Raw genomic sequence first — 511,046 nt, forward strand, 5'->3', positions numbered from 1 at the left:
TCAATGCAAAGGCCAAGATGGTGTAAGTACCCAAGAAACCGCAGGAGGTGAGTGATGGGGGCCGTGGTGGGAGATGAGACTGAGGCGGGCAGGGTAAGACCAGGGAGAGCCTTGTGGACTCTGGTAATGGGTTTCACGGTCATTCTAAGAGTGAAGCAAAGCTGTTGGAAGGTTTTGATCAGAGCAGCGATGTGGTGTTTAAACTTTCCAAACGAGCAGTCTTGCTCCTGTATGGAGAACACATCGCGGGAACCCCAGTTAGGAGGCTGATGCAGTAGTCTAAGCAGGAGGAGGCTGGTGACCTGGACTGGGTATGGGACTCGTGGAGATAGTGAGGACTGACTAGATTCAGGAAATATTCTGAAGGGAGAGCCACTTCTGTTGTTATTTATATGCGCATGCATAAAAAGGTGCGTAAAAGGATGGGCAACAAAATGTTACTGATGGTTAATGTGCAAGGAGATTTGAGGCGGTTTCTAACTTTTTACCTTATACATTTATGTATTGCTTAAAATTTTCTGATGAGCCTGTGTCATCTATACAAATGAAAAAAATTAATACAGCCAAATTCATTGTGCATAACAAAAAAAAGCCAAGAAAAAGAAATATTTTTGAGATACCAAGAATGCCTTCAAGGTTGTCCCTGGATCCTTTGTCCTATTCTCTTCGTGTGTCGATCTTTTCTTCAGCTGTCAGAAGGCTCAGAGGTAAATTGGCAGCTCCCCTTTAGTAATCGTGTAGTGGTCCTGCAGCCTGTACGTCTGTGTTTTGATTTTTCTGCTGAATCGTGTCTAAGAGAGTGTTGCAGGCCGGGTACTCTGCGGAGGCAGACTCTGAAGAGGAGATCTGTGTGCAGGAAACATATTGGGGTGTACTCGTGGTAGTAAGACCTGTGAGGGAGGGAAAGGAGCAGGACCGGGCAGATCTGGAAGGTGAACCGCCATGCAGTCACCACAGGTCTCCGCCGATCCTTGGAGAGCTCTGAATCTTGAACGGCCCTTCAGAGTTATCTTGAATTGGGGCAAGAGGCTGGGCCTTTATACTTCCCCATTGACTGGTCATTGGATGGGTGGTATAACCTTGGTGAGGCATGACACTCTCCTCAGCTGGGGAAATGAGTGTTTCTATCCTGAATGTGTGGGGTCTGGGCAGCACACCACAGCATTTACTATGGGGAGGAACATATCTCCTGGTAAAGCTCTTACACCCCAGACTCAGACTCTCTGAGTTTGAATTCTGGCTCAACCACCTATTGGCTGGATAACTTTCTGGCTAGTTCCACAATTTCCTCAACTATAAAATAGATAATGATATTATCTACCTCAAAAGTTTTTTGAAAGGATTCATCAACTAATCCATGTAAAGTGTTTAGATCAGTAGCAGGCACACAGAAAGCACTCAATAAATGTTAGTTATTAACATTATGCTAGTTGCTATATTTTCTGGTCCAAACTTTAAACTCATTATTTTTATGCTTTTATTATATATAATGTTGTCAGTTTCTTCAAAACCTCTGAGCACTGAGGGGGTTGATTCCAGGTCCTGGATCCAATCTGCAGTGAAAACGACATGAGGATCAGCCCACATCATCAACAGTCATAACCCTGCTATCTCCTTTGAGGCCCATCAGGTGGGGGGCTAAAGGTGATTACTACCTGTCTCATACTGGGCTGTGCTGGGACCTGGAGCGGTGCAGAGTCTGAAGGTGGAGCAGAAACAAGACAGGCTGACAGGTACTGTCTGACAAGTGATATTAAGATACTTACAAATCTTGCCTCTAAAATATGGCATCTGAGTGAGGCCAAGGATATTATATTATCTATCATAAGGAGATTTTTCATTTTCCATGTAGAACCTTGCCAGGCGGTTAAATGACAGAAAACACGGTGACAGCTTGCTGTGTTCCTGACCCCATTATGCAGCCAGTGTATGAAATATGTCTCCTTTGAAAATAAAGTTATTCATCAAGTTGTCTCTCACTAGCATGGTGTAATTATCTTCCCAAAGTTATGAATGAAATGACAGGTTCCCAACAAAAAGAGCATGATGTAAAGATGGGTGTCAGCAGTGCCAGTTTTCTCCCTAAGGAAATGTTGGGCCTACCTCTCCCTGGGCTGCTTTTGCCACTGAACCCCTATGTCTCAAACTGGCCGACTTCATGATGCACATGAGAGAGGGAGGTGTCTGTGCTCATCCTCTCCTCTCACTCCCTGTCACAGAGGAACTGTCCCTACTCTTGTCCAGAGCGAATCCTCTTCATCGGGTTCTTTTCTTTCCACATCTGTCTTTAATTCCCTTCATCTCTGTAGCACTCTTGCTCCATCAAGGATTATCCCATCATCAGGCAGATAAAATGGTCTGCAAAGTGCCTGACACGTGAGAATTCCACTCATGTTGGCTACTATCGCTATTATTATTACCACCAAAAAGATGCCAGTAAGCTGTTTTCACGTGTGAGTTAGCCCTTATCTTCCACTTACAACAGTGTGATCACTGATTAAGTGCTATATATGTGTTTGCTATCATTATCCTTTATCCTCCTCCTCCTCCTCTTCCTCCTTCTTTTTCTTCTTATCACCAGTATTACTATCCACCTGGGTAAAATTTCTACCAAGGATTGCTTAAGGTGACTGCTAGAGTGAAATATGTCCAACGAGCCAGTTAGGTCTAATTGTGAGGAATTAAAAAACATCCACAAAATCATTCCGCAGGGCATTAGGAGCGCTGATGATAGACAGTTGTTAAGACGGCACAGCTTCAGGGCTTTATTTCTCGCCAGTGATTTAACCGCTCTTGTCCTCTCTGGTAGCGAGTGTGGGAGGGGTCATGAGGTGGTGAGGAGAGCACACGTGTGAGTAGTTAACCAGCCTAATGTAACAACAGCAAAAACATCATGTCATCGTATCTTCGACCACTTCCCACTGTCTTCTCACCTTCATTGTAAGACACGCTCTTGTGGCCCCTATTACCCCAAATTCAGCCGCTAACCCAAATCGCCTTCAACCTGCCATCCTGTGGTCCCCTGCAGCATGAGTAAATTTCTGGAAAGGAGAATCCATATTCATCGTTTCTCTCCCTTTTCAATCTCCTGGCTCCTGGCCCCAGTATTCCAATCCAACTGCCCTCCCCAAGGTCACGATGGCCCCTACTTTAGGAGCTCTTAGGACTCTTCTCCACTCCTCTGACTTTTCCTTCTGTTTCCTTTGTTGTTCCCTTCCTTTTCTATTCAAACTTCAAATTTCAAAGTTCTGGCCCCAGTAGGGTTGCCAGATTTAGCAAATAAATAAATATTTTATCTGGCAACCCTACCCAGCTCTCTTCTTATCCACTTACATTCTCCCGGGAAATCTTATCCACGGCTTCACTCTTCCCTCTGTAGACATGTCTTAAAATCCATATCTCCAACTCTGTCTCCTGAGACTCAGCTGAGAAGTTCAGTCGCCTCCTGGATGTCCCCAAAGCACCTCAAACTAGATATGCTCTCCGCCTCCCCAGCACCTGCTGCTCCTCCGTGTTCCCGTCTCGGCACACAATTGCCTTTAAAGGAAGGAGTGCAGAGCCCCTCTCTCGTCTTTCCACACTCTTCCTTGCTTTTCCCAGAGAGGAGAAACTGATATGAATGGGCAGATTTTCAAAAATCTAATCAGGAGCCATTTATCTGGGTGACATCAGTATGCTTTAGAACAGGGGCTGGCAAACTTTCTGTAAAGGGCCAGCTTGTAACTATTTTAGGCTTTGTGGGCTGTACCTTCTCTGTCAAAACTAAAAGCAGTCGTTGACAATAGGTAAATGAATGGTCATGGCTGTGTTCCAATAAAATTTTATGTATGGACACTGAAATTCAAACTTTAGATAATTTTCACTTGTCATAAAATATCATTCTTCTTTTAATTTTTTTCTAACCATAAAGATGTAAAAATCGTTCTTAGTTTCTGGGTCATATGAGAACAAGCGGTGGGCCTATTCATCCCATGCTCCATAGTTTGCTAACCTGTACTGTAAAAGGTCACTATTTTGGAGGGACTTTCTCTGTTGTTTTTCTTTCTCTGTGTAGCAAGAGTAGTTTGCTGACCCAGGGCTTTCTCCAACTAAGCAGATCTGACCATCTGTATCTTGTCTGTCTCTTCCTTCTACAGGTCTGAAATGCTAAGGGCCAGCAGTCAGCCTGGCTCTCTTGTACTCTCTGTCTCTTTTTGGCTTCTTCCATCCATGTGAGCACCATGGCAAGAGTTGAAACTTGAGCTTGGGGTTTGAGGGAGACGGAAGCAGCAAATTGGGGGAAAATTCTTTACCTGCTTAAGCTTATTCTTTTATTTGCTCTGTGTGTGTGTGCATGTGTGTGTGTTCTCTCTTGGTTACTTCATGGTGAGTGTCTATGGTTTGGGAAGGGATTGTGGTAGACCCTGGATTTCTGGCTAAATACTCAATAATAGCACCTCAAATCCCAGCACTATTTCTAATATCGCCATCCTTCTAGTGCCCAAGCTAGAAAACGCAAATCATCTTTGACTATTTCCTGATCTGTTACCTCCATACCCAGCCAGTTTCTATAGGCACTATTGCTATTTTGCGTCTTAATGTCCCCTCCTACCGTCCACTCTTGATGTTTTCATAATATACGTTCAAATGGGGATGAAATAATTTTTGAAATTGCAATGGGAGTATGGGCAAATTTCATGGTGATTATATGATACCAGAATTAACCAGAGATTTAAATTTGCATACAGCAATGGTATATAAAAGATAATTATGGAGGAAAACAAGATGGCGGCTATGAGCAGACGCATAATGGTGGCCATGAGCTTCAGAAGGAGAGGATGGCACCATGAAGTAACAGAGATACTTTATTGTTTGGAATTCTGCACATTCTAGGAATATATTAGAGACTGTCAAAGAATTAATGATACAAACACCCGCCAGGAACAAGTGGCAACTCTGTAGAGAGCAATGGAGAGGCTCCCGGGATCTGAAAAGAGCTTTTCTCCTCCCTATTCTTTTCTCAGACTTTGTATTTATGAATATACTCACCCCACTGCACCCCAATTAGAGCAGACTTGTTAGCCTTGATTAGAAGATTTAATATCCATGATATGTTTTCTATGTTAATTAACTTCCTCTCTATGACCTTGTATTTAAAGTACTCACAAAGAACAGGGAAGACACAACTCTATTTCATATGACAAATATTCCCAGATCTGTTGGGAACAGAAGTACCACTCCAGACAAATTTCCCTTGAGGGGGTGGCCTTGAAAACTTGTGCAAGCAAGTGCTCACTCTGTCATCCTCGTCTCCTGTCTGGCTGTCCTTGTCTTCAGTCTCTTCCCATCCCCTAATCCATCCTCAGCAGAGTCATCTTTTTAAAGGACACATTTGAGCAAGCCAGTCTCCTCCTCAGAAACTCTCAGTGGTGGGTTTCCACTGCTGCCTACAAACAAAGTCAAACTCCTGAACAAGGTGTTTAGGTCTCTTCCCTTGAGCTAGCTTCCACGTGCTCCCCAGCCCCATCTCTGACTACGCCCTCTCTGGCCTCCCTGAAGGTTCAGGCACCTCTGGGGTTCAGGCACTGAACCTCCGTGGTGCAGACTGTTCAAATGACTTCTCCACAGCAAATAAAGCACATACTCTTGTATCTGTGCTATTACACAGCTCCCTTTATTTGAAATGTTCTTGTCCCTAGCTTCTGCGTGTTAAAATCCCACTCAGCCTTCAAGGTCAAATCCTGTCATCTCTGTGAAAATTTCCCAGACCCTCTCAGTCAGTCCCCCACAGCACATTGGCACTGAGTTTGTTAAACACTAGTGCATTCTGACCTCTGTTATGTTAGTCTGATCACACATTTGTTCATTTCATAAATAATTACAAATGACCTTCTGTGTGTCAGGCACTGCATCAGGCATAGGAGATAAAACAGGGAGCAAGACTGACATCCAGACACTCTTCCTGACCATGTGGGGTGACAAGGACCTCTGCTCTAAACCCCTAACAGCAGACATTTTGGGGTGAACCGAGACGTGCCTGGGCAGCATGAGTTAGGGAAGAACAATGGTCAGTCTACTCTCTTGCCTTGGTTTTACTGAGTAGGGTGTGTAACTTGAGGGGAAATGCAACTGCTTGGGACAATAGAGGGAATTTTCAGTGCCTTGACAAAAAGAGAACAGAAGAAAGAGACCCTCAGGAAGTAGTTCTTTCTCTAAAGGGAAGAGGCTCTACAGGAAAAATTAAAATGTCCAAGAGAAAGTTGGCTTAAAGGCTGCTCTACCGCGTGGAAATTAGATCATCCATGGGAAGTATTCAGCGCCATGCCTACAACGTACTAAGAACCAAGAAAATCTAGTTGTTGTTATTGTTATTTTGTCCCTTCCTCTGAATCTCCATGAAATCTTCATTAACATCAACATTACTTGTCAATCCTTGAGAGCTGGAGTCTTAGGGCGAAGGGAAGATATTAGGAGGATGGGGAAAACTACTAAGTCTGGCCTCATAGTGGGCTTGGGGGGGAACCAAACACTGCCCGAAGAGAACCAGTCACACTGAAGTATATACCGTTTATTGGGTGCTAACCTGGTGCTAGGAACTGGGCTAAGAGCTTGATGTACCCTATTTTATTTAATCCTCAAAACGCCCTATGATGTAGGTGCTATTATCATCCCCCATTCTATAGATGAGGAAACTGAGGCACCAAGAACACAAATTATTTGCTCAAAGTTACACAGTTAATAAGTGGGTGGAGCTGGTATTCAAATCCCAAATCTCCAAAGCTCCCCGACTTGACCACTTTGCCCTGAGGTCCCTCCACCAGCCCTGAGCTCCCCGAGGGCAGGAAAAGACAGTGTTGAAGGAGGCGTGGCCCAGAACATCATCCTCATTATGTAAACAAGAGAAATGAGACGCTGGACAGTTAAGTGACATAATCTGTACGTTTTACGAATCAGGACTACAGATCCGGCTTCTGACTCCCACTCAAGTGCTCTTTCCGTGATTGGAGGTTGACTTTTATTTGAGAACAATTCCCACATGAAGCATGTGTGCTGTTCCCGCTCCTGGGCCGATAGGATCACCAAGCCCCAGCTGGGATTAGAGTCTTCTTCGATTTATGGCTTATTCTTTTCTGGTCTGGGTTATTCAAAGGTCAGTTGGACTAATGGATGAGGGCTGCTTTGCAGCCTATGTTCAATTTAAAATGCATGATGCCTGTCAGACTTATTACTTTTAAAAGGGAGCTCTCATCGGAACGGGGGTGCTATTTCAGAGATGATTCTGTGATTGGCTTTAGAGAGTCGATCAGATATGATTCAAAAAGATAGTGCTGAAATTCATGACATGTGGAAAAAAAAAGGGACCTAACTTCTCAAATGAACTCCTGATAAGAACAAAGAGATTCGCTGAAATATTTCACCAAAGTCTTTTGAGGCCATTAAGAAAGTGCCCAGCCAGGACTGAAAAGTGCATTAATGGTTATTTCTTTAGGGCAATTGAATTATTGCATCTATCTCCACCTAACTTGATTCACATTGAAGCAGTTTATTTTTAAAATTAGATACAAGTGTTCTGGTTTAAAAGGTGGCTGGCTAGTAACCCTTGACACAACCTCTTCCACCCTCCCAATAAAAGTCTGTGAAGACAGAGAAAATGTCAAAAATGCATTTAAAAAACTTCAGACTAGGACTGATGAGCTGCTGCTGGAATCTGTGATTAATTAACACTAACTTCAATGCCAATGGAATTGGCCAGAGAGTGCAGACTCCGTCCTACCCTCGCTCTGGTATTAGAAACAGAGTCAGTCTGCTAGATTGAAAGCAATGATACTAGCAACAGTAGTTAACATTGTTAAAAGATAAATTGAGGTATATTAAAATTTTTTTAAAGTTTCTTTGAGCAAAACTCAGTTGGAATGGGGAAGTGCCAAACTAGAAGCAGAATGACCCACTGACAGGAGCTAGGGGCAAGTTTTTTATAGAGAAGATGCAGAAGCAAAACAAGACCATCGTTTGATTGGCTATGGCTTCTGCAGCTTCACTATTTAGGAAAGGCTTGTTGGCTGTTTGTGATTGGTTGTTCTTCTTACCCTTGAAGACTTTACAGGATTGATTCTGGCTGAGGTTTCGGTTTTCTTACACAGGCTACCAAGGTGTTAGAGCCACCTCAGTCTGAGGGCCTCCTTGTTACATCACTTCAACAACACATGTTCAGTGCTGACCATATGTGAGGCACTGGTTCTGCATGAAATCAAATCATTTAACCTCCTCAACAGCTCTAAGAAGTAGGAACTATTATTTTTCCCATTTTACAAATGAGGAAACTGAGGTGCAGAGAGGCTAAGTATCTTGTTCAAGATCAGAAAGCTAGTAAGTAATAGAGCCAAGATTAAAATCCATGCACTTTATCTAGTTCCTCTTTCATTGTGTGCCCAGTTCAGAAATACAAGGTCTTCCTAACAGAAATCCAGGCAGCCATAACTCTACAATGTCCAGTGATAACAAAGTGCATTGTCATGAAATGTAAGTGCCAAAGGGCAAAGCAGCAAACCAGATAAAGAAAAAAATGATTACAAACATAAGAAGAAACTAATAGTTGTACAATTATTTGGGTGACTTATGCAGACAAGTTAGGGCAAAACTTAAATAATATTAAACAAAATTTTTACCTTTTATTAAAATGTTTGAAAAATATTTACAAAAACAGATCTTACACTAAACCACAAAGAAAAGTTGGACAAATCTCAAAAAGTAGAGAGTATAATGACTACGTTCTCTGTCTAAAATGCAGTACATCTGGAAATCAAGAAAAAAGTTTAAGGATAAGGCCCTCAACCTCATGGAAGTCAAAACACTCTCCTAAAAAGCTATCATTGAGAGAGGAAGTCAACGGTGCAATGGAGATAATTTAGAGAATTGCAGCGAGAAAACAGTACATCAAAATTCACAAGATGTCAAAGCTATCCTCACTGGCAAATTCATAGCATAAAGTGATCTCATTATCTAACAACAAAATATAATAAACTTCCTTCTTTGACTCAATAAAATAAAAAAATAAACAAGATAAATAAAAAAGAGGCAGAAACAAACACCATGAAATTGATATATGTGGTGGAGACTGTAGGATGATTTTCTTAATGTTTCCAAACCCAACCTCATTATCCCTTTTCTTCCACAGAAGCTGGAAAGTGAAATGATTAACTTCCCAGAACCCCTTGTAGTAAGAAGCAGCCACGTGAAATAAATCTTATCACTGAGATATCAATGGAGGATGATCGAGGGGGCTTGACACATGACTGTATATAAAATATATATTTATTATAAACATATAAATCATATGGTAAATAGATACATTATATAATTAAATAATTATGTTAATGACATGCTAATTATAATAATAAATTATACAGTCATGGGTTGCTTAACGACAGGGATGTTTTGAGAAATGCGTCATTAGGTGATTTTGTCATTGTGCAAACATCGTAGAGTGTACTTACACAAACCTAGATGATAAAGCCTGCTGCACATCTAGGCTATATGGTACTACCTTATGAGCCCAATGTCATATATGCAGTCCATCACTGATTGAAACCTTGTTATGCAGCGTATGACTGTATAATTATATATTTCAGATACTTACATGGTAATTATATACAATATGTCGATGAAAATAATCCATAACCAATCTATAAATGAAAATTTGGGTGAGTTTATTCTGAGCTTAAATCTTAGGATTATAACCCGCGAGAGTCTTTCCACAAAGCAACAGAGCACTCCAAAGAAGTGGGGGTACACAGGGCAGTTATATACCCTCAAAGAGGGTGTTTCACATATGATTGAAATGTCCCTCCCACAATAGTCACAAGATTGCCCTGTCGGCACAGCACTTGATGGACACAGCAGGTAGTGGGGCTGCTATCTTGGTGGGCGTAGCAGGAGGCAAGTCTATTGTCTCAAGCTGGGCGGTTACAGGTGAGCGCAGCAATCAGTTTCTAGCCTAAGGAAAGATACTTAATCCTTAAGGAGACACCAATGTTGGGAGGGGGAGGGAAGTTGCACCTTTATCTCAAGGGCCTTTGTTCTTGCCATAGGGAATCTCTAAAGCAGATATACAATGCATGTTCACCGGCCTCAGTCAGGCCCTTTTGGAAAGACAAGCTCAGGCCGAATTAGGTTTACACCAAATGGCTTCCTCATATATTCCAATATATCCTATTACTTGCCATTTTTATCTATCAAATATATAAGTAATTGTGTAAATATGTACCTATGAAATTCCCATACTATATAATTGTGCACCCTCCCCCCAAAATATATTGTATTAAAATTCCAAAAGTAGAATTATGTGCAAATAGGTTTAGCTAAAGATCATTTAATGAAGAGATTATTTATAGAGGTGTGGGCAACGGTTTAGGAAATTCATGGATATTGAGGTATTCAAAACTAGCACCAATGGGAAGCCATTACCATCCTAGGCCTGAAAGAGATAAAGGGAGTGTGGTAGTTTTAAAGATTTTTTGCTACTTCTCTCTTGAGGAAGTAGAGCTTAATTCTCCTCCACTTGAGTGTGGGCTGGACTTAGCAACTCCCTTCTAACAAACAGAATACGGAGGAAATGATGATGTGTGACTTCTGAGACTAACAGGCATGTGGCTTCTTCCTTATTTTCTCTCTCGGCTGGCTTGTTCTGGAGGAAGCCAGCTGACCTTTCATAGGAAACTCAACCGATCCTTTGAAGAGGCCCACAAGTTAAGGACATGAGGCCTCCTGCCAACAACCAGATGCTAGAGCTTGGATGGGATCCTCCAGTCCCAGTCAAGCCTTAGGATGACTGCAGCCCAGCAGCATCTTAACTGCAACCCCATGAGAGACCCTGAGCCCAAGCCACCCAGCTAGGCCACTCCTAGATTCCTCAGAAACTGTGTGAGATAGTAAGTGTTTGTTGTTATATTTGGGGGTAATTTGTCATACTGCAATAGATAACTAACCAGATGGAGAAAATAATATCCCTAGACATGGTGAAAATTTGCGTTGTGGAGATCTGGCTTCTGGAAGAACAGTAGACATAGAGGCTGTGGCCCTTGTCAGAACCACTGGGCCCGGCTGGGAGGACGAGGAAGAAGATAGCCTTTGCTCTCTCTCCTCCTGCCCTTCAACCTTCTGCCAGTGCATACACTGACCAGGCCCAGCAGAAGCCATAGGGCAAGTCAGCCCCAGTCTGTAAAGATTAGCCCCAGGGCACAGAACAGGTCAAAGGACAAGTTTTACGGAGCCAACAAAGAATAATCAGAACATATTTAGACCAATCTCAATTATGAATAGTGTTTCGATCAGGATTTGGTTGGAAAAGGAGAACCACTAGGAGATATATGACGTAAAGGACGTATTACACAGATTGGACCTTATGTAACTGTGGGAGCTAGTTAAACAATTTCTCTATGGCTGTTGCTTCTGTACCTGGGGCCTCAGACTGAAGTCAGCAAAGCAGGCAATGAGGAAAGAGGGACATGAAGTGGGGACAGCAAGAACTGGAGCCCGCAGACAGACTGAAACCTACATTGGTCTCCTACTGTCCCCAAGTCTCCAGTTTTGATGATGGGAGAATCTGCAGGAGAAATTGGTACCCTTCTCTGGGGCTGAAATGTATCCAGCTCAGGAGTCAGTGAAGCTGAAGGTGTTGACTCACCAGGAACTGGAGTTGCTGTGGGTCTGGCTGCTGTCCCACCTCGGCTGCTGTCAGACGAGCCAGCAGAGCAGCGACAACACTTTGAGTGGCGTGGCGTCAATGTCTCGTGCCCTGCAGTGGCCGGTGAGTGCAATGAGAATATGGCTCCTGCTTCATTTCCGCCTTCCCAATCTCACGCAATGGTCCTTGGGGCCCAGCTAACCCAGAACTATGCAGGGCAGGGAATTCTGGAAACAGTCCCAGCTAAACTGAGTTGATACAATACAAATCCACCACAGGGCTGCAAAAGGACAAAATATACTAAGAGCAAAATGAAGTATGTATTAAGAGGATTATCTACCACAACCAAATCAGGTTTACTCCAGGGAAGCAAGGATAGTTTCGCATTAGAAACATCTATTAATGTAATGACATCAGCTCAACAATCTCAGTAAGAAAAACCAGATGATAATCTCAACAGAGGACAAAAAGATGTTCAGATAAAATTCAATATTCACGCCTGATTAAAATAAAAAACTCCTCCTAGAAATCTAGAAGTAGGAAGATACCCCCTTTAACACACAACGTTGCTTGTTGACATCCTGTATCATCCTTAATGTTGAAACACCAGAAACATTCCCGTTAAAGCCAGGAAGAGGCAGAGGTGCTGGATGTCTGTATTACTATGTAGCACTGTTCCGGAAATTCTATCTGATGCAATAAGACATCAGGCAGAAATAAAAGGTAAAATTATTGGAAAGGAAGACCAAAATTACTGTTATTTGCAGACAATATGATTATATATCTTTAAAAAACTGCAAAGAATCAGCTGAAAGCTCTTAACATGAATTCATAATAAGTAAATTGGTGGCATAAAAGAAAAATGTACAAAATCCAGTAGCTTTCCTCTTGCTAGCAATGCCACTCAGAAAACATGATGGGGAACAGAATTCAATCACAAGGCAAACCGGGAAACATTAAATACCCCACAGCGTTGGCATTTTTGAAGAATACAGATCATTTATTTTATTGAATGTCTCTTCATTTGGGTTTGGCTGCTGTTTCCCCATGATTAGACTCAGGTTATGCATTTTTGGCTGGAATATCTCAGAAGTAATGTTGTAGCCTTCTGTGTGCATCCTATTATGAGGAATATGACATCAACTCATCCCATTATCGATGACACTAACGTGGATCCCTGTTAACGTGGTATCTACAAGATTTCTCTTCTGCAAAGTAATTATTTTTCCCTTTGTAGTTATTAGGCACCTTTTAGGAATTTCTTTAGAGACCCTGTAAATATCCTGTTTCTCATCAAACTTTTACTCATTGTCAAATATTGTTTTTGGCAGTGCTGGCAAGGATGGGCGAGATGTCCGTTCACACACAGCCCTAGTCCGAGTATAAATAGGTCACAGTCTCTGAAGGGCAACTGAGCAACCCTTCTGAGGAACGTTAAAAATTGACATAGTCTTTGATCTAATAATCCAAATTCTAGGAATCTGTTCTAGGAAGGGTAAAAATCAGAAGTGTGGCCAGAGAGGTACTGTTTTCATTTCATAAATTTTCATAACAGTGAAAATTTGGTGACAAAGTAAAAGTCCAACAATAGATGGGTGGATAAATAAATTATGATAGTGCTGTATGAAGAAATAATAGTATTCTTAAATACTAACAGAAAGAATAGTCACCAAATAAATTTACTTGAAGATATGTATTTTAAACTGCATATATAGTATGTACTTATAGGATATTAGTATTTTAGAGAATTTTAGAGAAAAACACACTAAAATTTTAATAGTATTTCTTTCCAGGGGTAGTTTTGCAGATAATTTTTGTTGTTTCTTTCATTAATTAATTAAATTAATTTATTTCTTTAGTGAGGAAGATTGGCCCTGAGCTAACATCTGTTGCCATTCTGACTCTATTTTTCTTTTCTCCCCAAAGCCCCAGTACATAGCTGTATATCTTAGTTGCAGGTCATTCTAGTTCCTCTACGCGGGATGCTGCCTCAGCATGGCTAGGTGAGTGGTGTGTAGGTCTGCACCCAGGATCTGAACTGGTGAACCCTGGGCCGCTGAAGTGGAGTGCACAAACTTAGCCATTCAGCCATGGGGCCGGCCCTCTACTGTTTCTTTTATATTTTGTTGTATTTTCCCGGTGTTCTACAATAATATACTTACACATTTTTTTATAATTGAAAAAATGTTAGTAAAAACCACCATGTAAAAATTAATTTTCCTGCAAATTTTCCTTGTATAAATTTGTGATCGATGTGTTACCTCCTCTGAAGTCAGCAACAGAGAGTTGATGGAACAGCTGGCAAAACAGGTGAAATCACTCTCTGTGTTTGGTCGTCGTTAAAGTATGACATGTAATATTGTACGATCACATACATTTAGTCAGACCACTTTATTTATTAACATCACAGATTTCAATCAGCAATGTATTCAATAGTTAGGCAATATTTTATAGTTTACAATGCGCTTTCATATACATTATCTCATTTATTAAATGCTGACCTGTTTTAGGTCATTTCAATCTGATCATGGAGAACAATCTTAAAAATTTCATTGAAAACTGAAGTCGCTTAGCTTCTTTAGGCCTCTCTTTCCTTATTACAAGCATATCGTGGTAGAAAGGGTCTAGATCTGAGACTCCAAACACCGGGTTTGAGTCATCTTTCTGCTCCTGACCAGCAGTGTGACCCTCGTCCATTCATTTCATCTTTCTCTGCTCCTTTTTCCTGGTCTTCAGAGCAAGGATTCCTGAGGTTTCGTTCTACCATGTCAGATTCTTATATGCCGTGGGAGTTCCTTCCCTGCCCAATATGCTCGGTTCCTGTGGGTTGCTGCAGTTGTCAGCAAACATCAGTGTCCTTGCAGGATGTCTGCAAGCATCACCCCACGAATGTACCTTAGCAAGTTCACATCAGAAGAGAACTGTGTTTTATTTTGCCCTGACAATCGTAAGCACTGGGCAAAACTGTGTTTTCATTTCATTTCTTCAGAAACTTTGGAGTCTCCCTAGCATGGCCCGGGTCTTTGGTGTCAACTCCCTTCCCACTCTAATCCCCTTGAGAGACTGTTGGCCACACTGCAGCAAAAGCAACTTTATAGATAAATGCACAGCTATTAGGCATTATACAAGAGGGCAAGCCACAGGACCCAAGGTCCATAAACAATGCCTCAAATAAACACTTCCCAGTGAGTTGGGAGAAATATGCAGGAAGGGGAGTCATGCCCCCAATTCTGCTCAAGGAGACCATGCCTTGAGCAACTATTTACAAGAATGTGCTTTTTGATTGACCCTCACACTAAACTGCTCCTCCCCGTAAGAGCAATAGCACTTTTAATAAGATGAGCTCCTTATAAAACAGTTTGATTAATCCCTGAGTTGCTTCATCTGAGGTCTGCTTTGGATAAGGCTTGCTACCTTGCCAAGTTTTTAAGGAGTTGAGAAGAGAATAATATTTATTGAGGGCCAACCACAGTATGGTTAAAGCCGATTATATCAATCAACCCACAGCGATCTTGTGAGCCATCTTATCTTCTTTTCACCAAATGAGAAAAATGTCTGAAAGAGATTAAACGGGCTACCCTAGGTCACACAACTAGACAGATCTGTCTGACGGCATCTATGATCTTTCTATTGTGCTGTGGCTCTCCAGATCTGGGGAATACTGGGTAAGTTTCAGTCCACCTTCATTCTATTGCTATAAGGTCATTTATTCATTCAACAGACATTTAGCAAATGTCTCCTATGTGTCAATGTCTTAGTCCATTCTGGATGCTATAACAAAATACTGTTTCTCACAGTTCTAGAGGCTAGAAGTCTGAGAGCAGGGTGCCAGCACAATCAGGTTCTGGTGAGAGCCCTCTTCCGGGTTGCAGACTACCAACGTCTCCTTGTGTCTTCATATAGCAGAGAAGAGAGCAGAGGAAGCAAGCTCTCTTTTGACTCTTACAAGGGCACTGATCTCATTCATGAGTGCTCCACGCTTATGACTGTGTCTAATCCTAATTACCTCCCAAAGGCCCACCATCTAATAATATTATGGGGTAGGGTTTCCACATATGAATTTGGGGGGGGACACAAAAATATAGTCCATAACAGTCAGGAACTGTACTAGGCTCTGAGAAGTCATCTGTGAAGCAAAAAAAAGTTACTCCATCTGTTGGAGGTTAGCTTCCAGTCGGGGAGACAGATAATACACAAAATAAATATGCAAACAACTAGTATGTGCATGGATTTAGGAGAATGGGGGTATAAGTTGACAGAGGAAATCAGTTTTGGACTTGGGTAATTTTGAGATGTCTGTTAAATGTCCAAATGAGGGACGAAGTGGAGGACAGATGGAAATATGGGTCTGGAGTTCACAGGAAAGGTGAGTGAAAACACTTCACTGTAAGAAGGAGTCAGAGGAGAAACCATAGGGTTTTCTCTATTTGCAGTTTAATAGCCCCCAGTCTTGACCCTGTGGCAAAGGCCGAGTGAGTGCAAAGACCTGGAGGTAAGAGAAACAATGTGTCTTTGAGGAACTAAGAGATGCTCAGTAAGGCTGGAGTGTGGCATGTGAGGGGGAAATGGAAAGAGACTGGAGAATCAACCAGGGAAAGGACCGAGAGGATCAGAAGGAGCTTGGACTTTGCTTGGAGGGGAATGGGGGGGCCATGAGAGGGTTTAAAGGAGAGAAGGTGTGTGCTTTAAGAGAGACAGAACTCTGGCTGCAGTGAAGCCTGAATTGAAGGGCAGCACTGGAGGTGCGAGGCCCACTCAGTCTGCTGCAGGAGCCCAGGTGAGAGAGACTGGCGGCCTTAACCAACGCAGTGCTGAAGGATGAAGAAAAGTGAGTGGGGTCCAGTAAGGTTTGGAAATAGAATCAACAGGACTTGGTGATTGGTTGGAAATGAAGGGTGGGCATGGGTGAAAAGGGAGTTCAGGATTTCTGGCTTGGACACCTGGATGGATGGCAGGGCCACTTACCAAGATGGAGATTCAGGAAGAACCCAATTTTGAAAGGCCAAAGGTGAGTTTCATTTTGTATATATTATGTTCAAGGGGGCTGTGGAAAATTCAGGTAAACGGTTGAGTGCGTGGAGCTGAAACTCGAGGGCAAAATCTGAAGTGCACTGGGGTATGCACACTCTCTCCGAAGTGGATGGGGGTCACCCAAGACTGGTGTAGAGCATGCACAGTGAAGAAGACAGAGCTCCAAGGAACGCTGCATTATCCCCAGGCACTATCTCACTGATCCTTTTAACAACTCTGTGAGTTGAGTTTTATCTTTTCTATTTTCTTCAGAGTCAATTGAGTAGACAACCAGAGGCATTTCCTAGCTCCCAGCCTTGGGAGCCCCCACCCCCCCAACTTGTGTAATATCTTGGACAGTGTGTCAAATCTGCTGACATGTGGGTCACACATTTATTACACGAGGTGCACTTGGTGCGTGGAAGCCTGTGGAGAAAGTTTGAGTACTGTCATGAGCCTGTTTTTAATGCTAGAATTATGTAATATCTCTTATCCAGGTTAAAATGAGAAACTCCCCCATTTTTGTAATTTTTGACGTAAGGATATTTGGGCTGACACTGCACTTTAGACCGAGAGCCAGGAAAGTTATCAGCATGGTGGAAGTCAAGCTGTAGAACCCCAGAGATCAGACACGACATAAAAATGGTCTTTTGATCCATTAAGGTGAAGAAAATAATTAAATTTCTGCATGTTCCTTCCAGTAAAATAATTATTCAGGAGAAAAAGTGGTCAGACAAAGAATCATTCCACAAGGAGAAATATCATAAAATGCAAAGTATTTTCTTATTACTTTTTTACTACCTTTTTCGTAGGCGTTCACGGGAGGAAAAGGAAAAAATTTCTACAGAGGCTTAAGAGAACCTTTCCATGAGGGCTGATCCCAAATACCTAAGACAGAATAGAGGCTTTTGAAAGGAACTTTTAAAAATAACGGGTAAGTGTTTTTTACTCTTGAAAAATTGTTATACTGTGTGATTTTAAAACATTTTAAATCCCTCAATAGAAATCCACAGAAATGCAATAATTCTATTGTAGGATACGCTGAAAATAATATTTAACCCAGTGACTGCGCATCAAAGTGAGAAGATTATATGCTAGAATGGCACATGGCGTGCATTCCACGGTCCGCATAGCTGATTGCCATGCAGTGCCTTGGGAGCAAGCTCCATGCTTTCAATGCCATTGTGTAAGTATTCCTGTTCAGCTTAGCCATGAGATATGGCTCCTACATTTATATAAAGGAGCAAAGAAAGTCATGTTCCAAGTTTGTTTCCACAGCAACAATATTCCATATTTTCTTCTTCTGTGTCTAAACATGAATAAGCTTCTACTAGAGAGGGTGGAATAAAATCCTTGCAAACACCAATTAAGACCGACTGTGAGTGTGAAAGCTCCAGTGATCATATTCATTCAACAAGCATTGATTACAAGTCTATACCCCAGGCTAGGAAGCATGTTAGTCCCTGAAGATGCAGAGATGAAGACCTAAGGCCTGCCCTCTAGATTGTCATATACTGGTGAGAGAGACAGCCAGGCAAAAGGATGACTTTAATGCACATATAATATTGTCTGAGCTAAATAGAGGTACGTTCGGAGTATAGGAGGAAGCAACTAACTGCTTGAAGAATTCATGGATATTTGACCTAGATCTTGAATAACTGATGATCTTTTGCAGAGAGAGAGAGAGAGAGAGAGGGAGAGAGGGAGAGGGGTGGTGGTTGGGGGGTTGGGGGGACAATTAAGGCAAAGAGAACTGTATGTTCAAAAACATACAGATACCAATAGAGGCATGAGAGCAATGTCCTTGAGGAAAGCACATTGGGATGGTTGGGAGACATGCAGGTGGAGAGAGTTGGGGGCATAATATGGGGCTAGAACTTCAGGCTGGGGCTCTTGTGAAGGACCATGTGTGCCTAACTAAAGTGTCAGGATTTGATCTTGTAGATGATGAGGATCCATCAAATCTACTCAAGCAGAGGCGTGATCAGATCTATGCTGCTGGAATATTCACAGGAGCTGCAGAGGAAACGACGGGAATAAACGGAAGAGTTGGGGGTAATGGAGGTAGACAGACCCAGCTAGGATCTCACCGTTTATCTGAAGATTTGAGAACTTACTAAGATGTAAAAGCATATGTATAAGCTCTGGCTCCTAATAGATGACTCAGCAGAAGTTTGTTGAATTCCTTTCACCTTCTCTCCCTTCTCCTTCCAATTGTGTTTAACCTCAGAGTGGCAGCTGAGTGGGAGCGAATCCTTTGCTGGAATTTTGCGGATGAGGAATTTAGGCATGAAAAGAAAAACAGCTAGCCCAAGTTCCAGCCACTAGTAAGTGGCAGGGATGGAATTTGAACCCAGACATTCGGACTCCAGAGGTTGGGTGTGTGATCAGCACACTAAGCCCCCTCTCACTGCCTGGGAGCTTTGTTGTAAGGATTAAATGAGAGGACGTGTGTCTCTTGCTGAGATGATAACGTAGTTAACCCTTTGATGATGCCTTACTCCTCTCCCAATATCTGTCCTCCTGGTCTGTGGCCTTAACCTGGTCACTTCCCATTTTTCAGAGTCTCACCTTGGCCCTTGCAGCTCTGTATTTATCCTCATCCCAAGGCTACAACTCTTTCCTACAGTCTTCAGATTTTCTAATCCCAGGCCCCACACATACACTCCAGTGCCTTCTCACAAAATACGCCTCCCGTGGCCTTTGTGAAATAATGGAACCTCTTCATACCTGGTGCTTTTGCTTCATTAAGTACCAAAAGTGGGATGCCGAGGAGCTCCTTTTGACCAGAGATCTTGTGTGTTACAGAGACATTGATCAATGTTGCTGAGATGCTGCTCTACCTAAAATATTTGCACCCAAAGTTCTGAGCTGCTTGACCCAGGAGAGTCCAGTCCATTGGCTGGCCAGAGAACAATTCAATTTTCTTTCTCTCTCTCACTTCAACTTAAACTCAGAGACTCAGGGACTGAGATGCTGGAACTTGGAAATCAGGTGGAGGAGGAGCCTGGGCTCTGCTCATGGACCCATGAGAGCTGGACCAGAGAGGGAAGAGCTGAGGGACTGTGCAGCCCTTAACCTTGAGTCCTGACTTTCATTTACATGGGCCCTTTGGCTATACTTTCTGCCCTTGGGGTCTATGAGATATGCCCTGTCTGCTTCCATAAGCTCTCCTTTGGGGTTTGTGTCATTTTCAAAATGGATTTCTGTTTCTTAAAATCAAATATTCCCCGAGTCTGCTCTAGAACCATGGATGGTGCTCTCATGTATGAGTTTTATGTGCTCTCAATAAACCCCATCAGAGCCGGATTTTTAAAAAGTGTCAGGGGAAGTGATCAAACCCCTGCTGAGATGGCACTGAAAGTAGATTTCTTTGCTCATAGCTTATAATGATGTAAAACAGGCTGTTTCCGCTGCCTCCTATTTTTTTTAACCTTCCAGATAGTTCATGCCACAGGTCTCTACAAAGCATTTCTCTACTTCTAACTGGCTTAAAATATTTGGTCAGCCATGGTCTAACCAGGTTGCTAAGTATGAGAACTAGTTGTAACAGCTAATTTTATAAGCCCTAAGAATAATGGTGCTGGAGAATATTCATGCAGAGTATGGGCTACCAATCAATTTTAGGATTCAGGTACCGCATCTGTTTGTAATTGCGCTAAGTCTGCGTGTGCACACACACACGCATGCACAGCCGGATTCCACAACACAAAAGACAGCACTTGACTTTTGAAAATACGTCTTTTTTGATTTTGACAGTGAGCTATGCCAGGTGGTCAATTTGAATGACCATTAATCAGAGTAATGGTGTGTCAAAGGAGGCAGGAATCATTAGGAAGGTATTGTCTCTGGAGGGTTTTGCAATTTTCCAAAATTATTTTTATCTAAAGAGACTTATGAGGCTCCACAGTGACATATGTGTCCTATTTACTCCATCAGAACCAGAGTGGCCTAGCACAGATGCACCAATGAGAGAAGTGCTAGATCAGGCTGGAGACGGCTGCCTTCTGAGGGGTCAGGGCAGACTGCAACAAGGGGTCAGCACAAGGACATCATCTTATCCAAAGGATGCATGTGTGAGGTAGGGGTACCCCAGGGGAGCGAAGGTCCTGCCTATTGCCAGGTCTCTGGAGACTGGCATCACCAGGGGGTGATGGGCAGGCTAGCCACGTGCTGCAAAGGCACAGTGACTGGCGGTGGGATGGGTCTGCGTCCTCAAAAAGGGGAGGCTTTCTGTCACAGAAAAATACTCAATTTTAAAGGGACATAGTTTAGCTAGTCACCCTTGGATATCTGAACATTGAGATTAAACTGTAAAACTGTCATAAAAGGAAGCATGAAGATTAATAGATAAAATTCTTTAGCACTTTAATTTTGTAGAATTCAAAATATAAGAAAATGAATTTCCTGGCCTCTTGCCAAAGCAGATATAAATAAGTAGCGATCGAGACTCTAATTTCCTGAGGATCTTAATAAAGAGAAATATTTATGGTTTAAAATTACCTCTGAAATTATGCTGCAAAGAATAGTTAGTTTATGACTTCAGAGAACAAAAAGAAACTTGCAAATACTTGATGTTGGCAGATCAATTAAGTGGTAATACATGCTACATTATAATTTTAATCACCATGAAATTAAAATATGATAATGAGTGTTAACATGACTTTATCCTTTCAAACTATGATTTAATTTATGGAACTTTTCTTGACTACTTCCTTATTTCCTTGGTTATTTTTTCTTATTCAGTGTGCTACTTTAGATTACGCACTTTCCAATGCATATTATTCAAGACAGCCACCAATTAATGAGTTCTTCCCTTATCAATTAAGGATCTTGTAGGCTATTCTTGCTCATTTTAATCTAGTTCTTTCTGCATCCCTACATAAAATTCATGGAGAATGAAAATAACCCTTCTTCTTTTAAAGGTCTTTTTGTTTTTCAAGGTGTTTAGTTTTTCCAGGGATACACAGATAACCCAAACGTGAGATTGCGCTCTTCAAAGGCAGCCTTCCTCTAACATATTTGGGGAAAGGGGAGGAGTTTGTTTTAGGCATCCATGTAGCAGCTATATGGACCTGGCGCGCTTCTCCTCTCCCATCTCTGTTGGTGTTCCGGGTCCTTTCCATGCTATGAAACCTCCATCCCACACTGGCCTCCGCGGATGGATGGTGTTGCAAGGACCGCTTTTCCCTTTACTGCTCAAACCTCTAATTCCCAACACCTCACTTTCAAAGCTTCAAGCTGGGACGTCCAAAAGTTGTCTCAATAAAGGAGAGGGAAATGTTTAATAGTACACCAAAAGTGACTCAGGCTGTCTATGGGAAATGAACAACAAAAAAGGATAAACTCTTCACAGAAGATCCCACTATGTCTCTCCAAGGCATCAGTTTACTCCTTGCATCTTGATGTTAGCCCTCCTCTCTGCCCCTCCAGATTACCCCTCTTCTTCTTCTGTCCCCTGCATGTAAAACTGCACCCCTCCTCCACAGTGAGGGAAAGCTCACTCCCTACCCATAGCTGTTGGTCTAACCCTAGAAGCCATTTATTCCACCCAATCAGGCAATTCCAGGGTCTCCATAACCCCATTTCCCAAACGCAGATTTTTTTTTTAGAATCTGCTTTATTCAGCCAAAAACATCATGAAGGGGGCAGGGTGGGTTAAGAGTGGGGTGCTGAAGCAAGACAGTCTTGGGTAGGTTTCTGCACTGAAACCAACATAATTTCCTGTCCCAGCAGTAAACGATGCTGCGACCAGGCACACTTTCCTATGCCTGATAAACAATACCGAGAGTAAGCAAACACAACTGAGTTGCTTGCTCCAGGAAACACCAACTCCTGCAAGGGAGGCTGTGAGCCAACTAAACAGTTAAATTATCAAAACTAAGAGCATGCTCATCAAAACTCACTTCAAAACCCTAACCTCACTGCACTCACCAATCTAAAGCTATTCTGCCAGAAACTCTACCTAAGTCAATTCTAATGACTTCCTTGCCTTGCAAGATTTGTCCCTGTCCAGGTCCTTGTTATGTGCTTCAGCGACTCCGTGTCAGCTAGAGGATAAAGTGAAAACTTTTGTAAGGTAATCCTGGTTTATCTGTCCAGCCTCATCTCCATCACTCCAACATTGAACTTTATTCCAGAACCCTGACGAATTTGTAACCACCCTCAACACACACGTGCATACCAAGATGTTTCACGTCTCTGTGCCTTCATTCATTTCTCTCATTTTGCATACCCTCCTCCTCTCTCCCTTGTTGCCTTGCGTAAGTTCTCCTCAACTTTCACTAGTCTGAGGCCTCTCTTCAGGAAGCCTTCGCTGAGCCTCAGGCAACATTAGGTGGCCACCCTTTCTCTTTTCTCAGAGCCCCTGTGGTCTTACACATTGCATTGGGCTGGTCCTGGCCTCTCAGCAGAGCTCCACGAGAACAGAAACTGTCATATGAGACCTGAAGATCTCCATACCCAGGAGTTCCAGATACACGGGAATGCTCAGTTGGTGTGTGGTGAACTGAACTGGACTGGATTTCGCCATCGTGGTACTGGTGAATATTTTTCTCAGTTTACTGTTTGTCTTTCATTTAGGTTGTGTGAGTTTTTGACATATAGTAGTTTTTATTTTTTATAGAGTCAGATTGATCTTTCTGTGATTTCTTTTATTGATTTTGGGCTTAAAAAGTGACGGACTGGTTTTTAAGAGCCTCTCCATGACTTGGCTGAGAAATTCTGCAACCTCATCCTGCTGTCTGAGATCAAGAAAGCAGCATAAGGCCCAGAAACAAGGAAGACATCTCACCCATCGATTAGAAATTCATGGCTCTCTTCCTTTCCTTCTCAGTGAGAGGTGGTATATGGGCCAAAGGCACAAGTTATATTTTGCATTTTAGCTCTTGTAATTTTCATCAATATGTGAAGACAGCTATCCTCAAGCTAAACAATTCCATTTGGTTTTAGGCCCCAGAAGACAATCTATACCTGAATGCTTTCAGGTAAAAGGAAAACAACATTTGCTGTTTTACTCTTTTCTTACTTTATTTTCTAAATAAGCATAACACACCACAGCAATTTACTCAGCAGGCTTCACTCACCTGGCTCTCTGCTTCACTCTTAGTTTTTCTCCATCTGAAATGTCTGCCCATCCTCCAAGGGCCAGCTCAAATGTTATAGCCTTGATCGGCTCCTCTCTGATGAGCTCCTTCTTCTAAACCCCTCTTTCCCCATTTTGTAGGTACATGCTTGTGTAGAACACACTAAAATGTAAGTAACACAAGGGCACGACAGATGTCTCATTCACTCGTTTATTCATTTGCTGTTCAGACATTAACGAAGCATAGCAGGTGGCCTGCTCAGCACAGGAGAAACAGTAGTGAACCAGATAGGGGCCAGTTCTGCCCTCGTGGAACTTCCTTTCCAGCAGGGAAGACAGCCACCTAACAACTAGTTGCGCATTTGATTACACGCTTGGAAAGTGGCACAAGGGAAGAATGTAGGAGGCTAAGTGAATGTGTGACAGAGGAGTGAGTTAAGGGGAGGTCAAGGGATCACTCGTCTGGGAAGCGATGTTTTAAGTTGGTATCTGAAGGTTGAGTAGGTGTTAGTTAGGTAACATGGAGGAGGAGAGCAGGGCATGCCAGGCAAAGGGGTAGCATATGCAAAGTCCCTGAGGCATATCACCATGTGGCTGCCTGTGGACACCACCTTGCTTATAGAGAGTACCCAACACACGTGATAAATAAAAAATAGTAATATTTTTAAAAATATTAAATAAACAAAGTGATATTATTGGTGTAATGATATTTCTTTCCAAGGTTCTAATATGTTCAACTCTCCAAAGTAGAAGCATCAAGAGCAAAATTAAGAGCTGTCACTTTACTGGTGAGGCAGAATACGATAGTGATTAAGAACATGACTCTGGAGTCAGACAGGGCTTAGATCTCATCTCTATCGTTTATACCAGGCATGTCACCCTGGGCAAACTACTTAACTGCTCTGTGCCTTACTTTCTTCGTCTGCTAAATAGAATAATAATAAAACAATGATAATAAATAGTACCCATCCCATAGAGCACCATAGGCATTAAATGAGATAACACATGTGAGGAGCTGAGAACACTCAGTAATAAGTCAGTACTCATCATTTAGTGAAACCAAGACATCATCTGTAAATCTTCTCAATGTCACTACCTAAATTAATATTTATTTGTGTTTGAATTAACAGTACTAACAGTGACCAGGAAAAGGGAAAGTACAATTTTTCTTTTTTGCCTTTTGCCTAAGGAATTTCCCTTGTGAGCACGTCTATATATAGCGTCATCAGTGGAAAGTAGAGCAAAGAACAAGATTTCCAAGTGATAACATTATATTTCAGTCTCAGTCATAATTACATGCCTTCATACCTACTCTCATGAATTCTAAGCATCATTTCTCCTCTGTTTTCACTTTTAAATACCTGTAGCTTTTGGAATCCTTTTGGCAATCTTCTACAACTTTTCAAACTGGGGCAGCTTGCTTAGAATCCTGACTTCTTTCCATCAACCATTTGCTTGTTTTGCAAAATGTCATTAAAACAAAAGATGCCGTGAGTATACCCCAACATCAAGATTTTACGTCTCTGAGACAAGATCGTGAGAAGGGAATTGACTTGAAAATGATTAATAGACTTGATATTTAGACTTTCCAGCCTTGGTTTCCAGCTTTTCACCTTGCATTTAATTTTGAGAAAGACCAGGCTGTAGCTGCAGCTTCATCTTACAGCTCGCGTCTCTGCGTTGGACTGACCAGTCCACCAGACTTTCATCACGCCCAATAGACCTAGAGAGGAGGCACAATTAAAAAGAAGCATTTGAGGAGCAGCTGAACTGGAGTAGAAGAAGGATTGTTAATTAATTTTTCCCCATCTCACCTCGAACAATGACAGGCAGTTGGCTTTCTATCCCCACCCCAGTCAGCCTTGGTGAGGATGCAGGTGGCCAAGGCTGCACGAATCGGCGTATGAGCAGAACAGGAAATCTAGTAAGCTGGCCAGACTTAATGCTGCTGAGCTTCTGATTTGGAGACATCACTATATTGACTTTTTTCTTTTTTTTGAGGAAGATTAGCCCTAAGCTAACTACTGCCAATCCTCCTCTTTTTGCTGAGGAAGGCTGGCCCTGAGCTAACATCCGTGCCCATCTTCCTCTACTTTATACTTGGGATGCCTACCACAGCATGGCTTGCCAAGCGGTGCTGTGTTCGCACCCGGGATCCGAACTGGCGAACTCTGGGCCGCAGAGAAGCGGAACGTGCCAACCTAACCGCTGCACCGGGCCGGCCCCTTTGACTTTTTTTTAAATAGTTTTATTGATTGAGGTACAATTCATATACCATACAATTCACTCCTTTAAAGTGTACAATTCAATGGTTTTTAATATATTCACAGAGTTGTGCAACCTTGTCATGATCAACTTTAAAACATTTGTATTACCCCAAAAGAAACCCTATAACCTTTGGTTATCACCCGCCCCTGCCCCCCCTCCCCCCCCCCCGACTACTCTCATCCTCCTAGCCGTAGGTAATGATTAATCTACTTTCTATCTCTATAGATTTGTCTATTCTAGACATTTCATATTAAAAGAATTTTATAATATGTGGTCTTCTATGACTGGTTCTTTCATTTAGCATAATGTTCTCAAGGTTCATCCAGGTTGTAGCATCTATCAGTGACGCAGAGCAATGGGCTTGCTCTGCTTGCTGTGATCTGAGCCAATTAATCACAATGAGTTAGAGATCAAGAAAGGAAGTTTAATTAGATTAGCCGGCTAATCGGAAGATGGGTGACTAACAACTCAAAAACCCATCTTCAAGGATTATAGAATCTTGAGGTAGTTACATAGGGAAAATCGGCAGTAAGGAGGGGGTTTCCTTCAGGCATGACAGACTCCAGGGTCTTTTATTGTTCCATTCTTCTGTCAGCTGTGATGGATACTTTGTAGGTGTGTTTCCCACCTGTGGTCAGCCTGTTCCTGGAGAGAAACTCAGAACAAAGTTTTAATTTATCAAGCTATTGGGGAGTACATATGTAAGTGGGAGACCATAAATTAAGAGAGCATGTGAATTTTTTAGAGTACATGCAGAGCAGCGAGTTGTCACACAGCGGAGGAGCTGGGGCCATTTAGCAAAACAAGATGGCTTCACTTTTGCTCACTTCCATCAATATTTCATTCCTTTTTATGCCTAAATAATATTCCATTGTTATAGATATAACACATTTTGTTTATCCATTCATCTGTTGGTAGACAGTTGGGTTGTTCCCACCTTCTGGCTAATGTGAATAATGCTGCTATCAACGATCATGTACAAGTGTTTGTAGCGGCATATGTTTTCATTTCTCTTGGGTACCTACCTAGGAGTTGAATTACTGGGTCAAATTTTCTTGGTGTTTTAACTCAAATACAAACACCAAATTAAACTAAATGACAGCATTTTGTAAATAATGAAGCACTTATAAAAAATAAGGCTTAGTGATAACTGTCTTCTAGAATATTCAATCTCCTAATTTATTCCGGAAATGTTGAATCAGTTTCTGTTATGTACTTTGCTCTGTGCTATGTACTGGGGATAAAGATTCAAATAGGACTAAAGTGAGGCCCCTAACTCAGAGGGACTTAGTGTTTATAAAAATAACTAACATGTATTGGATCCTTACTCTATGTCACGCATGATACTAAATGTTTTCTGTATGTTAAATTCTTGACTACTACTGCCACCCTATGAGGTCAGTACTATTATTATCCTCATTTTATAGAGAAATTGAGTAACCTGCCCAAGGTCATGCAGCTGGTAAGTGGCCGAGGTGGGTGGTCTTTGTCACTTGATCACTCTCCCAGACTGCTTCTCTAGCAAGAGTATCGTGCAAGAGTTGAGGGTGTCACCTAAAGTTAGACATCCGAGGATGAATGCTGCCTCCCCCACTCACCATGTGATCTTGGGCAGAAAAATCACACTTTCCAAACCTCAAATGCCTAATCTGTAAAGAGGGGCTGATCCAAGTGTTCACAGAGTGGCTATAGGCATTAAATGAAATAAACATATATCAAGTACTTGACCTGCAGTAGTAACCAACAAATATTAGCTGTTATTATTATCTCTAATAGACTCTATATACAAAATTACAAGGGCGTATGATATATAAGGGCTGCCAAATGTTGCAATCTGTCTCTGCTGGAAAGGAAAAACGTCAGGTTCAGCTGCAGAGAAGCTAAGCCTGTAGGCCTCCTTTTACCCAAATTCTATCCATTGATATGGAAGTCTTAAAAGCTGGCTTCTATTTATCTCTTCTCATTCCGTCTTCAGCACTGCTGGGGAGCTTAATGCAGGGTGGTGATTTGTATTCCATAAGTGTCTCCTGTCTCATCAAGGAAGGGGCCCATCCAGGCTTGGTTTTGGGTGGGTTTGGAACCTGACACCCAGGAGATGGGGGTAGCAGCAAAGGAATCAACCCAAGCATCCATAGGGGTCAGACAGGCAAGATCCATTCCTCTGCAGGCTCCTGCAACGAGGGGAAAAGGCAATATGGTTATGCAAGAGAAGATCTCATGGAGATGTGTGATGCATTTAAACATGAATGTATTCTGTTCTCAGTAACTTGGAGAAGTTGCTGTTGCATTGGGGTCAGCCTGACATGGGACTAGTGAGGCTCAGGGTGCGGTGTGACTTGTCACACTAAGTACACTTGTCTCCCATGGCAACGGGTTACTGGGCAGCAGGAGACAGCAGGGCTGGGAAAGCATTCAGGGGAAGGGTCAACAGGGAGCCCTTCTTTGCATATTTATCTGGCCCCGGATTTGGCTGATGGTTTCAGAATGTGTTCAGTGGTCATCAGCATTCCCTGCTGTTCTTGGGGATGAGGTTGTTCCGGAGGGAGGAAGAATCAAGATTGGCTTCCTGGTACTTGTTACAGGAAAGTCAGACACCCAGGGAACCCAACCATGGAGAAGGCAAAGTCCAAATGAGTTTATGAATACGCACATTTAAATACACTTTGACTCTGCTGGGGCTCCCTCATACTCACATAGTCAGTGCGTAATAAATATTTATTCCCTGTCTCTCTACAATCCCTAAACAGCTTCTCTTAGAGATCTGTGTGTATTGTAGGGGAGGAAGACATTTCCTCTTCCCAAATGGGGGTTCGTCTGGCTGGAGAACGAATTAAATTCACATGAGACAGAATAGCAAGAGAAAATTAAACAAAGCTTTATGAGGAACCATGGCCCGGGGCCTTTCTTCCCGAAGGAAGAAAGGGAACCGAAGAAGTGGGGTGCACATAGTGGTTATATACCCCCAAACGGGGTGTTTCACATGTGATTGAAATGTCCCTCCCTCAATAGTCACAAGATTGCCCTGTCGGCACAGTGCTTGATGGACACAGCAGGTAGTGGTCGGCTATCTCGGTGGTCGTAGCAGGAGGCTAGTCAATTGTCTGGAGCTGGGCGGTCACAGGTGAGCGCAGCAATCAGTTCCTAGCCTAAGGAAAGATGCTTAATCCTTAAGAAATGCCAGCGTTGGGAGGGGGAGGGAAGTCAGTTACAGGAGGTTACCAGACTAGCACAATAAAATGCAGATTTTAAGTCCTTGCCTTTGGTATTGATTGAGAGTTTTTAGAGAGAAGGTCATCTCCTTTCTTCTTCCTGGTACAGCGAGGGAGGCAACCCCTACAGATAGAGATTTACCCTACAAATGCAAAGGTGTCCCAACAAAGGGTAAGTTCCATTCCTCAGAGCCTCCTTCCCTGTCCCAGTTTATCAAAAGCAATCAGCCTCAAATAATCCTGATGCCAAAGAGACATATCTTGGGGTGGCCAATTCCAGGTCCCCACAGTATCATAACTACTTGCTCACATCTATCTCTGCCCACCAGCTTGTGGATTCGAGGGGGAGGGTGGACTGTGTATTATTCTCTTCATACTCCCAAGGACCAGCACAGTATCTGGACCATGGTATGTGCTGAAGAAATGCGACTGGATAGAATGTTATGGGTGTATAGCCTTTTGGCTGGAATTCTGTTATTTAATTATCATATCAAACCTGTGCTGGTTTTATTATTCCTGTTTTAACAGATGAAGAAACTTAGGTTCAGAAAGGTTAAGCAATCTGACCAAGGTCATGTGTTCGTGGAGGTGGAATTAGATTTCAAGCTGAACATCTGATGGGTGATTAAGACTCACATAAAAATCAATCAGCCTATTACCACATTAAGACTCTAACTAGAATGATTGAAAGAAAATGCCTGAAGCTTCCAGGAAGTGCAATATCATCAAAGAGCTTACATTAATTGCCTTCTGGTCCATGGCACCAAGCTAAGAGCTGTAATAGGTAATACACACAGATGGCATGTTTCTCCAGAGGATTTTTAAAAATAAAAAACTATACGTAAAATATAATTATGTATAAAAGGAAGATTAGCACCACCATGAACTTGAATGAACCTAAATATGGTCCAGACAGATGAGAGCTCCCCAAGAACAGGGAAGGGGTCATCCCAGTGCCCTGCACAGGCCAGACACAAAGCTGGTACTCAAGAAGAGCTGCTGAGATGGATTCCATTTTAAGGTATAAAGGCTATATAACCATCGAGTCTGAAATATAAAATGTCAATCAATAGGATTGGCATTGAAATGAAGGCATCCTTCCTAGCTGGCTTCCCCACTCCTGCATCAGGACTCCTCTGCAGGACTTGTAGGGTGTTCACGTCACTGGGCTTGAGATGAAAGCCATGAAAAGTCATCTTAACTGGCAAGTCCTCAGGATGAGCATTGCAGCTCTGGCCACAGGCACAAGATGGGGGTGTCCGTGGACAATAGGGGTGAAAGAGTAGTTTATCACAGCATTATCACTATCTCTTCCCCTCTACCGGAAGTGGGCTGAGAGCACAGAGAAAGCACCAGACAAGTGAGCAGGAGATAGGGATGGAGGCAGATGCTGTCAACAGAGCTTGGGCAACACCTCACAATCCAAGGAGCAGCAATGGGAGATTGATGCTGAGCCCCAGAACATGGGGCTGCATCTGGGCCAAGCGCTGCTGCAGGTGGGAGTGGCTGTGGGTACAAGGCGGGAGCAAGCGTGCTGGAGCGGAGTGTGGGACCAGGGCTGTGCAGAGGAGCACTGGTACAGAGGAGGCGAGGTGGGCTAGGAAGGGCATGCACGTTCAACAAGGTGTACTGTACTTGGGGTGGGCACTGTGGTGGGGGCAGGGTGCTAGGGAATATGGGAGAGTTGTACAGGAACAGACACAGAGTAAGCTCCAGGATTTCACAGTCCAGTGAGGAAGACAGACAGACAGAGCCGAAAGTGATTCTGTGTGACAAGTGGGAGAAATAAACATGGACTAAAACATTACAATAATTTTTAAAAGGGCAGATGAAGATTACTGAAAGTTAGTTTGTGCCAATAGTCAGAGAGTTTGGGGTTCAAATTCTAACCCTGTCACTTACAAGAATGTACCTGGCATGAGTTATGTAGTCTTCTTTAATCTTCAGTTGCCTCATCTGTAAAATGGGTATAACGCCTCCTTAATGAGGTTTTGTAAGGATTCCAGTGAGGTGTAGGTAAAGCGTTAGCACGTGGTCCAGCATAGTAACCCTCACTGAGTATCAGCTGCTTTACAGCTTCTGCCACTCCAGCTCCTACTTGCCAGGTACAGCTGAGAGCTTTGGTCCATGCTATTTAATTTTTATATACATTCTGCTAGCCAGTTATTTTTATCCTGACTTAATAAGTGAAAAAAGTGAACGCTAACTATTTGAATAACATAGGGAGTACACAGCGGATCTAGGATACATCTCCAGGCACGTCCAGCTTCAGACCCTCCACTATTTGTTATCCTGTGCTTTATTCTTATAAATATATGGTAGGTACCTATGGTAGCTGCCTAGGTTAGCACTTGGATAATAATAGCAATTATTTATTTAATAAATTGTATAAATAATGTAATTATTATATTTGTAGCAATTATTATATATTTATAGTTATTATTGTAGTAAGTGTTAGGCACTAAAGTAAGTCCTTTTCATACACGACCTTATTTAATCTTTATAATAATCCTATGAATCAGGAACTATTGTTATCTTCATTTTGCAGATGAAGATAAGTGACAAGCCCAAGATTACAGATCTATCGAGTGGTGGAGTTGCGATTTGAATGGAGAAGGGTGGGAGGGAGGAGGTGGGAGTGGGGGGAGCTGGACTCCAGATTCTGTGTATTTTGTACTACAACTTGCTTAACTTTAGTGGAGGAGTTTTTCTATCACTTTCTCTAATTTTTCCCTTTTTTCTCTTCCTCATCCTTCTTTTTCCCCTTTCTTCTCATTGGTGTCTCAAGGGCACTTCTCCTCCATTTTCATAATCAGGTTATAGTCACCCAAAAGGGAGCACAAATCTGGAAAAACAGCATTTAGCCTCACTAATAAGCAGAGAAATGCAAATTAAAATGAAAATGGCATTAACTTAGGCAAAACTTTTTAAAAGAGGAAACCCAAGTCCACAGGGAAGCAGATTCCATTTCCCGTGCTAATGTAAGTTGGCACAGCCCTTTTGGCAGGAGTTTGCAGTGGGTAGAAAGAGCCACCAAAGGACAATTCCATTTAACAGTCATTTACTCATTTAACACACAGCGATAGAGTGGCTTGGGAATTTATCATAACGCCATGATGGAAATTACTTTCTTCTCACGGGAATTCCACTTAAGAAGGGTTGCATGTTACTATTTACTCTTCCCCCAACCTTCTCTCGGTTTGCTATGTCTCCCCTGGGGCTAGCTGGGAGAGGCGAGCTCTGCTTCAGAGTCGCATTCGTTACCTCAGCCCCCAGGATACCGTGTCTACAGTGGGGACCCAGGTGGAGCCAGTGGCTCCTTCGTCCACAAAGGGTGCCGCTTAAGTGAAAGGTGGTCACTTCCTGATGTGGGCAGCCAGCCTAAGGCAACGCCAGCTTCTTTATTATTATTATTTTTTGAATTGAGCTATAATTTTTAAAAATTATTATTTTTTCAACTTTATTGAGATTTAATTGACATATCACATTGTGTAAGTTTAAGATATATGGCACGTTGATTTGATACATTTACATATTGCAAAATGATTACCACTGCTTTCTTATTCACACACCTCCTAGCTCTCAGGGGTTGAACAGTATGACTTCGTCACAATGATTCACATTCCCTCCTCGCCTCTTGCTGACCTGCTGCCCATCACTCCTGCCTCAGGAATATTGGTTTCTCCTTAACATCCTACGCCGTTCGGAGTGTTGATTCTGGAGGCAGGGGCCACAGCACTCTGCCAACCATTTAGTTCCATAGACTCTTTCTTCATCACTCCAGCCCAGATCCACCCCTTCCCAATAGCCTGGAGGCCTGGGCAAATGAATCTGTGGTCATGACCTTTCCCTGTAACCTCCCTGGATCTGGTCACCTCCACTCTTGATGCCCTCCGGGTCTTGGGCAGCACATTTTAAAATCGGAGTACCGTTAGCTCTGACGGGGGCGGGGCAGGGGTCAGGGAGCCAGGCGCTAGGCATTCTCCCGCGCCCTCCATTGCCTGCTATTGATTTCTCCTGCCTTCGCCCTTCCGCTGCCCCATAAAGAAGCCGAAGTAGTAAAGCTGTCAGGACATTTTCTAAAAGAAAGATGTGCTGAATGGAAATGCTGTAGTGCCTCTTAAACAAAGAGGGACAGGGTGGCTTTGTGGGAGCCTGCGGCCTTGCTGGGGGCTGTGAGTGGAGGATGGGTTAGGAGAGAGATCCGCACTGTCAAGGATGTGGCTGCTGATGTTCCTAGAGATGAGGGGGCACCATGGGCTAATTCTCGACCCCGGTAAGAAGCACAACTCACACTGGAGCTGCTGCGCCCCTTCGGTTTCCCACAGTGAGGCTGAACGCTTAAACGTCAGCGAGTCCCACAGATCGATGGAACTCAAAGTCTCTGTCCCTCCTTGGATTTCATCCCTGGTCCAGGAAAGAGAGAAGGCTGGGAGACCTGGAGGTATTTTTCACCTACAGAATCTGTGCATCATGAGAAACACCACTGTCCACCTGCATCGGTTGCAGGATGCTGCAAAGATGCTTTGTTTACTAAGACAGTCTCAGATCAAGATCCATCTCTGCCACTTACTGGCTCTATGGTCTCAGGCAAGGTACATAAGCATTCTGAGCCTCAGCTCTTCGTGCTTCAAAATGGGATTGCTAATACGTCCTTGCAGGACTCTTGTAAATATTTTAGAAGTTGAATTCCATAAAAGAATCTAATGTCTTGCACATATGTGTTCAATAAATGCTTCCTTTGCCTCTTCTTTAATCCCCATTGCCTGGAGCCCTTAACTCAATCTCTGCTTGGCCTTTTATGTTTTAACAGGGGCTTATGAATCTGTTTTAGGGCTTGCTGTGTTCCTGTTTTAACAAAGCCCCTCTAGTGGCTAAAAAAGCTTTCTTGTACCAGAGTATAAGGCAGAATCCACAGTGATTAAAGCAGGAGACTGACAGCCATTAGTAACAATGAGCTCAGACAAGTGGCGTCATATAGTTGCCCATCTTCACAACAGCATGGTGTTTATAAAAGTGCGCACCATACTGCCCGGTCTAGAGTAAGCATACAATAAATGTGTGGCAGGAGCATCCTGGGATAGCCCTCAAAATTCTGACTCCCTGGGATGAATGTCCTGTATAACTCCCTCCCCCAGAGTGTGGGTGGTGCTTGCGAATGTGATGGCTTTTATGCTAGTAAGTTAAATGGCAAAGGTAAAGGGATTTTTCAGATTTAATTAAAGTCCCAAATTAGTTGATTCTGAGTTCATCATAAGAGACATTATCCTGAATGGGTCTGTCGCAACTAAATAAAGCATTCTTCTGCTGGCTTTGAAGAAGTAGGCACCACGAGTTCTAGGAAATGAATTCTACCAACAACCACAGGAACTTGTACAAGAACCCTGAGTCTCAGATAAAACCAAAGCCCTGGCTGACACCTTGATTGCAGCCTTGTGAGACCCTGAGCAGAGGACCCGGCTAAGCTGTGCCCAGACTCCTCACTCATGGAAAGTGAGAGAGAAGCAACATTTTAAGCAGTAGCATTTGTGGTAATTTGTTAGGCAGCAATAGAAAACTAATATAAAGTTGTAGACATTTGAAAACATTGCCACTAATTTGAAATAATAGGACAGAATCATTCCAGATGGGATTGTCACCAAAGCACAGGAGAAGAGCCAAGTAGACCAAGATACCAGTTCTTCTGGAAAATGACTAACTGCTACCAAGCAGAATAAAACTCTATTCCCCCAATTCCAATACCTTTTTATGAATACATGCCCACCTGCAACTCAGCAAAGTATATTCTAGGAGCGAGTACTTCAAGGATCCCTGCTCCTTGGAGATGGAGAAGCACAGGCTTGATTCTGGATCCTTGTGATTGGTGTCCACCTAAATAAGGAGGTAAACTGAGGCAGGCTCAAGTTACCAGAAATTGAGTTTATTCAAGAATAGCAGAGTAATTGCAATTTGGGAAATGCGTGCTGTAGCTAGCTGCAGTGAGTCTGTTGAAGGTTGGGGGTGGGCTGTATTTATGGGCAAGGAGTGCAAAGAGGGAGAAGCCCAGCCAGAGTCTGAGCAATAAGTTCATTGACGTGAGGATGGGGAGAGATGCTTGGTGGATGTTCATTAGTCAGGAGATACTTCTTGGTCTTTTGTAAATCAGGCTTTTAATGGAAATCAATCAGTCAATCAGTCTCTCAGCTCTTAAGTTCTGTTCTTCTGAGAGTGCATGCGTGAGATTCTCCATTTCATATTCTCTGGTTCCATTTTAGATTAAAATCCTTTCACATTGGAGCCAGCCCTGATGGCCTAGTGGTTAAAGTTTGGGGCTCACTGCTTCAACTGCCCGGGTTCGCTTCCCGGTCTTGGAACTACGCCACCCATCTGTCAGCGGCCATGCTGTGGCAGCAGCTCACATAGAAGAACGACAGTGACTTACAACTAGGATATACAACCACGCACTGGGGCTTTGGGGAGGAAGAAAAAAAGAGGAAGATCGGCAACAGATGTTAGCTCAGGGCGAATCTTTCCCTGCCAGAAAAAAGAAAAAAAACGTTTCATGTTGGAAATAGGAAGCAAATGTCCTGAGATAATATTTTGAAATATGAACACATGCCCTCCTTCCATTCCAGAGAATGGACTTTCCCCTGCTCAAACTAAATCTTTCTGCGTTCCTTGTCTCAGGGGTAGAATGAACACCAGAAACGGAGAAAACAGAAGCTTTTCTGCCCTTGGTTTTCAGAAAGCCAGTCCTCAGGGGCAACAGGGAGAGCTCTGGGCTTGAAGAGTAGATTGGGAGACAACCAGATGAGTAAGATCCAGACTATGCTTACCTCCGACTAGAGAGAGTCCTGGGGTAGGGGAAGTGGGAGCCAGAAGGGAAGGGATAAATGCGTGGACACTGTGGATCTCTGAAAAAGGGGCTTGCTTGTTCTTCAATCAAGCTGAGCTCAGGGCAGGCCACATGCTCCAGAAAAGTTGGAGTGATGAAAGACCCTTGTCTTGTTTCCTATGAGGAGCCCAGTAGGCAGCAGACCTCAAAAAAGAAATAACTGTGTAGTGTAAGGAGAGGGCCTTCAATAGCCCCACAGAGATTCCCACAGCCCAGTGGGCACAACAGTAGTAGGATAATTGAGTGCACTACTGAGGGACAGAAAGGACCTGAGAGGTGGCCAGACCTCAAGGGGACTGCATCACCACTTGATGGAAGAGTCAGAACATTCCACAAATGCCGTCATGGATAGATGACGACTGAGAGCAGATAATGCTTCTCTGGTCCCGGAACTCGGATGGAACTTCTAGGAACTTCAAGGAAGTGGGGGAGGGGAGGCAATTAAAAATTAAATTCTACTATCCATCAAGAAGGGATGAGGGGAGGTACTTTTAATAAAAATTATACTGAATTTGGCCCAACTGAGTTTTGTAACTGAGATTTGTATCTGTTGAACAACTGGTCTACTTCTGGGAGACCCAGTGAAAAGCAAATGATAGGTTTCCAGGAGGAAGGGGGCTGGCAGACCATGATTGGAATGGCCCCACTTATTCCAACTCCTTTTATACCCTCTTCCAGTGTTTACTCTGATGGAACGTGAGCAAACACGAGACAAGCTGAGGCTGGATCCTGCACATTGGTGCTTGCCGTCTTTCTTGCTTCTGAAACCCCTCTCCCAAGTCAAGAGCCCAGGCTAGCCTTCTGGAGACACGTGGCCCAGCCAACAGCCAACACTAACATGTGAGTGAAGCCATTTCAGACCACCCAGTCACAGAATGTTGCCACCAGGTGACTTTAGCTGCACAAGCCATCGTTACTGATTCGCTGACATGTAGAATCATGAGTAATGAAAATGGTTGTTGTTGCAGACTGCCATATTATGTGGGGTTTGTTATACAGCAAAAGATCACTGTTGGGGAGGAAGGCATATTCCTCCATCCTCTGGGTTCTTCTGGCAGGCCTAAGAATTAATTGACATGAGACAGAACCACAGGAGAAGATCAAACAAATTTAATAACATGTACACATGAGAGAAACCCAGGAAAACTGAGTAACTCACCAAAATGGCTGAAGCCATCGCCTTAAATACCATCTTCAGCTAAAGACAGGGGAGGATGCTGGGGGTAGTGATTTGGGACTTTAAAGGGGAGGAAGGTAATTCACATGGAGATCGAAAAGCAGATGTTTGGTAAACAAATGTTTGCCACGCCTTGCAGAGACAATGGGAGATGGTGAGGACTTTGATCAAATGGGCCTTGCTAGGTTCCTCCCTGTCTACCACACCTAGTTTATTTTATATTGTAGGTATCTATGGTGATAGCTCCCTCCTGGAACAGACCTTCTATCTTAAATTCTTTTAGGCAGTTATGGGGAAGTTCAAGGTTTCTTCCTGAATCTTTTGTTCTTAAAAATAATCAAGCAAAGAGATGCGTTTTGGGGTGGCAGATTCTGATCCCCACGTCACCAGCATAGGTGTACACAGGGAAAATATCTCATGGAGACGTGTGAGACTGAGCTCCAGGCAGGAGAGCTCAATACCAATGAACCAATCTAACAGCATATTTTGAACACGTAACTTTTATTTCATTTGATTTCCCACACTGACCCTGCGAAGTAAGATTTATCATAGGTGAGATAACTCAGGTCAAAAGAGTGTGTTAAAACTCCTATTTTTTTTACTGAGTCCAATTTGGCTTTAATAATGTGCCTGAACTCTCATAGCTAAGTGTAGCTCTTACCGTGAGGCTGGAACCAAACACCTCGATGGGACCCAGCATGCATAGTGGTTAAGTCTCCTTTCCTTTCTTGTTCTTTTTAGGACCCAGTCCCAAACCTGCAGCCTACCTACCGCAGGCCTCTTCTTCTCCCAAAACAAACAGAGGAGTTAGAGGAAAGGAAGAGGGAGGGGGACTGCCTTTGTAACACCCGTGGGTGAGAGTTGCATATCACCATGGAGCTCAGTGGTCTCAGACGAGACAAAGGCATTCAGTTGCCTCTATTTGGACAGCTGAGACTGGCTCCCCTCTCCCCAGCATGCATGTCAGGAGACCCGGGCTGAATCCTAATTCCAGGCAGTGGGAGGGAGCTTCTCAGAGAAGATTTTCAACAGCAAATAGGTGACCAGTCTCCACTGACCCCGTACCGTCTTCCAGGAACACTGCAGAAAATTTTTGGCTCATTTTCTATCACTCCAGATTTTTTCTTCCCATCAGACTCAGAAAGCAGAGTGATAGAAAAGCTGAGCATGTGCTGTGGAGGAGGGGAAGGAAAAGTCTCTAAAAAAATCATTTAATTCACAGAGTTTTAGCTTGGGAGATTCTCCTGGGCCTTGTAATCATGAAAAAGGAAGATCTCTGTCAAGGATCCCTTTCTCCAGAGCAGGTCTGACCCAGTCTGTGTGCCCTCGGAAGATGCTGTAGCATCCAAGACTCTGAGTCAGTACGTGGCATCCTCTCTACCTGTGCTCCTTCTAGACATGCTGCATCTCCTGCCCCATCCTAAACTCAGAGAAGAGGTTTCACGTGCAGAATGTGATGGAGAATCCTGGCCCTCTGACTCACAGGGGGTCACCTTGGACCTGAGCTTCTTTATCTATAAAACACAGATCTAATGCATGCCTTGCTGCAGCTGTGAGGATGACATGGAGTGACAAGTGTAAGTGCTTGGCGTGGCTTCTGCACCTCTTAGCTGCTCCTGGCACTGGCACTCACAGTAGGTGATCAGCGAGCCTCAGTTCTTCCTAATCTTTCCATACGTATATTTACTGGAGTGGTGAATGGCCAGCAGGTTATAATTTTAATTTTGTCCAAAAAGGCAGGAACTCTTTATTTTGCTTATAGAAGGCAGGAACTTTGTGTTCTGTATTTCTTTTTTCTTTTCTTCTTCTTCTTTTTTTTTTAAAGGCAGGAGGGTTTTTTGGTTTTGGTTTTGGTTTTTTTTAAGATTGGCCCTGAGCTAACATCTGTTGCCAATCTTCCCTTTTATTTCCCCCTTCTTCTCCCCAAAGCCCCGCAGTACATAGTTGTATATTCTAGTTGCAGGTCCTTCTGGTCACACTATGTGGCACACCACCTCAGCATGTCTTCATGAGCAGTGCCATGTTTGTGCCCTGGATCAGAATCGGCAAAGCCCTGGGCCACTGAAGTGGAGTGTGTGAACTTAACCACTTGGTCACGGACGGGGCCAACCTCTGTTCAGCATTTATAAAAGAAAATCTCTTCAAAGACTTCTTGGGGCTTCTGCTAAATTGGAAAATCCAACTAATCCCTTTGGAGTGGACTCAGTTGATTCCCTACCCATAGCATCTCTTTCTCCCCTACAACCTACCTCCTTTGTATTTCCTCCTGCCTTATATAACCTTGATTCTGTACAGATATTTGTGGTTCCCCTGGCCATGTGCTTCAAGGAAAGTAGCCCCTGCCCCAGATCCAGGGGGAGATTCTGATTCATCTACGCCAGGGTTTCTCAACCTCAGTGCTATTGATATTTTGAGTGAGATACTTCTTTTTTGTGGTAGAGGCTGTCCTATGCATTGTAGGATGGTTTTGCAGCATCCCTACCTACCTACTAGATGCCATTAGCACCCCTCTGTCTCCAATCACAACAATCAAATATGTGTCAAGACAGTGCCAATGTCCCCTGGTGGCCGAGGGGAAGAAGCACTAGTCCGAGCTAATCATAGTGGTCCCATTACCCCTGCCAGTGACTAATGTGGGCAGTGGTATGTGATGCATTGCTGGCCAATAGAACTGAAAGGAAGTTAACTGAAGCTTCTGAAAAAAGATTTCCTCACTCTTAAAAAGAGACTCAAGGAGTAGGTAGCTCCCTTTCCTTCTGTTGGACATTTTTGGGTCTGGTTCTAATGACCAGAACTGTAGCAGCCCTCTTGCAATCATGGAAAACTAGCCTGAAGACAATGTCAACTCACCAAGAGATAGACTGGGCCTGAATTCTTAATGATGTCAGTGAGCCACTGAATTAACCAAGCCTGGAGCTCACTTACTGCTATGAGAGATCATTCATTTGTTCATTCAACACATTATTTACTGGATGTCTACTATGCACACGCCACTGTACTAGACACTGGGGCCAGATTGGTGAGCAAGATGGACAGATTTCCTGCACTTATGACACTTGCACTCTACTGAACTTAGTGCTTAAACCACTGAGAAGATTTTCTATTACTTGTTGCCAAAGGCAACCAAACTACTGCACACCTACCAAATGCGGCTGCTGTCAGCATCACTTGGACCTTTGTTGACACCTAGGAGAGTTTTTTTGTTTCTTCCCTCTGACTCCTATCTCATTCTCCACACAGACCATTCCAAACCATCTACACTTTCCTCAAACCTCTGACCACCAAGGCCCTCTTCCAACTTGGCCCGTACTAACTTCCTATAGTTCTCCATAACACCTTGTGCATACCAGTTTCATTGCTTTGTCTACTGATTTCTTGTAGGGGCTCTGAATGCAGCCTCTAGGCTGGACCTAGCTAAGGAGTCAAAGTGCTGAACGATGCAGAGAAGCCACGAGGGAGACCACATCTGGTCCCCACAGCACAGACTGAGGTCCTGACAGCTTTCCGTTTTCCCTTTCCGGTTCCCGTAAGTTCTTGCTATAGCTTTATAGAAAGGAACCATTTTCTTGAACCAGCCCTAAGGATATCTCTGTTTCAGGGATCAGCAAACTATGACCTGCGAGTCAAATCCAACCTTCTGCCTCAGAAGCTAAGAATAGTTTTTGTAATTTAAGTGGTTGAAAAAAATCAAAAGAGGAAGAATATTTCATGAACCAGAAAAATTATATGAAATTAAAACTTCAACGTCCATCAATAAAGTTTCATTGGAACACAGCCACCCTCATTTGCTTCTGTATTGTTTACGGCTGCTTTCACGCTACACTGCAGATTTGAGTAGCTGCTACAGAGACCATATGACTCGTAGAGCCTAAAATATTTATTATCTGAAAAAGTTTACCAGTCCTTGCTTGATTTCACAAAACTAAAAAAGCTCTGCTTAATACAAGTACTTTCTAAAATTAGAAATTATGAGGATCTTTAAAATAGAGAATGCCTAGGGGGCTGGCCCGATGGTGTAGTGGTTAAGATTGCGTGCTCTGCTTTGGCGGCCTGGGGTTCACAGGTTTGGATCCCCAGCATGGATCTACACATTGCTTGTCAAGCCATGCTGTGGCAGCATCCCACATACAAAATAGAGGAAGACTGGCATAGATGTTAGCTCAGTGACAATCTTCCTCACGCACACACACAAAATTAGAGAATGCCTAATAGACGATTTAGTGCCTCTCTGATTGGGTTTGGTGGAATCATCCTCTGCTCCCAGAAAGCTAGTTAGAAGGCAAACACAGAGAAGGAACTTGGGTTTAGCCTGGCAGAAAGATGGCTGGCCCAAGAAATAATAAATTCAGGCACTTCCTTCTTTTGTCAACTGTTTTCCAAGATGTTCTGCTAAGGCTCCCCAGTGTTTTTGAAAAGCGAATGTCGCTACACAAATAGAGTCAAGAAGAGCAGTCGGCCCACACTGTACATGTGGCAGAAACAAAACACCAAGCCATGCCTGCACTCGGAGTGACTAAGCATTCCCTGTGGTGTTTCCGTGGTTGATTGAATTCATTAGCTTGTTCATATCTTAGATACATTCATTCAATCTGCAAACATATATTGGAATTGTATAAGGAAAGTTGGAGACTAAACAGCAGAGATGTGCGAGAAATGTCAAGATCAACAACACAGACTTTTTTCTTCTGTCTGAAAGGATAATAAATGCAGAGCCTGGTGTTTGTGGCTTTAGCGGGTGCTGTAAATGTAGTGAATGACAGAGGGAAAACAGCGTGGCTCCTCTCCTTGGCTTCCATCTTTGTCAATGAGAACTCTCACTGGACTGGAGAGGGTGGAACCTGTATTGGGATGAGAGACCTGAAGTCCAAGAAAAATATTGGAAAACTGAGCTGCTCCAAACAAGGATTAGTCTCCTGGACTAAACAAATTACCTGCCTGGGCATGAAGATGAGTTGCCAACAAGATCACTGGCATGTAGACAATGGAACTGTGGTGAATTCAGTGGTACTGGAAATCAGAAAACAGCCAAATAGCATCTTGATTCTATATCACAAAACTCAAAGATGGAGCCTTCAAACTACAGAGCAGTGGTATTGAGCCTGGTCAGAATTCTAGGACAGATATATCACTTAGGAATCATATTTCTGTTTGTAATCGAAACCCCAAAAGAGTAGCTTAATCACTTTAGAGACTTATTTTTCTCATTGGATGAGCAGTCCTAAGGCAAGCATTGGTTTAGCTGCTCAAAGATGTCAGGACTGAGTTCTCTGAGATTCTCTTGGCCTCTCCCTCATCATCACCTCACGGTCCCAAGATGGCTTCTCCATCACCAGCGTAAGCATCTGTGTCCAGGCAGGAAGAAGGGAAGCACAAGAGAAAGTTGAGTCTTCCCCTCCCCCCTTAAGGAGCTCCCTCTACCCCCACCCCGGGAAGCTCTACCCAGCAACTTTCACCTGTATCTCATTGGTCAGAATGTGTCAGATGGTCCACTAGTGTGTGAAATATTAGGGTTTTTTAGCTGGACATATTGCTCCGCTCCCCCAACAAGATCAGGGATTTGTTAGTGAAGAAGGAGAAAATGGGTACTGGTGACACAACTAGCAGTCTCTCCAACAACAGATTTTCCAAGAAATAGACTATAAGCATGTTGAAAAAGAAAACAAAGAGTTGATCACTGGGAATTGCCACGAGTTTACAAAGAAGCTACCAAGCAGATTAGCCTACTTGTATTTAATGAAAATGTTGCTAGGCTGATAGAAAGAAGAAATATGGGAGGTGTAGCAAATGTGTTTGTCAGCAGCAAGACATTTAACAAAGCCACTTGTAATGTCTTTATAGATAAGACGGAGAAATATGGATGATGTGACAGTAGAGTAAGGTAGATTTATAACTGGTTAAAAGACTCAAAAGACTGCTGATGAATAGTTAATGTCAGCTTGATAAGCAAAAGCTATTAGAACTACATTGTGTTATTTTCATTAATATCAGACTTATGAACAATAACAATATTTATAACTGACAGGAGATTCAGTCCTTGTTCCGGTCATGCTCCACATCAATTTCTGGGATGAGGATCTAGACCTTAAAGACTTGAAGATGACGTAAATCTGGATGACAGATTAAGAATCCAAAATCACCTAGGTGGACAGGAATGGTGAACTAAATAATATGAGCTATCATTTATTCAACAACTACTACATGCCAGATAGTAGGCTAAATGCTTTCCACACATAATCTCTTGTCCTCTGAATAGTCTGCAATGTAGGTCTTCTTATCATCCTCATTGTACAGATGAAAAAACCAAGACTCCAAGAGGTTGAATCACTTGCCCGATATCACATAGCTGGAAGTGAAAGTACTAGATTCCTACCCCAGTCTATCCACCTATTCGATTTCCCCTATGACATTCTGCTTTTCTATGCTAGTAAATGTAAGCAAGTCCTGTATTTTAGGACCAAGCAGAAGATGGGGAAGAAATAGGTAGGGGGAGGCAGCAAGTAAGGAAAGGATTTGGAGATTTGAGTTGGCTGAAAAATCAATAAGGATGTCTTCAACTTACTTTTAAATGCATCAAATAAGAAGGACTAGTGGAATTACAGAGTGATAGACAGATGGATTTGTGATAAAGCAAGTGTAGTGAAATGTTCATTGTGGAACCTAGGTAGTGGATATATGGGGGTTAATTGTAAAATTCTTTCAACTTCTCTGTATGTTTGAAAATATTCATAATAAAACGAGGGAAAAAGTCAATGTAAATTGACAGCATGACATGGCCAAATGTTTAGCTCAGCATGTATAGCCTCTTTCTTCTGGGGTAACACAGCCATAAGTTAAATTCTGTCTTCAGTCTGGGTGCCAGCCTTTTCCAGGGTTGGTGACAAGCTGCAATATGCCCTTGGAAGACAATGCAGGAGAATGAGGGATCCAGAAACCATGCCTAACCCAGAAATGGGAAGAAAATAGTGCAACATGGTAATTCTCAGCAAATAGTTAAAGAGCTATGTATTAGTTTTCTACTGCTATGCAACAAATTATACCCTAAACTTAGCAGCTTAAAACAACAATATTTGTTATATGATTGTTATATAATATTTGTTATATGATTCTGTAGGTCAGATATTCAGAAGAAGCTTATCTGAGTGGTTCTAACTTGAGGTCTCTCATGAGGTTGCAGGGAGACTGTCCACAGGGGCTGCACTCATCCAATGGTTTGACTGGGGCTGGAGGATCCACTTCCAAGATGGCTCACTCACAGGGCAGGAGATTTCAGTTCCTGTTACAGACATCTCTCCATAGGGCTGCGTGAGTGTCCTCGTGACAAGGCAGCTAACATCCCCCAGACGAGCTATCTAAGAGAGCAAGGAAGAAGCCACAGTGCCTTTCATGACCTCATCTCTGAAGCCACACACCATAACTTCTGTATTATTTTGGTCTTTAGAAGTGAGTCACTGAGTCCATGCTCAAGGGGAGGGGAATTAAGCTCTACCTGTTGAAGGGAGGCGTCTCAAAGAATTTGTGGACATATTTAAAAATCACCACAGTTTGCTTCTTGGAAGAGAGTTAGGCTTGTTCTATAGGGATCCTAGGGAAATAGTTTTTATTTCAATGGAAAGACAATTTTCCTAGTGATTAAAGCCCTCTAAAAGAACTAGAAGGAGTTGGTGAGTTTCCCTCCACTTGACAGATCCAAAAAGAATCTGAACAGATAGCTGAATATGTGCTATTCATTCTTTTATTCAACAAATATCTGTAGAGCATTTACTGCACGTCATCCACTGTGCAAGGACCTGGAGATGTAACAGCAAGCAAGACAGATGTGGCACCTGCACTCATGGAGTTCACACTGTCCTAAGAGTGAACAAGCAAATCAAATAATTACAGGTTGTGTTGAGTGTTACATAGACTATAAATAAATAGGTTATTGTAGGAGCAACTAAGGGCTAGGGAGCTACTCTGGTCTTATAGAGAGAGTTCATAAAAGAGATAAAGGTTTGAACCAGGTAATCCTCTAGATTCCTTCCAGTATAATGATAGTCACTCATTCATTCCTTCATTCATTCCTTCATCCACGCAGCAGACACTTACTGAGTGTCTACTGTGTGTCAGGCACTGTGCAGGGCACTAGGGGTACAAAATAAACAGTTTCACCTTTTAAGGACATGGGGTCTTGTGAGAGACAACAAGGTGTTCACAAAGATGATCATCCCATGTGACAGGTACTACAGCATGATGCACAAGGAGCCTGAGGCACACACCAGTGACAACCCTGCCCGGGCATCATTGAAGGCTTCTCGGAGGTGCCATTTGAGCTGTGTTTTCAAGGATAAGGAAGGGGACTGACAACCAGCAGAAGAATCTTTCCAAAAGGTCAGCATCAGAAACGCCAGGATTTGTTAAGGAGAACGAAGGAACAGAGACGAAAGTGAAATGTGAGTTTAATGAGTTAGCGAAGCTGGTGAAGGGATGCACTGTGAATCCTGGCTCCTGCACCACTGCGTTAAAACGCACTGGGCCAAGAACTGACTCATTTCACATTCAAAACTTCTCCAGAGAAACTCCAGTACCCAATATTCATCACAACTCTGCTCCTGTCACAACAGCTTCCCTGTAATTCCCTGCCACAAACCTTCCGCTCCACATCCTCACTACTGCACCCCTGTTCCATGCTCCTATAGTCAGTGCGACTCAGGATGCCTCCCCACTTCGTCTCTCCAAATCCTCCTCGTCCGTCAGGTCCTACTGCTTCTTTGAAATTTTTGGACCACTCCAGCCTGCAGGGTTTCTCCCTTTGGGGACTCCGCGAGGAACACAGAGACCATTTGTCTCGGTCCTTAAGTGGCACTGAAATGTCTCTTGCAGATCTTCATGGGCTCTCAAACAGATTTTACATTGGGCAACCAAGGAAATCTTTAACCTCTCTTTGCCTCAGTTTACTCATCTGCAAAATGGGAGTAGGAAAATTACCTGGTTCTCGTGAGAATTAGATGAGTCCATATATGTGAAGCATTTAGACCACGACTGCCTGGCTCCAAGGAGGTGTGTTATGACTATGAGCTGTGATTGTTACAAGCCCTTTGCAGACAGGAGGCATGCCGTCCTGCCTCGCAGAGACACAATAAAGTGCTCAGTATCGTCAATGTCACCGCTCTCTGATGAATGAATAAAATGTGTTTTGTTCTTCCTATTAATGCTCAGACCAACAGATTTGGTTCCGATTTTTCAAGAGAAACGAGTTTGGGGCTGAATTATGTTCTGAGGACTTTTTTTTTTCAGGTCCTAGCTCTTAGAGTTGTGTATTTGCAGTAACAGTTGGATGCAGCTTATTTAAAGCCACAATCCAATCCGTAAACCTGACACTTCAGCAATTATGTTCTCCAGGTGGGAAGAGGTGCAAAACTTGGGCCACAGTTAATTGGAAGGCAAAGAAGGCACTTCTTTATTTGCAGCACAGGGACACTTCATTATGCTAATAGGAGGAGGGGAGCATCTTTTCCTCTGCCCTTTCTTTCTCTGCTACTCCTGTGTATTCCTTTGTGAACTAAATACCCTTTCTGGCCATTTCTGTTTTCTTCCCTCATCTCCTGTTCTCTTTACTGTCTCCTTCCCTCCCTCTGTCTCTTCCTCTTGTCGTCAGGCTGAGAGGATGTGGGTCCATTTTCTCCACTGTTTTCCTCTCTCAGTGCCTCCCTTCAGTTCTGGTCTTATGTGTGAGAAGAGGAGCTGTCGGCCAACAAGCCCTGGAAACTCCCCAAGACCACAGCTACCTGCTGGGTTACAGAGTCTAGCACCCCACCTCCTCAGCTCACCCTAGGACACCACTGTGAACAATCGCATATGTCACCTAGTGAGCCAGGTAGGGAACACAGATTATTCTTTTTTCCATTAGCATGCCAGAAAGGATGTATTTATCAAATTGGTCTTTTGGTTTGGAAATCAGAGCACACAGCTGAGAGGAAGCAACAGAGGACAGCCAAGCTCTGAGAGCGTCTCAAAGCGGGTGTTGGGGCACAATACCTTACCGACTCCCAGATTTCTGTTCCCCGCTCCCAACTAGCATCTGAGCTGGAGATGTATTGCCTTTGGCAGTCACTATCAAAGACAGATCTTTGAAAGACCCCTTAAATGGGACAGATCCACAATTGAATGTATATCATCTCACATCATCCCCCTATTTCCACACATCCTGCGGCTTCTCTTCTTGAATTCATTATCTCAGGTAACTATCCCACCACTGACACCCCCTTGGGCCCTTGGCTCATGTGAGAACTTCAGAGCCATCCCTGACTCCTTACTCCCCTCCTACAGACACTTACTGTGTCCTCTTCACCCCCTCCTAAATGACCTTCCATGTCATCCCTTCCTCTCTAGCATTAGCGCATGACCCTCCTCTGGACTGCTCTTAAAGCCTCTTAGCATATGTCCCCACCCCAGACTCTCATTGACGACCCATCTTCAAACAGTGCCACTGAAAAGGTCATTCTATCACCCCAAGGACACATCCTGCCTTTTCACACCTCTCTGCCGTTTACCACCTGTTCCCTCTGCCTAGAATACCTGTTCCCTGTCCAACAGGCAAGTTCACATCTGTCTTGCAAGAAGGTGTCAAGTACCTTTTCAAATGTGACCTTTTCCTGGGCCCACCCCCCAATCAGAATTAATTATTCCCTTCTTTGTGTTCTCATTAACAGTTAGTATATATGATTCTTCGTGTTGCAAATACCTGCAGTATCTGTCCCCGTGGCTTCTTGAAGGCAGGGATTATGTCGTGTGTTTGTACACACTCCTCCTAGGTAATCAATAAATGTTTGTTGAATGAAAGGCTTAAATTTCACTGAATATCTACTTCATGTAGACACATTATTCTAAACACAATGGTAAACTCAAAGAGCAAACAGTCTCCCTAAAATAGGCCCAAGGAGGTGACCTTGTGAATGCTATGAGTTCTACTTAATATTGCTGCATATTCTGTTCCCTGTCACCAGGTGGCAGTAGTGTGCCATGGTCATGTGGTCCAAGCTATGAAGTTCCAGAACTTCAAAATGATGACTCTGCTCGGTCTGGGTTGCTAGATTAACAGCAATAGAAAACCACGAGGGGAATGTGGGCTGTGTCTGGGTTCCGTGCATGGCTGTACTTGCAAGGGCTTGCTCTTGGGAGCTACCCACAGCTGCACCTCGCATGCTGTTTTGCATCCAGACATTACGTTCTCTCTAATCCATAAACCCAAAGCAGGAAGACTGAGAGGTCTCCAGGCTGGGACCAGGTCCACACTTTAGAAGACATCCTGCTATGCAATTCCCTTTAACTTCTTCCAGTGGAGAGCTTCCATTCGGCCGTGCAGTGACAGGGCCCTTACTGATGGCTTTCGTCTGTTTTAACTCAGACAATGACTATGGCAATTAAGAGATCTTAGGTGACCTCTGTTGGAGCAGTTTCAATAAAGAGAAAGAAGCTGATCCCAAACTGCACTGCATGGAAAAATGAATGGAAACTGAAGGAGCAGAAGTAGCAAGGAGGACAGCTGGAGGGGGAGAGAAGATGGGCAAAAGGTCCCGTGTCATGCCTAGTGCCACCTCACCCCCTCCTCCTGCTCCCCTCCCAGGAAGGAGGAGTCTTACCCATGTCTGCAGGCTGAGGACGTGGACAGGAAGGGACACTGAAATACAAGAGGCAGAGAGGATCCCAGCCAGAAGGTAGGAGGGATGAGAACAAGAACATGAGCAGGGGATTAGCCTTGGAAGAATTAAGAGTTAAAACCTGTCTTCCTTTGAGGCAAGAAGTAAACTTGGGTTTTGCCAGTTTGGTTTGATGATGGAGGAGACAGAGTTCTGAGGAAGCTCATGCCTGTGTTCTCTTTTGGGGGGCGTGAAATAAGAAACCAGGTCACTCTCAAAAAGTGAGAATAACAAGAGTAATACATCACGCACGAAAGATGGTTAGGTAGGAGAAAGAGATAAGGTGCTCTGAAGAATGGGAAAGGAAGCTGATTAGGAACAACTTTAAGACTGATGGTTAAGAACAGAATTCATGAGCTTGGAGTAAGGCAGTGTTTTATGCAGCAGAACTGAGAAGCCTGGGATAGTTCCATTGTTCTGCTTAGTTTATCTGGGGGGTGGGGGTGGGGGGGTTAGTCAGAGAAGAGAGAGAGAAATAAAAGAAGTGACCTAATGAAGAGTGTTGGTGAAGATGTGGTTAAAATGGTTAAGCATGGTGTCCAGAGTGGGTGGGGAAGGAACTGACAAGAAGATGGGCTGGGAAGAGGGGTCAAAGCAAGGGGGTAAGGAAACTGGAAAGCTGAAAGTGGAATGAGAGAGGGCTGTCGGGGGGTCAAGATTTCCAAAGATGGGCATGTTTCTGAGGGGGAGGGCTGCTGATATGGAGGGAGTCACGCTCATTGGAGCAGAGAAGGTTAGAAGGATGGCTGAAATCAGTTCAGACTTTCTAGTCTCCCAGGACTATAACATGAGTTAGAATGGGCAGGAAGCCAGTGAGCCAGTTGCAGAGTCCTCTGTGGCTGCAGGGGAGTGACCTGGTGGCTATAAATGATGGAGGTAGGATGAAGCGGTGTAAATTGGATGCTGTGAGCTTTAAAGGAAGAGGCTTTTTTGAAGGCTATTCTAGAATGCTGATCTGGAAGTGGCAGCGAGAAAATTCTCCAGAGAGTAGAGGGAAGGGCAGAACTGAATGAAGACCAAAGGACTGGAGAGATCAGGTGAACAGTGGCGCTCATACCTTGGGTAGAGTTGTGAGATGGACCCAATCAGCTTCAGAATTCCAAAGGCAGTGTAATTATATATGATTCGGACAGTGCCTAGAACATAGCAGGTGCTGGATAAATATCTCTTCAATTAATTAATGTCTTTTTCTTCTAGAACTTTAAAAAATTTTACCCTTTGCATTTATCTTCCATAAATTAGTCTCAAAACCTGCTGGCTCACCACTAGGCAGCTTCCTGGCTTTTCCTCATGACAGATTACAAATAGATTGTTTAATACCGTTCGCCTTCCTTCGTTGTCTATCTACTTTCTTTTTCTAGAAACCCCTTCCTAGAAAGTTTCTGAGTATAACTCTATGAGTTAGAGAATGAAGATATAACATTATTGGATTCTTATTATAAATTAATAAAATAAGAATAACAATACTTTCTTTTGGTGAGTCACTTTGAAGTTTGCAAATTATTATCTCAGTTACCCATTTGTTTCTCAAAACCCCAGGAGATAGACAGGATAGGTATTACTATTCCCAATTTTGTACATAAACAGTTTCGACAGCTCCTGTAACTTCCCAAGACCGCTTAGCTTCTCACAACCAAAACGTGGGAAAGCCAGACTGGAACCCTTACGCCTCACGTCTGAATTATAAACTCTGGGACAACAGTTCCCTAAACTTTAGTTTGAATTTGTTCAAAGTGCAGATTCAATACGTCTGGGATGGGGTTTCAGAATCTGCAATTGAGGCAAACATCTGATACTTGAGTTTCAATGACCATACTCAGAAAAATACTAATCTAGAAACTTTTTCCCTTCTCTCTTAAAGGAAAAAAAAAAAAAAAAAAAGAAGAGGCTGATCTCACCTCTTACCAATCAAAGGAATTTCTTTCTTGGAGAAGTGGAGCCCCCAGCTCTTCTCTTCTGTGACCTACCCACACACACTGATAAAGCTAATTATCTGCCCTGGCTAAATGACTTTCTCTAGCAACACCCTAGCAACTAACATCAGCTCTGCCTCAGGCTACAAAACTGGAAAGAGATTTCTCGAAGTCCAGTGTATTCTACAACAGAACGAATCATCTGAACAGGAAATTAAACAGAAAATCAACTGGATTCACTGCTAGGAGATGAGACAGACACATGAGACAGTTGATGACAATCCACCAGAACACAACAGTCACAATAAGAAACTTTCTCCTCAGAAGCTCTACTGAAGTCTAGTGGAGAGACCGTGGGACCTCGTTCCACGGAGGACAGGAGAATTTAAATGGGCAGGAGGAAAGAGGGCATTCTAGGCGATGCGAGAGCTATAAGCAAAGGTGCCGAGCCAAGTCTGAAAGTGAGGGACGCAGGCACCAGCTGGGCAGCACTGGGAGCTCAGTCTGGGCTCTACAACCAGATCTTGGAGGGCCTTGAAGATTCCTTGAAGAACTTGGGCTGAGTCAGAGGGCCTTGGGAGGCTGTTAAAGACTTTTTATTGGTAGAACAAATATTTATGGAGCCAGGCACTACAATGTGCATGGAGGATACAGTAGTGAGCCCCAGACACAGCTCCCGCCCTGTGGAGCTGAGGACCTGGTAGTGGAGATGGACGCCAAACAAATACGAAATGTAAAAGTCAAACTTAAAAGTGAAGAGGTAATCACAAATTTTGAGAATATTAAGAGAACAGATATCAGGTTCCAGGAGAGCATATAAAGCGGGGCAGGATCTATTCTAGGAAATCAGGAGGGACTTCTCGGAGGAAGCAGTTTTACACCAACATCTGAAGGATGCGTAGGAGTTGGCTGGAGAGGGTGGTGAGTGAGAGAGATCAAAAGCACTGGATTTGAGGCAGAGAGAACAGCACAGGCAAAAGTTCACAGAACTGAACAGTGGCGGTGGCTGGAGCCCATGACAGAAGGAGTGCACGGCCTGAGAGGAAGATCAAGCGGGGCCTTGGAGCTGCGTTAAAGATTCTGTCTTTGTTCTGAGAGCCCTGAAAAGCCACTGAAAAAGGATTTTAACCTCCGGATTGACATTCAAACCCGCGTTTTAAAAATGATCATTTGGGCTTCAGTGCAGAAGACAGATTGGGGGGGAGCAAGAGTGGATGGCGGCAGTCCAGTTAGGAGGCTGAGGGATGATAACTCAGACTGGTGCGGTGGCAGAGGAGGCAGAGAGAAGTGGACAGATTCAAGAGGTACTTGGAAGGTGAAACTAATGACTCGGTGATGGATTGGATGTGTGCAGAGAGAGCAGAGGTCTGATATGCCGGCAGAGCTGAGTTAGGGAAATGGAGCTCGGGTTGTGGGACTGCAGCTTGATGGGCTGCGTAGACCTGGTGTCGTAGCCCAGATGGTGGGGACACTGCTGTGTAGTGGGAAGAACCCCATCTTGGTGTTGGTAAGGCCTGTTTTGAATCCTGGTTCTTTTTCCCTTACTAACTGTGACACCCAGACAGGTAATTTTATAGGTTCCTAATCTGGAAAATAGGAGAAGAGAGAGGAAATGGGCCTCCTATCTGACATGGTTTTCCTGTCAATGTTCCATAAAAAATTAACTATTCCACCCCTGCCTGCTCCATGCCCTCCCACCTCCACGTTAGATTTGAATACCATAGTCTCCCTTTATCCTTAGTTTCGCTTTCCTTGGTTTCACTCACTCACAGCCAACCGCAGTCCAAAAATATTAAATGGAAAATTCCAGAAATAAACAATTCATAAGTTTTAAATTGCCGCTGTTCTGAGTCGTGATGAAATTGCGCCCTCCTGCTCCCTCCCGCCTGGATGTGAATCATCCCTTTGTCCAGCGTATCCACGCTGTGTGTGCACCAGCCCTGAGTCACTTACTAGCCATCCCAGTTACCACGTCAACTGTCGTGGTGTCGCAGTGCTTGTGTTCAAGTAACCCTTATTTTACTTAATAATGGCCCCAAAGTGCAAAAGTAGTGATGTTGGCAATTAGCATATGCCAAAGAGAAGCTGTAAAGTTCTTCCTTTAAGTGAAAAGGTGAAAGTTCTCAACTTAATAAGGAAAGAAAAAGTATCGTATGCTGAGGTTGCTAAGATGTATGGTAACTTTTGTTATAGCATATTGTTATAATTGTTCTATTTTATTATTAATTATTATTGTTAATCTCTTGCCGTGCCTAATTTATAAATTAAACTTTATCATAGGTATGTATGTATGTGTAGGAAAACCATGGTATATAGATAGGGTTTTTTACCATCTGTGCTTTCACGCATCCACTGGGGGTCTGGAAACACATTCCCTGTGGGCAAAGGGGGGACTACTATATGTCGATTTAGATGAAAAGACATTCAAAAGCACATATTTAGGCTGTTAGATATACAATAAGTTCTGTGAAGACAGGACCCACATTTTATGCATCTCTGCAGTTTCCTATCCTCTGAGACAAAATCGGGTACATTACCATGAACCACTTATTTTAGTTTGTAGTATATATCACAATTATAATTTGAAAAGATTTGTGTAACTATGCATTTAATATTTGCCTTTCCCATAAGATTGTAAGATCCACAAAGGCCAAGTAATATGTCTGTCTTGTGTTCCAGAGCTGAGCACATGGAGAGCCTTCAACATCAATGAATAAATGAATGAATGAATGAATGAATGAACTCATTTTTGTTTTCTCTGGCACTCACTGCTCAGCATGGTCTTGGCCCCAAATCTACACTCAAGGAAAGCTTGCTGGATGGCTGGGACTGTGCACCATGGAGTCCAGCATGAGCTCTCAGCCAGCGCAGTGACGCTGGAGATAATTCACTCAGGACACAGCCGTGAATCTGAGTGTCACTTCCGTGAAGCAGGGCTGGTCAGCTGGATCAGGCGCTGCTGAGGGTCAAGGAGGGTCACAGCTGAGAAAAGAGCATAACTGGCTTCAGCAAGGGGTCACTCTTGGTTGACCTCTGAGGAAAGGTGCCCAGTTAATAGTGGCAGTGGAAGTCCCAGCACAAAGACTGAGGAGTAAGTAGGCAGGTGAAGAGGAATGGAGACCTCCAATGCAGATGGCTCCTCCGGGCTGCGAGTGATGTCAAAGAGAAAAACCTGACCTGGAAAGCAAAGGGGATTGCTTTTTAAATGTAGGCTCTCGAGGTGTTTTAATGGCCCGGGAAAGGAGGAGGGGCGGCAACCAAAGCTTCTGAGAGCACCTTAGGAGAGATGCTGTGCACACTGAGGGGAGGCAGGGGCCGTGAGGCGTCCCCAAGCTGGGCTAGGTCTTCGCTACTGTGGTAGCCAGGGCCAGCTCAGACCCAGCCATTGAGGGTTCGGGAGGGTGGGTGGGGGGCAACACTAAAGACCGGACCAAATGTTTTATACGGGTCATTTCCTTTAACTCTAGCACCCCCTAGAGGAAGGATGCATCAGCCCGCAGGCACACACACACACCCCTACAGAGCATGAAACTGAAACTTGGAGAGGTTAACTAACTTGCCCAAGTCTCCCGGTGGGTGAGTAGCAAGACTAAGATTTGATTCAGGTCAGTCCCCAGGGAAACGCTGGGCAGAATCCCGTCCCCGGCCTTCTCTTGTCTGGCCTTGGGCTCTGCCCAGTGAGCCCTCAGGCTCAGCTCCTCAGCAAACATCTGTCACTGAGGACTGAGAACCTGGAACAAAATCTAAGTCAAGAAAACACAGGCTTTTCTTTGAACCTTCTCAACTCCTTTCCAGAGCTATATGAGGACTCTCGTGGACCTCAGACACTTTTCTCTTTGTGGGCTCCCTCCTACATAAAACAGTAGTAAACATTATATTTCATGACCGTGTAGGTACAAATACATTAATATTATATAGTAGAATATTTTATTGGACCTAAATCTTTTTTCCTTCTGATTTTAAAGAAAACATTTTCAGGAATCTCTCAAAGTGTTACAGGTCGAAGGCACTGACCCTGCTGGGCCCAATGGATGAGTCATTCTGTTCGTTTCTCATCCTCCTGTCTGACCTGTTCCAGCGCGACTATGGGAAGAGCAACAGAGTCAGACGGTCATGTCATCCGACCTGCCTCAACTGTTCGGCTCCAGGCCTCAGTTTGCTCATCTGTAGAATGAGCGAAAGTAATGCCATGTTCATCGTGTGCACTCAGAGTGAAGGACAGCGGATATAGCATATAGCTAGGCACACAGTAGGTGTGCAAAAGTTCTCAGTCTTTCCCTCCTTCTGGCACTCTCCTCCACAGTGGCCAATGTGTAGCTCTGGATTGGGGCAGCAGCCTCCTTGGTGGCAGGACACAGCCCGCAGTTTCCCTGTACCCTATGATTTCCTCGCCAGACCCTGGGAATCCAGCGTCGCAAAATAAACACGGCCGCGCCGCTAATCGCCAGCTCGGAAACAAAACAGCGCTGCGCTCGGGGATCTGGGCAAAATCAGCCCTCCCTCCTCCTCCTCCTCCTTCGCCGCCGCCCTCCCTTCCTCGCGCTGCTCGGCTCGCTCAGCTCAGCTCAGCGCAGCGCAGCTCGGCGTCCGCCAAGCCGAGGCGGGCACGCTCTCCAGTTGTCAGCGCCGGCTCCGAGCTCCCGCTCCCCGCCCGGGCTCCGCCAGGTCTCGCTTCCGCGGGGACCCCTTCGGGCAGGAGTCGCGTGGCGAGGGCCGGCGGCAGCGGCACAAAGTTGGGGGCCCGCGAGGATGAGGCTGTCCCCGGCGCCCCCGAGGCTGAGCCGGAGTCCAGCGCTGCTGGCCCTCGCGCTGCCCCTGGCCGCGGCGCTGGCCTTCTCCGACGAGACCCTGGACAAAGTCCCCAAGTCGGAGGGCTACTGCAGCCGCATCCTGCGCGCCCAGGGCACGCGGCGTGAGGGCTACACGGAGTTCAGCCTTCGCGTGGAGGGCGACCCCGACTTCTACAAGCCGGGAACCAGCTACCGCGGTAAGTGGCCCGGCTTGGCGTTGGGGGCGCGAGACGCGGCCCCCGGAGGGCGCCGACTGCGCGGTGCCGGAGGAGGGCGCGCGGTTCCCGGGCGCACGGTGCCGGCGCAGCCGGGGAAGGGCCCTTCTGTCCTGGCTGCCCTCACCTCTTTTAGCAGCGAGCTCTGCGCGGTTCGCAAGCTAGTCCGGGGCCGTCGCGGGGGCTGCAGCCAGGCGAGGCAGCCCCCATCTCTTGTGCGCCGTTCCCTGGCGTGGGTTGTGGCGGAGCGACGCGTCACACCGGCCTGCCTGGAAGGCAATCTGGTTTCTCCCTGGCCAGCTCCAGGGGAGCAGAGGAGACCCACCTTTCCCCAGATCCGTCTCTGGAGTAGAGGGGACCCTGGCTTCTCCCAGTCCGGTCCCAGGCAAGGTGATGACTCCTGCTTTCCTCGCTCCCATTTCTGAAGGAGGGGATACCAGCCTCGCGAAGACCGGTCCCCGGCGGGACGGTCACTCTAGCTTCCCCGGATAGATCCCGTCAGGAGAAGGGACTTCGGCTTCTCCCTTAACTGGTCCTGGGGTGCGGAGGAGGGCAGGAAGAGCCTCAAGCTTTTTCGGAAGGGTCCCTGGAAAGAACTCAAATTATTCTCTGATGGTCCCGGGCGAGGAAGAAGACCCAGGATTTCTAGAACAGGCTCCCAGTGGAAAGGGCCTCTGGAGAGCTTTGGGTAGGATCACAGAGGGAAAGGGAACCTGATGAAGATGGAAAGGGAATCCCAAATTCCCGAGGCCTGCTCCCTGGAGGCCGGGGGACCTTGGATCCGCTACCCCGAGGCTCCTCGCCAGAGGGATGTCGCGCCTACGCTGTTCAGCTGAGAGCGGGCTTTCGGGAGCGCAGGAAGGGGAATTCCAAGCAGGTGAGCGCCTCCTGGGCAGGACAGGCAGCTCGAGCGGCACAGACCTGAAGACCCTTGGCTCCATCTCTCCGGCCACCCCTCTCTCCTCAATCCAGTCATCTCCCCGTCTTTCCCCAGCGCAGCAGCTGCCGTCCTCCAGTTGGGAGCCAGGACATCGGGCAGGGAAGGAAGCCTGCCTGGCCTCACCTGGGGGGTGACAGGGTGCGTGTCCCCTCAGCCCCGCCCCTTCATAAGTCAGCTCCGGTGCCAAGCAGGGAAGAGCGTGTCTTTGGGGTAGCTAGTGGGGCAAATGGGCTCACAGCCGCCGCCCTTCCTCCCTGTGTTCTCGGCTCCTAGAGCTTCGCGGGAGGAAGCGGTGGGAGCAACACTGGAGAAAGTTTAGGGCAGCGTCAGCGGGCGCCCAGGCCACGCAGGCGACGAGAATCAGGGACCGCCCTTCTCAGAACGCTTCTCCCGTTTTCCCGGGTTCGTGTCCCGGAGTTTCCGCATCTAGAGCTACCCAGAGCGGGCTTCCGCGCGCCCTCGGCACGTGGACGCGCTCAGCGCTTGGCAAGGAGCCCCTCCGACCTGGGCGCGCGGGTCGGCGGGATCCTCGGTGCTCCACCGACAAGGACGTTGGGCGGAGAACACCGACCCAAGCCCGGGAGGGGGCGGCGGGGCGGCCGGGCTGCAGGAGCGAGCTGAACCTACATGCGGCCGCAGCCTCCTGGCCGAGCTGGGAAGCTGCCAATGCTCTCGGTGGACCCTAGGCAAGCAGGCGTAACCCCATTGGCCTCTGTAGTCTCCCCCAAATGGAGGACCTGGGTTCCCTGGGGAAACTGCCCCAGTTCCACGTGGCAGGGAAAGAAGTGGCTCTGAGTCAGACGGACTGGGATTTAGTCGCTGTGTGACTTTGTGCAAGCCCTTTAAGTTCTCTGAACCTGTTTCCCAGCTGTGAAAATAGCTCTTTATCCAACCTCTTTGGGTAGTTGTAGGGAGTAAGTGAGTTTACAAAGATGAGTGTGCCTGAGCTTCCTAATACCTGATGGTTTGAGTTGGATATGAGGCCCTTATTGGTTTATTAATAGAGGGATGTGCCTGGTCAGATGTTTTGTTTTTGATGTGTTTGTGTGTGTGTGTGTGTGTGTAAAAAGTGGGTTTTCTCAGCACTCCTCCAGTCCAGTCTACCAGTGAATGGTGATTATCTGGATCCTCATGAATTAATTGAATGAATGGATGATTGATTTCTCCATATTAGGAGCTTTGCCTAAGACTGTACCTAATTAAGTCCAGGAGGATTTTTTGGTGGGGGGTGGTTTAGGCTAGTCTGGGGCCAGGCCAAGTGTCCTGACGGCCTCTCTTCCCCCAAATCCTCACAGTTTGGCTGAGCGCTGGCAGCGGGTGGCCCTAGCACCAGGAGAGAGATGCATCTGGTATTCACTCGGACAGAGAGGTTCCAGGACTAAACGCTAGCCCTTTGGACTGTGACATCCGGACTCAGGCTTTCAGTGGGCAATCATCTTTTCTCCTTTCTGGTGGCAAAGAGATCTTGAAAGGAAGATCTTGCAGAAGCCACACTGGGGCCTTCTAAGTCAATACTCTGCAATTAGCAAACCTGATTCCGCCACTCAGAGTCGGGGAGAAAAAGGCACTGGCCTAGTTTGTGACATTTTCTGTTGGCTTATACTGTCTTAGAATAATGATGTTAAAAGTAAATCTAACGCATTCTGCTCCGGGTATTGACTTAGGGCTGTGGAAGTTTACATCCCTTTGGTGTTCTATTTGCTTTTTTATTTTTTCTGGAATTAGGGCCCCTCACAATCCTTGGAATCAGTGGCTTGTTTTCCTGCCTCAAATCTTTATCCCCGGTATTCCATTTCATCCCCAAATGGTTTCTGCTCTCTGTGCCCCTCATCCCAATAATATATCCTGTACGTATTCTAGACTGGAATAAAATGGTCACTATTAAAAAATATTGAAACATGGGGTTTCTTCTCAACAGCCAGCATCCAAGTTAGATTAGTCGGCCCTTTCCGAGTTGTTAGTACTATATTGACTTCCGTCCCTCTCTCACCACTTCTTTCTACTCTCCCTCCCTCCTCCCCCCACCATTCCCCTCCCTCTGTAATAATTGTGCTTTAGAAAGCTTTGAAAGGCCTGCTCGGTTTCTGACCATGGCATCCTTTGAAAAGGAGATTACAGTGATTAAAAATAACAAGTTGAGGATCCTCAAGGGGCTTCCCTTATAGGAGGACAATTTGCAGGACCAGCGTTCCCAGATCACAATTTCAAGCCAAATAAAAGAAAAGCAGCTGAAATGTTCAAGAATTGATTGAAAATAAAAGAGGCTCTTTTGTCTGACCAAAGGTCTGTTTATTAGGAAAATAATGCCAGACCCTGGCTAATGAGAGTGGCTTTTCCTAGACGCTCTTTAAACGGAAATTTCAAGGAACTTGATGGGAAAAGAATGTCCAGTCGAGATTTCAAAAGCTTGTCCAACTTCAAGTATAATTGGGGGATTTATTTTAAACTGGGGGGTTTGGAGACCTCCAAAGCTGCTGTGCCTTCTCTTTCTTTGTCCCACTCTGAGGCACACACTGCCATAGGAGTGTGTGTCCCACCTCAGCCTGGTAGAAAGAGCCCCGGCTTTGATGTTGGCTGGGACCACTCAGACACATATTCACTCCATGATCTCAGGCAGGCCACGTCACGTCTCTGAGCCACAATTTCTTCAACTGTAAAATGAGAGTACTCTCCAACATCCCCACCCCATCTCCCAAACTCCCACCCCCCCAGGAAGTTGCTGTGAGAATTAGAAATAATCCATCACAAAAGAAACTGTCACACAGTAGGTGCTAAAAAAATATGCTATGAGATGATTATTTTGGAAATAGAACAACACTTGGCAGCAAGCACTGAATGAGAGATTGTGTCAAGTTCTTCCTATTCACCTCACTTATTATTCCTTACAGTACTTTGAGCTGTTTTATTATTAATACTTTACAGATGAGAAGACTAAGTCTCAGAGAGTTTAGAAGCTCGCCCGTGGTCACACAGCTAAGCATCAGTGGAGGCAGGATACAAACTCAGGGATGTCTGCCTCCTCCATCTGTGCTCTTACCCAGTTTTCTATAGGGACTCAGTGAAAAGATTTGGGAGTAGAATGAATTCACTCAGCTACCCTCAGCCTTCTGGATGGTGAGCCTTCATTGAAGGCAAACAACAACAAATCAAGATAACTGACATATCTTGGGACCCAAAGTATAAAGTGATGGATCCTTATTTACATTTTCTTTTTTTCCTTTTAGACTTCAGTATTGCGTTTCCCTATTAACCAGAGGACTGACTTAGAAACATGAAGAACCTTGTCAATCTTTAGCCCATTCCTTTTGTTTGTGGGGGAAATCGAAACAAATTGGATAGGAAAAAAGAAACTAATTTGACTATTGCTTTATTTTTACATGCAGATGTTATAGGACCATTGAAAAGTGCATATGTAGAATCTCAGAAATTTAAGCCGAATGGGGTCTTTCGAATAAACTATTTCTTATCTAATGGGTTCTTTTTAAATTAAGTATTTCTGATGATATTGTAATTACTTGTAAGATACCCCTCCCATCTCTCTTCTTTTCTTACACCATTCCCCTCTTTAAAAAAATTTATAATTTTTTATAAAAATAACATTATATTAGTTTCATCTGTATAACATAATGATTTGATATTTGTATACAATGCAAAATGATCACCACAATAAGTCTGGTTACCTTCTGTCAACATACATAGTTACAAAATTTTTTTTCTCATGATGAGAACTTCTAGGATCTGCTCTCTTATAACTTTCAAATATGCAATATGGTATTGTTAACTATAGTCACTGTGCTGTATGTTTCTTCCCCATGACTTATTTATTTTATACTGGAACTTTGTACCTTTTCACCCCCTTCACTCGTTTTGCCTGCTCCCCAATCTGTCCCTCTGGCAACCACCAATCTGTTCTCTGTGTCTCTGAACCTGGGTTTGGTGATGTTTTGTTTTATTCTGTTTGTTTTGTTTTTTAGATAAGTGAGATCATATGGTATTTGTCTTTCTCTGTCTGACTTATTTCATTTAGCATAATGCCCTCAAGGGTCCATCCATGTTGCAAATGGCAAAATTCCACATTTTTTATGGCTGAATAATATTCTATTGTATAGATATACCACATTTTCTTTATTCATTCATCCATCGATGGACACTTAGGTTGTTTACATGTGTTGGCTATTTTAAATGAGGCTGCATTGAACATGGGAGTGCAGGTATCTTTTTGAATTAGTGTTTTCATTTTCCATTTCCCTCTTTTTATTATGTAAATTTATTTTTTTAACCTTTATCCCTTTTAATAAGTATTTAGCTCAAATTGGTAATAGAAATTAAAAGATACGTATCTAAATGCTTCATGGTTGTGGAGATTGTTTATTGCTTTGAATTTCATGAGATGCAAAAAAATGAAAACCTACAAAAAGTGAGAGCATATCAAATTGGAATTTTTCCAGGTTTGAAGCTTGAGTCCTTCTCCATACATGGTTAAGTTGTTTCACTACAACTGACCGACTCAACGGGAACAACAGGTTGTGATTACTAACATGTTCCCAAACATAGGCTGATTGGTCAAGAGCTTTTTACTATCATCCTCTCCATTTTCTTGTTACATATAATGTGAGATGCAGGTCAATACCAAATCCTGTGGGGGAAAAAAACTCTTACCACATTGTGTTAGTCAGGATACAGGCTAAGCTCATGCTACAAAATAAAGTGTTTTAGACAAGAGATAAATGGGAAGTCCAAGGTGATGGGCAGCTTTGCTCCACAAGGTCAACCAGGAACCCAGGCTCCTTCTGTCTTGTTGCTCAGCCATCTTCTAGTACTCGGCTGTCCAATAGATATTCACAAGTCATAGTACCTGAAATGTGGCTAGTCCAAATTGAGATGTACTATAAGTGTAAAATGCACACTCATTATTGAATAATTAGTATGAAAAAGAATAAACTCACTAATAATTTTTTATATTACTTGTTGAAATGATAATTGTATATATTAAGTTAAATAAAATATATTGTTAAAATTACTTTTACTTGTTTTACATTTACTACTATTGGATACCTATTAACAAAATAAAATTAATTTCACCTGGCTTGAGCTTGTTTCTATTGGATAGCACCGTTCTACGGTGTTGTTCTCATCAGCACGTTTATAGTTCATTACCAACACATCTGAGTTGCACTCAGCATGCAGTGGGGGAGGAAGTAGAAGGCAAGCAATTTTCTTTTAGTGATGTGACCGAGAAATTGCACCCAGCACTTCCAAACACACTGCACTGGTAAGAATTGAGTCATGTGGCCACATGTAGCTGGAAAGGAGCCTGGGAAATATAGCATTTAGTGGGCAGCCACATGCCCAGTTAACTAGGGGAGGGATTTATTTTTTCAAAAGGATGAAGGTGAAAATGGATTTAGGGGGCATTTAGCTGTCTCTGCCACATGTTTTAATGCATAGTCATGTAAAAACACAGTATTTCATGTTCTCTTACTCAGTGACAGGTCATCTAGATGGGTCTTCTCAACAGCGTGTCGAGAAGTTGATATATCTGCTAAATGAATCAGCAGAGGAGAAGTGTAGTGTGTGTGTGTGTTGATAGGTTTCACACTGAGGAGATAAAAAGGGCCAATATGTCAGAGTGACCAGTTCTCTGTCAGCCTCTACCTCAGTAAAGGTGGAACCTACAGGGAAAGAAAGCAATGGAGGAAGAAGTGGATAAAGCAAGAAAATGAGAGAGAGGAATAAGGAGGAGAAGAAGAAAAAAGAAATTTAAAGAAAAGATGAAAAACACTGGGGTATACATTCGGAATGAAAATGAGAGAAGTCATTTGAGTACAGTGGAGTCCCATCTTACTTGAGGGTTAGGCTCAAGAGGCACCAGGGAAAGCAAAAATCACATCAGTCAAAATTATTCCTCAAAAGTCCTTTGGGGCTGGCCCTAGGGCAGAGTGGTTAAATTCGCGCACTCTGCTTCCGCGGCCCAGGGTTTTGCCAGTTCGGATCTTGGGCGTGGACACGGTACTGCTCATCAGGCCATGCTGAGGCTACCTCTCATGTAGCACAACCAGAAGGACCTACAGCTAGAATATACAACTATGTACTGGGGGGCTTTGGGGAGAAGGAGAAGAAGGAAAAAACAAAAGAAGATTGGCAAAAGATGCCAGCTCAGGTGCCAATCTTTAAAAAATAAAGTCCTTTGAAATTGTACGTAAAATATAACACAGATACTAGATTCAGCCTCGCCTTATTTATGTACCCCTCCAGAGAGTTTTGTTAGTGGGGAATAGAAACAAACTGACATTTCTCAATAAGTCCAGCACTTCTCGTTTTCCCCCCAGGACTGGGAGAGACTGATGTTTCCTCAGCTGAGTACCAGATAAGGCAATTGGCTTGCTTGTCCTTAAGCACTGACATGACAAGGGTGGTTATTCACTATAAGATGGAGCGGGGCAACTGAGGGTCTCATCTCACGCATGCTCTAGCACACGCATGCCTTGAATGGAGTGGCAGGTGGCCCCTATCTAAAGTATTATTTCCTCCCTCTGGTTGTTCTCCGACAGTGTGCATTTGTGTTTGATGATATTGTAGGCACGTCTGCTGGAGCACAGACGGCATCAGGGAGCTCACGATGTCACAGAAAGCTTTCAGTGTGGCTGGCCAGCTCTTGCTGATATTAAATTTCCCATTTTTACAGGGTGTCTTGTCTGGGCTGGAGTTGAGGCTGAGATAGGAAGGGTAAGGAGGGAGGGAACATCACCAGAAGTCCTTTGTGAGCTCTACAGAGACGAGGCTTCTAACTTTCACAGAAGATTCAAAACTACCATGAAAACTTCAGGGAAATGTAAATGGGGCCTCACATCTACTGATTGCTAAGGCCCAGGAGACTCATGGGAGATAACTTGAATCCTATCTACAGTTGTCATTCAGATATTTGCAAATATGTCTCACAGATTGGGTGAGAGAGGGGAAGGGCAGGGAAGCACAAACCACTGGGTGTGGGACATGGCAGTGTGGGAAGGTGGGCAGACTCAGGGCAGGCCATGAAAAGTAAACAGTGCTTCAGGAAGCTCTTCTGATGCTCCTCCTCTCCCCTCTCCTCCTTTTCTCCTTCTCCTCCTCCTCTTCCTTCTTCTGCATCTTCTTCTCCTCCTTTTCTTTCTCCTCCTTCTCCTCACAGCAGCAACACTGCCCTCTGAGTTTTCCAAACACACTACACTCATTCTCGCCCCAGGGCCTTTGTATATGCTCTTCTCCATGCCTGGAATGCTCATCCTTTTGTATGGGATCTTTGTATGGCTCACTCGTTGTCTTTTAAGTTTCAGCTCAGATGTCATCTCTTTAAAGAGGCTCCTCTGACCACCAGTTTATGTTTCCTGTTACTTTTGCTGGTTTTTTTCATAGCCCTTAACCACTCTCTGAAATGACCTTGTTTATCATCTGCCTCCTTCAACCAGAATATAAGCTTTATGAGGGCAAGGATTGTATCTTTCTTATTTGCCTTTTTATTTCCGGCACCAAGAACAGAGGGGGCCCTCATCCATATTCCCAGGCACTAAACGTAACAGGCACTAAATCATTATTTGTTGAAAGAGTTAATGTATCGCTTAAACCCCAAGAAGGCTGGTGTGAGATGTCCCTCCAAGACAGCTAGATGGAGGGAAGGGAAAGCGATTCTCTCTCAGCCAGAGACAGGTGAGACCAAGGGATGGGGACAGATAGCAAGGAGCTCCAGGTGATGGCAGCTGAGAGGATACCCAGTGCCCTGAGGGCATTGGCTGGAGGTTGAGGGCAGGCACATGGCCTGGGTCCAGGGTGAAGACTGTTGGGGGAGAAGAGGTCAGCAGTGGTGAACATGGTGGGAAGTTGGATCATCGATGGCTCAGAGGTGAAGAGGAGAACGACAGCAAGCACAGAACAAAGGGAAGAGGCTGCCAGCTTCAGACTCTGACTCTGATTATACAGAGAACAGGGCAGAGGGCATTGTTGGCCCATCGAACCCAGACCGGTTATTAAAGTGACTTTTCCTGCAATCAGCACTTTGTGGGTTCATTTGTGTGGTTTCCAAGCCTAGCCATGCATCAGAATCCCTTGGAAAGTTTTAAAAAAACAGCTTCACTGCCTGCCCCCCAACCCCCAACAAAGGGCTGGATTCCAGGAATCTATGTTCTTTCTTTTTTTTCCTTTTAAAGCAAGATAGTGAGACACAAAGGGAAGGTGGCCAAAAGGTGGTCACCTTCCTTTGAGTGTACTTCCCCACCACCACCTCTCCCAGCCCTGCCCCAGCCTCCCACGTCCCACAGGCTTTAGCCCCGGTCACATCACTGCTTTATCCTGGTACAGTGGGACATCAGTAAAGTGGCCAGTGGAAAATCCTCAAAGCTGAGTGATGGCAGCATTCCCCTGCCTTGGCAGTGGAATGGTAGGGAGAGAAGAATCTAGGCTTCCTTTAAGTGACAACACTCACAGACTGGCGAAGCCCGAGCTAAGGCTGACCTAGTTGTCCTTTGCTGCCAACGTCTGCCTGTCATGTAACTTCCACTCATTGGTCCAGGTTCTGCCCTTTGGAGTCAAGCAAAATAAGGTCTCCCCTTGACCATATGTCAGCCCTTGAGGTGTTTGTGGAGAAACAGCAAGGATGACTTCTCTTCTGACTAAAATGCCCCGTTTCTTCAGCCTTTCTTTATAGGATGCTGCTTCTTGTTCCCTTTGTGCTCCAGATGTGCTCTGATCCGGGCAGAACATGGCGGAGTGATTATCTCCCTGGTCCTGGACACTGTGTTTGTGTTAAGCTTGCCAGGTCTTATGCTTGCTGTTTTGGCAGCTGTGTTGTGCTCTGGGATCATGCTGAGCTTGTAGCCAGCCAAAATTCCTGTGATTTGCTGGGAAGGCCTGCTGCCCTCCTCACCCTATACTGGTGTAACTGGTCCTGGAACAGAAGATTTGACATGATTTCCACATTAGAGTTAGTGCAGCATGTTTGGGTCCATCCCTGTAGCTGTCAACCATTCATGAATCTGGGTTCTGTCATTGAGTGACTTATCCGCATAATCTAATTTGAGATTATCCACAATTTTGATAAGCAAGCCTTAGAAGTCTTTATCAAAGAAGTTGACAAGAATGTGGAATAAGTCAGGGCTCAGAACAGAGCCCTTTGACATTCCTTGAGTCTTTCCCTAAAGCTGACACTTAGTTAAATAGTTTTGAAGTCAACTAAATTGCTTTCATCTCAGTGATGTTGAAATACCAGCTGCCACCCCCCTGGTCAGTCACTTCAGTTAAGTCATGAATACTGTTTCCTTAGCCTGCTAATGAATTGTATAATCTAGGCAAATTTATTTTCTTTCTTTGCTTTAAAATTAGTCAGAACTCTTTCCACTGCAAGTAACAGGAACAGAGTCAAACTAAGAAGCAAAAATGAGAACTATTAAGTCCCATATTTGGAAAGTTCAGAGGTGGGTCTGGCTTCACATGCAAATGGATCTAGGGACTCAAATGGGACCTCTCTCTCCCCTTCCCTCTCTCCTTTCCACTCCTTGCTTACACCTTCTCTGTCTCGCTCCTTCCATCTTTTTTCTCTTGGCTGTGTTTCTGTGTGTGGTCCTCATTTTTCTTACTACAGATAAACTTTCTCCAAATGACAGGGAAGATAGCTGCCAACAACCTTCAATGGAAAAAATGTTCAATTAGTTCTGTAACTAAAAGAAAAGCCTTTTTCCTTTAACTCCAAACTGGAAAATCCCAGGGAAGGATTCTGATTGGTCCAGCTTGGGTCACATACCCAGAGAAATGGGGTATGATCTAGAGATAGACTGGATCTGGGTCACAGTCACTTTTGTGACATCATATTTCAAGAGAGAGAGGGGTACTGTTATTGCCAGCCCCAAAGACCACACTGTCAGAGTAGGGGAAGAAGTGGGGGTCTTAGACAACATGTATCCCTTAGAGCTTCCTGCCCTCATCCAAATTTCCTGCTATGTTCTCTTGGCTGACAAATCTCCACTTCCCCAAGAGCATCCTTCCCATCCATTCCTCTTTCTCTCCACATGCTGATCGGCTCAGGGCCCCTTCATCTGGCTCCCAGCTGTCCCATGATGAAATAGCACATGGTGGAAAGAATGAACATCTATTGAGCAGTTGCAACAGGTCATATATGTTACTCCTTTAATATTTATGACAAATCCATGAGATGATAATGATCCCTATTTTATAGAGGACACTGATTTATTTTTTGATATATTTTCAGCAAACGTTTATATATACTTACCATTACAAATATTAACACATTAGCTGTTACAATAACATGCCATTTTACAGGAGATTAGACACTGAGGCAATGAGATGCTGAGTGACTTGTCCAAGATTACACACAGCAAACAGAGGGGAATTTGAACCCAAGTCTGTTAGCTACATCTTTATAGAAAAACAGTTTTCAATTTTAAATATGCATAATATTTACTGTGGAATGGGAGATGTTTCATCTCTGCCTGGGGATGCTGGGAGCCTTGGCTGGAGAAGATCATTTTGGGGGAAAGTATCCAATCCCCCCATACACAGTTGCTCACCTTTAGACTTCTAGCCCTGCCTTCCTAGCTGTCAGCCCATTACCAGCATCTTCTGCCTGATCCTGGCTGGGTGGGCTGAATTGTTGTGCCAGTTTCTAAGCGAAATATGTGAGTTGCAGCTCCCCAGAGCTCTGGAAGTTGTGCAGAGTGGGGAGGGGACCACCGTGGCTTATGTAACACTCCAGCGGTCCTTGTACCCCATGTTACAAGTTAACGCAGAAGCTGAAGTTCCCTGTAGTTGATATGTGGAGCAAGATGACTGGGGCATCTCAGTAACACATAGCACGTGGATGGCGGGGGCTGGTCATGCAATGGAGCTGGGATCTGGTTCAGGACCTTCTCAGTGAGGTTGGGGCTGGGGATTCTGAAACCCAGAGGCAGAGTTGGGAGGGTGATGGAACTGGATAAGATCCCAGTGAGGGCAGTATGCGTAGCAGATGAATTGAGTAACAGTTCATCAGAGTTTATTAAATGGTTGACACACCAACATTTGAAGGACCCAGAAAGCTATTTGAGAATTAGGTAGGATGGGAGTTTTCATATGACAAGTGTACCCAAGGATGGGGAGAACTCACCCTTCAGTGGAAATTTAAGGCCAGTCTCCAGTGTGAAACATCAGTCCTCATACAAACAAGGCAGGCCAGAGAGGCTCTTGCCACCTGGCTGGATTTTAGGGAAGCACGATTATCCAATAGTCACACAACTTCCAGCCTGATCTTCCTAAAACACAAATCTGAATGTGACATTCCCCAACCCAAACCCTTCAGGGCCTGCTCATCACCCCCAGGGTGGTATCCACACTTCTTAGCAAGACCTTGAAGGCTTTTCCCTCTACCCACGATGCTGTTATTTCTCTTGACCTCTGGACAAACTCCTATTCCTCATTCAACATGCAGCTCCAATGCCACCTCCTCCCTGAAGCCTCCTCTAACTCCCCCAGTCCCAGTAGACTCAGATGTTCCCTCTTCTGGGATCCCAGAGTGGTTTGTTCATGCCTCCATAATACCCATCATATGTCATAAAAAAATATCTACTGATATGTCTTTTTCTTAAAGTTATTAGACACGTAGAGGGCAGAGACCATGCTTTTTCTCTGTCTCCAGGGGTGTAGCACTGGGCTAGCACAGACAAGTGCTCAGTAAACGAAAGGATGAGGCAGATTGACATATTATACATGGAAGCCCATGGGAACTCTGGCAGAGGGACCAGAGCAGGAGTGAGCAAACTATGCATTGAAGACAAATGAACTCTTTTCTTTTAAAAAAAATTTATAGAGATGTAATTGACATATAACATTATATTAGTTTCGGATGTGAAATGATCACCACAGTAAATCTAGTTAACATCCATCACCAGACATAGCTACAATTTTTTTTCTTGTGATGAGAACTTTTAAGACTTACTGTCTTAGTAACTTTCAAATATGCAGTACAGTATTACTAACTATAGCCACCATGGTGTACACTACATTCCTAGGACTTACTTATTTTATAGCTGGAGGTTTGTACGTTTTGACCCCGCTCTCCCTCACCCCCTGCCTCTGGCAACCACCAGTCTGTTCTCTATATCCACGAGCTCTGTTTTTTTTGTTTTTTGCTTTTGTTTTTTGATTGTTTTTTAGATTCCACATATAAGTGAGATCATATGATATTTGTCTTTCTCTGTCTGACTTATTTCACTTAACAAAATCCCCTCAAGGGTCCTTCCATGTTGGAGCAAATGACAAGATTTCCTTCTTCTTATGGCTGAATAATATTCCATTGTATATATATGCCACATTTTCTTTATCCATTCATCCGTCAATGGACACTTAAATTGTTTCCATACCTTGGCTACTGTAAATAATGCTGCAATGAACATGGGCACGCAGGTATCTTTTCGAGTTAGTGTTTTCATTTTCTTCAGATAAATACCCAGAAGTGGAATTGCTGGATCATATGGCAGTTCTATTTTTAATTATTTGAGGAAGCTCCATACTGTTTTACATAGCGGTTGCACCAACTTAGAACCCTTTTTCATTCATTTATTCAACAAGTATTTCTTGAGCTTTTACTATGTGTTAAGAGGTATGCTAGACGCTAAAGACACAGTGTAGTCCAAGGCAGACTTGGTCTCTGCTCTCATGGAGCTTACAGGTTATTAGGGGAGACTGACATTTAACAAACAATCCACAAATATTTAATTAAAATTGAGTGAGAGGCATTCAAGAAAAGGAGAGGGATATTGACAGGATATATTTTATGGGGGTGGGAGGGGCTGAGAGGTCCTCACGGGGCACTTTATGTTGAGTGTGATGAGCTGCAAGGAGACCCGTTCATTATAAGGACCTACCCAGATCTCCTTATAACCTGGCCCCGTGAGGATCGTCCCCGAAGAGAGTCATCTCCATTGCAGTCTTCTTAGTGGTCCTTCATTGGCACCTATTAGAGTTTTTCTTTGGAAGTTCAATCATTGTTCCTGAGGACTAGCTCTCTGAAACTCACTGTTGGTTAACTGGCTTGCTGAGCATCATGGTCTTCATCATCATAATCATTTTCGTTAACATCTTCATCGTCCCCAGCTTCGCCATCTCCATCAGCACCACCACCACCACTGCCACCATCATCAGGCTTTACAATTATTGAATCTTTTATATGTGCCAAGCACTGTGATAAATGTTTATTTAATCCTCCACATTCCTAAGAGAAACTCAATATCATTAACCTCTTTTTAAAAATGAGGAAAGAGGGAGATTAAGTAACTTGCCAGAGGTCACATAATTAATAAGTGGCAGCTTTGGGATTCTAATCTGAAATCTTTGCTCTTAACCAGTTCCCTGAAGGTCCTCACAGGATGGCTCCGAATGAACTTTAAAAAAAATCCTTCATAAGCAATTTTCTTGAATTTCTTGGGTCTCGTAATGGCCTCTCTTGGGAGACACTTGGGAGGAGTCATTAGAGAGAAGATTCTATTATTTCTTGCCAAGCAGTCATCTTCAGTCATTACTGGGACTCAGAACACACTGCACATTTGCTCCTTTCAGGACAGTCATATAATAGGGTTCTCTGGAGGGACAGGGTCTCCTCTCTTCCCTCAAATTATACTGTATAAGACCACCATTACCAGTGCTAATTATGGATTGAAACCCCACACTGAGTTCAGCTCCAATGCCCCCATCCTGTGTGTTATATTCAATAAGGTGGAGTAGAATCTCAATTTTCTAGAACCTACAGGAATGCAGCATTCTGGCAAGTTCAGTGTATGATCAACCTTTTAAGTGCACTGCACAGATGTTCAAAAAGATGAATATTTATCAAATCATGCAGCTTAGTGAATTATCACATGTTGAATACACCCATGCGACTGGCATCCAGATCAAGAAATAGGACATGACTGGTGCTCCAGAAGCATCCCTTGTGCCCCCTCCAAATCAGCGCTCCAAATCAGGAGCAATACACATGTGTATTCTTTTGTGTCTGTATTCTTTCAGTCAAGATCATGTTTGTGAGATTTATCCATGTTGTTGTATGTAACAGTAACTTGTTCATTTTCATTACTATAAGGCACTCAATTATCTGAATATGCCACAATTTATATATCCATTCTATCACTGATGGATGCTGGAGCGTTTCCAGTTGGATGCTCTAACAAGTACCGTTACCACGAACATTCTGATAGATGTCACGTGTGCACATGTGTATGCATTTCTCTTGATCTAGGGGTTACATTGCTGAGTCACAGGGTATGTACATGTTCTGCTTCAGTAAATGCTGCTCAAGAGTTTTCCAGTGAAAATCACTCATTTTCAGTGTATCAACAGTGTGTGAGAGTTCCAGTTAACAACATTTGATATTGTTAATCTTTTTCAATTTAGCCAATCTGCTGGAAATGCAGTAGTATTTTATTGTGGATTTAATTTTATTTCCCTGTTGACTAGTGAGGTTGAGTGTCTTTTCCTATACTTATTGGCCCATTTGGACACCTTCTTTTATGAAGTATCAGTTCATGTGTTTTGCCTATTTTTTTCTGTTGGGTTGTTTATCTTTTTCGTATTGATTTGAAAGAGTTCTTTATATATTTTTGGATAAAAGTCAGTTGCTGGTTGTATGGATTGCAAATATCGTCTTCCACGCTGTGGCTTACGTTTTTTAATGGTGTCTTTTGATGAGCAGAATTTTGATATCACTCTTGATATCACTGCCTTTATGTATCTTCTCCTTTATTGTCACTGTTTTTTAACGTTCTGTTTAAACATTGTTTCCTACTCCAAGGTCAGTCACGTTTTATCCAGTGCTACCTTCTACAAACTTTATTGTCTTACTTTACACATTTAGCTCTACAATCTATGTGAGATTTATTTTGTGTATGAGGTCAGGTAAAGGCCAGGATTCACCGTTCTCTATATGGTTATCCAGTTGCGCTAGCACCATTTATTGAAAATGTCATCTTTTCCCCACTGCTCCTTTATCATAAATCAAGTTTCCATATATTTGTTGAACTTTTTCTGGACGCCAAACTGTTCAGTTGGCCTACTTTTCTTTCCTTGCTGTAGTACACTGGCTTAATTTCCATAGCTGCATAAGTCTTGATATCTGATAGCGTAAGCCCTCCAACTTTGCACTTCTTTCTCAAGATTGCCTTGGATATTCTTGACCCTTTGCATTTTCATATAAATTTTAGAATCAGCTTGTCAGTATCACAAAAAACGTGCTGGGATTTTAATCTAGAGTGTACTAAATCTATAAATCAATTTGAGAAGAATTGGCGTCTTGATAGTACGAAGTCTACCAGCCCATGAACACGATTCAGTAAATTTAATTGCACGTCAGCTCCGTGCTAATCACTGTGCTGACCTCAGATGTGGTTCTTGCCTTTGAAGGACTTACAAGTAGGTAAACAAAGACTTAACCACAAAGTATAATGTAATGTGATCATCTCATCGCTGCTAATAATAAGAGCTAATATTCATTAAGTGTCTATTATATGGCAAGCGTGATTTTAAGGACTTTACATGCCTTATTTCATTTACGCTTCACACTGATACTTTGAGGTAAATACTGTTATTATATCCATTGTACAGGTATTTTAAATTTTAATTTATGAAAACTTTTTAAAATTATAGGTTAATTTCTTGGACTCAACAATGTCCAAAAAAAAAAAAGCCCCCAGATCTTGATGGGGAAGTCAGAGGAAACACCACATAAAAGGTGAAAATTTAACTGATTTCTGAAGAAGTTTGCCAGGAATGGAGGAGTTGGAACATTCCAGGCATATGAGTAGTATGTGGGAAAAAAATGCTGTAGGGTGAGATGATTTGGCTTTTCAAGAAACTGCCAGTGAGTGAGTCCCAAGACGGAAATGCAGTGCTGTGGGAGTGGGAGTGTGGTTGGTGAGCTGGAGAGGCAGAGTCTGCAGGCCTCTCAGTGTGTGGGGTCTGAGCTTTATCCTGAAGGCAGTAACTGTGTGGTAGGGGTTATCTTAGGCTGGGTTCCCCAGAAGCAGACTTCATTCGTTTCCTAGGGCTGCCACATATATGATCACAAACCAGTGCGTTAAACCAACAGAAGTGTATTCTCTCACAGTTCTGGAAGCTAAAAGTCTGAAATCAAGGTGTCAGCAGAGTTGGTTCCTTGTGGAGGCTCTGAGGGAGAGCTCCTTCCATGCCTCTCCTAGTCTCTGGTAACGATCCTTGCCATTCCTTGGCTTGTGGATGCTTCCCCCCAATATCTGCCTCTGTCGGCACCTGGCATTCTTCCTGATGTGTCTCCATGTCTCTTCTTTTAAGGACACCAGTCATATTGGATTTAAGGCCCACCCTAATCCAGTATGATCTCATCTTAACTAATTATATCTGCAAAGACCCTATTTCCAAATAAAGTCACGTTCCTAGGCACTGGGAGTTAGGACTTCAACATATAATTTTGAAGAACACAATTTAACCCATAACACCAACCCTCAGGTGAGAATTGGGTGCAAGTGATTTATGAAGGACGTGCTCCTGGGGAAGCCAGTAGGGAGTGGGGAAGCAGGACAGGGAGGAGAAGCCCACCAGGCTGTGCAGGTCTCTCAGCGAGTTTCAGTCTGATCCTGCAGGGCCATTGTGAAGTGCCAGGTACCCCTCAGAGTTGTCCTCATCTGATGCAAGGGAACTGGGGCTTTCATATGAGCAAAGCAGGCTCCAGGACCTGAGGACAATCCTCAAAAAAGAGCCACAGGTGCTGGCCACTGGAAGCAAGGCATGTCAGCACCAGGGTCACGTTAAAATGGCAAAAACGAATTTGAGGCCATCTGGGCAGAGTACCTTTACTGTCACCTTCTTTGTCCTCTGCTCCCCTCCTCCAGAATTGTGTATAATGGCCTTAAAGGCCACCCCAGCTCACCCTAGACTGCTTTGAGGCTGGCTGGCTGTCCCTCAGAGATTGCAGCTCTTTCTCTGACATCATAACCATCATTTTCTGCTTGCCACTGCTGAGCACCCCACATTTCTTACTGTTCTTACTTTATCGTGCTTTTTTCTCATCCTTTCTTGTCCACTTTCTATCTTTATAGACACAAGTAGCCAAACAGAATGCTCCTGTATTTTTATGGGATGAACTAACCAATCAGAGCATGAGATTTGCAATCTTTGTGTCTCAAAGATCTTCTCTGAGATGTCATTGTGTCAGTGTCTCATGGACCACTGCTATGTTATCCAAGATGGTGGTTTTAGTTTTTGGAGCTTTGAGGTGCCTCATTTTCAGGACTGGAACTAAAAGTCCCTCCCCAGTAGGGAGTTGCTTATCAGAATCACATAAATATTATATGTTAAATGAATTGATTTTTAAATTTTTAAAACTTAGTAAGCACTTGTGGAGTACCCACACTATGACGAATGTACTCAGTGTGTGCAACCATGGGTGAAGTGTTAAACTGAGGAGTGGTCTGGCCCTACGTCTGCCTCTGGGTGGTCTTACTGCCTTGGGTGTGTCTGTTAACCTCTCTGCGTCTCTGTTTCCTATCTGTGAAATTGGAAGACTGGAGTGGAGGATTCTTGGGATAGCTTGAGGCTCTAATAGTCTATAATTCTACGTTTGACGACCAGAATCTTAGCACTTTAATGCAGGCAGTAAAGCAATTTAAACCTCAATTTACATCAATTTCAAGAAACTTGAATTGAGTGTCTATTAGATGCTAGGCTCTGTGCAAGGTGCAGGGGAACAAAGAGAATTCAAACCCAGCCCCTCTCCAGCATTAACTCACAGTCCAGTGGAAAAGGCAGGTAAAAAGAGAATCGCAATCCAATGCAGAAATTGCAGTAAACGATTTCCATCTCAGAAGACTGCGGATACCAAGGAAAGAGTGACCATCATTGCTAAGTACACCCTTGAGCCAGATTTCAGTGAAAGCATAGCTCTCTGAGTAGACGTGAGAAGGAATAGTATAACATAGATTCCTAACTCCAGCTGCTATAAAAACAATCCCCCACAAAAGAAGTTTATTTCCAGTTCATGCAAAGTACAGTATGGATGTTTCTGGTCAGTGAGAGATTCTCTGTGTGGTTATTCAGAAATCTAGGCTCCTTCCATCTTATGGTTCTACTGTGTTTCTCCTGGGACGCCACAGTCCTCTGCTGGATCTCCTGCACTCAGCAGGCGGAGGTGAGAGAGGGAGAGTAGAGCATGATGTGGAAAATTTGTATGGGCCAGGCTGGAAGTGGCATGCATCATGTCTGTCCCGGCTTTCCACTGGCAGAACAGAGGCGTAAGCAGACCTTATTGCAAGAGAGGCTGGGAATGTGGCCTAGCTGAGTGTCCACAAGAAGGAGGAAATGTATTTTGGAAAACACACAGCAGTCTCTGCACAAAGGGCATCCTACAGGAGTTTGTGCTGTGAGCAGCTAGATTTCTCCTGGGTCAATCTAGCGGAAGTGTAACATTAGAGAACTGTCAAGACTGGAGTTGCTGACCAGGGACTATCTCCAATTGCGGTCACTGGGAGACAGCTAACCACAGCCTTGGTTGCTTCAAGAATTCCCAAGTGAGATTGCAGTTCAGGCCTTTAGCAGGTTTTGAAATACAAGAGGAGCTGGGTGGAGAGGGTGAAAGCTCCCTACTCAAGGCATGAGCCTTTTCCAATGTCTGCTGCCCCTGCAACCCGCAGGCCTGGGATGCTGGTGGAGAACTCATGTCCATCCATTTGACAAATGGAAGACAGCTGATTCTTGTGCTTATAATCTGCTTTCTTCTCTCTCCACAGTGACACTTTCAGCTGCTCCACCCTCCTACTTCAGGGGATTCACATTAATTGCCCTCAAAGAGAACAGAGAGGGTGATAAGGAAGAAGACCATGCTGGGACCTTCCAGGTAAGGCCCCTCTGGGCTTTCTCAGCGGCCCTCCATGCCCTGGCAGGTAGAAGCCAAGTGAAAGGTGGACGGACTGACGAGCTGAGTGAAGGGAAAGGTGCAAGTGTCTGCAGGGGTTTCTTGTGCAGTTCCTTTGACGTTGGCCAGGTGGGCCGGGTCCACATGAAAGACCCATCACGGAGCAGGCAGCAAACGCCTCCAGTCTGTGTTGTGGCCTTTGGGGTCGGCCACCAGGCAGGGCTCTTCTGTGGCTCACAGTGCCTTCGGGCTGCAGAGAGTGCTGCACGGTGAGCCCTTGGAACCCTGGCGAGGCCCGCTGTTTTTGCTGTGCAGCCGTTTCATGATTGACTAGCGGTTCTCAAGTATAAACGGAACAAGAGCTGAGGATGGCCAGACTGGAGGGAGTTCAAAGCACAGGAGAACTATTAAGGGAATGAAGAGATGGATTTATGAGGGAAGATTAAAAGAATTAGATATGCTTTGCTTGGCTGAACGAACAGGGCCGGGTTTAAGAGGTGGTAATGGTCTTTGAATGTCAGTCCTCGCAGAGCAACCTCCTCCGGGGGAGCCTTCTTTTGACTTTGTACCAAAGGGCACAGCAAGACGAAAGTGGGTCAGGGGAAGAAAGGGAATCTCAAAGGCGAGGGCCCTGACAGTGAGCCATATTCCACCGTGGAATATTCTTCCGAGGGAAGTGGTGGGAAACTCATCCCCTTTCAGAGGTTTAGAAAGAGGCTGGCAAGTTGTCAGAACATGTCCCAGAAGGACTGGGGCAATCCTAGGAGGAGGCCTGGCCAAATTTGCTGTAACCGTTTCTCATCTCAAATTCCCATTGTTCTGGAATCCATTTTTATCTGGCACTTGCAAACTCAGAAGAAAAAAAGAAACCCAAGAAGAATACTTACACCCGTAGCTGGCTGCTGGGGACTCTGGTACCATTTGTGGGTTCCATTGAGGACCCTGCCCAAAATATCTTCCCCACCCAAAGGCATCTTTTAATCCCTTGTGGCCAGGTTGTAATTTTGAATCCTGTGATTAAAAACATTATTAATTGTTTTTAACATAAACAACAGTCCATTGTTTAGGATTCTGCGCTTCTGGCTTAGTGGGACTGTTAATTCCACGTTCATTGTAATGTCCTTCTATGCACCTAGATGGCAGGACCTTTCTTGGCTCATATCTGAAGGAATTAACCAATAATAATACTAACAATGACCAAGATTTATTGGGTACTTACCATATGCCAGCCACTAGGTTAAGTGCCTTACCTTATCTTGGTTTATCTAATCTTAATTTAGTTTACCTTGTCTTAGTTTAATTCTCAAAACAACCAAGTAGATAGGAATTATGATCCCTATTTTATAGATCAGGAAATTCAAACTAGACAGATTAAGTCACTTGCCTAAACGCGGAGAGTAAATAGTAAGGCCAGGCTCCTCTATCAGGCGTCTGATTCCAGAGACTAAACCGCTTCCCTGTAGTACTCAAGAAGCTCCTGGCACAGGTGTGTTTGGACAGTGCATCACTAGGGTTGTCAGAGGAAGGGAAGATTCAGGCACGCATTCAGCCCACAAAGCATTAAAATATATTCCCCTTGTCCTTGTTGTGCTGACTTACCTGGAGGTGTGGATGACTTAGATTCTGGGCAGCTGAGACATCTGGGTAGCTGAGTGTCAGGATGGGGGTGAGATGGAGAGAATGTGGTCTTAATTTTCACACAGACAAAGTTTATCTACTTTAAAATGATGCTTCAAGGTATATACCCAAAAGAATTGAAAGCAGGGACTTGAAGTTATTTGTACTCCCACGTTCGGAGCAGCATTATCCACAATAGCCGAAAGGCGGAAACAACCCAAACGTCCATTGATGGATGAAAGGAAAAACAAAATGTGGTATCTATATGAAGTGGAAAATTGATCAGCCTTAAAGAGGAAGGAAATTCTGATCCATGCTATAACACGGTTGAACCTTGAAGACGTTATGCTGAGTGAAATAAGGCAGTCACAAAAGGACAAATAGTGTTTGATTCCACTTATAGGAAGCATCTAGAGTAGTCAAATGCATAGAAACGGAAAGTAGAGGATGGTTGTCAGGGGATGCGGGGGAAGGGGACAAAGGGAATGATTGATGAGCAGGTGTGGAGTTTCGGTTTGGGAGGATAAAAAAGTTCTGGAGATGGATGGTGTGACGGTTGCACAACAGTATGAACATACTTAATGCCATTGAACTGTACACTTAAGAACGGTTAAAATGGTAAATTTTATGCTGTGCATATTCTACCACAGTTAAAAAAAAATGATGCCTGAGTTAAACCTAATGGGGGCATGATGTAGAGTTAGGCCTGATGGGTATATGGCTTATTTCCTAAATGCTGTTCTGTTTTTTTTTTTTTAAGATTTTATTTTTTCCTTTTTCTCCCTAAAGCCCCCCGGTACATAGTTGTGTATTCTTCGTTGTGGGTTCTTCTAGTTGTGGCATGTGGGACGCTGCCTCAGCGTGGTCTGATGAGCAGTGCCATGTCTGCGCCCAGGATTCGAACCAACGAAACACTGGGCCGCCTGCAGCGGAGCGCGCGAACTTAACCACTCGGCCACGGGGCCAGCCCCAATGCTGTTCTGTTTTAATTCAATAAATTGATCGTCCTCTTCAACTCACTGTTGTTCTGCTCAGCTAAATCTTGGTCTCTGCCACCAACTGGTGAATACAAAGCCCTGCTCACAGTGGGCAGTGAGTAAACGTTTGTTGAATGAATAAATGAACAAATGATTCTTTCTGCTAGCATCCATAACTCAGTCCTATTTGGAATTGTTTCAGAATTCCTATCTCTTTATGCATCCTCCCTTCTTCCTTGTCTTAGAGCTTCTCACATCCTTTCTTCTTTCCTCTCAGTGGTTCTCAGAGTGTGGTCTCTGGACCAGCAGCGTCAGCGCCATCTGGGAACTAGTTAGAAACACAAAGTCTCATGCCCCACGCAGACCTACTGAATCAGAAGCTCTGAGGGTGGGGCCCCCAGAACCAGTGTTTTAACAAGCCCTCAGGGTCGATCTAATGCACACTCAAATTTGACAACCAGTGTTCAAATGAGACATGGACCCAGCCCGCTCAACCTGAACTCCTCCATCATCACATCAACATATCCGTCTGCTCCTATCCTCTCATTGCTTCCACCAGCCATGGAGGGATCAAAGAGAGAAACAAATACGGAAAATGCCTAACATACACTAATAACGTTTGTGTGCCAGATCCTGTTCTAAGTGGTTTACATCGATTAACTGATTTGATCCTCAGAGCAACACTATGAAATGAGCATTGTTGTCCTGTTTTTCACGGATGAGGGAAGTGTGGCACAGAGCAACTAAGTAACCTTCTCAAGACCCCTCAGCTGTAAGTGGTAAAGCTGGGATTCAAACCCAGGCAGTCTGGCTCCAGGTGCCTGCTCCCAACCACGGTGTAAACCCCCTCTTAGTTTGTGTGCGTGTTAAGTGAAAACATGAGGGCCTACTATGACTTTTTATGGTAGTAGCCTCTGTGCCAATGGCTTTATATGCGTCATCTTACTTGGTTCTCACAGCAACCCTGTGAGGTCAGGATTGTTATCCCCATTTTCCAGATGATGAAACTGAGTCTCCAAGGGGTTAAGCAAATTGACCAAAGTAATTCAGTGTCTACAGGTGAAGGCAGAGGCAATCCTGTGCCAGTGATTTTCTCACACTTCATCTGCCACCCCTGCCCAGCCCTTGGGCATTAGATGCACACTCCACTTGGGTTCCCATCACCTCAGAGGTTGGAGGGGGAAGGGCCAGAGCTCGGGCCTCCGTTTTACCTCTCCTGCTTGAGTCACTGTGGTCTCTGTGTTTGCCCCCTGCTACTCTAGCATGAAAGTCTTTTCTGTCTGTACCAAAGCTGCCATCTTTGGAGTTATCCGTTTATTCATCAGCACTTATGGAGGGTCTCCTACGTGCCAGGCACTGAGGTAGCACTGGGGCTGCGATGGTGAGAAAAATACCCAGTCCTGCCCTCCTAGAGTTTACAGTGTCCTCCTTGTAACTGTACCTGAAATGACCTCTGCTGCCAACAGGCGTGGCAGGAAGTCAGCAAGTCCTCATTGGAACCTGAGTGGAGGATCAGAAACTACAAATGCCACGGTAATTTGAAAAATACATACGTGGTGATTAACAAATATTTGGATGTACTTCTTTGTTAACACTCTCCCTCCAAATATGACAGACCTTTGAGGACTTAGCAACAACAAAAAAATTCTAATACTCTAAGTCTGGTTAAAGATTACATTCTTAGCTCTAAAAGTAACTCTGAAAGGGGGTGATTTTGCCTCTAAAGAAGGGAGCCCTCACTGGGAGGGCATAGTCTTGCCACGTTCAAACACAATGAAAGCAAACTGCAATGCCCCTTCATACCCAGCGGGGAGGGGACGGGGCTGCTTGGGACAGGGAGAGGAAGGGTTACAGCTCTCACCACGTGGGCAGAGGGCCCGGGAAGGGGGCGGGGCTGCCTGCTCTGCTTCCAACGGCGGGCCAGCGTGGCAGCGCTGGCACAGACCACGGTGTCTGCCTCTGGCTGCCAGAAGGAAGAGACATGGAAACCTCTCTTTGATGGGCTAGCTGAGTGTACTCATGGTTAATTGAAAGTGACAAGGAATGCAGGGGCTGGACTGCCTGTGCAAAAGCTACCCACCAATCCTCTCAAATTGTATTCCTAAAAGCGAATTCCTCCCTGGAATGCTCACGGGCCAGCCAACTGCCCGGCTCTTTCTCCCACCTCCTCCAGGTCTCTGCTCAGATGTGCCTTTCCCAGGGAGGCCGCCCCCTCACCCTGTTTGAAACCTCATCCTCCTTCGCTCCTGGAGCTAGCCTCCCTACCCTCTTCTCCACTTAAGTTTTTCCATTGCTTTTATCGCCACCTGACATGCTGTCTGCTTCACTTGCTGACTTGAGTGCTATCTGCGCCTTCCGCTAAGTTATGAGCTCCACGAGGCAGGGATGTTTATCTGTCTTGTACCCTCAGCACCTCAAACTGCACCCTGCACAGAATAGCCACTCAAGTACTTATCAACACTATGCTAAGCTGCTAATTTATAACACCATTGCTTTATTTTATTTTTAATTTAAGGCCTATAGGTGTTGGCTAATTTAGGTAATAGTCTGCCAATCAAAGAAAGAAAGCCTCATTATAAAGGCATGTGCCTGAGAAGAGCCTTTATCAGTACTATACAAAAAAGGATCTTTTAATAACTAATTATCCCATATTCTTAATCACCTGTTTCTAAACTATTTTCATGATCTCTTCATTAACAATAAATATTTATTAGCAGTTAATGGGTTCTGAGCCACGTGAGAAGCTAAGAGGTTTTGACACACTTTTCTAGAAATAAAATGCTATTACAAGCCTCTTATTTGGAATTTTCTTAGTTTCTAGGAAAACTTTCCCTTGTTATATTCACCTAAGCTTAATCATGTTTCTATAATACTTTAGGAGTTTTCAATCTGCCATTCACTATTATAAATAATGGAGTAAAAACAGTTTCTTGCATAAAACTTTTTTCCCTATTTGGTATTATTTTGCTAGAGTAGTTTCCCAGAAGGGTAATTACATGTTCGTTCTTACGTTTTTGATGTGTGGTGTAAAGGTGGTCCCCACACCTCCTCCCAAAAAAATTCCACTCAGCACTCCTTTAACAACCTGGATACGGTTGTTCCATCATGGTAGCCACACCCACTGATGTGAAGGGAAAGATATATGCCCATATCAGGACTGGGCATCACAGGATGTGGGCAGGTCAAATTGATAGACCAAATCTAGCAAGATGAATGCTAATGGAGGAACACAGAAAGTCACCTACCTGGATCCAAGTAACCAGTTGCACATGTCCAAGAAGAGAGATTTGGATTTATGGCAGCATGTTAAGCAAACACACACAAAAAATACCCTAGGAGTTTTAGTTGCCTATAAGTAAGTTCAGAATGAGTCATCCATGAGATAGGATCACAACAAACGAATGAGGTCTTAGGATGCATCATAAAAGCATGAACACAGGAGGTAGATTTTCTCATGGGGTTCTTAATCCACCCTGAGAGAGCCCGCAATATACTCTTTCGGTCTCTATAGAGTACGCCTTTCTAGGGAACGAATATTACAGCATAAAAATACAGAGTTTTATTTCATCATTCATTTGTTTATTCAGATATTTCCATAGCATTCATAGCTCTCTGTACTTTTCCTTCAGAGTGGTTATTACACCTTAGAATTATGTATTTTTTGTAGGATTATTCTTTTAATATTGCTCTGCCCCACCAAATTATAGGGCAAAACCATATCTGTTTTGCTCACTACTGTATTTCTAATGACTAGCACTATGCTTGGCACATGGTGGACATTCAATAAATATTAGCTGAAATGAATTAATGAAAGCACTAATTACCAGCTATGGGAAGGGCAACATACTAGGCTCTGAGCATTTTGAGATGAATAATTAAGGCCTGGTCCCTGGTATTAGGAGGTCAAGATCTACGGGAGAACTTCCCAACCCTGGTATGCTATGTACACTGGTAGATCACAAATGGGTTATAGGAGAACCTAGATAAACATTTCCTTAGTTATTGGGGTGGTCTCATCTGTTTACTCTGGGGAAATGCTATCATTTCCTGTGTGTGACCTAGAATAAAGAGACTTGTATAGAAAGAACTGTGTTGCAGCATGCTAAGTGCTATGATTGCTGCATGTGTGCAAATAAGAAAACAATCATTTGCAGGAAGTGAGGAGTGAGTGCTGATTTGGGAAGAGAGAAAGGATATTTATACAGATGGTAACTGTGAGTTGTCTCTTTGGGTGGTTGAAGTTTGCAGGTGGACAAGGGGTGAAGATGAAGGGTTTGTGTGAAGACCACTCTACTCTTTCCTCAGACCTCTATTTTAAAACTTTCTCTATTTTAATTTATCACTAAATCTTTTTTAACAAGTGCATACAACCCAGTGAGACCTCAGTAAAAGTTTTCTTAAATGAATGAACAAATGAATGAATGAATGAACCAGGAGATGAATGACGTGCCATGCTGCCCCCTTCCCTTCAGGAACTCAGTTGGTATAAAATGCCCCTGGGGAGCTGCGATCCTAAAAGAACCATCAAAAGAATACATTTTTTTTTTTTTTAAGTACGGTTCTTTTTTTTTGGCTTGGAAATATTTGCCCTGAACTAACATCTGTTGCCAATCTTCTTTTCTTTTTTCTTTTTTTTCCCTCCTCAAAGCCCCAGTACATAGTTGCATATTCTAATCGTAAGTCCTTCTAGTTCTTCTATGTGAGTCAGCACCACAGCATGGCTACTGACACAAGAGTGCTGTGGTTCCACACTCCAGAAGCGAGCCCAGGCCACTGAAGAGGAGCGTGCTGAACTTTAACCACTAGGCCATCAAGGCTGACTCAAAAGAACACACTTTAAAAGCAATGTCAATACCTCTTGTTCAACACTTAGTTTTCTTTTTTTTTTTTAATTGCCACATAAAATCATTTGTAAGAAGAGCAAGAAGCAGTGGGCCATGTGAGTACCTGGGGTGGACGGGTCCTCAGGCTTCTACAACCCTGGTTTCCGGTGCCTGCTACCAGGAAGGACAAAAAATAGTTTCCTTCCAGGCAGGCAATGCCTGAGTCTGGGACCCAGACTCATGGAGACTTGAGTACCACTCTTCTCAACAGAGCACGCTCTTGTTTTGTGTTGGAAAACACAGAAAAAGATAGATACAAAGAAGGATAAAGAAGAAATGCAAATACATCATCTTATAACCTAAAGATAATCACTATTAACATTTGGGTGCATTTCCTTCCAGATTTTAAGAATAAACGCATATACATATATATACACATGCACATATATGCATATATGTAATTTTCAATAAAATATTGGAACCGTACTATAGAAGGATCTTATATCCTGTTTTATTTTTCATGAACATTCTATTATATATTTCAATGCAATTAAATATTATTCCACAACATGAATTTTAATAGCTTTATAATATTCCACCATACTGTTGAATTATAACTTATGCAACCATTCCTCTATTGCTGGGCAAGATAAGTGGTTCCAGTTTTCCTTTTTCTTTTTTTCTGTTTACTCATAAAAAAACACTGCAGTGCACTCCTTAACGCATAAATCCTTGTCAGCATTCATGAGTATTTCCTTATTACTAATTTCAAGAATTAAATTACAGGGTCAGACTAAAGTCTCTCTCTGCACACATACACGTATATGTACATATTGGCTCCTTTATTTCTACAGGTGGAAATTACATTTGGAATTTGACAGTGTCAGTGATGGGCACGTAGGTTATTATGACAGTGGAAAGCATCCCTATTTTTAGGTTGATCTTCCCACTCAAAAAGGAGTATGTATCTCATTCTTCTTCCAATTCCAGCTTGGCTTTTCCATTTGGAGTATGCAGCGGGTGTGTGGAAAGAACGTGAGTTTTGGAGTCAGCTGACCTGGGCGCATATTCTGCCTCTACCAGCTGGGTGAAGAACTTGCTTAATTTCTCTGAACCTTAGTTCCTTCGTCTATAAAATAAGGATGACAAACATTGTTTTGAGTATCAAATGAGATAATTTATGTAAAATGCCCAAGACAGTGCCCGAACATGATGAACCCGCAATCAATGTCTCTTCTGTCTGAGCCAGCAGCCAGGTGCCCTTTCCACCTCTCTGTGTCCAATGAATCACAAACGCCATCCCTCTGTAGTTGTGACCAGACATCTTGTCTTAGGTATAACTGACCAGCTGTGTATCTGACTCTACCAGGTGAGGGGAGAGACCAGCTTCTCTAATTCTTTCTATTTTTACTGTAATGTGATCGGGAAGCCTACAAAGTAACATGGAAAATTTCAGTGCTGCTGGATCCATGATACCCAATAAATAAAAACAGAACTCTGTTCAATGTGGGAGCTGGGTGTGTGGCTGGGCTCAATTACTGGCTTTGTGACCTACTCCCACATAGCAGCTTCACCAAAAATGGGGTTCAAATTATACCCTGACAAAGGCTTCACACCCAGGGGATGAGCAGACACAGGAAACCACCACTGTTGCCTCCAGGTACTAACTAGCTTAGGTGCGTCACTTACTTCCATTCTCTCCCCCTCGGCTGTAAGCTCCACGAGAACAGAGACTGTCTGATTCTTGCACAACGGCACACCAAGTGCTGGTGCAGTGCCTGCCACAAAATAGGTGCTTAGTAAATATTTCTCACATAAATAAACACATTTATTAATCTCCTGTCAGTTTCAGACCCCTCCCATGAGATAGGCACTGTTATCATCCCATCTTACAGGCCAGATAAAACTGAGTGAATTAGAAATGTGACAAAGGGCACAGAGCCAGTAAATGGCAGTGAGTAAGGATTAAAACATCTGAGGTCTGTACCATTTTCTCTATTCAGCATCTCTTTTAGCTCCAGGGGAAGATGTGTGGGAGAGACAGACAGAAATCAACTACCTGGTCCCTTGAAATCCTTTCTGGGTCATTCCAGGGATCACACCAGGTTTATCTTCCTATAGATACATCATCCTCCAGGTCTCAAGCCTTCACATGCCTTCACATTTGTGTTTCCTGATACCTGTCTTACTTTCATCCCATTTAGCATCTGTGCCTTCTTATCCATCTCTGACCTCTCAAACACTTGGCACATCCCTTTATTCTAGTTCTTCACATGCTGTGTGGCCCTGATGTGTTAAATTCCTATTCCCCTACAAGATTCTGCAAAGAGGCAGAAATCTGGGCTGCAGCCATCTCTGTATTCCCACGGTCTCACCAAGGCTTGGCACACTGGCCAGTTGATAAATGTTTTCCAAATTGATGGATGACTGCTGCTGGAATTCCTGGGCCTACCCACTTGTTTGCTGGCATTAGTTGGTCTCATGCTTTCTTACATGGGAACTAGCATTGTTTCCACATCTGTTTTTCTAAAGGTCTGGAAATAATTTTCAAATACATTAAAGAATTGTTTAGCACACAATATATAACTTTTACTGCCCCAAAAAACTTTTATCACATATGTATTAAGTAGCTTAAAAATACCAATAAGCCACTGTGGGCCTTGTAATCCTCCCATCCTTAAAATGAGAATGCTGAGCCTCCATTCTAACCACTTTATGGGCTAGATCTTAATTCTGGTTTTACAAATACTTAAGTCATCTGGTTGCTTTTAAAAATAGAGTTCAATCCAAAGAGTGAATGGATCATCGTGTACTTAAACAGTAGCCTATTGTAGGGTATTTAGGTAGATTTTTAAAAATATTATAAATAATTTTATAAAGAAATCCTTTTTCATTTATTTATATATTCATTCAACAAATATTTATTAAGCCTACTATATACAAGGCATATTCTAGGTTGTGAGGATACAGCTGTGATGAAACAGACAAAAATCTCTGCCCTTATGAACATTGTGTTTCTATATTTTAGATAATTTCCATGGGATAGTTCCAAGTTTCTGTATCAAACAGTTTTTTGGCTTTTGATGTCTATTATTATGTCATTTTCTATCATACCTGATCAAGTAGGAAACTGACTCAGAGCTTAGTTTTAGAGCAAATGTGTAACCCAAGTTACCTTGTCTTGGTTTCTCCTCTTGCACACAGAACTGTCCCTCCAGTTGACCCCCCGCTGACACCTGATGTCTCATAGTTGTTTGTTTTGGACAGGCCAGGGTGTTGGCTGGAAGGAGTTCCCATCCGTCTACCATGTGGTTACTAAACCACAATTTGCAAATCCCATTCTTATGCAATTACCTTCTCGGAATAAAGTTCAAAACTTAGATTTTCGCCTTGATAAATTTATTATTCAACATGACCCATCTCTCCAGCATTTCAAGATTCTTCTAGATTTGGCATCTTTTATCCAACATAGTCCATCGCAGTCCTCACAGCTTTATGTTGTCTTCAGATTGAATGAGCCTGCATCCTCAGCTAAGCCATTGATCCATGCTGCAAGGACTTTATATTTCCTCTTCCCGCTAGCTAGGATGCTCCTCCCCCAGATATCCATAAGACTCTCTCTCTCACTTTTCAGGTTTCTGTTCAAACGTCATTTTGGTCAAAGAGCACGTTTCTGACCATGTTTTATGAAACAATACCCCTATCACTCTTAATCCCATTTACCCCACTTTAGTTCTCTCCATTTAACTTATCACCGCTTGACATGGTATATGCTTGCTGGCTTATTACCTATTTCCCCTCGCTGCTATGTCAGCTCCATGAGAGTAGGGACATTGCTCTGTTCAGTGCTGTGTCTGTTCAGCGCTGTCACAGTGCCTGGCACATAGTAGGCATTTAATAAATAGCTGTCAGTTTCTTAGTTGTGCTTTTTAAATTTTGGCCTAAAACAAGTTGTTCTTTTTGACAATGAAATGACACTGATTCTATGGTAAAGACAAAAATTCTGCCCCCACTCCCCAGCCCCTTTCCTTCCCAAAGTCAGCTGACATCCAGGGCTTCTTCGTATGTACCCACATGAGGACACACGCACACATCTCCTGGCCTCTTTCCAAAGAAGCCTGTACTTGTGCAGCTGCCTTCCTGGATCCTAGTACCATCAAGCACCACATAATAACATTTCAGTCAATGACAGACCGCATATATGACAGTAGTCCCATAAGATTAGTATCATATAGCCTAGGTGTGTAGTAGGCTATACCATCTTTTGGTACACTCTTTGGTTTGTGTAAGTATACTCTATGGTGTATGCACAATGACAAAATCACTTGCATATCCCCATTGTTAAGCAATTGCCTGAATCCCAATTTAATTTCATTATTTTAGTGGCAACATAGCCACTCTATCCCTCACTGGCTGCATAAGTTTGGGCCATTTAATTTACCCTTTCTGAGTTTGTTTCCTTGCTTGTCAATTTGGAATAATACTAATTCAAAGAGTTGTAAAGATTAGATAGGATTGCCAGTTTCCGCTACAACATGTAAAGAGCTCAGAAGTCACCACTCCTGTCCTCACAAGAAATAAGCCAAAAAATTGAAAATCAACAACTCTGATTAGATCCATCAGCAAATTGAGGTCACAAGGCAAACTGTCCCTCCTCTCCCCCAAACTGGAGGGAGGAGGAATACTGAGAATCACAGCTCATCAGGAGCAGAGGCTGCTGGAGACAGTAACTGACAGGAGCACTTCAGCAGTAATTGACGAATAGCTGGAGGCTGTGTGTGGGCCAGCTTGAGAGTTAAACTCCTAGGTGCCCAGTGTGAGGAGATTCCCACACTTCTGTGAATTTTACTTCCAGGAACCTCAGCAGGTTCTCACAGTGAAGATCAGAGGAAAACCCTTCCTGCTTCAAGCAGAGGGAGGGGAACAAATAACCATTTTGAAATATATCCAGAGCATTCTCCATAAGGAAGATCTGCCCTCAAAGGAAACTGCTTTCCCAGAGCCTTATCTGACCTGGGGGAAGGGCAATTAGCCAACTCTAGCCTCCTCTAGCCTTCCTGTCTCACATAAGGGGAGTATAGAAAGAGCTAAAAGAAACTCTTCTGAAGGTCACAGCCTGGAGACTCTGACCTTATAAAAAAACTGAGATTTAATCCTAAGATTATAGAGTCTATCCCCTTCCCAATACCTTAGTACCACATCAGCAGAACTCCAGGATAATCACAGTGACAGCAGAGAGAGCTTCCAGGCACAAACTCTATTTAAGAAGGAGATTCTAGAGAAAACCAAAGATAATAGAGGAGACAAAAATAAGGACACTGGAGGTAATTGAAGCCTCTGACACCTGAGGCTACAGCAAACATTAAACCCAGCCTAACTCCTAGCCAGATAAACATAAAACCTCATGCTAAAGGCCTTTTTACCTCAGTTCCTATTATTCTATAGATCATGTCTGGGTTTCAACAAAAAATTACAAGTCAGGCCAAAAGGCAAGAAAAAACACAGTCTGAAGAGACAAAGCAGGCATCAGAACTAGACTCAGATAAGGCAGAGATTTTGGAATTATCAGACTGGGAATTTAAAATAATTATGATTAATATGCTAAGGATTCCAATGAAAAAGTGGACAGCATGCCAGAACAGATAGTAATGTAAGCAAAGAATTTGAAATTCTAAGGAAGTATCTAAAGGAAATTTCAGAAATCAAAGACATTTATGTAACAGATATGAAGAATACCTTTGATAGATTCACCAGCAGATTGAACATGACCAAGGAAAGAAGCACTGAGCTTGAAGATATATCAGTAGAGACTTTCCAAACCAAAATGTAAAGAGTAAAAAGAATAAGAATGAGAAGAAAAGCAGAACAGAATACCCAAGAACTTTTGGACAACTACAAAAGTGTAGCATATGTATAATGGGAATACCAGACAAAGAAAATGAGAAAGGAGTAAAAGAAATATTTGAAGATTAGAGATTAGATGAAATAATACATAAAAAAGACACCAAAGTAGCTTACTTATACTATGTGATCAATAAATGATAACTGCTATAACTACCACTATCATCATCATCATCATCATCATCGTCATCATCATTAATTGATAGATCAAAGTAGCAGAGAAGGGAAGAAGAGTTTGGATTAAAGGCAACCTTTTAGAAAGGACTTAGTCTTCCTCAGAAACTGGAGGGAAACTTCTTTATTTGAGACGAGGGAAAGGCAAGGAAAACTAGTGAAAATACACAATTATTCGTTGAAAAGCAAGAAAAGAGTGTGGGAGAGTTCACATAGAATTCTCTCCATATAATTCTGACTTTAATAATAATATCTTCTCACAGGATTATTGAAAAGATTAAATAGTGGTAACAGTAGTTTTCTAATTGTAGTGAACATCAAGATCTCCTGGGTTCTCGTTTATAATGTGCCTCTCTGGGACCTAACCCAGGGAATTTGATTCTATGCATCTAAGAAAGTGAATAGTTGGGGCAGAGGACCCTGCATTTTTAATAAGCACCCTAGGTAAATCTGATATAGGTGCTCCACAGAGCACTCTTTAATAAATATGCAAGCACATTGATTACAGCCTGGCCTGAAACATGCTCAACAAATGTTTTTCAAGTAGATAGGGGCAAGCCATCTGCAGAGGGGCAAGGACAGGGCTGAGGACTAAGGAGAGGGAAGAGGCTGGGAACAAGAGCAGAAGGAATGTGGTGGGAGTCCGTGAGAGGTGGACAGAAGGATTGCCTAGCAATAGAGAGACTCTAGGATTCCTAGGGGGAATCTTCAGACTAGATTTGTAAACTTTCTCCATCAACCCTCAAGAGCTTGGTTGCTGGAGCTAAGTGAACAGGCGGTATGGTTTTCCCAGGGCTGGCAAGTGCAGGATGCAGTGGAAGATGGGAAGTCACAAGCATCTGGCCAAGGGGAAAGGGAACCAGGGCACCATTGAGAAGGCTGGTCAGGAGTCCAGGCTGGGAGGAGGCAGTACCTCCAGTATCTCCTATCATAAAACAATCCCAAAAGTCCTAGGATCCCACATCTCCTCCACCCACTACCTCATTTCTCTGCCCCACTTCAGAGCCAAGCATCCCAAGAGAGTTATGTCTACATGTTTTTCCCACATCTTCACTATCCATTCACTTCTCAACCCCGACCAGCCTAGATTTAGCCCTATTACACCACCAAAATGACGCTTGTCAGTTTCTTCAGTGGTCTCCATGGTGTCAGTAGACACTTCTCCATCAATTCCTTACCCATCTCTCAGCATCACAGAGAGGGCTAATCGCTCGTTACCTAAGACACTCTTCTCTCATGTCTTCCCGATTTTATTTATTTTTCTTTCTGGCTATGGCTGTGCCTTTATTCGCTTCTCCCCTCTACCTGAGTTCTAAATCTTGGTTTCTCATACTTGGCACTATTGACATTTGGAGCCAAATAATTCTTTGTTGTGGGCAGCTGTCCTGTGCATTGAAGGATGGTTGGCAGTGTCCCTGGCCTCCACCCACTAGTGGTCAGTATCACCTCCTCCCCCCACCAGTTGTGACAACAAAAAATGTTTCCAGACATTGTCAAATGTCTCCTGGGGGACAAAATTACCCTCAATGAGACTCACTGCTCTAAATGTTGCGCTCCTCCAAACTCAGTCCTGTGACCCTTTCTGTCCTTTCTCTACACTCTGTTAGTCCATTCCTATGGGGTAAGTCCCATCTATGTGATAATGACGTCCATTCATGCTTTTCTTAAACATTCGTTGCCCACTTCTGTGTTCTAGACCTTAGACTGAGATAGAGGATAAATTAAGACTGTGGTTTGTCAAATTAATTGGTGTGGATTTCAATCCCTGTTCTTCTCTTGCTAACTGTGTGACTTCAGCCGTCCCAGCTTCCATTTCTTACCATGAAAAATAGAAATAATAAAGAGGTCCAACCTGTAAAGACAAGCATTAGAGTCCCTGACACATAGTAAGTGCTTAAGCATTAGTTACCATGACTTTCATAATTCTTATCACAGCACCTTAAGGGTATGCATGGTGGGCTTCTAAAGCACAAAGGAGGCATTGTTAGCCCTGTTGGGTCATGTAATAGAGTGTTGAGGGTTCAGCTCTAGGGCCTGAGAGAGCCGGGTTCAAATCCTGAGTCCACAATTCTGCTCTGTGGCCTCTCTAAGCGTGTTTCTTCTTCCTTGTAAAATGGGAATAGTAATAGTGCCTACTTCATTGGGTGACTCAAATGAGATAATTCTAGGAAAAGGGTTTAACATTGTGTCCAACACATTGATAATTAATAAACATTAGTAATTATTATTAGGGGGGCATGAGGGAGGATCATCTTTAACTGAATCTCAAAACTCAAGGAAAGGGCAGCCTGGGCAGATATTTATTCTTTCACAGTTCTGGAGTCCAGAAGCCCAAAATCAGTTTCTCTGGGCCACAGTCAAGGTGTCAATAGGATCACACTCCCTCCGGGGGCTCCAGGGGAGAGTCCGTTCCTCATCTCTTCCAGTTTCTGGTGGCTGCCAGCAGTCTTGGTCTTGTGGCTGCATCACTCCAGTCTCTCCTCTGTCTTCACGTTGCCTTCTCCTCTGCGTCTCTCACTCAAAACTCCCTCTGCCTCTATCTTTTAATGATACATGTGATTGCATTTAGGGCCACCCAGATAACCCAGGATAAATTCCTTCTTTCAAGAGCCTTAAATTAATCACATCTTTGCCATATAAATTTATATTCACAGGTCCCAGGGATTAGGAAGTGAATATACTTTGGGGTGACATTTTTTTGCCTACCACACAGATCCATTTAAGATCACTGACCTTGGAGGGCCCTCAGCCCACCTGGCAATCTCACTAAATTACCCTGGAAGGCTCTCTTTCCCGCTTCTCTAATCTGATTTCCTCTAATTTCTGACCTTTCTCTACCTTTTTCCACATCACTCTTATCAAAGGACCTTGTCTCTTTCTCTTTAGGAAAAAACAAGGAAATCCCTGGACCAGGACTCCTTAACTTGTTGTCACCAAGTTAATAGACCTACCTGCATCTTTCCTCACCACCCTGCTCTCTCCCTTCTCCTAAGGCCAGATTCTCTACTTAGGCTCTGGTTACCACCCGCTCCTGCCTTCTCAGGAAACTTAAATGGCCAGTAGCCCCTTCTCCCTTTTGTAGAGTCAGACTTTTCCTCTCGATTAGATGCTTCCCATCAGCTCAAGCTTTAGGGCATGAATCTCCCTTCTTAAAAGAGCAACAACAAAAAATTCCCACAACAAACACAAACTCCATCCCCTGACCAACCTATCACTAAGTCCTGTGGATTGTACCTCCTGGGTATCTTTCTAATTCACCAGCTTCTTTCCTTCTGAGCCTACTCTTAGTCCAGTCCATCATCATGCACTCCTAGATGACCACAGTGACCGCCCTGCAGCCTCTTTTGCCACCTCACTGTGGTTCTGCTGAGCACCCTTCAGTGGCCTGTGTGACCACTGGGACAGCTCCATGGGGTCAGGCACTTTGTTTCATTCTCTGCTGTATTCCCTGTGTCCCGACATCTAGAAAAGGGCCTGGAACATAGTAGGCACTCAATAAATGTTTATTTTACTTTATTTTTCAGTTTGACTCTTTTTTTATTGAGGTAACATCGATTTATGACATTATATAAATTTCAGATGTACTTCATTATATTTTGCCATCTGGATAGACTACATCGTGTTCCCCACCAGAAGTCTAGCTGTCATCCATCACCATACAGATGTGCTCCTTTACTGCTTTCACCCTCCCCACCCCCTATCCCCTCTGGTAACCACCAATCTGTTCTCTGTATCTATGTGTGTGTTTGTTTATTTTCCACATATGAGTGAAGTCATATGGTATTTGTCTTTCTCCATCTGATTTATTTCACTTAGCATAACACCCTCAAGCTTCATCCATGTTGTTGCAAATTGCATGATTTCATACTTTTTTAAGGCTGAGTAGTATTCCATGTATATATGTGTGTGTGGATATGTATATATATATATGTGTGTGTGTGTATATATACACATGCGTATATATATATGTATATGTGTGTGTATATATGTGTATCTATAGATAGATAGATATCTACACACACACATATCTTGACATCATTCTTAGCAGTATCTCTTGGAATAAATGGTTATTTCAGAAGGAGACCATTTCCTTAATAGCCTATAAGGCCCAGCAAGGTCTGGCTCCTACTTCTATTTCTTCTCACATCCTCTCACCCTTGCTCCCTGGGCCCTAGACACTCTGGTGCCCTCCCGTCCTGGGGCCTTTGTAAGTAAATGTTTTCTTGTTTGGAACACTCAACCCATCTTTTCCTACCTAATGCCGACTCAGTCTTCAGATCTCAGTGTATATGTTGCAAGTTACTTCCTTGGAAAAGCTTTTGTTAGTACCCTTATATGCCCTTATATCTTCTCATCATACATGTATCTTTCCTTTGTGGAAACTTTCCCAGCTATAATTGTGTTCATATTTGATGACTATCTGATTAATGTCCATCTTTCCCATCAGATGAGGATTGGGGCCATTGTATTCCTAGTGCTTAGCATATTGTCTGACACACATAGATGCTCAGTAAATAAATATTGCAGGAGTTAATGAATGGATAATGGAATAATGTTGGGGCTGAGATCAGATACAGGAAGAGGAGAGCATTTGGTGGAAAAGTCACAGCTCAGTTTTGCACATGTTGGAGAGTCCAGCAGATGATTTGGTCAGAGAGGCTCCCTGTTGGTTGGAAATTTGGATTGGGAGCTCAAGACAGAGCTCAGGCTAGCTATTTAGACTTAGGCAGTTGGTGAAACCAACTGGAAATGACAGGAAAGATTGGAGATACAGGAGGATTAGCATCTGGAGATGAGAGGGGGATGAGATTAAGAGCAGCCTGGGAGCTCATTTTAGAAAGGAAGAGACAGAAATGTGAAAGATGGATGTCACAGAGAGAAATGTGGAGATGGAAGGGAGGAAAGAGCTTGAGGGGGACGTGACACAGAAGGTGAGGACAGGTGAAGGTGAAGGAGGGGCTATGGGGAGACCGGGGCTTGAGGGGAAGGGGGAAAGTTTAGATTTTCTTAGAGGTGGAAAGCTGTTGTCGCCATAGGCCAAGCAGGTAACCTACGTGAACGAAGCGTCTATGTCTGTGACATAATCCTGTCATCCTGGATGCAAACTATTTCTCAACAGACTATCCTGCAGCTGTTCACAGCTGCCCAAACTCACTGAGGCAGGTAAGCCAGGTGTGATGAGCTTTCTTTTCTAGCTGCAATATTAAGCTGGAGTCATATCCTTTGCTATGCTCTTTCCACTAAACCACACCGTCACGCCCTACTCTAGCCTACCTGTCTGAGGCTTGAGGATGTGTTACTGCCATTTTTCAGCATTTCAGTCTCCTGCAGATGAAACTGGCCCCCAGCCAGGGGAAAATAGAATGTCCTTGGTAAATAGCATTATGATAAGATCTTGGCTTTAAGAAATCCTCATGTTGCTTGTAACATACTATTCTTTTTTCTTTAATGAGGAGCCCTTAAGAATCAATTATATTCTCCTACTTAGTGTGGGTGATCAGGACAGACCAGGACCAAAATATTATGCGCAGAATGTGACTCCAGTCTAGGGCAGCTGAATGTGAGGAGCACACGTAGCTGCAGAGCGGGTCTCGGCCCTCTCTGCCCTTCTGTGTGGGTTTGAATCTCGCTCAAGCAGCTCAGAAGAAAGAGCGTTTGACTCTACTGAGGGTATGAGGTGTAAGGCAGCAATATAAAGTGTGAAAAGTGCTTAGCAGAGTGGGGCCAGCAAATAGCAGCTGGATGTATGACAGTGGGATGCTAACTGCCTCAAGTGGCTGAGGGTCTGGTCATGAAGGCCTTAGAGGCCAAGGAGGGAGTTGTCAATGCTTCTCCCCTTCCTTACCAGGCAGGGCTTGCTGCTCAGCCTTCCAGAGCCCAACACTCAGTGCTGCCAGCCACCGCCCCTGGTAACTCGTTGCTGCGAAGCCTTCTCATGCTAGTGGTGATTGTAGCCCAAGAAGACCCAGCCCTCCTGCAGGCACCTTCAGTCCTAAATCCCACCCTGGCATTTTGCCCAGTGCCACACAACCCAGATGGGGAGACTGATGCAGTGCCACAGCCGTGTTTCCTGTGACCCCAAATGAGGGGCAGCTTTTGATACTGGTGAGATATATCTGGGAACCAGATGAACACCTGATCCCTTCTAGAACAACTTAATGGCGCTAAGCATTTTCTCACTTTGGAGATGTGCAGACCACGTTGATCCCATGTGCTGGGGAAAGAGGCTTTCTCCATAAGTACACCATCCACAGACTGCAGCCTTCTAAGTAGGAACCAGGATTAACCAGTTTGTCTGTTGGTCTGGCAAGCCCTCACTCCTCTTTTGAGACTCAGCTCAAGGTCACTTCCTCTGTGAAGCTGCTCCAGTTCCCCCTCCCCCACCCCAGCCCCCACTAGAAGCCACACCCTCCTGAAGCTTCCAGCTCCTTGGTTCCAATGAATTTCCCTTTTATTTGCACCTCTTTGCCTCAGCTTTCTAGACTGCAAGCCCCTTGAGGGCAAAGCATGTTTTAATCTTCTTGGAATCTCCAGGGCCCAGCACAAAAATTAGTTCTTGGTAGTTAATTAGTAAGTGTTTGTTGAATAAAATTGTGGCTACATTTTATGTCCTCTTCCTTACTTATTAAATATTAAATACATCTATTTATGTATTCTGCCTTCCTGGAGAGGTGTTGCTGTCCCTACACGAAATGGTCTCTGATGGCTGATATTTCTTACATCTTCTCCCTGTGGGTCTGTTCCCGACAGCAGCCCCATCTTCCAAATGCAGTTTCACACGTGTACTAAATCAGTTTGCTGCAGCCTGAACCTCGGTTCTTGCTTCTCCTTCAGAACCAGTTGTGGGCTGGGAATACGGATCCAGGCAATCCCAGAAGGCCCATGCTGACAACTCCTGCTAACTCGTAGGCTGATTATGCAGGTTATTCACTACATAAGCCTTTTACTTCTTGTTCCCTGAACCCTCTCTGTGTAGCCTTGTCTGTTTCATCAGTGAGGGCACTGGCGGCTCAGAGACTGGGAAAACCAAGCCTACCCCACTCTATTCCCATTCGGCCAGCTTTTATCCTCGTTTGGGGTTTTGGAATAAAAAAATCTGATCTATTAGTAAAGGAGTGATAATTAGTCATTTTAGAGACACTCTCTGAGTAAGACTGCCAATTAATCCAATTTGGCTGTTCTGTTTTAAAAAAAGAAAAAGGAGGCAGGAATTAAGGGGTTTGGTAACAATTATTCCCCAAATTCTGACTCACTGATGGCTTTTTGGTTACAGATGCCAGAAGTCCCATTCACTGTGTTGCCTGGCTATTGAGTAGGATCTTCCTAGAGTATATGCAGTTTGAATGGGGTTTTGGAAGCTGCTTGAATTTTGTTCAGGACATATTGCTACTATTGAATATACTGCCTCTTGAGCAACCGGTTTACCCAACTGCGGGAAGCTTAGCTCACTTTATTAAATTTTTAACTGCATCTCAGTGTACTTATTCTCAGGAAAGGTAGATTGTAAGAAACAATTCTGAAATACGTGGACATGCAGCAATTTTTTAAATTATTTATGTTACAGATTTAGACTCCATTCAGGTCAAGCACACCCCCTGGAGGATGCGTTAGTGGTTTGCGAGCTTTCCTCCCGTGTACATCACGATACTACTCTTAATAACAGCCAGCATTTATTGAGCGCCCATTGTATGCCAGGCTCTACACTGGGTGCCCTATCTACTTTAACTTTTATCTTTAAAAGACATCTAAGAGAGGTTATTTACTTGCTCAAGTCCACACAGCAATGACTCCCAAACTTGTGGGGTGTTTTTTTCCTTGGGTGCTTTGTGGAAAGGAGAAAGAAAGTTACAGCCTGTTTGCAGTCGCCATGGGTTTAAGAGCAAGAGGAGTATTAAGCATGGAAACCTGAGAAGGCTGGTTCTTTTGAAGCTTTTGACTATAATCAAATTAGACGCTAATGTGCTAATGCCCGGGGAGAAGCCCTGTGCGGGAGACCACTTCCTCCGGCCTCTCTCCCAGCCTGAGCTGCCTCTGGCCTGCCTGAACCCACTAGTGACTTCTGGATCCTGGCTCTTCTTCTCCTTCCAGCTAAGTGGACTAAGTGGGCCCAGCCCAGTGACTTATGTCTGTGCTGTGGCTTCTTAACAGTAAGTGGGATGGCAGCAAGCATAGACTGCCATGGGTGGGAAAAGAAAGAAGGGGCTGCCACAGACCAGGGAGGGCAATGACAGCATTCCACAGGTTCTAAAATGCCCCTTTTTAACATTGCAGTCAGAAATCAGAATGCATTTTACAATTGATAAACGTGAAATGTAGGATTCATTCTCCCCAGATAAGCTGTTGCTGCGTCATCGATGCCTCTTACACTCAATGGCATCTCACGCTGGAGGAACTATGGCGGGTATTCTCTTGTGTGTCAGCTCTGATCAAGTGGTGGAGACCATCTGGAGTTGGGAGGAGAGGGGTCTGATGCTGTGTCCTGTCGCAGTGGGGAAGAATGATAAGCTGCGGCATCAACGTACATCAGAAATGGCATGGAATCCCTAGTGCTATGCATTTGCACCTTCGTGAGATGTCCTTGGGAGCAAATGGAGGAACACCCGCCATGTCTTTAATTGTAAACTGAGGGAGACAGTACACAGGGAACATTTCTCAGGGACCAGGTCAGAGGCCTGCCTCCTTTCACACAGATTTGTGACTTTGGTCTTTTCAAAGAGCTTTTTAGAGTATTATTTTAATTATAAAAAATAGTCTGTGCTTATTGTAAAACAAAGATATGGAAGTATACGAAGTAAAAAATTTCATTGTATGAGTGTTACTATTAATGGCCGTATACATTGTTTTTACCTTTTTTTCTAGTGCAAACCAACATGCGTGTTTATATGTGCATGGGAGTATGCATGCACACATACTCATTTGTATATCTGTAGAGTAAATTTTAGAAGCAGAATTCTGGGTAGACATCATTTTAAATAGGCATAAAATAGTCCACTCAGCCTTTCCCTCTTGAGGTGTAGCTCAAAGATTATTTCCTATTCTTCATTAGTATAAATACTCAAAAAATAATCTTTGACCAAAAAAACTTTTCTTATGTTTAGATTAATTCATTAGAATGGTTTCCCAGATGTGGAATTACGTATTAAGGGATAGGAACATGCTTAAAGTTCTTGATAATTTGTGAATTGATATTCCAAAGACTTGGTTGATTGACACTTGTAACTATGGGTAAATTTAAGCTCAGTAATAAAGCCTTTGTGTTTCCACTGCCAAAGAACAAGAGAATGTTGGAAATATCCCAGTGTGCATCCATGGCGGCTGTTTAGCAACAGGTCTCGCTAGGAGTGGGGCAAGTCGTGCTGTCCATGTGCAGTGCGTCGGGGTTCAGGGTCTCAGGGACACCTCTGGGGAAATATGCAGGCTCTGGGTCACCCTTGGCTTTATTTGTCTTAGCTGAATTGCTCATAGCAGGCTGGGGAAATGTCCCCACTGCCAGGACTCCAGGACGGATCTCTGAAGTGTCAGGCCACTGACTTTCCTTCTCATGGGTCAAGTGCAGATGACCACGGAAGGCTCAGAAGTTGATGACTTACTCGGGGGTCATCCAATCTTGGGACTGATTCTTCTTCTTTCCTTTAGAGGGAGAGGGGGAAGGAAGAGAAGGAAAAGGGCTCAGATAGCAGCTTGAGACACTACTGTCCCTGGGCATCCTACTAACCATACCTCAGGAATTTTCTTTTCTCTGTGGGTATAATAGCAGTGTGCTCTCTTCACAAGAGCGCTTAACGAAGTTCTAAGCACCTTTCACACATTATCTCATTGAATACGGTTCATTTAACTGAACCACCAAGAGTCTAAGTGGTCTTGGAAACTAGTAAGGTGATTCTGTGATGTGCACTTTGCACTTGTACTGACCTGTAAGAGGGATTAACTGGGAAACAAACGTTGGATCTGCCAGACAGAGGCCATTGTGCTACCTAGGGTTCAGCAAGAAGGCAGGAGTATATGCATCCAGGTAGACATCTGTTTCTAAATAACAACCAACTTAAGCATCCATTTATTTGGAAATGGGCCCATGTAACTATAGCATTGGTTATGCTTTCTCTAAATTTGAGTAGCGTCACCCCTCATTTATTGCTAATGGATGCTTTAAAGCAAGTTCTCAGCATAGGGTTTTTTTTTTTCTATTATATTTTTATACTTACATTAAAAAAGAAATATATAGCCAACCTTGTTCAAAAAGAATTTAAGATAGCTCATATCTGGTTTAATCTAAAATTAATGCCTCTAAAATAGAATTTTAAAATGATCATTTTAGTGGTGCTTTGGGGACTTGAATTGAGAAAGTAAGGAAGCTGGGTGTTGACTCACACAATTCCTTTTATCTCTGCAGAAGGAAATGTGCCATTTTTCCATTTCAGCTCAGGCAAGTGCTTCTTGATCACTTAGGAAGTGCCAGGCGTTGCCTTTGGCCAGCAAGACCTATGTGCATTGTGCACCAGCTGACAGCAGATCGGCAGACGTTTGCTTACAGAATAGGCACATGGCATTGCAACTTTGCAAGGCAGGCTCTCGACTCCCCTTGCAGGTGCCCATGGATTGCTGCTACTGAGGGAGACTTGTGTACGATCGGCGCTGGTGTCAGGTTCATTTTCATTGGCAGCGGCCCTGCTGGCACATGCTTCATTTTCCCATGTTCAAATGAGAAATTTAATTTTAGTCTCCAGAAGTATTAATTATTAAGGAAAATATTACAAACCGCTTTTCAAGTTGAGACTGAACAAATGGCCAAGTATAACTGGATTCAGGGCCCTGAAGTAAAGACATTGTTTCTTTAAAACATTTTCATTGAAGTGAAAGTCAATGAGGTCACAAATAAAAACAGTTAAACTCATTTAAAAAAAATTCTCAACCTTTTAGTTAACAGGGAGAGCCAAATAATGAAACAAATGAAACATACTGATTTTAAAAATCAACGCCAATGTAGTTTTAAAAAAAAATTAATATTGTTTCTAGACTAAGCATTACCTGAAGGATTTTTAAATTAGCTTAATTATCGTTATTTTTGTTTAGTAACCTGTGAATAAAGATTTCTTTTTTTGCCTGGCTTAAATACGGACTGACCTTTTTGCAAAATGCATCTTATATTTCTGGTGAACTTAGCAGTGCTTAAATTGTGTTCATATTCATCCTCTCATGTGAGCTCCAGAATAACCCTGGGCTGGAGAAAGAACTGGGTTCTTATCTGGATTTTACAGATGAAGAATCAGAAGTTGAGCGACTTGCCTACTGTCACCAAACCAGAAAGCGGCAGGGCCAGGCATATTTCACGGGGCCATGCTGTCTTCGCAAATATTTACAAAATTAGACAGTCAAATGGAAGACCTTCACCAAAACTCCTCTTGCTACTTAGCATATTGCAAATGCTAATTGTTGGATTAACTGAGACTAAGTACCTTGAAGAATATGTATATTCTGATAATGGATGCCTTACATCAACTAAGTATTTTTAGGCTCCTTGTGTTTTTATACTTGTTACATCTTTGTAATTATTGACCAAACTCATGAATCTTGGACTGTTTGGAATGAGCAGCTCACTTTTATTGAATGCTGTTTGGTGTTATATTTTATTGATTGCTTGCCTGATTATCTTAAACTTTTAGCTTTAAGATGGCTTTGCCAGAGCTCCTCCACAATTATTGGAAACTACTCACTTTTCTGGTGAAATAACCCTGGAGCAAGGTACTGTTTAGAGTAGTTGGGTCTTGTTGCTAATTTGTGGGTAGAAAGAGGTAAAATGATTACAATGTATGGATGTATTCCATCTGTGAATGGCTAGAGGGCCTCGGCTCAAATTTGAACCGCCGTTCAGACCGGCAGCTCTACCTCTCAGCTCTGCACAAAGCCCTTACTAGGTCCCAAATGGGAAAGGAATCTGCTTCGCCAAAGTCATCAAAGCTAAGATATTAGAGCACCCAGGTTATCACTTGGGAATGGAGAGGAGAGGATAGATTCAAACAACATTTGAGAGGTAGAAGTTGGCTGTGGGGGTTTAAAGATGACATGGAAATTTCTAGTTTAATGATGTTAGTAATTGAGATAGAGAGCAAAGGAAGGGCGGGGGCTGGGAAGGGGAGGGACTGAGATCAAGATACCGTGTCCTTCTCCTGAGGAGCTTATAACCTGCTTTGGGAATGCTGTGTTGAGGGGGGGGGGGGGGGGCGGGAGGAAACAGGTGAGTAAACCAATGATTAAATTGCAGTAAGATAAGGGCTTCGATGGACATCTGCAGAGCATGCTGGGAGAACAATTCATAGAGGTGGGGGAATCAGAAGGCCTCTCAGTGAACGTGCCACTTGGGCTAAGTTGTAAAAGAACTAATTAGGGAGAGTGCAGTGCAGGGCATTCAAGGCAGAGGGGACAACAATTTAAAGATCCAAGTAAAAGAATAGCCAGTAGATCAGGCAAGTTCAGTGGGCTGGAGGGTTTTGGGTGGTGAAAGACAAGATGGTAAGAGCAGCTCAATCATGAAGAGCCTGATAACGGCATCCAGCATTTATTAGGCATTTACTGTAACCAGGAATAGGGGAATAGTTCAGAAGATGTTCAGAAGGTAGACTTGTCAGCATGCGGTAACTGATTGGACGTGGGGAAGAAGAGAGAAGCACAAGTCCAAGGAGACTCCTGGGCTCCCACCTTGAACAAAAGGGAGAGCTTGAAGGAGGAGCCCATTTAAGAGGGAGGAAGATGATGAGTTCCATGTTAAATCCAAAGTCCCTTTAGTCATCCAGGTAGCCAAGACGCAGTATGACATTGTATTTGGATGTATGGACCTTGAAACTGTACTGCCCTGGTTTGAATTCTGGCTCGGACACTTAGGAGATTTATGACCTTAGGCAAGTTATTTAATCCCTCTGTGCCTCAGTTTCCTCATTAATGAAATGGGGATAATAATTGCATGGTACCATTTACTTTATAGAGTTGTCGTGATGTTTAAATGAAATATATATATATATATAATTTAGAACAGTTCATAGCAGTACTCAATGAATATGCATTGTTGTTATTATTGTCATTATATATAGTTTTGAGGCTCAGAGAGGGGCTGGGGTTGACACCATTGAGGTAGAGTATTAGGCTAAGCTAACCATTATGTATCTATCTGTTAGGACGTATTTGGCTATAAGAAATAGAAAAGCCATTCAAGGCTTTTCTTGTAGGTTCATTTATTGTTTAGCAAAGAGTTTGGAGATAAGTGGCTTCGGCATTCTTTCAGCAGCTCAGTGATGTCAGGTCTCTGGACAGGTGGCTCTGTGATTCACTTGGCCTTTCTCTCCTGGTCCATAAAATGGTTTCTCTAACTCAAAGCTTCTCACCCTCACCAACAGTGTTCCAAATAGCAGAGAATGAGGCTAGTGGGGAAAAAAATGCTCCCCTTACAGATCTCTATCTTTTTTTATTTTTTAAAGGAAGATTGGCCCTGAGCTCACATCTATTGCCAACCTTCCTCTTTTTTAATTGCTCCCCAAAGCCCCAGTACATAGTTGTATATCCTAGTTGTAGGTCATTCTAGTTCTTCTATGTGGGATGCTGCCACAGCATGGCTTGATGAGTGGTGTGTAGGTCCACGCCCAGGATCTAAACCAGTGAACACTGGGCCGCCAAAGCTAAACACACGAACTTAAACACTTGGCCACAGGGCTGGCCCCTCTATCTTTTTACCATAGAGAAAAATCCCAGAATTCCCCAGGCAGACTTCCCCTTGTGTCTTATTGGCCAGAACTGGGTCACGTGGTCACCTGTCGCTCAAGGAAGAGGGGCAAGATAGCTGTAATTGGCTTAGGCTGTCCATGATTCATCCTTTGGGGCTGGACACTTTAAGACTTGAACAAAATTGGGGTCCTTTTAGCAAAGAAGAAGGAGGGAACGGCTGTCGGGCCTGCAATTAAGAAAGTCTGCCACACTAGGGAGGGAGAGCATTTAGAGCAAGAAGACAAGGGAAGAACCCAGAACTCCATGGATGTGTGGCATTCACATAGGGAAGAGATTTCAAATGCCAAAGAAATAGGAGGAGAGAAGAGCCCTGAGAGAAGCCCAGGAAGAGTTCCAGGAGGGTGTGTCTACAGGGGTTCATGTGGCAGAGCTTTGAGCAGGAAGAGGCTGTAAAGAGCTGTCGGATTTGGCAGTGAGGAAGTGGCCATTGCCAGAGCAGATTCAGTGGCGCCAAGGCGTGAGAAGAGAATGGCAATCTCTATCCTATGCAGTTGGTGGGAGTGCAAATTAATTCAACATTTCTATCCGCTTGGCAATGTGTATCAAAATGTAAAATGTTTGTACCCTTTAACTCTGAAATTCCTCTTCTAGGAATTAATCCAATAGGCAGAATTAGACAAGTGTAGGCTGATGTAGGTATAAGGATATTGATTGCAGCCTTGTTTATACATGATAGAAAAAAAGAGAAGTGTAATTGAGCTCAATGTCCATCATACAGGATTAATTAAAACAAACGATGGTACATCTTGTCAGTGGAATACCAGCCACAGCAGCTGAGAGCTAAAGTTCTAGAATCTGACAGTCAGGGTTGAATTTTGGCTCTGCCATTTACCAGCTGGGTGACCTCAGGTGTCTGGGAACTTTCTGGGACTCAGTTTCCTTAGCTATAAAATGGGTAATATTGCAACACTCATACAGCTATGCTGAGAATTAAGGAAGCTGATGCAAATAAAATACGTAGACTATGTCTGGCACATGTTGTGATGCAGGCATTTAAAAGTGTATGGTAGATCGATATGATGGAAATAGAGAACTATTTATGAGACATTAAGAGAAAAAAAAATGATGTTACCGAATAGCAAGATAATATGATCCAACAGTTAGTGCTTTTTTCTGGGAGGTGGAATCATGGGCACAATTCACTTTGTATTTTATGCATTTCTGTATTTACTACCTTTAAAACAAAGGTATTTAATGTCTGATTCACCTGACCAATGATAAGCTACACAAGAGCAGGTACCGTTTTTGTTTTGTTCATCACTGTATATCATAGTGCAGTCATGCATCGCTTAATGACAGGGATATGTTCTGAGAAATGTGCAAACATCATAGAGTGTACTTGCACAAGGCGACTAATCTTATGGGACCGCCGCATATGCTGTCCATCATTGACCGAAACATCATTATGAGGCACATGGCTGTATCTGGCACATTGCAAGCTGGCAATGAATGTTTGCTGAATGAATGAATGAAAAATAGGAAGCCGTGTTTAGGAGGAAGTTGCATAGACCAAGATTTCAAAGATGTAGCAGTTCCATCTCAACAGGGGCCAGGGTAGACCTCAGGGAAGAGGTGGCAAGTGGAGCAGAGCTCAGGGCTAAGGGCTGTCTATCCGTCATCAGCATGGATGCTGCAGTGTCCCAGGCCGTGGACAGCATGAGAGAAAAAGAAGTAAACAGGCCCAAAACCACAGGGATCCAAACCCTGGCTCACTGTTCAGAACTTCCCAAACAGGCTGAATCTGAGAGCAGTATCATAATATTTTAGAACTACAGGAGATTTCATTACCATTGAGTCACTTTTACATGAGAAAACCAAGCCCCAGAAAGGTTGAGTGAGTTCCGCAAGTTCCCCCAGGACGTGTGTCCCCCAATTCCTGCTTTGTGCTGGCTCCTTCCTCCAGGATCAAACAGTGTGGATATTTCCCATATAAATGAAGATGTTGGAAGAGGATATTCATTGGATCCCTAAGAAACCCATGTCTCTTTAGTGTGATGCATTTCTAAAGTTCACTGATCACCCAAGCCCTTTATTTGCAAAGAACAAAGGGACGAGGAGCGTAATTAACTCACCCACAATCTCCCATTGTCCTTAAGTCTTTTGTGTAAGCATTGATTGTTGTTTCTATTGTTGAAAGCAGGATTGTTCTCTTAAGGAAGCACGCCCAGAAAGAGAGCCGGGCAGGGCGCTCAGCAGGTGACACTGTTGAAGTTTGACCTTAGGGTTCCAAGAATAAAAGAAAAAGACCAAAAAGCCCTAATTGAACAGAGGATCATTTTGAATTGGTTACCAATCTAAACTACAGAATGCTTTGAGAGAAAAAACATTTGGTTATTTTCAGGTACGTTTAGGAATTCAGACATCAGTCAACTGAGCCCTCAAGTACAGGCCCTTAGGGAATCCAATTTAATGAATATTTAAGAACAACTTGTAAGCACAGGTAAGTGGAGCCTCCAAAAAGGCTTGGAAAACAGCCTTTTCTTGCTGTTATATCTTTACCATTACTTACCCATACATTATTTTTACTCTGAGGTTGTTTTTGTTGGGAAGAAAGGACAGGCCTCGTAAAGGAAGATGGTGTGGCAGAGGAGAGAGCCTGAGATGTGGGTTGAATACGTACGGTTGGGTTGAATATTGGTTTGTCCGTTAGGAAAGCTGTGTTTCCCTCAGGAAATTGCTTAACTCCACTGAACCTCAGCCTCCTCCTCTATGACATGGGATCATAATACCTATTTCAGAGGGTTGTTCTGCTAATTCAACAAAATCATCCTTAAAAGGTCTGGCATATAGCTCGGTAAATTCTAGCTTCCCTCCCCCAAAGCTAAACTTCTGTTCCCTGACCATCTGAAAAATCAAGTTACAAGTTACTGAAATCTTTCCATCGGTGAAAAGAAGGCAGTGTATTTGGTTCTTTACCACATCTTGTGTATGCTTTTGACTTTATCCATGGAACGCCTGGAGTTGCTTCATCTACCTTGATTGCAACACACTGTGAAGGCAAAGGTGAGGAGCAAAGCTAAAAGCAGGTTCAGGAGGTTCACCTGGAAAACCAGCGACATGGAAGTCTCAGGCATCCCTAAATTTGTTCCTTGCACTTTCCCATCCTAACTCTTTAAGATCTGTGGCTGGGATCATGTAGGATGGAGACAACCAAAAGGAACTGTCAGAGTCTCTGGAGTGAAGCATGTTTAAGGGACTGGAGCTTGGCGGATGTGACAAAGAGTGGCAGGGAATGATATCCAAGAAGTTGACGGGGGCTAGCAGGCATTAAAAGTTTGGATTTTAAGCAGCCAGCCCTGTGGCATACTGGTTAAGTTCAGAGTGCTCCACTTTGGTGGCCCAGGTTTGCAGGTTCGGATCCCAGACACAGACCTATGCCACTCGTCAGCCATGCTGTGTTGGCAGCCCACATATAAAGTGGAGGAAGATTGGCACAGCTGTTAGCTCAGGGCTAATCTTCCTCAGCACACACACAAAAAAGTTTGGATTTTAAGTGCAATGGAAAGCCACTGGAATTCTTTAAGCAAGGAAGTGACATGATTTGATTTATTATTTTAAACATGCACTCTGGCTTCTGCAGAAGTTTGGATTGTAGGGGTTAAGTATGGAAGCAGAGAGATAAGTTAGAAGGTTGCTGCGGTGCTTGTGGAGTTTGGGATTCTAGGATGCTGGAGAGAAATACTGTGGAGGTAAAACTGACAGGCAGTTGGAGGTGAGGCTTAAATAAGATAACATAATAAAGTTTCAAGGATGTAGTAGACATTTAACAAACACAAGTTCCCTTCTTCCTTTGTGCTACAACTACATCAAGAAAACGATGCTTTTCTCTGGAAGTGGATATAGGGGGATGATGAGTTAATAACCACATTTTCCAAGCTGCGTATTCTCTCTTTGGAATAAGAGCTGACGGCCAGTTCTTGCTGACCACAGCCTGCCTACTGGGAAAACCTGCCAAAGGAGGGAGAAAGTAAAGAGAGGCATGAATGAGGGAAGAGAGATATGAAGACTAGAAGGAGCAATTCAGGGGCCTCCTGACAAATATGAAGGTGTTGCTATGTACAGAAGGCGCCGGCTAATAGCTGGATTTGTATCCTTAGAAGTGACAATATAGATGTGTTAGCGCAATCTGCTGTGATTAGAACTGGAAGGAATCCTCTGGAGGCCAGCTCATCCAACTTCCTCATTTTAGGAAACAGATCCTGAGAGAAGTGACTTGTGCAAAGCCACATGTATAATGGCAGAGGCAGGTTTCATAGCAAGATACAGTGGGAAAGACTGATGTTCAAAGTAAGAGAGACCAGGTGCAGTCATTGATTCAGCAAACATGTGCCGAGCTCCCGTCCTGTCTTCAACCGGACTCTAGGCACTGGGAACAAAGGGTGAGATAAAGCAGACAAGGTCCCTGTTCCTGTGGAGCCTACACTCCAGTCCCTCCTCTTATGGCAACTCTGCCCCCACAGGCCAGCTATTTTGCCTCCATGGATCAGTTTCCTGTTCTCTAAAAAGAGAGCAATAGGGGCCGGCCCGATGGCATAATGGTTAAGGTAACGCACTCTGCTTCAGCGGCCTGGGGTTCGGGTTCCCGGTGTGGACCTACGCACCACTCATCAAGCCATGCTGTGGCAGGCATCCCATATATAAAATAGGAAGATGGGCACAGATATTAGCTCAAGGCCACTCTTCCTCAGCAAAAAGAAGAGGATTGGTGGCAGATGTTAGCTCGGGGCTAATCTTCCTCAAAAAAAATAAAAGAGAGAGAGCAATAACACTTCTTTAATTTTATTCAATTCATTTATTCATTCCACAAAGATTAATTAAATTTGTGTGATGTGCCAGACCCAGTGCTAGGTGCTGGTCACACAAAAGTAAGCAAGGTAGATCCAGCCCCTGCAGTCAGATACGACAGACTAGACTCAAGATGCTCGTCATCCTAAATGTCCATCTAAATCACCCAGGGCCTTTAAAAAAGCTCTGCCACCCCGGCCTCACTCTGAGAGCTTCTGATTCAACTGATCTGCCTGGCATCATTATTTCCACAAAGTTCCCAGGTGGTTCCAAGGCTCACGTTCACGGAAGCGATGGAGCTCTGGAGAGGAGCAGATAAAGGACTAGGTGGGCATAGAGTGCAGCACATCTGGCTCAGGCTCTGGGGTTTTCAGGAAGGCTTCCTGGAGGAAGTGACACGTAAAGTGAGATCATGAGTAGAAACTAGTCTGGCAACAGGAGAGGGAACAGTGTCTGGGAAGACGGAGGGTTGAGGGAGTAACAAATAGACACACTTAACACAGTCCATGGCCAATGATGAGCACTTCCTATGCCTGTTTCTCTCTCTGTGTTCTTCCTGACCCCTCTCGCCTCTCATCAGTGTTCTTTCTCCCACAATACACTGTGTTGACAGGACAACAGCGGATTCCCTGCTTCTAATAATTATCTGGAAGAGCTTCTTCCTGTCATCCATCAGCCGGTGAACCGCTCACATCTCCTGCTCCTCAGCAAGGCGTGGGCCAGGCTCTCAGCTCCCTCCCCACGGAGCCCAGCTCAGTGCCGCCTCCGCATGACTTGATGTTGTCTCCCCCAACCCTCCACCCTTGGGCTCATGGAGACCAAATGCATTCTCCTCAGACATTTGATTTGTTTTGGAGGCTCTTAGTACCCCCAAGGCTGGGAACCACATTGGATGTGTTTGACAAATAGCCACTGAGAATTGCCATAAATCCACTTCTTTAAGAGACATTCTTAGTGTTAAAATACAGTTAGATCAAAGTTTGGCATTTCCCCAGGGAGCAGAGACATTCACAGACATGTACCATATTCAGTAAGATTTAAGTCCATGCGTGATGTCTGCTGTGTGAGGAGAAATCTGACATGCTTTTATAGCCTGGAGAATGAAGACATTCAAGGACCTGTTTAAGCCCCTTCTGAAATAACCCTCAGCAGAACCTTACCTCATTCTCAAGGCGAGGGGTCGGGGAGAGGAGCAGAGTGTTGACCCTGTGCTGATGTCTGCTGACATAAGCAGAGTCCAAGCAAGCATCGTGGGTAAGGAGGAAACTGGGGCTTTGGGGAGAAAAACCAGAAAAATGCCAGAAATGTCACTGTCCTATGCTTGGGAGGGGAAGAGTCAGAGAGTCCCTCTCTTCTATTTATAAACTTCTAAATGCAATGTTTAGAATAAAATGGATGTTAGGATTTTTCCTGCCTATGAGGTGGCCCCATCCTTTCCCTCCTGCCCCCTCCCCACTTTTCCTTGTTTGGGCCACTTTGACATATGGGTGAGACCAGAAACAAAGGTTGTCCGCTCATCCAGGCAGCCATCTGTCCACACTTGCCAGTGAATGGAATTTGCCAAGAACTCCCACTCCAGGGCTCCAGGGAGAGGCAAGCTGATAAGCTTGTGCCTCTGATAAATCCGACAGCCTGGGATGATCTGGCAGGGTGGGGAGGCTGAATCCATGGGAAACTGTGTCCCTGATGGAGACAGGGCTGGATCCCTCTCGCCTGGAGGTGCTGACACTGTAAGAATGGAGGAATGAGGAGGAAGGGATGGGGGTGGAGGACCAACTCAGATGTTTAAAAAGCCAGAGCTGCAAATAAAATCTGGCTAGGATCAGTTTTTTCTGCATCTGACCTTACTAGAATCCTCTTTCCAAAAATCTAAGCCTTCTCTGGGCACACAGGGTCTTGCTGGAGGCTGGTGATGTGGTGGAAAGGCCACTGGTTTGGAGCCAGACTGCCGGGTGTGAGTTCACTATGAGCCTGGCAATTCTGATTAAGTGACGCCATTTCTCAGAGCCTCATTTTCTTCTGTGAGATGGAAAACATAGTCCCGTCTCAGGATTGCTATGGACTTTAACTGAGCCAACATAGTTAATGCTTATAAACCCCAGCCCAGTGACTGGGACACGGAGGGTCCTCAGCCAACAGAGTTTTCGCTCCCAATCTTGTCCTTTGCTAAATGAAATCAAACCATTGAAAGCCCCATTAGTGTACAAGAGACATTCGTTTGTCCATCCCAGAAGGTGTTGGCACAATATAAAAAGGATTCCTGAACAACTTCAGGCAAAGCAGGATAAAGAGACACACATTCTGCTGAGCTGATCATAAATCTGAATGAAATAATTATGTAAAGTATTTGAGAGCAATTCAGTGAGAAGATGCCTCATCTGCCTTGATGGGCTTTTCAATTACTCATTTTTAGTACTGCATTATACCATTCTCTGGCAATAATTATTAAGCATTTCAACTGTATTGCAATATAAAACTTAAAAGGCTGATTTATTTCCTAGGCGTTATACTACCTAGTATAACGTTCCCCGATTATGTGGTTCTATTTGTTTAAACCTATTTATCACAGTGATTTTCTAGCATTGAGTGGAAACTGACACCAGATCCCCAAGTGGAAGATGAGGGGACAGTGATTTGGGGACAATGATTTAGGTCCAATGGTCACAAGCGCCAGCTTTGGGGTCATGAGGGATATGAGCCCAGAGTCCCTACTTCCTAGTCCCAGTTTCTGAGCCTGTAACATGGAGATAATTCCTACTTCACAGGATTATTGGGATGATTATGTGAAATGATGGCTATGAAGTGTTAGCAAGAGCACAGGATGTGGACTCCATAAATATGAGATATCATGGCTATGACTATGCATTCTGGGATGCCCTGCATTTCCCAGTTATTCACACTTGTGCATCAATCACCTACAAGGCTCTGGGCACTAAGGGTGCTGTCAGGGCCCATTCTCTCATTGTCACTTTAAGAACTCAAAGAAACTGTTCCAGACATCTTGCCAGTTCCTGTATATTGCGCATCTTCTGTCATCAGTACAACATAGCCATTTTGCATAAAGACACTGAGGCACAGAGAGGATAGTTACTTTTTTCAAGGTCACTCAGTGACTAAGACAGAAATCGAACCCAGGTCTGCCTGGTTCCAAAGAGCACGCATCATATTCTCTTCACTACCTCCTGCTGCCTCTCAGGATCCCAGGAGGCATGTGTCACTTGGTTTGAAGGAGAAATTCCTTCTCTTCCTGGTTCTTCTCAAGAATATATCATTTCTCTTACTGAGGATTACCTACCCATAGTAAGTGACCAATTTCCCCAAAGTCCATCTCTACCTTTCTTAGCATCCCCCAATCCTCATGTGGAAGATAAGGTGCTTTTTTTATTCTAACCAAGGGCTACAGTGTGGGTAGAGTGATCAGGCAATGACCCCTACACACACACACGTACCCGCACGCACACCCCGGTTCCACTGGAGCCTGTCCACTGTACTCGAGGCTCTCAAGCCAAGCTGGATTTAAATGCAGGCCAGCTGGGCTGGTGCCAGGATACCAGTCTGTAAGAAGCATAAAACGTCGCTGGAAATGTAATGAGATGGAGAAAATGGTCTTTACCAGAATTATTGAACCAAGCATGACATGAGAATGATGATAATAATAAGATTTACTATTATAAATGATACACTGTGATTATAATGTATACAATGATAGCTTTGTGCCAGGAACTTCTCTAACTCCTTTCCATATATTAACTCATTTAAACCCTTCCAGCCCATTTGAGGTCAGTACTCTTATTATCCCCCTATTTTACAGATAAGAATACTCCTTCCAGAAAGGTTAAGGAATTCGCCAGTCACAAGGCAGGTAAATAGGCTGTTGGGCTCTCTCAGGCCCTTCACCATTCCTCTTGGTAGGGGGCGCTGAAGTGACAAGAGATGGTGTAGGCTGCCCTCTAGGCCTCTTAGTTGCTGGATAAGGTGTGCAAGTTCAGGGCGGGGGCTCTGAACTGCTCAGGGCAATAAAGAGGGAGCAGTGCTGAGCCAGCAGCCTTCCCTGCCTCCTCCTCCTACAGAGCACTCAGCCTCTCCTCCAGATGAATGTTGGGCAAATATTTAGAGATTATCATTTTGAAAGGAGGCCAGGTTATTAGCCTGCTCAGGGCGCGCACGTGTCCTGGTCCAGCCCTGCTCCCAATCCTGGCCTGCTGTGTTTGCTCTCAATATGTGAAATAACCCATAGAGCATGGAGGATTAATCTGCTTTTCAGGGAGGAACACAATCCATTAGCTCTTAGGACTTGACCTCCGTGGACTGGAGGCCATATGCCCAGAGCGAGTTGTCAGAGGGGCCGCCTACTGCTCATGTACCTCTGCGCTGCTCCTCCTCCAGGTTCCCACGTGCTTCTCAGGTCTGGGAGGTGGAGGCACAGCCCTGGGGAAGAGGAAATAAAGCAGAAAGGGTAAAAAAGATGACTAAAATGAAAATAAGAATCTATTTTGGCAGAGTTGCTAGCAAAGAAAGGGATGCTAGTAACTTTGGCGAGAGGATATAGGGTTTGGGAGGTGAGGGTCTTTGTAGGGAAAGAGGACAAGATTTAGGCCTAAATCTCTACAGCCTAGAAGAGGGACCAGTGTCAAAAGCTACACCGGATAATCCAGCCAATGCAGACATTCTAATGATGTTTCTGATGTGTTTAGAAAAACCTGGGAAAATGTGGAGGCTCCTAGGACTAACGGAAAAAAACAAGACACGATGTTATACACACAATATGAACACAATTGTCTATAAATTTCCAAGTACAAATACAGAAAAGTCCAGAAGGAAAAGGACAAACCAAAACTATTGAAACAGTGGGGGATTTTTTTCCCTTTACTTTTCTGTCCTTGTAAACTTTTCTATAATGAACTTACTCCTTAGAGCAATAAAGGCAAAACCTTCATTTAATTTCTAAAAATCTGCATTGAAAGCTCTTTCATAAAAGACAAATCAGCTGTTTTTCCTTCCATGACTTTCAGACTGAGGAAATACACATGGGAAACTAGAAAGAGGAGATGTAATGACTGGGATTATTTTCTTTGGATTCTCTCTCAGATATTTACTGAAGTGGTTCAAAATCCCTTCCTGGACAGATCCAGCAATAATAACCTACGTTAATTCCACTCCTGGGAAAAATTAAAGATGTGAAATTTAGCCATAAGAGATGATCATTATAGCCCAAGATTGTAAACAACAAAATGTTCAACGCTCTGAGGCTCATTAAGTAAAATGTGAACTGTTCATACTATGGGCCATTATACAGTCGCAGAAAATTTTATTGAGATATATATTGAGTAGAAAAGAAAGTTGTTCATAATGTGTTGTTGAGTAAAAAGCAGCTTACAAGACAGTAAGTATAGAATAATCCTAAATTTTACAATACATATGCATATATGTGTGTGTAGGTATGTATGATCTGAAAAGAAATATATCAAAAGGTTGATAATAACTATCTTGCGGGTAGTAGAATTATGAGTAATGTTTGCTTTGTAATTTTTGCTTCTCCATGTTTTCTGATTTTCTACAGTGAACAAGTATCTCTTGTGTAGTAACAATACAAAGTGTATTCCTGCTTTTCCTTTTCAGGGTGTCTTCCTCCTATGTTAATACAATCAGCGTAAGGTGTTGGGGGAACGCTTCCCTCTAGCTACAATACACTGAGGACCCATTATGGGTGCTGAATGTTTTGTAAATGTCATCTCATTTTTTCCTTTTGTCAACCAAGCAAGAGGGGTATTATTATCCTCCTTTTTCAGGTGGGAAAAGAGACTCATAGAGGTCAAGTGACTTAGCCAAAGTCATCCAACTGGAAAGTGGCAGAGCCAAGATTTAATGCAAATCTACCTGACTCAAACATTCATGCACTTTCCATTCCACCACACAACATCTCACAAACCTCCAGAGAAGAAACATTTTTGAGATGATGCTGTAGGACATATCTTCCTTCATTCTCCACTCCAGTCCCTAACTGTCAGTGTCCCCTACACTCTCTGATGCAACAATCCATATTTAGATATACCAATGTTCTCTCCTTCAGACTCAATTATCCTCCTACCAAGACCAATAAGGACCTGAGGACAGTCTGCTCAAGCAACCACTGTCCCCAGTTGAGGGTTATCACCTCACTATCCCTGTTAGCCATCCTTGGTCATGGTACCTTTGCATTGACCACTGAGGTCTTGAGTTGATCTCTTACTCTCATCCCCCCAGCAGAAGTCCCTCCTTATCCTAAAGCCTAAGTTTCCAAACCTACCCTCTCTGGCCAACTCTACTCCTATACCATGCTCATGGGACTGGAATCCTGTTGTGGATGCCATTCCAAGTTCCTATTCCAATTCTCTCACTTATCCTTGGTTCTCATGTAGGAACTGGAGCCCTAACCCTGACCGCTAGCCCTGATCTCTATGTCTGGGGCTCTGCTTCCTGAAGACAAATGTCCAAGATGACACCTACTTGGACTTCTAGATAGTATTCTCCTAGATGTCCCATTGCCATGGTCCACCCACTTGTTAGAATGCTTGTGACTTAATCTGGGATCTTGATGCTGCTTAGGTTTATCTCTTGAAGCTTAAGTCTGTTGGACCAAAAAGGGTGAGGTAACATATCAGGAGAGAGAATCCAGATGAGAGTTGAGGACAGGAGCCAAGAGCCAAAACTAGATTTAAGAAAGAAGTATTGTGTATTCAAGTCTGAAAAGAAAGTGAGGCCATAATGCAATGAGGGAAGAGTAAACACCCTAAGGTCATGCTGTAGATTTCAAAATGGGTATGGGGTGATTCAGGGCTAAGATTGTGATCAAAAGTTTTGGAAGCCCTTAAGGTCATGCTGATGAGGTAGCTTAGAAAGTTCCCAGTATTTGAAAAGGTCTATTCATGACCAGACACCCAACCAGATGCCTTAACCATAGCTTGCCAAGCATTCTGGAAATCAAACTTTGTCCACCCATCTAAACCTGGGTCTACCTTACCTGGCTATCTCCTCTGGCTAGATGGGGACCAGTCACAGGTCCCTTAATCTCTCTCTTTTGCAGGGAGTCAAGCAGACTGCCTTACCAGCAAATCTCTTCCAAGTGACTTTAAACTTAAACATAACCTGAGAAAATTTATGCTGACCTATAATTTTAAAAAAGGATATGTTAGCCGTGGAATGTTGTAATGAGGCTCTTAAAAATTTAGAAACCTCTTCATTTAAAATAATATATCATCACTATAGAAACTTTAGAAAATACAAAAAGCACAGAAAGAAAATAAAAATCATGCATAATACTACCATCAGACACAACCACCCATTGTAAAATATTTTAATTTTCAGTCTTAGGTACTCAGAAAAGAAACCACAGATTGAAATAAATGATGAAAGCTTCTTAAGTGATCTTCATTCAGTTGGTGGCTAACATGGTAGTCTATTCTAGACCATGACAAATGTGGACATGTCTGGGAGTTGGGGAAAGGTACAAGAGCAGGTTATGGTAGGCCCAAAGCTTGTCCGAAGGAGCTGATGTTTTCTGAAAAGCAAACAACTCCGGGAGCATTCTCTGAATCAGAGGAAACAACCCCTTCTGTTCAAGGCTTAATTACCATCTGGCAACTGAGGTTGTGGATAAACAACCATATTTACCTGAGGTGGCTTCTATGGCTTGGAAAACATTCTTCTTTGTTTCAGTTCTGGGCCAAGAGTCTTAGTCTTGTCCCCTACTGGGATCTTTGCCAGAGGCAACTGGAAAAGGTACAGGCTTTGGCTTTAGACAATCCTGGGTCAGAATGGGTCACTCTGAGCTTCATTTCCTCATCTGTGAAATTGAAATAACTATTCTCATCAAGGATTCAATGATGTGACAGTTAAGTACCTAGCACATCATAGGTGTTAATTAAATACTCGTTCCCTTTGGTTTTCCCAATGTAATCACCCAGAACCCTCCCAAGGATTATAAAGATTTAGGATTAAAAGTACCCATAAAAGTTCTGTGACCTCCAGTAAAGAGGGTCTTCACTGGAGGCCAAGTGCACAAGTCCAAGAAAATCACATTGTTTGGAAATCCATCCTCACACCAACAAAGTTGCAGAAGGGAGTCTAAATTCCTTTCAGGAAATTATGAAGCAAAAGGACTCTTTACATTTACCAAGTACTTGTGTGTATATTGGAATCAGGTAGTTAGTTGTTGGGGGTTGGTCCAGTGTATATGGTTCCATGGGACTAAGCTTGGCTAGAGAGAAACTTCTTACCTAACATAAGGGGATAACATTATTAGGAGGGACTGTGGAATACAGGAAAAAGTTGAGGCATTAGAGCCAGATGGGGCTGAGATCAAACCCTGGCTCCATCACTGTGGGACTTGGCCAGGTTAATTAACCTATCTGCGTCATGGAAGTTTCCTCAAGGATAGGCTTAATAATGCTTATTTTTCAGTGTTTGAGGGGAATGGAAGCAATATATGTAAAGTCCTTGACCAATAGAAAGTGCTGAAAAATGCTAGCTAGTATTATTATCCAGGCTATTAAGGACCATCTAGAAAAACAAAGTCCAAAGTCAGAAGGAAGTTCAGGGAGTTGTCTAATTAAAGGAGCAAAGGCAGATATTGCAGCCAAGACACAGAGCCAGGAATCTCACAACCAAAGGGAGGAGGAAGGGATAGTTAGTCCTTCAGTGCACACCTCTGTATCAGGCACTGTGCTAAGTGCTGAGGAAACAATGAGAAAAAAACAAGAGACTAGAGTCTGCCCTCATGTTGTTTACAGATTATTAGAGAACTAGACATTAATCAAGGACCCAAAGAAATGCTTGTAAAATTAAAAGAGAGATAAAGTATCTGAAAGGAGAGGGATGGGATTATGAGAACACATAAAGGAGGAAATTGCCATAGTGAGAGAAGACAGGGAAGGCTTCTCAATGAAAAGGATGAGTGAGCTGAGGTGAAGTAAAGAAAGGGAGGGAGAGAGGGAAGAAGGGAGAGTGGGAGGGAGGGAAGGAGAAGGAAGAAAGGGAGGGAAGGAGGAACTAGCAATTGACCAGCCTTTGGCAGGAGAAAATACAAGACCAGTGGACCAAGTATGGAAAGCAAAGAGGGAGATGGCACAATATGAGGGTAGAGAGGTAGAAAAGCAGGAACTCAACTCTGTTAAGGATTTTAGTCTAGATTCTAGAAGCAATAAAAAGCTGTTGAATTGTTGTAAGGTAGGGCATATTACAACTATATTTCTGTTTTGAAAAGATCTCTCTGGCTTGCAGTATAGAGAACAAATTAGGAAGAGAAAGGCAAGAGAGGATGTACAAAGACTAGTTAGGATACTTTTATGTTAGGTCAGATTAAAAATGATGTAGCTTAGTCTAGGGTAGTAGTAGGGGTGGTAGTAGGAATTCAAGAGATATTAGGAAGGTAAAATGAAAAGCATTTGATATGAAGGGTGAGAGAGGGAAGAGCCAAGGATGACATCAAGTGTTTCTGGCTTGCACAATTGGAGGAGGACCAGGTGAGAGGGAAGATAGTTAAGTTAGTTGTTGACAAGGTGGATTTGAAGTGTTTTTGATCCAAGAGGAAATGCAAGTAGAAGATAGAAGCTCAGGGAAGCGGCCAACACTGGAAATATAAACTTGTGAATCATCCACACATAGGTAGTAATTAAAGCCATGAACTGAATGAGATCAACTACAGAAAGAGAATAAAGTCAGAACAGAACAGGGCTTAAGACTGAGCCTTGAGCAATTTCAAATTTAAAGGCCATTAAAGGAGGATGAGTAGCCAAAGAAAGTAGAGAAAGAGCAGACAGGAAAGTCAAGGTGGGGCAAGGGCAGGAGGGAGCTATGGCACAGAAGCCAAGGGAGGAAGGTGCTTCAAGAAGGACTATATATTAGCATCGCAGAAGCCACTGATGGCCTTAGCTAGATTTGTTTTGGTAGTGCGATGTTCCCGAAAACACCTGGGATTGGGTTGAGAATGAGTGGGAAGTGAAAACAGTAAGTATAGCCAATTCCTTCAAGTAACTTGTGATGGAGCGAAGAGCGATAACATCAAAACCAGAGGCGGATGAAGAGTTAACTGAAGGTCTCTTAATTTTTAGGTGGGAGAGACTCAAATGTGCTTAAAAGGCTAATGGGAATGATTCAGTTGGGGTAAAAGTTGAATCTGGAGGAGAGAAAAGTGGTAATTGTTAGAGTCAGGAAGACAGGATGGACCAAAGCAGAGATGAAAGAGAAGTAAGTCTCCTCTGTTATAACAGGAGTGAAGGAGGACAAGGTGGATGCAGATGGGAAAATGAGAGACTTTATATCTGATGACTTCTGTTTTTTCTATAAAGTAAGAGACAAGGTAAAAAAGAAAACAAGAATGGAAGAGGAGAAATAAAGTTTGGAGGTTTGGGGAGATTGGAGAAGATTTGAAATCATCATTGTTGAGAGTGGGAAAGTAACAGTTTACAAGATACGTACAGCAGTGTAGCGGGGCAGACTTGAGGCTAGGAGTCAGTTAACATAGGAGACAATTGGCCTTACCATGGGGCTTTGTCCAGCAGCACTGAGTCACAGAGGTGTGAGAATTTTATCTAGGTTTGGGATTTTATCACATCAGGAAGATAAAATGACAACGGTAAGGGAGTTTTTAGAGAATTTATACCATATATGAAAAGATAAAGATCCACAAATAGATAATACAAAATTGACAAAGAAGAGCAAGAGAGAGGAACTGGCCCTTCCAGATATTAAAATATATTACAATGCCATTGGGGGTGGGGGGGAGGGGATAGATTAGAAAGCCCAGAAGCAACATGAGTGTTTGAGAACCTGGTATATGACTGGTTGAACATATGCCCCATTTGCCTGGGAAAGTCCCACTTTTGCCTGTTGTCCAAGAACAATTGCTAATAACAGCCTTTTTCATCCTTGTTTGGACAATAAATTACATTGTCACTCTATATATGAGAAAGGTGGCATCACAAAAAAGTGAGAGAAAGATGGATTAAGTAGTGTTAAAAGTAGCTTACGGTATGGACTTTCGGTGTCCCATCCCACATATAAGGAGCTTGGAAGTGGCCACTCCATTCTAACAGCAAGTAAAAAGCCAAGCAAACTGAAAACTCAACAGCTCTTCTTAGATCCCTCAGAGAAGTGAGGTCGCAGGGCAAACCACTGACCCCAAAATTGGAGAGACAGACAAGAGGATCTAGAGAATCACAACTTATCAGAGCAGAAAACTCCACATGCCAGAGTAGGAAAACCCAAACTGTAATTGATGGATTTCTGGAGGCTCAGTGTGGACCACTCTGAGAGTAAGAAACTCCAGGGGCACCCAGTAATTGGATTGGGGGCAGGAGGGGCAAAACTTTTGTGAGTTTTACATCCAGGAGCCCTACCAGGTCCTTGCAGTGAATATCTGAGAAAAATCCCCTTGTGCTTCTGGCACGGGGAGGAGAAAAGAAACTATTTTTAAATACACCAGAGCATTCTGTTCTTCATAACCAGGACTGCCCTCAAGAGAAACTATTCTACCAGAGCCTAACTGCTGGGGTTTTATCAGAGCCTAATCCATGTTGGGAAAAGGGTATATCCAACTTGAGGCTCCTCTAGCCTTCCATGTAGGGGAAGGAAAATACATGACTCGAGTCCCCTCCAACCATTTAGTCCTACCTAAAGGGGGAAAGAAACTGAGAAGCACATGTGAAGTTCACAGTCCAGGGGCAAAAGTCACCAAAAGACTGAGACCTAATCATAGGACTACAGAACACTTCCCCTGCCCCACATCTGACCACTACATTGCTAAAGGCCTATTTACCTCAATTCCTTTTACCCAGAACATCATGAAATTGGTGTTGGAATTATCAGACCAGGAATTTAAAACAACAATGATTATTATGCTAAGGACTCTAACAGATAAAGTAAACAGCATGCAAAAACAGATGGGCAATGTAAGCAGAGAAATGGAAATCCTAAGAAAAAACAAAAATAAATGCTAGAGATAAAAAACCTTGTGACAGAAATGAGAATGCCTTTGATGCGCTTATTAATAGGCTGGACATAGCTGAGGAAACTCTGAGCTTGAGGATGTGTCAATAGAAAACTCTAATGCTGAAAAGCAAAGAGAACAAAGACTGAAAAAAACAGAATAGAATATCCAATGACTATGGGACAACTACAAAAGGTGTAACATATACAGAATGGGAATACTAGGAGAAGAAAGAGAGAAAGGAACAGAAGAGATATTTGAAACAATATGACTGAAAATTTTCCCAAATTAATATCAGACACCAAATCACAGATCCAGGAAACTTAGAGAACAAGAAGGATAAATGCCAAAAAACTACACATAAGCGTATCATATAAATGACAGAAAATCCAAGAGAAAGAGAAAATCCTGAAAGAGGCCAGAAGAAAAAAAGCTTACCTATAGAAGAGTAAAGATAAGAATTATATCCAATTTTTCCTCAGAAACCATGAAAACAAGAAGAGAGTAGAGAGAAATATTTAATGTGTTGAGAGAAAAAAACCTGCCAACTTAGAATTCTGTACCCTGAGAAATTCTTCTTCAAAAGTGAAGGAGAAATAAAGACTTTCTCAGACTACCCAAAATTGAGGGAATCTATTGCCGGTAGACTTGTCTTGCAAGAAATGTTTACAAAATTCTTTAGAGAGAAGCAAAATAATATAGGTCAGAAACTTGGATCTTCATCAATAAAGGAAGAGCATCAAAGAAGGAATAATGGAAGATAAAATAAAAAATTTTTATTTTTCTTATTCTTAATTGATCTAACAGATAACAGTTTGTTCAAAATAATAATAGCAACAATGTATTCGATTATATATGTTTATGTCTCTATATATGCTTATGTATGAGTAAAATGAATGACTGCAATGATGCAAGGGACAGGAGGAAGGAATTAGGAATATTTTGCTATTATAAGGTACTTGCACTATCTGTGAAGCAGTATAGTGTTATTTGAAAGTAGACTTGTATTAGTTGTAAACGTATATTGCAAACTCTAGGACAACCACTAAAAAAAGCCCAAAAAAAAGTGTGATTGATATGCTAAGAAAGAAGAGAAAATGGAATCATATAAAATACTCAAAACCAAAAATTCGTAAGTGTGGAAGACAAAAATAGGAACAAAGAACAACGGCAACAAATAGAAAACAATAACAATTATGATAGATATTAGTCCAACTATGTCAATAATCACCTTAAACATCAATGGTCTAAAAGACAGATTGTCAGAGTGAATCAAAAACAAGATGCCTATGTGTTGTCTACAAGAAACCTATTTTGTATATAAAGACACATATAAATTAAAAGCAGAATAGTAAAGATATACAATGCTAACCCTAATCATAAGAAAGCAGGAATAGCTATACTAATTTCAGACAGAGAAGAGCTCAGAGCAAGGAAAGTCATCAGAAATAAAGAGGGGCATTACATGATGATGGAGGAGTCAATACTCCAAGAAGATGTAACAATCCTTAATATGTATGCACCTAACAACAAGTGTCAAAATATGTGAGGTAAAACTGATGGAACTGCAAGGAGAAATAGCTGAATCCACTATCATAGTTGGAGACTTCCACACCCCTCTATCAAAAATGGCAGATAATCAGTAAGGATGTAATTGAACTCAACAGCAGCATCAGTCAACTGGATATAATTGACAGCAATAGGCTACTTCAACCAACAGCAGATTAGACATTCTTCTCAAGCTCACATGGAACATACACCAAGACAGACCACACCCTGGGCCACAAAACACACCTTAACAAATTTAAAAGAATAGAAATCATACAATGGCTGCTCTCAGACCACAATGGAATTAAACTAGAAATCAATAATGAAAGATAGCTGGAAAATACCCAAATACTTGGAGACTAAACATTTTTAATTAACGCATGGGTCAAGCAAGAGATTTCAAAATAAATTTAAAAATATTTGAACTAAATGAAAATGAAACTACAACATCAAAATTTGTGGGATGCAGTGAAAGCAGTGCTTAAGGGAAATGTAGAATATTGAATGTATATGTTAGAAAGGAAGAAAGATCTAAAATCAATAATGTAAGCTTCCATCTTAGGAAACTAGAAAAAGAAAAGCAAATTACATCTGAAGTAAGCAGAAGAAAAGAAATAATAAAAACGAGAGCAGAAATCAATGAAATTGGAACAAGAAATCAATAGAGAAAATGAACAAAACCAAAAGATGGCTCTTTGAAAAGATCAATAAAGTTGATAAGCCCCCAGCCAGGCTTACTAAGAAAAAAAGAGAAGACACAAATTGTTAATGTCAGAAATGAAAGAAGGGACATCACTATAGATCCCATGGACACTAATGGAATAATAAAGGAATATTATGAACAACTCTGTGCCCACAAATTTGATAACCTATATGAAATGGATCAATTCCTTGGAAAACATAATCTGCCAAAACTCATACTAGAAGAAATAGACAATATGAATAGGCTTATATCTATTAAAGAATTGAATCAATGCTTAACAACCTTCCAAAACAGAAAGCACCAAACCTAGATGGGTTCCGTAGTGAATTCTACCAAACATTTAAGGAAGAAATTATACCAGTTCTCTACTTCCTAACTCATTCTGTGAGGCCTGCATCACCCTAAGCCCAACACCGGACATACTGAAAAAAAAGAAAACTGCAGACCCCATCTCTCATGAACATAGAAGCAAAAGTCCTCAAGAAAATATTAGCAAATCAAATCCAACAATGTGTAAAAAGAATACACACCATAGCCAAATGAGATTTATGCCAGGTATGCAAAGCTGGTTCAACATTTGAAAATCGATTAATGTAATCCATCACATCAACAGACTAAAAAGAAAACTCACACAATCATATCAACAGATGCAGAAAAATAATTTGACAAAATCCAACATCCATTCATGATGGAAACTCTCAGCAAACTAGGAATAGAGAGGAATGTCCTCAATTTAATAAAGAGCATCTACAAAAAAACCTACACCTAACATCATACTTACTGGTAAGAAACTTGAAGCTTTGCTGCTAAGATAAAGAACAAGGCAAGGATGTCCCATCTCATCACTGCTTTTCAACATCATACTGGAAATCCTAACCAATGCAATAAGACAAGAAAAGGAAATAAATGGTATACAGATTGGGAAGGAAGAAATAAAACTGTCTTTGTTCACAGATGACATGATTGTCTACATAGGAAAATCTGAAAGAATCAACGAAAAACCTCCTAGAACTAATAAATGATTATAACAAAAGAATAATGGTTGCCAGGAGTTGGAGAGAGGAAAGGATGAATAGGCAGAATACAGAGGATTTTTAAGGCAGTGAAACTATTCAGTACAATACTACAATACTACAATGGAGGATACATGTCATTATACATTTGTCCAAACCCATAGAATATACAACACCTAGAATGAACCCTAATGTAAACTGTGGACTTTGGGTGATAATGATGTGTCAGTGTAGGTTCATCAATTTTAACAAATGTACCACTCTGGTGCCAAATGTTGACAATGGGGAAGGTTGTTCATGTGTGGGACAGGGAGCATATGGGAACTCTCTGTATTTTCTGCTGAATTTTGCTGTGAACCTAAAAGTTCTCTTAAAAACTTGTTTATTATTTTTTTTTTAAAAAGTAGCTCATAGCATGGAGAAAATAGAGTTGGAGCTCTACTTCATCATATTAAACAATAAACTCGAAATGGATTGAAGACCTAAATGTGAAAGGTAAAATTATAAAGGCAATGGGAAAAAATATTGGAGAATAACTTTGGGATCTCAGTTTTTTAGGCAAGACCACAAAAGTGCAAGCCGTAGGAGAGAGACTGATGAATTTGACTGGATGAAAGTTATTTCTGTTAAATGAAGAATTCCAGAGATAAGATGAACCTCTGGGTAACAAAGATATTGTAAATGATGAGGGATTTATATCTAGAAATTCCTGCAAATCAATAATAAAAGGACAAGAAAATCCACTGTCAAAGAGTCTAAGTAGGCACTTCACAGAAGGAGAAACCTGATAAATACATGAAGAGTTGCTCAAATTTGCTAGTATTAAATTAAAACAAGACACTACTTTACATCCATCAGATTGGAAACAATTAGAAAGTCCAGTAATCACAAGTACTGGTAAAGATACGGGGAAATGGGAACATTTGTGCAGAGCTGGTAGAATAAAAATAGGAATGGCCATTCTGCAAAACAATCCGGCAATACCTAGTGAAATTAATATGATTATATCCGCAACCCAACAACCCAGCAATTCCACTACATTGTTTATGTTGCTGAGAAACTCTTCTGTGGGTTCACAACTAGAGCAGCATGAGGATCTCCATTGCAGCAATGTTTGTGGAGGCAAAAAGCTGGAATTCAGCTAAGTGCTCCTCACTGGGAGAATGGATACATAAAATGTGGTCTTTGCGTGCAATGGAACTAGGCAGCGTCAGAAGCAATGAATTGCTTTCACATATATTTCACATAGTAACACTGACATATCTTAAAAGCATAAGGTTAAGTGAAAGAAATATTAAAATACAAAACAATTCTATATAACTTCAAGTGAATTATATATATATATATGTATATGCTCAGAAGGACGTATATTAAATACTTAGGAGCAGGGCTAAATAGAGGAGAGAAATGGGAGAAGGATAAAGAATGTAGAGATAAACAAAACATAATCCTCCTAAAAAGTAGAGGAATTTTTAAATGTAACGTAAATACAATATGGATATCATGAACTCATTAAGTTATGTTTGAAGATTAAATGAGTAATTCAGATAAAGCACATCACCTAGTGTCTAGCAAGTATGAAACACTCAATAAATGTTATCTATTAATGTTATTAACACTACTCGTGACATAGCTGCTACCAATCAATTGGAGTTGGCACTTAAGACCAATTGGATTTAGATAATTTCCCCCAAAAGATCCTTCCAGGTCTAATAGTCTATGATTCTACTAGAGCGACAGGCAAGTACTGGCCGCAGATCCAAAGCAAGCAGGAGAAGTGCTGAAACAGTCCTGGGGAATGGGAGTGGCTGCTGGCTTTTTTCCAGTGTTATAGGAAACCTTGGTGATTGCCCTGGGAGGACACCCATACAATGCACTAACTAAGAAAGTAGAGACCACACAAGTAAACAGTGCTATGAAGCTGAGAGACTTCATGCACTTTGGTATGCTTCCTCCAAAGGGGCGTTTTCTTTTAACATTTGAATTTCAAGTTATAAAATTGTAGCCGACTCACCAAGTTTAGCTACAGAGAGAGTGTTTGCTTTTGATTGTCCCTCCGCCATCCCCCTCCTTCCCTAAAGTGGGACACAGGTTTGTTAGGGAAGTGAGCGAGATCATCACCTAGTGGCCTGTTCCTCAAAGTGCTGACACAAGATCCTGGTCCCAGAGAGCAGAGAACAAATGCCAAATCCTTACCCTTATGTTAATTCAACGAGCATTGACAGGGACTCTATGCCAGGCACTATTCTGCTGTCTGGGGATATAGAGCTGCTAACACAAAGTGACAAGTTTAAAAATAAAATTAAGGAAGTGTCAACTCAGAAACTTGAGACTTCCCAAAGTGACATTGCATCTTAATGTGTTTATTTTCCGTAGATCATAGATGAAGAAGAAACCCAGTTTATGAGTAACTGCCCCGTTGCGGTCACTGAAAGCACGCCCCGGAGGAGGACGCGGATCCAAGTGTTCTGGGTAGCGCCGCCAGCAGGAATGGGCTGTGTGATTCTCAAGTAAGTGAACCTGGAATCCTTGCAACGCTGCGCTCTTTCCCAGTGGTCTATCGAAGACTTCACGGGGCGGTTGCAGAAAGAAAAGTGGCTTTCCTGGGGCATCAGACAAGTTGCATTATCTCTCTGCCCTCATTATCTCGACTCTAAAACAGGACTATGGGCCATCATGGGTGAAGTGCTATGAAAAGAATCATTCACCTGAATCTCTATTTTTACCTAATACAGGGATTCTCCTACCCTCTATCTTCCTAGACATAATGCTATGAGGGCCGATTAAGAAAAATTACAAACCAGGTGGGGATAATCCTTGCCTTCCTCCATCTGGAATTTAACACCTGGTTTCCTTAAATTGTGCTAAGCTGACCTGAGACCCAACTGTAACCTCCATGAGCCTCCCGCTCTGCTTTATGATCTCATCTTCTTCCTTCTCCATCAAAATTGCCTGCTTGTGCCACTTGCTAGCTGGCCTCCTGACCCTCCCTTTGGTGAGTTATAATAGATGATAAGAGGTGTTAACCAGCTGACAGTTTTCCGCTGAAAGGTAGCAGTATCTCAAACCTCTGTCTCTGAAATTGTTTGCCATAGAATGGTGTTCAGGGAGATGTAAACACGTGGGCAGGAAATAAATTTCTACGGTTAAATAAGTTTGGAAAATGCTGTATCCCCTTCTTGCAGATTCACAAGATATCTTAGCATATTGAAGGTTTTGCAAAGTCCTGCTGAAATGAAATCTGTTTCTCTTGGTTTGACCCTGCATTTCCCAAACTTGTTTGACTGCAAAGCTCCTTTTTGTTTTTTTCTTTGAGGAAGATTAACCCTGAGTTAACATCTGCCACTAATCCTCCTCTTTTTGCTGAGGAAGACTGGCCCTGAGCTAACATCCGTACCCATCTTCCTGTACTATATGTGGGACACTTGCCACAGCATGGCTTGACAAGCGGTGCATGGGTTCACACCCGGGATTCAAACTGGCAAACCCCCTGCCACCACAGCAGAACGTGCGGACTTAACCACTGTGCCACCAGGCCAGCCCCTGCAAAGCTCCTTTTTTGCTGAGACATCTATTAACATTCACCAATTTGGGAAACACAGCCATACCCTCTTTTAAATAGATTTAAAGTCTGTATAGAGTGATGCTGGGAATTTTGGGATTTCAGATAGGCAAATAGTCATGAGTGGATGGGCAGGGCTCCAATGCCAGCATCCAAGAAGCCATTTTCCCATGGAGGTAGGGGCTGGGAACTTCCGAACCATCTTCTTCTTTAAATCACCCAAGGCCTTATTTATGTATTTGGTGCATTTGTCTGCATCTCCAGCAGGTAGACATTTCAACAGACTTACAATTGTGGTTGAGTCCAGCTCACCCCTAAGGAGAGGCTGATAGCCCACCCCCAGCTAAGCACTCCAGTTGCCACCGTTTCTGGGCTCAGCTGTGCCTGGCTTTTGGAAAAATGCCCACAGAAATCTCTGGAAGCCTCTTTCCATTGTTCAGACCCAGCCATGTCTTTGCCTGGCCTCCTTTTGCTGCCATCTGTCTGGGCATCATTTATTTCCTTCTTGGTTTAATGCAAGCTGAGCATCCTTTCACAGATTCTTTGAGAAGTTTGGCTCTTGACATTAATGTACAAGGGTGATTAAAAAAACTTTGTTAGCAGTAGAAATTTTTTTAATGAAACCTTGTGTATAAACCCCAATATATAACATGTATCTAGTATTTACTTGAAATGCAGGAGAAGGCCTTGTGGGAATAAACGAGGACCACGGAAATGAGAACAAACAGAGGCTATTTAGAGCTTGCTCTGTAGCAAGGGAGTCAGCTGCCATCACTAGCATTTGGCAGAGACTCAAAGGCAGGCCAAGGAGTGGGGAAGCTTTACAGAGAGGAAAAGGGAAGGCTGCAGGTACGTTCTGCTTGGAGGTTATTGGCATGGGGAAGCTGCAGGGGGGCTCACTGGAAATGGAACATCTTCTGTGATTGTTTTGGAGAGCATATTTGGCTTTCTTTTGTTGGTCCTGAGTTGGCAGTAGGGGAGGCAGTGGGGACAAAAATTAGAGAAGCTGATAGTTATCGACAAGTCCTAAACCTTCCAGGCTGATGGCTGTCGAGGTTGTGGTTTGGCTTCCCAGGCCGGTTGCTGCAGAGGCTGGGGGTCAGAGTTCTATTGTCATTGTCAAATATGGCCTGGCCATTCTCCATCAGTATTTTCAGGCTCTCAGCCTGGAGTCTGGGTTCTCAGCTTGGCTTTTCCAGACTTGCACCCCTCCGCATGGCAGCCCAATCACTCTGCAGAGCCTGGGGCTCCAACGAAGACAGTTGGAAAACATAGACGTATGCGTTGAGTCTTCCTGCTCTAAAAACCCTTCCCTTTCTGACCCAGATCTCTGTTTTTTTTTGATTTATTGTTCTCATAAGCCAGAAGCATTTGATCGTCTTGGCGAAAGCCAGAAAGTCATCTCTTGTTTACCCACTAACAATGATAAACATATGTGTACATATGTTTATCCACTAACAATAAACAAACGTGGCTTGTCCATTCACTCATTCTTTCAACAAATGTAACTGAGCTTCTACTTGTGCAGGCGCTCAGGATCTATGGGCAGCTGAGAGGCGTTCTTGGCCCTGGAGGTTCTCCCAGGCCAAATAGAGGGGAGAAAAAAGGTCAGCCGATACTTTCTGTGTACCAGGAACTCAGCTGCTCGGCTAGCAGGCTTTATCTAATTCAGTCTTCACAACAAACGACCTCCATTTTACAGTGGAGGAGACAGGCCCAGAGAATTAGACACATTTCCTGAAATCACACATTTATTTCACTCTAACGCCCATGTTCTTCCTTTCTTTTATGTATTTTTTTCTGAAGGAATTAAATATAAGCTACAACTATTCATTAAAGAAATAATAGTTTTATGGGTAAGACATAAATACTTTCACATTGTAAAATTTCAAACAAGACAGAAAATAGTGAAATACAGAAAAATACAGAATATAGGAAAAGCGAAAAATCTCTAACATCTCTCCCAATAAATCCCAGAGTCCCCTACCCAAAGGTAGCAATAGTATCAATTTGGTGTCTGTTCTTTAGACTTTCATCCGTGCATTTGTGTGCATATTAAGTCAACATAAAAGAACGTTGTTTCATTTTTGTGGGAATTTAAATTTACACAAATGGTATCATAGTCTACATAGTGTCCTGAACCTGACTAAGTTTTCACTAAATAAAACGTCTTAGATATATTTCCAGGTCAGTGCATGTAGGTTCACCTCTTTTTTAAAACTGTTGCACATAATCTGTAGCGTGACTATGTTAATTATTCCACGGTAGATGGACATTTAGAGAGTTTCCAGTTTTTTACTGTTACACATAATGCTGCGATGAACATCCTTATACTTGTGTCTTTGAGCAAATATGCAAGTCTTTATCCACAGTAGATGCCAAGAAGTGGGATCATAAGGGATGCACATTTATAATTTTAATAGACACTTCCAGATTTTCCTCCAAAAAGCTTGCCAACTTAAACACGCTCCCTGACTGTGAATAAAAGAGCTTATGTCTTTACTTGCTCAACAACTCAATGTTATCAATCTTTAAAATTATGCCAATCTGATAAAAACAGTATCTTACATTAATTTGCATTTTCCTGATTACTAGTAATATTAAGAATCTTTTCATGTATTTATTCTTTTTTGATTTCCTCTTCTGTGAATGCCCCAGTCATATTGTTGTCCATTTTTCTAATAATGTGTCTTTTTAAAATTGATTTTTAAACATTTAAATATGTAATTATACAAAATATATTTATGTACAAAATAGATTTTACATAAATATATGTAAATACATAAAATGTACAATTTTATGTATTTAAAACATATTTATACTTAAAATTTACCTGTAAATAGTCCAGATAATAACAGATTGTTATACATTTCAAATATTTCTCTCCATCTTTTAACTTTGCTTATGGGTGTCTAATCATCCGGAAGTTTGAATTTTTGATTTAATCAATGTATCCATCCTTTCCCTTATGAATTTTGATTTTTTGTGTCTTGTTTAAGAATAATTTTCCTACATCCAAGGTTATAAATATATTCCCATATTTTAAATATTTTTATAGATTTAAAAATAAATTTAGATCTTTAATCTTCCTGGAATTTAATTTGTGAACGATATGGCGTCAGTAAGCCTCAAAAGAAAATAGATGAAGTGCTCAAAATGAGGTGCCAAAGGGCAAGTTAAATCAGGGGTTTATTTGCAACAGTGTGGCCAAAACACTGGGAGGAACCTTCATCACCCAGGCCTGAAGGGGCAAGAGGAGGGAACAGAGAGGATGGAGAAGACCACTGCCTCACAGGAGCTGAGCTCTTCAGTTAAGAGAAGCAACTAGCCTGAGGTGTCCCCACCAGGACCCCACCCTGTCCTTCCCTCTGATCCCTGTCAGTTCTCCCCTTTGGCCTGGCTCCAACTGTGAAGACAACGGAGCCCCTTGATAGAGTCCACACAGATTCTCCTCTGTGGCAAAGACCAGGGTGCAGAAAGACGGAGAAGGTATCTAGAAGAACAAACCAAAGATTTCCAGCACAGATAGAGAATCAAAATCTACCTATTTTTCTCAAAATGGCTAGTTGTCCCACATCCATTTATCACGTAGTTTATTCTTTCCCCAATGGTTTGAAACGCTACTTTATCAGATATAAAATTTTTATACAGGTCCATTCTGTTCTGTTGATCTTTTTATCTATTCCTGCTTGAAACCCACACCATTTTATAGCATAATTTTATTTATGTTTTCATAGCAAGTCATTGCCCATTAATCTTCTGGTTCAAAATGTTCATGGCCATTCAAGCAGATTCATAATTGCAGATGAATTGTAGAATAAGTTTGTTGTGTTCAATAAAAACTTATATTTCCATTTTGAATGGTGTTGCACTGAATTAATAGTTTAATGTGGGAAACATCAGCATCCCTACAGTATGTTTTCCAGGTCAGAAATATGGAATGTCCCCTATTTATTCAGCTCTTTTGTGTCCTTCAGTAAAGTAATGTAATTTTTCTTCATGTAGATTGCACATTCTTATGAGGCTTTTTTCCCCATGTTATTTATAGTTCTGTTGCTTTTGTGAATGGGCTCTTTTTTCCTATTATATTTTATAATCATTGATTGCTTGTGTTTAGGAAACCTATTGTCTCTTGTACATTGAGTTTGAATCTGGACACTGCCGAACTCTCTTGACAGTTGTAATGGCTTCTTCTTTCATTCTTATGGGAAATAATTAATAAGCATAATTTTAAGTCCTTTTTCCTATGTTAGTTTATCTAGCACCTCTAGCGGAATATTAAATAGTGGTATTCTTGCTTATTCCTGATTTTAATGGGAAGACTATTATATTTCACTTTTAAGTATAACATGCAGTACAAGTTTCCAACTGATGCCTTTAATCAAGTTGAGAAAGACCCTTTATCCAACTGAGAAAGCTTCCTTCTTCCTCATGTGGAAGGTGGTGTTTGGAAAACCAACCTCCCATGTGCCCAGAGGGTACCAGCACTGAGAGTCAAGCTATAACCAGCGGTCCTGATTTTCAAGACACTTTCAGTCCAGTTTTGGTGTCAATAAAAATGTGTATGCCAAAGTTAGCAAACCCACAACAGACATGAACTGGGGACAAATTAAACATGGTTAGTCAGAAAGGAGATGGGTGAAGAATGGCGTAGTGCAAGCGCCAGAGCTTCTTGGAGAGGTTGGTTTATGGCTTGAAGGCTGTAGAAGAGTTTGGAGAAATGGACAGAAGGGAAGAGATTATTCTAGGTGAAGGGAGTGGAGTGAGTGGAAACTGAAGTGAGAGCTTGGAGGTGAGAGTAAATGTGGCAGACCCAGGAGACAGTAAACAGACAGACTTGGAGAGATTAGAGCGTCTTGGGGGGGCCAAAATCCATTGCCGAATCGTGGAGGTCCTCCAATGTCAAGATAAAGAGATTGAACTCGATTCAAGAGGAACAAGGGAGCCATTAGTGGTTATTAAACAGTGGACTGACATGCTGGGAGGAAGGTTTGTTAAAAAATTAGTAAGGAGGGGCCAGCCCAGTGGCACAGCAGTTAAGTTCTCATGTTCCACTTCTCGGCGGCACAGGTTCGCCGGTTCGGATCCCGGGTGCGGACATGGCACCGCTTGGCAAAAGCCATGCTGTGGTAGGCGTCCCACATATAAAGTAGAGGAAGATGGGCATGGATGTTAGCTCAGGGCCAGTCTTCCTCAGTGAAAAGAGGAGGATTGGTGGTAGTTAGCTCAGGGCTAATCTTCCTTAAAAATATATATATAATTAGTAAGGACACTTCAGTCTGGCAGCAAAGTTCAGGACAGATGACAGGGGAGATGCCAGCTTTGCTGTAGAGGCCTCACTTTCAAAAACGAGCATTTGTGTTGTGGTGTTTGGGTAATATTCCTGGGAGAAGGCAGCCCAGTAGGATAAGCTGCAAAGCCTCCTAAATGTCTATAGACGACAGCTCTAAAGCCCGCTTGGCTGGTTGTGATCCTTTGCCCAGGAGGGTAGACAAGGGAAGCACATAGCAATTACGACTTTTCTTTTGGCACAAACCTGATGCCATTTCCATTTTCCATTTGGAGGCAAAGATTTGAACATTGCTAAATTACAGGCTTTCCAGGCAGCCCTCCTCATAGCTTTCTCCCTGCAAATGAATGACCCAGCACTTCAGGTTTTCCCGGCATGCTGCAGTGCCGCAAGCATGCTGCAGCCCGTTACAGCAGAGGAGCAACTGATTGAAGAAAAAGCCCCCGTGAATAGAATAGATGTTTACAGACCCCACTAGAAGGAAGTCCTGTCCCCTTAAGTCGGACAAAAATTTTGTCCCCTGATGCCATCCTCTCTTTCCATACATTTATTACCTTTATTACTTACTTTGATGACTAGATTTCTGACACCCATGTCCTTTTGCTGGGAGGATCTGAGATGCGTGTCCTCCTACTCCTGAGGAGATAGTCACGTGGTGAACCGTTTGGGGATTTCAACCTTATGAAACAATGGTTGGTTACAGGCAGTAAAAACAACCAAGAGCCAATCCCTGTTCTACGTGCATTACAAATACTTATTTAATTCTCACAGCAACCTATGAAGTAGATACTAAAGAGGATGCTGAGGCACAGAGAAGTTAGGTAACTTGCCCAAGATCACAGGGTAATTGACAGAGCTGGCATTCAAACAGAAGCATCTGAACTCCAGAGTCTGTGATCTTAATACTGCACTCTCACCATCTCAAATTGGTGCCACTGGGTCAGGTTCAACTCCAACTTCTCCCTCTCCCCCAATCTCATTAGTTGCCAGCCTTGTCTCTTCTGTCTATCACTTGCTTCCCGTTCACCGCCTTAGTCATAGACACTTCTTGCCTCACTATTGCAAGAACATCCTAATTGCTCACCCTCGTTCCTTACCCTCCGCTCCTTCCTCACACTGGGATAAGACTTGCTATCTCCATATACAGCTGAACCCCACACTTACCTACCAAACTTGAACGGGGCCTTCCCTCACCTTCAAGATAAAGTCCCTAATCTAAATCAGATAGTTTAAGCCTCCCAGCATCCTTTACCAGAGTCCCTGACCAGCCTCTACTTCCACTGCATCCCTCCACGAACACTGTTATCCGGCCATTCTTGTCTGCTCACTGTCGTGGTAACATTGAGCACCTCCTGTGTGTGGGCACCAAGGGCGCAGAGGCTGTCTTTGAAGAGGTCACAGTCTAGGGGCACAACACAAACAAAACAAATCAGGTCCACAGCCTGGCATCTGCAATTCTGAAGTCCAAAAAGCTCTAAAATCCAAAAGATTTTCTTAACTGCTTTAGGGCCCAAACCTGCCCTGAACTGACTTGAAGTTAGTTATAGTCTTTTAGTGTAAATATTAATGTGTTTGAAGCTGCCCCAGACCCTGATAGGTGTATTACAAAGTGTACTATAAGATCTGAGATCTTGTTCAGTGTTCCCCATCACCAAAGAACAAAGCATAGCATCCGAGGCCCTTTGTGACTTGTTCAAACCACCTTTACAGCCTCATTTCTAGGTGCTTCTTCTCCCCACATGAGACTGTGAGCTTGATGGAGGAGGGGATCAATTTTACTCCTCTTTGTAGCCCTGATGCAGAGGTTGGCAGGGGCCTGCAGACCAAATCTGGCCCACTAGCTGTTTTTGTAAATAAAGTTTTATTGGAACACAGCCACATTTAGTCATTCATGTGTTACTTAGGGCTGCTTTCATGCTACAGCAACAGAATTGAGAAGTTGCAAGAGAGACAGCATGGCCTACAAAGCCTAAAATATTTCTTCTCTGGCACTTTATAGAAAAAGTGTTTACTGACCCCTGCTCTAATGCCCGCAGTGCTAGGACTCAGTAACTACTGATTCCTGTCCCAGGTACTCCTAAAAGCCCATCTAAGACAGAGGCTTGTATGCAGATAATTTATTTCAGAAGTGATCCAAGGAGCAGGAGGTGGGAGGGGGTATGATTTGGTCAAGTGTTACTAACTTGGCCATCACTGTAGGCAACCAATTCCTGATCCCTCTGGGACATTTTGAAAAGCTTTATGACATGTGTCTCAGAACAGTGGGCCCAGGGATGAAGGGGGAAACCATTATCCATTGTCTTCCATCCTCCATTGACCAAGGTTGGCCACACAAGCGTTAACTCCCCTGCACTTCTGGGTTGCACACACAAGAGTGTTTTCCTGAACACATACTGCAGCATCAGAGAAGCTCTGGGACAGGAAGCAAGAGGTACACCACGCAGACAAGATGTGCATCATCCAGTTACAGTGGGGCAGAGCTGGTCACTGCAACAGTGGCTGGAGTCTGAGTTGGGATGAGAGGATGTAAAGAGGTATATAGAGGTGCCAATGCATCGAGCAGTATGAATAACAGTGTAAGTAGCTTACATTCATTGTCAAGCACTGTGCTAGGTGCATTGCATGCCTTATCTTACTTAACTCTCATGAGAGCCTATAGGGTCTTCTCTATATTGTGCCCATTTTGTTGACGAGAAAACTGAGGTTTAGAGAGTTTATATTCAGGGTCATAAAGAAGTTAAATAATGGAGTTGGGACTTAAACCCACTTCCGCAGGACTCCAAAGCCTTTGTTGTTAACTAAATGCTAAGTTACACTGGCTGAGCTCGACCACCCACACCCCCTGCCTTCTGCCTCAGTTGGTCTGTGAGGTGTGTGAGGGCAGAGCCACTCTTGTAAACCATGGGTGGAGGAGGCCTGTGGGGGGAGATGTTGTTCCCCCAGTGAGGAAACTAATTGTCATTTAGAAAATGGAAAACAAACCCAGGGACCTGGCAAGAGAAAGTCTTGTTTGTGGAAAGAGAGGATGGCTATTAAGGAGGAATTAGCCAGCACTCATAATGCTTTGTAACTTCATAGAGCTCACCAAATCTTTTTATCTTGGAAGGAAATAACATAGAAAACCCACATGAGATGACTCTGTGTGTGATTTAGGAGTTGGCAGGGTGAGGAGAATCTGATGTGGCTGGGGTGAAGCTTACTCCACAGTTTTTCTGGCATTAGGTATTGAGAAGAACCACAGGCTCCTTTGTTGTAAGTCAGGGTGGCCTTCCCGTGAGACCGTCTAGGACCTCAGCAATGCTAACTGGGGAGGAAGCGAGGAGTCAACAGAAAACGGGCAGAGAAGTCCCGAACCAGCTGAAGCAACTGGTTCTTGGGAGAGCAGTTGCAAAGACTGAGGCCATGGCTAAAAGGGCAACACGTGCTTGGTTCTGGAAGACTTAGATACCCTAAGACCTACGATGCAACAGGTGGAACCCAGATGCCAGGGGTTCCCAGGAGGCTGGTGGTGGCACGGTTCCAGGGGAGCAGTCCAATGGCAGCAGAGTTTCATTCAGCAGCTGGAGTCCCAGGTGCACGGTCCAGCCCCCAGTGGAGGAAACTGGCAAGATTTAAACAGGAAGGATGGGCTGCAGAGGCACTTCAGGCACAGCAGTGAACTGAAGCTCAGGTGGAACGCTGAAGCCCTGCTCTATGGACTGTGCTAACATTGCAAGCAGTCGATGGCTGCCTGTAACTTGGTGGGCTTGCACAAATACCCATCACCCTCCCAGCCCCCCCCTGCCCAACTGTGCACCAGGACCAGTTCCAGTCCTCTCCCACTGATGGAGCAGGAGTTGCCAATATATTTCCTGTCCTGGTCATGGTGGGACCAAAGCATGATGCTTTGACCCTATGGACATTTTTTTTCTTGAGATTAAATTCACATAACATAAAATTAACCATTTTAAAGTCATCAATTCAGTAGCATTTAGTACATTTACAATCTTGTGCAACCATGATCTCTATCGAGTTCCAAAACATTGCCATTGCTCCAAGGTAAAACCCTGTACCCATCAAGCAGTTTCTCTCCACTCTCCTCTCCTCACAGCCCCTGGCAACCACCAATATGCACTTGTCTCTATGAATTTACCATTATTCCATATAAATGGAATCATACAATATGTGACCGTTTGCATCTGGCTTTTTCTCTTAGCATAATGTTTTGGAGATTCATCCATGTTGTAGCATGTATTGTTACTTCTTTCCTTTATATATCTGAATAATATTCCATTATCTGTGTATACCACAATTTTCTTATCTCTATGGACGCTTTTGACATGAAATGGTCAAAGGATAAAAATGGAAACATTTGGGCTACAGTGAAAAAAACACCAGATGGTATCACATCTACATATATTTTTTAACTAGGGAATACACACAATAGATGTGTTGCTCCACTCCTGAGCCTCACCCCATCCCTAGGGAGGACAGTGATGACTCTGGGACAAGGATGGAAAAGGACAAAGAAATGGTTCAACACCTACTTTGTTTATTTTTTAGGGTCATGAAGTAAGTGTGAAACAGGTTGGCTTATTTTATCCCATCACCAAAATGGGTTGGTTAGATCTTTTACACCCAGTATATGACCACGGTGTAACAATGTCATATACCTGGGCATTCATTACTGCATCTTGGAAGGAGCTTGGGCTGAAGCCTACTGAAGATGCAGATGATGCTGGAAAGATGAGCAGAGGGTCCTCAGTGCTCTAGAAGGCGTTCCTCCAGAGATGCTCACGGCTCCGTCACCGTTCACTTTCAGTTACTCATCAAAGAATTGTCCCTGAATTACTAGCCTCCCTGCAAGCCTGCTTGCCACAGAGAATACCCAACCTAAAGCCAGGGAAGAAATGAGATCACATAAGAAGAAAGAATGGCCCCTGCTCCTTCCATGATTAATTATTGCAGGCTGATTTTAGCTACATTTTTCCTTGGGTATTTCCCTAGGATTTCACATTTAACAGCCCCTGGAAGCCAGAAAAACAGAAGAGAAAAAGCTCCATTATATCTTAGTTCTATGCTATTCATAAATGAAAATCATTGTTAATTTAGAGTTTGACAGCTGTGGTGCATTTGTAAGTCCAGGGCAGCTGTCACCAGCACTCTGGCTTATTTTTCAAACAGATGTTTAATTCGACTTTAGTGCTATTGCCAATCTTTGAGGAAAAAGAGAGGGGGAGAAGCAGAAACAGAAATAATCATTATATTCATCATTTGGTTTCCTTTCAAAACATAAATCGGCATGATTAACGATGACATCAGGATTGCTCTAATTGCAGTTTTAGTGCAGAACTGCTTAGCTATCATCTCCTACATGATCCAAAGTCCATTTTTTGGGTTTTTTTCTAAAGTCAGAGGCTGTTTTGTGATAATTACACCCAGACTCTGAACCACAGTCCCAGCTACCCAGGAAAGCCTTCCAGAGTGCAGAAAAAATTGGGGAGTGATGAATGATGGGTGACTGGGCCACAACCCCAGATGAAGCCACAGGGCTGAGTCTTGTCTTATGGCTGTGGAATCAGGAAACCAACAAAAGCAAAGAAACAGAGCCCCTGGAATGGGAGCCAGGGACTCCCCCTCGCTCTTACACATCTACCTTGCTTATGTGGCTCAGGCAGCCGGGTTTGTGCTTGCTCACAGTGTGCAAATCCATCTCAGTGTATAAAATGAAACACATCTGTGGCTCCACGTAGAAATCTGATGAGTCAGAATGTACTTGAACAGGCCCCACTGTTCCAGTCCACGTTGGTTGGAGGAACCTTCCTTCACACCAGCTGTGCTGCTAGGTAAACCCACTTCCCTGATCTGATTTCTCTGCCCTCGCTCTTTTGTGTTTGGCTCTCAGTGGTCTCGCTTGGCTTTTACTTTGTACCATCTATCACGTGTCCAGTCAATGACCCTCAGTGCCTCTTTGACAATGCCTCGGTATGGGGACACTATATGCAATAACGTACTTATTGCATGGCTATGTACTTGTTTCTTTGTACATTGAGATGGAAGACTCACCTTGCCTTCTTCCTTAGTCCACAGCTGTGGTATGTGCTGTGCTAAGGATGAATTTACCCCAAGGAAAAATTTGGCAGATGTCCTGGAGCCCAGCTCTTAGGTCACGGTTTGGTAGCGGAATGATCCACGGCCTCATCAACTGGTGCTAGAAATAACAGGATGCTCTAAACAGAACTGAAGATGTGGACTCTGAGGGCCAAGTCTGACTCCTCAGAGGGTGGCCCCCCCATATTTTTAAATGGAAAGTATTATTTGCAAATTATTAACCAGAAACTAATTCTTCCTTAACTACAGAAATACCAGGCTTCTGCCAGGTTGACCAGGTGGAATTTGGGGGAATCTTTAGGGAACTCGTACATGTATCAAATCTCCTGGCTGTTTCTTGCCACCCTGGCCATGTACCTGGGTCCAGACCATGGATCTGTTCCTCCAGCAGCTGCTCCCCCACCTTTGCTCCATGCTTGGAGCCCATCCCTTAATTCTCCCCATCACAGATAAGGTCAGGTGACAAACATTAATAAGATGTTGTTGAAAGCTCGGGGAGTGCCAGAAGGGAATTATAACACAGAGAATCTACATACCTGGCTTACAGGTTTGGGGTTCTCAGGGCCCAGAAGCCCCAGCTCGTCCTTGGGGGTTCCCTGCTCTCTTACTTGGTGGGCATCAGGCTCCCTCGCCTAACCTCATGGCCAGTTTGCTTCCCCCCAAAACAATGCCCCTGAACGAGTCCCGGTTGCCGCAAGTTCTAGACGCAGCTGTCCTCTGGACTACTTTGCTTAGCATTATAGTGGTGAAGGTGGAGTCACAGGTCAGGTGGCCTGAGATTGAATTCTGGCTCCACCCCTTCCCATGACGTGAGGCCTAAACTCCCCATGCCTCGGACGCCTCCCTGTGAAATGAGGATAATAATAGCACCTACCCTGTCGATTGCTGTGAGGGTCAGATGAGTTCATATAGATGCAGCGTTTAGAACAGTATCCAGCATAGAATAAGCTCTGTACATGGCTATATTATTATGATTATTGCTTTACATTCACAATAAAATGAAGATCACATACAGATGTTTCTAAGACAAAAGAAGCCGTTCGTCCCCAGAAGTGAATTCCGGTTTCTGGCACTTAGGATGAAAACTGTACATTTTTAAAGCTGATTTTTTGAGCTTCAGAAACTCTTAAGCTTCAGTCTCATGGGGTCTCCTTTCCTTTTGCTTGCTTGCTCCTTGCCAGTTCCCATAGAGAATATGAAGTGGTGCAAAGAAAAACATAAAACAAAATAGTCGTGTTAAATTTTTAAAAAATCAAGACCAGAGCAAATAAAAATTAAAATATAACATCAAGACAAGAGGATGACCAAGCACAAAGATACACAGGCTCTGAGCTCCCGTGGAGTTGTAAGTGTAACAGATTCCAATTCATTAAATAAAAGGGAACTAGAGGTTATTTGATTTGAATAAATACCTGTGCCAATTAAATGAATGATTCAGAAAGTTTGATAAGGAACAGGATGTTTATATAATCTCAAAGTACCTGCCCTCAAAATACTTAATAACTTACAAAGAGAAACAGCCACTTTAGAGTGGAGAAGTCTGGCAGACACCAGGAACGGAACAAATCTAAATTTAAATCCTGTGCCACCAGATAGGATGCAACGAGAATGCAGTATCGCTTCTGTGATATTCCTACCGAAGACGCATAACCTCAATCTAATCCTAGGGAAACATCAGACAAGCTCAGACATTTTATAGAATTACTGACGTGTAATCTTCAAAAGTTTTGAGGTCATAAAAGTCAAAGCCTAAGGAACTGTTCCAGATCAAAGGAGACTAAAAAGACATAAACTTTATATGCAACACTGTGATTCCAAACGATCTTTTGGCTATAAAGGAACAATTATCAAACCTTGAATAAAGTTTGAGGGTTAGATGTATTAATGTTAATTTCCTAAATCTGATGGTTGTATTGTGGTTTCACAGAATATCCTTATTTGCGGGAAAGACAACAAAGTACTCAAGGTAATCGGATATCATGTCAACCACTTACTCTCAAATGCTTCAGGGAAAAAAGATGTTCTTCGTATTGTTCTTGGAAATTTTCTTTAGGGTTGAAATGATTTCAAATTAAACAGACAGCTCAAAGGCGAGAGAGCTGGAGTGGAAGAGAAAAGAGAGGAGCCGATTTGCATCTTCCCTTCTCTTCTTTCTTCTTTCTCCATTTTCTTCCTGGCTTCTTCCTCCAAGACTGTTGGGCTAAGATGTGCATGAGAAGATGTTGGGTTCAATTGAGAAGACAGACAAGGACTTGCTAGGCCTGAGAGGCTGGGCTGAGTCCATTTGTTTCTTGATTCCTTCACGTGGCACCACTGTTCCATACCAGCCAGCATGCCGGATGCCAAAGATACAGAGCTGAGCAGGGTGCGGCCTCTCCTAGGAACTCGCAGAGTGGTGGGAAAACAGACCGGTCAATGGGCAGCACACATGGTGTGGAAGGGGCCACCCTGGGAAGAGCACAGGGTTGAGGTGGGCAGGCACCAACCTACTGTGGGGTGGTGTGAAAGTTCCGAAGAGCAGAACTTGTGAGCTGACCAAAGGCGGTAGCGGAGGAGGGACAGAGGAAACAGCGTGTAGAGAGTGTCCCTCAACCAGAGAAAGCAAGGAATGTTGGGGACCTGGAGGTGGGTCCTGATGGTGGGGCAGGGAGGAGTGCAATGAGGCTGAGGAGGCACTCAATAAATGTGACCTTTTTTCTTTATTTTCCTTCTTTTCTGTATCCTTTCCTTTGCCGAAACTTCCCTTCTCTGAGAATTCAGCTGGGTGTTGCTCTAGTTTTTTAATGACAGTGATAATAATAGCTAGAATATGTGCCAACAACCTTATAATGAAGATACTATTCTCCCATTTTACAGAGAGGAAACTGAGGCACAACTCACCCGATGTCATAATTAGAGGAGCTGAGATTTGAACCCTAGGCAGTCTAACTCCACAGCCCAAGCTTTTGATGCCACAGTGTATGAGCAGATCTTTAATGAGGCTGAATTCTTGTGAGGATTATTTGTCTTTTATAGCGCGGGCTTGTGGGCCTCGATAGTTCTTTAACTAGAGGTGCGAATGGGGGAGATGCTTGTGAACAGCCGTCTGTCGGTGCATCTTACCCGTGCCCTGCTTTCCCACGCTGCACTGTCAGCGCTGATGTGAGTCCTGCCATGGGACCAGGTAAACCTGGAGCCTGGGCTACACCGGGTGATGCTTGTACCCTGGGTGGCTGCAGAAATTACAGCTCAGGGAGCAGCTCATAGTGGAGGAGGGCAAGGAAGGGTCCAATTAAAGAAGAAAGGCTGAGGATCAGGTCCAAAGAGTCCTCGGTGGGAAGACAGTCCCAAGGGAAGAAATGGGGCACGGAGCTGAGTCAAGATGTGCAATCTAGGATGGAAACTGAATAAGGCAAAGTTGTACAAGGCCCATTGTCTGTGATGCTGTAAGTGGCACATGGCCTCGGTGGGAAGGGACATCAATGTATCTCTCCCCATCCCCCACCCCCACTACCCCACCTGCTACGGGCCAGGCTTGTGCTAGGTGTGAGGGAGAGACGAGAGAGCAGGCTGAGGGACCGGCATGTGAATCTTCATCTGAGACCCTGAAATGCCAAGCTCTCTTTGGAACAGGGCTGCATTTCCATTCTCACTTTCACCCCTGGAACAAAGCCAGGAAGTGACAGAGTTACCGGCTTGGAGGGGGGGGGGGGGGTGGAATGTGGCAGGGGAAAATAGCAAGTTCTCTCCTGCTGCCACTGCCACGGCCATCTCTAAAACAGCTCTTTAGAGAAAAGCCTAATTATTCCATTACTCCTCAACAGACTGGAAAAGTCTCCCTTTCCACACCTCTCTGGCAATTACTACAGATTCTATTGCGTTTTTCAAGATGATTCCTGACTGAAAACGTTGCATTAGACAGTTTGCCCCTTGCAGCTGGGCTCTGGGGTCAGACAGGTCAATGTCGGAGTCCTGGCTCTACCCAACTGAGCCTAGTTTCCTCCCTATAAAATGAGGATAAGGAGCTAAGCATGGGAAATGCCCCTTCACATTTTTTAAAGTAGTGTAGGGTTTGCAAAGCACCTTCCCAAATACTCTTGCAAGGTTGCCATCATAATCTTCTTGGGAAATGAAAGCTCAGAGAGGTAACACCGTTTGAACTGGATCACACAGACCCTGAATGTAAAAGTCAAGATAGAAACCTGGTCTCTGCTTTTAAAATAGAAAGGATTTGCTGTGTTTATGCACATTTTCTTTTATGATGCTCAAAATCACTGTATAAAACTGGGGACACCTACATCTACCTACCTCTCTTTGCCCAGGAGTTTTACCTTGGTGTTTCCTCATTACATGGGAGTTGAGAGAGCCCAGTGGAGAAGCCATGAGTTGGGCATCAGCCTCGTTGGGTTCCTAATCCTGGTTTCCCGCATAAGAGTTATATAAACTTGGGCAAGATACTTGGTCCATCTGTGCCTTGGCTTTTTTCATCTGCAAAGGAGATAATAATAGTACCTACCCCGTAGGAGGGAGAATTAAACAAAATAATCTATGTCAGTGGTTCTCTACCCTGGCTGCACATTAGAATCACCTGAGCAGCTTTTTAAACTCGCCGGTGTTCTGGCCTCAGCTCTGGAAATTCCGATCTCCCTGTTCTGGATGAAATTGGTGTGTCAATACTTCTTAAAAGCTTCCCCAAATGATTCTAATGAGCAGCCAGGGCTGAGAACCCTTGAAGTATGTAACATGCTTGCTACGCAGTGCCTGCGCATAGTCAGCACTCAATAGATGTTAGTTGTTATTGCTGTAAAAGCTGCTGACATAGTCAAGGCATGTGGGCTAACACTGCTGAACTGGTACGAACACTCAGTGGACCCCAGAGGCTCTGCAGTGCTCTGTGGGTAGGTGCAGAGAGGAGCAAGAGAGAGACGCTCCTGCAGAAGGGTTTACTTAACTCTCTAGTTGGATAAAAAAAGGCATAAATACATGAGAAGTTAAATAGCAACGTGAGGTTTAAAGTAGAAGGAAGATAACGTTTTTCAAGCACCTACTTTGCGCTAGGCACTTTCCACATTGGCTTAGCTCATTAATGCTCGCAGGAGTCCCGTAAAGTAGATATTAACCCCAATTTATAGGCAGAAAACTAAGGCTCAGGGCTCTAATTCACCTACCGCACACTGAAGAAGTAGATCCAGGATCAAACCTGATCTGCCTGACGACAAAGGTCTTTCTATTATACCGTGTCTTTGTCATGCTGATTTCATGGTGATTACAAAGAATACTAATGAACCACTTGGGATTAGAAGTTAGAAGGTTTAAACCCCAGACCTCATGGATATATGTATGTATGTATGTCTCTGTCTGTTATATTTTTAATCATTCTATCCATTTATCCTTCCTTCTTCCATCCATCCATCCATCCATCCACCTAATTCTTTTATCCAACATGGCTACAGAATAAGATTTTCAGTTTAATCAAATATTTTGGTTAATAGGCCAAACTTTAGGGTAAATTTTAATTAATTTTTCATTTTCCTACATAAAGCTAAAAAAATTAACATTAAGCTAAACAATATATCACTACCAGTAAGTCACAGAGGAATAGGATAGCTGAGGTTATGCTTTAAAGCATGCTAACGGTATTAGAGTATTTAATGTAGATTAACCACTAGTCCTAAACAGTAATACAAATAGAGGAAAACAAAATTAACATGATTAAATACGTTCAGAGACTCTTTATTCTGTTAATTGCTAAAATTTGGGCAACAGTCAGATTGCAAAGAGACTTGCAGCTGCAGCTCCAAAAGAGCCGGTCGTCCCCTCAGCTGTTGCTAATTAATGCGATTTTCCTAATAACAGTTTTCTGATAGCAGAGAGACAGTAACAAATCAAAACAACTTCATTTTTATGCTGATGAGCCCTAACAACAACAATGAAAATTGCCCAACAGGATCCAAATAGAAATGTTGCTAACTGCAGGCTTACAAGGAGTATCTTTCATGCACAGCTGACCTTCAGTGCGGAAGTTTATTGCACGAATACGTGGGCTATATGGGATCGCACGGCAAGTCACATCCTCGCATCAACCAATCAACCACAGTCACACTGGGTCACAATGGGATTATGCCATAGGCCCCAGAGAGGAGCAGGAAAGTGCTCTGGACAATTGTCCATTGCTCTGGACCTAGGCCTGTGTAAGTGACCCATCTTCTCTTAATTTGTCTGACATTTTTTCCCAAAGACAGAATTCAAGCAGACCAGTTTGCACCATTCAATATGCAGAATCCCTACTGGGCAGAGTTAGCAGGAAAGCGACCCAGAAGTACCCAGCATCCCTCATGTTCAACCCATCTAAAGTTGCCCTTGCCTCTTGTATTGATCTCCAGTCCTCCTTTTTTTTCTTTCTTTTTCTCCTTTCCTTCTTCCCACTCTCCCTTCCTTCCTTCCTTTCTTCACTTTCTTAACTTATCTCTGAAAGTGTTTTCTATGAGAGAGGCTAGAAAACAGGGCAAATCGTGCCCAGATTTCATGGCTTACATGTGGTCTCATGTTGCTCCAGAATTCTGTGGGGTTCAATATGATCATGGCTCACCTCCGATGAGCTCATTAGACATAAGGATGAGCTCAGATGCTACAAGATGGGTGCAGATGTTGAAAAGAAGAAACATGGGAGAAATCTGGAGCAAGTCAAAAATGAAGGCCTGTGGGTGTCTTTTTCTTGGGAGGGCGGGGGGTGGTCAACCCAAGGGATGAGCAAAGTGGAATGCACAGTGCAATCAGCAACTGTCTTTTCCATGAAGAAAGCTCTGTCCTTGGTTTTACTTCCTCCTGGCAGACATACCATCATCCTGCTGATTCCCAACACTGTGAAGGGATTTCCAAATACAACCTGAGTGGTTCCTTTTGAGAACAATGCTTGCCATCAGCCAAACTACCTAGCTTGAACAAACCAAAGCAGAATTAACTGGCCTTTATGCAATGGGAAATGTTTCGTGACTCAGAGCAGTCACCGTTTGCTGTTCCCCCAGCACTCTGGGTGGCACTGCTAATGCAGAGGAGTTCGTGCCTCTTGCCAGATCGTGGGCATATGGTAGACCCACAACACGATGTGTTGAATAGGAAAGAGTTGAGTTACGGGTAAAGTCAGTATATGGAAACATCTCAGATTGACACACCCTCAATGCTTCCTACATGAAAGGCACCGTGCTAAGTGCTGGAAGGGCCGCAAGGGTACAAGGAGCCCCTTCCCTGAAAAAGCGCAGAGTTCAGTCGGAAGTACAAAACGTAAGCAGGCACACAATAAGTTAAATGGTAAAACAAGATATTAAAGTGCAACTAACATCAAGAGTACCCACCCAATGCCCAAATGCCAAATGAACAGTAAAGATGAACGGTGATCTAGAAATCCGGAGACGTCACTTCTGAACTTTCTGGTCAACGGGACTCTGAGGAGGCAGTGATATATGGTGACAGATGAGTGGGGTGTGCTTAGGCAGAAAGGAGGCGGAAGTGCATTGGTGGTTTATCCAGTAACAGAGGCAGAAGCCAGGAGGGGCCCTGTGATACACGTTCTGCACACAGTGAAAAGGCAGGGCTGAGTTCCGGTAGTTGGGAAGAGTCAGGAGGGGTCAGACCTGGAAGGCAGCTTGTCTCCTGGTGTTTAGGATTGTAGACGTTTAGCAAGAGTTTGGACTGTAATCTGTGAGAGAAGAACTTTTGTTTAGAGAGAACCTACTTTGTGCCGGACCCTGTGCTGGGGTGTGGCAGGGCAGGGTAGAGGTAGGAGATGGGATAATTAGGAGTCTGGTGCCGCTGCTGCCTAATAGTCTGTGAAAGGAAGTGGTAATGTGCTAGAGGTGACGATTAATCCCCTGGCAGAGTGTAGGTAGTTTGGACGGGTTGGCAAGGAGAGGAGACCCATTAGGAGGTTACTGCAGTAATTGTACAGGGAATCCTTCGTTTAGTCTTCCATGCATGTCCTTCTTGAGTCTAGAGGAGGGAGCATCTCCCAAGACAGGATCTGCTGCTGTATGAGAAGCTCCCATTTCCACCGAAGAAAGCCCTGGGTAACAGTCAGGGAGGCCCTCTGAGGAACTGAAAGGATGGCAGATGCCATGTGCTTAAGGACCTGAGAGGACCGTGCTGCCAGCCCTGACTTACAGGAACCCACGGAAAGGGGAGATGGCTGCAGCCACGGCAGAGTGGGACCAACTGCAGATAGTAATGACTTGTGTGTGAGCCAGCTGGGAGGGAGCGTGCAATGTAGCGCATTTCCTCTAACTTAGAGGCTGAGGTGATTATGTGATTACACCCACGCCCTGCACTGAGCAGCAAGGACTCTGCAAGGAACACTCGAGAAACCCAGGAGCAATACTTTGCTTCTATTTCTTGTTTTCCAGCTGAGACAGGTTCTATTTTGGATCAGAGCATAGTCAGGAGAGAAAGCAGTTGAAGCCTTGGGTGCTTAGAATAAAAATTTAACCTTCATCTTTAGGAAAAAAAAAAAAGTGTATATCTTAGTTGGAGATTTTATTAAATGGAATGACAGTAATACCATTTCACATATCTACTATCATTCATTTCAGACCTAATAGTGGTGCTTAAGCTTTTCAAGGTCAGGAACCCCTTTGAGAAGCAGATGAAAGCTATGAACTCTTAACCAGAAATATGCACTTGTGCACATCACATGGGATTTCATCATCCTGAAACCTGTCTGCAGACCCCAGATTAAGAACCCCAGGTTCAGTAAGCCTTGGCTGCATCCTCTGCTAGGTTCCAGGCATGTGATGATGAATAAGACACAGTCTGGGGCTCGAGGGGCTCACAGTCTGCTGCGGGTTTATAGATGTGAAGAAGTCGGAGGGGAAAGCAAAGGGCACTGACCAGCTGTTTAACTGCAGGAGACGTTATACAGGAGAATCAGGGTTCAACAACATTGTGGAAACAGTGAGCCTGTCAGTTGTCCCATGACTAGTAACACCCCGGGTGCCAATAAGCATATTACGAAGTGCTGAATAACGTGCTAAGGGTGATTGAAAAAAAGTAATTTTTCAGGAACATCAAAGTCCGTGTTTCTAAGAGAGTTTCTTAGAAGTTCTAAGAGAAAAAGGTTTTTTGGCCTAAAGATGTGTTGTGAGATATTGCCTTCCCCCCAGGCTCAAGGATTAGACATAGATCTCTTTGCAAGGTTAAGGAATGCCGTAGATAGTTTAAGCCAGAAGGAGGAGCCTGTTAAGGGTCAAAAGATGCTGAAAAAAAATATTGATAGTTTGGTGTAAAACAATTACAGGAAACGAGACATGGTCCTGTTCACCACCCAGAATTGCCTACCTGTCAGAGCTCCCACAACTGGGACTACATCCTGCAGCCTATTTATTTTGTCCATGTGAGTTTATTTAAGACTTTTCAACAGATGACAAATTTCCAGCCAGTGATCGAGCAGGGACCCCTAAGGGTTTCCACTGTTTCCTCGGCCTCGGCTTACAGGCATGTGACAGCCTCCTCCAGAGAAAAAAGAATATTTCCCTCGCCTGTGTTTTCCTGTCAAGCTCCCACCTGCCGCCCTCCTCCTTTTGCAGACACGTCTCTCTTCACACTGGAGTGTACTTGCAGGCCTGCTGCTTTCTTCCTAGTCACTGCGAACAGGTGCCTGTCCCCTGCACCCCAAGGAAAGTTCTAGCAATAGCAGCACAACCTCCCACCCAACAAATCCAAGCCCTCTTTTAGGTCTCATCCAGAGTGTCCTTCTCCAAGACTCTTCTGATCAAGTGTCTCTACCCTACTCCCACCTGAGTCCTCCACTGGCTTCCCAGTGCAATCTCTTGACCTGGTATACAGGGTCAGCAGAGCCCACTCCACCCTGCCTTTTGAACTGCCCTCTTCTCTGCTCCTGCAACACTTTGTTCATACCTCTTTCCATTAGTTAGTCATACTTTTGAGAGCAGTATTCATTAAAAAAGTTAACCAATAGGACCAGCCCCAGTGGCCTGGTGGTTAAGTTTGGTGCATTCTGCTTTGGTGGCTTGGGTTTGGATCCCAGGCCTGGACCTACACCACTTGTCTGTTAGTGGCCATGCTGTGGTGGTGGCTCACATAAAAGAAAACAGAGGAAGATTGGCAATAGATGTTAGCTCAGGACAAATCTTCCTCAGCAACAAAATAAAACAAAAGAGAAAACACTTGACCAATGATAGCTTTAACAGATAGAGGTTTATTTTTCTCATATAACAAGAAGGCCCGAGCTAGGTGATTGCTGGTATTGTTTCAGCAGCTAAATGACGTCAGGGCTAGAGCCTCTGATTTTTCTTGGCATTTTCCTCATGATCACAAAATGGCTGCCTTGTTTCACACATTGTGTTTGTAATCAAGGCTGAAAAAAGAGGGACCGGCCAGAGTGGATCATTAATTTCTTTCATCTGGAAAGCAAAACTTTCTCTGAAGGTCTCCCTTCCATCTTACAAACCTCCCTTTATGAGGCTGAATGTGGGTCACATGCCTCCTTCCCCAGCTGCAAGGACGGCTGGGAAAGTGGGAGCAGGACCATCATGATTGGATTACCTGATACCACCCCTCAAAAAATGTGAGCTCTGCAAGCTTGGAAGATGGCAGGAATGGATATTGGATAGACTCTACTACTTGCTATGCAGTATTTTGATTCATCAGATTACATATCTCTCTTTTATCAAGCTGTCAACTGTTTGGTGTCACACACACTGTATCTTATTTATCTTTGTATCTCCAATTCCTAACACCGCTTTGTGGCACCTACTCTGTTAAATAAAAACATGAGTAAATGAATGTCTGTCTGGCTTTAATGCCTCTCACATACAGATTAGTTCTTTTAAAACGTAATCCAATTTTATTTTTTTCTTTTTACATCTCTCTTATGATACGAAAAGCAATTCCTCGTTAATTTTCCATTGAATTTTGGAGGGATAAAATTTAAAGTGCTAGAAAAATAGTAGTGACAAGATGTATGATAAAGATTAGGTCTGTAATCGGACAATAATAAGAGAAAATGGAACCATGATAAACTTGCTATCCCCAGGGTCATTCTAAGAAGAAACAAACTGAGTGCTGAAATTAGTTTTCCTCTAATTTTTGTTAAAATCAGAACCAGGGCTTTGTAGATGATATGAATCAGGAGCATCAGAAATCCAGTGACCATACAAGGTTGGGAATGGATTGTAGTCTTGTTAAGAATCTTACTGACCTCTTAGCCAGATTCCGGTCATAACTTAAGCTGCATGTGTACATGCAGCACCGTGTGGAGGCGATGCCCCTGATTCAGGTCGAGATGTCTGCTCAGAGCAGATGGCTTTGCTTCTGAGGCCCAGGGATGGTGGACGTACCAAGGATCTCTTTTTGGTGTGCAACTCTAGCTGCTGCAAACAACCCATCCCTGCTTACAGACAGCCTCTGGGACTCCAAGTCCAGCTCCGCTGCCGTCTTTCCAAGAAGTTGTCCTGTCAGGCCTCACTCCGACCAATAATTCCCCCGACTCCACCTCCACCTCTGCCTCAACCCAGCCAGAAATGGCCTTCCACCTCTGAGTCACCGTAACACTTGTAGATGATTCTCCAGTTGGGGTTGTAACATGCTCTGTGTTCTGAGAGTCATTTGGGAACGTCTGTCTTTGAGTGTGGCAGCTTATCGTAGGCATAATGTCTTTCAAATGGCATGAACTGGCCCTCATCTAATCCTATCACACCATTTTGTTACCAGACTCACCACCAACCCTGGTGGATTATATCAACATCAACATCTTTGTTTAATATTACTAAGTTTTGCAAAACATGACCATTGGGGGAAACTGGGAAAAAAGTACAATATCTGTTATTTCTTAAAACCGTATGTGAATCTACAATTATCTCAATACAAACTCTAAAAATAAAAAAAATTCTTCCTTGCCCCTTTTGCCTTTTGTTTCTGTCACTGGCGTCTTTGATCCTCCCTGTGGTCATTGGGGTTTGTCTACAGGGCGTCCGTTAACTTACCTCCCTCTGTCTCAGTTTTCTCATTTGTAAAATAGGGATAACAGTAATGCCTATTTCATGGGGTTGTTGGGAGGATTAAATGAGTTACTATTTATGAAGCACTTAGAAGAGTGCTTAATCGTCAAATAAACAAAAAATAAATAAAATATCTTGTACTCAACTTCCTCTTTCTGCCCCAGATCCAGTAAGTTACTAAGTCCTGATCAATTTTCCTACAATGTGTCTCCTAGATTCTGTGTTTCCACTGCCCCTCTCCCAATTCAGACTTTCAGGGCTGCCGTTATTGCTTCTTGGAGATTTGCCAAGGCAAAGTTAGTCGGTCACTGCTCTTCTGACTCCCATGGCTCCTCCATTCTTGCGCTCAACATTGATTTCCTGTTTCCTTTTCTGTCTCTGTCTTTTCCCCACTGGACTAGGAGCTTCTTACTGGAAGGTACCATCCCTTATTCATCCTTGAATTTTCAGCTCCTAATAAAGTGCCTGACAGAAAACAAGTGCTCAGTCAATGTTTTATGAATGAGTGATAATTCAGCAGGAGTAATCTCCTAGCAGCTACTAGAATTGCCTCTTTGCAACAATGGTGGACGACCATGCCAGTCTCTGAATCTGTAGCTTTGTGATCCCAAGCGTGGATTGGGACCTTACTGTTGGGCAGCCATGGAGTTCTCATATGTGTTGTAGATAGAGCCTTGCAGACAAGCCTTCACTTTTCTTCTCTCATGAGCACATTATCATGGGCTGCCAGGATGCCCGGTAACTCCTGGACACAGCTCCATGTCCTGAGATCCACCTAAAGCCATATAAACGATTGGCAAGAGTCTGGTTCATGGAATGCACCCAGCCTCTGTAAATATTTGCTGATTAATGTGAGACCATGGTCAGGTTAGCACTTGGCCTCCTTGTGAAGTGAAATAAGGCGAATAGCCTCAGTTCCTAATGATATTACCATCACTATGACTAATATTTTATTCATGGGTCCTCCCATAGAGTTGTTCTTTCATTGGTAGAAGGAAGATGTTACTGGTCATACACTGGATCACCTCTATGGAAAATATCCCTGAGATCATAGGCAAATTTTGTAAAGTATTCCAAGAAATGTTCCGTAATAGGGATTTTACTGGAATTCGGAAGAAGGTTGGCAGAAAGAGTCTGGAGACCACAAGTCCGAGCTTCATTTTGGCTGTACATTTTCGCCACCTGAAACAGCCTGAGCCAAGTGGCACCCTCACTGCTCCCTCCACAAGCCAAAGAGACAGACCTGATATCAATCATAATAATAGCTCTTGTTTATTACCACTTTGATGTGCCAGGCACTATGTGAGGGCCTGGGGACTTAATGACAGCAGCAATCATGGCCACCACGTCCTGAATATTTACTTTGTGCAACGTGCATGTAGTAAGGGCATGACATGAATTATCTCTACATGGCAGTGAGCCAGCGGCTGAGGATCCCTGTGTATTTTTAAGTCATTTCATGGCCTGGCCTCTTCCAAGTCCTTCAGTTGCTGAGGTCTCCCACTCCCTTTTCCATGAGAGCAGGGATCCCAGGCCTTTCCAGCACTAGACACAAACCCACCACTTAGCAAACTCTAACTTCACTCCCACAGGCAAATTCCTCAAGGAAAAAGAACAGCAAATGAGTAAACCCTTCAGACAGAAAAGGGCCGAGCATCTAGGAGATTCAGATGGCGTTTCTGAAAAGGTTCTGCTGTAAGTCTAAAAGAAAACTTTTGAAATGATTAGTAAGTTATTTGGAACCTCAGTAGTCCAAAGTTTGAGAGCTAACGTCCTGAGAAATTTAATTTAGATTTCCCTAACACGCTCATGATAAGAGAGCATCCAGTATATCAGCCTGTAAACGCTGTGCAACAGCCCTGCCAAACTGCAACACGGAACGGGGGAAATTTGTCATTTTGAAATGTTCAGGGAATTCTTACTAACAGCTTTCTCATCTTGTAAAGCTATTATTTTTCTGAACTATAATATGATTTATAAATCTCAGCTGAGTTTTATGCTTTTGATGGGAACAGACTCAAAGTGAAATGCATTTTCTCAGAATATAAAAATTCTCTCAGGAGTTGACCAAATGAGGAACAAAAAGAAACATCTTTTGCAACCAAGTGCACCAAAGTCTTGGTCTCTGCTGGCATATCTGTAGGGCAGTGTTGGTCTCCTCAGAGTTCTTGGCTCTGCTTGACTCTCTTCGCACTCTGCACGCTTTCCCTGGGTGACATCAGCCACTTCAAAAGCTCCCACTCTTCCTTCTGCCCCAGTGACTCCACATCCATACTCCCCACTCCTCACATCTCTCTTGAGTTACAGGTCCCTTTGTCTAACGACCCACTAGACATACCGCCATCATGTCCTACAGACAGCTCAATCTCATATTCTCTCCTTTTCCCCAAACCATGTTCCTTCTCCTTGAATCCCCATACTGCAGTGACGCTAATGTCTATAGAAAGGAGTAAGATAAAGTTCCTGCTCTCAAGAAGCTTATAATCTAGCCCAGGAGACAGAGAAGTAGATAGGCACTTAAAATACAGGTTAAAAAGTACTGTGGTAGGAGCAGCCGAAGAGGTTGTGGCTCTCACAGGAAGAGCACCCAGTCAAGGAATCAACCTGAAGGAAGTAACATCTGAGTTGGGTAAGAGTTAGCTAACTGAAGTGTGTGTGTATGTGTGTGTGTGTTGAGGAGTCACGAGGAAAGACAGAAGGAGTCCCATGGACAGAGGCCCAGGGGCATGAGACGGTGAAGAAAGATATAGGATACAGCTTGGATAGAGTGCTCAGGAGGATTGGATAGAGATGAGACCAGAGCACCAGGGCTGGATCAGAACTAGCCCGTATTCCACATTTGATCTGCACTGTTTGAAATCCAGAAGGCGTGATCCGGAGCGTGGGCCAAGCATGGGCGTAGAGATGTGTGCTCAGTCTTTTCGTGGAGAGCTTCAGGTGGTCACAGCCCAGGCTCCAGGAGACCCACCAAAGTATCAGTTCTCCACAGTGTTCCCTTGAGATGCTAAAATAGATCCAAGGAAAATTCATTTGAGGTTGCATTGCATAATAATACCTACCTCACGGGACAATTATATTTTTTATAATAATCATCTTTAATCCTTACAACCACTTTGAGTGTAAGACAGATCGTGGACTTTGGAGGTAGAGAGGGCAAACTTCAAACCCTTGGGCATGTTGCTGAACCTCCCTGCCGCTCAGTCATCCTCGGCTGTAAGATAAGGGTGAAAATGGCCACAAACCCTCATCTTAAGCCCTCTAAAAACAAGAGCATTCTGGTAAGTTTGCTAAACTTGACCTAAACTGACATGAAGCTATTTATAGTTTTTATTTATTCTCTTAGTATGAATATTCTTATATTTTGCTGCAGAATATTGATGTTTTTGATTATGGGGATGATAATGGCGTATTACCACCTTAACTTTCTAATATATAAAAAACTCTGAATCCAAAAATACATCTAGCCCAAGGCTTTTGGATGCGGAATTTGAGGTCCTGTGGTGTATGTGAGGCATAAGACATAAAGATAATGTACAGAAAGGGACTTCCCAGCACAGCAACTGGCACACGGTCAGGGCTCAGGAATGACAGTTATGTAAAAGAGGTGTGGGCCACCTTAGACTTTGTACAACAAGGCGTGAAGGAATGGAAACATCTTATATGAAATACATGTTTTCTATCTCTGGTCCCCCAAAATCTTACGATCCGACTTTTGGAAAATTTGGGTGTAATTTAATTTTTCTAAACATGATCATGCTTTCAAATCACAGGCTTTGCTGTTGTTCTCATATTCACAGCAGGAGGAATTTGTTACAGATGCTAGCAAAGAAAGGTTTTTGGAGAGGAATCAGGACAGTCAAGGGCCTGGTAGAGGGGAAGAGGTGTTCAGACGAGGGGCATATGCTTCACAAAGTCTGGAACCCAGTGCGCATGACATGAAATGGTGACAGATGAAGCCAGAGGGTGTTGGGGGGAAACTTTATGAAAAGCTTTGAATACCATGGTAAGTTTGTACGCAAGAGAATTTCATTGAAACAAAATTTTATTTGCATTGGAGCTCTGTAACCACACATCAACCCATTTTTACTCTATGGCCCAAGCACTCTCTTAAAAGAGCAAATCTGATCCTCTCACTCCTCAGGACACACTCTTCAAAGATGTCTCATCCAGCTTGGAGTAAAATGCCATCTCCCTGCTGGCCCTGCCCACCCCCGGCTCCTCTCACACCACCTCCCTGGCTTATCATTCATAGGTTCTCCAACCAGCCATGACCCTCCCTACCTCAAGGAATTTACAAAGGATGCCCTCTCCCTTGCTTCTCCCTCCCACTTGCCTAGTTAGCTCCTACTCTTTCAAATCTAAGCTCAGCTGTCTTTCCCGGGGGGAGCCTTTCCCGGCTTGGTCAGGACCCCCATGTATACTTTCCCACACCATAGGGACTTCTCCATTCAGTACTTAATGGCGGTTGTGTTAAATGGTTGGCTGAGGACTTAGTTGTTTAATGCTTTCTCCCCACTCTTCTGTCGACTTTGAGAATGGGAAGTGGCCCCATCTGTCTTGTTTGTGACAGGGTCCCTGGCCAGGGTCTGGCCACTCAGCAGGCCTCCAACCACTCTGTTGAAAAGACACCAGTAAATACAACAGGAGGACAAATAGGGGAGGAGGCCACTTTGGCTGAAATGGGGACGGAGACTTTGGCTGAAGGAATAATGTGGGGCCTGGGATACTTCCCCCTAGGCCTTCTCCTTGCCCTCCACAGGGGTCCCCGAGACACTTCTTGGCAGGGACACTCTGAAAGCACTGTGGGAGGGGATGGGATGCTCCGACTAACAAAAGGCTCTGTTATTTGGCTTTAGGGTGAGGCTGAGTGTTCTCTGGGCCTGGGGAAACTTTCTGCTTGATGGGCGATGGAATGGATAGATGATCAAAGTAACTTTGTGTAGACAAGAAGCCTATTTCATTCATTTGTTTCAACATCTCATCTCTTTTGGGTGGGGACAGACTGTAAAAGATATCTTAGGCTGGCCTGAATTTTATTCTTTTTGCAAGACTGGGTATAGAGTAGACATTTCTTTGGAAAGTCAACTTGGCCTAGGCCCAGACCATGGAAAACCGCCTCTGTACTCTGCACATCCCTGCACACATGGGCCCGTTACTGGGTCTGAGATCATGTGACACAGGGCAGATCCTGTGACTCTATCACTCATTCAGTATGATCAGCTGTGATGGAGTCAAGGGATCCCTTTATCTGTTAAATAGGGCAAATCAAAGTGAAAATTACCTTTTGACTGAGCGGCATTGCTGAAGAAAATCAATAGAAATGCCCGAGATCCATTGGCACCGTCTCGATGTTAAGTGTTGTAGACTTTCCAATTACTGGAACACTGGGTTTCAGGATTCAGCCTCTGCGGGGCCAGCTGAAAGTACACAGCAGAGTGGGTTACAGGAGAAGCAGCGTGTCTGTGCAATCCTAGATTAAAGAGAAAATATGTGCTGGCCAAACGTAAGTCATTTTTCAACCTCAAAATATTCTTTCCAAATTCTAAGATCCTGTGTTTGACAAGTTTAAGAGGGAGCTATAACAGCTGAAGTTGTCTTTGTTCAAAATGTAGGAGACAGTTTCGTCTAGACTTTCAGGAGAGATATAGAATGACATTTTCAGAACAAATCAAAATATATTTTTAAATTCCTTTTTTCCCCTTCAAGACGAGGGTTTGACATACTTCTCTGATTTGAACATGGTTGATCTATAAATGGCCTCAACAGTTTGATACAAAGCTAGAGTAAAATGAACCATTGAGAAAAGTTATTGAAATTGTTGTTAGCTCACTTTCTCATCTTTATAATAATATCAGCACCACCTCCACCAACACGATAACTGGTACTTATTGAGTGGTTTCTAGGCATGTGCTGAACTCTTGACATACATTTTATTTAGTTCTCAGAGAAATTTCATGAGGTAGGTATTATTATTAACACCAATTTTCCAATGGAGAAACTGAGGCACAGAGAGTTGGGGTGACTCACCCAAAGCCACACAGCCGTAGGTGGACAAGCAAGGATCTGACATCCCTAAATCTGCCCTCCTCACCACGGCACTTGTGTCTTCTTTCCCCACAGGGCCAGCATTGTACAGAAACGCATCATTTATTTTCAAGATGAGGGCTCTCTGACCAAGAAACTTTGTGAACAAGGTAAGAACGTGTGGGTGGGAGAGGGCCAGATAACCGGAAGCTGGCTCATTCAGTCTAAGCATCCAGCCGCAGGAATTGAGGCGATTGGACTCTCTGAGTTCCTCCGCGTTCTGCTTCCCCACGCAGCTCCGATTTTTAATCTGGCTGTGTGCTGTAGATAATTGGATCCGCCTTAAGCTCTAATTACTCAGCTTGATTCCCTGGGTAGGAGATAATGTACCTTAGATTGGTGCCATCATCTTCTTATTTTTGTGAAACAGTGATTATTCTGAAGAGGTTCCTTGGAATAATTCACAGGACTTAATTAAGGAACGCACAATTGTGTACCTTTAAGAAGTCTGTAATGATTCTCTGCAATAATCACCAGCACCTGGGTGATGTGGGGGGATTTTTCTCTAGGGAAGATGGGCAGGAGATGGGGATGCCAAGGGGGCATTGACCTTGTGATTTCATCGCATTCAAGGATCTGGTCCTTGGATTTGCAAGCTCATCCATGCCCTCTCCTTGTTTGAAGGCATTTTTGCAATGGTCATGGAGATTAAGTAGATGGGGAGGTAGGAGCAGAGGCCTGGATTCAGATCCTGCCTCTGCCCTTTCTAGCCACTTGACTTAATGTAAGTAAAATAGTACCACGCCACCTTGCCACATAGGAAATGATACTTATATATCAGTGTTAGTAATTATCTACATCTGAAAGCTTGTTTATTAATCTACCGTGAAAAATTAAGACCTTAAGTGTCTGAATGTGTTTAGAAGTTGTTAGAGAACTAAATAAAAATAGAAAATGTTCTAAAATTATACAACTTAATTATCTCACTTTTATTCATTTTTGCAGAATTTTTATTGGCATTTAGAGCAATTAGCATTTTGAGAAGAAATAGACCTCTCCAATTCTAGCACATCATAGGTACTATGAAAAAGAAAAGTTGGTAACAGTCTTCTGGGAAAATAATAACAATAGCTAATATTTTTTGAGTGCTTGCTACATGCCAGGCACTATTCTAAGTCTTTCACAAGCCTTAATCATGTCATCTGCACAAACCATATATGGTAAAGATTATTATACCATCCTTATTTTATTTTTTTTTAATTTATTTACTTGTTTTTTGATGAAGATTAGCCCTGAGCTAACATCTGCTGCCAATCCTCCTCTCGTTTGCTGAGGGAGATACCCTAACATGCTTCCTCAGGTTAGATTGGCTAACACTGTGCTTATCTTCCTCTATTTTTTTATGTGTGGGATGCCTGCCACAGCATGACTTGATAAGTTGTGTGTAGGTCCGCACCCAAGATCCGAACCCGGTGAACCCTGGGCCCCCGAAGTGGAGGGGGCGAACTTAACCACTATGCCATCAGGCTGGCCCCCTATAGCATCCTCATTTTATAGATGAGAAGCCTGAGGCACAAGACGTTTCAACAGCTCACTCAGGATGATACAGCTAGTGATAGAGAGCAGGGTGTGAACCTAGAAGCCAATGCCCTTACCCTCTGCCTTTCTATCAAAGGGACTACCTCCCAATTCAGCAGCTTGCATGGTTACCTTTGGTAGACAAAGCATAGGTCTCCCTGCAGCTGAGCTAGGGCAGAAACTAGGTCCCACTTGGAGGACTGATTGGAGAGCATGGAAACAGCAAAACAGGAAAGAGTTGGGTGCCCTGCATTTGGGTCATACCTGTCACAGGGGCTAGAGAGCTGGAACCTGTGGGCCAAGGCCCTTGTCAGCTTCCAGGTGGGCATCACGACACATGGGTTTGGGGGCTTTCCTGGCTTTCCTTTCCTGTAGTTAATTGTCCGCAAGTTCACTCAGCCTTTCTCCAACCAGGGAACATCTCAACTGTTGAAGCTCTTGGTTCCTAAAGGACAATCCCATTCCTACCCCGCCTCCAGGAGACGACATTGAGGTCCCGTGGGTTAGAGTTGTGGGTGTTCTGGATCACACATTTAGAGGCCACCTTTTGGTCTACACCCACAGGTGGCCAATCACAGCCACTGTGGTATTGTTTTGTTAGGTTGATTGCCAGAGGACAGCTTATTTCCCAGATTTGAGGGTTCTTAGGAGACGCTTTGCTGTCACCTCCATGTACTGACCAGCAATTGTTAACTAAAGTGCGCTTTCCAAAGCCTTAGTCCTGATGTTGGGGGAAGTCATCTAAAATACGAATACGCTAAAATTCTGCAGATACAACGTCAATAAAATGGCATACAAATCTCTATGGGTTCTCAGTTCTGAAGCAGAGATCCTATCAAATGACTAAGGATGCATATGTATGAAAAAACTACTTCCCAATGGCAGCTTTGTGGATGAAAAAAGGCCCAGCAGGACCATCCTGGGCTGTAGGATCTTAGGTGCAGTTGCAGGTGATCCCCAGAGACAGCAGACTCCTGAGGAAATCCATCACTTAGCAAAGCAGATTACATTAAGAAAGTCTTTAGTTTACAAGCGTAGAGCAAAGGGGTTTTTCTTAAGTGTATATGCTCCTTAATTATCTTAGCTCTTTCATTAGGGTCTTTGCATTCTTTGCTTCCTTGGTGAATCAAATCACATCTATCAAGGAAGAGGAGAAAGAAACTCGTGTCTGTTATTTTTTTCCCAGTTGAAGCTCTTAATCCATAGGGGGAAAAATTAAGAACTGCACAGATAAAAAGCAGTTGGGTGTAGAAATTTGGGGAGAGGGCCGCTCAGGAGATGCTGCACTGCCTGAAGTTACCTGTATTTGCAGTCCTTGCTGTGGATAGAAGCGAGTTAACACTTGTTATCCCTGCCCTTTGGAAACCTGGCTCATTTTCAATAGGCTTTCCCTGGTAGGAACCAGTATGTCTGCTTTTAGTTTCAAACTTAGAAATTTATTTTTTAAAGGGAAGCTTATTTTCCTTTGGAATTCAAAAGGCTTATTCTCAGTGTATTCCTTTGACCTCCTGGATATATCTTTAAGTTTACTACCTGTATCTGAAAGCACTTTTCATAAGGTAAAGCTACCCATTGGCCTTATTTTGGTTCTCTGAGAGATTGTTGCTGCCTCATTTAACAGCGCCTGGTAGTTAGAATTGAGACCCCAGCATGTATCTCTTAGCTCTGAATCGCCTTTTCAAAACTAATTTAGTTTCTTTCACAACATCGCTGGTCATAATGGAAATGTAAAAAGAAAAAATGTTCAGGAGTTACTGATTTAAGCTACCTGTCCTGAAATACATTCAACAGGGCTTGTCCCTTAACTATCAAAGTGGCTCACCCAGGAACAGACCCGGGTTTCGTGCGCATAAGGCAGTGGGGAGCCGGCTCCTAAGCATAGACAATGCTCTGGCCTTTTCCAAGGGTACAAAAAGTAGCCAAACAATTATTTCTATTTTGGGTGGTTTCAGATCTCTTCTCTGGGGCTGTTTAGAAATCCTGGAGCTATGTAGGGAGGTAATTTTTTAAATGCACCATTCTTCACTTGAAAAAGCAAAAAGAGAAACACAAAAAAATTTCTCTCATTGGTGCTTATGCAGATCTGTCCAGCAGAAGGTCTTTCCTGGAGGGTTATAGTGCAGAGATTAAGAGCACGGCCTCTGGGCTCAAAGCTCTTGGTCCACCTGCACCACTCACTAACATTGTGACCTTGGGCTGGTTACCTACTCTGCCTCAGTTTATTGATCCGTAAAATGGGGTTAACCAAAGTACTTACCTCCCAGGATTGCTAGGATTAAATGAGACAATATATGGAAAGGAATCAGCACATACAAGGTCTCTATACAGTGTAGTTATTATTACAATATCCCATACATGTGTCTCCATCCTAGAAGGCAGAATTCACTTCCCTCTACCCATCACTGATTTTGCATGTTCAAACCAAATGAACTCAGCAAATTCCATAAGGAAGGCCTGTAAAATGATCTTCTTTACACTCAAAAAGATTTTTATATTGTCACTGTTCATTATATAATGTTTAAGAATAAATGTCCAACTTGGAAAAAAAAGGAGCATTTATGTTAGTACCTCTAGAGGAACAAAGAAAAAGCAGTTGAAGCAAGTTGCATCTGCAGTTATTGTTTTCATCTTGCAGGAAGCAGAACAGACTAAAAGCAACAATGCACAGTTAGGGACGGGGCTTGACAATCGGAAATACTGAATTTATTCATGTAATTTCTCTTTCCCCACTTATCAGCTATGCACAGCTAAAAATGGGGGTGGAGAGGGAATCTTGTTAAGTTTTTCCTGGCTGCTTCTATGCTCAGAAGTAAACCTGAACTTATGAACATGTTCCCAAACCCCCACCCTTCCCAGCAGTCTCTGAAAGCTTGATAAGATGTGATGTGACTATATATGCATATCTTTTTCTTTTTAAATAATTTTCAGCAGTCCTTTATGTCTCTCTACTTGTTCTCACTGTTCTCCTTCAAAGCTGCTCCTTCTGGTCCTGGCAATTTGGCCCCAGAGAATATTTCTTAGAGAAAACACACACATGCATATGCCTCTTAAAATACGGTGGAGAAATCTTGTTGTGGGTGGGGTGGGGAAACAGATTCAGGCCCAGAAAGGATAACTGAGTGAATTTTATCCCCCGTTTCCCAAGATAGCCCCAGTCCCAGATATTCTGCCTTACTGGTCCTACATATCTCCTCACATTAGTAGAGCAGAAGTTCTGGTTTTTTTATTTGCAAAATACCGTTACCATACTTAGAGGTATATAAAGTTCATTATAGCCCAAGTACTGACCTGGTTCTAGGTGTTATTAATCAATGAAAATGGCACCTCATCTTCTTTTCCCAAGCATTAAGGACAGGACGAGACCATGATGGTGCTGCCTTATCAATGACCCACGTTTGTTTCCTAACTTGGTGACTTTCCTGACTGTTTCAGATTCCACGTTTGATGGGGTGACTGATAAACCAATCTTAGACTGCTGTGCCTGTGGAACAGCCAAGTACAGACTCACATTTTACGGAAACTGGTCTGAGAAGACACACCCAAAGGATTACCCTCGTGAGTAGAGCAGCTGCCGTAAGGGTTGGGGGAAAGCGTATTGCAAAGTTCTTCCTCATCGTGGGATATACTTGCTGAAGTATGAGAGTTCTGCTCGCTCTTAGCAATTGATTCATGAAACTCACATTCCCACAAAGTGAGTTCATTGAAACAGGCAGATATAATAGTGGTATGCTTCCAGCTTCTTTGCATAGCATTGTTCTAGGCATTTTCTTATCTCTGAGTCACAAAAACATTCCTGAGGTTATGCTGCTTATCTTCAAGTCAGACATTTGGTAACTTCAGTCCTCCTGAAATAACTCTATCCATGAATTATACAATAGACCTATTTGTGCTGGAAATATCTGGCAAAGGGAGCTGGTCTTGACTACACAGACCGAGGTCAACAAATATTCAACATCCTCAACCATAGCAGGTGTTAGTAATCTATCAGCATACCCTGTTCCTACTGGTTCCAGATGCCACCTTGGAATCCTTCATGACACCATGCTTCAGATAGTCAGTCCCAATCCAGGAGAGTTGTCAGGAGACCCCAGACTTGCTGCTTGGGAGTAGATCCTTAATCAAGACCCTAGCAACTCCCTTTTATCATATAATTGTCTCAACAAACACCTTGCATGTGCCAGATACTTTGCTAAGCTCAAGAGACATAGTAGTGAACCAAGAAAGACACAGTCCACATTCTCCTGCAACTGAGAGATTAGTGGGGAGACAGACACTAATCAAATAATCACACAGAAAGATGTGAAAATTGTAGCTATGAATAGTGGACTTACCATGTGCCAAGCATTTTTACATATATGTCATTTAATCTTCAAAATGACCTGTTTTTGTGGATGAGCTCATTGGAGATCAAAGAGATGTTGTGATTTGCCCATAGTCAGATATAAGTAGTGAAGCCAAGATTCAAAAAGGGATTTTTCAGGCTCTTTGTCCTGCCTCTCATTTGGATTGTCTTTAAGAACCAGCATATCCCATTCTCTAACTGTGGGTGGCAGGAGATCCGTGTGTGGCACTGAGCATGATTTTCTGTTCATTGTCTGTTTTATTCTTGTTCATTTCACTTTAGAGTTGCCACAGCTGGGAAAGAACAGAGGGACTGGGAGAAAGAGATTAAAAAGAGGGATTTGAGTCAGTCCCAAAGGAAGGGGGAGCAAGGGGTATATGGTTGGGACTTAGAAGACCCAGTCTAGACCAGAACCTCCATGGTCCCCAAACAGCCCACCCAGAGGCGACTCCAACTTTTCTTGGCAGATCAAGAGCCCTATTGTTTAATTTTACCCACATGTAATCAAGGCTTGGGACCGTAGTTCATTCTTCTGACTCTGGGATTCAGCTTGATCTGATTCAGCTGCTGTGGGAGACCTATGTGGACAAACTTGGACTCTGCCTTGGGGGGAGAAACCACTTGGAACGAGTATGATGGAAAAATTTCCTTCAGTGCCTTCCATCCACTAATTCAGAGGAAATAAAATGTTAGGGGCCCGTTACTCATCATTTGTAATCCTAAGGAGCTTCTTGCCCTTTTCTATTCTGACACTGTTATTTCCCAGAATTAAAAAAAAAGGTACAGACCATTGTTTCTGGATCTTTGGGCCAAATCAAGTACAAATCTATACAGAATTTCTGTGGAGTTGTTGGGAGTTTCTTAATAAATATAGCAGACATGAGTTCCAGATCCCCCAGGATTGTCAGATGTCAGAGTGTGTCCTAACTTTTGGTTGCAAAAACTTGGTCACTATCTACAAAAGAGTATCTATCACATCATACTGTAATTATTTCTTCAGGAATCTTTCTTCCCCATCAGACAGAGAAGTCCTTCAGGACAAAAGCCACAACATGCGCATCCTTCATTCTTACTGCCTGGAAGTGCCTGGAAGTGCCCGGTGCCCTCCCAAGTACTGTGTCCTGATCATTGAATGCAGAGTGGCATTCACCATGACCAGGGAGCAGATTTCTAGCCCACATCTAGTCATGATGCCAACACTGAGCAGGGAGTGTAGGCCAGACCTTCCTTGGAGGTAAAGGGGTGTACTTGTATACTTGCGGGGCTGGAGCCAATTGGACGGGCACAAAGAAGGTCTAATCAGGACTTTGAAAATTTGGTGTTCATAAAAGCGAATTCTACCCATCTTAGGTAATAGATAACTTTCCTTTTGCTGCTCCAGGAGTGATTTTGTCTCGATAACCAACCCTTACCATGAAGCCTGATTAAGCCATGATGCTTCCCGACAATAGTGTAAACTGACAAATGCTGAGTCCCTGTCTCATTAATTACTCATCCAAAACACTACTTTTTCTCCAAGGATCTCAGAACAGCGATTCTCAACCTTTTTAATTTCAAGACTCCTTCTACACGCTTAAAAATCATTGAGAACTCCAAAGTAATTTTGTTTATGGGTTGTGTCCCTCAATATGTGCCATATCGAAGACTAAAACAGAAATTTTGAAATATTGCTTATTAATTAATGTCAAAAGTGACATATAATGATTTAGCAATAATAAACTCATTGCATGTTAGGACATTTTATGAAAATAACCATACTGTCCCAAACAAAGAAATTTAGTGAGAAGAGCATGATTGTTTTACAGTTTTGCCAATCTGTGTGGCTTAATAGAACACACCTGGATTCTCATATTTGCCTCTACATTCAACCAATTGTGGTATATATTTTTGGTTGAAGTATATGAAGAAAATTCTGTCTTACACAGACATGTAATCAGAAAACGGAAGAATATTTTAATAACCTTTTCAGATAATTACAAATAATCTTCTTTTATATTACACCAAAGCTCTGTAGAGTTTTGTAAATTTGTAAATGGTAGTTTCTTAAAGCATGATTACAATGTGGTATATGAAACCATCTCAATGAACTTGTACTCTGTTACATTAAAATATATTGTTTTATCTTGCACTTTGAATGGATTGTTTTTACAAATGAATGATTTTGTAACATCATACACTGGTCATTTGGAAAATATTGGTTTACTGAGTTATGCAGATGATCCAAATGTTGAGACGTTTCATGATACAATATCAGAAATCACATTCATTAATATTACTTCCAATCGCATCAGAAAAGTGTTTAAGTATTGGAAAGCTATCATGTTCATAGTAACAGATACAAATTTGCCAAAATTCTGCAATTTGCTTGAAAGGTCAAATTTTATCATTGGCGACAAATACTGTCAGTTGTTTTCCTTGAAGTGACAGGCTCACTTCATTTTTGAGAAAATGTCTGCCAAATTCTCAAGTCTGAATGGCCGTAATTTGTCTGTCATTTGTTCTTTCAAGTAAAAATGATGTTTTATGAAAATAAAAGTGTCTAGTCCAGCTTGCGCCTCAATCAATTGCTTTTATTCAAAACAATCATATTACTTCAGTATCTTACCAGAAGTGCCTCATGCATAGTAAAAAGATGTGCACTCAAAGGTACAGAGATTAATAAATAAAATTAATAATTTTTATTGTTTCATCAAGGACATTCTTAAGTGAAACTGACTCTTTTGGTTGTTGTTTGGTTGTTTACTGTGAGGAATACACTGACTGCTAATACAGTTCAAGACCCCTGCCTCGGTCCACACTGACTGCCAGCAGTTTTACTCACCAGCTTTTGCCCCATCAGTGTTAATGTCAACACATGGCAAAGACAAATTTCGTCTTAGTGTTTATTCTGAGAATAGTTTTTACCTCACAGACCCCCTTGAAAGGGCCTCAGGGTCTCCAGGGGTCTGTAGACCACACTTCAGGAATCTTTGAGATGGATAAGATAGCAACCTGAGTATCTGCCCTCAGTTCTCTTTGGGTCACTTGCTGTTGAGAATTCACCTGGGACTTCTCATGGAGGGTTGGACAGCACCTTCGTGCTTTCAGCCCTCTCTTGCAGTGGGCCACGTCTTCAGGTGGCTCTTCTCAACCATTATACAAAATTGTTTCTTCCACATGCTGTTTCTGGGGTTCCCTCTCTTGAAGAACAGAGCACTCTCTGCATCTGTAACGCTTCTCTCTCTGGGAGGGGTGAGGTGTGATGAGATAAAGAAGGCAGGAGGATGGCCTAAATGACCTCTGGTGTTCCGTCTCTATTGCAATGCCGTAAATCCCTGCTGGCCCTCTGAAAATTGTGAAGTCTTTCTGAAACACTCCCAATCAGGTAGTTTCTAGAAATCCATTTTAAGGCTGGATTATGCAAGTTTTACCTCCTAATTTTATAAGTGAAAAAAACCTGAAGCACAAAGAAGTTAAGGGCTTAGATCACATAGCCAGAGTGTCAGAAACAAAATCAAAGCTCAGATCTGATTCCCTTCTGCCTTCCTCTACGGGCTGCCACGAGGCAGTCTTCTCTCCTCTGCAGTAAAATTAAATACCTTATACACAAAGCATCTTTTAATACCAAATTCTGAACAGCTTTACCCACTGTACAGAAACCAACTCTACAGAGATCTTAACCGAGAAGTCAGAAAGAGAGGGTGTGGATTTGCTGCACCTGAACAGATTTTCGGGACCCTGGAGTACTAGGAGAAGTGTAAGACCCCCCAGTGTCTGTCCTCAGCACCTGGAGTCTGCAGTGACCACCGGCAGTCCAGGAGCTCGTGTTCTTTGCAAGAACTCAGTGACTAGGCAGTGTTCCTTCGTAGGCATGTCCCAGGGGTTGGAGACATGCCCAGTCTTTGCTGGGGGGCTAGGAGTTGCCTAATAGATGCTGAGTCTCTTCCACCCCGTAAAGACTCTGTAATCTTCCTTGACAATGCAAACTGCATAACTGCCACCATTTTTAATAGAGCATCAGTTTTAATATCATTTAACAAACACTTATTGGCGAAAAGAATATTTTTTCCAAGAGCCAATTATCTTTTTCATTGGCCAACACATTGCCTAAAATATAAACATGGCCACTGGGAAAAATATTCTGCAAAGTCAAAGTTAATTTTACAGTGGAATTCAGCCATCTTTTCCATTGGGTCATTTAACTGAAAACAATTATTATTAAACCCAGTCACATGAAAGACCATCACGTTAACACTTGGCCATACTTTCTTTTCCTCATATGGGTGAATACACCCATACACAGAGTTTCTAACATCACATTTGAACATATTATGTCCTACTTTTTACATTTGATTTTGTTTCCATAGTCATAATTTATTATATCAGCTTGTTCTAAGCATATCTAACTGTTCTTTTGTTGAGCATTTGGGTGATGTCAGGTCTTTGGCTAACATAGAAAGCTCTGCAATAAACAAACTTTGTACATGAAGTCTTCTTCCACCCTTCCTCCTTCCTTTGAATTATTTCCTTGAAATAATTTCCCAAAAGTAAGACAGCTGGATCAGAGGATATGGACCTTTTTTGGCTCTTAAGACCTTTTGCGAGATTCTTCCTCAAAGCATTTGTATCAGTTCACCATGTTACAATAATGAATAAATATATCTGTTTCTCCCAGCCTCCTCAGCACTCAATTTAACTTTTTTGTTTGAATTTTGCCAATGAATGGTTATAAACATTAATTTTATTTTAAATTGGCATTGGTTTAATCACTAACACATTTGAATCTTTTTTCATGTTTATTGTCTTTTGCCTTTAAACCCGCTAGAGTGTTGGCAGGAACCAAGTGTGAATTTGCTCATTATCTCCCCAGGACCTAGCTCATTGTCACATTAAAAGCCTCTCAATAAATAATGTTGAATGAATGAATGAGAAGCAGTTACAAAATGAGCAAGGAAGAGAGTAGAGGGAGGTGAGCAATGAAAAGCCACTGAAGAGGTTAGAGCAGGAGAGAGAGAGGACCTTATATGACTGCTGAGTGGAGAGCACATTGGATGGGACTGGTGGTGCCTGGGTAGATGGGTTAGGAGGATGTTGCGGTGGTGGACGTGGTGGTGGAGAATGGAGGAATTTGAAATATCTTTTAGAGGTAAATTGTGTCATGGATTGCTGTGGAGGAGTAAGAGAGAGAGGCATCAAAGCTGACAAGCCACGTTTCTGGCGTGGAAATGGAGGTACTCTTTCATCTTAAAATATTCCTCAATATTATTGTCTTTCTATTTTTATAAATGATTGTGAAATCATTTTATCAAGTTCTCTAAAGGATCCTGTCAGAATTTTAAGTGCGATTGCATTAAATCCTCAAATTACTTTGGGAAGAATTGTGAGCTTTATAATATTTACCATGCTCAGTTTCTTCCCAATTATGAATAGGACCACTTGTGGGTTTTCTTAGCCCAGTGCCTAGGACAGTGATGAGCCACTTGTGGACCATAGGCCTCTCCTCTCGATCTAACTTCAGAAACAAAATTAAATATTCAACAAGTGATAATCGCACTCCCTCCTACCATCACTGGGAAATCCCTCCCCACGCTGAGTAACTGCCTGCCTCCCAGCTGTGCCACCATCAGGCTGAGTCATGAACAGACTATGGCACCAGGAAATAGGATTTTGTACCAGGCACATGTGTCGTGATACACCATTTCAGTGAAGGAAGGGGCTAAAGAGAAAGAATTAACTAGCTTCTTTCCCCTTTTCCTCCTCCCTTCCATCCGCCTCTCTAAATGCCTTATGGCAACAACTCGCTATTTTATGCATTAGGTGTCAAAAAGGAAAGTGAATAATCTAGTCTTCCAGTTAAACATGGCAGGTTGAACACACACATTAATCTCTGATCTGTCCTCAACTCCCATAAAGATAATATTAGATGAATAAAAAAATATATAAGCCCACAAAGACAAGAAAAGAGGAAACAAGTCCATATTAAACAACAGCACCCAAATCTGGGGACATGGTCAACAGATGGACAGGTAATGACTATCTTAGCAGAAGAAGGGAAGCTGAATCCTAAGTACGTGCAGAGAGGGTGGTGCGTAAGAACAAAAGCACTTCATTGTAGGGAACAAGGAAAGGCCTCAGGAACCAAGTGCTCAGCACAATGAATGAAAAAGGCCTTGAACAATAATGGGGTTTGGGACAAACCTAAAGGCATCCAGAAAAACAGGCAACAAATAAAGGATTGAGAACTGAGGGACATCAGACCTCTTTAGAGCAACACAAAAGCTACAAAACAATGGAACAGTGTCAAACTCCAGACCTGTGGTTCTAAATTCTTAGGTGAGACATTTTTTGTTCAGTCCAGTGTCCAGGCGGCGGAGACAGAGAGCATTCTTATTGGATCACTTTTTCATTGAAACTTTGTCCCTCCAAGGGCCCTGCCTTTAAGGGGGATTGTGCTCCAGTCCCCTGGTTTGAGGGGCACGCTAATCTCTTATCCCTGTGTGGCCACTGAAGCCTAAGCCTCAGGGCAGCCGCAGCGTCCATCTGAGCTTGCAGCTCAGGTGCTATCTCCCTCTTTACTTAGACCCCAGAAGATTTCTCTCACTTTTTCTAGCACTTCGAGGTATTTTGACAGGGAGTTTTTGGGGTTTCTATTCTGATCTCCACATTATTTCCTGCTCTTCTCCATCCTGTTCTGGGAGGGTGACCTCTAGGGACCTCATCCCCCGGGCTCCCTCGCCCGCCTGCTTCCAGGTGGATTTGGCTGGTGAGAGGCCAAGGACAGAGGAGAGTGCCGGCAGGGTCTCTATGGCTCCCTCTCTGCTGAGGCTGCAGGTTGGCGGTCCTCTTCCAGAGGCCACAGCTTCTGTCCAGCCACCACCTCTTCCAGGTACAGCCCTCCCTCCTGGTTCCTGAAAATGCTCCCCCTCCTAGGGAGATACTTCAAACTCAGAGCTGGTTGCAGCTCCCCACAAGCTTCCCTTTCCCCTCCTGCTTTCCTTGAACACTGCCATGCCGTTATAAATTGTCCCTTCATCAAACTCTCCTCTCTTATCTGATTCGATTACGCCATCTGTTTCCTGTGGGACCCTGATTGATTTGGCCATATTTTTAGAAAGTGATTCTTAAACTCTGGACGTGTGTTACTTTGACAGCAAGCAAAATTAACAAAGACGATAAAGTCAGTTGTCACTATAGGATTTCACCTACATCCCTGCTACACTGCCACCTTCTTTGACTTACTCAGAATCCCCTCGCTTTCGCCACCACCCTCCCATGCTGCTTCCCTCCCACTGCACTGTTAGGCCCCAGGGACATCCGAATGGGACTCTTTCCTCAGGGTCTGTGAGTAACTCAGATGCCAGTTCAGTTCCCATTCCCAAGGCGTCCATTTCCCTTCTCCCTTAACCACCACTGGGCTCTCGTTCCACCCAAAACACATTCAAAGGAGCAATGTTATAAGTAGACACTTGAATGCTTGCGTGTCAGGTGATTTCTGGAATTTTAGCTAAGAGAACACCCTTTAATAATGGGGAGTGCGTTCACACAGATCGTGTTTCTTGGTATAAACATATATGCAATTTCTGTAAACACTGAGACTTGAACAAATTTTAATTTTCCCTCCGTGATTTCCTTTTCACCATGAAAGCTTTGAAGTTTCTTTCTTGTATACCCTCCATGAAGTTAATTCCTAGGATTATTTTATATTTTTGTTATTATTGTGACTGAGATTTCCAGTTTTCATTATGTTTTCTGCCAGGTTCTATTTAGTCTACATGAATGCTACTGATCTTTTATGCACTTTGATTGCATCTACATGCTTTTATTTCTAAAAGCTTTATCTAAAATTCCTTGAATCGCCTATGTAATCACTCATAATTTGTCTGCAAAAAGCAGCATGTTTTTGTCTTTTTTTCCCGATTACTAGTCTGTGATTTCTATGGTCTCCCTCTTGTTCACTGACAAGAACCTCCAGTGCAATGTCAAGTAACAATGGTAAAAATGAGTAGCTTTGCTCAGCTCCTATTTGTATTTAAAATGCCTTTAATATCTCTTCAGGACACTGTTGACTTTTGGCTTCAAATACGTTAAATATAGATGTCTACTTTTAATTTTTTAGTGGATGTTGGATTTTTCAAATGCCATCTAGCACCTATTGATATGAACATATAATTCTTACGAAAGTCTCTTTTTGTGGAATATAATTAATAGTTTTCAATTTTCTAGACTATTCTTCCTTTTTGTGTGTGTGTGAGGAAGATTCGCCCTGAGTTAACATCCACTGCCAATCCTCCTTTTTTTTTGCTTGAGGAGGAGTAGCCCTGAGCTAACATCTGTGCCAGTCTTCCTCTATTTTGTATGTGGGTCACCTCCACAGTATGGCTGATGAGTGGAGCAGGTCCGTGCCCAGGATCTGAACCCATGAACTCTCAGTTGCTGAAGTGGAGCATGCAGAACTTTAACCACTGAGCTGCAGGGCTGGCCCCTATTCTTCCTTTCTGCAACGGACCCAGCTTGATCATGGGGTGGTTTTTCCCTTTAATGTACATGCATAGTTCTTCTTCTTCCACTATTATATACTATTTGCAAGGCATTATATTAATTGTTTGCATACATTTCCTCAATAATCCTTGCCTTAGCCCTATAGGATGAGTATTACATTCCATATTTACTGAAGATGAAACTGAGTCTCAGGGAAGTTAGCAGTTAGGCCAGTTCATAGACCCAATGTGTGGTGGAGCCAGGCTTTGCATCCAGACCCTCTGACCCTAGAGCCCTTTCTTCTGTGGCTCTCTTTTAAAGAGGGAAGCTACCAGGATTGTCTTTAAATTCTTCACATCTACATGCAAGAATGAAATATGTCTATAGTTTCTGATTTTAAAATCTGCTCTTTATCTGACTTTATCAAGACCATATTAGCTTTGAGGAGTAAATTGATATTACTACCTACCCATCTCCATTGATAATTGATACTTTGAAAGAAAACCACAAACACTGAGTATTTTCCCCAACCTTCATCTCCAAATTCTCTTCCAATTTCTTTATCAATTATTGGTGTATACAAGTTCTTTCTTTTGTATTTATTTCACAATTTTATTTCTTTTCTTAAAAAATCATCCATTTTATTCAGATTTTCATAGTCCATAACAAACAACATAGAGTACAGTAGGATAATTCTCCTTTATTTCTTGACTAAATCTACCTGTGTTGCCTTGATCTGATAAGTTTTGTTAGCCTAGTAAATAATGCTACTGCTATTCCTTTTCTAATTTCCATACATCTGGTTTTATGCATACTATCATCTCCTTTTATTTCTTTAGGATTGCCCTTTTGTTCATTTGATAAATTTTTACATTGCTTATTTAATATGCTGATTTTCCCCTTTTTGCTTTTTTTTTAATTAAATGCACTTACGGCTATAAATTTTCTTTTTGGTAGAGCTCTGAGCCCGTCCTGGAGATTTAATATGTAGTTCTCATTTTCATTGTTTTCTTAATAGAGTACTTTTGTACTTTACCTTCTGGACATACTTGTTAATTAGCAGAGTCTTTTTAAGTGTCCGAGTAGTCAGAGATTTTGGTTTATATTTTTGCGCTTAATTTTGTTTCTTTATTTTGTTTTGGTAAGAGAGTATGTAATAGATAATTTCTGCTTTTTTGTACTTAATAACCTTGTACATATTTATTTTAGGAAGCCTTTTTTCTTACTCCACCTCAGGGGCCGAGGGAAATGTTACGTATTTCATGGCACACGAGATGCAAGGCCCTCTGGCTTTGTTTTTTGTTTCATTCCATTTACCCCATATTTACTGTGATTACTGTCATGTTACAATTTTTTATGCCATCTTATTTTATATTTCCTGATTATATCTTTTTTTAAGCTACTTGTTTCTTTCCATTGCCTAAATTAGGTTTTCTGCTGGCTTAAAAGTTATTGGATTCATTTTTTTGTTCTTATGGTGGTTGCCTTTAAGACACATACTTATGTTTATTTATCTCTATTGATTTTATAAACATTTTAATATTTATGTCTTCCCTTGAACAAAACAAGAACGTTAGCATGCTCTCAGATTCTTTTGGTCTCTACCATCCCTTTACCCAAATACGCACTTCATATTGACTATTTTCTAGAACTTTATTTCAGATTGTTATGGATATTTTTTTCTTTTCTTTAGTCTTTGCTTTTTTACACAACCATAACTTTACCAAAGTTTTGATCACCCATTGATCTTTAGCATTTCTCTTAGTGAGTATTTCCCACAAGAGTGTTTTCATAGTGGGTCTCTATGAGGCAAACCTCTGAAGCACTTATATGCCAGAGGATATTCTCAGTACGCTCTCACATTTAAATGGCATATGGCTGAATATAAGACCCAGGTTTAAAAGCATTTTCTTTTATACAGTAAATGTTGTATTCTTATTTTCAGCTGTTTAGAAATACAATGTCAATCTGATTTTTTGTTTCTGGATGATCTACTCTTTCTCTCTGCTTTTCTATTTCTTTATTGTATCATTGATGCTCTAAATTTTCACTATTAACGTATCAGGTGTGGATTTTTTTCTTTTTGAAAAACAGTTTTCTACTCTAGGAGCTCTGTAAACATGAGGTCTTTTCCCTTCCTTTTATTCTGGGAGATTATTTTTCTTCGAGTAGTTCTCCTTTTTTCTCTCTTTCTGAGCCTCCAGTGACCCAGATCTTGTCACTTCTACCCGTCTTCTTCATGTCCTTTAGGTTTTACTTTATATGTTCTCTCCCTTCATAACTTTCCACTGCCTTTTGGGGGAATTCCTCACTCTTCCTCCCCCATCACTCCTTTCTTCAATGCTAACCCTCCTGCTTTTTATCCCAACTATTGTGCTGCTTATTTTCACCATTGTGTGGGGGTTTTCTGTAATCTTTTATTTTGAAATAATTTCAAATTTATATAAAAGTCGTAAAAATAGTACACAGAATTTGTTATTATCTTTCACCCAGATTTGCAGTTGTTGACATTTTACCACATTTGCTTTATCATTCTCTCTCTCTCACTCTATATAATTTTTTTCTGAACTTTTGAGAATAAGTAACAGACATCGTGCCTGCTCCTTTATACCTAAATGCTCCAGTGTCTATTTCCTAAGAACAGGGATATTCTCTTACAAAATCACAGTACGTTTATCATTAACATTGATAAAATACGATTATCTAATCTACATACCTTGTTCAAATACACTAGTGGTACTCCTAATGTTCTTTATAACAATACTATACATTAGCAATATAATGCAAGTCACAAATATGTGCCACAAACGTAATTTTAAATGTTCTACTAGCTACATTAAAAAAGTAAAAAGAAGCAACTGAAATTAATTTTAATAATATATCTTATTTAAGCCAATATATCCAAAATTGTATCATTCCAACATGTAATTAATATAAAAATTTAATGTTGAGATATTTTGCATCCTTTTTTACATATTAAAACCCAATGTATATTTTACAGTTATGTCACTTCTCAGTTCAGACTAGCCACATTTCATTTACTCGGTTGCCGCATGTGGCAAGAGGCCACCACATTATACAGCGTAGCTCTGTAGCAAAGACAAAAATAAAAATTCTGGCCCAGGATCCAATCCAGGATCACACACTGCATTTACTTGTCATGTCTCTTTAGCCTCCTGTAATCTGGAACAGTTCCTTAGTCTGTCTTGACTCTCATGACAGTGACATTTTTGAAGGGTACCAGGCAGTTATTCGGTAGACTCTCTCAATTTGGGGTTGTCTCATGTTTCCTCAGATTAGATTCAGGTTGTGCATCTTTGGCAGGGGTATCACAGCCATTATAAATATTTGTTTAACACCCAATTTATATTTGGTTCTTTTTCTTTACTTCTTGTTCTTGCTTCGCATTACTACTGTCTCCCTATGTCTTTGAGGATATGTGTTGTGCTTATGTTAAATTTTTGGCCCATCTATTGTAATAAAGCTGCTTTGTGTTCAGTTCGCTCTCTCTTTTACTCTGTTACCCCTTGGTATTTAGTTATTGCGGCAGGTGGTCTTGTGTTTCTCTGGTGATATCACTGTTAGGCCTGGTAGTGTGTGATGGAGAAGGGCCAAATCTTAGGTGGTGTCTCTTCTGATGTGTTGAAGGGAAGAGCAGGGGGTGAGGCCAGGGAAGAGAGCTCCAGGCGTCTCATCACTCTATCAGCTCCCTCATTTCCTTCCATTCTACTGGGTACCTTCTCCAGCCAGGGACTCCTTCCAACACTTTTAGAACAAAGCAGGAGTAGGAAGCAGGATTACTCTAGGTTCTAATCCCCAGCCCTGTGAGTTTGGAGAGGGAAGGAATGCAGAAGGGTATACCCAAGGGTGCCTGGGCTCCCTTCATCTCCTCTTCCTTTGAGAAGGGCTTTTTGCTGCCCTGAGATTTTTCTGGCTGGGGACAGGAGTAGGGCTGGACAGGTGCTGCAGACATCTGGGTTGCAATGACCCTCCCTTGGCAGTATCAGAGAGGGGAAATAGGAGAACTCCAACGGTCCTCCCAAATTCATCCTCCCACCACTAGGTCAGAGGAAAGGGGAGGACTCGTCACTCCTCCTCCACACATCCTCTTACTCCTGGGCCATGTCCCCTTCCACCCCTGGCTGCTTCCACCCCATCCCCACCCTTCAGTGTCTTTGTTAGTTCCATGGATCTGTGCTTCTCTCGGTTTCTGAAGTTTCCCAGAGTTGAATTTAGAGGAGTGATTCGTCATCTCATAAGAACCATCAACAAACTTTCAGAGTTTTTGTTGTTGTTTAATCCATTTAATTCTTGGCAATATCTATCCTTATTGCAATATTATGGAAAATTTAATTATGTTTTTCAGGCTCTCTATTCTGTTATCGTTTTCTTCTTGATTCTTCATATTCTCATAATGGGGTATTAACACCTTGTTCTAAATTTGTGTACTTATAATTTCTTCTAGATTGTGTGTGTGTGTGTGTGTGTGTGTGAGAGGAAGATTGGCCCTGAGCTAACATCTGTTGCCAATCTTACTCTTTTTGCTTGAGGAAGATTGACCCTGAGCTAACATCTGTGCTGATCTTCCTCTATTTTATGTGGATGCTGCCACAGCGTGGCTTGACAAGCAGTGCTAGGTCCACTCCCACAATCTGAGCCTGCAAACCCTGCACCACCAAAGTAGAGTGAGCGAACTTAACCACTGGCCCCCATTTCTCTTTAATTTTTAACAGTGATTGCTCTCTATTTGTTGCTATGTTCTTTGGGTCCTATAGACATACTATCATTATATTCTCATTATTAACTCTGACTTTCATCATCACATAAGTAACATCATTAGCTTCCTTTAATAACATTTGCCTTAAATTCAACGATGTATGAAATCCCACCTGCTTTTCTTCACTTTAATTAAGTTTATATTTTTAGTGTTTTAAAAAATTTTTTTTCTTACTTTTAGACTTTCCAAGCCTTTTTAAAGATTTCCCAGTAAATTACTGCATTAATCTAATTGGAAGCATTTTTTTGTTTTCTTTTTTTTTTGGTTTTAAGTTTTTTGTTTGTTTCTTTGTTTTATTTTGTTCTGCTTCCTGCATGATTGTTTAAACTTAGAGTTATTTTAATTTTAGTACTCTTCAGTTTATGTTCTGCCATTCTCAATTTTTTTAACCTCAGGATTTTTATAGTTAATGTTTTTCTTTCTAGATTTTCTTTGGTATTATATAGACAATGCATTTGTTTTTGGTTTTGCTTAAATTTATTCCCTTTGGCAACAATCTTCTTTTTAATTCAATTAGCTATCAATTTTAAATAAACAACAAAGATATTACTTCTATTTTGTCAATACATTCATACCTTATTCAAGTAATATCTTTTGATTCATTTTTGTGGAAACCTTTGCTGCTTTTTGTTTTTCTCAACTCTTCTCTCACTTCCATTCTCGATTGATTTAACTTATCACTCAATTTATTTATTTAAATCTATTTTTATTTTAACAATTCTCATAATCTCCAACTCCTATCACAAATGATTCTTCCCTGTTTCTGTTCTTATTTACTCATCTCTTCAATAGATACTTATTACTTCAGGATTTCTTACGATTTTTAATAGTATCATTTTTTTTCAGGTCTGTCTTTAAAGATCAGGTTTCTTTTTGAAGTAATCTTTGAAGTCAACTCTTGTCCATTAGTGAGTGATTAAATTTTAAGACTGAAAATCTTTGCATTTGGATAACAACTTGACTGGATAAAAACCCAAATTATATAGCTTTTTACTCTGACTATTGTTTGTACTTGGTTTTCATTACAATGAAAAAAAGCATAGTCCTTATTCACATGATTTATATTCCTTTACATGAAATCTATAACCTAGCTTCTTCAGAATACTTTCTTTTTCTCTTGTGGTTAAAATAAAATATTTGATGATGCGTGTTGATCTCACTTATTTTAAATGAGATTTTAAATAGGGCTTTATTTATACCTTCAGCTGTTTTATTAGTAGTGACATTTTTCTTCCAGTGCATCTTTTTTTTTAATCTCTGATTTTTTTGTTCTTTGTTGTTTGCTAAGTCATTCCACAAGTCTATTCAGAGCATCTATTTTGTGTAGGCAGTGTGCTCAATTTATTCCTTCTCTTTCTTTAGGAATTCCTGTCTCTCCCAGAGTGCTCCACTCTCCAGAACCATCTTCTTTTGCATGTTTTCTTATCTCTTTCCATGCTCCACATATTTTTTCCTACTTCATTTTCTCTTTCTCTGTTTAGTTTCCTATAGCACCCAGTTTCACATTTTACCTCTATTATCATTGTTTGTTCCTTTTCACTCTTTCTTCCCATAATGAGCTCTTCTGAAATATGTATGACGTCTTTCTTCCACACTTAAAAATAGATTGCAACTGTTCTCTAAACTCTGTTTTTATTCTCATTTCAGTTCATGGTTTACTGAGTTCATACCCCCATTCCCACCCCTACCTTGCACCCAAATTCTTAATTCATATTTCTTCTCTCATTCTGCCAACCATCTTTACTAGGTCAAAATCTCTTTTTCCCTCTTTTACTCATTCTTCCTTGAGTTTCTTGTGATGATTGTGACTACTGTTTCTGAAACCTTTGCTTCAGACTTTTTTATTGGCATGTAAATGAGACTTGAAATTGGAAGGTTCACAGCTTCCCACTTGCCTTCCTCCTGGAAGTCTACAAACTGTATTTCTTGAGCATATCCTTTCTTACATAAGACATGCCTATATTAGATTGACCATTCAGAATTATATATTACATGAAGTGTTACTTTTTTTATATCTATCAAGGTAAAATCCCATCACCATTGATAAGGGTAAGTTAATTTATTGATAAATTGCTTGTCATTTACTCCTGCTTGTTGGCAGTTTGAGGAGCACATGGTTCCTGCATCTCATTCATGAATCTTAAGTAGTCACCTGTTTTCAACTGATTTGAAGAGGAAGAAAGACTAGATTCGTTGGCAAGTCATGGATCAGTTATTATGTAAGCTCTAATGCTCCCGGTTTCCCTGGCAAAATGGATGTGATTAACATTTACGTATGAGACAAACCCATGCATTTTTCATTTAATATTTCCTTCAAATCCATTTGCCAGTTCCCGTGTTGTAATTCCAAGAAATACATCCTTTAATAATAAAGACTTAATTTTCCCTATGCATGAAAATATTCTAAACTCCAAAAAGCTTTATGAAATTGTAGGAGAGGGAATATACAAAGTCCATTAAACAACAGCATTATGTATGGTTACCCAGGAATTTGCACTCAAAACTCTGCTAAAGCTAATGGCATTTATGTACTTAAGTTTTCCAAACAACGAGTTGAAAAATATACCCTGAACGATTGTTTATGCCAGGAAAGGCCAACTACTTATAATCACAAGTGGAGTTTCTGCAAAGGTCTGTGCCTGGCACTACAGTCTTGGCAAACATCCCTCCCAATTTGCAAGAACTCTACTGTTTTGGGCTGGAAGTGAAGCATGAGCACAAAGAAATACTTGCAGCCTTTTCCTAGCCTTGGTTAAATTTGGAGTGAAAGAACAAACATATAAGAGGACAAAGAGTAAAGGAAACCACAGCACCGGCAGCCCTGCCTTATACTGAGTGAAAAGGATTAGTATGGGCCGCCCTGCAGTAAAGCCAATCGCCTGTGATCAGGAAGCAGGATAGTTGTAATCCCTTTACCATTGAGTTGATTGATTAAATTGAAAGTTATGAGTCAAATGCCCCAGAACATCTTGGAACCTTCCAGAATCTGTGCATATTCATATGATCCTGATGACCTTCCGTTGGAAGGGAAAGTGTGCACTACCTGCAGGGGACACATGAAGAAAGGCTTGGGGGGAAGCTGAAGTTTTTCACAACCACCAGCAAGAGTTTAATTAAACTCTCTCTAACATAATAAGCTTGGTTCAATTTAAGAGCAAAATGTGCCATGTTTTCCCGCACATGGAGCTTCCCAGGGTCTTGCAGCTCAAGTGGAAAGAACAATAGAAAGCAGAAGCCTTTCTCTTCACATCTGGCTTGTCAAAATGGGGCTAAGAGGCTTTCTGGAGGGTTTTGCTGGCTGAGACAGTTAGTGTTTACAGATGTGAGTGGCTTTCAGTCATTGAATGCAAATTGCATTTGCTTTGTCACACACACCCTGGGAAAACCAAGAGGAAGAAGAGGAATAATGTTCCTTTATCCGCCCACCCACATTGAGATTCAGGGCACAGTCTTTTCAGGTTTATTGGGTCCCTAAGCAACCTTTGAAGAGAGCTGTACATCTGTCCGGCCGTCCCCACTGCAGCAGATATGGATTCATTTGGCTTTGCCTTTCAAGTCTCTCTGGTTCCATCTTGGGTCCATTGACCGAAATTTTAGGTAAACATTTCTTGCCTGCAGACTGGAGTGGTCACACAGCTCATGGGCTAATTCTGCCTCCCTCTTAAACTTTGATCTGTATTCTGAAGGTGAACTCATCAGAAAAAAAGAAAGAGGGCTAGCTTTTAAAGTGGAAGCTAAAAGCCAGAAAAATAAGCTAAAGTGGGAAGGTGGGAAACAGGAGTTTCTTTCTGGAATACTGAATCTCAACACCAAATACCAGCAATGTGAGAGCTGAAAGAGCATCGCTGATATGACAGAGAAACTATAATCCAGGTTTCTCCTGCCCCAAGAAAGAGTGGCCACTGGTCAGCATTCTGCTCAAAGGCAATATATACCACATACAGTCTGAGCCATCATGGACTTGGAAGTCAATGAATCTGAGACATATTATAGGGCCTTATGAAAATTGCTGAACCTCTCCGTGCCTTAGTTTCCTCACTTATAAAGCAGGGATGATCAAAGCACCTTCCTCATAAAGCTATTCTGAAGACCTGGGTTCAAAGCTAAGCTCCTCCATTTACTAGCTGTAGGACCTTGGAAAAGACATCAACTGATGTCTCTGAGCTCTCATTTTGTGCAGTAAAACCAAAATCTACATTATTGAGTTATTGTAGGATTAGATGAATTAATATTCTTACAGCCCTTAAAACAGGCTTGGCGTGTAGTGAGAGCTCACAAAGTGTTAGTCATTGTTATTTTAAAATGAGATAATGTATAAATGGTTTTTAGCTCAGTACCAGACACATAGCAAGTCCTGTGTTAGCTGTGGCTGTAAAGAGCTCGTTTCTATCCTTGTCATTATACCACGCAAATTCTCAACCTTTAAGTAAAGATTTAGCTGTGACCTTGCATTAATATCTTGAACAACCCTTCCATTTGATTGGCTTCATCATCCAGTGAGAATTTGCTGATCTTCCAGCCTGGCTCCTGATTTCCTCCATGTCCCAAATGGAGAGAGGCTGAATTCCAGGTATATTTTATCATCCCTAACTCTACAAATACGAATGGCCTCAAATTTAAAATTAAAAGACACTTTACTAAAGATCTTGTACTGCAGAAAGCCTAACCAGCAAGGAGGAAATAGCTAGAGTTTGCATTCGTGACTTTCTCCCCCCTCAGAAAGGAATTTAATAACAAATACAACATACATTTCACAATCAGCTAGGCAAACACATGGAACTAGTCAGCCAATTTTAATTACAAGTTAGTGTTTACAGACTTGTGTTCTTGTAAATAAGCTAAGGGAAGTAAACAGAGTTTGGGATTTATGTGTTCTGTGATTTCTGTGGGCCAAGATCAGTTTTACTTGGTCTCCCTCCTGTCTTCCCCACTTCCCCATCCTCCCACTAACACACATAAGCGATTCCTAGGTGGGATTGGCCTTCAAGTTTACTAGGGCCTGAGTTACAACCAACTAGAGAAGAAGCAAAGCTGAGATGAGATAAGAAACGGACCTAAATGTCGAACTGAGTTCTTGGTGCAGCCCTTCTGTCTTTGCCAAGCCAGGTCTCACTCACTCTTCTTAATTCCGCCAAAACCATCACTTCTTCAAGGAGGTCTTCCCTGATACCCTACTCTGGACTGGGTCTGGTTCTCAAAGCCCCTTTATAACCATTTGCAGCCTTTTAACCATTTGTTGTTTAGTCTGACTGCTATAGGTTTCCCTAGGGTTATATTCCTCAAGATATTCATATAATTTCAAGCTTACAGAATTCAAGACTAATCCTGGAAAAGGATTAAGACTGCCTTTTCAAACCAGCTGGGAAGTGGTACAGCTGTGCACCAGTTACATAAGCACAGCTTAAAACCCACTTAATTACCAGCTTTGAATCATGATTTTTGACAGTCCTTTTTAATTTGGAGGAGGGGAAATTTGCATAGTTTTACATTTTGTGCATAGAAAGGCTTTAGTATTTTTATGTCTCTTTTTGTATGTCTTTATGAGTATCTTTATATATTTCTATGCCCTGTGATTCACATCCACATCAAGTGAGGCTGCCCAGTAATTATTTTTTTAATTAAATTCACTGTCTTCCCCACTAAACGATAACTTCTAGCCACTGTGACTATCCCTTGTTCATTGCAGCACATCCGGTTCCCAGCAATATGTCTGGCACATGGTAGACACTCAAGAAACCTGGGAGGGGCTGAGGAGAGTAGAAACTGACATGTTCTGAAAATCTAAAAAGAGGAACAATTTTTTCTCCATGAGCAGGAAAGACAGTCATGTCTTGCATCTCAAAGATAGAGGAAAGAGTTATCTGTTCCTCTGGGTTCCATCAGTATTCTGTCCACTCCTACATCATGACACAGATCCTAATTGGCAAAAATTATTTCTCACTCTGTCTCCTGCACTAGACTATTAGTTTCCGGAGGGCAGGGACCATCTTGTTCATGACTGTATCACTATCTCCCAGGCTGTCAAAACAGAGAAGAAACTTATGAGTATCAGATGAATGAAAGGATGGCTGGATGAACTGGGGTCCTCGGGTCCACTCCATTCCTTACAATGATATCAAGGAAACGTCACATAGGACAGGCTCTAAACCACCTCTAAAATCTACCTTAAATGCATTCTACTTCCTTTCATCTGTAAGATATGGAAAAATCTCTCATATTATCCTCAACTTTGGGGTATGCAATTATAATTAGCATCTTCAAAGTACTATGTATATTAGAAATAATATTGGACAAACTTCCTATATGAACCTTTTCCTTACCGTCTGTTTCCTGTGTCCTCTTTGCTTTTTCCCCACCTTCTAGAATGGTTTTATGGCAGACTCCAGAGAAAGGCATTTGAGTTGGTTGGGACCATCACTGTATCTCCAGCTCCAGCCCAGTATCTAATATAGTGTTAGTGCTCAATCCACGTTATTCAGTGGACTTGCTGCAAAAGGTCTTCTCCATTTTTAAGACTTAACTACTTAAAACAATCATAGGAAAGGAAAATGTAGATATTCTACAATCTTAATAAGTTTGCTCAGAATTGTATGCACAAAACTCTGCTGACGCTAACAGCGTTTATGTGCTTAAGTTTTCCAAACAATGAGTTGAAAATACACCCTGAAGAATTGTTTATGCCAAATAAGGCCTACTATTCATGATCATGACTGGAATTGCTGCAGGTTTTATGCCAACCACTGCATTCCTGCCAAACATCCTCCCAATTTGCAAGGATTCTTGGGTTTTGCATTGGAAATAAAGCAGTAAAATGCCTTTTCAACCCAACTTATATGAGTCTTATTCTTCATTAGTCCTTACTTAGCCTACACTGATTAGAGGAACATCCTAACTCTGTTTTGAAATGCTTATTTTGGTTGACAAAATGACATGGATTTTCAACCAAAGAGCGTGGAAACAAGTTAATAGTATTGTGATGTCAGTTTGAGTTGTGAACACACACTTGGAAAATGGCTCACACTACTTCCGTGCCAGAGGCGCCAACTGAGAGGTTGTCAGTCAGATATTTCTATCAGCCAAAGCAAGAAATCAGCTCCCCATCCTGGTGGCTGTTGGGCCAAAACTTGCAGCAAAAAGCAAAAGCAAAAAGCTGGCAGAGCAAGGGCTTAGGTTTGCTAATCACAGTTCCTAGAGATGATATGCTTGGAGAATAGCTCACAACAAGTAGCGCTTACAGGCAAAAGTGCTCCTGAAAAGTGAGACTGCTGAGGACCCCGAGCCCCTTCTTCAGACTCAATCCAGCCCCTAGTTTCCCAAACCAGTGATTTTCCTTCTTTGGAAGAATTTTGCAAGAGCTTAGCAACCGATCATTGTCCTAGTTCTAACAAGGCCATCACATCTAATGGTTAAGTGTGTGGACTCTGGAGCCAGACTGAGTCCTGTCTCTACCACTTACTATCTTTGAGATGTTAGCCAAGTCACTTACTTAACCTCTCTCTGCTCAGTTTTCTCATCTATAAAGTGGAATACTAATACCAACTTCACAGGACTATTGTGAGGATGAAATGTATTAATATATGTAAAGAGCTTAGACGACTGCCTGCCATATAGTGTCGTATAATTCTTGGCTATGATTAGTTCTCATTTTTTGTGATTCGGTTCTTGCTTTGGACCCTAGTTCTTATAGTTGGGTCTGCAGGTTTCAGGAACTTGGCAAAGGGAATTTTCCATCTTGATTATTGCATTTGCGGTGTTCTCAGCTGCCAGCACATGGTGGTGGGGATGGTCTGAGCCAGCTTTTGTGCTCCTAAATAATAAGGCTGAGACGCTGTCCTCCTTTGTAACAGAGCCCTGGACACTCATCAATCAACCAGCTTTCCTGGGTGTACTTACTAAGTGAAGGCCTTTAGAAAATGTCACTTCTGTATGTATTTTTAAAAGTATTGGCGGGGGCCAGCCCGGTGGTGCAGCGTTTGGGTTCGCAGGTTCGGATCCCGGGTGTGGACATGGCACCGCTTGGCAAGCCATGCTGTGGTAGGCGTCCCACATATAAAGTAGAGGAAGGTGGGCATAGATGTTAGCTCAGGGCTAATCTTCCTCAAAAAAAAAAAAAAAAAAAAGTATAGGCAGGAAGCTAATACTCAAGGCAAAACTTATAAAAGTTCTGATACTACCAAAGCAGAGGGGACTCGATCAAGGTCACAGACCCCAGACAGGGTAAATGGAGGATATATTACATTACCCTGGGTTAAAATACAAATTCTTCAACTGGGCTAAATTCACTGGGACCCAGCCAGTACCAGTTGAATCTCTTGCCCCTCTGCAACTTGTACTCTTGGCTCCATATCCATCTTATGTGCCCAGACAGCACACTGATCATTGTGACCTCTGGGCCTTTGCACAGGCCATTTCGTGTGCTTGCAACAGTCTGTTCTGCCCCCAGCCCCTTCACCTGGCTGATTGCTGGCCACCCTCTTGTTCTCAACATAAACCCCACTGTCTCGGAAAGCCTTTTCGAGTTCTCCAATCTGGATTAGCAGCCCTCCTTTTTTCTGCCCCAGCCTTGTGGTTATCCTATCACCACACTTTCCAGGCTGCATCGTAACTGCCCACCACATGCTCGATCCCCCTAATATGCTGAGACATGGCAGGGCCCTTGTCTGGTTCGGCTCAGATCTCCAGGACCTTGCATAGGACTTTGAGCATAATGTGTGACAGTGAGAATTTGTCGAATGAAGATGAACAAAGCTCTCTCTCTACCAAGCTGCCTCCCTGACAGGTCAAATCCCCAAATAAAGATACCAGCTCTGCAAGTCCTGGCTAACGGCCTCATGCATGCTGAGCTCCTGGCCCAGAGCACCTGACCTCTGACCTTTAAAATGTCCTGGGGTAACCTTTGACCTCCCACCTCTACCTCTCACAAGCTCACAGCTCATCTCTGTCATTTCCCTATCACCATCCCCATTACATGAGAATCAAACTTTGGCTCCCATACAATGCAGCTCAAGTGTTGGGTAGTACAGCATGAGCCTGGAGAGACAAAGAAAGGAAAGTAACACTGCTTCTGTCTTCACATTTTCTGTCTTGAAGTGAGGCTTTTATTGAAGCATAGCATACATGCAAAAAAGTGGGTAAATCCTAAGTGGACAGCTCACAGTTCCCCGTTCATTTGAAAGCATTCATTTTATTAGCACAAAAATCAGAAATTTTTCTTTTTAGCAGCCTCCTTGTTGTCTCTTTCCAGTCACTACTCCCCCGACAAATGGCAACCACCATCTTGGTTTACATCATAGATTAATTTTGCCTGTTTTTAAACTTTTTGTAAATAGAATTTTACAACATATACTCTTTTGTGTCTGGCTTCTTTTGTTCCACTTTATAGTTTGTGAGACTCATCCACATGGTTGTGTATAATTTTGGTTTGTTCCTTCTTGTAGCTGTATAATATTCCACTGCATGAATATGCCACATTTCATTTATCCATTCTATTATGAATGAACATTTGGGTAGTTTCTAGTCTGGGGCTGTTATGAATAGTGCTGTATAAGCATTTATGTGCATGTCTTCTGGTAAGTATATAGATGTATTTCTTTTGGCTGTAAACTAGGAGTGGAAATGCTGGGTCATAAGATATGGTAGCCCAGCTTTGGTGGAGACTGTTAAATTTTGCACAGTGAGAGAGATCTGGTGAATCCACATCCTTGCCAACACTTGATATTGTTGGTCTTTTTTATTTTAATTATGTAGTGTATATGTAGTGATATTACACTGTGATTTTTTTAAATTTGAATTTCTTTGATTTTGAGTACTATGCTGTTATTGATCATTTGGATAATCTACAGCACCTGTTCCGGTCTTTTGACCATTTTTTCTATTGAATTATCTGCCTTTTTCTTGTTGATATGTAAGAGTTCTCAATGTATTATAGATATGTCTTTTTTTTTTTTTTTTGAGGAAGATTAGCCCTGAGCTAACATCTGCTGCCAATCCTCCTGTTTTTGCTGAGGAAGACCGGCCCTGAGCCAACATCCATGCCCATCTTCCTCTACTTTATATGTGGGATGCCTGCCACAGCATGACTTACCAAGTGGTGCCATGTCCGCACCCGGGATCCGAGCTGGCGAACCCTGGGCTGCCAAAGCGGAATGTGTGCACTTAACTGCTAAGCCACTGGGCTGGCCCCTAGATATGAGTCTTTTGTCAAGTGTATGTATTGCAAATATCTTCTCCCATTCTGTGGCTTGCCTTTTTACTCTCCTAATCTTTTGATGAACAGAAGATTCTAATTTTAATATAATCCCGATAATCTTTTTTCTTCACAGTTAACACTTTTTGTGCCTCATTTAGGAAATCTTTGCTTACCTCAAAGTCATGAAGACTTTGTACGATAGTCTCTTCTAAAAGCTTTATCATTTTTACCTTTCATATCTAGATGTTGAATTGATCTATAATTGAATTTGTGTATGGTATGAGGTTGGGGTCAAGATTTTATTTTCCCCCCAAAATCATTTCTTGGGATGCACATCCTTTCCTTTCTGCATTAGTGTCACCTTTGTCATATATCAAGTGACTGTATATCTATGGGTCTATTTCTGGACTCTATATTCTGTCATTATGTTCCATTGGTCTATTTGTCTACCCTTCATACCTGGGAGTATTAGTTCTCCAACTTTGTTCTTCTTCGTTCTCAGTCCTTTGCATTCCTGCATAAATTTTAGAATCATGATCTCAATTTTTATTTTTAAAAACCTGTTAGTATTTTTATTGGGTTTATGTTGAATTTATGGACAAATTAGGGGAGATTTGACAACTTTACATTATTGACTCTTCTAATCAACAAAGATGTTATATTGCTCCATTTATTTAGATTTACTCTAAGTTCACTCAATAATGTTTTATAGCTTTCTATGGGGAAGAGGTCGTGTTCATTTTTCACTAGGTTTATTCTTAGATATTGTATATTTTATGCTATTGTAAGTAATAGCTTTTTAAAATATCATTTTTCATTTGTTTGTCACTGGTATATAGAAATTAAATTGACCCTCGTATATTGGCTTAGTATTCAGAGAGCTTGCTAAAGGCATTTGTTAATTCTGTTTCTTTATATAGAGATTATTTTGGAATTTTTATATACATAATTATTATCTTCTACCAACAATTCCTCCCTAGTCTTTAAGCCTTGTCTACCTCTATCTGGCCTTACTGCCCTGGCTAGAGCCTCTAGTACAATGTTGAATAGAAGTGGTGATAGTAAGCATTCTTGCCTTGTTCCCAATCTTGTGGGGGAAGCTTTTAATGTCTCATTATTAAGTAGAATTTTTTCTATTGCTTGTTTGTAGATATTTTTCATCAGGTAAAGAAGGTTCCCTTCTATTCCTAGTTTGCTGGGATTTTTTTTTTTTATCATGAATGGATATCGAGAGTAATCAAATGCTTCTTCTGTATCTATGAAGATATCATATAATTTTTCTTTTTTTCTGTTAATGTGATGAATTATATTGATTGAATTTTGAATATTAAACCACCTTGTATTCCTGGAATAGACCCCACATGGTTGTGATATGGTGTATTTTTTCTAAATATCTAGATGTAAGGTTGTTTCGAGGTTTCTGCATCTATGGTCACAGAAAAGATTGGGCTCCTATCATCACCTTTACCTTCAATTTTGAGGTGGAGTTTTTTGCCCCAGCCTGACTCCTCTTTCGTCCTCCGTATAGACTTAGCTCAATAGACTTCACTTCCATTATTAGCTTAGCAAACTTTCCCCAGAGCCTCTAGCTTCTTTCTCACTGGCAGAACAAGAAGCTTTCCCACAGACAAAGCAACCATGATCCAAATCCTGGTTCAACCGCTCACAGGCAATGTGTCCATTACAAGTTACAGAGCTTCTCTGAGCCTCTGTGTCCTCATCAGGGAAATGGGACTGAGAAGTAAATTAGATAATACATATGACGGCATCTGGTACAAGTATGTGCTCAGTAAATCTTGATTCTTATTACCTCGTTTCTCTGCTACCTAAAGACTTTTCAGACACAGAAGAGCATTGGCTTGTTTACAGGCTTAGCCAACAGTTAAGATTCAAACCTGAAAAATAAAACTAATGGGGGTGGGAGAAGTCCATTCTTTTTGTTACACTCTAAAGAACAAAGAAAAGTTATTTACTGCTCCTGCTAAGTTCTTAAATAAGCTCCTAGATTTTTAAAATTAGATAAACATTACTAGAATTTATCATCCAAAATGCTATAGTTCCTTTCCTGGGGCTTCAAACTCAGGTGTTAATGGTATAGGAAACATTCAGAAGTTGTCCAGGAATATAGCCTGTCTCCCATATATAACAATGTATATGTGGAAAAATCGGCGTGGAAGGACTTAGTTAAAGTTCCTGTTTCTAGAAATATAACCCTAGTGCTATTTGTTGGTGCACAATAAACCTTCAACCAGCCTCTATAGTAGCAATGGAGATGGGAGTTTGGGGATGCCTGAGATTATGTTCTTTGCCTCTGAGATAAGAATAAGGTGATGGGCTAGGCTTTAGAGATGTCCATATAAATCAGGAGTCAGAAGTTCAGAAAAATTGGATTGGGAAGGCTGAGTTCAAAGAAGGCTGAAATTTATGAACGTCAAGAGCCAATACTCCCACTGTTGTCAGGGGCACTGGATAAGCACTGTTCTGTTTATCCCCCTGGTATCCCCACCATAAGAGCTGATTCTGATGACAGCCATGGGTGACATCAGAATGACCTTCTAATTAAATCTGGACTTGGATCAGGCTGTGGATCCCCAGTGGAGAAAAAACAGCATGGCCTTGGCAGACCCAGCAATAATCTCAGCTCTGCCACTTACTAGCAGCTCTGTTCCCTCATCCATAACATGGGGATGATAATGACCTATCAAGTGTGAACACTGTGAGAATGGAAGGATGTTGGCTAACACCTATGAAGTGCGTGATGCAAGGAATGTACTTGATAAATGGTAGTGGTTGTAAGGATAATGGTATTGATAATGATAACAATGGCAACAATGATGACTCTGACAAAGGAGACAACATCCATAGCTTTGGGTGGAGGGGTGCTGAAGGGGTATTTGTATTCTATACTTTGCTTAGAGAAACAGGAGGAGCAACCCCAGCTGGCTCTTGTCATATCTGCAGACTGTTATTTTATGGATCTCTGGGCCTAGACACGTGATCTTACCTGAAAGAGCCATGTCTTAATTTCCCCAAAAGCAGAGCCTGAGGCAAGGACTTTGGTGTAGATAGTTTATATAGAAGGTGATCCAGGAAGCAAGAGTGAAGGAATTGGGGGGAGGGGGGGAATGATAGGGGAGGAGGAGGAATCGACCTAAGAGTGCTTTTTGAGGTCGCTGGCATCAGTGTACCTCTCAAAAGTGTACAGAATGCCTTCCGAAATTATCCACCTTCCAGAATTGTCCAGCAGTACCCACCCCTCTATAGGCTAAGGATTATCTCCAGGAGCACTAACTTCCTTGCACTCCCAGGCACTTGCTGGTTGGCTAAGTGGGCTTTCAAAGCTTCATAGAAGGCTGTGAGGCAGTAAATGGAAAGAAACACAGTACACTTGAGGTGGGCACTCACCGACAGCATGAGTGAGCAGGTGCTCGCACCTGCTTACACCTGTCATTGCTGTGGCTGGAGTCAGAAGCAGATGGAGGGTACGTGATACTGAGCACCAGAGGCAACTGCTATGGGCCAAACCCTAGCTCAAGTGCAGGCTCTTCCTGCATGCTGTCTCCCTGAACATGTGATTCACAACTGTGAGAGACCTTGGTCCCCAGTAGAGTCTATCCTCTCCCATCTCCGCTTCCCAGAAGGGGCCACCTGCACAGTTGGTCCTTACACTTAGCAGTACTCAGACCTATCCCAGGTTCCAGAGCTATGCTGTCCGATATGATAGCCACTAGACATGTGTGGCCATTTAAATTTAAATTGATTAAAATTAAATAATATTTAAAACTAAGTTCCTCAGTCACGCTGTCCCATTGTCATTTCAAGTGCTCAATAGCCACATATGGCGAGTGGCCACCATATTGGACAGCAGAGTATAGAATGTTTTTGTCTTCACAGAAAAGCTCAGTTAGACAGAGCCTCTCTAGATTGAGCCTAACTGGCCCAAATTCTGGCTCTACTGCTTACTAGCTCTGAGCAAGTCATTTAACCTTTCCTTGCTTTAACTTCCTAATCTGTAAAATGGGCATGTTTCAAGGATTAAATAAATAATAAGATATAAAGCACATAGTAAAGTCTCAGTAGGTGTTTATTATTATTATATCCCAGTTCCTAGGGCAATTCCTATGTGAGGCAGGCAGTTGTTAAAAAGCCTTCAGCCCTGATCCAGGCCTGAGTCCCTTGGGGCTCATCTCTGTGCTCCTAAATCATCTCCACACTCAAGATGCTCCTGCCATGTCCCCTCAAGTCTCAGAACAGAGATGCTGCTTTGACCACTTCTTGCTCTCAGCCTCTTTTCAGTCCCCCACCCTGACTCCAGAAGGTAGGACCTGAAACTTGACTACAAGCTGTGTCAGGGGTCTGCTTCTGGGAACTTCTGTCAGTACACCTGACTCATTCTGCTGCCATTTTCCCACCACTCGCTCCACCCACCCACTGGGCTTCTGTACCCTCCCAGTGCTAAACCGCAACTAACCTGACAACACCACTTGGAAAATCCAGCTACCCTCCAAGACCCTGCCTTACCCAAATGGACAAGTCCTGTGTGTGTTCCAATTTGCTCACATGCCCTACCTTCCCTGAAGAAATAGAATATTAATATTAAACGTAATATTTCTTGAATGTTTATTATGTAACAGGAACTGCACTGTTTTTGTAAGGATTTCCTTCCATAATACCCATAACAACCCTAGAAGGTAGTACTAGTGTTGGGTAAAAGGTTATTTCCATTTCACAGATAAGAAAACTGAATCTTAGAAAACTTGGATTGCTTGTTCAAAGACGCAGAGCTCATAAAAGGAAACAGGAACATGATGATGGCCTTAAACCAGCAGGAGGTCTCTTTCTTCTTTCGAGGCCTTTGAGGGAAGGATGAACTGATACATGCAACAGCATGAATGAATCTCAAATGTGTTATGCTAAGTTAAAGAAGCCAGACTTAAAAGGCTACATGCTGTATGAGTCCATTTATATTATGTTCCAGAAAAGGCAAAACTGTAGGGACCAAAGGCAAATCAGAGCTTGTCAAGGGCTGTGATTAGATGAATAGGGTTGACTACAAAGGGGCATGTGGCAATTTTTTTAGCTAATAGACCTATTCTATATCTTGATTATGGCAGTGGTTACATGATTGCATCAATTTGTCAAAACTCGCTAAACTATACATTTAAAAGGATGAATTTTGTTGAATTTAAAGTATACTTTTATTTTTTTAATGGGAAATAAAGCAGACAGTAATTTTCCTCTGATTGCCCCCAGCAATTATCCAACTGTGGGAATGGAGGGGAGCAAAAGTCAAAGTTTCAAAGACTTGGTGGAGTAAATGAGCTCAGGTGGGAGCTCAGGATCAGGTTGCAAGGACTTGAGAAAAGAATTCAAGGAGAGGAAGTGGAAACAGTGAGCCCAACTTTCCTGAAAAGCCTGGAGATGCAGGAAAGACAAAAGGTAGGCTTTGTGGGGAAAGAGCATTGATGGAAGATTTTTTTTCACCCAGCATGAGAAAACTTGAACCTCCTTCCTTTAAGGGAGAAGCTCTTCAGTGAAAAAGAGATTAAAGGTGGACCTTACCCCATGCATGTACCATCCCTAGCACACTTCATTCTTTCATATAGATCTGAGTTGCCATCTGTTTTCATTTCCCTTCAGCTTCAAGAACTTCCTTTAATATTTCATATACCACAGGTGTGCTGGTGATAAATTCACTCAGCTTCTATTTATCAAAAAAGTGTTTTATGTCACTCTCATTTTTAAAGGATATTTTTGCAGGATATAAAATTCGAGGTTGACAGTCTTTTATTTCTTTTAGAACTTTAGAGATCTCATTTCATTGTCTTCTGGTTTGTCTTGTTTTTGAAGTCAGCAGTCATTCTTTCTTTATTTTCCTGATTGTAATCTGTCTTTTATTGCCTCTGACTGCTTTTAAGATTTTTTTCTTTAGCTCCAGTTATCATCAATTGATTATGAAGTACCTACATATAATTTCCTTTGTTTTAATCCTGTTTGGAGTTTATTGAGCTTCTTGGATCTGTAGGTTGATATTTTTCATCAAATTTGGGAGAATTTCAGGCATTATTTCTTTAAATATTCTTGTTACCCAATTTCTCTACCCTCTCTTTCTGGGACTCCAATTACCCCTATGTTAAACCACTTACTGTTATTCTAAAGGTCGCCAGGACTCTAGTTCATTTTTTTCAAACTTTTTTTTCCGCACTTCATTTTGAATTGTTTCTATCACCCTGTCTTTCGGTTTGCAGGTCTTTTCCTTTGTCATGTCCTGATCAAATATTGTATTTTTCAGTTCTAGAATTTCCCTTGAGTTTTTAAAAATAGTTTCTGTTTCTCTGCTGAAAGTCCCTATCTGTTCACTAATTAAGTCCATCTTTTTCTTTAAATCCTTGAACATATTGATAATAGATATTTTAAGTCCTCATATGATAATCCCAACATATCAGTCATCTCAGGAACTGTCTATTGACTTGGGGTTTTTGTTTCATGGTTATATACCATATTTTCCTGCTTCTGCACATGTTAGTAATTTTTGATTGTATGAGGGATCTTGTAGATGCTACATTATTGAGTGTCTGGATTTGTTGTCTTCCTTTAAAGAGTATGGAGTTTTGATCTGGCAGATGGTCAATTTACTGATAGATCTGCTTGATTCACCTTCAAGGCCTTTTTCCTAAGCTTTATTAGGGTAAGTCTGGAGTAGCCCTTACTCTAAGGCTAAAGTAGTGGCTTTTCTAGGTCTCAACTGAATGCCCAGAGTGGTCAGAAAGGTCTCTCTAATATGAATGGTTGGATGTCCTACATCTCTAGCGTTGTGTGATCTCTGGAATTTCCATTCAGCTCTCAACTCCCCAGTAGCTATTCTCTCACAGGCCTTGTACAGTCTCACCCTGCCCATGTGCAGCCTACTGTTTGGTCAAAGATTTAAGGGGACTCCTATGCATATTTCTGAACTTCCTTCTCCAGACAGCTCCCTCCTTTCTGGCATTCTTACCAGTAAATACTGTCTACCTCAGCAGCCTCAAATTGCTATCTCTACCTCCTCAGCTCAGCCCAATTGCCATACTCTGCTGTGCTTCATCTTCCTGCACCACAAACCAGAAAATGTCCAGGATAAACCTGGGGCTCACCTCTTGTATTTCCCTTCTGTGAGGGATAATAGTCCTTTGCTATCTATTTTCCAGCATTTGAAAACTGGTGCTTCATATATTTTCCCAATTTTATAGTTACTTATGTGCAGGGGGCTAGTTCAGTGCCATTTGCTACATCAGAGTCAGAAGCAGAAGTTGTGTGAGCATATATAAAGTTGGGAGTTGTCTGTTGACAAGGCTATCTTATTCGCTTCACATTTCCTTCAAGATAAAATAAATGCTTACTGTTAAGATGTTCATACTCCTTCGTGATATGCCTGGCTGACTAGTTTCACCGCTGATAATCCCTTCCTTAGAAATATATACACATACACACACACGCACACACACTACCTTGACCTACTAGTGGTTTTCCATGTACCTCTGGCCTTTTCTTATGCTCTGATTTTGCACATACTGGTCCTTCTGCAAAAATACCCTCCCTCTTACCCCTTAATTACCTTGCTAACTCCTACTCATCCTTCAGAGTATTGCTCAGCTGCCATTTCCTCCAGGAAACCTTCTTTGGTACACTCTGGGTTAAGTGTCCTCTTGGTTGTGTTTTAAATTGCTTTGTTTTTGCCTTTATCAAAGCTGTACTGCACACACTTTATTGTAATTGCTTGTTATGACCTGTTCTTCATGCCCTCCACTCTACCCTCCAGACTGAACATCTCAAGGACAGGGACCAAGTCTGATTCTTCTTGGAGTTTCCATGGCCTAGCACGGGTTTTAGCAAAATTTATCTATAAAGGGCCAGATAGCAAATATTTTAGGGTTTGCAGGCCAGACAGCCTCTGCTGTAACTCCTCAACTCTGTCATTGTAGCAGGAAAGCAGCCATAAGCAATACACAAATAATATGTAAAATATAAAACTTTATTGTAACAAAAAACAAGCAGTGGGTTATAGCTTACTGATCCCTGACTTAGCACATAGTATTTGCCCAGAAATGTTCATTCATTCAATTAATTAATTAATAGAATAGAATATTATTATTGGAGGTGTCAGAGAAAAGGCAGAAGAATGTAATGAATTGCACAAATGTGAGGGTTTTCCCTGAAATAGAAACATGACACTTCTCTTGAGACCTTAAGGAAGGGAAAAGGGTCAGCTGAGTGAAAAAGGCAGAAAGATAGAAAGTTGAGGAATTTCTGGCCTAATTGACAGATCTCCTCATGCAGGGTTTTTTCCAGGAGGCTGTACTGGGATGGGACCCTGAAAACTAGAATGGCTTGGTTAGAGTGAGTTCCTGAAGCCAAGAGCACGAAGAGTTGGAGGACTGGTACAAGCTGTGTCCTGGGCAGCACCCAGTGGCAAACCCAGAGGAGCCGAGTTCTGTAACCAAGTCCAAAGCATCAGAAACCAGGCAGATTCTGGAACCGAGCCTAGGATGAGAATAACGAGGGTAAGAGAGAAGTGAGATCCGAGACAACTTTTAGGAATCGGCTGGCAGGTCCGCAGCATTTTTCTGTTGCTCACTGGCCATGTTGTGCCTGGATGAGTTTGTGGATGGGTTAACCTTGGTCTTCTCAGAAGAGTTAAATAACAAGTTCATCTACTAAGAGATGAAAGGGAGAGAGGAGGCTGAGACTTAGAGATGAGAGGAGCTCTGGTGTAGCTACTATAGCAAATTCCATAAGGGCCCAATTAGGGCCCCAAAGATTTGCTTGGATGTGATGGGTGAGGCTGTGGTTGGATAACAGGAGGTTGTAGCAATCCAGTCACCAAAGTTGTAGGACATTCTCTAATGAAGCGTTATCAATGGGTGTCAAGGAAATGAATGGGTGGCTTTCTGCAGGATAGGGATTGGCAGGGAAATGCAGCCACTAGCAAACCAAGCCAGAAAATCCGCGCTGTCACTGAACACCTGCCATATGCAAACACCTCAGAGAATCCATCTACTGTACAACATACCTCCTCCTACACCAGACAAAAGGCTGCACACAATTCTTTTTCCATCAGCACTAGCCTTTTAAGCATCATTGTGAACACTGGTAATTTAGCACCAGCAATAACAACAGAAAAGGTGTCAGAAATGAGGTTACTATACGTATATTCAAGATATCTCCCTGGAGGGCTTTTCAGACAAGTGCACCTGGTCGGCTACCAGTATCTCAAACTCACACGTCTAATCATTTCTTCCTCCCAGCTGCCCACCTGCCTCTGTCCCATCTATGCGCCATCCAAGCTATCAGGAGTAAACGTCTAGGCCACTTGAACAGTGCTGGACTCAGACAGAGACATGCTAAGCCAGATAGCTGTGGCCTTACCTGAGAGCCAAAGGGGCTGGCGATAGTCTGGGTTTCTCTGCCCCTGACCACAAAACTGAAGGCCCATCGTTTCATCAGAGACCCCACTGGTAGCTTCCCTGAGTATTCCTTTAAGGCCACAGCATTGGCCTCGTCCTCTTCTCCCCAGCCCTCCTGATACCCGAAGCTTCTCTTTCTCCTCCCTTATTTCCTGGAGGATGGTGGGGCCTGGGGCTAAACTTCTCTGTGTCCCAGCTAACTGAGGTCTGCTTAGCTACCTCATTCCACAGGCCCCAGACCCCTAAGTCCCATTTAGATGACTCCTTACCATTTTTTTCAGATTCAGGTCCTTGCATCTGACTTTGCTGTCATCTCCACCCACCAGCTCTGTGTCAAACTGCCGCCAAATCACCCAATCAGTTTCCCTTTGATCCCCATGCCTTCCAGAAACCCATCTGGGTTTTCCCTGCCTTGTTCAGATTTAATTTGACTGGCTAATATTTACTGAGCCCATTTTATGTCAGCTGCTAGTCATTATTTCGCGGGCTTCAGCCTCAGAGTGACACCAGGAAGCTGGTCATGTCAATATCCCTACTTTACAGATGAAGAAACTGGGGTTGAGAGTGATTAACTGACTTTGTCAATCTAGAAAGTTTCAGAACTGAGACTAGAACACACGTTGGTCTGATCCGAAAACCAGAGTTTTAACTACTTCCCCAAACTGCCTCCCAAAGACTGCCCAACCTCCCCTCTCGTTGGCTCTCATTGGCTCGTATCTCTGATCTCAGGTCCATTTCCTCTCCGCTGCCCCAGTCAGACCCCACACAGCTCAGGCAGGGGATGTTGATGTGTCTCCCATTTGGTCTCCTTACTCTTTGGCCTCCCCCTTCCTACCACTGGGTGTGTCCTGCCAGAGATGTGGTGCAGTGTTGTAGAGAAGAGCTGGGCTATGGCACGAGACGGACCCAACTTTGGATCCCCACGTCTTCACTCATCTGTTTCTGTGATCTTGGATTAACTCAATTAAGCTCTCTGAGTCTAAGTTTCCTCATGTGAAAAATGGAAATTATGACAGGATCTGTACCAAAAGAATTTTCTTTTTGAGTGTTTAATGCGATAATATACGTCAAGTCCTTGGCACAGTGCCTGGACAAGGACATTGAGTAGAGGCTTGATACATGTTAACTACTGTTGTGTCAGTCTTCCCAGAAGGAAACTTCCATCATGTGTCCCCCTTTCCTGATGCCATGTGCCACAGTGGGCACTCAGCACCCTCCACAACCTGGCCCCGACTTTCTTTTTCATCTTATCCCTTTGTCCTCTAACTCTCCAGTCTATCAAATAGTCTTCTCTGTTTCCTGACCTCTCAGTGGGATGTAGGAAAAAGAGCTCTGGACTTAGGCAGGGTAAGGCGGATCTGATTTGCTCTGGGATCAGGCAGATCTGGGTTTGAACCCCAGCTTGGCCCCTCACTAGCTCTGTGAGCTTGGGTAGGTTTTTTAACATCTCTGGCCCTCAATTTCCTCATCTATGAGAATGAGGTTGTAGTAAGAGTTACACCTAGGCAAGCATTATACCTAACACCTAAGAGGTGTTTATTCTCTTTTCTACTTGTTAATAGAATTCCTGCTTCTACTGCCCTGCCAGTCTTCCCATGGGAGCCTCCTTCCATTTGGAGCCTCCTTCCATTTGGAAAGTTTCCTTGCTCCTCCACCTTCTTTTGGATTCCTTTTATTTTTTTAATTGTTTTTATTTTTGAGGAAGATTAGTCCTGAGCTAATATCTGCTCCCAATCCTCCTGTTTTTTGCTGAGGAAGACTGGCCCTGAGCTAACATCCATGCCCATCTTCCTCTATTTTATATGTAGGCTGCCTGCCACAACATGGCTTGACAAGCAGTGCATAGGTCCACACCCGGGATCCGAACCGGCAAACCCCAGGCCACCAAAGCAGAACGTGCGAACTTACCCGCTGCGCCACCAGTCCAGCCCCTAGATTCCGCTTTTAGATTCCCATAATGCTTTCTGTCTGTAATAATACAGAGACCTTTTGTTTTGTACAGTTCTTTAAAATTTTCATAGTTCTTTCCAAAACCAGCCCAATTAATTTGCACAAGTCTGAGAAATAGTCCAGCGTAATAATAATTATCTCTGTTTTTGAAAGGTAGACTGAGGCTCTGAGAGATCAAATGACTGGTTCATGGTCACAAATGGAAGCCTGGAGCCTGCATGCAAGTCTTCAGGCTCTTAGTCACTATGCTTTGTAGTCTGAGTCCTCGCCCTAGCCTGGTGCCTTGCCAATATCTGTTATGTGGTTGATGTCATTCAGTGTGTTGAAATTTGAATTAATTTGGTGTGTTGCAAGACCATGGTAGGAAATTAACAACTGTATTGACTAGAAGGTTGAACTGGTACAACGACATTTTATTCAAGAGTAAGAAACCACAAAGCATCCCACTCTTGAGGCACCTTCTTCTCTGTCCATGTGGCTTTAGACTTTGAATCCTAGGATTTGGGGAATTTGCAGTTAGCTGCTCCATCCCCTTGCTCTGTGTTCTTGTTTCTATAATGACCCTGCCCATGCTGGATTGTAAATAATCTGCTTATCCCTCTGTTTCCGCACCCCCAGGCTGTGAGTCCTTCCAGGACAAGCACCATATTCAACTCCTGTCAGTGTCCAGGGCCTGCCGCTGTGCTTGGCACATAGTTAATGGAAGCTGAATGAATAAACCGGAAAGACTTATCTGAGTCCATCCCCTAATCCTCCTGTGATTGTGCTTATTCCTACTCACTTCTTTTATTCCATGTTATTATATATGTCGTATCTCTTAAACTGAATTAAAGTCAAGTTCATGTTTTGCTTATTTTTGTAGCCTCCCTAACAACCAGGAAAGGAGGAAACTGTAATTATTGAGTGTCTACTGTGTGCCAGTAGTGATTGCACGTATATTGTCCCTCTTTTTTTCTTTTTCGGTGAGGAAGTTTCACTGTGAGCTAACATCTGTTGCCAATCTTCCTCTTTTCTTTTGCCTGAGGAAGATTAGCCCTGAGCTAACATCTGTGCCAATCTTCCTCCACTTCGTATGTGAGTTTCCATCACAGCATGGCTGATGAGTGGTGTAGATCTGCACCCAGGGTCTGAACCCGTGAACCCAGACCACTGAAGTGGAGTGCGCTGGACTTAACCGCTACACTGCAGGGCTGGCCACTATTATCTCTTTTTTTAAAAAAATTGAATTTAATTCTTATGATATGTCGGTAAGCTAGGCATTATCACCCTTGAATTACAAAGGAGGGAGCTGAGGCTCAGGGAAATAAAGTACTTGGAATTTGACCAAGTTTACACAGCTAGTAAGTGACAATGCCAGGATTTGAATCCCTGTCTGCTGGCTCCAAGACCAATACCTTTCTTTTTTGTTGTTGTTTAGGGTTTGTGTTTCAACAGCATGCAGGGTAGATGAGTGCATTAGCCCGGTAGGTGTCAGGAAGTCTGCTCATCTGACACTTGCATTTAATCACATTGAATCAAATCTGTGCAAGCCTGATCCCAGATGCTTCAGGCACATATAACTGCCATCTTCCCATTTCATTGCTTGGATGAAATGCTTCGGGAAACATGTACTGAGCACTCACAATGCATCAGGCACAGTGCTAGACACTGGGGATACTGTGCTGAAGACAGGATCCCTCAGGGAGCTTATAGTCTAATGGGAAAACAGACATGTAACGGTGATCATAAATGCGATCTGTGTATGGGGAGACAGAAGACAAGGGCTTAGGTCAGTCTAGGGTGGTCTTGGAAGGCTTCTGGGTAAATCATGAAGGAGGAATGAGTTGGCCAAGCCAAAAGGAGGAAAAGCACAGAAGGAACAGCATGTGCTAAGCCACTGAAGTACAAAATCATAAGTAGGATGGGTCGGGAATAAGGGGCCATTTTGGTAGAACAAAGCAGGGTGAGGAAGAGATGCTGGAACGGGTCTCCCAGTGTTCACATCATGAACCAAAGGTCACGACTGGCTCCTAGCCCTTGCCCCTGCATAAGCAGTGCTCTTGGCTTAGATGACAGCTAGGACATTCTCCCTACTCAGGAAGTGAGTTAGAGAAATAGCTGGCAGCACCTCCATCTCTCTTCTCTAGGGACATGATGGATAAACACAGGGTTTGCATTTCTCTGAGTGTAGGAAATAAGAACAAGCAACTGGGCAGACCCACATGTGATGTCATCTGCCTGGGGTGGGGCATGGCTGCCCTCAGCATGCCAGGAGGGTGGGTTTGTGCCCACGTTCTTGATGTGCCCCTGGAGCAGAGGACCCTGGGGTAGCAGGTGGCAGAGATAAACAGGATGAGGCCCTTTTCATAATCATTTTCTTAAGTAGTGGGCGGAGTGGAGAGTTTTGCCCACTCTGGGCCACAGGGTGTTAAACTGCAGATGTCAGTTGGGTTCATCCAGTTCAAGTTTTCTTCTTTGCTGTGCTTGAAAATATTTAACTTGAGACTTTGTAAAACCAATCAAAGAATGGCGGAGAACTGAGCCAACCCTACGATGAGTTGTATGTAACTTAGTAATAAATGTTATGTGTCTATCTTCATCATGTGCAAACGCAAATCCAATGTGGTGCTGATGTTGACTCTGTTCCTCTCCTTCCTCCCCCTGAGACTTTGAGAAATCTATAGGTTAAGTTCTGTCTTGATCTTGCCCAGATCTTATCTGTTGTCCCCTATGTCATCCATTAATTCCCTCCTGCTTCCCACCACAGTCATCGTCCCGCATGATCCTCACCAAACCACTGTGGACCGGTCACTTCCTCATATCCAAACTGCCTCTCCCATCCTTTAACATGGCTACCCACCTGCCTCTCCTGCTGTAAGGTACATAAAAGCCAGCTAAAGACAATTGTGCTTATTCTGGAGAACTGCTAAGTCTGTTCCCAACTCACTCCTTTTACCTTTTGCTCCTCACTCGCCTCCCCAGCTCCACACTCCAATTTTTCTCCCTCTAATGCATTCTCCACACTGCTGCCTGGATGATTTATGTAAAATTCAAATGCAACTGTGTTATTCCCTTGCTCAGAACCCTTCAGTGGTTTCAGACCCTTTCAAATGACATCCACACTCCTGAAGCATTCAGAACAAGGCCCTCCATGAGCAGGTTCCTTCTACCTCCCTGGCATCATTTCCTACCTCTCCCCTGACAGTCTGTGACACAGCAATGCTAAATTACTTGTGGCTCCCCAAACACACAATGTTATTTAATGTTTCTGAGTCTGTCAGAAATAGCCTTTCCTCACTATTCTGTCTTACAAATCTGATTAGCCTCAAAATTCTCTCAGCTGTCCTCTTCTCTGAGACCCTCCTGGACAGAAGTCATCATTCTGGGGTGCCTCTGTCTTGTTTGAGCATCTACCATTGCCCTGTGTGCATATTCCCAAGACTTACTTGCTTATAGGGACTGTCTTACTCATCACTGACTAGCACAGGACCTAACACAGAGCAGGTGCTTTGCCTGCTCCGGTTGAATTGCTGTCCAATTATACCTCCTCCCCATCATTTGAGGGATTTGTGTTTTAGCCACAGCCACACTGATACCTGCATCCTGATTGGCTTTTCCAGGTCGGGCCAATCACTGGTCTGCGATCATTGGTGGATCCCACTCCAAGAATTATGTGCTGTGGGAGTATGGTGGATATGCTAGCGAAGGCGTCAAACAGGTTGCAGAATTGGGCTCACCAGTGAAAATGGAGGAAGAAATTCGACAACAGGTAAGGAAAACAATCACAGAATGACCAAAAACCAGAAATTCCATCAAAGCATCCCTCAGCTTTCTTTCCCAGGAGCTTGAAATTTACAGTACCATGTGCTGGAAAATCGGTAACATAGGAAGCAAAATCTATTCACTTGAGTTTTGGGAGATTAATATCAAGCAGAGGATAGAGGCACAAAAGTCCATCTTGTTTTCTCAGATTTTCCCTGACTGCATTTGTGTTTTCTTCGGCTTGTGCTAAAAACCACTGCTGTGACCCCAATGTTGGGATGCTGTGTGTCTGGTCTCCTGAGAGCCAATGTGGTGGATTTCACTTTTCTTACTGTGATCCTTGAGAGGGTCAGAGGAGTGCCATTCAAGCTGTCTAAGCCAGAATCGCCATTTCCTAAAATAAACGTTTATGTATCATCACATGCTTTTCGCAACTATGTCTTGAGGTGTTTGATAAATTAGTTGATCATTAGTCATAATCATTATAGACCGAAGTATCTTTTATGTACCACGTACTGTGTCATGTGGCCCCCAGAGCTGTACCATTATCTAGGTCCCCACTCATACTGCTGAGAGATAAGGGAGAAATAGCCCGTCATTCTTTCCGATTTGTTTGACTGACAGTGCCCTCATCCCTCATCAAAAGCTCTAGGAAGAGGCTGATGAGGGATCTTGAAGGAAGAGCTACAGTTTTTCTATGGCCATTCACAGGCTGTGCTGTGGAAAGGTGACAGTCCAGCTTTGGCCATCACTAACCACAAAAGCCATTTGGGTCTGAGAGGATTTGGTGGGTATCCACGTCTCACTGACCACAAGTGGTCAGGAGGGAGTAAGGAAGGAGCAAACTGTGTTGTCCTGCTCCCCATCCCGTCCCACGTCTCCTGAGACAATGCAGGAGGCCCCGGAGACGCTGGGCCGGTGAGTCATGATGTGTGTGTGCTCAGAGGCCTGAGCAGCACAGGAGGCCAAGCACAGCTGAGGCCCCCAGCTCCCCTTGAAGTCTACCACCTGGACTCCAGGCTCCTATGAACCCTAACGTGAATGCCACAAAGGTCACCCTGACTCCTACTATAATCCCCTGAGGAATCCTTTTGGACCAGACTCAAAAAATGCCCAGGAATTAGCTTATGTTTCTGATTAATTTGATTTAAAGTCCCTTCTCCCTTCTTGGAAAAAAAAGTCTAACCAGATGTTCTAAGCTTGCATGTTATTCATCACAGTTCTATCTGTCCAACACTTAGTGTTTCTCTGATTCTGGCTGCCGTGCCTCATAAGTGGCATCACTCATTCAGGCTACAGCACAACCACATTCATCTGCAAAGTCATGGAGGCTCCATGTTGGTCCTAGTCTGTCCAACCTGTCCTTTGTTTGGTATCCTGAGGGTTCATGTTCCTAGTTCTCAAGCATGGAATTTTGGTACACTGGCTCATCAAGTTCTGTTGTGTGGTATGATGAAAACTATTTGTCACAAATAAGAGTTGAAATGGTGATGTTTGCAAATAAATTAGATCAAGGTCAACGGCATCTTCATAATAATGCCAGTCTTTCTCTTAGGCTATCTTGAGAGGTTTCTGGAGAGAAAGGAAGCAGGCACAAGTAGTGAGAAACTGGGACCACCTTGTACTGGTGAATGTTACCTGTCATATGTCATAGCAGTGAAAAGGTTGAAAACTGATGGACGGGACCCCCCAGCCTTAGAATCTCCCCTTTAGGAAAACATTCTTCGCTTGATGTGTTCCTAAGCAGCACATGTGGGATTAGCTTCTGTAGCACACAGACTGCCTGTCCCAGCTGGCTATTGTTCCCGACATTAAGTCACAGTAATAAGTTTAATTATGGGTACTGCACAGGGGAGTTAAAAATCCCACTGAGCATGTCTCAGGGTCTATCACCATCTTTCAGGCCCCCTGCTCCCAGACATCTGCTTCTAGCTGTTACTTCTAGGCTGAGAGGACAGTGTTCTTATCCTAGTTTTACAGAAGAGGAAACTGAGGCACAGTCAATAGCTCAAGAATACCAGAACTTGAACCCAAGTCTGTCTGCTTCCAAAGCCTGGACCCAGTACCAGATACATAATTTGCAGGGCCTAGTGCAAATGCGGGGCCCCTTGTTCAAAATGTAAGAATTTCAAGATTGTGACACTGTGAATTTCCCAGCACGGGGCCCTGGGAGTTTGCAGGTCACACACCCATGAAGCCGGCCCTGCCCATCCACCTTCCCTTCCCCACACAGCTGTCCCACGGAGAGACTCCTCTCCAGCCCTGGAAATAAGCCCCGTTTCCATTGTTCCACCAGCAATGCACGAGCTCACCAGCTGCTAGGAAAATCCGTTGGATAGAGTGATTTCAGGGTCTCCTCACCCCTAACAATTCGTGGTTCTAAATATTGTTCTCTGCAAGCACATAGCCTGTTTTATTTTTCTGTAAGCCAGGTAAGAAACAGCATGAATAGGAGCAAGAATATGAATCCTCCTAGAATATAAACATGCGTCCTCTGAGTAACCAGGAACTTGTTTGAACACGTCGACAAACTAACACGGCGTTCTCAGCCTTTAATACCTTATGTCCCACCCATTGCTCTATCAAAGAAGCCGAGTCCAACCAGGATGAAAATCAAAAGCCCTCTTTTCCCAGGAAAGACATTTATATGCTTACTAACATTCTCTTATGATAGACTTATTGCCACCTCCAAGTTTCAAGGGCGTTAAAAATCACAGCAGATATTGTTGGAGGTAAATCTTACGCTAATAGATTTCAAACACAAATGAACAAAAATAGTAATCCCATTAGTAGTGGAAAATTGTAATAATATTATTGAGTATAAATGCTAATGTTACCATAACTGCAAAACACCAATAAAATCAATGAAAAATTACAGCAGCATTATTGGCAATAATGACCCTGGCGGCCAGAGTGAGTGGGGGGAGGGCACAAGGCACACTTTTTAGCGGGGGGATGGAGGCAAGTGTGTCCTGGCGGGGACTGTGGACTAGCCTGGCAGGTCATGAATGGGTAACCCAAGGCAGGTGGAGGCAGTAGGAAATGGCAGATCACACTTGTGGGTAGGTGTGGCAACTGAGAGTGAGCTGATATGCTCATTGTTATGAAAAAGTTACACGAAGACCATTTCTGCTTCATCAAGCGCTCATTTATGGCATGTGTACTAGGTGTACTAGGGGTCTGGTTCTCTGCTGGATGCTGGCCCAAAGATGGTGCCCGTTTCACCCTGTTATTCATGCTAGAAACCTAGGCGTCATTCTTGATTCTACCCCCTGCCCCAATGTCTGCCTTCTCTCTTAAATTCATGCAGTCAGTCCCTCCTCAGCACCGCCTCGTCAAAACCATCCTCAACTCTTGCCTGAATTGTTGCACTAAGCTCCCGACTCCCTGCCCCGATGCTCTTCCTGTGATCCACACTGCCTCAGGGCCATTTTATGGAACACAAATCCGATCACACCACTCCCCCAGTTAAAATGTTTGATGCTCCGGACTGACCCTAGGATAAAACCCAAACTCCTTATCAGAGCTTGAAAACCCACCATCATCCAGCCTTGTCTTATCTCTCCCTTCTTATTTCTTGCTGCAGCTCTGAGCTTTGCCCATGCAGAACCTCTTTCAGTCTCCCCAAAGACCATGCCCCTCTTGCATCTGGGCCATCTCTCAGCCTGGAACGTCTTCCAGCTCCCCTTTAAGTGGTGAACTCCTATTTTCCCTTCAGGACTCAGCTGAAATGTTGCTTCTTCCTGGAAGCCTTCCCGAATTCTGTACAAGATTGGTCCCCTTGCCAGGTGCTCCCACAGCACCTCCTCTATCGTTACCATCATCTCTTTTACTGTAAGTCCTTGTCTGATGTCTCTCCCTCACTAAACTGCAAAGTTCAAATCTGCACTTTCTATCACTTCACTCTGAGCTGGGTATGGTGTTAATTTCTTCATAATTATTTCTTGAGTGTATTAATTTATTCATTCAATAACTTTACTGAACACCTACTAAATGTCAGGCATTAGAGATACAGCAGTGATCAGATCCTTCCATGCCTTCGTGGAATCAATGTTCTAACAGGGAAGACAAGGAAAAAAATTGGTTAAATAATTACAAATTATGGCAATTGAAAAGAAACCAGCAAGGGGTGACATAATGATAGGGAGGGACCTTTTTAGATAAGGTGGTCAGGGAAGGTCGCTTTGAGGAGTGAGCATTAAGCAAGACTCAAAAGGAAAGATCATTCTAGATGGTGACATAGCATGTGCAAAGACCCTGAAGTAGAGAAGAGCTTATTGTGTTTGAAGAACTAAGAGAAGACTAGTGTGGCAAGAGGAGAGAGAGTGAGTGGGAGTGGGGCACAACATGAGACCAGAGGCCTGAATGAAGGACCATGTTATCTCCACTCCCAGATTGGGAGAAATTCCCAGGTTGGGTGGGAGAGGCAGATCCATAAATGCAGGGGAACTCTGCATCAGCTGGGGGAATGACAGCATTGAACTGTGGGAGTTCTTGGATGTGCCCTCCTCTGAGTGACCCCAGGCATTAACATCCTTTGTTCCCTGTGGTCAGAGACACATGTTAGTTTCAATGTCACTTCCCCTGGGGAGGCTGGGCCCAGCATCCCTCTCCCTGTGCAATCCTTCTCCTAGCCTGAGTTGTCCCTGCTTGCTTCCTTCACTGTCTCCCAAGTAAGCGGTGTCCCTTGAAGGCAGACACTTGGTTTTCCTCACTGCTGGAGTCTCCTTTTCAAACCCACCTCTGCTTCCGTTCATACTCAGTCTATTACTTCACATTGTTACTTTTATCTCTTCTATTTTCAACGCGTCTAATTGTCTCTTTCAGATTATCCTGTTATCTCAGGGTCTTAGGGACTAAAGTTCCTTTGAACTGAACTTGGTCTCTCTCTCCTCATCACTCGTTTCCTCGTTTGCTTTTGGATTGTTTGCTCATCTTTAGCAGGTGTTTTTCTTTTTTTCCAGGCAGGAGTCCTCTGAGCTCAAGTTGTGATGTTTCCTGAGGGTGACATTGTATTTTCTTCATGTCCACCTGAGTTTTTATGTCACTTCTCAGCTTGGAGTTCCCCACTGCATGGCTGGTGTAAATGTGGACTCTGCACTAACCCGTGGGAGAGGTTGGGCCTTGCATTTCTTGAAGGTGAATTTTCACTCAGAGGACAAGCTTCCTTGCCACCTTCCCCGAGGTGACGGATGGAGAGCTTTCTCGTCCCCTGTTCAGGAACAGGGCAGCCCTTCAAAATGTCTAGCTCGATGCAAGGGTGTCTTCCCACATCCCTCCTTGCACTAGCTCAATACCTCCCCTTCTCTCCCTGCATGGCTCTAAAACCTCCAGCCCCTGGGGCCCGTATCCTGGTCCACAGCCCCAACAGGTCACCAGGCACCAGCTCCTGCCCAGTTCTGGTTAGCCTTTCCTCCTCATTTCCAGCATCTGAGAACTTCCTAAACTCAGCTATGTATTTTTAAAAATTTGTCTTGTTAAATCTGGTCTAGCGTTTCTGTGTTTGTAGCAGGAAGGAGAACCTTCTGCATCAGCTCAGTCTTTCATGTCTGCAGATGGCCACCTGATGTCTCCAGCACCTCATGCAGTGCCTCACACATAGCGGGTGTTCAATGAATATCTGAACTGGTTAATTGACAAGCGAGCCATGAATGTCCCTTGCATAAAACCATGACCCTTAAATGGCCACTCATCTATGAAAAATACATAGAAAAAACACTCCAGATTTTATATTCCTCTGGATCCAAGGCTTCCCTGACTGCAAGAAGTCTGATAATGGTGGAGTCTAATATGGGCACTGAGTGGTTCTTCTTCAGGAGGCCTCACTTTGGCCAATTACCTAAGCCGGCCTGCAGGGTTATCACACCACATGTGGCTCAAGACTCAATAAACAAGCAGGTGTTCTTTTTCTTTAAGTTGAAAGTTTATAAGGCTCTGGCAACCGGCAGAAAATGTTCAAGAATTTTCTTTTCTAATTTCCTTTTAAATCATTGGAGATAATCGGTATCTACTAAACTTTTATTTCTCCTGATTTTTGATTTTCTAAACTTTTGATCACTTTCCTGTAATTAAAACCATTGCCTGATTTCTGACATATTCCATGGATCATGACATGCTGCTTCATCTGGTTGAGAAAGTGACACACACACACACACACACACAAACACACAAGCATGTTACGAGTTTTATTTATAGTAATAAAGCTCCAATGGTCTTCCGTGCTTGTGAGAAGTAGTACTATATAACAGCTAAAAGACTCAGTTGGCTCTGAGTTAAGATTTTTCTGGGTTCAAATCCTGGCTCCATCACTTACTTACTGGGTGACTGTGGGCAAGTTACTTAACCCCTGCCTGCCTCAGTGTCCACTTCTACGAGATGAGGATGGTAGTAGTGCCAACTCCATGCTTACTGTGAGGACTAAGTGAGCTGGTAACGTGTAAGTGCTTGGAGCAGAGCCTGCCAGGTAGAAAGTGCTCACTAGATGTCACCTGTCATTACTATGTTCTTATTCTTGAGTCTCCTTTTCCTCATCTGTAAAATGAGGGTTTTGTCCTAAGATCTGAGAGCTCCTAGAGGAGCTAGAGTGTTAATGATTCTAAAGGTTCAAGTTCATCACGTCACTCCTCAGCCAGAGAACGCCCACACGATGAGGGCACAATTCTTTGCCATCCCCCAGGCTCTGCCTCTGCCTGGCCCTCCTCCCCCTGCTCAACAATGTCATCCCCTGAGAAGCCCTAACCCATTGTCCCAAAGTTGACCCTAAACAACTTGAGGACAATTACCATACCGTCATATCAAAAAGGAGCCACAATACAACTCCATGCCCATTCCAACTCTACTCCTTTGCTCATCCTCTTCCTACTCTTTGGAATAGCCTCGGCTGGATGCCCGCAGGAGCTAGTTCAATGCCACCTCCAGAACAAGGCCTAGAAGCAGCCAAGGACAGGAGATCTTCCCATACGCAACAGGACACCAGCCAAGGGGTGGAAATGCAGACAAGGCTGCCAGCCTGAGGAAGGAGGTGATCTGGTGGAGTCTCTTGATGTTAAGGAACAGGAACCCACCCAAACTAACTCAAGAACAAAGGAAACTGTATTGTAGGGAGAAAGTAGAACTCATGAGAACGCAAGTTGATATGAATGCAAAAAAGCCTCACAAGAGCTGTAACTGGAAGGCATCAGGCTGAGAACACCACTGCTGCTCTCCCCTCCCCAACCACCCCTGCTGCCCCACTCATGTGGTCTTTCCATGTTCTTCTCTGTGAATCTGTCCCCCCATCCTTGTTCAATAGACTTGATGTCCCTGCTTACTTATGTTGCACATAGCTCCAGATGGTGGCCATACAACTTTCTTCCTTGTCTTCCCATAGCCAACTGGGCGGTTCTGGTGACTGTTAGTTGAAATGCTGGAAAGACAGATTGGTCATTGGACAGTCTGTGTGTGGGTGCCCCTGCATCAGATATCTACCCCTCATCCAATCAGTGGCTACTGCCATGTAAAGAACCACCCACCCAGGTTACTACCCACAAGGGCTATGGGTAGGGCAGTTTATACTAAAAGGGAAATTAAAAGTAGGAGGTAAATTGATCAGTGGATTGACAAGAGCTAGACCGAGTCACAGAACCCCAGCCAAAGGACCAGAATTCAGGTCAGGATGTCAGTCCCACAGGAGAGGCGAGCATTAAAGTGAACAGGGGCTCAACACAAAAGAGAGGGGAGATCAGCAGAACCCCAGGATGCAGAGCTAAACCAATTGGGTGAAGAATGCTGAGTCTAGATATTGGTTCAGCCATTGAGGTGGGACTAGGGACATCATTAGACCCAAGGATAAGGATCTGGAAAGGCAGAGATCAGAGAAAAAGTATGGGGGCCAAGAGCATTTTCAAGACCACTTATTTGTCCTTGCCACTTGCTGCCTTACATTGTTACTTAAGAACTGTGAAAACAGTACAAGGCAAGTAGATAAGCTTTAATGTGCCTTCCTAAGTCTTTGATCTTGAGTAGGTCCCCTAACTAACCTTCACAGAGCCTTAGATTCCTCATTTGCAAAATGATGATAATGAGAATATGAACTGCATATGTTGGTTATGAAACGATACACATGCAGTGCCTGGCTTGAAATATAAGCCTATTATTACTCTTCTTATTGGGACGAAAAATAAAATTTGAAGGATTTATAATCCCCTTTTCCTCTCACCTTCTAAGAAGATGCTTTAATTTTATTGGGTGGAAATACAATTGAAAGAAGAGATAAACTGTGCTACATAAAAGTTGCTAGAAAATGAAGACCAAGAAAAAGGAGAAGTGAGGGGAAAATTAAGGCCAGGAAGCTGAGATTGTATTAGAATTTTAAGGAATGAGAAGAGACATATGTGAGCAGCTGCCGTTTGGAGTAGAAATCAGGGAGAGAAGGAAAGGTCCAAAGAAGACTTAGTGAACTTGACTTCTGAAAGAAGAGACATCAAAAGAGAATATTTAGCAGGACACTTTGCAGAACATTGTGTGATGTAACTTACCGTCTCCTGCCTCAGCAAGAAACATTCAGTAAAGACCCACAGTACTTTTCAAGGCTTCTGGGAGTCAGATTGGGTATAATTTTTTAGGTGTGTCACTCTGCTGTCCACGGCCCCCAGGGGAGCCCAACCTATTTGGGTTACATTAGTATCATCATCCATATCTCCTTTGTCCTTCCCCCATCTCATTCAAGGCTTAACTCCATGGAGTATGTGCAAGTGGGCACTTGTGGTTGATAGAAATAAAGTGATACTGGGGTGGGAGTAGGAAAGGAGTTAAATGATTCTCAGATATAGAAATTAGAACATCATTTGGAAGGTATAATTTGAGTCATATGAAGCCTCTTGTTTGCTTTCTGTTGAGTCTTCAAACAAATCCAAATCACAGTAGGACAAGCAGCCAGAGTGATTCAGTGATGACGCCCGCCCTTTAGTAAAACTGGCACAGGCTGCCTTTGCTGGAAGGATGTGGAGCCTGCCCCTTAGCAGCAATTCCTGACCTCTGCCGTTTATACCAGAGCATCACCGATCCCTGGGAATATTTCTGAGAATCTCTCCATGAGGGAAATGTGGGACAATTTTATTTAAGATATTTTTTATTTAACTCGCTAAAAATCTATTTTTACAGCAACTGAGCCAAAATATTACAAACAGGAGGCAAATTTAAATGGGTAGTAATTAGTAAATTGCCTTAAGATTTAGAGGAAAATTTGGCAATATCTATCAAAATTATATATTTTCTTTTTTTTCTTGTGAAAAAAATTCATAATGTGGTATTTACCATCTTAACCGTTTTTAAGAGCAGAGTTCAGTAGTGTTGAGTATATTTACGTTATTGTGTGTACGCTTTCTTTATACCTCGACATAGTAATTCTATATCTAGGAATTTGTCTTTCAGAAATATTCTCACACGAAGGTGTAAGAGGAAAGATATTCGTGACAACATTGTTTATAAAAATAAGAGATGAAGAGAAACAATTTTTTTAATCAATAGGGGGCATATTAAAAATCTTGCTGCTTTTATATAGTTAAATACCACACAAGTATTAAAAGGAATAAGGCAGATTTGTATGTACTGATACAGAATGCTCCCCAGTGCACGTTGTCAGGTGGGAAAAAGCAGAAGAGTGTCTCTAGCTTGCTGCCATCTGGAAAAAAAGACAAGCAGGTCAAAGTCAAACGATTACATGCACATATGACATTTTATATGCATGGATTGTCTCTAGGAACACACACCAGAAACTCACTGTCTCTAGGGCAAACAGGGAGAGTAGACGTCAGAACTGAAAGGTATGTTCACATTTCACTGTGTGCCCTTTCGTACTGTTTGTGCATAACATGTTACCTTTTTAAAAAAATATTATTTCAATAAAGAGAACTTTGATAAGAAACGGACTATTCCAAAAAGACCAATACTCCAAACTTAATCTGTAAATTTAATGTACTCGCCCTCAAAATGTCAAATACTTTTTAAATTATACAGGCTGATTCTGTGGAAATGAAAAACTAAATAGTCAAGAATAGCCAGGAAATGTCTGGAAGAGAATAATGATTTGGAGTAGGGAGGAAGAAGACTAGCCAAACCGGATATTAAAAACTACATTATAAAACTACGTTACATAAAACTGTGTGGAACTAGAGTGTGAGTACACAGAGTAATAGAATCTAATACAAAGTCCAGAAATCGACTCAAATTCATTTGAACTTAAGTACGTGAAAAAAGTATAATTTCATATCAGTTGGGGAAAGATGGATTATTTCATAAATGCTAATGGCACAGCTGGAAGCCATGAAAAAACAGCTTGCTCCCTACCTCAATCCCTAAATGAAAATAAACTCCAAATATATCAAAGACTTGAATATTTCAAGATGAAGATGTAAAAGCATTAGAAGAAAGCATGAGAAAATCATTTTTATTATCTAGAGCAAAGTCCCTCCCAAGCATGGCACAAAACCCAGAGGTCATGAAAGAAAAGATTGATAAAGTAAACTAAAAACGTTTTTAATTGCGGAAAGTATCGTTTAAAAGTTTTAAAGATAAAGGACAAAGTAGGGGGAAATATTTGTAGCCCATTTGTTGTTAGTGCTGTGGAATCCATTCTGACTCCCAGCGACCCTGTGCACAGCACAGCTGAACCCCGCCCAGTCTTTTGACGCCATCCTCTCACCTTCTGGCGCTATATCAGAAAATGACCCACTGCTATTCATAGGGTTTTCGTGGCCAGTTTTTTTGAAAGTGAGTGGACAGGTCTTTCTTTCTGGTCTGTCTTAGTCTGGAAGCTCTGCTGAAGGCTGTCCACCATGGGTGACCCTGCTGGTATTTAAAATACTGGTGGCACAGCTTTCAGCATCACAGCCATATGCAGGCACCACAGGTGACAACCGACAGATGGGTGCTGTGGTTCCCTGGCTGGGAAACAAACCTGGACTGTGGCTGTGAGAGCACCGAATCATAACCACTAGACCACCAAGGCTGGCCATTTGTAGCCCATACGGTAAACAAGGGGCCGATTTCTTTAATATATCAAGAACTCTTATGGGTCAATCTTTAAAAGACCAATAAACCAAGAGAAAAATGATCAAAACACATGGACGTTTCTCAGCAAAGGAAATTAGATGGCTTTTAGATATTTTAAAACATGCTCAACCTCATTGACAATTATGGAAATGCAAATTCATTCCACAGAGCTACAGTTTTTGATCTATTAGACGTGTGATAACCACATGTTCATGGAGGCGTAGAAAACAGATGCCTTCATGTGGTGACGGTGGTGCTGCTGATCCGTGGACGTTGTGGAGGGCACCCTTCTCTGAGTCAGTAGCTCCTATCCAGGAATTTATATCTGCAGATATACTCACACATAGGCACATTCTATTTACTGAACACTGTTTGTAAACAGAAAGAGTGGGGAAACTTAAATATCCTTTAATAGGGGATGAGTTAAATAAAAATGATAATTTGAGATTAAACATTGCCAAGATAAATCATTTAGTTAAAAAAGAAAGTGCAGCGGAGTATTTATAGTGTGTTCCCTTTGTGTTATCTTAAAGACGTGTGCTTACGTCTCCTGGAGGATATATGAGAATATGAATAGTGGTTGCCTCTGAGAGATTGTAGGATAGGAATAGGAGGAACCTTTCAGTGTTTTGCCTTTGGTGTCTTTTGAATGTTGTACCGTGTTTTTGCAATATCTATTCAAAAAGTGATTATTCTATAGTTGAAATAAAAAAGAGATAAGCCAAACACCTAAAGCTTAGAGATCTTTGAAAGACACTACGTAAGAAAGCACAGTGTGTGTTCTTGGTGGATTGTTCTCATCTTGGTGACCAACAGTGCTTGTCTGGACTCTGCTCGTGGAGTCTGGCCAACGTGGTGCCAGTATGCCCTGAAAACCCCCACTGAGGACGCCGTCCCAGGGCCTGGGCTGTTCAGAGGTAGAAATTTATAATCGAGGGAGCCCAAAGCAGTTTGCTCAGAGAAAGAGTATGAACCAGGGCCAAGGAGGAAAGCAGAGGTCAAATTTGGTGCCTGACCTTAGGTCTGAGGGGTGAGGCCACAAACACAAAGACCCTGGAAGCCCAGACAGTGTGGGAAGGGCTGAAAGGCACCCAAAGTCCCTTCTAGTGGCCACACGGCCTAGGAGGGCCTGCTGTCTTAAAGGAACAGAGAGGCCTGGCCAGGACTTTCTCCAGAAAGACTCCAGAAGTAATCACAACCACCTCTCTTCACCTTCAAAACCACCAGGCAGTGGTTCCACGTGCTTTAAGGTTTAATACACCGCAGAAGACAAAACCTTGTCTGTGGACTGTCCCACATTGACAGGCCCAAGTCCTGCAGGGGCTGGTGGGAGCCTCCCTCGTGTGGATGTGAGCTCCCAAGTCAGCGTCACACTAAGTGTGGTCAGTGGACTTGTGCCCGTCCACTGGCCATTTGCTACCAGTTGCAACGCACTAAGTCTGCAAGTTGAGAATAAGCATTTAGATGTAGCAATTTGGCAATGGCCAATGAATCTAATAATAAAAGAACCAGAACTTCGATTTTGTAAGCTTTTGCTTTTTCTTTCTTACTATTATATTTTACCAAAATACAGTCTGCAACAGATTGGGTTTGTATTTTATTTTATTTTTTTTTGCTGAGGAAGATTCACCCTGAGCTAACATCCACTGCCAATCTTCCTCTTTTCATATGGGAGCTGCCACCACAGCATGGCCACTGACAGACGAGTGAGGTGGTTCTGTGCCTGGGAACCAAACTGGGGCTGCCAAAGCAGAGTGCGCCAAACTTAATCACTAGGCCACCGGGGCTGGTCCCAGATTGGATGTTTTTTTAAACAGCAACAAACTGGTCTTTCACTACAGAGTTGAGAAGCATTGTTCTGGAGGCAAGGACCATTTCTGAGTCATCTCTTTACCCCCATTACTTGAGTCAGCATAGATGCTAATAAATGTTTATCTGAAGTTACCGCAGTCCACAGATTTTGTTTTGTTTTGTTTTGGTTTGGTTTGGTTTGGTTTGGTTTTTTGTGAGGAAGGTTGGCCCTGAGCTAGCATCTATTGCCAATCTTCCTCTATTTTATGTGGGATTCCACCATAGTGTGTCTTGACAAGCGGTGTTAGGTCTGCACCCAGGATCCAAACCTGCAAACCCCAGGCCACCAAAGCAGAGCGCACAAACTCAACCACTATGCTACCAGGCCGGCTCCCCCAGGTTTTTTTAGATGAGAAAACTGAGGCTCAGAAAACATATGAAAGTTACCCAAATGCTGATGGCAGCACAGATGTACAGCCCGGGCCTCCTGACATCATTCTGGTGCTTTTTCCTCTCTCTACTAAAAGAGAGGAGGCATAGGCAGCCTTCAAAATTTCACCCTGTTGTAGGTACTCATCCAGTGTGCTGAAAAACAAACTTAGTTTTCACAGTCTCTGTGTTTCTGAGACATTGTTAGCTGGACTTTCCAATGAATATTTGCCATCTAGTGGTTAAAAAAGGTTTACGCACCCAGTATAGACTTCATTCATTCACTCATTCATGTGTCAAACACCATATTTAGGAAATCACTTGTCCTTAAGAGGCTCATGGTCTCTTGGGAAAGATTGACATAGAAATAGGTGATGACAACACAGTGCAACTTGGGCCAGGAAAGTCAAGGGCAGGGCAGCCTGCCAGCACAGAGCAGGACCTTCTCCTGCCTCAGAAGTTGAGGTTTCCTGAACAGCTTTAAACTCAGCATTTTGATGCTCAAAAAATATTAGCTCCTTTCTCATTTTGATCTTGCTGGATCATCAAGATCAGGATAGCAGTTTTTGTTGTCACTCTCTCTGTATGAGAATGGATTCATGAACTGAGCATGTTAGGAATGTGGCCATTATGCACCCTTTGGCTGAATAGGGTAGCTGTCCGAGGGCCGTATCCCTCGCCACCACTACATCTGGTCTTCAGGTCTATTCTGAGAATGCATTGTTCCTTCCCATCTCTGGTCGAGGCTCTGTGGAATGCCCCTCCTGTCCATGCAGTTCTTCGGCTCTCTCATCCGGATGCTCTCCTGAAGGTATGCCTGACACCCCCCATGCAAACAAGCTCTTCCAGCCCATAGAAGATGCCCTCCATCAAGCCAAGAGCCACCCACCCAGTGGTCCAGCTGGCCTGGAGTGAGAGAGGCATGGCATAAAGACAGGCCTGTGAAGGGAGGTTGAGGTCATCTCATGAACGAACTTGAATACCAGGCTGTGGAGATTACATGTAGACCAGTAGGAATAGGGCAGCCATTGAGGGTTTCTGAGCAGGGACGTGACCAGAGACCAGGGCATTCGTTCATTCAACAAATAATTATTGACATCTATTGTGTGCAAAGCACTGAACGAGACCCCGTGCTTGGCCTGAAAAGCACAGAGATGAATAAGACCCAGTGTGGGAGACACATGACATCACCCCGCTAGGTTATAATGCACTCTCTACCCCAGGCAACAACTTAAAATCCTTGTCTCAGAGAAGGGGAGAAATTAAACTGTCTCTGAAACTTCACAGTATATGAAATTAGTTGCAGAAATTATAAAGCCATAAGTCACACTTCCGATTGTTCTGTAACTTTGTAAACATAGCAATTTTTCCTTAGGATAGAAATATATAAACAAACAAACAAAAGAAGAAAGAGGAGCCCCATCTCATGGAGAGAGATTCCTCTGCCTCCTCAGATCCTGCCCCCACATTACAACATGGCCCCTTGACATCATGCAGCCAGTAACGCTTATAAGGGCTGGATGCAGGGGCTAAGGGAGACGGGGAAAAGCACACGATTACAAGATGATGAGCTGTCCATTATGGTAAAGTTTTGTATCAGGTTACATGGGAGTACTAAGGAGAAAGTATCAGTTCTGTCCAATTCTGTCTTGAATGAAGGACCTTACAAAATCATGAGTGGATGTTGACGGATGAAGAGAGTTTGTCAGGTAGAGAAAAGGGAAGGGCACACCAGGCGGCATGGAGGTGGGAAATGCCTTCTTGAAACTGTAAGTGATTCTCTGTGGGAGAGATGGAGTCGGGCAGGACAGGTTCATTCACTTGTTCTTTGCATGAACATTTCCTGTGCACCTATTGTGGGCCACACTCCGAGGTAAGCAGGAAGCCATACAGGGAAACATAAGACACAGCCCTTACCTTGAAGGAGCTCAGGCACTCAGAGTTCAGCGAGGCAGGCAACCCCAAAGCAGTACACTGCCTTTGCTTCGGAACAGGAAGGCAAAATGCAGGCAGGCAAATGCTTCTTTCAAAGGCTTGCTGTCATTTTTCAACAGCTTGTGGCTTATAGCTTCCATTTATTGAGTGTCTACCCTGTACCAGACACTATGATAGTTTCCTCACAGACTTACCTATTTTAATGAATCTTCACAACAACCCTGTAAGGGGATTATCATTAGTTTCATTTTCCAGATGAGAAAACCAAAGCCTAGAAAAGCTAGGTAACCAGCCCAAGGTCGCACAGCTAATAATCAGTAGCACTGGAATTTGGGTTCTTCCCTTTTTGCTGGCTCTTTACTTTTCCTCATATTCCCTCTCCATCCCTAGAAGAGCTTTCATTCCCTGTCTGTATCAATCAGAATTCCACCCAGCCTCCCATATCCCACCCTATCATGATGGCTTTCCTGGTCCTTCCAAATGCATGTTGTTTCTACCTCCTCAACCTTCCAGAGCATCTTGTATGGCAGTTCAGCCCATTTTCCGCCTTGTAGCATGGGTGTCTGTGTCTACCTCTGGAAGAAAGAATACAACGTAGGAGTCAGTCTGAGCCGGGCTCACCCCTCCCTCTCCCCAGTGGGGCTTTACATGTGGATCATCACACATTGGTCTGTATCCGTCGCATTGAGTTGAACACTAGTCCTAGTTCCCTGACAGAAGGACGCTTTAGCACAGTCAGCAATTCCACCTCCTTTGTGTCCCCAGCTATCACTAGTTCTCCAAACGACAACCTAATTTCCCAGTGGGCTCCAGTTACAGTACTTCTTAATTCATCTTCCTATTCAAAAGCCAAATTGCTGCTTCATTAATCAATGGGTAAAGAAAATCAAAAGTCTATTAACTGGCAAGCCAATACAACTCCCAAGGGCATTGATCCATGTACGTTACGAGCAGCCTGTTCACTGGTAACTACGGCTCCTCAGAGCAGCTCACAGGGAACTGGAATCTTTCTTGAAATAGCCTTTAAAGGCATAGAAACACATAAGATTCTTATTGGGATTTTTCTGGCTGGGAAGAGGGAAGGAGGGACTATTTGCTTGTCAGTAATATGGTGTAGACACTAAGTATTTCATAGGATTTCATAGATGCATACATTTACCCAACAAGCACTGACAGACATGTGTGTGTTATCTGGGGCAAAATTAATTTATTCTTTGAAATGTAATGACCTCCCTGCAGAATGTATTCAAGAATCAATGCAAATATAGAGCGTGTGCTCATCTGGCTGATGATCTAGGATCATGACTGCAAACATGGTTGGATCTTTCAAAATGAGGTTTTCTTCTATACTAACGTCCAAAGGGTTTTCTTTCTCAAATGGTTTTGCTGATCATTTAAAACTCACCCCTTTGAATTACCTGCATGCAGATTAGTGATCCCAAACTTAAGCAAATATGTATATCAAATATATATAATATACAAACCTAACCACAAAGAAGTGGGTCTGAGCTTAACTGCAAAGCCCTCCAAATTAAGGCCCATGCATCACCAGTGTCTGTTGCAGGGTCAATGTCTGGCCTGGGTTAGGGCTTTATTTTATCACTCCAATCTCCATTAGCTTATTAGTTTTGCATTCTTCTACTCCATGCATTCTTTTACAACATGCATCCCCCAACTTACTGGAGTCTGATATATTAGCTTCTAATATACTTTTACATCTTCCAGGACAATGCAAGAATCTTACAACACTTGAATTCCTCTCATCTCACTGCCACCTTAAGTATCATTGTTGCCAAATACTTAAATTTTGCATATATTTTAGTCCTACAAGTCATTATTGGTATTGTTTTGTACAATCGATATTCATTTAGCCTCACCCACACATTAACCCTTTCTGTTGCTCTTTCTTCCTTTTTGCATTTCCGTTTTCCTTCAGGGATCATTTCCTTCTACCTGGAGAACTCCTTTAGCATTGCTTTTAGTGAGAATTTGCAGGCAAAAATTTGATCAGTTTTTGTTTGCCTGAAAATGTCTTTCTTTTACTCTCATTTTTGAAGGATGTTTTTTCTCTCTTTTTAAGATTTGCCTTGAGCTAACATGTTACCAATCTTCCTCTTTCTTTTTTCTCCCCAAAGTCCTAATGTGTGGTTGCATATCCTAGTTGCAGATCATGCTAGTTCTTCTGTGTGAGCCGCTGCAACAGCATGGCAACTGACAGACAGGTGGTGTGGTTCTGTGACCAGGAAACAAACCTGGGCTGCCGAGGCAGTGAGCACCAAACTTTAACTGCTAGGCCATCCGGGCTAGCTCTGAAGGATATTTTTTAATAAGTAAGTTGGCAATTATTTTCTTTTTCAATACTTTGAAGACATCATTCCTCTGCCTTTGGCTTCCATCATTTTGTTGAGATGTCACATGTCAGTCTGACTGTCGCTCTTTTGCAGATATGATGTTTTTTTTCTATAGCTGCATTCAAAATTTTCTTTTTGTCTCTTGTTTTGTGGACTTTTACTATATGCTTAGGTGTGGGGTTTTTGTATTTATTTATTTATTCTTTGGGGGGTTTTAGCACTTCTTGAATCTGCGACCTGATATCTTCTCTCAATTGTGGAAAATTATGGCTATTATTTCTTCAAGGACTGGTTCTGGCCCCATTTTCTCTCTCCTCTCCATCTGGGACTCCAATTACACATAAGTTAAATTTTTCTATCATTTCCTGTATGTTTTGTATGCTTTTTTTTTTCTATATCGTCCATTATTTTTTCCCTCCATACCTTAGTCTGGATATTTCCTAATCTTCTCTTCTGCTGGCCTAAATTACTGCTAAACTCATTAGTTCCTAATTCCAGTTATCAGATTTATCAGTTCTAGAATTTCCGTTTGACTCTTTTTTACAAATTCCAGTTTGTTGCTAAAGCTCTCCATTTTGATTTCTCTTTCTTTGAACATATTCATCACAGTTTTTGTCTAAATCCAGATTTGATACTCAGAATATCTGGATCATCTGTGGGTCTGTCTCTGTTGTCTTTTTCCTTGGTCCAGTTTCCTGGTATGTTAGATAAATTTTTACTAAATTCCAGACATTGTATTTGAAAAATTGTAGAGGCTCTGGCCGACATTTTCTTTCTTCACGGAAGTCTTACTTCTGCTTCCAGCAGGCAGAGCAGGACAGATCCCTTTAATCAGAGCTTGGGTTGGGCTGTTTGGAAGCTGAATTTCAGGCTTTGTGGGAGCTGTTTTATTTCCGGTTTACCCCTACTCCAGGTGTATAGCTCTTCTGGGATCCTAACTAAAAGCCTGGGGTGCTTCCCAGCATCTATCCTCCTTATGGTTTCTGATTCCAGTGTTAATCTTCTCAAAAGGTGAGCTGCTGAAAGCTCTGTTCAACCTCTTAGCTACTAATTTCTACTCAGATTTGCAAACTTTCTATCCTGTGACTCTTATAAATCAGCAGTTGCTTCAGAAGGAAAAGCATTGCCAAGTGTTGGGCTCGCTTCTCTGTCCTTCCTTTCTTTTCAGGATCTTGGCATTCGTTTTCTCTCCCCAGTCTTGTGAAGCTGCCAAAAGCTGTGCTCAGTCTCTGAGCCTCTTAGCCTTGTGTGGCTGATGGAAAAGCCAGTGCCTAAAGGGAGAAAGCAGCTCAGAATATCTGACTCACTTCTATGCATTCCCTCCTCTCCAGGATCTTGGCCTTCAAGTCCTGGCTGCACCAAGAGCTCTCCAGTGCTTTAGACCAATTGTTTTGTTTTGCTTTGTCCATCTTATCTGGATGTTCTTGGCAGGTTGCTGGTCTGCTACAAGCTGGTTCATCACTGTTGGAGGTGAAACTAGCATCTCTTCTTTAAGCATTTAGGCTCTGTCTCTCCAACGTACAGCTGTGTCTCTGACATCATTCTTGTCCTTTGTCTTCAACCCAATCCCGCTTTCCGGTATCAGTACTAGTGTGCTAAGTGCGGAGGACTCTATGTCTTTCTGTCTGTAATGGTGCGAAGCTGCCCCTTGTTATATTTGTTGTGTAAGTCGTATTTGCTATTTGTTTCCATTCCTCATTTATATTGGAAGATACAGTTTTACACCATCCGTGACTTCCTTCAATGTGAGTGCCTTGGCAAAATTCTGTGGTGGGGAAGGGTTTATAATGGTCTGGTACTTTGACTGGCAGGCTTTCCTTTGTGTTGAAGTCTCTCTCCTGTTAATCAAAGCACTCTTTTTCTGTGTCCAGCTTCTCACTGAAAACCCCACTACAAAGGGACCACCTGCCCCTGAGTTTGGACTCAGCCTAGCTGTCTTGGAGCTTTGCTGTCTGAGTTATTGATGCTCATTGCATGTGAGTGACAGATTTGTGAAATATGTCATGATAAGTGCTAAGAAAATTGGGTTTTGATTTTTCCAAATATTCAAACTCTTAAAATTAAAAAAAGAGAAACCTCTATGGATTTAAAATAAATAGTATTTTATAGTACTCAACTAATAGAATTCTGATTGATTCTTACTTCTAAGACTTCGTGAGTTGATGCCACCTTTTTTCAATGTTTGAGACATTAGACGTGAATCAGGCATCATTACAGATTTTCTTGATATCTGTGAGAAGGAATTATATTAAAGTACTAAAGATTTTCTAAAAATATAAAATGAGCTATGTTGGCTATAGGTTGAGCACTAACCACTGTACACATAGGAATGTCAGGTGTCGTCAATGCCCTCCGATCTGACTCAGCTGGGAGCAGTATTTGATTACTGTAATCTAAGAAAGAATGTGTTACAGCAGGGAATTATAAAACTTAATACACGGAAATGTCAAATGTTTTAACTTAAATATATCATATACTTTCAGTCACAAATATAAATCACCCCAAAATTTCGTCATCGCTGATTCCCAGTTTAGGCTTCTTGACAGTGGATCTAGTACTTGCAAAGCAATCTGAGTGCAGAACCCCCATTTTTTACAACTTTCCCCTATCTTTGACAGTTATCTTGTTCTCACCTAATTATACAATATTTTTAGCAACTTGCCTTTACTGAGTCCTTTCAAAGCAGTCATAAAATAACGCCTTCCTTTTCTCACTCATTTCTCATCAATTTCAAAAAATTAGCTAAATTATGTAAATATAGCATAAGAAAAACTGGCATAAGGAGATTTGGGAACATACACAACTTTTCTTAGCAAACATACAGTTCTACTGCAGGAGCATAAGTGTGCTGCTCGAGCAAAGAACAGCCCACAGTGGAAGCGTCCAGCGTGCAGCAGCTCGGTCAGTTCGCTACAGAGGGCATGACTAGCACTGGTCAGTCCCACAGGGAGGTGGAGTGGCAGAGAGCAAAGAAAGCTTCTCCAGGACTACTAATGAGGACAGCTCGTTTGCTCAGGCTTGGGTTGAATCTTGTCTATTTGAAGTCACCTTCCTTGCCACCACCCTTCTTATCCTTCATATTCATTCATTGGCGTGATTTCAGAAGGACTGAAAACAGCTCCGTCAGCAATCTGTAATATTGCCTAAATTTAATAATAACGAGAGTGAACTTGTTGTGTGTTACCCAGTGCCAGACTGCTAACCACTTTACATAAATCATCTCATTGAATCTTCTTAACCGTATGAAGAGGTACTACTACTGTCCTCACTTCAAACCGCAGGAAATGGAGACTCAGAAGAGTGAAATGACTTGCCCAAAGGCTTATCTTGTAAATAGTAATGTTTGGGGCAGACTTCAAGTCCTGGTCATGAGAACCCAGAACTCACATCTTTACCACACTAACTGCTTCCCTTGTCATGGAACTTGGGAGTTGGTGAGGAGTCCTTTCTGTCGTACCCACTGGCTGCTCCTCAGCGGCGGGGGTGGGGGGTTGGGGGGGTGGATAAAGATCCCCATGCTACCATTTTCCCCTTTTTGCTCCAGTCAGCATCTTTAAACTCAGCCTCCTTTCCTTTCCTTTGGGAGTTGATGCCTTCCCTCTCTCTAGTCCTCCAAACTCTCCCCAGCACACCTGGCAAAGTGCTGGGTCCTGGCATCCTAGGCTCCCTCTTTCTTCAGTGATTCTAGAGACATCCTCGTGAGCTCTTTGCAATTGAAGGATTTTACTGTCATCACTATGGAGACACAGGGTAAGAGAGAAACACATGCAGAAAAACGACCAAGGTTCCAGAAACTTACAACAGTTTTGCATTCCAGTTCCTGAGCTACTACTCTTCATGCCCAGGCTGTGAAGGGAACCAAATGCTCCCTTGGGCTGTTGTCCTCCGTATTTAGCCCTGAGAAAGGGACTCCCCTTTAGCAATAGCCCTGGTTATCCCCACACCCAGAAAGGCTCCTTTTCTCAGCACAGATGCCCCCCTGTTTATAGGGCACTTGTACCCTGAGGCCCTTCAGACTTGGAGGCAGCCATTTCCCAGGACCTCTGCCCCCTACACACAACAGTAGTCATGACCCCTCTGAGCATTACCTGATGGTCATTGTTTAGGGCTAAGCATCGTGACTTCTGGAAAAGCTCTGTTAAACTGTCAATATTTTACCTGGCACACATGGAATTGAGGGCAGGAGAACCACAACTTCAGACACTGTTAACCATTAACTGTGGAAATAGATTTGTTCATCTGAATAAGTGTCACCCAGGAAGGACTAATTGGCTGTACTGAAATGACAGAAGCTCAAAGAACTTGGATAAGTTTAAGCTGCCACTATCACCTTAACATGTACCCCATTGTCTCCTCCCCTGCATCCTTTAGTATCAGAATACCAATTGTTAGCTGGATACAAGGCCACCCAGCATAAAGACTACATTTCCCAGCTTCACTTGAGTTAGCCATAGCCGTGAAACTAAATTCTGACCAATGAGATGTAAGAAAAATAATGTGTGCAATTTCCTAGAAGAGTACTTAAGAGGAGGGAGCATGCCCATTTTTGTCCCTGGACTGTCCACCTACAAAGCCTTTTACATAAGAGAAAAATAAACTTTATTCTTGTTTTAAGCTGTGACATTTGGGGTTATACTGTACTGTAAACCTATTCCTAACTGACATATGTAAGAATTCCAAAAGTATTTCAGACTTTGAGATCCTTGTTTCTTATTCCCTTTCAAAGTAATTTAGCATTTTTTTAAAATCTTCTTTATGATGTTAATCGATCAACAAGTGAGAAAACAGGGATTCATGTGAAGTGTATTTACATCGAGGATTCTCCGACTTTCTTTTTCTTTACTATACTGTCTTAAAACACACACATACTTTGATCTCAAGTGACTGGGGAACAGCCATTTGTTCTCAAAGATTACATCTTCGACACACAATTCTTCAATTAAATAAGAGTTTGGAAGTCAGAAACAACACAGAATCCTACACAAACTGGGTCTCACCTTATGACTAATCCCCAGCCCCACGCCATGGGTGGGAAAACAGATGAAATCAGCCTCCTTTTTTAGTTCCTTGGGTTCAACTATTACAGACCCTGCACAGAAAGAAGAATAGATATTTCCGAGACTAAACCATCATATACAAGAAGTTGGTAATAAATACAATAAATGCCTAAATATATCATGGCTAGAGTTGGTAAAGTAATTTTTCACCATCAGATGGTTCCCATAAAAAAGCACTAAAGTGTCCATCTATACAAAGCCCCTGGCCCCATTTCAAGTTATCTGTTAATTACACATCCCTGTATTATCCAGCACCTCTGCTATTGTGGCAAGTGTCTAGTTCATTTTATCCCACACTCAATAAGTTTTCATTGCAGCTGCTGCAGCAGACACCTTGAGATGCATTTCTATAGAGACCATGGCAGCCTGCTAGCCCAGTGATTAATTTCAGTGACTTGAATCGCTGGGAAGAGGGAAGCCACTTCCATTTTAATTACATCTACGAGAGTGTAGCACTTTCATCCCATTTCCTCATCCTGAAACAAAAGACCTCCTGAAAGGGAAGTAAAATCCCGAGTGTGGTGGTCTCCATTTGCACAGATCTCCTTTTTTCAGTTCATTGTGCCACAACTCAGTCAGCTCCATACTGGGAAATATTGGCAAGCCATTGGAATTTGTAAGCAGATTGGAAGCCATGAAGAAGGCATCATTCAGCTTCTTTTCGTTTATTTTACTTGGACAATTAAAATGCATTGAACGGGTCAAGATATGAGATAGTATCTCGCCATCACTGCAGATGTTCTGTCTAAAAGGGTCAAGAATAATTACCTCTGACATGCCTATGTATTTATTTGTTGTCCCACAGAGAGAGTGCCAAAGACATTCTTGGGGTTTCCAGAATACTCCATACTCATTCATGCCCTTGGGTGCTGGCACCAGCTGTTCCCTTCTCGCCCCTTTGCCATTGGATAAATAGCATCTTCCAGCAAAGCTCAGCTCAATTGCCACTTCCTCCGCCCTGCCCTGCAGTGGGGGTGGTGCACGGGATGGGGGTCGAAAGAGCAGATGACCTTAGATGAGACATATGTGACTGGGAATGCCAGTCTCTGTGACCTTGGACAGGTTACTTAGGCTGTCTGAGCCTTGGTTTCCTCATCTGTACACAGGAGGAGAATTAACATTCTCCTAGGTCATACTTGTTATGCGTGTTATATGAAACACTCAGAATGATGCCTGGTCACAGAAGGAGCATCATAGGTGTAGTTTGCTGTCCTCTTCTGCACCTCCAACAGTAGCATTTTTTTTTAATCTTCTTTATGATGTTAATTAATCAGCAAGCGAGGAAACAGGGATTCAAATTAGTCTGTGTCCTTTCCTCCTCCTCCTACACAAGTAAAAAGTGATTAAATTTAGTTGTCTCTGCCTCCTGTTTCAGATCCATTCCCTCTTCTTGGTCTTTACTGCTGACTGCCTTGATTCACATGTGGTTTCTCCATCCCTTGCCTGAATGAATGCAACAGTCTCTTTACAGGTCTGCATGCCTCCCATCTTACCCCCTCCATTGCATCCCCATGAGGCATCTGCAGTGATCTTTCCTGTCCCTCCCATGTGGTGTGACCCACCATCCTAGTTTGCCTAGGAGAGAGGGGATCCCAGGGTGCGGGACTTTGAGCTTTAAAATCAGGACAGCCCTGGGCAAACCAGGATGAGTTGGTGACCCTACATCCCCTGCCTAAAATCTCTCAGTGGTTCCTCAAAGATTCCAAGATACACTTAAATTAATCAATGTAATACACAAAACCCTTTGTAACCCATCCCTGCCTTCCTCTCTACCTTCGTCTTCACCATATCCTCCCTTGCAGTTCCTTCTACTTGCAACACCTACTCCCCTACTCATTTCCTCTGGCCAACTCCTTCAGAACTAAGGCGTCAGCTCCACTAAGAAGTCTCCCCTTAGCACTTGCCTAATATAGATGCTCCCCCACTGTGCTCCCATAGCACCAGTTTTTACCTCTGCTCTGCCATCTTCTACACTTCACTCTGATCATGGTCTGTCTGCACTAAAAGATTGAGAGGCCCCTGAGGACAGGAGCTATGTCTTCTCAATCTCTGTAACTCCAGGAGCTGACATATGGTATGCACTCACTGTTGAATGAATGAACAAATGAGATGCACACATTTGCCTCTTCATGCCCACGACTGTGCGAACTCCTCAAAAACAGAAAGGATGCGTGTCTTGATTCCCTTTGATTTCTTGATTCTCTCCTCTTGCACCTAGTACACAGCAGGGCTCAATTAATATTTTGAATTAGTGAATAAATAAATGAATGGATGAATACGTCTTTCTTTCGATAAGAGCCAGGCGATGAGCTTTCATGGCGAAATAAACTTCCCTTCAGTTCGTCCCTTTCCCTAGCCCTGTGCCCTGGACAAGGCACCAGCTGTCAGAAGTGAACATGGCCCCATGCCTTCTCTCAGGTAGCTGTCAGCTGGAAATCACTTTGGGCATGACCTCTCCTGTAGACACAGACTCCAGAAGAAAAATGGTTTCTGTCCAAATGGTTTCAGATCTAAGAAAATTCTCAACTAGATTCCCTACGCAATTGTGTATAAAGGCCACCAGCACATGAGGAAGAAAGCTACACCAGATGGCTTTCCCACTACAAAGAGATGAAATATGTGTCATTTCCACTTCTGCAGTCGTTCAGTCTTTTGGAGCTCAGCATTAAACAGCTGGGAGCCCTTTTGGGCAATGCAGATTCCACTGCCTGGTGGCAGGAAGTCGGGCAGCAGGCAGGGTCCATCCATTCCCTCCCACTACCTTCCAGCCAGGAAGCTATAACTTTCTCCTCTATAAAAGTTTTATGACAAGTTGAGTAGAGAGCCTAGCAGGGAATAAGACCTCAAGGGGTTGGCAGGATAGAGAAAATGAGAGCAGATTGGAACATGAGGGATTGTTCCTGGAACGAAGTGTGGAATGGAACAAGTCCAAGGGCCCTGTGGTCACACAGACCTGGGAGCAAAACCTAGCTCTTCCAAGTGTAAGCCGTGTGACCCCAGTTAGCTGGGCCTCGGTTTGCTAATCTCTACAATGAGAAGAACTACAAAACCTACTTGGCACAGGCTGTGTTCAGTCCACGTTAGCTCTCTTCCCCTCTCTTGACTCCTACTGTATTTGCTAAAAGGGCACTTCTTGTCTGGCAGGATTTTTTCTCTCATTTGTAGATTTCTTTATAAGGATGACTCTCATAAAGATTGTTTTAAGTGAAATCAAATTTAGATTTATGCATTTTTTTAATTTCTTGCATTTGAATAGGACAATGGTAAGTTGAACAGGATAAAATTAGAGCTGTCAAGGGGTGTCTGGGAAATGTGGTGGTTCCATCCACGAGCCAACTGTGAAAGCCAAAAAATACTGGTTTGTAAGCAGCTGTGAGTCTCTGGGATGGTCTAGGAGGACCTGCGTTCTGCTTTAACTCTCATACTTTTGCTCTTAAGTCTCCCAAATAGAGAGCGATCTCTAACACCGTTAAACTCTCTTCTGTACCCCTTGGTGCCTGTCCCTTATATGCTAATGTTTCTGATATTCATTCACCTTCCAAGTTCACTAATCTTTTAAAACCACATTTGAATAGGCATGTGTGAGGGAAGCTTACTCACTTTCAAGCCACATTATCCCACAGGGACCTGTAGAAGACAGCCCAAGACAAAATGAGGAAGGCCTCGTTCAGAATCAGAGGCCTACATTCTAATTCTGGCCACTTTATCTTTGCACAAGATCAGTGCTTTTCTCTGTTAGCCAACAGGTAAAATCTCTAAACATCTATCACTTAGTCCAAGTTCTCTTCCAATGCTAGAAACTACTCCACGACATTTTCCACAGATAATCACCCTCCCTCTGTTTGAACGCCTCCAGTGACAGGGACCTCATTTTTCTGAGCTACCATTCATGGTTTGTGCAGTTTGTACACTGCACAAGGACACCCAGCTGAAGAGGCAAGTAGGTGCTGAAATCCAGTCTCCTTTCTGCTTGCAAAGCGAGTGCCCACAAAGGGACCCCTTCTTCTCATTTGACCATCCATAAGGGACTCCTTTTTCTACCTTCCACAAAGGCATTATATAGGCTAGCAGAGACCCTGCCAGGTCAACACACTCCAGTGCTCTTAGATGTGGAACTGCTGCCTGAAAAGTAGAGGGGACCTCAAGTCTCCATCATGAAGGTGTCATTTCAGATGCCAAGTGGGCAGCAAAACTTTGTGTCCTTGAGTTCCTCTTGGCAAGGGCCAAGTCCCCAAATGAGTCCAGATGTGGAAAGACCAGCAATTAGTCAGCATCCGAGCTAGTGTTTCTGCAAGGGAAGAATACAACAAAATAAATAAGTACCTAGAGCAGCAAGCTATGTTTGATCATTTATCAAATTGCAAAATCTTATCCTTGACTGTGAAATGGCTTTCTGGTTAGGAAAATGTACTAATAATTTTATTAGGCAGCAATTAAACTTAAATTCCTTTTAACTGTATTTGATGTCATCCTTTTTCTGGGCCCATTAGAGTAACATTAAGGTGTTTGTGCAGATAGCTCAGTCATTTCAAATTATTTTCCTGTCTAATGTGGGAGCCTTTAATAGCAGACTCTTAGGTTGAATTCAATTTTGGAGACACCAGGCATGCTAATTAGATCGTCTCAGTGTTCCTTGCAGAAGAAGCCAAAGAAGAGCTATTTTTTGCCCCCTCTCCTGCTTAGCACTGTTCATGGAACACAACTTTCTCTGCAATTAGAGGTATAGACCCTTTACTGCACAAAATCTCACTTGAACTGTTAAGTGTTGCTAGCAGACACAACGTCTGGCTAATATGACACCACTGTTGAAATGTTTTTAAGATCTAATTAGAGCCAGTCAGTTTTCCCTCCTATTATTCTGAGTATTGTAGTCTCAGCCCTCCAATGTTAGACTTGAAAGAAGAGTAGGGGAAGGAATGAACATTTATTAGGCACCATCTGCTAAGTTCTGGGTAAGATACTTAATGCCTATAACAGCCCTGTGAGCTGTGGCTTATTATCTCACTTACAGATGGAGAAACTTTGGCTCAGAGAAGGTAAGTAAAGTGCCCAAGGTCACACAACTGGCAAGCTAGGGAGTCAGGATTTAAACTGTCAGCCTCTCTTTGCCACCGACTCGTTCTGGGAACCTGGAAAGTCACTTTACCACTCTGATCATCAGAGTCCTCATCTATAAAATAGGGATGATAATAATATCCCTCACAGTTCATTGTGTGAATCAAATGCAGTAATAATTGTAAATGGCCCCTGCAGAAGATGAAGTGCTATACTGACGTGATATGTGATGTCCTCTGATGTTACCCCACAAGGTCTTGGGTGGAATCTGCCTTCTTTCCATGGGGTTGAAACCGCATATCCACTGCCACAAGAAGGTCGGAGAGAGCACAAGTTAAACCTTATGCTCAGGACTCAAGGTAAATTAGATCCAAACGGAAAAGCAGACAACACCATGAGAAAGAGTTGTTCACAGTTCCAAAGGTAACTTAACAGATCTGCAACTCTTGAGATGACTCAGTTTCCCCATCTGTAAACAGGGGGGGTGCAGGCTGATCTGTGGATTAGATGAGATGGTGTTATGTGAAGCACCCAGCACACTGCCCAAACTGCAACACTCAACAGAATAATAATTTCGTTTCACAATCATTTCCACCAGTCTTAGTCCCTGGCAGTCTTCCACCTGCGTAATCCCTGCTCGCTTACAGATTCCTTCTTCCAAGTCTCTTTCCTCCCTGATCTATTAACACAAATTCTTTCTCCAAACAATCATTGTACTTGGCATCAATCTACTAACTTACAGCTATTACAACCATGATTGCAATTACCGTTTGTCCAGGCTCCTTGCAATGCTATCATCGTTTTCTCTCGGTTACCATGATAAATGTTACTAGTAACTCCTGCCTCAGATCCTTTGTGGAATGAAGCAAGAGATTAATTTATTAATTGATGGATTAATGGCTCATAACTGTTGCAATCATCATTAATTGCTATTACCTTTGAAGCATCAAATGGTTGAGGGGGTTGAGAGCTGGGCTGAAAGAATGTTTCTTCCTCACATGGAAAAGATGAGAGCTGTCAGCAGCCAGGTAGAGAAAGTGAACATCACCTTGTGAGCACAAGTGTGTTAAGGCTGTCGTGGCACGGGCCACAGCCTCTCTGACCCCTTCCTCTGTGGTTCCTGGCTCTGATCTGCCTTTCCCCATAACTACTGTGATTCTCTCAGCATTACACACCCAGCCCTGGGCTGCTGGCACTTCCCTCACCCCAAGAACATTCTCTACCCAGGAATTCCTGAGAGCCAGCCAGGCAAGATAAGAAAACAGCAGGATGGTTTGTCCTGCCAGACTCTGGGGTCCCTGCACACTCTGGTCAATGCAGCATGTAGCTGCAATCTTGTCACCCTGTCTTTGAGAGGGCATCCTCCAGCACTCAAAGCCCATGGAAGATAAGAGCCTCAGATGCTCAAGTCAGCAGAAGGACACTAGGGCATCTGAACTCTTCATCAGCCCTCTCTACCCACCCCAGTCACACCAAGCTCTCCTTTGTGAGGAAGGTAACCCTTGAAGACACACAAATCTCTCCCACAATTCTCTTAGCCCTGAGGCACTTCCGCTTAGATACAGGAGTAATGCCAATGCAAAGCACGGGCTTTTGCTGAATTATTCTCATCAAGCAAACATAGTATCACACATTCTCCTTATCACAGGGTCTACCTGTAACTCCCCCTCCATCAGCAAAGCCAATCATTTTCTCTTAAATATTATGGCCCTTGTTCCTTGCTGATGGCTGCAGAGTTAGTTGGCAGTTTTGCCCATGGCGTAACCCCATCGTTTACCATCCAAGATCCATATGAACTGTTTCCTCTCCCTTTACGACCAGCAAGGACTGTTGCTCAAGTTCTGTGCCTCCCATCACTTTCTCCTAAAGAGCCTTTCTCAGCCAAATTTGATTGGTCTCATAACTCTTCTGTGGAATCTTGCAGCCATTTTCCTGAAAGAATGATGGGAACGGACCAGGGCCTTGGTTCAGAGTTCAGCATTCCACTAAACTCTGCATGTGGATCTAGCATTCCACTGCTTTTAATTTAACTCTTCATAGCGCTTAGAGCCTTGGTTTTCATAAATGCCATTTATCCTTCCTTGGACGGTGTTCTCATTGGAGATGGTGTCATGGCAGTCAAGCTGGCGGTACTGGCTTCCTAGACCTACGTCTGTGGAAGTGTGTGTGTGTGTGTGTTTGTGTTTCAGTGGTGGGCCCCATAAACAAAAGCATGCTCTGTGCAGATACATCTGTAAGGAAATGTGTTTTGGGGCCCGCCCATCACAGGCATGAGAGTGCTGACCAATTAATGAGGAGTTTGACACTCTATCCACAGCTGGAGAGATTCCTTACAACACAGAGGGTAACACCAGAAAGAGTGTCAGTGAAACCTGAACCCACGTGGCAGAGTGAATTATATACAATGTACCAAAGAGATTAAAACATATACACAGCCACCACAGATAGCATACAGACAGCATTACAGAGTGAAGTTGGATTAAATAGCAATTCCTCCAAACGGCACTGGGCAAGACCTTGGCCTAGGCCAGCTGAGCAGATCTGTCCCGGGCCTCCCCTGTCCAGCTCTGTCTTTGTGGTGATTCTGTGGTTTCTGCTGATCTGCATCTGGGTCCAGGCTGATCAACACGCTTTCTCATCAGCCTGGCCATTTCCTTACATCAGAGCTGATGTTCACATTGCAAAGAGTTCTTGTCTTTATGTCAGCCCTATTGATTTTACAGGACTAGGGGGCCTTTCACTGCAAGATTTTGCATTTGATTTTATAGCCAAAAAAGATTATTGATCTGGGGAGTAAATCTTAATAATAATATGCACCTTCCCGGGTTGTATGAGGATGAAATGAAATCATACATGCAAAATGAGTTAGAAAAGCACATAAGCCTGGTTGTTATTATTATTTCTTTCTGAAAGTAGCTCTCCCCTATTAGTGATTCCTGGCTTGTCCTTTGGACTCCCCTTCAGAAAGGCAAGCCAGACACATGTGACAAGTTAAACAGGCATAGAAGATATTTTTATCTGTTTAAGCCAACAACAGTAAACGCATCACAGGACAGTATGTGATTAATTGCCAAGTGAATTGTGGAAAGAATAATTGCCAGAAGAACGTGAGCGAGGGAGGGCTTGGCCCTAGCTGGTGGAGGAGGGGCAGAATGAGGCTCCGGAAAAGCTGTATAGAATAACAGAGATTTGCTCTGGGTCTTGTAGGACAGACGGGATTTGGATTGGGGAGCGGGAGGCATTCCAGGGAAGATAAGGTACATAGAGATGGGTGGACAGATAGGCAATGGACGTTCGGGAGAACGTTGCTGGGGAACGGTGGGCAGAGCAGAGCGTAGCTGGAGTGGGGAATTGTGAATGATGTTTGCTCTGAGGCTAGACCTTTAAACAAGCCCAACTCACCTATGCCACATGCTCTAAACCAACTGAAAAATAAGCTTCACACTCTCCAGTCTGGCCATGTCTTTTGCCCAACACCCCCACCTTCTTGCTCTCTGCCCATCCTTTGCCATCCCAGCTCGGCTAGACTCCTAAGCTTGCCTACATTTCCATTCACATCCCTGCTCAGGTCCTGAGAACTTGATTCTAGTGTTTGACCCCAGAGGTTTACTTCTTAATTCCCACTCAAACCTATAGAATTAAAGCCAACACTTACCTAGACTTTTGTTTGCCTACACTTTAATGATCCTACTTCCTTTATTTCTCAAAATAATCCTGTGAGATGGTACTGTTCTTAGCCCCATTTAGCAGATGAGGAAATTGATGCTTGAGATGTTAAGGTCCACCAATGAGTGGTAGAGTCGGGATTTGGACTCCAAACTGTCTGACTCTATAGCCTGATTCCCAACCACTAGGCAGATGATATAGGCTCTTATTGCCTAAACCCACGCCATTGGTTCTTTCTCTTTGACCTACCCAAGGTCACCCTTGAGTCGGATGTCTGACTCTAGTCAACCCTTGGAAACCTAGCCCCTGCTCATGCTACCATCCTGCTGCAAACCCCTGGGTTTGGGTACCAAGGAGAGGGCACAGATAGGAATTCTCAGTGCAGTGGTTGGTCTACAGTCCTAGAAGACTTCCAGCACCAACATTTATGTTCGATCCTATTGACAATGGGAGCCAATAAAGGTTTCAAGATGATTATAATCATGGAGAATAATATGGTCAAAACCTAGTTTTCAGAAGATGAATCCTGGGACCCAGTTCAGCACTGTCCTACCTGTTCCATTCTGGACCATGGAGAAGCTGCAGGAAGAGGCAACAATTTGCAGCCTATTTTGTGGTTCAAGGCCAGGTGAGAAGTGTCTGAATTAAGGTAATGATGGTGCAAATAGACAGAATATGATGATAAGGAAGGGGCTTATTTCACTGTGAAATAAAACGTATTTCCTCTTACATAAACCTTCTCACTAGCAGTGTTTGTTATCTATAAAGAGTCAGCAGATGGCCTCACAGCTCGTGGGGACTCAGATGTGTCTCAGGTGTATCAGTGGTCCTTGGACTATGTTCTTGGAACTGCTGGAGGCAGCACAATTTAGGGGCAAGCTTAGGGCACGAAACTGGGAACTGCCCAGAAGCCAGACACGCCTGGGTTCAAATAGTAGCTTGGCCATTCAACCAACCACATGACCTTGGAAAAGAATTTAATCTCTCTGAGCCTGTCCCCTCATCTGTCAAATGGGGATAATAATGTCTGCCTCACAGGGTTGTCGTGAGGATTAAATAAGACTGTGGGGAGAGAGGCTTTGATTAGCACAGAATAAACGTCAGTTTTTGTACTATCATTTCTTAGCCAAACATCTCATTAAAAGCCCTGCATAATCACCCGTAAAATCTTGTTTGAAATTAAAGTGATTGGGTTCAACTAACCCCTTGGAAAGCAATTTGGCTTCCACCGCGTATTAAGACATATAAAAATGCTCACATCCTTTGACCCAGTTGTTCCACTTCTTGGAATCTATTCTTAGGAAACTGTCCTCGATAGAGGAAGAGCATAATGTGCAAGGAGGTCCACACATGGATGGCTGCAAAAATTAAAGCAACCTGAACGTTCAGTCCTTCTGCAGTCTGCTGGTGCTCTAAAAAGACCTTAAATCAGTACTAAATATGAAGCTCAGAACAATGTTGTAAAATGGGTAAAGTCAATCAGGGATCAAATGTCTTCGTTTCTTCCATTCATTAAGCAGCCCCTCACCTCTGCAGGGCTCCCCTGTATGACCCACGGACCGGCAGTTCTCTCTCCTTTTTTCCCCGAGTTCAGCCATCTGGGCACTGCCCACAGGGGCTTCATGCCAGAACCCACCGCACAGCCTTGGGCCTCTCACCCAGCTGCCTCAGCCCCTCTGAGGCAAACCTCAGCTCTCTCCCCTGCAGACACAGAGGTCCTCCTCCTGACTGGCAGCCTTTGGCCCAGCTCTCTGTGTGTCTCCCAAGGTTTCCTTGCAAATGCACCTTCCCCAGCCCTGCCCCCACCTCATCTCTGCTATCTTCCCACTTCCGCTTCCTTTCCCTTATTTCCAACACATCTCCTTATGTCCTTCTAAGTCAGAGAAAATATTTTCTCAAGAGTCCAAAATTTGTTTATCCAAATAAACTTAATGAAAGGGGGAAGAAAGATTAACTTAGACATTAAAGGTTATTTAAAAGCCCATTTACGCGGAGACTCTGAGTGTTGAAGCTTTGAATACTTTGTGAAATCCCTCAAGAGAGAACTGAAATTTTATTAAACCACATTATTTCAAAGCTGGCATCCATGAAGGTAGAAACACAGGCAGTTAGCTCATTAAAAAAAAAAATAATAAGTCCAGTAAAATCACTTGGTCTACCTTTATCTTGTAAGCTGGAACTTCTTTTGATAACGCCTGGGAGAAAGAGTCTTTGGTCCTTCAGTTTGGATAATTATGTGCATTTTGCAATTTCTTAGCTTTGGCAGGCACTGGATAGCATTTGGCTTCAGGGCTTTCATCGTAAAGGACAGTTTCACAACTGGGCTTTTCCTGACAGCTCCAACATCTGCGCCTTGAGTGGCCCAGGTCCACCATGTGCTGAAATCCTCTGTGCGTCCTCTGAGCAGAGCACAGAACAAGCTGTACACAGCTGGTTCCTTCCCTCACTCCCAGGAGCCTCGGGGGCAGGCCTCTCCTAATTGCTGCACAGGTTATGGCATTTTAAAAAAATAAATAGAGTAATCATCTTTTTTTTTATATTGTTTTACTGTTTGAACAATAATTGATCAATACTTCAACTCAGTATCTATTCAGCACCTACATCACGCCAGGAGTCCTATACTGAGCACTAGAGATATGAGGGTAGCTCGTGGGGTCCACTCTGGCCCATCTTTCTTCCTCCCTCCCTCCTTTCTTCCTCCTCCCTTTTTTCCTGTCTTAGATATTGTTTAGATAATGCTGAAAAACAAAAAAGAAACAAGCACTTACAACCCCACCACTTTGTATATATTAAAAAAAAAAATGAACGTCTCTCCTTTCTCATCCTACCTTCCAAACCCCAGAGGTGGTAACTATCCTTAACAGATCGGGGTATATCCTTCCCAACTTTTCCTTAAATTATATAAAGGAAGCTGTCTATCTGTACGCCCAGACATTTCTTGGCAAAATAGAATGAAGCTATACTTATTAGTCCCCAAAACATCGCTCTTTTACTTAATATATTATGGGCGCCACCTTATTATTTTTAATGGCTGATTAATATTCCATTAAATGAAATGTCCATAATGTATTCAAACTTTCCCTTACTGGCGGACGTTTAGGTTGTTTTCAAATTTTGTGCTTTTGCTGATATAAACAATTATGTAGTGAACATCCAAAAATATATGAATATATATATATATATATATGTTTACATGTTCGTGTCATTATTTATTTATAATAGATTCCCAGAAGTGGTATTGGTGAGTCAAAGAGTATGTATCTTTTTCAACTACAATACATATTACCAAATGGCTTCCCAAATAGCTTAAACCGTTCACACTCCAACCAGCAGCATGTAATACTGCCCATTTTCCTTTCCCTTCACCAGCGCTGGAGATGTCCCTCTTTTTTATTTTCATCAGTCTTGTAGACAAATCTATTACTGTTTAATTCACATTCTCCCGACTTGTCGAAAGGTTGACCATCTCACGTTTTTGTATGTTTTTGGGCAAGCGCCACACTAGACACTTGACACACCTTGTTGTGTTTAATCCTATAAACCAGTATGAGGTGGGTGCTATTATCATCCCCATTTGACAGATGAGAAATCCCTGAGGTTTAGGGCAGATAAGCAACTTCAGAGTCCAACATCGGAGTCCAAGCAGCTGCTGGTCTGGGATTTGAACTCAGGTCTGCTGGTTCCAAATCTTTTGTGCATTCCACTATTCCAGGCCACCGTCCACAAATCTGTCCTCCTCTTGCTCTTTCAGGCTTCTGAGTCTCAGCTTTCCTCCATTGATAATTTTGCTCATCTCCCATCTGCCTCAGATGGCCCACACTAGCCTTGGGCTGCAAATCTGGCCCCGGCACCCACTGGCCTCTGAAGAGACAGAACATGGATGAATAAGAACAAGTCTCTGCCTAGGAAGAGCTCATAGATTAAGTTTATAGATGGCGCATTGACAGGTTAAATTTCCTCCTTAATGTCTAACCTTGTACCTGAGCTTTCTGCCTCTCCCACAGACCTTCCCACTCCTGAAGTAGAACTCCTTTAATGTAGAGTAATTCTTCCCTCCCCACACACTTTAAACAGCCAGGCACATTTTGTTCTCCGTGAACTTTCAGGACTGGGCGCACATTGTGAAATAATAAATGCAAGGGAAGAAACAGTGAGGGCCGCGTGACTTTCTGGCTCCAGAAATTTTCTTCCAGGGTAAGTTAGCATCCACTTCACTCTCGCAAACAGTCCTGAGCCAAAAGATTCCAAATCAAAGCAAAAATCTATCAAGAGAATTCTGATTTAAAGCTTAAGAAAACAGTCTGTACATATTTTTAGAACAACCCAGAAAAGAATACATCTGTGACTTGAAACAGCTGGAAATCTACTTTTTGCCAAAATTATGCCGATTACGAAAGCTGTGATGGTCAGACAAGAGGCATTCAAGTCCTGTATTTTTCGTGTATTTAACTTTCGAATAACTTCACTTTCATACATTAAACATGGACCCCTCTAAACTGCCTTTTTGAATGTTAAATGCCAGCCAGCCACACCATTTGTATAGCAGTGTTTGTATAATTATTTGAGGATTTTGTTATATTTTTCCCTTATTGGCTTAATAAGAAGAGTGGTAAACCAAAAGAACAAAAATAATAAGAAGCCTAGGTCTTACAAGTTTATAATATATTTGAAAAAAATAGAAGAAATGATGAAGCATGCTGAAAACAGAATAACTTAGCCTCAGATAGTCATTGGACTTAAGCCAGTCAACCATGTGTTCAGTTCTGAAGGGAAACAACAAAATTAAAGAACATTTGTTAAAAATGTAGCAAATTGTGGGTAAAAGACAAGGTGTCATTAAGGAGTTATACATTTCTTCTAGTTTACTGAAAATGGAGCGTTCTCCTATTTGGGACCCTGGTAGGTGGCAATGTGGATAAAATGCTGGTAGCAAATTGAGGGTAAAAGACAAGGTGTCGTTAGGGAGTTGAATTTTTAGTTTACTGAAAATAGAACCTTCTCTTACCTGGGAACCTGCTACAGAAGGGTCTCTCCTATTCACTTTTATGTCCCAACACCTTCCTTACACATAACAGATAGTCCATAAAGATGTCAATTGTAGGTCCAACATTTTAAGTAATTCATTGCGCACTAAAGTAGAGATATGTTTTCCTGTTCCTACATATAGAAAGGGAGGCGGGAAAGAAAGGATTCCCAAGGCTGCTTTGCTACTGTGTCTTAAGATGGACCACCATCTTATGGGGCCACAGAGTAGACTTGAGCAGATAGGGTGGCAATGAAGAGCTTTTGTAAGACTATCGTCCAGATACTCTCCTGCACCGCACTGTGCCTCCAAGTCACACACCCACCCAAGAACAAAGACACAGCTTGGGAGTGAGGCGTCTCTCATCAAAAGATGCAGTGTTTGGAGACAGGTAGGACTAAAAGCTGTGCCCAGAAGGAGGAACAACGTCAAGATCAAGGCCAATAATCCAAGGCAAGGAATAAAATGAAAATTCATAGTCAAGGTAAAGAATCAAACCAGAGATGCTAGTGAGTGAAGAGTATTCCAATGGATGAGTTGAGAGGAATTTTCAAAACAGAGTGAAGGCCTCCAAATTGGTGTTTCCCACCAACTCGCTGTGTGCATTTAAAGAAACTGGAGCAGAATGTGTGTAACTACTGTACAAAAGATGGGTAAATGACAACATGACAAAGAAAGTCTAAACGTGTGCCCCAGCAGAGTAATTCTCTGCAGTGTTAGCTCCAAAAGATAAATAGTGACACCATTGAGGTCAGACACTGGAGAAGTATTTCAATGGGGCCAATGCCCCAAGCACAGAGAAAACGCAGTGTCAGTGACAGGTGAGGTAAAGAACAAAGTAAGAGCAGGGTGAGCCTGAGATTCCAAGGTTGGAGCCAGAAGGGTTGGCAGGAAGGCCTAGGAGGTGATTGGGGTGGTTCTGCAAGGACAGAGCCTCCTCGGAAGGCACTACTTACCTCCATTGCCGCACCACCCTTAAAGACATATTAATCTTAAATCTCAGAAGGCATCTTAACCTTAAAAACATCACTCTCTGAGCTTCATCAGTGATAGCTTGTGAAGATGTGCAAGGCCAAGGGGGCGTTGTGGTAAAAATACACACATGCACGCGTACGTACATGCATACGTACATGCATATGTATCCTCCTGCTCCAGGGTTTTTAAGGATGATGGGCCCTGCTTATCCCAAAGATAAAGGGAGTGGTAATTCATTTCACTTAAAGTGACTTTAAAGTTTACTTGAAATGAACGCACATTCAAGGTGTCTTGCCTTCAAAAACTTGCTATATGAGATGCTTGGGGAGAAGAATCTTCTTCATCGTTCAGCCTGCCTTGCCCCCAGCTGGTCTTCCTCAGATAAGCGGAGCTAGGATACTGTCGTTTAGAAGCCCTAAGGGTGTGCTGGCTGGGGAATCTGATCAGCTAATACCACTACTCTGCTCTCAGAGTACAAGTATTTTCATTTAGAATCAGCCATGTGTTACCTCAAACCATAGAAAAGGAAGGAATTAAGAGGCAGGGGATTTGTCAGCGTCTGTACAGGAAGGCGGTAAACAGGAGGGGGCATAAGTCCAGGATCACACCCTTCTCAGGCAACGCCCTCAAGCGGGAATCTACAAGCTGGGTGGTAATTCATGGTATCTGTCCTGAACATGGGCCCCACCTGGGTTTCCAACTATATCCGTGCCCTGATAGAAAATTGTCATTCTCTCTTCCTGGTGAGGAGATGCTAAAATATGCCATCTGCCTATCCGCTCCCCTCTGATATCCAGGGAGGCCCCCAGCAGGGCAGCCCAGGCTGTGAGGGCTTGCCCATCACAGGATCCTTGCAGAGGATTCCCACAGTCTTTTGACAGCAGTGGCCATTAGCGCCTCTCAGGGCTTTCTGCTTACCTGCGCAGCTCCGTGTTGGCTGGAAGCCTCTCAGCCGTGCTTCTAAAGGGCAGCAGTTTACAAAAGGACCCCTGTTGAGCCCCTACTAAAGCTGAGTTGCTGCACAGCTTGCCCAAGGAACACGTTTCTTCAGAAACTTCCTCAGGCCTATTGAGACTGCTTATGGAATAAGAGCATGCCCTTGGAGCCACCCCTAGGGCCCTCATCCGGTGCCCAGCACAGGTCAGTGGTTCCAGCCCTTGTGGTTAAGAATGAAGTTCTCCTCCTCCAAATCTTTGTCTTCCCAACCTCCGAGCCTCACTGGTGAGGCAGAATAGGCCTATTAAGTGTCCCATTGGTATCTGAGATTTAATCTCCAGGGTATTTGGCGAAAGCTCTAGATCCCTCTTCCTATGGGGTCGTAATGAAGCATATGCCTATGGGCATGTAATTGAGTAATCTGACAATCCTAAGTATCCTTCAGCTTCTTAAGCAATAAATGTAAATTAAATTTCATTAGTGACTCTAACTTGAATGGCAAATGTCAGCCACTGGGTCAGCTTGAAGCTTACGGATAGATTTCAGTGATGAAAAACCCACAGCAAACCCTTGAGTGAGAGAATGCTAAAAAGCAATGGGGAAAACTGAAGAGGATGCAGGCCTCTTCAGAGGCACAGAAATAGGACCCGCCTTGGCTGGCACAGTAAATGTGTGTGTTTACTCACTCATCTAGTTCATTACAGAGCACCAATCACAAAGATATTTATTTTGTCTTCTTTCCTGCTCTGGTAAGCTAATTACAAAGTAATTAAATTAGCTGCAGAATAAATTAGTTGTTATCAAACTGAAAGTAAAGGCATTTTTCTAAAAGTTATGTGGGGTAAAACACTGGCTTGAATGATAATTCCAGATTGAGAAATATTTTATTTCTTTCTTTTACGAATGTATGGATTATTTTAGAGGGAAATCCGCAATTTAAAGATACTCCTAAAGTAAATACTTATTCTACCTTTAATGAATGACAAAGGAAAGTGTGTTCGAATCCATGAAAACACTAGAGGGGGCAGGCTACGTGAAATGTTTACACGATGTTCCATGTCAGCCGAGGCCGCCGAGATATCTAAACGCCTTCAGTGGGCAACGAGGCAGGTGGAAATTAATGGTGCCTGCTGCTCCTATGACAGTTTGATTAGCGGCCTTGCCACAGGCCACTACTAAGTAGCTAGAAATAATGTCTTTTTCAAAAGTGTGTACTCTGCCCCCTTTGAAATTACAAACGTATAACAATTTATGTTCAGGTTCTAAATTAGACATCTAGTAGATGCCATGCAAGGTTTCAAAACCAGCTGTCTCTGATCAGTCAGTTTTGCATAGCCCTTACTGAAGTCGTTTCTACTTGATCACAAATAGGTCTGAAGGTACCTTGTGATAAGAGGGTCAGGCTTTCAGCTCTCAAACAAGGTGAAAGTCACTTATGAGTTGAAAGAGTGTGGGATATTAATGGTGATGACAAAAATGAGCGGAAAAAGCCTAGAGTCAAAGGACAAATGCCACAATCATTAAACATCGTGCAGCAACATCCCACAATAAAAACACTGTGATACCATGGGTTTCTTCACAGGGCAGGTCACGTCAAGTCCCATGATCAGAATGCTTTCTGGTTGAGGGTAAAATGTCAGGCCTCACACTTGGGCCCCAAAACAAGCACAATTACAAGGTCAGAGAACAGTAATGGGCATAAAAATAACTTGCAGGTTTTAGTGGGCACTGGAGTCAGTCCGAATCAACGGCTTGCGGAGGCTGCAGGAAGGCCGGCATGAGTGTGGACAACGTTCGAGTCTGTTATCTAGAATGAGGGTTCTTAACTGGGGCTTCGTGTGTGGGATTCAGAGGTCACAGCCTTTATTGTCAGACACCTATTCCACAATTTTCAATATGCTCTCAACATTGTCATGATCATCCTTGTCCATGTATCTTTGCAACCATCCTTGATGAATACCTACAGATAATCCTAAAAGTGGGATTTCTGGGCTTAAGGGTGTATACTTCTTTCATGCATTTAATATATGTGGGCCTCTAGGAAGATTGTATAATCTCTGTTCCTAGCCAGAGCATTTGAAAGGTCCCATCTCCCCCTAGTTAATTTTTTCTCATGCATTTCTCTACGACTGAATTTTAAAGAAGAGTGTTTAAAGTAGAAGGGAACCTGAACTCCATCCTTTTCATTTGTAGGAGCAAAACAATTGAAGCCCAGGGAAGATAGGTGATGTTTTCTCCAAGCTAGTAGCAGGGCTTCGTGGGCGGGGGGAGATACCAGTGTCTATAGCCCCACGTGCCTGGACTTGGACCTGATACATAACATGTCCTGGGAAATGTCCAGCACATGCAAATCTATAGAAACAGGAAGTAGGTTAGTGGGTGCCTAGGGCTGGGGGGAGGGGAGCTGAGGAGTGACTGCTCATGGATTTGGGGGTTGCAGGGGTGAAGCAATGAAAGTGTTCTAAATTGACGTGGTGATGGTTGCAAACACTGTGAATGTACTAAAAACCATTGAATTGCACATTTTAAATAGGCAAAGAGGTATAGTACGTAAACTATATCTCAATAAAGCTGCTATTAAAAAAAAAAAAAAAGAACAGGTACTCCATGAATATTTGTGGAAGGAAGAGAGGGAGGAAAGGAGATCAAACATCGCCATGCCTTGATTTCCAACCAGTGATGGGTCTACTGTCGCCATTTCCCGGAAGCAGAGCATGTCTGCCATGGATCCAGCATCAGTTCTGGGGCTCCTCTCTCAGGTGTTCCCCTGTTTTCAGTACATATTGATTTGTCTCTTCTCGGAACTTAGGAGTAAGAAGTGAAAAAGAATCTGATCTTCATGCTTTTATATCCCCTAAGAATCTCGCTCAGGGCTGGTCACAAGGTAGGAACTTGATAAATGTCTGTTTCCTGAATTACTGGTGACCTGTGAGTAAATTAAATATTAACTAATAAGGCAATGACATGGTAGTATTACTAACCTGGATGCCGGAGTTTCGGCAGCTGTCAGCTCAGGCTCTGTGAGCGAGGTGGCAGTTAGGCAGTTTGCTGTTTCGGACGTTCTGATTTCCCTCCTGACATCTCCCTGCGCGTGGCGAGTGGTCACGGACCCCTTTTGCCCTCGGTGCCTGAAAGCTCAGGACTTGGCTTAGGGCGCAAAGAGCAGTGACTGCTGCCTGCAGGGCGAATCCAGACTCCATGGGGCTTAAAGCTTACTCAGTTTGGGAGGGGGTCCTTTTTAAGAAAAAGCAATGCAAAATTACGAATGCAAATTGAGCACAGAACCTTGGAAGCCTGTGCAAGGAGGGCCCTGAAAGTTAAGCTTCCTTGGCCACCTGGTAAGTCTGCCTCTGGCCATGTTCATCGCTCCTTTTAATTGCGTTTTTTCTATTTTTGTGCTTAAATGTCCATTGTTAGCAGCAGTTTAACATTATAAGCCTCCTAGCTTTCCAATTCTTCTTAAAAATAGAGTTTAAGTACTTGTTTAATTAGCTCCCCGTCCCACCATGCAGATAACTAAAACGATGACAGAAGCATCCCATCTTGGGTGAAGGTCGGGCTCTAACATCAGTGCATAATGTGAAAAGCACACCTCTTCACAATTGTCCTTCAAGTCCTTGAAATCGCGTGTTCAGTACAGAATATGTGGTTTTCTGCTCATAACCTCGAGTTCTTACACACACTCAAGTTTGAAAACCACTGCGCCAGGAAGGAAAGTGGAAATGCAGACGTCTAAACCTAAAACCCTCTTTGCCTTACGACAACTCTCAGTTCTCTAGCTGGAACAGACAGTGGGAGCTCACCTGAGGTGTTTACTCCATCCTGTTTTAATACTGAGGCTTTATAAGCTTAATAAATGTTAACAGATTCGTTTATAGTTATGGAATTTTAAAAGATGACACATATGAAAGCTCATAGCCCAGGTCCTGGCCTAATAGGTGCTCTGTAAGTGTCTGCTGGGTTTGAATCGAAGTCTCATGTGGTCGGGTCACCGTGCACACTGCTCTGTGGTGTCTTCTGAGCTCATGTTTCTGGCTTTGGCCCCATGACATCACCGTCACCTTCAGGCCCAGGAGCCCTGGCACAGAGTCCCGAGTGGGTGTGCTGTAGCTAAAGGATTTCTTGGACAGGAGGCAGTGTTCTCAAGTCTCCGTGTAGAAACGTTTCTTCCTGACGGCTACTGTGTGTAAGTTTGTATATACCGAGGCTGTTCCGAAATGAAATTATTTATTTAGTGATTCATTTGCTGCTTTTGCTGCTTTACTTCCATGTTTTTTTTCTTTTTTTTTGGTAAGGAAGATTCTCCCTGAGCTAACATTCGTTGCTAATCCTCCTCTTTTTCCACTTGAGGAAGGTTAGCCCTGAGCTAACATCTGTGCCAATCTCCTCTATTTTTTGTATGTGAGATGCCTCCACAGCATGGCAAATGAGCCAAGTAGATCCGCGGCCAGGATTCAAACCCACGAACCCGGTCTGCCAAAGCACAGTGCTTGGAACTTTAACTATTCAGCCATGGGCCAGCCCCCTCTTTTACTTCTTTTGAAAGCTGAAACTTAGGGGAGAAAAGATGCTCCTGTTTTGTTTGTATTTTTAAAACTGACTCAAGCAAGGCAATAAAGAGACTTCCAAAAGACAACCAGGAATCTGGCTAAAATTGGTCTCAGGACTTCAGTGAATTTTGTTCCTGCCCTCGTACTTAGTCGAGTATCTCATTGGTGTCAGTAATGACTTTTCCAGTATAAAATCTCATAGCATGATCTACCACGTTGGGGGAAAAAAGAGAGTCCCTTTGGTACGGAACCAAAGTATCAGGCCAGGGCCGGGTGTGTGGGATACAGAAGTAAATAAACAGTGCATGGCCTTGACCTGAAGGTCACAGTTGTCTGAAAATATTTGGTCCCCTGAGATACTTTAGGGAGACATACAGGTGCTAGCTTTCAGTATACCTCTCAAGGGGGTGGGAAAACTGTTTCTCCAATGTCCTCACAGTTACACTGCTTTACAAAAATTCCCTTCATAATAGCACCACCTTACACCCAGGTGTCAATCCAGACTCCAGGTAGTCACCCCAAACCACTCCTCTCCTTCCCCTCACAGCAGCTAACCTCCAGGGGGCCGGCAGCTCTAAGCCTGAAATCTCTCTTGAATCCTCTTCCTTCCCTCCTCTGCCTCTTCCCTGTTTGGGCTTCATCACCTCTTGCTTTGACTATTGGAGCAGCCCCCCAGCCTCCTCTCCCTCTCCCCCATCCCCACTGCCTGCCTTTCTCAGCCTCCCCTTGCCCACCCCCAGTCCATGTTCCAACTACTGCTAGGAAGGGCTTTCTAAACACAAACTGGCCCTGTCACTCTCTGGCTTAAATTCCTTGCTGCTTCCCCATTGCTCTCAGCAGTGGCTCTCTGCCTCTTTCTCCTGCTAGTGTGCTTGCTCACATGCGTGCTGCATTTTGAGATTCATTCACTTAGCTAGGTTATGCATAATTCTCAGCATGCCAGTGGTAAGCTCGTGCCTTCCTCACTGCCGACACCATCACTGTGGAGTGTGCAATGCCTCAGTGGGGAACCCCTGACTTAGATCATAAAACCTAAGCTCCTTGGCCTTGCCTACTAGGCTCTCCTTGGTCTGGCCTATCCACATCTCTAACCTTGTTCCCTCCCAGTCACCCATATGTACCCCTTTGCACCAGCCTATTCCAAACTGCTTGTGGCAGCCCCCCCAAAGAGAGCACACCGCTGTGCCTTTGCGCATGCTGCTCTCTTTTCCTTGAATGCTTTCCCCTATCCATCATCCACCCAGTTACAGTGCTTCAAGACACAGCTCAAGAACCACCGCCTCCAGGAAGCCTTCCATGCTCCATCCACACTCTTAATCTCTACATTATACATTTCTCTCTAAGCTCATTTATAGTTCCAGGCTTATCTCTAATTAATAGAGCCCTGAAGTTTATAGCTTGTCTTGTGCACTCGAGTATAAGCTCCTTGAGACCAGGGACTTTGGATCATTAATTGTTAAGACATCAAAGCCTTGCACAATGCTTTGCATCCTAGGAATTTGATAATATTTGATATTTGTGGAAGGAAAGGAAGGAGAAAGAAAAGGTAGAAGATAGGAGCTATAATCGTTTCTTTTCCTTCAAAACCATGAAAAAGAAAACACACTTAACATCCATTTAATTAACTTCTATAAGGTTTTATTATTGACTTCATGAATTTTTAATTTTTGTGTGTGTGAAAAGTCTTTTGGCTGATTTCTTTATTCTCACTTTTGGAGAGTTGTTTTACAGTTGTATAAAGGATTCCTAGGAACCTGCAGGGCTCTCAGATTCCCGAAGATGGTCCTTCATAGGATGCTGGCTGACGGCGTGGGCTCTGAGGGGAAACAGACCTGTGTTTGAATTCCTCTTGGCCACTTACCATCTGTGTGGTTTGGCAAGTGACCTACCCACTCTGAGCCTCAATTTCTTTATCTATAAAATGGGAACAATAAAACTACCAACTCCACAGCATTAGTTTGAAATTTGAATGAGAAAATACATACAAGTGAGTAAATACACATAAATGTTTAATAAGTGATTATTATTATTAGAAGGACAAAGTCTAATATATCCAATCTTAAGTTATGGCTTCATTAGTATGTGACTATAAAGTAGTGGATTCTAATAAAGGAGAAACAAAAAATTCACTGAGAACTTAGAGAGGTAATGAGATGATGGAGAAACCATTTTTTCTAATATGGTTAGCTCATTTTCTTACAATCAAGCTACAAGATTATTCCTTCACCTGCAAAATGGATAAATTCTTCATTGTATTGACTTGTGTGAAAAGATATCCTAGTTTAAATGGAATGAATTTCCCTTTAATTTGATTTTCTAGCAAGATTAGATTCTAATATGAATTAATGTCCTAAGTTGAAAGTTCTAATTGAGCACCACAGGAATCAAGCATGAGTCAAAGACATCGTCCCTTTACAAATATCAGTCACTGAAGAGACATCCATCCGTGTGTCAGTGGCATCTCATAACAACAACAACAAGAATACTCGTAACTGACATTGACTGAACGCTTGCTGTGTGTCAGGCAGCCCCAGTCAAGCCTCAAACGAAGGCTCATGCCTGCACCAGATGCTGGCTTTCCATTTACAGTGAGGGAAGTCTCTGGCCAGTGAGCACAGCGCTCCCGTCTGCTCTCTGGAGCATCCTTTTCCCAGGATCTGGGGACCTGCACAGCAGCCTCTAGCATCCGCATGGATCACAGCAAAGGGAAGGAGGAACTCTCCAAGGCTCCGTCATCCAGAACAGGGTGAGACTAGGAAAGCTATTCGCCTCACATCCTTTCTGCAGAGATCCCTTCTCACCCTCTCCGCCCCCCGCCGCCCACCATCCTCTAATATTTTCTTCGTAGTACCTATCACTTCCAGAAATGGTCGTGTACATTTATTTTTTAGTGTCATGCAGCTTCCGCGAACACAAGGATCTTTCTGTCTTGTGCATTGCTTGCCCCCGCCCCCACGCCTAGGACAGTGTGTGGTCCAGAGCAATGCTCAATGAAGATGTGTTGAATGAAAACAGGGAACGAGGGTGAGGAAGGGAGGGGGGCGACACCCTCTAATGGCAAGGATTCTCCCGCCCCCCTAGAGCCTCTGCTTGCTTGTCAGATGGGCCACACTTGACTGAAGTCTGTCCCCGGGACTCGGTTTTCCAAGTTTATTTAGCTCCCCCCGCAAACACCCCCAGGCTAACCTATTCTTCTTATTGAGCCAAATTCACTGATTAGCCCTCAGTTTCTTTCACTTTCAATCCTGTCAGATCCTGTTCTTCCTGCTTAACCCTTAGGGAAGCATCCCATCTTTTACCACAATTTCTGCAGGTGGCTAATATCATCGATTATTTGACTCATTCAACTCTCAGAGGGTAATCTTTTCTTTGATCCAAGTTTCAAGGCCATCTCACTGTAGGCTCCCCTATATCACTGATTACACCGGGCAGAGTCAAGCAGAGGCGTTGGCACTGCTCTTTCAGATTCCTCTGGAAGCTACGGTGCTGTTAATCTCTGCTGTGTCCGTGCTAATAGTGCCTGTCTAGAATCAACCTCGATCTACCCTTCACCGTGCCGAAAAAGATAAATGCCAGACTACAGGAAACAAGCTAAGGGCAGCCCTCGAGGCCCTGAACAACTCCTCATCCGCCTGCCAGGGCTCAGGAACTCCTGATTTAGGAGGCTGATCTCTAATTTCTCCTTAGAATGGATTCCAAAATCAAAACCAATAGTTAGATTTTTCTGGAAAGGAGCAGACAAAAAATATTTTTGTTTGACAGCAGCAATAGAAACGAGACCATGTTTCTCTTTTATGAAACCTCTGAGAGTAATTCATTGAGATCTTGACATGTAATACCACCGAATCACTTCTCCAGCAAGATATTTGCCTCAGCTCTTTCAGCCCCACACCCAGACATCGCTGCTGGCACTTACTAGGTCTTGTCATTACGTGGGCTGCTTTTAATACCCCAGGCAGGCTTTGGCAAGAAGAAGTGGCACCTGCTTTATTGAGAGACAGCTCCATATTTTATCCTCTGACAGAGAAATGTGCAACGTAAATGTCTTTAAGAGATGATTATCGTACATCAAGATGTCCATTCCAAAAAGCCTTGTACCGGACGCCCAATCACCCCAGAATAGAGGTGGCAGATGGAGAATTGGAGCTTTCAGAAAAACAGATTTGTAACCCTCTAAGTGTCTGCCTGCTCCTGGCCACCACACACCCTGCTGCTCAGGAGTGCCCACTGGCTCAAAGAAGAGATCCACACCTCAGAGAGGGTTGGGGAAGAGGATGACGTTCAGGTGGCTTGTTGCCCAGAATCTATGAATCAGGACACACGGGTTACACCATCTCAGCCCAGAGATTCTTATTCACTGAGTTAAAAGAAAAGATTGAGCGTGCAATGTCAGGCACATTAGTGCTGGGCCCCTGGCATCTGGGGAAACACTAAAGTGGAAGATTTTTCCTCTCCACTTTTCAAAAATTGGAACAATGCTTCCAGCATTGGGAGCAGGGAAGTCCAAAATCCATGATGCTTAGCGGCTCAGGTACAGAGAAAATGAAATCAGAAATCCTGCGAGTTTGCTCTTGCTGCCGAGGGCTTATCTGTGTGCGGATAACAGAAATCTCTTAAACCACATAGTTTGACCCCTGCAAATCTGATTGAGTCATTCTCTATGTAAAATCCTCGTGTTGCTCCTATTGTCTACAGCTGTGGCTTCCAAATCGCTCTGTGGGGCCTCAGGTCAAGCCTTTCACGGGGTCTGAGGGGAAAGTGTGGCTCTCGGCCCCAACCCCTCTGCTCCCCTCAGAGACGATCTTCTTTTCTTCTGTTCTGCAAGTTGGGCTTCCAAGTAGGATTTTCAACAGAGTTTTGTGACTTAGAAACAAACTGTGAAAAGGATTTGCCTACAGGATAAAATCTATACAAATCCTGCATGTTCTTTATCCTATTTACCTCTCAGCCCACAGCACACCCCACAGTCCCGTCATGCTTAACAACTTTCCTTTCTCATACTGTGTCAAGCCTACCTTCTGTTCCCTCTGCCTAGAATGTTCTCCCTTCTTCTCTGCCAGGTAGATCTGTATTCTTGTTTTCAGATTCAGGTCAAATTTTGCCTTTTGAGTGTTCCTCGTCCTGCACTGGCAGCAATTAGCCATATTCTCATAACATCTGTGCCTGTATTGATGCGCACGGGGTTAGTATATGTGTCTGAATCTTGGATCAGTCTGCACTCATAGAAGATAGTCCATGTGTTATTTCTTTCCTCCTCCGTCTGCCTCCAGGGCCTGGCATGCAGTGGGCACTCAATAAATATTTGATGGGTGGACGTGTAGCTGTTTAATTCACCACTAGATAGCAGGTTGGCATTTTCCCAAACAGTATTATTCAGAAGGAAATCAAAGACACAGAGCCACAGTCTCATAACCAACTCAAGCAGCTCTGTGTTAACGGAGAACGTAAATTCTTTAACTACTTCTGTTGGGATCAGAATTTCATTTCTGTAAAAATAACGATTACAACATTAAAAGAAGTATTGTACAGAGGTCACATACTGAAAGCCCATGGACGACGATAGTCTCTTAAACAGTCATGGTTTGACCCTGCCAATCTGATTGAGTCGCTTCTCCAATTAAAATCCTCATGCGGCTCCCTGTTGCCCGTGCCTTTCACGCTCCTCCATGGGGCTTCAGGGGTTCCTTGGGAACCCCTAAGGGTAAGGTTTCCATGGAGGCCTGACTGTGACAGATGCGGCTCTGGGCCCCACACCCTTGGCTCCAATCAAGGAGGTTCCACAAAATCTGAGTGTTCAAGTGTTTTGTGTTTTAATTTTTTGTTTGAATGCCTTGGCTGAGCCTGACTCTCCGGTCCATCACGGTGCCTACCACTTGCTGTTTTTTTCTATCCATCCTCCCCTGCCTGATCCCTGATAACATTTGAGTCTGCAACTCAAAACTCACCCTCAAACCCACCCCTCTAACAGCTGTTTTCATCTTTATGAGCTCCTTTCCAGATCCGGAGCACAGGCATTCTTGTTTTTATAAGGTTGCAGTCATGTTGCACACGCCATTCTATATTTTCTTTCTTCACTTAAGACTGTATCATAAATATCTTTCCATTATGTGAGACACATCTTTCATGGTTACCTTTTTAAATGACGAATTTTTGAGTTTCTTGGCTCTAATTTATTCAGGTCTTCCATTACTGTTAAATCAACACTTTATTTTACGCTCTTAGAAATAATGCTGCTTTGAATATCCTCACACATATGATTTTTTTTCCTAGAAATACACATTTTTATTGATTTTAACAAGTTCCTTATATGTTATTGATATTTTGATACAAATATTTTCCCAATGTTTTTTCTTTTCATTTCTTATATTTTTATGATTAAAATATGTTAACTATTATCCAGCTGAATCTTTTGATCTCTTCCATTGTTATCTCTTCTGTTGCTTCAAGCTATTGAAAGTTCTTCACAGTTCATTATTCACAGTTCCTCAGATCTAATGCAATCTTGTTCTCGATTCTTTTGCTTGTTCTATGGATTTAAAAATATATATTTAGGGGCTGGTGCCATGGCCGAGTGGTTAAGTTCGCCCGCTCCGCTTCGGCGGCCCAGGGTTCACAGGTTCGGATCCTGGGCGCAGACCTAGCACCACTCATCAGGCCATGCTGAGGTGGCGTCCCACATAGCAGAACTAGAAGGACCTACAACTAGACTATACAACTATGTACTGGGGGGCTCTGGGGAAAAGAAGAAGAAGGAAAAAGGAAGATTGGCAACAGATGTTAGCTCAGGTGCCAATCTTTAAAATATATATATATATTTAACACTTTAATTCATTGGAGTATATTTGGTACATGTTTAGATATAAATGATATTTAAATTATCATCGTTTATTAAATAACTTCTCTTTTGCCCATTGTTTATCATACTTCATTAAATATCAAATTATCATATATAAATAGGTTTATTTCAGCACTAATTCTCCTCTACTGTTCTTTATGTCTGTTTTTGTACCAGTACTATACTGTTTTAATATGTATGGAATTTATAATTCTAGTCTTACCCAGAGGTCTTCTTTTCCAAAATATCCTTTCATGTTCTTGACATTTTGTTTGCCTAATAAATGTTAGAACCATTTTGTCAAATTCTAAGAAAAAGTGGTGGGGCCGGACCCGTGCCGAATGGTTAAGTTCTCGAACTCTGCTTCAGTGGCCCAGGGTTTCACGGGTTCGAATCCTGGGTGCAGACATAGTACCACTCATCAGGCTACGCTGAGGCCCACATGCCACAACTAGAAGGACTCACAACTAAAAATGCACAACTATGTACTGGGGGGCTTTGGGGAGAAAAAGGAAAAAAAATAAAATCTTTAAAAAAAAAAGAAAAAGTGGTGATTTGGATTTAAAATGCATCAAGTTTTTTTACTTAACTTCTTAATTATTGCATGCATTCTAAGCATCTTATACTCTTACATTGTTATACATACATGATTTCTAGCTGTTTCCTGCTTGTGCATTGTAACATAGTGTATATAGTATATAGCAATGTATTGTGTATAGTAATACCACTCTTTTTTTAATTTGAATTCCAAATCTGCCCTTTTTCTAAACTTGTTGATTTAGTTCCAAGTGTACAGTAAAGCTTTTGTAAACACTTTTCTCTTCTTTTCAAAAATTCATTATTCTTTATATCTTTTGCAATTTGCCTCAAGCAATATGAAGTTTTAATGGTAGTGACATTCTTATTTTGGGCCTATTTTTGAAAGAAAAGCTTTTAGTGTTAGTCCATTATTGGTTCATGATTTAAAATAAGTATCTTTACCAAGTTAAGGTAGTAATTATTTTACTCGAAATCAATTAAAAGTTTTATCAATTCCTCTTTTGATATCTATTGAAATGGATTGCAACATCTAATGTTAACAGATTTTCTCCTATTGATTTCTTTTCTGCATTCCTGGAATAATCTTCATTAAGATCAGATTTGTCACATAGAATAAATTAGATGGCATCCAGACTTTTCTGTGTTTTGATACAGTTACCATAGCTTGGAAATTATCTGTTCCTTAGGACTTTGAAGGAATTCATTAAGTCTGTGTGTCTTACTTTTTTGGGTATGCTGAAAATTTTTTAAATTTCTTTCTCTCTTCTGGTTTAACACCATTTCCTACTTCATTCTTTAATTTGGGATATTTTATATTTTTATTACAAAATATCATCCATTTATTGAGGCTTTTAGTCAATTAGAATGTAATTAGGCATGGTATTCCCATAAGTAACTTAATTTCTCTCTTTCTTTTTTTTTTTGGTGAGGAAGATTGGCCCTGAAGTAACATCCATTGCCAATCTTCCTCTTTTTGCTTGAGGAAGATTGTCCCTGAGCTAACGTTTTTGTGCCAGTCTTCCTCTGCTTTGTATGTGGGATGGCGCTACAGCATGATTTGATGAGCAGTGCATAGGTCTGCGCCCAGGATCCTAACTCACGAACCCTGGGCTGCCGAAGCAGAGCGTACATGCTTAACCACTATGTAACCGGGCTGGGCCCACTTAATCTCTTTTTATATTTCACCTATGGAATCAGACCTGAATTCTCATCCTGCTTCCACTACTAATTTATCTACATGATGTTGACCAAGTAACTTGACTTTGGACATCATTTTTTTTTTCTGCTTTTTCTCCCCAAATCCCCCCATATTGTATATATACAATATAGTTGTATATTTTAGTTGTGGTCCTTCCAGTTGTGGCACATGGGATGCCGCCTCAACATGGCCTGATGAGCGATGCCATGTCCACGCCCAGGATCCAAACCCTGGGCCTCCGAAGCAGAGCGTGCAAACTGAACTACTCAGCCACGGGGCCGGCCCCTGGACATCATTCTTGCTGTAAATAGAGGTCATGTTACTTCCATCCCAGGGGTTCCGTGAGCTTGCAGATAACATACATAAAGTTCTTGGCACAGTGCCTGTCCTCAATAATTAGACAATATTACAATGTTCTTTTTTCTGATGCTGTTTATTTGTCTCCTTTCTTTTTTGCTCTTAATCATATTTGCGTGGGCTATCTATTTCTCGTGGGCTATCTATTTCTCATAGTTTTCTCAGTATTTTCAGAAGCAACAAATAAGCAATGGGGAGGCACTGAAGGTTTCTGAAGAAAGAACGCCAGCTCTAGTAATCGGATCTCTGAGCTGGGTTTGTGGACAGATCATCAGAAGATGAGCTTATGCTGTGAGAAATGACACAGTTGATAAGGGACCAGCTAGACTCTTCCGGACAAGTGGGATGTGGAGGTGTAGACCTTACAGTCATAATCAGTAAACACAGCCTTCAGAGCTTGGAGAGCCCCTTTCAAGGGCTCCTGGGAGTGGGAAATTGACCAACTGGCCCCCAATTGTCCTGCTCCAGCATCCAACCCTTCAGGGCCTGGAAACAGACGCTGACAAACACCGTGACCCAGACTAAACCCAGCTTTTGAATGGGACAACAAAACAGGCTTTGTTCATCCTTTTGAAATGGGGCCCAATTATGTTTGATTAATAAATGAAACTCTGTGTTCAAATAAGAGAGACACTGTAGAGAAATGGTCAGAAAGCACTTTGTGTAGGAAAAGGCGGATGAAGTTTTCAGAGGGCATTCATTTGCCTGGAGCTGCTCTGAGACAGAAATGTTCAGCCTCCAAATCCTCCTCTTGTTTTCCTATTCCCTTTTTTCCTTAAATATGCTTAACTCTTCTGCTTAAGATTAATTTCGGCCCCTTGGTAATGGATTTCCGTGTTTATTCTGTCATTTAGAAAAAAAATGCACTATTAAAAACATTCCTAATCTGTTTATAAATGACAATAGAAAAATAAGCCAAAAGGTAGACAATAGTAATAATCAAAAGATATGTATTGAGCACGTTCTATGTGTAAAGCACTGTGGTACCTGCTACTGAGGGGAGATTAAGAATAGCCCCTACCTTCAAAAGTCTTTCAGTCCAGTTAAGGAAATGGCCAATAGCTGACTGGCTGTAACACAAGAGAAACTGAAATAGAAGCTGCAATCGGGTCATAAGCCACATCCTGCAGGAGCACAGATCCATTGGATGGATCAGCAAGGATTTCATGAGCGAGGTGCATTTAGGGTGCATCTTGGAACATAAATAGGCTTCCTATGAGCACGTGTTCCCTCAGCTTCTCTTAAGTGAGCCAGCCAGAGCATCCATGCACTGTGCCCCAGATGTCAGCAAACACGAGCAGCTATTCTAAGCTATTCCACTAGCCCTATGTCTGCTCACAAACACACAAACACTCTTCCCAATTCACCTGCATTTGCTTTCCTATCCCTCACTGCATTTGCCCAGCCCCAAATCCTCGCTCCCAGACAGCCTCTGGCACTGATCAGTTTGATGACCTCCAAAGTTTGGCTTCTTAGATCTGGACTTTTCTACATGGTTTTTGGTTCTGCTTTCTTCCTTAAATTTTGGCCCTTTCCTCCATGTTGTCTTAGGGGAGAAACTCTCAGCTCCAGTTCTCTCCCCATAGAGCCCCCAGGCCTAGCCAGACAAACCTTGCTTCGAGCAGGCCATTGGAAGAATCGCCTTCGTTATCCATCGAAGAGTTAGGGAGGGAGTCCAGGTTCTCCTCTACTCTCTGGCCCTGGGTAAAGTGAAGGGAGGTGGAGGGAAGGCAGGGGAGGTGATGTGCCCTGGAATTCCATCTGCTTCGTCAGCCACCAGGCCGGAATCCCTGGAGGCTGGGCATTAAGTCCCAGGAGGACCTCAGAGGGCTCAGGATAAATCAGTCACGGTGTCTGGAGCCTTGCACCATTCCCAACTGGCAAATTTATTAAAGAAGTCCGAGTACAGTTTCAAGCCCAGCCAAATTCTCCTGCCCCTGTAACAAACTCCTCCTGAGAGTCAGGATGTAGGGGAAATGTTTCTTAGAATGCTTTCAGCCACAGGAATCTTAACCAAGAGTAGCTTAAACAATATGGACTTTTAGCATCTCACTAAATGAGAAATTCGGAGATAGATGGCTCCAAGGTTAGGACAGTGGCTCACTGATGTCATCAGAGACTAGGACACTTACATCTTTCCACTCTGCCATTTTTAATGTGTTGCCAATGGCTCCCTTCACAGCCACAAGATCAATACAGGAGGTCCACACATTGCCTCCTCATGTGACAACCTGGGTGGTTTCTTCTGCTCATAGTGCTGTTGACCATGTTACTCGTGGTATTCAGCTGACAAATGGGCTGGTCTAAAGGGTCTGAGATTCATATGGTCAGAACCTTGGAGCAGTGTGTGGAAGGCTAAGACTGTCAACTGGGGTGCCCACATGTGGCCTCTTCAGCATGGTAGTCTCAGGGAGTTAAACTTCTCATATGATGGCTCAGCGTTCCCAAAGAGAGTGTTTTGGAATACAGAAAGTGGAAGCTGCCAGTTTCTCAAGGCCTGGGCCCAGAAATTGGCCAAAGTAGTGACAAAGCTTCCCACATTCAAGGGGACAGGAGAACGTCTTAATGGGACAAATGTCATAATTGATGGTCATCTTTGATCCACACATAGGTTATAAGTTAACCTGTTGTAATAAAAAGACCAAAAATATGGTGATTTAAATCAGATAGAAGTTGATTTCCCTCACGCACAACAGTCCAGAGGTACGCAGCACAAGGCTGGAGGTCTGTTCCTACCAGGCTCTCCACATGGCTGCCCTAGCTGGGTCTGAGACAGGCGCTCTGGTTGGTACCACTTCCCAAGCAGCGGGAAGGGGGAAATGAAAACAGAGTGCAAACTGCTTCCTTACAAAGGTGATTTAAAGTTATACACATCCCTTCTCTTTCATCACATTGGGTAAATATTCGTCACATGGCCATGCCTGACTACAAGTTATTACCAAATGGAAAATGTGGAGAATGGGTATTGGGAGACAACTACTTCTTGATCTCTCCTGACAGCCCAAAAAGAAGCAGGTGGTAGTGGATGAAATTCAACTCTAAATGAGGAAGTTGGTATCTGGGGGTGATTTATGAAGCAGCCCTGTAAGTGCAGGGGTCTCCACCTCCTGGGCTGGGTGGTGAATCTTGGGTACTTTGAACATGCCCATAAAAATCGGGCCACTCACTCAGACAGAAGCAAACAATGTGCAGATCCCCCCATTAGGAGGGGTTGCTTACTTGAATCCCTCATTGAATGGCAATGGTAATTATCAGTCGGGCTCACTTGGCGGGGGTCCTGCTCCTCAGAAATATCTGATGGGGCATCTTACTCCGAACTTCAAAAGACCACAGAAGAATTAGTTGATAAGGAATGAGCTAAATAGTTCCCTAAATGGTTTATCAAGTGTAAATATGAAGCAGATCTCACTAGTGTTAAAACCACTCCATGAGGCAGGCCTAACAACAGCATTGGCCTTATCTGACCAACCAACCCCACCTCACCAGGGTGTGGGTGAAACCCTTCCTAGGAGAAGGCAGTGTGTGTCATGGATGTTCACTGGGATTCCTTCTGCCTCCTGCCTGGTTCTGAGAAACTCACGGATCCACTTTGCTTCCCACTCCGAAGCAGGTTGGATAATTCTCTTGTTTGTATCAGAGTGGATGCTCCATGGGGAGAGCCCTCAGTTTCTGCCCACAAGTACTCACAGTTCAGTCATTTCAGCCAGCACCAACATTTGTTTCATAAGCGTAAAAACAGCCCCATTCCTGTCTGCTTTATCTATTGAGGATCTGAGTATACTTTTGTTTAACAAAATATGTTCCATTACTTTAAAAAAAAAGAATTGATAGCTCTTGACTTAGGAGACTCCTGGGCTCACGGCTCAGGCAGTGCATTCTTTCTCATATTTTCACAACTATTTTCATGAAATAAATGGTCTTTCCACTGGCTCTTGAGGATAATTTTAATAATATATTTGGGGGCATATTTGAAAGGGAATAGGGTATTATGACTCTAGACTTCACTTATTTACAGTTGAATCTCTTTAGCTTCTATCTTTAAAAAAAGAAGAAAAAGAAAGGAAAAACACTTCTTTACTGAAGAGGCAGAATAGAATGACAGACAAAAGAAAAGCCATGGATTTTCCTCTCAAAGACTTGCGTTTAAATATCATCTCTGCCACTTATTGGCTCTGTCACTGTGGGCAAAATATTGAGATCTCGGAGTCTCCCGCCATTTTCTCGTGTATAAAATCAGGATGAGAATAATAATTCCCGCAGTGTAGTGCTGTCGTGAGGATTAAGTTAGGTAGTTGATGTAAAGCACGAAGCACAGGGCCCAATATTAAATATTAAGAGCTATCATTTATTGAACCCTTACTATGTGACGGGTACTATCTAGGTCAGTTGCTCTCCCTTGGGAACTTGTTAGAAATGCAAATTCTCCTCAGGCTCCACCCCAGACCCACTGAATCAGAAACTCTGGGGAGAGCGGTCCAGCAATCTCTTTGAACAAGCTCTCCTGGTGAGTCTGATTCACACTACATTTTACGAACCCCCAGCCTAGGTGTTCAAGAAATGGAAAATAAGATTTTCACATCCACATTACACAACGGCTGAAAATTTGTGCTGAAACAAATGCAGGCATGCCCTCTTCTATTTTGTTTGATGATAGCCCCAGAGTCTGAGTGAGTCACATCCGTGACATTCGTGGCTCTCAGAACCATTCCCTACAAGGTGATGGAAGGTAGGAAACTCGGGAAAGCCAACTATCTTACCCCTCCTCCCTTCCAGGTCCTCTCTTCCTCCCCAGAGGGTGTGCATCCTGTCCATGTCAAGCAGTTTGTGAAATACCTGGTGAGAACTCAGCCACTCCAGAAAGAATGAATAGCTCCGCCTTAGTGCAGCCCCAGCACCGGGGGCCAATATCTCCCTGACTTGTCATTATGTGTTCCGTCTGCCCCCCTCATAAAATATGAGCTCCTTGGGGGCAGGAACCACGGCTTAATCATTTCTGTGTTCCCAGCAGCTGGTCCGCATAGTAGACACCTAATAAATGGGTGGTGAATGAATGAAGTGTCGGCCCCAAATCAGAGGGGCATTTGTTCCAGGAGCATGCAGGCAGTAGGCGTGCCTTCACAGCCAATATATTTCTGGCCCTGGTGACAAGGAGGCCACGGGATTGCCTAGAGACCTGTGAAATGTTACCTGAGCCATGCCTCCTCCATCCATCGGCTCTGCTCAGTGCCACAAGGCAGGCTATGTGACAGTCTCACGGCAGATTAGAACCACGTTAGGAACAGCCTAGGAAAGCAAACTGCAAATATCCATTTCTTTTCTCTGTCATAGTTTGTTTTCCCAGTTGCAGGCAAGGTTGAAATGAGCTCTGTCTGTTGACAATTTGGATAGAATAACTTGTCTGTTTCATGAATTCTGAACAGTGGAGGGCTGAATTCTGCTGGGCTGTGGAAAGCGAACAAAGCATTCAGTGGGATAGGTGGGAACTGGGCACGGTCTTAGCTGAGGAGGAATTGGGCTCAATTCTGGCGCTTCCCCTGAGTTTCTCCTGCCTTCCGGGTCTTTTCATGCTGGGTGGGTGCAGCCTATCCCCCACCCACTGCCACCTCTGCTGGAAGCCATTCATCTAGCTCACTTAGGAGAACCAGAAAGAATATAGATTTCTTCTTCCACACACTTCTTTATGGAATCTCCCCATTTCTTTCTCATTGCAATGTTCCTTCCTGCTGCAGTCGCATTCGACTATAGTGAAAAGTAACGGGGAATTCATCCTTCACTAGAAAACTTTGACAGTTAAATTCAGACTATGAGGGAAAAGCTACCCTAGTTCTAGCCACTCTCTCTAAGCGAGGTGTAGACAGCAGGTGTTGGGCTATGGTGAGGGACCCCATAATGAGGAGAGCAGGCACCTCTAAGAGTTGAAGGAGGGAGAATCGGTGCAGAAGGTCTGAGTCAAACCACGCAGAGAAGTGACCCTGAGGTCTGGCTACAAGTGGGTGATGGCCACTTACTCCAGTCATCACAACTAGGATGTGTCCTCTAAAGTCAAATGTTTGTTATAAAACTGCCACCTATTTGTATCATATCATAGCCTGGCTGAGGGAAGGAGATGTAGGTAGAAGCGAGTGGTCTGCATGGCCTCTAGAAAGAGGGCGGTCAAAGAGAAGGAGTTTGTCAGGGTCTTCCGTGTACTCCAAGAGAGAAGATACCGTGACTGGCAGACATGATGTTTTGATCTACAAGGCAGATCTATCCCCATACTGGAGGTAAACGCATTTGACTAAGATGGCTCCCTGACCCTGTCCATTAAAACCGTTCAGCTACACTCCCTTGCTTCAACTCTGGCTTCCCAGGCAATGTTCTGTTAAGATTATACCTTCTCAAAAAGACTTTCCTACATGTGGAGGCTGTGCTGCCCAGCCCTTATGGGTTTATATAAAGTCCACTTGACTTTCCAGTTCTCACTGTTGAGCACGTGTTCTATGTCTTGAGAGTTTGGGTAGTATGAGCCAATTCCTCTGGTTGACCCCCTCTGCACACACTACCCAAATCAAGGTCCTAGGGCAGGAAAGGAGAGGACTATACTCTGGACATGCTTCAGCCAACATCCTAGGTGACAAAGCTCTTGAATTCAGCTGTGGGAAGGTAATTTTTCTTCCCCATCTCTGTCTTCAGATGGCCAGTGTTAAAGTTAAGTAACAATCATAGTCTCTTTTTTTTAATTCTAACAAAGGTGAATTGTTAGGCTATTTTAAGCACTCCTTAGACGTGATTTTGTTCCCAAAATTTCTAACTTTCTTTCATTATATATTTGAAAAGGATTTCAAATTGCCTGCTGATAGAAAATGAAAACACGACAAGCTATACACTCCGACCTTAAAAACGTCTATAATATAGCCCCATAAAATATAATTAGAAATCCATTTCAACATCGCATTACAGATCCATGACTTAAAGGTAATTTCTGTCATTTGAATATGATGGTGAGCTGATGGCTGAATTAGATTCTTAAGATAAAAACAATTTATCCTGCATTAGAAGTTATTACTTTAATTGAATAATATCTGGATCATGCTAGTGTGGTAATGTTAATGTTCTTGCCCATTATCTTGGTGATGTTCACCCCACTGTTTCCAGAGAAAATATAGTCCATTAAATGGATGGGAGAATTAAAACAGAAAAAAGCTGCAAGCTTTTCATGGCTCATTATGCCAAGGTCAGGACAAAGGAATGGCTCTGACCTTGAAATAGGGCAAACAACCTGGCCTGGGCTAAATGCTTACAAGAATTGAAAGCGAAGTCCTTTCAGCCGCAACAGAGTGCCTTGGGTTTCCTCAACAACGTATCTTTCTGCAAATTAGCATTCATTAATTATTTAATTTATTCATTTATCCACTTACCTGGTTCATTCCTTCAATGAACTCATTTATTCATTCAACCAACATATTTTGTCCACCTTCATGAAACCAGGAATGGTGTCAGACCATGGAGGAACAGATGATTTAGTCAAGGAGGGAGGATAAGCCTGATTGAGAACCTACTATATCTCAGACAATACAGTGGGAGCTTCCAGACAATACCTGATTTTTTCCTTCACTGCAACCCATAAGGTAGGTAGAGTTACCCTGCTCATTTTATACATGAAGAAACTGATGATCAGACAGGTGAAAAGACTTGCCCAAGGCCTCAGAGCTAGAAAGGGAAAGAGCCAGAATTCAAACCTAGGCCTGTCTTGTTTCATGGCCTAGGCTGTTTTGACTACACCTGGAATTTGGACTTAGGATATAAACACATTTTTTTAAAAATTATAATACAGTGTGATAAATGATGCAGCTGGTACACAATAATATGGAGCAGGATGACCATGGTGGAGAAAGCCAGATCCCCACTCTGGGTGGACTCGCTGACATTTTGGGGCAGTAGGAAATGTCTGGGTGGTCCTAAGGTGTCCTCCAAATCTCCTCTACCTCCCCAGCCCCCTCACACAGCTCTCCCTCCACTTCCTCCTTATCAAAAACCTGGTCTCTATGTGTCCCTCCCCAGCCTCTCAAGGAAAAGCTGTTCTCTCACATTCCACATAACACAAAGCAAGAGGGGTCAGGCTCTACTTCATTTCCATCATCTCTTCACACCTCATCTTATGGAAGGATGTGCTCCTTTGAGGTTCCTCACACCCAGCCGTACCAGCCACTGTCCTGGTCTCTGCCACCTACCAGCCTTCTGGCCACTCCAGCCCTCGCTGAAGATTTTGGCCCTGGGATCACCATCTTCTCCAACCCAAGTCGGCAGCTTGTACTGGGTCTAGGACCGCTTTCAGATGCTATGAATGCTAGAATCATGTGGGCACCCTAAGACATTTTATTGCCCTGTGAAGTCATTTGGGGACTCAATGGCAGGTGATACAATGGTTTAGGTCCAAATCAAAGGAGTATATCTGATAAAACTTTATGTAAGTACAAAAAAATTTTCCATACCATACCTTTTCCCATTTTAACATTTTACAATCTCCTCCTTGGTCAGGCCCTGCACCACTACCTCCATCAGCATTACAACCCAGATCTCATCAAGTTGTGACAAGTGACAGAGGCATTACATGAAGAGACAGGCAACCTGTTTAGGAAGTCTATGTCCTCACATGTTGTACCTTATCATCTTCTTCTATCATCAATATCTTGAGACACACAACAAAGATTCCCAGAAGCTGTTCCATTGACCAGAATGATTTTGAGACCATTTTAATAACTACACATTCCTGTGTCCAACCCAGAGGTTCTAATTCAGTAGCTCTGAGGTGGGACCTGAACATAAGTAGACTTAAAAAGTCTTCAGCTGATTCTGAAGCACCAGCAGTTTGGGGAACGTTGACATATAGGCCCTGTCCGTGAAACTGGTGTCCATCTTGACACCAAGTGAGTGTCATGAGTCCTCCCTCCTTCAAGTTCACCATCATTACGTCAGAAAAATACTGTTGGCCTCCAGCTTAAGGCTGCTCTCTTTTTCCCCACCACCAGTGATAGGTTAGTAAATGTTTATCAACTGGTCCTCAGGAAAAAGAAAAAGCCCTGATTTGTGGTGTTTGCCAATGTCTGTGGTGTAAATACTCCCACCATGGCCAATGTCAAGCTACTAATGTGCTGTCACTGAACATAGAGTTGAGAAGAGATGTATATAGTCAACTCTCAAGAGCCATATAAGTCAGCTCCACCTCACCATTGTACCACCCACCCCTTTCTTATCCCCGAAGATCAAACAAGCTACTGCCCAAGGAGCAGAGGTCTCACTCAGATCCTACAACACAACCAGGGCCTCTCAGAAGTCCAGTTGCCTCCATTTTTTTTGCTCTTGGCATATTAAAAAGTAGGGGGGAAATGCTATAACAGGATTGACAAAATTAGGACAATGCTTTAACACAAAAATACAATGTAATAAAATTGTGCCAATTTCAAGATAAGTTACAAGAATTACAAGAATATCCATTTTTACCTTACCATGGGTGGGGTTGGTCAGTAGCCTGCCATGTCAAAAGCTGTAAGATGAGCTTCTTCATTCAATTCTTTTGGTGTGTCTCTGTGACTCTGGAGATCATGCCAGACTCTAATCTGAGGCTTTTGTGAGTGTGAAAACTAGGCGAAAGGCCCCCAGTCCTGTGTCCACCCTTCCATCTCCCACTCCCATCTCCACACCCCAACCCTCCTACCTCCTGACTCCTGAAATGTAGACACTTGTCATAGCCTTTTCCCTTCTGCCTTCTGTTCTTTATGTCTCAAGAATTTCCAAAGCCAGGTGCCCTGTGTAGGGGAGGAAAAAATGATTTGCCTCTACCTTTCTAGGTTCTTGGCTGAGATCCCCACCATCACCCCTGCACACCCATAATAAAAGACAGATTAAGAGGAGGGAAAAAACCAATTATAGTTACGTACATACGGGAGTCCCACAAAGATATGAGACTCAAAAGGCAGCCAGGTAATTGAGGCTTGCATACCATCCTGAGCCAAGGAGAGGGACAAGGGTCTGGGGCTGCAAAGGGGAGGAAGGCAATTCACAGGAAGGTGAGAGGAGGAAACGTGTGGTAGAAAATTTGCCCTGCCCTGCCAGGTAAGTCTCCCAGAGGAAGAAGTGATCTCCAGTAACAGCTCTCAACCTAGTACAGGCCCCTTTCTTATGTAAATTTCCCTTAAAAGGGGTAATTTCTACTCTGTTTTCAGAGCTTCTCCTGTGTCTGCAGTTTTTCAAAATAATCCTTAGACCAAAAAGGCATATTTTGGGATGGTACGTTCTGTTACCCTTCATCTGCCACTGGACCTTATCTGGATCACAAAGTAGCCAAGTGACAAGATTAAACATAACAGAAAATGATCGGAGAGTCCAGCTCCCGTCTGCACCTCTGAGGATCAGCAGTTAGTTACAAATGATGTGCTCTTTCATCTGGCTCCAGTCTGGCAACGGATCTGGCGGAGAAGAATTCTTTCTGGGTTTCATTTTCCTTATTGCTCTGAGCCACTTCTGGCAGGAACATTATAAGCAAATCAAGTTTTGATCAATTGATGCCTATTTCAAGGCTGGAGGAGCTGCTGCTCATTCATTCATTTATTAAACAAACATTTATTTATTATCTCCCTTGTGCCAAATCCTGTGCTAGACAGTGGGCAGGAGGGACATGCACATGAATAGTTCCCCTCCTTGAGGCGCTCGCAGTGAGGGAAGGAGGGGGATGTGGGAAACATGCTCGTAAGAGGGTCACAGCAGTTCAGTGAGGTGGAGCCCATGACTGAGGTCAACGTAGGACAGCCAGCAACGTAGGACACAGAGGAGGGGCAGCTGCACCAAACTGAAGGCTTGCGCTGCATTCTAAAGGACAAGGAGGCGTTATCTAGGCTAGAAAGGGTTAAATGACACCTCAGGGAGAAGAAGGTGGTTTACGCAAAGGTACAGAAGCGTGAACAAAGCACTTCTGGTTCAAGGACCTGCAGGCAGTTCAGTGAGAGGCAGGAATCCTAAGGATTATGCTTTGACATCAGAGGACCCTGGGCTCAGATTCTGGCTCCTTACTTATTAGCCACATGCAGGGGAGTAAATTGTTGGGTTTCTCTGAGCCTATTTCCTCATCCATTAACTCCACCTTAGAGGACTATTGGTATGTAGAGGAGATGACGTATGTAACGTGCTCAATTCAATACCTAGGACATAGACCACATCCATTACTTGGTAGCTGGTTTGGTGATGGGGATGAAGATGAGGATGGTGGTGGCTGGGATCAAGGGTACATGGAAGGTGGAGAGATATGAGGCTGGAGAAGCAGGCAAGGCCAAAGAGCAAAGCCTTGTGTTCCATGCTACAAAGTTTGGACTTTATCCCTAAAGCCAAAGGAAGAATTTCAAGGAGTGGAGTGACCTGGTGAAATGTATGTTTTAGAAAGGTCCCCAGGGAGGATTGGAGAGAGGAATGGGAGAGAAAAACTGGAGGCAGGAACTGAGTTAGGAGGGCCTCAAGTCTGCAGATCTAGTGTACAGCATGATGACTGTAGTTAATAAGACTGCATTGCATACTGGAAACCCGCTAAGAGAGTAGATTTCAGGTGCTCTTACCACACACACAAAAAGTGCAACTATGTGAGATGGGTGTGTTAATTAGCTTGACTGTAGTAATCATTTTACTATGTATATGCCTATCAAAACATCATGTTGTACACCTTAAATATGTCAGTTTCTTTTTGTTTTTTTAAAAAAAAAAAAAAGCCTTTTCAGAGGAAGAGTTGCTTGAAAGGACAGGATAAGGGCATTCCAGGCAAAGGGACTCATTAGCCTTGAGATGGCCTGGGTAGGACAGATAGCATAGGAGATGCGCTGGAAGGTAGTCAGGCAGAAGTGGAAGATTACCCTGAAAAGGGGGGTGGAGAGATGCAGATATAAGTAAGTAATCATAGCTACCCCTTCCCTGACCATTCACCTGGCCCTTTACTTAGGTGTCTCATTCAATCCTCTCTATTATTATCAATCCACTAGAGGACACTCCCCACAGGAACAGGGACTGTGCCTTGTCCACTGTCTTATGCCCTGTGCCCATCACGGTCTCTGACCCATAGAAGAAGCTCGATAGATATGTGTTTTACACATTGAGGCATCCGCTCAGAGAGGATGAGCTCCTTCCTCTAACTTACACAGCATGTAAGCGGCAGAGCCAAGATTTGAACCTCGGTCTGTCTTATTCCACCATACTCCTCTTTAACTCCTGCTCTGTGATGACACAATAATAACTAGAAGGGGGTTTTCAGTTAGGGAAGCTTCTGTTCCCCCTGGGACGCCTGGCAGAGGCCAGCCTGTGTGGTGATCTTAAATTCCTAGTAGGGACACCCCTGGAGTGTTAGCCAGCAGCACACAATTTCTCCTCTCACCTCCCCAGTTACTCCCCGAACCTCTAGGAGTGTATGGGGGTCTCAGGAATGAGGAGGGTTAAGCTTTTACAGCTTATCGAGCTGTTCCTTTGCATTTAAATAGCACCATTTAAGAAAGCAGCATTTCTAGAACCTTATTTGATGCTGAAGTGCTGAGCACCTTTAAGGCACACTTACTTCTCACCCATCCAGGTCATTTGGAGCTTCATTACTTAATAATTTGAAAGCTTTTTATGGAAATCAGTGGATGAAGGGAGACAATGAAGCAAAATGTTACATTTAAGGACCCAGCAAAACGGGCTGGCAGGATGATACCTGGGCTGGAAGCTTCTTAGGTGGAAAGAGAGAAGCAGAGGGAGATCTTGGTGTGCCGATGAAGTCTCGTTATTTTTTGAAACTGCTTTTATTTTAAAGATAATAAAGCTTAACGCAGCTTAACAGGCTTTAAAGTTTTCAAGTAAGAACCCATCAGATGTCTTATCCGTTCTACCCTGCACTGGCGCTTCTGCCCCTTCTCCCACCGCTTAGCCACTGCCCTGGATCCGAGCTCCTCCCTGCAGACCTTTGCCCCGCGCCCTCCACGCACAGCGCAGGCCTCTCACAGGCTCCCTCCAGAGCCTTCAGTGCTCTTTCTCCAGCTGAGAAAACCATGGGAAACAGCCCTGGAGTGGCCTTTTCTTCCCATTTTTCTTTAATGGCAATTTATTCACATGGTTCAAAATTCAAAAACTATGTAAGGTTAGACACTGAAAAGTCTCATCCTTTTCTTTGCTCCCTGGTCACTCAGTTCCCCTCCCTTGAGGCATCTCATTTTTGTCTAGTTCTTGTGTATCCCTGCAGAGACTTATGCAAATAGAAATACAAGCACACATACAGTAATGTAAAAAAAAAGATATAAAAGTATATTTTTATATTGCTATATGGTCTTTGGGTTCATCATCAAAAGACCTCTATCCCTAACCAGATTATCTCTAAAATGTATTAAATTAGAAAGCAAGGTACAGAGTGGTTTGTATAATCATCCAGCTATCATGGTGCGAGGAATGGTAGGGATAATGAAAACGTGTGTATGTGTGTGTGTGTGTGTGTGTGCACGTGCGTGCGTTCTATGATCTCAACTATGGGACAAAGGCCTACAAATGTAGAAATGAATATACTAATTGATGATAGTTGCTGGGTAAAGATGGTGGGATTATGAATATTTCTTTTGCCTCTCTCTAACTTCCTATAATATGGTTATGTTATTTTTTTCATTTTAAAGACCTTATCTTAGTATGTAAGGTGTATTTTCGTCTTGGTAGAGTCCTTTCCTGGCCCTTTTCATATGCATTCGCACCCATGTCTTATAATACTTGAGTCCCTTTATCAGGGAAGCTTCCTCCATCGCTCTATGTCATTGCAACCTCCCTGCCTATCCGGCCCTGGGCTCCCTCTCGCCCTCCCCTGCACTGTTTTCCCGGAGAGCCAGTCACAGTCTGGCACGCTGCTCATTTGTTTATGTCCACCTCCCTGCTCTAGAAGAAAAGCTCCATGAGGACAGGAATTCATTGGTGGTTCTTTTGTTCAGGGCTCTGTCTCCAGTACCCAGAGTGGAGCCTGGCACAAAGTAGGGGCTCAATCATTATTTGTTGGATGAAGGAATCCTTGCCATCAGCCCCCAGCAATGCCCATGACCTCCAGCGTTGGTAGCTACTGTGCTCTGCCTCCTCTTCCATCCTCTTGCAATGACTGGAAGGCCACCCTTCCATCTGGGGTCTGGATCTCACCTCTTCTCATCTTTTCAAGAACCCCTGCTCCTGCAAGCGCACCCTCTCTCTCCCCTGCAGTAGCAATTTCTCTTTCTGTATTGGATTATACCCTTCCACATACAAACTTGCCCTAATTTCACTCATCTTTTAGAAAATAATCCCATGTCCTTCCTGCTACTGCCAGTTTTCTCAATTCCCCTTTCACTCCTCAAAAAGAGCTGTCTGCGCTTCCTGGCTCCCCTGCCTCACCTTGGGTTTTCCTAAACCTGCTTCAAATGTGTTCTCAGCGGTGGCAGCAGTGAGCAAGGACAGTGGGGGCAGCAGGGGGACAGTGGGGACAGAAGAGGCAGCACAAGGGCTCTGAAGACGCCCTGGGTCACTTCCTGGGGGCCCCTTGCCTCTCTGGCTGCTCCTTCTTAGGCTCTTTGCCAGCCCCCCACCCTCTCCTCTGAGACACTCACTTCCAGGCGCTCCTTCCTGTGGCTTTGACTACCACCTCTGTGCTGATGACTTTCAAGTTTGTATCTCCTACCTGGACTTCTCCCTTGAACTCTAGCCTCACATAGCCAACCGCCTGCATGACACCTCCCCCTGGAGTCATCCTTGACTTCTCACCCCACATCCAATCCATCAGCAGATCCCATTACTTCTACCTTTAAAATAATGGCTTGCATCTGACACATTCTCAGCCCCGCCATTGCTCTCTCCCGTTCCCCTGTGGCCCGGATGCTGGTCTCCCTGTTTCCCCCTTGTCCTCCTACAGCTTACTGTCCCCCAGCAGTCAGCAGACTCCTCTAAGCACCTGAATCAGAGCGCAGCACTTATCTGCTCACAAACCCTTCAGAGCATCCAGCCCCAGAGTGCTCACAAGTGCCCTAAGACCCCCTGGGAGGGCAGCGATGGTCAGAGTCTTCCTCTGGCTTGTCATCAATTAATTGCTTAATTAATTAATCCATCATTCATCCCCTAATCATTCCTGCATACTTCCCCCAAGCCAGGCATTGTTGGGTACACAGGGAGGACATAATCCAGCCCCTACTCTACTACTAGCTTCTGGGACTAGAGGGGACCTGTCTTCAGAGGGAAAGTGGGAACAGGAGAGGGGTGAGGGGTGTTGAGTGCTGTGCCTTTAAGACTAGGCAGATGCTCCCATGGGGCAGTGCTGGGGCACTGCCCTCACAGGAACCTTCAGCCAGACCTGGCCTGGCCCATCCTCCTGGCTCTGGCTCCAGCTGGGCTTCCTTGCAGCCCCATCTGTGGGAAAGCAGACAGCCCTTGCTTCACTGCCCTCTCCTGTGTGACGGTGGGATCTCACCTGACCTGGTTCCTTTTTCACTTCCCTGCTCTGGTCCTGGCACTGACGTTCTTCTAGAGTAGAAGGTGAGGAGGAGGTCTGGTAGGATGGTAGGGATAGACATGCCCCAGCGACCTCTTCCGCTCCCCCCTTGACTCAGAGGAGAGGCCGGTTTTCACGAACGTTATAGAGGACACCAAGAAAGTCCAGAGAATGAGGTTAAACCCAGGATTGGCACTTGGATCACCAGGGGACGCGCTAAATCGCTGTCTGTGGCTAATACAGGCACACAGAAGGATGGCCCTTTCTCTCAGGTCATGAAGTGATGCCATCCTCAGAGCTCTCCACCTGCCAGAAGGACACAACAGGAGGGCTGTCGGGCGGGCCCCGGGCGGCTCTGATGGGCCCTTCCTCTCCACTTCGGAAATGCCAAGCTGCTTTCACAAAACCATCTCACGAGAAAATGGTTATCTACGGGCATTATGCAATTTTCCCATCGGAATTACAGGCTGTGTTTGAAAAGAAATAAAAAGAAATTGAATTTGAAATGCCTCTGTGCAACCACATCATTTCTCGTGGATCTGTTAATGGGCTTCAGATACCTCCTCTGGCTTTGGAAAAGCTGATCAGACAGTGGCTTGTGATGGCAGCTGCTTCCAGGGGACAAGGCGTGCTATGGGCACTTATAAACGGCCAGCCCAGGTCGTTGGGGTATCCACTTGAGCATACTCAGAACCTGTGAGTGCTGACCACCGCTCTTCTGTGGCTCTTGCGTCCTGCCCCTCCCCTCCTTCTACCACCTGGCCATTCCAGCAGAGTTCTCTGGCTGGTGCTCTCCACCTGCTCTTCCCGTGCCTGCCTGCTCAACACCCAGGTCTCTCAGGGTCACTTCACACAGCTCTGGCTCCACCCAAGGCTGACGGAGTGCTGGTGGCTGGGGCTCAGAGGACACTGGCCCTTCCTCATGAGAGCCTCTCATTCATTCGACAGATATTGATTGAGTACATTCCAAGCACAATTCTGAACACTGACAGTACAGTGCTGAGGGAGCAAAATAGACTCTTGCCCTCCTGGAGCATATTTCCCAGCAGTGGGAAACAGAAGACAAAAAGTAAATAAGCAAAAGACACAGAATATCGGACAGTGACAGATGTTATGGAGAAAAGATAATCAGATAAAGTGATGGGCTGTGCCAGGTTAAGGAGGGGGTAGGGAATTGCTATTTTGAATGGTGGGGTCAGCAAAGGCCTCACTGAGAAGGTGACATTTGAGCAAACACCCAGAGGAGGCAGAGGAATGAGTTCTCTGATATCTGGGGAGACAGCGTTCCAGGCACAGGGAACAGCAAGTGCTAAGTGTGCCTGGCATATTTGAGGAAAAGTTTCAGCCAGGAAGACTGAAACAAAGCGAGTGGGCGGGAGAGTCCAGGAGAGCGGGTGGGAGATGAAGCTAGTGAGGTGACAGGAGGGCAGGGCAGATATGAAGGGCCATGGGGGCCATGGCAAGAACCCCATTTGCTGTGAGTTGTGAAGCCATTGGAAGACTTCACCCAGTGTGAGGAAGAGCCTGAAGGAGGATGAGGAAGGAGGTAGAGAGACCAGCCAGGAAGCAATTGCAATGATCTAGGCAAGTGATGATGGTGGCTTGGACCAGGATGGTGGTGGGGCAGGTGACAGAAGTGGTTGGCTCATAAATACATTTTAGAAGTCGAGTTGACAGCATGTGCGTATGGATCGAATGTGGAGTATGAGAGAAAGAAGCAGCAAGGATGAAAAACTGAAAGGGTGGCTTTGTCGTTTGATGGCATGGGAAGAATGAGGGAGGCCAGGTTTGGGGAGGGAAAGATCAGGAGTTTGGTTTCAGAAATGCTGAGTTTGAGATATCAATCAGACATCCAAATGAGAGTGTTAGACCATTGATATAAACAAGTCTGGCATTCAGAGGCGAGGTTGAGGTAGAAGATGAAAATTTAGGAGCCATCAGTGTTTATGTAGTTGGTATTTTAAGGCATGGAAGAAGATGAAATCACCACGGCGGTGTGGATAGAAAAGAGAAGGGAACCAAGGCTTGAATCTGGTGCAGTTCAATGTTTGCAGGAAGGTGAAGAGGGGTCAGCAAAGGAGACTGAGAAGGGATGGCCAGTGAGGAGGCAGCAAGTGCCAGAGCCAGGTAGAAAGTGCTACAAGGCCGAGGGAGTGACCAGCTGTGTCCAATGCTGCTGAGGGATCGTGGAAGCTAAGAGCTGGGCACTGACCATTGGCAGTGGAGAGGTCACTGACGACTCTGACCAGAGCAGTTTCAGAGGAGAGAGGTGAGTCTCAGTTGCTTCATCTGAGAAATGGAGAACATCCACCTGCCTACCTCAGAGGGCCACAGTGCACATCAACCAAATATGAGCTGGCTGTTTTTATTTATGACCTGATAAACCCAGAGCCTATTGAAATGATGGGAGGGACCGTTGGGCACAATTGATTTTAAAGATGCTTATAACTCCATTATCACCCCATAAAATGGCTCATTTCCTGCTGCTCATCACCAGGACACTCACCTACCAATGAAAAAGTTACCTTCAGATGTGGAAACCATCAGGATTGATATTTTTTGTGGGTGGTAAGTGGGAATTCTGGGAAAGGTTAGAAAAAATGGGGCCCAGCACTGCTCACTGAGGTCTCTTCCAGAGGGAGCCAGGTGACCCTATGCCTCAAAGCAAGGGCTCCTTGGAGCAAACTGTCAGCCAAGGGCAGCCATGCTCTTGCTGAAAACGAGCAAAATGGGGGGAGGGATGAGAGGGAGACGGGAGAGGAAGAACAGTCAGGGAAAGTGGAAAGAGCGTGAGTTCTGGAGTCAGACATAGCTGTGCTGGAGTCATGGTTCCTGGGTGCTTTTCAACAAGTCACGTGACTTCTCTGAACCTCAGTTTCCTCATCTGCAAAATGAGATGGTAGCTATTCCCAAAGGTTTTCATAAGAAACATCTGACAATGGGAAATGCACCCTGGGGTGGGGGTGTCTGTGTGCGTGCGTGTGTATCACTCTGTGCGCATTTAGTGTTGTTGGGGCCCCCTTTTTAGTAGCAGACAGTTTCTCTCCAACTCACGGACCCTATGCTCCAGGCTCTCTTCATCAAATGCAGTTCCCAGTATTGTAAACACCATCTCATAGTCCTCGGAGCATGGCTGTCATAGTCACAACTCAGAGTCGGCTAGGACATACCCTCAGGGACAGCAGAAGCACGGACAAGGGGTGGGGCCCAGCCTTTCAGGAGTGCCAGGTCTCCTGCACCACAGCCCACCCTCCCAGCTCCCCTCTGCCTGGCTTCACAGGGTGACGAGTGTGGTCCCCAGAGTCAGCCTGAGGTTTGAACTCCAGCTCTGCCATTGACTAGCTGTGTAACTAATTTGGCCAAATAAATATGCTTCCGAGGATTAAAAAGTGTCAAATGTGCTGTAAGGATTATATAAGCTACTATATATAAGGTAATTAGCGAGGTGCCTAGCACACAAAAACCATAGATCACTGCTGTTATTATTATTGCTGTTGCTACTTGTTTCAGTTCCTTTCCCTCTGTGATCATGGATTGCAGCCCATTTCTTTTCCTGGAAGGAGGAGGCAAGTTGGCTGGGCTGAGTCCAAGATGGCAGGTCTGGGGCAGGACGTGCTATGGTGGGGAGGGAGGTCACCCTCGGTGCCACCAGGAGCAAAGGGGGCCTTAGGATGAGGAAACAGGTTGTGGTTCAGGACTGGGAGATGGAGGCGAAAGATCGGGAGCCGGGAAGATGCAGGAACAGAGCTGGAGGTGAGGGGCAAGGCCGCGAGGAGGTGACAGACTCCAGCCTTGTGCTGTGGGCATGGGTGAGACGCCCAGAGCTCTCCCACATTAGTGCTGGCTCTGGAGTGCATGGGAGGGCAGTGTGGGATAAGGTTGGTTCAGACTTCAGTCCCCTCTCTCACATTCTTACTCTCTGCTCTGCTCAGACTTGGCATCTCCTGATATCGATCAATGTGATTTCCGCCTCCAACCTGTCCCAGACCTGTTTTCACTCCACAAAACCCTCCTTCCTCCAGATCTGACCTCAGCCCATGGGCTATTTTGGGCTGTGCGTTTCCCATTTGGTACCAGCAGCTATGAAGTCTGATTACAGCTGTAACATCTTCACAATCTGTTTACCAAAAGCAAATGAAAGAACTCATTCCCGCGAAGATGGACACGACTGCCCTGTCATTTCTTTTGGGTATTTTCTTTTAACTGCTACATCTCTGGAAAAGTGCTAACATCATCCAAACGAGGCGTGAACTGTGAATGCCCTGAAATACTTTGTTTGAAAAGGGTCCTAGGGGAGAAGTATAAGGGCTCTAAGGATTCTTGAAAGAATCTTTCTGTGCCTTGGAGACTTGTTAAGACAGCATTTCATTTAAGACTGAAGTTTGGAGCAAAATGCCCTTCATTCTCCAGAATGTAAAATGCCTGGCACCCCAGTGGTCCCATGCCAGGCTCACCCCGCTACATAAACCTCCCATCATCTGCTCCCTGAGACGCAGAGCTTGGCATCAATGAGGGGACGTTCTCCTGAGGCTTTGTGGGTTTGTAGATGCAACAGTGTGCTGCCCTCTCTGTACTCGAGCAGTACAAATCGATTCTAATACCAGCTTGGCCCGAATGTAAATAAGAATAAGAATAGTAGCTAAAATTTCTGCTAATACAGCCACTGTATTAGCACGTCACATGGATTATGTCATTTAGTCCCCCTAACAACACCATGTAGCAGATACTCTTTTTAACCCCATTTCACAGATGAGAAAGCTGGGAGAGGTCAGGAGGCCTGCCAGAGGACACAGAGCTAGTCAAGGGGGCAGTCAGGATTCGAACTGAGAGATGACTCTAGAGCTTGTCTTCTCAACCACGCCACTTTCCTGAGCCTGCTGGATTCATCAGTACTGAAATGATGGATGGCATCCAGTGTGTCCAGAGTTGTGAAGACATGGGCCCATATGCGTTCTTGCTAGAGTATAAATTGTTACAGCCATTTAGAAGACAATTTGGTAGGCCCTCCCAAAATTTTTAATTTGCTTTATTTTTTGATCATTCTAGGAATCTAAAACACAGGATCTCTTGGTACGTAAACACGTACACAAATGTTCACCACAGCACCATTTATGGAAAAAATTAAATATCCACCAATAATGCTGGTTAAATAGATTAGAGAACATTCATTCTATGGTATTCTACACATACATCAAAAAAGAATGATGTGGCTTTGCTTTTTCAACAGTTCACTGAGCATCGACAGCGCTTGGGTATGGCCATGAACAAGCCAGACACTCTTTATCCTGTAGAACTTAGGTTGTACCAGAGGATTTTCATGCTTCAACAAAAATATTTAGCTTTTAAATAAATTTTCCAGAATACGTCTGCTTTCTTCTATTTCACTGAATAACACAAATGATCACAAACAAGGAGCAATAAGCTGTTGGTCATGCAGATGGTGTGTGACCACCAGATGAAACAACTGACATCAAGAAGCGGTTCTAATGCCCCCACACATGGGCCCACCATCCTTGGAGCCTCCACAGCTCTAAAGCAACACAGACAGAATTTCAGCTCCATAAATAAACACTCATGGAGGCCCAAACAATTGTGTTGTTACACACTGCAAAAGAAAAATCAGCGTGTCATCAGCTGGGCCTTGAAAACCAAGGTTTAATTGTAACGCAGAGTGAATCTGCAGGGCCAGCTCACTTGGTGGCCACCTTAACTCCACCCACATTGATTTTATTTTTTAGTAAAGTATTTCTTCACGGGCACAAGGATTGTCATCAGACAGCATCTCACTACTTGTATTTCATATCTTGGATTTCTTTTTCATAAGTCTTGACCTGGCTTACCATAATTTGAAGCTCTCCAACACTTTAAAAGTCAACAAAAGGAGATCTATGATGCTGTATCTACTGACATGGAAAGCTTCCCATAATATGATAGTAAGGAAAAATTTTTAAATCATGGTGCAGAATTAGATATTCAGTGTGATGAAATTTTTGTGGGGAAAAGCTGTATCTGATGTACACATACGCACCTAGTTGCATATATATAATAAAAGGTCTGGAAGGAGACGCACCAAACCGTGACGTTCTGGAGAAGCAGAAGGAGGCGGAAGGCGGGGTAGATGCGACAGTGGAATGTGCTCAGTGTTCACACTGTGTGCTTCTGTGATGCTAAATTGGTCTGCCATAAGCATGTATTGTTCAGGAACTAAAAATCAAAGAGGAAAATAGACTAGAGGTAGATGATGAGAGCCTTGCAGGCAAAAGTCAGGAATTAAGACTTCATAATGGAAGTTGTGGGGAGACGCTGGAGGGGTTAGGCAGGCAAGGGTCGGGTTTGCAGCAATGGGGAGAGTGGATTGGAGGAAAGCAAGAAGGTGCAGGAGATGAAGCGACCAGTAAGGGGACTGTGGGGGGACTCAAGAGACATTACAGCTGTGAACACCGTGGATCTTGGGGCCTGACCGCTGTGAGGTGGGGAGATGGAGGAAGGCTGGTGATGTCCCGGTGCCTGGTTCAGGCAGCTGGCGGACATGCCTTTCACTGAGATGGGGCGGCCGGAGGAGGAGAAGGGTTCTGGGGTTACAGGAAGAGCTCAGTGTGGGACGTGGAATGGGAGCTGACTACAGGAAATCCAGATCTTGGGAGACACAGCACTGGCCTTCGGAAGACAGGGCAGGTCGGGTCTCCCGCGTGACTTCACGCGAGGCAGCTCCTCTCAATCACTACCAGATACTTACTGGGAATAAGTGAGGGACACATTCTAAACAAATAGTCAAATCCACCCTGCAAAACGTCTACCGCTCAGCTGGGCCTTGGAAATTCTCTCCCTGCAGACAAGCGAGTGTGGGGGTGTCTATGCATCCAATGACTCATTCCTCTAACCAAAAGAGGGACCCCCCAGGGAAGCCTGAGCTCAGGAAAAGGCTGTGAGCTTCCCCGGGGGAGTTGTGTCTGCTGGCTTGTCCCTGTGGGGCTCACTTGTGCACTTCACCCCACCCAGGACCATCTGCAGGCTCCCAGGCTAAGCTGTATCTGGCCCAGCTTCCTTCCTCTCAAAGGCCCACCGCCCACCAACCCCTTCCCTGGCCTGTGGATGAGGCGCTCCAGACCAGAAGGCCTTTTATAATCTTTAGGCCTGAACCTAGAGATACCTCTGACCTCCTTTCAGCTCCCTCAGGGCTGTGGGGTTTTCTGGACAAGGTATCCACCAACTAAGGAGAAGTTTACCAATCCATCCCAAATATGTGCTAGGCACCCACTGCCAGGCATGACCTAAGGATGGGGGCAGAGCTGTGAGCCAGCCAACCAAGTCTCCGCCCTCCTGGAACTCAGAGACCTGTTCAGTCAGCAACAAAGCTCTTCCTCCCCCAGCCGGTGACATTCTGGGCTTTTCTGTGCATAGTGGACGGTGGTGTCTGAGCGCTGCTGGGCCCAGCCCAGGGGAAGGGGAGATCCAGGACCAGGTGAATGCAGTCTGGGAAAAGTCTCAGCCAAAGCCGAATCTGGACCTGCGGAGGCCGTCAGCCTTGGAAAGCATGTGACACCCCCACCCGCAATGTGTAATTGAAAATAGAAACCCAAAGCAACCTCAAAGTTAAGCACCATCAACAAAGTTCTGATTTTCCCCCACGATGATGACTTAATGCTTTCCTTCAAAATGTTCATTATCAAATTCTTCCTTAAAAGGTTATTTTAGGTCCCCAAGCTTTAAAAGTGCCCTACACACTCTCCCAAGCAAAATAGAGCAGAATAATGTGAGTGGCACAAGGGGTGTGGGCCCAGGCTTCCTTCTGCCCTTCCCGTCCGAGGGAGTCTGATCTGGTGTGTGGGTCTCGACAGCACTAGCGGCCGCGGGGTGACAGTCCTCGGAATCAGGTGTTGGCTTCATTGCAGCTTCTGCCACAGTGTGGCCTGCAGCAGGCCCCAATCAGTGCCTGGACAGAGAGCACCCTCCAGGCTGGACACAATATGGAAGTCTGGCCATCCATGGACCATCCATCATGGTCCAGGTCAGAGCCTGGCTCCAATGGAGAAGGATAGGCTGAGCCGGAAACCAAAGTTGTGGCTCAGTGGGCCTCTTGGGATCCAGCACACACCAGGCACATGGGACACTCAGCCCCACCTCCTGGGATTGAGCCTCCAGGGCTCCTCCACTCTGGGGTAGGATGGCTCCACACCTGGGCAGGTAGAGCCTCAGCAGCCAGTAAGGGAGTGGGAATGGACAATGTCAGCATGTCAAAGCCCTCTTGTTTGCATGAGCCCGGCTCTCCTCACTAAATATCTGTGGTCCTTTTTTTGCAGAGTGATGAGGTCCTCACCGTCATCAAAGCCAAAGCTCAGTGGCCAGCCTGGCAGCCTCTCAATGTGTAAGTAGCAAACAGACCCTGCCTGCCCTGCCCCTGTCCCAGCCTCGTACTTGGAGCCACCTACCTACTGGCCGCCGCATGCCAATTATGTCATTAAAGTCAGCAATACCTGGCAGGCAGGAGAGCAGCTGAGTGCACTGCCCACGTGGGGAGTATCACCCATGCCCCTATCTTCTCGGGAATGCAGCCTTTGTCTTTGGGTCTCCTGATGGCTTTACCATCACAAAGGACCCAGCTCAGACATAACATTAACCATTTGTGTTTACTCGTGATCTCAGCCACAACAGACCAAACACACACTCCCCCTCAGGGCACCAGGTGCGCTCACTCTGAGCACGTCTGACTTGTGAGAAGCCAGGTTTACCACAGGCTCCATTCTCAGCCCCCATGTCTTTTCTGTCTACTCTATCTCTTGGGGATTTCATCCTCCCATGCATTTTTGTGACCAGAGGTATAATGATGGCTCCCAAAACTACCACTCCCCCAGGCAGGTATGTAGGTAGGGAGATAAATCCATCCATCCATCAGTTTCTTGGACACCTCTCTGTGGATGGCCTACACGGGCCTTGAACTCATCATATCCAAAATGGAACCCATCACTAAGTCCTGTGGATTCGGCCTTCTTCATATATCACTAATCAGTCCTCACCTGGCCATTCCCCCGCCATTAGTTCGAGCCGCCATCTCTTCCCACCAGGACTGCTTCAATCCCTCCCTCTCCTACGGTCCCCCCATCTGATCCCTCATCCACACTGTTACCAGAGTGATTTTTTAAGAATCCAAACCTGATTGTGTCCTCCCCTCCTTAATCCCTCTGTGGACTCCCTTAGCTTCCAGGGTCAGGTCTGTACTCCTCAGTTCACCTTGTGAGGCCGCAGTGAGCAGAACACACTTCAGCCCCTGCCTCCTGTTCCTCGGGGCTCGTGTCTTACTGCTCCCTCCTCTGCACCTCACTCTGGCCACCCTGAATCCTTGAACAAGCCTTGGTTTCACTCATCCTTTAAGGATGCGAGACCTGGAGAGATGAAGTTCCCAGTCAACCACATGAAAATGGTTTATGAAGGATGGCTTGGCTAGCCCCTCTGTGGAGCAGTCTGTATCCACTAACCATCGATGGTACTGATGAAGACAGCAACAACATGGGGAATGTGGGAGAGACTGCTCGGTGGAAGAAAAGGCAAACTCAAAATGAAAGGAAGGGAAGAGCAGGACATTCAAAGGGACAGCTCCACAGGATGAGCCAAGTGAGGAGGGTGCTCACCCATGACCAGCTGGGAGCATGGAAGCTCTTGCCAGGCCCCTGCTGCTCACCTGTTTAACTCCTCAGCAAATTAATGGCTCATTCCCTACTCTGTGCCAGCCCTATACACACAGTCCCCGCCCTTTGGAATGCCCAGCCAAGAGGAGAGACAGACAATAAACAGAGTTCTGCCACTCCAGGTCTGCCACTTGCACAAGTCCAGGTGGCACCACATATGCAGAGTGTATAAATATAATGTCATCATGGTAGCCCTGTACACTTTAAGGGGACAAGTGTTATGAGGAGGATCTGAGCAGCTCTCGAAGCCCAGAGAAGGGGCATAACCTGGCCTCAGGTTGAGGAGAGGTCATGAGGCTCTGTGCAGGCGGCGCCAGGGGGCTGAGTCTCAAAGGATGCTCCTTGCCCTGGATTGATCCGGGTGTGGGTGGAACCTAGCCCTGAGTAGAGGCTCACACTTGGACAGCTGACCAAGGGCAGCCCAGCTGGCTGCATGGAGGCCTTCTCTAGCTTGCTGTGATCTCCCAGCTTTGCTCTTGATCTCCTCTGAGGAAGCTGAGACCAGAGTAGTTGAAAACCTACCCAGGCCTGGAAGTGCCTTTCCCTCCAAGGAGAAGTGACACCGGCAGGGCCTGCTGCCCAGGGCTCTCTTCTGGTAGGGGGGCATTTGCCTGTCTCATGCCTGTCCCACCAGAAAACGCTGATATGAATTCACAAAGCCCCTCAGCCCCCTTTGCATTATTAACGTCAATCAGAAAAAAGTCCACCCTGAATCCGGTTTGCTCAGCCTGTCTCCTTAGCTTCTCCCAGCTCCCAGAACCTATATGTGAAGGACTCCTCCTTGGTCCTCTAAGCAGGCAAAGGCTCAAGGGCAGGTAGGATTTGGGGGCATCTGGACCACAGAGTTTGTGGATGCCAATTTTCACGTCACTAAGGAATTGTTATGCCAGTTTCCCCTTGAGGAACCTGGGTTTAGAAAGACGTAAACTACAAAGCAAGGTGCTTTCAAGAAAGAGAGAGGAAAGGAGGCAGAGAGGAAAGGAGGAAAGCAGAGAGAAACCCTTTTGCCTTGAGCATCACTAGGTGCCAGGTACCCTACTAGGCACTTACGGTCTTTATCCCACTTCATCCTCATACTAACCCCATAACAACCCCCATAGGGATTATGATCCTCACTTTACAGATGATAAGACAGAGGCTCAAAGGTTATATGATAGGTCCAACCTCAACATCTGCCTCCATCAATGGAAGAACTCGAATTCCAACCATATCCAGCTGATTCCAATGCCCATGCTCTTCACTATAACAAGATCCCTCCAATTAAGTTACAATTCTTACATTTCCCATTGTTTAACTAATCGAGACATATATATCTGCCAACTGGGCTTCTGACCAGCAGGAAATTAGCAGGGTGACTACACCAAATTGTCTGACCCCCGCCCCAAAACAAAATAAAACAACATTTTTACTTTCACTTACCCTGTGCCCTTTATCGAGGATGACCGAACATGTCATTGCCTCAGCAAACACTGGAGGATTCCAAAAGGAAGTGCTGTGAAAGGTGTTTAGGGGTAGAGTGGGGAGCAGAGCAGAGTTTCTCATGGAGCTTACAGTTTAGTGGAGGAGAGACATTAACCAAATGATGACAAATGTGATGTTTCTGTGAAGTAAAGATATCAGGTGCCATGAGAATGTGTGATGAGGACCCCGACCCAGCCTGAGGGTTAGAGAAAACATCCTTGAGGAAATGGTAATTGAGCTAAGAGCTCAGGAATCAGTACAAGTTAACTAGGTAAAGAAGCAAATCAAGGGGAGAACATTCTAGAAAGTCTAGAGAGACTATCAGGTGCATCAGCTGTGCCCTGAGGAGGGAGCAGCACATACTTGAAGTACTAAAAGGTTTCAGTATAACTAGATCCAGAAATCATAGGAGAGCTTGGTGTGGGGCCAAGCCATGCAACATTAAGGATTTTGATTTTTACATTAAGAGTAATGGGAAATCATTGAAGAGTTTTTAGCAGGGTGACAACATGATCAGATTTGCATCAGAAAAAAAAAAACAATAACAACACTCCAGCTCCAATATGAACGAGCTAAGAGTAGATGAGGCGAGACCCGTGAGCAGTGAGAAGGCTGTTGCAAAGCTCCAGGAGAGATGTAATAGTGACTTTGACTAGGATGGCGGTGGTGGAGATGGAGAGAGGTGCAGAGATCTGAGAGATACGTAGGCGTGAAAACCGACAGGCTGTGGTGAGAAGTTGAATAAAGAGGGTGAGGGAGGCAGAGGGACCAAGATGCCTCCCAGGTGTCTGGCTGGTGTAACCAATGAGTTGGTGGAGCCACTCCTAAGACTGGGCACCTTAGATGAAGCTCAATGAGAAACATCAGGAGTTCAGTTCTGGATGTGTTACGTTGGAGCTGCCTTCAGGATGTCCAGTTGGAGGTGTTCAGCACACAGTTAACTATAAAGCTCTGAAACTCAGGAGGAGGATTCTGCACTAAGAGCCATCAAGGAACAGGAGACAGTAAATGACGAGGTCATGGACGAGAGAGAGCCTGAGAGTTAAGTCAAGGGCTTAACTGAGCCCGAGGAGCTCCAACATTTAATGCTGAGGAGGACTTGCCTGCAAAGGAAACAGAAGAGATGTAGGGACACCTAGGGAAGAAAGCGTTCAAGAGGGAGAGTAGTGAGCTGCATCTAGTCCCGCCGAGAGGTCAAGTAAGATTAGAGCTGCAAAACGCCGCTGGATTTATCAACGTGAAGATCATCATTGACCTTACTGAGGATCCCTTCTGCTCAGTAATGGGGGAGGGGTAACCAGCCTGGAAACGGGGGAAATGAGAACAGAAAGTGAGGTGATGGCGTCTGGGAGCACAGACAACTCCTCTGTGAAGTTTGCCGTGGAAGAAGAGAGACAGTAGCTTCAAGGGGCTGAAAGAGTCAGTGGAGCTTTTTTTTTTTTTAGATGGAAGAGATTTTCTGAAAAATTGAAATCAAAAATATTTTGGAACCCATTCCCACCCTTCACCCATTCCTCAGACTTCCTCAGACCCCGGTGAATAGAATTAACTGACGGCGCTCAGACCTCCCGAACACGCAAGCCCTCTCCACTCAGCGCTAACCGCCTGTTAAGGGAAAGGAATTTTCCTTTGATTCGCCCATACCCAGGCTCCCCTTTCCTCTTCCAACTCTCATCAGGAAGTCAAATTAGGAAGCCTCCATGCAGCCAAGTTTTGTTTTGCAGAAACAGCCCTGCCCCTCCTCCCTGAGCCTACTCGATTGAGGTTAATGGGATTCCAGCCTCCCTCAGGCCAGTGGAAAGCCAGGGTGACCTACTTTGTGAGGTCCTGCCCGTGGAAACTGACTTGTTTTTCAATGATCTTCATCTTTATCCCCCAGGACCACTTCTCCAAGGACAGCCGTGAATGAACAAATCAGCTGCTGACTTGTTTAGCCCAATAAATCAAATGCGGCTGCCACAGCCGGGAGGGTGCAGGTAGAGGAAAGGCAGATTCCCACCTCCTTCCCTGGGTCCTCTGGAGTCCAAGTAGAAAATGCCCAGGTTTCCTGCAAATCAGTTCTGAATTTCCACCACCCAGTTCCTCCAGTTTAGTCTGAATGCTAGGAATTACTGAAACTTTTAAAAATAATTTTTATTCCCTTTCTTTTAATGAATCCTGTAGAAGGACTGTAGTCCCCTTAATTATTCCCAGCCACTCTGTTTAATTAACATTTGATTAGACAATGGTCTCTGTTTTCGAGACAGATGAGGGGCGGGTGGAATGGGGACACAGTCTCCCTCTCCAGAAATCCTGCCTCTGGGGGGGAGGGGGTCTGTGCCCCATAATCACACAAAGCCATGGTTCCCCAGGAGGCTACAGGCATCTTTCTCTCAAATCGGAGCTGGAAGTTTCAGGGCCCTCCCTGCCTCCTGTAGCACTTGCCCAGTTCCATCGATGTCCTCAGGATTATAAAGAAAGACTGGCCTTGGACTAAAGGGCCAAGCGGTAAATCCAACCCAGAGGGACCTGGAGCTCTCGGTGCCTCCAGGTTAATTTCTAAGCCTGGAAACCTCGCTCACACCTTCGGCCCCGCAAACGGGTCTTCAGCCTAGTGCGTAGCTCTAGCGCCCTCTAGTGGCAGCCTTAAGTTTCTGCAACTTCGAAAGCTCTGCATCAAATAATATTTGCAATACATGCTGAGGGACAGAACTCAGCAGCTGTGACCTGAGTCACCAGTGACCTGAGTCTCACTGCTGTGGTTTTGTAACTTAGAAGGGGATAATACGTCTCTAGAAGGACCATAAAAATCCTTTATTACCTCTTTTCTTCTGTGGTGTTTTTTGGAAGTTTTGCTTAGAAAGGTTGAATGAGAAGCAAATCAACATTTACCAAGTCCTGTGATGCGTCGGTCACAATGATAGGCAATTTCCTCACAAAAAGCCTTGCGGTAGGTATGATGCTGCTCCCATTTTGCAGATGTGATAACTTCAAAGCAAGGTAGCATAAAAGCCCCTGTCACGCAGCTAATAAGTGGCTGCACCGAGGTCCAACTCCAGCTGTCTTTCCCAGTATCTCTGTCCTTCCAACACAGCACCTGCTCTCAGAATGTAAAAAGGGGAACATCTCTCTTGTCTTTATTTGGTTTTCATTTTTCATTTTTCTGGTGTGAACTGTGTTCATAGCTTTTATCTATTGGGATTGTGGTATTTTTCTTACAGTTGGATTAGCTCTGTATATACCATAGATACTGACATTCGTCAGTCACGTTAGATGGAGGTGTTTTCGTCAATCTGTCATTTTTCTCTCTAATTCAACACTGTTGTTTCATTATACGGGTGTTTTTAGTTGATGTATGATTCAGTCAGTCACCTTTGTAATTGCTTTTTTTGTTTCAAAGCTAAGAAAATTAACATTTCTCTAACAGATCTGAAAACTTGGCTTTTTTCCTATGATCTGGTGGTTTTCTATTTAACTCTGGAAGTGTTTTTTTGTTTTCGTTTTTGGGAGTTTTTTGGTGCATGACATAAGATGTGAATCCTATACCTTTTTAGTTGCAATTAAGTTAACCCAACGCCACTTATTGCATAATCTTTCCTTTCCCTCTAATTTGAGAAGGCTATTTTGTCCTTATCTAAAGTTTCTGGGATCTCCAATCCGTGCCACTGATTTATATTTCTATCTTATCCTAAATATTACACCATTTTAATTATCATGCTTCATAATATAATCTGTTACATAGTATGGCCAAAATGAACTCTCTTTGCTAGAAAACTGATAAAAATTTAAATCCAGATAGAAAAATGAAATCGAGTTAACAAAATATCATATATGGGAAGACATGGCATATAAGAAAGCATAAATAAGAATTTTTATTACAGTTTAAACAAATTAAAGAACTCCAGCCATACCTAGCATTTCCTAAAGAAGACTCACATATATTCAATCCATTTTGTTATTTTAAGTAGCATTTTTACTATAGAAGTAATAAGTACTTTGAGGTGCTTTTTAAATTAAATTTGAAGGTCAAAGGAAGTCCAAGAGCTCCATATTCATTTCCTAGATTAATTCATTTATTTCAACAAATATTTGAGGAGAATCCACTGCATGTCGAGTTCTAAGCCAGGCACTGGGATGCAGCAGTAAACAAGACAAAAATGGCCTCTCCTCTGTTGGAATTTAATGGGGAAGACAGAAATTAAACAAGAAACTCCAAGCACAGGATGAGTTCTGCCTGTTCTGGGAAGGTACACCAGGGTCCTAGGCAGTATGAGGAGAGGTCAGGAAATGCTTCCCGAGGCTGTGTTCCGTAGGCTGGGTAGTGGGACGAATTTTCCTGTCAAGGGTAAGAGAAAAGAGCAGGGCATAACTGAAGATGCTAGAAAATCGCTCCCAGGCCCTTATCCTACCCCTTGAAATACGTACCAAGGTCTGGAAGATACCTCACTCTGGTGACAGATTTGGCCAAAATGCAATGGCAGAGAATGATTTGCATAAGGCCTTGTAAGACACACGAGGCTCTCAGGTGGTTACATGCGTCTGCTGGGCACAATATCAGGATGGCGTGTTGGGCGGGAGCGGTTTGGTTTCTCCAGCTCTGGACTCCTAAGTAGAGCTGTTTTTGACCCCATCGGTTGTCATGGTGAATAGTGTCACCGTCGGGTACAGGCTATGAACAACTAACCTGACCCAAAGTCACATGTCCAGGGAGATGGGAAGGTAATAGGTGGAGCATTAGTCTCTATGGCAACGAAAGAGGAGCCTGACTCCAAGTCAGTGCTGGACCCCGAAGGGGCCGAGAGCCAAGGGGGGCTGGGGCGTAAAGCAGCTCTGCCCAGATGCCAGTGCTCTCTGGCCGGCTTTTACTGCAAGGCAGGCTCCGGACCGTGTCCTGTGAGTCCGTGGACCATGTCCCGTGAGTCCCTGGGTGCGCAAGGCCGCAGCTCTCAGACTGCAGTTCTCGTGGCAGCCGGGTCTTTAAAGAAGCTGCTAAAACCACTGACCTACATGCCAGGAAAGCATGCATGGGCAAAGGAAACGAAATCCCCTGATTTGTGCCTAACCAAAGAGCAGACTGGGTAAGTGTGGGACTCGAGCAGTTTTTAAGGGCTTCCTAATAAAGCATTTCACTTGAGCCTCACAGAACCACCACAGGGAAGCAATGTCAGACGAAGAAACTGAAGCTGGAAGGTTGTGAGTGACTTATTTGCCCGAGATCTAGAGCTAGGGAGGAGTGGAGCTCAGGTCATCACACGTCCACTTATCCACTTGTTCAGCTGGCCCACTGGACCCCTAGGAACCGAGATGCAGCTGTGAAACTTAGGGTTTCTGCCCTCAAGGAGCTCCCCGTCTTGTGGGGAAGACCAAACAATGAGAAAGCGATGACAATCATAGAGCGCAGCTCCAGAGACCCACAGACCAAGGGCACTGGCCTCCATCTGAGGGATCAGAAAGGCTCCTGGATGAGGTGACTCATGACCTGAGGCTGAAAGATGAGCAGACCCATGATTCTCAGACTTGTGCATTAGGATCACCTAGAGGGATTATTAAAAGAAAATGCTGGTCCTACCCCCAGAGTCTCTGAGTAAGTAGATCTGGAGAGGGGCCCGGTAATTTGCATTTCTAACAAGTTCCCAGGGCACACAAGGACCACACCTTGCCAACCCCTGAAGAAGAGCTTTTGCAGCAGATGCAAGGGCATGTGGGCCTGCAGCTAGGCTGGCCTGGCCTGGGCACGGGGAGCCTCTGGGCAGTGGGGGATGGGGTGGGACAGGGGAGGCTGGAGAGGGAGACAAAGCTAGGGCTCCGGCCAGGCTCTCCCCCCACCCCTGTGCCAGAGCCTAGACTGGCATCAAGCTAAACTGTGAAGTCTGCTCAGGGAGGCCTCCCTCCACTCCTCTCTCTTTTCTGATATCCATATGACCTTACACTGCTTCTTCTCTCAATAGCAGTAATAGCTCAGTGCCAGGCACTGGGCTAATTACTGTATGCAAGTTCTCTCATTAAACACTCATAATAATCCTTCAGAGGAGACATATGAGGAACCCCATTTTATAGATCTGCTCGCTGAGGCACAGAAAGGTTTGGTCATTTGTCCAAGGATACACAGCCATAAGAGGTGGTGCCAGGATGTACACCCCGGCTTCTCTCACTCTCTGCTCATTGTTTGATCCCATCTGGCCTGCCAGAGCCCAACGGGTCCAGTTCCACAGGGCCCAACAAGGTCTGGAGTCTTCACTTCCTGGGTGCAGGTGAGGACAGCCAGAAGCAGGTGATCGCAACAGAGGGGCAGAGGGACTCCCAAACAGCTGAGGTGGACCAGCTGCCAGCTGGGTTGAACAGACAAGCTGGTCCCCGCCAAGGATTCCCCACGATTAGCAGCCTGGTGTAGAGTCAGGCGGAGCTGCTTTCAAACCTCAGCCGTCTGCTAGCTGCGTCTCTAAGTTCATTAACCTCTAGGGGCTTTCCTTTCTTTTCTACAAAATGAGATAATAATTCTAACGCCACAGGATTGTCATGAGGCGAAAATAAAATGACGTGGGTCTGCCACCAAGTGTGCACTGAGTGATATGACTCTCTAACCAAGCCTTGTGGTGGGGCCACCTCCACTGATCTCATATAGCCCTGTCCACGCCTAAGACCTCCTAGCAACACGAGGAGACAGAGCTTGAAGGACTGCCTCTCAGAGCTCAGGGCTTGTCAGGCAAACGTCTCGGGCTCTACAGCTGGTCCCTGCTCGACAACTGGAGGCAGTGGCCAGGGAATCGGTTATGGTGCCAGGACAGAACCCTGCTGTGAGCGGCCTCTGGAGGGCAATGGAGGCAGCTTGCTGGGGGAGATGCCCCCTCTGACGGCACACTGTAGATCTCAGTAGAGTAAGAAAGGCGGAGGGCAGAGGATTTAGAAACTGCTGATGAAAAGAACACTGACCTTGAAATAGTATGGACTTGAGTTATCTCCATTCCACTACTTCTCTTTGTGACTCTGGACAAGTTACATAACCCTTCTGAGCCTCAGTTTCCTCACTCACAAATTGGAGCCAATAATCCTTCCCCTAAGTCCATTATGAGAATGTATACGAAAAGGCTTGGGGTGCTGTTAAGCAGTTTTCATTTATAAAGTTCATCTCGCGTCCAGCACAGCTGGGCGCACACACAGCACAAAGTATTTGTTCATTCATTTATTCAGAAACATTTACTGAGCATCTCCTCTGTGCCAGGCACTGCTATCGGCACTGGAAATAAAGCCATGAAGAGGGCAGACCCTGCTTTCCCCAAGCTTACACTCCAGTGAGAGAGGACAGTCAATAAACAGCTGAACAAACAAAGAAGCTAGCAAATACAAAATCATAGTAAGTGCTGCGGACACATTAAAACTGGATAGAGGCAGCTTATGGTTCTCTCCACAGGGACCAATGGATGGGCTCAGGACAGAGAAGGCTGTAAACCAGTAGTAGCCGAAGGCAGAGTTCAGAGGGGGACTGAGACTCTCCCTTCTTTCTGTGCCTCTCGTCCTTTCATCATGGTCTGGCCAGATGTCCCTCAGAACGTGCACCCCGGGAGTCCCTAACGTAATGGTCTCTGTATTTGGTTTCCAGGAGAGCAGCACCCTCGGCTGAATTTTCCGTGGACAGGACGCGTCACTTAATGTCCTTCCTGACCATGATGGGCCCCAGTCCTGACTGGAACGTGGGCCTGTCGGCGGAGGATCTGTGCACCAAGGAATGTGGCTGGGTCCAGAAGGTGGTGCAAGACCTGATTCCCTGGGACGCCGGCACCGACAGTGGGGTGACCTATGAGGTAGGCGTGTGCCTGGGGTGGTGAGTGGTAAACCTTCCTGAGCACCGCCTCCCTGTCCAGCCCTGTTCTGGGGTACTGGACACAGAGATGAGTCCGGCCCAGGCTGTGTCCTAGATGAGCTCACCATCTGGGAGGGGAGGCCAGCGTGGTCCCATCACATACTCACATGCTGTATGACCTGGGCCCTGGGGAGTGTCTGTGCAGCTGGCCAAGAAAGCACGGAGGGGGGATCTGCCACAGCAGTCCCCAGGTAAGCTAGGGAACAGCTGGCAACAGACCCGGAGGCAGAGAGACAGAATGGGGAACAGCAGGAAGTCAACGTACATTTCTCTGGGCCAGATTCTGAAGGGTTCTGGACAGCCAGACCGAGTTTGGATTCTCTCCTGAATGTCAGTATTCCTCAGATATGGTCAGCACACCCACTGCATCAAAATGTGGAGCCATCAGAAAACCAGTGTAGAACAATCTAGAATAGATGTTGGTAAACTATGGTTCATGGGCCAAATCGGGCCTCCCACCTGATTTGCAAACAAAGTTTCAGAACCAGCCTCATGCATTCGATTCCATGTTGTCGGGGGCTGCTTTCTCACAACTACAACAGCTAAGTGGAGTAGTTGTCACATAGTATGGCCCACACAGCCTAAAATGTTTATTGTCATGTGACCCTCTCAGACAAACGCCTGGTCTAGTAGCAAGAGCTCTGGATTCAGGACTGCCTGGCTCAGCCAGTGCCTAGCTGGGCCGATCTCACTGAAACTGGCCTTCTTCATCAGGGCATAATAATCCTACCGTGTATATGGGAGAATTTGAAAGGATGGATCTGCAGATTTCCACGCACAACACATGGCATGAATAGAATTCCGTAAATATATCACAGTTATCCTTGCTGTTAAATTCCTATCATGGTTTGTGTTCTGATCATTTAACAACAAAATTGCTTTTGTGGTTTTCAATCCCACTCTCTGTATCTGTGTTTTTTCCCCCACTGCAGTCACCCAACAAGCCCACAATTCCCCAGGAGAAAATCCGGCCCCTGACCAGTCTGGACCATCCTCAGAGTCCTTTTTATGATCCAGAGGGCGGGTCCATCACTCAAGTAGCCCGAGTTGTCATCGAGAGAATCGCCCGGAAGGTACTGGGTTAGAGCTCACCCTGGCACAGAGCCTGTAGTGCAAGGAGACTGTACCCCTTTCTGCTCTAGAATCTTAGGATCCCTGACATATTCCAAAATATGGAATTTCTGGACTTCCCAGGGTTTCTAGTATGCAAATTAATTCATAAGATGTAAATGAGAAAAATTAACACAGAAGTAGAGTTGGATGCTTCACTGAATGATTTGATCCAGGCAAACAGCTTTCATCATGAGTTCCATAATCGATTACTAATGTCTGTCATAGGTCAGGAAGTAGGAAGCTATGGCTTTATTGTCGTTTCTTTTTCAATCAGATTGTAACCATTGGCCCAGAACTCTGCTGTGGCCTGGGATTTGTACACAGGATGGGCATTAGATTTTATATCCTTCCTCATCTTTCCCCCACACATTCCATTCTTTAATGTGAGCCCTTCAAGTAAAATTCCTTTTGCAGGGGGAACAATGCAATATTGTACCTGACAACGTTGATGATATTGTAGCAGACCTGGCTCCAGAAGAGAAAGATGAAGGTACGTTGTTTTCCTTTGTTGCAGGTGGCAACATAAATGGGCACAATCTTTTGGGAAAGCAATTTGCTAACATGTTTTAAGAGCCACAAAAATATTATATCCTTTGACTTGGTAATCCGGTCTTGGAGGATTTCTGCTTGGGAGATAACCCAAAACAAGGCCAAGACTAGGCACAACGTATAAGGGGATTGGTGAAGGTATGACATTGGAATATGTACTCAACAGTATCGGGCCTTTAAAATGATCACGTAAATGCTACTTGCATAGCTTCACAGTATTCCCATCACTCTCTGCTTTGATTCTCACACTGGCCTGTGAGGCAAGTGTGGGTGCATCCATTCCCCCAGCAAGGAAAGTGAGGCCCAGATCCTACAGTCAGGAGGGAGTGGCACAGCCATGGCTTCAGCTCAAGTTTTCTCATGGGATCTGGAGCCAGACAACCTGGGATCTCATTTTGTGACTTTGGGCAAGAAGCTCGCCTTTCTACCATGGTTTCCTCGCCTGTAAAGTGGGGATAATAACAGAAGCTGCCTCGTGGAGAGTTGTCATTAAGGATCAAATGGGATAAAGCAGGGAAGGGTCGTAGAATGATGCTGGCACATGACGAGTGCTCAGTGAACACTGGCTGCCCTTATTCTTATCATGACATCTGTGTATGGGATCCCTGGGGAGACAAAGCAGCAAGACAAAGAAGCCTGTGCTTCCCCAAACTGCCTATGATACACCCCACCTGTGCGGAACGAAGTCTGCCAAGGCGAGGGACTGGAAATGACAAGACGTTCACACATGGAGGGGAAGGGATAGTAAGAGAATCTTCCTTATTATTACGTTATTTAGATATTGATTAATAGAATGCTAAAACGTAATTTTCAAAGGGAAGTAAATGCCTGCTTCCATCCCAGGAGTCCCGGGCTCACTGAGGCTAGTCAGGAAGCAGGGTTTTCTTGTCCCCAAATGAGCTTGTCTGGGGAGAGGGCCAGACACAGCTTCCACAGGCTCCCAGGGAAAACGTGTCACATGCTCTTTCCAGATGACACCCCCGAAACCTGCATCTACTCCAACTGGTCCCCGTGGTCCGCTTGCAGCTCCTCCACCTGCGACAAAGGCAAGAGGATGCGGCAGCGCATGCTGAAGGCACAGCTGGACCTGAGTGTCGCCTGTCCTGACACCCAGGACTTCCAGCCCTGCATGGGCCCGGGCTGCAGTGACGAAGGTGAGGAGACAACCGAGGCCAGCGAGGGGCTGGCAGAGGCTCAGGAAGGGAGGCCTGGCCTGGCTATGCCAGCCCCTCATACCTGGTCAGGCAGCGTCCCTAGTGGGGGCACCAGGACCCTGACTGAAGTTGTCAGCAGGGTCCCCCTGGGGCGGACTCCCCTCTCCAACAATGTCTTGAGGGCTCTGAACACAAAACGTGTCTTACGACATCAAAAGAATTCTTGAGACTGGCTGACCACCCTCTCCCTCCCCAGCCATGGAACTAAATATTCCTGAAGAGCCAACAAACATCTTATGACAAATTGCAAATAGCAAGCAGCCTGCTTCTGGGCCTTAACACCAGTCTTTTTATGAAGCAGGTGAACAGGAGGGCCAAGATTGAATCTAGATCCCTTGCCCTAATTCTCTGTCATTTATGGACCGTGGTGTACGTCCCACCCCCGCCTGAGTTGGAGCACTCACTTCCTGTGCCAGGACCTCTGGGCTGATGGCAAGCATTCTCAGTCTCTCTCTGCAATTGTCAAGGTCAGGCTTGAACTCTGAGCTTGTACTGCCTATGTCATGATGGCTCAAGCTTCAAGATGACGCTCAGCTGATTGCTGTGCAAAGGTCAGCTGCCTACTTTCCAGGCTAGGACTGCTGTCTCTGCCTGGACAAATCTATTCTCTGTACTCTGATCTTAACTCTCTCAGAGGTGCAATGAGGCAATGGGACAGGATGTATAGGCTGGGCTGGTTTATGGCAGGAAGAAAACCACTTCCAAGCTGAGGATAATTGAAGAAAGCTTACCCCACTGCAGGTCATTCACTTTCTGGCTCTTCCTGGGGGCCAGTCTTAAATACCTCTCCTGGCCACACTCCCATGGTGGTTAATTGTTAACTGTTTGTGTCCATGAAAAGACACTTCAGAGGGGAGTAAAGCCTGCCATGGACGGGCCATTCCTACAAACAGGCAGGGAGGAAGTTGTGACAGGCCTGGCAACGCTGGAGCCTAGCTGTCTTTCTTTGGCTGGGGTTGGGGAGCTGTCTACCTGAGGCCTGCGGTGGAAGCTGAGGTCTTTAATGTCCCCTCCGCTGGGAACAGTTCTTCCTCACATCAGTTCACGTGGCTCCTGGGTGGTAATAACAGTTCTGAAACATGTTGGGCTGTGCCTGCTTTTTTCTCCTTTGTTTTTGGTAGTATGTGATATCAAATTTACCATCTTGACCATTTCTGTGTCCAGTTCAGCGGTATTAATTACATCCACATTGTTGTGCAACCATCACCACTGTCCATCTCCAGAACTCTTTTCATCTCGCAAAACTGAACCTCTGTCCCCATTAAACACAAACTCCCCATTCCCCCTCCCCAGCCCCTGACAACCACCACTCTACTTTCTGTCTCTATGAATTTGACTATTCTAGGTACCTCATATAAGTGAAATCATACAGTATTTGTCGTTTTTCAACTGGCTTATTTTCACTTAGCACAATGTCCTCAAGGTTCATCCATGTCATAGCATGTGTCAGAACTTCCCCAGGTCAAACGTGTGGGTTCCAGCTGTGATTTACTGCACCACCAGCGCTGTCTAGCTACACTGTCCTAAGGTTAAATAACAATGTGTAGGCATCACACATGTGCAAATGACAGCCTGCGGACATGTGCAGGCTGGCCTCACACTCTGCCTTCAGTCCTTCTTTCTGGCTTCATCTCCCACTACCGCACACATATACACTCTATACAGGGGCATTTGTATGACCTGTTCCCTCCACCTGAAATGCAAATATCCTTTACCCAACAAAGGTGCGCTCAGATGTGCCCTCTTGTGTGAAATGTTCCCCAGAACTCCAAGAAGGAACGTGTTTTTCTCTCCTCTATGTTCCCCAATTCCCTAGGCTTACTTCTGTTGTCATATTTTCAATACCTGGAATTATTGCTAGTTTATGTGCCTATCTCACTCTCTGGAGGAGAACAAGATCCATATCTTACACATCTTCTAAACCTCAGAGCATACCACTAAGCGTTCAGTAAATCCTTATTGACATGAGTAAATGGATGGATGGGTGGGTGGATAGATGACTTCATTTCTATCTTCTTTTTTTAGAACTAAGCAGGCAAACACACACGCGCGTGCGCGCACACACACACACACACCTGTGTTTCCACCAGGAGCAGCACCCCTTCTCACCACCTTGGAAACAGGACCACCAAGCCATGGTGAGAGGTTCAATTATCTTTTCCACCAACCGCTGAGTGTCTCCTACATGATCATGACCCACTGATGGAAGCAAAGTCGTATATAGCCCAAGATATCAACTCAGAAGGCGGGTTCTATGCCTCCCTCATTCTTCCTCTACCTCCCCCTCTCCTGGCACACACAGACACTCCCTCTCCACTCCCTTCCCACCCTTGGCTCCCCATTAGCAGCTGGGGTTTTCTCTTCTGTCACCAACCTCAACTAGGCATTGAGATGTCTGTGGCCACTTAGCATAATCTGCTCTGGCTACAAATCAGCCCTGTGACTTCAGCTCCCTACGTTCCAAGGCCAGTCACACTCTACCCTCAGGAACAAAATTCTCTATTTTTCTAGACTGGCAACTGGCAGCTTTAGACAATAACTAAAGTCTCAGGTTCCTCTGAGCAAGAGAGCTTACATTGTATCTCAGAATATATATAATTTCTTTCCAGTGGTGTCCAACAGAACTTTCTGTGATGACGGACGTGTTCTCTATCTGCACGGTCCAGTATGGTAGCCACTGGCCACATGTGGCTAATGAGCACGTAAAAGGTGGTTAGTGACTGAGGAAGTGAATTTTTAATTTTATTTAATGGTCCTAAATGTATGATACCTCTTAGACCATACAAATGGATTATGACTTAAATTATATGTAGATGGAATTGTATCTTATACCACATATATATATAAAACATCCTTCTAGCCATCCAAGCATCTTTCAAACTTCATGGGATAAGGAGTGATCCTTCCTGAGTGCCCCCATGAACCTGGGAAAAGGCATTTCCTCATAGAGAGATTCCTGGTGTAAAGATTTACCCCTTTTATGTGCCCTTCCACCCTCAACTGCCTAATTCCTCTTAAATGCCAGCTGCTTCCTTCTTGGTTTCTGCCCTTGTGTTGCAGACGGCTCCACCTGCACCATGTCGGAGTGGATCACCTGGTCGCCCTGCAGCATCTCCTGCGGCATGGGCATGCGGTCCCGGGAGAGGTACGTGAAGCAGTTCCCGGAGGACGGCTCCGTGTGCACGCTGCCCACCGAGGAGACGGAAAAGTGCACTGTCAACGAGGAGTGCTGTGAGTGGGGCGCCGGGCGGCTGGGGGGCGGGGAGCGGGGGGCGGGACTCCCGAGGCCGCCGCAGCCACGACTCCAACGCCGCGGGACTCCCCAGCTCCCAGCAGCTGCCTGATGACTGAGTGGGGCGAGTGGGACGAGTGCAGCGCCACCTGCGGGATGGGCATGAAGAAGCGGCACCGCATGGTCAAGATGAGCCCGGCGGACGGCTCCATGTGCAAGGCCGAGACGTCCCAGGCGGAGAAGTGCATGATGCCCGAGTGCCGTGAGTGGGCATGGGGGTGGGCGTGGGGGAGGGGACAAGGACGGTATGGAGAACCACAGCACCTCCTACTACTACCACCATCAAGGTAGGAGGTTGGGCAGGTGGAAGGAGTAAATATGGTCCACCGTGCTTGCAGGGTACTGCTGGGAGCAAGATGAGGGACACAGGTGTGTGGACATGAACTGGACCCAGAGAGAGTGGCCTCCTTTGAGGGACATTCTGAGCAATGCTGAGGTGGCAAACTGCTGGCCTCTGGATAGAATTCACTTGCAGCTGTGTTATAGGATCCCAGAGTATCTTGTTTTTTTTTAGGAGAGGGAGTAATACATGTAGGCAGGATGTGCATTCCTCAGGGCATCATGGGGCCCCTCAGTCTTGTCCTGTGTTGGACTTCCCTAGCCCCATAAAGCACTACAACACGTGCTTTATGCACAAATGCACCTAGGCCCACACATCACTACACAAATGCACACATGCACACAGGTACATACACATTGTAGGGATTTCAGCACCAAAGTGTCCAAAAATGCAGCATTGAGCCTATCTTTTAGTGCACGGCTCTTGGGGCATATGGGATGTTTCTGTCTCTAGTAAGACCCTACTCAGATCCTCAGTGGTGTTTCAAGTGGGAACTTGTGTATTCATATTTCTGAGCCACATCTGACGTCATGTCATGACCACCAGCTGAGCCAGGAGAGATGCGGGAGTGAGAAGAGCAGTAGTCTGCTAAGACACTTCTCGCTCCATGGGGTTCACTCTTATCTGAACCTGTCAGTCAGTTTCACTTTACTCCAGGGGCCAGAGCGGGAGACGGGGTAGGGGGCACAAGGAGAGCAAAGAAAGCCAAGGAAGCCTGTTCTCAGTGGCAAACCTGGCTCTTGACCTAGACACCATCCCATGCTTGCTGTCCCCGTGGTCCGAGTGGAGCGACTGCAGCGTGACCTGTGGGAAGGGCATGCGGACTCGCCAGCGGATGCTCAAGTCTCTGGCCGAACTCGGGGACTGCAATGAGGAGCTGGAGCAGGTGGAGAAGTGCATGCTGCCCGAATGCCGTAAGTCCTGGAGCTCCGGGAAGCCCCCCACCTCCCTGCTCCGTTAACCAGCCCCGTGTGGTGACCATACTGCTAAGTCTTAGAGTACAGCTCCTTGCTGGGGAGAAAGAGTGTGTGTTTGGACCTCTGTGTCAGCAAAGTTACTTAAACTCGTAGTCAATCTCCTCATTAGTAATGGGGATCCCACTACCGTCTACAAAACACATAAACTGCAAGTTGCTGTGAAGTCTAACCGGGAGGCTTAGATGAAAACATTTAGCACAAGGTCAATAAACTTATTTCTTAATTCTTTCTCTCCCCTACCCCCACCCCCAGTTAGGGGCTTGTCTAACCCATGGTTTTTCGAAGCTTTTTAATTCTTTTTTCCCTCTCTGTGACCATATACCCATGACCAGAGGCTGGACGTTAAGTCAGTGGCTCCTGTACCCTTGCAGCCCTGATAAGAAAAGCAGCCAGCGGGAAAACCAGCCAAGTTCTCAAAAGCTCGCTGCCCACCCGCATCTCCTCCACAGCCTCTGTGATCAGCTGTGTATATTATAGGGGACTAATCTCCAAGGAGGGCACGCCAGTTTTTCTGGCTAGTCTTCCAAGAGAGCTTCTCGTTCAGGTGGTGGACACACTTGCTATGATCTGTTTTCTGGCTGCCTCTGAAATGCACTTTTAGTGTTTCATGCTCCCTCTCCCTGTTATTAATCTGGCTGCCCTTCTGGGTTCAGATCCCAGCTCTGTCCCTTACAGGCTGCATAACCTTCAGCAGATTCCTGAGCATCCGTGTTCCTCATCTGTAAACAGCAGGAAACACTTCCTACGTTGCTCTGAGGACAAAACCACATAATCGGTACAAAGTGCCAAGCACTGGACCTGGCAAGTCTAGGCCTCAATCTGATGTTACCTATTACAGTTCCTGAGCTGTTTTAGCTAGACTAACTCATGTGTGGAGATGACCCAGACTAAATAAAGCCTAAACTAAATAAAGCCTGGACTTTTAATAAGTAAGAGTGACCCTGAGTTCAACTCAGCTCACCAGAGTTGAGGCTCCAGAACCTTCTGACTGAGATGCTATTACCAACTTAAACTCTATATCCACAGGGTCCACTGAATGAAGGGAGAAGACAGTGAGCATTTATGGAGACTTACTGTGGGCCAGGAACTGGGTGGGAGTATTGTCTCATTTAATCCCCACAGCCTAATGAGAAAAATACCATTATGCCCATTTTGCAGATAAGAAAGCTGCCTGTGCTCCCACAGGGAGAAAAGGCCTGAAACTATCGAACAAAATGAGTATTCCTAGATCTAGCCGGCCCTCGCTCTGCAAAGCCAGGACAGAGTCTGGACACATTGCCTCCCTAGGACAGACACATCCTGAGAATCAGAATGATGGGTTATTTCCCTTCGACATTTGTGAGAATTTGCTGGATCTCGTACCATGATAAACCATAAGACATCTCATGCTTCCAGCCCCTTCTCTACTGAATTTCCCATTTCTGGCTCCTGTGTTTTTTGCACAGACTGCCATGATAGGACCCAGGATGATGTCGAGAACAAGAGAAGCTGCCTAGGTCTTACTGCAAAAGCCACAGTGTCCTTGGTATTGGTCTACGGGGTTCAGCTCTGAAAAACGGCCCCAGCGAGCTGTGCCTTCCCTGAGAAAATCTAAGTCCTCAGGACTGTGGGAGGCTGGTCTATGCCACTTGAGGCTGATTTGACAATCTAGAACCCGACAGAGCAGGGCAAGAGGCTCTGAACACATTTTCAAAGTCCCCCCAAAGCCCTTGAGTCAGAGAGAGGCCATAGGATGTGGGTTATGACCTGGGCACCAATCTTGCATCTACTGCTTACCAACCACGTGGGCCCGATGAATTTCAGTCTGCCTCTTGGAGCCTCAGTTTCTTCTTCTGTAAAATGGGATAACAGCACCTGCGTTGCATTCCTCATGACCTTGTGCTGAGATGTTCAAAGGGGAGTGTAAGTGACCATAGCTTGTGTCAGACATGAGATACACTCACGCCCGTCTGTGTCTTGCCAGCCATTGACTGTGAGCTCACCGAGTGGTCCCAGTGGTCAGAATGTAACAAGTCATGTGGGAAAGGCCACATAATTCGAACCCGGATGATCCAAATGGAGCCTCAGTTTGGAGGCGCACCCTGCCCGGAGACTGTGCAGCGAAAAAAGTGCCGCATCCGGAAGTGCCTCCGAAACCCATCCCTCCAGAAGCTGCGCTGGAGGGAGGCCCGAGAGAGCCGGAGGAGTGAGCAGCTGAGGGAAGAGTCGGAGGGGGAGCAGTTCCCAGGTACGGCTCCCAAGTGCGAGGCTGGATTCAGGCAGATGTCAAAGCAGGGGAAATTAGAATGGGTCTTGAAGAACTTATAGGAGTTCGCCAGTTAGAGAAAGGCATCCCAGGTAGCAGGAATAGTAATTGCAAAGGCACAGAGAAACCCAAGAGCAAGACATGTTCAGGCAATAAATGGGATGCAGATAGAGCACATGGTACCAAGGGAGAGGCAGGGAACCAAGATAGAGAGGTAGGGACCAGACCATAAAAGATCTAGTGTTTGCTGAGGATTTGAGACTTGATTCTTCAGGTGAAAGTTTTAAGCCAGAGAGTGACTTGAACAGACCTCTGTTGAGTGGTTGGGAGGTGGCAAAAACAGAGGCACAGAGGCCAGTTACATTTCGTTTGTAGCCCAGGAGAGAGACTGTGTGTCCTCCTCCAGCATAACTTGAGGGGTTTCCAGGACTTAAAAGAAAACTCCTTCCCAGGGCTTCACTGCTGAATAAGCTGGCCCAAGCCAAGAGTGCAGTATCATCAGCAAACTGATGACACGATGAGTGGGGAAGATCCATGCTTCAGTCTTGGGCGCAGGCCCATCAGAGGTCTTTGGATTCCCTGCAGTGGGTGAGGAGGGTGCCATGTAAAAGCTAAGGCTAAGGGGTGCGTTGAGTTTCTATTTGAAAAGTGCAGCTCAAATGACCCCTTCTGCTTTCCTCTTCTTTAAGACATTCCAGCTCTACCTAGGATGATGAGAGAACTGCAGATATGAGGAGCTACCTGACAGTTCACTATCTTTCCATTACGGAGCTGTTCCCATATCCAAATGTTGTGTGTTGCACCTGGCAGTCAGTTGGCCAGTCAACAACCATTCATTATGCCCAACTATGTGCCAGGCAGGCACCAACCCATGGAACTCAGCGTTACTGTTGACTGGATAATCATAAATGTGATTGGTTCTACAAAGGACTAATTTATAGAGCGCTATGGAAGCATTTTTTTTTAAAAAAGATCTAATCTAATCTCTTGGGGTCAGGGAAGTTTTCTTCACGAAAGGCGTGTTTATCTACATAGGAAAAATAACATATACTTGAGATTCCTTAGTATTTGGAGGCTAAGTGTTTGGGGGAGCAAAGCCTAAGAGAAGGTGGTTAATTGCTCCTTGAGCAGTTGCTGCATTAACAAGCCATCCCAAAACAATCTTTTGTTAACATGATTCTGGAGCTCAGTGACCTGGGCTGGCTCAGCTGACAATTCTGCAGTCTAGCTTAGGCTCATTCATGTGGCTACTGTCAGCTGGTGGCTCAGCGGGCACGGGAAGATCCAGACCGGCCCCGCCTGCATCTCTGGGGCCTCAGATGGGATGGCTGGGGCCTCCCTCCACATCGCCTCTCCAGCAGTCTAGTCAGGATTGCTTACGTGGTGGTGGAAGGGTTCCCAGCAGCTTTGTCAAGCCATGTTTGCTCATGTCCCATTGACCAAAGCACGTCATACAGCCAAGCCCAGATTCAAGAGGTGGAGAAACAGACTCTGCCCCTTGATGGGAAGAGCTGCAAAGTATTATGGCCCTTTTTTGCAGTCTATCACATATGTGCTAGCAGTCCCTAATAAGGACTCTAACCATTTAATTTAACAAATCACTACAAACAAGAGCAGAGAAGCCCAGACAACTAAATGTGACAGTTGTTTACTAGGGTTCAGCATCCCTGTTCCATCCCCTTTCTCTGGCCTAACCAGGCCTTCTCATGCTTTCAGGCTGTAGGATGCGCCCGTGGACGGCCTGGTCGGAATGCACTAAACTGTGTGGAGGCGGGATTCAGGAACGCTACATGACTGTCAAGAAGAGGTTCAAAAGCTCCCAGTTCACCAGCTGCAAAGACAAGAAGGAGATCAGAGCATGCAACGTTCACCCGTGTTAGCAAGGGCACAAGTCTTCCAGGCTGCACTCTGGGTCCCACAGAGTCACCAATGGCTGGATTGTTTGCTTATTTGTTTAATGCAATTTAAATCGTGTACACTAGTTTTCATTTCTGCAGTGTGGTCCACCCCGTAGTCTTGTGGATGCCAGAGACATCCTTTCTGTACACTTCTTGGTGGGCACAGGCTGCGTGGGGCTCCCCCATCCTCAGCCAGCCCTCCTCTAGCACAGAAGGGGGTAGTGTCAGCCACCCTGTACTAAACGGAAACACGTCCCTCTGGGGCATCCACCTGGGCAGCAGGACAGAGGCCCTGGCCTCCTCCACATGGAGAGGCAACTGTGTGTGGAAATTACTCTGTCGCGGTCCCCGGGTGTGGCAGGGACGAAACACTCCCGGGCCGCTGGAGGCAGATTCCCCTCGTTCTCGTCTTAGGCCTGCTACTCGCTCCTGCAGGAAACTACTGTTTGCCCTTCTCTTTTCATTCGGTGGGACTTTAGGCCCCTTGTGAGTCTCCTGTCATCAGTAGTTCCTGGGGAAAGCAGCTGGGAGAGGTGAAGAGGAGCCTTGATGTTGAGTGGCTTTTCTTCCTTCCCTGAGAATTTCTGAATACATTTATCTCACCCTTAATGTTGGTTCTTGGTGCCCCACAGGAAAGAGATGATGGCTGCTTTATTTGGACGTAAGGTAACCAATTATTACACCCAAGGCAAAAGGTACAAAGTCCAGAAAATATTTTTCCCTTGTTTCGGTTTTTGTGTGTGTGTGTGCCATAATTCTCCTAGCAAGCCAGCCTTACGAACCTTCTGATACCAGATCTCACTAGAACTGAGGCCAAGGCAGCAAAGCTGGCCTCTCCAGCAGTCCCGAACCTGAGCTTTTAAAATCTTCGGCCACACATCTAGACTTTTAAGTTTTCAAACCAGTTTCTAACACGAAAAAAATTTTTTTAGTCATTCAAACATTTTGCTAAGTCTGTCTGCGGCCCACCAAGCCATTCCTTCAACAAAAATACTCTCTCTGTACTTTAAAAGGTTTTTTTAGTCATAAAATTTTATAGAGAGAAAAAGTGCTTCAGAGACCAAGAAGAACTGAAATGTAGAGAGAAAGGAATCTTAGAGAATCAAGCTGGGCAAGAAGCTCTGGTGGGAAGTGGAACGCACGTCAGCCCCCCACCCAGGGCTCCGGTCCTCCGACACAACCGTGGGGAAGGGCAGGGCGTTCTGTCTCCTTCCGACCACTCAGCACACCAAATTCGGGGAGACTGACTACCAAGAATTAGTGTAAAAGGACATTTTACCAAGTTCAGTCCATCAGCAGTTTTACTCATTCATTGACTGTTAAAATTATTTTGTTTCTGTTGCAGGCTTTCTTTATTATGCTTAATCCAAATACGCGTCATGGATGAGATGCATACAATGCTTTGAATACACTATTTTAAGAATTTGCATTAAACACATCAGGATACTTCCAAACACAACATATATATGCTAGAATCTTGAATCTGTATTATTTTCTTTACACAAGAGAGACTGTTCAATAAAAAACTCATTGGGTCTGTCTTTTGTGTTTTTAAACTAATTCAGCGTTCAGAGGTTGGGTCTTTTTACAGTTTTATCCGCCTCAAACATTCGGCAAGAGATAACGGTTTGCTCCCTCACTCTAGAGGGGCCATTACTACCACATCCCTGAGCTTTCCGGAGGTGTCAGTTTTCCTACATTGTTTTCTTAATCCTTAAGTGAACTGCTTTCTCCCCCAACAAAGGAGCAGAATAGAAACAAGAGGCTGAATTTTCTCCTTGGACAAAAAAAGTCTGGATACAGAATCTGCCCACTTCTGCAGCATTACTCTTAGCTGCCTAGAGGCGTGCTTACTCTCAACCCATGCGCATCGAAGGTCAGGAAGACGGTGTTTCCTAAGTCACTCTAAGGACAAGCCACCCTAGTATCTCATGTTCGTATCTGATCCCTTTTGGGTACATTTTTAATCCTAATTTTGGAGGCTTCAAACCAGGTAACTGGTTAATGGCTGAGAATGGGTAACGTGTTTCTTGTCACATCCGTGTTATTTTTTTGTTTATTTGCAAGAGGGAATTTATAAGAAGCGTCAAATCTCTTTCTTACCAAAGTCTTGTGTTAGGTGGTTTATAGTTTTTCTGGCTAACCAATCATTTTGGAAATAAAGACTTTTTACTACAAAAATGAAATTTGTTTGGACTTCCACTTGAGATGGTAAACAGATCATGAGATGCCCAGTAAAAATTGCCATATAAAGAACAACTATAATTGTTGTATATATTTTTATCAATGCCAAACCATTTATAATCCAGTTTACATCCACATTTTCAGAGGACAGTAAGTTCAGAGGTAGATTCCCCAACCAAACATCGGGTCACTCACCTGTCACCTTGCCAATGCATTATTTGAAAGAAATCTGTTGTAGCAACTGAGAATAAAGCCTGGGCTCCTTCAGACCCAGAATTTTAAAAATTTTAAAATATTTTGTGCTGTTTTTAGTTTGAACTTTGTGTATTAAACATGTTTTAGGCATAGTCAAAGTCTGTATGTTCCTTCCAGGAAGTCAGGGCATAGTACACATTTTCACATGACTGGAATTCTCCAGAACTTAGTCCAGGTCAAGTCCGTGGCTAAAACGTCAATACACAAAAATTCTCCATGTCAAATTATTCCTATGACCTAACAAACAGCCACAAGTGTCAAGCAATAGTTTAAAGGAGTTAAATATTAAAATGTACCAGGACTGTATGCTCGGTCCTTTTTCCACAGAATTAAATATTTATATTCTAAAGAAATGAATACTATTGTCCAAATAAGACTAAATATAAATGTTTAATCCCCAATTACAACACAGAATCAAGGAAGACACAGACATTCCACTATTTGGTTATTTGGTGCTATTAATCTTGATAATAGAATGATTCATTTTGTTCTTCATATTGCCAATAGGGAGAATGAATGAAAATAAGTTAGTCCCTTTTGAAAATAAGTGAGGTGCTGGAACAAACTATATGCTAATGAGCATGAAGATAATTCTTCAATTTAAATCCTTTGAAACCTGTGAGCAAAAGATCTGTACTAAAATGTCACATTTAAATAATGGCGTCCCTGCCTTACAAACCCTGTCGGTTCGAAGGGTGCAGACACTCTGCAGGGCAGAGAGGAAGAGTCGTCTGGTGGTTAATTGCCAAGATGGGAACCTGGGTTCAACCACTACTGTGCCTGAGCCACCATGAGAGCTGGGGGCCGTTCTTTTCCCTTTTCTGGCCTCAGGCTTTGACACAAGCATTCTTACACTGAGGGATTTCTCTGCCCCACCCCCACAATTTAGCCAGTTCTCATCTTGAGAGCCGGTCCCGATGGGAACCTGATGTGAGAGTCACCAAAGGCCAGTTCTACCCCACCAGTCCCTCACTTCTTCATAAACCAGTAAATGCCCACTTTGTGGTGAAGCTGGTTTGAGCCGCATTTCTGTCACTTAGAACTGAAAATGTCCTGACAAAATACACACGCAGTACTTTTGCCCAGCTATCATTACAGCAAAATGCAATTTCAGACTTTTCACTTAACATTCATGATGTTGTAACCTAAGATAGCATTCATTAACATTTCTCATATTGCTCTAAATTCTGCATAAAACTCTGAATACGTTCTTAACTACTTCCTGGCTTTAAAACTGATGGGTAATAATTCTCCTGTTTTAATAGTTCTCATTAACTCATTAACTGTTAGGTGTTCAGTTTTCCTTTACTTCAAATAATTTTAAGTATTAGCAGAAGGGAAAAGGGCAAACATCTTATTCAAGACTACTGACTTCTTTACAACACCTGGAGTTGTGAAAATAGTCTCGATTTTTTTCTGGTGTTGGCATGCAACTCCTACTGGGTGATCTTAGGCTGGAATTTACTAGCCCATCTGGGAAGTCAGAGGACCACTTGTGAAAAACACCTGAACTTCCGCTCCCTCACTCACTACATTAGTGCTCCTCAGAGAGACCTGCGGCCTGAGAACATCCACAACCGTTCATTACCATCCTACGACGAGATAGGGAAATTGAGAGCAAGCCTTCAGAAACTTTTAGAGTAGTTTGACAGTGCCACAATATCCAAGAGTAGGATTATTTTTCTAGTAGTTCATTTTTAAAATTACATTTAGCAAAAATATCATTCCACCTAGTGGAGATTAAAATTTTTTTAAACTCGCCCTTCACCTCAGATGGTCTGAGAATCACTGTACCATGCCATCCCCACTCCCCAGTCCGAAAGGGAAGCCAGCCTGCAAACCACAGGTTTTGAAATCTCTCAAATGCTTAAGTATCTATACGTAGTATCTACTTCTAGACTTGCAAACCTACATATCTGGGATTAAGTGCCCTGCGCTGGCTCTTTTTCGTACTCCTCTAACATCCTACCCTGTCAAGCAAGGTAACTGCCCCATGACCCTCTGATTTTGTCACAGAATTTCTCAGAATAGCAACCTACACTTACTTCCTCCACTTCCTTGCCCTCCAGTCACACCACAACCTACTGTAATCTGGTTCCCCCAAGCAGATGACAGAAACAACCTCTCAAAGTCATCCATAACCTCTAAGCAACCGCTGCTGCCCGCTACTGCCCCGTCCTGGCTCAGCACTGCAGGCTTTTCACCACTCCCTCGGCTTCCCTGACAAGAGTCTCCCGGTTCGCTCCCGTTTCTGCCAGCTTCTCTTGGCTTTTTGCTGCGTTTCAATCTTCTACCCCCAAAGTCTTGCTCTTGGACCTTCTCTCAAACACTCTCTTTCTACTTCACTCCACTCCCACCTCTGCAATCATTAGCTCAAAAGAGAGAAAATTCCAAATCTGCACTTTTAGCCCCAGCCTCTTCTTTTGAGCTCCAGTCCCCGTTCCCAAATGCCTCCTGGACTAACCCTGTATGTAATCGCCACCATCATGAGGCAATTCCAGCACAACAGGGTTGCCTGGGCCGCTGCTTCATTTCTCAGATGGTTTTCCTGCACATGACAGGCTATACGGGTAAAGCAGTCCACACAACAGACATAGTTTTGCCCTCACAGAGCTGATGATACCCAGGTACAGGTCAGACAAAATACTCACAGATGGTTAAGTGTCATTAAGTAAACACAGGGCACTGTGGCATCAGGACAGGTGGTCTAAGAGGGCTCTCTGAGGAGGTGGTGTCTAAGCCAAGAGCAAAGGAGGAAATGGCTAATTGGAAGAGAAGAGTGAAGCAACTAGTTTGGAAAATCCTCGGCACGTTCTAGGGTGTAAAAAAGCAAATCAGCGCGAGTGTGAGTGAGAAGCAGGCGGATGACAGACCCCGCGAGGGGCTTTCCTTGTACAGTGTGGTAAGGACTCTGGAATCTGTCCAAAGGCTCTGAGATGGTGACAGATTTTAAGCAGCAGTGTAACATTTAATTGATGGTCTAAAATAGATCCCTATGGCTGCGCTGAGAGAACAGCTTTGCGCGGGCAAAATGGAAATAAAAAGACTACTTCAGAGGCCACTGCAGAAACCTGGGGGTGAGATCAGAGGGCTTTAGACAAAAGCGGCAGAACAAATGAAAAAAGGACGGGTGCCATTTGGTACCTGACCAGTCTTCCCTAAACCACACCCCTCTGTCATTCATTCTACTGCTGGGTTAGATCCAGGCGCTCCTCGTTCAGGCTCCTTGCAGTTTCCCATTATACACAGAAGGGCCATCCTATTCAAAGCCCTCCCCCACCAAGCCCAGTCCACCTCATCATTCTTTCGTCCCAGTGCTTTTAAAATCCTTTGAGATTTAGGTTCCAATTCCAGAATACACCGTGCATTCTGCCAGCTCTGTGCCTCTGCCCAGGCTTTTTCCCAGCTTTCCACCACCTCACTCTTCTCTCCTCCCCATCTCAAATCTCACCAATCCATCAAGCCCCAGCTAAACCGCCACTTCTAATTAGGAAGCTCCCTCAGGTTTCCCAGGAGGAATATATACCATCGCTTCTGCTGGCCCTGGCAACTCTCTGCATGCTTCTCACATTCTGCCTTAACTCTACTGTGTCGGCATTTGTTTTTGTCACTCTTAATCTTCCTCCACTAGATACTGAATAATTTTTAGGAAAGAAAAGCTCCACATTTATTCCCAGAACACCTAATAAAGCCTTGTACAAAGAAATCTGTTTCAATGAAAATACCTTCTTTCTAAAAAGTACTTTGAAACTTTATAAGCAGTCACTGGTTAAAAACCCTTAAGTGACCAAGTGATACAGAAAGTGACCACTTTCTCCTTATCTCCTCCTATGTACCTGCCAGTTAGCTGTTCAATGGGACCATTACGTATAGGAATGGGAAAAGAAATTAAAACAAGTGGTGATGAAAGTTAGAAAAGAACAGGCTAGACCTTAAGTATACACAGACTTGTTACATCAAAATTTAAAAGTCAAATGATATAGGGACCAATTTATATCATAGAACTCTGAAGCCTCAGATTTTGAGAATCATCAATGCAAGATGTATGTCAATAGGGCATAATGTCCAACTCTGAAATACCGTAAATCCCTAAACAAACAACAATAGCAAGACAATTCCTAGGACAGAAATTCATGACTGTCAATTCAGGAAATCCTGTTTGAAAGAATTTCCACATATATAGACATAAGAGATCCTAAAGCTGGCAACGTAACCTCAAATGCTAAATGTGCTACAGAGCAGGCCTGGCAAACCACGGCCCACAGATCAAATGCAGTCTCCCATCTGTTTTAGTACAGAATGGTTCTTACAATTTTAAACGAATTTTGGGGGAAAAATTCAAAAGATGATGAATTTTCATGACATGTGAAAATGATATGAGATACAAATTTCAGTGTCCACAAATAAAGTTTTATTGGAACACAGCCACATTCATATGTTTAGACACTGTTTATGGCTGCTTCAGTGCTACAATGGTGGAGTTGAGCACCTGGGACAGAGACCACATGGCCCACAAAGCCCAAGATGATATTACTATCTGGCCCTCTACAGAAAAAGTTTGCCAACCCCCTCAGCCAAAGAGAAAAAAACGGCCACACAGACAAGGACTATTCATGCCTTGAGATGGCCATTCCTTATTTTTTTTGGTGAGGAAGACTGGCCCCGAGCTAACGTCTGCTGCCAATCTTCTTTTTTTTTTTTTCTCTCCCCAAAGCCCCAGGACATAGTTGTATATCCTAGTTAGAAGTCATTCTAGTTCTTCTAAGTGGGATGCCACCACAGCATGGCTGACAAGCAGCGTGTAGGTCCACGCCCAGGATCCAAACTGGCAAAACCTAGGCCGCCAAAGCGGAGCATGCAAACTTAACCACTCGGCCACAGGGCCGGCCCTGAGACTGGCCATTCTTGTGAGATAAGATTTCAAGTCAGAGATTAAGAGGGATTCCAGGCTCCTCTGATTTTATGATGGAAATCAAACGGGAGAGACTTAGGCCTCCAATCATAATGGAGTGACAGGAACTCGATTTCTGCTCCTACCTTAGACAATCAGAACACTGGACTAAATATGTGAAACAACTGTTTTCAGACATTATACACCAGGCAACACAGGACTACAATGCCTGATGGAAGAGAAACAAGTAAGGTAAACCATAAGATTGCCCTGGCTTTCCGCCTGGAGGCACATTCCAGACTGTACAGGGGAGGGAGGGGTTCCAAGCAGGGCACAATGCTTCCCTGAGCTGAAAAGACAGAAACTGGAGATTAGGGAGTTGGAGGCAGCTGAAAGTTGCAAGACAAAGTCCTGGAGGGGAGACAGTTACCCAGAAAAAGAGCTCCAAAAATATGCATAGGGTCAATGAGTCTTTGCTGAATATTAAGATACACACGTAGAGGGTGAAACTGCAGGAGGCTGGGAATTGTTTGAGCTCCCACTAACCAAACTGAAGAGTCCTCACTGACTATGCAGAGCATTCAAGAGAGACCCCAAAAGGGCCAGACCTTAGCAGTGGAGCTAAACCACCCAAAGAAAACAGCTACTTGAGAATGAATGAAGCTTAAAAACAAGCCTTGAAAGGACCAAACTGAACTGCAAGTAAATTAACTGACTACTAGAACAAAGCCCAACCATCTTCAGAGGAAGACAACAAAACCCAGGCACCCAACAACATAAAACACACAACGTCCAGCATCCAATCGAAACTTACCAGACATGCAAAAAAAGCAGATAAATGTAACCCATACCTAGAGGAAAAACAGTCAATAGAAACAGACCCAAAAATTAGAGACGATGGGCTCAGGACAAAGGCGTTAACACAACACTATAACCATGTTCAAATACTCAAAGCAGCCATTCTCAACGAGGGTTCTGCAAGAGAATTAAGCCCTATAAAAAGTTATTTGAGGGACTACATTCTCAATTCTCTCAAGGGTGGTACACAGCTAGAACCATTCTAGATGCACAGATGAGAGGTTACTGCATTCACACAACAGATAAGGCATTAGACTCAACTCTCTGGGAACTCAGTTGAGAGGCTGGATAAGAGAAATAAACGCACAACATGAGGAGGAAGGAAATAGAAGACACAAAAAAGAACCAAATAGAACTTCTACAGAGGGAAAAAACACAGTGTCTGAAATGAAAAATTCATTAGATGGGATCAACAGCAGATTAAACAAATGCAGAAGAAAATGTCAGGGAACTTGAAGATGTAGCAATAAAAATTATCCAAAGTGAAGCACACAGAGAAAAAACGAAGTAAGTTGAGACAACAAAATTTAACTTTCAAGCTGCTTTGCCACAAACTATCTGTTCAGAACAAAATGAAAGGTTTCCCATTAAATCTGGATATTACGTAGACAGTCTCTTGCTACATGAAGTTACTCATGATAAATAAAAAACTTTCCTTACTGAAAGTACTAACAAGGATAAGTAATAGTGCTATAGTATCAAAAGCCACAGGATAAAGGTGGTATCTTCCTGGGCAGTAATTTTAATTAGCATTCAAATAAATGTGTGTGCTTCGTTTGAGGCTTCATCCTCAGAAGGGCATATGTGGAGGGATTCACCCTCCTCTCTCTTCTAGGGCTGGGGTTCTCTGTCAGGAGCACTTCACAGAAAAAGCTGAAGAAACACTGACTTAAGAAAATATTCAAGAAATCACTAGGAACACCAAGCCATTTCACTGCAAGTTCACCTCCTAACTAATATTGATTTTTAGATTCAAATCCTAAGGCAGTGCTGGGACAAGGCATAGAACTACTAAAATAGGTTTCCTCCAACACTCATTCCTTCAAGAAATTACCAAAATAACCAGTCATCAAGCATCATCTTGTAATAGATCAATTTTAATTCTAGCACCTGAAGCTATACAAGGGTACGCTTTATAAACTTCATGGGACTGTTGTACACGTTCAGTAAAGTGACAACTGTGCAATACCACTTAGTATCTCAAAATCAGGAACATACTTTTGAATTGTTTAAACACAATCCACAGAATTAAAAACAAAATCAGAAGCCATCCACAGTTACGCTAATTGTCAATTAAAAGCTTTGCACTTACTACTTGATCTAACAGTCAATATCTAGGAGGGGATATCGAAAGTGATTTCAGAGTCTCGTCCTGTTGTACTCTCTCGGGAAGATTTCTTGAGTAGGTACGTGACTGGCCAAAGGGGGGCACAACCAGGACCAGAATAGCAAGTAAGTTCTACCACAGTTTCTGTAGTTTTCACTTTTTTCTTCTTTGTCAGTTAAAAGTGAACAGTGAGAATTAAATACTTATCTTTACATATACACAAGGTATGCTGTGAAAGCATATTTGCTTACAAACATATAAAAATACTTGTTAACTAGTTTGATAAGAAAATAATGTATAAAAGTATATAGCAAAAACATTAATCATCTCTGACCCTGGAAAGATCAATTCCATATTTTATATTACAAACAAAAACAGTTTTAGTTTTTTTTGAATCCCTTATCCAGAAATACTTGAAAAAGGAAGACAGACAGAAATTATTTATTTTTACTCTCAACATGGCTGTGAAAAGAGTTAAATTAAAAAATCAAGAACATTGAAATGCCTAAGTCCAGAATGAGACCAAATATTCGACCACACAGAGTATTATCATCTTTAAGAGTAGCAGTAATAATAAAGGCTTTATACGTAGTTTTTAATCTATAAATACAATAGGCATTTTGGTATTTTGGCCACTGGAAAACAAAGGCTGTAGCTTTAGTAAAGGTCTGAGATGCCTCACTTGTGTGGATTCAATTCAGTGTATTTAAAGTTAACTAACGTTGACATCAAAATTTTTAGAGACAGGCAAAAATTCACATTTTTAAAAAAACTCCTTATGTTTCTATTTAGAGTAACAGTAGGCAATATGATTCCAGAAGTTAAAAGTTATTTCACAACCTATGACTTCAGCCTGGCAAACAGCTTAGGTTCCAAAACTGATTCATCCCTATTAAAATGTAAGCCCTTAAAAAAGAATGTGTCTGTGTATATAGATATATATTTTAAAGGAATCAGATAATCTTTGAAGCAGCCTTAGTGTTTCCTTTCAATTTGTCTGAAAATGACCATAGGATGAGCTTCACGGAAAGGACTAGCCAGCTTCTTGGTCTAAGGCTACCACGGTGGGCATCCGTCTAAGGCTAGAAAGGTACCAACGTGACGTAAACCGTAAGAAGAGAAGATGAGGGCTTTTCCTGGCAGTTGGTAGCTAAAACTCAGGGGATTCTTAGAAAATGACACAATGGCAGCCTTTCTTGTCTTTTTCTTTCCGCGTTGGTTCTGGTGAAGGAGGACATTCCTGCTCCTGAAACTTCCTGTAAGACAGAAAAACCTAGATATAACTGCCTTCTTGGTAATATATTATTACAAGCGCAGGTTATTTCTGGACGAGTCTGGTTTACGTGCATAGGCTTTTCAGCATTAAATTTCAACCAGGGAATCAAAGCAAGTCTCTGGGTGTTGGGGGAGGCACAAATGCTTCAACGCCAGCATCAGCAGAGCTGTCGCGTTCCATTAATGAGCTCCATTAACGAGCGAGGCTTGAATCAGATGAAATGCTGAACTCAATAACCCCTAAGCTCCCTTCCCAATTTGAAATTCTGTGCCTCGCAGGTACACTCCAGAAGAAACGCCCATCACCAGGTGCAACAGAGCAGACAGCCTCACGAGGCGGGCCGTTCCTCTGCCTGTTCCGCCACGTCTTAGCCGCAGGTCAGCATTAGACACGGTAGCTGACCTCTCTGAGCCGTGGAGCGTTAGAAGCAAGTAATAAGAACCTACCTTTCACAGCTGCTACGAGGATTAAAGAAGAGGTTATGTTTAAATGCCTAACAGGGCCTGGCATAAAAATGCCTCCTCTGCCCCCTTCTCTCTCCTGTGTGACTGATGGGTATAAATAACTCTGAGCCTCCAAACCGGGAGTGTCAAAACCAAGGACAAAATATTTCAAAATGGCAGTAAAAATTATTTCAAGAAGGCACTGCTTCATCGGCGTGCGTGTGGTAAAATGCACGTAAAATTTACCATCTTACCATTCTTAAGTTTACAATTCAATGGCATTAAAAATATTCACAATGTTGTACAACCAGCACCACCATCCATCTCCAGGACTCTTTTCATCTCGCAAAATTCAAACTCTGTATTAATTTAAAAAATAACGGAACTTCTATTTTTAACAAACTACTAAAAAATAAAAAAACTATAGTCTCCACCACTGCACCCCCCCCAAGAGAAGGCCCTGGGGCAAGGGGCTGAAAAAAGTACAAGCAGCCCATAGCTCAGAGGTCAATTCACCTTAGACACACAATTAACACCAGCCCACTCCACACACCTGTCCAACTATCTAACCAGCAGAGAAACCAGTGGATCTAGAGAGCAGCGGGTGAAGGAGGGCCAGGTTACCAAGACTCAAAATAATCAAATCAGGCGCCCCCTCCCCCCGCCTCCCCCCCCCAGTAAAGCAACTCCATCTTGCTCATACACAAACACACACAGGTTACTCCAGCCGACCTTGCCCATCACCTCAAACTTCCTGGAACCCATCAACACTTTCTGAACCACAAGGGCCTCAGAGGCCGGCTAACAGAAAAACTCTGCGCAGTCTGGATATTACACTTCACGGCCCATGGGACAGCTGGGTCTCTGCTATCTAGTTTACTCAGCCTGGGAGGAGGAGGCCGGCAAGAAGCAAAGCTATGAGCACAGGCTCTGGAATCAGAGATACGGACTCAAGTCCCAGCTCTGCCTTCATTTAAGACGTCTAAACTTTGAACCAGTGATTTAACCTCTCTGTACCTGTTTTCTCATCTGTAAGTGGGGATAAAGGAAAGTATTTAGCTTATTGGGCTGTGGTGAGGATTAAATGTAATAACCCACGTAAGGCACTGAGCGCGGGGTCTGGCAGAGATCCCCACTCGAATGTCAGCTGCTGTCATCACTCTTCATACCACCACCGCCAGCTCTGGAAGCTGCACAGGTCCTTTTCAAAAGCCCTATGAGTACTCTCTACTTCAATCTAATTAAGTTAGGTCCTACACGGAGAAGCATCTACAATAAAACATGTCCTTAATTAAAACTTTTAACACGGCATTATTAACCCCTAGAACAGAACCACTCCTACATACAATTTCTTCTTTGTTACTAAAAAACACTTAATGGTAATTTTTTTTCTTCTCTGTTGATGGTTTTAAAAAGCACCGTGTGACTACTTGTCAAATTCAGTAAATGAAAACAAACTTCTGGAATGTGCTTTGCTCACCTTATAACCCGGACAAGTTCATGGAAAGCTTGATCGACGTTCATCCTAATCTTTGCTGACGCCTCCATGTAGGTCACCTTGAGTTGTCGTGCTAACTGCTGCCCTTCTTCCTGTGTTACCTGAAATTCCGAGAGGTGTGTGTGAGGCACAGTGCTAACAATTAGATCTACTCCATCTGGTCCTCGGCCACAGACTGCACTGTGGATCCAGCCAGAGGCCACGCTGGTCTGTCATAAGATGAACCAAGAAATTTAATACTGAAGCCCAGCTCTGCAGAACGACTCAGAAGAACATACTTGTGACGGAAACAAGACTTCAGTCAAATGATTACTCAAAAGCATTAAATACAACAGTAATAAATTCTGGGGAGGAAAAGTACAAGGTGCTACGAGAGTGTGTAACCCTGTCGGCAGGTCAGAGAAAGCTTCCCTGAGGAAGTGATCCTTAAGCTAAGAACTAAATAGAGTCTGGAGTTAGTGAGGTGGAGCAAGGAAGTATCCCTGACAAAGGAAACAGCACATGTGAGGGCCCTGAGGAAGAATGGGCCTGCTGAGCTCCAGGAACTGAAAGAGCCTAGAATGGCCAGAACACAGGAAGCCAAGAGAGAAAATGTAGAGAGGCACGGATGGAGAGGAGAGAAAGCCTCAAGAGATGCAGGGTCTTCTTTGTCTCAGCATCCCCAGGACCTGGTACACGGGAGATGCTCAACAAATACATGGGAAGAAATGAATCAAGAATAGGATCACAAGCCCTCACATTAGAAGGTGAAGGAAGGATGGCACAGCTGACGACATATAAAATGGCGAAAACAAAAAACATTCATCAAATATAAGTAAATAGTCTATGCATTTTAAATGCAAAAAGGTTGGAATAGTGCTATTTACCTAAAATTATCAAACTATATGACATTTAGATAATGGGGCCAAAAAATTATATTTCTGAAAAAATGACTTTCATTGCTGTCATTACCACAAAAGCAAACACTTGGAGAAAAGATAGAAAATACAAATGGGGGAAAAAAAAGAAAATTTAGGAACCTGTCACTAAGAGAGTCTTCTGGTCTTTTTTCAATGACGTTCATTTTTCTCTACAAACATAGGACAATTTTTGTTTACTTATGTTATACTCTGGAAATATGCTAAACTCACTCGTCTAGCTGTTCTGTAAATGCCGTAGGCTTTTCCACATACACAACCACGCCATTTGCTAATACAGACAGTTTTCTTGCTTCCTTTCTGACACGGACGCCTTTTCTTTCTCCTTCTGGCCTCACCTCACTGCCCAGAACCTTCAGGACAGTGACAGCAGTGGTGAGAGGAGACTTTTGCCTTGTTTTTGATCTTAGGGACAAAGCACTCAGTCTCCCACCACTGAGTATGCTATTAGTTGTAGGGTTTTATTGTAGATGCCCTTTATCAGATTGACTATTCCATTTGTAAAAAGCTTTTATCAGGAATGGAAGCTGAATTTTCTCAAAAGTTTTTTTCTGCATCTGCTGAGATCATATGATTTTTCCTTTTCAGTCTGTTAATATGGTGAATTATATTGATTCATTTTCACATGCTAAACCAACACTGCATTCCTGAAACAAACCGCACCGGAGAGAGGATGCATTGTCCTTGTCATGTATTGTTGAATTCTATTTACTAAAATTTTATTTAAAAGTTTTACATCTATGTTTATGAGAGATACTGGACTGTCATTTTCTTGTATCTCTGTCTGGTTTTGGCATCAGAGCAGTGATGGTTTCATAAAGTGAGTTGGAAGAATTCTCTCTCCAATTTTCTGGACAGTTTCAGCAAAATCGGTTTGGTACAATTCACTGGTGAATGGATCTGGGCTTGGACTTTTCTTTGAAGGAAGGTTTTTACAACAAATTACATTTATTTTACAGATACGGTACTCTTCAGGGTATCTATTTTTTCTTGAGTCAGCTTTGGCAGTATGTGCCTTTCAAAAACTATGTCTATTTCATCTAATTTGCTGATCTATCGGTATAAAGTTGTTTATAGTATTTCTTCATTACCTTTTAAATATCTGTAAGAGCTGAAGTGATGGTACTTTCCCATTACTGATGCTGGTAATTTGTGTCTTCTCTCTTTTACCTGGTCATTCTGGCCAGATTTGTCACTTTGATCTTCTAAAAACCAATTTTTGGTTTTTATTTATTTTTTCTATGGTTTTTCCATTTTTTTTTCATTGGCTTCCATATTCAGCTTATTTCCCTTCTTCTGATTAGTACGGTTTTAATTTGCTCTTTTTCTTCTAGTTTCTTTAGGCAGAAGCTAAAGTCATTGCTTTGAGACTTTTTTTCTTTTCTAACACAAGTATTTAGTTCTGTAAATTTCTCCTTATACTTCTTTGGTAGATCCCACAAATTTTGCTATGTTGTGTTTTAATTTTCATTCAGCTCATAACATTTCACAAGTCCCCTTTTCATTTTTTCTCTGAACCAAGGACTAGCTGGAAGTTTCCACATATTTGGAGATTTCCTAGTTATCTTTCTCTTCTTGATTTCCAATTTAATTCCACTGTGGTCAAAGAACACATGTTGTCTGACTAAAATCCTTTTAAGTTTATTAAGACTTGTTTTATGACCCATTCTCATTTCAAAAGGATGTGTGCACTGCTGGTCCTGGGTGGTGTGTTCACTAGATGTCAATTAGGCTAAGTTGTTGGATAGTGCTGTTCGAGCCACCTGTATATCATTACTCATTTTCTTTCTACTTCTCAATTGTTGACAGGGGTGATGAAATTTCTGACCTGAACTGTGAACATGTCCATTTCTCTTTGCAGTTCTTTCAATTTTTGCTTCAGGAATTTTGAAGCTGGTATTAGGGGCACGAATGTTTAGGACTGTTATATACCCTCTTCACGAATCAATCTCTTCTCGTTTTGAAATCATCTTCTGCGTTCCTGGTAATATTCCTTGCTCAGAAATCTACTTTGACATTTATATAGCCACTCCGACTTTTTTCCCATTAGTGTTAGCACAGTATATCTTACCCCACCCTTTTACCTTTAACCTATTTGTGTCTTTACATTTAAAGCAGATTTCTGATAGTTTTGCTTTTTTATCCAATCTGACAATGTCTGCCTTTTAACTGAGGTGTTCACATAAATTACATTTAATGCAATTACCGATACAGTGGAGTCATCTTGAAATCTGTTCACTATCCCCGTATGTATTCTTTTCCTACTTATCCTTTTCCTGCTTTCTTTTGGGTTAATTGTATTTTTTTAATGATCTCATTTTATCTCTTTTGTTTGCCAATGACCTATATATCCGTAACTTTAATGATTTTTTTTAGAGTTTATAATATACATTTTTCAATCGTTACAGCCTAATTCAAATGATATTACACCAATCCACGTACAGTTTAAGAATCTTATCACAATAGTATGTTTCTCTCTCCTGCTTTTTTATTTTTATTACCTTTTACCTCACAATACATTATTTTTGCTTTAAACATCCAATTATGTTTTAAAGAGATTTAAATAATAAAAGCAATTTATATTTACCCAAATAATTACCATTTCCAGTGCTCTTCACTTCTTCGTATAAATCCAGATTTCTATTTGGTATCATTTTCCCTCTTTTCACATTTCTTGTAACGCAGGTCTGCTAGTAAATGAGTTCTCTCACCTTTTATACATCTGGAAAATGTCTTTATTCCACCTTCACTTTTGAAATAAATATCTAGTGGGTTTTGAATTCTAGGTGACAGTTTTTTCCTTCAGTACTTAAGACAGAGCACCATTATCTTCAGGTTTGCATCGTTTTCTATGAGAAATAATCACGACTGCTGTCATACTTATTTTTGTTCCTCTATACGTAATATGGTTTTTTCCCTCTGGTTATTTTTCAGATTTTCTCTTTATCGCTTCTACCAAGCAATTTCATTGTAATGTGCCTTGTAATTTTCTCCATATTTCTTATGTATAATTTTCATCAAATGTAGAAATGTCTCAGCCATTACTTCTGCTGTGAGTCTCATCTGGCATTGCAGTTTTAATTTCTGGAAGTTTGATTGTGATCTTTTTACATGTTCCATGTCTCTGCTTAACAGTCTCTTCTCTAGCTTCTTGAACATGTGAAATGTAGTTATAACAACTGTTTTAACATCCCTACTCACTAATTCTATCATCTATTTCATTTCTGCATCTGTTTCTATTCATTGTTTTTTCTCCTTATTATGGGTCCTACTTTCCTGCTTCTTTACACGCTTAGTAATTTTTAAGTGGATGCTTGGGTACCGGACTTTTACCTATTGGGTTCTAGTATTATAGAATGCCAGGTAGGAACAGTGTGTATTCTAATGACAAGATATTTTCACATACTGGGGTAAATGGGGCAACTATTCTGATTCAAAACTGATGCGGGTTGAAGAAAAAGAAAGCCTGATTTAAGGCCTATCAAACATACTTCATACATCTGCTTTAACAATTAAAATAAGAACCCACACTTCTCCTCCTACAAAGCCAGGAATGCCCTACTGGAAACACCCTATGGGTAACTCCCACATTAGTACTAAAATAAGTTCCATGTCCCAACACCAGGGTCATTTTCACCTGCTCATTTACAACTAACCACCTCTGTGGAACTTAATGAGCATGCATTCTGGGCGTGTTTAATGTATGAAAACCGTGTTTCTCCTGAACGCTTTCTTCCTTCGTGAAGACAGCCTTCCTGGACTACAATCCTCCCCCTGGCTCAAGTTAAGGTCACCTTACTTCTCTCATCCATAGACTGGTTACTGGTTACTTTGCATCAACACTATATATTCTTGAGCTTTTCTCCTGAGATGCAGTTACTTGGAAACAGTTTGATCCTTTTGGGCTGTGCTTTAGGTTTTGTTATACAGTACCTGCGATATTATGATTTGTAAGAACTATATGTTGGTCATTTAGATGAACAAAATGTATTTCTTGAAAATATGTAGTGGTCTTCTATAGTTCCTGGCTCACAGCTCCCAAAACCCTTGGAATTTCCTAAATGCGGAAAGTGGCTAAGGTGTCTTTGTTATGTTAATGAACTGACTGTCGGACCCCACCCAAGGGTTGGGGCTGGTTGTCAGGAAAACCAGCCAGGTGATCAGAGGATTAGAACTTTCAGCCCCACTCCCTGATTTCCTGGGAGGGAAGGAGGGGCTTGAGGTTGAATCAACTGCCAATGGCCAGTCACACAGTCAATCAAGACTACATAATGAAGCCTCCATAAAAACCTCCAAAGACAGCTCGTCGCCCTATTCTGGAGAGCTTCCAGTGTTGAGGAACCAGAGTGCCACTGGGCCCCGCCCCAAGTTCCACAAGGACAGAAGCTTCTTTGTCTGGGACCTAGCCCTATGTATCTCTTCACTGGCTGTTGCTTCCCATCCTTTAATATCCTCTGTAATAAATTAGTAATCTAGTGAGTAAACTGATTTTCTTGAGTTCTGTGAGCTACTCTAGCAATGAATCGAACCCGAGGAGGGTGTCGTGGGAATCTCTGATTCACAGCCAGTCTGTCAGAAGCACGGGTAACAACCTGGGCTGGTGACTGGCACCTGCAGTGGAGGGTCATCTCGTGGGCCTGAGCCGTGGCCTGTGGAATTGCTTCTATCTCCTGGTAGATAGTTTCAGAACTGAGTTAATTCTCAGACACCCTGCTGGCGTCCGAGAACTGCTTGTTGGTGTGGGGAAGCCTGCACAGACGCACACTGGAGGTGGGTCTGGGAACCCCTTGTAGAACCACAACAGCATTTCGTTTAGGTCTAATTCTGCCTCACTACCCGAAGAAAACCCAGCCAAGCGAACTCCCCGACAGCGCAAGAGCAGTGAAGTTTTCCACTCTGGCTGACCAGAATATGAATTATTCCTGGCCCTATTTGAGCTCAAGGTATTGTTCCCTTTAATCCTTTCAGGTAGTTTGTTCTCTCAATTTAATGTTCTGTTCTCAAAAGTCAGCAACCTCAATGCAGTATCATTAGCTTATTACATTGATGCATATACATTTAATAATTACTTCATAACAGTGTACAAAAGCCTACTGTGTTCCAAAAGAGTGGCAGGCAGGTTCTCCATAGCACGGTATATCCGAGTTTATGTAATTTTTAAATTTATCCTGACTCTTTTCAAAATAGCTGTGTACCATAAGCCTATGGTTCTGAAATATGAATCAATCAAATCAAGTAAGCAATTAGCAACAGCAAGGAATCCAAGTAAGAAAAGAAAGCATCACAGAGCCACCAATTTAGAAAGGACAATTCCTATTTCAAGAAAACCTGACATGAGAAATTCCTTCCCACAAAAATACCCCCATGTTGTCACAAATTCTGTTCCTTCTTCCTGGGATGTCATCCCTTCTCTCCCAACTCTATACTCTTAATGTGTTTCTTACCAATACCTCAAGACTCGATCAATCAGAAACTTCCCCTGGGTGCTGAGGTTTCCGAAGAGCATCCCAGAGCGCCCATCACCCCGTGTAGTGACTCCTACACACCACACTACACTACACTACAATTTCTGGCTTTGTTTTCTCAGTCTCCCATCATTATGTCCTTTGCAGCTAGGGGAAGTAAGACATATTGGTCCTTGCACACCCAGAGACTAGAAGAGTGCACAGCAGTCAACTAAATCATCGTATGTTAAGTAAACAGAGTAGGATCAATCAAATAGGTACATCTTGAATTAAAAGAAAAGATAATAAGGAAAAAACCAAAACCTTGAGACAAGTCAATCTCAATAAATTACTTAACTAATATAAATTTGATTTGGGGAGGAAAACGTACATCCTTAAGAATTTTGTTATTTGTCTTTCTGCTCTACTATTCTTCAGAAAGGCATCTTGCCCCGTCCCTCCTGCATAACGTTATTCTTTATAAGTAGTAAGAGAAATTAATGAATTAATGGTCTAGATGATAAAACAATCCCAAACTGCTACGGTTGTTTATGTGCTTCATTTATTTTTAAAGCATGGTCTCACATCACTGTCTTCCAGGAATTGAGGTCATAAGAGTTTGCAAACACACTTCTGGTCAAGAGATCTCTAACCACATATAAAGCTACTTTTGAGCTCACTGGTATAGCATAATTTTAACTAAAAAGTACAAACAGCACTGCCACCACCAAAGCAAACAAAAAGAACACCACATGGAACAAAGCCGCAGCATTGTGAAGCCAAAATTCAACAGGAGACTGAAAGCTACACAAACAAGGATTTCCTAGAGGTTCCCCAACCCAGAGAATTTTCTAAAGACGCCTAACACTAAACCTTGTCTCCTGGATATTCCCATTTAGTAGGTCTGAGTGCTACTCAGAAATGTTTTGCTTCAAATTACCGAGGTCGATCTGATGCAACAAAGCCACAGATCTCCTTTGGGAAGCTCCAGTGAGACTCAGTTCAAACGCACAAATGAATATTAGCAGAAATCCACAATAATATGAGTTTATCTAGTGCTATACATTTCCAAACAGAGTAGTGCAAAATGGGAGTAACAAGGAGCAATGTTAATGGGAACAGACCACAACATGGGCAATAAGAGATGTGTTGAGTTAATGAATAACCTGAGTTTACAGAAGCAAAACTTGCTTGTTTTTCAAAAGTATCTATTATGTAGAAAGAGTCATCAAATTAATAACACATCTTGATTCACTGATGCTGATTCATTTACTCAGCAAAAATTACTGAGAGCATTTCTCTGTTCTATGTGCTAAAGATAAAGAAGGAACAAAATTAATCGGTCAAAACTGAGAAGCCCTCACAGCACCTACATTCAATGGTTTACAAACCTTTTAGATGCAGACACAGCACCAACAGGCTACGGCTAGAAGAAGACTCTTATTCTATTGGTCTTTTTTGGGGAGAGTGTGGTTCTTTTTCCCGGGAAGCTGCAGGGCCACAGTGTGGTCAAGGTACTGACAGGTAGGAGTGGGGGTTAGTACACTTTGGTATGTATTTTAAGTGTAATGGGTTCCTTTCTCAAATTAATGGTGGCCACTAGCAATTAAACACCTGACAAGGGGAAAAGGAGAGGGGGACGCTAAGGTATGCTGGGGGAGGAAAATGGGGTAAAAATACAAAAGCAAACACAGTTGATTTCTAGACAGGGCTGAGTCAATGACAAGGAACTTGAAATCAGAGAGATCACGAAGTCCACAGTCCAAACCCACACACTGCTGTATTAAATTTTAGAATCAATGTGCTGTGATATTTACCTACTTTTACATTTTAGCAAGGGCAAGCAAATCATTTACCTGTTTTCTTCCTAGACCTTTGACAGGATAAACAAGATAATCAATGTATCTCTAAGGGGCCAGGTATGTGGTAACACTAAACAACCATTCAAATTTCATAGATTTCTTTATTTAATGTAAACTTCAGTGACTTTGTTTTTTCTACTGCTCTGCATCAGTGCTGGAAAAAGTGTTCAATAAAGAGTGGATGGATGAATGGGCACAAGAAGCAAGTCCACAGAGATATGGAAGTCAAAGGGGAGCAGCAAAGCCTTTTCTGGCTGATCTCCCCTGATGGGTTCAGAGTCTCAGGAGTCAGCAGCAGGAATGCCCAGAGCTGACCCACAAATTCAAAGAACAAGGGGAACTGGCGTTTGCTACGTAAGAGAAAACAGGCTAGAAGCTAGAGAAAGTCCAAAGGCTTGTGTCTAAGACAAAGGCAGAAAAGAACCAGCAGGGTCAACAACCAAGAGCCAGCCCAACTGGTTACTGACTAAGAACCTAAAGAGAGATGACCAAAACGCAAGCATTTCTGAACAGGGAGAAGTTGTTTTTACGGGGTCCCTGTGGTCTATCCAGGTTCAGTTGGGAGACCAAGTTAGGATGCCAAGACATTATAGAACATGACCTCAAATTCTGAAAGACTTCAAAACAGTAAAAACCTTTAGCATAGCATCTCAATTTCAAACGCACTGAGTATGGTCCTCAAGGATAGGAGGTAAGGCATGGTTGTCTGTACATCCAGAGCCTAGAAGACTGTGTACCTGGCTTTAAGACACCCGAGAGATAAGGAAATGCCAACAAAGGGAGGAGGCAGGAGGGGTAGGGAATGGTGTCCCAGAACTAAGTAAACAAAGTGTTTCAAAAAGGAGAGTGTAAGCAACTGTGTCAAATGCTACTGACATCTGCGCAAGTGGTGACCTTGACCTTGACCGGGGCACTGCATGCCTGAAGCCATGCAAGCAGGAAAGGCAGGAAAGAAAGCAGAGAGAGCAAGTGAAGATAGTGTTTTTAAGGAGTTTCGCTTAATAGGAGGAGCAGGAAAAACTCAGATTAAGAAAGTCTCTGCTGTAGTTACTGTTTGTTTTAAAGATGAGAGTTACTCATCTTTATGAGAGGATGTACGCTGATGGGGATGATCATGTAGGAGAGAAATGGGACGATTTCTGGGGTGATGCCTGTGAGCTGGTGAGAAGGAACAGGACCCAGCACCTACTGGAGAGGTTGGCCTGAAGAGGCGAAGAGCTTATCCCTGTAAGTGGGGGAAGCAGAGCTGGTGGGGTAGATGTGCACGTAGGTTAGGACATGTGGAGGTGGGAACACACAGAAATTTCTCAGTGAAATAGGAAAATATCACTCATTATCAGCTGAGAGTGAGAAAGCGCAGAAAGTGTTGTAAGTTGAAGATCGAGAAAAAAAGTAATCATCATTGAAACACGTGGGAAATGAAGGGACTGGGGAACCTGGGCCTTCCAGTCAGCACTGAAGGCTCACATGGCAGTGGTCATGACTTTAAAGCGAGAGCAGCCAACATGCCTGAGTGCCGGGGTGAAGGAACCAAAAGAGAAAACGAAGCACGAGAAGGAACGGATTTTTTCCTTGTGCCTTTCCTTCAGTGAGTAGAATCTACAGGAATGAGCAAAAAGTGAAGCAGATTTCAGCCACTCGTCTTTCTCTCCTGGATATATACACACCTGAGCTTTCCAGCATGTACATACTTTATGTCTAGGTATATGGTCCAAAGCAGAGAAAGAAATACAGAAGAACCTACTACAAGCTAACTGCATAACTTTAAGGTGATGAAAATACGAAACTTATCATTCCCTATATTTCTCTCACCACCTTGTTTCTATTTTACTGAGAATCTATTACTTTGATAAAAAGAAAAAGACTTAAATGAAAAATTTTTCAAGCCTATGGTACAAAACAAAGGCAAAGTGCTATACAGTACGTTGAATGCAGATGGATGGAAGCCGCACACCAAGCTCTGGCACTCTTCAATATACAGATGACTTAGAAATGACTCCTACAGCCGCTACGCCCCCAGATAATCACGGTAGGCCCTGTTTAGCTCTGGGGGGCATACACTCCCCTGCTCTCCCTAACCTGCCACCACCCACCCTACAGGAGACCTCCACCTCACCCCAGGCCTCCACCTATTCCTTTACTGGAGCTACCACCATGAAAAGGTTTGAGAAAAACATATGTGCACAATCAGGGCCCAAGTCTTTGCGGGTGGAGCAGTTGGCACAGGACAGGAAAGAGACCCCTGGTTCACTGTAGAACTACCCTGCTACTATTTCCCAGATTCAACGAACATGAAAGTGTTTCTAGTACTAGGAAGGAGTAGGCAGCTTCCAGTGGGCAATTTTTAATAAATATAATTAGGTTCAGAAACCCAGAAGGAAATGGCCCCCAAAAATAAATTAAAAAATAAATGGCCTGTCTGCTGTAGGTTTAAGATGTGAGCAATGCCATTATTCCAAATTATTTCAAACAGTTTACACTGGTTTGAAGTGAAGATCAAATTTCTTTACCTTAACTTTATGATAATTCAGATTTGAAAGAGACCTAGCATTAAAATTTATTCTACATCAAGTATCACCAGCAAATATTTCTAAATCTTAGCATTAGAACAATAAAATCATTCTGAGTCCATGTTTTAAACTTGGTTTACCTTCAACAAAATTTTACAAATAGAGCAAATCAAAGATTACGCTTTAAATAGCTAACTACAAAATGGAAGGCCATCCTCAATGCTGTTTACCAACAAATTTTTCCTGATGTTTGTCCCTTTCAAACAAAATCTTAAGAATCTGTTAACACAAGGTTATATCAAAACAAAAGAAAACTTAAATACAAGCAAAAGTTAAGAAACAATTTAAACAACTATATTCTAGATGTGGGGTAGAAGCTAAAGACCCAAAAGAAATAAAGACAAGAATCCCCAAATAATGTAGAGGCTGCATTAATTTCCACCTGACCTTGCTCCCCTTCCAAATAAAAAGATGAGTGAACAACATATACCACAAATTCAAAAATTAAATATAAAGTAAGTGAGTAAAGAAACAAGGGAGTATAAACCAGTCTGCAACTAAATACTAAAAATATTCTCTTCTTGCAGGTTAGTGGTGTTAGAGCCACCCCAGGTGAAGAATTAACAGAAAACTCAGTCATTAACGGGACTTAGGAAAAATACAAATATTGTAATTTAAATCAAAGCCATTCTCTAAATGAACATAATTTAGCATTAACAGTGAAGAAATGAGGCCTTTAGGGATAACATGAAGATTGTCTAAATTAGAGTTTGGAATGTCACCTAAGACATAACATGTGAATGAAGCTGGTACAAACACTCTCAGGCTTATCAAGGCCACTGAAGTTCTAGGTAAAAAGATGTGAAAATTTAATTTCCCCATATCTACTTCCTTTTCATTTCTTAACTATCGTGACTTCTGTAAAATCCCGTGTGCCAAACTCAGCGTCTTTTTTAATCACGGCACTTTCAACTGTTCTATGAAATACATTGTTCGCTTACATGATTATAAACACGTGGCTCCCCAATAGCAAAACTCCTTCTCACCTGTCTCTGATGATCCAGATCTGCTTTATTACCAATTAAAATCATTGGAAATTCATCACGATCCTTTACTCTGAGAATCTGTCTTTGGAATTTATAGATTTCTTCAAAACTAGAAACACAAAAACAAATCCATCAATTTGGTCAAACATCAGAATTCAGCAAGTCCCATGGCCCACAGAGTACTTTACTACTTTTTCTTCGTCTATGAGAATAAGAAAATCCAAATTCAATCAAACAGTCATCTAGACATGAACAGATCTACGTTTTAATCATGGTACAAACCTGCCTCTATCTGTGACCGAAAACACCAACAGGAAGCCCTCGCCAGTTCTCATGTACTGCTCTCTCATAGCTCCAAACTCTTCTTGTCCTGCTGTGTCCAGAACTAAAGACAAAACAACAAATGTAACGTGGGCGTGTTCTCACTTTATACATGGCTTCCCCACAAGGGCAGGCCCAATGGATGCGGGTCCTTAAGAGCACACCATTCTTAGCATAATAAAGAAAAGGCCTTCTCCTCTTAGTACTTTATTCTCAAGACTAAAGACAAATGTATCCTAATGGCAGACAGTTTCAGAGTTATCTTCATCAGTACAGGTTGATTTTGCGGTTAGAATATATTAGCATACCAATTACAAGGTTAAAAATATCAAATAAATCTAGACAGATGGAGTGAGATAATCTCTGAAGTCACTTGGATGTTTTATCCCCTCTGTGGAAAGAAGTGAAAAAGACACCTGTAAATTTAAGGAAGAAATTTTGGTCTACCACTCAAATAACATACTTAAAGTGCAGGTGCGAATGTATTTCTTGATCTCTGCGAATAAAAGAATCACACAAGTTAAAACAGCAGGGCTTTCTTTTGTGGAGAGGTGGAATTATAGCCAAGCACACAACACTATTTGCTAAAGCTTCCGGACTATATGTTCTAAGCAAGCTAACAATATTAAAGCTTTTGTATATACAATGACCTGACTAGTTTCACCAGAATAAAATTAATCCAATTATTGTTTTACATTACATTTACTAAGGAATATTTAAATTGCCTAATATGCAGATTCATCAATCAAAACTAATGAAAGAGATGGGCTTATAGTCAGGATCATCTCATATTTCAACTGTATTTAACCTAGCAAAAATCAGAGCTTCCTTTGTAAAAATACGCCATGTGAACTATCAAATAAAGGAGGATCACTTACTATCTAGGCGGGCTGCTCTGTCATCTATCACGCACTGCTTTGTGTAGGAATCCTCGATGGTTGGATCATAATCCGTTACAAAATAGGACTGTAAGAAAAATAACCTTATTTTAAAATTTATGTTTACTTGCCTACCCAAGTACCCATGTCATGTTATCAGATCCCATTCATCCAGAATTAATCAAAATATTTTCATTGTATTAAAGTTTATCCTACTAATGTCAATTCCCCATTAAATGAAGTCTACGCAGAGCAGCTTCCAAGTGGAGAAAAGGTACTAAACATCTCTGAATCTTCATATCTGAAATACGCAAGAAGACTGTAAAAGACCTACTGTAGTTTTTCTTTTTCATAATTAACTTACATATACCTAAGAATCTAGATCTCAAATTCTAGAAGAATACAGTAAGTTATAATTCAGGTCTATTTGCAACTCAATGGTCAGCATCAGTCCTAAGAAAAAAGCAGTCTGAAACAAATGGAGATAACAAAAAGAGGCCTGGAAGATTCCATCCCCATCCTCTTTTCCCCCCTTCTTTTCTCACACCTTGTCTTAAGTCTTTCAGCTGCCTTATGTATTATCATAAGGAAACACGATTTCAGGATTTTTTTCATTTGCAAGGATCTCAAACTTTCACTTATATTTTTGTTGTTTTTTTAATTTTAACTTCTATTTCTCTCTTCTTCTATTAGCAAAGCCTCCAAGTGTTATCTTCTAAAACCATCACCAGAAGAAAGGACAGTTCAGGTCGCAGAGCAAGAAGGGGAGAATCTTAGCGAACCACTTGTTTATGTATTACCTTTCACAATCTTTTTAAAAAACGTTTTAAAAAGAAAACAACAGCAACAAACATCTGAGAGAGAACTTATCTCCCCCTTCTTACAGAAGGGCACTAACCAGGACACTGACATCATCCTTCTTTTGTTCTGAGCATCTCCTTTGCTCTCCCTCATGACTGAGTTCCCCAAAGTCTGTTTTTCCCACTGGTTCATTACAAAATCTGAAGAAATGACTTGGAGAAAGAGTTTAATGCTAGGAACCAGCACCAAAGCTTTTCAGCCACTTTTCAGGCCAGGGTTCCTGGCAGCTGGACCTGCTTGCTCCGGGGACACAGCATTCCTAAATGAAACCACCCCTCATCCCCCGCATGGTGACATACGCAAACACCAAAAAGCTACTGAGAAGCAGGCACTCTGAGTAGGACAGGAAACTCCTGGCAGGGGGAGGGTGGGAACCACAATACTCATCTGCCTGCTATCACGACTTTACATATTTATTTTATTTTTGAAAGATAGTTTCCACATTTTATTCATATTTTAGGGTTAACTTTAATCACAGAATTCAGTATCCATAATCCTATTTCCCTTTTGATGGTTTCACTTAAACGTGTGATTTATTAAACAAAGTCTATAAAAGAAACATTTACCAACAGAAGCAGCTTTTAGTAGAAAGCCATCTCCATCACTACCCCACGCCCATTTAAAAATAAACAGGTATCAAAACAACCCTGAACTTACTTTTTGACACCCACACCTCTTTAAAAAGTAAACTCAACTGGCAACAACATTCTTTGTACCCACTACTCTAAATAGCTTACAACTACATACAGCCTTTCACCAAGCAAGCTGGATCAAGCAGGCTGTTTATATCTTTAAGATTAGTTTCCCGAAACATGTTTCTCTATAGCAATGTGATACTTCTTGCCAAGCTTTCATCTTATAAAACCGGAATTTCACTGACTACTCCCGGTTTACATCTAAATGTGCTGCACTCTCCCTCTCACTCGGTCTGTGAACAAAGTAATGGACAAATATTAAAGATATTTTTTCAAATGTCCAAGTCATGCACAATAGCTGGAATTCTTTCAATGCGATGGTGTTCTGCATTGTGAGACAGGATTAAGACATTAATACATACAAAAGATTGTTGGTTTAAACAACTTTGAGGCCCATTAAAATAGTTTTTCCTTTTAATGGCTGTGGAAGTTTCATATTTTCTTTGGATATCTTAGCTTTTGAAACACAATCTTAATGTTGTAAGAATTCTGCCAATTTGCTAACACTGACATGCATTTATTCCACTCACACTAATTTTTAAGACAAATTTCTGGATACGTAGGTCTATATTTCATCTTCATTGTATCCTGCTCTCATAATTTGTTTACAGAGACCGTCGTCTTCTCGCTACATGTTAAAGAGTCATCCTCACTGAGTCGTCTTCCTCCCTCACGAAGATCCACCTGGGGAACATCGACTCGGGCCTGACTGTCCACCCTCTTCCTCTCACAACTCTCATAAGCCACAGGTCAGAATATACCTAAAAAGAACATTCATTGTGTGCAGGTAATAAATACAATGCCGCCGCCCACCACAAAGACAATATTTTTGTTACATAAACTTGGGTACCAGATATTTGAGGCAGCAGACCACCAACAAGAAACCAGTGTCTGTTGATGGACACAGTCCTGGATTTAATTCTAACTGCTACTTTCTAGCTATGGTATCTGAGGCAAATTACTTGACCTCTCTAACCTTCGGCATCTGTAAAACAGGACAGTAACAAAACCTTGTGGAACCAATAAAATGAAGTAATCCACATAAAGTGCCAAGACACGCTGCTGCTGATTAATAAATGCTAACCATAATAATCATTGTATTACTTTTGTCATGCAGTTAGATAGTATGAACTAGCGGTTTTAGTCAAGTAAAAAGACTTGCTAATCTTGGGAGCATCTTTAATAATTCCGATCCTAGTTACGCCACAGACCAACCATGGGACTTGGTATCCAAAATGTTGTGAATCAAGATAAAAGCTTCCCATCTGGGGTTCTGGAAATATTTTCTGGATCTAAGCAGTAATTACACAGGTATATACATATGTAAAAATTCATCAAGCTGATTTAAGATTTGTGCATTTTGTACGTATAAGAATTCTACCCTCTATAAAATATGCAAATCAAATTAAATAGCTCCCTGTTGCTTATGGGATTCAGCACTTTCTTTACACAGTATGCAAAGCCCTCTAAGTTTGACCCGTGGTGTTCACCACTCGAAGCCTCACTTCTCACTACTTGACATCCTTCAGCCAACTGCTCTTGCTCTCTTGGTTTCCATCATTGGTTCGACAATTATCCATGGAGCATCATAGGGACAAGCTCCCTCCATCCACAGAGCCCACTGCTTTTCACACAACATCCAGTAATTGTGGTATGATTGGGAGCAAGGGGAATGGGGAGTGTTAAATGTACTGGCCAAAGAACAGACACAGTGTGAAATGCCAATACCCTGCTTGTTCAGAGCGCAACAAAAAAAGAGGTTAGTACTGCAGTTATGCATGGGAACTACGTGTACAGTGACTTATAAACACAGAGCCCCAGCAATCTGCCAGAAAAGAAAACAGTCTCTCTCCTGAAGTTGAAAAAGTTACCGAGGACAGCCCAGAGAGGATATTCTGTAGCAGAAGCAAGAAAAAAACAAGCACAGTACTGCACTGTGGAAGACAGTAGAGGCTCAGGCCAGGGCAGGAAAGGAGAGCCGAATGAAGAGTTCAAAACATATGGAGGGGGAATTGGGGCGGGGAGGGTGGGGGGAGAGACAGTAATGTGCTTTCTCCGTATCATGTGAAAGGATGCATGGAGCAGGATCCTAGCCGGAAAAAAAGGGAATATGTCTTTTCAAAGCGCTTCCAGGCAGCACGATGGGCAAATGGACTGAAGTCTCTTTACATGGCTAAGAGTTACAGAGAAAAGTTTAGGATTTGGGAAGCAACCCCATTGAGACAGGGAGATCTATTTCCCCTGATAAAATCTGGTCTGATAAGCCCTTAATAATGCAAGAGTATTATGCTGTGATAGCAAGAATGTTATTTCTGATTATATGCCACTAGATTGCACAACAGGAGCTCTGCTGGCCTAAAAGAATTGCCAACTCACTATCTTCCCATTCAAAGAAGTGGCCCTAAGGAGGAAAAGAAGGGGGAAGGGGAGGAAAGAGAAAGAGCTGACACAACTTCTGCATTCAATGGGCAAGAGTGACAACCCACTTTCTCCTGACACCAAGCTCCTGGCAAAACTGCAGTTCCCCGGCACTGCCACAGCGTGGCGCCTGATCTGCACACTGGGAGGGTGATTTACGGAGATGCTGGGAAACAGTGAACCCAGCACACTGGTTACGCCCACCACCCTTGCCTGTGAATAGGGCAGGAGGCTAGAGCTAAGGTCCACCTGAGGAGCACACACGCTTCTCAGGAGCGCCTCAGGAGTGCACTAAAAACACGGGGTGCGGGCAGGGCAGAGGCAGGGAAGAACTGAAACAAGTGCAGGCAAACCCCTGACCACTATGAAATCTGAGCAACGCGTATACGAGTATATCACACTACTCTCTCGACTTTTGCACGTATTTTATAATTTTCCTATTAAAATTCTTATTTTTCAATCTGGTGGTAGCACATAAGTACTACAGAAAGGGTCAAATCAAGGGAAGAAGATAAGGGATCCTTTTTACCTGTGAGCTTTCACCTCACTCTACTCACGACCAACTCCCCTAGGAGCCTGAATTGTTTTTTTTCTTGGTCAGAATATTTTCCAATTATCTTTTCTCTTCTCTCTCATATCTCTCTCTCTTATGTTTTATACTTTTACTGTCCATCTTTCCCTCAACCAACTAGAACACAAGCTCCGTGAGGGCAAAGATTCCGTCAGGGCTAAAGCGACTCGCCTACGGCTTCAGCAGCACCTGGTCGGCAGACCCAGCACTGAAATCAAAATTCCCAGGCTCCTCGGCCAGTGGCTCCTTCGGCTTTGCTTACCCTGCCCGTCTGGAGGAAAGCACCCTCACTTACCCTCCATTCCTGCTCCCATCGCTCCCATAACCAAATGAAGTATCCTCAATTACAATAACAGCAGTTTACATTTATTGAGCATTCACCACGTGACAAGCAGTTTATAACATTGAACATTATTTAATGTTGCATATACTTTCTTATTTAATCTTCACAACGAACTTTTAGATAGACAGTCCCTTTTACAGATTTTTTAAAGTGAGGCACAGAAGAACTGTTACTTCTTCAAGGGCGCCCAGCGACTAAGTAGGAGAACTACAATTTAAATTCACGTCTGATCCCAAGCTCGGGAGGAGGGTGGGGGGCGGTTTACAAAGCCGCCCCACAGGATCAAGAGCTGCCATCACCGGGGAGTGCTGTGTGTGCCCCACCCTCCTCCCGTGGACCCGGAGCGCTCGCTGACCCTATCCCCTGTCCACACTGCATCTTGCAGCGTGGGGCCGCCTGGGGAGGCAGCAGGCCCAGTGGAAAGAGCCTGAGGGTACGCCAGCCAGACCAGGATACAGCTCTACCACTTCTACTAGCTGCGGGAAGGAAACTAGAGCAGCTCATTCAACCTGTCTGAACCCCAGTTTCCTTGTCTGATGGAAGTTAACACCAACCTTGCGGGATTGTTGTGAAAAGTCAAATTACTATATACAAAGCACAGCCCACAAGGCACGGTAGGCCCTTAAATTACAGCTAACGAAGCCCTAAGCACACCTTACTTTCTTCCCAAGGCCTTCAACACTCCAACCAGAAAACGAGCTCAGCATAATCTGAATTCCTCTTACCCTTAAGGTGACCATGACCATAGTCTGGAATTTCCCAGCTTTATATATTCTATCTTCTTGGTAAGACTTGTGATTTGGAAAAATCATTATACCAAGCTGTATGTATACCATGTGATTGGCACTTAGAATGTCCTTGCACAAATGCTTCTCTCTCCGTGTAAGCGTATATATGAATGTATAAATGACACACTGAGCCAAACCCAACATGCGATAACGATAAAACTTTTCTCCAAAGCCCTTCTGTGGGCAAGCCTTTTTTTCCTTGCTCCTGAATGAAATCTAAGTTAAGTCTCCTAACTTTTTCCAATCATTCTTTGATTATAAATAGTTGTTCAAGTACTTTCAGGCCCAGAACACTGTGCTTTCAATAATTAAGACGCATAGTACAGTGTCCTAATTGCGTTAGTATTCATCTAAATTAAAGCATCTTTCTCCCCTTCCTAGAGAGAGCTGCGAAGTCTTGGACTAGGTAGGGGTGGGGGGTGGGGGGGGGGTTACACCAGTCACCTTCTCTTTCCCTATCTTCTTCTGCATCTCTTCTACCCTCACAAAGCTGTCTCTGGCTCCGCCAGTCTTGAAGCTAAAGGAGTGGGGAGAGGTAAGGGGGTTGAAAAGGTCACACCAATGAAATCTGATGTCCATGGTAACTTTCTCACGAGGGTCTGTGGGTTTCCTGTAAGAGAGCCCAGGTGGGACCCTCCACGTACAACTCCCAGGACTTGAGTGAGACCTGGCCATTTACACCTCCAACTCTCAATCCTTGGGGTTTCCATGGGTACCTCCTCGTGGCTCACATCATCGACTACGTGGCCATACACACTGTCCCTTTTTAGAAGGCTTTAAGCTAGTTCTATCCAGAAGCTCAGGGAAACACTATTACCTTTCCAAGTGCAGACTGCTAACTACACAGCTCTCTTCTTTCTCTCTGCTCTGCTGTGGATCCACAGACTCGCATATTCATCCTTATGCTCACCAAACCCAAGGGGCTACCTGTCAATTTCTCAAAACGATTCTATTAGAGCTTCCCCCATCATTTGGCTCCTCTCCACTATGTGTGGAGGTGGGAAAGCACACAGAACACACTGCCTATCAACAGCTCTCTCCATAAACATCCTAGTCTCAGAAACCTTAACTCTTCTCACTTTTATTTCTTGGAGATAAGGTATGGACTAAACATGCAAAACCAATTTAAGGCCACTTTCCATGCAAGTCCTTGGAATACAAGGCAACGATTACTTTATTCTCAGAGAATAATTTATTCAAGAGAAACTCAGAGAATAATTCAAGAGAAACTAAACAAAAACAGAGTTCCAGTTAAAATCCTGTTATATATGTCCAACTAGATTTGATGTATCCAAGGCCTATCTCATGATTTTATAACTTCCCTGGAGTTAAGCAAGGTAACTTGCACAGTTAAAACCTCAAAATACTGGCTGTTGGAAACCCCAATAATTATGAAGATTGTAATGGGAGTTAGGAGTTAATTTCCCAGAGCACAATAAGGACCTGGTTAGCTCTCAGTAGCCTCTATTTGCTAAAACAAGAGCTGTGCGAATTCCTCTGGTAACACTGGAGAAGTCTGCAGCAACTCAGGCAGCTGTGAGCCAGAGCCGGGCTCCTCCTGGTGTCACTTTTTAATGCAGCTGTCAAGTCACAGAGAACCTTTGTTCCTGGCAACACCCTCCATTATTTTTATGTCAAATGTTTCCAATATGCTTTATATTCCTTCGTTCGAGTACATATTTTTTCCTGACTGAAATTAGTATTTCATTTAACCTAACATGTATAATTACAGAGATCTCCATAATTTATCCTGCAGAGCTCTAAGCAGAATAATGAAAGCTTCACCAAGTCCAGTAATCCTTTTAGTTTCTTTTTAACAAAACTTAGGCCTTCAGTCAATGGTGCTAATTGTCTCTGACTGTCTGAAGCCACCATGGGCCTCTGTATGACTTCTGTGCAATCTCAGCAATGAGGTATCACCTCTTGTGAAGTATCTGTTTGCAAATCAATGGGCCTGGTATGCAACAAGAAAAAGTACAGTACAAAGTCAACTTACAAACTGGTTCCATTACAGAAGTTTGTTTCTAAGTCAGTTATTTGGTGCTCATTTCCCCAGGGAAAAATTGTTCTAATCTGTGTTTAGATCCATAGGCCAGACCACAAAAGCTACTGCTGAAATATGGTCCTGAGCCAGTATTAACCCTGAGCGCTAACCTCTGAAGCAGAGACGTTTGGCCCAAGAAGAAATGCAAAGAGAATTCTGTTTCCTTTGTGAGCACAAAGCCAGGCCTAAGCTAGACTTAAAAGGAGGGACAGGCTGTCTCTGGGGCACCCCTTGTACACCCCAGCCTCCTCATCCTGCCCCAACTCTCCGATACTACCCTCTTACCCTAGCTTTAGCCTTGAGAGCATTCCTGGGACAAACCACTTCGCTCTCTCCCCAGTGTCCCTTCCACTCTCTAATTAAGACTCACAACTCACAGGAAAGTCAGATCTCGCCCAGGTCTGAATCAGAGCACGCTGCAGCATGAGGCAGCTCACCCTACCTTTGAGAGATGCTTGTTCTCTTAAAAAGCAGAAATTCTAACCCAAAATGGATCTTCAGTAACATTTTCAGCAAAAGTCAAAAAGAAAAAGAAAAGCTTTAGACTTTGTGAAGGGAAAATTGCTCAGGGCGTACACCACCATTTCATGATGTCAGCTCCCTGAAGGAGCTGCAGCTTCCTCTTCACAGCTTTTATCCTTCCAAACCCACAGGCTTTAAAAGGAAAGAAGACAAGAGAAAGATTTCCCTCTTTCCCCTCCCTGCACAACCCTACTACAACTTGTCAAACTAAGTACTGGGTGGACAAGATCACATAAAAATTTTTAGTTTCATAATATCTGTGGAGTGATTTTGAAAACCGTAAGAGGAAAGGGGCCCGCCATGGCTACAGCCACGACTCATATATACGAACCATGTGCAGGTAAGACGAGCTTAACTCAGGACTGCCTACATAACTACAAATCCATCCTCTGGAGCTGGCATATTTAGAAACCACTGAGCAACAATAAGCCAGTGGCCTCTATCATGTAGCGTGATAAAGTTTATTCTCCTTGCTTGAAGTTAATAGTTGTTTGCTCTCATCCCCCAATTATTGTAGTCTTATTTCAACAGATAACATATAAAGTTTTAAAGATAAGAATCAACAATTTTTTAAAAGCACAACGATAATTGGTACAGAAAGAAATAATAAGCAGCGAGGGCCATAAGCCTAACTGTGTATTATACGTGGACATTAATAAATATCTCACACCATCCTCATGGGAAATTTGAGTAAATCCCAGGACATTCCCTTTCTCACACCAAGGCACAAGTCTTTACTGTGTCTTTCAGTTCTTGCCTTGACTGAACCTTGCACTCCTGGGGAATTTCCATATCCACCCCATCCCTTCCATCCCGATAGCTATTACCCTAGCTAAGTTAGCCTTCCTTCTCTCTGCCTCATGTGAACCAAAGCTGCCTAAACAACAGAAGGCTAGCCTCCGTGAGGAACTTTACATGAACAAGACAGCCCCCGACCTCTAGGTGCATGCAACCGTCCAGGCTTAACCTGGGTCCCATCTCTGCACCCTTCCTCTCCATGTCAGGGTCGCCCCCACACTGGGGTCCCCTAGTTCCTCTCTGCTGGCTCAGCCCCACCACACAGACCCGAGAGCCAATACTGACTTCAGGCAGGAGGCGTCTCAACCAGTACGAGATCCACATTCAGAGTCTCAGGATAGTTAGCTCTGTTACTCGTCCGACCTTGGTATGAAACTACAGTGCTGATAACTGCTTCTGTTTTATCCCCAAACCCCAACATCACCATTTCTCCTACCTCTTCTCACAGACTTTACCAATCAACACGTGTTCCAGCTCCTCTAAGCGGGCTTCTCTGACTCTGAACTCTTTTCTTATACTGATAATCTGCTAAGTAAGTAATCCAGGCCTTTCCTAGAACCAGGGCCCCATTTTGTTTGTTTTCAAGAGCATTATTGGGATATAATTCACATAGCATAAAATTCACCCACTTAAAGTATACTATTCAATAGTTTTTAGTAATTCACAAGGTTGCGCACTCATCATCACTATCTAATTCAAGATATTTTCACCACCCCAAAAAGGAACCCTATACTCACCAGCAGTCATTTCCCATTTCCGCCACCCCCTCTCATCCCTAGGGCCACTAACCCCCCAACCTACTTTCTGTCTCTACAGGCTTGCCTGCTTTGGACACTTCATATAACCAGAATCATCCAATATGTGGACTTTTGTGTCTGGCTTCTTTCACCTAGCATAATGTTTCCAACGCTCATCCATGTTGCCGCGTGTATCAGGACTTCTCATTCTTCTTCTTCTTATGATCCCTTTTTATGATACGCCATCATAGGGATATACCACACTACATTTATCCATTCATCGACTGACGGACATCTGACTTGTTTTCACACATGCTGGCTATTATGAACACTGTTGCCATGAACATTCATGTACCACCTTTTGTGTGAACATATGTTGTCTTTTTTCTTGGGCTTATATCTAAGAGTGGACTTGCTGGATCATATGGTAACTCTATGGTAACTTTCAAAGGAACTGATAAACTCTTTTCCAAAGTGGCTTTGCCATTTTACATTTCCATCAGCAGTGTCTGAGAAGTCTGATTTCTCAATATCCTCGCCAACACTTGTTATTGAACGTTTTCTTTTTTTTGATTCTAGCCATCCTAGTAGATGTAAAGTAATATCTCCTTGTAGTTTTGACTGGCACTTACTTAATAGGATATTGAGCCTTTTTTCAGGTGCTTGTTGGCCATTTGCATATCTTCTTTGGAGAAAGGTCTATTCAAATCTTTGCCCACTTTTAAATTGGGCTGTCTTTTAATTGCTGAGTATAAGAGTTCTCTGTATATTCTGGATACAAATTCCTCATAAGAACATACGATTTGCAAACATTTTCTCCCATAGTCTCATTATTTTTAAGTCTTCCTGCCATAAATTAGTACATAGTTCCTAAATATCAACCCTGGGCCAAGGTCCTGTCACTCACCAACAATTGGCCATAATTCCATGTTCCACTACCCAGACTTGTGGGTAATGTCTGCTCCTGTGCTCCATCAACCAGTTGCACTATCCTCCTGCCATGTGGTAGGTCTGCTGTGCTGACTGCTTGCCTAAACAAAACTTCCATTGCTATACCCACTCCTCTAGCGCCCATCCACTCCCACCCCAATTCTGAATTTTCTCGATCACACTGAATTTCCTCTGCCTATACCACACCCTAGCACAGTTCACTTGTGCCAATACGTGGAATCACCTTACTTCATCAATTCTAAGATGCCATCAATTGCAAGACCATAATTACTTTATGTGGCAAGAAAGAAAAAAGCGTCAAAACAACTATGGCGTATCTTTGATTCTGAAGCATCCTAATATCAGAGATACTAAAATGTAGGAGGAAAAATGTATGTTTAAGAATCAATGAAATAACAGTAGTTCTTGACAACAACTCTGTAAGGCTGGTATTACTTTCCCTCTTTTACAGATGAGATCATTGAGGCTCAGTGGTTAAGTGACCTGCCAAAAGCCATCAAGTCAGTGTGTTGATGGAACTGGGATCCAAATTCAAGACTGGCTCTAAAGCAATACTGCTTCCATTACACTTTCTTTAACCTGTCATATTAACATCGAAGCACACAGTACACACCAGTTCAAAAAAGAAATCCTGTTCTTCCTAAAATAAATTAATTTTTAACTTATAAACTGCTACTGCCAAACTTTTAATTAAAAGCAGTTTCATTCAAAGTGAAAACACTCCACTTCTACATTAAGAATAAAGGTGTAAGTATGGTAACATAAAAAAATACAAAAACATATACTCTTTGATCTAGCAATTTTATTTCTGGAAGTTTATCCTATTTACACATCTGCACATATGAGAAATGACATGTGCAAGGTCATTCATTATTGAACTGTTTTTAATTTAAAAGACTGGAAACAACTTAAAATGTCCTTCAGTAAATAACTAGTTAAATTATGAACCATTCATTCACTATGAATGAGCCATTATAAAAACATGACTTTATGTACTAATATGGAGTAATCTGCAAGATATATTGTTAAATAAATACACACAGTTTACATATTTGCTTTATGTGCATAAAATATCTCTGGAAAGATACACAAGAAAGTGATTAATTCCGACTACCTGTGGAAAGAACCAGGTTGCTGGGAGGTATGAGTGGGAGGGAAATTTTTTGTAGGTTCTGAAATCTGAAACATGTGAATGAAAGAGGGAACCAAGGGGGAAGACCTAGAGAGATTAAATATAAACTGTAGTAACAAAAGCAGAGCACAGGCGTGTGAGGAAACCTCGATTCCAGCCCCAGCTCTGCAACTAGACAAGTGCTTCCAGATGAGTCAACTTCTTTCCTGGCTTCTGGCTGTAAAGGAGGAATTTGCTCCTTATGATCTCTTAAAAGACTCCAGCTCTAGTTTTATGATGACATATTTAGCTCCTAAGGTGTGTCAAATGTAATTTGTAGGTGCTATCAAAAATTTCTTTGTTTTACCTTTGGGGTGTAGGAGAAAGAACACCAGATTTTAAGTCAGGAAGGTTTGCTTAAAGCCCTAACTCCTGCTGCTTTCCAGCTGTAGAACTAGCAGCAAATCACATGAGTGACACCAAGTTCTATACCTGTAAAGTTGAGGCCAGAGCTACTTCCACAAGTTTGTTATAAGGAGTCAAATAAGATAGACAAAAATTTTCTGACATTTGTAGACCACCATGTGAAAGGTAAATTATTGCTATACACGGAATCCCCCTTCAGGTACTACAAAGTAAGAAGAAGAAAGAGCATGGATTTGCAGTCAGTTAGACCTGGCCATCCCACCTAGTAAATGCTACATGTTTTGGGAAGGTTATTTAATCTCTTAAATCTCAATTTCCTGACCCATTAGATGGCCATAATGATTCTTATCTGCAAGGGCTATTGTGAAGATGAAATGACACTGTGAAGCACCCAGCACAATGCTTGGCTCAAAATGGACATTCAAAATCGATTCTCTTCCTCTCCAAACTTAGAACCGAAAGGCTGCCCCGTAAGCAGGCGGCTGACCAACGCACTTCTAGCCATAACTTTTGCTCCCCACAGCCTGGCTGCTACTTCCTTTTTCGTTTCCTTTCCCCTCTATCCAGTGCTACCTGCGAATATCCTAAAGCCAATTTTCATTTCTCGTCCCTTTGAGAGCAGAGAATAGTCTGTAGAAGCAAAACTAGACGGAAGAGGGGTAGTGATTTTCACAGCCCAACTTCTACTAAACTTTTAAACTTCCACGTGAACCTTCCTTAGGTTTACTCACTAACCCACTCAATCTACGAATGCTAACCGAGCACCTGCGATGGCTCAGGAGCCGAGGAGGGAACCCGGCTCTCACAGAGCTTGAAGATTTTTGGAGGGATGACCATCAACAGATAAATACACAGAATACATCAGAGGAGATATGAACTCCGAAGAAAAACAAAGGGAGTTGGGAGCAGCGGGAGAGACTGAGGAGGATGCGATATTGCATAAGGTGGCCAGAGAAGGCTTCGGTGACAATGTAACAATTGAGGAGAGAGTCCTAGGTCAACTGAGGGAGTGAGCAGCCCTGCTCTCTAGGGGAGATCAGTCCAGGCCAAGAGAACATGAAGTTAAAGGCAGTGAGGTAAGAGTATGGTAACACGTCTGAGGAAGTGCAAGGAGGCCAGTGTGGCTACAGGAGAACAAACAACAGAGAGAGGTAAAAAACAGAGAGGCCGCAGGGCCTTGCAGGCCACAGTAAGGACTTTGGATTTTATTCCCAGTGAAATGAAAACCACTGGAGAGTGATGTTCTAATCTAATCCTACACTGGCTGTCGCCTTCCATTCCCAGTCTTGCAACACAAAGGGCAGAAGGGCTCTGACACTTCCTTTCACAGGGGCTGGCCAAGATCCATCCCACAGAGGCAATTAGAGCAGTGTGTAACACACATTGCTTAAAATCCCCTTTAAGACGTTGTAGCAAAAGATTTCCACGGATTCAAGGAGGAAAAAAAATTAAGGGCTGGCCTGGTGGCGTAGTGGTTAAGCTCACACCCTCCACTTCAGCAGCCCAGGGTTCACGGATTTGGATCTCGGGCGCAAATCTACACACCACTCATCAAGCCATGCTGTGGTGGTGTCTCACATACAAAATAGAGGAAGATTGGCACAGATGTTAGCTCAGGGACAATTTTCCTCACCAAAGAAAATAATAAAATAAAAAATAAAAGCATTTTAAATATATTTAGGAAAATGTAAGTCAATTATACTTGAAAATTAATTCAATAATACATTTTTAAATGTGCTTGTTTTATAGGAACATAGCTATAAATGAGGGGAATTAACATTGTCGACTACCAAAGACACATATTCACCTATTCATACATACAAACAAGATGTTCAGGCAGCTTCGTTATTGTGAAAAACTATTAATAACCTAAATGTCCATAACAGGAAATGGTTAAGCGAATTACGGTATATCCATTATAGAACACTAAACACCCATTAAAAGGATAAGCGGCCAAGTGGTGAAGTTCACACACTCCACTTCGGTGGCCCAGGGTTCACCGGTTCAGATTCTGGGTGCGGACCTACTCACTGCTCCTGAAGCCATGGTGTGGCAGCATCCCGCATAGAGGAACAGTGTGACTTACAACTAGGATATACGACTATGTACTGGGGCTTTGGAGAGAAAAAAAAAAAAAGAGGAAGCTTGGCAACAGATGTTAGCTCAGGGCCAATCTTCCTATAAAAAAAAAAAAAGGAAAGTCTCTATGTATGGATTTCAAGAGTGTCCACAATATATTAAGTTCATTCATTCATCAAATATTTGTTGAGTACTTACTACTCAGGAGCTGGGAGACAGTCCTGAATGAGAATAAAACTGACAGGGTTCCGGCACTTGTGGAGCTTAAATTTTAGTGGAGGAGACAATACATGAGTAAGCACAATAAAGATGACCGTTTTTTAAATAAGTGCTACAAACAAACCAAAACAGGCTAATGTGGACAGGGAATGGGTGGATGGGAAGAGGCTTATTGTTTCTAAAAATTACATTGTCAGACATTATGGCTATGGGTCTATAGCACAACTAAACTTAGAAAAACCACATTATTGAGCCTCTATCACTGCTGCTTTATGCTAACAACAAGAACTAAATTCCTCATGGCCTTCATCTCAAAATAGGAGAGAACGAGGAGAGAACGCTCTGACTCAAGTTTCTCCAAACCACATGCCAGGAGGCAAGGCCAGCACTTCTCAGAAAGCGGCTCTGTCTGTTCACACCAAGGACCACCCTTCTAACTTCTGATTATTTAACCTCATTCATCCACCCAGCAATTCTCGGTAATTTCTATAAAATCCTTCCTTGTGACACACAAATTTAAATCGGACTAGATCACTGGATAAATTTAAACTCTTTTAAGTGGAGACAAACGTGATTCATATCAAAATGAACCACATAAACATCCATCTTACAAAAATACCCAAGTATGTAGGTTAAAAAAGTCAAGAGCTAAATGGCATATGTTCATAGAATTTAAGACTCTGCTCACACCACTTAAAGTCACAAATTACAGCTTGTCCATATATGCACAGCCTAATTTCACAGTAAAAGAATGCCACATCAATTGCAAACCACATGAAGAGAAAGTAAACATGCAACTAAATTCTGAATCACATTGATATGCATATAAATCAGATTCTATAACTATTATTCCATTTAGTTAAACTACTTTTACAGTGCTTATTAGCAAATTCAGGAAGGGGTTTACTCACCATAGTGGGTTGAACTGTGGCACTCAAACAGATACGTCTAACTCCTAACCCCTGTACCTGTGAATGGGACCTTATTTGGAAGTAGAGTTTTTGCAGATGCAGGTAAGTTAAGGATCTCCAGATGAGATCATCCTGGACTTAGATCCAATGACTGTGTCTGTGTGAGAGAAAAGAGCGGGAAATTTGAGACACACAAACTCAGAGAGAACCCAGAGAGGAAGAAGGCCATGTAAAGGTGGAGACAGAGACTGGAGTGATGTGTCCACGAGCCAAGGAATGTCAAGGGCTCCCAACAATCACCAGGAGCTAGGAGACAGGCATGGAAGCCACTCTCCCTCAGAGACTCCAGAAGGAACCTACCCTGCCGACAACTTGATTTCCGGGTTCTGGCCTCCGGAACCACGAGAATAAACTTCCGTTGTTTAAAACTACCAAGTTTGTGGTAATTTATTATAGCAGATCTAGGAAATGACTATACCTACCTATAAAATTTGAACTGCTCAATCTACCTAATTATTTTCTGTATGTAGTTTATAAGCCCAAGAAGAGTGGATAAACAAAACAATTTTTTTTCTACTCACAAGCTATTGGAATTCAAATACTGAGCTGTCTTCACAGTGCCAGCACTGCAATTTATTGCAGATATACACATAGACACATGAAAAAACTGTTTTCATTCTCTGAACTAGAAAAATTCAGCTAGTCAACAAAACACAAAAAGTGAAAGAGGGTAAATGGAGTTAAACGGTTCTAAGGTTCTAGTAGTTTTGGGAAAACAGTCAAAATGATCCTTTGTTTCAAAATATAATTAAGTCTGAAGATTTTAACAAGTTAGTTTTATTATTTTTCATTTAGTTTTTTTCTTATAAAATACATCTTCATTGTAGAAAATTTGGAAAAGCGTAAGAAAAAAATTTTAAGCTCACCTTTAGAATCAAAGCCTGTCTTCACAATTTCTCAAGTTAAAATGTGAAACTAGACATATATTTCCTACCCTCTGAGCTGAATAACGCTTTCTTTTTAAGGCTTTGCACGAGGCCCGTCACTAAACGCCTTTGTTTACAATCAAGTTTATACAGCATTTACACAACTATGAAATTGAGAGTCTACGATGGAAATTCTGATCTAATTTTAACATAAGCCTTATAATTGAAACAGCCAAATGGGAACTACAAGGAGAGGTATCTTGTCATGGGGGTTTCCGACAAGGTGCTTTCCCTTCATCATTTTGGGTCCTGAAATGTTCTGGTCTCTAATCATAATTTACATATCAACTAAGCCCTCAATTTTAGAAATAATATTTTTAAGTACAGAAAAGCAATAGATGAAGATCAAAATATTAACAAATTTTATTCAAGAGTTTTTGACTAATGATCTCCCACATTTCCCTTTCATTTTCTCTCAAAAATGAGTATCAAATAGATGGCACAAAACACAGGTAAAGAGGAACATCTAAGAGCTGCAACACGATGGCAAAGCTTGAAACACTGAGTATAAGAAAAAGCTGGAAAATTTTTGCCAAACCGAATCTCTAAATGCAGGTACATTTCTTACTGTTTTATTTAAATGGTGATCTTTTTATTAAAAACAAAATTTCACTAAGTCCAGGTACATTTTTAAACTGTTATGCCATTTAAATATATTTATTCAAAATTATACAGCATCCCCACTCCTTAAGTGTGGGCTGCACATAATGACTTCCTTCCAAAGAATGCAATATGGAAAAACGGCAGAAAGGAGAGGAGTAACTTGACAGTGGAGAAACCAAACAAACAAACACGACCTCAGTCAAACGACCAAGGTCAACATCAACAGCCGTAAACCACATTGAGAGTATCCACCCTTGATGTGATGTGATGTGATGAAAAGGGCACTTTACCTCTGTGGTCTTTGTCCCCAAAACCCGCAACCTCAGTCCAGTCATGAGAAAAACATCAAATTCCAATAGAAGGGCACTCTACAAAACACTTGACAAGTACTCCTCAAAATGGTCAGGGTCACTAAAAACAAGGAAAGTCAAGGAAAGGAGACATGACAACTAAACGTAATGTGGTGTCCTGATGAGACCCAGGAACAGGAAAAGGATATTAAGTAAAAACTATGGAAACTTGAATAAAGTACAGACTTCAATAATAATGTATCAATATTGGTTCCTCAATTATCACAAATGTACCACACAAAGTAAGATGTTAATAATAGGGGAACTGGGTGCCAGGTATACAGAAACTTTCTGTTTTATCTTCTTGATTTATGTAAATCTAAAACTCTTCTAAAAAAAAAAATGAGTCTATTTAAAAAGTTTACACGGCAGTTATTTCCAGAAAAAAACTAATTAAGGTCCTAGATAAGACTTTTCTAATCACCCACATGTAAAAGCTTAATGTAAGGAAAACAACTAGATCCACTGAGCAGTTTCTTCTAGCACTAAGATGATATCCAGATTTTGTAAGACTGATAATTAAGGGACTCAGGGGCAAGACCAAAGGGAGACTAGACGTAGCTCACCTTTTCAAGAAAGCATTTGATTTACTGTGATAAGGGTATGAAAACCCAAAGCCTCATAATCACAGAGCTATCTATAAATAAGACAGAGAATTTTAAACTAATAAAAATAACAAAAAATAGTAATTCAGAAGAAGAGTCTTCTAAAGTAAAAACCTTGAGCAGGAAGTCTGGCCTTTCCTCCATCACCACGGACCAAACATTACGGCCCTAAACACAGTTACTCCCCACTTCCTCATTTACATAGTGGAGAGCGACTACCACATGGTGCAACATCCAAAGGATGCTCAAAAAATAACATAAATGATAATGTAACATTCTTACTCTTTCATTTCAGTGGCATCTGCTAAAAGCAACTAATTCAGGTAAAGTGTATGTGATGCTTTGTCAGTGATTTATGCATGCATCAGAAGGAAGCAAGAGAATCTATGAAAAGAGAAAGAGAGGACTACAAAGGAGGGGAAAGGAGAAGTAGCATTTAACCAATTATCAGCATTTACCAGGCCCTCCTTTCCTATGCCTCCTCCTCCAAAAGTGTCCTGATGAAACTCTCATTTCAACTAACACTTACTGAGATGATCCTAAAAATTGCTACACTGTAATTCAGCAAAAGCTGAGGTTCTAAATGCAAACCAGACACTGGAAATTAAAAATAAATGAGTATCTGTTCTTGCCCTCCAGGAGTCTACTCACTGTCAGTCAAGTAGGAGGCAAGACAAGAAAACAAATATCATCTTTTGTTGACTCTAGGATGCCACCAATTGGAAGAAGCACCCTAATTACAAAGATATTAAATAAGAGTTTATTTAATGTGTCTTAGAATGAATAAAATACACAGTTTTGGAGTGGTAAGTAAGTTCAGCATAAGGTACTATGGAGGCACAGATGTGAATGTTCTACCATTTGACATTGTTATCTTTATGGGTATTGGGGAGGGGAGCAATGGGCTGTTTCATAGATTCTTAATCCTCTAAATCAATGGAAAAATAGAATCAAAATGTATACATCTTGCCAGGAACAGTTTTATTTACAAAATGCCAGACAGGCCTGTAAGATGTAGAGTATCTTTATTAATAAAAATTTTTTACACGAACACGAATAAATTCATATTGACATTCCACTAAATTATTTGGGAAACAAAATCCAAAGGTGATTTCTTTACTTCTAAGAAAAGTAGCCTTTTTATCAAAAAGAAACTCGAAGGTGAGAGAACGTATCAGTTTTTCCTCTTGATCTTCTTCTACAAAACAAACCCTAGCACAGCTCTGAAGTGTACAAGGAGACAACCGTAACATAACTACATTTCTAAAGGAGACTCAGGTCATTTTCAGAGATAGCAGAAAGAACAAAGCAATCACCTTCATGACGTTTTTCCCTTCAGTGAGGACCTAAGCTCTTCTCTAGCACAGGAAAACAGTCTTTGCAAATTCCTTAAGGCCATGCACACAAACCCCAGAGAAATATTTGTTGAATGAATGAATCACTAGCCTAATAAATCCTCTTCAGACGTTTACTTCTTTTAACACTAGCGTGCCCAGGGAGAAGGTGGCATCTGTTCAGTTAGCTGCCCTTACAAGAGAAGCAAAACCCTTCTTTCACAACAGGACTCCTGTACCCAGCCAGGCGGGGCCCTGACCCAGTCTCCCAGGACAAGCTTCCCTGCCATGGTCACTCCAGCAAAAAGCCCAGCTGGGCCATGGTGCAGCGAAGACAGAAGAAATGTTTCCTGGGGAAGGCAGACAGTCTACAGTAAAGATAACCAAACACAGACATTTTATTGATTCTTTCACTCCCCACTCTTGGGGCTATTGAAAAGTAACTATAAAAGTCCACAAAGTCGGTAGGTACTCGTATTGTCTCCATCTTACAGGTGAGAAAAGGGAGACATAAGAGGATAAGTAACTTGCCCAAAGCCACACAGCAGTAATTGGTGGATGGAGACTGATTCCGAGCAGTCTGGCTCGATTCTGTGCCCCAGACCACTACATTACCCTGAGAACTACCTTCAGAAAACAAAATAAATGTATTGCTTCTATTTTCTCTGTATTTATGGACTAAAATGTCCAGACCTCAAATCCGTCCCAACATACCTCAGTCAATCCTGACATTGGCAATAAGCTGGCAAGCAAGCAAAGAAGTTTTCCTAGGTATGTGAGAATGACCCACATTGCAATAAACACAGACAAAACTCTCCAGACTCCCTTCTGCCTGCTAAGAGCACAGATGACTACAAGCTTACCACACATAAGGAAGCATTTCTCCTTCCCTTTAAAGTATTATCAGAATGTCTCATTCCAACACCCACCTGATAAAAGGCCATCATTCTGCCCCAAACACTTATGGTAGAGAGAGGCAAAAGCCAGTTTTATTTTTCCCAGTACAAAATAATTGTGTGATTAAAACAACAGCAAAAACAGATGTAAAAGAATCCAACATGATAAGACAGAGGGTTAGTTCCATTCAACCCACATTGTGAGTCTAAAATCTCTGACCTAAACACTCTCACAGTAAGTAAGCTGTCAGCTCAAAGGAGAAAAGGAAAGAGCTTACTCGAGAAATGATAATAAAATAAGATTATAAAAATACTAAACACAACTCAACTGTAATTATGATACATATTTACAGTGAACTAATCACTGTCAAAATATTTAAAGAACAAGGAATGATACCCAAAAAAAGTCACAGTGTAAGAAGAACATAAAGATGAGTTAAATAAAGGTCTTCCTGCGTGATTCAATTTGTTTGTTGAGTTGTAGCATTGCCCACCTACCCCATCCCACAAAAAAAGCCACATTCATTTGAGGTCATTTTACCTCTTGCTATTTCCTCTGCAGTGAGTCTGCAAAGTTGTGATGCACCAAGGTGATCCTATTCATTGAACAGAAAGCAATTGAGTGAAACACACAAGCAACCAAACCTCTGGCACCCTGCAAAACCACAAAAGAGCAAGATCTTTTTTTCCCATGTTCTAACATATTTTTTTAAAGCCGTTTTCTTAAGCGGCAATATACCTAGAATGAGTGCATGCTTGTCTAGAGTCATATGCTCGCTACCAAAAGTGAGAGGCCAATCGACACCGAGACTGGAAATTAATCAAGTCAAAAATTTTTAATGGACTTCTTTAAGCAACTCTTCCATTTCCTTACTAGCTCCTTTAGCTAATGCCAACCTATAAACAAAACAAAAGCAGCAGAAAGTTTCTCCTCTAGAAATTAGTGAATACTCAGCTTCCAAAGTTAAATTTCAGGTTGGCCCAGAGATTCCCCTTAATCAATTTTTGTTACTTTCAGAAAAAGTTATGCAAAAACATTAGCTAAGAATGACAAGATAATAGCACAAAGTAGGAACTTTTCTGAAAGGTAGTACATATACTGTCAGTTTATATAAAATAGCAGAGATTGGCAAAAATAAAAACACTAAATAACTTAAATTTATCTCAGAATTCATTTTTCAAGACCCTGACAACTAGTTGTGAAAAGAAGTAGCATGTGAAATATGGGAAAAGCTTGAAAATGTGAAGTTAACCTTCATACTAACCTAAGCAACATAATGATAAAAGATAAACTGTAAACAAGTAAACGCACGTCAATACTTTAAAACCTTCGGGGAATGTCCATACCATCTCTCCTTCCACTAGCATGACTAACTGAGAGCAAATTTTAGGTTTTCTCAATAAATTTCCCTTCATCGAAGGGTGGTGGGATAGGGCAGGGGACACTACAAGAATAGCACTCAAGTCCCTCCTTTATACTTGCAAGGCGTCCGAAGTCCCTGTACAGGGTGGGGTGGAGCCTCAATCTGCTGTTCGTTATTTCTGCTGTGTCTAGCGTTCTGCTGGTGCACATCTGTTTGATCATTCAGGAGCAGATGGGAGGAGGGAGAGCAGGGGGTTGTCCATCTGCTAAGACCCCTTTAGCCCACTTATGGCCATTTCAACCTGGCTAGAGCGATTCTTCTTAATGAGCAAAGTCTCAGATTAAGCTCCCTTTCCACTTCCCAGCTTGCTGCTGGCCCAAAGTTTAGTATCTAACTGAAATGCTGGCTCATTCCTCAAGTTCTGCCTTCCCTGTGTTTTCTTATCAATAAGTGCTCCCTACTCTCATTTGAGCTCAATTTTGTTTGGGGATAGAATAATTAGAGAGCTTGAATAGTCTAAGGACCCACAAAGGAGGAAAAATTAAGAAACAAAAGAACCTTGCCCCACACACACACACACAATCAGGTCCAGAAATTGTAAAAGCCAGTTCTATCAAACTTTCAGGGAGCAGGTAATTCCAGTACTACACAAATTCTTCCAGAGAACAGAAAAGAAAAGACTCCCCAACTCATGAGGCCAGTAAAACCTAGATACCAAAACGAGACAAGGACATGATGAAAATTACAGGCCAACTTCACTAAACGTAGATTAAAAAAAAATAGAAAGCCTATAAACAAAATATTAGCAAACAGAATCTAACAGTACATAAAGAATATACATTATGATCAATATATCCCAAGAATATAAGGAAATATAGACTTTTTTGAAAAATTACAAATATAATTCACCATATGAACAGATTAAAGGAAAATACGATTATAAGAGATAAAGGAAAAGCATAAGAAAATGTCATTTCTACCTTAAAATTTCATAGAAAATGGGACTAGGAGGGAACCAAAAATGTACAGCAAACATCTTTTTTGAAGAGTGAAACTCTTTAAAATCAAGAACAAGAATGTCTGCTATTACCAGGTGTAGTCAACATTGTATTGGAGGTCCTAACCAATGCAGTAAGACAAGAAAACAAAATGGTATAAGAATTGAAAACAAATTATTTGATGATATGGTTACCTACACAGAAAACCATACAGAATACACAGAATAATTACTGGAAATAGAGTTCTGCAAGGCCTTTGGATACAAAAATCCACATAACCGCCAGGCAAAAAAAAAAAAAAGCCATTTCTGCATACAAGCCATTAGAAAGCTTACGTCAAATAAAAAATATCATTTACAATAGCAACCGTAAATATATGGTCACTAGAAGTAAATCTAACAAAGCATATTCTAGACCTTTATGGAAAGAAACTATAAAGCTTTAAACAAAGGCCAAAGGGGGGAGGGGGGATATACAAATGAATGGAAAAGCATTCTATGTTCACAGATAGAACTGTCAAAACGTCCATTTTCTTTTATCTAATACAATTTAAAATAAAAAAGCTATTGGGTTTTTGTGGAACACGACAAAATGATTGCCAAGATAAACACCCAGGAAACTCTTCACAAGAGTAAACTCCATGAGAATTTTTTGTTTTGTTCAGTGCCATCTTCCCAGCATTTTCCTACACAGTTCCTGGTACATAGCTGTCCAATAATTTGTTCCATGAAATTTTTATTGAATGAACACAGCAGTGAAGCTTATCCTAACCATTTATGAAATTAAGATAGAGAGGCAGTGACACAGGAATAGGCAAAGACTGATGGAACAGAATAAAAGGCCTACAAAAGCAAATTCACATATACAAAATCTGATAAATAAAGAAGCAGAATAGCAGGTTACGGGGGAAGGACGGACTAGTCAATAAATGACGGTGAACTACTGCTCATGCACGTGGGAAAAAGTACAATTGGGAGGAGGGAACTCTAAGGGCGTATAAACTTATAAATACAGCAAGCATTATCACTAGAACCTCCCTACAAAAGTCTCACAAATTTTGATTTTTTAAATATATTTAGATGCTATTCTAATTGAGAAATACATAGTGCCTTGCCTGGAACAGTAATGCTTAATAATGTAAGTGCTTACTAAGTACTAGTTCTTCATACAGCTGAGCCCTCAAAGGCACCTTGCTGTGAAACCTTGCTTCAACCACTTCCTAGCTTTGTGACCTTAGAGAGGTTACTTGATTTCTCTGAGCTTCATTTTACTTATGCACAAAATGAGTTTACACTGATACTTACCTCAACAGAGTAACTGTCTGGTGAAGTTTTTTTGTAATCCTTTTAGTTTTTTAATTTTAGGGTGCCATTAACTTCGCAGATTAACTTTTAGAACTGGCACAGTTAAGAACTTAAATCTTCAAATCCAAGAATACAGTGTGCTTTTCTATTTATTTAAACTGTGGTAGCATCTTTAGGTTTCCTGACGTAGACGTTACATACTTTTTCAGTGTGTGAAAGAGCTGCCTTTTTGTTTGCTGTTGTACAAGGGGGTCTCTTCTTTCATTATGTCTTCTATTTGGTTTGTAAAATGGCAATTTCTGTGCAAAATACTACTGTACAATTATGGAATGGAGTGGGAACTGGGGAAGGAGCAGCAATTGATGCTATTTTAAGGGCGCATGTAGTTTAGAATCTCACTAGGCTTCTCTCATCTACTTCCTCAAATTTAAGACTTTCTCTCTGGCAACAACATTATAGAAAAGTATTCAGCAAAAGATGGACATATTAGAATCTCTTCAAGAGAATTTGGTTTTCTTTCCTTGAATAACAATAAAAATGACCTCATTATCCCCACGGCATAGAACCCCAAAACAGTAGTGAAGGCTTCAACAGAATTATGCACAAATCTGAAAATATAGGGCATACATCTAATGCTTTATTTTTCATAAAACCAGAAACAGTGACAGCTTAAAACTACAACTAGAATGTTATATAGCTTGTACAATGCTAGTGCTGTTATATTAGCTGTATAATTTTTAACATTTTTGTATACTGAATTTCTATACCAGGAAGTATGCAATTGTTAACTATTTTACAAGTGTCTAAATTTTATTTTAAATAAAAAGTTACAGCACCTACTAGATTAAACTCAACTACATCAATTGTGACAATAAAACATTTCAGGAAATATATGCTTTCCAATGCTAGTTTTGGAAAAGACTGTAAATACGCAACACAAAATTATCAGGTTTCTGATTCTGAAATTTGTTTAGTAAGACCTTTGAAAGCTAAACAATAGTAAAAAAAAATTTAAGGGGTAGAAGTTCTCCTATACTTTTATTCCAGCTGACATAAAATCAGGAGTTCCAATTGAATTTAGGACAGTTTTCAGTAAAAGCAAAATGTCTGTCCTCCACTGGGGTGTTGGAGTGGGAGGGTGGGGACACTGGGCAACCAAGCAGTGGAAACTCATGTCATATCTTAAACCATTTACATGTTCAACAGAGAAAACAAACACTGCAGATCTATTAAGAGCAGGATTTTGCTATTCAGTTCAGCTGTGGAAAACAGGCATTCACTCGTTAAAAAAACAACTCAGATGAAGCAGAAACAGCATAAACCAATCAAGCCAAATTAAGTCAAAACAACAGTGGTGTTTTAAGACGTAATATGCACGCATGAATTTCATTACAGAAGATACTATAGTTAAAATACCACTGAGAGTACCCAAAGTGACATGTAAAAATAAAAATAGCTGAACAGAGGGGGGTCAAACCTCAAAACAAGTGCTATAACCACCACCCAAAAATGCAAAATAAAGGAAGTTGTCTTCTTCAGAGTCAAGAGGGGGAAAAAAAAAGTCTCATTCTATCTACTAACTTTATTCCACTAGCAGGGGAGGGGGGCGCAATCACTTACTTCCACGGCCTTTCTAAGCGTTTAAAGAACAAATACGATTTGCATTACTAACACCAAAAAAGGCAAGCAGTGTTGCGTTAGCTCCAAAAGTATTTTTATCAGCACTAGCAAAATTGCCTTTAATTTGCACTAATAAACTAAGCAAACTAAGTGTCCATTGCGTGAATGTACACACACACATACACACACACACACACACACACACACAACCTAAAAGGACCCCAGCAGGATGTGGGGATTAAAATTTTACTCCAGGAGAATAACTGGCTATTTTATTCATTTCCCCTTGATTTCATTTGAAAGTCAAGTTATCAGTAAAATTGCTACTGGAATTATGACCATATGAATTCACGCAACATAACCCGAACAACACAAATTCTCCCTACTTAATGAATCTCTAAATGCTTTAGGGAAAAAGAAAATGAGCAGTACAGAATTCTAACGTCCTCCAACCAACTCTTCATAGATTATACTTTATACCCACAACCACAACTCAGCGGAGAAGAAATTTCATGGATGAAAACTTTATTTACTCCCCCACAACACTGCAGGTAATGAAAATAGATGTTGCTCCTTAAAAGTTACTGTAAAATAAAGGAACTAAAATACAGAAAAGTATGGAGGGAAAAACACAAAAAGACCAAACTGAGACCGAAATAACAGTGATAAAGTGACACAACTTCATCAGAAGAGGTTCAAGAGGATTTCTTTTTTAAATAAAATCTAACAATGTGGTGCTTTAAAAACACGAGGCTAACAATAAAAGGGCCAGCAAAAAAAATGTATCAAATTTAGTCAACAGAGGAAAGCAAGTCTGAAAAAATCATTATCAAACATGGTAAAATTTATTTGGGAAGAGCGACAGTGAGATTTTAAAATGTCATTATGCAATAATGGAAACAATATTTACTTAGGCAACAAAAAGCATAAATCAATGCAAAAACTATTAGACTGAAGTTAAGAAAAACATTACAGCATGTAGTAAAAAATACAGGGCACCAAGGATAGGAATAAAATTAATGAAGAGTCAATGTACATAAAACAAATTTTATACTTTAAAGCAGAGGCAGACTCGCCAGGAAACGAATGAAGATTGGGCTTTGAGGCCCTTTATTTATACAGATGCCTTCTTTCTTCACCGGAAATAAATATTCATCTGTGTACATAGTTCTGTATTCTTTCTCAAAGTGGGTCCCTAAAACTACACAAGCTTTAGGCTCCTCAAAACTTGGATCTGGCCTTGCACTAAAGACAAGAAATGTATCTTCTCAAATGTCTGCAAGTTCCAGATCCCTGGACACACCACCGAAAACAAAGCAAAACAAAAAAGCAGAAATTAACAAAGACTTAAATTCCAAATATATAATAAACAACTCAAATGAGAAAAAAAGTTTTAATTTAGGAAATTAAAATAGGATTTCAACAAATATCAAAATGACTCATGCAGTACTCACAGGTGAAATCATAGTTCTGAATGTGTTAATCAAAAGAGAAAAAGCAATAAGTTATAAGATTTCAGAAAAGTATTAAACTCAAAGGCAAACAGAACATAATAATTAAGGACACAAGGATCTATGAACTGATAGCACTGACAATTTAAAACCTGGCACTTTCGAGTGCAAGTGGGGGACCATTCTAGAAAATCTAAGCCAGCACCACCAGGCAGGGATGTCTTAGTCATCTCAGATTACCTGAAAAAGTAAAGGCAGTATGTTGACATGTGCTAACACTCATAAAGAAGTTCAGATAATACATACATTCCAGGGAAAGAGGCTATAACAAAAATAAGATACTCTATACACAGCTGTATAATAAAACTGAGAAGCTTAATGAAGGTAATGTTTTTACACCAAAATTTAAAAGAGTAAAAACACATAAGTATACACAAAGCTGATATCTCAAGAAATAGAAAACTAGAGGCCAGCCCCGTGGCCCAGTGGTTAAGTTCGAGTGCTCCGCTTTGGCGGCCCAGGGTTTTGCCAGTTCAAATTCTGGGCACCGACACGGTACCGCTCATCAAGCCATGCTGAGGCAGGGTCCCACATGCCACAACTAGAAGGACCCACAACTAAAAAACATACAACTATGTACCAAGGGGCTTTGGAGAGAAAAATGAAAAGATAAAATCTTTTAAAAAAAAGAAAAACTAAATTAACATTAGATAAAATGGACAAGATTATCTAAGAACTACCAACAAAATGTCTGAAATTAATGACAACAGTGGTAAATTCAGATTTTTAAAGAAATAAAATTTAAAACTCTAAAGAATGTGAAGATGAACATTCCATCTGAATCATCCTACAAGACAAATATGATCTTGATCACAGGTTTGAGGTAGCCAGAAAATAGAAACAAAACACAACACCCACACGATACAACTTAATAAAGTAAACAAGAAATTTATCAGGTAAAATAATGGTATACAAAATTCCTCAACGTGTTAAATAAATAATGAAGTGATGCATGTCCTAAGTATGTAAGAACAATTCAACATTAACAGACACAACAATAATGGCTTAATAAAACAAACAGAATCCATTTCTATAGACGCAAAAGAGCACCCAATAAAACTACACTGCTAATAATAACATTAAATAAAAACACTAATAGGATATTTACTTAACATAACTTATCCAAAAAAATTTTTAAGTATTTTACATGATATAGGGAAAAAAGTCAGTAACAAAACAAGGACATTTACTGTGTTCACTTTAACTATGCCGTGATTTTAAAAGTTTAAAAGTCAGGGGGCTGCCCCGAGGCCTAGTGGTTAAGTTTGGCATGCTCCACTTCAGTGGCCTGGGTTTGGTTCCCGGGCACAGACCTACACCACTCATTGGTGGCCATGCTGCGGCGGCGACCCACATACAAAATAGAGGAAAGCAAAAATAGAGGAAAGCTTTTTCCTCAAGCAAAAAGAGGAAGATTGGCAACAGATGTTAGTTCAGAGAGAATCTTTCTCAGCAAATAAATAAATAAAAGGGGAAAAAAGTTTAAAAGTTCTGGCCCAAAGCAATATAACTATACAAATAAGATATAAATATTAAAAGGGAAGAAACACGTATGGTGACAGACGTTTACTGGACTTACTGTGCTGATCGTTTTGCAATATATCCAATATTGAATCATTATGTTGTACACCTGAAACTAATGTAATGTTATATGTCAGGTATACCATAATAAAATAAGTAAATAGGAAGAAACAAAACGGCAAGGAGAAAATATTTACAACACACACTGCTAACAAAAGACTTGTGTTCTGAAAGTAAGAATCCTCACAACTCAGTAACATAAGCACCCCCATTTTTACAGACAGAAGATTTGAATACACACAAAAGGAGCTATACGAATGGCCAGTAGGCACACAAAAACATGTTCAACATCATCAGTCAGAGAAAAACAAATTAAAACCACAATGAGATACCACTACACTTCCATTAGACTGGCTAAAATATCAAGTATTGGTAAGGACCCAGAGTAACTGGAATTTCCACACTTCTTTGGTGGGAATATAAAACGTTACAACCATTTCATAAGAAACTACCAAGCGGTTTTCCAAAGTCAAAGATACATTTACCATATGACCTAATAATCCACAACTTGGTTTTAAATCCAAGAGAAAAGAAAATACAAATACACATAGTAACTTCTATATGATATTCAGAGCAGCTTTACTCACACTTCCTAAAAACTGGAAACCACCCAACTGTTCCATCAACAAGTAAACAGACAAATCAATTGCAGTATATCCATACTATGGAACATTTCCAAGCAACAAATAAGCACACACTCCTAAAGAAGCAATATAACGGACGAATCCCAAAAACACGCCAAGCAAAAACATCCCAGGCACAAAAGAGTACATACTGTATAATTCCATGATACAAAGTCCAAAACAGGCGAAATTAAGCTAGGGTGGTCAAAGTCAATGTAGTGGTGAGCTCTGGAAGTTATCGATTGGGAAGGGGCACAAGGGACCTTCTTGGGGTGATGGAAGGGTTCTGTATCTTGCTTGCGGTAACTGTTACTAGCGTTTTGACATCCACATTTGTTAAAACTTCGTCTAACAATACACTTAAAAGGGGTGCATTTTATTGTATGTGGTTACTACTAGAGAATGAGAATGCAAACAGAAATGGAATGGGCAGGGCGGGGTGCAGCGGGGAGTAGAAGCTTTTACTTTTTATTTTACATACCTTTGTACTGCTTACATCTTTACATATGATGTGGTAAAAATTTTGCATTTTTAATGAAATTTGCACGATATTTCACTGTTTTTCAACTGATTAAAAAAAAAATTACACACATTATCATTGCAGCAAAACAGAAAGCCAAGAAACAGTTCCTTATAAGAGACATAACAAGAAAATCTGATCATAGAAAAATAAAGAATTGCATATCAGATCTTAAGAGAAACCATCTTTTTCTAAGCTTTAAATGAGAGAAAAAATCTTGATTTGAAGTCTAGTGTGTGTTTCATCACACAATAGATAAACTATGTGAAGTCAATGTCAGACATATAGAGGCTTTTTCAAATAAGAAGCTAATAGATAAATGGGCAAAGACACAAACAAATTATACAAGAAAAAATGCAACAGTAAAAATTAGAACTCAAACTTCCCTGGAAATCATAACAACTTTATTATGTATCACTTTATATCAATTAGCAAATTCATTTACAACTTTTTTCCTAACTATAAAATAATGGCTACTGTAGAAAATTTATAAAATATTAAGAAAATAACTCAATATTTGGGTCTCCTTCCCATTGTTTTTTCTATTATTTTAACAATGAAAATCAGGACAAGACTTATACTATATTTTTTCTTCACATAAATTATAGTATAAGCAACTTCCTGTTTCATTAACATGTATTTCTAAAATCATTTTTTTATAGCCTGCATTGATCTCCTTTAAGTCCACTAGAGCAATGAACTATATTTTAACCATCGGCCTTTTTAGGACAATCACAGCATGTCACTATTATAAATCACATCTTGATAATTATCTCTGTATAAAGATCTTTATGGTTCTTATACATTTCCTTAGTAAAACTCCCCGGAGGAATACTTACCGAGTTAAAGGATAAGGCTAGGCTACTGACAAAGAATACCAAACCGTACTCTAGAAAGCTATACCAACTGTATTCCCTGAAGAGTGCTCTCAGCAGCACTGAAGTTTTAACATTCCTTTTCCATACTATAGAATATATCACATGTTCAGCAAAGAAAATCCAGACAGGGAAAAGAAAAAAACAAAAATCATTAAAATCGTCGAGGGATGTTTATTCAACTTGAGTCCTTTTCTCCCTATGCATATATAATTAAATCTGTATTGTATTCTATGTTCAGTTTTATAATCTGCTTTCCTCCCCTATTTAATGAGCATTTCCTCCTTGCCAAAGTCTCTTTAAAATTAGTTTTAATTAATTTTAATGATGTGGACCATTATTTCATCCATCTTCATTATTGATCACATAGGCTATTTCCAAAATTTTGTTATTGTAAGTAACGATGTCACAAAATTTTGTATATAAATCTTTGCACATACAGCTAATATTCCTTGAAAAATAACTCCTGGGTCAAAGTTTATGAAATTTCAGGCTTAATTCAGCTTGCCGATTTCCCATATCAGTAGCGGTGTGAGTATCCATATCGTCATACCTTTACCTACTTTTTGATAGGTAACCTTTTACGGATCTTTGTCACTTGACAGTCTAAAACTGTCTTATTTTATTTTGCCTTTTTTCCGTTTTTGCTCTTCAGTGAGAGAACTTAAAATGTTTGTTTTTTAATTGTTGCTCATCCTGTTGCCATTTTTCTTTTAATATAAAAGAATCATTTTCATCATCAGCAAATTTTTAAAGATATATTCAATTCTGATGTGCCTGTACTATAACCTATTAAATTACTGACTTGGGTTACAACTTTTTTGAAAAGCATCTATGTACACCAGATTATTCTGCCTCTTATTTCTAGCTGAGACTCCCATCAAGTCTTCCCTTGTTTCTAAAGTCTCCTGCATCCATAATCACACACGCATATATATATGTGTGCGTGTGTATATACATATATATGTGTGTGTATATATATATGCGTGTGTGTGTGTATATATATATATGTATATCTCCTTTCCATCCTCCATGAGGAAAAAAAAAACAGTATGTTATTCCTGCCCAGCTTTTAATCCTTCAGTTTGTGCCGTAGATTCGATCTCCTCCCACCTTCTCAAGGTCCCTGCCAGACAGTCCCTTCCCTAGTATATCTCCTGTCACACTAGCTCTTTTTCCTCAGCATATAAACAAGAAACCTTTAAATTTAAAAACACTCACGTGCAGCCTCAACTTTTACCTTCCTTCTTTCTCCTCCATCAATATTTTTCTTGACCTGCCATTCAGTGTAATCTGGCTTCTTTTCCCATCCATTCCACTAAGTCTGTTCTGTGTAACCTATTCATGGCCAAATCCAATCTTACACTTTCACCCTTAGATCCTTAAGCAATCTAAGACACGTCACCCTGCTCAACACTCAACCATTCCCGAAGCTCTCTTCTCTTGACTTCTTCAATATCTAACACAACTGTGTCTCTAGTTCTCTTCTCTCGTCTTGTTCCTTTTCTTCCTCCTGCCCTCTTTCCAAGGGCAGCCTTCCAGAGGTCCATCTTGAGCCATGTTGTACTCCTCCACATGGGGAAGCCTCACCAATACAAACTATCTTCAACAATCATCTATCACTTTAGATTCCCAAATCTCCCTCTCCACCCAAATCTCTTTCCTACACTATCCTGGGTATAAATAGGGATAACATATGGCTTCACATAGCTGCCCCTGAAGCATCTCAAACTCAGTAAGTACAGAACGGAATTTACTATAACATTAAGTTGAATGGAATAATGACTTACAACGTGAATCAAAAGGCCTAAAAATATTAATTCATTTTTGAGCTAATAATCTAAAGTCAAGAGAAATAAGAAAACAAAATAAAAACTCTGGAGGAAAATATTAATTACAGCATTATTTAATATAACCAAAAAAACACACAAAAACTGAAGAGGACTCTTCCTTCCAGGAAGATGAAGTAGACATACTTTCTCCCTTCCTCCTGCTAAGCAAAAGTTAAATTCGTTTACATTATATATAAAGAAACATAATAAGAGCCTGAAAGCTGGAGAAAAGGCATACAGGCTAACACTTTGGAACCCAAGGAATGACACCATAGTGAATTCCCTGGGTTGTCTTTTTACCTCAGAATTGGAGCTGAAAAACCCTGCAACCCAGAAATGCCAACAGGAGCAAACTAAAAGAACCCCAACAAGGGCTGGCCCCGTGGCCGAGTGGTTGAGTTTGCGCGCTCCGCTGCAGGTGGCCCAGTGTTTCGTTGGTTCGAATCCTGGGCGCGGACATGGCACTGCTCGTCAGACCACGCTGAGGCAGCGTCCCACATGCCACAACTAGAAGAACCCACAACGAAGAATACACAACTATGTACCGAGGGGCTTTGGGGAGAAAAAGGAAAAAAAAATAAAATCTTTAAAAAAAAAAAAACAAAGAACCCCAACAAAGCATGCTCTCTCTAGCCCAGGGTCGAGAAAAGGGAAAACTTTTTGACAGTAACTCTTCTACTCGAGTCAAACACCACAGAAAAAACTGTGGCCCCACCCAAACGTCCACCAGCAAAGACCCAGGAACCTAGAATTCTACAATCTCAAGGCTATAAAGAGGCAGCCCAACCCCCTGTTGGGATGGTGTCAGAGAAGGCCAAGCAGGGAGCCAGGATTTTCATTCCCACCAGCCAATAATGAACCTCTCTCCCTCAAAAGTGCCAATGGAGATCATGTGGGGAACCTAGACTTCTACCCCCATCCAGCAGTAATAAGGAATGACCCCTACACCTCAGGTTTCAATGGAGGCTGAGTGGCAAGTCTGAACATCTACCTCCACCCAGCAGGAATGAGGCAGCACCTCCACCTCCTTTCTCCTGCCAAAGCAGTATCAAAGAGGCAGCTGAAACAGGTGGTTTGTGTAAGATCCAGAGCCTTAGAACAAAATATGAAAATGTGTAGGTTTCAACAGAAAATCCGAGAATCAGGAAGATCTCAAACAGAATGAGAAAAAAGCAATCGACAGACACCAACATCAAGATGAGAGAGATGTGAGAATCATCTGATGAAGACATTAAAGCAGTCTTGATAAAATATTCAAGCACGCTTGAAATAAATGAAGAGAAAGAACACCTCAGCAAAAAAATCAAAGTCTCAGCAGACAACTATGTTATAAAGAACCAAAGGGGAACTTAAAACTGAAAAACACAATAACCAAAATAAAAAGTTCAGAGGATGGTCTCAGCAGAGAATGGAAGGGAAGAAAAAATAATCAATGGATTGGAAGGGGGAACAACAGAAACTACCCAGTCTGAAAAACAAAGAAACAGAATGATAAAAAAAAAAAAAAGAACAGAGCCACAAGCCCCTGTGGGACTGTAACAAGAGATCTAAGATTCTTCTGATCACAACACCAGAAAGAGGACCGAGAGCGCGGCTGAAAAAGTACTTGAAGAAATAATAGGTGAAAACTTCCCAAATTTGGCAAGACATAAATCCATACATTCAAGAAGCTGAGCAAATCCTAAAAAAGGAAAAAAAAACAAAGAAATCCAGACCTAGACACATCAGAATTTAGCTTCTAAAAAATCAAGACAAAGAAAAACACCCTGAAGGCAGCCAAAGAAAAACAACACCTTACCTACAGGGGAAAAACAACTTGAACGACAGCAGGTTTCTCATCAGAAACCATGGAGATCAGAAGTGGCACAATTTTTCAGGTGCTGAACAGAAAGAACGATCAACCCCAAATCCTATATCCAGAAAAAAAGCCTTCAGGAATGAAGGTAAAGCCAATATAAGAGAATTTGTCACCAGCAGCCTGACTCTAAAAGAATGGCTAAAGAAGTTCTCTAAACAGAAAGCAAACAAGAAACAAGTATCCTCAGGAAGGAAGGAAGAACACGGCAAAAATATGGATAAATACAACAGGCCTTCCTTCTGCTAAGTCTTCTAAAGCATGGCTGATGGTTGAAACAAAAATTATAATTCTGTCTAATGTGGTTCTATTTGTATGTAGAGGAAATCTTTAAAATAATTATATTACAAACAGGGGAGAGAAAAGGGACATAAAGGCAGGTAAAGGTTTTATACTTCACTCAAACTGCTAAAATAACGTATCAGTCAACTATGATAGCAGACGGAGACGGTAAAAGTACTCGTGAGATTGTAGCTTTATTGTGGGTGCTCTATGTGTAAAAAGCTAAAATCCCACAAGTACTATTACCATCTCCATTATATTGATGAGGAAATTAAGGCTCAGAGTCATGCAAGTATGTGCATACTAGTCAGTGAATGAAACTCAACCCCACAGTCACCTCATTTTTTTTTCACTGCATTAAAAAGGGGTTCTTGGCATTAGAACTTCAAAAATGTGGATGAGGAAAAAAGTTTTTTTCACTAACCTCTAACTGAAATTTAGTATTTCCTCCAAGAAACCACTGTAGTAGTACCTGCGACTGTCACCAACAGAAATCACAGATATTTCACAATGGTTGTCCCAGATAAATCACAATAGCATTTACACTCAACACGAGTTAAAAAGACTTTTTTTGGTAATATTTTAATAACTGTAAATGTAATTGGTTTCCTTTATAAACCTATGTATTTTATTTTATACATTTAAAAAACAGTATTCTGAGGAGTCCAGAGGCTGCACAAGACTGCCAGAGTCTTCACACAAAAAAGGCTGAAGAAGCCCTGCACGTAGGACATTTCCCAAATTCTATTACCCAAATCTTAATGGATCACAGCCTCCACCTGCCACCAGAATGGGAAGAATGGTTCTGCTTTTGAGAAGACACCAGACAAAGAAAACTGACAACATTAAACCACGCCATAAGCAAAACACATTTTCAAGTTCTCAAAAGTTAATACCACGTGAGTCCAGTCCTCAGATGACATTCAGATCCACCCAAAATCACCAAGGGACTCCACAATTTACACCAGGAGTTAATTTGTATCCCCAAAAAAGGAGATAATTCAAACCTCTAAACTCAAGAACAAGAGCATTGATTCCACCTTCCCCCACCTTCCACCTCTTACCCACCCCACCCCACCCACTTCCTCTTAAACACACATAATCTATAAATCTGAAGATGCCCTTAAGTCACGTTTTCAATCAATGTCTTTATTGAGGGAATTAGCAACATCTAAGTGTACATACTTTCACATTGAACAACACAGAATTCCTTTTCTCTCTCCCACCTTACCTCTCCAAAAACCAGAACTACCCAAATAAAGGCAACGCTTTTAGACGAACAACCATCAACAGGGTTTTTTCTAATCCCATGATCATTCAAACCAGGAAATAAGATTCCTTTCATTCACAAGGCCACCAAAATGGTAGTACATTTTTAAAACAAATAAAGAATTCTACCAAAAAGAACACACTCTTGATGAAAATGTTCTCAGTCCAAAAGTTATCCATTTTATAAATGAGTGAATTTCATGAGCAAACATGTCAACAGTATATAGCAGAGAGAAAGTCTAGTATGCGATACTCTAGATTTTCTTTTAATCCTTACTCACGCCTCGCTAAAACCACATTACGTGAGCATTATTTTGTATACCTACAAATAGCATTAAGAATTTCGTGCTGGGAAAAGTTAAAGGTATCACTTCTTCATACAGGAAATTTAAGCCAAAATTATTCATCAGTTCCTGTAACCAGCAAGATGAAATGCGATACTCTGCTTTGGAGAAATCTTCAGAAAATGTGTACCGTATTTTAAAAGCAAATCACAACACACCTCTATACACACATTCACACAAAACAGTTTTGCTCACAAACTCAAACTGTTTACTGTAATAAGAATTGTACTCAAGTTTTATTTGTTGTTTGAACAGACAGGGAAAAAAAATAGTTTCCCACCCTGAAGGAAAACCCCTAAAGAACACACTTGCGTCTTGTCAACCAAGTCATGATACCCTGAACACCAAATGAAAAGCTAAGTTTCCATTTGACTACATATTTAAGTCAATTCAGAGTACATTCTTGTTCTTAATTAACTATAAAATATCTCAGAAAATGTTATGAAGAAAAAATATTAAGAATATGTATATCTACTTCACAATTTAAGAAATAAAACATTAGCAATGATTCTAGACCCTTACACGTCCCTCGACAATCATACGCACCCCTCCTCACCCCAATAAGTAATCAATATGTAAATTTGTTGTTTGTCATTCTCACACATGTATACAACAGCGATATTCGTAGAATGGATACCTCAGTCTCATTTTAAGCTACATTTTAGAGAGAGGATGCCATTACAAATCTTTGGCCCCATGCTAGCTTTCATCAGCGCATCATTAGCAGTTTTAGTAGAAATTTATCAAGCCATCAAGTGCGCTTCAGATGGAACCTGCTCTGAGATTCCTCCTCTTCTCCTCCCCTATTCGGGGCACCTCCCAGATTCATACTGGAAACAGTCACATAAGAGAATTTCATTCATTAAATGAGTATATATCACTCTTTTCAGAAAAGTTCCCTCTGGTAAATGTTGGCATTTTTGTTCCAATTTAACATTCACAGTCCCATGGTAAGAAAACCACTACGTTTTAGGAGTCAGGAAAACCAACGTAAATCACAGCTTCACTGTTCACTTGCTATAGGACCTTGGACAAATTACTTCTTCCTAAGCCTCCATTCCCTCTTCTATAGAATAGAAAGAACGACGACGACAACATCACACCACCTTCCCATCATAAAGGGTTGTTACGGGTATAAAAGGAAACCATGTACACAAAAGTTTTCTGAAAACTAAAGTACTACACAAATGTAAAACATCACAAAAGGTAAATGCTAGTTATTATAAAAAATCTTAATGAAGATTTATTTTAAAAGTTAAAATGTGGCCAATGAATTTTTTATAATTCATTAAACAACCTAATGCTTTTACTTCAGAACTTAAAAGTATTGACAATGTTGAAACAACACTTGACTTTCAGTTTGTTTATAATGAAAAACCTTCTACAACTAAATAATTTGCTCTAAATTCCAAAATGAATCATGATTCTCACTTCCTTAGAAATTATGATATAATGATTAGAAACTCTGTGAAACCCTCCAAAAGAAAGTATACATAAATCATGTTTTTAAAGGTAATAAACACTATTGGACTGAAGTGGTATTTTTCTTCTCTTTTTTGTTTTAAGCAATTTAGAAAACTCCAAGGAATGACAGGATTTATTTATTGACTGTTGTGGGAATGAGTCTCCCACCCCCACCGCCAGTCTACCACAAGAGAAAAATACCACTTTGTCTTCCAGCTTAGGAAGAGGCATTATCCAGGTGTGAAGGATGTCATGGTCCCAGTCAAAGCAAGGGCGGTTCTATTACAAGCCAAATCAATGAGCCATTTATATATTGTACAGGAAGAAGTATGAAGACAACTTTTCAAAAACCGTAGGGGAAGAAAGGGCAAACCAGACAACACTCTAATTAAAAACTCATAAACTCGTGTGTCACAAAACTTTAGAATCTGAAAGGACCTTAGATATAATCTATTTCAGCCCTTTCATTTTATAGATGAAGAAACCAAGACCAAGAAAGTATAGGTCCTTTTAATGAATAAAGTAAATGTAGCAACTAGGAGCTTTTGCCCCTAAAGAAAATACGAGTTTGATGCAAGCATTTTAAAAAACCATTCTTCTCACGAAATGCAAATTGGAGACAGCAAGTCTAACAAGAAAGAGAGAAGGAAACCAGGAAACAAGGAATGGGAGAAGGGAGAGGAGCTAAAGAAAGCGGTACACCACCAACGGTTCAAAAAGGACTAGTCACTAACTGGCTCCAGTAGCTCTACCCACAAGATATTTATTAATTACAAAGGGAACAGCAGTAACTGTTGAGGGGTTAACTAAGTGATCAGATTTCACACCATCAGTAATGGGAAAAACAGACATGTGCCTCCTTAACATGATGTACTGGAGAAAGACTTTTCTTGTGTGATGTTTCTGCCAAAACAACACAATTTGATTCTAACGATAAGAAAACATCAGACAATCCAAAGAATGAGATATTTTACAAATATGTTAAGATTAAAAAGGCGTGAAAAATAAGTGCAACATGCAATCCTGGACTGGATCGTGGACCAAAAATATTTTTTTCCTTTTGTTATAAAGGACATGATTGGAACAACTGGTGAATTTAAGTAATGTAGGTTAGATACCAGTATTATAATTTCCTGATTTTGATACCTGTACTAAGGTTATATAAAAGACTCTCCTTTGTTCTTTAGGAAATAAACACTAAAAGGGTATCACTTCCACAACTCACTCTCAAAAGGCTCAGAAAAAAAATGTACAAGATACTATGTAAGCACATGGGAGTGGCACCTAGTGCAATCTGGATATTCCCTGAGGAAGGGCTTGCTGGAGATGAACTCTGAGTCACAAGCAGAAAGATGACTAAGGATTAGTCAGATAAAAAGACATACTTGGTAAAGGACACAGCTTCAGAAGAGTCATGGAGGTACACTACACACGGATTGTGACTAAGAGTGATCAGACCACTTTTCTCCAGACATAATACACTGTGTGACAGCAGGAATTCCAAATAGGTGTGGAGAAGGTGTCTGGGATTGCCCGGCTGGGCAGAGCAGCGTGTGTTCGAGTAATGGGAAATGGATCTCGGGGAGGCAGGAGGAGGCAGACCAGGAGGCAAAAGGACGCTTGAACCAACTTCACTCCCTACTCAATCCCAGCTCTCCCACTTTCAAGTGAATGGCAAGTGCTTCATAAACCTAACCATTTTTTAAAAAGAAAGAAAAACTTAAAGACTTCATTTTTAAGGTAACTCATTAAATAAATAGTGTCTTCTTTGCGCAAGGTAGTATGGTGTAGTCCTTAGGCGCCTGTAATCAGAAAATACAGATTCAAGTCCCTTCTCAGCCATTATTGTGGGATCTTGAGCAACTTACTTAACCTCTGAGCCTCAGTTTCCACATCTGTAAAAAAGAAATAGTAAATTGTAAAGATTAAATAACGTGATGCTTGTAACACACAATGTTGATGTCTAACACACAGAAAATGCTCAATATAAATAAGTCATTATTGATTCAAAACAGCCTTCATAGGTCCCCGTTCCTTATTTAAAAAACAAAACAAAAGCAGAAACCCTTAGTATTATAATTCAGTTATTGTATAGGATAGAAAATATGAAGGCCAACCACCTTATCAAAAACGCAAACTCAAGTCTACCTACAAGTTCTATACAAGCTTTATAAACACAATATTATGACTTTTCATCTTAGAATTCTACTGAAATTAACACAAACTCAAGGTTAAAATAAGAAATTAGAAGACAGTTCATTATCCAGACACCAACTACTTATTTGGGGACATTATTTAAGTTTGGTGCCTTCTTCAATGTTAACCACTTAACTTGTCTCATATGATATTTCAAAACTGCAACTTTAACTCACAAGAAAAAATTACAAATATGACAAGGCTTTAAATCTATTACTGATAATCCATTTTAGCATCATTCTAAATAAATAGCTATTGATAGTCATAAAAGTAAAGTCATTAATTAGCAGGATCCATTTTAAGTAATAAAATATAGAATATTACAAGAGGTTCCATTAAAAAAAAAAAGGAATGTGGGGTATTTTGTGACAGGCCAGTAAGACAGCTGGAACAAAGCTGTTGGAGCAACAGCTGTGTACCATGTACCGCTCATCTAAAACCACAAACTAAAGTAACCCATGTCAGACAACTTCATTTGACAGATCAGCTCAGGCAATGGCTCCTTCCTGAAACAGTCTGCTGCAAAGAAAGCTAACTAAATACATAATCTGCAATTTGAGGAAGGAGGAAAAAAAATAAACATCACCCTGTGTCTTCAAATGTAAAATTAAGAACTGAGAATCACAATCTAACATTAGAACAGAAATCAAACTTTTCCATAATATTTTAACACCTGCTGCTATTATGATCACAGAACCTACCAGACTTCATAATGGTAAAGAAATAATCCCAAGATCCAACATTTCTGAAGATTCAATTGCTAATATGAAACCTCACTAATTCCTACTCCATTCTTAATTTTCAACTAAATGAAAAGTGCTTTACCATAAAACACTGCAGTGGTTAAAAGAAATTTTTAACATTAAGTAACTGGATAATTAAAAAGTAGCTAATTCAAACCAAGCTGTTTGAACTTCCATGGAAATATCTGAAAATAATAAATTCATGTAGTACTCAATTAAGCTGCTATAAGCATTTATTTAAACATCTGCAAGTCATTAAATTATCACAGACCCACACCTTTGCTTTATATTTTATCTCCAATTTTTTCATTCCAAAAACCCACAAACCCTTCCCAAACCTTAAAATCACTCCTTTCTCAGTTTAAGATACATGGCTGTGAGCTCGTGCACAAGTATATACACACGAGGCAAATTTCCCTACCTTATTTAACTGACATCTTAATTTCAGAGGCCAAAGGGACAAAAATTACAAATTTAATAGTCATCTATCTTTTCCACAAGATTTCTGAAACTTTAATGTCATATCTCTCACAAACCTTCCTTTGCAGTTTGACTCGACTACTTGCTTACTATTCTTTTCCTTTCAGCTAACAAACTGCTGACTGTTGTAATCTCAACCACATGTCATCATTTAACCAAAAACAAGGCATTAAGAGAAAACCCACCAGGAAATAAGACAAAAGTAATAAATCTTTAAAACTTTTTACTCTCAGGCTGTTTTACATTTCCTGAGTCAGAATTTCCAGAAAGAAATTAAAACAGGACTATCTTCTCCAAAGACTATTTTGAGTAAAACTGACTACTATGGATCAACTGCTAAAACGTCTAAAACTAAAGACTCAAGTGTGCACATGCCACACATAGATAATCTTTTAATTACAGAGAAACTCGGAAATCCAAAATGAACAGTTCAGTTCACTGTCCTCTTCAGTAACGAGCTGCTATGGAACCACAACAGATACAACTCATCTTTCTTAAGACCGCTTTTTCTCCAACTATTTACTATGCCCTGTTCAACACCTAATACTAGTAAATAATAAATATTAACAAACATTTTGCTATATGCTTACTTCTGTGTAACGTTAAGTATTCCTGGTCTATGACTGTCAAAATGTAAATACGAAGAATAAAATGTACAAATACAACTAAGGAACAGACATTCCAGCAAAACATTCTAAATCTATAAAATCCTCTACTAAAATACTCCCTGTTTTACTTGTAAACATTATAGTGTTTATAGGGTTTAAAATAATAATGCCAAAGTGAATCAGACACAGGATGGTTATCTTGTCCAAAGCCACAGTCATATAGTAGCTGAACCGAGATCTAAATAAATGTCCTGACTCACAAGGATTCTCTACATTACTTCAAGCTGACTTTTTCAGATAAGCAGTATAAATTTTTCCAGGTCTAGGACATCTTTTTAAAAAACAAAGCAGCTGTGATGTTTAACTTTATAGACAAAGTTACAACTATGACAAATGCAACCACAAAGGATAACTTCCTCAGAAACAACAACTATTTTAAAAATAATTTCTACTTTTATACTCTCAATGAAGAGGAAATAAAGCAATAAAAGCAAACTTAATGAAGCCTGCACAAATAAAGGTTAAAAACAAAGAATATAAAACATAAAAAGGATAAAAACAAATTTATGTAGATTATTTCACAAATACACAAATTATACAATAAATGTGAGTGAGCTATATCCCTTTACTAAAAGACAGAGACTCTCAAATTTGACTTCTAAAGATCACATTACATACTATTTACAAAAGCTTACTACCAAATGCCAAAAGAAAAAGTGAAATACAAAAGAAGTAAATGCATGCAAACAAAAAGCAGCACTGGCAACAATTAATATGACAGGATGAAATTCAAGATAAAACTCCACACAAGACTGATACTATTTAATTATAAGAGAAACAAAGATTTAATCATCATAACATTTTATATATCAAACAATATAACATCAAAATAAAGCAAAATTAGAAATGAAAAAATTAAAACAGTCTTCATGGGAGATTATAAACATATTTCAGAGTTTCACAGATTAAACAAGCAAGAATAAAAAGGATGTAAAGATTTGAATAATACATCAACAAATTCCATTTTAATAGGTATGTGTAAAACTTTGCAACTTATAAGCTACAAATAAATAGTCATTCTTCTCTCATGTTCTTGGAATATTTACAAAAATCAATGGTATGTTTGGCCATTAAAAAGTCTTAATGTTCCAAAACACAGAGAATTCACAGTCACATTCTTTGACCATAGCCCAAGAAAGCTAGAAATCTACAAAAGGATCCTCTCAACCTTTCCGCAAATTTAAATTACTTAAAAATCAAGGAGATATCCAAACTGAAATTAAAATTATCTGAGAATTAATAAAAAGTACAAGATTTCATAGCAAAGGAAAGAATGAAAAATCAGTCTTACAATGCCTTTCAAAAAGTCATCAAGGATACTACAGACTTTGTGATGACAGTAACATAAGAAAACATTCTGGAAAACCTCTCACTAGAATTCCTTCAAAAATATAAATTACAGCAGATAAATTACCTAAAGTACTACTGTGAGAAATAGATGGCCATCTCATTAAAAAAAAAAAGAGAGAGAGAAAGCACAACTAAAGTTTATATATGAAATCATGAAAAAGACATCTATACACAAAACAATATGAAATAACCACACTTCAGATCACACACACACACACACACACACACACACACACTGAAGAAAGGACTCCTTTTGCTTCTAGGCCATTCCAGTTTCTATATGTACAGCAAGAAAAACCTTTACCTTGCTCTGCATTTTACAGCTTCTCACACACACACTCACTGCATGCCCAGCCTCTTCCACTTGCCTCAGTGCAGAAAGCTTAGACTTAAGGATTAAAATAAACTTGAAAACTATCCCTTTTAACTATCTCTAATTCTCCAAAATTATACCTCTCAGCCAAAAACCCAAACTGGGCTGAATGTCTTAGCAGATTTAATAGAATTTCACATTTATTAAAATCCTGCTACTAATACTCCAAAAAGTGAAGCTCCCTGGCATCAACTTGCCCCTCAACATCAAACAAAAAAAGGGGAATCTCAGGGTCCCAAGGTAAGTCTGAGGGATGGCCAGTTCTTTACTTCCAACACCAAGAACAGCCAAGATCAACTCTTCATGGGAGGACAAATTAAAAAAACACATTCTGCCACAGAAGGACAAACCTCTCCCCTGGAAGGAACTGTTTAATTAAACAGTACCAAGCCTTAGAAAATAACAGCTTTGTGGCCTTAAAACAAGACAAGAGGGGCCAGCCCCGTGGCTGAGTGGTGAAGTTTGCGCGCTCTGCTTCGGTGGCCCAGGGTTTCACCGGTTCAGATCCTGGGCGTGGACCTAGCACCACTCATCAAGCTGTGCTGAGGTGGCATCCCACATGCCACAACTAGAAGGACTTACAACTAGAATATACAACTATGTACTGGGGGGCTTTGAGGAGAAGAAAAAAAAGATCGGCAACAGATGTTAGCCCAGGTGCCAATCTTAAAAAAAAAGACAAGAATATTACCACTGATTAATATCAGACTGAGCTATCAAGGCATTAAATCTGTTTGAGACAATAATTAGATTTGATATCCAGAAAATTTAATCAGTGATACAGAAGGCAAATTTGACAAATTCTTTCTTATCCTTTTCACTGATTAACTTAAGACAATATGGTATAAAGAGTTCAGAGAATCAATGCACAAATAATAGGTATTTCAGAAAATAACTGAGAAAATGAATATGAAAATGGAGAAGAAAACCTCCCCAGACTGGAGAGTGTTTGTCATCATTTCCCAGGGAAAACCACTGAACAGAGAAACACTTCCAGTCATGTCCTGATAAATGTTTCCATTTCCAACGATAAGAGAAGGCTACAAGCACACAAGTAGAAAACAAGTTATTCCTGCAGAATAGAAACTTGAGACCAGTCAGATAAAAGTAGAGACATGGAAGATAAAGCAGTACCTCCACTGTTTTCATACAAAAAATGTGGGGACCCAAAAATTTTATACCCAGCCAAATCATCACTTATCATGCAAAAGTAAATATAACCTTAGATATCTTTTCAATAAAATACCTAAAAGTGTTCTCTAAATCACAATTCAAAATAAAAACCAGCTGTAGTTTAGGACTGCTTGTAAGCACTGAAACCAATCAGAATGACAGAAATAGCAAATAAAAGTAATAACCCTCCATGAGAAAGGGATTAATACCACTGAGTATTATTAACTATCATAATCATAACAAAAAAGAAGGTGAATGACAAAACACAATCTTTTAAAAGCATTGTAATCACCTACACCTTCAGTTGCTTCAAATAAGGATGTCAAATTTACACAAGGGGTACAGGTGGAAACAGAGCAAACCAAACTATTAAATTTCTCATTTTCCATAACTGGACATAAAACACTATTATTCTGATTTTCTAACAAACATGTTTAAGAATAGGAACAATTTTTAGGTAAATCTGAGTAGCAAAAAAAAAAGAGAATCTTCCTTTGAAATCACCACAGAACACAGAAGAAAAAAAAATACATCTATATAGCAAAAGACAAGATGAGTGCAAAGAGAGGTCATTATGCTAAAGATCATGGCCAAAATCTGAACTGGCCTAACCTACAGTTAGCAACATTTCCCTCAGAAGACATATGCCTACAAAATTAAGCAGAAATTTTCTCCTTAAACAGAGAGAAAGTTGGTCCCCTTTTCTGCCTCAACTTGGTTCTTATAGGCTGAATTTCATTCAGTGTCTAGTGATTATGAAGACCAGATCTTGTTAGCATACCTGAGTAAAACAAACTCTGCTTATCAACATTACCCAAAGCAAGGTCAGAGATGTTAACTTTGATCACTTGGTGAAGGTGATGTCAGCCAGGTTAATAACCCTGTAGTTATTATTTTCCCCTTGATAATTAATATCATCTTATGGGCAGATACTTTGAGGCTGGTAACATTCGGCTACTCTCAAACTTTCACCCACTAGTTTTAACATTCATTTATGATTCTTTCTTGCATCAGCTGTTTTGATTGCCAAATAGTAATTTTCTAATTCTACCACTTACTCTAGATTTATTAGTTGGAATTCCACCTTAAGGAAGAACTTCCCATCCACCTTCATTTATTTATTTATCACCATGGATTCATAGATTCTTACCTTACTTATGGGCAATAATCAATTTACTATCATAATTTATTTTAATGATCACAACATGGTCCCAGGGTTAGCCAGTGGGAGTTCCTCCAGGTTGGCTGTGTCTCTCTTGACATGCCACCATCATTTCGTTTTTAAGCATTTCCTCCAAGCTCATCTCCTATTTTTCCCTGTCCCAGCCCAGCCCCGGCAGTCATTTCTCCAAGGTTCCTTTTAGTAAAGAATGGTCTTTAGAAACCAAGACCTGTCACTAGGTGTTCTCATTGCTAATGGGGTATCGTTGTTTCTATGCTCTCTCAGCAGATGGAGCTGGAAAAAAGATGTATAGATGTGTATATGTATATTCACACATATCGATTTCTATATCTATATACTTTTTAAACCATGAGCTCATGCCAGTATCTTCAGTTCTAATCAATCATCAAAGTTCATTCTAGCTCTCCCCCTTTCCACATTTATAACTCCCCTCTCCAACACTGAGAAACTTGGCTCCCATTTTCCACAATGTATTTACTTATTAGCTTAATCCTAGTATAAAAAATTGTTTCAAAATTGTAAACGCATGCCTCCGTGACCAAAAAAAAAAAAAATGCCTATTAACCAGAGTTCAATGTTTGTTTCGAGTTCTTTTTGTCTTTATCCTGAGGACATAGTCCAAATACCAGGTTCAAGTGTTACTTAAATTTGTTTTTTCCTTTCCCCCTTCAGTGTAGTTATATTATGCATCTGAAATATGGTTCAGTTCATTTGTTTGTTTGTATTCACCTTAGGGTGGCTTTTTTTCTTCATTACTTGATTTTATTGGTGTTTGCTATTTATATACCTGAGTTTGTGAAACGTTAACAAGGTTCCAAAAGTCAGAAAGGTATTCTCAGAAGGCTCACCACCCCCATTCCCTCCCACCTCATACCTACTCACCCCTTATGGATAACCAATAATCTCATTAATCTCTGATCTATCCTTCCTATGCCATTTTTCCCCCAATAAGCAAATATATATGTATTTTCTTATTTCCCCTTATTTCTTAAACAAAAAGTAGTATATTATACATACAGTAGATACTTTGGCATTTTGCTTTTTTCACTGAACAATATATCCTGAAAAGCACTCCACATCAATTCATAGAAACGTTTCTTATTTTTTTCATAGCTGCATAACGCTCCATTGGGTGAATGTACCATATTTTATTCAACTCCTTCTCCCATCCTGTAGGTTGTTTCTAATTTTTTAAATTACAAACAATGCTGTGACCTCAAGCATGTGAATTTTCATACTGCTGAAAGTGTATCTTCAAGGTAAATTCCTCGATTTGGGATTACTGAGTCAAAAGGTAAGCACCCGTAATCAAATCAAAATCCATCTTATGTCTCCTGATATAATGCACTGAAAAGAACACATCATTTCTGTGTTATTCCTGCCCCAAAAACGCATAACCTGAATCTAACCATGAAGAAACAGACAAACTCAAATTGAGGGAACACTACAAATAACTAACTTGAACTCCAAAAACGTCAATGTCATAAAACACACAGACTAAAGAACTATTCCAAATTTAAGAAGACATGGAAACAACGCATTGCATAATCTGAGATTTTCTTTTGTTATAAAGGGCATTACTGCAACAAATAGCAAAATCTGAAAAACTTCTGCATATCAGATTAGTAGTATATCAACGTTAATTTTTTATTTTGGTTGTATACTACGTGTATGGAAGCAAATACCCTTGTTTTTAAGAAATGTACACGGAGGTATTTAAAAATAAGGTATTTACATTGTCTTCAACTTACAATCAAATGATTCAGAAAAAAATGGAGGGAAGGATAAAGCAAATATGGTAAAATGTTAGCATTTGGGAAATCTGGATAAAGTTTTAAAAAAAAGCAACACTGGATGTCATTTTTATATTTATATCCATACGTCTCATACTCAACATTTACTTCCTTGTATACAAAGCTCTTTCTCCTACAAAAAACATCACCATATGCGGTGACGAGGTAAGTTAATTGGCAATATTAAACTACTAATAATATACAAATAATTCCTGCAACTATAATACTTTTAATTAAACTATGATTTAATGCCATTTAATGCTATGTAACCAACAAACGTCACATGGCTTTTATAAAACATTAAAAATAAAATCTAATTTACAAGACAACGAAGAACTCAGTCTAATTATGTCTCCAATAGCACAATTTTAGACAACTGATGTTTCTTTGCTTCTTTCAGAAGCACACAGAAAACTGTGAATAAATATATAAGTCTTTGTCTTTTTCATAAAAGCCTGGCACATATTTTTCCTTGTGAAATAGAAATAAATCAAAGGCCTAGCAAGGACATTAAACTGTTTCAATTCCAAACACAGACTCAGCGACTCTACCCAAAGCAATTCAAGATCAAGGCCTTTCAGGAAGATTCAATGACGATTAACCGCACACGGTCTACAAGCAGAGAGAAAGTCTACTCATTATCACTTTTCAGTAAGGAGCGCACAGGAGAACTAACACCCTAAAGACACTTCTATTTTTTCTCAGCAAAAAAAGGGAATAAATGTTCATGTGGCATCACAAAATCTGTTTCAATTTTATGAGATCAATTTTAATCTGAAAAAAATCCTTTAAAAGACTGTTTTAACAAAGTCTCTTTCCGTCCCCCCCGCCACTTTTAAAGCCACCAAATTATTTTCCTAACTGAATTAAACAGACTACTTTCATTTCAAACTTAGGACAGACCTATGACATTTCAGCAATACAGACGAATTTCATCCCATCTCAGTAGGTAGCAGCCTGTCATCACTTTGTCTTCTAATGGTATTATACCCAGGAAAAGCAGGATTCTAGACAGAAGGGTTCCCACCACGCTCCCGCAACTTCCCCATCCCAACACAGACAGACAGACGCGCACAATTACGCGCACACGCATACACACACACATAGGTTGGAGCACATGAGTTCTAAGAAATCCTAGGACAGAATCTCCTTCTGCTTCTCCTCTGACAAAAGCTGTCACCCTCTATAAGAAAGTGTGCTTCCTTGAGTCTCTGGCATTTTTATCTGGGAATTGCCAGTGGAACCTTTTCAACTGCTACCGAAATGAGGAAATCTCTAGTATGCACCACCACTGGGAGAGGTGCCTTATTATTCAATGCTAAGATTTTATTTGTAAATCACTCTGAAAATGTAAAACAATAATTTGCACACTAAAAATAAGTCTACGGTATACTTGCAAATTCACAGATAAGAGTTATTTTTAGTGATAACTGATTGCAGGAAGAGTCTTCAAGATTGGCAACAGAACAGCAATTCAAGAATCTAAACTCACAACCTTCACACATGGATCAATTAACTATTAACACAAATACATGAGTCCTGAAATCTCTTCCAGGATCTCTGCCCCCAGGAAAAGGCAACAAAAACGCAGTCGTCAAGAGACAAACTCCAGATAAAAAGCAATGTTTGCGTCAGGTCCAGACGAACAGCTTGTAAGACCGACTAAAACTCAACACAGGAGAAAGCAACCGCCCCCCACACAGCTCACACCCTGACAAAGTGCTGAACAAAAAGTGAGGATGCCGACAGAGGAGAAGCTGGGAAATCGCTCTCTTTAATTTTGTAAAACATGTACGCTGTCTTCTCAGAGTTGCCAGATAAAGCAGTAACCCAAACCCAAGGATTACTCCATTATTTCCTAAAATTAACTCCCAACTAATAAAAAGCAGTTTCCCCAACTCAAAATGGGATCAACAGTCAGTACCTAAATACCACAGCTAAGTGAGGAGCAGAGTATGAGGGTGGGGTGGGAAGGTGGGGTGTTGAAGATTTCAAATAACAGACCAGACTACGTGTCAAGGAAAAATGAATAAACGACAAAGTTTGTTTTGGAGGAACAAGATACAGAAGTAACAGCAGCAAAGAAAACCAGGTAACAATTGTCATTTACTTCCTCTGTGGACCCCACTGTGCTGAATGATTTGCATCTACTCTTTTGTTTACTCCGAAACCCTAAGGGTACTATTACTAGTCTCCCTTTTCATATGGGGAACCTGAGGCTTGGAGAACCTAAGAAACCTGACCAAAAACACACAGCTAGTTAACTGAGTAAGAAAGAATCTAGAATTTCAAAGATGCAGAGATTTGTTCACCCAAACCCAACATTTTATGGAGAAGAAACTAAAGCCCCGAAGAGATTAAGGGATGCCAAGATTCCCCGGGGTCACCTGAGCAGGGAGACCTGGAACTCAGATATCCAATGCTTTCTCCATTTTACTTTGTACAATGTTAAGATCATTTCCTAACTAGGGTTTACTCATCACTCAGGTGTCCTATTTACCAATAGAGCTTAAAACATTTTTCAAAAAACTATGAACAACAGAAACAAGGAGGTCAGGTATATACACATACTCTTAATAACATAATACTTTACATTTTTATCACAGACATTTTATGATCTGCTTTATTCATTTTTAAAGAGGAAAAGACACCTCAATTAAGTAATTATTGACTTTAACTTCCTAAATTAAATTATTTCCAAAATTTCCTAATTTTGCAGCTCTTCCTAGGCACAGAAGGTAACAAACAAATCTAAGGTTAAAGAAAGTCAGGGCTAAAGGCAAAGTTGTTTTTAAGTTCTCCACTCCCAAATTTGTTTATTGTATTTTTTCTGCTCAAGATTAAATAAGAGAAAAATATGTATTGAACACTATGAAAACAGTGTCTTATTTCAGTAGTCTTAAAAAATAAATAAACCAATTTGTGCCATCCTGACCTCCTAGAGAACTGACTTCCGCCTGTTAAGATTATTACTGTTCTGCTGTCTCCTCTCCCTGCAATTACTGCTAGACAATCACAGCAGAATGAATTTTAATTTCCCAGGAGTCAGACAATAAATAGCAGCTCTATTAAGTGAACACGATAAATAGTCACTTTAGCTCCACAATCTAAGATTAATATACTAACAATAATAACATCTGTAGCCTTACTATGCACTAGGCATTGTTCCAAGCCCTTGATATATGTTAACTCATTTAATTTTCACAACAACAGTGAGTGGAACTTTGTATTTCCCCAGTTTACAGATGGGGAAAATTGAGGTACTGAGAAGTTAGGTACCGAGAAGTTAGGTAATTTGCCTACGATTATATATGCAGCAAGGGGCCAAGCTGAGGCTCCATCCAGGTGGTCCGGCTCCTACCTCTCCAGAACGTGTACTCAGAGTCCAAGCCTAGGTTCCTCCCCTTCACTGGCCCCAACTCACCCGCCCAGCCCAGTCCCCTCCTTGCCTGCCTTCTCTCTCCAAGCCAGTATATGACTCCCTCACACTCATGTAAGATCCGTCCTCTCTCCCCACCACCAAGCCTTACAGTCCTTTCACCAATCCTTCCCAAACTGACTTCTCCCCGATTCTGAATTCCCTTTGTATTTAAATGTTACAAAACTGTACATGTACAAACTTATAATAATTGCCATCATTAACTAAGAACATATTACGTGACAGATACAGTGATAAGAACGTTTCCATTATTTAAAAGATTATAAAGAATGTGTGATCAGATCCATTTCACCGATGAGAAAACTGAGGCTCAGAGAAGCTGAATATTTTGGCAGTATTCTCACAGCCAATAAATGACAGGGCAAGACAGGCGCTTAAGGCTGTGTAACTCAAAGCTCACACTTTCTCCATATATAAATATGTGTCATATGCATATAGGCCTCCCTTACTTCTTTTATATAATCTAGAGCACCCAGGTATAGCACTATCCATAAAGGAGATATTTCTTTAACAAATAAATTCTAGAAAATCATTAGGAAGACTGCAATTACCATTATCTTAATGGTTTCTAATACTATTTCCCAAAAACAAAAGGTTCCAATACCTGAATTAAAAACTTACAGATTCAAATACATTCAGATGGTCCCTCTCTCAAAAAACTAAAGAAACATTTGTGGTTTAAACCCTTCAGGTAACACTTTATTAATAGTGAAACCCAAGATTATTCTCTCCTCACCACCACCACCACCCCCACCCCCAGCCACTACAGTCCCCAAAGAAAGGGTTAGCTATAAATTGTTTTGCTTTGCCATCAGTTAAAGTCTCTCTCGGCCCTAGGGAAATAGCAACATGACAGCATCCTGACTCTGCAGCCTGCTAAACTTAAACCGATCTCACCTCTTAGTGTGATTTTTTGTTAACCCACTAATGAGCAGACTGTAAATGCTCATTACATAAACACCTTCTCTTCCTGGATACAAAGGTTGTAGCAGCAGTTTATAATCCCTTGAAATATTATAACAGCAATTATCGCTCACTTCGTCAATGCGAAAGGTAACAATCACATTTATGCTACAGTGCTCTGTATTTTAATGTCACTATAAACGTGAAGTGAAATGAAAGAAGCTATGCGAGGACCCCAATTGATAACAAATGGGTGAAACGGAAACCAGAAATAAATATTTCACCAAACCGTCTTAACAGTACTCTTGATATACTAAGAATATCTTTGTTACCTTTTATAAACGGGTACCTTCGTTCTCTCCCAGCATATGCCACACCTTGGGCGGACAAAAGCAGAGAAATATCTAGGTTTCTCTTTCTAAAAACCCCCCAAAAAAAGGCCAACAAATCCTCTTACCAAGAGCAAATCCTAAGAACGAAGAATTCCACCCCCCTTTTCTTTACCACAAACCACGACTTTTCGCCTCCAGCACCCAGACAGGGCTGGGAGCCGGGGAGGGGGTGGCTGGCACAGACACGGAACGCACGACTCGGTCGGTCCTCTCCCAGCCTGGCCCATCCCAAACTTCACCTTGGCACGGCGAGAAGCAGGAAGGCACCAGGAATTCCTAGGAAATGGTCTCCCCCCTATCGGAGAACACTCTTAACTTCCTCGAAGCCACCATTTCCCTGGGGCATTATCACACACTCCCACCCGGACATATTACCTAAGAGATTACTTAAAAGAAAAGCACAAACACACACAAAGAGAACCACACTGCTTGAAGCGACCAGCTCGGGCTCGGCGCGCGCGGAGAAGCCCGGAGACCACGCGCAGCCGCGGCCAACTTGCCCCCGGGATCGCACCGACGGTGCCGGGGCGGCTGGAAAGGCAGCGCGCGGGGCTCCAGCCCCACGCCCGGGCCCTCGGGGCAGGAAGCCCGGCGCGGCGGCGCTGCCTCTCCCGGAGGGCTCGGCCCCGGCCGGAGCGATAAGGTGGATCGGCGCTTCCCACCCTGCCAGCTCCGCCCTCCCGGACACATTCCTGAGAAGCCCGACTCCCGGGACGCCGAGCGGGGCGCCGGGCAGGCAGCAGCGCGGCGCCGCGGCCGCAGGGCAGGAGGGAGAGCCGGCCCCGCGCCCCCCGCCCGCCCCCGGCCCGCGCGGCGCCTCCGGGGCGGGGTCGCGGCGGCCGCCCCGCCACAGGTAGCGCGAGCCCCCGCCCGCCGCCGCCCCGGCGCCCCCGGCAGGCCCGCTCCAGGCACCTGGATGAACTGGATGGTGAGCGCCGACTTGCCCACGCCGCCGCCGCCGACCACCACGAGCCGGTACTTCTCCTGGCCGGAGCCGTCCCGCCAGCCGGCCGCGGCCATGGGGACGCCGCCGAGCCCAGCCCGGCCACGCCGAGCCGCCGCCCGCCCTAGGCCCGGCTCCGGGGACGTGTGCGGCCGGCGGGCTGCGGGCGAGCGGCCGGGCGGGGGTCCCGGGCGCCGGGAGCTGCCGGGAGGGCCGGTCCGTGCGGCAGCGCGGCGCCCGGGCTGGCCGAGCGGCGCCCCAGGCGCGGGGAAGGGGGCGGTCGGCAGGGGCCAGGGGCGCAGCGGCCGGGGGGCGCGCTCCTCCGCACGGCTCCGCAGCGCCTGCCCAACGCAGCCTCCAGCGCCGCTACAAATGGCCGTCTGGGGGCCGGGCTGCGAGGCTGGGGTACTGCATATGCATGAGGGGGCGGGCCGGGGCGGGGCCGCCGGGCCCGGGGCTGAGACTCCGGAGCTGACCCAGGGCTCTGCCCCCAGCCGATGTGCCCCTCCAGTCCCTTGACTGTGCACGTGTGTGTGGGTGTGTGTGTGAGAAAGTGTGGGAGTGGGTGTCAAGTGGGAGTGGGAAAAAGACGGCAGACAGTGTGTGACCATAATTGTGTATGTCAGGGATTGTCAGGGATCTTGTGGATGAAAAATACAGCATGTGAAGGCGTGTGGAAAAAATAGAGCTGTTGTCATCTTAACTCAATGTGTAGGAGAGTAAATATCCTGTTTTTAAGCGTACAGATGGTGACCAGGATTGTGTGAAAAGCAGTATGTGACAGTGATTGAGGTTTAGAGCGGTATCACAGTAATTGTGTGTGATGGGCTTGCGGTGGTGACGGCGTGTTAGGAATGTGACAGAGACTGAGCATGGAGAATAAGTCACAGTAATTGAGCGCGTGCGTGGCCAAGATTGGATGTGACAGATTTTGTGTGTCAGGAGAGTGCTTTAGTGGCTGTGTTTATGTGTGAGAAATATGTGGTAATTGTATATGAGGAGCGTGAGAGATTAGTTGTACTTATTTACACGCTACATACCAGGCCCTGTGCTTGATACCAGAGCACAAAATAATGTCCCTACCCTCAGGGAACTTAGAGTCCAATACGGGAAACAGCGAGGACAATAGGCATGATAATAAGGTCTGTAATACTAAGCACCGTGTGTCGTATGTGCCCGTAGGAGAAGCACTCACCCTGGAGCTGGGTGGTCAGGGAAGGCTTCCTAAAAGACCTGAAGAATAAATAGTATAGACAGATGAATAATTGGCAGAAAAGTATTCTAGGGAAAGGAAACAACATATGCAAAACTCAGTGCTGAGAAAGAAAGAATTGTGTCACATAATGTTGAATGTACTGGGGGAGTTTGCATGCCAGGGATTGTGAATGAAAAGTGATTATCTATGTGTATGGCAGCTCAACCAAATGAGCAGGAATTGAAGTTCCATGAAGAGGCCATGTAAGGGAGCAGATAAGGCCATGGACTCTGGAGCCAGCCTGTCTGGATTCAAACCCCAGCTCTTCCACTAAGGGTGGGATGTCAGAAACTTAGCTCCTGTGCCTCAGTTTTCTCTTCTCTAAAACAAACACAGTAAGACTACTTACCTTACAGGGTTTTTTAGTAAGAATCAAATGAATTCATACATATGAAGCATACAAAACAGTGCCTGGCATGTCATAAGCATTTATGCCGGTTTTGGAACATGACTGCAAGTTCTTGGACAAAACTTAATGACTCTCTTGGAACCAGTAGGATGAAGCCAAAGAGATCCTGCCTAACTAGAAGAGGCCATGCAGCTTCCACCTGTTCTCTTGGGATGCCCACTCTGGGAGAAAGGAAGTACAAAGTACGAAGTTTGGCTCCCCTGAGACTGCTGTGCTAGAGAGGCCACATGGAAGCATGCCGGTCAAAGGTCCAGCTCAGCTCCTAGCTGACTGCCAGCCTCAACTGCCAGCCCTGTGAGACATCTTGGATGCTCAGCTCCCGGAGCCTTCAGGTGACTGCAGCCCCTGCTGGCATCTGACTGCAACTGCATGGGCGACCCCAAGCAATAGCTGCCCAACCCAGCCCTTCCTGACCCCCAAAATCATGAGCAAAGTAAAGCAGTAAACTGGTTGTGCTTTTTAGACCTTTTATTTGGGAGTAATTCCAATGTATAAAGTATAAAGAATACCCATACACATTTACCAAAATTCAACTATTGTGAGCATTTTACCTCATTTCCTTTATCATCCTCCTCTCACTATCTGTTTCTCTCGCTCTCTTTCATATATACATATAACATATATTCACATAAGTTTATATACAATTCATATATAGAGATGAATTTTTTGAACCATTTAAGGGTAAGCTACAGACATTATGGCCCTTGATCCCTAAGTGCTTCAGTGTGTATTTCCCAAGAATAGGGATATTATCTCACTTAACCACAGCAGAGTTATCAACTTCAGTAAATTTAACACTGATACGAATATTCTAACCTCCCATTCATCTTCCAGTTTTGTCAGTTGACTCAGTAATGTGCTTTAGAGCATTTTTTTTTCCCGTCTAATACAGGATCCAGTGTAGGGTCAGGCATTGCATTTAGTTGTCAAATCTCTTTAGCTTTTTTTAGGTGGTACAAGCACCCATTTTTTGGAGGGGGGATATTTGTTACACAGCAGTCGTAGCCAGAAAAGCCTCAATGACAGCTTCGTTATCAATGCGAAGAGAAGGAGAAAAAGAAGAGAGAGAAAAAGAGGAAACCAATGTCAAGGAAGAGCTGAGGAAAGTCCAGTTATGCTTCCCACAAATGCCTCTCAGTGTCTGCCTAACCCTGAACTTTCCCATAATCCTTCAGGACCAAGAAGATGACCGAAGTGTCTTCCTTACACTCCTTCTTTTCCAGATTACAATCCAAATCTTTTCTCTCCTTTCAAGAAGATATGGTAATCAGAAAAGCTGAACAAATTTCAAAAATACCCAAAAGAAAGAAAGTTATTGCCTGAACCAAAAACCTAGCTATGCCACCACAACTATTTAGACTGGAGGAATCAGGTATTGGTCCCAAAACAACTGCAGTGAACTTCTTAGTATTCTGTGACTCTGCATCTGGCGGAGAAGAACTCAGAGGTTCTGAGCCTGATGATAGTATGACCAGTAAAAAAAAAAATGAAGAAGAAGAAGAGGAAGTAATAAATAGAAGCTGGTGAGTATGTGTGTGTCCGGTGACTAGAGTTTTCAGGGAGAAACCTATTTTCATCAGAACCTTTCAATAACCTATTTGCTGAGCTTCTTCTCTGCCTGAGTTCTGACCAAGATTTTCTTTCCTTCCTACTCTGCACCACTATAATCTCTGTGTGCAGGACAATTCCAACACTGAAACCAAGCAAGCAAACCCATCCTGTAGAAACCATGTTGGTTGCCTCCTGGGCATCCATTTCTCCTTCCTTTTAAATGGTATCTACAAATTTCCCCTCTGTAGTTTGGGAGTGACTGATACCCACTCCCAGATCCAGGGGTTCACTCTAATTCACTTAGGGTTATCAATCTCCACTGGCCGCAGTAATTAGCTGAAGGATGGGCATATGACCTCAGTCAGGCCAATGAGGAACAGATTCAATGTAGAATCAAAACTTCAATGAAATACCATTTCATACGCACTAAGATGACTATAATCAAAAAGACAGACAATAGCAAATGTTGACAAAGATGTGGAGAAACTGGAACCCTCATAGACTGCTGGTAGGAATATAAAATGGTGCTGCTGCTTTGGGAAACAGTCTGGCATTTCCTCAAAAGGTTAAACATAGAGTTACCATACAACCCAGAAATTCCACCCCAGGTATACACCCAAGATAAATGAAAATATATGTCCATACAAAAACTTGTACACACAAGTTCACAGCAGCATTATTCATAATAGCCAACAAGTGGAAATAACCCGATTGTCCATCAACTGATGAATGGGTAAACAAAATGTGGTATATTCATACAGTAGAATTTTATTTGGTAATAAAAAGGGATAAAGTACTAATACATGCTACAACATGAATGAACCTTGAAAAGATTATGCTAAGTGAAAGAAGCTGTCACAATAGACCACGTATTGTATGATTCCATTTATATGAAAGGTCCAGAATAGGAAAACCTATGGAGATGGAAAGTAGATTAATAGTTGCCAGGACTGAAGGGGAAATGCTGAGTGACTGATAATGGGCATGGGGTTTCGTTTCGGAGAGATGAAAATATTCTGAAAGTAGATAGTTGTGACAGTTGCCCAACTCTGTAAATATGCTAAAAACCATTGAATTGTACACTTTTAAAGTAAATTTTGTGGTATATGAATTAAATCTCCATAAAGCTAGGGGAAGAAAAGATTCAATTACAGGTTTTTATTTGAGCTATCAAAGAAATCCCTTTTTACTTCAAGATGTTCCCCATATCAACTACTCCTTTGTTTTTTTTATTTGATTCAAAGTTGAGCGTTCAGCAAGCAAGAAGTCCATATGCTCAACTCCACCTAGACATTCTATTCCAAAGTGCTTTCTTACCCTTAGAAAATACCCCAAAAGCCAGCAGCAAGAAGAGACTCCCCTGCAAAAACAAATCATTGAAGACACAGGAGAATATGGGAAAGAAAGAACTAATTGTTATTCAAGCCAATTAAAGATAAATTTTCATCTTAACCTGAAAAGTTTCCTTCTCAAGTATCTGGGAGAAAATAGTTAAGTACGTAAATCTTCGTGAGAAGAATGACCTGGAACCTTGAAAACCATGCTAGAGCTTATCCCCCTGACATTGCTGAAAGAAATCCTGTACCTAGGGAAGGAATTTCTTTCCCAATGTCACCTAGCAAGTTGTTAGCAAGATACAGGTCTCCTGACTTCCTTGTTCAGAGTACTTTGCCCCATGCCAAGCTGGGTGTTATCCAGAACCCCGCAGAGCGTCATGGCACAGAGACACTGTGATGCTGCCAATCAAGAGGGCTGTTGAATGCATCGTTCTGACTTAAGTTGAGTGATTGTCTGGCTAAGGGAATGTCAAGAAATTTCAGGGCCAGATTTGGCCAACAGATATGTTTTGGCTCACAATTAAATTTTTTGAATTTTGAATTTTTAAAATTTTTTGAATTGGTTCCCAATATTTAAAAATAGGATATTTCACAGAGATGGATTTCTAACTCTTCCTAAAAAAATTAAATGGACATCTAGCACCCTCAGATCAGCATTATCATATGACAACTGGCTAAAGGTAAGTACAGGCTGCCCTCGAGAAAGGGGGTGGATGCTCTTGCTCTTCAGAGTCACCAGCACTCTTGTGTCATATCCCACCTGATTGATGTTACCCGCCTGGCCTGTGTGGGCTTTCAGAGTTTGCAAATCCTGCTACTTTATGCCAATGTTCTCCTCCTAGGATGCATATCTGAATCCCGTGTAGCGTCTTAAAATGAAGAACCTGGGCTGCACCCCAGACTTGATAAATAAGAATCTCTGAGGTTGCAGACCAGGAATCTGAATTTGTGTATCTAAATATCCAAAGTAACTAACTCTATGACACTTCCACAACTGAGAACTCTTGGAGAAGAGTAGACTCATCCATGTCCACTCTTTATTTCAGGACAAACAATGACCTTTTCATCTGGAATGTTGGTTACTCATCATCTCTAAAAACCACCATTGCCCAAATACCATCCCTGGCCCATCCCAGAGAAAAGATCTTGGGGTGGAGTGGGGAGGGAGGTGCTGAAATCAAGACACCCCTGACCTCATCTGTAGCTGAGTCAGATGGAGCTCAGGCCTGGTGACCAAAAAGAACCAACCCTCCAGATCAGAAAGCATTAGATCCTTATCACAGTTGATGGAAGAGCACCATCCACTTATTTCCTTTATGGGCGACTGCTTCTAATGTGAATGAATGGCTGGTGGAGAATGAAACAGCCTAGCAGGAGCTGCATGCATCTGAGATGAGACAGACGCACAAGTCTATTCCTTGTTTAAAGATCATACTGCTAAGAATAGAAACTGAAACACACGCTCAAGCGTGTGCACACACAGCCCTGAGGAAGGCCACAGAGGAGCTGGAGGAATCCACAGCTTAGTGAAGGATTATCTGAGAATCATAGAGCCCTAGAGCAGAAAAGGCACCCTGAGATATTCCCTCTAAAGAAGCTCTCATTTTACAGATGGGGAAGCAAAGACCCAGACAGGAAAGGGCAGTCCCCAGCACTGCCTAGAGATAGAGCTGAAGCATGACTAGAACTCAGATTCTGTTTCCAGCTCGGGGCCTGACTCAAGGTAGCATACTGCCATGGGAGCCCAAACGCCCAGAAGGCTGAGGGGGAACAAAGTCACACCAAACGTGGCTGCCAGGGAGAATCAAGCAAGGGTGTCCACCACTGCATGTTTTAAAAATAACGAAAAATCAAAAACTACCTAACTATTCAACAAAAGGGGCTTGGTTAAGTAAATGATAATACAGCCATAGTATGAAATACTATGTAGCTATTAAAAATAATTTTTAGGGGCTGGCCCCATGGCCGAGTGGTTAAGTTCACATGCTCTGCTTCAGTGGCCCAGGGTTTTACCAGTTCGGATCCTGGGCATGGACATGGCATTGCTCATCAGGCCATGCTGAGGCAGCGTCCCACATGGCACAACCAGAAGGACCTACAGCTAAAATATACAACTATGTACTGGGGGGCTTTGGGGTGAAGAAGAAGAAAAGGAGTAATAATAATAATAATTTTTAGGGGCCACCCCATGGTGTAGTGGTTAAGTTCCTCATGCTCCACTACAGCAACCCATTTTCACAATTTCAGATCCCAGGTATGAACCTACACCACTCATCAGCCATGCTGTGGCAGCAACCTGCATATAAAGTGGAGGAAGATTGGCATGGATGTTAGGTTAGGGCTAATCTTCCTCAAGCAAAAAAATAATAATTTTTTTAATAAAGGAAAATTAGAAGTAGGATACAAATCAGTATAATTACAGTGTTACAAAATATAAAATATATATATAATAGCTACCATTTACTAAGCACTTGTCATGAACCTAGCACTGTGCTAATCACTTAAAACATATCACCTGGGGTCAGCCCTGTGGCTCAGTGGTTAAGTTGACATGCTCTGCTTCAGCAGCCCAGGGTTTCACCGGTTCAGATCCTGAGTGTGGACCCAGCACCACTCCTCAAACCATGCTGAGGCAGCGTCCCTCATAGCAGAACCAGAAGGACCTACAACTAACCTGTATATTCTACAACTAGAATATACAACTATCTACTGAGGGGCTTTGGGGAGAAGAAGAAAAAAATAATAAAAATAAAAGAAGATTCGCAGCAGATGTTAGCTCAGATGCCAATCTTAAAAAAAAAAAAAAAAAAGCACGTTACCCAATTTAATCCACAAATCATCTGAAGTGGGTTCTATTATTATTTTTATTTTACAAAAAAGCTGCAGCACAGAGATGTCATATACCTAGTAAATAGTAGAGTGCATTTTTGGATCCATGAGGTCTGGGCTCCAAAGCTTTTGTATTTAATCATTATGAATAAATTAATAAAAAATACTGGCAGGATATTCAATTATCCTAGATAGATCACAGGTGAGTTTGATTTTCTACTTTTCATTTTTCTGTTTTTTATTTTAATTTTTTTTTTTTTTGTAATTCCCTATTTTCTCCCACCCCCAGCCCCTGATAACCTCTAATCTACTTTCTGTCTCTACAAACTTTCCCATTCTAGACGTTTCATATAAGCAGAATCATACAATATTTGTCCTTTGGCATCTGGTTTATTTCACTCAGCATAATGTTTCGTGGTTCCTCCACGTTGTAGGCATGTAATCCTGCTTCATTCCTTTTAATGGCTGAATTGTATCCCATTGTCTGGACACAGCACAATTTGCTTACCCATATTCCTATTGATGGACATTTGGGTTGTTTCCACCTTTTGGCTATTGTGAATAATGCTGCTGTAAACATTTGTGTACAAGTACCTGAGTTCCTGTTTTCAAATCTTTTGTGTCTGTGCCTAAGAGTGGAATTGCTGGGTCAAATGATAATTCTATGTTTAACTTTTTGAGGAAGTGCCAAAGCATTTTCCACAGCAGCTACACCATTTCACATTCCTACCAGCAATGTGGGAGGATTCCAATTTCTCCACATCTTCATCAACACTTATTATTTTCCATTTTTTATTATAGCCATCCTAGTAGGTATGAAGTGATATCTCATTGCAGTTTTGATTTGCATTTCCCTAATGACTAATAATGTTGAGCATATTTTCATATGCTTCTTTGCCATTTGTATATCTTCTTTGGAGAAATGCCTATTCAAGTCCTCTGCCTATTTTTTAATTGGTTTGTTTGTCTTTTTGTTGTTGAATGGTAGGAGTTCTTTATATATTCTGGATATTAAACCTTATCAGATTTGCAAATATATCCTCCCATTCTTTGGCTTTTCACTCTCTTGATGGTGTTCTATGATGCACAAGTTCTTGATTGTAATGAAGTCCAATCTCTTTTTAGTCATAAAAAAATAAAATTATTTTTATTGACACTGTTTAATGGTATGGGCAGAGCAGGAGCCAAAGTTTTACCTGTGTGATCTAACTATGTAAAACAGTTGTACATATATAATATAACCATGTAAAAATAAGTGGGAGTTAGATAATCTGGGAATTAACTATTCCAGGAGGACTGAGAGAATCAGGATCAACATACAGAAAATACTTATATGGTCCTCCACCATTCAGGTTGAAGTGCGATGGCTGCTCTGTCTCACTCTTCCCTCCAGCAGCTTTCCAAAGGGAGGCACGCTTGCTGCTCGAGGGGGACTGAGCCCTGAAAATCGAGCTCCCGTAGCACCCACGCCTGGTTTATAGAGCTCTAAACAGGGCTCTCTTTCATCCACACCCCTTACCAAGACTGTGACAATGGCTGTTTTAAAGATTTGTGAAGAACTCAGAAAAGACCAAAAGAGTAGAAGAGAGAAGAGGGAAGTCTTTCTTCTTCCAAATGATAAGCTATGATGTCTCGAGCCTCCAGAACAGAAGAGCACAACTTCAAATGCAGCCATATGGATTTAGGTTAGACAAGCTGACAGATCCTGATAATAAGACCGGGAAGACAGCTCCTTGGAAGCTGCCTAAAATGCCGTGGTTTCTAGGCCCTGCTCCCGCTCCCACAGAATTACCCTGTTTCAGGAGAGAACTGAAAGGAAATGCCTTGTGATTGCAATCTTCCCTCCCATGCCCCATGGTTCACGGATACTTGTGTCTCCCGGAGGTGCAACACCCGTGGTCTGGTGAGAACAAACAAGGTTTTCTCCATGGGGCACTCAGGAGCCCTGGAGGGAGAGTGTGAGAAACGGCGTCCTAAATGTTAGAAGGGGAAGGGGCAGGAGGGGTCTTCTACTCCACCCACCTACATTAATCAGTGTTGGGGCATTAGAGGACCTAACAAATAACGCTCTTCTCCACGCAAGTTCTCAACCAATTGAGAAATAGGATACGGAAAACCAATAGATGGAAATCAAAATGTCAGCTTTATTACTGATAAGAGCTAGATGGGAAGATAGGGCTCAGATGTGAGGCCAAACGGACGTGCTCACACTCTTCCCAGAGTAAATTTACCACTGAATTACGGGCAGGGCTGGAAAGACTGCAGGCCTCACCTTATGGGAATCTCCCTCCATAACGTAGCACATAGAGCAACACAGAATAACTGTCCCCTTTAGTCAGGCTGGCTCCCAAAGAAAACAAAGCACGAACAAAGAAAACTGAGCACGCCCAGATCACTCTTCCAAAATCATCAATTAGACAACTCATACCTTCTTCATGGAGATGGATGAGTAAAGGGTGGGGAAATCGGCTAGGAGTCTTACTCCAGTGATTTTCAGACTCTAGGGAGGCGTCAGAAGCACGTGGAGGCCTTGCTACAGCACAGATTGCTGGGCTCCACCTGCAGAGCCCTGGTTCAGTAGGTCCGGGACGGGGGCTGAGAAATTGTGGTTTTTAACAAGTTCCCTGGTGATGCTGATGTTGCTTATCTTGCGACCACAGTTTGAGAACCAATGCTCAGAGAGAATCTCTCCACTTGGAAGCATAAGGGGGAATAAATGATCCCCTTGACGGTCAGGAGTTGTTAGGTTGCCAGTGACAGAAACCCAACTCAAATTGAAATAAAAAGGATGTATTGATTCGTGTAACTAAATGACACAAGTGTTGATCTAACTTCAAGTGAGACTAGACTCAGAGACTCAGATGGTGTCTCTCGGACCCCTTCACTCTCTGTGTCTCTCCGCTGTGTTTGTCCTACAGGACTCTAGCCTTAAGCAGGGTTTCCCCTGTGTTGGCAAGATGGCTCCGCTTACTTTCCATCCCCTTAGCCAGTGCTGCTCAAACTTCAGGGTGAATCGGAATCATCCGGAGGTCTTGTTAGAACAAAGCTTGCTGGGCACCAACCCAGGAGTTTCTGATTCAGTGGGTCTAGGGTAAAGCCCAAGAATTGGCAATTCTAACAGATTCCCAGGTGATAATCTTGATACTGTCAGAAAAATGGAGAAGGATGCTGGGGAGACACAACCAACAGATGTGCACTACTCTCTGTTTCATAGATCAAGAAACTGGGAGGTTAAGTGGCTGGTCTGTTTTATCCCATTTAGAAGATAAAAATTCTCCCAAAGTCATGTTGTCATAACAGAAAGAGCATTGGTTTTGAAGTAAGAAAATCTGATGTCAAATCCCCTCCCCACCACTGATGAACTGAGTGGTTTGGGGCAGATCACTAAACCCCTTTGCTCCTCTCTTTAGTATCTTTAAATTGGAATAAGAGTTATCTTTAAATTGGAATAAGAGTAACATCGACTCATAATGTAGGATGAGGGTGTCCTGATTTACTGGAACATGTAAGAGTCCTTTACGCCTAGAGAAGTATTAGATAGATGGGAGTTTTAGATTATTTTAAAAGTCAGTGTGGGGGCCGGCCCTGTGGCCGAGTGGTTAAGTTCTCGTGCTCCGCTTTGATGGTTCAGGGTTTTGCCAGTTCTGATCCTGGGCAAGGACATGGCACCACTCATCAGGCCATGCTGAAGCAGCGTCCCACATGGTACAACCAGAGGCACTTACAACTAGAATATACAACTATGTACTGGGGGACTTCGGGGAGAAGAAGAAGAAAAAAAGAAGATTGGCAACAGTTGTTAACTCAGGTGTCAATCTTTAAAAAACAATAATGACTTTTTTAAAAAGTCAATGTGAATTACAATATGCATGAAAATTAAAAGCTACTATTTTTTGTTTTATTACTACTATTTTCCACCTAAACAATTGGCAAGATCAAATATTTGATAACACCATGGAGCATTCATATCCTAGGACCTTTCAGTGCATTCAGGGATCCAATGCCCAAGAATTTCATCTCTATGCCTGAGGGATTTTTCTGAACTGTGAAAGTCCTTTCTGGCCCCCAGCAGGCCAGGCCAGGAAACTAACACATACCCTCCTACTCCTGTCCCACACCCCGACACCCAGAGCAGCCCTCTGCCAAAGACTCTTGAGAGATGCAGCTCCCTCACCTTCGTTTAGGAAAATCCAGAAGCGAGTATGCTGCACCATTTCTCATAATTTCCCAGTGGGATTAAGCTCCAGTCACCCACTGTAATAGCTGGCTTCATAACATATCCCTTTAATGGATGCTTCCCTTCCCTGTATCTCTCCCACCCCCTCAGCTTCCTGGTGTTCCCTGAATCTCCCCAATATACTACTTGCACTGGAATCAGTGTTGCAGAGACGGGCTTTTCTGGGGAACCCCAACCAAGACATAAACACTCTTTGGGAGTGGGCACTATCTAGCAAAATTACAAATTTACATGCTCTTTGACCTAGCAAATCTGATTCTAATAACTTATTTAACATTCATGTACAAAATAATATATATGAGGCTATTTACTGAAGCATTATTTGTGATAGCAAGAGACTGATACAGCTTAAATGTCCATTAATTCAGGACGGGTCAAATAAATCAAGGTACATTCATACAAGGAGGGATTACGCAGCAGAAAAAAAAAGGAGGAATTCCTATTAACTTGAAACAGTCTTCAAGATTTATTTAAATGAGAAAAGCAAGATATCAAACAGTATGTATACTACAGCACCATTTGTGTAAAAGGGGGAGCATACGTAAACGTGCATTTGGTTGTAATCATATAGATTATTTCCAGAAGGATAAACAAAAAATTGGGAGACGATTCATGTATATACTCTTTGGCACCTTTTAAATTTTGAACCATGTGAACATATTATTGATTCAGAAAAACAAATTAATTTAAAAAATTTTTAAATGAATGTGGAAAAAGAATTTTGTACTTAGTTATTTAAGACATTTCAGAAACACGTTTATTTGTATAGAGTTAGATAGCATTGCGAGTAACTACAAACGTCACAAACAACAAAGCCACACATTGCAAAATGTCCAAAAAATGTATGTCAACGGCCACCCAGAGTTTTAAAAAGTACAGACATCATGTTAATTAACTAGGGAGCTAGAAAGAATAAAAGACAGGGAAGGTCGTTGAAGAGCCCAAAGTCACACTTGGGGATTTTGACGTTCTCAGCATGAATGATGTCTTCTCAGTCCTGCAAACCTCCTCCGAGGTGGGAGCTTTATATGCACATTCTCTTGTGTGCACTACTATCACCCAATTTTACAGGTGCGGGGACTAAGGCCTGGGGAGCTGAAGGCACGTAAGTGGAACCTGAATTTGATCCCGGATCTGTCTGACCCCAAGGCAAGATACATGCCAACATCCCCTCAGTACTACCTATTAAGGCAGCAGGCCTTGATAAGAGCTTTGAAAAAAGGGTTCATATTTTGGAGTCACAGTACCCCAAGGTTCAGGCCTAAAACAACCCTAATGAACAGGAGGAAAAGCCATTTCCTCTTCGGCCCCATCTGGGCAGATTTTCATGCCAGAACATGGGGACGAGAAGGGAGCTCTCGGTTCGTACCTTTCTGTGATTGGAGCGTGCCAGCACCTGGGGCCATACTACAGGGCAGGAATCTATTAAACCTGAGGTGGAGGATATTTTTTAACAAACATTTAGTTTTGCCTTTGCAGTTCCTCACTCAAGACCTGGCACATAGAAGTTTCTCAGAAAATATTTGTTGAGTGAATGAATGAACCAATAATTGGGCAGCATAATGTGAAGTAATGCAGGAAGTCCAAAGGGGTAAAATACTCAGTCCCAGGTTGTAACTCAGTGGAGGAGACAAGACAAAAATTCCACAATATTTAGGTAAGCATAGAAGATAGGACTGTAAGTAAGGCCTCAGTGCCAAATGAAGCCTGAGCTTTGGGAAGTCAGAGGTGGGAAATAGTCCTGAGGGCTGGAGTGATGTGAAGACGACATACGGATAAGCAGAGATAAAAGGCCTTCTGGGGAAGATAATTTCTAGTGGAGATGTAGGGTAAGCCCAACATCTGATGCACGGGAAAGAACTACAGAAGTGGAATGAGATAGGCCCAGGGTTGAATCCCACATCTGTCCTTTATTGACGGGCAGTTACTTAACCCCTCTGATAAGGACAATAATGGAGCTTCAGAGCCAGGCTGAGATATCCGGTCCATACAGCCCCCACTGGAGGCCACTGTAGACGACTGGCCTTCAGGATCTCGTCCTTCCTTGAATGCTTGCCTAAAGCCAGACCAGAGAGAAGGAAGCTACGGACAGGAGAAAGGAAAGATGTTGTCCTCTCTTCCCCTGAGATCCCCCCGACCTGGAGCCACCTGGAGAATGACAGGGAAATTGGGGTCCCCAAATGGAGTGCTCGGCCTCCCCAGATTCACGGGACAGGCTAAAAATGGATGGGCAGCTGTGGCACAGGGAGATCCCCCTCTGCTGCCCCTTGATGTCCTCTCAGCCTCTGCCAGTCAGTGCCATAGCCTCGGTGGCCACCAGTCCAGGCTCCAGGCCTGAGACGTGCACAGCTCTCTCCTCCACTGGAGCTGGGTTCCCCCGCTTGGCCTCTTGCCCTTTGATTCTTCACTTCTCTCTGTTTCATTTCAGTCTCTGTTTCAGTTGATCTGTCTCTTTCAGTCGATCCCTCTCTCTTTGTTTCTATCTCAGTTATCTAATGTTCTTTCTCCATTTTACTCACATGTCTCTCAATAACAGACTTTGGCTCCCTGGACAATATTCTTTGCATTATTAAAACCCAAAACAAAGCAAAAGAAAAACCCAAAGGCTTGGCTTACTCACAAAAGCGTATCGATCTAAAAGCCAGTGTCATCATTTAGATTCATACTTTTACACAATACTCAAAAATATATCTCAGAGGAATCCAAGAGTTAAATATATAAACCCCAAATCACAGAAAAACTAGCAGGAAATTGAATTCACTGTTTATCAGATCTTTGGAGGAATAGTCACTTTTAAAGGACTGAAGCAAAAGAAGAAATTACAAAGGGAAATATTAACAGATTTTACTGCTTAAAAATGTGAAGCTTCTGTACAAAGAAAAGTAACAAGAAGAAAATTTAAAAAGTAGACTATGAAGAAATGCTTGCAGTAAGCAAAGAATGAACATCTAACGTATATGAAGTTTGCATCATAAAAAGAAAAACCAAAGCTTGAATAAACAGACATCTTCCATAAATAGAAATATAACCATAAGTCAACATAAGGAAAAAGTGTTTAGCTGCAGATTCTCAAGTATGTGCAAATTAAAACATTAATAGGAACCATTTCCCCGCCATTATACTAGCAAAAATTAAAACAATGATAACACCCAATGCTTGTGGTTAAGTAAATTTACACAGCACTTTTGGAATACTCTTTGGCAATAATTATCAAGAAACTTCAAACTATTTGTACCTTTGTCCTTTAATTCCATTCCAAGGGATTTATCCTAAGGCAGCTGATTTTAACCTCTGCTCCTTGCAACCTTAGAAGTTCCACAGAATGGTCTGTGGAACCGCTAGGGAGGGTATGTGTTAGCAGGGTCTGGGGCTATAAGCAAGAGAAATTAACCCTGACTATCGTAAGCCAAAATTCAAGACACTGAAAAAAACTGAGAGGCTCACAGAATCAATGGGAAGCTATACACCCAGGTTCTGAAAACAGGCAGGAAACAAGAAAATTCCAGAGGGCTAGGCAGCTGGAACCACACCACAGGTCACAGAGCAAGAACAGTCAGGCGTATGTGGCACTGCTGCTGAGAGGAAAATGACCTCCAGTTCCCCCCACACTGACACATGCTCTTAATTCAAAGAATGTCTGATTGAACGTAAATCACGTGCCTCAGGCTTTGCAAGGAAGCAGGAGGTGGAGGTGAAGAATCCGGGTCTTTGGCTTCCTAATGGCAGATGGGAACTATCTCCCAAATCTACACACATACAGGGAGTCCCTCAAACGGAAGACTTGGGTACGAATTGCAGAATGATATGGGTGCTTCAGCCGGAAAGCAAGAAATACCTTCTCCTGGGTGATGGAGTGCTGACCACGTAAAGGTCTAAGCCTCTATCCTCACTTCCACCAGAGCACCTCCACTTTCCTCAGCTTTTCCAAACAGGCTTCCAGGCAAGATTTTATCTGAAGGAAGGTTTCCGCAGCTTCAACACATTGGAGAAGCCTCTGTGACAGCACCAGGAAGGCTGGTTTAATACACATTACCGACTCTTTTCTTCTTTGCTGTCTCTGAATACAGAGGTTGAAAAGATACTTGCTTTTGTGGCCTCCTTAGAGGTGGAGGTGAGGATGTGACACAATTCTAGCCAAAGAGGTATGAGTCTATGTCTGCTGGAGGTGATTCTGGGATGATAAGAACAAAAAGGCAGACCTGACCGACATTATCTCTTCCTCTTTTCTGCCTTGAATGCTATGTTATGACTAGAGCTTCAGCAGCCATTTTGAGGACATGAACATGAGAAAAAGGCCAGGGGAAGAAAGCCAGCAGTCATCCTCCTCTGAAAGACTTGTTCTATGAGAAAAATAACCCTCTAGTTTAAAGGCCATTTAGAGAAGCCTTCTGTTCCTTGCATCTAAAAACATTACTAATTGATATACCACAAGAGAAAAATCCAAAAAAAGTAAAAATATATACTAAGTTGTTCATTACAGAATTTTCCAAATTTCTTTAAAAAAAGGAGCTAAATTTAAATGTCTAACTATAAGAGATTTCTTAAATAAATTATAGTCTACACACTGGATAAACTATTACGCCTATATTGAGCTGGATAAGTATGAAGTCTTTATAGGCTCATGACATAACAATAATTCAAACACTAGAATACATAATTTAATCTATGTTATTGTACTATACATAAAAACTCGGCTGCCTACAATAGCCACTATCACTTTTGAAGGACCTGAATCACCCACAGCACCCGCTGAGCAGAGCAGCCCTAAACAACCATGTTCTGGGCCTTGCAGCTCTAAGACCTCTCCTCTCCACACAGCTGAGTGGCTCAGGCATGGGCAACAGATCCAGGGTAGCCTCCAACCTCTGAGATGCTTTGCTGCAAAACTGCTCAAACAGGAGCGAACTGGGCCAACAGGTTTCTCAATCTTTGGAATCGGAACTGGGGCCTACCAAGAGACTCAGGCAAAACACGTCAGGGGCTGAAGCTTAAAGGATGCATAGATCATGAGGTCAAGGACAGGAATGAGAGGCTGTGAACACATGTGTTACCAGGAACCAGAAAATATTAGGCCGAGAAAAAGATACAGAATAGAGTGTGAGGAAGCAGCCCAGGTGAATGGAGAGAGAGAGGCAGACAGAGAAAGAAGCAGAAGCACAAAGAGTAAGCCAACTTAGGTAAACGGTGGGCATTAGAGTGAAGATCAAGAAGGCCGACTGAGCTCTGGAAAGCTGCCTTAGATCCAGAATGGCTTTCCAGCTCCAGTCCAACAAGCCCAGCTGATCTCCAACCCCTTCTGCTGAATTTAAGTGGGACTCTTTTTTTCTTCCCTTTAAGCTAAATGGTTTCAATTAGACCCTGTAGCCTGTGTGAGTATGCATTCCTGCGAATTATAATAGCCTAACATAGGTATAAACACAAGCATGTAAAAATTCTCAGGGACAGGAACACGAGCAAATAAAAACCATTCACTTGTCAGAGAAGGGAGTTTGTGGATGAGATTTCTTTTGAGGAATTCATTATTGTTGCCCTAATATTGTTTTTGCAGTAAATAAAATTATGTTTAAAACACAATAGAACTGTAGAACGCCAGAGTAAAGCCTCAGATGTGTGCATATTGTTTGACCCTGCAATACGACTTCCAGGAATTTATTTTAAGAATATAATCAGAGATAATGCATGAAAATGTAAGTTCTTGAGGACTCAACATGACATTGTTGTAGTAGAAAAAGTAGAAACCACTTAGATGCCAAACAACAGAGTATTGGTTAAGTAAATTATGATATCCGTATAACAGGATGCTGTACAACCATTAGTAGTCATACTGAAGAAGAATATTGCTTTGCACAGAAAATGTTCATGATTTACTGCTACGAAGAAAACAAACAAAAACAATAAAACCGCTACAAAATAGTAACTATTTTTGTGCCTTTTTTTGGTAGAGAAAAAAATGCTATTATAGGCATAAAAAGTACTAACATGGAAGGATAGACACGAACGTGTCAATAGCAGTGGTCCTTAGTTTGGGAGGCAGGAATGATTAGAAGAAATTTTTGTATTTTTCCTCTATGTTATTCTGCTTTTTTTCGTGTTTTTCTTTGAATATCTTATTTATGTAATTACGAAAGTAATAGGAGGAGAGTTTTTTCACTCCTTTCTTTTTTTCTTTTTTTTTTTTAAGAAAAACCTGCTTGACTGCCTGGGTGCCTAGGAAACCATTACTGCAATTCCCACCATCTCTCACAGCCCCGAGCTTGGGGAAACCCGGAGAACGGACCAAATCAAAGACTTTTTCTCTCAACGTGCACAGGTGACAGAAGGGAGAGAAGAGCAGAGGACAAAGGCGGGTTGGGCAGATCTGAGGACGCGCAGGCTGGCGGGGAGCGGGAGGCCAGCATCCAGCCCTCCGGGTCGCTGAGTCCCCGCCCCACCCCCGCCCAGGCTGGTCGGCTACCCGCTTGGATGCGTGACTCTGGGAGGGTGCTGCGCCAGGGCAGTGAGCGGCCACCCCGTGCCCCCGGCACTGCTGACGAGGGGTCGTAACAGGCTGTGCTCACTGAGGTATGAAGCTTTCAGCCCGTGAAAAGTCAAGCCAAGTAGGCGGAAGCGGCTCTGCAGGAGCCCCACGCCGGCCGGGGCCTGCTGGATGCTGCCCGGAGCGCTCCGAGCCCGCGCGCCCAGGAGCCAGAAACCAAGCGGGCTCTGGCCAGGCCGCCTGCAGGCAGCCCGCGACCCGGTGGCCAGTGCGTAACGCCAGGGGAACCAGGGCAGGCCGGGTCACGTGCCTCGAGCTCAGCGCCCTGGGCGTTCCTCACCCGCTTCAGTTCTCCCTTCCATTTCCACCCAGGAGGCTGTCAGACTTGTTTAAAAAGACAAAAACAAATTACGGTGACACAGAAGATACACGGTAACGGGAGTCAGAGGACTTAGATTTGACTCTCAACTTACGTGACCATGAGCAGGTCCCCTTGTTGCTTCATGCCTCAGTTTCCCATCTGTGACTTGGGGATAATGATAATATTTACCCCAACAGGTAGCTATGAGTCTTATTGGTGAACACAAAAATGATATAAGAAAGGACATGTGAAAACTGCTTGGTAAATTATGAAGGACTAAGCTAATGTCAGTCCCTGTTCATCAGATGCATGCTTGTTAGGACTTAGAAGTTCTTACTTTTGAATGCTGTTTGTATATGATGGTACCTCACCACCTTCCGCTTTCCACAGCTCGCAGTGGAAGACTCCACAGAGAAATGATATTTAGACATAGGAAGGAAATCAGATCCAAAGCAAAGGAGAGCACATATCTGCCAATATAAAGATCAATAACATTTCTGTGACTGAGTTTTGAATTTAGTTCTGAGTGTCACACAGAGAGTGTGTAAAACAAACCAGATCAGATATGTTGTTCTCATTATTAGAAAAGGAGCTTAGTACAGAGGAGAAGGTTAGCAGGTTAAGTATCTTCAGGGGGAAATGGAATGTTCTCTGAATCCCCATAGCCCAAGTATCAGTCATTTACATACCACCCTCACGTGTTTTGCTGTGTCTATATGCCACAACTACTTTTAGTTAATGAATACTTTAAAAGGAATCTGATAAAAATTATTTCCTAAGAAAAAAATGTATCACTCCTTCAAGTGCTTGCTATATATTTTCCCTAATATACTGTACTTTATTAAAAAATACATAACCATTAAAGTAGGAAATGTTCATCCTGTAACCACCTAGGATCATCTACCATGCCGTGTGTGTGTGTAATATGTGCGGGCTGTGCATACCATACCTGAGGAAACTCTGCTCTGGCTGCTTGATGAGCCCCTTACAGAGCCCATCACAGCATATCCACGGTGACCAAGATCCTAGTTATCACTGGGGCCAATTCCCTGGACCACGCCAAGGAGAGCGAGTCCCAGTAAAGGGACCAAACCTGCCCAACATCACACGTCAAGTGAGGGACAGGCTGAGGCCTCCCGACTGCCAGCCCATTGCCCTTGGCTCCCCAACACTGCCTCTCCCTGGGTGCCTCCCCTCACCATCCTGGTTGACCCCTCAGTCAGGGCCTGTGCCCACAAGGACCCGTTAATGTGCCCATGTCTGATTCTGAAAGGAGGTGAGTTAATGCAATTTGGGTGCCTCCCCAGAACCACCTTGGCTTCTCCCTAGATTTGAACACCATGGTCTCTTTCCCTAGATTTTGAACTCCAGGAGGGGAAGAGCCACAATTTAGGAGGCTGGTGCAGAACAACAGGTGTGGAGGCAGAATTCTCTAGACCTCATCTTAACAAGTCAGTGGTGAATCGGCTTTGGACAAATTGCACAGGATAAAGAGAAGATCCCAGAGGAGGGGAAAACTTTCCAGGGCTCAGAACTTCTGGCAGGCTGCAGCTTCTGGTGGGATGGTTTGTGTCCTGCAGAAAGGCACCCTGCAGAGGAAGCGGCCCAGGGCCCCCCCACTGAGGAACAGCCGGCCGGAGGAAGAGAGGCTGTTTAACTTGGTGCCCAGAGCAACTCCCCTTCCCAATTTGTCCAACTGAGAGTATGCCTGCTTGTAATATGCCCTACGGTGCTATGTATGCTGGCAGGGCCCCATGTGCGTCCCAAGGAAAGTTATATCAAAGACTGCAAGGTGATAACCTGAAACCCAGACACGTCCCCTGGGGCCAGACAGGGCTATGTCCTTACCACCCAGAGGCCCCTCAGGGCCCCTGCAGAGCTGATGAGCAGTGCTGCCGTGGACCAGTGAGGACAACCTTCAGAGCTCATTGGAGCTAAGCTCTAATACAAATTTGGGTTGGGAAGAGGGGTGTAGAGACCCCACAAAGTCCAGTAGTCATGCTGCCAACACTCAAGGTAGACACAGGAAATGCCTTTTGAGCTCCCCTTATCTTCTTCCAGGTGTTGCTGCTTGCGAGGCTGTGGGCTGAAGGAACAAGCCCTGGATGAGGAGTCAGGAGCCTGGAGTGCTCGCTCTGGCTCTCTGTGACATTGAGCAAATCACTTGGGCACTCTGGGCTTCAGTTTGCTCATCTACCCAATTATTTTCCTAATTCTTGTCCTGCTGCAAGAATTAGGAAATTTAGGTTCTGAGGTCAGACAGACTTGGTTTCTAGTCAAATGCTTCCCAAAGGAACTCAGAGTTCAGTGGAGGACACAGACACGCTAACAAAGATGTACAATAGAGGCTGGCACAAAAGCAATAATCTTACTTCTTGCTCAAGCCAGCACAGACAGTGAGTGACTGAGTGAGGAGGAGAATGCAGGGTCTGGACTCTAATATGGGGACACATCAAACAGATAATCATGCAGATAATCAGTGCAATGCTTAATCATAAATATGACAGGTGCTGCAAAGGAAAAGCAGAGGATGCTTTGGGAACAAAACAGATTGTAACATGACAGATAAGCTATGTTAAGGATTTTGGACATTCTCCAAAGAGTCATAGGAAATCATTTAAGCAAAAGAGTGATAGTAAGAGCCTGCTGCAGTGAAGACTAGATTGGAAGGATGCAAGAGTAAAGGCCTGATCAGAGGCTCTTGCGGTAATCCGGACAAGAGATGGTCATGGCATGGGTTAGGGTAGAGGGGAGACTAGACCAGTGATGTAGAGCCATCAAGACTCAACGATGGATTAGATGTGAAAAAGGGAAGAGGGAGGGCAATGTCAAGGATGACCCTCGTCTTACTGGAATGAGCAACAGGGTAAAGGATAGTGCCATCTACTGAGATTAGGGTACAAGAGGAGGGGCAGCTTTTGGAGGAGAAGACCTTTCATTCAACTTTGGCCATGTTGTGTTTTCTAATTGTGATGGTGATTTTTTTTGGTCTGAGCAGGCTAAGGTTGCCTGTGAAACTGAGAAAGGAGTTGGACACATGAGCTTCTCAGTCAGAAAGGAGTGGGCTTTGGAGCCAACCCAATATGGCAACCGAAGCCACAGTGGATGGGAAGAGGCAGCCTGCCTGCTCTTAAAGCAGAGTAGGGAGTAGATAGAGCACAGGCTTTGAATGATACCCATTGGTATCTGTTCCCTCTTTACCACCAGCCTTGTAACCTTGACCAAATTGCTTCATCTATCCAAGCGTAAGACTCCTCATTTGTAAAATGGAAACGATTTTACCAACTTCACCGAATTATCAGAAGAATTACACTGTAATACAATTAACAGTTCAAAAGACTCACATCTACTATATATGAGGATATATGAGGATATTTCAGACAATCACCTTGTACTATACCTTATAAGCTTGGTGTGAAGTCTAATACCAAGTAATATTTTTAGCAAAATAAGGTATCCAAAGAACTCCTCATAGTAGCGAGACAGGGAAACATAGGTTTACAGAGATATTTTAACGATGGACAACCCTGGGTTCAAGCCTGGGCTAACCACTTCCTAGCTATGTGACTTTGGGCAATTATTTACTGAGTTTCCTTTTCCGAAAAATTGGGAGAATAATGGAATCATCTTCATGGCATTGTTGCATGGATTAAATAAAATAGTGATGTAAAGTGGCACTTACTAAGTGCTCGAAAAATGCCACTTATTGTTATTATCCATAATACAGTGTCTGGCACACAGCGAGTATTCACTACATTTGTTCCTCTGCATCCACCTCACCACTACTCCACTCTCTACAGGTCCATCCGCACACATTTTCGGTGCTCAGACCTTACTTAGTGCCTGTTCACAGAGGAACCAGAGCTCTCTAAGTTCTAATTCCTCACAGCACCCCCAATTCAGCTCTCTCCACAGCAATCTATTCTCCCCCTTCATTCAACAAGCACAACAGATACTATAGGACATTGTCGCGTTGTTCTCAAGTACCAGCTCCCCTCCCTCACTGGGAATGTAAGAGACAGAGACTCTAGGCCATATGCTCACATCATCAGCTGTGTTTCCATGACAACCAGCCCAGCATAACTAGATGTTTCAGCAGGGATGAGCTGTGACACCCAGCTCTCCACAGAATCTAGCTGACTAGCTATGATTATATTCCTTGCATTGACCTAAGGGCTAAAGCAGGATGGATATGGCTCTAGGAGCGGGGAAGTCTGTGTTTGCATAAGTAAGAGACTGAATTTACGAATGCATTTGGCTATCCATCGCAGCAGTAACTGCTTTGGCTGTAATAAGTTAAAAGAAATCTAAAGCAAAAATTCTATCCTAAATGCCACAACAGAGGAAGGTACTTATTGCGATGTGAATGAAATGAAGATACAGACCTAATTCTTCCTAAGAGGGTCATAGAAGACTTCATTTTAACAAAATCTTTGGTACTTGCTCTATTTTTAAAAAAAGGAAAACATATTATAAATACATTAGCTAGGATGCTTTCACCTAAGTAGCAGAAAACCTAACTAAAGTAGCTTAAATAACTAGGACATTTGTTATCTCATGCTCCAGAATATCTAGAAGTAAGCCTTTCCAGGGCTGATTAGTTCAGTGGCTCAGGGATAGCCACAGGATCCACATGCTTTCTGTCTTCCTGCTCTTCTTTCCTTAGCACGTCTGCAATATCTCCCCTTATTGTTAAGAGGTAACCAAAGCACGGCCAGACATCACAAGCAGACATTTCATCTCCAAGAAGAAGAGGAGCATCTGCCCTGTGCATCCATTTTTAGTGATGAGGAAAACCTCTCCCAACGCTCCCCCTGCTGTGGAGGCTTCCTATCAGGTCCCATTGGCATGCCTTCATCATGGATTCAGGGTCAGGATTTGGATTTTATCTTGAGGAAAATGGGGAACCATTAAAGGATTTTCAACCAGGTGATGGAGTCATAGATTTCTGTTTTCTGTAGATGACTTGGAGAGTAATATGAAGATGGAACAGAGGGAGGGAAAGATGAGAAGCAGAGAGACCTGTTAGCAAACTATTGCAAAATCCATACAAGAGATGATGAGGTTTGAACTAAGTTAGTGATGCTAAGAATTGGGGTGGGAGGTAGGAAGATAGATGGCGGGAATTGGGGATGTTAAATTGTCATTGACATTGGACACAGAGATTGATTGGCTAGAATGCTACTTAGATTTCTTATGTTTGTATCTGAGTAAAAGAGTCTTGCCACCAACTGAGCTGCAGAACATCACAGGAGAAAATTTGAGGGAACCGATGATTAGCTCAATTGTGAAAATACTGAGTTGGTGGAGCATGGCATATCCAGCTAGCAGGACAATATAGAGGCCAGAAACTCAGAAAAGAGACAGGAAACTGGGAGTTGTCAGCATGTGAGGGGTTGGTGAAAACCAAAGGAATGAATGAGATCACCCAGAGCAAGAAGGGAAGGGTGCCAAGGACGGACCCTGGGTGAGTGGCATTTGAGGAATGAGCCACGGACGAGAATTCAGTGAAAAAAAAAATGGATTCAGAGAAATCAGAGAGGTAGAAAGAGAACTGGAGAGGGTGGTGTTACAGAAGCCAAGGCCACAGGATTTTAGAAGAGTGTTAAATCCTACAGAGGAGCTAGAAAGATAAAGGATTAGTTTCAATTTTAATGACTTTGTTGAGAATTATTATTATTTTTTCCTTAAGATTGACACCTGAGCTAACATCTGTTCCCAATCTTCATTTTTTTCTTCTTCTTCTTCCCAAAGCCCCCCAGTACATAGCTGTATACTCTAGTTGTCGGTCCTTCTGGTTGTGTTATGTGGGATGCCACCTCAGCATGGCCTGATGAGCAGCGCCATGTCCACGTCCAGGATCTGAACTGGCGAAACCCTGGGCTGCCAAAGCAGAGTGTGCAAACTTAACCACTGGGCCACGGGGCCGGCCCCTGTTGAGAATTATTGAGGTAAGACAGAGAATGCGGCCAACGCAAACTCTTTCTGGAAGTCTGACTGTGAAGGGGAGTCGAGAGAGAATATGACCACTGAGGCGAGTGAGGGAGGACTTTATACTCGTGGAGTGAGGCTTGAGCATGTTTGTGGGCTGAAGGAAGGGGCCTAGAGCCAGGGAGACGCTATAGTTACCCTGCCTGACCCAGATATAGGACAATTTTGATGCAAAACTCCAAAAGCTAGAGTTCTCTCCTCCCCCAGGGCCATTTCAGAGGGTACACAGGAATGGCTCCTCAACAGGGGGCTACCAGGTGTCCCTGAGCCTCTGCTCCTTCAATGACATTCATCTACATGCCCTTATTGTTCTTTGAAGATACAAGAGAATCAATTATGGTCCCCACTCAAGACTGGCCTACTGGAAATTATGCAAAATACCGGCTGTCTCTCATATCACCTTATTAGTGCCTTGTGGTGGTGATTTCATGGAAATGACTCTGAGGCAGAGTTGAGCTGCCTAGCAGGGAGCCTTTTACACCACGCATCTGTCTTCTCTATCTTCTCTGTCTCCTTTGGAGCCAGCCCAATTGTTCCCAGGCCAGACTCTCAGGGGGCTGTACCCTCAGCCTCCCTGCTTCTTTCAGACTCAGAGCACCCTTTGCCCTGGCCAGTCACTCACTGTCCATCCCTTGAGGGCACAACTTGGACTAAGAGCCAAGAGTAAGAGATGAACCTTAGGAGGGTCAGGGGTGTGTAACCTGGAGGAGACCTAGGAAAAGCTGTCTACCCTGCACAGATCCCATCAGAGCCTGGGATACCCCACGCTTACCTTCACAACCCCAGTGGGACGTATACTGAGGTGTTGGCCTCTCTATAGAAACTATCTGCCTCACTGCAGTTTACTTCCAGAAGTCAGGTTACTGCTGCATCATCCTATTCCTAGGTCCTATCATTGGCTGATTGGTCCAGGTGGACATTGGGCCCAGGAGCTTTTCCCATAATCTTCACTGCAGAGTCTCAGCACCCACCACTGTGTCTAGCACATAGCAGGCACTTGGTAGATATTTCTTGAATTCATTTTTTATCTTTGCATTCACCATATGCCATTTGCTTTACCAGGAAGGCTTCTTCTCCATCCTCATCATTTAGCTAATGCCTACTCATCCTTCTGAGCTCACTGAAAACATCATCAACTCCATGAAACCTTCATTGATTCTCCACCTCTGCTCTGTTCTGCAGTATTCAGAGCTTTTCTCTGAGGCAGAACTTTGTCCTCTGTATTGCAAATATTTTCTTGCTCATCTGCTATATTGGCCTCTTTCTCTCTAGATGATAGATAGATAGATAGAGACTGATTGATTGATAGATAGATGTCCTAACGCATTTGAGATTCACCCATGTTGTAGGATGTATCAGTACCTCATTCCTTTTTGTTGCTGTTGTTGTTGTGGAAGATTCACCCTGAGCTAACATCTGTTGCCAATCTTCTTTTTGCTTGAGGAAGATTTGCCCTGAGCTAACATTTGTGCCAATCTTCCTCTATGTTGTATGTGGGTCACTGCCACAGCATGGCTGACAAGTGGTGTCACTGGGATCCGAACCTGCAAACCCGGGCTACCGAAGCAGAGCACACCAAATTCAACCACTACGCCATGGGACCAGCCCCACTTCATTCCTTTTTATTGCCAAATATACCACTTTTTGTTTATCCAAAGTCGTGATGATGTATTCCTGTGTTTTCTTAGAGGAGTTTTATACTTTTAGCTCTTACATTTAGGTCTATGATCCATTTGGAGTTAAAAAGGCTTAATCTTAAATTCAACATAAATTCTATCCCCCCACATCCCAGGCTTAGGTTGGGACCCCAAATGTTTAGAATGGAAGTAGAGGGGTGAAATCTAGTGCTAAGATGCCTCTTCTCCTGAATGGGGGGGAGGCTTCTCCACCGTTGATGTTTCCTTTCCAAATGAGAGAGCTCAATTAGCGTGACATTCTCCATGTATTTACTCTGTCTGCAGGAAGTGAAGTGGCTTATTTGATTTGTAAATTTCGGAGTAGGCTGGATATGTTTGAATCAGTGACTTCTTTTTCTCCCCTCATTTTTTTTTAGGTGAGAGCCTACCTGCACCGAGCAGAGTCCTCCTCTGCTCCTCCTTGTTTTAAGTCTTACCTGGGCAGGACCCCATGTCTGAAGGCTGCTGGGGTCCAGCACTACCTCCATGGGATGAAGAGTCTGCATAATTTAGGAGTTCAGTTAGTAGACTTATTTGGCTCTCACTATAAGCTATATGCCCCAACTCAGCCTATATCACCAAAAAGGTGGTATTTTGGCCACCATCTATATATCTTATTCTTTGTCTAATTTCTCCATTTGTTTAGAATCTAGGCAGTGAGAAGAGTACTCTGATTGGAGCACATCAGAGACTCTAATAACCTGTTCCTCCATTTAAGCCTCTAGTATATTGGGGTGAGTGAGAACGAAAGGGACAAGTGTCTTAATTTGATTTAATTTGGCCCTGGCTACAGTCCTTTCTCTGTTGGTTTATTGTTGCTTCTCTGGCTGATAGTAACTGGCCATTGATGACTTCTGTGAGGCAGATTTCCAAAAGTAGGCTCTCTCATGGAGACCATGTGGGAGTTCTTTGGGAGGGAGTTGCAGGAACCTCCCCACTACAGAGCTGTCTGACAGATGAGTCAGAGTGCAGGCAGGAAACAGACGCCACACTTAAGAGAGTAACTGAAGAGATGCTAATCAAGGGACTGTTGGCAGAGGACTGGACAAGGTTAAGGGAACCAACTAGGACTGTTGAAGCACCCAGGGATAGTCAATGGGAAGCCTTTACTACCATTCGGCTCTAAAGGGTATGGGGAAGGAATTGTTAACCATGGGAGGGGGACCACCTGAAGGCTGTGGCCATAGGAAGATGAGTGAAGCTATTGTAAAACGGGATTCCCTCCGTGGCCCAGTGCGGAGACAATTGGGCTAGGGTGGAGAGGGATAAATGTCTTTCTCTCCTCCCATCCTCTGATCTCTTGCTGGTGTCTCCTATTGCCCAGACCCAGTTGGAAGCCAGAGAGCAAGGAAGCCCGGTGATGAGGTCCATAGAAGTAAACCTCCTAGGGCACGGAGCAGGGCAGGGAAGGGTGGAGAATGGAGCTGGAGGGGCGAGTGGCTAAAACTCAGCACATCTGACATGAGAGACAGGGCTCTGCTCTTCCACACCCCCTCAGCTACTGCTGTCAGGGTGACATTCAGCAGTCCTGCTGTCAAAGTTGTTTACTTTTAGTGGACATTCTGAGTAAACAATCTCCATGCTATCCAGCTGTTGAATATTTATTTTGACTATCAACCCTGAGCACACTTTACGGCTCCTCAATGCTTGGGGTCTCCTGCCTGGCAGGAAGCCGTGAATAGAACAGCAACAAGAAGACTCAAGCCTCCTCGCTGTCTGTGATGTTCACTTGACCTTCAGGGAACTCACAGAAACCTTCAGCGCTGGGGATGGGGTGTGGGCTGTTCCACTGCCCCCACCTCCTCTCTCTGGCCTGCTGTCTTCCTCCAATTTTGTTCTCTTCTGCTCGGTTAGACACTGGACACAGTTCAGTAATCTACTGCCTGAGCAGATGTCCAACTGGGGAACAGAATTCTGGTCTCTTCTTGCAGTCAACTCTAATTTCTACCAACGGCTCTTTTGGTGCCCTCCTTCCCTGCCCCAGCACTAGGTATCAGGTAGAGAAGAAAGTACCCACTTACCGCAAACAAGAGCTGCAGTCTCCACGAGGCCAACTACCCTCCAGAAATCTCTGCAGTCTTCCCTGCCATATTTTTTTTATATTTTGGAAAGGGGAGTTACAGTGGTAGAGAGGTGGTGGATGGTGGCAGCAGGACAATTCAGCACCCTGTTTGTAAGCTCAGGAGAAGGTTGAAGGTAGGGGGGTATACCCTCAAATGTAGACTGTTCTCTTTAGAAGGCGAGGTATTTAGTTGTTGTGTTTTTTTTCAGCCATAGGCTTTAGTGTGACCATAGGGCAACAGGAAAAGAACCGTCAACATCCTGTTAAAGAAATAATTTGTACTCTTGCCAAAATTTTTTTAAATGCCATAAATATAGACATAATATGGAAAATACAAAGCTCCCATAATCCCACTTTTCTGAAAAAAAACCAAACCAGTATTAGTAGTTCGATACACATTCCTCCAGACTTTTTTTCGCAATGCGTATTAACTTTATTAACCTTAGAAAAGGGGATCTTGTAGTGTACATACTATTTTGTAACTTCCTTTTTTTCACTCAACAGAATATCCTAGACATCCGTAAGGTTTCTCACTGTCAGAGTGTGGAGTTAAAAATATTAAAAGGGAGGAAACCAGAATTTAGTGCTGAATTAGAAATTGAGGTGTTATTGGAAACTGGTGAATTTCAACTTATATGGATAGATGTAGAAATAATTATACATATAAATGTCTGTATGTGAGTATGTGCATGTGCACACGCACACATGGATGTACATAGATATATTCCCTAGCTGTCCATTCTTAGGATCTGGAAGCAGTGCTATCCCAAAAACAATAAGCATACCTAGCTGTCAGTTCTTGGTCTCTAAAAACCATTCTCCACTAAAAGGAACCAGGGCTTTTTGGAGAAACGGTTGATTCCAGGGCTCAGTCAGGGAAAGCACAAAATGAACTTGGAACAATTTTTAGTGCCAGAAAGGAAATGCTCAGAAAACAATGAGGACGTGTCGACAGGACATAGAGTGAAGCCCCACTGGCCGATCTAGAATAATCTGCACATCCAAATATAGTCACATGCCACATAAAGACGTTTCAGTCAACGATGGACTCGTTTATGGCAGTGCTCCTATAAGACTAGTACCATATAGCGTAGGTGTGTAGCAGGCTGTACCATCTAGGTTTGTATAAGCACTCTCTGCGTTGTTCGCACAATGACAAAATCACCTAATGACAGGTTTCTCAGAACGTGTCCCCATCATTAAGCAACGCTTGACTGTAATAGTGATAATAGATTATAATCCACTACACAAAGTAGCCAACTGCTATAAATAAATGAGTAAATTGAAAGCTTGATGTACAGTATATTAGCATGGTTTCAAAACACATTCTTACAAAGTAGTCATTAGTTACAAAAAGGAGAGTTGCTGCTCAATGGATATAGTTTCAGTTTTGCAAGATGAAAAAGTGCTAGAGATCTGTTGCACCACAATGTGCATATAGTTAACCTACTCCATTGTACACTTAAAAATAGTTAAGACGGTAAATTTTATGTTATGTATTTTTTTACCACAATAAAAAATATACTTATTAGTTACAAAAGAAAAGAGAGTAATTTTTCAGTGGAGAAGCCTGGAAGACACCACCTTAGTCAAGTGATCAAAGGGAACATCATTAGTAATGGGACAAATTGAAACCATATACCACCTGATAAGATGCAGAGAAACCACAATATCATTTCTATGATATGTCTGCCAAAGATGCAGGACCTGAATCTAATCATGAGGAAGTATCAGGTAAACCTAAATTGAGTGACATTCTACAGAATAACTGGACTGTAATCTTCAAATGTATCAAGGTCATGAATGTTAAGGAAAAACTAAAGAACTGTGTCAGATTGAAGGAGATTAAAGAAACATGACAACTAAACCCAACACATGATTCTGACCTGGCTCACTTTTCTGTGAAAGATCTCATTGCAATAATTGATGGAACTTGCATGGGGTCTCAAGATTGGATGGTTGAAATGTGTCACTGTTGATTTCCTGATTTTGATGGTTGTATTGAGGCTAAGTAGGAGAATGTCCTTTTATAGGAAATATACATTAAAGTACTCAGTGGTGATGGGTCTTCAAGTTGGCATCTTATCCTCAAATAGTTCAGGGGGATAAAAGTTATTCTATATCTATTGAAATTCATTAGTTTTCACCAATACCTCTGTAGGTATTATGCTTAAAACCTTTCTGTCGATTTGAGATTGTTTTTAAAAATTAATATTCTTCTGGAGGAAGAAAAGAGTGTGGCACTCAAATTCTTATTAGAAGCTGCCAATGGGCAGGAATTGTTGACTAGAGGGCTTCCCTGTAGCTTCCCCATAGGCAGAGAGCTGGCTTGTTCATTGGAAGATCTCATCCTACCTTCCAGAGCATCTGGTGACCCTCCAATTCCTGAGCCTTTCTAGGGCACTGAAAGGGAAATTGATTTGGTTCTTGTCAGGGTCACCCACTTCAGTGCCTTCTGCCTTACTTTGGTTTCTCCCAAAAGTAGAACTTGAGCCAAGAAGTTGGGTGCAGGTAGTTTATCTAGGAGGCCATCCCAGGAAGCAGGAGTAAGGAAGCAGAGAAAAACTAGTCAAGGGAAGAATGAAAAGACGCTCTAAGGCAGTGTGATGGAGGTTGTTGCTGTGGGCAATAGGGGCTGGAGAAGTGACCAGCATGCCTCTCAGAATTGTCCAACTGAAGCACTGGACACTGGAGCACTTATCCATGCTTGATCCCCCTTGGCTGAAGACTGTCCCCCAGGAGCATAAACTTACTCCCCCCTAAAACACACTTTCACTTGTACATGAGCCAAGCAGCTTTCACAATCTCAGAGAAGCTCCAGGGCAAAGAAAGAAAAGATGCGAGTCACGTGCTTGAGGCACAATGCTATCAGGGCAGGCAAGGCTGAACTGTGGCTGAAATCAGAGGTGGGCTGGGAACATGTGAGGGAGGCACCGAAGCTACCTCCTGGAGCAGCTTTACCTTCCTCCACTTTCTTAAGACAATTTGCCCCCCTGCTTTCTCTAGTTCAGATGGTGTCATCAAAGATGGAGTTTCTGTTTTTATTGGTCTCATTGTTTGTGCGGGCTGATTTCTGAGTAAAGGAGAGGAAGAAGACCTTAATTTTGCTATCTTGCAATCAGAAGTCCGATAATTGGTGACTAATACCATCATGTGCCACTTAACAACAGGGATACTTTCTGAGAAATGTGTCATTAGGTGATTCTGTCATTGTGCAAACATCATAGAGAGTACTTACACAAACCTACATGGTATAGACTACCACACATCTAGGCTATATGGCACTAATCCTATGGGACCACAGTCATATATGTGGTCTGTTGTTGACCAAAACATTGTTGTTTGGCACATGACTATACTTGCACTGCTCTGAGCAATCCCCAAGCACTGTTCCCAGCCCTCCTGGTTATCTCATTTCCCAGGATTTCTTTGGCATTGCTGGTTAATGAAATGGGATTTGCTCATCCTAGGCAAACCACAGATTGGACTCCTTCCACCCAAGAAGGAATGCAATTCAGCCTCCACAATTTTCACAGAAGCATGCCAGCTTTGGTCCTATGGGTCTTATATTTAAAGTCTATGGAGATCCTTTTAGTCATCAGATGGGTGCCACAAGCCCTTTCCAAGAAGCAAAACTTAGACCTGAGCGCAAACTACCTTCTTACAAGACATTGAAATAAAAAAAGCTCAGTTAAGACAGAGACTGAGAAACGAATGTGCCACTCCCAGACAAGACCAGATCCTCTCTTATGCATGTTCTTCTTTGTAGCATTTTACACTATTGTGATTAGACAGTTGTGAAATCAGTTGTCTGATGTCTAGCCCCGCTCCAATATAAGATAAGCTCTATGGAAGTAAAGATGTGTTATCATTTAAAACTCCATCCTCAGCACCTAATAAATAGTTGGATTCCAATAAATATTTGTAGAGTATATGCTTTCAGTTGCAAGTGACTGACCCGCCCCCAACTGAAATTTGCTTTAAAATAAGGTACGGTGGGTTCCCAGGTTGGTTGATTCAACAACTCAACAATGTCATAGGAATCCTGGTTCTTTCCAGCTCTCTGTATTCATCTTTGATGTTGTACTTCATCCTTAAAAGTGCAAGACGACTATAAGAGTTCCAGGCACTACACAAAATCCAGAGGAAGAAGAGAGAATGTCTCTCTATGGCTCTTTCTTTGAAACAAAGAAACTTTTCCCAGAATCCTCCAGCAGATTTCTCAGTTCTCATTGGCCAGAATTGGGTAACATGCAATCTTATCCTCCTGCAAGGGGATGAGATTGCCTTTAGACCAATCAGTCAGGCCTATCCCTTGGACCTGGGTCCACTTCCCCTGAGGCACAAAGCTGCGTGAGGGAGAAGTGGAAAGCAATAAAATCATAGTTCTATTCAAATGGAAGGTGGAGGCAACACAGTCCACTGTGGGCTCACATGCCATGGAACTCTCCACATCGACACTGCAGCTTAAATCTGCCAGCCCGGGCCAGGCAACAATGTCCTCACTACCCTCCTTCCCACGTGAACTCCTCCCCGAAACCATTTCTTCTTTCTCTTTCTTGTTACCCACCTCCCTACTGAGTTCTCGAATCAGCTCCTCAGGCACAGCTTGTGTTTCCCTTGAGGTTTTTGCTTCGCTCCCAAAGAAGACACTGTTCACATTCTTGCTCACTATCCTTTGTATGTGATGAATTTCTCCTTGAATTACAAGTTTGTATTATGGACAAACATCCTCTCACCAAACGAAGACAAAGACACGATCCATAACTATCCTTTCTTGCAGCAGTGAGACTTAGAGCTATGTGTGGTGCTCAACAGCCATGATGATCTCATCCCAGGCTCTTGGTACCATGATGTTTCTCCTTTCTCTGATTTTGTGTCTAAGATCTGGTGGTGGTGGTTGCTTTTGTTTCTTTATGTAATAAGTTGATTCTGGGAAAGACTGGACCCCAGGATTTTTGGGCCCTTGAGGAGAGATCAACTGAAACTGGACTTAGTTTGGCATATTTCCCCCTAGGTCAGCAATTGATATCCCAGATTACATATCTTAATTTGTTTTTAATTTGATTTCCAAAGCCCACTGACAAGACATTGGAAGCATTTTCAAGTTAGAGTCTTGTAATTATCTTTGTAGGACTGTATGGCCAAAATACACCCTTGTGGGCATGCAGGGAATACTTTCTGAAGGAAATGGGAATTACCATTGTTAATCATCTTGGCAAGAGTTCAATCCTTTGGCTGGAAATAAGTTCTGGTGAGCCACTCCATAGACCGGGGCAAGGGAAAAACCTTCCTTCCATCTCTGGGGCCTAGGGCCAGTTTGGCTTGGTCCCTGAAATGAGGACATTCTAGAGAGCTCCTGGTGATGATGAACACTACTGAATCATGCAGAGTGAGCCCAGGCCTGGATCACAGCAGAAAGATGGACCAGTAGGGGATCCTGAGAAAGGATCTGAGTTTGCTCAGTCCTAGGAAGTTATCCTCTTGTGTTATTTTTCCCTTTCTTTATTCTGGAATCATTTGTCACTTCTTTTTAAACATTATGGCTGGTCTCTGCTGGGTATGTGACATTAAAGAGAATGTCTTGTCTCACACTTGGGCCAGAGAAGCCAAAAGGAGAGCAGTGCCTACGTGAAACCCAAATACTGTCAACAGTCATTGCCCGCCGAGGACAGCTGGGCCCATGGAGCAGGGACCTCAAGGATCATCACAGCAGAGGCAGCAGTGTGGCTGTGTGGAGAGAAGGCCAGAGCAGAAAAAGCAGGAAGAATTCCCTCTCTCCTCTTCCTTCCCTCTTTTTTCTTCCTTCTTCCCTTTCTTTCTGCCTTTTTTCCTTCCTTTCTTCTGCTCATCTCTCCTCACGTCTCCTCTCCTCCCTTTCCTCTCTTTTCTTCCTTCCTTCCTTTCTTCTTTTTTTAATACAAAATATACTCACGTGATCCTAAATGAAAAAGTGTGAAAAGTACACACCCCAGACATCCACTCAACCAGATGCCCCCACACTTGCTGCTGGTTTTGTTTAAACTCTTCCAGGGAGAGCCTATGAATACAAAAGCAAATATAAAACACACGATACATATATTCTTGTTTATTCTATAAAAATGGGAGCATAGTCGACTTACTGTTCTGCATCTGTTTTATTCATTTCATGATATCCCTTGGAGATCTTTACATAGCAGTACATAAACAGCTTCCTCATTTTTAAAAAATAGTTAGGTGGTATTCCATTGTATGGGGACGTCATATTTTATTTACTCTCTTCCTTTCACCAAGAGTGCATATTTCATTTCCTACTGTGGATAAATATATCTATTGGAGAAATTCCAAGAAGTGGACTTGCTGGGTCAAAGGGTATGAGCATTTGTAATTTGGAAATATATTGCCAAATTGAGGAGAGATCTCTTCTTGAACACATACGGAAAAGCACCCTGAAACATTCTCAGAAATAACTGGGAAAATCCCTAAAGAAAATTTTTTCTGGCAATTAATTGGTGGGATTTAGTGCCTTGGACCTAACAACGTGGGTTAAGATTACATCTCCTGAGTAATGGTTACTTACTATTGTAAGACTGCTTGTGACAGAGACTGGCAGCCATCCTCCCAGGTCCATTCTCCCCTCTTTCACTGTAAGAGAGGGTGAGCTAGGCAAACGGCCACCTATTTTCTAGCTAGTTTGCAGCTAGATGTGGCCTTGTGACTAAGTTATCACCAATGGACTGCAAGTGGATGTAAAGGATGCGACTTTGCCCCATTTGTTTAAAAAAGTCACTTGCTCTGGACTTCGACTCTATCCCCTTCTAGCAAACTAAAACATGGATGGGTCATGCGTGGCCCATCTTTGACCATGCAGATGAAGACAATGGCATTAAGGATGGCAGAACAATAAGATGGAAGGGGCTTGGGACCCTCAAGAACTGTGTGGATGAGAAGCGCTCTGCCACTCTGGCTTGCTTACCTTGGGGTTTTCTATTTTCTTTAAGTCATCATGATTTGGGCCCCTCTGTTATAGCAACTTAGCCTTTACCCTAACATCCATCCAATATTTTTTTGGAAATAGGCCCTCTCTTGGAGTATTATCCTCAGTGTCTAAGCCAAATGATCTATTTACATATATTCTGCCTATTCAAACAAGGACTTAAGAGGGCTCAGCAAGGCCTGCCACAGAGTCGGCAATCCCTTCCTTTTACAATATTTATTGAGCACATACTATGTAATAGGCACATTGCTAAGTGCTAGGGACACATTGGTGAGCAAAACAGATACTGTCCCTTCCTCCTAGGCCTTCCAATCTGGTGGGAGAGACAGACATGATTCAAACAATCACACAGATAAATACAGTTACAAAAGTAATAAGTATGAGGGAAAGTAGTGTTAGATGAGATTGGAGAGGTAGGCAGTGGCTGGACCACACAAGGCCTTAGAGGCTGTGTCAAGGCTGACTGGTCTGCAATGATAAGTAGCTGCTGCTACAGCCAGTCTTCTGCTCAGTTTGACTCTGCCCGCCCATCCCTACCCCATTTCATTTGCTTAACAAATATTTGTTGATCACCCAATTAGTTGATAGGCGTGAGGGAGCCCTTCTGGGCTTGGGAAGACTAAGTGCTTGGGCCTTAGGAAAACCTTGGGCATCAATGCACGAATCCTTGGAAAACAGAAATTCTCCAATTAAGACTGGGTACTTATCCGAAGTTAGAGGATGCCTGGGAAGGCATGAGTTTCTGCTCACTGAAGGTGTTGAAGCAGAAGCAGGATTAGTGCCTCATAGAGAAACTAGATTTGGAATTCAGGGATGGAACACAAAGTTTGGGACCTTGATGCTAAACAATTCAGTTGAGGTCAGCAAGAGGTGACAGAGCTGGAGCAGGAAGCCACAGCTTCACACAGTTGCTTCGGAACTGGCAGTCCCTGCTAAGGCCTTCCCCTCTGTGCTGGGAGGAGGGAGCTGCCGCCACATGCCCTACTAGGGTCCCTTAATGAGTTCAGGCTTCACTCCTGTGGGTGCAGCCTGAGATTGAGAAAAAAATTTGTCAAATCCTTCTAGAGGCTTGTAGGTCCTTCCCCCTGCCTCCAGGAAGCCCTAACTCAGCCTTACCTCTCCTGAAAGATCTCCAGGGAGGCTGAGGAGGATGCTGGATTTTCCATCAATATCACTATCCAGGCAACAGCAAGATGATGGAGTAGAAAGAGGACTGGATGAGAAATCTGGTCACAGTTCCAACATCTTGACAACTCACTTTCCCTCAGCTTCCTAATCTGTAAGAAACGATGTGGGGGTCGGGGGGGCTTTCCCTCTAAGACCCCTTTCTGCTTTAATACTCTAGTGGAGGTTCTCCAAGTGTGGTCCCCAGTAAAGCAGCATCAACATCACCTGAGAACTTGTTATAAATGCAAATTTTCAGGGTCCACTCCAGACCCACTGAATCAGAAACTCTGGGGTGGGGCCCAGCACTTCGTGAACCACTGCTCTGCAGCATGGTTGTTATGGTACCCAATGTCTCCCGAGCCTGCACCCTGCCTGTGGCAGAGCGTGTGATGGCGTGGGAGGACGCTGCTTAAGACTGTGCAGGATGTGTTTTGGATAACTCCAGAGAGCACCCTTCACATTGTAGACATTGTAGATTTTTAGAGTTAGTAAGACAATTTTCTAGAAGACAGAAGTAAAGCGTCTTGAAGGAGGGACAGATTTTTCCAGTTGGAGTGGCGGTGAAGCTGGCAGGGGCTGGAATTTGGGGTGGAAGCTGCAGCAGTCTGAGCTTAGCTGTGAGACCTTCCCCCCTCTCCTACTTTCTGGGCATGAGCCACTGCTGCTGCTCATGCTATTTCAAAGCCCAGAAGAAGAGATTCCAGTGGAAACTTCCTCCTCTCACTGGCTCTCCTCCAGAAGGCACTTGTTTCTGGTCCAGCAATTCAGAACTGGAAAGGCCCTTAGAGACTTCCTCACCCAACTTCTTCATTTTACAGATGAGGAAACTGAGGCCCAGAGAGATCAAGCAACTTACCTAAGGGCACAGAGAGTTTGTGGCACAGCCAGGATTAGACCCAGATCTTTATTAGAGGTAGGGCTCTGTTATAATCTGCATTCGGTAGGACCCTAGCCCCAGTTCTGGACATGTTTCTTCTTTCAATTCTACCTCCCACACCTACCTCCAACACAGACACAGACACAGACACAGACACACACACACACCCCCTTAGGTTCCCACTGTTCCTGCTATCTCCCTTTCCAAACCAGATAAGAGAAAGGGATGTGAAACTCAGTATTCCATAAAGCCCACGGGACCGAGGTCAGCTATGAGGACAGTCTTGGGCAGTATAGGGAATTGCATTTTAATTGGGACCAAAGCCTCCAAAGGCAAAGGGGAGGTTTGCTGGCTTACCTTAGGCTTTCAAAGCAGCTGGGGAAGGCATGCTGGGAATGGAAAATTTCCAGGCCTCCCTACCCTCTGCCCCCATATGGCCAAATGAAGCCCACTCTGCCTAGGCGATTCCCAGGCCTGCACAGCCGCCGCCCATTGCCGTCCCTGCCAGATTTGGGAGGCAGCAGATCTAATTCCTTAACTCGGCTCTGCATCAGAGGTGGCCGAAGCTTCGGAGCCCAAGCCAACGCTGTTAGGGGTGAAACTGCAAACTTATCCCCTCAGCCTCTGGCCACACCATCCCTGAATTACTAAGGCCCAAAGTAGAAAATCAGAAATTCTCCAGCGGCGTCTGCAGCAGGCTTCCTCTCAAGGCACAATAGCTTCTCTCTGTAGCTGAGAACCACATGTGGGAAGCGTTGTCCTTTCCTCCCTTGCTGAAGCATTTTTAAAATGAAGGGAGGGGCTGGCCCCGTGGCCGAGTGGTTAAGTTCGCGCGCTCCGCTGCAGGTGGCCCAGTGTTTCATTGGTTTGAATCCTGGGCGCAGACATGGCACTGCTCATCAAGCCATGCTGAGGCAGCGTCCCATATGCCACAACTAGAAGGACCCACAACGAAGAATATACAACTATGTACAGGGGGGCTTTGGGGAGAAAAAGGAAAAAAATGAAATCTTTAAAATGAAGGGATAGGGGAAGTCTGAGTTGGGGGGAGGGGAGGAGAGAGAGAAACAGGTTTTCCCCAAGCAAGCAGCCCTCTGGGAACTTCTGGCTGCAAAGAAAGTCAATTCAGGTCACAGACCCAGCCCCCCAGGGCAAAAGCCTCATGGGAGAATCATTGTATCACAAATTTGGGCACCTACAGATGGTCCCAGCTAGTGCAGGCATTTTAGGATGATATTCAACATGTCCGTTCACTCAACTGTTATACTCACTGTCCCTCTGCCCATTGTCCCTGCAGGCAGGGGGAGCCCTGCTTCTATCATGTTGACCCCACCTCCCTTTGGCTATGACTGCCTGGGCAGGTGGAAGTGGAAAGCTGAGCCCAAGTGTAACAAATCCACAGGCTGGCCAAGGACCTACAACATGGAATGGCACCAGAGGAGCTGGGATAACCATAGCTCCTCACTTGGGAATTTAAACAGAGAAATGCTGAGAGAATGAGGCATTGCAGGACAAGGAGCAGATGCTTAAGGCTTATGATTTAGAGAGAACCAGGGGCAACCATGACGGGCAGCCAAAAGTTGTAAGGAAACAGAAATTATGAAGGATCAGAAACTATGAGCGGAGACAGTACTGAGAAATGGAGCAGACATGTCGATGTGCAGAGTCACTGAGCCACACTCGTAGACCAGGGCAGTGACGGTCCACGGAAACCCTGTTGTTAAGGTCCCTTGAGCCTCTTTAGACTCAGAGCAACCTTCCAGACTTATGGCTCAGCCGCACTGCGATAGGGGTCCTCTCCTTAGAGTCAATGAGAAGTTCATCTCCCTTTTCATCTCTCTCTCTCACACACACATTAGACAAATTACTTGAGAAAAATTGAATGATTCTTCATTCCAGACAACCAAAAGAACCAAGCACAGCCTATGCTCAGACTTTTAATAAATATAATGATTCGATAGTACTAATGACAACCTTGAAAGAACAAAGTAAAATCACCCACCATACTTCCCCATTTAATAAAGTAACTAGTAATAATAGTAGTAGCTTTCAAGTATTAGATGCATACTTCTGTGTATCGTTATACACACATCTATACAACTGCAATTATTGTGAACATGCATTTTGATTTGGGCTTTGATTGCTTATTGAGACTTTAAGTGGTATTTTAGCAGAAGCATGAGGAACAGATGAGGGCTCAGGAAAGACTTCTGTATTTCTGACCTGAGTCATTGTATAGAGCTATGCTGTCCAACATGGTAGCCACTAGCCACATGTGGCTGTTTAAAATTTAAATTTAAAATAAGTAATATGAAATAAAGTAAAATTTAAGTTCCTTAGGTACTAGCCACATTTCAAGTACTCAATAGCCACACGTGGTAAGTGGCTGCCATATTGGACGGCACAGACTCAGAACATTTCCATTATTGTGGAAAACTCTATCAGACATCAGTAGGAGAGAGACTCCTCCATTATCCTCTATCACAGGGGCAGGCAGACTTTTTCTGTAAAGGGCCAGGTAGTAACTTTCCTAGGCTTCGAAAGCCATGTGGTCTCTTGCAGCTGCTCAACTCTGCCGTTGTACCATGAAATCAACATAGACAATACATAAACAAATGACCATTACTATGTTCCAATAAAACCTTATTTACAAAGAAAAAGCAGTGGGCCACACATTTGGCCCTCCCGCCATCTAAAGTACCCTTGCTGTTATCACATCACCTTATTTGGTTCCTTCACAGCACTAAGCATTTTGTAACAAGCTATTTCTTTATTTTTTATTGTCCTTCTCCCCACATTAGACTGTAAGATTTGGTTAGTGACTATATCTATTTTGCTCATACAGTGAATCCAATACTGACAGCACATGCTTAAGTACTATTTGTTGACTGACTGAATGATTAATGGCGTTGCCATTCACTGGACTAGGAACACCAGAGAAGGAATAGTTGTTTAGAGAAGGTAGTGAGTTCCCTGAGGGACATGATAGTTGTATTATAATTTATTATTTTTATTGCTCTCTCTCGAGTCCCTTTCCCCTCTGGCCTTCTTTAAGCCCCATCAGCCTGCAAGTCAGTGATGTTTTTCAGGAGCTGGACAGAGTCTCTGCTTTTTGGACCGGCTCCCTGGGAGACTGTAATCAGAGGCCCAGCCTGGGGGAGATTCCCTGGGACATCAGGCATGAGCCAAAGGAGCTGGAAGCAGGCTGGGGCCTGGCCTGGCCCTCCTGCACGTTTGTCAGTGTGGGCTCCAAAAACACAGATTCCTTTTCCCATTCTTCTTGGACTGAGCAGAATTAGAAAGACCAAATCTGTGACCCAAGGAATTACTTAAGACAGAATTTCCAAAATTTCATTCATTAATTCATGTACCCTCTTCACAGTTTTTACTGCATTTCCATACCACCTGAAAACAGGTTTACTTAATATATCCAATCCCTTCAAAATCTTTAAAATGTTTAAATCAGATTGTGTCACTCATTGCTCAAAAACTTCCAATGGCTTTCCATCTCGGAGTTCATTCCAGAGCTCCTACCACAGCCTCCAAGGACCACATAGCCTGGCCCCTGGATACTTCTCTGACCTCACTTCTGCCATTCATTCAGTCCACTCCAGCCACACTGAACCCCTCACGGTTCACAAACATTCTAAGCCAGCTGCAGCCTCAGAGCCTTGGCTCAACCTGCCTGGGACACTTCACTCCTCACAATCATCTCTCAGAAAGGCCTTTCTTGATCACTTTCTATAAGATAGCAGCCCTCTTTGCTCTTCTAAATACACTTTAGAATCAGCTACAAAAATTTCACACACACGCACACACACACACACACAAACCCTGTCAGAATACTGATTGGGGTGACACAAATTTCTAGAATAATTTGGAAGAACTGACATCTTTAAAATATTGAGTGTTCGGGGCCGGCTCTGTGGCCGAGCGGTTAAGTTCGCGCGCTCCGCTGCGGCGGCCCAGGGTTCGGCTCGTCCCACATCCCACAACTAGAAGGACCTGTAACTAAGATATACAACTGTGTACTGGGGGGGGGGGGGGGGGGGTTTGGTGAGATAAAGCAGAAAAAAAAAAAGATTGGCAACAGTTGTTAGCCCAGGTGCCAATCCTTAAAAAAAAGAAAAAGGAAGATTGGCAACAGTTGTTAGCCCAGGCGCCAATCTTTAAAAAAAAAAAAAATTGTCTTCTTCCTATCCATTCTATATCTCTTCATTTGTTTAGGTTTTATTTTATGTTTTTCATTAACATTTTACAATTTTCTTGATAAAGACCAGGGGCATAACCTTCTGTTAGATTTGTTTCTAGATGCATAACATTGTGTTGCTTTTGCAAAGATTACCTTTTTTTAAAAAAAAAAATTACATTACCTTAGGGGCTGGCCCAGTGGTGCAGTGGTTAAGTTTGTGAGCTCCGCTTCAGCAGCCCGGGTTCACAGAATCCGGGGTTCGGATTCCGGGTGTGGACATGGCACCGCTTGTAGAGCCATGCTGTGGCAGGTGCCCCACGTATAAAGTAGAGGAAGATGGGCACGGATGTTAGCTCAGGGCAAATCTTCCTCAAGAAAAACCAAAAACATTACATTAGAAGATGTTTATTACTGGTATATTTTTTTAATATCAATTGTTATGACCCTATTTTTATTTCTAACATTATTTGTGCCTTCTCTCTCTTTTTTCCTGATGAGTCTCACTAGTATTGGAGTAACATTAACTAGTAGTGTCAAAGACCTATCAGCACCTAACAGAGACATTCTTTTTGATGTGTTGGAAAGAGGTGGGAAAGGGAATAATTAAATATTATTTGATGCTGGTGTTTACGTGGAAACCTTAAATCATTTTGGGTCCCACTAAGGCTATATGGCACCCATACTGGGAAATATTGATTTATTAAATTTCACAAGCACAATGAAATACCTTTTGAGTTATCAGTTGCTTTGGCTCACCTCTGGGCCTGTCTTTAGCTCAGGGTTGATAAAATGATGCTAAGCCAGGAGAAATGGGCGTGGAGGGTGCCCCAGAGAAGTGGGGGATCCCACCGTCTGGATGAGCTGAGGGGCCTCCCTGCCCACCCCATCCTGCTACCCACGCTTCTTCTGTGAGCAGCTGTGCACACAGAGGTATTCCCAAGGGCAAGGTTCAGGGGTGGAGGGAGCAGTGAGCGATGGCCTCCCTGCCTTCCCCCACCCAGGCTCTGGATGTGAAGCAGGAAACAGGGGCTTCTTAGAACTGTCGAGGTTTCCTGGAAGCCTGTGAGTGCTGAGGCCATCTGGCTTTCGACAGCTCACTTTCTGGTGGCGTTTGGGACCTAGAGGAGAGAGCCCTCTCCAGAGATATAAACTCACTAGTTGGAAACTCTGAGGGTCTGGGGGGGTGTTCATGTTGGACTGGAGAATGAAGCTTTCAGCCCCGGCTCTTCCCCTCTCCAGTGCTGTTGACCACAACCCCGTACCCCCCGCCCCTTGGGCAGTCTTTATAGCCTGTGCTTGTCAAATCAAACTATGTATTCTGAGAAATATGATTATTCTGAAGGTTCCTTCTCTGAGAAACCCTTGAACTGAGGAAGGCAGAAAGCCACAGTCTTCTGGGTGGGCAGAGCCTACCTGGGTTACCCACCCTGCACCTCAAAGAGGAATGCAGCTGTTCTGAGTCATCAAAGCAGCCTAACAAATAACACCTTCTTCCATGGTAGCATCATCAAAGAGAAGGTTAAGCCCGGTTTATAGCCAGTATGAGGCTACTTACAAGAACACAGGCTTTGGGACTATAAGGTCCAGGTTCCAGTGCTAGCTCGTCCACCTCCTGTGCGTATCTCTTAGATGCCCTCTCTCAGCTGTAAAAGCCAAATAGCATCACGGTGGAATGCATAATCCCATTTTTTAAAAAATTTGCACAGGTGAACATAATGTAACATAGAATGGCTTGTGTTTGTGTATGCTATATTAATTAGGTACCGCTAGCTGCTGCAACACATAAACCCCAAAATGTATAGACACTCAAGTGTAATAGTTCATTTCTCACCCACATAAGTTCAAGGTGGTGTGCAGGTGGCCCTTTTCCCCTCAGTGATTCAAAGACCCGGAGTCCTTTCATCTTGTGGTTCTGCCGCCCCCCAGGGCTTCAGCCCGCAGGAGGAGAACAGCGTGTGGGAGGGTCACACTCACTTCCGGAAAGCTTTGGCCCACAAATGACACATGTCACTTTTGCTCACATTCTACTGGCAAAAATTAGAGACATGGCGGCACCTGGACGCAAAGATGGCTGGAAAACATAATCCCTGCCCAGGTAGCTGCTCCCTGGCAACAACTTGCATCACAGAGAAGGGACTGAAATTCTGGTGGACATGCCATGTATGCAGAGAAACGGTCTGGAGAATACACACTAATCTATTAACAGTAGTTACCTCCGGGGAGCAAGATTAGAGAAGATGGAAAGACTTCCACTTTTTACTTTAAACAAGTAATATAAACACATACAAAGTTGGGAAGCCATGGAATGGCAGACTCGGACGGACCTATGGGAAACACTCCAGACAGATTTCTTGAACACATGTATAAAAACATCTATGCATGTAGTTCCCCCCAAAAATGAGATTCTATGTCTTAAATCTTTGCAAGATGGAAGGGCCACTCAGATTTTCTAGTTTTATTTGAACACAAAATATTTAATGTTTTGATGTAGAGAATAAGAGGTGATCATTAGCTTGAAAAGGAAGGAGACACAATCAATACTGTGTAGAAAGAAAGCAAGATTACGAACATCAGCCTACGCGACAGATGGCCATTAAAGGGAATGGAGACAGATGAGGGGGCAGTAGATGGAGAACAGGGAGAGAAGAAAAGCAGGACCTGTGGAAGCTGCAACCATTCCCAGGCCCCACAGCAGGTGATAGCCTCTGAGGTAGGTCAGAGAAGTGTGGCTCTGGGCAAAATCATTTATTCATTCAACAAATTGTTATTGTGTGCCTACTACGGGGCAGGACTTTTCTAAGTGCTAGAGGTACAGCATTGAACAAATCAAAACCTTTATTTTCGTGGAGTTTGTATTCTAAAGGGAGGAGACACAATAAACAAGTAAAGCAAAAGTGTATGTTGGGTCAGGTGGTGATTAAGTGCTTTAAATCAAACTAGTGCAGAGTGAGGGCGAGAGGAAGTGGAGGAGAGAGGCAGGAGTGTGTGTGATATTTAAGTAAATCATCTCACGGTCGAGGAAGACCTCACTGGTAAGGAACCATTTGAGCCAAGGCCCAAAAAGACCCATGTGAACCAGCATGCAAAAGATGAAATAGTTATCTTCACAGAGGATGCTGTTGGTTGTTGAGCCAACATCCAGATAGTCCTCCCTTCTCTCTAATAGAACCCTTCCCCGCTTGCCAAGACACAGACATGCAACCAGGAGAAAGCTGGACTCCATCTCCAGCTCCAAAAGTGGATCCCAATTAGTCTAAGCCAATCCTGGCAGCCCAACCTGACTTAGCAGTGACTGGTTCAGGAAGCCAGGCTTAAGCCCATTCACCCAGGGAATCCCCCTGGTCACTATTGTTGGTCCAGGGGCAGGCACATAACCTAAACCGGCCGAAATAGATTGAAAGGAGGGATTTATATCTCTGTTCGGGAGAGGACGTTTTTTCCTCTGTCGTGATGGATGTGAACAAGGAAGCATGTTGTCACAGTTGCTCAAGACATGGTGACACGGCCATCTCTAGACAATGAGGGAAGCCAGCCTGCAGACAAAGCCAACACAAAGAAGAGGGCAGAGCTGGGAGAAGTGCAGAGAAATGGAGTCAGAGCCCTGATTATCCCATGCCTGGAGGCTGCCCTACTCCAAGACTCCCCATTATAGGAGAGGAAGAATCTCCTTACTGTTCACGCCAGTTTGAGTTAGGTTTTCTGTTCCTTGGTGCTTGAAGGTTCTTAACTATGACAATAAAAATCATCGCAGCTAACACGTCTCGAGCATTACCTTTTGCCAGGGCCACTCCTTAAAGTTGTAATTTCATTTAACCTTCTCAACAATCTTATGAAGCAAATAAAACTATTGTTCTTACTTGTAAGATGTAAATGACTTTGCCCAAGGTCATTTGGGTAGTAAGTGGCAGAACCAAAATCTTTCAGAGCTTGGAGCTTGCTCACTTAACCACTGATGATGGTTCTATAACTAGGTGAGGGAGAGAAATAGAAAGAGGAAAGAGTATGTAAAGAAGCCAGAGGAAGAGGAGACGGTGATACTCTTATAAACTTTATAATTATATATAATCTTGTTCTCTCGGCCTGGAATACCCTATCCCCAGAATACCTTCCCCTCACTCCCACTTCTCTGCCTATGTATGTCTATCTGTTCTCGCAAAACCTCGACTCAGACATCGCCTCCTCTGAGAAGCCTTCCCAGATCACATCTCCCAAAACCTCCAACCCTTTGGGATCCCACAAAAACATGTTTAGATTTCTATTATAGCTCCAGTTATGTTATAAACTGTTTGTTTTCATACCTCCTCCTTTACTAAACTCAGAACTCCATGAGGGCAAGGACTATGTCTAATTAATCCTGGTGATCCCAGTGCTTAGTTCGTTGTGGGTACTCAGGAGGAGCAGCCCTGAATGAATTGAGCATCCACCCGTCAATCATCAACACCCCTTCTCGAGGGCCCTGTATCTCACCAGGTGGTCTGCCAGGCCCCGAGGGGATGTAAAGCTCAAAAGATCAGGCCTTCGTCCTCTTGAAGTTCATAAACAAGTTGAGGTTGCATTAGTGTCTTAATTATACATTACAGAGACACAATTCAAACTAGCTTAAGAGGAAAAGGACATGTGCATAGGGGACAGAATTTATTGGTCGTAGTCAGATTATCTCTAGCTTCAGGAATAGCTGAATCTAGATCCAAGGGCTCAGGGGCCGGCCTGTGGCCAAGAAGTTAGGTTTGCGTGCTCTGCTTCGGTGGCTCAGGGTTTCACCCATTCAGATCCTGGGTGCGGACATGGCAGCACTCATCAAGCCATGCTGAGGCGGCATCTCACATGCCACAACTAGAAGGACCCACAACTAGAATATACAACTATGAACTGAGGGGCTTCAGGGAGAAGAAGAAGAAGAAAGACTGGCAACGGATGTTAGCTCAGGTGCCAATCTTTAAATAAATAAATAAATAAATAAATAAATAGATCCAAGGGCTCCCAACACTGTCATCATCAAGCTTAGGTCTCTCTCCATAACTTGCTCTTCAGTGGCTGCATCCTCAGGCATTCTTCTTCTATGTGAAAGCCCCTCACAGCTCCAAGTTTGCATCTCGTCACAGCAAAAATAGAGCTTCTTATTCCAATGGTTCCAGCAAAAGCCCCAGGGATAATTCTCCATGGTTTTAACTGACTCACTTGTCCCTCACTGAACCAATCATGGTGACTCTGATTGAAAAGGCCTAAGTCACATGCCTACCTTTGGATTTGGGAGATGGGGTCAACCTCATCCAAATCGTATTGACTAAAAGTGAGGGAAAGGACAGACAGAACCATCATTAGTGGTTAAGAGGGCAGGCTCTTAACCTCTGAGCTCTGAAGGAAATGAAAGACTTTTCTGTCTCAGAGAAGAGTATACTAATTTTGGCAGGTACCAGGAGTAGGATTATTCTCCCCCTGTGACCAATGGAGTAACTGAGGCCCAGTGCAAGAAGTGCCTGCTGAGAGGTCACTCAGCCCAGAGACAGAACGGCATGAGAAGCCCAATTTTCTGCACTCCATTCCAGGATAGTGCCCCTACCCGCTCACCACCCACCTACAACAAAACCCAGTCTAAGGTTGGAAATCACCAGGGCAACAGCTGTGGCTCAGTCCTGGAGCTGGTCTGAGGAGACCTTGGAGGAAACTCTGGGAACAAACATCCAGGCCGAGAGAACGTATCTGATTGCATGACGGTTAAGAGCAAAGATTCTGGGGTCAGGCAGGCCTGGCTTTGAATCTCAGTTTCATGACTTATGATGATAGCTTGGACAAATTGTATAACTTCTCAGAGCTTTCATTTCCTTGTTTGTAAAACAAAGTGGAGAAAAGTACCTACCTCATGGGATGGTTAATGAGGTCTGAATGAGGTAATGTAACACATATTAAGAATTTAGCACGATGTCTGTTCCAGAGCGTGCTCAATAAATGTGAGTTTGAGGACAGTCCAGTGTGGTGCAGGCCCTTGAGTCAGACAGAATTTCCGAGGTCAAATCCTGGCTCCAGTACAACTACTGTATTTCATTGATTCTGTAACATACTTTCCCCACCCTTCGCCCCTTATTTTGAACATCTCTGCATCAAAGCATCTTAGCGTTGTAACATGGCTTAATCGCCAGTGTCTCCTAGCAGTACATGAGACGATAGTGTGACTTACCGTCGACGTCTTACATTGGGCCGATTACTTAATCTTTCAGTACCTCAGTGTCTTCAGTTGTAGAATGGGGTTAATAATAGTATTTACTTCATAAGGTTGTTGTGAGGGTTAAATTAGATTTGCTCTGGCACACAATGAGGGCTTAATCAATTCCATGTATTGCTATTGTTTTTATTACTATTCCTCAAATCAGATAATGGGGTGGTGGAAGGCGCCTGGACTGAGCAGCCAGAAGCAGAAGCAGGCTGAGGGCTTGTGCAGAGGTGAAGACTGGTATCATAGAGGCAATGCCGATCCTCAGATTCAAGAGAGGAGTGTGAGGAACAGTAGGAAGCCCCACAAGAAGCTGGTGGAGTGAAGGGCGGATCAAAGCATTTGGTTTTCAGATGCAGACTGGATGCCACGTTAGGCGCCCAGGCTGGCTGCCCGCTGGGGACGGGATGGTGAGTTAAAAGGGCTGGTCAGGCTGGGCTAGCTGGTCTACCTGTTCTGCGAATTTCATGGTCTCTGACTATAATGGCTACCATCTATTAAGTCCTACTATGTGCCAAGGCACTGTGCTAATTGATAAGTCCTAGCTCATAAAACTTTGTCATCAACCTATGAGTTAGATGATCTTATGAGGTCAATTTTGTAGAAGAAACCAAGGCTCAAAGAGGTAAATGAACACGTTCCAAGTTGCATAGTTATTAAGTGCCAGAGTTGGAATTTGAATCAGGTTTTTTTTACTTTATATCCAGTACTGAAGTCCTCCTGTCATGCTGCCTCTTGTACTCAGTTCTCCATCATCTCTCAGTGTATCAAGAAGCAAATTATCCACTTTCCTCACCTCCGTCCACTCCTCCTTCCTCTCCTTACAGGTCTCTACCTCCCAGGCCTACAAATGCCAAGCTCGCAAGTCATCTGTTTTGCCAAAATTCTGTTCCGATTTGATAAACTCTGGCCAGGCCAGCTCACTCAGCATGATTCAGCCAGAGAGAATAGCGAGGCTGCATGCCCGGCATGCCGACTGTCTGAGCTCAGGCAGGATGGGCGGCGCAGGAACCTCAGCCTGACAGATGGCTCCACTCGGCTGTCTCCCTGGGCCTGATGCCAGGGGCAGCACTCGCTCTCTACAGGAGGGAGGGCGGGAGCCAGGCTGTGTGATTCTCACATGCATGGCTGTGCATATGTGTGTGGTTACATACGGAGCATTCATGGGCGAGGCTGTGTGTGACCCAGAGGACATATTTGTATGTGGCCGGTTTGTGTGTGCAAGTTTATCTGTGTGCATGCAGATGAATGTGTATGTGTATGGCTGGCTGTGTGTTTGTGTGTGTGCATATTTGCGTGCATGCAGAGGGGTGTGTGTGTGTTTGAAATTTCAAGTTTGCATTCATCCAGGTATGTATGCCCATGAGTATGAAAGAGAAAGACAGACAGAAAGAGAAAGAGAGAAGAGGGTCCCAGGCTTTGAGAATTCATCCTTTTGAATGTTCTCACCCGTAGTGGAGAGCTGTGGCACACCCCGCCCTCCAGCTCTCTCCTCATCACAGGACTGAGCGACATCAGCAGCAGTGGAAAGTCACCCCATACCCAGGGTGGAGCATGGGCTCTGACTGAGCTTCCGGTTTCTAAAAACAACTTCCTGGCTATACTTTCTCCTGAAGGTGAATCTGAAGCCGGGTACCTGAGGGTTACCATACATATTCAATAAGAACATGACTACCTTTCCACCTCGTTCCCAACACAGACCTAGACGAAACGAAGTTGATCTTGTTAATTTGTTTTCTGTTTAACCTGAGGGTCACAAGGATTTATGAGCTTGTTTTACCAAAGATAAAAAAGGCCTTCAAGGATCACCAGACAACCAGCGTCCAGCTGCCACTGATGTTCAAAAGTCAGATTGCGCAGGGGTTTATCAGGGGTGAAAGAAACATGGATTACCCCTTTGTTTCTCTGAAAATCTTCCTGCCACATCCTTTAACTCTATAAAACTTCCTGCTGGGGCTGACCTGATGTTGCAGCAGTAAGTTCGCACATTCCGCTTTGGCAGCTTGGGGTTCGCTGGTTCGGATCCCAGGTGTGGACCTAGCACCGCTTGTCATCCATGCTATGACAGGCGTCCCACAAATAAAGTAGAGGAAGATGGGCACGGGTGTTAGCTCAGGGCCACTCTTCCTCATCAAAAAGAGAAGGATTGGAAGCAGATGTTAGCTCAGGGCTAATCTTCCTCAAAAAAAAAATCCTGCTTTCTTCTATTATTAAGGCAGATTTGAGAGAACCTATCCTCCTGCCTTCTTGTTTTGGCCAATTCGAATAAACCTTTCTCTGTCTCCAACCACCAATGGCTCAGTGATTGGCTTACTGCATGTCAGGCACACAAACCTGAGATTAAGAGGTTTGGTATCAAATCGAGGCCCCCTCTGAAACTCTAGTAATTAGAATGGATCTTCTCTCCAGGAAAATACCCTCAAAGCATACAATTTCACATACAATATTACAGAACTCAAAGGGCCCTCCAAAGCTTATTATGGACCCCAGTCAGACACCAAGTATTATACAAACACTTAGTGAGCACTATTGCGTGTACACTTATTGAACACTTACTGAGCACTGGGTACGATTATACTGAGCCCTCGTTAGAGAGGTAAGTACACAACAGAATATGATGGCCACTGTTTTTGAAGAGTACCCAGTCTAGTAGGAAAAACAGATGTAAATGTACAACCACAGGCTACCGTGACAAGTGTAGTAATGGTTGAGAGAAGGAACTGCCAGGGCATGAGAGGAATGAGAGAATGTCCTTCTTGAGGGATTTCAGGGAAAGATTCACTGAAATAGTGGTCATTCAAACTTTATCTTAAAATATGAGAAGGCATTTGTCAAGCAGGGAAGATGGGGAAGGACTTTCCAGGCAGAAGGAAGAGCACGTAAAAAGGCAGAAGGGATGCTGCATTTGGGGATAATACATCTGGGAGGAGCAGGAGGTCAGGCTGAAAAGAGAGTTTAGAGGCAGACTATGAAGAGCTTTGTACATACTAAGCTAAAAGTTTTGGATTTTAACCCGTAAGTGATGGGGAACCATTAGAGTACTTTAAACAAGAGAGTGACGTCATCTAATTGGTGTTTTGTAAAGACCACAGTGCATCCTGCATTTATCTGGAGACCAGATAAGAGGCTGTTGCAATAGTTTAAGTGAGAGCTAACAAAGATGTGAACAACAGGAATGTGGGAAAACCAGGGCATGTGTTTGAAGAAAAGAGATATTTAGGAGATAAACTGGTCAAGAATTACGTGCCTCCCAACAGGCATATGAAAAGATGTTCAACATCATTAACTATCAGGAAAACGCAAATCAAAACTATGAGATATCACCTCACACCCATCAGAATGGCTATAATTAACAAGACAGGAAACAATAAGTGTTGGAGAGGATGCGGAGAGAAAGGAACCTTCGTGCACTGCAGGTGGGCATTCAGACTGGTGCAGCCACTACGGAAAACAGTATGGAGTTTCCTCAGAACATTAAGAATCGATCTACCATATGATCCAGCTATCCCACTGCTGGGTATGTATCCAAAGAACTTGAACACACAAATGCATAATGGTACATGCACTCCTATGTTCATAACAGCATTATTCACAATAGCCAAGACTTGGAAGCAACCTAGGTGCCCATCAAGGGACGAATGGATAAAGAAGATGTGGTATATATATGCAATGGAATACTACTCACCCATAAGAAATTATGAAATCCAGCCATTTGTGACAGCATGGATGGAACTTGAGGGTATTAAGCTAAGTGAAATAAGTCAGAGGGAGAAAGTCAAATACCATATGATCTCACTCATAAGTAGAACATAAAAACAATGACAAACAAACACATAGCAACAGAGACTGGATTAGTGGTTACCAGAGGGGAAGGGAGGAGGGAGGAAGGTGAAAGGAGTAATTAGGCACATGTGTGTGGTGATAGATTGTAATTAGTCTTTGGGTGGAGAACATGATGTAATCTACACAGAATTTGAAATATATTATGACGTATACCTGAAAGTTACATAATGTTATAATGCAATGTTACTGCAATAAAAAATTAATTTAAAAAAATAAAAGATTTGTAAATTCTGGTAGACACACACACAAAAGAATTAGGTGCCTTCATTAAATGTATGGAGATTAAGAAGAAGACAGAAAGAACGGTTGAGCGTGGCTTCTATATTTCTAGCTTGGGAAGAAAGGTAGATGTTACAGCCATTCACTGAGACGAAACCAGGACACAGATTAGGTTGTTGGGGAAGATAATGAGTTCTATTTGGGACACATTGTGAGATATCCAACTAGAGATGTACCTTAGGCGATTGACTATATAGATCTGGAGTACTGAGGAGAGAAATTTGGAAATATAAATTTGTGAGTCATAAGCAGATGAATTACAACTGAAATCATGGATAATAGATGAGGTCACTCAGGGAGAATGTAGATATTGACTGAGAAGAGAAGTAGAAAGAAGTCAATATTTAAGGGTACATGGTGGAAGAGGAATTTGTGAAGGAGATTGCGAGGGAGGATTCTTAGGGCTTGGAAGGGTTGAAATAAAACCAGGAGAGAGGTATTTCCTGGAAGCTAACAGTAAACAAAATTCTTAAAATGAGGGGCGTGGTCATTAGAGTCAAGGGCTAGGAAAAGGTCAAGTAAGGCAAAGAGTGATGTAAAAACCATGCAAAATCAAAAGATGGAAAGAAGACTGAAAGGAAATATGATATACACAAAACACTAACCAGAGTTATTACTCTAGGGGATATATGAAAGTTTTTTAATATTCTTTTTTATAGTTGTTATCTAAATATTCCTAGACCAATCCAATGAGTGTGTACTGAATTTGAACAATGAGAGAGAATATCTGGGGAAAACTAGGAGGCTATTGAAATAGGGGACTTCCACTGCTAGCCAAGGTGGAGTAACAGGCACTGGATTTAACCTCCTGCCTAAAACAATTACAAAACCAGGCAAAATATATGACTTAACTGTTTTCAGATATTGAGTAACAAGTAGGACACTGATCCCTAAAAGTAGGAGGAAAAATAAGATGAGTCCTAATACTGTACCAGCTTACTTCCTAGAGAGAAATTCCATGCTGCAGAGCATAGAGGGGTAACCTAGGCAGAACTAGCAGATTCTCTGAGTTGAAGAGACAGAGCTGGTTGTTCAGGGAGTTTAAGATGGCTGGAATTCACAGGGCAGAGCACCAGAGAGGAGAGAGTTGTACAGCGAGAACTCTGGAGATCTCTGGAGATCCGCAGCAAGTTCTCATTAAGTCTCCAGCTGAGTACTGATAATTGTATGCAATGTGAAGAAACCACCTGAGGCTGGGGAAAGAACACTTGAAAGAAGCAAGTGGAACAATTCTTGGAGCTCATGCAAGGTTGGAAGTAGTTTATATTCCCAACAAGCAGAGTGAGGGAACCTCATAATGCATTGGGCCTGGGGAGAGTACCATAGCCAAAAGGATATTGCCTCATAATGGAGCCAAATTACCCGCAAACTAGACTCTGCTCCCAAAGCTTCAAAGCAACCTCAGAAAGATCAAACTCTTTCCAAGCAGATTGACTGAATCCTAGAACAAACTCAAAATAATTAAGGAATGAAAAAAATCCAGTGCTCAACAATGTAAAGTTCTCAATGTTTGACATGGAATCAAACTTACCAGACAAGCAAAGAATCAGGAAATTATGACCCATAATGAGGAGAAAAGTCAGTCAATAGGAACAGACTTATAACAACACAGATGATAGAATTAGAAGATAAGAACAATAAAATAGATATTAAAAATATATTTCATATGTTTAAGACAGAGGAAAGCATGGGTATGTCCAGGTGAGAGATGGAAGATATAGAAAGACCTAAGTCAAATTTAAAGACATGAGGGACCAGCCCAGTGGCGCAGGAGTTAAGTTTGCATGTTCTGCTTCAGCAGCCCAGGGTTTGCCGGTTTGGATCCCAGGTGCAGACCTACGCACTGCTTATCAAGTGATGCTGTGGTAGGCATCCCACACATAAAATAGGAGATGGGCCAATCTTCCTCCACAAAAAGAGGAGGATTTGTGGCAGATTTTAGCTCAGGGCTAGTCTTTCTAAAAGAAAATTTTAAAGAGATGGAAACTGCAACATTGAGATGAAAAATATACTAGGTGGGACTAACAGACTAGACACTGCAGAATATTAGTGATTTTGAAGATGTAGCAATAAAAACTCTCTGAAATACAACACAGAAAAAAAGACTTAAAAAAACAAGAAAAGAATTGGTTCATCATTGAGCTATTGGAAGACTTCCAGGGCCCTAATATGTGTATAACTGGAAATTCTGAAAGAGAGGATGAGGAAAGAACAGAAGAAATATTTGAACAATCAATGGACCCAAATTTTCCACATTTGATGAAAATTATAAACCCATAGATCCAAGAAGCTACATGAACCCCAAGAAGAAGAAACATGTAGAAAACACACTAAGGATCAGTATCTCAAAGAGATATCCACACTCTTACCTTCATTGCAGCATTATTCACAATAGCCAAGATATGGAAACAACCTAAATGTTCATCAGTGGATGAATGAATAAAGGAAACGTGATATATATATATATATATATGCATATATACAATGGGAGATTATTCAGCCTTAGAAAAGAAGGAAATCCTGCCATTTGTGACAACATAGATGGACTTTGAGGACATTGTGCTAAGTGAAATAAACCAGATACACAAAGACAAATACTATATAACATTGCTTATATATGGAATCTGAAAAAGTTGAACTCATAGAAGCAGAGAGTAGAATGGTGGTTGCCAGGAGCTGGAGGGTGGGAGAAAAGGGGAGATGTTGGTTAAAGGATACAAAGTTTCCGTTATGCAGGATGAATAAATTCTAGGAATCTAATGTACAGCATGGTGACTATAGTTAATAATGCTGTATTAATACTGTATTGTGTACTTGAATTTGCTGAGACTACTTTCTTAAAAGTGTTCTCACCATACACAATAAAGGTAACTATGTGAGATGATGGAGATGTTAGTTAGCTTGATTGTGGTAATATTTCACAATGTATATGTATATCAAATTATCACATTGTATACCTTAAATGTATATAATTTTTATTTGTCAATTACACCTCAATAAATCTGAAGGAAAAAAGAAAACATAGTAAGGTACATCATAATCAAATTACTTGAAACCAAGGACAAAGAAAAAAGTTTTCAAATGGCTAGAGAAAAAAAGATGTTGCCTACAGTTTTATAAAGATAATGACAGCAGACTTCTCACATGAAATTATGCAAGCCAGATGAAAGTAGCACAAGATTCTTAATGTGCTGGGGGAAAAAACTGTCAACCTAGAATTTCATACCTAGCAAAAATATCTTTCAAAAATAAAGGAAATAAAAACTTACTATGAAGTCATGGCTATCAAGAGACTGTGGTGTTGGCACAAAGATATACATTTAGATCAATAGAACAGAATTAATAGCTCAGAAATAAAACCTTACATTTATGGTCATGTGATTTTGACAAAGGAGCAAGGACAATTCAATGGGGGAAAGGATAGTCTTTTCAGCAAATATTGCTGAGACACTTGAATATCCACATACCAAAAAATGAACTCAGACCCTTATCTTACAGTATACAAAAAATTAATTCAAATGTATCATAGAACTAGACGTAAGAGCTAACATTATAAGACTTCTAAAAGAAAACATAGGAGAAAATCTTCATGGCCTTGGGTTGGGCCAAGAATTTTTAGACATGACACTAAAAGAATGAGCCATTAAAAGAAAAATTGATAAATTGGACTTCATCAAAATAAAAAGAATCTGTGCTTCAAAACACCATTAAGATAATGAAAAGACAAGCCATAGGCTGGGATAAAATATTTGCAAATCACACATCTGATAAAGGACTTGTACGTAGAATATATAAAGAACTCTTACAACTCAAAATGAAAAATGAAAAATAACTCAATCTTAAAATGGGCAAAAAAATTGGAAGAGACAATTTGCCAAAAAAGATAAGCAAATGGCTAATGAGCACATGAAAAGATGCTCAATATAATTTGTCAGTGACATACAAATTAAAACAACAATGAGATGCCACTATATACTCACTGAGAAGACAATAATAAAAAAGATATACAATACCAAGTTTTGGTCAGGATGTACAGAAATTATAACCTTCATGCATTGCTGGTGGAAATGTAAAATGGTACAACCACTTTGGAAAACAGTTAGTCTGTTTCTTAAAATGTCAGGCACAAACTTACCATACGACACAGAAATTCCATTTCTATGAATCTACTTGAGATAAACGAAAACACATGTCCACACAAAGACATGTATGCAAATGTTCATAGCAGTAGTATTCATAATAGCCAAAAAATGGAAACAATCTAAATGTTCATCAATGGATGATTAAACAAGATGTGGTATATCTATGTAATGGAATATTATTTAGTATTTAAAAGGAATGAACTACTGACACATACTACAACATGGATGAATCTCAAAAAATATGCTAAGTGAAAGAAGCCAGAAGCAAAAATTACATATATGATTCAATTTTATGAAATATCTAGAAAAAGCAAACTTAAAGAGACAGAGAGCAAATTAAGTGTTTGCCTACCTCTGAGGTGGAAGTGGAGATCAGCTTTTAAGTGGGTGTTAGGGAACTTTTTGGAGGGATGGAAATGTTCTAAAAGTGGATTATGGTGATAGTTGCACAACTCTATAAATTTACCAAATCAGTGAATTTTTACATTTGCAATGGTTGAGTTCTGTGGTATATAAATTATACCTCAATACAGCTATTTCAAAGAAAACAAAGAAGAAATAAAGACTTTTACACAAAAAGGCTGAGAAAAGACATTACCAGCAAACCAGCACCAGAAGAAAAGTTAAAGTACTCCAACAAAAAGAAAATCATGCCAGATGGAAATCTAAATCTACACAAAGGGATAAAGAGCACTAGAAATAAAAATATATGGGTGTATTAGTCATCCATTGCTGTGTAACGAATTACTCCAAACCTTAATGGCTTAAAACAACATTTATTATCTGACTGTTTCTATAGGTCTGTCTTGGGAGAAAATTTTTCATTGCATTTCTGTACATCTTATATCAACTTTGTTCCAGATTGTCTTCTTAAGGATGTTTGAAAGTGCCTTCCTCCATGGCAGCGGGCAGATTTGTGTCCTGATCTGTCTAATAAAGATAACGTCTTGGCCTGGGGTGAAGGTCGAGTAGGTTTGCTTGCAGCCTCCAGCTTTTAACCATACGCTATGAATGTCAAAGCAGATTTCAGGATGTTTTCTCCTGTGTGGTCCAAACGCAAGCTTCAATAGTTACAGCTATGATGCTATTCTCCAGGAAACACCTATCCCAGGAGCTGGGGGGCACAAAAATGGAAAAGACTTTCTGGTAGGAATAAGGTAAGGGTTGGAGGAAATTTCAAAATAGAGAAATACGCTGCACGGCAGGACGTGGTCTGATAGAGGCTCTTTGGCGTGCAGGACAGTGGCTAATTTGGCTGAGGGAGCCAGAGCTTCCTGCCCTTTGGGGAAGATAGGAGGATGCCAAAAACTGCCATAGGGGGCCGGCCCGGTGGCACAGCAGTTAAGTGCACACGTTCCGCTTTGGCGGCCCGGGGTTCGCTGGTTCGGATCCTGGGTGCGGACATGGCACCACTTGTCAAGCCATGCTGTGGTAGGTATCCCACATATAAAGTAGAGGAAGATGGGCACGGATGTTAGCTCAGGGCCAGTCTTCCTCAGCAAAAAGAGAGGATTGGCAACAGTTAGCTCAGGGCTAATCTTCCTCAAAAAACAAAACCAAACCAAACAAAAACTGCCATGGGCCCTTGAGTGAGAAGAGAAACACAGAGCCACTGCCCTACTGTCATTCAAGCTTAAAGGAGACAAACGCACAGACGGGGCTTAAAACTGGTTATGGTGAGAACTTCCTTGGGTGGCTCAATAGCCTGGAGATGAAATTCCCAAGAAGGCTGAAAATAGGGACAAGACATTAGTTTTATTGTTTTTTATTGTAATTTTAAAAGCAATGCATACTTATTGTAAAAAATTTGACTAGTATGGAAAAGATAAAGTCGTAAATAAAACCCGCTCCTTGCCAATCCCACTCTTCAGAGACACCTACTGTAAAAGAATAATTCCTTGCCCTCCCTCTCCCCTCCCAAAGCCCCCAAGTCCCCTTCCCCAGAGGAATCATTTTAGACTGTTAGCTGTTTCTTCTGACATTTATATATCTCTGTCTTTCCTAAATAATATGTTCTGATTGCTACCTGCTGATTACTCAATTTTAGATAAAGTGTAGTGACTCCTTTTTATGGTAGATCAGGGTTTAGCTCTCTTACACTTCCACCCCTTCAGTTTCTTCTCCCCTATCCTCCCAATAGAATTATATGACAATTTTTGACTAAATCAGCACTCAGTGTTTACATTATTATGCCTATGCAAATACTACTTACAACTGAACATTGAAGTATTCCAAAATTATATTTCTTTTCCTACCTTTGGTTTTCCTAAAGTTAACAATTGCCTTGCTTTTTCATTTGCTTAATTTTCTTTTAACTATTACCTATAGCTAACTCTTCTGACACTTTTCAGTAATCTTTCACTACGGTTTTCCTCGTGGTCAATGGCATCAGGTAATGTCAGTTCCAATTTTTCTCCTGAAGACACCCCTCCTGGAAACCTTCATTTTCCTATCCGAACTGTTTGCACTCTAGTCCTCCTGCTCAGCTGACCACCTGGGACTTTCTTTCCCTGTCATCTGGGGATTTTTGTTGTTCTTGTTGTCTTTTCCTGAATTGGAGTCCCCGTTGCCTAGAATTTATCTTTCTCTTTCTTGGATGACACCCTTATTTGGGAGATCACATATACCAATGGCGTCATCAATTTTTGCCTAGCGATAGCCGACAACGTATCTCTGGAATCACCTTGCTCTCACGTGGACTGGTTGCCCTCTACCCCTGGTGCAAAGCTGTGATCCTAGGATTTCTCTTTACCATCACCTTTCTTGTGCTTTTCATCTCTTTCCTTGTTGGAACTTCTGTTTTCTTGGTTTATTCCCTTATTTTGGTGAGGAAGGGTGTATTTCAGACATGGCATGTCTGCAGATTTCTTCATTCTAGCCTCACACTTGATTATAGTTTGGAAGGGTGTTGAATTCTCAGTCAGAAACTATTTGCCTACAGAATTTTTAAGGCATTGATTCATTCCATTCTTGCTTCCAAGGTTGCTGTTAAGAATCCGGAAGCCATTATGATTCCTGATTGTATATAACTTATTGTTTCTTTCTGGAAGCTTTCAGAATCTTCTCTTTACGTTTGGTGTTCTGAAATTACCCAGTGGTGTTCTGAATTTCACCAAGTGCCATGTATGTGTCTATTTTCATTCAATGTGCTGGATACTCTGTGGGTCCTTTCATCTGGAAAAACTTTCAGTTTTTGGGAAATTTCCTGGATTATTTCTTTCATGATTTCCTTCCCTCAGTTTCTCCTGTTCTTTGTAAATTCCTATTATTTGAGTGTTGGAATTGTGGACTGAACCTTTAATTTTCTTACCTTTTCTCTCTCACCTTCTAGCTCTCTGAATTTTTCCCTTACTTTCTGGGAGATTTCCTCAACTTTAACTTCGAATCTTTCTATTGAATTTTTTTCCTGTGGTTATGATTTTAATTTCCACAGGCCAAGTTTTGTTCTTTGACTGTCCCTTTATTTAAAAATAGCAAGGGAAGATCTTTTCTTATCTCTTTGAGCATAGTAATGACAGAGATTTAGAAGTTTTTCTGTTCCTGCATTATCTTTCTTTCCTCCAACTGACTTTTATCTGCTTCTTTGTTTTGGTCTTTCTCCTGTTAGAAGTTTCACTCAGATGTTTGTTAATCTTTGTCTGCTCTTATTGAAGAAGGGACATTTAAAAATTGATTGTGGGGCCAGCCCAGTGGCACAGCAGTTAAGTTTGCACACTCCACTTTGGCGGCCCACGGTTTGCCAGTTCAGTTCCCGGGTGTGGACATACACACCACTTGTTGGGCCATGCTGTGGTAGCCATCCCACATAAAATAGAGGAAAATGGGCATGCATGTTAGCTCAGGGCCAGTCTTCCTCAGCAAAAAAAGGGGAGGATTGGCAGCAGATGTTAGCTCCGGACTAATCTTCCTCAAAAAAAAAAATTGGAAGCTTCGAGCACGTGGGTGAGGCTTGTTGCGATATAGCACTTCACTGTGGGATGATCTGACTAGGTCATTTATCAGGGAACCCCCAGTGTTGATATGTTCTATTTATTTCTCCTTCTGCTGACCAGATCCTCCAGAAAAATGTTTTCAGCATCCACCTGGAGGGTCAATGCCTGGCTGTTTACATTCTGGGAGCCAGTAAGGGAAAGAGAGCTGGCAGGTCTCAGCATCCAGCCTTCAGTAGACACATATTTATTGGTCCACAACTGTGCCGTGCATCCCTTAATCCAGGGACTCTCTCTATCTCTTTTTTAAAAAATTCTTTCTAGAGAATAACCCTTCAGCCCTCTGCTAGAGTGGAGTAAGTGTAGTCACTCAGGGGGATAAAATACAGAGGAGACTCTAAGAATCTGTTTTGTCAGCAGTGTTTGATCAATTTTCCTAAATTTAGTTCCCACCTCCTTCGTCCTCGGTTGCCGAGCTTTTGGAGGACTCTGTAGTATAGATCAGGTTGGTTCTCAGCTTTTCACATCCTTTCCATGTGTACAGATTTAGCTTCTCAGACCTACCAAGTCAGTTACCACTTGTTCATCTGCTTTCAGATTCCAAAATTTCATTGCTGCTGTCTCTTCTCCTTTTCCCCCATCCTTATGAATCTGTTTCTCTAAATCCCTTTACTGTGGTTTTAATGGGTTTTGAGGAGGGAGCAAAATTATATGTGCGCAAAATTATTAATCCACCATCTTTAACCGAAAGCCATTGAACACTTTGTTTATGTTAGTTTACGGACAAAACTCTGAAGGTTTGGATTATTGTCCCTATTTTACATGTTAGAAGGGAAATAACTTACCCAAGATCACACAGCTGGTACAAACTCAGGTCTGTCTTAAATATTTCCTATTCATATATGAATATATATATCAGAAGTTGCAAACTGGAAACCTGCAGACAGACAATCCATGGAGATTTTTGTTTGACCCTTAGGAAGTTTTAAAACTCAGGAAATTTCACATAAAAATCAAGTGTTTGGCTTTGCTTGAGAAATCCAAAGACCTAGCAACAGTGGACTTGTATTCCTGCAGGAAAAAATCTGCTGGAACAGAGTTGCTTCTGCTCCCTTGAAGTGTGCGACCCTCTCTCCAGTTTGCCACAGTCCTCAGCATGCTCTATGGTCTTACATCTGCCTGCAGTGCTCATTTATGTCACCTGCCTTGCCCCTCTTTTCATTTGCACATGATATAAATTTTTAATGAAAAAGTGAATATTATGAGAGACTGTTCTGGACCTTGCTTTTTGACTTAATTCTAGTAAGTACCTCTTGTGTCTGTTTATCTGCCCCACTTACAGGCGTTGTCGTCTTACTGTACAAATGAGTCAGATACACAAGCAAAGGCCTCCTGCAATCCGGTCCTTGCTATTTGATCCTGTTCTCCTCAGCCAGAGCTGACTGACCCTGCGGTAGACACCTAACCCTGGCTGAGACAATGAAATACTCTCTCCTGGGAATTTGAAACTTGGAATAGAGACTCTGAGGCTGCAAGTCACTGGAGTTCAGTCCTAGTGACAGAAGCACGAGAGAGAGAGGTCCCATAAGCTCCTGCTACTAAAATCCTCAGAGTGCCCTCCCTCCTTCCCTACCAAGTCCTGGTTATTCAGTAATTCCTGGATTCCATGAACCACCTCAGAATCCTTCCAATAAATTCCTCACACACACACTTTTTCTTTTGCTTAAGCCAGAGTTGTATATTATTTCTTATCAACCCTTCTCTCCTTTTCCCTGCTGACGCTGCTCCCCCTCTCCAAGCTTTACAGAATCTGCTTTCTGTTTCAATAGATTTGCCTATTCTGGACCTTTCACATAAAAGGAATCATACAACATGGGGTCTTTTGTGAGTGGCTTCTTTCAGTTAGCATGATATTTTCAAGGTTTATCTGAGTTGTACTGTGTATCAGGACTTCATTTTTTTTTTATTGCCAGATAACATTCCATTGTATGAATATACCCTATTTTGCTTATCCATGTTGGACATTTAGGTTGTTTCCACTTTTTGGCTATTATGAATAATGTTGCTGTGAACATTCATGTACAAGTTTTCGTGTGCTTGTGTTTCCATTTCTCTTGGCTTTACACCTAGGAGTGGAGTCCCTAGGTCATCTGGTAACTTGGTGTTAAACATCTTGAGGAACTATCAGACAGTTTTCCAAATCAGCAGCTACCATTCTACGCTCCTACCAGCAGTGTATGAGAGCCCCAGTTTCTCCAAATCTTTGCTAACAGTTGTTACTGTCCATTGCTTTGATTATAGCCATCCTAGTGAGTATGAAGTGGTGTCTCGTTGTGGTTTTATTTTGCTTTTCCCTGACGTCTAGTGATGTTGAACATCTTTTCATGTGCTTATTGGCCATTTGTATATCTTTTTTGGAGACGAGTCTATTTTTATCCTTTGCCTATTTTTTAATTGGGTTATTTGCCTTTTTATTATTGAGTTGTAAGAGTCCTTTACATATTCTAGATACAAGTCCCTTATCAGATATATGATTTGCAAACATTGTCTCACATTTCATTTTCTTGATGGTGACCTTTAAAGGAAAAAGTTTTAAGTTTTGATGAAGTCCAATTTATCTAATTTTTTGTCACTTGTGACCATTAATATTTTCATGTATACTCTGGATATTTTCTGTGTATTTTAACAAAGATGAGATGATGTATTCCTCACTGCTTTATGTAGTTAATAAACTGTGAACAATTTCCATGACGGTACATCATCATCTTCATAGTATATATTGAACGGCCTTACCATAATCTGTTTAAGGGGTCACCTAGAGATGGCTATTTAGGTCATTTTCAGTATTTTTCTATTATAAGCGATCCTATACATGCATCTTTGCATGCATGTCTAAATTATTTGACAGAAGGAAACAGAACTAGAGCACCAAGCCTGTACTGGGTAAATGTACACTGTATAAAGGAGAATAGTAGAAGATAAAATTAGGAAGATAGATTGTGACTAAATCATGGAGGGCCTCCAGGGTCAGTTTAATAAGCTTAGACTTGGAAAGCCATACAAGTCCTTTACTGGGGGGTCTGACTTGATAAAAGCCATGTGATTCCACTTTGATAAAGTGAGAAAAAAGTTCTGTCTACCTCCAAACCCTTTGTTCTAGTAAAAAAGGAGGAAAACCAAGAGATGATAATGTCACTGTAGCCAGAGGAAGAAACTTCAAGAAGAGAGTAGCCAACTAAGTCACATGATGCAGAGAAATCAAATTAGGTGATTTAGCAGTAAAAGAATTGTGGTGACATTTGCCTAAGAAATGTCAATGGAGAGGAGGAGTCTGAGGGCTAAAAGGTATGTCAGAAATAATATAATTCTTTTTTAAAAAGTGCACGGGAGGGGCCAGTTCTGTGGCCGAGTGGTTAAGTTCACATGCTCTGCCTTGGTGGCCCAGGGTTTCACTGGTTTGGATCCTGGGCACGGACATGTGACTGGTCATCAAGCCATGCTGAGGGGGCGTCCCACAAAGCACAATCAGAGGCACTCACAACTAGAATACACAACTATGTACTGGGGGCCTTTGGGGAGAGGAACAAGAGGAAAAACAAAAAAAGATTGGCAACAGACATTAGCTCAAGTGCCAATCTTTAAAAAAAACAAGTGCGCAGGAGGTGAGGAAGTAGAGATGGTAAATGTATTAGTTAGCTAGGCTGTGCTGTAGTAACAAACAACTCCCAAATTTCAGTGACATAACACAACAAAAATTTGTTTCTTTCTTACACTCTATGTGTCAGAGAGACTGCCCCACAGTCACTTAGGAGCTCAGAGTGATGGATGCTCCATCATCTTTGAGTTGCAACTTCTGGAAGACAAAACTCCCCCTACAATTGGCTCAGCAATTGAAGAGATCATTGGAAGGTCACATGCCAGCTACACTATGCTTTGGTCCAGGGTGAGATACTAGTCACCTGGGCCTGCCAAGCTTCAGAGGAGCTGGGAAATGTGGGGAGTAGATAGAATATTTGATGAGCACCACTATCTCTGGTAGATTATATAAAATTTGTTATAAGGGGAGGGAGAGAGATCGTAAGTAGGGTGACAGGAGGTGAGTGGTTTTGTTTTTTGTTTTGTTTTGTTTTTTGGTGAGGAAGATTGGCTCTGAGCTAACATCCATTGCCAATCTTTCTCTTTTTGCTTGAAGAAGATTGTTGCTGAGCTAACATCTGTGCCAATCTTCCTCTATTTTGTATGTAGGATGCTCCCACAGCATGGCTTGATGAGCAGTGTGTAGGTCCATGCCCAGGATGCAAACCAGTGAACCCTGGGCTGCCAAAGCACAGTGAACAAAATTAACCACTACGCCAGCAGGCCAGCCCCCTGCTTTTTGTTTTTCTAATTAGAAGAAGATTGAGTTTGCTTACAGGAGATGGAATGGACAAGCAACGGTGCATAGTATGGAGAATGTGGAAGGGGGAATGATGAGCCTCATAAAGGAGACCTGACCCTCTTTTTCTGAGATCGGCAGGAAGGAAGTGAAGGAAGTCCAGTTAGCTAAATTTGTGCATATAGAGGCAGGAAACTGAGGAAGTTCACACCTGATATTTTCAGTTTCCTAAGAAGGAGGAAGGAAGTTAATCGCCAAAAGTGGTGGTAGTGGTGGGAGGGATCAGAAGTAGGTTCTGGGCCTCTAGGAGTTTGGAGAAGGTTCTCAAATCTATCTCCACCAAGCTATCAGACCTTGTGTGGACAATTGCAATAGCCTCCTATCTGGATTACTTAACTCCATTCAACCCTTCCAACATACCACAAATGAGCTGACCTTTTTCAAAAGACAGGGCAAATCAGATGATGCCGTCTTCTGCATAAAACCCTACACTGGTTCAAACTCCATAAAACGGCTCAAGGATCTGGCTTACATTGATTTCTCCAGCCTTGCCCTCAAACCCCTCCATGCACTCTCACAAGGCCCCCTTTCTTTTCCTTCCTCTTTCCCGGCTCAGGCACTTCAAAGACACTCTTCCCTCCACCTGGAAAGCTCTTCTGTCCCACTTCCACTCCTTTCACTTAGCTAATTCAAACCCTTCCTTTAGGCCTGAAATTATGTCCCTTTCTCAGGGAGCCATTCTCTGACCCTTCAGACGAGGGGAGGTCTTCCTGTTGTACACTCTTATAATACTCAGAGGTTTGTCCTTTGCAGCACGCTTCACAGCTTTGTAACGATATGTTTGTGCTTAGTGGACAAGGTCTCTCTCCTCTGCTAGACTACAAGTCTATGAAGGCAGGCACTGTGTCTATTGTCCGTTTTTGTCTATGTTAACGTTTTTAACACGCAGCACATTGCCTGGCATATAACAACTGATAAGCAAATATCTGTCAAATGAATGAATGGACTAATCAGTTTTGTTAGTTGATTAATTCATACCTATTGTGATGAGAAGACCAAGGTTGCAATAGCTATTGAAAGCCCAGTCAAGGACGAAGACCAAAGACCTGCCTTAGAGCCCGTCTGCATGGTTGTGCTCTGCAGCCTAGGTACGGGGTGGAGGAGGCAGATGACTGGACTACTAGAAAGTTTAGACTTTTCAGAATTGGAGTGACAGACAGAGGACAATGCTGGTTTTCGTGCTGCACTATAAGGGCTAGGCCAAATAGGGAAGGAAGGGAAATACCAGGGGGACTGATGGACTTGGGAGAAAACAGTGAGGCCAAAGGCCTGGTCGTATCCAGAATGTCTAGCAGCAGGTACGGTGGGAGTAAAAGAGTGAGAGAGCTAGGGAGCCAGGAGACGACAGTCAGAGATTTAGTATGCCAGACCTTAAGCTCTAAAGCAGAGTGGTTCCAGGTCTTAAGAAGGTCCTGGGTATAACCGTGGTTGTGAGGTAGTGATTATTGTTGCCAGCATTAAGGAACAAAAAGGGTAGGATGCTAAATGGCTTCACATAGTGAAGTCATCTGGATGATGGCAGGACTTGAAGTGGAGAAGACATTAGGGACCAAGGTGGTCAGAAGACAAAAGAGCATAGAAGCAAAAATAGCATAGAAGATGGCATAAGCCTCAAAAACAGGCCCTCCCATCACTCCTTCCCTCCTTGGATCACTCATTCAAGAGTCAGGGTCCCAGGACAGAGGGTCTTGTGGGCTGAGCTGGATGGCATGAGCCTCAAAGGAGAAGCACATTTTGCATGTGATACAAGTGTGGTGGTAGGTTAGCGTTAATGGGGAATGACAGGGCTGCCAACTGGAGCCCTCAGTGGAATGTGTGAGAACAGAAGAGAATGGTAGAGAATACAGGGAAGGTGTGGCCTTGAGGGAGAGCCAAGTTTCCATTAAACTCGAGGTAAAGAGAGTAATCTGACATGAACCTAAAGTTCACAGGAGAGGAGATTGTCTGTGTGCTTGTTCTACAATGGATCAAGGGTTGTTCCAGCAGTAAAAGTCATAACAGGTAATAAAGAGAGGACAGGCTCTGGGTCAGAGGTCAGAGTTCCATTTCTGGCCCCATCATTTACTTGCTTAGCAACCATAGCCAATTACTTCACCCCTTTGAGCTCAGTTTTCCCAACTGCAAAATGATAAAGTCATAACTGGCTTACTGTGAGGATCAGACAATAGATGCAAAACTGCATTGTAAACTGGGAGTGTTGTCTGAATGTGAGTTGTTATTATCATTATTGCACAGTGAGTTAATGGTAAAATTTGGACAGAAGTTCTTAACACGTTTTTGTTTTTTTTTGAGGAACATTAGCCCTGAGCTAACTGCTGCCAATCCTCCTCTTTTTGCTGAGGAAGACTGGCCCTGAGCTAACGTCCGTGCCCATCTTCCTCTACTTTATACTGGGATGCCTACCACAGCATGTCGTGCCAAGCCGTGCCAGGTCTGCACCCGGGATCTGCACCAGTGAACCCCGGGCCGCCAAAGCAGAACGTGCGCACTTAACCGCTGAGCCACCAGGCTGGCCCCAAAGTTCTTAATTCTTGATTTTCAATTTAGAACAGTCCTTGGAGGAAGGCAGGGCAAACATTATCTCCATTTTACAGGTTCATTTGTTCAAGAAACCTTACTGAGGGCTAATACTATATCAGTTCCTGAGCTGGACAACGGGATAATAATATGAATCAGACACAATCCGTACCTTTGGAGTTCATAGTCTAAGGGACACAGTAACATGCTAAGTTGTGCTATGTGGTATAATGGTGGAAGAGAGAGTGCTGTGTGAGCACAGAAAAAACAATTAGGGAGAGCCTGAGAGAGCTTTATAGTGGAAGTGGCATGTGAGCTGGGCCTTGAAGATTAAGTCAGAGGAGAGGAGAGGTGTTCCACTCCCAGAAAGTTGGTGGTGGAGACCCAACTAGAACTCAGGGCCACAGACATGCAGCAGTTATGTGCCGTCTCCTCCGTACTCTTTGGACAAAGCAGAAAGAGGCCTCTTTGGCCCCACAGAGGAGCTTATTCTCTTTGCTTTTGCTATGGGCTTGGCAGCCATGGGAACAACACCATTCTTGTAGTCTCTGCAATTTGCTGTCAACAACTTACTGTCAGGGTGCAAACGCACAGCTCAGATCCCCCAGATATGAGGCATCATGCTTCAGTCTCTGCCTGCTAGCCTCTGCTCAACTGTCTGATGATGCCTGTTACTGGCTGACTGCCCTGCCTTATGTGGGAACCCATGAGGCCAGTGGGTCAACTTGTGAGCAGCTCTCTCAGGAGCCAGCAGGCCTTTAAAGGAATCATGACTTGTCACACACCCCAGGGTCATGCCACACCTGAATGAGGTTGTTGGAGGACCCCTGCCCCACCCCCTTCTCTCTTCACTATTTCCTCCAATAACCTTGAGGAAGAACCAAATCCTATCTGGTTCCCTTCTTCCTCAACCCCTTAGATTCCCAAACTCTGACGCTTCCCTTCTCACTTTTTCAAAGGGCACTGTTGACGAGCCAGCTCATTTCTGGACACTTGGCCACCCAGGGCTGGGACCTAATCCTATTTAACAGTCAACAATAATACAAACCATGGTATATCCATTTGATAGATGAAAAGAAACTGGATCTCAGAGAAGAGGTGAGGGGTTCCTGGTGGGGGAGCTATCTTGGGGGGGGGGGCACCAGAACATGATAAGTAGCATAAGGCATGAGAATAATGACTGCTGAATTTAGGCTGTCCAGTATCCATTTCCTCCTTCCTGGGAACACCTTGATTTCTCTACACAGTAAGTGCAGTCTCGGTGGCAGTGGACATCTGGATGCCTGTCTCCCATGACAGTCACTGAAGGGCTACAGAGTTCTAGGCTGTGAGGTTTAAGGGAAATAGCAGAAGTTATCTCCCTGCTGAGAGGAGCACCATGCATAGCCCTCCCTACATGCTCAGCAAACGTCATTTCTGCTTCAGCACTGTCCGTTACTTATCATCTGTCTGGTGTTAGGCATGTCACTTAACATGCTTCGCCTCAGAAATATGTGTAAAATTACCAGTGTTCTTAATAAGTACTAACTGCTATGGTTATCACTATTATTTTATTAGTCCTCAAAACAGTGAATAGCTTGAATCAATAGTGGTATACCATCAGCATGACAAATTTAAGTAACACAGAAGCAGACACTGACTTGCTTATATAGAAGTTTATGTCATTGAAAAGGTCACATTATATTTTGATTAAAAAATATATAAATGAATACATATCTGCAATGATATATCCCCAAATGATAACCACTATTTATCTCTGGGTGGTGAGGTGGTATATAATTTATTTTATTTTTGTCTGTCTTTATCTTCTATCTTCACGAGCAGACATTATTTAGTAGTAATTAATTTGTAAGTTAAAAAAGGCCATCACTTAGTGGAGAATCAGGACTCTGACTTGATTTCAGTCAGGGGCAAATTCAAGGGGGTAGGGCAAGGTAGCCAGTCTCCCTGCAATAGAGAAGGAGTCAGAATGGCAGTCACACCATACTTCTGGATGGTGTACTTCTGGTTTAAGGGCAGAGGCTAGATACAGAATCCAACCGTCAAGAGGAGCCAGAGGCCAGAGCTCAGAGAATAAATTTTATCTGCCCCCTGTCTATCACTCCTGCTGCATCTTCTACCACTTTATCCCTGTCGCAAAAAAGGAAAAAATAGCGGCTGGTCCAGTGATGTAGTGGTTAAGTTCAGCACGCTCCACTTCGGCAGTCTGGGTTCATGGGTTCAGATCCCGAGTGCAGACCTACACCACTCATCAAGCCATATTGTGGCAGTGACCCATATAGAAAGTAGAGGACTGACACAGATGTTAGCTCAGGGTCACTCTTCTTCAAGGAAAAAGAGGAAGATTGACAACAGATGTTAGCTCAGGGCCAATCTTCCTCACCAAAAAAAAAAAAGAAAAGAAAAAAGAAATCCCAACCATCTGTTCCTCAAATATGCCAAACTCATTTCCACCTCAGGGCCTTGTTACTGCCTTACTTCCCTGACATCCCTCTCAAAGTCACCCTCCATCTACTAGGCACTATCTATCCCATTAGCCTATTTATTTCCTTCATAGCACTCATCCACGCTGAAAATATCTTGATTATTATCACAAAAACATAAGCTTGTGAACACAAAGATTTTGCCCGTCTGGTTTACCATATACATGCTGTGACAAGAACAGTCTTGCACAAAGTAGGAACTCAATACAGAAACACTGAACTAATGCAAAATCAAAACTCCTCATCAGGGAACAAAAACATCAAGCAGGGAAACGGAGGCAGACACAGCTGTGCTCCTGGGACCCGACAATGTGGAGGGTCAGCAACTGTGAGTTGACTTTTTGACACTGGATTTGGAGTCAGGAATATAAAGAAATAAACACTATTTCAATTGTTTTTCCTTTGCAAAAACCAGTTATCACATTAAAAAAAAAAAAAGGTGATGACACTTCCAGAAGAACATGACACAGTCTGTACGTATGAGTTTATTGGAAGTCTGGACTAAATGAGTAACTTCCTGAATGATGTGAAAAGCGATGAGGCTTGTGGCATTCCGGAAAAGCTTGACACTAACTGTGCCCCAAAGCAATTCCATGGAATGATGTCTGAGAGTCTAAACGGTCGCTTAGTTTAAAAGGTTTTAGATTGAAGTTATGACAACTGAAAATTTCTTATACATACTCAAACCCCGGGCACGTAGCTATTAAGTCAGCTTTGTTGGGACACAAAGAAGCAGATAAGGAGAGTTCTACGCCAAACCTTCTGTGAACAAGGAGAACAAACGAGGAGGGGCGTGTACGAAACAGTTGGGACTAATTTTTATTCAACACCTTTTACATGCCACACACTAACAAGGCATGAATTTGCTCATTTAATAATCCTGCAAGGCAAGTATTATTTATTTCCATTTTCCAGATGAAAAAAATAAGGCTTACACAGATTGACTTGCCCAAGATCACAGTTACTAAATTACAGATGAAAATCTGATTCCAGGCTTATTTGACTCCAAAGCCTGCAGACTTTCTACCATACTTGACTCCCCAGCATTCCTGGAAATCCCCTTGATGAAATGGATTGCTCATCTTAAAAAAAAAAGGCGGCAAGGATATGGTCTAAAAGGAGGCAGGAAGTAACAGGGAAAACTAAGTAATCCACCAACTATTAGGTTGAATCACATGAAATTGCTGATATTTGATTTTTTTTAGCCATGAAAGAGGGAATTTCATATGGTTCAACCTCATGGAATTTCTTCTGGGGATGAAGATCACTATGACAACACTGTTAACAGCTCCTCGGTCGCCCATTTGTACACACCTTTACAGATTAGGTTTCATTGCCATTCCAGTACCTCTTTAAGACAGGAAGGGGTAGGATAATCATTCCCATTTTATATATGAGAAAAAGCAGATTTGGTAACCCTCCTGCTTATCGGAGCAGCATTTGCTAACTGGCCTCCAAGACCACCAACCTATTCTCCAAACTGCAGTCAGCGGTGTTTCTAAATCTCTCATCTGCTTAAAATCCTCAGTAGTTCTTCTTTCCCTTCAAGATACAGTTCAAAGGCCTCGGCCTGTCTTTCGTGATCTGACCCTCGTCTACCTTCTCCAGCCTCACCATCTGCCACTGCCCCCCAACACATCCTCCGTTGAGCAGAACCCGCCTCTCTATGCCATGTACTCTTGTGACTTTATCCAAACCGTTCTGTGGCTGGAATGGCTTTCCCATCCTTCTCTCCATCCCTCATCTGACATTCAGCAGGCAAATTTATGTTTTTCAAGGCTTAGTTCAAATGTCACCTCTTTGTGAAACCATGCCTGACTTTCTTCCGATAGTCACCAGTTTTCTGTGCTCTCACGGCAGCTGGTACATTTTTCTGTTACAAGACTTATTCAACAGTCCTCTGATTAGGTGTTTATGTGTTCTTCAAATACTCACCAAACTGTAGCTTACCCTTAGTAACTTCAGGACGCGGCACAGCACTAGACACACAGCAGGTATTAACAGTCAGAACCCAAGAGTTACAGAAGCCCCTGTCTTGTGCCTTAGGTTGAAGAAAGGGGAAAAGTCATAAAGGTTGAGTACTGAAAACCAGGGCACATTCTTCCAGGGCTTTGCCAAAGTTCTTTACATTGAGGGCATAAGCCAGGAATGTCCTGAACTTGGATTTATACGTCTGTTACCAAGGCTTTTTTCATTAAATAGTGCCTATGAATACATAAACTGCAAGAAGTGCATACGAATATTAGGATTTTATAAGTCATACTTCACAGAGACACCTAGGCCAGTGGGGGAGCATCTACGAATCAAGTTGTTCTTTGCTGCCACCATGATAGTGACACATTTAATTCAATTTGATGAACAAGCAACAACTTATTAGCAGAAAACATATGTATGCAGCATAAAACCACCAGGAGCACATACGGCCACAAAGACAAGCTACTAGACCAAGAATATTCAGCTAGCCAAACATTCCCATAATGTTTACAATTTTTTAAATGTGGTAGCAGGTATTAACATGTTAACGTTTATGGAGAAAAAATATAAAGTTGACAAAATTCTTTCTACCAACTTTTCTTGGACCTGGGAAAAAGACCACCATTATTTGATCTTAGCTGTGGGAACACGCTGGTCTAGCTTGTGGACTCCCAGTCTACTAGCTGAGAGTTTGAAAACCACGCTCCTAACAGTCATACCTTTACTCAAAGCACAGGATCATTTAAAAAAAAGTGTGACCTTAAACAACTTCATAGAGAAAATTTTGATTACGATTACTGAACTTCACTTTTCTATGTTGTTGGGCTTTGAGAAAGGGCTTGCACAGCTTAGCAGAGTTCAGAAATTTTCCCGGACTGACTCCTGAACCACGCTGGCATCTTGGCCACGTTCCGGCTGGTGAGTCCTGGGCAGTAAGATCCAGTCCCCAGCCTCGTGCGGGGGAGGGCAGTGCTCACTTCCAAGGGGATGTCAGCTCTCCGGGTGGGCCCAGACACCGGAGAGATAAAGATTACAGATCTAAAAATCACAAGAGCGGGAAGCAGGGACTTCAGGTAATGAAATATCCTAACCACACCCAGTGGCCTGAGGGGTAAACAGCATTTATTTTCAAGATATACCAGTGATATGACTGACGTGATATTTTGATTTTCCATTCACTTGGAGAGACAGACAGTGTATCCATATCCTGATTCATCTTATCGTAGGAGACATTCCTACAGAGTGGTGTCTTTATCAACTAACATTATTTCATAGGCACACGTCCATGGTGTGATTTAATCCACACCCTTTTATCTTTGGAGCTACGTGCTTCATTTATTTGGTCATTCAATAAATATTTATTGAGCAACTTCTATCTACGCAGTACTCTGGTACACACTGTATATACTGAATACCATCTGCTTATTAATTTTCGTTTTGAGGTGTCTCGATGATTTTCTATTTTTATTATTAAAAATATTATTATTAAAATCTTTGAACTTAGTTTTTTCTTTTTTTAGGTATGTCTCTCAAAATGGTATTACCAGGGAAGAGTCTGACCAGGTGAAGGAATTGCAGAGCTACTGCTGTATGTGGTCAAGAGTAAAGCATACACTTTTAATTTTAGAATTATATGTAAAATTTATGGTTAGGCCACTGCAGGAGACCAAGACAAAGATGACAATCAGAGTCTAAAGCAGGGCGATGGTGGTAGGAGTCGGGAAAAAGATTCTAAAAATGCTGAGGAAGGGAGAACATGCTGCTGAGTGTCTGATGAGATATAAGGTATGAGGGCAGAGTGAAGGGTGACTACTGGATTTCTAGCATAAGCGACCAGACAGAGAACACAGCAGAAGAACAAGTTTGAGGGGCAAGATAAATTCCATTTCATAATGTTGATTTTGAGGTGTCTGTGGGTAATATCCAGGTGGAGATACCCCAGTTGACTATAAAGTCTGTTGAAGAGATAGATGTAAAAACACAAGGCTTTTCAGTATGAATTTTTTGAGCTAGAAACTCTGAAGGTCAGTTAACTGAATTATTTCATCTTATAGATAAGGAGAGAGGCCCAGACAGATACACCTATTTTCAGAAAGCTACTTAGAGAATTGAGATTAAATTTAGGAAGACTCATTCACAGCTTCTTCAGTCTGCCATGCTGCATTCCATTTGTATGTCTCGTTGGTTTTACAATTATTCAAAAATAGAGTATTTTTCTCTGAATCCTACGATTATATACAGAACCCAGATAAAAGGCACAAATCTCACTTGCATTCTTTTGTCACTGCACACCTGACTTCTCAATCAAAGAGATCCTGCCAGGCTAGATAGAGAAACTAAGGACAAAGTGGTCAGATTACTGGAAGTGACTTTTGATCAGAGTGAGCAACACTAAATGTCACATTGTTACTGTAACCCAGCTGCACATATTCTGTGTTCAACTGTTAAATAATTGTCACTTGATTGTCATTCTGAAAGCAAACAAAACCATTACGTTCATCACAGACCATCTATCATACGAGGTACACGGGTTGTTGACGGTTTCTTTTAGCTGACATAACAATAGTTAACAAGCAAAAGTGTCAAGAGCTAATTAAAAAATGGACATGATAAATACTGTTACAAAGTTGAGGGCCAATGATATCTCAATTAAAGAATTTTTGAGAAATAAAGCCTCTTTTAAGTAAGTTACGGGTATTAAAAACAAAAACAAAGTATTCAAATAGAGGTAAATTCTGAAGGAGGTATGATACTGAGAAGAGGTTTCTGTCTTTTTTGCACTGTAAGGAAGGTGAATGGGGGAAGGAATGGAATGTATACTTATTGATAAGCACCTATGTGCCAAATATTCATAATAATACATTTAATGATTTCATCCCTCAAATCAACTCTATGACATAGACATTATAAGCTCCTTACAAATAAGGAAACTGAGGCACAAAGAGATTAGGCAATGGTGGCAATGTGTGACCAGTTGCAAGGGCTTCAGTGTCAGGCACCCTGGCTTTTTATCTGGGTTCAATTTTTACTATTAAGCCTTAATTAATAATAAGTAACTTTCCCTCTTAAGACTGCAAGCATCATCTGTAAATGATGACATTAATAGTATTTGCCTCATAGAGTCATTGGGAGGATTATATACGTCACGGAAAAAGCACTCAGTGTTATGCCTGGCACATGTAAGCACTCAATACATCAGCTATACCATCGTCTAAGACCGCAGAGCAAGTAGGTGACAGGACTGCAAGCTTTTCTCATTCTAAACTGAACTGCACTACACCTGGTTACGTCTTTAGGCTCCTGAGATCCTGGGGGTGAGTGCGGAGCTCAGGGAGGGGACAGAGAACACGATGGTGTGCGGAGAGTCTGGGAGAGGGCAGTAAGCAGGGAGCTGATATGCCTCACCCTACTTTGAGGATGGTATTCAGAACTGTTAAGACAAAAGACAAACTATAATTTAAACTCAATCTTGATTTAAAGGAAAGGCTATAAATTACTACCTAACTAAGAACATATACCAATGTGGAAGGAAAAAGTCACCCGTAAAACTACTTACTTTACCCAATATGTAGCGCAAATGTTTCACATCTGATACTGAGTGTCTAAAAATATTTTGGTTCTTTTGCCTTTTTAGATACCTTGAAATGAGTTGTCTCCTACATTATTTATAAATCATGTAGAAAAATTTCTCACAGGTAGCAAAATATCGCTAATATCAATCTCTTGCTAATAGGAAAATTACCTTGTTTTTTCCTCTTATAAAAACAACTCCAATCACTTCTAATCCCCAAACCAAAGTAACTGCATGGAGCTCCCTCTAGTGTCATGACAGCAAAATAAATATAAGGACCATTTAATTCTCTCGTAAGATTTATAGGTTTATTCGTTCAATACATTTATATATTAAGGCCTCACTTGGTGTCAGATACTATGTTTACCCTCTTACCAGACATCACGGCCCTAATCATGTGATATCTTCTAATGTGAGCAGCTACAACCTTTAAATGTATATTATATCCTAATTAAGAGAGCACAGTGTGAACAACTTTACTAAATAGTGCCGCTATCCAATTCAGTTTACATTTATTAAATGCACAAAGCTAATAAAATGCTAATGAAGTAAACAGCTTAATGTAGTATAGACATCTGAGAACTCTGTTAACTTCTCTGAGTTCTCCTTATTTTTGAATTTAAGAAAATGGCAATGTGAGCCAATTTGATCCCAACAAAAATGGCCTGATTATGTTAGGCAGGTATTTTCTGAGAGTATCAACAGAGATATATTCTAGGACACAGAGAGGCATGATTCCTTGAGATTTTGAATGCAATACTGGTTGAGTGTGAATACAAAACCGAAATCTTCAGCATGCTAAGTCACTTTTCCTGCCCTATATATTGTCAATAGGTGTTCTGTGAAAAAAAGATTCCCTGGTCAAGTAAGATTAAGATATGCTGGGCTAAACCAAACTAACCTACTGTTTTTACTAAAGGACCTCTCAGAATTTTTAGTATGCTAATGCATGGTGAATCCCCAGTACAGAACAGGATAAAACTTCTCCCAAACCTACTTGACCATGGAATCCTTTTTCTCCCAGAAGATCTAACAACATCACGGAGGCTAATGTTCAAAGGAACAGAGTCTGGGAAATGATCTTATCCAAACAAAGTGGCATCTGCTCTCACCACAAATCTCCAGCCCTTGGCTCAATGCATCAAACTGACCCCTTCCTGCATTCCCAATATCTTTCCCATTTGGTGGCCACTGACGTTGCTTTGAGACCTCAGTGCTCTGGAATCTCAAATGCCCTGTAATCGTCTGGATCTGTCTGATTAAAAAAGCAAGTGGCTTCAAAGTTTATGACATCATACAAGTATCAATCACCTTCACACTCCAAACAAATCATTCCATTCTCACTCAAGTGCTGAAATAGGAGATGCTGCTTTCATTCTTCCACAGACCTTATTCTCTCAACTCATCCTGAACGCATCCTGAAGTCTAGCTGGAAGACAAAGTATAATAGTTTAACGTTCGGACTTAGCTAAAACATCAGACTACCTCAATCATCCCCAAGGAAAAGCAAGGGCCAAAAGGACAGCACCATCAGGCTCTAGGGAACTGGCTCAGAGAGGCCTCTGGAATCATACTGGGAGGTGATAGTGCCCAGCCCTAGTGAAAAGTAAGGAAAAGGGGAGGAGTGAGTAAGGCACAGAGGCAACATGGAATTGGAGCTCTCTGAATCCCCTGGAGCTGAATTCTGCCAGTGCAGCTTTGATAATTAGGTGGAACCCATTTAATTCTTAACAAACATAAAAGAAAACCCAAAGCTTAATGCGAATGATTTAAAAACCTATTGTGGGTTATCTATTTTACATTATGATTCAGGATAATTAAGAATAATATGTTTATTTCAGTCAAAGCTCATAATACTCTTTTAAACCGAAGATGGATCTGTTTTCTCAAGTTGATACTTTCTTCCTGGAGCTAAATTCCAGAGAAAAGCCCTTTAGAACATGATAAGGCATTTTTAGAGATACTGATGTTGGAAAAGGAAAAATCAATCAAGTAAATCAATGCCTGTCTCATTTCACGTCAGTGAGTTTGTAAATTCTCTTAATAAAGTTCATATATTCACAACTCAAAGAGTAATTTTCATTTACAATAGAAATCTATAATCCAACTAAAAGAAATCCACTGCTACATAACTAAAATTATGTAATTATACATTTATTTATAAAATAACAAGAGATTTAGGAATAGATCTGTTTATTGTACTGTGAAAATGGTCTCGGTACATGTGAGAAACATTATATACTTTGAGGACAGCATTCAAAACTGTTAAGATAAAAGACAAACTGTAATTTTAAACTCAATCTTGATTTAAGGGAAAGGCTATAAATTATTGGCTGGAACGCATTCAGCATGAACTCAGATTCTTTATAACATAAAGCATGAAAGAGTACAAAAGACGTTGGAGTCCAATAAGCCCATACCAAAATTTTAACTGTAAGGTTGCAAGGACTTTTTGTTTGTTCTTATATACTAGTTTTCTTCTGAGACAAGTTGATTTTATCTCCAAGACTTAAGGCCATTCCCTGCAAAGAAGAATGAAGATGTTTATAATTATTGAAACTATGTACAACCAGTAAGTTATTCTATCTCATAAAGCCTCCATTCAATGAGTCCACATCAACAATGAAACCAAGGATACAGAAAACAGACTCACCAAAACTTTACCTGGGTAAGTACTTTCAGTGCTAGATTTACAAATAGTTACTAGACTTGTAGCTTGGATTTCAAAAAACTCTAAAGAACCCACTTCACAAACATCCCATGAGAATCAATCTGGTTTTAAGCACATAAGCCAGAACGACAGGCCCTAAAAGCGGGCCATTTTAATGAAGCAAAAGCTATATTTCTATTCAGAGCATACTATTATTATATATATGCATCTAAAGCACAGAACACTAATACGACAGAGGATACTTCATATAGAAATAAGACAGACATAAATTCTTCCTTCTTTTTGCTCAGTTCAGAGATGATCTCAAAAAAATTGTTACCTGACTCTTCGCACGAATTCTTATGTGGCCAGTAACAGGGGCCTCTGGTCCCTGTTGAATTGGCTTCTCAATGCTGACATTTGCAAGTGCATCTTCTCCAAATATGGAACGAGCATAGAGGTTGGCTGCCATAAAGCCACAGTAGCCAGAAAGTGCCTGGAAGAAATTTGTGATAAAGTCAATACTTTACTAGAGAACTACAGTCATGCGTCGCTTAACAACGAGGATAAGTTCTGAGAAATGCGTCGTTAAGCAATTTTATCGTTGTGCAAACATCATAGAGTGTACTTACACAAACCTAAATGGTATAGCCTACTACACGCTTAGGCTGTATGGTACTAATCTTACGGGACCACTAGCATATATGTGGTCTGTTGCTGACCGAAAGGTCATTATATGGCGCGTGACTATACACATAAGCAAGACCAAACAGCACAGCTGAATTATCACTTAAACCAGGACTTACCATGTCATGGTGGTTACATGACACCGTATGAATACGTCAAAATTCACAGAACTATACATGTAAAAAATATGACTTTTACTGTCTCTATATTATACCTCTATAAACCTGACTTCAAAGAAATAGCACTTACCCCAATTTGTAATTATACATTCTCTCTTCACTTAAGAGTTATTCGCCTCCCACGCTGGACCTTAAGCTCCATGAAGGAAGAGACTATATCCAGCAGCTCACAAAGTACTGGGCATATAGTATTTATTTGACTCAGTATTTGTTGAATAAACTAATATATGAATTAAAACCTAGCGGTTTGGCAGGATACATTCTTTTACTGATTAAATTAATATTGTAACATTAGCAGAAATTTTATAAAGAAAAAAAATTCCTTAGAGTTTTGGCTTCATTTTTTTTTTTGGTCTTTCTAGTCTTTTTTCATACATACACACACATAGCAGAAAACCAGAGTGTATCACCAGTTCTGTATTTGAGCAGATATATTCTGACGCATAATCGGAGCCAACAGAAGAGGTCATGGGCATTTTCTAACTCAGTATCACAAACTATTTTGTGATAAGCCTTTAGCTGAAAGGGAGAATGAAAAGAAAAACTAATTTGACTATTCAACTGGGTCATTGTACTAGAAACAAGCAGGCTGGTATATTCCAGTAGACAGAGGTAAGCAGATCCATACATTCTATGGGATAATTTCTTTTAGCTAGTCCAGAGTGACACTGTTTTTCTCATGCTGACTAGTAACAAAAATACCCTAGAGGAAATACAAGAATCTACCACTCTATCAGCTTTAAGAAGTCCTCAGTCAAATTTTACCTTCTCTGGAGTGAGGCATTTCATGTTGGTTGACTTTAATATGTGTTGTAAATAGTCATTTAAATCAACTATATTTGTGTTAACTGTCACCTGTACAGAGGGAGAGAAAAGTCAAGATTATAATTCTTAGAATGAGAAAGTTGAGAGTTTCTTATCTTGGGGTCGAGAAAACAATCACTCGTATGTCACATTAGAACCTCCTTCCAAGTATTTAGGAGGGAGGGTGCAACAAAAAAGTAAATAACATCTTCTACAAAATCCAACAACCTGCAGGTTGCTATCAGATCTTTCAGACATAGGTAACTTCTTAGAAGATCAACATGCTGCACATAAATATTTCTAATAAAAATCAAGGCTCAATGGAACAAAGTTCCTCACCAGGCTACTGAATTTGCAAAGCCTCTTTTGGACACTGGATTCAATGATAATTATTATTCATACATATACATACAGGGGATGGAATACTGTCTTGATCAATCTGATTAATTACAGAACTGCTACTCTCACCAATTTACAACAGCCACTTATCAGATAAACTACTTACATGACTTCCAGGTAAGGCTAATTTGCAAGAACAGATATTGAAAGACTTTGCTTTCCACATCTGACACTTTTTAGTGGGATTAATTTTATCAAAGAATCCTTCAACACTAGCCCAAAAGAAAGCTAAGGAGTTCAAGGAAATCTCCCAAGGACTAACTTTGTTTTCCCATTCAAACTCGGCCCACATCTGACGGAATTCAGCATCAGTACAAGTTGCAGGCTGGATATAGTCCATGATGTCAATGTGAATATCACTGAGGACCACACAATTTCTGTCACTTGCTGCTCCAGAGACATCATAAACTGCAATATACATACAAAAAAGATCCTCCATCAGCAGAGGCAAATTTTAATTTTAAAAAGTTTTAATATTTCCAAATAATAATTATGATACTAGCAAATATTTATAAAATGCTTATTATATACTGGGCTCTATTCTACACGCTTTACAAATATTACCTGTTTAATACTCCCATTAATCCTATGTTATAATATTATTATTTTCCATCTTACAGACGAGGAAACAAAAACAAAGAGAAGTTAATTAAGTTGTAAGGTCACAGAACCGATAAGTAGTGTGGCCAGGACGCAAACCCAGTGAGTCCTTCACAGCAGTTGTGGTGTGTTAGGCACTCCAGGGGGATACACAAGTAGAAGTGTTTCCATATAGGTGCTTCTCTAATATTTTTGAATAAATATTGCTGAGCCATAGGACTTAATTAAGATTATCTGCTTCTATGACTGTCTCTTCCATGGTAAAAGTCATAATCTGATTGGAGCCTACCTTTCTTCCTTCTAGCCTCTTCTCTTGACATTCCCTCATCCTTTCTACTTTCAGAAAAAACTGAGGTTACCAAAATTAAGTTCTTTTAATTTTCAGCCCTACATCTAAAAACAAACATCTCTCTCTGAATCTACTCTTACCTCCTTACGTTTCATATCAGAGAAGTGCTGCCTCTTCTCTTCAAGGTTAATACTTCCTGCCGTCTGTGATCCTGCCTTCGTTCAGGACCTCACTCCATCAATCAGCACCTCTCTCACTCATGTCTTTACCTTTACATTCTCTACTGACTTTCTTCCCTTATACATAACCATAACATAGTCAAGGCTCTCTCATCTTAAGAAAAAAAAAATCCTCCCTCATACTTGATTCTCTTCTGGCTACTGTCCTCTCTTATCCTTATCAAACCCAAGGCCCTACACTCAGAATAGTCTACACTCACTATCTCCATTTTTCCATCTCCTATTTAGTCTTCAATCCACCACCACTGCCCAAGACATACCACGAGAAATCTTTTAATATCACTGATAGCCAAATCCAAAGGACTCCTCTTTTAGACCTCATGTTACTTGATCTTTTGTACCTTCAGATACTTCTTGAAGATTTTTCCTTACTTCTCTAACCACATTTCAGTTTCCTTTGTAGGCTTCTCCTCCTGCCCAAGCTTTTAATATTGCTGTTCTCTTTGATTTGGTTTTCAAATCTCCCCTCTTCTCATTCTTTATGCCGTCTCTGGGTGATTTCTTCCCTTTCTATGGCTTTTAAACAAATATTTATCTCTAGTTTAGACCTCTTGTTTATGTTTCAGACTCCTATCAAACTGCTCTTGGATGTTTTCAGACACTTTATTACTGAACTTGCTTAAGATTTTACTTATTCTCTAATTTGTTCTCTCCTATATTCTGTTTTGGTGATTGACATAAATATCAACCCAACCAAGAAATCTGAGGGTTACTCTAGTCACTTCCTCTTCAATTAGTAATCATGTCCCAGGCATTCTACTTCCTTAACATCTATTATATTCAGCCTTTCTCTCCATCCCAACCACAACACTGGTTCAAGCTCTCTGCCATCTCTCACCTGTGCTACTGCAATAGTTTACTAGTTAATCTTCCTGCATCTTCCCATGACTTTTCTGTAGTGCTGTCACGGAAATATTTAATTATGTAACTACTCACTCACTTATAATTCCTCAATGGCTTCTCTTTACATCCAGGATAAAGTCTGAAATCCTCAGCATGGCAAGCAAAATATAGCTCTAACCTTCCTAACCCCATTTTTTTCTACCACCACCCTCCTCCATTCCACTCTAAATTCCAGGTATTATCAAACTACTTGCATCTGTTCCAGCTGTATCCCTGTCTATCTGTAGAATACTTAAACTGATCTTGCAAAACCCCACTTGAGAATTAGCTCCTCCACAAAGCCTGCCTTATCTTTTTCCCCACAGCTCCCTGCCACTTTGAGAGAAGTCACCAAATATTTTCAGACTCCCACTTTACACAGCACAGCCTCTTTCACAGCACTTACCATTATGGACTCCACACATCTTCCTCACATCTGTTTTCCCTTACTTGACTATAAGCTATCTGAGGGCAGAGAGCTTTTGTCTTTTGTTCCTCACCACAGTAGCCCCATCCCTACCACAGAAATTGCTTAAAAAAAAAAGCATATTGACTAAATGAGTACCCGGAAAGAAATGCTTATACTAAGTTTTAGACTCAGTTCAAATCTTATCCTTTGATAATAAACCTGCCTCCTTTATAAAACTCCCTGTAGTGTTAGCATTTTTTCCCTATGATCCCAAAATACATAGTATGCAAACTAGCCCTAATCACACTGTACTACAGTTATATATTTACTTATTTATCTCCTCCTTTTGTGTGACAGTTTCTTAAGGACAGTGACTCTGTATCTGGCTCATTTCTATACCTCCAGAACATAGTACAATGCTTCGTAGCACAGCAGGTGCCCCATAAATGACGAATGAAGGAACGAATGGATTCAGGTGCTGTCCTCAAGAAATGTCACAAAGCTAACTCACTAGAGAAATTCTTCAATAAAAAAGTTAAAACATCACATGCTATAAAACAATTCCTTACCTATATTACCAAAAATTATTCCATTTTCTGTTGATGCTACTTTGACATTAGCTTTAATGTTTGCAAAATCATGAGGAGCAAGAGTCAAAGGAGATGGCTTTTCCACAAGTTTCAGATCCCCTGAAAAAAATTTAGACATGGTTTAAATACACATTCGGTAACCTCCCAAGTCATGAAATCTTAAAATGTATGCAGCTTATAGCTTCGAGCAAAATAAGGAACAAGAGAAGGGTTATGATTCAAATACTATAAGGACAAAATAAAGAAATTATTTAACATCTTATTATTCACATCAATATGCATGTTCTTTTAAAAGGTAAGTAAGCTTCTCAGAATAATTCTACATTTGATTTGTGAGTGTAGGGTGTGAAACTTTGGGCATACCATTTTATTTCAAAGAATGAATACAAATTGCTCAAAAAGCTTAAGTATTAAACTATACATTCCATTACCGAGACAGATAAAACAATCTGCAGAAAGACTCGTCAATTCTTAGAAACACTGTTCTTCTTACAGGCGTCAAGCTATGCTGAGGAAGATAGGGCAGAAGCATGTTTTCTCTAGATATTAAAGTCCCTTAACTCTTGCTTAAGCCATATGGAATTTCCTGGGGGCACTGCACTGTTCCTGTATACAAGTTATATTTTCCAATTTCAAAGCCAGATGTAAAAGTGGTCAGAGAGTGGGATTCATGTGTCTTTATTAAGAAGAAAAAAGACATCTTTTTGCTAAGTGTTGCTTAGTGAGAAATGATATATTTGGTCACACATGTATGCATTAGTTATTGACTCAGAAAATACCTGGTTCTGTAGTAAGGCAATTAAAAGTTTAACTAAGTCAGCTACTTGGTAAATCTGTAACTTAAACAGCTTATTTATATCTAGAAAAACCGACATTTGCTAGATCAAGCTCAGTGAATAAACCCATCTAGATGTACCAAGAGCACAAGCACAAGAAAGTCAGTATTACAGAAGCTCAGGAAACTGGAATTGACGGAGACTAAATGTTAAATGTAAAACTAAGCCTTGATTCAAAATGTCACAAAGGGCTCAAGAGAATTCTTATACTAAAACTTGTGCACATCCCTTAATAATCTGTCATAAAGATTTACTATGTAACAATATCTTTCCTTTATGGTAAACTTCCTCACCCAGAGTAGCTAACTCTAATGTGCAGTTCTGCAAAGTATCACTGGTTTGATTCACAACAAGTACATCCAGGACAATATCATACTGGTTGACATGAACATAAGCTTCTGCATATACAGGATCTGAGAAACCTGTCAATTGGGTGACCTGTCAAACAAAAATAAAGAGATAATCAAATGACTGAGACAATTTAACCAAACATATCCTAGCCAAATGACTAAGTCTGTTAGGTAATTAACAGATGTGCTTATATTAGACAAGGTCATTTTGAAATAGGTCTAATAAAATTGTTTTGTAATACAGACACAGTAATTGAAATTGGGTCATTAGAATAACAAGTCCTAGAGTTTACAGCTCAGTAGCAGAAAGACGTTAAATATGTTGACAAATACATTAAACATTACCCCAACTTAGGAACTGAACAGACCTGGATACATTTGCAGTTAAATCCCGCAGCATCTAAACTCACCAGATGCTCTCCAAAACTCAGGAAACAAAATTCAGATCGTGTGGTAGTTCCTGCTACCCAAACTCGGGAACCAGAGAGATCATACAGCAAGCAATGCTTGTAATTTCACAAAGATAAAATTTTAGATGTCCCCCCCCAACTTTTTTTAAACATCCAAAGTACAGCACTTTAAAAAGGTAATATTGTCACCAAAAACACAGGCAATAAAAGAAAAAATAGATAAAATGAACTACATAAATATTAAAAACCTTTGTGGCTCAAAGGACACAATTAACAAAGTGAAAAGGCAACCCACAGAATGGGAGAAAACATTTGCAAACCATACATCTCATAAGGGACCTGTATCCAGAATATAAAAAGAATTTCTATAACTCAACACACAAAAAACAAACAACCAAATTAAAAAATGAGCAAAGGACTTGAACAGACATTTCTCCAAAGAAGATATACAAATGGCCAATAAGTACTTAAAGAGATGCCCAACGTCACTGATCATTATTAGGTAAATGCAAATCAAAACCACAGTAAGATACCACTTCATACCCACCATGATGGTACTATAAAAAACAAACCAAAACAGAAAATAAGCGTTGGCAAGGATGTGGTGAAATCAGAAACCTTGTGCACTGAAGGCTGGAATGTAATAGTGCAGCAGCTACGTAAAACAGTGTGCTGGCTCCTCAAAAAATTAAAGCAGAATTTCTACATGATCCAGCAATTCCATTCTGGGTATAACCCAAAAGAAATGAAAGCAGCACCTCAAAGAGATATTTGTACATCCGTGTTTATGGCAGCATTATTCACAACAGCCAGAAGGTGGAAGCAAACCAGGTGTCCATCAACAGATGAAGAGATAAACAAGATGTGGCATATATTCACAAGGGAATATTACTCAGCCCTAAAAAGGAAGGAAATTGTGACACATGCCACAACATGGATGAACCTTGAAGACATTAGGCTTAGTGAAATAAGCCAGTCACAAAAAAAAACAAATACTGTATGATTCCACTAATACAAGGTACCTGGAGCAGTCAAATTCATACGGATAAAAAGTAGAATGGTGGTCGCCAGGGGCTGAGGGAAAGGGGAATGGAGTTATTGTTTAATGACTACAGTTTCAGCTTTGCAAGATGAAAAAAATTCTCGGGATGGATGGTGGTGATGGTTGCACAATAATGTGAACATACTTAATACCACTGAACCATAGACTTAAAAATAGTTAAGGGGGGTAAATTTGATGTCATGTAAATTTTACCACAATTTTAAAAAATGTATTTTAAAAATTTTCTAACTGTAATATTGCCACTATTAATTCTCAATTTTAAGGAAGAGAAAGTATTTTAGTAGTTCTAATTCTGCTAATCTTATCTTGGACAACAAAATCAATTTGAGACTGTTTACTCATCTAACAGACAAAGGGATTACAGCAGATCACTGATTTGTAAGTTTGATGTATTTGAAGAGTAGAATTGTTTTCTTAATAAAATCCTATTTGGAATCAGTATATTAAGAATACAAAAGTGGAACTGCCATGTTTGAAGCAGCAGGGGCCAGGAGAAACTGAGGGCAGTGTTGGGGAGGAGTTCCGCCTTCAGCTGTACTTAACTCTACGGATCCCTGAGCTGTGTGTATTAGTCTACGATCCACACACAACTGCAACAAGTATGAAATCATCTCCTGAACTCATAGTCCCATCATACAGTAAAGTATCTCATCAGCTTCTGAGTTTCACTTCATGTTTAACAAGCCTATCAATCACACTGATTTAACAAAAACTGATACTGTATAACCAGTTATTTTCTTTTAAAAAGCAGCAAGACCAGCAACGTCTTGATTACTACTTTCTGAAGTAGCCAGTTTAAACAACTTACCATTGTATCTGACATTTTGTTACCTTGTTAAGTTTAGATGCTAGGGGGTCTGCCGCCTCTTTCCTCTGTGTGTTACCCATTGCCGCCAGCAAACTCAGCTGAAACTGATCTTCCTTGCAGTTCATTTCATTCTTAGCAGTGAGTTGCATGAAGGAAATGGGGTCATCAGGCTGTACTGTCACATTCCTCTTTTCAGATTCTTTCTGTATTGAGAAAACAATACACACACCTCTCTCTAACATGGAAAGAAAGACAACTTTTTGTAGGCCATTAATAGAGACAGCCCTCACATATCAGGACTGAAAAATCAACAAAATAAAAAAAATAAACACAAAGCACTTTTATGGCTTTATCATATATACCTTACCTTTTGGGATAACTTCTCTTCTTCGAGTTTAGCAGATAACATGTGAGAAAGCGACTGTCTGCATTCCTTATTGAAAATGTCATTCATTAAAGGTGAACATTCAGACAAGACCTTGAGGCACAGGGAAATTCGATCTACATCATCGTCTGTAATTGGCTTCTTAGGAAGAGAGGATTTTCCCAAATGAAGGATAGTGGCCATGAGCAACATGGCCTCAGCGACAAAAGACTAGAAAAGGAGAGAAATGGATTATTTACTGTCATGATTCTCCAACCGCAATAATGTCACTTTATTGTTACTTACAATCAAGAAATAAACCTAATTTTCACATCACCTGATTAAGATTTCAAATCCTTTAGATTTTATCTCCATCTTTTTTCTGCACCCTTTTCCTTCCTTTCTATTCTAAGTCCCACCCTTCATTAACCCTCAACTGAAAGACAGCAATGGCTTTTTAACTGTTCTCCCTTACTCTAACCCCCTCACATGCCAATACTATCTTTTTAAAATTCCAACTACAGAAAAGTTAAAAGAATGATACCCTTCACAAATTGCTAACATTCTGCCATATTTGCTTTCTTATTCTACCTATGTACGTACACTTATTTTTTTAGCTAAACATATGAAAGTAAGGTTCTTCATTGCATATATCTCTTAAGAATCACGACAGTTTCCTATATAACCACAGTATCATTATCTCATCTGAGAACTGTAATTATCGCAAAATATATATCTACTATACACTCTAAATTCAAATAAATTTTCCTAATTGTCACAAAATATTTTGTTTTTTAAATCCAGGATCAGCTTCATGCATTTTATTTCGCTGTTATTCTCTTTAGTCCCTTTTAATCTAGACTAGTCCCCCTAGCTTTTTGTATTGTTTTCCATCACAATGACTTTTTTTTTCTTTGGGTGAAGAAGATTGGCTGTGAGCTAATATCTGTTGCCAATCTTCCTCTTTTTTTCCTCTCCAAAGCCTCAGAACATAGTTGTATATCCTAGCTGTAGGTCATTCTAGCTCTTCTGTGTGGGATGCCACCACAGCATGGCTTGAAGAGCAGTGTGTAGGTCCACACTCAGGATCCGAACTGGTGAACCCCGGGCCACTGAAGTGGAGCATGTGAACTTAACCACTCGGCCATAGGGCCGGCTTCCCCCAATGACTTAAAGAGCCCAGGTCAGTTGTTTAACAGAATGCCCCCCACTTTTGGTTAGAGTACCAGAGAGGTGATGTTTTATATTTATTAGTATGTTCCATTAGGAGGCACATAACTTCAGGGTGTCCCATTACTGGTAATAGGATCATTACTAGGACCTATCTTAATCCTTATTGTGGGGGCCGGCCAGGTGGCATAGTGGTTAAGTTTGTGTGCTCTGCTTTGGCGGCCTGGGATTCACAGGTTTGGATCCCAGGTGCGTACTCAGCATGCTTGTCAAGCCATGCTGTGACAGTGTCCCACATAAAGTAGAGGAAGGATGGCATGGATGTTAGCTAAGAGACAATCTTCCTCAAGCCAAAAGAGGAAGATTGGCAACAGATGGTACTTGGGGGCCAATCTTCCTCACCAAAAAAAAAAAAGGTTAAAATCGTAAATTTTATGTTATCTATATTTTACCATGAAAAGAATAGGCAAAAAAAAAAAAAGGCACCCATGAAGGTACTTGAATTTTGCTTTGTTCCCTCTTCTTAACTCTTGATTTCTTATAATTGGCTATGGCCCCTCCCTACCTAAGTCCAGACATTAGATAAATAAGAAATGGAAAAAAATGTTGAATATATTTATAAAAAAGATAACTATTTAAAGCAAAAATAATAGCAATGCATCATAGAGCTGACAACATGACATAGAAATAAAATATAGGACAATAGTGCAGAGGATAAGAGAGATTGGGGGAAAGGAAGTATATTGTTGTAAATGAATGTAGAGTCAGAATGGTCAGAAGCTATGATGAAGGTATGAATTACAGAAATGGGAATATATTTAAGAGATATTTCTGGGATAAAAGAGACAATGACTGACTGGATAAAGATGTTGGAGAGAGAGAAGCATTTCTTCACTGGGCCTTGACTAATCCTAGCAAACAGAAATGACTTGATAAACCCTTATATCTCTTCCATTGGATTAATCACAAGGTATTGCTGATATATTACTTTGTCAATTTTACAATGACATTACATTACTGTGTCCATTTCCCCCATTAAACCATAAGCTCCTTCACGACAGGAACTTCAGCAGTCACCTTTGGGCCCCTCACTGTTTAAGACATACAGTAGGCACTCAATACTCATTTGTGGGGTAGATGTAGAATAAACGAACTTACGTTTTGCTTTTTCTTCTCCTGAACCAAAGCTACATAGCGCAAGGCAATCTTGGTCAGAGTTGTGGCAAGGGAGGCAGCAACAAAGAAATCTCCATCCAGAAGGAATCCTCTCAGGGGAGGTCTGCAAAGCAACCAAGGAAAATGAAACCCACCAACTTCTCAAGCAGCATGCAGCTTTTGTATAAATGACAGAAATAAGCCTATTTAACACTCTTACTGCCATGTTTCAGTGATAAGGATCTAAATTAGCTCCCTCTTTAGCTTTCAGAATGAAAAAGGAAAAAGAAAAAATACATGGCTTTAAAACTTATCTTCAAATGATGCAAGAGCCAACTGAATAAAGAAAGAGAAAATGGTTAAGGGTGTATGTACCAGAGCCAATACGCTACATTCAAATCCCCGCTTATCTATTTATTTATTATGTCCCTTTGGGAAGTTACAAACCTCTCTAAGCCTCAAACTCTTCTTCTGTAAAATGGGGTTAATAATATACTTTATCTCAAGATGCTGTTGTCAAGACTATTATATGAGACAAACTACTTACCAGAATGCCTAGCATACATTAAGCAATCATTAAAATTTTAGGCATTACTTTCATCATCTTCACATAAAATTGGAGAGCAAAACAAAGAGGAAAACATCAAAACTTTATTCCATCAATTAGAAATGGAAAATCTTCAAAATATGTTTCCCAAATACTAACAGGCAACAAAACTCAAATATCACCAAAGTTACCTCCACTTAGCATTTTCTACGTGAGTAAAATAATTTTAGTTTAAAGAGAACAGAGTTATTTCAGTGAAACACATAAGGAGCAGAGGATTAAAACCATCACGACAATTCCTGGAAAGAACTTAAACATCCTTCTCCTTTCAAATATCTTAAATGGCAAAGATTTCCCTTTTGATCAAAAAACCAAACTACTACGAGGAAAGAAATCATCTGTTTTACACACAGGAGTAATAATCAAAGTACAGGGGAGGGTGCAGGTGCTGCGAATTACCTTTCCTCCTCTTTCTTGGCGGGTCTAGAACTGCTCAGGGCACTCTGAGTTGCATAGGTGCCCATCTCAGTTACCAATTTCTGTACTGGTCCCACAGTTATTTCTTCTTCAGGTTTCAATTCACCAGCTTCTTTCTTTATTTCTGACTCTACAATTGGGATCTAAAAATCAATTGTAAACATCAATTTAGTAATCATACCAACCGCATGCAAAATCATATTTAAACAATCAATTCTATAGAGAAGGCATTCCCCCAGTAAGATTTTTGGAACTTGGAACTCTGCTTTCAATCTTCTTTCCTTCCCAGAATAATGCAGTGAAAACAACAGGGCCTTTGGAGATGGATGCCACTTACTAGTTGTATGGTTCCGGGCAAGCTAATTAAACTACTTGGAGCCTCAGTTTCTTTATCTGTTAAATGGAAATCTTAATTCTTTCCACATGAGTTACTTGATAGGAAAATGCTTAGGACAGTGACTAAGACAAAGTAAATACTCACTAAGTCTTATTTGTCTTCTCCATCCCTTCCCTTGAAAGAAAAAAACAGCATCCATCCTTCTAAAATGAAACGAATCTGACTTATTTATACACAATAACTTCACCAACTACTTTTTTAAAAAACCAAATGGGTACTGCATAATTATTCCTCAATACCAGTCTATCATCTAACTGAAGAGCTCTAAGAGTCTTCAGTCATTATCTACTAATTCCTTTATTGTATAGATGAAAAACCTGATGTCCAGTCAGGTTAAGGAACTTACATCCAACGTGCCAGAGCTAACTATTGGCAGAAGCAAGACTGAAACTCAGGTCTCCTGACAAGCACTGTTCTTTCTATTCTACCATATGGTCATTTGGAAAAGGAAATACTGTTAGTTTTAGTGCATAAATATTCTAAAAGCAGTTCTGTTCCTATAATATTTGCATCCTTCTTTCAGAATGCATAGGCTAAAGCAGAATTTTACAAGTCTTCTTTTTTAAACACAGAACCTTTTGTTCAAATAAAATCTTACTCAGAAGGGTAAAAAATAACAGATAAAAGAACAGATGTTATGGCTTAAGGCAGGGGAGGGGGGACTCCCCGATATTCCCACAGCCCCTAAGACTTAATTATCTGGGTAATTAAAATGCATTTTTAAGTGTTCTTTAACCCAGACATTACTAAACAGAAAGAGGAAAGCAAATCAAGACATAAACGTCAGATTCACTAAAGTAAAACGTACCTCCCCCAGGGACCTGCGAACCTCAGTCATCACACTCTGAATGTCTTCCTTGGTACTGCAGTATTCTCCCAGGATCCATAACGCTCCTCGGTAAATCCTAAGGCAGGAATACAAGTTCTGAAACACTGACTTTGCCAACAAATCTTGAAGCACAGGTCTTTCTGAATTTAAGCTCAAGCAAGAAAAGATTCTGCAGTTCTAAGGGACTATGGATGAGATCTTAAGAAAGAATATAAAAAAGACAAAGTTTCTTTGATTCTCTTCAGAAATCACAAGGATTAAACGGAAAATAAGTGTTCTCACCCATCATTATTAGGAACATTCTAAAACTGGTAAGCCCAGCAGTAAAAATAAAATACTAGGGGCCGGCCCGGTGGCGCAGCAGTTAAGCGTGCACGTTCTGCTTCTCGGTGGCCCGGGGTTCGCAGGTTCAGATCCCAGGTGCAGACATGGCACCGCTTGGCAAAAAGCCATGCTGTGGTAGGCATCCCACGTATAGAACAGAGGAGATGGGCATGGATGTTAGCTCAGGGCAAGTCTTCCTCAGCAAAAAGAGGAGGATTGGCAGCAGATGACACCTCAGGGCTAATCTTCCTCAAAAAATAAATAAATAAATAAAATACTAAAATGTTTCCCAGAAAGGTGTTATCTTCCACTTAGGACAGAGTTAAGGTAAATTTGATTTTATCACTTACTACTATACGGACTGTATTATTTTAATGTAAAAAGTAATTCGCTTTTTATTCAGTAGTCACTGAAAAGAAGAGGCAGTATGCTAAACAGAACAATAGACAAGGAAGGATAAACCAATAGAAAAAAACCAAAAACACAAAGTAAAGAAAGCAACAATTCTCTAGTTAAAAATGTTAAACTGAAGGGGCCAGCCTGGTGGCGCAGCAGTTAAGTTTGCACGTTCTGCTTCTCGGTGGCCCAGGGTTCGCAGGTTCAGATCCCGGGTGCGGACATGGCACCACTTGGCAAAAAGCCATGCTGTGGTAGGCATCCCACGTATAAAACAGAGGAAGATGGGCATGGATGTTAGCTCAGGGCCAGTCTTCCTCAGCAAAAAGAGGAAGATTGGCAGTAGTTAGCTCAGGGCTAATCTTCCTCAAAAAAACCCCCAAAAAACAAAAAAAATGTTAAACTGAATAAAGTCTTCCATCATCTTTTCCCTAGGATTTTCATTAAATTTATTTTTAAAAAATTCTAGACACTGAAGCCCTATGAGATTATGGTTGCCAAAAGCAACACTTTGATATAATTTTTTTTTCTCACAAAGGAAGCAAATCTTTTCTCACTTCTATAAATATCACCACATTTTCATATCATAAAAACAATTTTGTAGTGGTCCCTTCTTTTCTATGTAGGCAGATATAACGCAAGTCTAGAATAGTCTATTTATCAGATGCTTTAAATTACTTTAGGATTCCCGATGTTTTAGAGGAAATCAGAATAGAGAAACCTAGCTAAATCACTCATACAAAAAAAAATTTTCCCCATAGATTATGGATTAACCGAGGGTGGAGATGAGGTGATATTTACTGACACACTTATTTTGGCTTCTCTTGAGTCATCTCTCCTCCCTTATATTTTCTATCAACTGACCCTTTAAAGATAAAAATGGTAAAATGCTTACTTGACTTTACATTTAAACAGATTTTAAACCTACTTGACGGATTTAATAGCATGAAAGACTTCAAGCATCTTCTCAACAATAAGCATTCTCAGGTTATCAAAGCGCTGAATGGCTTCACGGACAAACTCCAAGACATCAGCAGCTGCTGCTTCATTATTGTCACTGAGAAATTCCATTAACTAAAAGAAAAAAACGGAAAATAGGATAACAATAACATAATTTTCAGAAAGAAAATTATCTAAGGTTTAATCAGTAACTTAAACTTACAAAGAATATAATTAACAATTCTCAAATAAATAATAAACTGTTTAAGTTGAGAGACAAGCACCATTATGTAAACAAAGGCACAATGGTTTTTCTGATTTATGTGCAGCAAAGTTTATTACAAAACTCACAGTAAAACAGAAGCAGGAAATCCACAACTCAAAATAAATTAACTGGATACTAAAACTGAAATCATTTTAGAGAAAATTCAGAGCTCAAAGGTAAAATTTCAAATTACACTAACATACCTCATTCTCTGACAGTGACAGAAGCAAAATACTCTCGGTGTGTGAAATTTTTCCTATAACCGAAGGCTTCAATTTTAAGAGGTAAAACTATCTGAAAGAAATACTTATTTGCTCTACTGAATGATAGACACAGAATAATTTTACTTTAGGTAGTTGTAACAAACACCAATTATAATAACATGCAGAGGTATATCTGTCACTACATTTTGTTTATTTTTTGATGAAGATGTAGAAGGAAGTCTGTCCTTATCCTTCTGAGCTTAAGAGTGGACATCAAGATCCCTTCTGACCATGAGACTTAGTGATTCCAGACAGCTGAGATTTCCTGAGTTTAAATGTTGGATAACCAGAATTTATTTTAAATTCTTTTAGAGAATTTCAAAATTAAGGTCATCAGAATTACATACCACAGGAATAACATTTGCAGCCATATCTGGAAATCGGACAGAACAAGAATGCAATGTTCGCACAAGGAGTTGTCTATATTTGTCAGTATCTTCATGCTCAGTCACGTTATTTGTTTTAATCACTTCCTTCTTCAGGACAATAACCAGCTACAGAAAAAGGTAAAAATAAGTGAGAATTACATTATGTGTTTGCCTTAAAGCTTACAAGGTGCTGTCAGAGTTTTGTGTTACCTCTTCAACATTCCTAGAAGAGACAAGATCCAGTGCTAACTGCAGAGTTTTCTTGCGTACTTCTAAATCTGGCGTGCTCAATACTCTTAGGATGTCCATAACCAGATCCTGAAAAAAAACAAAAAATCCAGAATTAACACCAATATTTCTGGTCACAAGAAGAAAATCTTTACTGTAGACTGGAGGATTCTGTCCCTCATCACCAATTTGATCAATAATAAAATCACTAGGGGCTGGCCCCGTGGCCGAGTGGTTAAGTTCGCGTGCTCCACTGCAGGCGGCCCAGTGTTTCATTGGTTCGAATCCTGGGCACGGACATGGCACTGCTCATCAAACCACGCTGAGGCAGCATCCCACGTGCCACAACTGGAAGGACCCACAATGAAGAATATACAACTATGTACAGGGGGGCTTTGGGGAGAAAAAGGAAAAAAATAAAATCTTTAAAAAAAAATAATAAAATCACTAGCAGTGAAAGAACCAGATATTTTGGGTATATAATATCACACGATGCATTCAAACTGAAAATGTTTACTCTGACTCTATCAAGCAGTAGATCAAACTTACAGTTTATAGGAAGTAGAAAAGTCAGAGGAACAAGCTAAATGACACCACAAGAGAGTAACCAGACACATCCAGAAGGAGGAGCATCTTACAGGACAATTAGTCTGGCCTCTTTAACAAGTCACTGTCATGAAAAAGAGACACTGCTTAAATTAAGAGATTTAGGGGACACAACCAGATATGAGGTATGGTCATGAACTGAACAAACCAAACAAAAAATGCATTTGGGGGATATCTGGGAAAATCTGAGTTTGGAGCTGGTACTAGATAATATTAAGAAATTATTCACAATTTTGTTAAGTATGATAATGTTATTTTGGCTCTGCAGGAAAATGTAATATTTTAAAGATGCATATTTAAAAAAATCTATGGCAGATAAGTATTTTAAAATATAGCAAACCTAATTTATGATTAATTTTACTTGTTTAAAACTTTATATTTTTTAAAAACCTCACTGATGAAAAAGTTCTAAAAATCCTAAGAATGAACTCTTGTATAACTTTCATTTACATTCACCAGTTTTTACTATTTTGCCACATTTGCTTTATCATACTCTCCCCCTAAACATTTTGGTGTATGCCTCCCACAAATAAGGATAGTTTCTTATATAACCACAATAAAGTTACCAAATTCAGAAAACTTAACATTGATAACAATCCTATTAATTAATATACAGTCTACATTCACATTTCTCCAACTGTCCCAATAGTGTCTTTTATAGCAAATTTTTTGTTATTGTTCTGATCTAGGATGAGCAGTGAATTTAGCTGTGATGGGGCTTTATTTTCATAACAATCATTATTCTCACAGATTAAATAGGTATGCTGATAATTTTCTAGTATCTAATCTTTTATTCTCAATCAATTGGTATATTTTCCAAGAAATGTAAATTATATTCAAATCAAAAAGAATATATGTCTACTGCCAAGAATACCAAGTACAGTACAAACAGAAAAGACTTTAAAAAATAACACATTAATTCAAGCTAGAAATTTTTTTTTTTTTAAAGATTGGCACTGAGCTAACATCTGTTGCCAATATTTTATTTTTTACATTTTTAATTTTTTTTATTCTTCTCCCCAAAGACCCCCAGTACATAGTTGTATATTCTAGTTGTGAGTCCCACTAGTTGTGGCATGTGGGACGCCGCCTCAACATGGCCGGATGAGCAGTGCCATGTCCGCGCCCAGGATCTGAACCAGCAAAACCCTGGGCCGTCGAAGCCGAGTGTGTGAACTTAACCACTCGGGCACGGGGCCAGCCCCCAGAAATACTTTTTTTACAGCAAAGACAATACACAAAAAGGCTATGGTGATTCAAGAGTTACACCTTAGTTGACCAGAATTTAAACTGCCCAGTCTCCAAGCGTTTAAGTCAACCAAGATGGCAAGGCTTGGGAAATATCACAACTTGGAAAAGATTTTATTTAGGATTTCTCTCTTTCACATAACATTTACCTGTAGTACTCGTTCATGAGCAGGATGTTCTTTCAATTCTATCAATCGATCCAGAACTATGAGCTTTACATTGTTGTCACTCTCCTTAATAATTAAGTCAATGTAACACTGAGCAGCAGCCTAAATAAAAAAGAAAGATTTTTAAGAACACATTCATTTATCTTAAACATAGAATCCGAAAATAAGGAGGGAAAAAAAGCCCCCAAGAAGCCAAAATATATCCACTACTCCTGCACTAAACGTTTATGCATTTTCCCCAGAGGAATGTGCCCCTCCATTCCCTAAGTTCTAACAGATCTCATTATTTTTCAAGTTTACAAAAGATCAGAAGCTCCACGAATTAAAAGGATGAAAAGGGACTGCTACAGGCAGAAATACTTATAAACAGCCAAAAGGGGTTGAAACTAAGGACCAAGGCAGAAAACAGCAGAGAGAGAAAGCCCAGAAGTATAGCTATGGAGCATCTTTTAGCTTAAGTGCAAAGTCTAACACATCTGCATTATAGTACAGAAAAATCAAAAACATAAAGATGACCCTGAGACATTAAAAGCAGAGGACAAAAGAGCAAACCTGAAAGAGTTCCCAGTGACCAAAGCTGGAACAATTTGATCAATAAAATAAATAACAATAATAATGGAATATAATCCATAGGATAAAATATCCATACTGGTACAAAGGAAGAAAGAAGGAAAGGAGGGAGGAAGGAGAAGGGACAGCTCTTCCTCGCAGAACGCCAATTAATAAACGTAGAATGAGGGAAATAGAAAATCAGCATTAGAATACCACAGTAATAATTATTGTAGACAAGATCCACTGATGGATGCTAAAATTAGTTGGTGTAAGTCTGAGGAGAAATAGGATATTTGCACTGTTTCACAGTATCTAAAATCATAATTCAGCAGTGGAGAAATCTGGCAGATACCATCTTAAAGGACTGATCAAGGTTAACATCACCAGTAATAAGACATATCAACATCATGTACTCCTTGATACAATACACTGAGAAGGGTGCATCACTTCTGTGGTATTCTTCCTCAAAATGCATAACCTTAATTATGAGAAAACATCAGACAAATCCAAATCGAGAGATATTTTACAAACCAACCCAGAACTCTTCAAAAGTGTCAAGGTCATGAAAAACAAGGAAAGGTTGAAGAACTGTCACAGATCGGAGTAGACTAACACATGACAACTAAATGCAACGTGGGATCCTGGACTGGATGCTGAGACAGAAAAAGGACATTAGTGGGGAAACTAGTGAAATTCGAATAAACTACTTAGTTTAGTTAACAGTATTGTTCCAGTAGTAATTTCTTCATTTTGACAATTACACAATTGTTATGCAAGACATGAACATTATGGAAAGCTGGGTGAATGGTAATGGGAACTTTGTCCTATTTTTGCAACTTCTCTCTAAGTCTAAAATTATTTCACAATTAAAAGTTAAAAATTTTTTTTTTTTTAAAGTACTGGTGAGCACAGCAGTAGATTCTCCTATTTACACAATCTGGCTTTCTAGAATAATTCATTCTCTGAATATATTTGGAGATCCTCATATAGTCTTGATATACTAAAGAAGATAACATTCCATTTTTGAAAATACTCACTAGAATCTTTTTGGAATCCAGAATTCATTTTCCCAGATCTAGTTTCTAATGTAATTAAACGATGGCGAGAGAGCTTAAAATACGAGTAGCATTCCCCAGAAACTAGAAATATTAGTATTTTTTCTGTCTCTGTCTCTCTTTCTCTCCATATATATATATGAAAGCAGGAAGCAAGAAAAGAAGGAAGGTCGGACTATGTAAGGAATAAAATAATTTCATAAAATTTGCAGTGGTAACATCTATGCCATGTAATGCCATGTAACTTCATAGTAATGTCACTAAATCCTAAGTGATAAGACAGCATATCTATCATCTAACTGGCACCAAAAGAAATAAGCAGTACCTTGATTGCCGTAGGTGCACTAGACAGTGTCACCAATGTTCCAGCGGCTTCATATTTTACAGCAGGGCTAGATGACTGTAACAGGTTATAGATGCAGCGAATGAAACGAGCCCTTTCTGACGGATTGGCATGACAGACCTGGAGAAGAAAACATTTAGTTTTCAACTGACTTCAGGGACACTTGCTTTCAAATAAATTTTGTTTTTAATAGATGTCAGCTTATAGGATGCCAGTTTTCTTAATCTGAAAGCTAAGAATAGTCTTATAAGGACATCCAAAGACACTGGCCAACATGGGATGAGACACTGTGACACAACACTGGTAAATTCAGAAAGAAATGGGTTTTACTTTAAATAATTGTTATAGATACTCATTCATTTATTCACTCAATCATAATTTATATTTTCACTCTTGCACAAAAGGTTTTCAGATGACTTTATAATAAAAGATACACAAACTATACACAAGGGAAAGAGGGAAAGAAAAATCTCATGAAAGCAAGGCCAATACCACATTAACCAAGTACACTCTACAGGTACTGTGATAGGATATTAAATTTGGTTCTAAATTTTTATTCTGGATGTCATGTCAAAAAGAGGGAAACGATGGATTATATAAATCTCAATAACTGAACAAAGGAAAATAAGTTTTTAAAGCAAGAAAGACAACTCTTTTTCAAGTACTACTACTTATTATTTGGAACCATATTCAACATTGCGGAGACAACTAAAATTTTCTATCCCATTCTAAATACTTTTAATACCTTTACCTGTGAAACAAATACTCCTCATTTTTTCTCCTTTGAAGTTAGTATTTGTTAGAGTTTCCTAAAATGTATATAGTAAAATCTCTATTACTTAGGTATGACTCAAAAGCTATTCCCTCTTACTATAATCTGGACCCTAATAGACAAAGAAGTCACTGGATAGCAGAGAATCTCTATTTTTGAGAACCTCAGTGGCACCCTTAAACCACACACGTCAATTAAAAGGAGCTATCTATTTATATTCAGGTTTCATCTTAAATGTCAGTTCCAGATGACTCCTACCCTGTGTTGAAACAGGGTCTCTCCTGCAGAAGCAAAGATGGCTGTAATAAGTTAGTAATGTCTGCCATGGGTATTCTGTCCATACCATCCTATTTAATAAAGTCGTTCCCGACGTATATTTTTGTTGGCCTCCAACAGCATCAACAAAGAAATTGGATGTTTACTGCATCTTTTATTTTATTAGAACATTAAGATACAACCAATTCTTTCAAAGGATTTATCAAATTAAAATATTGTCAATAAAGTACTTCATTTTAAAACCCAAATCTCTTACCTAGTTTTAGACTTCCTATTAGTCAATGGCCTACAACGTGATGTTAACATATGTAAAGTCTCTCTAGTCTCTTTTACAAACAGGGAACATAAAAAGTATTTCAGGCTTTCTCTGTTTGATTTTAGATTTCCAAAGTTGTCTAGTGTGTACTCAAGAAAAGACCCCGAGGGGCTGGCCCGGTGGCGCAACAGTTAAGTTAGCATGTTCCACTTTGGCAGTCCAGGGTTTGCCAGTTCAGATCCCCAGTATGGACCTATGCACCACTTGTCAAGCCATGCTTTGGGAGGCATCCCACATATGAAGTAGAGCAAGACCAGCACGGATGTTAGCTCAGGGCCAGTCTTCCTCAGCAAAAAAGAGGAGGATTGGTGGCAGATGTTAGCTCAGGGCTAATCTTCCTCAAAAGAAAAGACCTTGAATTTCACTCCAAAGCCTAATTCATAATCTATTCATTGACTGAGAAGTACATAACAATTTCTTTGCAGCTGTACTAGGTCATGCCATGAGTTTTTACAGAATTTTTCTTTTTTTTTGGCAGAAGATTAGCCCTAAGCTAACATCTGCTGCCAGTCCTCTTTTTGCTAAGACTGGCCCCGGGCTGACCGTGCCCAGCTTCCTCTATTTTATGTGGGGTGGCTGCCACAGCATGGCTTGACAAGCGGTGCATAGGTCCACATCCAGGATCCAAACTGGTGAACCCCGGGCTGCCGAAGCAGAAGGTGCAGACCCAACCACTGTGCCACAGAGCTGGCCCCTTTTACAGAATTCTTTATGGAGGTTTAGAAAGAATGGAAGCAAGTACTTGGAAAATACAATATACCAAAGGAAAAAGAAAAAAAAAGAGTTCATAAGCCATGCTATAAAATATTTCTACTATTAATGCATATTATCTTAGCAATTAAGCAGCATCCCAGAAAGAGACTATTTAACCTTGTCTTAACTCTTCTTTTTGTTTGTTTATTTTTTCACTGAGGAAGATTAGCCTTGAGCTAACACCTGTGCCAATCTTTCCCCGCTTTATATGCGGGTTGCCTCCACAGCATGGCTGACGAATGGTGTGGGTCCATACCCGGGATCTGAACCCATGAACCCAGGCCGCCAAAGCGGAGCATGCTGAACTTAACCACTATGCCACAGGGGCAGCCCCTGTCTTAAACTCTTAAAATTTATTTTACCCACCACAGACTAGTCTTACCTTATAAATTAGTTCAACAATAACCAATTGAAGAATGTCTCCAAATGTCTGAACTTGATCAATACAAGTACTTAGGTAATCCAAAGCTCGATCCTAAAAAAATAAGAATATTTATCAAATTCCACCTCACTCAATAAAAGGACATACATAACTAAATATAAAACAAGTAAGGAAATGGGAGCAAAGAATAAAAATGAAGATTAACATATAAATATAAAACATAAAGTCAAATATATTTTCTAGAAATGGGCAGCAAATCTGGGGTCTGAATTTTCTAGCAGCTAAACCAAAACAGTAGATCCATATACTTTTAACCACTAGCAGAGCTGGATATAGAGTTGATATTCACCTATGAAATTTGAGGAGCCTAATAAGGACGCTCATCTGCACTGAAGGCCACCCTTCTTTCACGGACATGGCTCAGGGTGGCCTCTATAAAACTACTGTTTTTCTCTAAAACAATTTTAGATTTATACCAACAGAAGGAAAAACAGGCAATCAAAGCCCCAAAGTAGAGTGCCACAGACTATGGGCATAATAATTTCAATCTGGAAAAACTATAAAGTGGCTGTTATTAAATGCCTTCCTGATATTTACTTAAAAAAGAATATATACAAAAGCAATATTCCAGAGAAGGGTTAAGAAAGACCTGTATTTGTATACAAATTTAGTTCAAATATCTAAAAAATCAAAATACACAATTCACAAGTACTACAAACAAAATTACTGACTGAAAATTTGATTAGGCCTATGCAATACTTTTAATTCTCATTTAAATACAGACATAAAAGTATTTTTTAAAAAATACTTCACCTGATCTGCATGAATTAGCATCATAAATGCATTCCTTTTGCAACTTGCATCCTTCTCGTTCACCAGAAAATCATGTATCAGTTCAGGAGCATCAGGTATAAGATGTTCAAAATTTCTTAAAGTAAAACAGGTAATATCAATATTTAATAAAAACCCACTTTGTTATTTTAGTAACTCTCTGGACGCTACCAAAATTAACCTTTATCAAACTTTATAACACTACCAATTGTTTTTGCTTTTTTAAACTTAAAATCAATTAGAAAATTGTGGGTAGGAATCACAAGCTTACGTATTCATTAAGTTATCAAATTACATGTTTTCTAGTTCAATGCAGAAAAAGCTGATTTATTCAACATGCTATCTATCAACTGGATCTCTCTAATAACTGTCTTTCACATACTTTAGGAAATAATATCGATGCTTATAATGACAACCTCAAGGTACTGAAGGATCCTTCATTAAGAATTCTCAGAGGAAAAAAAATAGTCCCTTGAATTTTATTAGGTATGCACTGTATTTACTTACTTACTAGCTTACTTCTTATTTTAGAAGTTTTTAAGTATTTGTAGTACACAGAACAATGAACACCAGTTTAATAAAAACCATCACTTAGCTTCAACAATTATTAATTCATAGCCATTTTTGTTTCACCTATAGCCCTGCTCACTTCCTCTTCTCCCACATTATTTTGAAGCAAATTCCAGATCATTTATCATTTCTTCTGTAAATGTATCAGTATGTTTCTCTAAAATTAAGGACTCTTTCTTTTTAAAACTGATCATACCTTATCATACTTTTAAAAAAAATTTTAATTTAATATCATCATATAGTGTTCAAATTTCTAATTATCTTATAAATGTCATAATTTGTGTGTGCACTGTAGTTTAACTTCTGAAATTTGTGTAGTATGGTAACTTTCACAGAAGTCTACATTATTAACCAGAATACCACTTTCCCTAATAGATAACAAAAAGTAAGAGAACTGTGAAATTATATAATAATCAACTATTAAAGTATAAAGATGTTTATAAAAATTACGTCCTTTTTCTAAATGGTCTGCCACCAGCGACTGTAAAAACCAAGTATTCTAGCCTCATCTAACTGGTTCTCTGAATTGTTTTTAAAGTCCAAAATCTTAAGCTTTCTAAGAACATGAATCAGTTGAAAACTGCAACCCTTCCTATTAAAAAAAATTCCTTTCTTAAGGCTTCTAAGGATAAAAAGAGAAGACTCAAATTCCACAAAAAGAGAACTCTAAAACAGGGTCAAAGCCTATAGGGGCTAATCAAGTTAACAAATTAATTAAGCGGGCTAGAGTAATACAATTGAGAATGACAAGCCCTGTTGTAAACTGGAATGTGTACAATCTATTTAAAGGGGCTACTGTCATTCAATTTCAGCAGATTGCTGTCATGAACAAACCAGGACCCAGTGCTGCCAGATCTTCTGACTTTTCAATGTTGACAACTTAATGGTAATAAGGAAAAAATATTGCTCAGACTAAACAAAACAGATCTGGAAGCTACAAACAATCTGCAAAGAGCCACTGTAGAACCTCTAGTCTAAATGACTAAAGAGTCCTCACAGAACTAAGCCAAAGGAGTATCTTTATTTACCTATAAATAGTATAGATGGCCAAAACAGCATTTCTCCTGACATAGCTGTGTCGATGCTCCAAACAAGCTCGGATAGCTGGCATTAAAGGTTCTAGCAATTCTGCTTCTTTCAATTTGCAAAGAAAACGAAGAGTAGATCCTCGAATAAATTCATTAGGATGCTGAAGATCCTGACATAAAAGTTTAAACACGAAATGCTGAGTTCCAGGATTTTACAAAAAACTTTTAAATGCAAAACGTTTCAATGAAAAATTCAGAAACTATGTTTGAGGAAAAAGACCTAGATTATTAGACAATTTCCAAAAGATTCCTGTGATTAAAGCATTTTTACTTATCATGTCAAAGTCATATTCTGTGTCACTGTTTTTTATTAATAACAAATAAAAATGCACAGAAAATGCCTGAAAAAGCAATAATAAAGCTTTTTGCAATAATCCTTTACAACTTCAGTTCCACATATCTACAACTTACATCTTATCCAAGATTTAATTTTAAAAATTAAAACAAAGCCCATTCTACCAATTTCATAGTTACTCAAAATCAAAGCAATATTCAGAAAAATATATTGTTTGGTTTACCTTTCTATATGCATCACATACAAGGATCATTTCATGCAAAAGTCTCCCATCTGGAGTTGTTTTAGGAACAATTTCCCAAAATACCAGGAGTAATTTTTTGATGGTGTGATCCTGAAGAGGCAGCACGAAGCGAATGATGGTCATCAGAAGCCCAGGAAGCTTTTCACCGTTCAGAATCATAATGATTACTTTTTTCAGAGCTTCAGTCTTTGACTTTACATCTCCTTTTTCTGATTCAAAAATTAGGGAAAAAAGGACAACTATTTCAAAAGAAAATTCCTCAGAAAATTTTAAAAGCAATTAACAAAACATTTTCTCACCTTATCAGTGGCAATGGTAATAAAGGTACTAACTCAAGTGACAAGAGTTCTCCACCTGGTTCTGCCACAAACAAGCCGTATGACTTATACAAGTCATTTATCTCTGAAAGTCACGATTCTTTACATATAATATAAAGGCAGTGGATAAGATCTCTGGTCTCTAACCAATGGAGTTAATGCAGAGGCCATGAACCAAATAATGCATGTCTCAAAAACACATGTAGCTATTTTTCAAAATGTAAACAGATGCTGTTAAGTGCTTCAGAATTCAAAGCAGCTTTTGGTCAGTGTGTATTTTCTCAATGAAAGTTACAACTACTATTACTGGGGGGAGGGCAGGGGAGGACTGACATGTTTTCAACATTAGGGAGATCCTCAAAGTCAAAAAAGTTGGGAACTAATATACTAGATTAATTCCAAAATTCCATCATATTTCTACAAGCTATAAAACTTTGTAATCTTCTTAACAAATTATCTAAGAAATTGGAATAAAAGTAAAATGTACTAGATTAGTAGCCATTATTTAGAATTACATACACTGACACATAAGATGCTAGTTTATTGTTACTTAGCCTAAAAAACACCCTCTATAAAGTGTTTTATGCAAAACAATCTATAAGTTCACATCATTATCACTGCACACTGAAGAATTTATGGGAAAAATCTTTTGGAGCCAACATTCAAAGGCAGAAATAAGAGACAGGCACACTGCTACTATAATCATTTAGATTACAAAAATAAACAAATCTAGGAGAGGGGAGGACAAAGAGGGATGACAAAAGTCTTTAATAATCTTAGAGATATCATGAGAAAAAAGAGTAGAACTAGAAATAAACTTCCAACAATTAGAAGAGTTCCTTGTTGTTGCCAAAGAAAGAGAGACTGAAAGACCAGGTGGTAGAGTTACAGGAAGGATTTAAGCTTCAGAAAAACTGTACTAGGTAAATCGAAAGTTCTTTCTAGTCCCTGAAGGCTATACATCTATTACAAGGTTGGCATGATATTCTAACGTGTTGCAGAATAAGAGAATATTCTCAGTATTTCGACTGAGAACACCGGGAGGGTTATTGCCAAATTTATCCCACAAGGGTCAATGCTTTTGTTTAAAATAGACTAACTTCTCATGAATCTCTGCCTGCTTCAGAGCATTCTATTTCCTGCCACATATGAAAAAAATCTGGTGTGTGCCATAACAAATCAAGAAATAAATGTGAAAGATGAAGTGAATCTCAATCTGGGTAAACCTTCAGTTTTTAAGTCTGTGAGGATGACAAAAAACAAAGCTTCAGGAGAGATGACAGTAACTGATAGCAATAACTATGCAAGTAAGACAGATTAGGCAAAGTTCTAAGCGGCTAAAGTTGCTTTCACTGAGCCTAAACAGGTTTTCCTCCCTTTGTCCCAAGGCTTCCTTTCTGAACGTTTTTTTAAAGTTTTTTTCTTTTCTAATCTGTTTGATAGAGTAAAGGATACAAAATCCACAAGGCATAAAATTATATCACAGTAATGCTTGGCTTCTTTTGTTTCAGTTTTTGGCTACTTTTCACAAATTAGCAAATCCTAAAAGTTTAGCAGGATAAAACTCCACTTGGAACTAAAGGTTAAAAAGTGTTAAAAGTAGTTTAACAGCAAACTTGTAAAAAAAAACTACACCATTTATATTCCAAGCCCCTTGCAACCCTGATTTCCATTTATTCCAACAATTCGAATTGAGGTGAAAGATGCTTCTTTCCATATATTCAAAATTTTCAGAACTTATTTTCCTCTACTAGCACTACCAAAAATTTGGAAAATTTCAAATATCAATTCAATTCACCAAAATACATTAGGTACTTCCTACTCCAGGGAATGTATAGTCATCAGAGCTCGTACCCAGCGAGAAAAAGAAACATGTACCTAAAGCAACTCAATATTTCATGGAACAAAAAATATTTGTTACTCAAATTGGAAACTACTTCTAAACTTTTTCTCATCTCAAGTCTTTTGAGATAAAGTAAAAAACATACACAAAATTAAAAACTACTTATTTATTTATTGGTAAGGGGAAGGGAGTGAAGAAAAGAGTTTGGTAACAATCAAGGACAGGTTTTGTTCTTTACCTTCCTAGCTGTAACTTTAAGCATTTTGGGGGGGGGGGGGGGGGGGGTCTAAAAATGAAAGTTTTAAATTGTAAGAAAAAAACAGCAACAAAAGTTTATTCATTAATTTGCACTCTATTTCTACTATCTTACAGAAATATGGGGGAAAAAAGGAAATATATGTGGCTTTCGTATATAAGGGGCATCAGTTTAAATGCCACAAAAGATGGTTTCTTTTCCTTCTCCAAAAAAAGCCCTCATGAGAAACCTACTATTAAGTAATCAGGAGGTATTCCATTATTGCTGATTAAGAGGTGGGAATATGCAAGTAAAATACTGTCTCCTTTCAAACTGCAAACTAGAGACTGGAAATATAATTTTCACTCTATTTTAAACAGTAGTTATCAGTTTAACGTAAACTTATTTTTAGTAGTTCAATTAAACAAGAATCCTTATTTTGGAATTGCATTACTTAAGATAAATTTTTTTGACAGAATCATTCACAAAAAAGGAGACACAGTATACACTGTTAGAATTAAGAAATGTACTTGTTTTCTTATTTGCATAAATAGTTTAAAAATGAAAAGCTTAAACCTTTCTGGAAAACACATATGTATTCCAGTGTTGACTTCATCTATTCAACAGGTGGTGAACCCAAAAGAACAAAGCTCTTAGTTTCACAAGCTAAGTAACATGAAGTTAGCACAAAGGAACTAAGACATTCAAATACACATTCTCAATCTGTTACTTACAGAGAATTGTCAGCCATGTTTAAGCATAATGTATTAAACTACATAAGACTATGTTATTTTGAAGAATATCAAACAACTAAACTATTACATTTCTAAGTTAAACTGAGATGTTGTTTTATTTCCAAAAAACCCATAAGTCTAAGGGTAGCAAGTTTTCATTTTTCATAAGACAAAAGGTCTATTGAAGAAATCCTAGAAAAAAATACTTAGACACAAATTAAGCATTTCTAATTATAAAGATCTTGAAATGCAAATGAGTTTTTTATGCTTTTTCCATTTAAAATTTTCAAAATATTATCAAAGTTTACCCAGATCATTTTTCAAGCTAATTTCAGATGGTGGTTCTGAATCCATTGGCACATTAATTAACGTATAGCACACATTCTCAGCAGCCGTCATGGCTTCCGGTTATAAATCAACCCTGGATACAAGATTTAAGGATGACAGATGCCAGAAAACCTAGAAAAATAAATACAAGGATACCATTACAAGTAAAAAACCAAAAAACAGAAACACAACCAGTAATTGTGGTGATCTTTACTGTCTAAAGTTCATTCAGTTTGTCTTATGAGTTTTAAAGTATTAGGAGAGATTCAGTCTATAGTGTATCCCATAAAAATAAAGCCTATTATAACAAAAACCACACTTGCCAGGCTCGGCCTAAGGCATATTATCTCCCACCTCACAACCCCGCCCAGAGTTTAGAGTGCTGTACTGCAGCATAGGCCCACAATACAGTGACAGTCCCCAAGCCCCACCCCACCATGTTACAGAAATGATTTTTTAGCATAACACACAATCTGGACTGCTCAGGAGACCCTGTGCACGAACACCCCGCTAAAACTACAGCGCTCCATCGCGTCCGCCGGTGGGACTCGACTCTGTTACTTGCGTCCCTCGATCGGTGCGCTGCACCCCCACGCCCCTTCCTCGTCCCTTTCCTCCTGCAAAGCAGGCCCAGGCCTGGAGTGGCGAGCCCCGGGGACGGAGGAGGGAGAAGACCCCTCGACCAGGACGCAGGCCGGGATGCGGAGTCCGGTCCAGAGCGTCCCAGCCCCCAGTTCCACTCCGCCAGGCCCGGACGCCAGCGGCCTACTCGTTCCCTTCCCGTATCTTCCTGCAGGATAGCCAGTTCCTCCGACTCTGCCCAGCTCACCACGCCTCCGGGATGAGGGGCTCGTAGCCCGCTACCTGGCTCCGAGGGGCAGCAGCTGGGACAACGGCGAGACCGTCTACTCCAGCTCCGACCCGCAGCAACGGCGGCGCTCCGCAGAGTCCTCGGCTGACGTGGAAGGGGTGGGCGGACGACCCAGGCCACAGCCACCTAGCACCTACGGCAACTCAGAGAGGACATGCCTTCTCCGTCCTGCGGTTGCGCACTGCAAACAGATCCTGCAAGTTTCTTCCGCTTCTCTCGTCCGCCTGGTTTAGGCGACAGAGGGGACTGGAAACACAGGTTTATTAAGTTTTTCCTGCAAGCGTGAATTAAGCGCTGTGACCATTTAAACGCTACCTAGAAATTTTTTTCTTCTTCCGAGAATTAAAACAGCCAAGGGGAGGAAGTATTTGGAGAGAGGGAAGACACATTTTATAGGGCTGCGTGGTCCAGTGGAAAAGAGCGCTAGGCTGGGAGCCGGAAGCCCTTTTCTAGCTCACTCACTAATAAACTGGGAAAGTAACTTCAGTTCTTCTAGTAAGGGACTCTAGATTATATGAAGATCTATTTCAGTTCTTATCATCTGCAATAGTCTGAATCTCTGCTCCTGCAGTTAGGCTGGAGCTGTCTGAACACTGAAGTCGCGCTGGTATGATTTCTGGTCTTTATTTAGTAATGGTCCCTTTCATGATCCTTTCTCAGTACCCGGTAGGTTAAAAACTTTTTATGCATAAAGGGAGATCGACAGTGACTGTTTTAAAGGATTTCACCTATCTCCAAAGACCTAATTGTTAAAGCTACAATCAACCATAGCATCTTCGGTTTAGCCCATTGGAGGTTCCATATCCCACCCCCTGCTGAAAAAAGTTCTTTTCCTGCCAATTATTAATCAAAAAACTTTCGAGGTCTTGAGCAAAATATTGTGAATACAAAGAGGTCTGACAGAACCTTCCCTTATTAACAGGTTCATCTTGGGGAGACAGAACATAAATAGTGCCTCATCTGTCTAGAATCTAGCTGTTTTGAGATTTCTTCTTTTTGGAACCACGGAGCAAAAAATGAAAATAAATTCTTTGAGCAACCAAAATACATTGCAAAGGCCACGTGTTTATAGCACTTTCTAAGAGTGCTCCTCAAATCCTGTGCATTAATGTTTTAAAAACCATTATCTTGAGATAATTATAGAGTGACATAAATACAGAGATCCCAAATACTCTGCATCAGTTTTGTCCAAAGCTGACATCTTGCATAATTATAGTACAATATCAAATCCAGGAAATTGACATTGATATTATTCACTTGTCCTTATTCAGATGTCACCGGTCACATGCACTTGTTTTTAGTTCTAGGCAATTTTACCATGTTTAGATTCATATGATCTCCGCCAGTCAAGATACAGAACAATTCCATTACAAGGATCCCTCCTGCTATCCTTTTTTTTTTTTAAAGATTTTATTTTTTTCCTTTTTCTCCCCAAAGCCTCCCAGTACAGTTGTATATTCTTCGTTGTGGGTCCTTCTAGTTGTGGCATGTGGAACGCTGCCTCAGCGTGGTTTGATGAGCAGTGCCATGTCCGCGCCCAGGATTCGAACCAACGAAACACTGGGCCGCCTGCAGCAGAGCACACGAACTTAACCACTTTGCCATGGGGCCAGCCCTTCTTCCTGCTATCCTTTTATAGTCATAGGCACTTCCCTCCTTAACTCCTGGCAGCTAACCTGTTCTCATTTCTATAATTTTGTCATTTCAAGGATGTAATATAAATGAATTATACAATGTAAACCTTTTGAGGTTGGCTCTTTTTCACTCAGCATAATTCCCTTGAGATCAACCCAAAATGTGTGTACAACAGGTTGTTCTATTTCTATGTATTCATTTTTAACATGGAATTTTAATAATTACAATTATCTAGTTTCCAAGCCAACTTATTAAGAAATGACAATCTATTGGCATGAAATGAGGCCCAAAGAAGCATAAAACCTAGACTTAGCAATGAAAGCTCAGCAGCTCAGGGCAACCATGGTGCAGGACTAACCATACCCACTTCAGTTGCCCTGGAGGCTCATTGTGTTACAGAATAAAATTTGAGGCTTATCATGACTGAGTCATTAAGAAAACTATTAAATATGAAAAGGCAAGACAATGTAATGTGTTTTATAAAATCTCATTTTAGGTCATTGGCAGTATATATATATTGTTGTATATTCTTAAAATACAGAGTTTGTTGAATGGACCAAATATAGGACCAAATATAGCCTAATTCTTCCTGACTTGTTATAACATGCATTTTGTTTTAGGACTTATTTTTACTTTTCCATGTAATTATATCACTTGAAAGCTCTTAAAATTATAAGTTACTTGAGAGCAAGGACTTTGTCATATACCAAGAATCATAAAAACTTAAATGTCCAGGAAATCAATGCCTAGAGAATAGGGACTTGCCCCCAAATCACAAAATGGTTAAACACTGAAAAAGCTGGGACTAGAACCTGAATCCTGTCACCTACTTTACTGCCGTTTATTTTTGACCATACAAGTTCTTGAAAGATGCACATACAGATGCCTAACAAATTCCATGTGAATTGAATATTATCTTTATATCAAAGTGATAGGTTTCATGAGAGGAAATTATTAGGAATTTTATTTAACACACACAGACTAAATGGAATAAGAGCATAATACACTAGACAAAATGGCATGAAAAGGCATCAGAATGAACTCTGCACAGACAGTGGGGTTGAATCTTATTGGGGTTGGATTGGATTTTAAGTTCTAAAGTCAGAGTATATGACTAAAATCACATATTGAAAAAATTACTAAAATTGCCCAAAATTACAATACAGATCACTGGTTGTTTTTTTTTTCAGCTGAGTGCCAACCAAGTAACTGGTTTACACTTAAGAAACAGACACAAAAATGATAGCCAGCCCTGGTGGTCTAGTGGGTAAGATCTGGTGCTCTGCTATCAGAAAATGGACAATCTCATCTATGAGATATTTTATACAAACCACATGGTAACCATTAAACAAATAATTAGAACAGAGACACAAACTACAAATAAGGAGAAAACTAAGAAAACCAGCATAGAAAACTACCTAACTGAATTGGTAGTCCAAAATACGTGGGACGAGAAACAAAAGAAAGGCAGAACAGGAAAACAAGTGACAAAATGGCAGCATTAGGCCCCCACATTTCAATAATCACTCTAAATGTAAATAGATTGAATTCTCCAATCAAAAGACACAGAGCGGCCAGAGGGATTAAAAAACAAGACCTAACAATATGCCACCTCCAGGAAACACACCTCAGCCCCAAAGACAAACACAGACTCAGAGTAAAGGGATGGAAAATGATACTCCAAGCTAACAGTGAACATAAGAAAGCAGGTGTCGCCATACTTATATCAGACAAAGTAGACTTCAAGACAAAACAGGTAAAGAGACACAAGGAGGGGCAGTATATAATGATAAAAGGGACACTCCACCAAGAAGACATAACACTTATAAATATATATGCACCCAACACAGGAGCACCAAAGGACGTAAAGCAATTATTAACAAAACTAAAAGGAGATATCAACAACAATATAATAATAAGGGAGCTCAACACCCCACTAACACCAATGGATAGATCATCCAGACGGAAAGTCAACAAGGGGGGCCAGCCCCGTGGCCAAGTGGTTAAGTTCGCCTGCTCCGCTTCAGTGGCCCAGGGTTTCGCCGGTTTGGATCCTGGATATGGACATGGCACCGCTCATCAAGCCATGCTGAGGCGGCGTCCTACATGCCACAACTAGAAGGACTCACAACTAAAATATGCAGAAATAAATGAAATTTAAACCAAAAAATAAGTAGAAAGGATCAATGAAATAAAGAGCTGATTCTTTGAGAAAATAAGCAAAATTGACAAACACTTAGCCTGGCTCACTAAGAAAAAAAGAGAGAAGACTCAAATAAATAAAATCAGAAGTGAAAGAGAAGAAATTACAACAGATACCACAAAAATACAAAAGATTATAATACTATGAAAAGCTATACACCAACAAATTGGACAACCTAGAATAAATGGATAAATTCTTAGACACTTACAACCTCCCAAAACTGAATCAAGAAGAAATAGAGAGGGGCCGGCCCAGTGGCACAGCAGTTAAGTTCATATGTTCTGCTTCTCAGCGGCCCAGGGTTTGCCGGTTTGGATCCCGGGTGCAGATATGGCACCGCTTGGCAAAAGCCATGCTGTGGTAGGCGTCCTACGTATAAAGTAGAGGAAGATGGGCATGGATGTTAGCTCAGGGTCAGTCTTCCTCAGCAAAAAGAGGAGGATTGGCAGTAGTTAGCTCAGGGCTAATCTTCCTCAAAAGAAAAAAAAAAGAAGAAATAGAGAATCTGAATAGACCAATCGCAAGTAAAGAGATTGAAACAGTAATCAAAAACCTCCCCCAAAATAAAAGTCCAGGACCAGATGGCTTCTCTGGAGAATTCTACCAAACATTCAAAGAAGATTTAATACCTATCCTTCTCAAATTACTCCAGAAAATTGAAGAAGATGGAGCACTTCCTAACACATTCTATGAGGCCAACATCACCCTAATACCAAAACTAGACAAGGATAACACAAAGAAGGAAAACTACAGGCCAGTATCACTGATGAACATAGATGCAAAAATCCTCAACAAAATATCAGCAAACAAAATACAGCAATACATTAAAAAGATCATACACCATGGTTAAGTGGGATTTATACCAGGGACACAGGGATGGTTCAACAGCCACAAGTCAATCAATGTGATACACCACATTAACAAAATGAGGGAAAAAAAACAGACGATCATCTCAATAGACACAGAGAGAGCATTCAACAAGATCCAACATTCATTTAAGATAAAAACTCTCAATCAAATAGGTATAGAAGGAAAGTACTTCAACATAATAAAGGCCATATATGACAAACTCACAGCCAACATCATACTCAATGGGCAAAAACTGCAAGCCATCCCTCTGAGAACAGGAACAAGACAAGGGTGCCCACTCCCACTACTCCTATTCAACATAATACTGGAGGTTTTGGCCACAGCAATTAGGCAAGAAAAATAAATAAAAGGAATCCAAATAGGCAATGAAGAAGTGAAACTCTTCCTGTTTGCAGACTACATGACCTTATATATAGAAAACCCTAAAAAATGCATTGGAAAGCTACTAGAAGTAATCAACAACTACAGCAAAGTTGCAGGGTACAAAATCAACTTACATAAATCAGTTGCATTTCTATACTCTAATAACGAACTAACAGAAAGAGAACTGAAGAACACAATCCCATTCACAATTGCAACAACAACAACAAAATATCTTGGCATAAATTTAACCAAGGAAGTGAAAGACCTATACAATGAAAACTACAAGACTTTCCTGAAAGAAACATGACAACATAAAGAGATGGAAAGACATCCTATGCACATGGATTGGAAGAACAAACATAGTTAAAATGTCCATACTGCCTAAAACAATCTACAGATTCAATGCAATCCCAATAAGAATCCCAATGACATTCTTCACAAAAACAGAATAAAGAATCCTAAAATTCATATGGGGCAATTAAAGACCCAGAATTGCTAAGGCAATCCTGAGAAAAAAAGAATAAATCTGGAGGCATCACAATTCCTGACTTCGAAATATACTACAAAGCTATAGTAATCAAAACAGCATGGTACTGGTGCAAAAATAGGCAGACAGATCAATGGAACAGAAGTGAAAGCCCAGAATTAAAACCACACATCTACAGACAGCTAATCTTCGACAAAGGAGCTGAGGACATACAATGGAGAAAGGAAAGTCTCTTCAATAAATGGTGTTGGGAAAACTGGACAGCCACATGTAAAAGAATGAAAATAGACATTCTCTCACACCATTCACAAAAATAAACTCAAAATGGATCAAAAACTTAAAAGTAAGACCTGAAACCATAAGACTTCTAGAAGAAAATATAGGCAGTACACTCTTTGACATCAGTCTTAAAAGGATCTTTTCTGACACCATGTCTTCTCACACAAGGGAAACAACAGAAAGAACAAACGAGTGGGACTTCATCAGATTAAAGAGCTTCTACAAGGCAAAGGAAAACAGGATTGAAATGAAAAGACAACCCACCAACTGGGAAAAAATATTTGCAAATTATATATCTGACAAAGGGTTAATCTTTGTAATATATAAAGAATTAACACAACAACAAAAAATCGAACAACCCAATCAAAAAATGGGCAAGGGATGTGAACAGACATTTCTCCAAAGAAGATATACACATGGCCAATAGGCACATGAAAAGATGCTCATCATCACTGATCATCAGGGAAACGCAAATCAAAACTACACTAAGATATCACCTTATACCCATTAGAATTGCTATAATAACCAAGACAAAAAATAACAAATGTTGGAGAGGTTGTGGAGAAAAAGGAACCCTCGTACACTGCTGGTGGGAATGCAAACTGGTGCAGCCACTATGGAAAACAGTATAGAGATTCCTCAAAAAAATTAAAAATAGAACTACCATATGACCCAGCTATCCCACTACTGGCTATCTACCTAAAGAACTTGAAATCAGCAATTCAGAGAGACTCATGTACCCCTGTGTTCACTGCAGCATTATTCACAATAGCCAAGACATGGAAGCAACCTAAGTGCCCATCGACTGATGACTGGATAAAGAAGATATGGTGTGTATATATACAATGGAACACTACTCAGCCACAAAAAACGATAAAATCGTCCCATTCACAACAACCTGGATGGACCTTGAGGGTATTATGTTAAGTGAAATAAGCCAGATAGAGAAAGACAAACTCTCTATGATTCCACTCATATGTGGAAGATAAACAAACACACGGACAAAGAGAACAGATTAGTGGTTACCAGGGGGAAGGGGAGTGGAGGGGGGGCACAAAGGGTGAATTGGTGCACCTATAAGATGATTGACAAATGATAATGTACAACTGAAATTTCACAATGTTGTAAACTATCATAACCTCAATTAAAAAAAAAAAAGATTTGGTGCTTTTACCGCTACAGCCCATCAGGGAGCCACACCACCCATCTGTCAGTTGTCATACTGTGGCAGCTGCATGTTGCTGTGGTGCTGAAAGCTATGCCACCAGTATTTCAAATACCAGCAGGGTCACCCATGGTGCACAGGTTTAAGTGGCGCTTCTAGACTAGGATAGACTACTTAGAAGGACCTGGGCGCCCACTTCCAAAAAAATTGGCCATGAAACCCTGTGAATAGCAGAGAAGCATTATCTAATATAGCACTGGAAGGTGAGAGGATGGCGCAAAAAGATCGGTGAGGTGTCACCTCTGCTGTACACAGGGTTGCCAGGAGTCAGAATCAACTTGAAGGCATCAACAATAAATATGAGACACATGCACACGCCATTTTTAAACAAGAGAATCACTCAACAATGACAGAGGCTCACACAATGAAAGGCACAGGGGAAGACAGACCTGCCTGAAAAGCAGATTATGAAATTTCCCACTTATGCTCCCTCCTCCAGACAACACACCCATTGAGTCTGAAGGCAGGTGGGAGGACTCCCTCTCATTCACTGTTTTGTGTGTGTGAAAGTTAACGTGTGCTTGATGCAATTCCATTGTAGGTCAAATGGTCACACAGTACTTGTGGCCTTGTCCCAAGCTCAAATGGCAGACTCTTGAGGATACTTCTAGAGTGGAGACCAACAGCTCACATTTCTGCATTTAGCATTTAGTTAGAAGTTTTTCTCTCAACAAGTTTGCTGGTATCTCTTACCACTCTCCCTTCAACAAGTCAAAGAAAGATTTAAACCTACTAAAGCTTTTTTTTTTTTGCTTTTTCTCCCCAAATCCCCTGGTACACAGTTGTATATTTTAGTTGCGGGTCCTTCTAGTTGTGGCATGTGGGATGCCTCCTCAGCGTGGCCCGATGAGCGGTGCCATGTCCGCGCCCAGGATCTGAACCAGTGAACCCTGGGCCGCTGCAGCAGAGTGCGCGAACTTAACCACTTGGCCATAGAGCTGGCCCCAAAACCTACTAAGGCTTTTAAAGTTTTGGGCAACCTGGAAAAAAAATTAAACTAACATTTTATGAATTTTATAGTGTACAAGGTGTTTTCACATAAATTTTCCCATTTAACCTTCACAATAATTCTCCAAAGGATTTCCTTAAAACAGGGTGAAGTAACTCACCCAAAGCCAACAGCAGCTGACTAGTAGAATTAGGTCTAAAATCCAAGTTCCCTATCTATAAATGAAATTCTCCCCTCTAGAAAGATAAGAATCTTAGAAAATAAAATAATTTCTATAGGCTTCTTAGCAGCAAAATTTTGGATTAAAGGTTTTGTTTTTTAAACCAGATTCCCTCTAATCTCATTTTGTATGGTCTAAGATAAAGATTGTTCTGCAATATCTGTGTGCACAGCTCATACGCATAATGGGAGGCAGCCTAAAGATTATGCTGGAGTGGGGCTGGGCAGGACAAGAGGAAACAATGGTTTGGGATTAAAATTTCCCTTTTGTTATTTTTGCAAAAGTTCCCTACACTGAGACAGGAGCTATCACTACTGCCATCTGCTGGTTGGAAAGAAAAACTGTCCATATGTTAACTTGCTGCTACTATTGTTGGGAAGTGGTGGTTTCTTAGGTTTTAATCAGAATCTCTAGGGTTGAACCCTGAAATTTGTATTCTGAACCAAATCTCCATGGATCTCATGCAGCCAGTTCATACATTGGGGAACCAGTATAAGACTGTGATAGATAAGAGGTAATATTTTTCCCTATGACTAAAAGTAAGGAAATTTAATTTGGCAAACGAGACAAATGACCAGCTGTAATCTCAGATTACTATTTACAGTTGAAGCTACTTAAAAAAACAAACAAAATCCCAATACACCAGCAGGTAAAACAATTTTATTTCACAGTTGTCTTTAAAACCACAAAGACACTATGTTCTTCATATAAAAACATTAGTACAGATAACTATACGTCCTAGAAAATGATTATATAGACCCTTTCAAAGAAAAATGCATCCCATTATGTGGTTTCATTGAAGTTGCTTGGAAAAAACTCACATCTGGACTGATTCCTAAAACATACCATTCCACCAGTCTGCATCTTTTGTTTCAAAGTATAGATTATTGTCATCAGTACATGTTCCTGCATTCTTACAGATTTGATAATACACATATGGAGTGGTTTATCACTTAATGTTCCATTGGTTCATCAGCCTTTTCTGCAGGTTCATCAGCAGGTTGAGCAGGCTTAAGAGGGGAAGAAAAAAGAAAATATGTACAAAGAACACGTGACCAACATATACTTCTAATCACAAATGTTATGTTATAAAAAAATCTATGAGAAAAAGGGGTTAGGAGATATTCTGGACACTCAATTTTAGTTCACTGTCCTGTTAAAATTTCTGAAAAAAGGTTTTTTGAATAGATATAATTTTACAGTTCTGAAAACCTAAGCATCACTGAACAATTCCAGCATTTTATCACACTTTGTCTTGCACAAGAATAAAGGCCTTCCTTTTATTACTACTACTAGCCTTAAAATACAATTGGCACATTTTAGACATTCTTTTCCTCTTTAGCACTAATAAACACAGCAAAAATACAATCAAACAAACCAGCTGCATGGCACTGCACTACAGTCTTCCCAACAGTACTGGGCCTTACCAAAATCAGTTTAAATAATGCAAATCTTGCTCCTCCAAATAGTATCAACAATATCCCTTTCAAGTTGGAAAAAAAATTCATGCTGTAGAAGAAATTTCTATACAGGACACTTTATTTTCAATTACACAGCTATCAAATAAACATCTTTAAATAGCAAATGTGTATTCTAAACACCCAAATAAAAAGACCAGTATTTAGCCTAAGATTCACCAACATTTCTTGATCCTTTTCTCACTATTTGAAGAGCCAAGTTAGTTGCCAAAGCTGGTTCTCCAACAAACTTTCTCTGAGTCCCTACTCCTACAGAATCTTGGTTGGCCCTATGACTTGCTTCAACTAATAGAACGTGCAGGAGTGATGCTGTGCCAGTCTTGGGCCTCAGCCTTAAGAATGCCTGGCAGCTTTCACTTTTGAGCTTTTAAACTTTTGTAAGAGTTCTGCTACCATGCTAGAGAGGCCCCGGTCAAGGAGAGGCCCTAAGACTACATGGACAGAGGTCCCAGCCTTTAGCTGCCCCTCTAAGATACCTAGAAAGCGTGAGTAAAGACATGTGAGTAAAGCCATCTTGGACGTTCCAGCCTCACCTCCTCAACTGACTGCACCGTTTGAGAGACTCCAAGTGAGATCAGCAAAAGAACCATCCAGCTGAGCCCCAGTCAACCCAGAGAATTGTGGGAAATAGCAATAGATAACCAAATCATCAACCCTTTTTGTGTTTATGGAGATCACTGCTCCTTGAGTATTTTACTTTAGTAGGTTCTTAGTTTTCCTCCCGCCATTTGAATTACGATCCTATCTCAATAATACAGACAAAAATGGTAGGTTTACACGGTTGTGGAGGGAACAGCAGTTTACAACAGAACTAAAGCCTCTTGTGTTATGAGCAGTTACATACCTGTGTCTTTCTCTGTGGTCTTTCTTCAAGACCTTCCAGGAATGGAGACACATCATCATCATCATAAATTGTAAACTCCAAGTCTTTACCAACAATTCCAATGGAAACATTCTGAGGGGAAAAAGGTAAAAATAAAAAATCAAGAGAATTTAGGTTGGAAAATGCTTATGATAAAATGTTGGGTGAAAAAATCAGAATAAAAATTTATATAGCATGTGAATAAGACTCAAAAAATACTTAAGTGTAGAGAAAAGGTAAGAAAACTAGTACATCCTTATAATTTGTAGATTTAATATTCACTTTTGAGAATCTTGAGTAACCTCAAAGGTCTATGTCACCTAGAAATTTGCAACTTGGCTCATAATGGGAACGTGCTGCAGACCAGAGTGAGGAAGCAAACCACTTAGCTAGGAAGCAAGCTTAACTCCTAAGAGATAATCAAAGTTGTTTCTTGTCTAAGACACGATGGTTCTTGGCAAGGAAACAGAATAAATTTGGGGTTCTAAAGAGTTACATTTGATGGGGGCTTGGAACTATGCTCTACATGGAAAAATTAAAGAGCAATTCTTAAAAAGTTCAACAAATGCTTACCAGTGCAAAATAACTCCTGTAAGATTACAAGTTTAGTGAAAACTTGAGGCATAAGGATATACAGGCCATTCTGTATGATTCAATAAAAATATGAAATCAGAAAGCCAGATACCTGAACAAACTTTTCCAAATTATAAATGTCAAGTTAACTTTATACCTAAAATTTAAAACACAGTCATCTTGGAGTGATGGCATTATAGGTATTTTAATCAAATAAAAACAACATACTTTCCTAATTTTTTTAAAGAATATTTATTATTTTTATAACAGGAAAAATTGTTTAAAAAAGATTATGTAGGTAATAAGTCTTCACATATGTATTAAGTTATAATTATCCAATCACTGTTATCAAAATGGATTTATAATATGCTGACTGATCTCACTTTAATTAATGATCATGAAGCTCAAGGAGGCCCACAATAATTCCTGCATTGTATTACACAGGTCCCTAGATCATTCAATCTCCCCTTTTCCTCAACAACTCTTTGTAACATTCTCCATTCTCCTTGCAGCTGAAAACCTTGCTCCTATTTCACTGAGAAAATAGAAGCTAATTAGAAGAGAACATTTACAAGCTCCCACAGTATCCACTCTTTCCTGTATCTATGTCCCTAGATTCTCTCCTTTCCTGTACGGTGAATGAACAGTCCAATTTCTTCCCTAAGGCCTGTCTTTCCACCTGTATACTGTTCAAGGACACCAGTCCAGCAGTTTTTCTCATATTTCTCCTACATAAATGATTCCTTTATACTAGATTATTTTCATAACCATGCAGCAAACATGGTATAATTTCTCTCATTTTAAGAGTTTTTTTAATTTTTCTTTTTTCTCCCAAAGCCCCCCGGTACATAGTTGTATACTTTTAGTTGTGGGTCCTTCTAGCCATGGCATGTGGGACGCCACCCCAGCATGGCCCAACGAGTGGCGTCACATCCGCGCCCAGGACCTGAACTGGCAAAACCCCAGGCTGCCGAAGCAGAGCACACGAACCCAACCACTCGGCCACACGGCCGGTCCCTAATTTCTCCCACTTTAAAAAACCAAAACAACAAAAAACTCTTTTTTCACTATGTTCTCTTTCAGTCACCACTCCATTTCTCTGGACCCACAACAGAAAATCTCCTCCAAAGAGCAGCTGCCAATCCCTCTTCTCCCAGTTTCTCCTGATTCCATTCCTATCAGGCCTTTGCCCCACCATTCCATTAAGATTGTCTGGTCAAGTCCCCAGTGACATACTTGCTAATCTAATGGTTAACTCTTAATCCACATCTTCCTTAATCTAAGAGAATTTTTCATTCCCTCCTCCTTGAAATAGTTTCTTCATTCGCTTTTAAGGATGCCTCACTTTCCGAGTTTTCCTCCTACCTCCCTGGCCATCTTTCTCAGTCCTTTTTGCTGATATCTACTCATCTCCCAATCTCTAAAGGTGCCCTTGGCCCAGCCCTCAAACCTCCTAACTATTTCATTCCTTTAGCAATCTCATCCAGTCCAGTCTCTAGAGCCATTTCTACAGAAAGACTCCAAAATCTGTAACTCTAGGCTAGACCATTCTCCACCAAACGCCAGGGGCTGCACATCTGATAACTGCTTACTCTTTATTGTTAAATGGACAAACAACAGGCACTTCAAATTTTCTACGTCCTAAACTAACTGCCTGATCTTCCTCCACAACCCCTACTCCAAAACCTGTCCCTCCAACTGTCTTATTCATCTCAGTAAATCATAAATCTCTCCCTTTCTTTATCAGGCCAAAACCCCTGAAGATATACTTCCCCCTTTTTTTTCTCACACCCTCACAACCAATTTGCTATCAAATCTTTTTGGCTCTAATTTCAAAACATACCCAAAACTGAACCACTTCTCATCATCTCCACTTGTGTGACTCTGCTCCAGCCACCACAATCTCTCACCTGAATTACTGTACCAGCCTTAAAACTATTTCTACCCATGCCTACTACAATCTATTCTCAAAATGGCAACCAGAATGACTCCTTTAAAACCTAAATCAGGAGCTGGCCCCATGGCCGAGTGGTTAAGTTCATGCACTCCACTTCAGCAACCCAGGGTTTTACAGGTTCGGATCCTGGGTGCAGACATGGCACCACTCATCAGGTCATGCTGAGGTGGCGTCCCACATAGCACAACCAGAAGGACCTACAATTAGAATATACAACTATATACTGGGGGGCTTTGGGGAGAAGAAGAAGAAAAAAGACTGCCAACAGATTTAGCTCAGGTGTCAATCTTTACAAATAAATAAATAAAATGGTTAAAACCTAAATGAAATCATAGTTATTCCTCTGCTCAAAATCTAACAGCCCACTCAGAGTAAAATCCAAAGTACCTACCATAGTTTCTAGGACATGCACAATCTGGCCTCCATTACCTCTGACTTCATTCCTTCTCTTCCTCTTGATCATTGATTCCAACACTACTTCCTGGCCTCCTTGCTCTGAATACTAGGAACGTTCTGGACTCAGGGCCCTTGCATTTCTATACCCTGGAATAATCTCGCTCTAGACACCTGCATGCCTCACTCACTCACCTCCTTTAGGTCTTTTCCTCTTTCACTTTCTCAGTGAGGACATCCCTGATCATTCTGTTTTAAACTACACCCACCACACCTCCTTCCTACACCCAGTTGGTCATTCTTTCTCCTCTTAGCCTATTTTATTTTTTCTACAGCATTTATCACCTTCTAATACACTATATAATTTACTTATGGATATATTGTCTACTTCTCCCCACTTGGATGTATGTTCCACAAAGGCGAAGATGTTTGCTGTGTTTACTATATTCTCAATGCCAATGCCTGCCCAGTCATAGGTGCTCAATATAAGTACATGTTAACTGAATTAACAACACAAAGATATTCCTATCTGCTGAAGAAATAAAGGATACTGTACATCAGACTTACTGGTTTTATTGCTTTTACCAAAAAGAAATGTTCAAAAATCACTTCAAAATCTGGTCACTTAGTAAACAGCTTAAAGAAAACAATAAGCCAAGGCAATCATCTCCCAAATTGAAGAATTCTAAGTATACACTCCACTACTACATTTATGCAACAAGTGATTAAACTGAAATGCTAATATCTACAATTGGAAAAGGTGGTATTTACCTTTGTAGTTAGGTCCTGTTCTGCAGGAAGTGTCTCTCGTAAGGCACGCAGACCATGCTTAACCAATTCATCCAAATTGCCTAAGTGTAATAAATTAACAATTATTTCTTAATTTCATCTTTATGCTAGGCTTCTTTTATCTGTCAGGTCTAATAGTGTGAAATCATGGTTTTAGTCACATACTAAATACATCATAATAAAAATAGCCAAAAGTTTAATGTTTAGCTATATAATCTTTTTTTTTTTTTCTTGAGGAACGTTAGCCTTGAGCTCACATCTGTGCCAATCTTCTTCTATTTTGTCTGTGGGTCACTACCAGAGCATGGCTGATGAGTGGTGTAGGTCCGTGCCTGGGATCTGAACCCACGAACCCTGGGCTGCCAAAGCAGAGCATGATGAACTCAACCACTATGCCAGGGGACTGGTCCCCATACAATCTTTTAATAATAATCAAGAACATTGCTGGCTTCTATTTTATTTAATGAGAGGCTACATGATTTTTATTACTAAATTTGACTTTTTCCTATGCTAAGTTAATCAAATACCTGATTCACAAATGATACAGCTCAAAGTTTTATAGAACGTATTCTGTGGAATGCTAGTTGCTGTTTTTGCCCTTTATAAAAGGAGTCTCCAACTCTTTCTATATGGCCTGTATTACCACGCTATCGAAACTAGACAAAGAAATTACAAGAAAATAAAACTACAGATCAATATCACTTATGAATAGACACAAAGAAAACCTCAACAAAACTCCAGGGACATTCATATGTTTATATAAACATTTATATATAATTTATATTATACACTATGACCAAGAGGGATTTATCCCAGGAATGTAACGCTGGTTTAACATTAAAAAGCCAATCAAGGGGCTGGCCCATTGGCATAGTGGTTAAGTTTATGTGCTGTGCTTTGGCCGCTCCAGGTTTGCCAGTTTGAATCTCAGGCATGAACCTACACGTGGCTCATCAAGCCATGCTGTGGTGGCATCCCACATACAAAATAGAGGAAGACTGGCACAGATGTTAGCTCAGGGATAATCTTCTTCAAGTAAAAAGAGAAAGATTAGCAACAGATGTTGGCTCAGGGCCAGTCTTCCTCACCAAAAAAATAAAACGGGAGAAGAAGAAAAAAAAGTCAATCAACGCAATACACCACAATAGAATGAAGGGGGAAAAAACCACACGATGACCTCAAAAAATGCATAAAAAGTATATGTTAAAATCTAAGACCCTTGCATAAGCAAAGCACTTGAAAACTTGCCCTATCATCACATCTTACATCTTCCTTTCCCACAGCTACATCAACTTCTTACTTGTTTATGGACTACTCAATGCAGAGAAGTCTGTTTGACTAAAAATAAGAACAGAATCATAAGAAATTGAAAGCTGTAAACAAAACTTACAATTGGTAGCTAGTACAGGGGTTCTCAACTCTGGCTGGGGCATACTTCAGACCAACTGAATCAAGAACCTTCAAGGTTGGGGACACATAATTGTATTCTGAAAAAGTTCTACTAGTGATTGAAACTACTGTGGTAGCCAGAAGGGGTAAAAACCAGTATGTGTGACAGAAATAACAAACACTTCATGGGCTTGATTTGTTTTAAAAAACTCTGTATGGCAGATAGTTTTCTTCAGATAGAACACTGTGTTTATTCACTATGTAAAGACTGGAGGGGGCAAAAAAATATATGTATCACTTACACTCCATAAACTCAGACATATGTCTCTCCAAGTAAGTACGAGCTGATTGAGAACGGGCTCCAATGGACATAGCTCTGCAGTCAAAATAGTTAGCAGATGGACAGGTCTGGAAAATGTGAGGGCCCATATCCTACAAAGGAAAAAAACCACGCTACGTAATTCTTGACTTTGGTTGAGTTAAAAATTAGAAAATTTCTAGTCAGTTTTTAAAAATCATTAAAATATAACAATACTCTATGAACTTACATCATAACCAGCAATAAGCAGCCCAACACCATATGGTCTCCGGCCGTACCGTTGCGTTGGTATCTGGGTCTCTTAAACCAGTTAAAGAGCCTGTTCTAACAAGCAATAAAGCAGTATCTTTATTTCAAATTAAACATTATTAACAAAGAGTTCTGGTTTCTTAATTGCTGCATAATCCACCACAGGAAGAAGAAAATAACATGGCAATATTTCTTGGCCTAGTATTAAAAAACGTTTGACTATTCACCAAACCCAAGAATGAGCACTAGCAAAATGATCCCCTTCCATGTAAAAAAAACCTCATTTGTTTTGGATGTCAGGGTCAGGGATTTTGGGGGACATCTAGAACCACCAATAAAAAACTTTTAAATCTCTTCTAAAAATGATGCTTGGATAGTTTTCCTGAAATTGGGCTTATCTATGTCTGGAAAATATCAATTGCTTATAAGGGCTGATGAAAAAGTAACCCAATTCCTTATTTAGAACCTATTCTTCCATAGAAAAACTTCCCACACTCTTCTAAATTTTAAACAATCTGTTATTAAAAAGTGACTGATGTTAAAGTTTTCACAATCTTACCTATGTTAAGTATTATCATATTCCTAATAAGTAACATAGGGATTAAGTATCAAAACCCTTTAAAGTTCATGTCCACCAATGTTAACATAAAAAGGATACTGCTTCCAATTAGAGATACAAGACGAGACACAGGAAGAGGTCTGTCAAACACAAATCTGGAATCCAAACACTCCTGGCGCATAAAATTACTAAAAAAGAAACAAGAAAAATTAGTAATTGCAAATCAGAGAGTTATTCCAATCTAAATAAAGTAGTTTGATTTCTTTTTGCTTTCTTCCAGACATTTACATGGATTACATCTGTATGAGGGAACCAGAAAGACAAGGCCACGAGGATGCATTTTTATACCAAACTCTGGGGCCACCGGAGGTTTTTAAAAAAAGTCTAAAATATTCTTTAGCTCTAGATAATCTTTGTCTCAGAGCACTTTATAGACTAGAGAAGGCTGAGCAAAAGAAATAGAACTCTCTCTCTTCTCTTATCCTTCCCCTTAAGATATTAAGATATGTTAATCCTAGGTCTTGAACCAGCAAAAACATAACTACTTTGCTTTTTTCTTGAAAGCTGACTAAAATTCCACCAATAGAGCAACTGCAAGACACAGAATCCACAGTAAGACCCTGTGACGTGTTCCTGCCCACGTTACTTCTATCCGCAAGCAGCACTCCAGAGAGGTGCTGGTCACTGGACTGCTGAGTCTCGCTGTTACACCTGACAAGATTCAAGCAAAGAGAACACTGGAAAAGAGGGAATTCATGCCTAACTATTAAAGCCAAGAGGATAAATAAGAAATGGATATGCGCCTTTCTTTCCACGTTGCTTTCTCCAGTTTATGTGTATGTCACATCTGATGATCAACTGTTCACTGCAGGAACCAAGCTATTTATTTGTTCAGGAATTTTATTTAAGTCCGTTTCCTAAGGCTGTCTAAACTGCACTGCCCAGTATGGCAGGTACTAATCACGTGTGACTACTGAGCACTTAAAAAGTGGCTAGTCTGAACTGAGATGTACCATAAGCACAAAATACACATGAAATTTCAAAGACTTAGTACAAAAAACAATGTATAAAATATCTCATTAGTAAGGTTTTTATTTTGATTACATGTTGACATGGCAATATTTTAGATAGATTGGGTTACATAAAATGTTTGACAATGTAACATATTTTACATTTTTAAGAACAGACAGAAACAATAATGCTGCCACTATTCTGCTGACCTAAGAGAGCAGGGGGCTCACTGGATAACTTGAAACTCTTAACATTATTACTTTCTCTTCGTGCTCATAGTCTTTCTTCCCTAATTAAATCACAGACTTAAGAGATTAGTTTTAGCAACTAGCTCCCACCTCCCAGCCACACAAGCACATATTACCTGAAAGGCACTGTGTTAAGTGCTCTACATGCTAGGCTATTCAACAATAACCCTGAAAAAGAAAATACTAAAAGAATTTGAGAGTTTAAGTAATTAGCCCAATCTCAGATACCAAGTGGTAAAAGTGGGAACTAAACTCAATCTATGTGATTTCAAGGCCCCAGTTCTTCATTTACACAATGCCTCTCAACCAGAAATAATCTTTATCTCCTCTCGCTTCTCATGGAAATCTGCCTGTTACTCTCCACTTTTTACCTTATGTTATAGATATATTACTAGATTTTGAGTTCCTAGAAGAGAAGATCTATGTCTGATTCATCTTTGTACACCTTGCAGTATCTAGTGTACTGAGCTCTACAAAAAGTAAACGTCTAAGAAATACTGGCATATCAAAGAAAGCAAGGGTAGTTTGGCTGATCCTAGGAACCAGACAAAAGTGTCAAGCTCTTCACAGGCATAACATTGTCTCAAACAATATACACTGAGTTAACAAGTATCACATTATTCAGTGACTTCTCAAAAGTATTAATATTAATACGGTTTATTCTATTAGCTACTATGACAGGGATCAAGAAATGGAATACTTAGTAACTGAGCCCAAATCCACTAAGGTATTCACAATTTTTTTTTTTTTTTTTTGAGGAAGATTAGCCCTGAGCTAACTACTGCCAATCCTCCTCTTTTTGCTGAGGAAGACTGGCCCTGAGCTAACATCCATGTCCATCTTCCTCTATTGTATATGTGGGATGCCTACCACAGCATGACTTTTTGCCAAGTGGTGCCACGTCCGCACCCAGGATCCGAACCCGCGAACCCCGGGCCACTGAGAAGCGGAACGTGTGAACTTAACTGCTGCGCCACAGGGCCAGCCCCCACAATCTTAACTCATAAACACTCTGGCAGATAACTTCCTAAAATATCTTATCTAGATCTTTTCTAGAAATGCAATCAATTATGAATCAAAGGGATGTTTCTTTTATTTTTCGTGATCATACTCACCATAGCAGTCTAGCATCAGCAGTAAGTCCCGCAATTGAGATACCAATATGGTTGTCAACATGGAGAATTTTTTTCTGATGAGCTGCAAGCTCTGACTGTGCTCTCTAAATAGAGACATCATGAAACATAAAAACAAGTTTACAATTTTATTATCTATACAGTGAACCTTATGTTTGATAGTTCTGTTTCCTAAAGGAGGCAGATATATTTATTGCTTTACTTACCTTCAATGCAACCAACACTGCATGAGTTTTTGATTTCAGACCGACTGTGGCCGAACCTTGTTTGACAGCTTCCATTGCATATTCAATTTGATGAATCCTGCCCTAAAGAGAAAAAAATCACACATCTTAGAGTCATCTTATAATACGCTTTTATATATTTAAAATTAAAGTTCCTAAATCTCTGGTGAGCACAGTTATGATTTTTTTTAACTAGGAAACTTACTTTAATGATAAACTTAGGTTCCAGGAATGTCTAAAATTATTACATTCCATTGTCTCACAGCCTACAACGTCATGAGTTTATAAACACATTGCAGCTACCAAAAGCCACTTCCCAGAAATAGTATAAAACAGTACTGTACCTGAGGGCTCCAAACAGTGACATCATTGTCATACTGGTTGCGAAACTGAAAGTAAAAGAAAAAAGACCTATTGCTATAAGAACATTACAAATCCCAAATCTTGGCAAACTCTATCATTATAAAATGTTCTCCCATCTGCTTCCATTCAACATTAATGCAATGCTCTTACCACAATTTCACTGGAAGATTACTACTGTATTCAGTTGCAAGCCAATTCTACATTTACCATAAGCTAGTGAGGGAGGGGGACAGATCTAGATAGTACCTATCTTCCCAAGTTCCAATTTTACCACTGTCCATTGCCCTCCCTTTGGGTTCTTTCAATTACTACAGTTCATATGTGTCAACTGTCCTTTGCTTATGCCCTTCCCTTATACTGGGCCCTAAAAAATGGTCAAAAGTATTCTTTTTCCTTAAACTAGCCCAAATGCCTATCTCTTGAAGTCTTCTCCAGCTTTTCTCCCAAAATCCAACACATACTCTCACCAGTTCTTTATCTCCATGTCCCCCTCTACCTTATACCATGATTAGGGACATGTCTGATTTATGTCTGAACTCTCACTGCACTTAAAACAGTGCCTTGTACGTATAAAGATCCACATTGAATGAATAAACACAAGAATGTCCTCAGGAAGGTAGAGATGGACACAAATACTACAGGACAGACCCATTACTGCTTTAGTGGCGGTACTAAAACAGTACTTGGGAGACTGATCATGGGGGCGAGAAGGCTGAGTGCCGGAAAGGTAGACACAGGACAGGAAGCCGTGAGCCCTAGATTGTAACCCTGATTCCATTGCTTCTCTCAGCCTCGGTTTAGTCATCTGTAAAACTAGATGACTGGACAGCGACTGAAAAAGGCCTCTTTTGATCGAACTCTAGAGGAGAGAGATATCAGACGGAAGCACCAGGTAAACGGACGCGGTCCAGGAACCCAAACCCTGGGGTCAAGTCTGCACCTGGCAGTGCAGGGAGGCCTCTACTCCCCTCTCTCCCACACTGAGCACGAGGGGTCACTCTGGACCGCTGGGAATGTACTCCACTGAAGGAACGAACCCGGCTAGTAGACCAAGGACGTAGTGTCCGAGGCCCGGCGGAAAACGAAACAAGCCCGGGGAAAGGCCGCACCGACTACCGACCGCCCCTCTCCGGCCAGGCCGGAGATGCTGAATCACTGCCGAAACCCTCCCGCTGGCTGAGGTTCCCAGGCCCCGTGGCCTCGAGGAGCTGTAAAGATGACAGGAGAGACGGCTGGCTATCCCCCAATCAGCCGACCTCTGCCCCCACCCTGCCTGGGCTCCGGACCCGACGCACCATGGTTCCGGCGCGGGCCTGACTGCCGCCTCCTGCAAAGCTGCGGATCAACGAGCGCTGCCGACACTACCGCTCGGCGATCTACTGAGAAGTCTGCGGGGCTTTGAGGGCGGCGGCGCAGGTCTGAGCAATCTACTTCAGAGATATCGATAGGCTTTCGCCGCTTCCCCGCCCTCAGAGCCCTCCGCAGGCTAGGCAGTGGGCGGGGCCTCGGAAGATGGAGGAACTGCGATTGGCTGGGAAACTTGGGCCGGGAGTGCTGGCGGGAGCTAAGAGCTGCGGAGCGGCCACCATCAAGTCGCCCTTTTGGATCCTCAGAGAAGTTACCCGTGTGTTGCAGATTCCCGCCAGTTTTTCTCTGGCTTGGCCGGATGCACCTGAAATCGCTCGAGACGACAGCTGCCACTCTGGATGATGGAGTGTGCCGTTCAAGCTCTCATTCAGCGTCCACAGAGAATGGGATGTTGTGTGACTGTGAGAGGAACGAGACCGCAGGAAGAGCCACAAAAAAATGGTCCGTTTCTGTGTGTCAGCCATACTCTTCCTCGAGTATTTTTTTTTTTTGCACATGCTCTTCTTCCTACTTTGGAATCCTTTTCCCCACTCCCTGGAGAACTCATCTTTCAAGGCTTTGCTGTCATTGATCACTCTTTATCACAGTTATTGGTTTTCCTCCACCAGACTTTGAACTCTTTGAAGGCACTAATGTCTTTCTGTGCCCTCATAACCAAGCACGATGCCTGATACATTAGGCTACTAAGGAAAAAAATGGACGTTTTCTTCCGAAACACGTATTTTCTCTTTTGAGAGCATCTTTTAGTAAGTCCCCAAATGAACTAGATTAGGACAAGTCTGCAAACAGCTGCCAACCTAACATCTACCTACTGCCAATGACTTATTTTCTTTGTAAAGAAGAAAGGATGAGTACCTAGACTCAGGTAAGAGTTGAAAGGGTCCTTAAAGATCTAAGTTTTGCAGATGAAATGAGCCCCAGGTCCCTGAAGTGATTTGCTCAAGTTCCGAGCAATTTAGTATCACACTCTTTTGAAACCTTTTCATTTATATAGTTTGGACATTTTTTCATGTTAAACATTTTCCAGGTTAAATATGACTCCCTAGTAGTCTGCATTGTGAACATATCATGTTTTATTTACCAAAATCCCGATTGTTTAATATTTAGGTTACCCTTGATATATTTTTGTGTGTACATCTATACTCCTTTTCTTAGAATAAATTCCTAAAAATAGAATTGTAGGTTCAAAGGAAATAGATATTTCTAAGGCTTTTTTTTTTTTTTTTGCTGAGGAAGATTTCCCCCTGAACTAACATCTGTACCAATCTTCCTTTTTTTTTCTTTGGTGAGGAAGAGTCATCCTCATGTAACATCTGTTGCCAATCTTCCTCTTTTTTGGCTTGAGGAAGATTAGCCCTGAGCTTGTAGGAAGACTGGGTCAGCAAATGTAGCACTACTTCTTTAATTTAAAGGTCACTGGTAAGTTATGTCAGGCTTTTTTAGAATTACATAAAAATAAATCCAAATAAAAGCCAAGTTGAGTATTTTTTCCCATGGACGTGTAAATCTCATTGTGTTACTCTGTTTAGCTACTGTAATTGGTATGTTGAACAAATGAGTAGGGTGCAATTGCAAATAAAATTATTTTCCCACCAGATGTTAAAACACACCTGTGGAGCTAATTTTTCCCTGATCCTTGAATGAAATATGGCACAAATATCATGACTTCTGACATTCAAGTAAAAAAAGTTAACTAGTCAATTCAACAGCCTCAGCTCAGTAATTGATAAGTCTAATATAATAATAAAAACTTTAGGGGTCAGCCTGGTGGCATAGTGGTTAAGTTTGCATGCTCCAGTTTAGCAGCTCACGGTTCACTGGTTAGGATCCTGGGCGTGGACCTACACACAGCTCATCAAGCCATGCTGTGGTGGCATCCCACATAGAGGAACTAGAAGGACTTACAGCTAGGATATACCACTATGTACTGGGGCTTTGGGGAGGAAAAAAAAAAACTAGTGGCAAAGCCCCTGCCCTCCCCCAGCTTGACTCTGCTGCCATGGCAAAAGAGGAATAGTTGACCTCCTCTTGTGTCCTTGCTTAAAATTTCTCTCCTAGCACCCCCTCCCACCATCCCTATCAGCTAGGTTGCCTTACTTCTCCCAAGTTGAAATGGGAAAGGGCAAGAGAGTTCTTAACTTGGCTAGTATAGTTCTGTGATGAAAGGTCTCTGCTCTCTGAGCTTAGCAGGTATTTACACTTGACCCTTGTTACTCTATGTATTTTCTGGAAACACCTCCATCCTCACCTTACCCCGATGAGCAAACACTGGCAATCTCTCACTTGCACTTGGGTAAACATATGTCATGTGGCCTTTAGCTCAGTGTCAGTTGCTAACATCTGCGGTATACACCTCCAGCTTCGTTCTCTGCAGGTCTCCTCATACTTCCACTTGACTGCCTTCAGTGGCCTGTATCTAATCCAAAGAAATACCCACAGAGGCTTTGCCTCACACCTCTGGGAGTGTAGACTTTGGCCAAACCTAAAACTTATCTTTATAGTCAGTCAAAATTTCTTGCTGCTTAAATTTCACTAGAATGTTAGCTCCATGAAGGCAGGAGATTTTCATTTATTTTGTTGACTGCTGTAGTCACCTGTGCCTAGAATAATGCCTGTACTTAATAAGTGCTATATAAGGATTGAATGAACGAGTTCCTCAGATATGAGCCAGATACTAAGACTCTGTGACCCCCCCCCCCCCGATCTGTCCCCCAGCTCTAGGGATCCTTTATCAAAGTTCCATTCAATAAAACCTCTCCCTAGGCATGAGGAGAGGAAAAAGCGACATCAACATACACCACACCAAAACCCCTCTCAAAATCTTCTAAACTTTCCATTTTTTCTGACTTAGAAGTGGGTAGACAGTTGAGTTGCAAAGCAGCCCCTCCCCTCCCTCTTCAATATCTTCTTTTGGTGGTCTTCCGCTTTACTGTGGAATGTGGGAATAGTTGGCGCTTTACTTTCTTTGAGCCTCAGCCAAAACAGAGACAGAGTCCCACTTTACCATCCTGCTACACACACTTACTTGTTTACATGTTGTCTTCATCTATTAAATCATAAGCTCCCGGAGGACAGGGACTGGTTTATATTTCCCTTCGTATGTATATTTAATGTGTCACACAGATTAGGTATTCAACAAAGCTTAGTTAATAGCAGTAGTAATAATAATTCCAAGTATATTGCCTAGTACCAAAGACTGAAGTCCAAAACTCTGTGTTTCTAGTATTCTTCTAGTAGAAATCTTTAAATTTGGAAATATTTATAGTAAAATTGCAGAATTGTTTGCAGTTTAATGTCACTGCACTAGACATTCTCCATTGCCCCTGCGGATCTGCTTCACCCTTTATGGATTACAGCAGCAAGGTCCCTTCCTCCCTGGCTTCTGCTGAGCTCTAGCGGGAGATCAGAAGGCAACAGGAGAGAGATGAGTCGATTTATTACGCTCCGTCGCCACAGGTGGGCAGTGGTACTGCGTCATCCCTTGCTGTTTCCCTGACCGCATTCTGATTATACTCTCTTCAGTTACCCCTTTTAGTGTGTCGTCTCTTTCTTCTGGGACTCTGACAGATACAATAATATTTTTAATTTTTACAGAGTGCAGGAGGTACACAATACTTTTTTTTTAATGTGAGAAAAACCTAGTATCTTTTCTTGAACTTTAGTTTATACTATACTTCTAAGAACATTAATATCAATAGGTCTGAAATAGCTAGAAAATAGAACCTAAGATGACAATTTATACCCTTCCCTGTTTTCCACCTGCTCAAATATACAGGAAAAAAGTCTGCTTATAGTTGATCTTATAATTTTTTTCCAATTATAAAAGGAATACACGTTTATTGTAAATTTTTTCAAATGCAGACAGTATGAAAAATAATCCCCTATCATCTACTAGGTAAAGAAAATCACTGTTAAAATTTTAGTGACTTTTTTCCCCCTACAATAATATCTTTCTAAAGAAGGGAGAAAAATTATCCTGAGAGTATATTTTCCAATATTTATAATATGTAATACATTGTGTGTGCATATGCGTATTGTGGGTATGACTCTCATTCTATAGAAAGGGATACTGCATTTCTTTGGATCAGCTTGGATCCAACCCTGGGCTCCCAGCCCGCCATGCTGGTGGAAATTCAATCTCTGTTAGTATTGAGCTTTCCTCTTCATCCAGGATTGTACAAAGTTTCTAGGCCTTAATTATTGTGGAAGTACCTAGAATTACTTCAAATTATTTGTTTGTCTATGCACATTATTTACTGGTAAGGGTCCATTTTGTGCCGTCTTCCCTTCAGATCTGATGACTCCAATATTCCTTCACCACCCTTGGAATTCAAGAATCTGGAATTGAGTGAATCTGGCAGCCCCTGCACCCAGGTGCAGCTTCCTCTTTGAGGTTTTGCCATCATCCTGGGCTCTGTCACAGAGAAAGACAGGAGTCTTAGCTGTTCACTCAACCTACAAGCTTCAGACTTCTAAATCTTGAGAAATCTTTCCTCCACCTCACCCTCAAAGGTATTTCTTTTTCTCCCCTTCTCATTTCAAAGGACAGGGAGAGCTTCTGCTGTCTCTAAGCAGCTTTTGCTTTTTGCCTTACAGAAATCTGAGGTCTGGATACCTGCTTGAATGGGGGGCAAGGGGCAGGGGAATGGGAGAACACAAGGAAGTAATGTCTCACCAAAATATCTAAACAAAATAAAGTATCAAATTATAAATACTTATTTTATGCCTTTTTATTTAAGCATTATATCACAAACGTTTCTTCATGTCACATACTTTTAAATGTCTGCATAACAGCAAGGTATTCCATCATTTGAATGTATCGTTATTTAACTAACATTTGATAGCCTTTAGGTAGCTCACTCTAAATCTAGCCTTGTCTGTATCCACTCCCACTTTATTATTTTTATTTTTATTTTATTTTATTTTTTTACTAATTATTCAGAAGCTAAGTTTCTCTTTGGGTAATAGGTAAAGCTTGGAATAGAGCAAATTGGAATTAATAGACATAATTTGGAAGAATAACAATTTAGAGTTGTATTTAAAGTGTCTAATATAATATCCCTCCTTCTGTATATGACCAAGAGAGAGAGCTTTACAAAAGCTATTGGCATACTTGAGTTGTTT

The 511,046-nt window shown here is 42.2% G+C and overlaps 4 protein-coding genes and 4 long non-coding RNA genes across 11 annotated transcripts in view; 1 reads left to right on the forward strand and 7 right to left on the reverse strand.

Annotated features, from left to right (window-relative positions):
* The window catches only part of LOC138925293 (uncharacterized), a 12,224-nt gene extending 388 nt beyond the window's left edge, over positions 1-11,836 (reverse strand). The window contains exons 1-3 of the long non-coding RNA XR_011441227.1: positions 11,663-11,836; positions 621-846; positions 489-536 (exon numbers count right to left, since the gene is read on the reverse strand). This is a non-coding gene — a long non-coding RNA (uncharacterized lncRNA). The remainder of the gene's footprint in view (positions 1-488; positions 537-620; positions 847-11,662) is intronic.
* A 43,117-nt stretch (positions 11,837-54,953) lies between these two features.
* Positions 54,954-300,403, forward strand: SPON1 (spondin 1). The gene is made up of 16 exons (XM_023646077.2): positions 54,954-55,859; positions 75,585-75,691; positions 125,362-125,495; positions 156,035-156,108; positions 160,949-161,071; positions 200,271-200,419; positions 275,914-275,978; positions 286,334-286,535; positions 287,527-287,667; positions 288,122-288,197; positions 289,228-289,410; positions 292,531-292,701; positions 292,797-292,964; positions 293,852-294,016; positions 296,043-296,306; positions 298,041-300,403. The coding sequence occupies exons 1-16, from the start codon at positions 55,622-55,624 to the stop codon at positions 298,202-298,204; spliced, it is 2,424 nt and encodes an 807-aa protein (XP_023501845.2). The 5' UTR covers positions 54,954-55,621; the 3' UTR covers positions 298,205-300,403.
* On the reverse strand, positions 108,913-114,101 carry LOC111774368 (uncharacterized). The gene is made up of 4 exons (XR_011441140.1): positions 114,043-114,101; positions 112,121-112,184; positions 111,206-111,311; positions 108,913-109,028 (listed from the first exon to the last, which is right to left on the reverse strand). It is a non-coding gene; the product is annotated as an uncharacterized lncRNA (long non-coding RNA).
* LOC138925219 (uncharacterized) lies at positions 128,377-138,639 on the reverse strand. The gene is made up of 5 exons (XR_011441139.1): positions 138,464-138,639; positions 137,883-138,027; positions 133,090-133,239; positions 132,405-132,515; positions 128,377-130,040 (listed from the first exon to the last, which is right to left on the reverse strand). It is a non-coding gene; the product is annotated as an uncharacterized lncRNA (long non-coding RNA).
* Positions 151,164-160,959, reverse strand: LOC138925220 (uncharacterized). Its single transcript, XR_011441141.1, has 3 exons — positions 160,805-160,959; positions 155,196-155,331; positions 151,164-152,918 (listed from the first exon to the last, which is right to left on the reverse strand). It is a non-coding gene; the product is annotated as an uncharacterized lncRNA (long non-coding RNA).
* A 7,088-nt stretch (positions 300,404-307,491) lies between the features above and the next one.
* RRAS2 (RAS related 2) lies at positions 307,492-377,632 on the reverse strand. 3 transcript variants are annotated; one of them, XM_023646079.2, is made up of 6 exons: positions 377,228-377,632; positions 323,933-324,020; positions 323,016-323,118; positions 322,734-322,842; positions 310,937-311,055; positions 307,492-308,993 (listed from the first exon to the last, which is right to left on the reverse strand). In XM_023646079.2, the coding sequence occupies exons 1-6, from the start codon at positions 377,333-377,335 to the stop codon at positions 308,906-308,908; spliced, it is 615 nt and encodes a 204-aa protein (XP_023501847.1). In that variant the 5' UTR covers positions 377,336-377,632; the 3' UTR covers positions 307,492-308,905. The 3 variants fall into 3 exon arrangements, with proteins under 3 accessions (XP_023501847.1, XP_070130909.1, XP_070130910.1); XM_070274808.1 differs by lacking the exon at positions 377,228-377,632 and adding an exon at positions 376,726-377,077; XM_070274809.1 differs by lacking the exon at positions 377,228-377,632 and adding an exon at positions 376,381-376,562.
* A 76,535-nt stretch (positions 377,633-454,167) lies between these two features.
* COPB1 (COPI coat complex subunit beta 1) lies at positions 454,168-485,198 on the reverse strand. 2 transcript variants are annotated; one of them, XM_001504942.6, is made up of 22 exons: positions 484,770-485,198; positions 483,887-484,037; positions 480,429-480,658; positions 479,851-480,020; positions 478,235-478,349; positions 477,422-477,514; positions 474,905-475,042; positions 472,955-473,074; positions 470,934-471,041; positions 470,703-470,849; positions 469,817-469,962; positions 468,148-468,244; positions 466,925-467,085; positions 465,922-466,042; positions 463,597-463,824; positions 463,253-463,432; positions 460,892-461,036; positions 459,742-459,861; positions 457,016-457,161; positions 456,316-456,405; positions 455,025-455,180; positions 454,168-454,556 (listed from the first exon to the last, which is right to left on the reverse strand). In XM_001504942.6, exons 2-22 carry the CDS (start codon positions 483,975-483,977, stop codon positions 454,497-454,499), a joined length of 2,862 nt encoding a protein of 953 aa, XP_001504992.1. In that variant the 5' UTR covers positions 483,978-484,037; positions 484,770-485,198; the 3' UTR covers positions 454,168-454,496. The 2 variants fall into 2 exon arrangements, with proteins under 2 accessions (XP_001504992.1, XP_001504991.1); XM_001504941.6 differs by having other exon boundaries at positions 484,735-485,110.
* An 8,449-nt stretch (positions 485,199-493,647) lies between these two features.
* Positions 493,648-506,011, reverse strand: PSMA1 (proteasome 20S subunit alpha 1). Its single transcript, XM_001504943.6, has 10 exons — positions 505,850-506,011; positions 504,536-504,580; positions 504,174-504,275; positions 503,950-504,053; positions 501,675-501,763; positions 500,997-501,067; positions 500,751-500,880; positions 499,042-499,121; positions 495,330-495,440; positions 493,648-494,017 (listed from the first exon to the last, which is right to left on the reverse strand). Exons 1-10 carry the CDS (start codon positions 505,850-505,852, stop codon positions 493,961-493,963), a joined length of 792 nt encoding a protein of 263 aa, XP_001504993.1. The 5' UTR covers positions 505,853-506,011; the 3' UTR covers positions 493,648-493,960.
* Positions 506,012-511,046: the final 5,035 nt, after the last annotated feature.

Source organism: Equus caballus, chromosome 7, assembly GCF_041296265.1.
Source record: "Equus caballus isolate H_3958 breed thoroughbred chromosome 7, TB-T2T, whole genome shotgun sequence".
Lineage (NCBI taxonomy): Eukaryota > Metazoa > Chordata > Mammalia > Perissodactyla > Equidae > Equus > Equus caballus.

Excerpts from the sequence above, each read along its gene's own strand:
- SPON1 (XM_023646077.2), top strand. The coding sequence starts at position 55,622 with ATGAGGCTGTCCCCGGCGCCCCCGAGGCTGAGCCGGAGTCCAGCGCTG. Across the intron at positions 275,979-286,333 it reads GCCTGGCAGCCTCTCAATGT|GAGAGCAGCACCCTCGGCTG; the intron begins GTAAGTAGCAAA and ends TTTGGTTTCCAG. Across the intron at positions 287,668-288,121 it reads TCGAGAGAATCGCCCGGAAG|GGGGAACAATGCAATATTGT; the intron begins GTACTGGGTTAG and ends TTCCTTTTGCAG.
- RRAS2 (XM_023646079.2), bottom strand. The coding sequence starts at position 377,335 with ATGGCCGCGGCCGGCTGGCGGGACGGCTCCGGCCAGGAGAAGTACCGG. Across the intron at positions 323,119-323,932 it reads CAGAGCAGCCCGCCTAGATA|TTCTGGACACAGCAGGACAA; the intron begins GTAAGTGATCCT and ends TTTTGTCTTTAG. Across the intron at positions 308,994-310,936 it reads GAACTTGTCCGGGTTATAAG|GAAGTTTCAGGAGCAGGAAT; the intron begins GTGAGCAAAGCA and ends TCTGTCTTACAG.
- COPB1 (XM_001504942.6), bottom strand. The coding sequence starts at position 483,977 with ATGACGGCTGCTGAGAATGTGTGCTATACGTTAATTAATGTGCCAATG. Across the intron at positions 480,659-483,886 it reads TAGCTTGAAAAATGATCTGG|AAAAAGGAGATGTAAAGTCA; the intron begins GTAAACTTTGAT and ends TTTTTGAATCAG. Across the intron at positions 463,825-465,921 it reads AGGAGAAGAAAAAGCAAAAC|TCTTTTGTCGCTGAGGCCAT; the intron begins GTAAGTTCGTTT and ends CTCCTTTTCTAG.
- PSMA1 (XM_001504943.6), bottom strand. Across the intron at positions 504,054-504,173 it reads CAGTGTTGGTTGCATTGAAG|AGAGCACAGTCAGAGCTTGC; the intron begins GTAAGTAAAGCA and ends GTCTCTATTTAG. Across the intron at positions 500,881-500,996 it reads TGCTTATTGCTGGTTATGAT|GATATGGGCCCTCACATTTT; the intron begins GTAAGTTCATAG and ends TTTCCTTTGTAG.